At 37.5% G+C, this 576716-nt stretch overlaps 5 long non-coding RNA genes and 1 pseudogene across 6 annotated transcripts in view; 4 read left to right on the top strand and 2 right to left on the bottom strand.

Annotated features, from left to right (window-relative positions):
* Positions 1-7961: 7961 nt before the first annotated feature.
* On the bottom strand, positions 7962-322708 carry LOC309641249. The gene is made up of 2 exons (XR_014252579.1): positions 316831-322708; positions 7962-17029 (listed from the first exon to the last, which is right to left on the bottom strand). It is a non-coding gene; the product is annotated as an uncharacterized lncRNA (long non-coding RNA).
* Positions 17022-282193, top strand: LOC309641246. Its single transcript, XR_014252576.1, has 2 exons — positions 17022-20531; positions 278964-282193. It is a non-coding gene; the product is annotated as an uncharacterized lncRNA (long non-coding RNA).
* LOC309641248 lies at positions 108389-138595 on the top strand. The gene is made up of 2 exons (XR_014252578.1): positions 108389-112905; positions 130328-138595. It is a non-coding gene; the product is annotated as an uncharacterized lncRNA (long non-coding RNA).
* LOC309640979 lies at positions 157195-172991 on the bottom strand. Its single transcript, XR_014252474.1, has 2 exons — positions 171579-172991; positions 157195-171218 (listed from the first exon to the last, which is right to left on the bottom strand). It is a non-coding gene; the product is annotated as an uncharacterized lncRNA (long non-coding RNA).
* Positions 322709-502360: 179652 nt separating the features above from the next.
* Positions 502361-517699, top strand: LOC309641198 (lysosomal dipeptide transporter MFSD1 pseudogene; annotated as a pseudogene). The gene has a single exon. The product of its transcript is annotated as a lysosomal dipeptide transporter MFSD1 pseudogene (transcript).
* A 19058-nt stretch (positions 517700-536757) lies between these two features.
* LOC309641243 overlaps positions 536758-576716 on the top strand; it is a 169114-nt gene continuing 129155 nt past the window's right edge. The window contains exon 1 of the long non-coding RNA XR_014252573.1: positions 536758-539391. This is a non-coding gene — a long non-coding RNA (uncharacterized lncRNA). The remainder of the gene's footprint in view (positions 539392-576716) is intronic.

Below are 576716 nucleotides of genomic sequence, written 5' to 3' on the forward strand. Positions count from 1 at the left end.
GGCACTCATACATGTCCGGGAGCTCTCCAGCCTTCTCTTGAACTAATTCCTTCCAGAGAGTCTGTTCAAGTGTGACTCATCACTTTACAAAGCCACTGCCTTCCCACACTCCTCCTGCCAAATGCGGAGGGCATGGCTTTCCCATTGGATTCCTGCCATGTCTTTCATACATTTGACGTAATGCTCGTTCCCATTGTGTTTGTGCACCAGCTTGTGCAAAACTGCAGTCAAAAAAGTAGAGCAGAACCTAAAAACTTACCAAATGACTCCGCTGAGATTCCTTCAGTTACCCTGAAGTATTCTTTGGCTGTGAAAATCTCCACCAGTCTGAATAGGGACTTTTTAGTTCTGTTTATTTGCATGTTTGTTTTTAGTGGGAGAGCGGGGTGTTCTAAGACGTCATAGGATTTAGGAAAGTAGGAGAGATTAGAGAAGACATAAAAAATATAGTTAGACATGCTGAAGAAGTAAAAAAAATGTTTTTTAATAAAAAATTGCACATATTTAGTAGAATTTACCATCTGAGCGGACACTAGACCTTACTAGAGATTTCATGTCAAAAGAAATATTCATCATATCCTGTCTCTGCCTGGACTTTCCTCCATTAATTACCCCTTCTCTTCTCAGCACTGTCAACCTTTTCCTTTCCACTGGCATCTTTCCCTAATCTACAAACATGCTCAAGGCTCTCCCATCTTAGGAATGAAGACTTCCTCATCTCTGCCTAAAATCCACCTACTGCACCATCTCCTTTAAAAAAGTTTTTTTTAATAGCTCAGCTTCTAGAACAAGCGATCTACATGAACTGTCTCTACTTTCGAATATTTAGTCCTTTCCCTTATTGATTACATTCCTTCCCACCCCTACATTATTTCTGTTCCAAAGCGAGCTTCTATGTTGCTAATTCCAATTTTATTATTCAGTATTCCTGCATAGAGGAGACTGAAAACTCAATTCATGCTGAGTTAAGCCAAAAGTTAGTTTTCTTATCGTGGTTGTTATTATTACTTAGCTCCTTTACCTAAAAACAAAAAAAAAATCTTAGTTAGAGCTAACTTCATTCAACTTCGGTTCATCCAACTGAACCAGGACTTACTATCACTTTCTTGACTCTGTCTCCCTCGATTTTGGCTTGACCTCTTGGCCAGTTGATGCTTCATGGTGGCAAAAGATGACAAGGATTTCTAGGTTCACGTTCTCATTGCTCTAAATCTATCAGAAAAATCGACCTTGTCTCCCATATAATTCTCAAGGGTAACTGGTGGACTCGGAATGAGTTATATACCCACTGCTAAACCAAGCAGACCAAGGAGCTGCAACATTCTGATTCAGTAAGGCTTGTGTCATATGTATTCTTTGGAATCAAACATGGGTTTGAATTTCAACTCTAACAGTGTTTATTGGTAGTAATAACATAATTACATCTATATGTCATACACTTTACAGCTAACATCTGTTCTTTATAATAACTATACAAATTACATGTTAAACATTTTGAAGAGAATAGATACTTGAAGAACTTGAGTAACTGGCCCAACTCTTAAAATTAATAAAGAGAATCTAGGATCTGAACTTAGGTTTGTTTACTTTCAAAACTCTGCTCTTCTCACTCATCAGCCTGAGATACCCTATCTACGGCACTCGTCACAGTGCTAGCACATACTTGACTCATGCTAGTTCTTTTCTTTTCTCTGCACATGCAGTTCTGATCACGTCATAACTCTTGAATATTTTGTCCTGAAGAGCCCTCCATAACCTGGTTCCTGCCTACCTACTTTAAGTGGCTTCATCTCTTACCATTTTCCCCCAGGTCAATTCTGAAACATTTGTTCTTCCTTCACTTATTTGTCTGAAATCTTGAATATAAAATGTCTTCATTCTGTCTGGCTCCCCCTCCCCACGGCAAACTATTCATTTTTCAAGTCTGGCCTCAAGCATTTACTTTCTTCTGTGTTCCTCTTCAGTTCATACATACCTCCATTATGGAGGATATTTTATTATGATTCAGTAGCAGTTCCTATATGTTCTCTCCATTATGTGTAAAGTCTTTAAGTCAAGGCCATGGATCAGATCATTTTATTTTCATATCCCCAGGGACACAGTGCAGATGCTATGTAAATGTTGAGTGAATGAATATACATACAAAGAAATCAATTCTTTTTTATTTTCAAATTAGCCCAAACTCCCTTTCCCAGCATGAACTCTGTAAGATACGAACAGCAACAAGAAAAAGTAACAGAAAGAGAGAGAGAGAGAAAGAAACACCACCTAAAGACACCCTGCCATATAGAGAAATTACAGAGAAAATCTTTTCTTGTCTTTTATATAAATAAGTGGTCACTGATCCACAACCAATTATTATTTAAAAAGTAGAGAATTCAGGCTACTTGCCTTCTAGTCTTGGTGGACATAGGAAAAAACAATTCCTGATAGCCCCTTTGCTTTCCACTAAGTTGATACTGATAGAGCTTGTTTAAATAATCTTCGTTTTGCACTTATTCCTCTATCTCTATTGCTTTAGCTACTGCCTTAGTCTAGATCTTCATCTTTGCTTGAATTATTGAAAGAGTCTCCCTCCTCACCCTTCCTTCTGCATGGACCTCTCTGCAAACTGTCTTCCACTTGGCTGCAAGAAGGATATTACTAAAATAAACAAGAAATCCTTCTATAGGTTTCTTTTCTCTCTAGCACAAACTCCAGACTTCTAAAATGTCAAAGCTATTCAAAACCATCTTAGTCTATCTCTTTGGTGCCTCTCTCTTTACTATTCCCACATTCACCTCTTATACTCCAGCTATACCAAAACTATCGAAACCATCCTGCATTCACTTATCATTTTTATTCTCCTTACTTTTCTTGGGCTGCTGCTTTTTTCTGGAACACTCTTCTCACTTTGTCTACTTGGCAAGTACAAGCTCATAATCATTGCAACCATCATTTTACCTGTACACTTGTCATATCCTCCTACATCTAACTGCTTCTTTCCTTTTCCCTAGAGGTACATACTTTTATCAGAGAGCCTACAACACTTTATTTCTTGTATTTATTTATTCTGTCTTTCCCACTAGATGGGAAAGCCCTTGATCAGGGACTGTATCTTACTCATCTCTTGTTCCCTGGCACCTAGCCCAGTGCTCAGAACATAAATATTTGGTGCTTGGGTTGAAAAGAAGGAAGGAAGAAGAGATAGAAATGCGGAAAGAAGTAAGTCTACTTTCACTTTCATTTGAGGCCTCTGACATACACACCCCAGAGAGAAAAATTTCAGAAAGAATAAAAGAGAGAAGAGTCTTGTCTATATCAAAGTGGCTTTTGCCAATAACAGCATTTGTTGCAACAGAGTCAAGTATATATATGCATGGATTATTTGGCCTTAAGTTATCACGTGCAATATTTTAATTCTCCCAGGAATTGCCTCTTTTTTTTTAATAGATCTTTATTGGAGTATAATTTCTTCACAATACTGTGTTAGTTTCTGTTGTACAACAAAGCGAATCAGCCATAGGCATACACATGTCCCCATATCCCCTCCCTCTTGAGCCTCCCTCCCATCCTCCCTATCCCACCCCTCTAGGTCATTGCAAAGCACTGAGCTGGTCTCCCTGTGCAATGCTGCTGCATCCCACCAGCCAACTATTCTACATTCGGTAGTGTATATATGTCAATGCTACTCTCACTTCACCCCAGCTTCCCCCTCCCACCCCATGTCCTCAAGTCCATTCTCTTCCCCCTCCCACCCCATGTCCTCAAGTCCATTCTCTATGTCTACCTCTTTATTCCTGCCCTGCAACTAGGTTCATCAGTACCTTTTTTTTTTTTTAGATTCCATATATACGTGTTAGCATACAGTATTTGTTTTGCTCTTTCTGACATACTTAACTCTGTATGACAGACTCCAGGTCCATCCACCTCACTACAAATAACTCAATTACGTTTCTTTTTATGACTGAGTAATATTCCATTGTATATATGTGCCACATCTTGTTCATACATTCATCTGTCGATGGACATCTAGGTTTGTTCCATTTCCTGGCTATTTTAAATAGTGCTGCAATGAACATTGTGGTACATGTCTCTTTTTGAATTATGGTTTTCTCAGGGTATATGCCCAGTAATGGGATTGCTGGGTCATATGATAGTTCTATTTTTAGTTTTTTAAGGAACCTCCATACTGTTTTCCATAGTGGTTGTATCAATTTACATTCCCACCAACAGCGTAGGAGGGTTCCCTTTTCACCACACCCTTTCCAACATTTCTTGTTTCTAGCTTTTTTGATAATGGCTATTCTGACCTGCGTGAGATGATACCTCATTGTAGTTTTGATTTGCATTTCTCTAATAATTAGTGATGTTGAGCATCTTTTCATGTGCCTCTTGCAATCTGTATGTCTTCCTTGGTGAAATGTCTATTTAGGTCTTCAACCCATTTTTAAACTGGATTGTTTGTTTTTTTGATATTGAGCTCCATGAGCTGTTTGTATATTTTGGAGATTAATCCTTTGTCTGTTGTTTCATTTGCAAATATTTTCTCCCATTCTGAGGGTTGTCTTTTTGTCTTGTTTATGGTTTCCTTTGCTGTGCAAAAGCTTTTAAGTTTAATTAAGTCCTATTTGTTTATTTTTGTTTTTATTTCCATTACTCTAGAAGGTGGGTCAAAAAAGACCTTGCTGTGGTTTATGTCAAAGAGTGTTTTTCCTATATTTTCTTCTAAAAGTTTTATAGTGTCTGGGCTTACATTTAAGTCTTTGATCCATTTGGAGTTTATTTTTGTGTACAGTGTTTGGTAGTGTTCTAATTTCATTCTTTTACATGTGGCTGTCCAGTTTTCCCAGCACCACTTACTGGAGAGGCTGTCTTTTCTCCATTGTATGTTCTTGCCTCCTTTGTCATAAATTAGGTGCCCATATGTGGGTGGGTTTATCTCTGGGCATTCTATCCTGTACCATTGATCTATATTTCTGTTTTTGTGCCAGTATCATACTGTCTTGATTACTGTAGCTTTGTGGTAGTATAGTTTGAAGTCGGGGAGCCTGATTCCTCCAACCACGTTTTTCTTTCTCAAGATAGCTTTGGCTATTTGGGGTCTTTTGTGTTTCCATATGAATTGTAAGATTTTTTGTTCTAATTCTGTGAAGAATCTCATTGGTAGTTTGACAGGGATTGCAATTTGTAGATTGCTTTTGGTAGAATAGTCATTTTCACAATATTGATTCTTCCAATCCAAGAACATGGGATATTTCTCCATCTGTTTATGTCATCTTTGATTTCTTTCATCAGTGTTCTATAGTTTTCTGAGTACAAGTCTTTCACCTCCTTAGGCAGGTTTATTCTGAGGTATGTTATTCTCTTTGTTGCAATGGTAAATGGGACTGTTTCCTTAATTTCTCTTTCTGATTTTTCATTGTTGGTGTATAGGAATGCCAGAGATTTCTGTGCATTACTTTTGTATCCTGCAACCTTACCAAATTCATTGATTAGTTCTAGTAGTTTTCTGGAGGCATCTTTAGGATATTCTATGTATAGTATCAAGTTATCAGCAAATAGTGACAGTTTTACTTCTTCTTTTCCAAATTGTATTCCTTTTATTTCTTTTTCTTCTCTGATTGCCGTGGCTAGGACTTCCAAAACTATGTTGAATAAGAGTGGTGAGAGTCGACATCCTTGTCTTGTTCCTGATCTTAGAGGAAATGCTTTCAGTTTTTCACCATTGAGTATGATGCTTGCTGTGCATTTGTCATATATGGCCTATATTATGTTGAGGTAGGTTCCCTCTATGCCCATTTTCTGGAGAGTTTTTATCATAAACTGGTGTTGAATTTTGTCAAAAACTTTTTCTGTGTCTATTGAGATGATCATATGGTTTTTATTCCTTAATTTGTTAATGTGGTGTATCACATTGATTGATTTGTGTATATTGAAGAATCCTTGCAACCCTGGGATAAAGCCCACTTGATCGTGGTGTGTGATCCTTTTAATGTGCTGTTAGATTCTGTTTGCTAGTATTTTGTTCAGGATTTTTGCATCTATGTTCATCAGTGATATTGGTCTATAATTTTCTTTTTTTGTGATATCTTTTTCTGGTTTTGGTATCAGGATGATGGTGGCTTTGTATAATGAATTTGGGAGTGTTTCTTCCTCTGCAATGTTTTGGAAGAGTTTGAGAAGGATCGGTGTTAGCTATTCTCTAAATGTTTGATAGAATTCACCTGTGAAGCCATCTGGTCCTGGACTTTTGTTTGTTGGAAGATTTTTAATCACAGTTTCAATTTCATTACCTGTGATACTTCTGTTTATATTTTCTAATTCTTCCTGGTTTCGTCTTGGAAAATTGCACCTTTCCAAGAATTTGTCCATTTCTCGTGGTTGTCCGTTTTATCGGCATATAGTTGTTCATAGTAGTCTCTTATAATCCTTTGTATTTCTGCACTGTCAATTGTAATTTCTCCTTTTCATTTCTTACTTTATTGATTTTCGTCCTCTCGCTTTTTTTCTTGATGAGTCTGGCTAAGGGTTTATCAATTTTGTTCATCTTCTCAAAGAACCAGCTTTTCATTTTATTGATCTTTGCTCTTGTGTTCTTCGTTTCTACTTCATTTACTTCTGCTCTGATCTTTATAATTGCTTTCCTTCTACTGACTTTGGGTTTTCTGCTCTGATCTTTATGATTTCTTTCCTTCTACTGACTTTGGGTTTTCTTTGTTCTTCTTTCTCTAGTTGTTTTAAGTGTAGGGTTAGATTGTTTATTTGAGATTTTTCTTGTTTCTTGAGGTGAGACTGAATTGCTATCAATTTCTCTCTTAAACTGCTTTTCCTGCATCCCATAGGTTTTGGGCCCTTGTGTTTTCATTGTCATTTTTCTCTATGTATTTTTTTATTTCTTGATTTCTTCAGTGATCTCTTGGTTATTTAGTAGCGCATGGTTTAGCCTCCATGTATTTGTGTTTTTTACAGTTTTTTTCCTGTAATTGATTTCCAATCTCATAGCGTTGTGGTCAGAAAAGATGCTTGATATGATTTCAATTTTCTTAAATATTCTGAGGCTTGATTTGTGACCCAAGATGTGATCTATCCTGGAGAATATTCCATGTGCACTTGATAAGACAGTGTATTCTGCCACTTCGGGGAGTAATGTTCTATAAATATCAATTAGATCTGGTCTATTGTGTCATTTAAAGCTTGTGTTTCCTTATTTATTTTCTGTTTGGATGATCTGTGCATTGGTGTAAGTGGTGTGTTAAAGTCCCCTACTATTATTGTGTTACTGTTGATTTCTCCTTTCATGATTGTTATCATTTGCCTTATGTATTGGGGTGCTCTTATGTTGGGTGCATAAATGTTTATAATTGTTATATCCTCTTTTTGGATTGATCCTTTGATCATTACGTAGTGTCCCTCCTTTTCTCTTGTTAACAGTCTTTATTTTAAAGTCTATTTTATCTGATACGATTATTGCTATTCCAGCTTTCTTTTGATTTCCATTTGCATGGAATATCTTTTTCAATCCCTTCACTTTCAGTCTGTATGTGTCTCTAGGTCTGAAGTGGGTCTCTTGTAGACAACATATATATGGGCCTTGTTTTTGTATCCATTCAGCCAGTCTGTGTCTTTTGGTTGGGACATTTAATCCATTTACGTTCACGGTTATTATCAATATGGATGTTCCGATTTTCTTAATTGTTTTGGGTTTGTTTTTGTGGGTCTTTTTCTTCTCTTGTGTTTCCCACCAGAGAAGTTTCTTTAGCATTTGTTGTAAAGCTGGTTTGGTCGTGCTGAATTCTCTCAGCTTTTGTTTGTCTGAAAAGCTTTTGACTTCTCCATCGAATCTGAATGCGATCCTTGCTGGGTAGAGTATTCTTGGTTGTAGGTTTTCCCCTTTCATCACTCTAAGTATATCCTGCCACTCCCTTCTGGCCTGCAGAGTGAAAAGTCAGCTGATAACCTCATGGGGATTCCTCTGTATGTTATTTTTTGCTTTTTCCTTGCTGCTTTTAATATTTTTTCTTTGAATTTAATTTTTGTTAGTTTGATTAATATGTGTCTTGGTATGTTTTTCCTCAGGTTTATCCTGTATGGCGCTCTCTGTGCTTCCTGGACTTGGGTGATGACTATTTCCTTTCCCATGTTAGGGAAGTTTTCCACTATAATCTCTTCAAATATTTTCTCAGACCCTTTCTTTTTCTCTTCTTCTTCTGGGACACCTATAATTCGAATGTTGGTGCGTTTAGTGTTGTCCCAGAGGTCTCTGAGATTGTCTTCAATTCTTTTCATTCTTTTTTGTTTATTCTGCTCCTCGGCAGTTATTTCCACCATTTTGTCTTCCAGCTCACTTATTCATTCTTCTGCCTCTGTTATTCTGTTATTGATTCTTTCTAGTGTATTTTTCATTTCAGTTATTGTGTTGTTCATCTCTGTTTGCTTGTTTTATAGTTCTTCTACTTCTTTGTTAAACATTTCTTGTATTTTCTCAATCCATGCTTCCATTCTATTTCCAAGATTCTGGATCATCTTCACTATCATTACTCTGAATTCTTTTTCAGGTAGATTGCCTATTTCCTCTTCATTTATTTGGTCTTGTAGGTTTTTACCTTGCTCCTTCATCTGTGACAAATTTTTTTGCCATCTCATTTTTTTTTTTTTAAAGGAGTGGGATTGTGTTCCTGTTTTACTGGTTGTTTGGCCTGAGGCTTCCGACACTGGAGTTTGTAGGCTATTGGGTAGAGCTAGGTCTTGGTGCTGATATGAGGAACTGTGTGAGACCTCACTCCAATGAATATTCCCTGGCGTCTGAGTTTCTCTGTTAGTCCAGTGGTTTGGACTCAGAGCTCCCACTGCAGGAGCTTACACCGGACCCTGGCACTGCGAATCAAGATCCCGCAAGCCGTGTGGGCTGGCAAAAACAAAAGAAAAAAGAAAAATAACAAAGTAAAAAATGAAGTTAGACTAGGAAACTAATAGGTATGTTAGAAAGAATGTAAAAATAAAAATATAGATGAATTAACATTAGGAAGGTACCTCAGTACCACAATAGTAAAAAAGAGGAGGAGGGAAAGGAGAAAAAAAAGGTGGGGAGACGCTTTGGCTATGGAGATTGGGGCCTAAGCGAGGGCACAGTTTGGGCTGTGGGCAGGGCCAATGCTCAGGACCCACAGGTCTAGAAAAGACCCTGGGTGCTGTGGTGGTGAAGCTTAGGCTCAAGGAAGAGAAGGGGCTCAGGTGTGGCCCCCTCCCCCATCTCAGAGGGCAGAGGACCTCATCTGGGAGCCTAGCAGGCTTTCTGGGCTCAAATGGGTGCGGCAAACGCCCTCCTCTCCTCTCCTACTCCTCTGGTCTGGGGTCTGGGAGGGCCCCTCCCACCTGCCTCTCCTGATCTCCCTGGCCTCCCTCCTATCCCTCCTGGACCAATGCGGCTGGTGAGGGGGGAGGTGAGGGGAAGGGGGGCCTTGGAGGGCAGGGGACCAGCCTGTGAGCTCAACAGGGTCCCCGTGCCCGAGTGGGTGGGGCAAACGCCCTCTGCCCCTCTCCTGCTCCTCCCACAGGGCCCCTCCCACCTGCTTCTTCTGATTCCCGGCTTCCCTCCTATGCCCCCAGGACCCACGTGGCCTGGAGGGGGATTTGGATTGCAGGTGACCGGCCTGGGAGGTCAGCAGCCTCCCCGGGCCCCAGTGGGCAGGGCAATCCCCCTCCACTCCTCTCCCACTCCTCCTGGATGGCCCCTCCCACCTGCCACTCCTGATCTTCCTGGCCTCCCTCCTATGCCCCCAGGACCCACGTGGCATGGATGGGGCTTTGGATGGGGGGGAAGCGGCTTGGAAGCTCAGCAGCCTCCCCTACCCGAGTGGGCCAGGCGATCGCCCTCCATTCCTCTCCCTCTCTTCCCGGAGAGTCCCTCCCACCTGCCTCTCCTGATCTCCCTGGCCTCAGGGGCGCTGATCTTGTCTGGCCTCCACTTCTCCTCCCCCACTCAGTCCCCCTATGTTCTACCGGTTCACTTTGGGGCTCCTCCCGTCTCCTTGGGGGTCAGAGTCCCCCACCAGCAGCTCGTAGGCACCCTAGTTGTGGGGAGATGCTAACTCAGCATCTTCCCACACCATCATCTTGACTCCTCCCCTCAAGAATTGCCTTTCTTTAGCTGGCTTAGAAACCCATTGATAGGGGCTTCCCTGGTGGCACAGTCGTTAAGAATCCACCTGCCAACGCAGGGGACACAGGTTCAAGCCCTGGTCCAGGAAGATCCCACATGCGCGGAGCAACAAAGCCCGTGTACCACAACTACTAAGCCTGCGCTCTTAGCCCACTAGCTACAACTACTGAGCCTGTGTGCCACAACTACTGAAGCCCGCAAGCCTAGAGCCTGTGCTCTGCAACAAGTGAAGCCACTGCAGTGAGAAGCCCACTCACCTCAACCAAGAGTGGCCCTGCTCGCCGCAACTAGAGAAAGCCCACATGCAGCAACAAAGACCCAATGCAGCCAGAAAAAAAAAAAAAAACCCCATTGATAATTCCTGGGGAATAAAATCCAAGAAGTTTACATTCCTATTCTATTTGCTAACAAAAAATGAATTTAAATAAATGAATTATTGTTTGTTATATATATATGTATTTCTTCCCCCAGTAGTTGACTTGATTCTTAATGAGAAACAAATACAAACATATAACAGAACCAGAGGGCTGTGGGCAACTAAGACTCTTCTCTTGAAGGGCTCCTGAACAAACTCACTTGCTCGGAATACCAGTGCAGAGGCAGCAACTTCAAAAGTGCCTGGGTCATATGAGAAAGAAATTCACTGACTAATTTTAGGGTATGTGCTGGAGGGGCAGGGATCTGGTAGAACTTTCTCTGGGGATGAGAGTGCTGACAGCTGCCTTTTTTTTTTTAAACTCTCCTTCCACGTAGTTGGCCCAGTGTTGGCAGGTGCAATTTCTGTTGCTCTCCATCAACCTAGCTAATGCTGTGTGCCCCACTGCAGCGTTTTCCCACCTGTCCCGGCCAGACCCTCCAAAGTGACTCCTGCTCTGCCCCACCTGGTGGGCAGCCCCAGCTAGCACAAGTGTCCCTTCAAAGCAGCTCCCACTCCAAGGGGCTGGCCCCACATATCAGCATGCCTGCAGCAATCATGGCCCACCCACAATAGAAGGGCACATGCAGACCACAGAGGGGATACCCCTGGAGCACCTGGTTCTGGTGCCAGGGGATTGTGCCACTGGGACCCACAGGACATCTTCTACATAAGGACACCCTTTTAAGTCTGGAAGATGTAGCTGATATATCTAATACGCAGACACAAACACAGAGAATTAGGCAAAATAAGGAAACAAAGGAATACCTTCCAAACAAATGAACAAGACAAAATCTCAGAAAGAGAATGAAATGAAATGAAATGGAGATAAGAATTGACCAGATAAAGAGCTCAAAGTAAGAGTGATAAGGATACTAAGCAAACTTGGGGGAAGAATGGATGAACTCAGTGAGAACTTCAACAGAGAGATGGAAAATTTAAAAATGAACCAATTAGAACTGAAGAATACAATAATTGAAATGAAAAATACACTAGAGGGAATCAACAGCAGACTAGAGGATGCAGAAGAACAAATCAACAGTCTGAAAGACAGGGTAGTAGAAATCATCCAATAGAAATAGCAAAAAGAAAAAAGAATTTTAAAAAATGAGAATAGTTTAAAAGATCTCAAAGACAGCATCAAGTATAGTAACATTCAAATTATAGGGGTTCCAGAAGGAGAAGAAGAGAGAGAGAAAGGGGTAGAGATTTACTTGGGGAAAAAAAAACAACAAACAGAAAACTTCCCTAACTTGGGGAAGAAAACAAACAAAACAAAATTCAGGTCCAGGAATCAGAGAGGAATCAAAGGAAGATATACAGATGCTCAACAGGCCCATGAAAAGATGCTCAACATCACTAATCATCAGGAAATGCAAATCAAAACCCAGTGAGATATCACCTCACACCTGGGGATTAGCTATTATCAAAAAGACAAAGAAAAACAAATGTTGGTGAGGATGTGGAGAAAAGGGACCCCTTGTACACTGTTGGTGGGAATGTAAATTGGTTCAACCACTATGGATAACAGTATGGAGATTCCTTAAAAAATTAAAAACAGAGCTACCAATATGATCCAGCAATTCCACTTCTGGGTATTTATTCCAAAAGAGAACCCCAAAACACTAATTCAAAAAGATATATGCACCCCAGTGATCATGCAGCATTATTTACAATAGCCAAGACATGAAAGCAGCCTAAGTGTGTATTGACAGAGGAATTGATAAAGATGTAGAATGGAATATTACTCAGCCATAAAAAAGAATAAAATCTTGCCATTTATGACAACATGGATGAACCTAGAGAGTATTATGCTAATTGAAAAGTCAGACAGAGAACGACAAATACCGCATGATTTCACTTATATGAGGAATCTAAAAAACAAAATTAATGAACAAATAAAACAAAGCAGAAACAGACTCATAGATACAGAGAACAAACAGGTGGTTGACAGAAGGGAGAGGGGTGGAGGCATTGGCAAAATAGGTGAAGGAGATTAAGAGGTATAAACTTTCAGTTAAAAAATAAGTCAGAATGTTAGATAAAGAACAGATATGGATGGATCCCACTTTGTAAAAATTGAGCACTATGATAAATACTTTTTCAAAACTAATAAAAATAAATAAATAAATAAATAAATGTCATAGGTATGTAATGTATAGCATAGGAAATACAGTCAATAATATTGTAATAACTTTGTATGGTGACAAATGGTTACTAGAATGATCATGATGATTAATTAGTAATGTAGATAAATGTCAAATCACTATGTTGAAACTTGAAACTACATAGTATTGTATGTCAACTACACCTCAATAAAAATAGAAAAATAAATTTAATTAAATTTTTATAAAACTAAGTTTTCTGAATTGATTTTCAAAATGATCAATCAAGAGACATGTTATGTTTATGTTAAATTTTATATATATATATATATACACACACACATATATATATATATATATATACACACACATACACACACAATATACACATACATACCACACATGCACAAATATCTATGTATGCCAAAATGACCTTAGGATACATTAATGTTAAAATGTAACATCCAAAGTATATCAGATATTATTGCTATTAAAGATATTCTTGAGTATGCATAAATAATTCAAAATAGAAAATTAGAAATACTTATCTTACTAGCTCTTCTAATCACTTCTGGTTTGGTGCTTCCTGGTTTGAATCAATTTTTGCTTAAATAAACTCTTAAAACCAAAAAAGAAAAAAGAAATACTTATCTCTTCTTTTGTTCAAATTTTAATATATATTCACTTCAATTTTTTAAATTTCAGAAGTAATGTTTCTCATTCCCTGGTTTTCTTGCCCCTGAAACACTGGAGAAAAAACATGAAATCATTTGTTAAGCAGACTATTTGGTATTCTGTAGACTGAAAAAAATCAGTTAAACTGAATTTAAACATTTTGAAACCTTATTTATGTTAAACTGATTTACCGCTGAGGTTTTCTGCGTTCTTATCTCTCAGGGTTCCTCCAGCAAAGCAAGTCCTTTGATTTAAGCCTGATCATTGGAAATGTAGCTGTAAGATTTCTTTTAAAGGTGCTTCTAAACATAGTTAATCTTAAAATTAACTTTTCATGTAGTTTGGCTTCAAATGCTAACAAAAGAGACTGCTTTACTCTGGAAGCTCTTGGCTTGAAACTCTGGTTAGCAACTCTGAGTATAAATAAGTAATTGTGTGTTCAGTTTTACCTGCTCAAAGAAAAAGTAGAGGCAGGAAGAATTATCTACGAGAAACTAGAGCTAAATTTTGAAATGTTGTTAGTTTCCTGTGAAAATCTACTTCTAAAATGAATGTAACAACAGCACCCAAATCCACACATTAATATGAATACCCACTGAAATGAATATCCACTGAAAGAACACATTCCCGATTTAGTTTTAAAGGAACCATGGGGAACTCTATTTTATAGACTCATGAGTGAAAGCAATAGATAGGGCAGTTTATTATTTTGGAGCAGGTAGCACATAATCTGAAATTGCAGTGTTTTCACAATTTCAGCAAAGACAAAGTATGCCCTATGTGTATCTCATGGTGACTTGGAGTGATGCCAAAGTACACAGCACTAGAGTTCTGAGGGTTAAATCATCATATACTATCAACTTGAACAACACAGTGATTCAAGTCATTTGCCCTGAAAGCAACTTAGAAAGAAACTCAAGTAAAGCTAGTTAGAACAAGTCCATCACTGTTTTTAGGAAAGTAAAAATGTGGGAACTGAGTTTTTCAGAGGGACTCTGAAGTATACATGTAAACAAATACAGTGTCTAATTATTAAAAATAAGCTTCTTTTATAATAGGTCATTTAGGTCCTTTAGAGGTAGGTTTTCTGCCATATATTTAAAACACTTACTTCTAACTTAGTAAAAAGCAACCTAACAAACCATCCAAGTCAGTCAGTCCTTAGCTCCAAAATAAGCTGAATGCTGAAAACATAATTTAGTATTTTTAAAATACTTTATAAATTTGAATTTATATTTAAACAGAAGTCAGTCTTGCTCAGAAAGTCTGAGAAGTCTTGGCTTAATAACTTTTTTTTTTAAGTCCATTAATGGGGACCAATTGGAACATACTACAAATGGATGATGGTAATCAGATAAATGTACCTATTAAAAATACATGTACCCATACCTCTGAGGAATTTTGTTATTCATCAGTGAAAACAACTACATTTGATTCCCCACAATCATTCATGTTCACAAACATCCAAACCAAAAGTGGACAAATATTTTCATCCTGTATTAAGCTATATTATAAAGGTCTGGGCATGATAATGAAGTGAGAAGCATTTACTGGCATACCAGGGTGGTGTAAAAATAGTAATAACTTTTGACAACAAAAAGCTTAGTCAACTCACAGTGACAGTCGTTTTCTGCCTTAAAGATGAAATTGACATTACCTTAAAAATCATCAGAAGATGCTATAACCTAAAATGATATTTACCTTCAACTTTATAAAATAGAAATTCATAAAATAGCATTTCTGGTGAGAAGAATTTAATCCTTTTCAAATGTATAATGGCATAATATTTGAAACTCCAGGCATATTGAAATATTCAACTCTGTTTAATTGCTAAAACTGTATTTCTGAAGGAGCTAAATATACAAATATTTGTTGAAATGTATTTCATTTAACTAGTTTAAACTACACAATTAGCCACTAGATAGTATCCATTTCCACTTACCTTATTTCTTTGGAAAAAACTAACATTGCAATAGAACAATTAGAAGGGTGATTATACCACTTATATCAATCCCTTCAAAACCACCTATTAGTCTACTGGGTTGTAAACTTGAGCTTTGCCCTTTGATAAGTAACACGGTGATTATTATAGGCTTTTTGTGTATTAACCTCTGAGAATCAGTGAGAAGAAAAATTTTACTTTATGCTGCTTGAACTGAAAAACAGATATAGAAATGAGTTTCACTTATTGCAGTGATGGAATACAAATAGAACACACTGATCTAAAGTGCTTTGGACTACAGAGACATTAATGTTTAGCTCCCATGCCTTTGGCAGTTATACTTTAAACTCAATACTGATACAATATTTAGAAATCTTGTTGCATTTTCTAAAATAATGACTGTATGTACATAGAAAATTGATTAAATCCCTATTTCATGGTACTTAAAAAATGGAAAAAAGTCAAAGCTAATTTACTGGAGAATAATCAGGGATCCTGTAAATCAAAGAGATAAGTATCATACTTCTTTCTGCACTTCCCTTTGTTGATGAACCTGGAACAGTTGTTAAACCATTTAACTGCCAGGTCCTTTAACTTAACTTTATCATATATGTGATAGAAAGATAAATTAGAAACATATATTTTTTGTATTGAGATTTGCATAAGAAATGGATGGTGTAAAATGCTGTAGAAATCAAGGATAAGAAAATGGTTACTCTATTTGGAAAAGGACATATTGACAGACATATTTTTAAAACCAGAGATATACCTCCACAAAGACAACCAATACATTTCAACCAAATAGAACATATTTGCAGAGAAATATGAAAAAATGTTTAAGGTTTTTATATTGGTGCCATGACCTTATTTTCTTTAACGGTATTTGGCACAGATAAAGAATACATAGGAATAAATGCCTGGACTCTGAAAACTAAAAAAATATTGCTGAGTGAATGTAAAGAAGCTCTAGTATACTTAGTTCATCAGTCAGGAGGCTCGACATTATTAAGATGTCAGTTCTTCTCATATTGATCTATAATTCCATGCAAGCATGTCAAAATCTCAAGAGGATTTTCCTTTAGTTTTATTTTTTGCTAGGATTTGACAAACATTATAAAACTCACATGGAAATATAAAGGAGTTTAAACAGCAAAAGCAATTTTGAAAAGAACAAAACTGAAGGACTTACACTACCTGATTTCACTCTTATTATAAAGCTATGGTAATCTAAGACAGTGTGGCACTGACATCAAGAAAGACAAATACATGAATGGAGTAGAACAGACCTTCCAGAAATAGACCCACACTTAAATAAACAAGTGGATTTTTTAAAAAAATAGATCTTTATTCGAGTATAATAGCTTCACAATACTGTGTGAGTTTCTGTTGCACAAAAAAGCGAATCAGCCATATGCATACACATGTCCCCATATCCCCTCCCTCTTGAGCCTCCCTCCCATCCTCCCTATCCCACCCCTCTAGGTGGTCACAAAGCACCGAGCCGATCTCCCTGTGCTATGCTGCTTCTTCCCACCAGCCAACTATTTTACATTCGGTAGCATATATATGTCAATGCTACTCTCACTTTGCCCCAGCTAACCCCTCCCACCCCAAGTCCTCAAGTCCATTCTTTATGTCTACCTCTTTATTCCTGCCCTGCAACTAGGTTCATCAGTACCTTTTTTTTTTTTTTTTTAAGATTCCATATATATGTGTTAGCATAGGGTATTTGTTTTTCTCTTTCTGACTTACTTCACTCTGTATGACGAACTCTAGGTCCATCCACCTCACTACAAATAACTCAATTTCATTTCTTTCTATGGCTGAGTAATATTACATTGTATATATGTGCCACATCTTCTTTATCAATTCATCTGTCGTTGGACATCTAGGTTGCTTCTACAACCTGGTTATTGTAAATAGTGCCGCAATGAACATTGTGGTACATGTCTCTTTTTGAATTATGGTTTTCTCAGGGTATATGCCCAGTAGTGGGATTGCTGGGTCATATGATAGTTCTATTTTTACTTTTGCAAGGAACCTCCATACTGTTTTCCATAGTGGTTGTATCAATTTATATTCCCACCAACAGAGGAGGAGGGTTCCCTTTTCACCACACCCTTTCCAGCATTTACTGTTTCTAGCTTTTTGATAATGGCCATTCTGACCGGCGTGAGGTGATACCTCATTGTAGTTCTGATTTGCATTTCTCTAATAATTAGTGACGTTGATCATCTTTTCATGTGCCTCTTGGCCATCTGTATGTCTTCCTTGGTGAAATGTCTATTTAGGTCTTCCACCCATTTTTAAACTGGATTGTTTGTTTTTTTGATATTGAGCTCCATGAGCTGTTTGTATATTTTGGAGATTAATCCTTTGTCTGTTGTTTCATTTGCAAATATTTTCTCCCATTCTGAGGGTTATCTTTTTGTCTTGTTTATGGTTTCCTTTGCTATGCAAAAGCTTTTAAGTTTAATTAAGTCCCATTACTTTATTTTTGTTTTTATTTCCATTACTCTAGGAGATGGGTCAAAAAGATCTTGCTGTGGTTTATGTCAAAGAGTGGTTTTTCCTATGTTTTCCTCTAAGAGTTTTATAGTGTCTGGACTTACATTTAAGTCTTTAATCCATTTGGAGTTTATTTTTGTGTATGGTGTTAGGAACTGTTCTAATCTCATTCTTTTACATGTAGCTGTCCAGTTTTCCCAACACCACTTATTGAAGAGGCTGTCTTTTCTCCATTGTATGTTCTTGCCTCTTTTGTCGTAAATTAGGTGCTCATATGCGCGTGGGTTTATCTCTGGGCATTCTATTCTGTACCACTGAACTACATTTCTGTTTTTGTGCCAGTACCATACTGTCTTGATTACTGTAGCTTTGTGGTATAGTTTTAAGTCAGGGAGCCTATTTCCTCCAGGTCCATTTTTCTTTCTCAACATTGCTTTGGCTATTCAGGGTCTTTTGTGTTTCCATGCGAATTGTAAAATTTTTTGTTCTAATTCTGTGAAGAATGTCATTGGTAGTTTGATAGGGATTGCATTGAATCTGTAGATTGATTTGGGTAGTATAGTCATTTTCACAAGATTGATTCTTCCAATCCAAGAACATGGTATATCTCTCCATCTGTTTATGTCATCATTGATTTCTTTCATCAGTGTTCTATAGTTTTTTGAGCACAAGTCTTTCGCCTCCTTAGGCAGGTTTATTCCAAGGTATTTTATTCTCTTTGTTGCAATGGTAAATGGGAATGTTTCCTTAATTTCCCTTTCTGATTTTTCGTTGTTGGTGTATAGGAATGCCAGAGATTTCTGTGCATTAATTTTGTATCCTGCAACCTTACCAAATTCATTGATTAGTTCTAGTAGTTTTCTGGAGGCATCTTTAGGATTATCTGTGTATAGTATCATGTCATTGGCAAACACTGACAGTTTTACTTCTTCTTTTCCAAATTGTATTCCTTTTATTTCTTTTTCTTCTCTGATTGCTGTGGCTAGGACTTCCAAAATTATGTTGAATAAGAGTGGTGAGAGTGGGCATCCTTGTCTTGTTCCTGATCTTAGTGGAAATGCTTTCAGTTTTTCACCATTGAGTATGATGCTCACTGTAGGTGTGTCATATATGGCCTTTATTATGTCGAGGTAGGTTCCCTCTATGCCCATTTTCTGGAGAGTTTTTATCATTAACGGTGTTGAATTTTGTCAAAAGCTTTTTCTGCATCTATTGAGATGATCATATGGTTTTTATTCCTTAATTTGTTAATGTGGTGTATCACACTGATTGATTTGCGTATATTGAAGAATCCTTGCATCCCTGGGATAAATCCCATTTGATCGTGGAATATGATCCTTTTAATGTACTGTTGGATTCTGTTTGCTAGTATTTTGTTCAGGATTTTTGCATGTATGTTCATCAGTGATATCGGTCTATAATTTTCTTTTTCTGTGATATCTTTTTCTGGTTTTGGTATCAGGGTGATGGTGGTTTCATAGAATGAATTTGGGAGTGTTTTTCCCTCTGCAATTTTTTGGAAGAGTTTGAGAAAGATCAGTGTTAGCTATTATCTAAATGTTTGATAGAATTCACCTGTGAAGCCATCTGGTCCTGGACTTTTGTTTGTTGGAAGACTTTTAATTACGGTTTCAATTTCATTACTTGTGATAGGTCTGTTTATATTTTCTAATTCTTCCTGGTTTCGTCTTGGAAAATTGCACCTTTCCAAGAATTTCTCCATTTCTTCATGGTTGTCCATTTTATTGGCATATAGTTGTTTGTAGTCGTCTTTTATAATCCTTTGTATTTCTGCAATGTCAGTTGTGATTTCTCCTTTTTCATTTCTAATTTTATTGATTTGTGTCCTCTCCCTTTTTTTCTTCACTGGCTAAGGGTTTATCAATTTCATTTACCTTCTCAAAGAACCAGCTTTTAGTGTTATTGATCTTTGCTATTTTTCCTTCATTTCTTTTTCATTTAATTCTGATCTGATCTTTATGACTTCTTTCCTTCTATTGACTTTGGGTTTTCTTTGTTCTTCTTTCTCTAGTTTTTTTAACTGTAGAGTTAGTTTATTTGAGAGTTTTCTTGTTTCTTGAGGTGAGATTGCATTGCTATAAACTTCCCTCTTAAACTGCTTTTGCTTCATCCCATAGGTTTTGGGTCATCGTGTTTTCATTGTCATTTGTTTCAATGTATTTTTTAATTTCTTCTTTGATTTCTTCAGTGATCTCTTGGTTATTTAGGAGCACACTGTTTAGCCTCCATGTATTTGTGTTTTTTACAGTTTTTTTCCTGTAATTGATTTCCAATCCCGTAGCGTTGTGGTCAGAAAAGATGCTTGATATGATTTCAATTTTCTTAAATTTTCCAAGGCTTGATTCATGACCCAAGATGTGATCTATCCTGGAGAATGTTCCACGTGCACTTGAGAAGAAAGTGTATTCTGCCACTTTGGGGTGGAATGTTCTATAAATATCAATTAAATTTATCTGGTCTATTGTGTCATTTAAAGTTTGTGTTTCCTTATTTATTTTCTGTTTGGATGATCTGTCCATTGGTATAAGTGGCGTGTTAAAGTCTCCTACTATTATTGTGTTATTGTTGATTTCTCCTTTCATGGTTGTTAGCATTTGTCTTATGTATTGGGGTGCTCCTATGTTGGGTGCATAAACATTTATAATTGTTATATCTTCTTCTTGGATTGACTCTTTGATCATGATGTAGTGTCCCTCCTTATCTCTTTTAACAGTCTATTTTAAAGTCTATTTTATTTGATACGAGTATTGCTATTCCAGCTTTCTTTTGATTTCCATTTGCATGGAATATCTTTTTCCATCCCCTCACTTTCAGTCTGTATGCGTCCCTAGGTCTGAAGTGTGTCTCTTGTAGACAGCATGTATATGGGTCTTGATTTTGTATCCATTCAGCCAGTTTGTGTCTTTTGGTTGGGGTATTTAATCCATTTACCTTCAAGGTTATTATCAATATGTATGTTCCTATTACCATTTTCTTAATTGTTTTGGGTTTGTTGTTGTGGGTCTTCTTCTTCTCTTGTGTTTCCCGCCGAGAGAAGTTTCTGTAGCATTTGTTTTAAAGCTGGTTTGGTGGTGCTGAATTCTCTTAGCTCTTGCTTGTATGAAAAGCTTTTGATTTCTCCATCGAATCTGAATGCGATCCTTGCTGGGTAGAGTAATCTTGGTGGTAGGTTTTGCTCTTTCATCACTTTAAGTATGTTCTGCCACTCCATTCTGGCTTGCAGAGTTTCCACTGAAAAATCAGCTGATAACCTTATGGAGATTCCTTTGTATGTTATTTTTTGTTTTTCCCTTGCTGCTTTTAATATTTTTTCTTTGAATTTAATTTTTGTTAGTTTCATTAATATGTGTCTTGGTATGTTTTTCCTCAGGTTTATCTTGTATGGGGCTCTCTGTGCTTCCTGGACTTGGATGATGACTATTTCCTTTCCCATGTTAGGGAAGTTTTCCACTATAATCTCCTCAAATGTTTTCTCAGACCCTTTCTTTTTCTCTTCTTCTTCTGGGACACCTATAATTTGAATGTTGGTGAGTTTAGTGTTGTCCCAAAGGTCTCTGAGATTGTCTTCAATTCTTGTCATTCTTTTTTCTTTATTCTGCTCCTCGGAAGTTATTTCCACCATTTTGTCTTCCAGCTCACTTATTTGGTCTTCTGCCTCTGTTAATCTGTTATTGATTTCTTCTAGTGTATTCTTCATTTCAGTTATTGTGTTGTTCATCTCTGTTTGCTTGTTTTACAGTTCTTCTAGATCTTTGTTAAACATTTCCTATATTTTCTCAATCTGTGCCTCCATTCTATTTCCAAGATTCTGGATCATCTTTACTATCACTACTCTGAATTCTTTTTCAGGTAGATTGCCTATTTCCTCTTCATTTATTTGGTCTTGTAGGTTTTTACCTTCCTCCTTCATCTGTGACATATTTTTTTGCCATCTCATTTTTTTTTATGAGTGGGATTGTGTTCCTGTCTTACTGGTTGTATGGCCTGAGGCTTCCAACACTGGAGTTTGTAGGCTATTGTGTAGAGCTGGGTCTTGGTGCTGATATGAGGAACTATGTGAGACCTCACTCCGATGAATATTCCCTGGGGTGTGAGGTTCTCTGTTATTCCAGTGGTTCGGACTTGGACCTCCCACCACAGGAGCTTTGCCCGACCCAAGCCATGTGGGGCAGCAAAAAAAATTAAAAAATAAAAAATAAAATTAGACTAGGAAACTAACAGATATGTTAGAAAGAATATAAAAATAAAAATATAGATGAATCAACAACCGGAAGGTATATCAGTACCACAATAGTAAAAAAGAGGAGGAGGGAAAAGAAAAAAAAGGGGAGTAAAAGGCCTTGTCTGTGGAGGGCGGGGCCTACAAAAGGGTGAGGTTTGGGCAGTGGGTGGGGCTATGCTTAGGACCCACAGGGCTGGAAAAGGCCCTGGGGGCTGTGGAAGGTGGGGCTTAGGCTCAAGAAACAGTAGGGGCCCAGGTTCACCCCCACCCCTGGTCTCAGAGGGCAGGGGACCTCACCTGGGAGCCCAGCAGGCTTCCTGGGTTCAATTGGGTGGGGCAAACAGCCTCCTCTCCTCTCCCACTTTTCCTGGACGGCCCCTCCTGCCCGCCTCCTCTGATCTCCCCAGCCTCCCTCCTATGCCCCCAGGACCTATGCAGCCTGGATGGGGCTTTGGAAGGGGGGTACCTGCTTGGGAGCTCAGCAGGCTCCCTGGCCCGAGTGGGCCAGGCAATCACCCTCCGCTCCTCTCCAGCTCCTCCTGGAGAGTCCCTCCTGCCTGCCTCTCCTGATCTCTCTAGCTCAGGGGTACCAATCCTGTCTGGCCTCCACTTCTCCACCCCCTTCAGTCCCCCTATGTCCTACTGGTTCACTTTGGGGTTCCTCCCCTCTCCTTGGGCGTCAGAGTCCCCCACCAGCGGTGGCAGGCCCCCGAGTTTTGGGGAGACACTAACTCCATGTCTTCCCACACCGCCATCTTCCTGCATCTCCTAAACAAGTGGGTTTTGACAAAAAGGCAAAGGCAATTCAATGCAGAAACGTTAGGCTTTTCAACAAATGTTGTTCAAATATTTAGAAATCCACATGCAAGAAGATGAACTCAGATCCTGTCTAGTGCCACATAAGAAAATTAACGCAAATGGATCACCGACTTAGATGTAAAACCTAATACTACAAAATTTATGGAAGAAAGCATAGGAGAAAATCTCTGTGACCTTGGGTTGTCAAAGGTTTCTTAGGACATCAAAAGGAAGATCCATTAAACTGGAGTTAAAATTAGGAACTTTTGTTCTTCAAAAGACACCTTTAAGATAAACAAAATGACAAGCCACATTGGTAGAAAATATTTTCAAATTTTTAAAAAACGGGCCAAAGATTTGAACATACACTTCACTAATGAATGAATGGCACTGTAGGCTGAATAATGGCTTCCCCAAATTTATCCCTATCCTAAACTCTGGAATCCGTGAGTGTTACCTTTGGAATAAAAAAAGACTTTGTAGATGTGCGTAAATTAACGATTTTGAGATGGGAGATTATCCTGGATTATCTGGGTGGGCCCTAAATGCAATCACATGTTCCATATAAGAGGAAAGCAGATGAAGCTTTGACCATAGGAGAGAAGAAGGCCATGTGATGGAAGCAGAGGGAAGCAAAGTCAGAGAGAGAAGATGTTGTACCATGGCTTTGAAGATGGAGGAAGGGAAAATGAGCCAAGGAATTCAAGGAATGCAGCTCTAGATGCTGGAAAGGTCAAGGAAATGGATTCTCCCCTAGATTTCTGCTAACACCTTGATTTTGGCTTAGTAAAACTGATTTCAGACATCTAGTCTCCAGAACTGTGAGAGAATAACTTTCAGTTGTTTCAAGTCAACAAGTCTGTGATAATTTATTACAGCAGCCATAGAAATCTAATACAGATGGTGTAAAAGCCCATGAAAAGACATTCAACGTCATTAGTCATGAGGGAAATAATTAATAAACCAACCATATCAAGTGTTGGTGAGAATATGAAGAGACTAGAACTCACACACAGATGGTGGGAATATCAAGTGGTAAACCACTTTGGAAAACAGTTTAGTGGTTTTGTTAAAAGTTCATAAACATGCACCATATGATGCAGTCATCCAAATCCTAGGTATTTACCCAAGATAAAAGAAAGTAAACTACCATACATAGACTTGCATGTGAATGTTTATAGCAACTTTATTTGTAACATCCAAAAACTGGAAATGGCCCATAAAGAGGTGAATGGATAAAAAATGGTGGTATATCCATACAATGGAATGAAACTAAGCAGTAAGAAGAAATGTATGAATAAAACATGAAAAAATATGGATGAATCTTAAAATCATTCTGAGTGAAAGAAGACCAAAAAAAAAAAAAAAGTACTTACTGCAAAATTCTATTTAAATAGAACTGTAGAAAATGAAAACTAATCAACAGTGACAGAAAGCAAAGAAGTATCTGCCTGGGAAGAAGGCATGGGAAGGACAGAAGGGATGGATTACCAAGGGGCAAGAAGGAACTTTGGGGATGACAGATGGTTTCATAAGTATATATGGATGTCAAAACTCAACAAATTGTGCTTATATGAAGTTTACATTTATACTTCAATAAAACTGTTAAAATGAATAAATACAAGAATATTTTTGATTATCTATTTTCAATCTAGGAGGTGGATCTAAATTCCAAATCCATAGACTGTTAATGTTGAGGGCATTTGTTTTCACAGAGCATATAAGGCCTCCAAAGGCTTTTAAATGCCTAAAATTTACTAATTTGATTTGTAGTCAGGTTGACAGTATTATATATTACGTCTTAGTGAACTTTTCTTCCAATATGAAACAATATCCTGTATAGAACATTTATTAATTACTATGTAATGTTTAGTTTTCCAAGTCATTGTAACTACCTGAGGGAGGAATAAATGGCTCTGTTCAATTGGAAAAGATGATATGAGTTATATTATCTACAAGGTGCCTAGCATGTGAGTAATTGGTAGAACAATAGTAAAGGAAGAGGTAAAAGCCTAAGGAAAATTAACATAAAATACAATTCTGTAAAATATTTAAACATATAAAAATGAATAACTTAGTTTCTATTTCACTCTAAATTCTAGTATTTCTATACCATCTTTATTTTTTAAGTTATTTATAAAAACCATTTATATAGACTTCCAACATATGATTAAACACAGTATTTTGCTTCTAAGTCCTTAAAGATAAAAAAAAAATTCCTGACTTAAATAAAGAAGCTGACAGATTAGGAAGTGAAATTGAAGATTTAAGAAAAAAGAAAAAGATAAACTAGACCATGAACAAATGCTATAATATCTACATGGAAGGACTTCCTGAGGATAAAGGAATCATGGAATTGGTATTAAAAATGGGAGTCATGATTAAAGCTCACTCTTTGGGTTAATTTAAACCAAACTGAATTTTCTTGCTTATTACGTTATATAATAATAATAATATGAAATATTAAAAGGACCACTTCTCAATTTCCTCCTTCTATCTTCCTTAGTGGAGTGTTTTCCCCAATACGGGTAGAATCTGTCTAATCAATGTGGCCAGGGCATGGCTGCCCATTGTCATAAAAAGTTGCTGTGTTTCAAACCAAGTCCACACAGTCCAAAAACATTCTTTTATAATGAATACTAAGCATGTACTTCAAACATTTAAACCATTTGTACAGATCCACTTGTCAAACAGCAAACTCAATACCAACATTCATTACAGGGTTAAAAGAAGAGAAAATAAAACCATCCTTATTTTGCATTTCCTTTGTCAAAGTATTTCACCAAACGCTAAATTGTTAACTGAGAATGGAAATTTATAGAATAGTATACTATCTCTCTTTTAAAAGTATATGCATATGTACCTATAATGTTTGATATCCTAAGAATTGAAAGAAGCAAGGAAAATACTTTTTCAGGCTATAAACTGCGTGGCAAATATCCAAATGGTCTCAGTTTCTGCTTACAATGCATGCTAACAGTTTTATTATCAACTTTTTTACTACAAAGAAAAGTGCAGCTGTTCATTCCTCTTAACTCTGATGAATTAGCTGCTGACCTCAAAGATGTTAAGCCCTGTGTTAAAATTAAGACTATAGAGAACTGGCATATTTTGTATGTGAGAATGCAAACTCTTTCTACATTATCCTATCAGCTCTGACAGGCTCTGTTAGGTCTCAGACTTAAGTCTTTCCGAGTCAGCTAACAGCATTAAAATATGGACACAGAAATATTAGCACCTAGTCCTGAGTTTAAGTATCATCACCAAGAATCATGGCTCATTTGCAGCTGCTTATTGCTGCCATTTACTTTTCCAGATCAGGAGGAAATTGAAGGTGCAATTCTACGAACAACTGCCACACCTCCCTTTAAGGCAGCAACTAAAATCAGTGAGGCCAGATGGCTTAAAGACTGTGGATATAGACAATGCTCCTTATTTCTATTTTTTGCATCATCTTCCAAACCGTAAACCTCTCTGTTTATCCATCCTCTCTTCTATTCTAATACCCATCATGTTCTGACTTCATTTTTCCTGACTCAGATTTCTACTCCATTCCTTCTCCTAGACTCTTGCTTTTATCCTCTAGAATTTTGAATTTGTGAAAAAAGAAAGTCCTGTCTTCACGAGCTTCATCAAATATTCCCTTTCCTTCCTTCCTCAACAGAAACCTTTCTCTGCCCAGCACAGCTGCAGCAGAGGCAGATATGCACCATCAGAACCCTTCAAAGAAGAACTTACTGACCAGCTGCAGGCAGTGTGGTGAACAACCTCCTATAAGCTGCCATCTCTCTCCTGGTTGGCAACAGCTAATGGGTCTCCTCATCTGAAGTCACCCCTTTCTTGAGGACAGGCTGCAGCTAGTAGCTGAGTGAGGTATCTGAGTGCAGCTATTTTGGCCCCAATATAGGGCACTCTGATGGGCTATCTTCACCGAAGCACTACCTGCAGAGTTAATAAGATTGTTATCAGCACTGCCTTGCAATTTCTTCCTCTGCCAAATGCAGCCTCTTCCTTTCTCTCCTCACAGGGGTTATTCCTAACAAAAAACAAAACAAAACAAAAAACTTGCCCTTTGAAGTCCATCTCAGTGTCTACTTCCAGAGACCCCAGCCTGTGATCGTTGGTATTAGTAGTGGTCCAACAAGCAATCAATAAGATGGGATTTGGGGTCTGATCCTTCATCTGGCTGATGATGGTAAGTCTTGATGGCAGATGAAACACAGACAGCCCCTGGCACAAAGTGGCCATCCAGTTGTTAAAACTGTCACGGGTTGCAAATTGGGAGGCTGTAACAGTGGAAGGGGCAGTGAATCTGGGAATGAATGAATGAATGAATGTTCGCTCATGGGCAATGATGAATGTCCTGGCCAGTTGTTCACGGGCATAGAAACGAAAAGACTAGAAAATCAGGACAAGAAGGTGTGGGACTGAGGCATGAGGATGGAAATGTGGGAGTCAGCATGAAGTGTAAAGATTTTTGTTAATGCCCAACAGGGAGCATCGACCATGGAAGAAGCAATAAACAAGCAAGCAGACAAATGACCTGGTCAGTTGACACCATGGCTGATGCCGTAAGTGCTGGCACGATGCACACACAAAGTGGGCACAGTGGCAGAGCTGAAGACTCTGTACAGGCCCAACTATATGGATTCCACTTTATCCAGGCTGATTTATTTGTTTATCATTTATCATGGCTGAATGTCCAATCTGCCAGATACAGAGACCAATGCTAAGTGCCTAATATGGACGCATATTCTTCCTCAAGGAGAATAACTGGCCACTTGGTGATGAGAATTACACTGGTTTGCTCCCATCCTAGAAGGTCCAGCTCTTTGTCCTCACAGGGATAGAGAATTATTCCAAGTATGCTTTTGCTTTTCCTCACTGCAGGGCCTCAACTTGTATTACTAAGTGTTTGATCCACTGGCATGAGATCTCTTATAACATCATTATCAGGCCAGAGGATTCACTTCATGGCAACACAGATGTGAGAGTGGGCACATGACATATCCCACACTGGTAATATCATGCACTGTGTCACCCAGAAGGCATAGCCTGATAGTGCATTAAAAGCTCTACCAAAAGCACAGTTGAAGCACCAGCCCACAGATAACACTCTGAAAAAATGGAGTACATTTACCAGGATGCAGTGTATATATATTGACTCAAAGACTTTTATATAGAGCTGTGTTCTCGATAGGAAGGACACATGCGTCTAAGAACCAAGGAGGTAGAAACAGAAGTGGACCTGCTGATCATCACTTCCAAAGACCCACTGAGGGACTTTGGGCTTCCTATCCCTGCAAATCTGGACTCTGCATATTCAAAGTCCCTCATTCTTAGAAGGATCACTTTTGCCAAAAGACGAAGCAAGCATCCCATTGAATTATAAGTTTTGGCTGCTGCCTGAACACTTCAGACTCTGTTTCTAGAGACTAGTAGGTAAGAAGGTGATCTCCAACTTGGCAAATGTAGTTGCTCATGATCATTAGGAGAGGAAAAGGCTGCTGCCATACAATGAAGGCAGGGAGGACTATGTGTGGTATCTAGATAATCCATGTCATGCCTCTTCATACTTCTTTGCCCAATTTTGAATGTAAATGGACAAATACAGTGAACCCAACCTGAGAAGAGCATGGTGACAAGAGGCTCAGATTCCTGAGAGTAGGGTCTGGATCACGCCATCAGGTAAGCCAGCAAGGACAAGCTGAGGGGGAGGAAAATGTAGAATAAGTAATAGAGGAGTGAGACAACGAGTATTAATTGCAGCCCTGAGATCAAACGTAGCAGCAGGGACTATAGTTTGTCTCACTCATCTCCATCCTCTATATATCCCCTTGGAAGAGTTAACCATGGGAATTCTGGAGGAGCTGCTCTCTGAACTTATATAGAGAAGTAGATTAAATTGGCACAAAGGACAGACTATGGTAGACCAGATATCTGTCCAGATTCTCCTTCAAAAAAGTTCTCATTGCTCTGTTGAAGGGAGCTTGAGCAGCAGTATCCAGCTTCAACTCCTTTGGTGTCAGCCTCTGCTGAAGGGCCTTGCCTAGGCCAGGTCCTTCCCAGGATTTCCTACCTTTGGTGACTGAGTGAGGTTGAGTGAGACCTGCCCATTTCAGGGCATACGCCAATGGGCAATGCTCATTCCAGAGTGTCTCACTGGGTTGGCAGAGGCTTTGTTGGGCCTGTATCTAAGTTCAACTTCTCTGCCCAATCCTGCTTCTTCCCCTTTCCCTTCACAGGTGTTGACCCCTAACTCCAGCTAACTGTATCTTGCACCCCAAACTCCATCTCAATGTCTGGTCCATCTCCAAACCTACAACATCACCAGTTCTACCTTTGGACATTCACGTGAAGGTTGTCTACTCTCTCTGAGTGCCACTGCACATGTGCACAGGTATTGGTATCTTGGTGGCTTCTACAAGGTAGAGAATGTCACTGGTTGTAATGCAGGAGAGTAGCCTATTAACATAATTGCACTCAGAATGAGAGAAAAACTACATTTTGCAAGGTCAGGGAGTGCTGTCAGGAGGATGATGAAACTTCAGGACAGTGGAAGCTTGAGTACATGCTGTGCTTATGCTCATGTGGAAAATGCAGAAATGAATGGGGACATCTGCCTGATGGGTGGGGAGAAAGAGATCTTTTCCTGGTTTATTTAAGAGTGAAAATTAAAGATGGGGTGGGGTGGTATCTATAGAGAATGACTTTGTCTGTGTGATATGTTACTTACTCCCTTAAAAAAAAATCTGCCTAGAAGACTGACATTCTTCTTCAAGGATTCTGGAAATAATTTGTGCTTCCTTTTAATGTGACATCTTTTGCAAACTGGACATTGAGAGTGCCTAGTTTTATTCAGGTTACCCCTGAGGAATTATCATCCAAGATTTCAGACCTGCAGTTAAGTATTCAGCTATATCTCAGATTAAAATATTCATGCTAAACTGGATCCAGGAGTAAATTTTCAGCCTGATTATCAAACTGAATAAAAATGGTGTAAATGACTGTGGTCAATAGATCCAAGCCATCATGGTTCCTGGAATACACAGAAAATCATTAAGGAGTTCTTACCACAATCTGAGTTACAGTTTCATAATTCCTATTTCTGAACTGGCTGGTACAGAGGAAAAACTAGACATATAGCATTATAAGGATTGACTAAATTGAGGACGTGTTAAAATTTTTTTCATTACATCATCATCTAGACAGTACTTTACAGTCTAACTGCAACAACCTCCCAAATTCCTAAGAAATTACTTTTCCATCCATAAGGAGAGAAGAGGTTGATGGCAGATGTGCTAAAAAATTTATCTTTCTCAATGGAAAGTCAAAATATGCTGGATTTTTTTTTTTTTTTTACTGCTACTGTAGGTTTTTCAATTATGCAAGCATTGGAACATTCAAACATACTGTGTCTCTAACACTGGAGAAATATATGGAGGGTACTGTGCCAGGATTGGTAGAACAATGACCATGATTAGAGCACACTGCTAAAATGGAAAAGGGGTGCAAGTCCTCAGGCACAGGTGCCCTCTTGGTTATTACCTACAGAGACAGCTAGACAAGCTATCTTGATAACAAATCCCTGATTCTACAGAGAGGCAATGTACGAAGTCCCAGATAATGAATATTGCTCACTTAAAGCCAATCATGACAATCCCATTTACCTTTCCAAGTGCCCAATTTCCCAGCCTGCTTTGCAGCCGAGGTGGTCATGGGTCTCAGTTACCATCAATGATATGTAAGGGGACATAAGGCAAGAGGGAAGCAGATGTAACCAGGTTTGTAGGTTTGATAGTACAAAACCGGAGTTCTCATACGATAAAGCTCCCATTTATCATACACTAAATTGTAGGTATGAATGGTGAGTACTTAGATATCTGAAAAATTGAAAAACAATTAACACATTTTCTCTGTGAAGTAGGAGGTAAAATTTTATCTGCTGCACATGATGGGGGTGAAAAGAGGGTCACATATTTGAAGAAAGTGAAAAGCTTCAGTTTAATCCTTTAAAAATTTTTGCCCCATGTTGGTCCAAGTTCTATTCATTCCATGGAGCATTAACTCCTTTGCATTTGACTCTTGTGTACCTGGCCACTCTGGGAAGACAGATCCATTAATGTGCTTCAGCTGAATCGGAAGTGGTGTGACAGACAAAAGCAGAGTCACGTGGGTCCAGTTAGATCAGATTCGGATATCAAAGGCACTAAGGCTCCCACTTTGGTGCATATGATGGAGGCTGTGTCAAAGCCCAGAACTCATTCAGAGAGGCTGAAACAGGTGGCAGCATTAGTGGATGAGGCAAACAGGAAGGCAGCTGGAGCTCTCTCCAAACAAGAAGCTAGGACTCAGAGGATAATGGGTCAAAGCAAATCTGAGGGGATGCAAAACCAGATCTAAAACATCCTCTTTTCATTAACCCAGGCATCAGCCAAGTCTGATATAACCATACAACTTCATCTAGATTTGTAAAGAGAAGTAGAAGGCAAGGCCATTAAAAGAAGGGAAGCTCGCCACATGATTACCCCTATTCCACAGATACCCTCATGAAGATAGCAGCTTAGAAATCATTGCAACTAGGACCTCCGCTATCTGTTAATTTAGGACAAGATCGGGAGTAAAATTAACAGTGATCTGGTCCCACAAGACTGGAGTGGGGTGGAGAGAACACGTAAGTCAGAGGAATAGTAGTCAAGGGTGAATTTAGACAATGTCTCAACTTCTTTCCAAATGTTAAGTGAAGGAGGGGGATGATAACACTGGGTTTATAATGAATAAGCGATAAGAATAACAGAATAAACAATCTCAATTATACTCATTTTCCAAAGCGACAGACAAGGTACGAATTTTTTAATCACCCTCTGGATTTCATGGGGAATCTCTCATTCATATGTCTGCACAGTGCTCCTAGTCCTAACTTATGTTTTCCTCTGAACTCTTCTGCTTCTCTGTAGCTGAGAGAGTCCTTTATAGGGAGAGAGAGAAAGTAAAAGAAAAAATCAGTTCTCCAGTTCATACTCCATTAGATAGTGTCATCTGAACATATCAGCTAAATTTATGGCACTTCTGTTCTCTCGAGTGGGCTGTCTGTCTCTAAAGATCATCCATTTCCCTGTCAGATTGGGAGCACAAGAAGCTGCTTCAGGTCAGGCAGGAACCAGCACATCAGTTAATACTCCGAATGTGGCCTCGGTATGAGATTTGATCCGGCCACTATCTTTCTTCACACAGATAGAACATCTCCATTTCCTGAATATTGTTTTGCAACTTAATCATATTTACAAGATCACTCAGCCTTATATCATCTGCAGATCTTAGCCTAGACACAGACATTCTCTTCTAAAGGAAGATTTACAAGGAGCCTGCCTAGAGGAAGTGAGATGCTCCAGATGACCCCTGAAAGTCCCTGCCAGGCTGTGTTTTGAATTTTCCATAACATTTCATTATGTAAAACAGACCCATTAGCTGTGTTTACTCAGGCACATGGAAGAAGATTGAGACAATTACCTAAAAATCCACTGTGACTAAAGAAAAAGTGGGAAATGGGGCCTGAGTTATCCAGGGTGTTTATTTCCATTGATCAAAGTCACAAAATAATTACTTCATTTCACTCTGCCTGATTAGTCATAAGTTCTGGACAGTTTTTATCTTAGGACAGACTGAAAGGGAAATATGGTGAAACACTATAAAAACTGAAATAGCAGAAAACTGTCCATTAAGGGTTCTGTATTTAAAGTGAAAGAACACTTCCATAAAGTCAGAATTGTTTAAAGTGTAAGTTAGATTACTGAGGCTAAAAGAACTAATTCAGTGAATACTGATGAAGAAATGATGATCAAAAGAACACTAAATTTACACCACAAATAATAAAAAGGCTTTTGCTAGTTCTTAATCAGAATCATGGTCACAATGCTGAGCTTCACAGAAGATCACAAAATAAGAGGTAAATAATATATGAGATACTCTTTCTAGTAGGTGCTACATGATCTAAAGAAAGAGACATTTTGAAACACTGTTTAGAATTATTGAAAACTTACCCATGAATTTAAAATTCACCAAGGCAATGGAAACACAAAAGACCCCAAATAGCCAAAGCAATCCTGAGAAAGAAAAACAGAGCTGGAGGAATCAGCCTCCCTGATTTCAGAGTATACTACAAGCCTACAGTAATAAAAACAGTATGGTACTGGCACAAAAACAGAAATATGGATCAATGGAACAGGATAGAAAGTCCAGAAATAAACTCACGCAACTATGGTCAACTAATCTACAACAAAGGAGCCAAGAATATACAATGGAGAAAAGACAGCCTCTTTGATAAGTGGTGCTGGGAAAACTGGACAGCTACATGTAAAAAAAATGAAATTATAACACCCTCTAACACCATACACAAAAATAAACTCAGAATGGATCAAAGACATAAATGTAAGGCCAGACACTATCAAACTCTTAGAGGAAAACATGGCAGAACACTCTTTGACATTAACTGCAGCAGTATCTTTTTTGATCCATCTCCTAGAGTAATGAAAATAAAAACAAAAATAAACAAATGGGACCTAATTAAACTTAAAAGCTTCTGCACAGCAAAGGAAACTATAAACAAGATGAAAAGACAACCCTCAGAATGGGAGAAAATATTTGCAAACTAAGCGACTGACAAGGGATTAGTCTCCAATACATACAAACAGCTCATGCAGCTCTATGTGAAAAAAACAAACAACCCAATCAAAAAATGGGCAGAAGATTTAAAGACATTTCTCCAAAGAAGACATACAGATGGCCGAAAAGCACATGAAAAGATGTTCAACATCACTAATTATCAGAGAAATGCAAATCAAAACACACTGGTCAGAATGGCCATCATCAAAAAGTCTACAAACAATAAATACTGGAGAGGGTGTGGAGAGAAGGGAACCCTCTTACACTGCTGGTGGGAATGTAAATTGGTACAACCACTATGTAGAACAGTATGGAGATTCCTTAAAAAACTAAAAATAAAACTACCATATAATCCAGCAATTCCACTCCTGGGCATATATCCTGAGAAAACCATAATCCAAAAGGATACATGCACCCCAATGTTCACTGAAGCACTGTTTACAATAGCCAAGACATGGAAGCAACCTAAATGTCCACGGACAGAGGAATGGGTAAAGAAGTTGTGGTACATATATGCAATGAAATATTACTCAGCCATAAAAAAGAAGGTCATAGTAAGTGAAGTAAGTCAGACAGAGAAAGACAAATATATGATATTGCTTATATGTGGAATCTTAAAAATGGTACAAATAAACTGATTTACAAAACAGAAATAGAGTCACAGATGTAGCAAACAAACTTATGGTTACCAGGGGGAAAGGGGAGGAGGGATAAATTGGGAGATTGGGATTGACATATGTACACTACTGTATATAAAATAGATAACTAATAAGGACCTACTATATAGTGCAGGGAACTCTACTCAATACTCTGTAATGACCTATATGGGAAAAGAATCTAAAAAAGAGTGGATATATGTATATGTATAACTGATCACTTTGCTGTACAGCAGAAACTAAAGCAACACTGTAAATCAACTATATTCCACTAAAAATTTTAAGAAATAAAATAACATTCAACAAGGGAAACACAAGTTAATTCTCATAATGGGAATAATGAAAATAAATACCCCAAAATTGGACTACTGTGATTCAAGAAAGTGATTTAAAACAAAACCCAATTTTTCTTTTTCCATGGTTGATGAAATATCAAGTCACAAACCATGCTCATCATAATTTTCTATATTTGGTACTGGCAAGGCTATTTACTTTCGGCCAAAGATCATGAAACATTCCTTGGCAATGGGATCTCTTAATCTGTGAAACATTATCTGAGGGAAAATGGTAGAATCCCCTTCACTGGTCACTCACTGTTTACTTCAAAATTAGAGTGGACAAAATATGATAAGACATATCATGGGAAGCAAATTCACTTTAAAGGGAGAAATGAGACATAAAAAAGATAAAAAAGGGAAACAACTTCTGCTCAGTGCCCACTCTGTGAAAGAAAGGCATTTTAACACACTCATTTAATATTTGCAGCCACTCTGGGAAAGAATGTTATGAACATTTTGCAGATGAGAAAACTGAAGCTAAGAGCAGCTTGCTGAAGTCAAGAGTAGTGAATGACAGGACTGGGGACTTGACCCAGGTCTGTTATATACTGTGATGGTTAATTTTATGTGTTAACTTGACTAGGGCATGGGATGGCCACATAATTTGGTTAAACATTATCCTGGGTGGGTCTGTGAGGGTGTTTCTGGATGAGAAACATCAGAATAACATTTATTCTGAATGAATGTTATCCAGAATAACATTTTATTCGATAGGCTGAGTGAATAAGATTGCTCTCCCCAACGTGGGTAGGTCTCATCCAATCTGTTTGAGGCCTGAATAGAATAAAAGCTGGAGTAAGAAAGAATTCATTCTCTGTTTTTCAGCTGGGATGTTGGTTTTCTGCACTTGAACTGGAACTTACACCATCAGCTCTCCTGGGTCTTCAGCTTGCAGAAGTGGAACTTCTCAGCCTTCATAATCATATGATCCAGTTTCTCAAAAAAAATCTATATATATATATATATATATATATATATATATATATATATATATATATATATATATATATATATACACATACATACATACATATTAGTTCTGTTTCCCTACAGAACATACCCTTAGGCCCATAGCTCTTTCTGTCCTGAGAAAGAAGGTATGTTAAAGTGACTATCACAGAAAAGTCAAGTGCAGCAATATTTAAATCTCTACTTAATTAGGCAGTCAGTCTTTTTCTATCTTTGCCACGTGTAATAGCGCACTATGTCCAAGATACGAACCTGTAAGGGTAGGAAAAACAAGCATACAATAGCAAAATAAGACTATCTTCTCATCACTGGGTTTGCAAATTAGGAGATTAAAGAAAACTATCAAGAGTCCAGTTACAATAAAGTTATAGGAATGAAAGCCACATTGCTGGGGACTTAATGATGGGTGACAGAAACTATCATCAACAATTCATCCAACGTGCACATTGTTGTCAGAATTCTCTTTCAGTGGCAGCAGGAAATGTAGATCACTCTTTCAAGAAGAGAAAGGAGAGAAAGTGTTATGAGAGGAAAGGATTATGGAAAGAAGTAATCTTTTCAAACAAAATGATACTTCAGTATGTTCATAGGTTGAGAAGAATCAAGGAAAAAAGGAAATGAAACAGTTGAAGGTGAGATTAGATAATTAATAGTTAACAATAATAGGGACTTCCCTGGCAGTCCAGTGGTTAAGACTCTATGCTTCCACTGCAGGGGGCCTGGGTTCGATCCCTGGTCGGGGAACTAAGATCTCACATGCCGTGCGGCACGGCCAAAAAAAGTTTTTTTTTAATCTAAAAAGAATAGTTAACAATAATAATAATAATTGCTATTTAATCAAAATTGCTGAGACACTATTTGAAGGGATGGAAATCAGAGGAAGTAGAAGTGATTCTTTCTGGAAAAAGATGGAAGAAGAAGATGTGAGTAAACTCAGAGCCATATAAGGCATTGCAGTCATTAAGACACTATCGCTAGGAAATCAGGAAGACCTTGGATGTGCATAAAAGGGCCATGCTTAGGGACTTGAATAAAGTAGGAAAGACTAGAATATGTAATATGTGCATGGAAAAAGGGACAGGGACGGCAAGAAGGAATTGGATGGGAAAAGAGGAAAAGGATTGTTGAGCAGCCCTAGGGCAGTTGAGGTGGAACTAAGTTCCTGCTTAGGTGATATTTGCCACCAACCATCAGCATCTTGGAAATAGAAAGGAGATGGTTTGATTTTTCCTAGGTTGATGATTCAGAGGGTAAGAGATGTATCAAAATAGAAAGGGTACAAGTAAGAATAGAGTTGAAATGGAAAGTCAAGGATCCCAAGCTGGGAGGGAGAAAAGTGAATATAATTGGGACTATATACTTGGAAAAATATGAGAAGCCAAGGCCCTGGGAGTTGACTTGAAGAGAAGCTCAATGGAAGTAGAATAATGGCAAAGGCAGAAACATAAGAGGCCAGGAAGATTTTAAATGTTAAAACTTGTTTTAAATTACTTCTGGATGATAATGAGTTCTAAGGTGTAGCCAACTATGTGAACTACTAATATCCCCTGGAACCAATAAGCCAGTATAACAGGATGGAAGGTCAATATACAAAAGTCAATTGTTTTCTTATACACCAACAATGGAAAATTAATATTTGAAATAAAAAAATACATTTACAATAGTCCTTAAAAAATGAAATGCTTAGGTATTCATCTAACAAAATATGTACAGGATCTGTATGCAGAAAACTACAAAAGTCTGATGAAAGAAATCAAATAAGCTATAAAGAAGTGAAGAGAGATTCTGTGTTGTTGGATTGGAAGACACAGTATCATTAGGATGTAAATTCTCAAACTGTAGCTTCAACACAATTAAAGTAAAAACCCCAGCAAACTAGCTTGCGGATATCAACAAGCTGATTCTAAAATTTATATGGAAAAGCAAAACACCTAGAATAGGCAAACATTACTGAAGAACAAAGAGGGCTCACGCTACCTGATGAAGATAGTCACACTCACACTACAATGATCAAGATTGCAAAGTACTGGTAAAAGAAAAGGCACATAAATCAATAGGAGAGAACACACAGCCTAGACATAGACTCATACAAATACAGTCAACTGATCTTTGACAAAGGTGCAAAGATAATTCATCGGAAATAAGAAAGCCTTTCCAACAGGTGTTGCTGGAACAATTGGATATCCGTAAGCAAAATAATGAACTTAGACACAGACTGTATGCCTTATATCAAAATTAACTCAAAATAATATGTAACTGTGAAATGCAAAACTATAAAACTTCTAGAAGAAAACAGAAGAAAATCTCCATTTGATCTTGGGTTAGGTGATGAGTTTTTAGATAAAACACTAAAAGCATGATTCATGGAATAAAAAATTACTAAATTGTATTTTATTGACATTAAAAACTTCCTTTCTGCAAAAGACACTGTTAAAGAATGAAAAGACAAGCTGTAAACCAGGAGAAAATATTTGTACAACACATTAGCCAGAATATACAATGCATTCTTAAAATTCAACAATAGGAAAACAAACAACCCATTAAAATAGGCAAAAGCTCTGATCAGACACCTCACCAGGATATGTAGGTGGTAAATAAGCATATGAAAAGATGTTCAACATTTGTCATTAGAAAAATGCAAATTAAAACAACAATGAGGGCTTCCCTGGTGGTGCAGTGGTTAGGAATCCATCTGCCAATGCAGGGGACAAGGGTTAGGGCCCTGGTCCGGGAAGATCCCACATGCCACGGAGCAACTAAGCCCGTGCACCACAACTACTGAGCCTGTGCTCTAGAGCCTGTGAGTCACAACTACTGAAGCCCGTGCACCTAGAGCCCGTGCTCCGCAACAAAAGAAGATACCGCAATGAGAAGCCCGTGCACCACAATGAAGAGTAGCCCCTGCTCGCCGCAACTAGAGAAAGCCTGTGCGCAGCAGTGAAGACCCAATGCAGCCAAAAATAAATAAAAATAAAATAAATAAATTTAAAAAAAACCAACAATGAGATATGGCTATGTTAGACTTACATGAATGAATAAAGTAAAATTTTTAAAAACCTGACAACACCAATTGGTGGTGAGGATGTGGACTCACAGAATCTCCTACTCATTCCTGGTGGGAATGCAAAATGGTACAGGCACTTTAGAAAATAATTTGGAAGATTCTTACAAACATAACATAGTCTTATCATACAACCAAACCCAGCTGGTTTGAAAACTTATGCCCACACAAAAGTCTGTGTGCAATTTTTTATAGGAGTTTTATTCATAATCATCAAAAACTAGAAGCAACCAAGATGTCTTGTAATAGGTGGACAGATAAACTGTGGTACATCCATACAGTGGAATATTATTCAGTGATAAAAATAAGTGAACTATCAAGCCATGAAAAGACATGGAAGCACCTTAAATGTATATTGCTAAGTGAAAGAAACTAAACTGAATGAAAGAAGTCTGAAAACACTACATACTGTATGACTCCAACTATGTGACATTCTGGAAAAGGCAAAACTGTAGAGACGGTAAATAGATCAGTGGGTGTTAAGGGTTCAGGGTTATGGGGAGAGATGAATAGGTGAAGTATAGGGGACTTTTTAGTATGGCGAAACTATCTCATAGTTAAGGATAATGTAATGATGGATACAGACATTATGCATTTGTTAGAACCCATAAAAATTTGCAGCAGAAAAACAATGTTAATTAATGTAAGTTCAAAATATCATTTAGGAGGTTGAAGATTCTGGATTCAATGTAGACTGTGACAAAAGAATCTAACTATATTACAAATGTATGAAGCAATCTCACTGAAGTGGATAGGAAGGAGAAGATGCTGACCTAAATAACTTTAGAAATGAATGCTGATTCTATCAGACTAAAGGCAAAAGGCACTGTACATAAGCACTTTCTATTTAATAAAGTTATTTTCCAAAGGGGTACAGGTTAACAGTTCTGAAACCACTATACATATATACTAGAATAAACAATTAAATAAATGCATGGTAGAAGACAGGGACCAAGTTTCTCACTGTTGGGGTGAGAGGTTACAGAAAAGCAAGGGGCAAAAAGTTAGAACGAGCCACATGGAGTTAGATGATTACTCATGTCAGCTTAATATAGATACTGATGAATATGATATATATAAATATTTATAGATAGGTGTGTACTCACTGATTAGTGTGATAGAGATTTCCTTGCTTTCTTATAAAAGTAACCAGGGCTCCCTGGAGAAACGGCTGATTCTAGGACTGGGGCAGGGAATAAACAACATGAGGCCTGAGCATCTTATAGTGCCAGAAAGTAAAGAAGTACTAAAATAATAAAAAAAAAAAAACAATGATGTGGGTATATCAATGGGATACAGGTGCCAACTGAAAGAGCTGCCAATGGCCAAAGCAAGAGTAATTTGAGCAAAAAAAAAAAAAAAAAAAAAATCAAGCAGTATTGGCTTATATATAAATAAATTATTGAATAATTAAATAAGTGGGGGAGTAGAGACAAATAGGTGTTGCAGAAGAATACCACGTAATTCATACAGATGCTCTGTCCTCAAGAGATGAAGCATAATTTCTTGGTTCATTAAGTGTGGGCTGTGCATAGTGACTTCTTTCCCAAGGAGTATAGTGTAGAAGGGGGTGGGGTGGTGTGAGAGCAGTTTTACAGGAAGAAACCTGACAAATATTACCTCCTCCGGGTGATCAAAGTTAACAGCAACAGTGCTAAGTCATGTTAAAGCATGTTCTCTTGATATGATGTCATGAGAAGGGCCCTTTACCTGTGTGCTCTTTCTCAAAACTCTTCAGTCAAATCATGACAAAAAAAAAAAAAAAATCATAGAAAAACCAATAAAGGGACATTCTACAAAGTACCTGACCAGTATACTTCAAAACTCTCAAGGTCATTTAAAAAAAAGGCTGAGAAACTGTCACAGCCAAGAATTGCCTAGACATGATGACTAAATGTAATGTGATACCCTGGATAGAATTCTGAAACAGAAAAAGGGCATTAAGTAAAAACTGAGGAAATCTGAAAAATGTATGGACTTAATAATAATGTATCAATATTGGTTTATTATTTATGACAAATGTACCACATTACTATAAGACGTTAATAATATGAAAAACTGCATGTGGGGTATATGGGAATTCTTTGTACTCTCTTTGCAATTTTTCTATAAATTTAAATATATACTATATATAATATATATATGTAAAACTGTCTATTTAAAATAAAAAGTATCACGTCCAACAGTAAAACCTTATCATCTTTCACCAAAAGCCATTTTCTCATTATCAATTGAGTCATTTAAGTCAGAAAACTAGATGTATTCTTGATTCTCTCTCCTTCCTTCATCTGCTTATTTAAATAATCACTGAGTTTGGTCAACTATTGTTCCTTCATGATTTACAAATTCATTTCTACTTCTTCATTCCCACTGCCTTTCCAATAGTTTTCACCAAACACCTCAACAGATTTATATTTAATGTCCCAGCTTCTGCTTTTTTTCCCACTTTAGTTCATTGTATCATGCTGTAGCCACAGTGAAATTTCAGTAATACCAAAATGATTATTTTCCTTTACTGCTTAAAATTCTTACTGACCCCTCTGTGTCTTCATCATGGACCCCAAATAGCATAATTACATCACAGAAGGCCTTTGGTAACAATCGTTGCCTACTTTTTCAGTATCATCTCTATTTTGCTCATGCCCATCCTTTTCTCCCATCCTATTGAAGGACTTAGAATTATCTGAACGGTTTAACATTCTCATATCATTCTACAAAGTTTTCCTTCTGCAGCTGAAATTCTTCCTTTTCTGGGAAGCCTTCTCCACATCTTCCAGGCTATTAGACACTCTCCTTCTTTTTCCAAGTTTTCTGGGTGCACTTTGGTGAAAACACTTATTATATTTCATAGTAATTTTGTGTCATTTTTTTAACTCTCATACACTCACCTTGAGCTCTTTGAGGGAAAGGATAACATCTTTTCTCTCTGAATTCTAAGAATCTACCACAGTGTCTGAATATAATATTCAGCAAACATCTGCTTAAAAAGTTCTACAACTCAACTCCAGAAACCACAGCTGGTCCTAAAGAATTTGTCTTTTTTCTTTTAGAAAAAGTATGGTGTATATTTGGGGGGAGGAAGAGGGAGGTAATAGTATTTGTTAAGCAAATATCATGTGTTAGGTATTGGGATAGGATATGTATAAGTATAGATATATTAACTCATTAAATATATTAAATCCCATTTTACAGCTGACAATACTGAGGCTTGGGTGGAAGAAGTTACACTGGGCAAGAGTTTTGAAGTTTAGAGGCATGATTCTCGCCTTGCCTTTCATACCCAGATGACTTCAGAAACAACTGAGATATAAATGCAAGAGTTTGACAGATCTAAACACTAGACAGAGCTCTATAGCTCTATGGCTATAAGGCTAGATTTTTGGATTTCATACACAAATGAGAGTTGGATCTGCAAAGCCGAGGTACCTACCAGAATTGCTGCTTCAAACACATTGAATGCCCCCACCATCACCAGCAATTTGGGGGACAAAGATAAACCTCCAGACCTGCTCTAAGTTCCAGGGAATGAGATCTCCTAAACATCAGTAATGAACTAAGTTTTCTGGGATATCAGACACTACTGATCACTGAGGGCTTTTTCCTAGGACTGTATATGTTTTATGTTTTTGTTGAGCTTGACATAAGAAAAAGGAAGATCCCTATGGCGCTACATATTTTCCCTAAAAATACACTTCACAGAGAGTACTCCGTTAAATTGTTCATGAAAAAAAAAAAAAAAAACCAGCATGGGATGTAGAGAATCAAAATTGGAATTCTTTTTTAAAAAGGAATATAAAGTGTAAAAGTTTTGGAGGGAAATTATAGAAATAGAAAATAAAGAAGTTCCAATATATTCACAGTTGAGGTTTAAAGGAGGCATACAAAGGAATGGACTAGAAAAAATTAAATCTATAATTTAAAAAATTCATTAAGTAAACAAAGATGACATCCTCTCAAAGATACTTGATTTCAAAAATGAAGAAAGAAAACTTAAGGAAGCCAAAGAAAAATATCAAGTCACTTGTAGAGAGGAAAGCAGACTGACCTTTTGTTTCTCCACTGCAACTTTCAACAGCAGAAGTCCATAAAATAATAAGCATCTTGAGTACAGGATGCTCAAGAAAAGAAAGTTTACACAAAGGGTTTAATATATAGCCAAATTATCTTTAAACAATTCATAACAAACTCAGGAAATATCATTTCCATGAGTAAGTACTTCTTGAGAAAACTACTTCAGTCAAACTTCAGCCAGTCAGGAGACAACTAGGGAAACCATGGCAAAGAAACTGTCAGTGAGGACCAAGGCTAAAGCAGATGTAGGGAGTCGAGTGACAGGGAAAAAAAATGTAACCATTTGTATTCTGAAAATGCAGAAATGATGAAACTAAGGAAAATTTGTGGGGAAAGAGGGGGAAGATTGAAGATAAAGAAGATGACCTCATCTGTAATCTCTGGAGTCAAAGGATATCATTTAATGCTGGCAGATCAATTAATACATGTTTAAGCATATTTAACAATACAAAAGTAAATGTGAAGAAAGACAGCACTGTTGACTAAAGTCAGTTGGTGAAGAGAGAGAGAGAGAGAAGTGGAAATATGTGAATTTTAGCCTTGCTTATAGTAGAGAACTAATAGAAACTGGCTAAAGAAACATTAGACCCCAAATGTATATATCAAAATAGAAAAAGACTCACAGCTGTAGAGAAGAAACCAGTGGTTACCACTGGGGAGAAGGAATTGGGGAGGGGCAAGATAGGGATACTGGGATTAAGAGATACAAACTACTTACATATAAAACTAATAAGCAACAAGGATATATTGTACAGCAAAAGGAAATATAGCCATTGTTTTGTAACAACGTTAAATGGAATATCATCTATAAAACTATTGAATCACTGTGTTGTACACCTGAAACTAACATAATATTGTAAATCAACTATACTTCAATTAAAAAGGAAAGAAACACTAGACCAGTGGTCCTCAGAGCGTTGTCTGTGGACATAAAGGAGTCCTGGCAACACTTTGAGGAGGTTTATGAGATAAATAATATTTGCATAATAATACTAAGATGTTATTTGCCCCTTTCACTGTGCAGACATTTGCACTGATGCTGCCAAATAATATTGATAAAATTGTTTACATTTTAGAAGAAATCAAAGCAATGACACAACTGTAATAGTAGTCACTGCATTCTTCACTGTCATAACACTTAAAAAAATACTTCCAGCTTTACATAAGAATGTCCTTGTTGAAAGGTTAAAATTCTTAATTTTATTATACCTTAACCCAGGAAGACATGTCATTGAAAAATCCTGGGTAATAAAATGGAAGGTACACAGAACACTTGTGCTGCCCACCAAAGACTGATGATTGTCTCAAGGAAAAGCACTTGTGCAACTGTTTCAGCTGTGAGTGGAACCAGCTGCTTTTTTTATGAAACACCACTTTTACTTGAAAGAATAAGTGACAACCTGTGGTTAATGTGATTTTAGTATTTAGCAGACATGTCTTAGAAAATGAACAAACTATGCTAACCAGCCCGAGAAAAACCCCTGAAAAGCAAAAATCAGAATCTTGGAAAAACTGTCTCTGCTACTTCAAGCTTGACAGTTTGCTAATACATAAAGTTTTTTTTTTCTGATGAGAACAGTGACGATGCTAATAAATCTGTCTTTTATAATAGTTGATAAAATGTGTCAATGTTTGGAAGATCTGTATAAGTCAGTGAACCAATATTTTCCAAATGAATAATGCATCATTTTATAAAAGGATGCTTCTGCAAAAGGTCCATTTGAATTGCAAAACAGATCTCAATGCAACAGAATACCAAAACTCTATTGATATGGTTTAAGTTCCAACTTGTGGTATAATATTTTAAAAACTACTAGTTGCTGAGTTTTAGTGTAATGTCAAAGAAGGATAATGACAATATTCTGAAAAATCTACTAAAATACTTGGTACTTTCCAACTATATATCAGCGTGAAACCAGATTTTCTACATACACTTCAACCAAAACAATACACCATAACAGATTGAGTACAGAAGCATATATAAGATTTCAGCTGTGTTTTATTAAGCCAGGCATTGAAGTGATTTGCGAAACATGTAACAATGCCAACCTTCTCGTGAGTAATTTTTGTTTTGAAAAATTATATTTATAAATATATTTATGTTAACATGTAATGAGTTTATTACTGTTACTTTGAAATAAGATAAATAAACATTTAAAAACTATCTCAGCTCTAATTTCTAATGCAGGAAATATGGGTAGGAATAGCTCACATAAACACGGGCCCTTTGGGATTCTGAGTACTTCTTAAGATCATAAAACGAATCCTGAGACAAAGAAGTTTGAGAATGAAACTAAGTGTGTTATATAGCTTGACAATTTAAAAGTCTATCTTGGGAATAATCCTTTAAAATGTAGGATTAAGTGGGCTCACCTCAATATAACTGAATGTTTCTTAAATATATCTAAAACCCTGCATTATACATTAGCTGGATATAGAATTCTGGGAAAATCTTGTGCTACCTCCTGTGACTTTCATGTTTTCTAATAAGAAGTTCATCCTCAATGAAATTATTATTCCCCTATATGTAAAGTGTTATTTTGCTATTTTCAAGGTTTATATCTTTTGCTAAATTTGGGAGGTTTTCAGCTGTTACATTTTAAAGTACTTTTCAGCCCTGCCTTCTTCTTCCTCTCATTCCAGGACTCCAATGACATGAATGTTAGATCTTTTACTATAGTCTTACAGGTTTCTGAGGCTCTGTTAACATTTTTTTCAGTCTGTTTTCTCTCTGTTCTTCAGACTGCACAATTTCTATTGTTCTACAGTCAACTTCACATGTTCTTTCCTCCCCCCTCCTTTCTTCTATTGAGCTTATCCACTGAGTTTTTAGTTGCAGTTACTGTATTTTTCAGTTCTAAACTTTCCATTTGGTTCTTCTTTCTATCTTCAATTTCTCCTCTGAAATGTTCTATTTATTTGCTGAGACATTCTATTTTTTAATTTGTTCAAGCATGTGCATAATTACTTGTTGAAACATTTTTACAAGGGCTGCTTTAAAATGTTTGTCAGATAATTCTAACATCTCTGTCATCTTAGTGTTGGTATTTATTGATTGTTTTTTTTTCATTTGAGTTGGGATTTTCCTTGTTCTTGGTATGACATGATTTTCTATTGAAACCTGGACATTTGGGTATTATGTTATGAGCCTCTAGATCTTATTTAAAATGTCTGTTTTAGTTAGCTTCCTCTTACAGAACTCTGGCAGGGGAAGGGGAGGGGACACCTCTGCTGGTGTAAGTAAAGTCCAGGTTCTCAGTCAGTTTCTGTTGACACCTGAAGGGGAGAAGGGGCTCTTTGTTAAGGGAGGTGTTAGCGGGAGTTCTGGCTCCACATTAAGCCTCTGCTGACACCACCTAGATGGGTGGCAGTGAGACTTCTGATTCTCTAGTGGGCCTGCTCTGACGCCATGGGTCATGGGGAAGGGGGTGGATTGAAGATCATCAGCATTTGCAGGTATAGGTGGAGGTAGGGCCACAGTTTTTTCTGTGCTGTTTGGTTAGTGTAGAGGGGTTATTGTCTAAACATTTTCTGTTTTGCTAGGCTGGCCCTCTCCCAGTCATTTGGCTAGAAAGAGTGGGCTTCTGTTGGGGCTTTCTTTTTGTGTACGCCTATCAGTATTTCTGAGTTTCCAGCTTTTCCAGTTCCACATCTGATTTATATAAGTCAAAAACAAAACCCAAGGAATTCACCACTGAGTTGTTCCTTGGGTCCCAAGGTCTGTAGTTGTCTTCTCTTCACTTTTCAGAGTCTTCTCATGTTTGTCTTATATAAAATGCCCAAGATTTTTAGTTGTCCTTAGAGGGAGGAACAGGGAAAAGTACATCTATTTCATCTTCCCAGGAGTAGAAGTCTCCAAATGATGGACTTTTTAATAATACCAAGGAATAGTACAAGGTAGTCAAAGAGAAAAATGAAATTGGATAAATCTCATAATGTATACTACACACCATAAAAATATTCTAAATGAATTAAATATTTGAATGTGAAATACAAAACCATAAAAGTAAACATGGAAGAATTAGTTTATAAGCTCAGACTGAGGAAAAAATTCTTCTAATTATAATATATTTGGCAACCGTAAAAGAACATGAACTCATTTAACTACATAAAAATTAAATCTTTTATATGATATAGCAACAAAAACCCAAATATTATAAGCGTAGTCAAAAAAATCAAATGGCAAACTAAAAGTATATATTCCCAATTTATGTCATAAAGAGTTAATCTCCTTGGCACACAGATAGCTACCAATTAGTAAGAAAATCATCAATAACTCAATAAAAAATAGGCAGAGAATATGAAAAGACAGGTCACAGGAAAGCAAATACAAATGGTTCTCAAATATTTTAAAAGATACTTAACCTCATTCATAATAGAGAAACACAAATTTAAAAAACACTGGGAAAACACTGTCCTCCACCTCTTTGAGACTAGCAAAAATCCAAAAGTTCATAACACATTCCGTTAGTACAAATATGGGGAAATAGTTTCATCCATTGCTGGTAAGAGCATAAACTGGTACAGCCCTTTGGTGAGCATTTTGGTAATATCAAAATTATTTCTAGGAATTTATCCTAAGATATAATTGCATGTGTGGAAAATGATGCATGTATGTGGTTATTCATTGTAACTTTGTTTTTAATAGCAAGAGATTGAAAACAATCTGTGGTTAAATGAAAATGTGTGTAATATGCTACCACGTGTATTTTTAAAAGAGGAGAGAAAATCTACAATTTTATTGGCTTGTGTTTCAATTAAAATTCTTTGTAAGAATAAACAGGAAACAAGTAAGAGTGACTTCCTGGGACCTGGGAGAGGCAAGATATTTTCTGAGCCAATAGAGGACTTGTGGGAAGGCAACTTTTCATTGGATACCTTTTTGTATTTTTGATATTTGGATCATGTGAAACAAGGAAGAAAAAAGAGGAGGGAGAAAGAGAGAGGAGGGAAGGATGGAGGAAGGAAGATTTAGGAGACTTATGGGGGCAAAAGGACAGGAAAAAAAAAAACTATCATGAAGAGATGGCTGCCGGAATCCAATTAGTGATTATTTAGGCATCACAAAGGGGGACAAGTTGATGATATTGAAAAGGAGAGTAAACAATAAGGTCCTACTGTAGAGCACAGGGAACTATATTCAATATCCTGTGATAAACCACAGTGGAAAAGTACATGAAAAAAATATACATGTATAACTGAATCACTTTGCTGTACAGCAGAAATTAACACAACATTGTAAATCTATTATACTTCAATAAAATAAGTTTTAAAAAAAAGAAAAAGAGAGAGCAGCACAAAGTTTGCTAAAAGGGTAATATATATTTTTTTAATACATTGTATGTTGACCAGTGCAAATTACATAAGCTGTATGTTCAGTTTTGTTCTTCTACCAAGTGATAAGCACAAAGGTGACTTTCTTTTCATAGACAGGTAAAGCTTTCAAAAGCACTTGCGAAATGTAGTTGACTCAAAAAGTCGGGAATGGATTTAAGATTCTGATCCTGAGACCTAGTCCATTATCACACTTACCCATTCCATGAAATGATACTCCATAATATCAGCATCAGACAGTCACTGTGGGCAACAGATCATGCGGGATGTATCTGGACATAAGGAGAGAGGCCAGTCAGAGATACCTGAACATTAACTTTGCTCTTTACAGGTTAAGAACATGGTCTTGACGCTGGGGTTGACTTGAGAACCAGTAAGCTCCCGTTACCTGCAAACACACCCTTTCCTAGGCATATTAAGTCTACATACTATCTTGAAGAACACAGTAAGTCCCAAGTGAAAAAGAACTGTGGCACCACTGTAAATTAAGCTTTTCAGAGCTAGTGAGACCCTGCCTCATGCCTGGAAGCTTCCTGGCCACCCCATTCCCCCACAGCAGAGATTCTTGTGGACCTCAAGGAGTGCCATCAAGGTGGGCTACCGCGTGCCTATTCTCTGTGGTCAACGACTGTAGGTGAATAGCTGTATCCTTTGTCAAGTAAGTCAGAAACTTTATCAAATATGTGAGACAGTGAGTGAGTGAGAGGGGAGGGGGGTGGGAAGAAAGAAGAGATGGAGTGAGAGAAGAGAGAGGGTAGAAAAAGGGGAGTGAGAAAGAGAAGAGAGGATGAGGAAGAAAGAGGAGGGAGAGAGGGAGGAAAGAGGGAAGAGGAGAGAAGGAGCAGGAAAAAGGGGGAGGGGAGAGACAGACGGGAAGAGAAGAGGGAGAGGAGAGAGAAAAGGGAAGGAGAGAGGAGAACGACTAGTGGATGTTTGATGTGCTCTCCTACAATTTTTAAATTGAAGTATAGTTAGTTTATCATGTTGTGTTAGTTTCAATGTACAGCAAAGTGATTCAGTTATACATACATACATATGTATATTCTTTTTCAGTCTTTTCCCTTATAGGTTATTACAAGATATCGAGTATAGTTCCCTGTGCTATACAGCAGGTCCTTGTTGTTTACCTAGTTTATATATAGTAGTTTGTATATGTTCATCCCAAACACCTAATTTATCTTCCCCTCCCACCACTATCCCCTTTGGTGACCACAGTTTGTTTTCTATGTCTGTGGGTCTATTTCTGTGTTGTAAATAAGTTCATTTGTATCCTTTTTTTAGATTCCACATATAAGTGATATCATATGATATTTGTTTTTCTCTGTCTGACTTACTTCTCCACTATAGTACTCTGCCCAGGATGGTCCATGGTAATTGTGGAGTTTTTTGGGTTTTTTTCTCTCCAAGTGATGACCTGCCTCCGGGCATGACTTTTTCAAGATACCTTCTTTACTTCATCATTTCAAAGTAGTTTATTCCTAACGCCCTGATGATTGTTATTCTTCAGTAATTTCCACTGAAGGCAAGTAGAACCACTATAAAAGTTTTACATTAGCATCTGGAAGGTAAAACTTCCCTGGTATTTTTGTAATACCTCTAGAATATCATTTGTCAGTAATTTAGGGTCAAACTGTTCAGTGTAGTAATGAACACACACACACACACACACACACACACACACAAACATCTAAAACAAAACATATTTCTGAGACATACCCAGCACAAACACAGGGAATGCCTATATAGGCTGGCGCTCCCCCAGTACCCTCCTGGTGCCTCACAGTAACCCTCCAGGGCAGGTGTCTTCCCCACAGGTTACACAGGAGCCTATGAGGCTTGGCAGGGTGAATTATCCAAGTCGGCGAGCAAAGATGTCTTTCACATTTACACCTTCTTGTTTGAGTTCATATTCTTTCATATTCATAAGCTTTCCCGGGTATTGCTTTTATTCTGGTTTTTTTTTTTAACCCTTACTCCATTGTGACCTAACATACCACACTGAGGTTTATCTCACATGCAGACCATACAGCTAATTTGGTCTTCTAACTCTAACAGTAAGGAAATAATTTTCATAAGTAAGCAATCAACAGGTCATTGTTACGTGTTCCTGCCTGGGTTCAGAGGCAATCTGCCATGTCTTTGGCATCTTTGCTTACAGAACTCCTGATAACAGGAGCTGTGATTTATTTCTGAGCTCCCAGAATTACACATCCTTGAACTCTGCAGATTCCTATTCTCTCCTTTCTCCGTCCTGAGCTGAAGCGTGTAACTGCAAAATATACCATACAATTTTTAAAAATTCTGCACCAGAATGGTTGAACAAGCACAGGAAAGTTCAATATCAATTTGGCTGGGAGAGGTGCAAAAAAAAATGTTATTTGCTATACACATTGGATTTGTGGTGTGCAACAGATTCCAGGAATAATCACAGGATTTGTTTAATGAAAGCTATGACAACAAAATGCAATATTGGTGTATGCTACCTCAGGGTAATTTTTCATTTATACATCCAGTTAGCATTTATGGAGTCTCTGCTAAGTTCCAGAATTATGCTGAATACAATCTAGATAATACAAAACAAAACCTGATAACGTGTGATGCCTAGTGGGGAAACATGGTGAGAGCGTCAGGCAGGAAATTCAGATGCCTGAGTTATAAACCTATCTACAAATAATTGCTGTGTGATCTTGGGCAGGTCATTAACCTCTGTAGTTCTTTTTCCTCAGCTATAAAATAAGTCTCTTTCAGGGCTCAAAGTTGTATGGTCTGCAATAGGTGCTGAAAAACTAACAAAGTTGAAAAATACAGATGTTTGCCTACAGACAAAATGCTGGTGGAATTCCAAAGTTAAAGAAAAAAATCATAGGACCCACTTTCAGTACTGCCTGATGAATTACTAGATCCTTTGAAATGTTTATCTTCATTTCAAGAGTCAACCCCCTGGTCGGGGAGGGGGATACAGATCTCTATAACATATAATTGCACTAGAGGTAGATATTAAGGAACTAAAATTAAGACTGCTTTAAAAACAGCAACAAACAAATACCATATGATTTCACTTATATGTGGAATCTGAAAAATAAAACAAGTGAACAAACATAACCAAACAGAAACAGAATCATAGATGCAGAGAGGTACAAACTTCCAGTTGCAAAATAGATGAGTTAAGGGTATGAAATGTACAGTGTGGAGAATACAGTCAGTAATTATGCAACATCTTTGTATGGTGACAGATGGTTACTAGACTTATCATGGTGATCATTTTGTAATGCATAGAAATATCGAATCACTATTTTGTGCACCAGGAGCTAACATAGTGTTATAGGTCAATTATACTTCAACAAACAAACACACAAACTCATAGAAAAAACGATCAGATTTGTGGTTACCAGAGGCAGGGAGTGAGAATGTGGGGAACTGGATGAAAGTGGTTAAAAAGGTACAAACTTCCAGTTATAAGGTAAATACTAAGGATGTAATGTACAACATTATCAAGATAATTAATATTAATTAATTAATAATGTATAATTAATTAATGCTGTATATTATATATGAAAGTTGTTAAGAAAGTAAATCCTAAGAGTTCTCATCATGAAGAAAAAGTTTTTTTTTTTCTTTTTCCCTTATTTTTTATCTACATGAGATGATAGACGTTCACTAAACTTGTGATAGCATTTCATGATGTCTGTAAGTCAAACCATTATGCTGTGCACCTTAAACTTATACAGTGCTCTATGCCAATTATATCTCAATAAAACTGGAAGAGAAAAAACAAGCAACAAGAATGAAACTGTTAAAAACAACAAATGAATCACTACCTCTCTATTAGCAAGATAATTTTGTCTATTTTACAGTGCAAAAGTTATCTAATTTAATTTTCCTTCCATCCTCGGCAATACTGGTTTGTCAGATCATGTCTCTATTTTATGCTACTAACATCCTTTGGCACCAGAATCCACATTTGGAGTTTTCTTATCTCATTATCAAATAAGTAATTTTTCATAATAGAAAATGTTACTGGTAAGCTTGAAAAAATAGTTAGGACCTAAAGATCATCTCAAGACTCTAACTAAGAAATATTCTTACCACTGTTTCTCACATGGAATCCCTATTTTTTGTGCTTTTGTTTTAAATCTTTCCAACTAATTTTCTTTTGTTATTTTTATTTGGAATTGTATGAAGTATATGAAATACTGTATCAAAGAAGCTGTTTTGAAAAATCATTTTTAAAATTTCCAAAGTGTGTTCTGCTCTACATATAGTACTAACGATGAAATGAAGTCTTGCTTGAACCATGAGCATTACCACTGTGAGCAAAACTGTGATTCCAAGTAAAAATATCCATAAAAACTGTAAAACTCAAATACGCTATGATTTATCAAGATAACTGACTCAATAAAACAGAGTTCTATTCCCAGAGATAACTTGTCAGAAGGGTTCCTACTCCATGGACAGCAGAGTTTATCTCAGTAGGCCAAAACATCAGCGATGTGTATGATTCCATCTACAAGAAAGAGGGAATAAACTAGTCCTATATTTACATTTATGAAGCACAAAACTTAAATCATGTTGACCCTTTTTTAAGTTACTGAAGAAATCAAGGAGACGCTGGAAAGTAGACTGTAGCCAAAAGAGAGGAGTAATTTTAAGCAAATAGTATCTTAGCAAAAGCAGAAAAATTATGTTGGAAATGAGTCTGAAGATATTGCTGGCCAGGAGTTATGAGGAACAGAGAAAAAGGAATTGAGAGGCAGGGGAGACTTAGAGACAAAGGAGGCACAGTTGAGACAAAGTTAAAAAGTAAGGGAGGAGACCTTAAAGATGGCAGAAGAGTAAGACACGGAGATCACATTCCTCCCCACAAATACATCAAAAATACATCTACATGTGGAACAACTCCTACAGAACACCTACTGAACGCTAGCAGAAGACCTCAGACTTCCCAAAAGGTAAGAAACTCCCCACATACCTGGGTTGGGCAAAAGAAAAAAGAAGAAACAGAGACAAAAGAATAGGGATGGGACTGCACCTTGGGGAGGGAGCTGTGAAGGAGGAAAGGTTTCCACACACTAGGAAGCCCCTTGGTGGGCAGAGACTGCGGGTGGCAGAGGGGGGAAGCTTCGGAGCCACGGAGGAGAGCGCAGCCACAGGGGTGCGGAGGGCAAAGCGGAGAGATTCCCGCACGGAGGCTCGGCGCCGAGCAGCACTCACCAGCCCGAGAGGCTTGTCTGCTCCCCCGCCGGGGCGGGCGGGGGCTGGGAGCTGAGGCTCGGGCTTCGGTCGGATCCCAGAGAGAGGACTGGGGTTGGCGGCGTGAACACAGCCTGAAGGGGCTAGTGCGCCACAGCTAGCCGGGAGGGAGTCCGGGAAAAGGTCTGGAGCTGCCGAACAGGCAAGAGACTTTTTCTTGCCTCTTTGTTTCCTGGTGCGCGAGGAGAGGGGATTCAGAGCGCCGCCTAAACGAGCTCCAGAGACGGGCACGAGCCGCGGCTGTCAGCACGGACCCCAGAGACGGACATGAGACGCTAAGGCTGCTGCCGCCACCAAGAAGCCTGTGTGCGAGCACAGGTCACTCTCCACACCGCCCCTCCCAGGAGCCTATGCAGCCTGCCACTGCCAGGGTCCCGTGATCCAGGGAAAACGTCCCCGGGAGAATGCACGGCGCGCCTCGGGCTGCTGCAACGTCACGACGCCTCTGACGCCGCAGGCTCGCCCCGCCTCCTCTGTACCCCTCCCTCCCCGCGGCCTGGGTGAGCCAGAGCCCCCGAAGCAGCTGCTTCTTTAACCCCGTCCTGTCTGAGCGGGAACAGACGCCCTCAGGCGACCTACACACAGAGGCGGGTCCAAATCCAAAGCTGAACCCCGGGAGCTGTGCAGACAAAGAAGAGAAAGGGAAATCTCTCCCAGCAGCCTCAGGAGCAGTGGATTAAATCTCCACAGTCAACTTGATGTACCTGCATCTGTGGAATACCTGAACAGACAACGAATCATCCCAAAATTGAGGGTGTGGACTTTGTGTGATTTTGTCTGTACAGTTTTGATTTTACCATTTGTCCTACGGTTCTGCCTATCCGTTCTTTTGTGTTTTTATTTTAGTATAGCTTTTAGTGCTTGTTATCACTGGTGGATTTGTTTTTTGGTTTGGTTGCTCTCTTCTTTCTTTCTTTCTTTTGTTTTATTACTTTTAAATTTGTTTATGTTTAATAATTTTTTTTAAATTTTTTAGCTACTTTATTTTATTTTTTTCTTCCTTTATTTCTTTTTTTCTCCCTTTTCTTCTGAGCCATGTGGCTGACAGGGTCTTCATGCTCCGGCCGGGTGTCAGGCCGGTGCCTCTGAGATGGAGGAGCCGAGTTCAGGACATTGGTCCACCAGAGACCTCCCAGCTCCATGTAATATCAAATGGTGAAAGCTCTCCCAGAGATCTCCATCTCAACGCTAAGACCCAGCTCCACTCAACAACCAGCAAGCTACAGGGCTGGACACCCTATGCCAAACAACTAGCAAGACAGGAACACAACCCCACCCATTAGCAAGAGGCTGCCTAAAATCAAAATACAGTCACAGACATCTCAAAACACACCACCGGATGTGGTCCTGCCCACCAGAAGGACAAGATCCAGCCTCATCCACCAGAACACAGGCACCAGTCCCCTCCACCAGGAAGCCTACGCAACCCACTGAACCAACCTTAGCCACTGGAGGCAGACACCAAAAACAACGGGAACTACAAACCTGCAGCCTGCAAAAAGGAGACCCCAAACACAGTAAGTTAAGCAAAATGAGAAGACAGAGAAACACAGCAGATGAAGGAGCAAGGTAAAAACCCAACAGATCAAACAAATGAAGAGGAAATAGGCAGTCTACCTGAAAAAGAATTCAGGGTAATGATAGTAAAGATGATCCAAAATCTTGGAAATAGAATGGAGAAAATACAAGAAACGTTTAACAAGGACCTAGAAGAACTAAAGAGCAAACAAACAATGATGAACAACACAATAAATGAAATTAAAAATTCTCTAGAAGGAATCAATAGCAGAATAACTGAGGCAGAAGAACGGATAAGTGACCTGGAAGATAAAATAGTGGAAATAACTACCACAGAGCAGAATAAAGAAAAAAGAATGAAAAGAATTGAGGACAGTCTTAGAGACTTCTGGGACAACATTAAATGCACCAATGTTCGAATTACAGGGGTCTCAGGAGAAGAAGAGAAAAAGAAAGGGACTGGGAAAATATTTGAGGAGACTGTAGTTGAAAACTTCCCTAATATGGGAAAGGAAAGAGTCAATCAAGTCCAGGAAGTGCAGAGAGTACCATAAAGGATAAATCCAAAGAGAAACACGCCAAGACACGTATTAATCAAACTATCAAAAATTAAATACAAAGAAAAAATATTAAAAGCAGCAAAGGGAAAACCTAAAAAGAACATACAAGGGAATCCCCAGAAGGTTAATAGCTGATCTTTCAGCAGAAACTCTGCAAGCCAGATGGGAGTGGCAGGACATATTTAAAGTGATGAAAGGGAAAAACCTACAACTAAGATCACTCTACCCAGCAAGGATCTCATTCAGATTCGACGGAGAAATTAAATCCTTTACAGACAAGCAAAAGCTGAGAGAATTCAACACCACAAAACCAGCTTTACAACAAATGCTAAAGGAAATTCTCTAGGCAGGAAACACAAGAGAAGGAAAAGACCCACAAAAGCAAACCCAAAACAATTAAGAAAATGGTAATAGGAATATACATATCGATAACTAACTTAAATGTAAATAGATTAAACTGCTCCAACCAAAAGACATAGACTGGCGGAATGGATACAAAAACAAGACCCATATATATGCTGTCTACAGGAAACCCACTTCAGACCTAGGGACACATACAGACTGAGTGTGAGGGGATGGAAAAAGATATTCCATGCAAATGGAAATCAAAAGAAAGCTGGAGTAGCAATTCTCATATCAGACAAAATAACTTTAAAATAAAGACTATTATAAGAGACAAAGAAGCACACTACATAATGATCAAGGGATCAATCCAAGAAGAAGATATAACAATTGTAAATATTTATGCACCCAACATAGGAGCACCTTAGTATATAAGGGAAATGCTAACAGCCGTAAAAGGGGAAATCAACAGTAACACAATCATAGTAGGGGACTTTAAACCCCACTTTCACCAATGGACAGATCATCCAAAATGAAAATAAGGAAATACAAGCTTTAAATGATACATTAAACAAGATGGACTTAATTGATATTTATAGGACTATCCATCGAAAACAACAGAATATACTTTCTTCTCAAGTGTTCATGGAACATTCTCCAGGATAGATCATATCTTGGGTCACAAATCAAGCCTTGGTAAATTTAAGAAAATTGAAATCGTATCAAGTATCATTTCTGACCACAATGCTTTGAGACTAGATATCAATTACAGGAAAAAATCTGTAAAAAATACAAACACATGGAGGCTAAACAAGACAGTACTAAATAACCAAGAGATCACTGAAGAAATCAAAGAGGAAATCAAAAAATACCTAGAAACAAATGACAATGAAAACACGATGACCGAAAACCTATGGGAAGCAGCAAAAGCAGTTCTAAGAGGGAAGATTATAGCAATACAATCCTACCTCAAGAAACAAGAAACATCTCAAATAAACAACCTAACCTTACACCTAAAGCAATTAGAGAAAGAAGAACAAAAAAACCCCAAAGTTAGCAGAAGGAAAGAAATCATAAAGATCAGATCAGAAATAAATGGAAAAGAAATGAAGGAAACAATAGCAAAGATCAATAAAACAAAAGCTAGTTCTTTGAGAGGACAAACAAAATTGATAAACCATTAGCCAGGCTCATCAAGAAAAAAAGGGAGAAGACTCAAATCAATAGAATTAGAAATGAAAACGGAGAAGTAACCACTGACACTGCAGAAATACAAAGGATCATGAGAGATTACTACAAGCAACTCTATGCCAATAAAATGGACAACCTGGAAGAAATGGACAAATTCTTAGAAAAGCACAACCTTACAAGTCTGAACCAGGAAGAAATAGAAAATATAAACGCACCAATCACAGGCACTGAAATTGAGGCTGTGATTAAAAATCTTCCAACAAACAAAATCCCAGGACCAGATGGCTTCACAGGCGAATTCTATCAAACATTTAGAGAAGAGCTAACACCTATCCTTCTCAAACTCTCCCAAAATATAGCAGAGGGAGGAACACTCCCAAACTCATTCTATGAGGCCACCGTCACCCTGATACCAAAACCAGCCAAAGATGTCACAAAGAAAGAAAACTACAGGCCAATATCACTGATGAACATAGATGCAAAAATCCTCCACAAAGTACTAGCAAATAGAATCCAAAAGCACATTAAAAGGATCATACACCATGATCAAGTGGGGTTTATTCCAGGAATGCAAGGATTCTTCAATGTATGCAAATCAATGTGATAAACCATATTAACAAGTTGAAGGAGAAAAACCATAAGATCATCTCAATAGATGCAGAAAAAGCTTTCAACAAAATTCAACACCTTTTTATGATAAAAATCCTCCTGAAAGTAGGCATAGAACACAGGTCAGAATGGCCATCATCAACAAATCTACAAACAATAAGGGAAAAGGGAACCCTCTTGCACTGTTGGTGGGAATGTAAATTGATACAGCCACTATGGAGAACAGTATGGAGGGTCCTCAAAAAACTAAAAATAGAACTACCACACGACCCAGCAATCCCACTACTGGGCATGTACCCTGAGAAAACAATAATTCAAAAAGAGTCATGTACCACAATGTTCATTGCAGCTCTATTTACAATAGCCAGGACATGGAAGCAACCTAAGTGTCCATTGACAGATGAATGGATAAAGAAGATGTGGCACATATATACAATGGAATATTACTCAGCCATAAAAGGAAACAAAATTGAGTTATTTTTAGTGGGGTGGATGGACCTAGAATCTGTCATACAGAGTGAAGTTAGTCAGAAAGAGAAAAACAAATACCGTATGCTAACACATATATATGGAATCTAAAAATAATGGTTCTGAAGAATGTAGGGGCAGGACAGGAATAAAGACATAGACGTAGAGAATGGTCTTAAGGACACGTGGAGGGGGAAGGGTAAGCTGGGACAGAGTGAGAGAGTGGCATGGACATATATACACTACCAAATGTAAAATAGATAGCTAGTGGGAAGCAGCCACATAGCACAGGGAGATCAGCTCCGTGCTTTGTGACCACCTACTGGGTGGGATAGGGAGGGTGGGAGGGAGATGCAAGAGGGAGGAGATATGGGGATGTATGTATATGTATAGCTGACTCACTTCGTTATAAAGCAGAAACCACACCATTGTAAAGCAATTATACTCCAATAAAGATGTTTAAAAAAAGTAAGTATGATTTAAGCAGAAGAAAACTTATTGGGGTGGTGGTGAAGTTGGGAGGAATGATGAGAAATGGGACTACAAAGTTAAACAGGAGCTGTCAGATAGGGAAATTAAGTCACATGAAGGAGTCTGGATTTTATCCAAAGCCTGGTGGGAAACCATTAGCAGGGAAGTTGCAATACCAGTTTTGAATTTTAGAAGGGTCATTCTGTCCAGAAGATGGAAAATTCATTGGAGGCATGAAGAACAGGTAGGAGTGTATTCCCTTATATCAGGTAAAAGACGATGCTGACAAGAAATAAGGTAGTTGCAATGGGAGTGGGAACAAGTGAACGATTTGACAGCCCAGGGTAATTGACAAAGAAGGTAATATCAAGGTTGACATGTAGTTTCTGGCTTCAGCAAGTAGTTAGATGGCTATGTAATTCACTAAGCCAGATGAAGAATATGATGACTTCTGTTTTGTACACGTTGAGTTTGTTAAGTGTGATTCTAGGAGTGTGCAGTGGTTCTCTTCTAATGGCTTCTACTTTCTCAATGAAATAGGAGCAAGGTCATCAACTCAAAGTAGGTAAGAGAGGAAGTGTTGGAGATTTGAGCAGAGAAAAGATATGAAATAGAAATCTAGCATAGTAGGTTATGAATGGTACAGAGAAATGTTCTAAGATTGTGGGCAGCTAAGGATATATACATGAGGGTCTGTGGTCAAAAATTTAAAGTGAGAGCAGTCAGCATGATTTTGTGTTGTTTCCAGCCACATTCAGCTGGACATGTGCTGACCGAGTGGAACATTAAGGATTATGCCTGGTAGGCACACAAAAGGACGGAAAAATAAGGACATTATTTATTATAGTGAATGACAATTGAATTTATGCTGGATAAGGAGGAAAATGAGAACCTGAGGGAAATGAGAGATAGTAAAAAGCTGGTAGATTCATCTGGAGTAGAATAATTCTTTTTTTAATTAATTATTTATTTATTTTTGAATTTATTTATTTTTGGCTGTGTTGGGTCTTCGTTGCTGCACACGGGTTTTCTCTAGCTGCAGAGAGTGCGGGCTACTTTTCGTTGCGGTGCGTGGGCTTCTCTTTGCAGTGGCTTCTCTTGTTGTGGAGCACTGGCTCTAGGCGGGCGGGCTTCAGTAGTTGCAGCACGTGGGCTCTAGAGCGCAGGCTCAGTAGTTGTGGCTCACGGGCTTAGCTGCTCTGCAGCATGTGGGATCTTCCTGGACCAGGGCTCAAACCCGTGTCCCCTGCATCGGCAGGCAGATGCTTAACCACTGCGCCACCAGGGAAGCCCTAGAATAATTTTTAGAATTGGCATAATCATAGCAGTAAACTAGAAAGATGAGAGGTTGTGGTCAGAAAACTGTTTGAAATTGAGATTATGGAGCAGTTTGGGTTATTGGTGATGACAAGATTTAAGTTATGATCAAGAAGGAGTACAGGAGATGTTTAAGGTAGAGTGCAGGACCAGATCATTAGAGGAAGGGAGATTGAGGAATTGAGAGGCCAGCATATTTGAAGGATTGTCTATGTAGATACTGAAATTGCTACAAAGAATGAGAGGAACAGTGCTGTGCACAGTACCCTTGAGCGTGAAATTTAGACCTTCAGGAAATGAGGAAGAGGGACTTAGGAGTCCTACAGTTGTCTCCAACAAGGTGAGTTAGGATGTGGTTTAGTTTGATGGATTTAAAGGTAGTGACTTTTAGGGTAAGAGGGAGACACAGAAAAGTAGCGATAGAAAACAAAGTGAATTGATGCTGTTTCAGTGCCATGGTTGAGGGTTTGAGGAGGGCTCCTCTTGAGAGAGCTGCAAGAGAAGCAGTGGCCTCAAGTAGAAACATATGGTGGCTATTTTCCCTGCTCTAGACCATATTTCTCTCTCTCTCCTTCCTCTCACTTTCTCTTCTCTCTCTCCCTCCTTTCTCTCATCCCCCACCTACACACACACACACACACACACACACACACACACACACACACACACACTCCCACACACACACAGCTGCTTATAAACACACATATCAGGTAATGCCCTCCCTTACCGTCTTTTTCAGGTACGCTATCATCATAAACATTAAAGGTACTAGCACCAAATCCCTGTTTTCTTTTCCCTCCTTCATCTGATTCTTGCTGATTTCAATATCCATTTAAACTGTCCATTTTAGGCTCTGGCTTTTCAGTTCCTTGACTTTCTTGATTTCAGTGATTGACTTTCTTGATTTCTTATCTGCCATCCCACCTGAGTCATCCACTTTCATTGTTAAAACCTAGATATTGTCATTGCCGATCATTGCTGTGGCAGATACTAATGGTTGGCTAAGAGCCTTCCCAACTCTGCCTAGCCGGCAGTACACGTCTACAGTGGAGAGTGCAAAAGTTAAGACCTTTTCCCAGGCTTTCACTGAATGGGGTCTCACATGGTGACCCCATGAAATATAAAAGCAAGTCCACAGGTATTGCCTCTTTCATTTGTTCCTTCTTCTTGCCTAGAACACAGACGTGACCTGGAGATGCAGCAGCCTACTGGCAGCCATGAAGTGAAGAGTATAAGGATCTAAGGCTCAAAGCCAGTATACTGAGAGTGGTGGAGGAAATCAGAAAATGCCCAAGCCTTCTACTTCTGACTGCATCAGTCAAATCATCAATCTGAGAACAAGTAGAAAAGCAAACTAAGTTGTTGGGGAAAAAAGGCAGAGAAGAAAAGACTTGAGAAGTCAAGGTCCCTGGAAAAATAGAAGCCACCAATCAAGAAATACAACAATCTCACGTACGGTAAATATAAAGAAAACCACATTGAGACACATTAGAGTAAACTTACTTAAGACCAAGTGCAAAGATAAAGATCTTAAAACCAGTTAGAGAAAGCAAACTCACTACCTCCAAAGAAGCAACAATAAGAATGATAGCTGACTTCGCTAAATAAATAGAAGCCAAAAGAGAATATATATTTTAAATCATTGAAAGATGATTGCCTAACTTGAAATCTATACCCAACAAAACTATCTTTAAAAACTGATATTTTAAATCTTTAAAATGTTCAGATAAAAAAATTGACAGAATTTGTCCACAGCAAATTTGGAAAGATACTCAAGGAAGCTCTTCTGGGAGGCAGAGATTTTAATAGAGAGAGAGCGAGAGAGATAGAGAAACAGAGAGATAGAGAGAGATAGATAGAGAGATAGATGGATACATAGAGAGAAAGAGAGAGAGAGATACATAGATAGAGAGATAGAGAGATAGAGATGATAAAGAGATAGATAGCAGTATAAAGGGTTAATATATACAGCATATTTATATAAATACTGTATAAAACAATAATAATATTGCCATGTAGAATTTAAAATGTTTGTAAAATTAAATAAATGATTATAATAGTACAAAAATTTGGAAGGAGGAAATGGAGTTATAGTATTTTAAGTCCTTGAATTTTCTGAAGTTGCTTAAGTATCAATATAAGAAAGTTTCTATTAAGTCAAGAATTCATGCTGCAATAGGTTAACCACTGAAAGTAGAGTTTTTAAAAAATGCAAAACTAATAAGCTCATAGAAAAGAAGAAATTGAATTAGGAAAAAAACAAGTAATCCAAAATAGACAAGAAGCAGGAGAGAATGGAAAGTAGGGCAGGTGAAATTAATAAGAAACATATGGTCAATTTTTGAGCATGAAAATAAATGCTTCAATTAAAAGACAAAATTTTCAAACCTGACAAAACCCAAAACCTAGTACATGCTGCTTTCAAGAGACACACTTTAATTATGACACATAAAATTTTAAAGAAAAAAAATTGAAAGTTAATCTATGCTAATGCTAACTTAAAGAAAACTGTTATGGCTACATTAATATCAGATGAAGCAGAGCTAAGACAAATGCATTCTTAGAGATAAAGAGGGTCATTTCAATGATAAAACTGTCAATCAACTAAGAAGATAAAATAATTCTATGTTTTTATTCATTGAATAATATAGCCTTAAAATAGGAGAATTTTTAAGAGAACTAAACTCAGAAAGACAAGTCCATAATCATAATGAGAGATTTTAACATAACTATCTCAAAATGAGACAAAATAAGCAAAATAAGCATATATAAGATTTGAACATGTAACAAACTTGACATAATTAACATATAGAACACTGTACACAACCAATTGCAGAATATACATTCTTTTCTAGTTTATATAAAACCTCTACCAAAATCAAATATATACTGGGCCATAGTTAAGATGAATTTCAAAAGACTAACATCATACAAAGTATATTTTTTGACCACAGTGAAACTGAGTTAGAAGTCAAAACAAAAAGATTAAACAAATATTTTAAAATTACTCAGGCATTAAAAAAAGAATGAAACAATGCCATTTGCAGCAACATGGATGGACCTAGAGATTGTAAAATTGAGTGAAGTAGTCTCACAGAGAAAGGCAAATATCACATGATATCGCTTATATGTGGAATCTAAAAAAATGGTACAAATGAACCTATTTACAAAACAGAAATAGAGTCACAGATGTAGAAAGCAAACTTATAGTTACCAAGTAGGAAAGGAGAGAGGAGGCATAAACTGGGAGATTGGGATTGACATATACACACTACTATGTATAAAATAGATAACTAATAAGGACCTCCTGTACAGCACAGGGAACTCTACTCAGTACTCTGTAATGATCTATATGGGGATAGAATCTAAAAAAGTGTGGATTTATGTATAACTGATTCACTTCGCTGTACAGCAGAAGCCAACACAACATTGTAAATCAACTGTACTCCAATAAAAATTAATTAAAAAAAAAAACGAAAGGAACAATTAAAAAAATTTTTTTAAATAAAATTAAGCAAAACTCTTAAATAACTCTTATGGAAAAGAAGAAATCACAGTGAAAAATTAAAATAAATGCAATAAAATTAGAAAAATGGAAAGACTACATTCCAAAGTTGTGGGATGCCACTAAAGCTTAACTAAGATCAGTGGCTTGCAAACCTTAGCCCACATCTGGATCACCTTGAGGGCTTCTTCAAACACAGGTTGCTGGACCCCAGCTCTAAAACCTCTGATTCATTAAGTCTGGGATAAGATAAGAATTTGCATTTCTAACAAATTCCCAGGTGATACTGGTGCTGCTGGTCCAGGAACCACAACTTACACTAAGAGACTACAAACAACTTCCTGACACAAATAAATACAGTTTTAGAAAAACACAACTTACCAAAATTAACACAAGAATACATTTAAAAGCTGAATGGTTTTACACTTAAAATTTTGAATACTTAATTTACAAACCTTTACACAAAGAAAATTCCAGGTCCAAATGGCTTCACTAGGGAATTGTTCCAGCCACTTAAGGAAGAAATTATACCAATCTTACACAAATTCTTTCAGAGAAGAGGGGGAAAAAAACCTACTCAAATTCCTTTATGCTGTCAGCATATTATTAAATGAAAACCTTAGAAGGATACTACAAAAAAGGAGGAAAATGTAGTTTAATCACTCTCAGAAGCATAGATGCCAAATCCTAAAAATAGAAAAATAAATATGTAAACAAACTGTATCTATCACTATGTAAAAGAGAGAGAGAAGGAAAGGGAACAACAGAGAGAGAGAAATGAGAGATCTAAGCTGATGGCCAACAATGAGTTACTGTACCAGCCTTGGATTGTCTATTGGATTTTCTACCTGGGGACTTCTTGGTAAGTGACAAAAGTAAATTTAACACTTACCCATCTAGCCAGTCTTAGGTTTGCCATTATATGCAACTAGATGATTTATTGATACTACTCTATCACCTACAAAAACCTCAATCTAAGCATCTAACCACTACCTCCTGTATTTCTAACACCCCAGTTCCAAAAATTGTGCATCCCAACTTTGAATGAGATCCATTAACTTGGACAATCACTTCCCCTGGTCCATCACCATTGTCATTTCCTTGTGTATAATCTCAACCCTTTGACATCCATCCTCTCTCTCATTCACAGAACCCCAACTCTAGTTAGAGTAAATCTCTGCATACTTCGTGATTATACATGAGTGATTCATATGGTTGACTAAGAACCAGCCAGATTGCTAACCCATCTCACTTTAAACTTCTAACCATGAGCCTTCACAGTTGACCGGAAAACTTACATTTGCTCATCAGTTAATTCTCCCCTTCTCCACAGTTTCACAGCTATTTCTCTTTTTTTAAACATCCAGTACTTATCCCTGCCTTCCTCACTCTCAGATGATGACTCCCTATTTTACTACAATAGAAGCACTCAGAAAATAATGCCCTCATCTTCCCCCACCCAATTTACCAACGTATCTGCAACTGCAACTGTGCAAACCCTGTCTTGCTGCTGGTTACACCTGCACTATCACACAAGAACTTCACAGCGTCCCAGGTCAAAATCAAAATCAGGAAGAGGCTTAGAAAACGTGCACTAGAGCAGTGTTTCTCAAGCGTGGTATGCAAACCCACAGCCCCAGCATCACCTGGGAACTTGCTATAACTGCAACTACCCAGATCTATTGAATTAGAAACTCTGGAGGGTGGGACCCAGCACTCAGGGTCTGTCAAGCCCTACAGGTGGTTCTGATGTGCACTGAGGTTTGAGAACCACTGTTCTGGAAGGGACAGATCAATTATGTTGTTTTAATGCCTGCTCAAAATAGAGTAGTGTACAATAACTGTTTTATTTTTAAGGGGGGGAGGGGCACATTTAAGCACACACTTTTTTGACTTCAAGAAGTTTAAGAAAAATTTAAATTGCTTCTAGGTTCTAACACATTATCTTTCTAGATGAAACTGAAGCCCAGTAATGTGCCCAAGTTCATATAGCTAGCCTTGATTCTGCCCTTTATTAAGGATGTGTAATGGGCAAATCAATTAACTTCCTCCTAAAATAGTTGATTTCTACACTTCTATATTAATATCCTAGGGCTGCCATAACAAATTGCCACAAAGTAAGTGACTTAAAACAACAGAAATTTATTCTCTCATAGCTGTGGAGGCCAGAATCCAAAATCTAGGAGTGTCAGGAGGGTTGGCTACCGCTGGAAGTTCTAAGAGAGCATCTGTTCCATACCTCTCTCCTAGCTTCTGGGAGTTACTGGCAACCCTTGATGTTCCTTGGCTTGTAGATGCATCAGTCCAATCTCTTCATCTGTGTTCTGTGGCATTTTCCCTCATACGTCTATCTCTGTGTCCAAATTTTCCTCTTCTTGAAATCTTGCCATTTGAGACAACATGGATGGACCTTGAGGGCGTTATGCTAAGTGAGACAAGTCAAACAGAGAAAGACAAATACTGTATGATATCACTTACATGTGAAATCTAAAAGCACTTAACTCATGGAAACAGAGAGTAGAGTGGTGGTTACCAGGAGCTGGGGGTGTGGGAAGTGGGGAGATGTTGGTCAAAGGGTACAAACTTTCAGTTTTAAGATGAATAAGTTCTGAGGATCTAACGCACAGCATGGTAATCATAGTTAATAAGAGTTCTGTATTGTATATTTGAAAGTTGCCAAGAGAGTAGATCTTAAATGTTCTCACCATAAAGAAAGGTAATTAGGTAAAGTGATGAAAGTATTAGCTAATGCTATAATGGAAATCATTTTGAAACACATATGTATCAAATCAATACTTTGTATACCTTACATTTATACAATGTTATATGTCAATTATATCCCAATAAAGCTGAAAAAACTCCAGAAAGCCCCAATTTTCCTCTTCTTATAAGGTCACCAGTCATTTGATTAGGGCCCACCCTAATCCAGTATGACCTCATCTTTAATCTGCTTACTTAAAAGGAAGTAAATCTTCCTTTTACCTTTCAAAGACTATGGAAGGGGGAAAGCACAAACTCACAGCATCTATGGCGCTTAGGACCACTGCCCGTCACCTCAGCCCACCCCATATAAGAAACGTTGTGTTTCCTGCTGGACCAAGGATGCTGATTCCTGGAATCTGCCTCCAAGACTGCCACTGCCCATGGGACCATCCCAAAGTGAGATGCTTCCTCCCATCCCACACTGTCAGACCTACCCTAAGGCCACAGTTTAATTCCAAACCTAAAGAGAAAATAAAATGGCATAAATTTATATTATTTCATTTTTTTAGTGTACAAAAATTTTAATGATCTCAGTAAGAGGAATGTGGTATGAATATGTTGGTGTGATTAATGATCCTTATTTTACTTTATAATAAGGCTGACCAAGCACTTTACAGTTACGAGTAGAAATGAGAGCAGCTCTGCCCATTGTCTTCTTTGCTTGTTTTTGCATTATTAATTTTTCTCAATCTATTGTTTCTTAGTAGGAATCTTTTAGAAACACTTGTCAGTTTGGGGAAGGGTTAGTATAATTAAGACCAGATAGTATAATCCATAAATCCGCTTCACTGGGTACAGGTATCAATAAATCGTGATACATCCCAATACAACTCCTTCTATGTTGTGAAATGTCTGCTGTTTTTTCAGGATGTATTGGGAAATGTACATCATATATGATTGTCTCTTGTACATCCAAGTGAAGAAGCCAGGACCAATTTGTATATTTAACATCAAATAAAATATCATTTTTTGATAATAAATATTATATAACTATTTGATTAAAATTATATAAGTGATTAAAATTCTTACAATTTCTCCATATTTCAATGGCTCCCCTTACACACCCATTTTGAGAACACCAACCCAGGAAACATCAACATTCATCTAAAAGAAGCATCCAATAAATCCTCTTTTTGTTCTTCAATGTTCCCATCTCATCTCAGTTACCCTCTTTTTTTTTTTTTGCCATCACCAGCACTTCCATCTGACCTCAAGCTTCTGTGCTTCTAGATTGCCTGATGAACTATTATTTAAAACCTAATGTTATATTTCATAGAGAAAAACAGTCTCATTATCCTTGTATCACACCTCTTTCACCTCTTCACTTCCTTCTCAATCCAGTATAAAAGAGGCAGCAAAGTGTGTGGGTTAAAATCTAGGATTCGAGAGTCAGACAGACCTGGGTGTGTGACACAGAGAGAGTTGCTTGACTTCTCTGAGCCTCAGTCTCTTCGACATGGAAAGTGGGGATAAAAACAGGAGCCGCTAGTCTTCTTTGGAATATTAAATAAAATAATGTATGCAAACTGTCGTCCAGAAGGCTTGTGGTTCTAAAAATAGAGTCAACTGTAAGAAATGTTTATGCATAGTCAAGGTGTATGAAGCCTGGAAGTATCCAGTGCATTTAGCAGCATAAGATAAATGTGCTGTAGTAGTAGCATTATTATGCCTGTTGATTTCTTGGTTGTTTGTTCATCCCTCTCTAGACTCTGTACCATTCTATCACATCCGAATGTGGGAACATCATTCAAATGCTGACAGTTTGTTACCGTCTGCCCTCCTTAAAATCTTGTCCTTCCCTTATTGACCCCTGATACTTCTCTAGCTTTTGATGATGGTTTTCTGGCTCCTATTTGTTAACTCTCCCAGCTTCAAAACTGAGATCTCAATTTGGACACTATCAATGGTCCAGCATTAAAGATACTGAGGCACAGAAAAGAAAAAGGAAATACAGTGGAGTAGGCTGGAGTAATCTATATCTCGGAGTCTATCCCCAGGGCTGCCACTATATGTACTATATTGTTTTTAGGATTGGAATTTAGTGTCATTAAAGAATTTGGTTCAGAAAATAATAAATGTGTAGTGGAAAACTAAGTTGAGGGCTCTATTTCTACCTGAATCAGGCGATCATGAACTTGACAACAAAACATGCTCTGTAGTCATCTCTCATGCAGTGCCCGTGGTATCTTGGGTCCAAGTCATCTGTAGCTGGCTAAACTAGTTTTAAGGACAAAACTTCATTGTTGAATTTTTGGTTAATTTGTGCACTCAAGGCTTGATTTTGAATGCATGGTTCTGCTGGAAATTTAGGTACATGTGGCTTAAACTGTCACTTTGAGTGACACTTTCTCATATATATGCTCCTGAAGTCCCTATAGCTGTAAACCGCAGAAATGGAACAATTAGAGCATTAGTTGCCGAAGCATACAGGAAAGTTTCTCCACCAGCTATTCTCATTTCTCTGGTTTCCATGCAGTCCCCCGGCACCCCTTCATCTTACATAAGGTTGTTTTCCTCAACTGGTCAAACTTTGTAAGTCAAGCAGCATTTCTGTGAAACCAGCCATTCTTTCCAAGGTTCTAGAGATGAGATAAAACTAATAAAAGCAAAACCTGTGCACAAAAGACAACTCCGGTACACAAAATATCAGTCTTTGAAGTTTATTGGAAACTTTATATTTTATATTACTAGAACCCAGAATAGAAGTTTGAGCATTTAAATTGAGCTTCTAGGATTCTATTAGAGGATGATTTACATTTGAAGCATCTAGGACATTTAATTTACAAACTTTGAAGCCAAGAAAATGTTCTTAGGATTTATAGCTTGGGGAAAAATACATAAAAGTGGTAATAAAAGGAAATATTCCGTTTATACTTTCTTTGGGATTACGTATAGAGTTACATTTTGATGGTCTGCCCAGAATTTCAAAACCTTGGATGTATATATCAAAGGTACTCCGTACATGCCTTCTTCTTTGCCTCTATTACTTCAGACCCTCAATTTCCCTTGACCTCAAGCAGAGACTGAATGCCATTGATTTCTTGTCTGCAACATGCACACCAGGTTATCATGATCAGACCTGAATCAGAAATCTTCATGTTTTCTCAAATGCCAAATAGACACAGCCATTTTAGAAGACAATTCCACTTGAGAAGACAATGGCTAATTATGAACCCAATAGCTAATTATGAACCCAAATTCCTTGTGAAATATGGCATCTGTTGTAGACAAAAACTGAAAGGGGTCATTTCTCACACTGTGGGCAGCCATTTATTTGTATTCAGTTGCTTGCAATTCCTTTCAAGTTCTCACCTCCTTCTTACATTTTAGGCTCCAGTGCCGTGGAGTACACACTTTTAAGAGTCTAGCTACTGCTGAACAAACCAGGAATACTGTGCTTTGTGAACTGTTTATGTTATGTATGTTTATACATTCCAGCATTATGCTGGCTTTCAAAACATGTAACATATTCAAAACATCCTAAACTTGTTCTCTTTAATGAGTTAAAATACCTTTGATTCCTCCAGTGACATGAGTCATAGCAAGAAACACTAAAAAAAGAGCAGTAATGAGCATAAATTTCACTCAAGCAGCCCTTGTATCATATGCAAGAAAGGCCAACATGTTATTATTTGGGTATTGCAAAGGATAAAATAAATTCTTTAAAAAATTTTACTGGTAAATGTAAAATGCAAAACTATAAAACTCCTAGCAGATAACCTAGATGACCTTGAATATAGCAATAACTTTTTAGATAAAACACCAAAGATACAATCCATGGAAGAAATAATTGATAAATTGGGCTTCATTAAAATTAAAAATCTCTGCTCTCTGAAAGACAATGTCAAGGGAATGAGAAGACAAACCACAGACTGGGAGAAAAACATTTGCAAAAGACACATCTGAAAGAAATGTTACTCAAAATAAACAAAGAACTCTTAAAAGTCAACAATAAGAAAGTAAACAACCCAATTAAAAAATGGGCCAAAGACCTTAATAGACATTTCAGCAAAGAAGATATATGGCTGGCAAATAAGCACATGAAAAAATGTTCCACATCATATGTCATCAGGGAAATGCAAATTAAAACAACAACGGGATATCGCTACATACCTATTAGAATGGCCAAAATCCAGACACTAACAGCACCAATTCCTGGTAACAAATGAAGCAAAGAGAACAGTCATTCACTGCTGGTAGGACTGCAAAATGGTACAGCCACACTGGAAGACAGTTTGGCAGTTTCTTACCAAATTAAACATGCTCTTAACATATGATCCAGCAATTGTGCTCCTTGGCATTTACCCAAAGGAATTTAAAACATGTCCACACAAAAACCTGCACATGCATGTTTATAGCAGCTTTATTCATAACTGCCAAAACTTGGAAGCAACCAAGATATCCCTCAGTAGGGATAAATTGTGGTACATTCAGACATTGAAAATAATATATATAATACATATATTCAGCACTAAAATGAGCTATCGAGCAATGAAAAGGCATAAACTTAAATACATATTACAAGTGAAAGAAGCCAATGAAAAGACTACATACTGTATGAATCCAAGTATATGTTATTCTGGTAAAGGCAAAACTAAGGAGACAGTGAAAGAATCAGTGGTTGCCAGGGGTGGGGAAACAGGGGAGGGATGAATAGGCAGAGCACAAAGGATTTTTAAGGCAATGAAAATACTCTGTACCATCTTATAATGACAGATACTTGTCATTACACATTTGTCCAAAACCATAGAATGTACAACATGAAGAGTGAACCCTAATGTAAACTATGGACTTTGGATGATTATGATGTGTCAATGTAGGTTCAGCAACTGTAACAAATGTTACCACTCTGATGGAGGGTGCTGACGACAGAGGAGGCTTAGCATGCATGGGGGTAAGGAAGGGGTAATACAGGAAATCTCTGTACCTTCCTTACAGTTTTGCTGTGGATCTAAAACTGCCTCCAAAAATAAAGTTATTAAAAATAATAATTAAGTAATTGAAAAAAAAGAAAAAGAAAAAAGAGCAGGGAGGAAATGAGTGCTCTAACGCAATTCCTAACAAAATTCACTTGTGAAAGCATTTCTAAGTTAATGGTCTGTACAGATGAGTTAAAACTCTGCCTTTGACAATCTCAAATTCAACGAGCTTAAAATTAAATATATAATATTTTTTCATTATAGTTTCCCTCTAAAACTGTCACTGTATTCCCTGACATTTAAATTCAATATCTAGGCTCAATCAGTAGATACAGATGCATTTGAGATCCCTGAATCACCTAATACCTAAGTGCTCTAAACAGGTGTCTGCTAAGAAACATATAATCCATTTAGTGGAGGCCTATAATATTTGTTTTGTTTTCACAGATGGTGTTGGATTATTGAAGCGGAAATATGCCAAGAAGTTTGTAGAGTACCTTTCCATTTGAGTTGGACTTTGCATTATTTAAAGCTATGATAATTTAACTCTGCTCTAATCCTCCAGTCTGACCAAATCTATTATTTTCTATATCTCCTAAATTTCAGGTTTCCTGTTACTAACCCCTGCATCATACAAAAAGTTTCAGGGAGGAAAACATATCATTCACTTTCAAAGTGTTTAGTCTGTCTCCTTATCTTTTTCTTTTCAGAAGGCAGGCAATGGACACTAGTGGGTTGAAACGGAGTTAGGAAAAACAAATAACAGTAAATCTACTACTGACTGTTTGACCGTGGGGAAGTCATTTAATTTCTCTTTATTTCAGTTTAGTCATCTGCTAAATAAGGTAATAAACTTGTTCAAACTACTAAGTTTTTAAAGGGCAAACGTGTTAAAGTAGTTCAGGATTTGCTTGTTTGTTGAGAGATAATATAAATTCAAAATATTATCATTATTTACCTAATCATATACAATATCTACCATGGGCCTTTTAGTTACTAAGGGTGACAGTGTTTGTTGTAGAGTAGGAGTTGGACAGTGAATTCAGCTCTTTCATTTTGTGATCTTGAGCAAATTACACTTGTGTTTCTTCGGCTGCCTAGAACTTGACCTACTTTTTTTATACCTGGAGAATGCCTCATCGTATACATTGTTGTTGAACTCTCTCCCACTGTAGAACCTGAAAAAGCCAAAAACACACACCTATATCTGCCTTTCACTACTAGCACTTAGGGTATTGGCACAGAACCTAGGCTTCTCCAAATAGATTCTTCCACCTGAGACTCTGAGCTCGGATTAAATGAAATAGGCATTGAGAGTAGAATTCATTTTGTCAATGGGAATGGCAGTGGTGGGGATGGGAGCTCTGGGAGTTTCCATAGGGCTGTTCCTACTAAATGGTGCTACTTTATTAGGCGAGGGGCTGACATGGGGATTCAGCTGGTTGTTCATGATAGCTATCTCAACTTTATACTAAGGAACTGGGAGAATCCAGAGGATGAACTTAGGGTGTGATATTTCATATCAGAATTCCATTTATCACGTGACCCTTCTAAAACCCTCATTCAAACAAATGGACTCAGTGGTGTTCTAAGTTCCCAGCAATTAGATTTAACTCAGAGCTGGTACAATTAAGTCCAAAGAGATCTGTGTATTTTTCAAGCTGTCCTAGTACACTAGGGAGGCTGGAGGACATGTTTGTGGTAGGCTGAAAAATGGCCCCTGACAATATACTCCACATCCCAATTCCCAGAACCTGTGAAAACAATGGCCCTCTGTATCCTCTGTATCCATGGGTTCCATATCCATGGGTTCTGCGTTCACAGATTCAACCAACTGCAATTGAAAATATATTTCTTTAAATCCTGAAAGTTCCAAAAAGCAAAACTTGAATTTACTGCTCACTGGCAGCTATTTATGTAGCACTTACATTATATTTACAACTAAATACATAGCATTTATATTGTATTAGCTATTATAAGTAATCTCAAGATGATTTAAAAGATGTACATAGGCTATATCCAAATACGACACTGTTTTACATAAGGGTCTTGAGCGTCCTCAGATTTTGGTATCTGCAGGGTTGGTGGGGATGGAATTAATCCAACACAGATACCAAGGGACAAATGTATCATCTTATATGGCAAAAGATGCAATTAAGTTAAGGCTCTTGAGAGGAAGAGTTTATCCTTATTTTTCTGATGGACCCTAAATGGAATCATAGGTATCCTTTTAATAGAGAGGCAGAGGGAATTCTGAGACAAACATACATAGAAGAGAAAACAATGTGAAGATACAGCAAAGAGAGATTTTTTTAAAAACATCTTTATTAGAGTATAATTGCTTTACAATGGTGTGTTAGTTTCTGCTGTATAACAAAGTGAATCAGTTATACATATACATATGTCCCAATATCTCCTCCGTCTTGCGTCTCCCTTCCACCCTCCCTATCCCACCCAGTAGGTGGTCACAAAGCACTGAGCTGATCTCCCTGTGCTGTGCAGCTGCTTCCCACTAGCTATCTATTTTACATTTGGTAGTGTATATATGTCCATGCCACTCTCTCACTTCGTCCCAGCTTATCCTTCCCCCTCCCCGTATCCTCAAGTCCATTCTCTACATCTGCATCTTTTTTCCTGTCCTGCCCCTAGGTTCTTCAAAACTATCATTTTTTTTTTTTTAGATTCCATGTATATGTGTTAGCATATGGTATTTGTTTTTCTCTTTCTGACTTACTTCACTCTGTATGACAAACTCTAGGTCCATCCACCTCACTACAAATAACTCAATTTCATTTCATTTTATGGCTGAGTAATATTCCATTGTATATATGTGCCACATCTTCTTTATCCATTCTTCTGTCGATGGACACTTAGGTTGCTTCCATGACCTGGCTATTGTAAACAGAGCTGCAATGAACATTGTGGTACATGACTCTTTTTGAATTATGGTTTTCTCAGGGTATATGCCCAGTAGTGGGATTGCTGGGTCATATGGTAGTTCTATTTGTAGTTTTTTGAGGAACCTCCATACTGTTCTCCATAGTGGCTGTATCAATTTACATTCCCACCAACAGTGCAAGAGGGTTCCCTTTTCCCCACACCATCTCCAGCATTTATTGTTTATAGATTTTTTGATGATGGCCATTCTGACTGGTGTGAGGTGCTATGTCATTGTAGTTTTGATTTGCATTTCTCTAATGATTAGTAATGTTGAACATTCTTTCATGTGTTTGTTGGCAATCTGTATATCTTCTTTGGAGAAATGTCTATTTAGGTCTTCTGCCCACTTTTGGATTGGGCTTCTTGATTTTTTGATATTGAGCTGCATGGGTTGCTTGTAAATTTTGGAGATTAATCCTTTGTCAGTTGCTTCATTTGCAAATATTTCGTCTTGTTTATAGTTTCCTTTGCTGTGCAAAAGCTTTTAAGTTTCATTAGGTCCCATTTGTTTATTTGTGTCTTTATTTCCATTTCTCTAGGAGGTGGGTCACAAAGGATCTTGCTGTGATTTATGTCATAGAGTGTTCTGCCTATGTTTTCCTCTAAGAGTTTGATAGTGTCTGGCCTTACACTTAGGTCTTTAATTCATTTTGAGTTTATTTTTGTGTATGGTGTTAGGGAGTGTTCTAATTTCATTCTTTTCCATGTAGCTATCCAGTTTTCCCAGCACCACTTATTGAAGAGGATGTCTTTTCTCCATTGTATATTCTTGCCTCCTTTATCAAAAATAAGGTGACCATATGTGCGTGGGTTTATCTCTGGGCTTTCTATCCTGTTCCATTGATCTATATTTCTGTTTTTGTGCCAGTACCATACTGTCTTGATTACTGTAGATTTGTAGTATAGTCTGAAGTCCAGGAGCCTGATTCTTCCAGCTCTGTTTTTCTTTCTCAAGATTGCTTTGGGTACTCGGAGTCTTTCGTGTTTCCATACAAATTGTGAAATTTTTTGTTCTAGTTCTGTGAAAAATGCCATTGGTAGTTTGATAGGGATTGCAATGAATCTATAGATTGCTTTGGGTAGTCATTTTCACAATGTTGATTCTTCCAGCCCAAGAACATGGAATATATCTGCATCTGTTTGTATCATCTTTAATTTCTTTCATCAGTGCCTTATAGTTTTCTGCACACAGGTCTTCTGTCTCCTTAGGTAGGTTTATTCCTAGGTGTTTTATTCTTTTTGTTGCAGTGGTAAATGGGAGTGTTTCCTTAATTTCTCTTTCAGATGTACAGGGAGCCAGAAACTGAATACTAACAAATACTGACTTCTTAAAAAACAGAAGATCCAAAAGTGAAGGACAAAGTAAAAGCAGCCAGAGAGAAGGGCGCAAAGGAAGGATACCAAACTAAACGAGAGTGGAGGTGCAATACTAGAAAATTAACAGAGACATTATAAACTATCAGAACTGAGGAAAATTGGCAAAGCCTCCACTGGTAATCTTAGGGAGAATAATTTCAGTAGAGAGTTGCACCACAGTTCTACTGGATTTTCTTTAAGGTCAATTGGCAAGCTACCTTTTACAAACTGGCCATTCAGTCCTACTATGTAACTTTAATTCTCCAGTCAGTTAAAAACGCATATTATACTCCCATTCCCAAGATGCCTAGGTAGGCTGAATGCGAATGCTTAGAATCCAGGTTGTGATTCCTTGGAATCACAGAGCAGTGGTTACTCTACATAAGGACTTTCAACAAAACAAAACAAAAGCTTTATGGGAAGCTTCAGAGTAATCTCGCAAGTGGATCATTAATTTTAATAATACGGGAAGCTTTTAATAAAATAATGTTAATTTCCTTAATGTCATTTCCAGCAATGATGGTGACATCATATCAAATTATAACCAAAGCAGTATATGTTAGAAGTGAGAGGCTTAGATCCAAAATGTGAATGATGGGAATGTATGAAATTGCAGCATAAAGTTCTTAGGGGGTGTGATTAGTGAAACATCACTTTCTCTCCACAGATTAGGAAATCTCTTCCCAGCGCCACTGAGCCCTTCTGATTCCATCAATTTGGTTACGGATTATTTCCCAACATCCATCGATGGCAACCACTGATATGTTTCTCCATGGTATTTTAAAAGTAATCTTAAGGATAAAGTGGAATGAAAATGAGTCATCTGTTCTTGCTGTAACAATTGGCCAATTCAAAATGTTAAGTTCCAGCTCTGTCATTATGAATATCACATAAAATAAACCAACTGCCAAAACTGATTATGTTGATACACTCATAGATGAAGTTAAAATTTGCAGAATTTCAGTAAATTGAAGTTCTAGGATTACATATGCATCTAATTAGCTTTTCAGTCATTTATTCAATCAATCATACCCAAATACTTATTGAGCATCTACTATGTGCCAGGTCCTGTTCCAGGCGCAGGGAGTAGAGTGAACAAAACAGACAAAATCATATTCTCAGTGATCATCGTAGTGTTGCTTTCTCTAAGTATTCATTTCTGAAATAAGAAAAATTCATTACCCGTGACATTTTGAAGAGGTGTATGTTCTTTGAAAGCTTTGGAAACACATCTGTGATATATTTTTTCCCTTTTCCCCAAATCCATTTAAAATATTTCATCTCTCTCTGAGAAAAAAATGAAATAATGTTTCTTTTTTGAAGGCAAAGAAAAAGCATCTTTAATAAAATTTGCTTATTGCTTATGAGAAAGAATTCTAATAACAGCACAGAATCTTTTTTAAAAACCTTTTTAAAAATTATAATATTAAATTTGGACTCTGTCAGCCAAATACTTGATTCACCAGCCACCTGAATATTGGAAAACTCAATAATCTCCAGATGTGTCTCAATTACACCAAGAATAAGACGAAGTACACGTCAACTTTTGCAACTTTCACAACTTTCATAGCTCCCTCCTAATGCTTTTGTTCTGCTTACATATTTTGGAGAATTATTCATCCTTTTGCATATTCATGAGTGGTGTCATATAAAGATATGGCAGAATTGAGAGCTTTCATAACGTTTTCACTTATTCACAAAGCATTATCACTTTTAAATTCAAACAATATGCATAATGATATACGCATAAACATCTGTGCTTTTCTTCTTTAAATTCCGCAGCTACTTCATTAAATTTCCTGCAATTTCATGACTCTGTTACAGGCCAGGTCATATATTTTATTGTAATTTTTTTTTTTAATTTTTTTAATTAATTTATTTATTTTTATTTGTGTTGGATCTTCGCTTCTGTGTGAGGGCTTTCTCTAGTTGCGGCGACAGGCTCCAGACGCGCAGGCTCAGTAATTGTGGCTCACGGGCCTAGTTGCTCCGCGGCATGTGGGATCTTCCCAGACCAGGGCTCGAACCCGTGTCCCCTGCGTTGGCAGGCAGATTCTCAACCACTGCGCCACCAGGGAAGCCCATTTTATTGTAATTTGCTGCAGAAAATTTTTACACTCTATGTAAGTTGATCCCCGTCATTTTTTCTACTTTGATGAAATTTAGGAGCTTTTAAATTAGGATATATTTTGACATTTTCAGTGGGTCTCATATAGACTTAAATTGTTCTTTTCTTACAGTTTTCTCATAATATATTATTAAATAAGTTGAGGAAGTGATCTCATTTACCGTGTTGATTTTTTTTCATTTAGTAACGACTATATTCCCCCCTTGGTAGGAATCTACTTGTAATTCATATATTGAAATATTTCTTGTCTTTCATTCTAATGTAATCAATCAATCATCTGATAACTCAACAAACATGTATTTAACCCTTACTTTGTTGGAGGCACTCTTCTAGGTGCCAAGAATATAACAGTGAACAAAATAATTCCTGCCCTCATACAGCTATTATGCCTTCCTAAGAGTAAGCGTTTTTTTACGAAATGTATTCTTTTAAAGATAAAATTTAGTTGCACTCTTTTATTCAACCTCTTCTGAGTAAAGTTTCGGTCATTTATGAGCACAGTTTTCCCACAAAATATACTTTAAAATCACAATAATTTAAAATATATTTCATATCTTTCTTGTATTTTATTTTTCCAGGGCTCTCTTTTCAATTTTTCTTTCCAACACCTTGTGTTATAAATGTCTCTTCTTATATCTAAACTGTGTGGTAAAATCATTGGCACAAACCGCAGAATGCTCTATAGTTTTACCATTGAAAATACGAATATCAATGTTTTTAAATACTCAGTCTTGTACCTTTATGTTTGAGATAATTTGGGTTGATAATTTTGTGGCTGAGATTGCAAGTTGTCCCCAACATACATTTCCCCCCCTCTTCCTTCATAGTTGAAGCTTGCCCTTTTGGGGTTCTTCTTTTTCACTGGCTGGACCATAGACTAGACACTGAAGCTTAATCAACCATATGTGACCATGAAGTGGAAGCCATATAGTAACTATGGGCCAGCAGCAAGAGAGAAGGCATTTGGATCCCTAATGATTAGGCAGGTATCATGCCAGCCCTGGGCAGGTAGCACTGAGATTCTGTTTGCCTGAAAGAGAAAACCCCTGTGTCGCTCACAACATTGTCATTTGTGAATTTCTATCAGTTGCAGACAAATCTAATCCTCTGTGATGCATAGTCCATAATGTATTTTCATAAATTTAACAGTCTTTGCTAGATCCTATATAATTCTGACCACCCTGATTATTTACTGAAGATGATGAAAATTTCAGCTATGTCACATGACTGTTACTGACAACAGCATGATTCCCCAGTTCAACACCTAGAGATTTTTGTGAAAAATGAACACACAACCTTTTTTGACATCATTTTCACATAATCATAGATACCTAGAAGAAAAAAGAAACAACCAAATGAACCATGTGCAAAATAGCAAATGACTGGTGATAATAAAAATATTTGTATGAGTAAAGGCAAAATTAGGAAAGTGAAACAACATACAAATATGTTGGTACAGGCGGCTACCACCAAGCAGGCAGGGAAAAGACACAACTAGATTGTTTAATTAGTTAAGTCACATTAAGTTGCCCACAACCTTAACTTATTTTTATCAAATAGGATGTTGAGAAAATGTTCACTTTGTAAAATCACAGTAAAAATTGTGACGTGTTTCACAATTTGTGTAACTGAGTTAATGTAATTGTTGCCATTTTATCACTTTTCTCAGAGTTAAATTTTGCCTCCCCTCACTTTTCTGGGAAATCAGGATTCACATATTCCCCACTCTTCCTTCTTTCCCCCTTCTGACTGATGCTGTCTTAGGCATGAAATTGTACAAGGGGTTCATCTTCATTTTCTAACCAAGAGCTTGTACATTAAATACTAGATCCATCATGTGTCATGCAACTCTCACATGATGCTGATTATTTTTCCAAATTCCAGGGATTTACAACCACTGCTTAATTGCTTGAGAGCATTTTTAATCCAGGGTGGCTAACATTACTTCAACGGCGACATCATTTAATTGGCAACACTGTAGGATTACAAGCAAAAGCAAGCCTTGCACCAGAGACATCAAGTCTACCAAAAAAATAAATAAAAGAGAATGAAACCATCAAGTTTTAAAAGCTGATGTGAAAAGTGCCTTATTTAATTCAAATAAACTACTATAAAATAATCCTTTAAAACATGTAAATTAAGAGCCAAGCACCTAAAAGTGAAGATAACATCTAGCTGAGAGAGATAGTTTATATTCTGTTGGATGGTGGGATTAAATAACACGAAGACTCAAAATATACCTATGTATAAAGAGTTTGGTTCCCAAAACAATTTTGAAATATTTACACCATCTCTAAGGGAATGGCTGGAATATGAACAAAATACCTTATTTAAAAGAGCTTCAAAGAGCATATCTATTGTTGCAATTAATTTATTACCTGACATGTTGAAGAAATTACAAATGTAGAAGTCTATGGTACTAGATAAGTCTAGACCAGAAATTATATTACAATTTTTGATTATCAATAAACAAAACTGTTTAAGAGATTCACATGGGGAAAAAAAATGCTTTTAGTTTGGATGCAACTGAGCAAAAGTACAGCCCAAACTTTTTTTTTAGCAAGACAAAACAGAAGTTCAAGTTACATATTAAATCTTGATTTTGACTCAAAATTTTAGGAGGTTTTAATAGACTGCTAAAGCAGCATAACAAGTGTCATACCCTGATACCACATTAACTAACAATATGATCAGAAACCCATTTATTCCATAAATGCAAAGTATTAAAACTTTACTGACTTTATTTTAGCTTTCACTACTTTCATTAACTTTATTTTTTTTAATTGTGCACAATTCAGTACACAGAGGTATGTATGGAATTGCTTATTGGTAGTATGGTATTGTGAAAAGTGGTTAGTCAGACTGTCCTGGGTTCAAATCAAGGTCTTTGCCATCTGTATGATTTCAAACAAATTGTTCATCTCTGCTTGCCTTAATTTTTTTAAATAAGAAGAATAATAATATTTCCTTCATAAAGTCATGCGAGGAGGAGCTTATAAGGCTCAGAGTCTCAAATGAGAAGTGGGCACAGAAGTCAACTCTACCCTCACTTACTCTCACTTGCTTACTTTCTTTTATGTCTTTGAGCAGCAGCCCAAGGAAGAAAAAATAAGAAGACACATTTCTGGATGAATTGCTAACTTCTTCCCTCTCTTTATCCACCAGTGTTCTTGATACACTGCAAGGAAACTTAAGGAATTTGAAAAATCTTATTTTCCATGTCAGAAGCTATTACATCATCCTACTTGCAACAACATGTGCTAATCTTCTCCAGGTGTGATGAATTCTTGGGCCAACTAGAAGAAACGTCATAGGCTTGGAAAGCTAGAAAAGAACGCATATTTAAGTTTTTCAAAGTATTACCTCCATCACAACAATAAAGAAGGAAATGCAGAGTGATTGAGTTGTAAGGACAGGAGGTAATATGGCTATGCTTTTGAAAGGATACTCAGTCAAACAATGGGGAGGAAATGGTATTATCTGGATCCAAAGCCCTTGCCAAGCAGACCTTGGCAGACACGGTGAATCAGTCCCTTATTAGATCTGTCCGTCTCAGCTGCACCCTGTGCTTTAGAGTTTAGATACATCTACTCCTCCCACAGTCACAATGAAAAAAATCTATAAAAAGAGGCTATTTAACAATTAGATTCCCTGGGATGTGCCCATGAATAATCTCCTTCAATTCTTCACAGTTTCCTCCCAATACATTGGAAGAGTGTCTACATCTAAGTTACAGTTTTTTAATTTTAAAAATTAATTACATATTAGGTTCTGCATTACTATGAGCTTCACTACTCTTTATGGAGAATTAACATCCAGTTCAAAACAGCAGCCTCACTGATTTAACCTCTCATGGCCCTATATGATTGATAGGAGACTCGTTTACACCAATACTTTCTTATTCTGTTTGAGGAATATCAAAGGTTTATGAATTCAATTTAGAAAATTTTGATCTCTAACCATACTTTTTAAACACCTTCCCAAAATCAATTAGCTCATATTCAATTAATTAAACCCATGAAACCAGGAAAAACATTAATGTTGATCATATCCCAAGAAGCTGATACACTTCAAGAAGCTGATTTTTGGCTTCCATGTGTCTTCTCTTATAACATTAATCTCTACCCTGCTGTTCTAAATATTAATGCTCATATTTAAAGGTAGAGGCACATACGTCTTAAAATGTATTTTAAAATTTAACCTGTGAAATCAATGTTTTAAAGATTATATTATGTCACAGTAAAATGTTTATTTTGCCCATGGAGCAGTTCCAATATGACACTAAGGACATTTAGCATTTGAGCAAACCAAGTCTTGTAAAGAATGCTAATATTGTCTTCAAGCTTCCTGGAAAGCATAGTGTGTTCTGGCTCCCTTTTCAGACGCAAGTGATAGCTTCTTAAGCATTATTCTTAGAGAAATGACTTTTCTTGGCTCCCTTTATGATCCCAGCTCTGGAGAGATAAAGATGCATCTTACCCTAGTATACACTGGGTCATACCTTTACCAGATCGCAAAGCCCAGGTAAGACCCATATGTGTCCCAGTGTGTTACCGTCCACCTAAAAAACCAGCTATCACCCCCTCCACCCTCAGTGTGCTTCTTCTGAGGGAATAAAAAGAAGGTGAGATGGTAAGGGTGGCCACTGCTGAATGCTTTAAGTGGGCAAGTGACCTTCAACAGGTTAGAGTAGCATAAAAGAACACTGGATTAGCACTGAAAGGAGAAGAAAACCTAAATTCTCCCAACAACATTTATTCCCTAGCTATGTGACTCCTCTAGTCTCAATTTGTTCTTATGCAAGGATAGAAAGCCAAATCATCACTGGTGACATCCTAAAAGCTAGCAGAGGGTAAAATGAGAACATCTAGAAGGGCAATGATTTAGACCGGGCAGGGGAATGGACTTTTAAGAAGTCTTTACTCCAGAGACATAGGACTCAGTTGAGTGATGAAGATGTTGGAACAGACAGAAGAGATGGTATATGTGCAGAGTTATTGTGAGGATTAACAAGGTGATATCCAAAACAATTATCCCCAGTGCTTGGTGCTCAACATCAATTCTTTCTCTCCTTAATCCAACAAGACAGAGTTTGCTTTTGATAAACGTGCTACCAACCTCATTCTTAGCACACAAAAGAGCACCTTAGAATTATGGAAAAGCATGATCAGGGCCAGCCTCATGGGCATATAATCTGTGCTGTTGAACAGAACCCCACACTCACAAGGGTCCCGAGCTTGGTTTAATGTTCTGCTGTTACCGTTTTGAAATTCTTAATAATTTTGAACAAGGTACCCCACATTTTCATTTTGCACTGGGTCCCACAAATTATGTAGTCAGTCCTGGGTACGGTATCAGACAATCCAGATTTGTGTTGATCAGACTGCTTGACATCCTGGTTTTCTTACTTCCTGACTTCATGAACTTCTTGAGTTTCTTTTTCTACAGCTTTAAAATGGAAATATCAATGAAACCTATGCGTTTGTGGGGATCAAATGAATTATGACTGGAAAACTAATTTTTATTCTGTAAAGTATTGCAGAAATCAGTAGGCAATCGGTTAGCTACTGAGACCCTTGTGTATAAAGTTACTATTTTGAATGACTTTAAATATCTGGAAATTAGTACATGACTACTGCTCTTGCCTCTCTCTTTTTTCTTTTTCTTCCTTCTCCTTGTTTCCTTTTCAGTTGATCTCACACTATATGCCAAATACTTCACATAGTGCTGAAAATGTAGGTCCAGGAAGACAGAGGTGCTTCCCTCAACGAGTTTGTACTTATACAGAGGAAAAAGAAACATAAACTAACAATGACAGTGAATTGTAATAGGTATATCATAGAGATACAATGAGAACGGTGATTCAGATAAGGGAAGTGATGTGGGTGGAGATAGCTCAGGGAAGTCTTTCCCAAAAGAGTTGACACTAAGAGAGGGGAAGGATTCAGATGCAGGAAGGAGGCATTGGGAGAAAGAGAAAATGCATGTGCAGTCATAAAAGCTTGAAACACATGTTGCTTATGGAGAAGCAAAAGTAGTTCTATAAATCTGTGCAAAAGATGTACGTGGAGAAGTGGAGGATGCCAAACAAGATAGACAAAGGCTGGAGGCAAAGATATTAAGGGATAAACCAGAATTTTAACTTCATCCTGAACTTTCCTTGAAAATTATAGGAAGGTAATGAAAGTAGAGAAATGATATGGTCAGATATATGCCTTAGGAAGATGTGTAAAGATAAATGATAATGGAACCTGAAGGGAAAACCTTTCCTAGAATAGCTCATATCTTGGGCAAAGGTAAGAATTATATGTGGAAGCACAGCCGACTCTGCTGATGCTCTACAGTGGAAACTCAGAGCAAGCTTCAGGCCCTCACGGAAGATTTTATTGAACAACTATTCCAGTGCAGGTACTCTGTTATATCCAGAGAATATAGAGATAACTAAGAGGCTCCCTCTTCTCAAGAAAGGCAGAAAGCAATGTAGGGAGTACAGTGAGGGTGCCATACGCATGATATTGAGAACAGATGAGGTGCCCCTAACCTTCCTAGGGACATAGGTAGTCTTTCCCGAAGACCTGACATGAAGTTTCAGAGGAATCTCCTGAACTGAGATTTACAGGATCAAAGGGGTTAATCAGACATGGCATAAGGTTAAATTAGAGGAAGAAAATGTTCTAAGCAGAGGAAGTAATGTATGAGAAGTGAGAATTTACACTGACCGTGTACAGCCTTGTCTAGGGGGGAGGTGATAAGGTACTGAGCCAGGACACCGACTACAGGGACAGAAAACAAAAAGAAAAGCCCGATCTATGAAATGTTTAGGAAGTATTGGCAGCACTCGGTTGTTATTTGGATGTGTGCAGTGGCGGGAGGAGGGATGCAGTACTACTCACAACACTTCTGACACCAAAAGTGTGCTCTTTTTTTCCCCCACACCAATCAATGCTTCAACTCTCTGAACACCAGCTGGGGGTCCTATAAGTTACTTGTGACACCTGGAGATAGTGCAGACCCCTCAGGTTAAAGGCTCAGTCCCACGAGGCTGTCCCCCACTTTAGACACCAGTCACGAGTCCAAGCTTCCGATCCTTCTGACCACCCAGCTATAAATCAAGGGTTCCCACGACCCCCTCCCAACATTTGATGATTTGCTCACAGAACTCGGGAGAAGTTTACTTATTATTACAACTCAGGAACAGGCAAATAAAAGAGATGTATGGGCAAGGTATGGGAGCAAGGACACAGAGCCTTCAGGCTCTCTGGGAACACCCCACCCTCTCAGCACCACAAGAGGTTCACCAAACTGAAAGCTCTCTGAATCCTATTGTCTAGGGGCATTACGGAGGTTCCATTACGTAGGCATAATCAGTTACATCATTGGAGGTAGGTGATTAACTCTATCTCTAACCCCTCTCCCCTCTCAGGGGTTGGAGAGGAAGTGGGGATGCTGAAAGTTCCAAACTTCTAATCATGTGGTTGGTTCCTCCGGCAACCAGCCCCCATCCTGACGCTATCCAGCGGTCCACCAAGAGTCACTGCACTAGCATAAACTCAGGTGTGGCTGAAGGGAGCTTGTTATGAATAACAAAGATGCTCCTCTCACTGCTCTCAGGAAATTCCAAGAGTTTCAAGAGCCCCGTCTGTACCAGGAACCAGAGAAAAAGACCAAATATGTCCTTATTATATCGCAGTATCACAGGGCAGGGTGGGGAGGAGATTTCTTTTCCATCTTGCCTTTTTCACTCCCTAATGCCAACAACCACAAATAATTGCCCAATCTATTAGTTTAGGTAAGTTCTTTTCCTCCGCAGGTTGTACTTTAGGATGAGGAACTATGATTTAAATCTATAATCACTACAAATTTACATATCTATAGTCACATTTATCTTGAAATCCCAGCATAACCTTGGTTGTTCAAGGGTAGCTCTAGGGAATTCCCCGGTGGTCCAGTGGTTAAGACTCCACCTTCCAATACAGCGGGCACGGGTTCCGGGAACTAAGACCCCACATGCCACATGGTGAGATCAAAAAAAAAAAAAAAAAAGGTAGCTCTAGACATAATCGTGGACAAACACATCCTTTTGTCAAACAATTCCTTACTATTAACTTGAGACATCATATGTAAGACATGAAGCCATCTCTTTTCTCAGAACAATTTCAAGGGGTTCCACTGTGGAATCGCAGAATTTCAGGGCTGGAAAGCATCTTGTTATAAAACCCAAATATTTGGGACACTCTGCAATTTAAGCTGTATCCACATTTTCATGAGACCGACAGGCTAAAGAGCAAGGGTCACTTGCTTTGACAAGTTTATCTTCAATTCCTGGTTCTGAGAAATAAGATTTTGAGAAGCTGGGAACAAAAATATGTGACTACTGATTTCACAGCTCCCTGCGCTTTCAAATTCGCTTTCCTACTTTGTCAAAGAACTGTCAAATCAAGGTTGATTTTTTTTCCTCCTCATTTAAATGTCTCTCATGCTTTCTGATATGCGAATCATGCTAAAATGAAATTAGTCACTGTTTGTTCTCATTTTGCCTAGCTTTTTTGACAGGAAAGAATAATATAGCCTAAAAGGAATACACACTCAAATGGGTGAAGTGGGAATATATGAGTCATGGGGAATGAAACTGTTCTATCAGAAACAATAAGAATGACTGCTATATAGTTTATTAACTAGAAAGTTACAGATTATCTTATGAAATTTCATTTTTAATATTGAGAACATTCAATGGGGGGATGACACAATATTTTAAAGCCCTAACTCCAGAGGTAGAATTGGTGTGGTTTAAAAAAAATATTCAACAAAACGTAATTTATCAACTGTACATGGGACAAACCAAAACCTCCTTTTCTCTTCTAGAAAATGAGTTACTTCACTGGAAAATGATTGCTTAGAACATTCCTTCTTTTAGAATCCAAAGGAATCTGTAAGTATAGAAAGTCACATGGACTTATTCAACCTAGAAAACATGTACACACACAAACACACACACACACACTCCACTCATATAGACACCCATGTCATACCAAATTTAAAGCCTTTACCATTTGGAGCAAGGAAAAAGAAGGAAAAGGCTTTACATGTTGAAACAAAAGGAAAATGACAAGTCATTTTTTGGTATTTGATAAGCTAATCATAGATTTCTGACATAAACTCACGATTATAAATGCAAGGTATCTTTCTAATGCATCATACCAGATATGCCGTAAATTCTGAAACATGAGATCAACCAATGACTAAGGTCTGAATAAAAACCATGGCTGAATACATGGATGACAGCTGAAGAACAGACTCCTGTGAATAAATAATAGTTAAATGTCACGTGTTTAGTTACGTTAATGTTGTAGTTTACTTACTTTCCAAAGTTACATTCATTCAATGAATATGTGAAGACCCTACTACATGCTAGAATTATTATTCTGTTTGTAGCAAGTTTAGGGTCATAAATAGGTGCTGAGAAATAATCTCTTCCCTAAGAGATTTGGTTTCACTCACTACTGATTTTGTGCTATTATCTGTTGTTTTTAAAATTGATAAATGTTTACCACATTCAGTAACATTTTCCAGACTTCCAGACAGATGAATTCATAGCACACACATTCACTTCCTTTGGAAAACACAATTCGAGCTTTTATTTCCAGAGAATATAGAGTAAGTTTATTTTGAAGGAGAATTAATGAAATAAGAAAACGATTGCTTCACCTAGGAGTCTAGACTCAAAGCCACGATAATCTAGAGAACTTCAGGGACGTATGTCTTTTTCCACAGGGACCTGTTCCAATTAAAATGAATCTATTCTCCTGTAAAGCTCTCTTTATCCAGATACCACCAAATTAATGAGAAATCCACTACCTACTCTGGCCTCATCAAACAAACAGTCTTCCGGGACAAATTCCTCTATGTTCACTGTTTTATATGTTGACTTTGTAATGAATTTTTGTACAGATATTTTAAAATAATAGTCTTATTTCTTTTTACCTCTTCTACTATAGTTTACTGGAAAAGAGGAAAATTATGTTAAGAATGTAATTTCCTGGTTTCCTTGTCTTGTTCTTTGTGGGTATCTATGTTTTGTTCATCTGCCTTGTCCTCACTTGAGGGCAAGGAACATATTTATAGTTTTATGTTGCACTATAACTAAAATATCTTTTAAAACCATAATTCATTTGTTTACTACTCCTCTGGGATTATATAGATTTATTTACATATGTTTATATTACACGTATCTACTAATATTAACGTAGACATTAGTGATTTTATAGTGTGTCAAATAGCTACTTAATTAAGGCTGCCAAAGATTGACAATATGGAATTGGAATTCTCTAAATTTGCATCTACAGAGATTGCTGGTGAAATTAGATTGTGACATATACTAACTAGTGTTAAAGACTCAACAAAAGAATCTTGTTAATGTTAATTCTTTCTCAATTATTCAATGTTTTATTAAGTAACTTGATTACTGTATCTATTCCTAAAGAGGCTATTTGATCCCTCTCCCAATTTGACTTGATTTCCTCAACAACTTGTCCAAAGTCACACAGCCAAGGACAACCTAGAAGTGGGCTTGAATCTGTATATCTAAAAAGCTTGCACTTTCACACTGGGCAGAATTACATCAATGCTTTGTTCTCCCATCTCCAGAAGCAGTCATGACCTGCTTCTTTTTCTATATTTTAAACATAAGTGAATAGCAACCTAATCTACCAAGTCACCCAAGTCAGAAATCAGGAAGCCATCTGGGGATGCTCCCTCTTCCTCAGAGACCATTTATAATTAGTCCCAAAGATCAGTAGAGTTTGCTTCTTTAACATTCCTGGTACCTGACCCTTTCTTCTACCTCTACTACCTTAGATAAATTCCTTATCTAAATTAAAGTTCTCCTCTCTCTCTCACCTACTCCCCACTACCAAACCTCCTTATCATAAACAAATGATCTGTAAGGCAAAACTAACTTCCCAGACAACACACACACACATACACCACACCATAAAATTCAAGGTAAATTTCAATTTCATTGGTATGCCATACATTGTTCTCTATGACCCAATCCCTGCCTATCTCCCCCTGGCTTTTTCCAACATATTACACCCTATTCTTTATTCTCCAATCATATTAAATCACTCCTTTTTTCCCTGAGTATGTCAAGGGTTTTTATGTTTCTGAAACTGTGTTCAGCTACTCCAATTATCTGAATGTGCTTTGCTTCCCCAAATCTTTTCAGGTCAAAGTGCTTCCTGTGTGAAGCCTTCTGTGAGTCTCCCCTTTGGGGACATTGTGATTGACTGCACAACATTAATCTCACCCCAAATTATTGGCTTAAATTAGAATCATCTCATTGCTGTATTCTATACGGCTTCAGGATAATGTATGACACAACTCCAGCCGAATTTAGTTTCCCTGTTATTTTACAAGATTAACATCTTTTACAAAGCTTTAATTTCCTGAATGGCAATAAACCTATGACATTCATTTTTGTAGTGGCCATATATGTAACTCTTATATGGTAGGTACAAGACCATATATGTAATTATTTATAATAGGCACTGTCATTTAGTAAGCAGAATCATATTTGTATTTGACATATGATAGACTGTCATGTAGAAGACTCAATCATAGTTGCAACTGCCATATAGTATGCACTTAATGTTCACATAGTAAATTGGTATTTGAATAGCAGTATTTACATGATAATTTGTACAAAGGTGTGAATTAATCTTAACATTTTTTAGCATAATGCACTTTCACCATGCTATTATCATAGTTAGTGTTTTCACTTAGTGACTTTATCCAGTGTTTTCAGATTCTTAACATTTTTTACAGTAAACTTACCATTTTTCAGACAGCACCATCCTTAAAAAGATCTCCTCCATCCATGCCATTATACTATTTTCTACTTTCATGAAATTCAATTACTAAATCAGATTGTATCATGTTTGCTTCAATGTATCAGTACTTTTGATAGCTTTACTGAAGTATAATTGATATATTAAAAACTACACATATTTAATGTATACAGTTTGATGATTTTAGAAATAAGTATACAACCACGATATCATCACCATAATCAAGGTAATAAACATATCCATCACCTTCCAAAGTTTCTTGTGTCCTTTGTTTTTGTTTTGCCTTTGTTTTTGTGTGGTAAGAACACTCAACGTGAGATCTGAACATGAGGGTACTCTTAACAAATTTTTAACTGCACAATACTGTGTTGTTAACTACAGGTACTACGTTAAACAGCAGATCTCTAAACCATATTCATCTTGTGTAACTCCATAACTTTATACTCATGGAGTAACTACTCCTCATTTCCCCTTCCCCCCATCTCCAATCACCATTCTATTTTTTGTCTCTATAAGTTTGACTATGGTTGGGTTTTTTTTTTTTAATTTAACAATTTATTTAAACTAAAACAAATAAAACAAAACAAACACGGTTCATCCATTTCTCCCACCCTCTCCTACCTCAGCTGACAACCAATCTGTTCTCTGTACCTATGAGCTTGTTGTTTTTCTTTTAGATTACACATATAAAAAAATCATACAGTATTTGTCTCTGTCCGACTTATTTCACCTAGCATAATGCCCTCAAAGTCCATCCATGGTGTCTCAAATGGTACGACTGCATTCTTTCTATGGCTGAATAATATTCCATTATATATATATATATATATATATATATATATGTGTGTGTGTGTGTGTGTGTATGCAACATATCTTCTTATCTTCTTTACCCATTCATCTATTGATGAACAATTTAGGTTGTTTCCACATCTTGGCTACTGTAAATAATGCTGCAATAAACACGGGGGTGCATATATCTTTTCAAGTTAGTCTTTTTGTTTTCTTCAGATAAATACCCAGAAGCAGAATTTCTGGATCATATGGTGGTTCTATTTTTAATTTTTTGAGGAAGCTTTATATTGTTTTCCATAGTGGCTACACGAATTTTCATGCCCAGCAACAGTGCACAAGTGTTTCCTTTTCTCCACATCCTCACCAAAACTTACTATTTCTTGTCTTTCTGATAACAGCTAACATAAAACATAAAATGTGGTGTGGGAAAATAAAAATGTTAAGCTATAAAATGGGATTAAACTTGTTATCAACTTAAAATAGACTGTTATAAATTTTTATATGTAAGTCTTATGGGAGGGACTTCCCTGGTGGTGCAGTGGTTAAGAACTTGCCTACCAATGCAGGGGACACAGGTTTGAGCCCTGGTCCTGGAAGATCCCACATGCCGTGGAGCAACTAAGCCCATGCGCCACAACTACTGAGCCCACATGCCACAACTAATGAAGTCCATGTCCCTAGAGCCCATGCTCCGCAATAAAGAGAAGCTACTGCAATGAGAAGCCCACGCACTGCAACGAAGAGTACCCCTGCTTGCCACAACTAGAGAAAGCCTGCATGCAGTAATGAAGACCCAACACAGCCAAAAATAAATAAATAAATAAATTTATATTAAAAAAATCATTCCTAACAAATATTAAAAAAAAAAACCTTATGGGAACCAAAAAACAAAATGTATGGTAAATATACAAAAGATAAGGAGAAAGAAATATAAGCATACCACTAAAGAAAGTCATCAAACCACAAAGGTAGAGAGCAAGAGAAGAATAAAAGAACAGAGTGGAACTATAAAAAATAGCCAGAAAACAATTAACAAAATGGCAATAAACACATACTATCAATAATTAAATGTAAAGATATTGAATTCTTCCATCAAAAGACATAGAGTGGGGGCTTCCCTGGTGGCGCAGGGGTTGAGAATCTGCCTGCCAATGCAGGGGACACAGGTTCGAGCCCTGGTCTGGGAAGATCCCACATGCCACAGAGCAACTAGGCCCGTGAGCCACAACTACTGAGCCTGCGTGTCTGGAGCCTGTGCTCCGCAACAAGAGAGGCCGCGATAGTGAGAGGCCCACGCACCGCAATGAAGACTGGCCCCCGCGTGCCGCAACTAGAGGAAGCCCTCGCACAGAAACGAAGACCCAACACAGCCAAAAATTAAAAAAAAAAAAAAAAAAGACACAGAGTGGCTGAGTTGATAAAAAAAAAAAGACAAATCTATATGCTGCCTACAAGAGACTCACTTTAGATGTAAACACACACAGACTTAAAATGAAGTGATGGAAAAAGATATTCCATGCAAACATAAACCAAAAGAAAGCCAGAGTAACGATATTTATATCAGACAAAATAGACCTTAAAACAAAGACTGTAATAAGAGACAAGGAAGGGCATTACATAATGACGAGGGGGTCAATCTCATAAAAGGACATAACATTTGTAAATATTTACTCACCCTACAAAGGAGCACTTAAATATATAAAGCAAATATTAACAGACCTAAAGGGAGAAATTGACAGCAATACAATTATACGGGATTTAAATATCCCACTTATATCAATGAATAGCTCATCCAGACATTGAATCAATAAGAAAACATTGGACTTAAATGACACATTAAACAACATGGGCTTACCAGATTTTTACAGAACATTCCATCCAAAAGCAACAGAATACACATTCTTCTCAAGTGTACATGGGACATTTTCCAAGATAGATCATATGTTAGGCCACAAAACAAGTCCACAAATTTAAGAGGGTTTTAATCCTCTTAAATCATATCAAGCACATTTTCCAACCACAATGGTATGAAACTAGAAATTAATGACACAATGAAAACTGGAAAATTACATATGTAATATGTATAGATTAAACAACAACAAATATGTATAGATTAAACAACATACTAATGAACAACCAATGGGTCAAAGAAGAAATCAAAAGAAAAACTTAAATGTATCTTGAGAAAAATAAAAATGAATATGTAACATACCAAAGTTTATAGGATGCAGCAAAAGCATTTCTAAGAAGGACATTCATAGCGATAAGTACATACTCCAACAGACAAGCCTCAAATAAACAACCTAACTTTATACCTCAAGGAACTAGAAAAAAAGTAAAAGCAAAGTTTGAAGTTAGTAGACGAAAGGAAATAACAAAGATCAGCACAGAAATAAGTGAAACAGAGACTAAAAAGACAACAGAAAAGATTGATGAAACTAAGAGCTGGTTCTTTGAAAAGATAAACAAAATTAATAAACATTTAGCCAGACTCATCAAGAAAAAAAGAGGGAGGACTCAAATAAGTAGAATCAGAAATGAAAGAGATGTTACAACTGACACCACAGAAATACAAAGGATCATTAAAGACTACTATGAACAATTATATGCCAACAAATTGGACAAACTAGAAGAAATGGATAAATCCCTAGAAACATACAATCTACAAAGACTTAATCATGGTGAAATATAAAATCTGAACAAATTGATTACTAGTAATGATGTCATATCAGTAGTCAAAACCTCCCAAGAAACAAAAGTCTATAAGTTTGACTATTTTAAACACTTCATATAAGTGGAATCATGCAGTATTTTTCTTTCTGTGACTGATTTATTAGTTCAATTAGCATAATGATAAATTGAAACCCTGTTCACTCTTGGTGGAAATGTAAAATGGTGCAGTCACTACAGAAAACAGTATGGAAGGTGCTAAAAAAAATAAAAACAGAACTGTCCTATGATCCATCAATTACAATTTGGGCATATAACCAAAAGAATTGAAATCAGGATCTCAAAGAGATATCTGCACTCACATGTTGATTGCAACATTTTTTAGAATATAAGATATGAAAACAACCCAAATGTCTATTGACAGATGAATGTGTAAAGAAAATGTGATACATACATACAATGGAATATTATGCAGCCTTCAAAAAGAATAAATCCCTACCATTTGCAACAACAGGGATGGACCTAGAACACATTATACTTCAGTTTATTCTTAAAAAGTTGATTTGACACTATGCTGCCCCATTTCAGTTATGTGGAATTCTAGCTACTGCAGTACCTACCTAGCACTAGTGGTATTGCTCTAAACATTCATTCATTCAAACAATAGTTTTTGTGCACCCACTATTTACTTGACAGGCATCATGGGTATTTGTGTGTGTGTGTGTGTATATATATATATATATATAGAGAGAGAGAGAGAGAGAGAGAGAGAGAGAGAGAGAGAGGTCATTTTGGTTCTCAAATTTCTTACAGTATAAAAGATAAGAAAGAAATAGAACAGTTTGGCATTAGTAAAACCATATAAATGTTGGAGGTCGATATACTTAGATTCAAACCTTGGTCTTAACTTCTTAACCACCAGATCTTGAGCACATTACATCAGGTCTGTGAGATTCTCAGTCTCTCCAACTGTAATCTGGGGTGAATGCTAGGGTTACTATAAGATTGTATGTCTGTGAAAAGTACTTTGCATTGTACCTGACCCTTAGAAAGAAATCAGTAAGAGGTAACATTACAATAGAAATATTTACAGGCAGTCATGTGACACAAGAGAAGATGGTCAAGGGAAGAAATAAGAGGCTTTATGGAGGGAGTGTTACAGTAAAGTAGTGGACTTTTCCAGGAAAGGAAGGGAAAAAACTCAGGTGGAGAAAGCAACATGAGCAGAGGCATAGATACTCACATGAGTGGGGAGCAGACAACAATTTAGTGTGGCCAGCATTTATGCCAGCAGATTGGCTAAGTTCTAGTACCTTATTGTTGGGCATTTATATGTGTCACCTAATGAAAAGTAGATAAGGTTTATGCATAATTAAGGAAGTTAACAGTGACCTTTACCTAATGCCTAGGCCTCAAATACACAGAAAATATGGAAGGCTATCATCTCTCTTAAGATGTGCCACGTGATATAGAGTTCTGTGTCATATTAACCAATATACCTTTTTTAGACATCTAGAGAAAGTGCTGACTTGCTTGGTTTATTTATTTATTTTTTTCTATTTCTTGCTCAGTCAGTCTCCAGTCTTGTCCTCTCAAATTCATTCTCTACTGCAGCTAAAGTGGCCAGCCAATCTAAATTACAAACATGGTATGTTGACCACACTATTTAAAACCCTTTAATGGCTTCTCATGATTTTAAAAATATGAAATTTAAACTTCCTAGCAAAAATGTCCTCCATGGCATATTTGTTACATCTCTCTCCAGCCATAAAGTTTTTGCCTTTTCTTGCTTTTGCACTTTGCAATAAAGGACCAAACTGGGCTCTGGCAGTTCAAGATGGCGGAAGAGGAAGAGCCTAAATTTACCTCCTCCCATGGATATAACAAATATATAGCTACATATGGATCAGTTCCCTCTGAAAGCAATCTGAGAGTTAGCTGAACACTTACTCCACTACAGAGGATAAAAAGGACCACATCAATATGGGTAAGAGAGACAGAGAAATGCTCTTACCAAAAATCCCACCCCCAATGTGGCAGCACACAATAGGGAGGGATCTCACCAGACAGGTACTTTTCTCGGGGGAGCAATGGATTTACACCCCAACCTCTGGGATCTACACCAGAGAAATAAGTGCCTAAAATTTCTGGCTTAGAAAACCAATGAGGCTGACATCCAAGTACTATAGGAAACGGAAGACTCTCCTCTTAAAGGGCTCACACGTGGTCCCACTTGCCCTAAGACCCAGAGAAATAGAAGCAGTTGAAAAGTGCCAAGACTACACAGGAAAAAGAGTAATTTGCAAATCTAAAAGCATTGGCTGGAAGATCGGGGGATGATAATAACACTCCCCCAAGACAGAGGTGCTGGTTGGTGCCACTTTTGCTCCCAGGAGGTGGGGAGGGGATCCAGGAGTGATTGTGGCACTATCTGGCCCCCTTGCTGAAGCTGGAGGACTCCAGCAGTTGCAGCATTCCCCTGCTCCCTGACTAGGGTGAATGGGTGTGAACAGTCACAACGTTCCCCTACTCCATAGCTAAAGTCTCTGTGCAAGTGCAGGTGGCTGCAACACTACCCCATCTCCTGGCTGGGACTGGCAAGTGTGAGTGGTTGCAGCATTAATCCTCTCCCAACCTAAAGCCAACTCAACACTCCCCTGTCCCGTGGCGGGGGCTAGTGAACGTAAGCAGCCACAACATCCTCCTGTTCCTGGCTTAAAGCCAACACATGCACACAGACAAAACACCCTCCTTCTCCATTGCTGAAGCCCACGGGTACACACATTCAAGTCCTTTTCCTGCTGCCTTTCTGAAGCAAGAGAGCAAGTCCCACCCACTCTCCAGCTACCTAGTTAAAGCCAGTTGGTAAGCCCAATACTCAGGGGACATCCCTTGATTGCCTGGCCCTGGTGGCCAAGGGGGCTGGTGCTCCTGACCTCTATGGGAATGCAACAATGGGAAAGATAGTTCTTGGTAGGCCACCACCCCCAGGGCACTGCACAGACAATAGACTGAAGCACAACCCCAGTCTTCCTATGAAAATGGCCTATTTACTTACCCTGAAGCTTTACCCTGAGAGACAGGCTACAGGTTTCCTACACATCTAGAGGCTGAGGAGGCACTTCCAGGAAGATAAGCAGGAAGGCACCAACCTTTCAAACCCACTTGATCCCACTATACCTTGACGAGACTTCCCAGAAAAAAGCTTATACACTAATCAGGAGCCCCAATTTTTGCAGCTATTGTCTAGGGGACATGAGATCTCTTGATCGGGAGGCCATCAGGAATTAGGATTGTGGCTCCACAGGACTATGTATATATATATATATATATATATATACATACTTTAAAAGTTGATGCCTGAGGGCCTGGCTTCCAATCAGCCTGAAACTAGGTGCAAAATGAGATTCCTCTCCTTGGAACACTGACAGATCTGGGCACACTGTCAACAACAAGGACATATCAAGAATAAATAAGCTTATACAGACAACCACAAAGACTCTAGAGACAAAGTGCTAGGGCAGGGTTGAATGAAAAGGATCATCACCTACACAAGGCCACTCCTTCAAGACTGAGAGAGAGAACAGTTTTGCCTAATATATAGAAACAAACATAGAGAGCCAAGTAAAATGAGGAAACAAAGAAAAATGTACCAAATGAAAGAGCAAGACAGAATGTCAGGAAAAGACCTTAATGACATGGAGATAAGTAATCTCCCTGATAAAGAATTAAAAGTGATGGTCATAACAATGTTCATCAAACTCAGAAGAAGAATGAATGAACACAGTATGAACTTCAACAAAGAGTCAGAAAATATAAGAAAGATCCAATCAGAGCTGAAGAATATAATAAATGAAATGAAAAATACACTAAAGGGAATTAAAAGCAGATTAGATGATACATAAGAATGAATCACCAATCTGGAAGGCAGATTAGTAGAAATCACACAATCACAGAAGAAACAAAAAAGAATTTTAAAAAATTAGGATAGTTTAAGAGACCAGTAGGACAACATCAAGCATATTAACATTCACATTATAGGGATCTCAGAAGGAGAAGAAAGAAAGACAGGAAAAGAGAGTGAGGGAGGGAGGGAGGGAGAGACAGAGAGAGAGAAAAAAGGAAAGAAGGAAGGAAGGAACAAAGGAAGGGAAGAAGGGAGAAAAAGAGGAAGAAAGGGAGGAGGGAAGAAAGGGGCAGAAAAATTATTTGAAGAAATAATGGCTGAAAACTTACCTAACCTGAGAAAGGGGACAGACATCCAGGTCCAGAAGCACAGAAAGTCTCAAACAAGATGGACCCAAAGAGATCCACAGTAATACACATTATAATTAAAATGTCAAAAGTTAAAGACAGAGAAATTTAAAAGCAGCAAGAGAAAAACAACTAATTATGTATAAGGGAACCTCTATAAGCCTATAAGCAGATTTTTCAGCAGAAACTTTGCAGGCCAGCAGGAGTGGCATGATATATTCAAAGCGCTGAAAGGAAAAAACTTACAACCAAGAATACTCTATCCAGCAAGGTTATCATTCAGAATTGAAGGAAAGATAAAAGTGTTTCCCAGAAAAGCAAAAAACAAAGGAATTCATCACCACTAAACCAGTATTACAAGAAGCATTAAAGAGACTTCTTTAAGTAGAAACAAAAGGCCATAACTAGAAATAAGAAAATATAAAAGAAAAAATCTCACTGATAAAGGCAAATATATAGTAAAGGTATTGAATCAACTAACTATAAAACTATTATAAAAGTTAAAAGACAAAAGTAGTAAAATCAGCTATAACTATGAGTAGTTAAAGAATACACAAAATGAAAAGGTGTAAAATATGACATAAAAACATAAAATATGGGGGAGAGTAAAAATAGAGTGCTTTTAGAATGCATTTGAACATAAGCAACTATCAACTTAAAATAGACTGCTTTATATGGAGATTATTAAATATGAACCTCATGGTAACCACAAACCAAAAACATAATAGAGACAAAAAATTAAGAGAAAAGAATCCAAACATAATGCTAAAGGAAAACATCAAACCGTAATGGAATAAAACAAGAGAAGAAGAAAGGAACAGAGAAGAATTACAAAAACAACCAAAAAACAATTAACAAAATGGTGATAAGCACATACCTATCAATAATTACTTCAAATGGAATTGTACTAAATTCTCCAATCAAAAGGCACAGAGAGGCTGAATAAATAAAAAAAAACCAAGACTCTCTTATATGCTATGTATAGGAGACTCACTTCAGATCTAAAGACACATACAAGCTGAAAGTGAAGAGATGGAAAAAGATATCCCATGCAATGTACATGAAAAGCAAGCTGGGTTAGTAATACTTATATCAGATAAAATAAACTTTAAAACACAATGTAATGAAAGACAAAGAAGGGCATTTCCTAATGTCAATCCAACAAGAGGATATAACATTTGTAAATATTTATGTGCCCAACAAAAAACTACCTAAATATGTAAGCAAATATTAACAAACATAAAGGGAAAATTGACAATAAAACAATAGTAGGGGACCTTAACACTACACTTACATCAATGGATAGATCATCCAGAAAGAAATTCAACAAGGGAAAATTGGCCTTAAATGAATGTTAGATCAGATGAACTTAATAGATGTATACAAAATATCCCATCCCAAATCTGCTAAATATACATTTTTTACAAGTGCACATGGAGCATTCTCCAGGGTAAATCACATGTTAGGTCACAAAACAAGTTTCAATAATTTAAGAAGATTGAAATCATATCAAGCAGCTTTCATGACAACAGTGGTATGAAGCTAGAAATCAATTACAAGAAGAAAACTGGAAAAAACACAAAGAGGTGGAGGCTAACCAATGTGCTATTAAATAACCAATTGATCAATGAAGAAATCAAACAGGAAATGAACAAAAACCTTAAGACAAATCAATATGGAAGCACACCATTCCAAAACCTATGGGACACTCAAAAGTGGTTCTTAGAGGGAAATTCATAGTGATACAAGCCTACCCCTGGAAAAATCTCAAATAAACAACCTAACTTTATACCTAAAGGAACTAGAATAAGAAGAATAAACAAAATCCAAAGTTAGTAGAAGAAAAGAAATGATAAAGTTCAAAGTGTTCAACTGACACCACAGAAACACAAAGGCTCATAAGAGACTACTACAAACAATATACACCAACAAACTGGACAACCTAGAAGACATGGATAAATTCCTAGAAACACACAACCTTCCAAGACTGAATCATAAACAAATAGAAAATCTGAATATACCTATTACTACTAATAAAATTGAATCATTAAACAATAATTAAACAGTTCCCAACAAACAAGTCTCAATGACCAAACAGCTTCACATTTGAATTCTACCAAACATTTAAAGAAGAGTTAATACCTATTATTCTCAATTCCAGAAAATTGAAGAAGGTAGTCTTTCAAACTAATTTTACGAGGCCAGCATTATCCTGATACCAAAACCAGACAAAGACACAACCAAAAAAAGAAAATTACAGGCCAATATCCCTGATCAACATAGATGCAAAAATATTTTTAAAAATATTAGAAAATCAAATTCAACAATACATTAAAAGGATCACAAACCTTTTCAGGTGGGATTTATTACAGTGATGCAAGGATGATTCAACATGTGTGTAAGTCAATCAAAGTGTTATCCCACATTAACAAAAGATAAAAATCATATGATCAGCTTAATAAACACAGAAAAAGCATTTGACTAAAATCAATATCCACTTATGATAAAAACTCTCAAAAAAGTGGGTATAGAGTGAATGGACCTCAACATAGTTAAAGCCATATATGACAAAGCCACAGCTAACATCATACTCAACGGTGAAAAGCTGAAAGCTTTTCCTCTAAGATCAGGAAAAAGACAAGGATGCCCACTATAATCACTTTTATTCCACAGAGTATTGTAAATCCTAGCCAGAGCAATCAGGCAGGAAAAAGAAATAAAATGAATCCAAATTTGAAAAGAAGAAATAAAACTATCACTATTTGAAGGTGACATGATACTATAGAGAGAAACCCCAAAGACTCCACCAAAAACCTATTAGAACTAATAAGTGAATTCAGTAAAATTGCAGGATACAAAATTAATATACAGCAACCAGTTATGTTTCTATACACTGTCATCATAATAATGAACTATCAGAAAGGGAAATGAAGAAAACAAATCCCATTTACAATTGCATAAGGTTGTAAACTACATAAGGTTCCCTGTACACACCAGGCTCTTTCAAACTTTGTGCATTTTCTCATCTCTCCCATGCACCTTGAATACCCTTTTCCCCGTCATTGTCAGCCTAGCATTCTTCAAGACATGTTCAGATGTCTTTTCCTTCCCTGAAACCCAACTTGGATTGAGAGCATTTCCTCTGTGCTCCCTTAGAACTTGTATCCCTGTTACTTGTTTTCATTTCTCCCATTGGAATGTAATTTCCTGAAAGAAAGATCTTTTTTTTTTTTGCTTTGAAGTATAATGATTTTACAATGTTGTGTTAGCTTCAGGTGTACAGCAAAGTGATTCAGTTATACATACATACATAACAATTTTTTCAGATGCTTTTCCCTTATTGGTTATTACAAAATATTGAGTATAGTTCCCTGTGCTACTTAGTAGGTCCTTGTTGGTTATCTATTTTATACATAGTAGTGTATATATGTTAATCTGAAACTCCTAATTTATCCCTTCCCCCCCTTTCCCCTTCCTTAACCATAAATTTGTTTTCTATGTCTGTGGCTCTATTTCTGTTTTCTATTTAAGTTCACTTTTATCATTTTTTTAGATTCCACATATAAGCAATATCCTATGATATTTGTCTTTGTCTGGCTTACTTCACTTAGTATGATAATCTCTAGGTCTATCCATGTTGCTGCAAATGGCATTATTTCATTCTTTTTATGGCTGATTAATATTCCATTGTGTATATATATACCACATCTTCTTTATCCACTCATCTGTCGATGGAAATTCAGGTTGCTTCCATGTCTTGGCTATTGTAAATAGTGCTGCAGTGAACATTGGGGTACATGTATCTTTTCGAATTATGGTTTTCTCTGGATATATGTCCAGGAGTGGGATTGCAGTTTCTTAATCATTTCTGAGTAAGTCCAGAACAATTACTGCAAAAATAGCAGTTCCCAGACTATCTTATTTATTTATAGCCTCTTGAGTTGAAAATATTTTCCATTGAAACTATATATATATATATATATATATATATATATATATATACACACACATGTATATATGTGTGTGTGTATGATTATATACATACATATGTATATAATCAAGCTGGCATTGAATAGGTTAAAGTTAGACCTTCTTGCTGGTTTTGATTTCATGGATTATGGTTAACAGGATGTATAGAGAAAAATTAGTTTACAGCTAATAATACCATTATGAAACACTTCAACAACCAACATTTTCACACACATTAAAACGTCTACCATATGCCAGACCTAGGAGCCTGGGAGAACCTTCCAAGGTAGATAGCCTTGCTTAGCAACTGCTACAGTCCTTTTCTTCTGAGGACAGTATATATTTTGAAATGACAGAATGTGGTTAGTTCTAAGGTCTCCCGATAGCATTTGCATCTCATTATCTGATAAAAGGCAAGAGCACACCTTTATCACACTTGGCCTGTGATCTGATGCAAGGTTAGGAATTTGTTGATAGAGTTGAGCAGATGCCTATCCAGAAAGTCTCTAACTATGATCTTGGCAAGAAATATTCTATGAGAAAGCTAACAGTTTTGCCTCATAATCAATTTTGCCTTCAGGGCTCCAACAACTCTATTTTTACTCCCATTTTTGCTCCATCTGCACAAGAGTTGAGCTGCTGCCACCAAATCCACCTGATACAATTCATACCATTTTTCTCATCAGTCAGTCATTCCCCATTTTTGTCCAACAGCTTTATAAGAAACTGTATTCTTTGGAAGCCAAGTGCAGTGACTCTCCTTTGTTTTTAAACACTCTTCCTCTGAAAGCCATCTGAGTTTTTCATTTCTTTCTACCTTAGTGCTTCCCTGTGTGTGTGTGTGTGTGTGTGTGCGCGCGTGCACACGCGCATGTGTGTGTATGTGTAGGATTGTACATTTCTGAGCATTATTAAGACCCTTGCTAGTGTCTCCTATGAGTATGTCTTCACTGAGAGAGTTGTGATATCAGAAATGCCATCTAAACCAGAGTGCAGAAGATATTATCAACCGAGTTTAACCATAGATTGGTTTATCCTTTTGTTCGTTTCTTAGGAGAAAGGAAAATATAAGCATAGTATTTCTACAGGAATTGCACGATAGTTCCTCCATCTCTAAATGAGTGGTTCATCTGCCTGCCAGCAGGGGAATTTATACAAACTGCCCAATGAGACTCCACCTCTAGACACAGCCTTACTTGGATAGCTCCCCCCAGAGGTATTCAATATTGTAAATATCTCATCCTTTATAACCAATATAAACTTAAGTTTTCTTTGTAATAATTTGCAAGAGAATACTTGCTTTGAAATCTGAAAGAACTGGGTTTAAATCCCCGGTCTGCACTGAAATTTATTATCATGGAAATGATAATACTATCTTCATGTTCCTTCAAGGATTAAATGACAGAATGTATCAAACATAGCAATATATGAGATTTTTTATAGTTGTCTATAAAATGCCTTTTCCTTAAAATGGAATATGAGGGGAGTCTTTAATTATTTGCAAAAGTCAGAAAACACAAAGGCAAATGAGTTTTGTTCACTAAGGCCAAAAGGTTCTCTGAATCTTAAGCAATATGGAGCAATTACAAAAGACGCAGCAAGAGCCCCTGCATGGTCTAGCAGTCACCGAGGCTGAGCATGGTATGTAGCCAGGAGTCTGCTGTAAGTGGTGAAGAAATAGGCTCTGGAGTTAGGCTACCAATTATAGTCATTTGATCTTGGGCAAAGAACTTTATCCCTCATGTGCTTTAGTTTCCTTATCTCTGAAATAGCTTCTGCCTCATAAGTTTCTTAAGAAGGTTTAGAGTTGATACGTTAAAGCATAGGCAGAAGAGGAACAGGGAAGCAGAAAAATAAAGATGTCATACTGACCAGCTCTCTAGACCTAACAGAGTTTACCCGGACCTGAGCACCGATCTTTCATTTTCATATGACTATTAAGAATAACTATGAACTTTCCACATGCTGAAATTTCATTGGTGTATACATTACAAAACCGTTCCTCCCAAGTGGTTTCTCTTTTTTAAAAATTTACTTTATTGAAGTGTAGTTGATCTACAACGTTGTGTTAATTTCTGCTGTACAGCAAAGTGATTCAGTTATGCATACATATTCTTTTTTGTATGCCTTTCCATTATGGTTTATTACAGGGTATTGAATATAGTTCCCTGTGCTATACAGTAGGACCTTGTTGCTTATCCATTCTATATATAATAGTTTGCATCTGCTAATCCCAAATTCCAAATCCATCCCTCCCCCACCCCCACTCCCCTTGGCAACCATATGTCTCTTCTATATATCTGTGAGTCTGTTTCTGTTCCTTAGATAAATTCATTTGTGTCATACTTTAGATTTCACATATAAATGATATCATATGGTATTTGTCTTTCTCTTTCTGACTTACTTCACTTAGTATAATAAACTCTTGGACCATCCATGTTGCTGAAAATGACATTTTTTCATTCTTTTTAATGGTTGAGTAATATTCCATTGTGTGTGTGTGTGTGTGTGTGTGTGTGTGTGTGTATACCACATCTTCTTTATCCATTCATCTGTCAATGGACATTTAGGTTGCTTCCATGTCTTGGCTATTGTATATAGTGCTGCTATGAACATAAGAGTGCTCGCATCTTTTTGAATTATAGTTTTGTCTGGATATATGTCCAGGAGTGGGATTGCTGGATCATATGGCAACTCTATTTTTGGCTTTTTGAGGACCCTCCACCCTGTTGTCCATGGTGGCTGTACCAATTTACATTCACCCAAACGGTTCCTTTTGCTTAACCCTCTCTTCCCAACTGTTTTTCATAAAAGGTACACATTCTTCCCTAGAAACTTCTAGCATCTGCACATTTGATGAAAACTGGGCTCGGAATTTAACTCTTTATTTCACTGGTTTATCTTTTCTCTTGCTTAGTTTTTAATCATGATGACTTACATGTAAAAACCTACAGGGATATTTCCATTCTGTTTTTCATTCTTACCTTTTGACATATTTTTAAAGTTTCAATTCAAATATTTTTGATGAAACAAAAATACCAAGCTTTTAGATATTCCTTCACACCCTATTCAAATCATCTCAAATCATAGAGACTTGTGATTCTTAAACCATTCATTCTAAAAGAAGGAAAAATAGATCAGTGTAGGGAAAAAGAGTTGGAAGCAAATATTGGTGCAAACACTTATCTTAAATAAGTTTTGATTACATTTCTTGTAAAATTATAGTTTTAGGAACCAACAGATTTTGACTGATAGCTTCTATTCTATTTAAATCTGATACAGCCAACAATGTGTCACAATAGTGCACATTTTTCTTACTGTAGTTAAGTCAAGACATGACTTATTTGGAACAAACATATCTTTATACCTCAGCAGCTGACTTCAGCTTTATTTAAGAGAACCAACAGTCGGGCAAAATTTAAAGGAACTGACCAAGACCAAGCAAGAGAAACACGAGGCTGAATGCTCTCAAGATCCTCCTGCAGAGTAAGCTTTGTTTTAAATGAATGTGGTGTCTCAGTTCAAATCTCTGAGTTTGGGGATCTACGATAGTTGGTAGTAATTCTACCTTCCCCCTTTTATGTCTTAATTATATTTCATAATCATTCTGTTATATGTTTTGTTTTAACATGTAAGCCCTAGGTATCCCTGTGCCACTGCAGAGAAGGTAGTCTCATGAAGGTTATGAGAAGGCTGGTCAGCAGGGCATACCATTTCCTGTTATAAGCTGTTTCTAAGATATAAATAGAAGCTTTTCCAGGACTGCAGCTTGATGCTATATTGGGAATCATGTAACATTTACAATATACTTCCATGTAAGACAATCTTGTGCTAAAGCATCGCTAAAAGAGACAGAGCCTCTGGGGTTCACCACATATGATATTCAGAAGTAGTGGCAAGTCCAATCTCCTATTTTGATCCTCACTTCTTATTATGGTAAGTAGCTTCCTGATTTTCTGCCTTGTCCAGCTAGCATTGCAGTATTTTGCCCATTAGAAGTAGACAGTGAACATTCCTCCTAAAATTCCATCTACTTGATCTGTAGCTACTTCAATGGAATTTAAACTAAAGATTTTTAAATATAGGATGAAATATTTAAGCTCTTTTTGAATGAAAGAGATAGGTTTAATTCAAAAAGGGAAAGAAATTTAATTCAAGTATATAAAACAGTACCATCCAATGATCTAGAAACTTTCATGAAGAGCTACTAAGAATACCCCAAATTCTAAATTTAGGTACTCATTGTACTATATTATAGTTTACTATAAATTTTTACTCATTGTTTTCCTAAAGAATCTGCATATTTCAGTATCTCAAGTTTTTTTGCATAAATTCTAGATGATGTTTGACATTTTAAACAATTCCTGTGAGGAAATCTTATAATTCATATGGAAGAAAGATGTGCATGATTAAGATATTTGTGAAGCTGTCTAATTAAAATAATTTTGTGAACTTGTATGCTGATGTCACTGTGGACATATTTCCTTAACACTCTGAATTTTATCATATGTTTAGAGTTATAAATGTAATTCTTAACTCGAAGATGAAGAAAAAAGTAGTAACATGATGCCACATGTAAACCTGAGGATCAATGATAAACATAGGGCTATAGACAAAATTCTTCTCAGAGACATCAATGAACTTAAAGATACCCCAGGATTTGCTGGCCCAAGATCTGGAAGAAGACAAGAAATCAGAGACAGAGATATAAGCTCAGGCACTCAAAACACACTTATCCTAAGAATATTGTCCATTCCTGTAGGAGTAGTTGACAGGCTGAGCAGTGCTTTAGATGGCCTTGTGGGACTGCAGAAATAAAAGCCAAAATCAGGAACTTGCTAGAAGAGGGAACATTGATAATGTACCCACTCCAAAGGGTGATACCCATAAAGTAAGCTGGAATAAGCAAACCCAACCCTCTCTTGAACATGCAACCTATCATCTGTTGGGCCCAGGAAGCTTAACTCTTGACTTTAAGTATTTCTGAACCTGTAGGACCCTTATGCAGCCTGAGAAAGCCAACGAAAATCCTCTGTGAAGGATGATATCATATGAAAGTCATCAAAACTTTTTCCAGACAATTTTTAATATATCAATACTATTATCACAAAGTTGGATAAAATCAGGTACACAGGGCTTCCCTGATGGCGCAGTGGTTGAGAATCTGCCTGCCAATGCAGGGCACATGGGTTCGAGCCCTGGTCTGGGAAGATCCCACATGCCACGGAGCAACTGGGCCTGTGAGCCACAACAACTGAGCCTGTGTGTCTGGAGCCTGTGCTCCGCAATGAGAGAGGCCACGACAGTGAGAGGCCTGCGCACCGCGATGAAGAGTGGCCCCCGCTTGCCAAAATGAGAGAAAGCCCTTGCACAGAAACGAAGACCCAACACAGCCAAAAAATAATAATAATAATAATAAATAAATAAAATTAAAAAAAAAAAATCAGGTACACAAGTAAAGGCAATATCATGAGTGAAAACCAACAGACAAAAGATAAAGAGCTTTCCTTGGCTTGAGGGTTCCCCTGCTCTGCCCAGGCAGGAGAGCTAATTCATAGCCCCACCCACTACTGGCCTCATCTGACCAGAAAGTGTGGCCAGAAAGCCTAGAAGCTGTGTAGCCCAGCAATGCTTGAGCAGAGAGTCCAGACAGGCAGAGATAATTGTCTGCAGAGCAAAGCCAGTGGCCCTGTTTGGCCAGAGAACTTGGGTTGCAGATTGGCTTGAGTCAAGACCACAAACAAAGAGCCTTCCTGGCCTTGGAGCTGGTTTTCCTGCTCTGCCCAGGAAACTAATTTGTAGCCCCACCCATTGCTGAATACAGCCTTCAGCCTCTCAGACCAGGGAACCTAACCAAAGCACACAGGAAGCTGCATAACCCATCTAACCATGCTTACAGTGACACTTGAACAGAGAGCATAGCCTGTGGCTTTCTCCATCTGCAGAGCAAAACCAGTGGCCCTGTCTGACCAGGGAATTCAGTGTATAGGTTTGCCTGATTTAGGTCCCCAAACAATGAGCCAGGCAGGTCATGGGGCCTGTCCTGGCAAGCACAAGTGCAGGGAAGCTAATTCATAGCCTTGCCTACTTCTGGATAGTACCCATGTCGGTTGTCTAGAAAGCCTGACCAGAGAGCCTAGACAACTTCAGAGCCCATCCTACAGCCTCACTTAGGCAGGGAAGCAAGCCAGTAGTCCTATCCAACTGTTCTCAGCCAGGAGCTACCCCCATCACCTAAGAGCTCAGACTGTGAGCTTGTCTCAAAACAGACGCTGATAATGAGCTCCACCTGCCAAAGGACATTACCAGTAGATACATCTAGAAATTAAAGCTGAGCTGACTGGCGAAGAACTGTCTCTGCCAAATCAAACTTGTAAAGTCTGGAAGAGGAAACCACTTACTCAAATGTACAGATACCAATGTAAGGAATCAAGGATCACAAAAAAATCAGGTAAGCATGACACCAACAAAGAGAACTAATAAAGTTCCGATAACTGACCCTAAAGAAATGGAGATCTATGAACTGTCAATTCAGAATAAACTTCTTTGGGTCCTCCCTTCTTTGGGAGGACCCAAAGAAGTTTAGTGAACTACAAGAACACAGACAGACAACTAAGCAAAATTAGGAACACAATGCATGAACAAAACAAGAAGTTCAACAAAGAAAAAGAAACCATCAAAAAAACCAAAAACAAAACAAACAAAAAAAACCAAACAGAAATCCTAGAGCTCAAAAGAACAATGACTGAGCTGAAGAATCCAATAGAGAGTTCAAAAGACTCAACCATGCAGAAGAAAGAATGAGTGGTCCAGATGATAGGACATTTGAAATTATCCAGTCACAGGAGGAAAAAAAAAAAAAAAAACATACCTATACACATTATGGGAATTCCAAAGACAGAAGAGAAAGAAAAAGAGACAGAAAGTATATTTAAAGCAATAATGGTTGAAAAGTTCCCAAACGTGGGGAGAAAAATGTACATCCAAATCCATGAGGTGCAAAAAGGTTAAACCTAAACAGGGTTACACAAAGACACATTATAATTAAATTGTCAAAAGTCAAAGATAAAGAAAGAATTTTGAAGGCAGCAAGAGTAAAGAGAGATGTTATATACAAGATAACCTCCATAAGATTAATTAATAGTAAATTTCTCAACAGAAACTCTTCAGGCCAGGAGAAAATGGGATGACATATTCAAAATATTGAAAGAAAAAATTGTTAAAAAAGAATTCTATACCTGGCAAAAGCTGTTCTTCAGAACTGAAGGGAGATAAAATCTTTCCCAAGCAAACAAAAGCTGAGGGAGTTCATCACCACTAGATCTGTCATACAAGAAATGCTAAAGGGAATTCTTTGAGTGGAAGTAAAAGGATGCTAATTCCCACCATAAAAACATAAGAAGGTAGCATGAAACTCACTAGTAATGGTAAATATATAGTCAAAATTAGATTCTGTAATATGGTAATAGTAGTGCACAATTCACTTACAAATCTAGTTTAGAAGGTAAAAAACAAATGTAGTAAAAAATAACCATAACTACAATAATCTGTTATTGAATGTACAATATAAAAAACATGTATATGTTTATTATATATATATTATATAATAAAAAAGTGTCAATTCATCAAGAAGATATAATAATTCTAAAAATTTATGTACCCAATATCAGAGCACTAATATATAAGCAAAAACTAACAGAGCTAAAAGAAGAAATAAACATTAATACAATAATAATTGGTCACTTTAATTCTCATCCAGGCAGAGAATCAATAACAAAACAGCAGATTTGAACGACACTATAGACCAAACAAACCTAACAAACATATACAGAACAATATATCTGACAAGAGCAGAATACACATTCCTCTCAAGCATACATGGAACATTTTCTAGGAGAAACCATACGTTAGTCCAGAAAACAATTTTTAGTATATTCAAGAAGACTGAAATCATATCAAAAAAACAGAAACAAAAACAAAACAACAAAAAAAGAAATATCAAGTATCTTCTCTGACCACAGTGGTGTGAAACTAGAAATCAATAACAGGAGGAAAACTGGAAAACTCATGAACACATGGAAATTAACAATCTCCTAAACAACCAATAGATCAAAGAAGAAATTAAAGAGGAAATTTAAAAGTATCTTGAGACCAACAAATGGAAACACAGCACACCACATCATATGAGATGCAGCAAAAGCAGTTCTAAGAGGAAAGTTTATAGCAATAAACAGCTACATTAAGAAACAAGAAAGATTTAAATAAACAACTTAACTCTATGCCTTAAGAAACTAGAAAAAGAAAAACAAACTGAGCCCAAAGTTAGCAGAAGGAAAGAAATAATAAACATATATACAATGGAATATTACTCAGCCATAAAAAGGAACGAAATTGGGTCATTTGTAGAGATGTGGATGGATCTAGAGACTGTCATACAGAGTGAAGTAAGTCAGAAAGAGAAAAACAAATATCATATATTAATGCATATATGTGGAACCTAGAAAAAATGGTACAGATGAACCAGTTTGCAGGGCAGAAATAGAGACACAGATGTAGAGAACAAACATATGGACACCAAGCAGGGAAAGCGGCAGAAGTGGTGGTGGTGGTGGGATGAATTGGGAGATTGGGATTGACATGTATACACTAATATGTATAAAATAGATAACTAATAAGAACCTGCTGTATAAAAAACAATAAATAAAATTCAAAAAAAAGAAGTAATAAAGATTAGAGCAGAAATAAATGAAACAGAGAAGAGAAAAATAATAGAAAAGAAAACAAACATGAGCGTTTGTTCTTTGAAAAGATAAAATTGACAAACTTTTAGCTACACTATCCAAAGAAAAAAGAGAGAGGACTCAGAAACAACAAAATCATAAATGAAACAGGAGACATTACAACTGATACCACAGAAGTACAAAGGATCATAACAGGATACTATGAACAACTATACATTAACAAACTGGACAACCTAGAAGAAACAGAAAAACCTTTAAAGATATAAAACCTACCAAGACTGAATCAGGAAGAAATAGAAAACCTGAACAAACTAATTACTAGTAAGGAGATTGAATCACAAATCAAAAACCTCTCAACAAAGAAAACCCCAGGACCAGAAGGCCTCACTGATGAGTTTTACCAAACATTTAAAGAAGAATTAATACCAATTCTCAAACTCTTCTAAAAAGCCGAAGAGAAGGGACTATTCCCACACTTATTTTATAAGGCCAGCATCACCCTGACACCAAAGACAGTAATAGACACTATAAGAAAAGAAAACTATAGGCCAATACCCTTGCTGAATATGGATAAAAATTTTTCTCCATAAAATACTAGCAAACCAAATTCAGAAGCACATTAAATGGATCATTCACCATGATCAAGTGAGATTTATCCCTGCGAAGCAAGGATGGCTCAACATTTATAAATCAATAAATGTACTATATATAGAATGAAAGAAAACAATAATATGATCATCTCAATATACACAGAAAAAGCATTTCACAAAATTCAACATCTGTTCATGCTAAAAAGTCTTAAATTAGGTATGGAAGGAAAGTACATCAACATAATAAAGGTCATGAATGACAAACCCACTGCTAAGATCATACTCAACAGTAAAAGACTGAAAGCTTTTCCTCTAAGATCAGGACCAAGACAAGGGTGCCAACTCTCACCACTCCTATTCAACATAGTACTGGAAGTCCCAGCCCAGCAACCAGGCAACATAAAAAAATAAAAGGTATCAGAATTGGAAAGGAAAAAGTAAAATTGTCTCTATTTGTATAATAATTTTACATGTAAAAATATCCCAAAGACTACATACACACACACACACACACACATACACACAGATCTAATCAACAAATTCAGTGAAGTTGCAGGACACATAATTAACATACAAAAATCAGTAACATTTCTATATACTAACAATGAATTATCTGAAAAGGAAAAAAAGAAAATGATCCCATTTAGAGTAGCACAAAAGCAATAAAATACTTAGGAATAAATTTAACCAAGAAACAAATTTCTCTACAGTTTTCAGTGATCTCTACACTGAAAACTACATGACATCAATGAAAGAAATCGAACAAGATACAAATAAATGGAAAAAAATCCCATGTTCATGTGTTGGAAGAATTATTATTGTTAAAATGTTCATAGTATCCAAAATGGCCTATAGATTCAACGCAATTCCTATCAAGATTCCAAAAGTATTTTTTAAAGAAAGAGAAAAGCAACCCTGAAATTCATTTGGAGCCACATAAGACTCCAAATAGCTAAAGCAATACTGAGAAAGAAGAACAAAGCTGGAGGCACCACACATCCTGATAAACTATATTACAAACTAGAGTCATCAAAACAGTATTATACTGGGATAGACAAATAAAGCAATGGAATAAAGAGCTTAGAAGTAAACTCATAAATACATGGTCAACTAATATTTGACAAGAGAGCCAAGAATAGTCAATGGAGAAAAGACAGTTTCTTCAATAAATGGTGTTGGGGAACTGAATATTTACATGCACAGAAATGAAACTGGACCCCTATCTTACACCTCTTACAAAAATTAACTCAAAATTGGTTAAAGACTTAAATATGTAATACCTGAAAGTATAAAACTCCTGGAAGAAAGCATAGGGAAAAATCTCCTTGACATTGGTTTTGGCAGTAATTTTTGCAACAAAAGCAAAAAATAAACAAGTGGAACAACATCAAACTACAAAGCTTCTGCAAGGCAAAAGAAATCATCAACAGATTGAAAAAGAACTAACATATGATCCAACAATTCTACTTCTGGGTAAATATCTGAAGGAAATGAAATTACTATCTCAAAGAGATATCTGTACTCCCACATTCATTGCAGCATTATTTACAATAGCCAAGACATGGAAACAATCTAAGTGTCCTTCAGCAGATGAATGGATAAAGAAAAAAATACAATGGAATATTATTCAGAATAAAAGAAGCAAATCCTTCCATTTCTGACACCATGGGTGAAGCTTGAGACAATTATGCTAAATGAGATAAGTCAGAGAAAGACAAATACTTTATAATTTCACCTATTTGTGGAATCAAAAAAAAAAAAAAAGGCCAAATGTTTAGAAACAAAGAGCAGATTGGTGGTTGCCGGGGGCGGGGGGTGGAAGGGTAAGAAGATGAGTGATGGTGATCAAAAGGTACAGACTTTCATTTATAAGATGAATAAGTTCTGGTCATGTAATGTACAGCATGGTGACTATAGTTAACACTACTGTATTATATACTTGAAAGTTGCTTAGAGAGTAGATCTTAAAAATCTCACCACACACACACACACACACACACACACACACATAATAACTGTGTAGGGTGATGGAAGTGTTAACTAACCTTATTGCAATAATTATTTTGCAATATGTACAGATATGAAATCATCACGGTGTATACCTTAAACTTACACAGTGTTATAGATCAATCGTATCTCCATAAAACTAAAAGAAAAACATTTAATCAATATAAAAAAAGTATTAAAGAGATACTTCACATTCTTTTTACTAAATCTTTGTAATCCTGTGTATATTTTAAATAACAGCACATGTCAATTAGGACCAGCAACATTTCAATTGTTCAGTAGACACAGGTGACTTGTGGCCAATGTATTGCATGGTCTAAACACTCCAAGACATGAGACTTTTGTGCAAGAGATAAGCAGATTTTGCATATGGAATTACGTAATTGTAGCCACGGGATGGATTGTAACAGATTAAATATGACCACAAATATTTTGCAGCTCACCCATTAAGTAGTGGAATCTATTTCACCACTCCTTGAAGCTAGGCTCACCTTCTACTTGCTTTGACCAACAGAATGTGACAAAAGTGGTTTTGCATGAGTTCCAGAGCCTATTTTAAGAGTTCCTAATTCTCAAGAAGATTTCTAGCTTTTCTTTCACAGTCTCGGAAAATACCCCTGCTGTTTAAGGAGGCTGGGCACCAACTACTGAAAGACGAGAGATTTTCTAGGTCGATGATCATAGGCAAGAGGGAACACCCAGACTGCAGGCATGTGAGTGAGGTCACCTTAGAACCGCTGCCTCAATCAAGCCACCAGAGGACTGCTCTGTGTAAGCCCAGGTGAGACCAGCAGAAGTGCCCAACTTCTCCCAGCTACCCTTTGTCCTTTCTGTCACTGATAATCCCCAAACAGCCCTCTTCACTACCTACTGGCATTTATTTGGCAAGGACACATCTGTGAGGCTACTACTTCCTAACATTCCATATGGAAAGGCATTCGATCTATTCTCAGCCTTACATTCCTAAATTGAATAAGAAATGCTGTAATATTTTCCCTTTTCAATGTTAGTTCTAAGACCTCTCTGATTCTCTAGCTCTCTATTCCCCTCCACAGTTTAGCAATCTTAGCTTATATGGTGGTGGGGTAGGCAGCTGCTTCTGCCCTATTACTTATTTTCCCAGTTTTTTCCTGTCTTACAGCTATTCAGTGAGAGCCTTCCTTTGAACAATGCCTAGCTGGCCACAGTGGGATTGGATCCCAGGTCTAAAGCAGACAAATGAAAGCGGAGGCAGAATAGGAAATATATCCGTTATAATCCTCACATTCATTTGTCCAAATAAATCGCAAGTACATGGAACGCAATTTAGCTTATATACCTTATATGCACTGCCACACTGCAGAGAGTTGCATACATGGTAAATACCAAATATGTAAGTTTCATTTGTTGATTGAGTCAATAAATCCATCCAGAGAGAATTCATTCCTTTCACATATCTGACTTTTCTCTCCTCAGAGGAAGGTTATACTTCCAACCCTTTTGAAGTCAACAGGCATAAATCCTTCCCAAAACAGCTACATAGACCACTAGTGCCTACCGGGTAATTTTCTGCTCAGGGACAAACAGAAAAGAGGATACGGAAGACGGAGAGAGTTACTGTGTGCTACACATTCATGAAAACATACTCTTAGTTCCATTCTGGCTGGAAACAGAGAATTAGGCCAAGCAGTTCTTAATCTTTAATTTTTTGATACGTTGATTAATTCGATGGTACTAGCGTTTGTAATCTGCTTCAATCAAATAGATCTTATAGCTTGCTGATTTTCTAAAATATACTTATAAACAGATTCTTTGATTTTTACTGTAAGGCTTTGATTATGTCAGACATTGATATACTATATGTGGGAATCGGTGCAAGACCGTGGAATGCTGATTAGCATGAACCATAAATCAGATATCATTTGTTATGTGAATGAATAAAAATATGAATTTTCTACTCATTTCCAAGTTATCAGTGTGATTAACAGATAGCAAGAGGTCATATTTTTCTAAAATGCAGCACTGGTTCAAAATCCAAATCATTAACCATTTATCTCTTTCCAAATCCTTAATTGAAACTTTAAGGCAAAATAATAAAAATACTTTTTGAAATAGTATGAAATAAGTATACAACATATTTTCTTTATACATGTATGTCAAAGTTTACAAAGTAAGGAAAACCTGTTACACAGTCCTAGAGAGACAAAAAGTAGAATGGCATTGGCAAAAATGGGAGACACATAGAAGGTCCCAATAAAGATTTTGAATAAACCTTTATGATTTTGGAGAGCTAATTTCAAAGTTTAGATGATTAACTTTGCTTCGTAAATTACTATTTGCAAAACAGTAATAATTCAGGTACATGAGCATCTAATAACTAAGAATCCATTGCAAATGACACTGTTTCTAAGAAAAAGTTCCTGCCTTTTATCAAGTGTTTTATCCAAAATGAAGGAAAAGAAAAGGAAAGGAAGTAACCCATAGCGTGAATTTTGGTTTTTTGGTTGTGTGTTGTTTTTGCTCTCCCTATTCAGTTTATTTTCTTTCTGAACCCAGATATTTAACTAATCAACCCAGATAGTTTCATCAGTATACTAGATTTTTATTTTAAATAATACTGGATTTCATGGAACCAGTGCCTCTAAATAAGTTCAATGAAGCACAAGGACCTCTCAGAGAAACACTAAAAAACAAAATATAAATCACAAATTTAATTATTCTGCCTTTAAATATTAGATCATTTTTAAGTCTAGATTTTTATTCCAAATATCCTGATTAAAATTTATTATATCAGTAATTTTGTTGAAAATATCCATTGAGCCAAGTTCTCCCTGGTGCCAAAGTTACTCCCTAACAGTAAACATAACAGTTCCAAAAAGCAAAGTTCCAGTAGCCTCAGAGAGTTAACGCTTTCCTTGAAGGATTAACTTAAATCCAAAGAAAATACAAACCCATAAATGTAGAGATTTTCATTAAATGGAAATTAAGAAGAGCACTTTGGAGGACTGGTACAGAGAAGGCCACGTTGGAAAATATACTTTCAGTTGGAAAGAGTAATAACCATTTAAAAACTACTAAAAGGTCATTTAAACACAAATATTATATGAAGTCTATTTGACCATACTTTTCAAAATTGTTAAGAAAATTGGGGATTTTTAAAAACACAATATGCAAACTTTTTAATGCGTATATATTTTTTTCCCCTCAGACTCTTAAAGCAAGCTGAATTTCCCCCTAGAGCTCTTGTATCTATGCACTTAAAAAAAGCCTTTAAGCCTAATCTCCTTGGCTCAGAATCCCATGGATGGTTTGCATGGTGTTAATGAAGTTAATTACTCAACCTGTGGTCAGGATGCCAAACCACCTCATGTCCTCGGGGACCTTATTCTATCTGTGGCAATCTCTTTCTTCAATATCTTCAACATCTTTATTTACCCAGCCAGGTTGGCACCCTTAATTGTTCCTTCTCTGCAGGGCAACAGGAGCTCTATAAGAAGCATGGTGGCTATGTTCCCAACACACAGGCAATTTCTCCAGGATCTAATTCCTATGGTCCATTTTAATGCCTTTCAGGACAGCTTTATTTACACTGTTTTTATCCTATTGCCTTGAATCAGGAGTCTCCCTTTAGATTCATTAAAGTTGAAAATCTGCCTGCCTTTGATTTTCTCTCCCCTCTCAGAGGACTTTTTTCTTTGTTCTGCAGCCCAGAGGCCAGCCCTGCTCAGCCCTCCTCCAGCTGGTGCTTCCTAACTCTTGCACCCACCTCATGGCCTGGTTGGCCCCTATTTATCTACATATAGAGTTAGCCAAAACCGAATCTTTTCTTACAGCTTTTAAACATATTCAGGTATATCCTACCTAAAAAAAAAGAAAGAAACTTCCATTACTTACCCCAAATCCGTCTGTATTCTAATTCCTCTCTCTCCTTCCCCTTTTGATCAAGCTCCTTGAAGGTGTAACCTACCTTCAGTCTCTACTTCTTTACCCCACAGGCCCCAGAATACTGTTCCCCACAGCACACTGAACTTGCACCATCCTCCTAATCACTAGCTCCGATGCATATTCTTCTGAATTTATTTTACTTAAACTTCTTATGGCCTGAGAATCTATAGACTGTTCTTTCTTTCTTGGAATTCTCTCCTATGATGTGTGGCCCTTTTTTCCTTTGGCTTCCCAAGCAGGTCAGAAGGGGGAGTGAGAATGGCTTTAAATACTAAAGAAAATGACCTCAAACATAAATAAAGGCATAAAATATGAATGTTCATATGACTTGTAATCTGTCCAGAATATTCCTAATTATTCTCAACTGATTATTTTTCAGTAAAAATTTACCAAAAAAATCCCTTGTCAATTTATCCCCCAAATACACATATTTTAATTAGTATCATCTTATACTTGTGGATTAATTTCAAGGAAAATTGACCTCTTCACTATATTGATTCTTTTTATTCGAGTAAGGTATTTTTCACTGCTCTTTCAAATCTTTCTCTATGTCCATCATTAGAGTCCTGCATAATAATAGTTAAACTTATTTCTAGATATTTTGTCTTTTTTGTTATTACTATATGAACTTTGAAACCTTGCCAAATTCTCTTACTATTTGCAAAAGTTTTTCAGTGGATTTTCTGAAGGCCTTCCAGATGTAAATTATATCATATCATTCATTAATTTATTCAATAAATAATTATCAAGTACTAATATGTGCTAGGCATTAATCTAAACACTAGGGAAAGAGCAATGATCAAAACAGACAAATTCTTGTTCTCCTGGAGCTCATATTCTAGTAAAAAAAAAAAAAAAAGCAGGTTAAAAATTAAATATGCAATATGTCAAGTGATCATAAATACTTAGAAGAAAAATAAGTTAGGGCAAGGGAATAGAGAATGACAGTGGCCAAGAGCAGTTATTATTTAAATTGGGTAGTTACTAAACTTTGGCCTGAATAAAGAAGGAAGTGAGCCATTTCAATAACTGGGGAGAGGAGAGAAGCAGAACAGCAAGTAGAAAGGAACTGAGTAAGGGATGTGCTCAGTGGAGACCAGTTGGCTGATTGTAGGTGGGAGCAGTAGCAAGAAGGACCACATAGTATCTCATGGGTTTTGCATTTTATTCTGGGAGACATGGGAAGCCAAGGTTGAGATTTGTGAGGGAAAATGGCATAACTGAACTATTATTTTAAAAAGATACCTCTGGCTGTTTTGTGGAAAATGATTGGAAAGTAGGAGGCTAAAGCTCGGCTGCAGAGGGAAATGGTAGAGGTGAGATGGTGGTGGCTGAAAAGAAGAGGTACCAGGGAAGGTGGTGAGATGTGATCAGACTTGAGATGTATTTAGGTTTAACAGGTAGATTCACTGATGAATTGTAAACGGTATGTAAGAGAAACTGAGGAGTATAAGAATATATATTTTTTTCAGTAAAGTATTTGCCATTCTTATAATTTACTTTATCATTGGTTCTGTCCTTGTCATTTCTAAATTTGTGTCTTTGTGATTTCTCCAATTTTCTTTGAGAGCTAGGCAAATAGTTTATCTATTTTATTGTTATTATTTCTCATCAATTTTAGAATTTATTTATTGTTTCTAATGTATTCTCTTTTATTAATTTATGCTATTTTTATTCCTTCCTACTTTAAAAATAAATTTTGCCATAATTTAAAAAATATTCATCTGAATACCTAATAATATTAATTTAATTTCTTCTTTCAGAGTAACCTAAAGATTTATGGCTATAATCATTTCTCTAACCACAGTTTTTGTCACGTAGCATAGGTTTTTCTGGATCTAAAAGCTTGTTTTTACTTTCCAGCTATAAAATTTTGGCCTAGATTTTCTCTTCAATGCTAGAGTTAATACTAGAGTTAAGAAAGAAATTAGAACTTCAAATTATTTTCTTATTTAAAATTTTGTTATAAATTTCTATTTTTATTGCATTATAGTCAGAGAATATTGTCTGTAATATTTCTACTTTTTAGGATTTATTGAGATTCTCCTTGCACTCATCTAGACAATTTTGGGAAACAACCCATAGAGACTTGAAGGGAAGGAACATTCTCTGTTATCAGGCCACAGAGTTAAACAGTCAACTATTAGTTCTATTTAATTAATGTTGTTATTGAGATTCACTATATCCTTGTTTGTTTTATTTATTTATTTATTATTTTGCCTGTCGTGTCATATGATTTATAAATCTCCTACTATTATTGTTCCCATATATTGGGAACTTATATATATATTGCCTCTTGAAGGTGCTAAATTGTTTGTGGTTTTGATGTTGTTTTATCTGGGACGTGAAGATTCACGATAGGGCATGATGGAGCACCTGGAATTAGACAAAGCATATGTTAAACATAAAGAGAAAAGCTGAACCAAAGAATAAGTCTGGGTATCAGATTGCTGCTAAAGGCAACCAGGGCATGAAAGTATAAGATCCTGGGGAGAGAGAAATGGCTCAGGAAGTCAAGTGGACATTTTGCAGTGTTTTTTCCCTTGGTGCCCTTGGCCATTCAGAGCATGGAACAAGAGGCTGGGGGATCCAGGAAAAGGCCAAACAGATGTCCCTGCTAAGAGGTAGAAAAACAAACAGAACTTTTGACCATCCCACAAGGCTGGAGAGACATAAATTAGAGACCTGAGCTGCGAGCCCAGTGAGAAAGGAGGGGAAAAGAACAACATCCACACTCTGCTGGTTTCCCCTCATGACATTGATTGATTTCTGCAGCTACATGGGGAAAGGGATCTAAGAAGCCAAGCAGAACGTCTTCGAAAAACAAAGAGAGTTTTTGGCAGTGTCATAGTACTTAGGAGACAGGGACTTGAGTTTTGGACACCCCGGAAGAAAGGGGCCCAAGTGTAGATCCTGGGCTTTCAATTAGATTAGAATTCCTTGGGAGATACACCTTGGGAACAGGGTTCAGAGAGACCCAGATGGAGCCTTAGAAAAACTGCAATCCAGCCTTGAATTTAATTTCTGATTGGATTCTGAAGGGAATCCACTCTTTCTGCTCTTTGAGGAAGATGATATAAGCAAGCCTCTACATTTTTCATACAGGACATCAGACACTGAATCAAAAAACACTATCTATGCCAAAAAAAACAAAAACAAAACCCAGGACTATCTGACCTCACACCAAGAGAAAAAGTAGTTAATAAAAAGAGATCCAGAGGTTATCTAGATATTGAAATTATCAAATAAGGACATTCAAGTATCATGACTAATATGTTCAAGAAAATAGAAAGAAAGATGAAGAAAATAGATGAAAAAGTGGAAAATTTCACCAGGGTATTTAAATCTTAAAAAAAGTCAAATGGAAGTTACAGAAATGCAAAATGCAATAATTAAAATTACAAACTTGATTAAAGGATTAGACAGAGAACAATAGTTAACTGGTGAAGTGAAATACAGATCAAAAATTTTCATACTGAAACACAGAAGAATAAAAAAAGATTAAAAATAAAGAAATATATATAAGAAAAATAATTAAAATGTCTAACATATTATCAGAGTACAGAAGGAGACAGAGAATCAAGCAAAGCAATGATTACAGAGAAAATGGTTGAGGGAAGTCATCAAGTCGCAGATTCATGGACTCTTGGCACACCGTCAGGATGAAAGCAAGGAAGGTGAAGTCTCCACATAGCATGATCAAACTGCTAAAAGCCAAAAACAAAGGGAAAATCTGAAAGCACCCAGAGATGTAGGGGGTTGGGGGCATGTGAGAAATACATTACTAAAAAGAGCAATAATAAGACTAACAAGTGATTTTCAACAGACGGAATGAAAGCTATAAAAGAATGATACAACACCTTGAAGGTACTCAAATCAATATCTACCCATCATAATTCTATATAAAGTGGGGGAAAAAATCCAGAGACCTGCACTAAAAGAATCACTAAAAAGATTTCTTTGGCAAAAATAAGATGATCCCTGGGACTTCCCTGGTGGTGCAGTGGTTAAGAATCTGCCTGCCAATGCAGGGGACACAGGTTCGAGCCCTGGTCCAGGAAAAGCCCACATGCCGCAGAGCAACTAAGCCCGCACACCACAACTACTGGGCCTGTGCTCTAGAGCCCACGTGCCACAACTACTGAAGCCCGCACGCCTAGAGCCCGTGCTCCGCAACAAGAGAAGCCACTGCAATGAGAAGCCCATGCACCAAAACTAGAGAAAGCCCACATGCAGCAACGAAGACCCAATGCAGCCAAAAGTAAATAAATAAATAAATTTAAAAATAAATAAATAAATAAGATGACCCCGTATTCAGTGAGAAATAAAGAACAATTGAAATGATAACTATGTAGTAAGTATAACTTAATATTGACTGAGCAAAATAATAATAATTTTTTTTAGGTTTAATTATATATGCAGAGTTGAAATTATGGCAATAACACAAAATAACACGAATAACACAAAAAGGGTAAATGGAATTTAAATGGTCTAAATTCCAAGCATTATTGGGGAATGGTAAAGTTATATTTTATAACTTGACTATATAAGCAAGGTATACATCTTGTAATCTCAAAGTAAATAGTAAAAAGATAGAAAAACAATATATAATTAACAAATTACCAGAGGTGAAGAAGGAATATTAGAAAAAAATTGATTAATCTGAAAAGAGGAAGATAAAGGAAAGGAAACAAGAACATAAAATAGGGAGAACTAATTTTAAAAATACAAAGATGGTAAATATAAACTCAAATATACACTAATTAAATAAAAATTAATGAAATATTCCCAGATTATGAAAAACAAAAACAAAATCAAGAACAATCCAAGCCCATGTTCTAATAAAATACAGGAAACTGAACGGTTGAATGCAAAAGGCCAGAAAAAGATGTGTATGCAAATAGTAACCAAAAGAAAGATGGTATAGCTATGCTAATATAAATTTTAAAAGACTTTAGTAAAAAAGCATGACTAGAAATCAATAGAGATGATTCCTAATGATAAAGAGATCAATCCAGCAGCAAATGTAACAGTGTTAACAATCTACATATACCTAATAAAAAAGGATGGAAAATATATACACAAAAGTGACAGTGAAAAGGAGAAACACAAATCACAATCAATTTAATATAGCTCTCTTCGTTGTGATAGAGCAGGCTGACAAAATCAGTAGGGATAGAGAAGATCTGAAGCTTATCTATGGTGACAGACTCACCTTACGATCCACCATGTAACAAACTGTGCTAAATATTCTATTGCATCTCAAAGGGATGTGTATTAGGTAATTTTTGCGTGCACTGTTCTCACTGTCAATCTGGTCATACAGAGAACATTGCACTCAAAAGTTGCCCAAATTTACCATGGACCATAAAGTGAGTCTTGACGCTTTTTTATAAATTAATGTTATTGGTGTATAATTTACATATAGTAAGATGTATCCATTTTATATGTACAGTTGGATGAGTTTTGTTAAATGAATACAGTCATGTTGCCACTACCGTCCCGATTAAGGTACAGGATATTTCCACGATACCAAACAACTAATTCCTTCATGCCCCTTTGCAGTCACCCTCTTCCCAATCCCATGGAACCATGGATATGCTTCCCGTTTATTATACTGTATAGTGTCATGGATAAAAGTAAACTTACGGAGCCAGACTGCCTTGGTTCACCAAGCTCCACCACAACTTGTTGTGTAACTGTCCATAAGTCACTTAAACTTTCTATCCCTAAGTTTCCTCATCTGTAAAATGGAGAGCATGATAATAGTAACTTCCTGTTAGGGTTGTTATGAGGATTAAATAAATTAATGCGTATCAGGTGCTTATAACTGTGCCTAGCACATGTTAAGTGCTCTATAAGCATTAGCTGAATTCCTACCACTGCCCAGAGGAACTTTCCTTAGAGACCTATTGTTACATAAAGGAGGCGTAAGGATGGTACAGACAACTACTTTCTTTGTGAATTATTTGCTGTTCAGAATTTTAATAGAAAATATATTTGTAAAAGCAACTTCAATTGTTAAGCAGATTAGAAAATTCAACTGAAGATATAACGCTGCAGTTACATTTCCTTTACAAAGGCAAAAATGTATTGGAAAATCAGGATAATTAGGAGAATATGTTCATTCAGAAAAGAGAAAAATACTTTTAACACATTCTGTAGAAAACAAGAAACCCCTTTGTTGGTGTAAGTAAATTACATGTCTGTTAAGCAATAATAACAGTAATATTATCTACTTCCAATTCTTACTTTTCATGCTCATTAGCAAATAAGGAAGCATCACTAATAAAAGGTACTCTTAAATGCTATCTTCATAATATATGTCCTGGATAAGTGAACTAAATAGTTCAAAGAGGAAAAAAAAATCCCAGCTCATTTCTAGTGAGTAGAAACTACTCAGTCAAAAGGCATTTTTAAATCAAATCCTTACCTAGAATAAAATCAAGCATAATATGATGATTTTTTAAAAAAATAAATAAAATGATTAGTGGGTTATTTTGCTTTTAACTGATTTCTAACAACTACAGTCTCAGTTACAATTAATTATATAAATTACATCTAAATGTAAATGTCTTCTGACAGTTTTATAGTCAACTTCCGTGGTTCAGAAAAAGAATCTTAATCGATAACCAAGATAAACTTGGAACCAAATTAAAGATCTTGATATAAGTAGGAGAAAATGTGTAATTAGAATGGTATATAATGTATCAGCAACAACCAATTATGGTTTTAATTGAGTATTTCAATCTGAAAGCTGTTTTTAAAAGATATCTATCAATTTCAAAACTTGTAAAATAACAAAATTTAAATTTACATTTGCCACTTATTCCTGCATGTACACAATAAAAAATTTTGAATAAAAAGAAGAAATAAATCAACCAGGTGTTTTTGAGTAAACAATGCTTAGACTCAGATGTCATAAAATTGTTTTACTTGATACTACATAGATAAACTATCAGTCTTAAAACATTGTGCTTTACTTTAACCACCTCAGTAGTAAGGCAAAGGTCACTATATAAGAGAATATGTCTATGACCACCTTTATGCCAAAAATTACACTAAAGAAACTTAAAAGACATATTAAAAAACAACAGTGTATGTGCTTTATCTGATCCTATTTCAAATTTAAAAACTGGGGGAAAAACACGAGAAATGTGAACTGGATATTTGATGACTCTAGCAAATTTTTGCTCTTTTTAAGATTTGACAATAGAATTATGGGTTTGTTTAAGAGTCTTTGTCTTAAAGAAAGAAATGTTTACAGAAGAAACAATGTAATGTCAGGGATTTAACATAATGGGGCAGAGAAGATGACTAGTTGACAGAACAGATGAAAAGATCAGTCATATCTTGACAACTGGTCAATTTGGACAAAAATTACACTAGGTTCATTTACAATTCTCTCCTTTTGTATATGCTTGAGATTTTCCATAATAAAATAATTTTTTAGAAGATTTTCTAATATTGTCTTAAAGAGAACTCATTCATTGCATGAAAATAGAGAGATGATAAAGATTTGGTGTTAAATGTGTAAATATTTACCCCCTTCATATAGAGTTCTTAAACGTTAATTCATTAAGTGTGGAAAAAAACATAATTTGTGGGTTAATTCCTCTTCATTAAAAAATATTGCATTGACTATTTACAATAGCCAAGACATGGAAGCAACCTAGGTGTCCATCAACAGATGAATGGATAAAGAAGATGTGGTATATATATACAATGGAATAATACTCAGCCATAAAAAAGAAATACTGCCATTTGCAATATGGATGGACCTAGAGAATATCATACTAATTGAAGTCAGAGAAAAACAAATATTATATAATATTACTTATATGTAGAATCTAAAAATAATACAAATGAACTTATTTACAAAACAGAAACAGACTAACAGAAGTAGAAAACAAACTTATAGTTACCAAAGGGGAAAAGGTGGGGAGGGGTAAATCAGGAGTATGGGATTAACAGATAGACCACTGTATATAAAATAGATAAACAACAAGGATTTACTGTATAGCACAGGGAACTACATTCGATACCTTGTAATAACCTATAATGGAAAAGAATCTGAATATATATATATAAAACTGAATCACACCTGAAACTAATACAACATTGTAAATCAAATATACTTCAATTTAAAAAACTGCATTAAAAAATAACTTCATTGCAAGAGATTAGAATACTGTGTATCCTTTACTTTTCTTTTTGGTTTCTCCAAATACTGAAATAAAATCAACGATCCTACAATTTGGAATTTTATAATGATTTTGTTTAAAATAGAAGGCAGGGGAACTAGAAAAGATGGTGAGCTCTCAGAAAGCAGTAAGATGACTCTGACTCTATCACTGACTTGTACCCAGTGTTCCTTTTTGTTATTCTCAATTTTCTGATGTTGGCACCCATTGGCATTTATTTCTTTAAACTCTTTAAACACTGATTATTAAAAAGTATTGCTTTGTAGTCGACTGTGTCAAGTTAACCCAATGAAATTAAATGTCATGTGCTTTAGTGTGCAAACACCATTGTCTTCAGAGTTTAAAAATGTACTTAAAAGAATACAAGTGATGACCTCTAAGAAGCTTATAAAGTCTTTCATGATGTTTGAGGTAATCATAATAGGACTACATGTCTTCCCAACCTCCTGATAATCAAGCTTACAAGTTTCAAGACACTTTTGCTTACTTGGTGCCTAGAGAATTTGAGAAAAGAATTACTTTTCTTGTATCATGAATTCCTAATTTCTATATTTTGATGGTTTATTTTGAAGATTTCACAATAGCTGTCTCAGATCCAGTCAGATTTTTGCATCAGAGAAACTGGTACACTCATTTCCCTTCAAGCACTTTGATGTCATATGAGAGATACTTGCATCTTGCCAGAGTTTATCATGGTAAATTCAAGCTGTGACGGCATTGACAGAAAACCCAAATATCCAGATGAAGAGTGAAAAATCCAATGAATCATTTGAATGTTTCTATACAAGACTTAATTAGTTGAAAATGATTTCAGTTGCCTGTATTTTCAAATATGAAATCAGAACTCAAGAGATAAAATTCTGATTTTTTTTTCTTGTGGTCTATTTAAAGAGGCAAATGGCAATAAAATGATAACTGGAATACTGATGGCCTTTTGCATAAAAGGACACGAATGAGTATGAATATATCATGTATACAAAAAAAGAATGAACCTTTTTTTAATGGATTAAGTTTTTCCACTGCTTTTGTTTTTTGAGGAATTAGCTAATACAACTTCTTTTTTAAAAAAATAATTTAAAACTAATGTTTCTCTATAGTATCTCCTGAGATAATGATCTCTTACTTAATGATAATGAGCTCCTGAATTGCCTTAAATCCTTACTGTTAAATGCAATAAAGAATACATTTGCTGGGCATTATTTGAAAGCCTTTTATATGATTGCCTTAGTCACTTTAATATTAAATGTCTCCAGCCTGTTTTGCCAATAGAAGTTAATAACAACAGAAGAGCTGACAGGGGGTGTAAATTGTAGTTTTTCAATTCTGGTCCTTGATGATACGTCCTCTAGAAATCATTCAATGGAGTTTTCCAACTTATATGGTAGCAGTTTGGTTTCCAGTGATTAAAGAACTATTTAAAAGAGGTTAGTTGTGCTAAATAGGCCAAAATCCCCAACTCCTAAAACACACGGAAGGCTGGGCACCAACACAGCTTTATACATCCATCATTAGGTGTGATAACATGACATCCATTTTCTTAAGTGGTTTTATTAGCTTCACCTACTTGCAATAATTAATATTTAATAGCAAGGGAGAATTGCCAACAATTAGCTCCTGGAAAGTGGCCAATCTAGCCACGTTAAACCGATGTTTGCCCAGCAGAGTTCCCCAGGCTTGGTTATTAACCAAAATGAATAAGAAAGTGAGATTGTTGTTATGAAGTATTGCAGGGACTCATCAACCCAGAGTGGTTGGAAGGCTTCCTTTGAGTCACTTGGACACAGCCTCAAACTGCACAGGAAAATGAGCATCTGCTAAGAAAACCCAGTAACATACCTGTCTGAACTTGGGCAATAAGAAATGGGTCTTCTCTTTTTGATCAAAGAAAACATACAGAGAGGTAAAACGGCGGCATTTTGTGAGTACCTCACCAGGTATAATGAATGACGACTGTAGCCAGAATCCAAATATCCAAATGTCACAGAAAGCCAGTACACATGTATTTACCTTCTCAGCCACAGACTCAGATTCTATGTGTAGATTTAAATAAAAGAGTGTGTTTGTTATTTAAGGCTCTAGGGTCAGACAGATCTGAGTTTGAATTCTAGTTCTGCCATTTGCAAACTATTAGAAAAGAATCTTTCAAGCCCCAGTTTCATGACTGGTAAAATGAGAACAACAGTTGTACCTCATTTACCAGTTGTAAGAAGTAAAATAATGCCCATTAAAATATATCACTGTTCCTGGAAGTGTTCAATAATTTTTAACTACTATTCATGTTATTATAGTCAGTCATATATAGTTTCCAGAATGAGAAAAAGCAAAAAAACAACAACAACAACAACAAGATACCCAGTTAAATTTTAATTTCACATTAATAATGGATAATTTCTTAGCATAAATACATCCCATGCAATATTTGGAACAAACTTATTCTAAAAATTTTATCCATTATTTTTCTTAAATTCAGATTTATCTGGGCATCCTTATTTTACTGGCAACCCTATTTATACATCATGTGAGCAAGAAAATTCATTTGTCTGTGACTTAGTTAAAAAGCTGGGCATATATCCAGAGAAAACCATAATTTGAAAAGATATATGAACCCCAGTGTTCACTGCAGCACTATTTATAATAGCCAAGACATGGAAGCAACTTAAATGTCCACTGAATGGATAAAGAAGATATGGTATACATATACAATGGAATATTAGTCATAAAAAAGAAAGAAATAATGCCATTTGCAGCAACATGGTTAGACCTAGAGATTGTCATAGTAAGTGAAGTAAGCCAGACAGAGAAAGACAAATATCATATGACATCACTTATATGTAGAATCTAATTTTTAAAAATGATACAAATGAACTTATATATAAAACAGAAATACACCCACAGACATAGAAAACAAACTTATGGTTACCAAAGGGGAAAGTGGCGGGAGGGATAAATCAGGAGTTTGAGATCAACATATACACACTAGTATATATAAAATAGATAACCAGCAAGGACCTACTGTATAGCACAGGGAACTATACTCAGTATTTTGTAATAACCTATAAGGGAAAGAATCTGAAAAATATATATATATACACATATATATTTGAATCACTTTGCTGTACACCTGAAACTAACACATTATAAATAACTATACTTCAATTTAAAAAAAACCCTACTGATAAATAAAAGAGATCAAAGTCAGTCAAACAAAATGGACACATTAAAATTCCTTTTTATTTATCTTATTTAAAGAAATATTCCCTCAATCTTGACTCAGTGTCTCTGCACCTTAACTTCAGATCTAAAAAGTTTATATTCTGATTAAGCGATGCTCGTCTTGGAGAGTTGCACCTATAAAAAAAATCAAAGTATACTTGTGGAAAAGCTCCAGGCCTCCAAAAGGAACATTAGCACACGCTGCTGGCTACAAGAAGTACTCCCAGTCAGGCCTGCCTGCCCCACGCCTCTGTGCTTTATCTTCAGCTTGGCTCCCGTCAGCTCGTAACCCCAGACTGAGCCGTGGACTTTGGCTCTCCCACTGGTATCTCTGCGCTACCCCAGTGTCTGGCCCCAGTCACGTCCCTGATTCTGTTTCAACTGCATGGGCTGTGCTTTGGAATGTTGTCCATGTTTTCTTAGCATTTCCACCCCTGTTTTGTTCCTGGCTTGACTTTGTACCTTCATCTCAGCGCCAATATCTTGCACAAGTCCATTCTGCTATGTTACCAATACAGGAACTGTTTTCTCAGCCCCAGCAGATTAGACTCTACAAATTAGTGAAAGAGCCAGATATAACAGGAACACTGAGAGCAGTGAGAAATGATGGTTAGCCACCTGACAGCAGTGATAGGCTATAATAATAGCGTGCTATTGGTTGAGAACTTGCTGCTCGCCAGTCAGTGTGGCAGACACTTAGCTACATTGTCTCTTTTCATTCTCTTCAGTGTAGGCAATACTACACCCATTTTACAGATGAAGAAAGTGAGACCACACTGCTAGTGTGTGTCAGAGCTAGAACTGAATACATCTCTCTAACTCTGCAAACCACATGCTTTTGACCACAAAAGGCTACGTGCTCAGCAAAAGAGGGCATAGAAAAGAAAAATTTAAGTGTCATGAACTCAAAGAGCATTGTAGTCTTGGGGCACTGAATGCAGATACAAACGGTGACTATTTGTACCTATCTTCAGTGTCTCAAGAGTACAATATTACTTTGGGATTGGCAGATACAAACTACTGTATATAAAATAGATAAACAACAAGGTCCTACTGTAGAGCACAGGGAACTATATTCAATACCCTGTAATAAACCATAATGGAAAAGAATATATATATGTATTATATATATGTATAACTAATCACTTTGCTGTACAGCAGAAATTAACACAACACTGTAAATCAACTATACTTCAATAAAAAAAAGAAAAAAGAGTATAAATTACAATGTATATATTGTAATATATATTGTTGTAGTATTGTGGTCTTGAGCCCAGATGGTCCCACTCTATTATGATGCAGGTCAACTCGACATTTAATTTTAGAAGGTAGAATCACCATGAAGACTTAAATTATTCAGAGAGACAATATACTGATGTGATTAAACAAGTTTGGGGGTAAGGTGGTCAGAGGACCAGTTTCAATCCTGGCTTCACTCCTTCCTAGTTATGAAAACTTGACCAAGTTCCTCAGGCTTGGTCTTCTTCAAACCTCAGGCTCTTTGGTAAAACGATGGTGATAGTACCTACCTCATAAATTGGGAGTGGGGATTAAATGACAGCACAAGTGGTGTGCTTAACTCAGTGACAGACAAATCACCATCACCGAAAAATGTGAGCCTAAAACAGCAGCAGCAAATATGCAGTATGTTTTAGATTTTTGTCCAAAACATTAAAAAGAGAAAAAGGAAAAGTTGTTTTTAAAAAAGAATCCACCCCTTAGCTAACTGGAAGAGTCAGTTATTCTGAAGAGTTTATATCCTAAGGTCCCGGCCTGCAAAGCTGTATACAGTCGACCCTTGAATAACACAGGCATCAGGGGCTCCCACCCACTGCCAAGTTGAAAATCCACTTATAAATTATAGTCTACTCTCAGTATACGTGGTTCCTCTGTATCTCAGGTTTCACATCTGGGGATTCAAACAACCTCATATCATTGTAACACTGTAGTATTTACTATTGGAAAAGATCCGCCTATAAACGGGCCTGCTCAGTTTAAACCTCTGTTGTTCAAGGGTCAATTGTATATGTATATATTTATATACACACACACAGAGCTATTTCAAACTCTAACCTCTCTTCAACTAACTTAAGATCCTGAAGAATTCTTATAGTCCTAAGACTGGTCTTTCTAGAATCTGAGGAATTGTAGTCTAAAGGGTGGGCACCTCAGCCCTTGTGTCAGTACTAGACCTCTGTATATATACTCTGTATAATCTCTCTCTATATATCTATATTGATATCAGTACAGGTATAAACATCCAAGATCAATATATACTATACCTATAACCTATTTCCTGCAGATTTGCTCCTCATGTCCTAGTTTAGCAGATACAATCACACAAGGGAAAAATCTACTAGAGCCCAAAGTATGATCCAGAAAGGAATTATTCTTAGAATATAACAATTAAGATGTAATCCACCTCCACCTTCAGGGGTTGTCATTTTTAAGTGATGAACGCCAAAGAGTTAAAAGTGGTGAGAAAAAAAAAAAAAGTTGTATCTGGAACATTCTCCTGTGTGCAGCATTTTGGGAGTCAGCCTGTGTGCTCTCTGCATCTGGATTTGCTTGGAAGAGACTGCAAGAATCTGAGAGGGTAGCTGTGGTGGGTAGCACCATCAGTGGGCCTGGAGAGCAAAGTTTTGGATTGAAATCCTAGTTCCTCCACATCCTGGCCAAGCCTCTTAAAATTGCAGAACTTCAGTTTCCTCATCTGTAACATGTGAATAATGCCACCTACATCAGCGGATTGTTGCTATAGTAAGGGTTTTGTGTACAAATGCTTCTAAGACAATGTTTGGTGCATGGAAGGCACTTAATGACTTGACTGAGAAAGGTTCACCTCTGCCTTTGCTCTTCTAGAAAGAGTCAGTTGAAGCAGAATGAGACTGCTCTTGGAGGATTTGCCTAGTAGTTTTGATGAGGAGTCAGAGAAATCTTCCTGAGAAGTTGACAAGTTCTCAACATCAAAAGAGATAAATACCGTTTCAACATCTGGAAACTTACAGATTCAAGCCTTATAACACCTTCCTCTAGTTTAACCAATTGCTGAGTGAATTAACAAAGTACATATTAAGGTCATAGAAAATCTTTAAAAGTGTGTGTAGGAATGAATATATTTAATACCACCGGACTGTACACTTCAAATGGTTAAGATGGTCAATTTCATGTGATGTACAATTTACTACAATAAAAACATGGGAGGTAAAAGTGTGTGTAGGAATGAGGGCAGAATATGAGAGGGGTTACTCTTATTATACACCCAAGAAAAAAGGTTTTTTTCTTGTATTTTTGTTTTTCTTGTTTTCTCCTGTTTAAGAAATTTAAATTTAAAGGCTTCAAAAACAAAAGACTAAGAGTATTTATTATGAACTTTTTGATTTGCACAATATCACATGGGAAGGGTGGAGAGGGTCAGAGTACAAACTGATAATTCTATACATGGGTGAATTCTAAAACACCTGCCTAGAATATCACGGGACTAAGACTTTTACCACAGAGTAGAACAATGAAGTTAATTTACCTAATGGCATTATGCCAACCTGGCTCAACTAGTTTTTTTGAATGCCCAAATGCTCCCTTTTAGGTGTTTTCATTAGTTGTACAGCTATTACATGAAATTATGTAAGATTCCTTGAAAGCATATCTGGTGCTTTAGTGACCTCCCATCAGTGATTTTTAAAGTATGTTTGCATCCAATACAATTACAAAGGTCAGCTCCTTCAATAATAAGTTAAAATATAGAAAAAATTATATTTTAATGTAACTTTTTGCTTTTGTATATTACTATACAGCTGTTGCTTATATAGGTTTTTGTGTATAATTCTCTATTGTGTCTTTTTAATTTGATATACCATTGTAATTTTTGATGCTATTTATAAAAGCTTCATAATTATCACTCTGAACAGTTACATAAGTTTTCTTTGTTGATGTATGGGATTTGCAAAACTATTCTCTTATAGCTGGATATTTGGGTGGTTTCCAATTTTTGGCTGCTATTTTAAAATGCTATAATAAATATATTCTTTTATATTTTTTATCTTTTAAAATTCTTTTGTATCATTTCCAGAGAACAAATTCTGTTAATCAAAATATTTGTCTATGTTTTACATATTGCGAAACTGTCTTCCAAAATGATCATAGCAGTTATATTCTGCCACAAAATATTAGAGTTGCTAACTGTTTTCATTATTTTGTTGACTTTAAGGATGAATAAATAACACTTTGTTCTTCTAATTTGCTTATATTTGTTTACTAAATATATTGAGTTAAAAACCAACTTAGGGTATAAATTGTAAGAGACTAAAAGCAAACACACTCTCATAATAATTGATGAGCAAGAAGTGTGTGAATCATCTTTTCTTTACATATTCTTCCCAGGTTTAAAGATCTTTGTTTACCTCCCAGTCTTTAGCTTTTTGAAACTCTATTTTGTAACGTTCATGGAGTACTTGCGTACATAATATGAACTTGGGTATATTACCATTGACAGTTACAAAATTCATTAGACATAATGAAAAATAGACATTTGTAAAATATTTATTTAAAACTGAATACCGATTTAAAATTATATGTAAGACACTGATTCTTAAACAGTTTTTCATCATGAAAGAGTTTGGGAATCTTGTGAAAGCTGTATATCTTTTTTTCCTACAAAATTTGACCTAAACTGTAGGAGATTTGACAGTCCCCATGAAGAGCATCTAAGAACTCAACCTAAAAGCCTCTTATGCCCCAAATCCGGTCCCTTCTACCTTAATAGCAGAACTTTCTATTTTAACTGGGCACATGGCTGCCCCGAATAAAGACTACATTTTGCAGCTTCCTCTTGCACATGGGGTAGCATATGATTTAATACTGGCTAATGGAATGTAAGCAAAGTCTGATGGGCATCTTCTGTAATGTAAGTGGGCGTGGCCTTCTTCCCTCCTTCTTCCTTTCTGTTGCCTGCATGCCCCGAGTTATGGAGTTCAAGCAGACCAATAACAAAAAAGACAGCCACATAAGATTTCTGGGTTCTGGGGAAACCACATTAGAGGCCCTGCCATTTGAAGCTGGATCTGGGAGTGAGGTAGGAGGTAGGGTGGCCATTGTAAACTGCCATGTGAATCAGTGACAGTTATTTGCTATTCTCCACTGATTACGTAAAATATATTCTTCCTACAACATTTTCTCAAGGGAAAGAGGATAGGAGCTTTAATTCTTCAACAGAGTTTTATGTCTTTCTTATTTTTGTTAAATATGAGTTTTCTGACGCCCAAGAATGTAGCTTTTATGACAGAAAATTTATTCAGAGGTTTACTTTCGTTTTGAACACTACTGCTTAATTAAAGTTATGAATACATGTCTACCTTAAGCTTTAAGTATAGCTTACAAGACATCCTATGAAAATTTTAGCACATTTTAACAATTATAGGGGAGATTTAAACAATATTTGGTCTCAAAAACTTAATTAGTTAAACATGTTCAAATCTGCATCTATAAATTAATGTTTTCAGTTTCTTTTTTAAGTACTTCATTTGCCTGACTAGTGAATCTTCTCAGGTGCTTAAGTAGTTTTTATCAAGCTAATGACAAAACATTAAAATATGGTGTATTATATACTAATTAGAGTTTTAAAAATATTTTAATACTGTTTATACACATAATAAAAATTTTAAATGAGAATTCCAAGGCTGATCTACTACTTCAAAGTCCAAATTATCTTAAATCTCTGTAAATATGAACAGATTTCTTAACACAAACATATTAACACTGCAGGTTTAATTCTGTTAAATATTTCTAAATTGAATTCTAAATTTCTTAGAATTGAAAGATATTAACTCAAGGAAAGAAGTATCATGCCATCCCAAACAATTCAAGATGTGTTTGTAGAGGGCAGGGGTGCTGTCGCATCAGCCAAATGAAAATGCATAATAACCAGAGATTTGGGCCAGAACAGTGACTAGAGTCTCCTTGGAACAAAGTGAGCTCTAATGATAGTCTGTGACAGAGATTTCAGTCCTCCTGGTTTCACTGGTGCCCTGGGAAATCTGCTGCCTTAGGTCGCTTTAGGAACCTTGTCACCTCCTTGAATGGATTTTGCATTTCTTTGGTCCTTAGGATAAGTAATTGTCTTCCCCATTTAACTCTGAAGACTTTGATTTTAATGGACTTCTGTACTCTTTTCACATATCTGTTTTCCTTTAGGTCCAACAGCTTTCACAGATTTTTAAATGACATACAATTAATCTATCTTATAGGGTTATTATAAGGATTAAATGAGTCAATACATGTAAAGTCTTTGCATCAGTGCCTGATACAGAGGAAGCTCTTTATAATCTCATATACTTTATCTGATTAATCAGTCACAATTTCCAGTGTCATTCTCCTGCCAACATTTTTGTCCCACAGTGGTCATAGGTGTGGTTCCTATAGTAGTTCCAAATGCTAAATCCCTGGCAGCAGCATTAGAACAAATCAGCCTTAGTCACTTGCTTTAATAGTTTGTGTTTCATCTTCCTGAAATTGGATCAAAGCCTGTACATATGGTTAAACTAGGTGATCCCAAGTTTTCTTATCAAACTTGAAGCTCTTCTCCCTTTCCTCTTTCCACACATGCCACCACTAAAGAGAAGAAAAAAGGTATTATCTTTTCAAGGGTCAGAAAAGCACTTAATGGACACAGTTTGTTAGCGGGTGAAATTCTAAAGAGAAAAGAAAAAAAAATAGATAGGAACAAATTCTCTTTGGCTCTCTTGGTTGTCCTTTGCTTCCCATTGCAGTACTTTTTTTTCTTTCCTGGGTTACCTCCAGCTAATCCTTATAAAGCTTAAAAGTAAGGTACTGCAACAGAAAAGAGAAAATATAGACTGGGAGGAAGGAGGTTTCAACTGCTTTACTACCATGGTTTCCAAAAGCCACTGCCCAGCAGAATCAGCTAGAGAGCTTTTTAAAAGTATAGATTCCCAAGCCCTTCTTCCTTCTACTGAATTGAAATCTTCTAGGCTCTCTGTGGCAGTGTCTAGGGGGCTGTTACCTAGCCAGTTGGGTACTGGATCACAACTTTAGTCTAACCACCAAGGCAGGAGACCGGACAGAATTTGGTACCAACTTAGTAACACGAGTATTTCTTTGGGCTCATCATCTTACGTGCAAATACAATTTGAGTACGCCACAGTCATGGTGTACTTAAATTGTATTTGAGGGTTATTATGAGGATTAAATGAGTTGATCTGAACTTGTAGATTTAAGTTTCAGGTGTATCAATCTCCTTTTCTGAGATTAAATGAAGAAAATGGAGACAGAACTTAGTATTGGTGAAATTTGCTTTTTGGAAACTGAAAATTATAGTCAAATGTGCAGATTTAATCTTACCAATAAGAATATTACAGTATCTACCATTTACTATGTGAATTCTATGTGTTGTGCACTGTGCAAAATTCTGTTCACGGTTTATCTTATATAATCTTCATAACCACCTCTTAAAGTAGATAATTACACCCATTTTACAGGCAAAAATTAAAAATTTTAGAAAGATACAATAACACAGCTCAGGAGAATACTCAAGTTCATTTGCTAGCAAAGACAGTGATGTTAATTACTTTGTCAAACTGCCCCCTTTTATTTATTCTGGATGATGTAAATTATCAAGGTATCCAGATATTTTAAAATAATTGACTCTTCTATTCAGATATTTCATCTATCACAACCACAAAATATGTATTGATATACATACATAGTAGAGTGTAGTTCATTAAAGGTGTCATAATTATATTACATTTAAAGCACTAATAAATTTTTACTTTCATATAAGTTTATTTTCAAATTTAATAGAAAGGCAGCAAGCAGAAATAGTGACAGAATTAGAATTTAAACAGTCTATATTTCTCTAATTCAAAGAATTCCTAGACATCAATAAGAAAAAAAAAAGTAACCCAGTAGAACACTGGACAAAGTACATAAACAGACCAATCACAGAAGGGAAAAAAAAAAAAAATTGACCATATATATGTTAAAGATGATCAATTTTATTTACCGAATATAATTTAAATGTTCATCATAATAAAATGTTTAAACCCATGCTCTGGAACACTATACAATCCTTCAAATGAATGAGATAGATAGATATCAAAGTCATGAACGTCTGGAAGAATATTTGCCAAACTGGTTTCCTCTAGAAGGAGGTTGGGTCTGAGAATCTGCCATCATGGGCAAGAGGGTGGAGAAAGTAATGTGCATGCTTGTCAAAGGATGTGCATTTTCTTTTTACTGCATATACTTCTGTAATGCTTGGCTTTTTAATAACTAAATGGTATTGATCTTGAATTTTTAAAAATTGAATAGTAAAAAATTTATTTGACTAAGATGAAAATAAGGAGTTAAACACTGGATTGAATTCCCACAAAAAACCACAAAAGAAATAGAATAATTTTAGAAACATTTATAGTATTATCCATACTAATTATTTTGGAATCTTCCTTTAACAGTAAACCCACACATTTGCATATTCACATTTATAAAATTGGGTTGGCCAAAAGGTTCGTTCGGTTTTTCCATAACATCTTAACCAAAAAAATGAACGAATCTTTTGGGTAACCCAATACTATAACAATATCATATATATTTTTATATCATTTTACAGTTCACAAAATGCTCTTACATAGCATAGTGGGTTGAATGATGGCCCCCCAAATGATATGTCCATGTCCTAATTCCCGGAACCTGTGAATGTTATCTTATGTGGAGGAAGATTCTTTGCAGGTACAATTAAATTAAGGATCTTTAGATGAGGATATCATCCTGTAAAATCCAGACGGTTGCTAAATCCAATGACAAATGTCCTTATAGGAGAAAGGTAGAGAGAGATCTGAGACGAAAAGAAGAGGCAATGTGACCACAGAGGCAAAGATTGGAGTGAGGCAACCACAAATCAAGGAATACCGACAGCCATCAGAAGCTACAACAGGCAAAGAATGGATGCTCCCCTAGAGCCCTCCAAAGGGCATGCAGCCCTGCTGGCAGCTTGATTTAAGACTTCCCATCTGCGGAATTGTAAGAGAAAAAATTTTTGTTCTTTTAAACCACCCAGTTGGCAGTAATTTGTTACAGCGGCCACAGGAAACTAATATACACAGTTTATGTCTCATTTTGGTTTTGTTTTTTGTAGCAACACTTTGAAGCACCTAGAGTCAAATGTTATTTTCCAATCCTTCTCAAACCTTTCCAAAAATAGGATGAAACAATTCCCAACTCATGCTATGAGGCCAGTATCATCCCAATACCAAAACCACACAAAGACATTATAAGAAAAGAAAACTACAGACCAATGTCACATACAAAAATCCTCAACAAAAACTAGGAAACCAAATCCAGCAGCATATAAAAAGGATTATAACACATGACCCAGTGGTATTTATCCCAGGAATACAAGATTGTTTCAACATATGAAAATCAATCACTGTAATACATCATATTAATAGAATAAAAGAAAAAAAACCTGATTGTCTCAATAAACACAAAAAAACACTGGACAAAATCCCACACCCTTGATATAATATAGTATGATATAATACATAATACAATATGATATAAGCAGTCAACAAACTAGGAATACAAAGGAACTTCCTCAACCTGATAAAGGGAGTCTATGAAAAACCTACATCTAACATTACATGTATGATGAAAACCTGAAACCTTTCCACCCTAAGATCAAGAAGGGATGTCTTCTTTCACCATTTCTATTCAACATTGTGCTAGAGGTTCTAGCCAGGGCAATGAAATTGATGACATACAAATTGGAATAAAAGAAGTGAAAGTATCTCTATTTACAAATGACATCCACTTGTATCAATAAATCCTAAGGACTCCACACACACAAAAATGTTAGTGATAATGAAACAGGTTCACTGAGTTTGCAGGTTATAGATCAATATATAAAAATTACTGTATTCAATATCTTGTAATAACCTATAATTGAAAAGAATCTGAAAAAGAATATATATATACACACATATATATAACTGAATCATTTTGCTGTACACCTGAAACTAACACAACATTGTAAATCAACTATACTTCAATTTAAAAAAAATACTTGCATTTCTATATACTGCTATGAATTATCCAAAAATGAAATTAATAAAACAATTCCACTTACAATAGCCTCAAAAATAATAAAATACCCAGGAAGAAATTTAACTAATGCAGTATAAGATTTATACATTAAAAACTACAAAACGTTGTTGAAAAATATTATAGAAATCCTGAATGAAAAGAAAGACATTCCTGTGTATGGATTGGAAGACAATATTGTTAAGATGGCAATACTTTCCAAATTTATCTATAGATTCAATGCAATCCTTATCAAAATTCTGCTCTTTTTGCAGAAATTGTCAAACTGATCCTAAAATTTATAAGGAAATGCAAGGGTCCCAGAATAGCCATAATAATCTTTTTTTTTTTTTTGGCCACACTGCACCGCTTGCGGGATCTTACTTCCCCAACCAGGGATCGAACCCGGGACCCCTGCAGTGGAAGCGCGGAGTCCCAACCACTGGACCACCAGGGAATTCCCCAAAATAATCTTGAGAAAGAAGAACAAAGTTGGAGAATTTACACTTTAAAATGCAAAACTTACTACAAAGCAACAGTAATCAAGACAGTGTGGTACTGGCATAAGGATAGACATATAGATCGACGGAACAGAGAGTCCAGAAATAAACCTTAACATCTCTGGTCAACAGATTTTCAATAAGGGTGCCAATACAATTCAATGGAGAAAGTATAGTTTTTTTAACAAATGGTGCTGAGACAGTGGATAACCACAGGCAAAAAATAAATAAATAAATGAATTTGGACCTCCTCCCTCACACTATATACAAAAATTAGCTCAGAATGGATCAAAAACTTAAATGTGAGAGATAAAACGTTTAGAAGAAAGCATAGCAGAAACACTTTATGATATTGAATTAGGCAGTGATTTCTCAGATATGACACCTAAAGCACAAAGAAAACATACATAAATCAGACTTCACAAAAATTTAAAACTTTTATGCAACAAAACACTATTGAGAAAGTGAAAAGACAACCTATAGAATGGGAGAAATCACAGCAAATCTTAATAAGGGTCTAATACCCAGAATACATAAATACACATACAACTCAAAATAAAAAGACAAATACCCCAATTTTAAAATGAGCAAAAGATTTAAATAGTTATTTCTTTTAAGACATACAGGGGCTTCCCGGGTGGCGCAGTGGTTGAGAATCTGCCTGCCAATGCAGGGGACACGGATTCGAGCCCTGGTCTGGGAGGATCCCGCATGCGGCGGAGCAACTCAGCCCGTGAGCCACAACTACTGAGCCTGTGCGTCTGGAGCCTGTGCTCTGCAACAAGAGAGGCCGCGACAGTGAGAGGCCCGCGCACGGCGATGAAGAGTGGCCCCCGCTTGCCACAAGTAGAGAAAGCCTTCGCACAGAGGCAAAGACCCAACACGGCCAAAAATAAATAAATTAATTAATTAAAAAAAAAAAAAAGAAGACATGCAAATGGCTAATAAGCACATGAAAAGATGCTGAACATCATTAAGTGATTAGAGAAATGCATCGTTAAGTGATTAGAAAATACAAGACACCACTTAATACTCGGATGGCAATAATAATAAAAATAATAGAAAATAAGTATTGGTGAAGATGTGAAGAAATTCATACATTGCTGATGAGAATGTAAATTAGTACAATCATTTTGGAAAAAAATTTGACAGCTTCTTAAATACTTAAACATAAAGCTACCATTCCTACTGTATACCCAAGAGAATTTAAAACATATTTTCTCGCAAAAACTTCTTGCACATGAATATTTATAACAGCATTATTCCCAATAGCCAAACAGTGGGAACAAGCCAAATGTCAATCAACTGATGAATATATAAACAAAACATGGTGTATTCATACAACAGAATATTATCCAAAGGAATGAAGTACTGATACATGCTACAGCATGGATGAACTTTGAAACATTATGCTCAGTGAAAGAAACCAGACACAAAAGGTCACATATTGTATGATTCTATTTAAATGAAATGTTCAGAATAGGTAAATCCATAGAGGCAGAAAGTAGACTAATGATTGCCACAGTCTAGGGGGAAGGGGAGAGGCTGTTAACAGGTAAGGGGTTTCTTTCTAGGGTGATGAAAATGTTTTGGAACTAGACCATAGTGATGGCTGTACAACCTTGTGAATGTACTAAAACCACTGAAATGTACATTTTATGATATGTGAATTATATCTCAATAAATAATTTCAATAAATAAAACAAAAATAAAAGCTAAATCTTCTAGTTACTATGGCTGCATTAAAAAACAAAAAACAAAAAACAATTATGCACCAAAATGTGGTGGCCAAAAAATGACCATTTAATATAGGCATGGAATTCAAACAGACTAGAGCAAGATGGCCTTTCTCTGCTCTATGATGTCTGGAGCCTCAGTTGGAAGGCTTGAAAGAGCTAAAATCATCTCTAGACACCTTTACTCATATGTCTGATAGTGGATGGTTGGCTGTGGGCTGAGCCTCAGTTAGGAGTGTTGACTAGAACACTTTCTTATGGCCTGCCCACATGGCCTGGGCTTTCTCACAGCAGGGTGGTTAGGTTCCAAGGACAAGTGTCTCAACAGAAGGAGAAGAGAGTCAGGTGGGAGCTGTTTCACCTTTTATGACCTAGCCTCCCAGAGGTCACCTGGTCACTTCCAGCACTGCTATCCCTTAGAAACAATTCACTAAGTCTAGCTGGTATTCACTGGTGGGAATACAGAACTCTCACTGGAGGAATGACAATGTCAGATTGTAAGAAAAACATAGGGAATAGGATATATTAGGGAAGAAAATCTGCCGTACTCTTTAACAACAACATCCCCCTGAAGAAAAAGTATAATCTATTCAAAGTAAATTTTGTAAAATAGAAAACCTGAGATTCTGTGGATAAGTCACTAGACTGCAGCAAAAACAATATAAAACAGTGTCTCATATACACACCACTATATATAAAATAGGTAACAAATAAGGACCTACTGTATAGCACAGGGAACTCTTAATACTCTGTAATGACCTATATGGGAAAAGAATCTAAAAAAGAGTGGATATATGTACAGGTATAACTGATTCACTTTGCTGTACAGCAGAAACTCACACAACATTTTAGATCAACTATACTCCAATACATTTTTTTTAAAATTAAAAAATAAAAAACATACAAATACACAAAAAAGCAAAAACAATGTCTCCCATAACACGACAACGAATGAACAAGCATTGAGAACATGTATATATCCTGAGCACTTTTTTGACTATGCATTACATCTTCAATCAATCACTCCTTCAGTTATTCATTCATTAAACAGAAATGTATTATTGTCAAGTGTTCTTTTAGGCTCTGGGACGCCTGAGTGAGCAAGAAAAAACATATGGCACCTCACCTGAGCAGGAAAGAATAATGACCACGGAGTCACATAAATGTGATCAAAGGGGAACTACAGCGTTGGAAGAGCACAGCTTAGTGTCTGCTCAGACTACCCAGATGTGTAAATAGGCATTGTGTGATGTGTGGTTTTCAGGCATTAATCATAAACAACATGATCCAGAAAGAACATATTAGTTACTGGAGAAAAAAAAAAATCCTCTGCAAATGAAAGAAGATATCAGAGCAAGGCTTAGGCATCTTAAATAATTAACTGGAGAGTAAAACAACAATTCAGTAGAGAAACTTTTCCTTTTCCTCTCAATCTCCCTTTCCAGTCTCCAGTCCCTAAACCACCATCCCCAGAATGAACTTGAGGGAGGAGGCTATAAAATCAAGAATTTAGGTGATTATACAACAAGTTCCAGCAACTTTTTAAATCCTAGGACAACATACATTTGTGGGTCTTTTTAATGACTCACATAACAATTTCAATTTTTTTCACATCACTGTGTCTATGTTCATAGAGTTAAAATTTTTAGTAAATTTGTCACCTTTCACTGTGTTTAATCAAAGTACAGAAAGTTGAGTACAGCAGAAACTAACACAACAGTGTAAATCAACTATACTCCAATAAAAGATTTTTAAAGAAAACTAAAAAATAAAAGAAAAAGAAAATGCAATTTAACTTTAACCAGTCATTTCCAGAAACTTACATATTCTGTAGTCACACTGATGTTAAGCAGGCATTTTCTTTAGAACACACTGAATGGACCCAGGTTTTTTTCCCCCAAGCCCTAATTATTTGAGATAACAGAACATGAAAGTAGTGACGATGTAATTATAGTTTTATGCAGCTGAAATTCAATCCATTTCTCAAGTTACATAAAAGAGACAGGACACTAATTCACCCAGAGAACAGAATCAACAACCTTAAGTTTTCCCACCCAAGATAGTTTGTCCCTGGAAAAGGAGCTTGCGGTCTTGTGAAATGGCAGCTGGGATGGGAAGAAGTGACTCTTGCCATTTTGAACAGAAGAATATAAAACAACTACAACCAAGCAGCTTAGTCAGATCTTGAAAACACAGAATTTAATATTATTTTTAGCGTAGCTAAAATCCTTTTGGGTAAACTAACATTTTCTTTTCAAAAGTAAGCAAAACGGTTTAGGAAAGGTCTTTCTGAAAACTCACCTGCTTAAAAATTAAGCGTAAATGTATTCCCACCGTCTAGAATACAGTCCCACCCTCTCCTGCCCCATCCTCCCTGAACCCTCCATCTCTCCAACCTCACACAAGCTCTTATCATTGTGTATTGTCATTTCATCTATTTCCAGTTCATTTCCAACATTAGACTGTAAGCTTCATGAGGGCAGGAACTGGGTCCTGCTGTCTGTATATACTGGTATCAGGCATTTGGTAGACACCTGAAGAATGTTTGATGAAAGAAAGGGAAGAAAAGGAAGAAAGAGGAATGGGAGGGAAGAAGGAAGGAAGGAGGAAAGAAGGGAGGGAGGGAGGGATGGAGGGAGGGAGGAAAGGAAAGGATGGATGGACTCTGAAGATCGAAGCAAAACTGTCAGTGACACATAATAGGTCCTGAACATTACTTAAAATTTTTCACTTTGATTTGTTTAGATTTGGTACTCTGCCTTTAACACTAACTAGAAAGGAAGTCTCATTTTCTCTCACATTTTTTTTCCCCGAACTACTTGTGTAAGTAACATCTGATTTACAAAGAATGTGTGACACATGTTAAGCCTTGTTGCCATTGATGCTGCTGGGAAATAAGTGTAGGATTCCATTTTGAGATTTTTCTCACAGACTCCTGTCTTCTCTGAATTTCCTCATGATTTGTCATACGGGAAATTAAAGGTCATCAAGATGAGTAAAGCACAAAACTACCAGACATTTTACTACACTCCTTCTCAGAACTCCGGTTAACATGTTTAATTGTACCATCCTTATTAGTCGCCATAAAAAGAGAGGTACCTTGAAAAAGAAATTACTTTTTTTTTAATGGGCTTATATCACCATCACACAATCACAGAGAACTTAACGGTGTTACTGTGAAAGCAGAAGGACACTACCATCAAGGGGATATCTTCGCAATTTGAGCTTATTGTAGTTTTTTAAAAAAGTACTTATACTTCTCAGACTCCACTTTGTTCCTAGAAACTGTATGATACCTTTGTTGATCTCCACTTCTTAAAAATAATATTCTCAACACAAATATTATGGAATGACTTCTAAATAGAATTTATTCACACTGAAAGAAAAGCTTGCATAACTAAATGGCTTCACATGAGGTCAACTGACTATGATAAACCTTGACACAGAAATCTGGAAATAAGGGAAGGCTGTTCTTGATTTTTTATGAATTGGAAATATGGATAAATTATCTAAATTTTTTTTGAGAATTAATCCAAATTGGGACTTCCTCCATAATTTGGGGACGGGAAAAATATTCTCAGATAAGTATGTAAAGATGAGCAAAACCTTTTAAACTTTTGAAGACTTGAAGTCAATAAAGATATTTGAGCTCACTTCTGATGGTAGCTCTCAGACTGGGAAAAACATGCCAGTTCTGGTTACCAGTTTGCTGGTTTCAAAGGACCATAGCAAAACTTATCTGCCTCAAGTGGAAAAGCCAGTCTGATATCAGGAGATTAAAAGACGCTATTGATGATTTTACAGTGTAGAGAGTATCAGGTGTTATTGGTGAAAGTGATTTTCATTGTCTTTATTCCCTGAGGTAGTTCACACAAAGGGAACAACTTTAAAATCTACATAACGATGAGAGAAGTTACATGTAATACCTATAAAATATTTAGATTCTAGAAGAATCTATTCTAGCTAGTAAATGGAAGATTAAAGAGGTTTCAAATTTTTCATCCACAATTTGTGTATGAATCACATAAGGAAAAGACAGCTTATTAAGTTTCCCAAGAACAGTATCATAACATATGTTCTTTTTTAAATAATAAGCCGCTGCTAAACAGAATGTGGATGATGTTATTTGTTCTATTACATGGGTTCCTGTAAATTTGACTTCAAATCTTCGTAGGGAAATCTGACACATCATACTCTCTAAATCTTGTTATTCTGTGAGTTGGGATCCAAAATAGAATTGAGCTCAAATATTTGATATGACTTTTATGGGAATATATCTTATATTTCAAAGAAAGGCAAAACAATATCAGTTATTATAAGATAACAATAATCAAGAAATATACACTTAAAAATATGTCCAGGGAAGTCTGTTCTATTATCAGGGATGTGGATCTAAGATGAAAGAAACCTTCTTAATAAATAAGGGAAAATAGAAGAAACCTAGTGAACTTTCTTTTCTTTTTTTTACTTTTGCAATGTTACTTAATTTTGTATCTCTCTAGAAGTGTTCTGAACTTACTAAGGGAAGAAAATACTAGTTCAAGACCGTATGGTAAGAACTATAGTAAGTGCCCAATAAAGAATTGTAATTACCAGGTACATTAAAGAGAATTCAAGTTATATTATTATCCTATCTGGTAGGATCTTGTAACTAAAACATGTGGATACTAATCTTATAGTCTACATACCTTGGAGATAACTCTATAAAATATACTAGGCAAATGTGATGGTTCAATTCACAGTGGATATGTGGCTAGGGTCTTTATTAAGGACTCTTATTTTGCATTGTCATAGAATTTTAAAATTTTCTTTATTTTTACATGCCAAAATAAAGTAAGAACTGATTTGGAAAGCCAATATGAAAGAGAAAATTGGGTATTATCTTGCAAACTATGCTGTTTTGATGGCTAATTCCCATCTTTCCAGATAGTTGGTTCTTAATGATCCAGAATCTCTACATTGTAGCAGCTTCTGTCATGATTACTATCAGAGTAACTATGGCTAATAATATCCAAGCAAATTTAAATATCATATTTATTGGAATAATGAATCCATGGAAAGAAACACCCTGAAGGGAGAACTTATTCAATTAAAATTTTCAGTTTTAAGGATGTAAAGAAAATCTCTCAGAGCATGAAACTATGAAGGGGCCTTTACAAATCTAAAGGTTCCATTTTTCCGATATGGTCAAACATAACGTGAGATCTGATTGCACTGTGTCCCAGCCAAATGAGTAAGTAAGACAAATAGGATCAACTTGTCTCCAGTAATATGTACAAATTATTGATTAGTTCTGAGGAGGGCCCTGGACCTCTCCTGGGCTCAAAGAAATTAAATGAGTCTATACTATGAACATTTTGAAGATAAAAAACTAATGCACAGAAATCCTTACTAAATGGTCTGGAATCACATGCAGAGAAAGGCAGTCATTCCAGAGCTGGGACCTATGAGTCCTAAATCACATCTTGAATTATTACTAAATCCTGTTCCAGGCAGTTTCCTGTTTTCTTGTTACCATTCTTTATTTTAGATTGGGTTTGAAATACTTCTCACGTTGCTTTCAGTGATTTATTTTCTATTACAATTAGATACAGTGATTAAAATGTTTTACATTTTTGTATTTTCTGTGCACATGGATAACATCTAGATAGACTCTCCCTTCCCACACTCTATACTTTAAGAAAATAGGACAGAATGGTCATGAAGAATTACATTTTTTTTCCTCAAGGTTAAGCTGACCAAGACTGACATTAATATACCAGAAAGAAACAAATATTAGAAGGTTATTTTTTCTGTTTTCCCCTTTCTTCAATAAGCAGTCATTTAGTAATATAAAAAAAAAAGTCTTATTGGAAAAGTATAGTTTAGTGTTATCAGTGTTCTCACATATATTCCATGACAGAGAACAGAACAATAATTATTCTGCCAAGCAAAAGCCATAAATTGTAAGTACACTTCCAATTCCTCCCTTTTTTCCAAACGTCTGTAAATTTCATGCATTGGGATATCAAGGAACAGAAATTCAGAAAAGATAAAGGTTGCCTGACTCTTCTACTTTAGAAAAGCTTTGTCTAATATAATAAAGAATACTGTAAACTAAAATTGTAAATAAAAACTGTATCTTAAAACTTGGTCTTAGGGCCCACAAGTTTCCATATAATTGTACAGAATAATGAATGACGCAAGTTAAAATAAATTGACATCATTTTACATGCACATACATAGTTCTATAACTGAGCAAATGAATTAGATTAGCCTATGATTGTAATTAATGAAATTAAATTGTCTAAAAATTACACAGTACTAAATATCCATTTTATATAAGAAAAACTGCTTTGAACTAGTTTTATATATTAAATATAAGTGACAGAATGATACAGAACTCCATATTTTAAATCTTGAAATGTATTCAGAGTTGGGGTTTTTCAAGTATAGAGAAAGAAAGCTAAAACCTGCATTTGAACATGATTTAATATACGGTCATTTGAACGTTTTCCCTAATTACACAAGTTAACTGGGATGCACCTGGCGTATTTTTTTAAAAAATCAAAACTTGCAACAGAGCATTTGTCATTTTTATCGTTATCAGTTTCATTATTAGACTGCCAAAAAAAAAAAAAGTGTAATGCCACAACAACTGGATCCTGTGAACAAGAGTAGCAATTCATCCCCAGTACCTAATATTCCAAGAACGTGGATCTTCTCTTTCTTTTGTTCCCTCTTCTCCTTTATTTCTGCTTTTCTTATTTATCTATTGATTACTACTCTTTTTGTTGAATTTTCATGGTATATCAGTGCTCAAGGTAGCTGTGATTGCAAAAGTTATTTTTTGATTCAAACAAAATAATAATAATCCTGTTTGAGGACTTCCAAGGACTTCCCTCAGTCCTAAAACTTCTATGGGCTTCATTAGAAGAAGCCCATTAAAAGAAAAGAAACCACAGGCTAGCAATTTTGTTTGCCAGAGTTATTTGTACTAAATGTATATGACAGTTTTAAACAGACCACTATGGAAAAGGGTTTAACTCTCAGTCTTTATCTTGAGTTCAAATACATGTCATTTAAAATAACACATGAGCTTTGGTGACAATGATCAAAGATTAGTTTATCTATTTAAAAGAAATCAAGAGCCAAATTAGAGGTATATGCAGTTAAAATTACACAGATGTGGAGCCAGGCCTTGGGGTCTCATGACTCCCAATCTATTGCCAACATTGTTCCAATTTTATCAGAGCATGGTAGCCAATAATTTTGCATTTTATATATACACATAACTCCCTGGAGTTTTATATTTCCTAAATATAATATAAAAATATAAATGTAAAATATTATATACAGTTTTATATTTCTTAAAATGTACTACTTCTCTGCTTTACCATAAAACTCTCACAAAAATTTAGTCTCTTATTCTACACACTATTTCCAGTGATACGAGTAGAGATTCATAAAAGTAACTTTTGGATTCACAAATAAAGAGAGGAGTTTTGGAAGTCTGGCAGGAACGTTCTCATGAAAAGCCAATGAGGAAGCATTCAGAGAGAAACTAATTGCCTTTGTGTTTAATTTCATTAGTCAAGTCACTCAGAATTATCAAACTAGTTTGTACAGTCGAACTTTCAACCCTCAATCAGAAGTTTAAAAAAAATCAAAAACTCAGAAAAATATTCTTTAGTCATCAGGCACACAAAGACTGGGTGTGACAATCTCAAACTCTTCTAGAAGGAAACAGGAGGAGGAAAATTAGTTTCTATCACCCTTAAAAATATCTCTGGGAATGAAAATAATCACCAGAGTCAAAGGAGCTGATTGTGTCTCCCATACTTGGTCCTGTGCTAGTTGGCATGCTGACTGCTGGTGGGACCTGATTGGTGGATGTGGTAAACCAACCAGCAAAGCTCTTTGTGAAGGGAATTAATGGAATGAAAACACAGTAATTAACCTTAAGCCTCTAGTAATTAATCATAAATAGACCAGTCTGTTCAATATTTTCAGATTTCAGGAAAAAGAAGCCACAGACTGCAGTTTGTTTAGTACATCAATGGGGCTACCCACAAAACATTTTTGCTTTTGAAAAAAAAAAAAAGCTGTTTGGCTAGGGCCTTGAGAAAAGAGTTTGACCAAAGTGTTTGAGTCAATGGCTTCCTGTAGACAGCCTCTATATAGGGGTGTGATACAGTAGCCAGCTATGGAGCACTTTGCGGAAGATTTCAGCTGGCTGAACTATCTGCTAGTTTCGGTGAAATGTTTGAAGTAAGTGTTCATCTTGAAAATGTTTACCTTAAAACAAGAATTGCCTTCCTGTTTAATTTTGAAATATGCTTTTCGGCTGTTAGAATGTCATTACAGTCAATGTTTGCTTACCTAATTGGTTTTATAAAGCAAGTATTGTCCAGATGTTGCTTTAATGCTCTAAGCACTTCACAAAGTACTCGACATAAAAGACAAGCTCCTTCGGTACTGCAAATGTTATGTCTTTATTTCCGTGTGTGAAACGCTGATATTAAGTATTTTAATATTAATGTACATTATCAGAGAGATTACTGTTAAGACACATTCTCAAGTTATTGTAGGTTCTTAAATTTAAATGCACAGGTGAACAATTATCCAATTCCTGTGATTTTCTCCAAGGAGTGTGTAAACCTGAAAATTTCATTATAAAAGAAGAGCTTCCCATGTTTTAATAGACTCCTCCTTTGCCTGAAGTATTATCTGATCTCAGCTAATTGTGATTTTATATTTTTCTTAAGCTTCTGCTATTTCCACCTAATTTCTTCATTTCCATTTGTCAAGTCCTAGCTGTGTCCTTTTCCAAAGTTAACTGTGTTCCTGTATCTTTCTCTCCATTCTGAACATCACTCCTAGTTGGAATCTTTATCATCTTCTTAAACATTTTCAAAACCTTTTGAAATTGTTATCCAGCCTATAGTTTCATTCTATCCCACAAGTCTTCCTCTTAAAAACCTTCCATCCTCCCTCTACTTTGCCAAACAGATAGAATACATCTCCATGAATTATTGCTCATCTATATATGTATCTTACACTCCAGCTAAAATAGAGAATAAGCTATGGCCCCTCAAAGGATATATTCCACTTTCCTACTTTTTTTGCTTTTGTTATTTCTCCCCACCAAGAAGGCTTACTATTCTTTTACTCATTTTTCCTTATCCAGTGTAGCTGTCACAGGGGACTTCAGCTTCTTCCTGTGACCTTGCATTTCTCTAATCTCAGAGTACTTCATCTATTCTATTTATTTTATTCAGTTGTGTCTTGCCTTGTAAAATCCTTTGCAATGTATCCTGTATTGGTGATTTTTTGTGTGTGCCATGTTCCTCCAAATCCTGAGATTCTGTGAAGGGTTTTGGTACTCTTCAACAAAAGTAGCTCTGCTTAGAAGAGTATAAACTTTGAAAACCACTGACATATATTATTACTCAGCTCTTAAACTCATATTTAAGAGCTAGAGAGAAAAGCAACTTAGTCTTTTTTCATTTTAATGTGCATCCAAAATGCCTTGTACATGATAATTGATCCCCTGATAGGGATCAACTAATATTTAAATACCAGTTAAGGTTTTACCTCTTGTGAGTTACCGAAAACATGAAAATCCTAAAGGAGAACATAAATACTTAATTTTAAAAAGTACTTCTATATCTCACATGAGAGTAGACCATGAAAGGGTTAAACAGTAAGTCCCTGACCTGTTAAGGAAGAAGACAGTTACTTCAGCAGAAACGTCATGTCATCTATGTTTCTACCTAATGGGACAATCATTTGTAGCCTGGAGCCCAGGAGGCAGGATTTTTCTCACCAAAACAAGGCCAATTTAACTTTCCCTAACCATGTCATACACAGAGAGCAGAAATGGGAAGAATGTATTTGTGGTATGATAATACATACGTATAATCTATGTCCCTGTTTCCTGGGACAGGGCTTCAAAAATCCTTGGAATTTCCTGAGTGATAAGCAGTGTCTTTGTTATGCTAATGAGGTGACTCGTGGTAGGTCCCTGATTAGCTCCAAGATGGAGACTAGTCATCTTGAAGACCAATTCTGTGATTAGAGGATTGGAACTTTGGACCAACTCAATTTCTGGGCATGGGAGATGGGCTGGAAATTGAGTTCAATCATATGGCCAATGATTTACTCAATCATGCCTATGTAATGACACCCCAATACAAACTCTGGACACTGAGGCTCAGTGGAGTTTCTTGCTTGGTGAAAGCATTGATGCACTAGGAGAGTGATGTGCCCAGATTCCAGGCAAAGAGAGTGTAGAAGCTCTCCATTTGCCCCCAACACCTGACCTGCCCCAATGTCTCTCTTCGTTTTGCCGTTATAACCTTTATAATGATACTATAATCATAAGTAGAGCACCTTCAGTGAGTTCTGTGAATTCTAACAAATTATCCAATCTGAGGAAGCCTTAAGATTTTTTTTACCAACCAGGCAGAAGTGAGGGTGGCTTGGAAACAGCCAAACTTGTGGCTGGTGTCTGAAGTAGGGGCAGTCTTGTGAAGGAGCTTTACCTTTAACCTGGGTCAGTACTAACTCTAGGTAGTTAGCACTGGAATTGAATTCTAATTTAATTCCACTGGGTGTCGGACACCCGGATGGTATCACAGAACTGGTCTCAGAATGCAGTACTGCAGTGAGTCAGGAGGTAGTTGTTCAAAAAACATGCATAAAGCACAGAAATGAGAGACAGTGATGTATGGAGCCTGGCAAAGAAGAAAAGACATCCCAGGATCATATGCAATTAACTATGGAAAAATTTCCAAAAGTAATGGGGAAATGAACTTTCTTAATAAAAACAGTGACGGTGACTCTTGAGGTAAATTTTGTGAGAGGCATAAGATAGACTGAGAAGCAGAACTTGACTCCATCATCATAACTCAGAACAGGATGTGTTCCTACTGAGAAATGGCAATGTAAGAATGAGGTGTATATGGGTATGGGAGGTACAGACTGCATCTGGATGAGAACAAAGATATTTCTCTTAGCCACACATATTAAGGAAGTTTCACCCATTTTAAAATGAAGACAGAATGGGAAATCAATAACAGAACCCTCCCCTGTTGTGCATCATTATGCTTAACACCACAGTGAAATAAATGTCACTTCCAATCCATTGCATGTGTTCACTTTCACCTAACATTTTCATTGTCTTCCTAAAGTGGGAATTGAAAGACTTCTCCAAGTATTCTTGGAAAAATCTACCTGAACTAGCATATTTTGTAGTCAAAATTCTTGTACCCAGAGTGGGCAAGAGCAAATGCACACTAACCAGCTTATTTCACCATAACCAGGCTTATTTGTGTCTGAATGTTTTACATATTCCACTTCTCTTTAATGAGAGTTCACAAACTGACTAGCTACTTTTAAAGAAAACAATCATTAATACATACATACACATATACATACATACATACATACATACATAAATCTAAGACCTGGGACTGATTCCAACTTGTAAATGGCCAAGTTGTTTTGGTTCTGGAATTCTGGAAGGAAATATATTGAGAACATCAACTATTGACTCAGATAGCAAATTTCCCTGCTGAAAATATGCAGGAAGTGGGAGTGATGTGAATGAGTGTGTAAAGGGGCATTATGTCCTGTACGTGATGAATGAATAGGCTTAGTTGGCCATTATCAAACCATCATGGGAACCATAAAGCTTACCTTCTCCCTTTCTTACAATCTGATAATCCTTAGAAAACAAAATTTTTTTCCTGCTCATTTTCAATGTATTTAGTATTTTCTGCTTTATGAAAACATTATTAAACTGAAAAATTTCTGCTTTAAAACACATTCTAAACCTTAGTTTTATAAGATCACAGGTTCTCTCTTAAAAATCTCAAGGTCACCTAAAAATATTTTCGACAAATTTTTATAACAATACTAATTTCATAGTGATAAAATCTGACATAAAGTTCCCCAAAGTATGCAACTCCTTGGATCATGAAAATAACCACAAATTCATAAAATCCAATTTGCCACAGCACAGTACTTTACAGTATGTGATGGCTAATTTTATGTGTCACCTTGGCTGGGCCACAGTTCCCAGATATTTGGTCAAACACTATTCTGGATGTTTCTGTGAGGCTGTTTTTGAATGAGATTAATATTTACATTGGTAAACTTTGAGCAAAGCAGATTGCCCTTTATAGGGTGGGCCTCATCCAATCAGCTGAAGGCCTGAATAGAACAAAAGACCGACCTCTCCCAGGGACAAGAAAAAATTCTACAGCAGACAGCCTTTGGACTTGAACTGAGCCATCAGCTCTTCCCTGGGTCCCCAGCCTGCTGCCCCAGATTTGGGGACTTGCCAGCCTCCATGACTGTGTGAGCCAGTTCCTTAAATTAAATCTCTTTCTACATGTATACACATCCTTTGGTTACATCTCTCTGGAAAACTCTGCCTAATACACAACAGAAACAATAAACATAAGTCAAATGGGCAAAAGTAGTTTCAAACCTAAAAAAGAATAACCTTGAGCTACAGAAGTATTTATGTAATGAATTATATACATTATAATAAAAATTCCCTAATCACAAATGTCTTTATTCACAGAAAATATTCACTTTTGCCAGGCATCACAAAATATGATCAATTATCAAATTACATTGCCTTTGATAATAGTATCAAATAGTATTTTTAATATATACTGACAAAGATATCTCTCCTTTTCTTCCTGGTTTTCTTTCTTCTGGTAAGAGTACTTGACTTTTCTGTGGGTAATTAATTACGTGTTTCAAGTTGACCTCATACGCTAGGCCAGAGGTAGGCCAGCCTGTGTGTGGAAAGCCCCTCCACAGACGAAGTGGAAAATTCATAGGTCCTGCAATGTAGCTACTGATAAACAGAGGTTCCGTAGCCTTGGAACAGGCACCAAAAAAAAGAGAGGTGGTCTAACCATTCTGCAAAAAGAATTTCAGAACCCAGAACCACACATTAGGCCAGTGGTAATGGTTCGCTGAAGAGGTTTCTTTGCCTTACACTCTAGTGGAAGTGTTTTCTGAGCCCTGTTACAACACTTCTCACAGGTGGAAAGATAAGAGTACTGGAAGTCTCTTTGTCCAGGGGTCCCCTCACCTGGCAGATTTCTCATTCCATGTGAGCTACCAACTGTCATCACCACCTTGAACTGATCAGGACAAGAGAAGCCAGGCTCATTCAGATATATCCCAGAACCACTGAAATACTCAGGGATGGGTATGCGACTCAAGTCAGGACAATAGAGCCACAATCACTGGACTATTTCTGGGAATGTCAGCAAAGAAAAATTCTCTTTCCTTGGGTATTGTGACGCTGCAAGGATGGGGGGATGGTGAGCTCCTCTTTTTCTAACTTGTGGAAAGATCCTTCCTGAGAGTAAATCATGCAGAAAAAAGGAAAGCCAAGACAGAGAGAAAAGGGATGCTGTTCGTGGCTATATGTCTTGATCAGCCATACCTAAAGTCATATCCACCTCCTGGAGTTTTTGGTCGCAGGGGCCAAAATATCCAAGTTTAGCTCAAGATTGAATTTAAATTCTGTCCTTTGAAAACCACAAAAGCCCTAATTCACTTAGATAGCTTTCCAAGAATTATATCTAGAACTTACAACAAATAAAATGGAAGCTATTATTAGACCTATGTGAGTTACTTTACTTTTGTGACATAACATGTTTTAAGGCCTACTGGTAAAGAAATGAAGCCTTCAGGGCAATTGCTCGTGAGACTGAAACCTGAGTTGAGTGAACACTTTTCTCAGTACACTGGCCTCATTTTCAATCTATTCTTTACTTCCCATTAGTCCTTCCCATAATTTATTCAAGGTGTGTGAGGAAGATGCTGGGCACAAGAAGCAGAAGACACAGGAAAAAATGATTGAGACCATGTCTTCTCTCCTCACACAGCTACCATTATCTTCACACTTGTTAAGTGTATGGGTTGATGCAAGTTTATTTTCAAATTTAGGCACTGTGCTTAGAAATGGAAAACTCTCTCCTTTTCTCCATATACTCTTATTCTATCTACATTTGAGCATCTTTTTTTTTTTCTTCTCTTCCACTAAACAATTTGAAGCCTTCTAAAACAAGAGAGTCTTGGGCAGAAAACCAACCAAATGACTACAGGGTTGTATTGATATATCTACCCTTTGGAAAAGTGTGTGAGGTATTCCTTTCCCCAGGCTACCAAGAACCTCCATTGTAATGCAAAGCAAAATCTCTATTATCTGTACACTCATAGGTATAAAAGAGCTTCCGAGGACACATCAGGAGGCCACATAAGTGGACATTACACGTTTTTGTAAAGAGATAAATAACTGTCAATACGAGTCATATCCTTTTTACCACAAATATACTGCCATGATTTTTTGTTGTTCATTCAATCATTATTTTTTATTTATTTATTGTTATTGAAGTATAGTTGATTTACAATATTGTGTTGGCTTCAGGTGTATAACAAAGTGATTCAATTATATATATTCTTTTTCAGATTATTTTCCCTTATAGGTTATTACAAAATATTGTGTATAGGTTCCTGTGCTATACAGTAGGTCCTTATTGGTTATCTATTTTACATAGAGTAGTGTGTATATGTTAATCCCAAACTCCTAATTTATCCCTCACTCCATTCCTTTCCCCTTTGGTAAGTATAAGTTTGTTTTCTATGTCTGTGCGTCTATTTCTACTTTGTATATAGGTTCATTTGTATCATTTATTTTGGATTCCACATATAAGCAATATCATAAGATATTTGTCTTTGTCTGGCTTATTTCACTTAATATGATCATCTCTAGGTCCCTCCATGTTGCTATTTTATGGCTGAGTAGTATTCCATTTTATATATATATATATATATATATATATATACACACACACACACATATATATACATATATATATACATACACATACACACACACACACACATACCACATCCTCTTTATGCATTCCTCTGTTGATGGACATTTAGGTTGTTTCCATGTCTTGGCTATTGTAAGTAGTGCTGCTATAAACATTGGGATGCATGTATCTTTTCAAATTATGGTTTTCTCTGGATATACGCCCAGAAGTGGGATTGCTGGGTCATATGGTAGCTCTATTTTCAGTTTTTTAAGGAACCTCCATAGTGTTCTCCACAGTGGCTGCACCGTTTACATTTCCACCAACAGTGCAAGATTTTTTTAAATGCCATGCTATCTGAGACTCCCTTGCCAGTGACTGTATTAAATTACATGGAAGGGAGAGAGGCAATCCCTTTCAGCTGACAGCAAAGTCAAATAAGTGCAAGTGGAAGCAACAGGAATTTAGATAAAGTGGCAAAAGAGAAAATGGACAGATTACAACTTGTAGATTATAGACACTAGAATGTGTTCAAGGAAGTTGTAAAATCTTTTTTCAGGGGGATGGTTCATGATGAAAATACTGTCTACCATATGCTTGCCTTCAGGCGGGGAAAGGACCAGATACATATTTTTAAGCCAGTTCCAACTCCAAGTCCCAGTAATTACTAACATGAAGAAAAAGAGCTGCTGTTGACTGAACCAGCATGTTTTTCTCTGACTCATTCACATTATGTGGAATTGGCTCAAAAAAGAGAACAGATGTGGGTCATCAGGGTGCAGTGCCGACTTTTTGGCTCATCTAAGTAAGAAAACCTTCTATACTCCGCACTTGCAGATGTGTGGTATTAGCTAACATTTAACACTTCAAAACAATAGGAGAATAACCAGTGAAAAGGAGAGGAAAAAAAGTTCACCCTTTTTGTCATCACTTCGAGTGAAAGCATGTCCGGTAAAAGTCAGTCCCAGATACCACTGTACCCAGTGTCATTTTGCAATAAGTTAGGAAAGCAATAAATCGAATATTATTCTACTTCTCCCCAATAAGGCAGATTCTCTAGTGTTTGCATTTCTCATCCATGAGTTACTAACTCTTGTTATTTTTGTTTTCCAAGAGAGAATTAATCTGAAAGTATAATTTTTTTTCCTGGAGATATTCCGCTCATTTTCTGGCTGTCTGCAGATAACCTGTGTATCTGAATTGATAAAAACCAGATTGTTCGAGTCAGACCTTCAAGATGGTGGAGGAGTAAGAAGTGGAGATCACCTTCCTTCCCACAAATACATCAGAAATACAACTACATGTGGAACAACGCCTACAGAACACCTACTGAATGCTGGCAGAAGACCTCAGACCTCCCAAAAGGCAAGAAACTCCCCACGTACCTGCGTAGGGAAAAAGAAAAAAGAAGAAACAAAGACAAAAGAATAGGGACGAGACCTGCACCTCTGGGAGGGAGCTGTGAAGGAGGAAAGGTTTCCACACCCTAGGAAGCCCCTTCACTGGTGGAGATGGGGGTTGGCGGCGGGGAAGCTTTGCAGCCACGGAGGAGAGCGCAGCAACAGGGATGCAGAGGGCAAAGGGGAGAGATTCACGCATAGAGGATCAGTGCTGACCAGCACTCACCAGCCCGAGGGGTTTGTCTGCTCACCCCCAGGGCTGATGGGGGCTGGGAGCTGAGGCTCAGGCTTCGGAGGTCAGATCGCAGGGAGAGGACTGGGGTTGGCTGCGCGAACACAGCGTGAAGGGGGCTAGTGCGCCACAGCTAGCCAGGAGGGAGTCCGGGAAAAAGTCTGGACCTGCCTAAAAGGCAAGAGACCATTGTTTCGGGGTGCGCGAGGAGAGGGGATTCAGAGCACCGCCTAAATGAGCTCCAGAGATGGGCGCAAGCAACACCAGAGACGGGCATGAAACGTTAAGGATGCTGCTGCAGCCACCAAGAAACCTGTGTGCAAGCACAGGTCACTATCCACACCTCCTCACCCAGGAACCTGTGCAGCCCGCTACTGCCAGGGTCCCGTGATCCAGGGACAACTTCCCCAGGAGAACGCATGGCGCGCCTCAGGCTGTTGCAACATCACACTGGCCTCTGCCGCCGCTGCAGGCTAGCCCCACATTCCATACCCCTCCCTCACCCCAGCCAGAGTAGCCAGAGCCCCCTAATCAGCTACTCCTTTAACCCAGTCCTGTCTGAGCAAAGAACACGCCCTCAGGCGACCTACACACAGAGCCAGGGCCAAATCGAAAGCTGAAGCCCAGGAGCTGTGCGAACAAAGAAGAGAAAGGGAAATCTCTCCCAGCAGCCTCAGGAGCAGGGGATTAAATCTCCACAGTCAACTTGATGTATTCTGCATCTCTGGAATAACTGAATAGACAACAAATCATCCCAAAATTCAGGCGGTGCACTTGGGGAGCAACTGTAGACTTGGGGTTTGCTTTCTGCATCTAATTTATTCCTGGTTTTATGCTTATCTTAGTGTAGTATTTAGAGTTTAATATCACTGGTAGATTTGTTTATTGATTTGGTTGCTCTCTTCCTCCTTTTTATATATATATATATATATATATTTTCTCCTTTTTCTCTTTTTGTGAGTGCGTATGTGTATCCTTCTTTTTCTGATGGTGTCTGTATAGCTTTGCTTTTACCATTTGTCCCAGGGTTCTGCCTGTCCGTTTCTGTTTTTGTTTTTTTGTTTTTTAGTACAGTTTTTAGCACTTGTTATAATTGGTGGATTTCTTTTTTGGTTTGGTTCCTCTCTTCTTTCTTTCTTTTTTTTAATTACGTTTTAATTTTTTTAATTTTTAATAATTATTTTTAATTTTTTATATTAGTTACTTTATTTATTTATTTATTTATCTTTCTTTCTCTATTTCTTTCTTTTTTCTCCCTTTTCTTCTGAGCCGAGTGGCTGACAGGGTCTTGGTGCTCCGGCCGGGTGTCAGGCCTCTGCCTCTGAGGTGGGAGAGCAGAGTTCAGGATACTGGTCCACCAGAGACCTCCCAGATCCAAGTAACATCAAACAGCAAAAGCTCTCCCAAAGATCTCCATCTCAATGCAAAGACTCAGCTTAACTCAATGAACAGCAAGCTCCAGTGCTGGACACCCTATGCCAAACAACTAGCAAGACAGGAACACAACCCCACCCATTACCAGAGAGGCTGCCTAAAATCATAATAAGGTCACAGACACCCCAAAACACACCACCATGGTCCTGCCCACCAGAAAGACAAAATCCAGCCTCATCCACCAGAACATGGGCACCAGTCCCCTCCACCAGGAAGCCTACACAAACCACTGAAGCAACCTTAGCCACTAGCAGCAGACACCAAAAACAATGGGAACTACAAAACTGCACACTGTGAAAAGGAGACCCTAAACACAGTAAGTTAAGTAAGATGAGAAGACAGAGAAACACACAGCAGATGAAGGAGCAAGGTAAAAACCCACCAGACCAAACAAATGAGGAGGAAATAAGCAGTCTACCTGAAAAAGAATTCAGAGTAATGATAGTAAGGATGATCCAAAATCTTGGAAATAGAATGGAGAAAATACAAGAAACGTTTAACAAGGACCTAGAAGAACTAAAGAGCAAACAAATAATGATGAACAACACAATAAATAAAATTAAAAATTCTCTAGAAGGAATCAATAGCAGAATAACTAAGGCAGAAGAACGGACAAGTGACCTGGAGGACAAAACAGTGAAAATAACTACTGCAGAGCAGAATAAAGAAAAAAGAATGAAAAGAATTGAGGACAGTCTCAGAGACCTCTGGGACAACATTAAACACACCAACATTCGAATTACAGGGGTCCCAGAAGAACAAGAGAAAAAGAAAGGGACTGAGAAAATATTTGAAGGGATTATAGTTGAAAACTTCCCTAATATGGGAAAGGAAATAATCAGTCAAGTCCAGGAAGTGTAGAGAGTCCCATACAGGATAAATCCAAGGAGAAACACACCAAGACACATATTAATCAAACTATCAAAAATTAAATACAAAGAAAAAATATTAAAAGCAGCAAGGGAAAAAAAACAAATAACACACAAGGGAATCCCCATAAGGTTAACAGCTGATCATTCAGCAGACACTCTGTAAGCCAGAAGAGAGTGGCAGGACATATTTAAAGTGATGAAAGGGAAAGACCTACAACAAAGATGACTCTACCCAGCAAGGATCTCATTCAGATTTGACGGAGAAATTAAAACACTTACAGACAAGCAAAAGCTAAGATAATTCATCACCACCAAACCAGCTTTACAGCAAATGCTAAAGGAACTTCCATAGGTAGGAAAGACAAGAGAAGGAAAAGACCTACAATAACAAACCCAAAACAATTAAGAAAATGGTAATAGGTACATACATACTGATAATTACCTTAAACGTAAATGGATTAAATGCTCCAACCAAAAGACATAGACTGGCTGAATGGATACAAAAACCAGACCCGTATATATGCTGTCTACAAGAGGGCCACTTCAGACCTATGGACACATACTGACTGAAAGTGAGGGGATGGGAAAAGATATTCCATGCAAATGGAAATCAAAAGAAAGCTGGAGTAGCAATTCTCATATCAGACAAAATAGGCTTTAAAACAAAGACTATTACAAGAGACAAAGAAGGCCACTACATAATGATCAAGGGATCAATCCAAGAAGAAGATATAACAATTGTAAATATTTATGCACACAAAATAGGAGCACCTCAATACATAAGGCAAATGCTAACAGCCATAAAAGGGAAAACTGACACAAACACAATCATAGTAGGGGACTTTAACACCCCACTTTCACCAATAGACAGATCATCCAAAATGAAAAAACATAAGGAAACACAAGCTTTAAATGATACATTAAATAAGATGGACTTAAGTTCATCTTTTCAAGTGCTCATGGAACATTCTCCAGGATAGATCATATCTTGGGTCACAAATCAAGCCTTGGTAAATTTAAGAAAACTGAAATCGTATCAAGTATCATTTCTGACCACAACGCTATGAGACTAGATATCAATTACTGGAAAAAATCTGTAAAACATACAAACACATGGAGGCTAAACAATACACTACTAAATAACCAAGAGATCACTGAAGAAATCAAAGAGGAAATCAAAAAACACCTACAAACAAATGACAATGAAAACACGACGACCCAAAACCTATGGGATGCAGCAAAAGCAGTTCTAAGAGGGAACTTTATAGCAATACAATCCTACGTCAAGAAACAAGAAAAATCTCAAATAAACAACCTAACCTTACACCTAAAGCAATTAGAGAAAGAAGAACAAAAAACCCCAAAGTTAGCAGAAGGAAAGAAATTATAAAGATCAGATCAGAAATAAATGAAAAAGAAATGAAGGAAACGATAGCAAAGATCAATAAAATGAAAAGCTGGTTCTTTGAGAAGATAAACAGAATTGATAAACCATTAGCCAGACTCATCAAGGAAAAAAAGGGAGAAGACTCAAATCAACAGATTTAGAAATGAAAAAGGAGAAGTAACAACTGACACTGCAGAAATACCAATGATCATGAGAGATTACTACAAGCAACTGTATGCCAATAAAATGTACAAACCGGAAGAAATGGACAAATTCTTAGAAAAGCACAACCTTCTGAGAATGAACCAGGAAGAAACAGAAAATATGAAAAGCCTGATCACAAGCACTGAAATTGAGACTGTGATTAAAAACCTTCCAACAAACCAAAGCCCAGGACCAGATGGCTTCACAGGCGAATTCTATCAAACATTTAGAGAAGAGCAAACACCTATCCTTCTCAAAATCTTCCAAAATACATCAGAGGGAGGAATACTCCCAAACTCATTCTATGAGGCCACCATCATCCTGATTTCAAAACCAGACAAAGATGTCACAAAGAAAGAAAACTACAGGCCAATATCACTGATGAACACAGATGCAAAAATCCTCAACAAAATACTAGCAAACAGAATCCAACAGCACATTAAAAGGATCATACACCATGATCAAATGGGGTTTCTCTCAGGAATGCAAGGATTCTTCAATATACACAAATCAATTAATGTGATACACCATATTTACAAATTGAAGGAGAAAAAACATAGGATCATCTCAAAAGATGCAGAAAAAGCTTTCGACAAAATTCAACACCCATTTATGATAAAAACCCTCCAGAAAGTAGGCATAGAGGGAACTTACCTCAACATAATATAGGCCATATATGACAAACCCACAGCCAACATCGTTCTCAATGGTGAAAAACTGAAACCATTTCCTCTAAGATCAGGAACAAGACAATGTTGTCCACTCTCACCACTATTATTCAACATAGTTTTGGAAGTTTTAGCCAGAGCAATCAGAGAAGAAGAAGAAATAAAAGGAATCCAAATCGGAAAAGAAGAAGTAAAAATGTCACTGTTTGCAGATGACATGATACTATACATAGAGAAGCCTAAAGATGTTACCAGAAAACTACTAGAGCCAATCAATGAACTTGGTAAAGTAGCAGGATGCAATATTAATGCACAGAAATCTCTTGCATTCCTATACGCTAATGATGAAAAATCTGAAGGAGAAATTAAGGAAACACTCCCATTTACCATTGCAACAAAAAGAATAAAATACCTAGGAATAAACCTACCCAAGGAGACACAAGACCTGTATGCAGAAAAGTATAACACACTAATGAAAGAAATTAAAGATGATACAAACAGATGGAGACATATACCATGTTCTTGGATTGGAAGAATCAACATTGTGAAAATGACTACACTATCCAAAGTAATCTACAGATTCAGTGCAATCCCTATCAAACTACAAACGGCATTTTTCACAGAACTAGAACAAAAAATTTCACAATTTGTATGGAAACACAAAAACCCCGAATAGCCAAAGCAATCTTGAGAAAGAAAAACAGAGCTGGAGGAATCAGGCTCTCGGACTTTGGACTATACTACAAATCTACAGTAATTAAGACAGTATGGTACTGGCACAACAACAGAAATATAGATCAGTGGAACAGGATAGAAAGCCCAGAGACAAACCCATGCACATATGGTCACCTTATTTTTGATAAAGGAGGCAAGAATATACAGTGGAGAAAAGACAGCCTCTTTAATAAGTGGTGCTGGGAAAACTGGACAGCTACATGTAAAAGAATGATATTAGAACACTCCCTAATACCATACACAAAAATAAACACAAAATGGATTGAAGACCTAAATGTAAGGCCAGACACTATAAGACTCTTAGAGGAAAACATAGGCAGAATACTCTATGACATAAATCACAGCAAGATACTTTTTGACCCACCACCTAGAGAAATGGAAATAAAAACAAAAATAAACAAATGAACTTAAAGGACCTAATGAAATTTAAAAGCTTTTGCACAGCAAAGGAAACCATAAAGAAGATGAAAACACAACCCTCAGAATGGGAGAAAATATATGCAAATGAAATAACTGACAAAGGATTAACCTCCAAAATTTACAAGCAGCTCATGTAACTCAATATCGGAAAAACAAACAACCCAATCCAAAAAATGGGCAGAAGACGTAAACAGACATTTCTCCAAAGAAGATATACAGATTGCCAACAAACACAGGAAAGAATGTTCAACATCACTAATCATTAGAGAAATGCAAATCAAAACTACAATGAGGTATCACCTCACACCAGTCAGAATGGCCATCATCAAAAAATCTACAAACAATAAATGCCGGAGAGGGTGTGGAGAAAAGGGAACCCTCTTGCACTGTTGGTGGGAATGTAAATTGATACAGCCACTATGGAGAATAGTATGGAGGTTCCTTAAAAAACTAAAAATAGAACTACCATACGACCCAGCAATCCCACTACTGGGCATATACCCTGAGAAAACCATAATTCAAAGAGTCATGTACCACAGTGTTCACTGCAGCTCTATTTACAATAGCCAGGTCATGGAAGCAACCTAAGTGCCCATCGACAGATGAGTGGATAAAGAAGATGTGGCACATATATACAATGGAATATTACTCAGCCATAAAAAGAAACAAAATTGAGCTATTTGTAGTGAGGTGGATGGACCCTGAATCTGTCATACAGAGTGAAGTAAGTCAGAAAGAGAAAAACAAATACCGTATGCTAACACATATATATATGGAATCTAAAAAAAAAAATGGTCCTGAAGAACCTAGGGGCAGGACAGGAATAAAGATGCAGACATAGAGAATGGACTTGAGGACACGGGAAGGGGGAAGGTTAAGCTGGGACGAAATGAGAGAGTGGCATGGACATATATACACTACCAAATGCAAAATAGATAGCTAGTGGGAAGCAGCCGCATAGCACAAGGAGATCAGCTTGGTGCTTTGTGACCACCTAGAGGGGTGGGATAGGGAGGGTGGGAGGGAGGGAGACGCAGGAGGGAGGAGATATGGGGATATATGTATATGTATAGCTGATTCACTTTGTTATAAAGCAGAAACTAACACACCATTGTAAAGCAATTATACTCCAATAAAGATGTTTAAGAAAAAACAAACAGATTGTTCACTTCTGATGAAATGTTGATAGAACCACAAAATGCTTTATGAATAAAATTCAATTAGAATTCCTAATAATATGCAGGGCCTGTGGCCATTTGCATCCGTTGGGATTAGGTGTGCAGTCACACACTGCCTTGAGCAGCCTGGATCAAAGCACAGCAGTGTCATACTAAAACACACTCAAAGGAGTACAGACCCCAGATTTTCCTGATTGAAGGCCAGATTTGGTCCTTTAAGATATTTGCATAATTCCCTTTTGAAATTAATAGGGGTTGCAAAAATACATATTTGGGGGGAAATGTTAACCTAATGCAGCTCAGCGATTGTTCTTTAACAGCTGCTTGTTCAGAAAACTTTCTCATGGCCAAACATCTCCACTCTTCTTCTGCCAGTAGTTTAGGACGTTGAAGAGGAAAGCCAGTTCACCTGAGTTGAGGGAATCTTGTGCACAGCATTTCAGAAGAGGGTTTGGTGATTGTGATGCTCTGCTATGTTGTTATTGCTACTACCGCTGTAATTAATCAAAGACTAGTCATAGTAACAACCTTATAAAGTAGATACCTGTGTTTTATTTTTACAAATGAAGAAAATGAATGTTTGAGAAGTCATTTTTCTGAAGTCCTAGAAGCACTAGCTGTCAGAATCCGGATTTACACTCAAGCCAATATACCTTCCGGAACTCATGGTCTTTCGATACCCAGATGAGTTACTGACTTGTCATAAGCACCAGGGGATTGAACTCAGGAGACAGAGTAGTGACTACCTGAGGACCTGTCTAAAAGGTGTGCCCTCCAAGCAGCTTAGTCCCCAACACTAGCCCTGTAGCTATGTGCCCAGAGGTAAAAAGAAAGTAAAACTTAACAGGATAAAAAGTAAAAGAGGTTGAATATAGAGGTACTTAGATCAATCAACGCTCTTACTAACTGCAATCAGAGCTCCAAATAAATTCCTCCATTCTCAATCTTGTATGAAAGAAGCAGAAATCAGTCCTATTATCTAATTGATATTATCCAGTCCATTTTACTCTTTAAGTATATCACATAATTATTATGTACTCAGTCCAGGATTTTTAAAGAAAATTCTTCTCTCACTCTCCTTTGTTCTAATTCTTTTTTTTTTTTTTTTCTGAAAAAATGTAGGCTGTGGTACAAGAAACCACCCTACTGTTAATCATAAATGAGAAAATTGAAGGTTTATTCAAAAGCACTAGGTTACAAATCTGGGCCAAGAATTTATAAGGTGTCGACTTTTTCTGACACCTGACAGCTTGGATTTCTCTGTCTTTTTTGAAACAGAAGTATCAAGAGATTAGTTTTCTGGCTGTTCTATATGACTTTGCCAAACCCACAATACGTAGAAACCTATCAAGGTGATAAATAATATGAAAAACAAATCCTGGGAAAGGGATTAATTTTGGTGGAGACTTCCTTCAAATAGCCAAATTCATCTTTCTCAAAAGAAGCAGAGGAAGCTGCTAATGTTGCCTTGGAAAATTGGAAAGTGAAATATGTTCACTTCTCTTTACTTATCCAAATATCTCAACTTAGTTCAAGCAATGAACTCAAAACATCCTGTGATTGAAAAGGCAGATTTTTTTCAGTTACTTTCCCCTAACTGATTTAAAACAGAAAATTTATACTGCAAGTAATAAAAAGAAGTGATATAAAATGTTCCCCCTCACAAAAAAAAAATTATAAACAAATGCAAAAAGACACATGAGGGGACACTGGAAGAAAAATTGAGGTTGCAAAAAAGTGGTTTTGAACAAAATAAAATTTCAAGACATTAAAGAATTAATCAGCAGCTGTGATTTTTTTCCCTAAATAATGTAGTAATTAAGATCACAGGCTCAGTCACTTTATAGCTGTGTCATCTTAGGCAAATCATACTTCACCTCTCGCCATCTTATTTTCCTCACTCATAATATAGCTGTACCTAACCTCAAATGTCACTGTAAAGATTAAATAATTTGATACTTGAAAAGCTCTGAGAATCTTGCCTGGTACATAAAAATGTCTCACTACATAACTGCCAAACAAACGTCACTACTTTATTTATTAAACCCTAAAACTTGAATTTGAAAGGAAGCCACTACTTTTAGAAGGTTGCTTAATGTATCTAATTCTGCTTATTCTACTCTTTCCATGTCATATAGGGGAGAAAAGAGAGAAATACTCTAAAACTGGGCTCATCTTTTGTCTTCCAGCATTTTTCTCATCTTTGACATCTATTTTAAAAGACTACCGACCCTCAAAGTGATAGAATAATGAGCAGCAAGGTTAATGGTCTCTACATCTCTCAGAGGTTATCAATTCTTTTGTCTCACTGTAATTTATTAAATGTTCTTATGGCAAGCTTTTATGTTAGGAATAACAGTGTATTCTTTGTTCAGGTGTGTGTGCAAAAAAAAAAAAAATACTAGTATAGAGGAGAAGGAAAACATAGCTGATTTATCAATCACCAGAAGAGTCTTATCTAAAGATCCATTGCTTTAAGTTTGAAATTTGGTCTAGAACAATGGCTCTCACATTTTAGCATGTATTAGAATCACTGGGAGGTCTCCTTTAACGCTGGTTCCAATCCCCAGAATTCCTGATTCAGTAGGTCTGGGGTAGGGCCAAACATCTGCGTTTCGAACATGTTCTCAGGTGACGGTGATCTAGAGACCACACTTTGAGAACCTCTGCTTTAAATCTATAAAATAAAGTCGCTGGGAAGTTTTTTCAAAAACTACCAATGCCTTTTAAATCAGAATCTTTGCAGGTGGGTCTGGGCAACTGCATTTTTTAAAAAAAACTCTTCCCAGGAGATGCTACAGTACAGCCAAGATTGAGAACTCCTGGTCTACAGAAAGGGTGGTCAAGTAGGAGGGGTGTTGAACCAGATTCACCTAGGAAGCTTTTCCAACTCTTCCTTAGCCCACCCCCAAGGTTAGATGACGCCCTGGAAAGGTGGCGGAAATACAGTTTCTAAATGTTTCTCGAAGTTAGTCTTGGGATCACTTCAGTCAAAATTACCTTATATTTATTAAAAATGAAGATCCCTTGCCTCACCTGGGACCTACAAAGTCTCAGATGAGTTTACGCACCACACCAAAGTTTGAAAATCACTGCTCTAGGGATCAGAAGAAGTGGGTTCTAATTCTTCCTTGCAGATTAGGAGTTGCACTGGAACCTCACAAGTAATATGGTAATTGATTAGCTAACCTCACAATTAATATGGTCATTGATTAGGTGAAAGGAGAATTGATAAAAGGAGACAGGCAGGAAGGAACGGGGCAGATGGGCAGGGGTAGAAAAGGTAGGGCTCCTCTCTCCTTACCAAAACCAGTAACCACCCAGCTGGCCTCTCCTCTCTTTAATTTGCCCTGGCACCCAAGGACAGAACGTCTTCTGCTGATACACATTTCTAAAGCACCAAGTAGCCTCTGCTGACAGCTGTGTTGACTGCTGTCTCGACACAGAAGAAGCAAGAGAGCAAAAGAATTTTGCAAGGAAACATTTTCATTTTGCCCTTGAAACAAGGAAAGAAAAGCCGTATGTGGGGAAACACGGGATGCAAACACGATTATGTAATGTAGTGAAAACAATATAGACTAATGTAAAGTGAAATGTTTAGGAAAGTGACTATTGAGAAGAGACTGTCCTTGGTGATGCTGTTTAATTAAGCTCTGCTATTCAAAATCCAACACCAGATTACTGGCATATATTATCATGCTATTGATAATGATTTCAAAAATGACTTTTCTGGGCATTTCCAAAAAGACAAAGATGAATGAAGAGTCCTCACGTCACTTTGGAAAGACAAACACTGCCCAGGGTGTTGTCAACCATAATCATTCTCTATATGGCGTTCCAGAGTTTGCAGTTTTGCCCCTAGAACTGATGTGCTCCTGATGCCTTTGTGCCAAAGGGGAACCCCAAGCTCTGTTAGCCGGATTCTAGGTGAATCTCTTGGCCGATGATGTTTTCCGTCAGCCCACAGCTTGGTTGTGCATTGGCAGCTTTAGGCAACGCTGCATATTGATGGCATCAGCCAAAGAAACAAAGCACAATCAGATCTATTTGATAAAATCTGCCAAAAGAGTTTTATATCCCAGCATAGGGTTTCTAACAAGATTTTCAAATAACTAAAGACTTTCTAAGATACAAATATTGTATCAACTATTAGTGTTACATTCTTCTAAGCAGCTTTTTCTTCATTTGTGCTGTGTACAGTCACTCTAACTCCTTAACAGTGATTTAAAATTTTAGGATGACAATCTGTAAATTTCTGAAAATGATTTAAGCATATAAAGTTGCAAAGTCAAATGATTCCCCTGTGACCTTTCCTTGAAATAAGAGGAAATTGAAAGAGTTTGTTTTCCTTCCATTTTATCTGAAGTAACCACAGGGTTTTATTTTTGTTAACTTATCAGATTTACTAAGACCGTTCTCATCTAAAATAAAACTGATTCTGCGAAGATTGAATTCTCCTATGTCATGCTACAGCTCAGCACTGTAGAAATTAGAGCTACTATTCCAGCCTTCCCCATCTTTTTAGTAGTCTAGTTCATTGTTCATCACTATTATTCTGAAAAATGTGTAGAAACTTCTGGAAAGTATGAACAGATTGGATTTATACGTGTAAGGATGAGAAAAAAGAAAGGAAGGAGAGTGAGCTGGCACACTTTCCTTGAGAAGCATAAGACTTAAGATAGCGGTTCTTATCTGTGTCAAGAAAGGATGATTTGCAAATTCAGAATAGCAGCTCAGTTTCTACTACATCTTGTAAAGAGGATTATTTCTCTCTTTGAGAAAGACCATAAATTCTGATGGTACGTGTCAGAATGGGAAAACATTTCTTGAGTCTCCCACCTGTACAATGAAGTGAAATTTATTCTTTTTTGTTTAGACTCAAAAGCACCACCATTTAATGACATGAGCTCATGATTTTAATGAGATTAGAAAAATTTTAGTAATGACAAAATATTACAAGTGGAGTAGCTAAATGATTAAGAGGAAAACATGATGAGAATAAATGTATGTAAAGGAAAAAGAAAAAGCTTTCTAATTTCCAGTGCAAAGTACACAGATACAACATGTGACATAGGAAAAGATAAACTTTCCAGCATTATTTTTTTCTTATGACAAGACCACATAAATTCATATGCTATTTTCTCCTATGCTGTTTTTGATCATTTACTGCCATTTTAGCCATGAAATATGATATTAAGTGTCACTTATTAAAAACAAACAATTTCAAATTGATTAAACTAATTATTGGGAATAGAATAAAGCGTGTTATGTATTTTTAAACCAATGATATGAATTCATTTTTTATCGTAAGGGAGAGTTTCTAAATAGTGGCTGGAATCAACATATTGCTTTTTAAAGTGTGTTCCGCAGACTCCTGGGGGTCCCTGAAGATTTTCCAGGGGTTCATGAGGTCAAAACTATTGATATTTTTATCATTATACTAAGGTGTTATTTGCCTCTTCCACTGTGTTACATTTGCACTAATGGTGCAAAGGCAAAGATGGGCAAACCTGCTAGTGCCTGAGAACTAAGAAAGGCCACTGCACCCAGAATCATCTCTACACATTTTCAATTTTTAAAAAAATAGTTTCAATTAAGAACTTCCTTGATGAAACATTTAAAAGTTATTAGTTTTTTAAAAATCTTCATGCTTTAGTCTACTTCTTTTTGATAGTCTATGTGATGTAAGGGGTAATGCACGTCAAGCACTTCTGCCACAAAATGAAGCACAATGATTTTCTCAAGTAATAGCACATGTGCTATTTTTTGAGTTGCAAACGAACTAGCTGCTTTTTTGCATGAAACACCACCCCTGCCTGAAAGAATAACTGGCAGACAAGCTATGATTGTGCAGAATTAGGCATCTGGCTGATAATTTCTTCAAAATCAAAGAAATGAGCTGATTTCAAGGAAATGAGCTGATTTCAAGGAAAACAATTGACAGGCTCATTGTCAATAACAAAATTCAAGTTTTTGAGTAAAATATTAGAATTCTGCAAAGTTATATTTGCCACCATGAGTTTGATAACTCCTCAATACTTAAGGAGCTTTCAAATGAGCTCACTGGTTATTTTAATGAAAGTAATTTTTCTATTATAGAATGAAATATGTCAACAATCAGTGAATCAAGAGTTTCCGAATGACTAATATATCATTTTATAAAATCAAGCATGTGTAAAAGTGCAAGAGAGACCCATGGATTGTAATGTATAGATACATAAAGTTAAATAACATGTTTTCATATCCCATACTGCAACTGAACTTTAAGAAGCCAGCACTTGCCACGTTTTGGTATAATATCAAAGAAGAATACACACAATTATTTGAATATGTTATTAAGATACTCTTCTCTTTTCAAACTAGGTATCTGTGTGAGGTTGAAGTCTTCATATACTTCAACCAAAGCAACGTTACAAAAGATTGAATGCAGAGCAGATATGAGAGAAGCAGCTGTCTTCTATTAATCCAGACATTAGATTTACAAAAAGTATAACACATGGTTATTTTCATTAAAATGCTTTACATATGTTATTTTTATTATTTTTAAATGAACTAAAATATTTGAAAATTCTCAGTTATAACTTCTAACTCAGTAAATATTGATAGATATAATCCACATAAGCAAAAGTTTTTGAGGTCCTCAATAATTTTTAGTAGTATAAAGTGTTCCAAAACAAAAATATTTGAGAACAATTGTCCTAGGCTAGGGTTATCATTTTCACTGTCATCCTGTGAACAAACACTGATTTTGGCACACTTAAAGGTAATTTTGTAAGGGCAAGTAGTCAGAGAAACATTATGGAGTTTAGATCATTCAGAGACTTAGAAGATGTACATACCCTGTGAATAGTTCCAGTAACCTGCAGATTGTAGCATATGGGCTTCTTCTTGAGCTGATGTCCAACCCTATTCAGTAAAAGTGCATACTACTCTCCCTGTTTGACAGTATGTTGCAAAATGAAGGACATATACCTTTTCTTGCAGCATCTTAAAAATAAATTGTCCTCGATATAAATAAATAAATAATTCAGGAAAAAAATTCAGAAGAAAACGAATTCAAAGGGATCATAGAGTAAAAGCCAATGTAGTGAGTTCAGTGACTGCAAGATTGAGATAAGAGAAAAAGCAGAGAATGCATCAATGGATGGTAACAAATGTTGTGAAACTTGATTCCAGTGATGCTTTTCACTGTTGTTGATGTACTTGAGAATGAATCTAAGAGTCAAGGAAAACATTCTAGGTGCAAAGCTGATCACCTAGGGGAAATAGACGTGCGTTCATTTCTACTTTCGTTTGAATGTTATGACTTAGGATAAGGAAGGAAGAAACAGAAAATGAATTGGTGATTCTGTCATTGGTGCTTTGTTGTTCAGGGATACAAATCAGGAAATAGAAGTTCTCCAGTTATTTTAACAGAGAGAATTTAATATAAAGGATTATGAGGTATATTGAAGTAGAAACTGCAGGAGACAGCTACCACTCCCTAAACCTGAGAAAACAAAGGGAAGAGGTTATTAAAACCTGAAAGCTTGGAGGAGAAGGGGCCCTGCAGAGCTGGGACCCAGACCCCTGAAGAGTGGCTGCTGTTTGATGGGTGTGGTACCTTAAACACCTGAAGAGAGGGTAGCACAGAGCTGGGATCTAGGCTACTCTGCACGGGTGCTGCTCAAGTGGTGCTGATGCCTCAGGAGCAAAGGGAGCTGACCTTTATGAAAAAAGAGTTATTTCTGGGAAAATTATAGAATCCTTAGGCATCCGTGCTTGTGTCACCTTGAAATTGAAAAATACTACCAATAAAAGTAAAAGGGAAAAGAAACAAAATATTGTGCACAGGATTACACATATGCCAGGCTCTAATAAAGCTGATGACAAAAAGTAAATGATAGAAAAATAATTGTGATTCAATTGCCAGAAACTTAAAAATGAATGTATAGCATGATCTATCAACATAATTTTGAATATTTAAAATGAGAAAGAAAATTATCTAGTGAGATGCTTAAAAAATTTAAGATATAGAGGAGGACATGGAAACAAGGATGAACTCAAAAGCACGTCACAGGGCTTCCCTGGTGGCACAGTGGTTAGGAATCCGCCTGCCTAATGCAGGGGACACGGGTTCGTGCCCCGGTCCGGGAAGATCCCACATGCCGTGGAGCGGCTAGGCCTGTGAGCCACAACTACTAAGCCTGCGCTCCACAACAAGAGAGGCCACGATAGTGAGAGGCCCGTGCACCGCGATGAAGAGTGGCCCCCGCTCGCCGCAACTAGAGAAAGCCGTTGCACAGAAACGAAGACCCAACACAGCCATAAATAAATAAATAAATAAATACATACATACATACATATATATATATATATATATATATATATATATATATATATATATATATATATATATATATATAAAAGCACGTCACAGACCTACCAGAATTGTTTCTGGAAGATTATAAAGATGCAGAAAAACTAAAATAATTTTTAAAAGGATAAAATATGGGTAATTATAAATGTATAAAAAGATAATGCTTATAAAGATGTTATGTTAATAAGTGACAAAAGTCACTACTCACCTTCTCTTTTGTTACCACCTTCTATATAAAGGTAGCACTGTTAAATCAGAAAGTGGCCAACAAATGCTTTAAAATGAAATAAAACATGATAAAGGTGAAATGATAGTCAAAGCATATCTAATTTAAATAAATTCCTTTCTCTAGTCCCACTGGAATTGCTTCCCAGGGAACTGAAAGAATCACAGATGCAACTATAGAAACGGTGTCTGGAATCTTTGAAAATTCAAGAATGGGAGGGGTGCCAGAAGTCTTTTTTTCCTGGTCATCTAAGAGAAAAGGGATGGATTCCACCAACTACAGTTCAGTAAGTTTGATAGATGTCTGCAATTTTAGATCTTAAACCTAAATTCTGATACCAGTATATATTCCAAAGGAAAGTCACAATTAAACTAACCTATTAACTTTTTAAACAAGACTGTTGGACAGGGAACAGGGGAACGTCACGGATATATTGTAATTTGAATTAAAGAAGGTATTTGATAGAAACTCTCTGTATATCTGTTTTGAAATGCAGAAATGCCGATGATAGCATATACATTTTTTTTGCAGTAACTAAGCCAATGGGTAACACTGATAGACTAATAATCTTAGAGAAGCCAAACCATGGGCTATTCACCAGTGACCGGAAGGAAGACGTGGAGCCAGGTTCATCAAGTTTGCAAATGACACCACACTGGGAGGGATAGCAAATACATTGCGTCTGGATTCAGTAGACTCTCCAATTAATGGAATGCTGTGATAAAACCAAAGAGATGCAATTTATCACGTATAATACAAAACAATGCTTTTAATTTTTGAATTACATATTCCAGGCTATGGCAGTCTAGTCTTGAAAATATCTGCTCTGAAAAGATCAGATGGTCGAGTTGACCACAATGCGTGATAAGGATGTCGAGAACCCAAAAATGTACTGTTAGGTTACAGGGAATGATACTACAGAGCCTAAACCGAGCTGTTGGTAGAGGTGGGTAGGGATCATCCCACTATAATTTCTAAAGTCAGATTATCTGTGGGGAACAGTCTTGATATATCCACTTGAAGAGGAACACTGACAAACTGAACTTTATTCCAAAGAGGCCAAATGGACTAATGAATGTCTGGAGACCCAAAATTTATGCATTCATGGGTGTTTAGTCTAAAGGAGAAAAGAATAATCATGCTATTTATCTACAAATATTTGAAGGCCTATCCCATGCAGAGTTTATTCTGAGTTTCCAAGACATCAGACAAGGACCACTGCATGAAAGTAAAGAACGCACCCTAAACGAACACACAGAAGCTAGATGATCAAGTTCTGGTCCTAAAGAAGGATTTCTTCATTTGGTGAGAAACTGGACTAGTTTTCCTAAGATCTCTACCACTTCATACTTCTTTAATTGATATAGTTGACAGTATGTGGAGGCATCTAGCTGTGTAGTCAGCAACCTTATAAGACTCAGACCTAAATAGTCTTCTTCCCTATAATGTCCAGATAAATCAAGAAAAGTCGAGAATATAGCTAAACTATTTGGGCAATAGCAGCTATGGAAACTCAGGTAGAAAAGGGGGGAAATAATCACAATTTCAGATTTACAATAAAAAGCCAAGTTAATGTTAAGTCCACAAAGGGATATGGTTATCACAGTAATAAGAAACTGTCAATAACACAGCCCTGAAGGTGGCAAACAAATGTACCATGTACTATACACTGCCAGAAATAAATCTGATTAGAGCGAAATTCTATTTGAGTTGCACGCACCTGGCTTTTCCTATTCTGGGTTTCAAAATCCTAGCCATACACATAGAGGCAGCCTAGTTCAGATATCAATCTCATTAGGCATCTGCATTTCTGAGATTTATGAAGAAAAGATTAGTGAGAATGATTTGGAAAGCCCAGAATTCATTAACTTCAACACAAATACATGCTGTGACCTCCAAGGGAGCTCTGGCATACACTTCCCGGTCATCCTCTTAAATAGCACTAGAGAAACCTTCAGCCAGAGTGATTCAGGGAATTGTTCTCTGGGTAAACTTTAGAGGCCTTTCTTCTGCTCGTCTTGTCCCGTGATCCTCTTCTGTGTGTCCTGTGCAATTTTTGTCCCTCATTGGACTCTAGTGGAATAAGATTTCCTTCTTTCAGGACCCTTGTTACTGTGATAGGAACTCCTGCTCTATTCATATGCTTAAAGTTTATTTAATATGCAAATTACTGTGAATCAACTACATAGGATGCTTTGTTTACCTCTTAAATGATCTGCAAAATGTCTATCTTTTCTTATGTTATTACTTATTATATATATATATATATATTTTTTTTTTTTTACTTCATTTATTTATCTGTTTATTTTTGGCTGCATTGGGTCTTCGTTGCTGCGCGCGGGCTTTCTCCAGTTGCGGTGAGCGGGGGCTCCTCTTTGTGGTGCGCGGGCTTCTCATTGCGGTGGCTTCTCTTGTTGCGGAGCACGGGCTCTAGGCACGTGGGCTGCAGTAGCTGTGGCTCACGGGCTCTAGAACGCAGGCTCAGTAGTTGTGGCGTACGGGCTTAGTTGCTCCGCAGCATGTGGGATCTTCCCGGACCAGGGCTCGAACCCGTGTCCCTGGTATTGGCAGGCAGATTCTTAACCATTGTGCCACCAGGGAAGTCCCTTATCTATTATCTTGAAGTGACTTTTCTTTAGTCAGCTCAATGGCACAGCCGTGCTCCACAACATAGGTGTCCTTTGTTTCCTGCAATCATTATTCAAGTTTTCTTTGGATTTTCCATACACTCATCCTGCTGACCATCCCTGCTCCAAGGATGATGTGTTATTCTATTCTATTCCCTTCAATGAGAAACCTCCTAATTCGGGGTGGGGGGGGGAGGGGGGAGGGAAGCATATTGGGGTAGAAAGGAGACCTCCAATAGATCAAGTCAAAAACTACATGATACTCTTTGTATTACCTATTAATTGCCCTCCTTGGTGGTATTGGCTCAGTATTTGGTTTGGTTTGGTTTTCCTATAACTACTTCATGTTCTGCCCTATGTTCTGTGAACTAAAAAGCATGAAAATACAGGCATAGCTCAGAGACGTCGCGTGTTTGGCTCCAGATCACCACAATAAAGGGACTATCACAATAAAGCGAGTGACATGAATTGTTTTGGTTTCCCAGTTTATATAAATGTTATGTTTATACCATACTGTGGTCTATTAAGTGTGCAATAGCTTTATGTGTAAAACAACAATGTACATACCTTAATTAAAAAATACTTTATTGCTAAAAAATGCTAACCATCATCTGAGCCTTCAGCAACTCACAGCACTGATTCAAAGATCACTGATCACAGATCACCATAAATACAATAATAATAATAAAGTTTGAAATATTGAGAGAATTACCACAATGTGACACAGAGACACAAAGTGAGCAAATGGTGTTGGAAAAATGGCGCCGATAGACTTGCTCAATGCAGGGTTGTCACAAACCTTCAATTTGTAAAAAACACAACACATGCAAGTGCAATAAAGCAAACCACAATAGAATGAGGTATGTCTGTAAAAGGTATAAATAGAAAGATTTTATGATAATAGTTTAAATGTTTTTTCATACTCTTTCCTAGGTCATATGATCCTGATGAGTATATGTTGTACATGCATGCTTCTAAACTATACACGCACCATAGACATTCTACGATACGTATTTTATTTTACTGCCAGAGGGAACTTGAGTGAATCTTTCCTATGTGACTGTAACTAACATCAAAATATTTTGAATAAGACTAACTTGGGCCATATGATCTCCGATTAACAAAACAGGATATAGGATATTGTGTACATGCTCATTTGTTTTACCCAGCTTGCCTTGACTCATTAAAAACTATTTTCATTCTTTGCTGGGAGTACTGGGCACCCAAAAAAGCAAGATACAAATGGATTTGATTCATGACTGTCTGGGTTCTGGGAACAGGCACCTTCTGGCATGTGTTCACAGGTGGAACACTGCTTCTCGACCGTAGTCTGGTCTGACGCAAACAATATCTGTTTGTTGAAAAGGTGGCCATTTACTCCCTTTGAATGGGAAACCCAGCAGATTTAGATTCAGGTCACAAAAGTTGTTTGGGGTTCTACTTTTTGGAAATTTTCAAAGAGGTGCACAAAGCGCCTTTTGTTGTATCCAATATCAAATTATGCCTTGTAGGTAGCCAGGAATATTGCAACTTATGTTTATATTGTGGTTTTGTCTAATATTTCAAAACAACATTGTCTAAACATACTCAGTTGGTATCATGAGAGTTAAGACAAGAGAATCTAAGGGATGCGGTTTTCCTCAAAACTAACTGAGAGGTGAAATCAAAGCACACAGTGTTGGAAAATCTTTTGTAAACTAGTAACAGCTGCTTAAAAAACGGCTTTTGTTGGGATGGAGGAGGGAGAGCCTGCCTGCACAGGCTCAGCACGTAGGGAAGTCCACCTCGTGTTCAGTCAAAGGAAATTCAACAATGTTATCTAAAACATACAAAGGGCATAAACTGATATGAGGTTAAATCGACTGTGTAAATATTCTTAAGAAGATATTATTAAAAAACCAAATGTTTTCTTTTGTCTAAACAATGAAATATGGAATTGTGTAGCTTTGCCATTTCCTTTTAGGCTGTTTAGGACTCAAGTTACTTTTATTTCCTGTTTTTTTCTCCTAATATGAAAGCTACAAATATAAGCATAAATCTAAAAGAAGAAGAAAAATAGGTTCTGGTCTTATTCAATGTGTATTACATTTTAGCTGCAATCAGGTACATGTGATGAAAACTAACAGGAGGTTTCCATCTCAGAAGGAACACTGTGTTTCTTTTGACCTTGAATTACGTAACATGATAAAGGACTCCTTTTTCCTAAACTTTTCTAGCAATTTCCCAACCGCATTCATTAGCAAATACAGGCCACTGTTTACTTCAAATTTTTTCTTGTATATGAAATTATGGAAGTTCCCAAGTATTTAAAATTAAACTTAGATGCTCAAATATCCATTGACAGAACAGAATTTTGTTGTTGTTATAACAACTTGATACAAGTTACAGTACTATATATTATTAAAATTTAATGGAAATTTAAACAGAAAAAATGTAAGCTGCACTGGTAATGATTATAATTATAGTATTAGATAGAAATTCACTAGGGAATAAGAAGGACTCTCGTAGTTTTAAAAACCAGTAACAACTTATGGACAGTGGGTGTTGTCTCTCTGAACAGATAAGCATAATTAAACTGTCTATGGGACCACGGCCCGCTCAAAGGTATTTGCTTCCCTCTCTACGTCGTTATAAGAATTTACCTACACTGTGTGTCAAACGGAAAGAACCTAGAAATACTGGTCTTACCAACCACGGAGTGCTAATATGACACCATATCAAGCTGGCAGAGATCCAAGTTTTACTGCCTAGCTTATTCATACAACACAGTTCTCCCTGAGCCTTGACATTTTAGACACCAACACTTAACGTTAAAACAACTTCTAGAGTAGAGTGGAGTAACACAAAGGATGTGACTAAAATTAGAGACCTAGGCACAAATCCTAACGTTACCTCTGAATAAATCCAGACAAGATAATCAGCCTCCCTCCCACAGTTTGTCTGATAAAGGAATGGGATCAAATTATTCTAAGGTCCTCTTTGGTTTAAATATTCTACAAACTTCACAACATAGCAGTGCTTCCCAAACCTTCCAACAACGAAGGATCTCTCTCACACCGTTTTTTTTAACCACTGCTACAGACTAGATGCTTTACATACTCACTTATCTCTCCATTTTAAAAGCCAAAGATTAATGTACATAATTAATACCACACTGAGTTAACATAAATTTGATATTTAAGTTAGGCCATGCAGCTTATCTTTGGTAAACATATGCAATTCATTAGCTTTGGGGGGAATATTAAAGGTATGAACTACTTAGGGATCTAGGTACATTTAATTGGAAATCACCAACGTAAGGGAAAGACACCATCCAAATCTGTCAAGAGAACTTAGCTACCCTCTGTTTGTCTTCCTGATTTGGCTACCTGCAGAAAATCATTACCTATACCAACTTCTCCCAGAAACAATATTTGTTAGTCCTGCATCTGAAGTGTTTCTGTCTTCATCTGAAGACCCTACATTAGTGGATAACACATCTTGACCAATGAACAATCTTAAAACCAATCCCAATGAACTGGGGGTGAGTGGGTAGGGTGCCCACTGTCACATAAGCCATTGAACTTAAAGACATTTTTATAAACTTTCAAGGTAATTCACACTTTTCATCAGTATTTGTTCTTGAAACCTTTAATTAACTAATCAGCCAGGCAGAAAATACTGATGTATATTCCATGTGCCTGAAATTGGCCTTTTATGGATAGGGCAAAGATGTATAAGAGGCCATCTAAGTAGGCAAGGAATAGTTAAGTCAGGAAAACAAGGCACAAATACAAAGCACTAACCAAGAAGCTGTGTGGCAAAGGGAAAACAGAGTTAAGGTGAGTCAGCTAGAGACCTTAAGCAAATAAATCATTTTAGCCAATCTGAGTTTTAATTTCTTCAACTGATAAATGAAAGACAAGGGTTTTGAATATATCTAATCCCACAGGACCAGTAAAATTATCAAATAGTAGAGGAGTTCACAGGCAGCTACTGAGGTCAGTGGTGGATTTAGCTCTAAAGTTAAAATTGAGCTGAGCCTAAAGGCATGTATATGGTTTGGAGAGTTAGTGCATAGAAACAAAATGGGCAAAGACAGAGATATCAAAGATCAAGGTATGTTCAGGTAAGAAAAATAACTAATCAACTACATAGAGTAGAACAGGATTATACCTGAAATCCTAGGTAGGTGGGAACAATACTATTCGGGGCATTGAAAGGCAATCTTAGGGTGCTATGGAAGCCTTCTAGGTGGAGAAGTTTCATTCATTTATTAATTCATTCACCATATACTTATGGAACACATACTACATACAAAGCGCTATCTTAGGGGCTGTGGGATGAAATAAAACTGGACACTATGTGTTCCTTATCTTCATCCATTTCACCTTTTCCCCCAACCCCTTGCCACTAGCAACCACCAATCTGTTTTCTGTATCTATGGGTTCAGTTTTGTTTTGTTTTATAAGTGATACCATGCAGTATTTGTCTTTCTCTGTCTGACTCATTTCACTTAGCATAATGCCTTCAAGGTCCCTCCATATTGTTGCAAATGGCAAGATTTCTTTTTTATGGCTGAATAATATTCCATTGTGTGGATACACCACATTTTCTTTATCCATGCATCCATCAATGGACACTTAGGTTGCTTCCATGTCTTGGCTACTGTCTTGGCAATGAACAAGGAGATGCATATATCTTTTCAAGTTAGTCTTGCTGTTTCCTTCAGATAAAAACCCAGAAGTAGAACTGTTGCATCATATGGTAGTTCTAGTTTTAATTTTTTGAGAAACCTCCATACTGATTTCCATAGTGGCTGCACCAATTTAGATTCCAACCAACAGTGCAAGAGGGTTCCCTTTTCTCCACATCCTTACCAACACTTGTTATTTCTTGTCTTTTTGTAACAGCCATTCTAACAGGGGTGAGGTGATATCTCATGGTTTGATTTGCAGGAGCAGGAATTTGAACCAATAAAGCCAAATCTGAAGCCTGTTGTGTTAACCTTTACATTATGCTGCCTCTCTAATGACACCTATCAAGAAGCCTTAGTAATTCACTTATTTAGGCAATGAGGCAAGGAGATGTAGGTGAAAACTTAGTTTTGAAGTTAAGAAGGTGATTTTTAAGGCCTACTCTGGTTCAGAAATTTTCACATGGATTCAGAGTCAGGTAGATTATTGTATAACCATAGCTTAGCTGACTATTAGCTGACCTACCCTGGACAAACCTCAGGCTCCTACTTTGTGAAATGGCACAACAACTTCCCTTCACAATACAGTTACAAAGCTTAGAGGCGAGAATATTTGTACACGGTTTAGTGCGGGGCCTTGCACATACTAGTCAAAAGGAACAATACTTTCTCACCTTGTATACCCAGCATCATACCTGACCACAGGAGGCAACATAATTATTTTCTCAGTGTATGTATTAATTGACTCAATAATTGATTGATGAACTGCTTGGTTAATGGAAAGAATTCTTTTTTTCTTATAAATTTATTATTTTTTTAATTTATTTACTTTCAGCTGCGTTGGGTCTTCGTTGCTGCACGCAGGCTTTCTCTAGTTGCGGCGAGCTAGGGCTACTCTTCGTTGCGGTGCGCAGGCTTCTCACTGCGGTGGCTTCTCTTGCTGCGGGGCACGGGCTCTAGGTACGTGGGCTGCAGTAACTGTGGCAAACGGGCTCAGTAGTTGTAGCTCACGGGCTCTAGAGCACAGGCTCAGTAGTTGTGGCGCACGGACTTAGTTGCTCCGCGGCATGTGGGATCTCCCCAGACCAGGGCTTGAACCCATGTCCCCTGCATTGGCAGGCGGATTCTTAACCACTGTGTCACCAGGGAAGTCCTAATGGAAAGAATTCTTAACCAAGCATCTGATTCCAATGATCCATCTCTCTTTTCTCTGCCTTATCCCTAGTCTATGATTTCAAGTTTGAATAAATTTTCTATCTAGCACGTATCCATTAGTAGATGTTAAAAGAGGTGGTAGCATTTCAGAAAAAGTAAAATTAAGGCAAGGAGAATATATACAGAATTGTATGAATTTAATCATGGAATTATCCTTTTCATACTGCTGCTCGAGCAGAAAGATTACAGCTTTAGAAACCTCACTCTTTCCTCCTGCCAATTTAGATCTAAAACAATGACTGTGCAGACTCTTCTGCTCTATGTAGATTTAGACTTTTTTGTAATAAAAAATGAAAAAAGAAATTTTACAAATGAAAAGGAAACAATTCTGAATTACTGAATTCCTGAATTCCATTTTTAAAAATTTTTATTGGAGTATAGTTGACTTACAATGTTGTGTTAGTTTCAGGTATACAGCAAAGTGAATCAGTATATATATATATATATATATATATATATATATATATATATATATATATATATATATATATATCTCCATTCTTTTTCAGATTCTTTTCCCATATGTGTTATTACAGAATACTGAGTAGAGTTCCCTGTGCTCTACAGTAGGTCCTTGTTAGTTATGTATTTTATATATAGTAGTGTGTATATGTTTATCTCAATCTCCAAATTTAACATTCCATTTGTTTTTGTTCACTAACAATTTAAACTGAGTTTTCAGTCACCAGGTATATTAAATGTCTGAAAATAAATCTAGAGTCTTGAATTCACGTGGCATTGCAGATATTTAACACATATTAAATGAAAAGTTTGGAAACTTCTTCAATTGACCAGAAAACAAGAGTAAATAAAGGACTTTGATCATCAAGGAAAAAGTTCAAAACATTACATTTTTACCACAGCAATCATTAAAATTCTCTTCTTATAAAATTCTCTGATTTTTCAGTCTGGGGAAAGTTTCCTAAAGGAGATATAAATAATGCTTTTTTTTTTTTGGCTGCTCCAGTTCTTAGTTGCTGGCATGCAGGATCTTCGTTGCCATGTGCGGGATCTTTAGTTGCGGCATGAGGTATCTTTTAGTTGCAGCATGAAGGCTCTTAGTTGCAGCATGTGGGATCTAGTTCCCTGAGCAGGGATTGAACCCAGGCCCCCTGCATTGGGAGCACTGAGTCTTAACTGTTGGACCACCAGGGAAGTCCCTAAATGATGTTTTTAAAAAATGATGAACTTGTCATCATATTTTGGTAAACCATAAAAAGTCTTCACATTTCTCCTTCCACCCTCCCCCATTCATACCAGCATATAAAGTTTGCATTCCAGTCACCGGAGTAGAGGTAGAGTCAGTAATTTTTGAGGCACGTGGATGAAAATATCACTGTGGGAGGGGTAAAAATGCACCTCTGAACTATTTGCCCATGTCAGAAAAATAGTGCCACCATCCAAACACAGGAACTCGCGTTTATACAAGGTTGTCACTTATTTTCTACATAAAGAAGAAATAGCTTAACCCTTCATGGAAAGCAAAGCACAACAAGGAAATGAGATATTTTTTCTGGCAATTCACTTTCAGTGAAGTAGCAGGTCATTTTTTTCTCCTTCTTTTTTCAGAGAATAATACTTTCTTAATAAGTGTCCCTTTCTCTGTCAGGAAAAGTCTTACTAAGTCGTTAAGATGGATGTTGCTATTTCTCTCATGTTGAGAATCTGAAATGCCGTCTTCCAGCACAGTTTAGAGGGAACCCTTTCTGAGGATGTTGTGCGGTCCTACAAATGTCACTTTGGAGAGTCTACTGGCCCTGGTCTCAATCTTTGTTGTACTAAAACATGTTTAAAAATATTAAAAAAAAAAAACAGCCAACAAGCATTTTTAAGAATAAAAATAATAATAGACACTTCTCTAATATCTCAAGTGATTTCTCAAATAGAAAGTGGCAGGGGAAAAAAAAAGGGAAAACGAAAATGAGGAGAGCATGTCACGAAGAGATTTATCTCTACTTCTCCACATTCACTCCTTGCCACTTCTGTTGCCACTCATGGGTGTTTCTTGGAGACTCAGAAGAAGCTTTCTAGTTTATGACCGTGTTGATATTTCCTCTCGGGAAGGAAAAAAATGGTCCACAATCGGTGCATTAACCTAAAAGGGAAACATCTGTTTGGAGCATGGAGCAATTTACTGGCTGAGTTCTGAACACAGGGATTGCTGCTGAGATCCTCTGTCTGATTCTGCAGGTCTCATCCGAGCACAAGGAAAGGAAAACTGGCCTTTACGGGAGCACTCACCTGGGACTTAACTGGATTAGAATAGAGATTATGTTTGTCGTTTAGACAAAGGTGGTTTCCTTCATAGTACAGGAAATTTGAGAATAAACACAGCACGTAATAGTCAGAAGGATATGGTTAAAATGGCAAATTTTCTGTTATGTAGATTTTACCACAAAGAAATGGTAAGACGGATTTTTTTTTTTAAAGATACTTATTCCTTCTCGTATTTCAGATTCCAAAACAGGCATCAAAAACCCCAAATCTGAACATCACCAAAGTAAATCCAACTTAGGTGATTCTTTTGCTGTGAAATCAACCCCTCAACTTTTACTAACAAGCAAAGAGAACTTTTGTTTCTCTATAGACTAATATTAAAGTTTTTGGCCTTTTAAAAGGGCCAGTGTCTCATCCTATTAAGTCAATGTTCATTGAGAGCACTTTAAGTGTACATAGATATGTGAAGATCTAAAATTAGGTGTGGCATGTACATGAAACTAAAATGGAAAAAGAGGGATGTTGAGGAGAAAAGCTTCGAGAATAAAAACTGATTTAAAAGATTGCAACCCAATCCAAAAATGCGCAGAAGACCTAAATAGACATTTCTCCAAAGAAGATATACAGATTGCCAAAAAACACATGAAAGGATGCTCAACATCACTAATTAGGGAAATGCAAATCAAAACTACAACGAGGTATCACCTCACACCAGTCAGAATGGCCATCATCAAAAAATCTACAAACAAAAAATGCTGGAGAGGGTGTGGAGAAAAGGGAACCCTCTTGCACTGTTGGTGGGAATGTAAATTGGTACAGCCACTATGGAGAACAGTATGGAGGTTCCTTAAAAAACTAAAAACAGAACTACCATACGACCCAGCATTCCCACTACTGGGCATATACCCTTAGAAAACCATAATTCAAAAAGAGTCATGTACCACAATGTTCACTGCAGCTCTATTTACAATAGCCAGGACATGGAAGCAACCTAAGTGTCCATCGACAGATGGACGGATAAAGAAGATGTGGCACATATATACAATGGAATATTACTCAGCCATAAAAAGAAACGAAACTGAGCTATTTGTAGTGAGGTGGATGGACCTAGAGTCTGTCATACAGAGTGAAGTAAGTCAGAAAGAGAAAAACAAATACCGTATGCTAACATATATATGGAATCTAAAAAGAAAAAAAAAAATGGTTCTGAAGAACCTAGGGGCAGGACAGGAATAAAGACGCAGACGTAGAGAATGGACTTGAGGACACGGGAAGGGAGAAGGGTAAGCTAGGACGAAGTGCGAGAGTGGCATGGACATATATACACTACCAAATGTAAAATAGATACCTAGTGGGAAGGAGCCACATAGCACAGGGAGATCAGCTCGGTGCTTTGTGACCACCTAGAGGGGTGGGATAGGGAGGGTGGGAGAGAGACGCAAGAGGGAGGAGATATGGGGATATATGTATATGTATAGCTGATTCACTTTGTTATAAAGCAGAAACTAACACACCATTGTAAAGCAATTATACTCCAATGAAGATGTTTAAAAAAATAAATAAATAATTAAAAAAAGTAAAGATTGGACTCGGTTTCAAAGCACCAGATTGGATCTTACAAATAGACAGCGAATGAAGTTCCTGGGACAAACCTGGCCAATAATCCAGGTGCCCTAATCAGCATCCGGTACTGCCACTGTGCAGCTAACAGCCGTTAGGTGTCGAACACACCAGCATATTCAAAAATAACTGCATTTAGAGCTGGGTCTAACTGGTCACATAATTGGAGATAATTTAATTTTTTTCAAATTGCTTCATAAAGTATAACTGGTAAGAGGGAAAATAGATACGCTATGTGACGGACTCACAGTGAGTCATACCTAATACTTGTAACCCAAGAAGATAAATACAATCTAAACTAACCACTGTCAACAATAAAAACTGTGCTTGAACCCATGGGTTTGTGACTATAGCAACCACTGTAAAATATAACTTGAAATTATTAAAGGAAGAAAGGAAAAATCTTATCTCTTTACTCTTTAAATAAACTCTATAAGAAACCACAGGCAGTTCTTTTCATAGCATGAATTTAGAACTTCTATTTGTCAAATGATATCTTCTCCAAAATGACTTCATACACTACAGTCTTGATTTAACATGGAGCTATCAGTATTTTAAATAACTTATTACTGACCAATGATAAATTAGCTGCCACAACGAATCTCTACTTGCCAATAAATACTTGCCCAGCGGTCAGGCTTCTGGTTACAAGAACTACTGTTTGTATAACACTGGTGCATTTACAAAGTACGTTTTTCATATATGACAGTGTTTCATTTAAATCTCACAGCTACCTGATAAAGTATTATCTCCACTGTCCTTTGACAGAGGGGAAGTAATATTTGACAAAGTCCTAAGATTGGTACAGGAAAGAGACAAAATAGAACCCCAGTTCTCTGACTCCCGTTGAAATGATCTTTCCCTGAGAGAAACCTCAAAAGACAACTTGAAATGAAGAAATTAAACCACCACAATGGTTTTCAGAGTTTTAATTATTTGCCTCAAATGAATAATATTCAAGCACATTTTTGTAATAGGTCGCAGCTGATACCTTGAGCGTTATTGAGAAGGCAGAAGACCAAAAGCAAATATAAGAGTAATAAAGGCAGTGTTCTGTTGGCAAATTTTGTTCTCCCATAGGATACTGTGGTATTGCCATGTATTCGTTTGCTAGGGATGCCATGACAAACTACCACAGACTGGGTGATTTAAACAACAGAAATTAATTTTCTCACAGTTCTGCAGACTAGAAGTCTGAGATCAAGGTGTCAGCATGGTTAGTTTCCTCTGAGGTCACTCTCCTCAGCTTGTAAATGGCTGCCTTCTCCCTGCATCTTCACCTCATCTCCCCTCTGTTGATGTCTGTGTCCAAATTTCCTTCTTATAAGGACACTAGTCATATTGGACTAAGCCACCCTAATGACCTTATTTTAACTTAGTTATCACTTTAAAGATTCTATTTCTAAATGTAGTCACATTCTGAGGTACCAGGGGATAGGACTTCAGTAATTAATTGATAATAAATGTATTGCTATAATTGTATTACTGTATTATTGTATTGTATTGTATTATTGTATTTTCTAATTGTATTAGAAAAAAGTTTTTAAATGACTAAGAAGAGTTAGTACATAAAATATATACTAAACAAGAAAGAAAAGAAATTTATGAGTTTATGATTGAGTTGGGGGGGTAGATTTAATGTCATAGTCACCAATGAAATGAATAGTTTTAAATATAGTGGCTACCTTCTGTTTGTTACTATAATTCTTTAAAAAAAAATTAGTTTCTAAAATAGTCTCCTTTTCTACTGCAAACCTGAATTGCCTCTTAGTCACTGTTTCACATACCATATTGAAAATTTATATCTGTTTCTTAACAAAATTTTAAGAAAATTTTAATGATACATATTCAAAATAAAAATTAAATATTATATCTGTCAAGACTAATAATCAAAAAATAAATGTCATTAAAAATTTTAGCAATGTCATAGAATACTCAAGTTAGAAGTGACCATAGGAATTTTTCTATATAATTCCTTGATTACAAATATATATATATAATATTTTCAGTTTTGTTCTGATTCCAGGTTATACCTGCCATTGTGTTGGCTTTTTCAACTACTGCTGTCAAACATAGATCAATGTCTTTAGAAACAGGTTAACAATTATGTTTTTCTTTTATTCAAAGTGGTGGCTTGTAATGCATATCCTCTAAGACCCAGTGTGAACTATTTCTCCCCAAATAACTAATTTTACACTGCTCACATACATATGTAACTCAGTTAACATGGAATGACGGTAATAAAACGTTTTCTATTTGAAATGCATTGTGTAATTCTTAACTCCTATTATAAACACATGTCATCTAAAGAACAATTGCCACTTTTGATGTTTATTTACAGTCCTCCACCTTCACATGACAAAATGGTTGTTAACATTAGTTTATTTAGCCATAAATTTTTTCACCTACAGGTAACACCATCACAAGGAAAGAATGGCATTACATAAAAGGGTAAAAAGGAAAAAAAAAGCAGAAGCATGACATGGCCAACTAATAACTAATTTACTAGGCTTGAGTTGATACATTATCAAAGAAAATTGTCACTGGGTTTATGATCCTCGTTAATTTTTAGCCAGCAAGGTAAATTTGTTTTTACTCTTTGGCATGACTTTGTGCTTGCTTATTTGCGTACTCACTTGCTTTCTCTATTTTTCTTTCCTTATTTCTTTTCTATTAAAAAAAAATCAGAGTATATTCTCTTCCCATTATACTTACCCCCCCAACTTCTATAAATCTAAATCTTTATTATTCTAACTCAATATATTTTCCACTCCGGTAATCACCAGGAGGAATGCACTTCTGTTGTATTTAACTACACAAGTATATATAGAAAACCAGAAATAAAATTAAACTCTTAATACATCTAGTAGCAAATTATAATCAATGTCCTTCAATTACGAAGAGCAAAAGGATTGCTCAACTTAGGGTGAGGTCCTTGTAAGGTGGATTTACAGTGATAGTTGATCAGAATAGAACTCTTAGAGAAGCAAGGGCAGCGATAAAGGAATAAATAACCTTACCTGCCAACCTACTCAATGAACTTGAATAAATCAACAAGTTTTCTTTGTTCTTTCACCCTGACAATTATTATTTTTTCTGCCTGTTGACTTAGACTACTGAATTGGAGTAGTGCCTGAATAATTTACCTCCACTAATTGAAACTTTATATGGTACAAACGTACGCTTCACTTTGTACTCTGTACAATGTTGCACTACTCCAATTACAGTTTTGAACAACTGCAGGATTTTAGGGTATTGATTAAACTCCTTAAATAGACAAACTGAGATCAAGCACTTGAAGAAGCACTATTTGCATATAAATAAGTACTGTGCTCACCATTGCTAATCTTGTCCTGGTCTTTACTGAAGGTCTGCCAGGTTTCTAGTTGTCAGGGGCCCTAGTTACAGGAGTGTGAGTTACTCTGCATTTAGAAGACATAACACGGCCTTTCATTAAAATTCCTCTATAATCCCAATATGTAACCCTCAAGTAGCTAAATTAGTAATTGTCTGCAAAGTAATTAACAAGGCTGGGTTACTGAATTGTTTTTACGTAATCCAATGATGTTACGTGACCATGGGTTTAAAAGCATTTTTTGTTTTCAAACACCAAATTCTATTTTCACTGTTGTTTTAATGAAGTACACAGAGTCCTTCTCCATTTAACTGTCCCATGCTTGTTTCTGTCTTCAATATTTTCCCACTTTATAATATTGTTGAATCAATTATTTTTCACTTCCCCGAGGCATTCAATACATTTATTCATCTTTCAATAATATTTCTAATGGGAAAACTTTGCTTTTTTTTGTGAAGGCAAAAAAATTCAAAATCTTCAAATATAATTTACAAATTTTGACTGGTGTCTTGGAAGTCTATAAAATCGCATTACCGTGCGGCTAGCTAGAAAAGAATTGGAAAAGGAGCCCAACAACACGAAACTGTTTCGTGGCGATAAAGGCAGAGTATACTAGAACCCAAACCACAAGAACAGACTGGTTGGTTATTACAATGGGATAATCCAAGATCTTGCTTCCTGCTTCAGTAAGTTTGGGTGCAAATGTCCAACAGCTGTTCTCTTTTACCTAGAAGTAGGTGCCTTTAGCGATGGGTTGAATGACTGCCACATGCACAATTCCTAATTCCTTACGCAGGGAACAAAAGAGAATCAACAGATACAAAATAATCAAATGATCACCCAGTGTATGGCCTTTATAGTATATGGTTTTCATCAAAGATAGTACACAATAAAAGCATCATCTTACACTATTTATCATGGTAGCCAGTGGTTTTCGATTTGAATTCTAAGAAGTGGCCAGATCTGTTCTATTTTCAAGTTATAGTCTAAATTCCATTGTCTAAGATTTCATTATAAAAAGAGGCCCCCTCATTTTATTATTCCCATAATCAAATTTTTAACCTTAGAAAACTTCCCACAAGGATAGCAATAAAAGTTCCATATGGGGATAGAATGTTCTGTGTCATACTACAAGATCTGACCAATTGCTTCATTAATTAGTAAAGGGGAAAAAAAAAACTATACTGAATTCCACAAAATATAATGTAAGCCAGAGGAGAATTGTTAGTTCTAAATTTTTCAGTTCTTAAGGGATAAAAAAGACATTCTTTATTCTAGTTTGCTTAGTCAGAAAAGTTATGCAGCTTTATCATGGCCCTTATAAAGACTGCCACACAAGACCTATTCCAGTACCTTTTTACACAGTGATTTCAGCCAAAGGCACCACCACCCTATCCTCCAGTCCCTTATCCAGTGTGAATCACAACTAAGCACTTAAAATGACTAAAAATTGTTCATAATGGTCTTCTGAATTTCACATGGTTGAGATCTAGAAAGCACTAGAAAGATTTTAACTGAAGCTTCGTCTCCTAGAAAAAGTAATCAGTGTCATTAATGAGCAAAAAAGAAAGGAGAGAGCAGTTCTTGCTCCTGATGATTTTCTTAAAATTAATCTGGAAAGATTGTGTGTGTGTGTGTGTGTGTGTGTGTATTTCACTGGAAAGACAGTGGCTCACAAAAGGCACATTAAACTACCCTGAATCTTTCTTGGAATAAGGCAAGCATCTTAAGGATCTTTCAGTTGAAAGTAGTAGAAATCCACTCAAACCAGCTCAAGTGAAAGAGGAATTTAAAAGAGAGATTCAAAGTTATCTTGGAGTAGCCAAACACAGAAAACACATTTAGGTTCCGATAAAAAATGAAAAATCCTTAAGGCAGTTTTTCTACCTTTCAGACACCTTCTCTACTTCGCTTTTAGATCATCTTCTGCAATGCAGTTAATTTTTGTTTCTCCATAACAGCAGCTTTCAGGTAAGTTTACTTTCCTGTTTCTAACTCTCTTTAACTTACAGGCAGAATGTCCATTCCTGTCTAATTCAGTCTCTGGGGCTCCAAGTTTAAATTACTAAGAGAGTGAATCTGATTCGCTCAGCTGGGTCACATTACACCTTGGCCCAATCAAGTGTGTCCAGGAGTTGGGACTTGCTCAAGCAAGTAATCTTTCATAGGTAATAGGTATCAGTAATAATACTTGCTGAGTCTGAAAATTAACTTCTATAGATTATATAAATGCCCTGTTTACTGAAGATACTAGATAAATGGTGATCGTAATAATATTAATATGAAAGTATCTTTCCTAATACGGCAAACATAACATTTAACTCATAACATTTTTAATTAGCCAAATATAGAAGAACACATTTGAAACTCAGGCATGAATTTAGTAATTATATTTTGAAATTCAATATCTCACAATGAAAATAAAAGTTCATATTCGAAAAATTCTTTTATAAACTACCAACAGTGAGTGATTTTTTATTAAATTTCAATTAGTAGTTGTACGCAAATCACGAATTTGGGTATGTTTTTTAAACTCCTTGTAAAGGCAGCATAAAGAAAACATCAGTTCAGTAGCTTAAAACAAATCATCAGAATGTTACAACAGTCATTGTAATAATAATACCTTTCATTTACAACTGCTGTGCTGAACACTTTCTGTACAGATTCTCATATACCAATAACAATTCTTACACTTAGGTATATTTTTTTAAACCACATTACAAATGAGGAATCTGAGGTTCAGGAATACTGTATTTTGTCCAAGTTACCCAAAGCAAGTCTGTAGTGATAGCAAGATTTTCTAATAAAAATCAGGCAACTCTTCAACTAATTCAAAAGCCTCTTTGCAAAAATTTGAAGAATCTGACATTTTCTTAAGACAATGTTTTAACATCTGCTAAAAAATTACCTTTATAAATATAGAAATCCATAATAACTGCAAATATGAATGGTACCCCTAGAACTGTACAATGCAAAACTTGCACAACTATATATGACAGCCTGTTAATCAAAATAGTAAGGATATTACTAATCAAGTCTCCTTTCTACATGGAGTACCATTCATTAATGCTCTAGCCCTCCGCACCTTTCCCATTTACCCCACCCCATTACCTAGGTAAATGATTAAACTCTAAAGTGTTTTAGCCCATTTGTTCCATTGATGGTTCAGTGATAAAAGACTTTAAAAGGAGTGTTAAACCAAAGTTCCAATAAATCCCTATATATAATTCAATCAATAAAACATTATGTGGTCCAAGAAATGCACATGGTTTATGACCCACTGTCCCTCTGTGACCTCCTTTACTTAAAAAAATCTTAGTTCTACAGTGAACAAGGGAAATCTCTTAACAAACATCAACAGGGCTTCCATTTTGTTGTTAGCTAGTTTGATGAAGTGAAATGTGACATCACTCAGCAAACCTGTTTAGAAGACGTAACTATTGATACTTGCACTAATTATGCTTATGTCCATTGGCTTATTTCTTCCATGCCTGTAAGGATAAACTTTTTCCAGAATGATGGCTTTGCCACCTATCTTACATTAGGCCAGCAATGCTCAAGGAGAATGGAGGAGAGAAAGAGTGACAGATCAAAATTTCCAGGGAAGCATGTGTACTTCGGAAAAGTGTATTTATTGTAAGAAAATATTGTAGTTGGGGGAAAAGGAAGGCAACTCTTGTTTTTGTAGTACAAACTACAGAAAGTAAAACCTTATGAAACCCTGGTTGATGGGGATGGAGGATGAGGGAGGGCTAAAAAAGAAGGGAGATATGCTGAATATGTAACAACTTGAATAACACTTGCCCAGACATTTCATCCTGAATTCATGGCACCATTTCACTGAACACCATCTTATTTAACAATATCCTTTTCATTCAAGACATGGGAGGAGAAGCAGAACCAACCATGTTACTTGACCTTGGCTTTAAACTTAAAAGAGCCAAAAGTTTTAGCTTTTGTGTAGCAGCAAATTTGTGCAGGGAAACAATACAAGGCCTAGAATAGTGACCTTGAAATACACCTTTTGTAGACTTTTTCCCAAAAGCCATATTCATATTTCTAAAAGCCACACAGTTACCACTTTTGGATATTGTTCCTATGTTAGTGAGGAACATGGGAACGTAGCTGATGCTACAATAACTCTACTGACATTCGCATTACAACCACTCCTCCTATGGTAGCCTGTGATCCTCAGAAGCAGAGTCTCTTGGAACTCTTTTAATATATGTGTATGTATATGTGCATGTGTATGTATATGTACATCTTCCAAAAAATTTTTTTCCATGATTTTACTTAAAGAGTAAGTGTTAACTAGATGAAGGAGGTGAAGATCCTTAGGGGCATAACATATCACTCTAACACACAAAACTGTAATCCACAGTATTAACTCAATTTGAGGGTGCCAGGATAGACTCAAAGAAGGGGGACTGTAAACAGGCCTCCGTGAGTCTACAGGAAGGGGACCTGCATGGAAGTGGGATGTAGCAGTGGCTGGCTAAGGCCAAAGAACTTCCATTTTCCTGTTGGCAATTTCCACCTGCCAGCTTCCATCATATTTATGAGGCATAAAATAAAGATACTTGGGGGTTTAAAAAAATAAAATAAAATCAGAGGCAAACTCACCTGGAGAAAACCCCATGAATGTACCTAAGTAGATTACAACTGTTTTTTCCCATAGCCTGCTAGCCTCTCATTACTACTGCTTAGTGGTAAGGATAATTCAGGGGAAAGTAGAAGAGTCATCATACAGAGAAATAATTACTGTATGGATTGAAGAGTTCTACTGCTCTTTGCTATTTCAAGGATCCAGAAGAAAATCCCACTATATATATATGTTTCTTGTGTAATCACTTTTTTAAATACTGAACAAGGTGATTAAAGATAGTTTATGGTAAGAAGAGCCACTGCAAACAAATATGAAAATAAAAACAGCAGCTCCTCAGAGAACACACTTCATAATAGAAGTCTCCTACAACATCTAGTAGGCACTAGAAATATTTTAGAAACCAGCTAAGTGGATAACTATTTCATCACGAATATCTTTTACCCAATGAGTGAATGATTTGCTAAAACTTCCTATGCTATTTTGTTCAGTCCTCTTGCCAAATTTTGGATTAAGGCACGAATATTTCAATTTGGCTGTAAAAACAAAGATTACATTTTACAATAAAATTATATTTCCTTGAATGATAAAATTCACATTCCTTCCTAATGCTCTGGTAATGAAGAGCATTAAGAAGAAAACTAACCAAGTTTTATATAACTAACCAAGTTTTATATAACTTTTATATAACTTTTTCCTTACATTGTTTTCTAGCTAACCTTAAGATGGTTATTTTTCAACCACAGATTCTCATTAATTTTATTTCCATAGAGGCATGTTGGCAACTCTTCAAAATTTTATTAGCAGCCAGTCTTGGTAGGGCACCAGGTTCTTTCCCTATTGTTCACATTTGCATATGTTTATTTAGATCTGAGCTTCTAGAGGAAGTTTGAAATGATGAGGTAAAGATCCCCTCCTCAGGGAAACCTTCAAGAGGGCAGAGGAGTAAGACGGGGAGATGACCTCCCTCCCCACAAATACATCAGAAATACATCTACATGTGAAACAACTCCTACAGAACACCTACTGAACACTGGCAGAAGACCTCAGTCTTCCCAAAAGGAACAGACGCCCCCAGGCGACCTACACGCAGAGGCGGGGACAAATCCAAAGCTGAACCCCAGGAGCTGGGCCAACAAAGAAGAGAAAGGGAAATCTCTCCCAGCAGCCAAAGGAGCAGCGGATTAAATCTCCACAGTCAACTTGACGTACCCTGCATCTGTGGAATACCTGAATAGAAAACGAATGATCCCAAAATTCAGGCGGTGAACGTTGGGAGCAACTGTAGACTTGGGGTTTGCTTTCTGCATTTAATTTGTTTCTGGTTTTATGTTTATCTTAATTTAGTATTTAGAGCTTATTATCATTGGTAGATTATTGATTTGGTTGCTCTCTCCCCCCTTTTTTTTAATATATATATATTTTTTCCATTTTCTCATTTTGTAACTCTGTATATGTATGCTTCTTTGTGTGATTTTGTCTGTAGAGCTTTGATTTTACCATTTCTCCTAGGGTTCTGTCTGTCCAATTTTTTTTTATTACTTAAAATTTAATTTATTTTTAATATTTTTTAAAAAATTTTTAATAACTTTTATATTTTATTTTATTTTTTCTTTCATTTTTTGCTCCCTTTTCTTCTGAGCTGGTGGCTGACAGGGTCTTGGTGCTCCAGCCGGGTGTCAGGCCTGTGCCTCTGACGTGGGATAGCCAAGTTCAGGACGTTGGTCCACCAAAGACCTCCCGGCTCTACGTAATATCAAATGGCAAAAGCTCTCCCAGATCTCCAACTCAATGTTAAGACTCAGCTCCACCGAATGGCCAGCAAGCTCCAGTGCTGGGCGCCCCATGCCAAAAAACTAGCAAGACAGGAACACAACCCCATCCATTAGCACAGAGGCTGCCTAAAATCATAATAAGGTCACAGACATCCCAAAATACACCACCAGATGTGGTCTTGGCCACCAGAAAGACAAAATCCAGCCTCATCCACCAGAACACAGGCACGAGTCCCCTCCACCAGCAAGCTTGCACAACCCACTGCAACAACCTTAGCCACTGGGGGCAGACACCAAAAGCAATGGGAACTACGAACCTGCACCCTGACAAAAGGAGACGCCAAACACAGTAAGTTAAACAAAATGAAAAGACAGAGAAACACACAGCACATGAAGGAGCAAGGCAAAAACCCACCAGACCAAACAAATGAAGAGGAAATAGGCAGTCTACCTGAAAAAGAATTCAGAGTAAATGATAGTAAAGATGATCCAAAATCCTGGAAACAGAATGGAGAAAATACAAGAAACGTTTAACAAGGAACTAGAAGAACTAAAGAGCAAACAAACAATGATGAACAGCACAATAAATGAAATTAAATATTCTCTAGAAGGAATCAATAGCAGAATAACTGAGGCAGAAGAATGGAGAAGTGCCCTAAGATAAAATAGTGGAAATAACTACCACAGAGCAGAATAAACAAAAAAGAATGAAAAGAATTGAGGACAGTCTCAGAGACCTCTGCAACAACATTAAATGCACCAACATTAGAATAATAGGGGTCCCAGAAGAAGAAGAGTAAAAGAAAGGGACTGAGAAAATATTTGAAGAGATTATAGTTGAAAATTTACCTAATATGGGAAAGGAAATAGACAATCAAGTCCAGGAAGGGCAGAGAGTCCCATACAGGATAAATCCAAGGAGAAACATGCCAAGACACATATTAATCTAAATATCAAAAATTAAATACAAAGATAATACATTAAAAGCAGCAAGGGAAAAACAAAAAAGAACATACAAGGGAATCCCCAAAAGGTTAACAGCTGATCTTTCAGCAGAAACTCTGAAAACCAGAAGGGAGTGGCAGGACATATTTAAAGTGATGAAAGGGAAAAACTTACAACAAAGATGACTCTACCCAGCAAGGATCTCATTCAGATTCGACAGAGAAATTAAAACCATTACAGATAAGGAAAAGCTAAGAGAATTCAGCACCACCAAACCAGCCTTACAACAAATGCTAAAGGAACTTCTCTAGGAAGGAAACACAAGAGAAGGAAAAGACCTACAATAACAAACCCAAAACAATTAAGAAAATGGTAATAGGAACGTACATATCGATAATTACCTTAAATGTAAATGGATTAAATGCTCCAAACAAAAGACATAGACTGGCTGAATGGATACAAAAACAAGACCGGTACATATGCTGTCTACAAGAGACCCACTTCAGACGTAGGGACACATACAGACTGAAAGTGAGGGGATGGAAAAAGATATTCCATGAAAATGGAAATCAAAAGAAAGCTGGAGAAGCAATTCTCACATCAGAAAAAATAGACTTTAAAATAAAGACTATTACAAGAGACAAAGAAGGACACTACATAATGATCAAGGAATCAATCCAAGAAAAAGATATAACAACTGTAAATATTTATGCACCCAACATAGGAGCACCTCAATACATAAGGCAAATGCTAACAGCCATAAAAGGGAAAGTGACAGTAACACAATCATAGTAGGGAACTCTAACACCCCACTTTCACCAATGGACAGATCATCCAAAATGAAAATACATAAGGAAACACAAGCTTTAAATGATACATTAAATAAGATGGACTTAAGTTCATCTTTTCAAGTGCTCATGGAACATTCTCCAGGATAGATCATATCTTGGGTCACAAATCAAGCCTTGGTAAATTTAAGAAAACTGAAATCGTATCAAGTATCTCTTCTGACCACAACTCTATGAGACTACATGTTAATTACAGAAAAAAATTTTGTATGTTGTAAAACATACAAACACATGGAGGCTAAACAATACACTACTAAATAACCAAGACATCACTGAAGAAATCAAAGAGGAAATCAAAAAATACCTAGAAACAAATGACAATGAAAACACGATGACCCAAAACCTATGGGATGCAGCAAAAGCAGTTCTAAGAGGGAACTTTATAGCAAAACAATCCTACCTCAGGAAACACGAAATATCTCAAATAAACAACGTAACCTTACACCTAAAGCAATTAGAGAAAGAAGAATAAAGAACCCCAAAGTTAGCAGAAGGAAAGAAATTAAAAACATCAGATCAGAAATAAATGATAAAGAAATGAAGGAAACAATAGCAAAGATCGATAAAACTAAAAGCTGGTTCTTTCAGAAGATAAACAAAATTGATAAACCATTAGCCAAACTCATCAAGAAAAAAAGGGAGAAGACTCAAATCAACAGAATTAGAAATGAAAAAGGAGAAGTAACAACTGACACTGCAGAAATACCAATGATCATGAGAGATTACTACAAGCAACTGTATGCCAATAAAATGGACAACCTGGAAGAAATGGACAAATTCTTAGAAAAGCACAACCTTCCGAGACTGAACCAGGAAGAAATAGAAAATATAAACAGACCAATCACAAGCACTGAAATTGAGACTGTGATTAAACATCTTCCAACAAACCAAAGCCCAGGACCAGATGGCTTCACAGGCGAATTCTATCAAACATTTAGAGAAGAGCTAACACCCATCCTTCTAAAACTCTCCCAAAATATAGCAGAGGGAGGAGCACTCCCAAACTCATTCTATGAGGCCAACATCATCCTGATACCAAAACCAGACAAAGATGTCACAAAGAAAGAAAACTACAGGCCAATATCACTGATGAACATGATGCAAAAATCCTCAACAAAATGCTTGCAAACAGAATCCAACAGCACATTAAAAGTCTCATACACCATGATCAAGTGGGATTTATTTCAGGAATGCAAGGATTCTTCAATATACGCAAATCAATCAGTGTGATAAACCATATTAACAAATTGAAGGAGAAAAACCATATGATCATCTCAATAGATGCAGAAAAGGCTTTTGACAAAATTCAACACCCATTTATGATAAATACCTTCCAGAAAGTAGGCATAGAGGGAACTTACCTCAACATAATAAAGGCCATATACGACAAACCCACAGCCAACATCGTACTCAATGGTGAAAAACTGAAACCATTTCCCCTAAGATCAGGAACAAGACAAGGTTGCCCACTCTCACCACTATTACTCAACATAGTTTAGGAAGTTTTAGCCACAGCAATCAGAGAAGAAAAATAAATTAAAGGAATCCAAATCGGAAAAGAAGAAGTAAAAATGTCACTGTTTGCAGATGACATGATACTATACATAGAGAATCCTAAAGATGCTACCGGAAAACTACTAGAGCTAATCAATGAATTTGGTAAAGTAGCAGGATGCAAAATTTATCATAGAGATCTCTTGCATTCTTATACACTAATGATGAAAAATCTGAAGGAGAAATTAAGGAAACACTCCCATTTACCATCACAACAAAAAGAATAAAATACCTAGGTTTATTCCTAGGAGACAAAAGACCTGTCTGCAGAAAACTATAAGACACTGATGAAAGAAATTAAAGATGATACAAACAAATGGAGAGATGTACCATGTTCTTGGGCTGGAAGAATCAACATTGTGAAAATGACTATATCACCCAAAGCAATCAACAGATTCAAAGCAATCCCTATCAAAATACCAATGGTATTTTTCACAGAACTAGAACTAAAAATTTCACAATTTGTATGGAAACATGAAAGACCCCGAATAGCCAAAGCAATCTTGAGAAAGAAAAATGGAGCTGGAGGAATCAGGCTCCCTGACTTCAGACTATACTACAAAGCTACAGTAACCAAGACAGTATGGTACTAGCACAATAACAGAAATATAGATCAATGGAACAGGATAGAAAGCCCAGAGATAAACCCACACACATATGGTCACCTTATTTTTGATAAAAGCGGCAAGAATATACAATGGAGAAAAGAGAGCCTCTTCAATAAGTGGTGCTGGGAAAACTGGAGAGCTACATGGAAAAGAATGAAAGTAGAACCCTCCCTAACACCATACACAAAAATAAACTCAAAATTGATTAAAGACCTAAATGTAAGGCCAGACACTATCAAACTCTTAGAGGAAAACATAGGCAGAACACTCTATGACATAAATCACAGCAAGATCCTTTTTGACCCACCTCCTACAGAAATGGAAATAAAAACAAAAATAAACAAATGGGACCTAATGAAACTTAAAAGCTTTTGCACAGGAAAGGAAAGCATAAACAAGACGAAAAGACAACCCTCAGAATGGGAGAAAATATTTGCAAATGAAGCAACTGACAAAGGATTAATCTCCAAAATTTACAAGCAGCTCATGCAGCTCAATATCAAAACAACAAACAACCCAATCCAAAAATGGGCAGAAGATATAAATAGACATTTCTCCAAAGAAGATATACAGATTGCCAACAAACACATGAAAGGATGCTCAACATCACTAATCATTAGAGAAACGCAAATCAAAACTACAATGAGGTATCACCTCACACTGGTCAGAATGGCCATCATCAAAAAATCTACAAACAATAAATGCTGGAGAGGGTGTGGAGAAAAGGGAACACTCTTGCACTGTTGGTGGGAATGTAAATTGATACAGCCATTATGGAGAACAGTATGGAGGTTCCTTATAAAACGAAAAATAGAACTACCATATGACTCAGCAATCCCACTACTGGGCATATACCCTAGAAAACCAGAATTCAAAAAGAATCATGTACCACAATGTTTCCATGCAGCACTATTTACAGTAGCCAAGACATGGAATCAACCTAAGTGTCCATCGACAGATGAATGGATAAAGAAGATGTGGCACATATATACAATGGAATATTACTCAGCCATAAAAAGAAACGAAATGGAGGTATTTGTAGTGAGGTGGATGGAGTTAGAGTCTGTCATACTGAGTGAAGTAAGTCAGAAAGAGAAAAACAAATACCGTATGCTAACACATATATATGGAATGTAAGGGAAGAAAAAAAAAAGTCATGAAGAACCTAGTGGCAAAACGGGAATAAAGACACAGACCTACTAGAGAATGGACTTGAGGATATGGGGAGGGGGAGGGGTAAGATGTGACAGGGTGAGAGAGTGGCATGGACATATATACACTACCAAATGTAAAATAGATAGCTAGTGGGAAGCAGCCGCATAGCACAGGGAGATCAACTCTGGTGCTTTGTGACCACCTAGAGGCGTGGGATAGGGAGGGTGGGAGGGAGACGCAAGAGGGAGGAGATATGAGGATATATGTATATGTATAGCTGATTCACTTTGTTATAAAGCAGAAACTAACACACCATTGTAAAGCAATTATACTCCAATAAAGGTGTTAAAAAAATAAAGATCTAAGTCTTCTCTCCATTGACTAAAAAGAAAAAAGACTTGCTTTCTATTCTGCAATTTTGTTATCTTTAACTCACAGTTACCGCCTGGGGAGACGTTGGTTTGTTTTGTTTTGGATCTAAATCTGCAAGCCCCTTGACATAGACTGAATGTACATGTCCCCACAAAATTCATATGCTGAAACCTAATCCCTAATGTGAAGGTATCTGAAGATGGGGCCTTTGGGAGGTGATTATGTCATGAGGGTGGGGACCTCATGAATGGGATTAGTGCCCTGATTCAGAATAGATCTCAGAGAGCTCCCTCACCCATTCTGCTATGCGAGGACACCGCAGAAAGATGGCCATTTATGAACCAGAAGTGGGCTCTCACCAGGCATCACATCTGCAAACTCCTTGATCTTGGACTTCCCTGTCTTCCAAACTGTGAGAAATAAATTGCTGCTGTTTATAAGACCAAAAAAAAAAAAAAAAACAAAACCCTCCTCAACAATTTCTCTATCACATTGTTTCGTTAAAAAGATTCTCCGTCTAAGAAACTACTACTTAAATATATATGTGTGTGTGTATATATATATATATATATATATATATATATATATACCCACACACACACACATATATATATATAAAACACACACACACAGAAAAGCTATTTGAAAATTCTTATAAAGTTAAACATACACTTAGTATGCAATCTACCAATTTCATTTAAGAAAAATGGAAATGTGTCCATGCAAACACCTGTATATGAATGTTCACAGCAGCTTTATTCAGCTATAAACTGGAAGCAACCCAAAAGTCCATCAACAGAACATGTCCATGCAATAAAATGGTACTCAACAAAAACAAAAAAAAAGAAACAAACTACTAATATATGCAACAACATAGATAAATCTCTAAAGCATTATGTTTAGTGGAAAAAAAAAACCAGGCATAAAAGACTACAGTTGACATGATTCCATATATATAACAATCTAAAAAAGGCAAAACCATAATGCCAGAAAGCAGATCATTGGTGGTGAGAGAGGAGACTGACTGCCAATACTCTTGAAGGATATTTTTGGGGTGAGTAAATGTTCTATATCTTATTTTGGTGGTAGTTACATGGCTGCATATACGTGTCAAAACCCATTGAACTATATCCTTAAAATGAGTGAATTTTATTACATGTGATAGCTTAATAAAGCTGATTAAAAAGAAGAAAAATACAAATATAACAATTTAGATCAGTGTCCCTTAAAATATTTTGTATCATGATATTTAATGAAAGCTATTCACCTGATTTGACAAAATTAATAGAAAGACCATGAAGAAGTTTTGTAGACTCACTAAAGGCATCCCTATTTAGTCCGCAGCCTAAAACACCTTTCCTTGGAGGATTAAGTTAAGACAGTCTGATGAAATACTCAGATTGCTTACCTCAACATTTAACCCAATATCAACTGGATACAGGAAAACGCAAGTTGAGGCATGTGAGGTAATTGTCCTACTTAGCCTGAGGAGAGACATTTCAGAAAAGAATTTTGAGAATGTTGAAAACAGATATCACCCACTTACAATTTTTCCAAAACCCCCAAGTTTGGCAACCACCTCCATTCCACTGAAAATAACCTCATGCACCATCTTTGACACAAATAACCAAAGGTTGCAAATGCCTTTGATCCCAGTGAGATATAGTGAAATAGAATCTCCACTGATGAAAGCTAATAGTTTTGCATTCAATTCATATGGAGTACTAATGGCCAACATTTCCTCTTCTCTTGCACCAAAAGATTGAGGCCCTGTCCTTCAGATTTCCAAAAGATCACAAATTTTATTATAATCATCTCATAAGGAGTAGCTTTTCATTAAAAAACTTCAAAAATTCTCAGTTACTTAATTTTTAATTAGCTATCAATTTTCTTTGCATCTTTCTGTATACAAATGTTATCACAAAGAAAATGGGCCAATTTTAACTGTCCTATCAACTGTCCTTCTTCCTTTGTCATCAAATTTCGGAAACAAAATAGTCCCACATGATTAAATTAGTCTTGATTTCCCTGATCGCTACAGGGGAGACTGATTTCTCTTAATCTCATGTTTATGAATATGGCATTACCATAAAGAATTTTTTAAAGCCAATTGTTTTCCAAATCAATATTGATATTTTGGTAGCAAGTTAAGCATTTACTTATTATAACTATGTGCCTAGTTCTTTTAGCCAGAGGATACAAATTCCGACAGAACATCATTTCAACCATGGTATGATAAAATATAAACTAATGAAAACTTTTTTGCTGTCCCATCCCATATGAGATTTTGTTGTTTGAAAAAGATCTTCCCATTTTTTCCTAATAAAAAAAGAGAAAAGGATTTAAGTTAACTTAGTAAACTCAGCATCCCTTCTCTCTCCCTCAGGTTGTATTAATTTTGTAAAACTAAATCATAATTGTATGATATAGCCTTTCCTAAAATGCAGTCTCTACAACAGACAGTGAGACATGATGGAACCCATGTGACATAGAACTGAAGGCTCCTAATGAAGCTGCTTGAGGTGGCTTATGTAACCAGCTTAAAGCTGAGTAATGAAAATGTAATTTTCTAATAAATTCCTTTGAAGGTTCATTTATTCTTTTACTTATTCATTTTTATGTATTCATTTTTGCTTATTCAGCAAGCACTTAAAGCAAGGGGTTTTGTTTTTGTTTTTGCATAACACTGCAAATAATTCTACTGGAGAAAAATCAAAGAAACAGAAAATCAGTGATATGGTCCATGCAAGATTAATGTTCCAGAGTTGCAGCTGGAAGAAAGCAGAAAAAGCTCAGGGATGACACAGTATTCTCTGACACAGTCACCCAGCATGGCAGGCAGATCAGATGCGAGCAGAAGGAAAGAGACAATGCTGGTGGAAAGAAGTTTTTATATGCTTTTTACAACTTGCACTAGGATCAAAGGTGAGTAAAATGCAGCCCTTGTCCCAAGAAAATCTCAAAGTTTTATTGAAAGCCTAAAGCATTTGTTGTTTCTGCACAATTGATTCTTTCCAATGCCCTGAATTATTCCATGGCAATTTGGTATCCATTATCCTTTTTAAAAATACACACATGGAAAATTGCCAAAAGTTGGAGACAACCAGGATGCCCTTCAGTAGGTGAATGGATAAATAAACTGTAGCACATCCGTAGAATGGAATATTATTTAGCACTAACAAGAAGTGAGCTATCAAGCCATGAAAAGACATAGAGGGATATTAAATGCATATTACTACGTGAAAGAAGCCAATCTGAAAGGCTACATATTGTAGGATCACAAACACACAACATTCTGGAAAAGGCAAAACTATGGAGACAGTAAAGAGATCAGCGGTTGCCAGGGGTTAGGCAGTAGCAAGGGGTGAAGAGGCAGAGCATAGAGCATTCTTTTTCCACAATAAATACAATTTTTTTTATTGTGAAATCTTGTAGGACATAATATGGACAGAGTGGTAATACATCAAACTTCTCGGTATTTATTTAATAGAAGGACCTCAGTACTATGGAATGATGAGACTTCTATAACTAAATTAGTTTAGTAGTTATCATGAAGCAAGCCAGACAAACCAAAACCATAAGACAGAGGTGTAAACTTGTCTTCAAAATACTGATATTACTATGCTGAAATGTTTTAAATTTTGTGACTATAGAGACAAAATAATGATGCAAAGTTGTAATAAATTCATGATTTTGAGAGCCAATAAAATTATTTTTCCTTTTCTTAAAATTTTAATTTTATATTGGAGTATAGTTGATTAACAATGTTGTGTTAGTTTCAGGTGTACAGCAAAGAGATTCAGTTATACATATACACGTATCTACTCTTTTTCAAATTCTTTTCCCATTTAGGTTATTACAGAATATTGAGCAGAGTTCCCTGTGCTATACAATAGGTCCTTGTTGGTTATCTATTTTACATATAGCGGTGTATGCATGTCAATCCCAAACTCCCAATCTATCCCTCCCCCCAATCCTTCCACACTGGTAACCATAAGTCCATTCTCTAAGTCTGTGAGTCTGTTTCTGTTTTGTAATAAGATCATTTGTACCATTTTTTTTTTTTAGATTCTGCATATAAATGACATCATATGATTTTTAAGGCAATGAAATTATTCTGTATGACATAATGATGTATGCATGTCCTTATGCATTTGTCAAAACCCATGGAATGTATACCTACAGTGAACCCTAATGTAAACTACAGATTTTGGGTGATAGGGATGGGTCAACATAGGTTCTTGGATCGTAACAAATGCACCACTCCAAGGCAGGATGTTGATAGTGAGGGAGGTTATGTATGTGTTGGGGCAGGGGTATATGAGAACTCTGCTTAAGTTCTGCTTAATATTGCTCTGAATTTAAAACTGCTCTAAAAAATAAAGTCTGTTAAAAAACAAACAAAATGCATGAAAAAATGTTGCTTTAACTGAAGTCTTACATTGTTCCTTTTACTTATTAAACTCTTCTTTCTGTTCATCTCCCACTGAATTTTTAATAATATACTTTAAGCTTAAAATTACTTTATTTATAACCCTATCATATATATGTGTGAAACGATATTTTATATTCTCTGGCCATAATGTTCTAAGTGTTAACAAAAAATTGTTCTGAATTGAGTTATTGTAGTTTTTAATAGTACACAATCAAAATCACATGTATTACAAATTAGGTAATACTTAAATCTAAAAATTATATTTTACTGGAAAGTTTCTCTTATCCAGATACGTGGTATTTTTCTTAAAAAAGAGTAGTTTATGTATCTGTGAATAAAAAATTCTTATTGCTATAATCATATAGGATTCAGAATCTATTTTATTCCTATTTTTAATTTTTATAAATGTAAGCACTGAAAAACTTGTTCACACAGAAGTAGCTGGAAGGTCTGAAGATCTAATGTATAACATGGTGATCATAGTTGATATTATTGTATTGTATAATTGAAAGAAAAAGTAAATATGTGAGGTGAGTGAGGTGGTGGATGTGTTAATTAATTTGAATGATGGGACTTCTTCCACAATGAATAATATATCAAATCATCATCACGCTGTATACTTTAAATATATTACAATTTTAAAAACTTAGTTGGGAATAGAGAATTCTGTGAAAGCAACAAGTCTTTGAACGCTGAGTTAGATGATGAAAAACATATAGATGAAGACCTACCTCAGGAAACAAGAAAAATCTCAAGTAAACAATCAAAAGGAACTAGAAAAAGAAGGCAAGCACAGCTCAAAGTTAGTAGAAGGAAGAAAATAATAAAAATTACAGTGGAAGTAAATCATATGGAAACTAAAAATGATACATACCACTATGTATAAAATAGATAAACAACGATTTACTGTATAGCACAGGGAACTGTATTCAGTATCTTGTAATAACGTATAATGGAAAAGAATCTGAGGAAAAAAAAAATATATATATATAACTAAATTTTAAAAAAAGATCAATGAAACTAAAAGTCGGTTCTTTGAAAAGATAAACAAAGTTGATAAACCTTTAGCAAGACTCACTGAGAAAAAAAGAGACAGAGCCTAAATAAATAAAGTAAGAAATAGAAGAGGAGAAATTACAACTGATACCACAGAAATACAAAGGACCATAAGAGAATATTATGAAAAATAATGTGCCAATAAATTAGACAATCTAGAAGAAATGGATAATTTCCTAGAAACATATCTTCCAAGACCGAATCATGAAGAAATAGAAAATTTAAATAGACCTATTACTAGTAATGAAATTGAATCAGTAAAGAAAAACTCCCAACAAACAAAAGTCCAGGTCCAGATGGCTTCACAGGGGAATTCTACCAAACATTTGAAGAAGAATTCATACGTATCCTTCTCAAAATTATTCCCAAAAAATGAAGAGGAAGCAATGCCCCAAACTCATTTTACAAGGCCAGTATTACTCTGATACCAAAACCAGATAAGGACACAAGGAAAAAAAAAAAAAAGAAAGAAAGAAAATTACAGGCTAATATCCCTGATCAACATAGATGCAAAAATCTTTAACAAAATATTAGCAAACTGAATTCACAATACATTAAAAGGATCATACACCATAATCAAATGGGATTTATTCAGGGATACAAAGACGATTTAACAGCCACAAATGAATCAACATGATACACAATATCAACAAAACAAAGAAAAATCATATGATCTTCTCAATAGATGCAAAAAATTTGACAAAATTCGATATTTATAAAAATTCTCAACAGAGTGGGTATGGAGGGAACATACCCAACATAACAAAAGACATATGTAACAAATGTACAGCTAACATATTCAATGGTAAAAAGCTGAAAGCTTTTTCTCTAAGATCAGAAACAAGACAAGGATGCTCACTCTGGCCATTTTTATTCATAATATTGGAACATAGTATTGAAAGTCCTAGCTAGAGTAATTAGGTAAGAAAAGGAAATAAAATAAATCCAAATTGGAAAGGAAGAAGTAAAACTCATTACTTGCAGATGACATGATACTATATATATATATATATATATATATATATATATATATATATATATATTATATATACACACACACACACACTATATATACGATACTATATATATATAGTATATATGTACTATATATACATATGATCCTATACATCCAAAAGGCTCCACCAAAAAACTATTAGAATAAATTAACTCAGTAACGTAACATGATACAAAATTAATATATAGAAATCTGTTCCATTCCTATACACTAATGAACTTTCAGAAAGAGAAATGAAGAAAACAATCCCATTTATAACTGCATCAAAAAGAATAAAATACATAGGAATAAATTTAACCAAGGAGGTGAAAGATCTGTGCTCTGAAAACTATGAGACACTGGTGAAAGAAATTGAAGATGACACAAATAAATGGAAAGTTATATCGTGCCCATGGACTGGAAGAATTAAAACTGTTAAAGTGTCCATACTACCCAAAGCAATCTACAGATTCAGTGCAATTCCTGTCAAAATACCAATGGCATTTTTCACAGAACTAGAACGAATAATTTTAAAATTTGTATTGAGATACAAAGGACCCTGAATAGCCAAAGCAATCTTAAGAAAGAAGAAAAAAACTGGAGGTATCATGTTCCCAGACTTGCAATTGTACTACAAAGCTTTAGTATTCAAAACAGTATGGTACTGGCAGGTTAATGGAACAGAATAGAGAGCCCAGAATTAAACCCACACTCATATGGTCAATTAATCTACAACAAAGGAGGCAAGAATACACAGTGGAAGAGGGAGGAGATATGGGGATGTATGGATATGTATAGCTGATTCACTTTGTTCTATAACAAAAACTAACACACCATTGTAAAGCAATTATACTCCAAAAAAGATGTTTAAAAAAAAAAAAGAATATACAGTGGGAAAAAGACAGCCTCTTCAATAAATGGTGTTGGGAAACTGGACAGCCACATGCAAAGGAATGAAACTGGACCACTTTCTTACATCATATACAAAAATAAACTCAAAATGGATTAAAGATTTAAATGTAAGATATGAAACCATAAAACTCCTAGAAGAAAACATAGGTAGTGATCTCCTTGACATTGGTCTTAGCAATATTTTTTTGGATATGTCTTCTCAGGCAAGGGAAACAAAAGCAAAAACAAACAAAGGGGATGACACTGACCTAAAAATCTTCGGTATAGAGAAGGAAATCAACAACAAAACAAAAAAGCGTCCTGTTGAATGGGAGAAGATATTTGCAAATAATATATTTGATACAGGATTGATATCCAAAATATATAAAAACTCAAAAAACTCAACATCAAAAAAATGAACTACTCAATTAAAACATGGTCAGAGGACCTAAACACACATATTTCCCAAGAAGATATACAAATGGCCAATAGCCACATGAAAAGATGTCCAAATTCACTAGTCATCAGGGAAAAGCAACTCGAAACCACAATGAGATACAACCTTACACCTGTGAGAATGGCTACTAACAAAAAGATAAGAAACAATAAGTGTTGGTGAAGATGTGGAGAAAAGGGAACCCTCATACATTGTTGGTAACAATGTAAACTGGTACAGCCACTATGGAAAACAGTATGAAGGTTCTTCAAAAAACTAAAAATAGAGCTACCATATGATCCAGCAATTCCACTTCTGGGTATTTATTCAAAGAAAATAAAAAACACTAACTCGAAGAGATACATGTACCCCTACAGTCATTGCAGCACAGTTTACAATAGCCAAGATACGGAAGCAACCTAACTGTCTACAGATAGATGAATGAATAAAGATGACGTGGCATACACACACACACACACACACACACACACACACACACACACACAGAAATATTACTCAGCTATAAAAAAGAATGAAAGCAACATGGATGAATCTGGATGGTATTATGCTAAGTGAAATAGGTCAGACAGAGAAAAACAAATACCATATGATTTCACTTATATATGGAAAACAAAACAAATGATTGAATAAAACAAAACAGAAACAACTCATAGATACAACATAGAGAACAAACTGGTAGTTGCCAGAGGGGAGGGCTATGTGGAAGGAACTAAATAGGCAAAGGGGATTAAGAGATACAACCTCTAGCTATAAAATAAGTCATGAGAATGTAATGTACAGCATAGGGAACAGAGTCAATAATATTGTAACGAATTTGTATGGGGACAGATGGTAACTAGATCTTTGTGGTGATCATTTCATAATGCGTAAAAGTATTAAATCACTATGCTGGACACTTGAAACTAAGTAATATTGTATGTTAATTATAAGTCAATTAAAAATCATATAGCTCAATCAGTTAATTTGAGTAGGATCTCCATTTATTAATTATTAAAAAAATTTTTTTGGAAAACAAAGAATTGGAAACTGCCACATCTTGGAAAAGGATTTGTATGTTACCTGTCACCAGAGCCATTTACTTTCTCAAGATCAACCCCAATAAGTAGAACAGTCTTTTGTTCCTCGGTTGGATTTTACACCCTGGACCATACACTAATTCAGGATGTGTGATATTTATGCCTTTGTAAGGTAAGAGGAAGGAGATTGTGAATAGGGAGGAGGTGGGAAGAGAAAGCTTGTACTCTGTCACAGAAGAACTCAGGCTTTTTCATTAATTTTAGCAAAAAGTTCATTTGGAAGTTGAGAATCAGAATACCTTAAAACTCTCAGTGACAGCATTGCCTTGGAAAGCCTCTGGAGGCTTCCAGGGATGCAGGTCCTTGCATGGGAAGATTACTTTTACAGACATTGTGGTGCTTACAGAAGCTCACATAGCTAAAAGATAGGTATTACCAGGACAAACTAAATAATAAGATTCATAATTTTTGGAAATGAGATTCCATTTATAACAGTGCACTTTAAAAGTATATGTATACTTTATATGATTCTGTTCCTATTAAAAGATTTAGTATTTTACCAACCTTCTTTAAAGAATTTTTATATTCATGTATTTTTTAGAGGTAATCATGATTTGCAAAAAGTAAACTGATTTCTACCTTCAATTTTCAGAATTTATTAGACATTTTTGAAAGTACCAAAATCTAACAGATTCTAATATTAGTGAAATGGATTCTTCTAACTCTAATATCATTCCTAGAAATGGGAAGACAAGAAAAGAAGACAAACCACACTAATCAAGAACATGTATTTGGCATATTTAAAAGAAGCCTGGTGAATAGAACAAACAATCCTAACACCTGTATGGAACCACAAAAGTTTCTGAATAGCCAAAGCAATCTTGAGAAAGACCAAAGCTGGTGGCATCACACTCTCTGATTCTAAACTATACTACAAAGCTATAGTTATCAAAACAATATGTTGTTGGCATAAAAAGAAAAACATATAAATCAATGGAACAGAATAGAGATCCCAGAAATAAACTCACGCATACATTTTCAAGTAATTTACAAGAATGGAGTCAAGAATATACAATGCGGAAAGGGCAGTCTCTTCAATAAATGGTATTGGGAAAACTGGACAACTACATGCAGAAGAATGAAATTGGACCACTATGTTACACTATACTCAAAAATTAACTCAAAATGGATTAAAGACTTGAAGGTAAGACTTGAAACCATAAAACTCCTAGAAGAAAACATAGGTGGATGAGCATTTTGACTTAAGACTTGACAATGATTGTTTGGATTTGACACCAACAAAAAAGCAACAAAAACAAAAATTAAAAGATGGGACTACATAAAATTAAAAAGCTTCTGAACAGCAGAGGAAACCAACAAAATGAAAAGGCAATCCACTGAATGGAAGAAAATATTTGCAAATCATACCCTTACCATTGCTCACTGTTGGTGAGAATGTAAATTGGTGCAGCTACTATGGAAACCAGTATGGAGGTTCCTCAAAGGATTGAAAATAGAACTATCATGATCCAGCAATTTCACTTCTAGGTATTTATTCAAAGGAACTAAAAACACTAACTTGAAAAGATATATACACCCCATGTTCACTGAAGCGTTATTTACAGTAACCAAGACATGGAAGCAATCTAAGTGTCCATCAATGGATGAGTGGATGAAAGAAATCACATTATATATATATATACATACACACACACACACACACACACACACACACCGGAATATTTTTCAGCCATAAAAAAGAAATTATGCCACTTGTGACACCATGGATGGACCTTGAAGGCATTATGCTAAATGAAATAAATAAGACAGAGAAAGGAAAATATTGTATGACCTCACTTATTTATGGATCTGAAAACAAACAAAATACGAACTCATTGATACAGAGAATGGATTGGTGGTTGCTAGAGGTAAGGGGGTAGAGGGTGGGTGAAATTGATAAAGGTGGTCAAATGGTACAAACTTCCAGTTATAAAATAAACAAGTTATGGGGAATTAATGTACAGCATTGGGACTATAGTTAATAATACTGTATTGTAGTTTTGAAAATAGATCTTAAAAGTGTTCACCACAAGAAAAAAAATTGTAACTATGGGTGGTAATGGATGTTAACTAGATTTATTGTGGTGATACCAGATACCAGGTTATCTGGTTCTATGGGGGCTATTTTACAACTCTGTAAACTGTAGATAACTGATGGCAATGCAAAATGATTTTTGTCTACAGACATGCAAATGAATTCTGTCCCCTACAGGCTCTTCTGACATCTCTCCCACTGCGGATGAAGCTAGTTTTGCTTCTATTTGCACATTTATTAAATATTTTTACTCTATAAATGTCTATTCTTTGGATTCTTCTATTTTTCTTAACACTTTAAAATTTATTTTTAATTGCAGTAAAATGAACATAAAAATTTGCCATCTTAAGCATTTTTAAGTGTCTAGTTCAGTAGTAAATACATCCACACTGTTGTGAATCACCACCATCCATCTCCAGAACTCTTTTCATCTTGCAAAACTGAAACTTGGTACCCATTAAATAGTAATTCCCTATTCCTCCCTCCTCCCCCGACCCCAAGCTCCTGGTAACCACCATTGTACTTTCTGTGTCTACAAATTTTACCCCTCTAGATACTTTATTTAAGTGGAACCACATAGTATCTTTTTGTGACTGGCTTATTTCACTTAGCATAATATCCTCAAGGTTCATCCACTTTGTAGCATGTGTCAGAATTTCCTTCCTTTTTAAGGCTGAGTAATATTCCATTGTATGTATATGCCACATTTTGCTATTTATTCATCCATTAAGGGATATCTGAGTTACTTCCACCCACCCATGAAAAATGCTGCTATGAACATAGGTGTACAAATATCTCTTCAAGACTCCGCTTTCAATTCCTTTGGGTACAGACCCAGAAGTGGGATTGCTGGATCATACAGTAATTCTACTTTTAATTTTTTGAGGAACAACCGTATTGTTTTCCATAGCAGCTGTACCATTTTACATCCCTACTAAGAGTGTACAATGATTCCAATTTCCTCACCAAGACCTGTTATTGTCTGGGTTTTTTTTTTTTTAATAGTAGCCAATCATGCTAATGGGTACAAAGACGTTGGATTCTTCTTTGACTGCTTGTGGTATCTTACTGATCCTCTCATTAATAAGAAGTTAAAACTTTGTTCACTTTGTGTCTGTAGGAGAACAAAGTTTTTACTTTTTATTTTGAAAAGTACCTTTTAACAAGCGTAAAGTGGAACAAGACAAGCAGTCTAGAATGTCTTATAAAAGTGAGAGATATTTCGGCATGTTTGCTAATAGATATGACGCAATAAAGAGGGAAATGTCTGATGCCAGAGAGGAGTGTAACCACAGGAGCAAAGTTCCTGGGTACAGAAAGAGAACTGAATCCAGAGAGCCTTGGAATCACATATAATTTATTCCTTGTAATTGGAGGAGAAGCAGAATATTCATGTAAAATGCAGACAGATTGCTTCACTTGATTGTGGGAGCATATGGGTGATATCTCTTGAATTGCTCTTTTCATTTTTTAATCTCTACTTGTTAGCTCAAAACTTAGTGCAGGGTGGTTACTTAATGTTTCTAGAGTGAATATATCAAAAATAATCCTACTCTACAGGAAACAGCACAGTAGTAAGGACCCACCACCTCTAATACAGAAATACTTTCAATCGTCAACTAGTTCAACTCATAGCCTTTATTAGCACATTCGTAAGATGCTTTTAAATTACCCATGTAAACAATGTTCTACATTAATTTTTTTCTTCCCGTTTTACTGAGATATAATTGACATACTACACTGTGTAAGCTTGTGTACAACATAATGATCTGACTTATATACATCATGAAACGATTATGACAATACGTTTAGAGAACACCCATCATCTAGAAAATTAGAGAAATGGAAAAAAAAATTTCTTTCCCTTGTGATGAGAAATCTTATGATTTACTCTCCTAGCAACTTTCATATGTAACACACAGCAGGGTTCATTATCTTTATCAGGTTATACATTACATTCCTAGTACTTCTTTATCTTATAACTGGAGGTTTGTACCTTTTGACTACCTTCCTCCAATTCCCCCACCCCTATCCCTGACTCTGACCTCTTTTTCTATAAGGACGTGGAAATAATTTTAAAAGCACACTCTCCTGAATTTCCCTCTACCAACCCACCCTTAGTAATTGAAGGTAGAAGGGTCCTGCAGCAATGTCTACCTGTCTGCAACGTGACACCTCTTTGACTGATAGAAAACAGACCAACTCATGAGAGGAAGCTAAATAGGGATATTGTTTCCTGGGCTCTGATGACTTATTGCTGGCAAGCAGGTGAACTCTATCTAAGAGATAGGGAATAAAGAAAACTTTATGCTTGGCCTTAGATAAGTAGAATATGATTTAAAACAAAACAAAATGAAACAAAAAAATAGCTGACTCCTATTTAGAGCTTGCCAGGCCACAGAAGTAGAGCCCAGGATGTATCCTGAGCCTTTAAGTGCAGAAAGAACAGGCCTGGGAAGAGCGCTAATTGACAGCCGAGTGGCAGTCTCACTGTGTGGGAGAGGATAGCTGTGTACCTATTAGCATGAACAACGCATTCCAGGGCTCCAAACTATGTAACTTCCCACATTGACCCAGCTGACCCCAATGCTGAGCGAGCTAGTCAGCATGTGAGAGCAAAGTGAAAAGTTACATAGATGCCAAAGGTAGAAAAAAGGTAGAAGAAGTTCAGCTATGTCTCTCCGTTTAGTTCAATTCAACAAACGTTAACACCTTACATTCAAAAAACACTGTAACAGAAAGTAGGTACAAAGAACAGTAAAATGGATGCCTCCCTATTTTTGATATAACTGTTAACTTTTTTTTCTTAGATTAGAATTCAAATTAAGAAAAAGGACTTGCTTATTATTACTTAACTACAGATCATGGAAAAAACAATACATGAATTTACTAAACATTTAAATTAAGTCTTACTAACAGATACACACTACTATATATAAAATAAACAACCTACTCTATAGCACAGGGAACTATATTCAATATCTTTTAATAATCTATAATGGAAAAGAATCTGGAAAAGGAGATATTTATCTATATCTATATCTCTATATATCTCTGAACCACTTTGATGTACACCTGAATCACCTGTACACCTGTAAATCTAGCCTTCTAGCAATTGTGACCTAAATTATGAGCGCTGACCCCTCCGCCCACAGTACACTCAGGATCACTTTTTGATCCAGGACAGCTAAATCTGAGTCCCAATCTGTCCCTAGTCCTCTCCATTTCCATCTGCTTGCCTTTTCTGTCTTTTTCCATGCTTACGGGTATGTGTATGGTTTCCCAGAGATTTATGGATTCCCCCTGCTTTCTGATGACGTTGCATTATTAAACCTTTAATGTTACACTGACAATTTGTATGTCTCCCATCCCTTGTGTTCCTTTTTCTTCTAACTTGTTAGTTCCTCTTCTGGGGGTCTCTCTCTCTCTTTCTCTCTCTCCTATCTGGTCTCCTTGGAGTTGCAAAATCATTCATTTGATACTTTCAACACATATTTATGGAGCATAGTTGGCTGACTTTGTGAGTTGTGCTACACTGGAGATTTTCCCCTGCATTTCGCTATTTACTCCTCCAGAGCGCTTTTTCATTCCCCATCTTACTGCAGTTATGCTTGTTTCTCTGCTCCTCTACTTTGAGAAATCCCGTGGTTTAGTCTGGAAAAGACCGAGTTCATGAGAGGATGCCTGTAAAAAGATCACGTCCCAGGAACACTCAACAAGTCTGAAGTCAGTCTGTCTGTCTCTCTTTCTCTCTCTGCTTCTCTGTTTTTCTTTCTGGCCCTGAGGTTCTCTGCATTGGAGGGAATGACAATGTCATTTGAAAAATCTCGCCCACAATTTCATAGGTCACCCTCTCATGCATTTTTTTCTCCCAACACATACTCTGTAAAATACCACTTTTATAGCTAGAACTAGTTGCAGAATTTATCAGAAAAGTTTTGGGGCTTTTAGATTTCTTTAAAAAAAAAAAACCTCATGATGACTCACGTCGTAAGGGTGATGTATGAAACTGTCAGACTGATTTTAATTTTGATCCTTTATGTTTCCTCCCCACTCTGTCACTGTCACACTAATGACTGTTAAAATACCCCCAAAGACAGGCAAGTAAGAAAACAAAGACAAGAGCCAGAAGACTGCAAGTTCCCAAATGAGCAAATGTTGCCCATATTTGAGAAAAATTATATTGGCTTAGTTTATAAATGTTTGAGCATTATGACAATCTCCAGAGGGGAAAAAAGATAACCTTTGACTGTAAGAATGAGATACTTTGTTCGTGATGTCACCAGCCAGTTACTGCAATTTTTAAAGATTAACACCTTCCTCTCTAGGTTAATTTTATTTAGGAACAATTACAAGTGTATTGACCTGTGAATGAAACAGATGTTTCAAGCATTATACGTTGTCGTATCAAGTATAAAATCTAAAGGAGTAAAACATTTTCAAAATCATTTTTAAAGAAGTCAGAAAAAAATTCTGCTCATGTTGAAAGCTGTCCTTGCTAAAAAAGGAATACATGTCTTAATTTATATGTATTTGGCATGGAAAATCTAGCTATTATGGAAAATTTGTAATAACTCATAACATAGTTAACTGCCCATTACTAAGACCTTACCTGTCTCCACTCCATCCCATTGAGTTGTTCATATCAGCTTAATAACTGGATGGCCTGAGTCAGGTGTCAGCAATCAGCTACCTTCCTCTTATTATGCATTAGCATCATCTCATCACCGTCATCATCAAACAGCCACCATTCAATGAAGTCTGCTGTGCGCTGGGCACTTTTAAAAACATATCTCATTTAATTCTCACAACAACCTTATCAAGTAGGTATTATTATCCCCTTTCCAAAGGAAACTGAGGCTTAACAAGATTAAGAAATTTGCCCAAGGTCTTATACCTAATAAGTGGTGAAGCCAGGATTTGAAATGGGCATGTCTGCTTGCATATCTGATAACACTGCGATGCTTCCATGATGGACATGATGGCAAAACTTCTTAAGTGGTTCAAAATCAGCAGCTCATAGGAAATTATTGAAAGTATATAGGGGGACAAATTGTAAGTTTCATCAGGAATGTGAAATTATTGTGCACATTTACCTTGATGATCAGAGAAGCATGAAAAATATGCTTCCCTTAATTTGAAGTTCTGGTAATAAAATATTTTACCAAAGAACTTCTCCATTTGAGCTTAACTTAAGAGAGCAGGCCGGGCATTGTTGTTCTCATTTTACAGAAAAGGAAGCTGAGTCTTGGAGAGGCAGAGTCACACAACTTGGACACAGTGAAATAAAGCCTAGACCCCAAGTCTTTTGAGTTCTAGTTATTTGCTCTTTCCAACACATTTTAAGGAAGCCCATGTTTACGAATGATGAGAGGAAGCTCCCTGGACTTTGTTCCATGATTGCTCAAAAAAAAAGAAAAGGCGGGGGGAGAAAGAAAGCACCATAAATCAGCTTGAAATATCCACTGAGAACTTCGTTCACTAATTAAATGGTACTAATAAATACTGTAAGAAAACTGTTCCTGGAGTTACTCAGTTATTCTGGGTCTCTCCCATGTTATTAAACTGCTAGATTTTCTTCCTTAAAAAAAAAAAAATCGCCTGCTTTGTGACACAATGTGACTTCAAAACATATGAAATAAGGAAGAGGAGAAATTTGTAAATAATGAAAAGACCATAAACCATTTACAAACAAAAAGTGTTAAAGTTTGAACAGGGCTATGCTAAGCATTCTCAGAAGTCCCCTTGCATATGCCAATTTCATTGTTACAAATTATCTTCCAAGATGATCCAGATATATGCCAAATATTTTTTCTGTTATAAATCATAAAACAAATTTGCTAAAACTGAAATATGCTTTGTTGAGTTTTTAAAATTCTAATTCATTTTTTAAGTTGGCAAAGTAACATATAATTTAAGATAAGATTTACTACACAGTTTAACAGAAAGTTAGGAAATACCTGAGAACTACACATAAGGCAAAGATAACTAGTCTTACAAAGAGGATCCACACCTAAAATTGTGGACTTTGTTTTGTTTTGTCTGGATACCGACTTAAAACCTTCCAGTTACTTAATTTCTAGTCATCCTTAGGCAAGCCAATAAATGTAGGGATAAATAGATTTTACTTATATATTTAGTCATATATTTCATACTGGACTATTGGCTAAAACCAGGATGTACAAGAAACACTGGAACAGAATAAAAAGATAAACTTAATGAAAAGTTAATGCGCAGCATAAAAATAGTAATAACTTTTCAAGAGGAAAGAAATAGATTTGTTCCTGATACAAAAGAAGCACTCTTGAGAAAGCAGGATATAAGAGTTTCTGGTTGTTGAAATAAAAAAGGAAAAAAGACTCTGGAAGAATTTTGTTTGATGAGTATGCCTGAATGAAATCCTATCTGCTATATATATATTTTTTTAATTTACTTATTTATTTATGGCTGTGTTGGGTCTTCGTTTCTGTGCGAGGGCTTTCTCTAGTTGCGGCAAGCAGGGGCCACTCTTCACTGCGGTGCGTGGGCCTCTCACTATCGCGGCCTCTCTTGTTGTGGAGCACAGGCTCCAGACGTGCAGGCTCAGCAGTTGTGGCTCACGGGCCCAATTGCTCCACGGCACGTGGGATCTTCCCAGACCAGGGCTCGAACCCGTGTCCCCTACATTGGCAGGCAGATTCTCAACCACTGCACCACCAGGGAAGCCCAGTCCTTCATATCTTAAGACAGAGAATTTCTATTTGATTAGTCTAAGAAAGCCTCTATCAGGAGATAATTCACAAGGTAGAATTTATTCTCTTTTAGACATAATGTAGAACAAAGATCCGGATTCAAACCACAGATGGCCCTTAACAGTTGTGTGACCCTGACAATTTAATTTACCCTTCTCAGGTTCAACCTCCTCATTTCTAAAGCAGAGGTAATCATCACACTTACTACTTAGGATTATATTTAGGATTATCTAATTCAATGTACAAAAAGTGTTCATCAAAGTGTCTCACTCTAAAGAAATGCTTATCAATTGTTAGCTATTTTTAAATAGTAATACTAAATGAGTTTGATGAAGCTTGTGATACCAAATTTAAATTACGTGAATGAGTCTTACAAAACAGTGCATTCAGAAGTATGGATTTTATATCTTTAAGTAAAATTAGAGAGATAATAATGTATTCATTCTTTAATATGCTCCTCGATAACCAAGACTGACATTAAAACTTAAGATCTAAGGCAGCAGAAAAGAGTGAATAGATCTAGAATGGACTTTAGGTATTATTTTGTATAATCTCCATGTTTTTTCACTTAGGAGAAAACTGAAGCCTTAAGAGGTAAAATGACCTCTAGCAAAGACAGAGTTAGAATCTAGGCACTAGATGTCATAGAGCATGGAGCCAAAGTCAAGGCCCCAAAGGCCAGTTCAGTACACTTCTCAAAATAGCAAACTTTTTCCTGACATCAGATGCTTTTCATTTCATTGTCACTTGTTCAATACATTAAAAAAATACAAGAACACAATATATGATGCAAATTATGATGTGACCAAATGTGAATATGAAATCAGTATGTTTAGTCCCCAGAATAATAAACCTCAAAGAATATGCTACATTTCATCTTCAAATTATCTCATTTTATTCTTTAATCTACCCTGTAAAATAGGAAGGCTATATCTTATTAATGGCATCTTAAAGAAGGGTAAATTGAGACCCAGAAAAGTACAATTTTAAAGCTAGTGATGAATGAGACCAAAACCAGGTCTTTGGACTCCTGGTCAACTGTTTTCTTCACTCTTCTTTGCATTATGACGGTTTTATGTTACAAAATTGATACCCTCTGTCCACCATTAATAAATATTAAATGTGTAAAAGTAGAACCATCCAAGTGAATCAATATTTTGATGTATATGAAATTAATATGCATCTTAGGATATATGTTATAAAGACTTTGACCTCAGAGAAAAAGTTATAGTCATTGTTAGCTTTATATTAGTTTAAAATATAAATTGCCCAGACTTTTAATTCCTATAATGCACATTACAAAATAAACTTAAGGTTACAATCAAAAAGGAATAGAAAGATTAAAAATGTGCCATTAGGGGCTTCCCTGGTGGCGCAGTGGTTGAGAGTCTGCCTGCCAATGCAGGGGACACGGGTTCGAGCCCTGGTCTGGGAAGATCCCACATGCCGCGGAGCAACTAGGCCCGTGAGCCACAGCTACTGAGCCTGCGCGTCTGGAGCCTGTGCTCCGTAAGAAGAGAGGCCGCGACAGTGAGAGGCCCGCGCACCGCGATGGAGAGTGGCCCCCGCTTGCCGCAACTAGAGAAAGCCCTCGCACAGAAACGAAGACCCAACACAGCCATAAATAAATAAATAAATAAATAAAAAAGACTTTCTATTTCACTCTTTAAAAAAAAAAAAAAAGTGTCATTAAATAAAGCACCTAAATTTAATCAGTTACTTTTTTAAGATTAAAAAAAAAAAAAAAAAAAAAGCCTTTCACATTTGAATGCAACTTGTAGAAGAAATCACATAGGAAAACCATAAGATTCTGAGTTAAATTTTCAAAATGACCTTCACTTTGAAGTGTCCCTTTAAAGATATCCCTAAGTGTTGCTAAGCAGAGTAAAACAAATTCTACGGACTGTACTTTAACACAATGACAGATTCGACTGATGTAACAGCATTATCAGCTACACACCCTGGTCAGATAATACCTTTCCCAAGGCACTAGGGCAATAAAGATTTGCTTAAGCCATGCTGTCAGGATTGTAAATCCTCTCTGAGAAAAGCAATTTACCCCTTTGCCACATGTACTGCTAGGATTAGGAGCAAACAAGGGAGACCTTCAGGGTGTGGCGTTTGCATCCATGCTCTGAGCCCCGGGAGGTGGGACGGCAAGTCTCTAATCCCCTTCCAGGGAACTGACCAGAGCTGTGCCTGGAATTTGTCAAAAAGGCAGACTACATGATCTCCACATAGAAGGGGAAGAGGTAACTGCTGTTATGAGATCAGTGAGATTAGTGCAAATCCGGTTTAAGGTTCTAGGGTGAACTGGCATAGGAAAAAGAGCACGGCATTTTTAAATTGGAGAGATCTGAGTTTGAATTCCAATTCCTCCATTTCTTTACCACCAGCATGACTTTATCAATTTCCTCGTCTGCAAAATGAGACAATGCCTCTTAGAATGGTGGTGGGTTAAATGAATGAATATATGTAAAACCCTTGGGGAACTCTACTCAATACTCTGTCATGGCCTATATGGGAAAATAATCTAAAAAAGAGTGGATATGTGTACACCTGAAACTAACACAACATTGTAAATCAACTATACTTCAATAAAAATTTAAAATAAATTTTAAAAATTAAAAATAAAAATAAAAACCACAGGGAGTTATGCTGCATTGAAGAAAAAAAAAGTGCTCGGTGTATATGGCAGGCCCTACTTTAGTGTTAGCTATTCTTACTTATTATCTCTCTGAACCTCAGTTTCCGCTTGTGAGAAATGGGGATAACAGAACAAACTTTGCAGAGCTGTTTTGAGGATTACATGAAAATTCAATACTTAACTCCATAAATGGTATTGCTATTGCTGTTGCTGTTGTTATTTTGTGGTTGTTTTTCTCTACGCAAATTAGTTTTTGCATCTAACGGTGGTATCATATACTCTCATGCTAACTGAAAATGAAGCGAGCTGGATCTTTCCCTAGTTATAGGATGACAGTTTATGACACAAGTCTGGAATTTAGCCCTAATTCAACCTAGGGTTGCCCAAGCAGTAGAAGATACTATTCTCGGACAAAGTAAGTAAATCATTGAAACTGAGTTACGTTGAAAAGTTCCTTCATACAGGTAATAAAATAGAGCTATAAAATTCAATGTCAGAAACACACTCATATTATTCTGTTTTAAGATCTCTAGGAATAATAAAGGTATTCCACAGAACAGTTCTTCCACATATACTTTTACCATGCTACCGCTAATATTCATTCATGATAGTTCGTCAAAGTTAAACCTTCAGATAAGACTATAAGACATTCTTCAGGTTGGACAAAAAAGGACAATTGGCAAATTTGCTGATGATTTTTCTACAAGAGACCAGCACCAATATTAACTGTGCTGAAACAAGATATATCCTGGGGGCAAAAAATAAGGAAGTAAGAATAGGGGGAGGCAAGTGAGACACTCACCTTGGGTGCAGAAACCTGAGTAATCAAGATAAATAATACTGTAGTGCAATGTTTTGTTCTGTTCTTTTAAATCAAAACTAATGTAAAAAAATCCATGACAAGCAAAATATCAAAATTTTAAATAAAATCAGTGAATATGTATTCTGTGGCTTCTGTAGCATATTGCCTCAAATTTAGTTGCTTAAAACAATACAGGGGCTTCCCTGGTGGCGCAGTGGTTGAGAATCTGCCTGCCAGTGCAGGGGACACGGGTTCGAGCCCTGGTCTGGGAAGATCCCACATGCCGCGGAGCAACTAGGCCCGGGAGCCACAATTGCTGAGCCTGCGCGTCTGGAGCCTGTGCTCCGCAACAAGAGAGGCCGCGACAGTGAGAGGCCTGCGCACCGCGATGAAGAGTGGCCCCCCACTTGCCACAACTAGAGAAAGCCCTCGCACAGAAACGAAGACCCAACACAGCCATAAATAAATAAATAAATAAATAAATAAATAAATAAATAAGAAAGAAAGATGAAAATACAGAGGCACAGAGAGGTCAAGAAATTAGCTTAAGGAGACACAGCAGTAAGTGGCAGAATTTGAATCCTGGCTCTAGGACCTATACTCTTGTACCACTATGAGTAACCACTGGGTGTATCTCCTGTGCATGCCATGGTGGTAATAATACTCCATGCCTTTAAAAAAAAAAAAAAAAAAAAAACACACAATACAAATTTATTACCTTATCTTACAGTTCTGTAGACCAGAAGTCTAACACGGATCTCACTGGGCTAAAAAAAAAAGATGTCAGCAGGCCCAGGTTCCTTCTCAAGGCTCTAGCTGAGAATTCGATTCCTTGCCTTTTCCAGCTTCTTGAAGCTGCCCTAATTCCTTCGAGCAAGATCTCCTTCATCCACCTTCAAAGCCCGCCGGGTTGAGTCCTTTTCACAATGCATCACTCTGACTGGCCTCCCTCTTCCACTTTTAAGGACACTTCTGATTACACTGGCCCCACCAAATCCAATCCAATCAATCCAACACAATCTCCCCATATCAAGGTCCTTTACTTAATCATACCTGCAAAGTCCCTTTTGCCACTTAAGGTAATATACTCACAGGTTCCACTGATTGGGTCTTGGTCATCCTTGGGGGCCATTATTCTACTTACCACAGAGAACGTCCAACCCTGCAGGTGCATGGCCTGGCCTCATTCTCCACACCCTAATCTCGGTCCTGCTGCATTGTTTTTTGTTTTTTTTGAATCTGGGTCAAAAATTTTATTTAACTCATTAATTAACTAGGAAACCACTAAGATGTTCTAATCATTTACAGGAGAATGCAAAGAGTAGACACAAATATAGGTCATCAGGGATCTGAATTAACTTAGAAATAGATGCAAAACTGGCAAAAAACCCAGAGAGAAATAATGTTTCATTACATTGGATATAATTTGCATATCTATGGACGAGTCATTTACATTGCTATCAGATTTCTACAACTTCCAGAATTGTAAAATAGCTGAGATAATGAAATATTGCCTGCTGCATTGTTAATTGACAAACTGTGGTTATTTTAGACCTAAGTTTTCTGGATTGGTAGAACTCTATTCATGATACCCTTATAAAATCTTAGAGGTGTCACTAAACAAAGATACTCTAACAGTGGCCCAGAAGCATACAAGTAATCAAAAAATTGCAAAACAAGCACAATAAATAATTTGTTTATAGGCAAAGGCAGAAGTGGTTCAGTATTTGAAAGCTGTTGAAAAGTTAAAACTCACGTTTAAAGCATTAATGATTTTATTCTCTATGTAGTAAATAATATACTCTGTTATTCTAAAATTTTTACTCTATTACTTTTACTTTTGACTTAAATTAAGTACTGCAAATGTTTCATTTGAAAGTGATGATTATTTTCTCTCAATTTTTTTTTTTAACATCTTTATTGGGTATAATTGCTTTACAATGGTGTGTTAGTTTCTGCTTTATAACAAAGTGAATCCATACCTTCCTTCTGCAGGGCCCTGGGTGCTCTAGGATTGCTTTCTGCTCACATCAAGTGGAGCTGGGTATTCCTGGCAACTCTGAGCATATAAGTGCCTTCCCTAGACCTTAGGTTGGATTTTTCCACCTTGATCTTCCCTCACGTTTGTGACTTCCAGAGCACAGGGACTATCTGTCATTTGGCACAAAATACATGTAAGACTTTTTTGCAAATGGTTTAGCGTTGAATTTTTAAAATACCCCAAAGAATTAAGTACTGTCTTCTTATTTATTTATTTTTAATTTTTATTGGTGTATAGTTGCTTTACAATATTGTGTTAGCAACGTGAATCAGCAATACATATATATATCCCCTCATTTTTGGATTTCCTTCCCATTTAGGTCACAACAGAGCACTGAGTAAAGTTCCCTGTGCTATATAGTAGGTTCTCATTAGTTATCTATTTTATACATAGTCTCAATAGTGTATAGATGTCAATCCCAATCTCCCAATTCATCCCACCCTCCCCCTTTCCCCCTTGGTATCCATATGCTTGTTCTCTACATCTGTCTCTATTTCTGCTTTGTAAATAAGATAGTCTATACCAATTTTTTCAGATTCCACATATATGCGTTAATATACGATATTTGTTTTTCTCTTTCTGACTTACTTCACTCTGTATGACAGTCTCTAGGTCCATCAACATCTCTACAAATGACCCAATTTTCTTCCTTTTGTCCCAGAGAGGTGGAGTAGCTTTCCCAAAGTCACACAAGATATGAGCCCAGCTCCATCATGCTCTAAAGCCCCTGCCCTTTCTACCTACCCCCGCCCCAGTTCATCACTACTGGGGGCATTATTGTGGATATCCAAATACAAGCTTAAATCAGGAGATAATCCCCATAGGGTCCAAACCATTTAGCCTTCCTTGGGAGTCTGAAAAGGAACATAAAGGCACACACATCAAGTGAGACCCTTTTTACACACACACAAAAAGTCTGCTGACAAAAATATCCATTAAAACTTTGTTAGAAAATTGAGAAGTCCAATTCCTGGAGATGTATTAACTCTCCTACTTCTGATCAAAGGAAAGAAATGTGCTTGCAATTAACATGTTCAGGGAAGCAGAGAGAAAGACAGTTGCTTCATTAACAGTATCCTTGCCAGTAGCGCCAATTAAATTAAGATGATCTCTTTTCCCCCAGAAGTTTTGGTTCCAAACACATTACACAAGTTATACTCAGAAAATTTACTGCCAGGAGACCATTTATACTCATTAATCCTAGAACTTTCTTTTGCAATATTTTTCTAAAAAGGAAATTCCCATGGTTGCCCTAAATTATTGGACATTTTTATTTGTACATAAAAGAAGTAAATTCCTCCTCTTCGTGCCTTTAGCCAAGGCAGCCAGTGCCAGCACCGGATCAGCAGGTGCGGCTCCCAGCATCCTCTTGGTGCTGGCTGCAGCATCAAGAGAAAAGCCGGCAGTAATCACTTCGAGGGCAGGATATCATGGGCTCACCCTCCAGAGAACTCGCCAGCGGCTTAAAATTGCCTGTGGAAGTCAGTGAGAGATGCAGGGCCATGGGCCTCTTGGCCAAATCAGAGTTCACTCAAGGGTACACATTGCTCCACAGAGCAAGTGTGGTTCTAAAGAAACAGTCTTCAGACATTTCCCCTTGTAGCTGATCCTCTTTTCTCTCAAGTACCAACATTCTTCCTCTAATTTCTGCCTTCCCAGCTTAGATCCTGACAACAAACTGGTCAAATGCCATCATGGCAAAACGCCATCTCATAAAGACCAAGAAAAACAAAATAAAACCTAACAATGTTTGTTTTAAAGGACTTCAGAGTGAAGATGTTAACAAATTATAACATCCCATTTACCATTAGAGACCTTGCTTAAATACGTTTTCCTCAATAAATAAACACATTAAAAATCCGGCCTTTCTGAGAAATATTCCTTTTCAAATAGTAATCAGGAGACATAAATATTAATTTTTATTCAACTGGTCCCATGTTTTTAAAATTTAGTTAATCATCAGAATCATTTGGAAAGCTTCTAAAAGTGTAGTTTCTTGGGCCTCCATCTAAATCTAATGAATCAGAACTACTCAAGTGCCTGAGAATCTGAATTTTTTACTAGAATGATGATTATTTGACAAGTTTAGGCAACATTGAATTAGGCAGATCTTTTTTGTTTCTATTATATGAATAGCTTTGCATTGAACCGTGTAGCTAATATAAAGATGGGAGGACACAGAGCTCATATTTTGGAAGGACTTGAAATTTAGTAGGAGAAATCAGACAAGATAATAATTACAGGCAGACTGCATTTTATTGCACTTCACAGATACTACATTTTTACAACATTTGTTCTTTGTGTCTATGTGTCACATTTTGATAATTCTCACAATATTTTAAACTTTTTCATATTTGTTATGGTGACCTGTGATCAGTGATTTTTGATGTTACTGCTATGCCTCTCTGAAGTCTCAAATGATGGTTAGCATTTTTTATCAGTAAAGTTTCTTTTTTTGGCTGTGCCGCGTGGCATGCGGGATCTTAGTTCCCTGATCCAGGGACGTCCCGATAGAGTATTTTTTAATTAAGGTAAATACATTGTTGTTTTTAGACATAATGCTATTGTACACTTAATAGACTACAGTATAGGGTAAACATAACTTTTATAAGCACCAGGAAACCAGAAAATTCATGTGACTCACTTAATTGTGATATTCGGTTTATTGTGATGGTCTGGAACTGAAGCCACTCCAAGGTATGTCTGTATACAATAAGGCAAAAGATAAGAAGTGGCATAAGAGTGTGTTCCACCAAAAGAGATCTAGGAGGTTAAAGGGGAATAAGGAAGGAAAAGCTTTAAAGAATATATTTCATTTGAGATGAACTTTATGAAAGTATCATCTTGATGAGAATCAGAAAATGCAAAGCTACAGAGACATAAAACTCACTATATAATGAGAAAGAATGAGTGACGGTGTTTGGCTACAGCCCTGGGAGTAGCCAGCACAAAGGCTGGAAATTTAAACCAGTGCTCACCTGAGAGGCCATTGCATGTTTGGCAGCATTGTGTATATTCAATTTTATAAGCGATTAGATCAATGAACTAAAACACAGAGTCCCCTGGTGATGATATGCTCCAAACAGCACTGCAGCCAGAGCCCTCAGAGAAAAAGACAGGGCTTTGACAGTTAGTGAAATTGACTGTGAGTTCTGAGCCTGAAAAATATGAGATACCAGGTCTTAAAACCAACCCAAATATCCCTCATTTAATTCTATCTACCTACCTACCTGTCTATTTCTACTATGTAATTTCTGCACAGATGATAGGATTGCATGCAATTTTTGAACATTCAGAAAGCTCAAAATACCAAACTCTTTGGGGATTTGCTGTTTTTGACAACATAAACCCAGTCTAAATTAAGAGCTATAGAGGCGAGTTCTACCCACCAATAGACGCATCTAAATCCACAGAGGTCAAACAAATAGATTTTGCTATCCTACTGCCAATAGTTAACATGCTCAAATGGTAACAAAGTGATATTTTCCAGGCATATCTGCCGCAGAGAAAAATGACTGATCTCTTTGCATGCTATATTTATGTAAATATTAATCAACAGCTTTTGATAAAAAAAAATACAGCATATGCTTAAGCAAACATGCACATATGTTTTTGAAAAATATTTTAAATACAAGCAGCTTTGCGGAAATTCTCAAGAATTATTCCAAACGTTAGCAATTATATTCTCAAAGGAAAGACTGGTCTCTATAAATGAAATAAATGCAGGGATTTTTTTTTTTATTTAAGTACTCGTGATTGTGCAACACAGATGTTGAGCTATGTTTATACTAAGAGTTGGGAAAATAAGCACAAGGCTAGGGACACAGACCTAAAAGAAATCAAGAGCTAAGCAGAAAAAAAGAGATTGGAAAAAACCTGTATATTATTTTCTCTTCTCCTTTCTATTCCCTTTCAGTGTGAGTTTATCGAAGCATTGCTTTCATGAGAGTTTAATGCCTGGACAGTTCTGTACTGAAAAATAGGGAAGAGACAGGGAATAATAATTACTATTTTTTAAGCATCTAGTTTGTGCTAGAACATCTGCTAGACTCTTTACATGTGTTATCCTGCAAAGTAGGCAACTCTTATTACCCACAGAAAGATTGAAGAAATTATCCAAGGTTATAGAACCAGTAATAATAGTGCCTAATTCATTGGGCTATTATGAGGATTAAAATGGATTAGAACATGGAAAGTATTTAAAACAGTGCCTGGCATGCAGTAAGTAAATATAAGCCACCATTATTATGTAATGAGAAGACCAGTATCTATATATACTATATATATATATATAACTGAAATATATATAAATATATTATATAAATAATATATAAATATTTCTATAAAATATAACTAACTTAAAATGCTCTCCATTTCTGTATTCTTGTCACATTTTTAGTGTTATTGATTCATGGAAGCACTATTTCTCAGTTATTTTATATTGAGAATCACCGCTATAATCTAAAATTGAGTTAAAGGATATTAAAGCACAAATAAAGCACAAATATATGGAAGGAAGGCCTCTCTGTGATTTATTAGCAGAGTGAATAAACAGATCATATAATACCATTTACAATTTCCACCTGCTTTATTTGCATAATTGTGCAGTCTGTGCCCAATCACAGAGACAGATTTGTAAGAGGTATGTCTGTCTATGCATGTTTAAATGTGTCACAGCCAAGGCAAGGCCTCTCGGGCTCCTTCCCTATGAGGACAGAGAACAGATTTCAGAAAGCCTCAGCCAAATTTTCTTACTAAATTCTTTTGTTGCAAAAAAAAAATATAGCTGTCTTTTTAAAAAAGTCGTCTAGGGATTATCATGCTAAGTGAAGTAAGCCAGACAGAGAAAGACAATTATCATATGATACCACTTACATGTGGAATCTAAAAAAAATGATACAAATGAACTTATTTACAAAATAGAAACAGACTCACAGACATAGAAAACAAACTTACGGTTACCAAAGGGGAAGGGCTTGGGGAGGATAAATTAGAGGTTTGGGATTAACAGATACACACTACTATATATAAAATAGATAACCAGCAAGGACCTACTGTATAGCGCAGGGAACTATACTCAATATCTTGTAATAACCAATAAAAGAAAAGAATCTGAAAAAGAATAGATAAATAATATGTATAACTGAATCACTCTGTTGTACACCTGAAACTAACACAACATTGTAAATCAACTATACTTCAATCAAGAAAGAAAGGAAAAAACGTTGTCTATGTTAACATGTAACAGGTCTATTACTGTTATTTATAAATAAATGTAAATACATATTCAAAATTTTTCTGTTTTAATTTCTAATATTTAATATATAATATTAGTAGATATAACCCACAAAAAAGCAAGGGACCTCTGAGGAATTTCAATAACTTTTAAGACTGTAAAAGGGGGGACTTCCCTGGTGGTCCAGTGGTTAAGACTCCACACTCCCAATGCAGGGGTCCTGGGTTCGACCCCTGGTCGGGGAACTAAGATCCCACATGCTGCACAGCGCGGCCAAAAAAAAAATAGAGACTGTAAAAGGGTTCTGAAACAAAAAGTTTGAGAACCCCTGCCACAGGTGCTATTGCTGCAATTCTCATGGAAAAACTGAGGCTTGGCTCCACCCAGCCTCAGCAGCACCACAACTGATCGGACTGGAGTATGAATGTAGACGTGTGTGCACATTTTGCATGTCCCATGCATGCCTGGTGTGGACAAGTGTGAAGCAAATGTGGAAATTAATCAGAGCGTCCTAGTATATAGTGTATTTTATTTCACGTCCTCACCTGATAGCCTTAAGAGGTAAGTGCTATTATTATCTGCATGTGGCAGATGAAGAAATTAAGATATAAAGAGAAAAGGGGCATTCAATAATAAACGTATAATGAGGCAGAAATAATAGGCAGAAAGCCCATTTTCATCTAGAAGGGGAATCTCTCATCTGAGATTTAAAAAAAAATTAAGGAAAGGCAGAATGGGTGAAACAGAGCAAGTCTCAGAGGAAACAAACAATCAAACAATAACCATCCCCCTTGTTTGATCTTGAGAAATTGTTTCTCTCCATTCATACATAGAGATATTAATACTTAATCTACCTTTCTCCAAGTTTGTAAGGATCAAAACAAATGCAAATGCTTATGGAAATTCTCTTTGAGATTTAAAGTCCAGAAGTAATAAATAAGGTTATATTGTGTATGTTCAGAAAGCATTGTAATTGTACTCTTATGATTATTTTAAGATTACTCAGTTTAGTGGGACTTTCTACTTATTAGTTTGATAATTTCTTAATGTTAAGCACAGTATTTTTGAGTGTTGTTTATTTTTTTCTACCTTTGAAATCATGATATGTGTTAAGCTAACAGTTGCCAATGTGTTTGAATAGCGTTGCTAATTACTGGCATTTTCATGAATACGACAACCATATGCTCTGTAAATGACTAGGAAAAAACCTCAATCACAGAGCCTTTCAGAAAGCCAGGATCCCTCTTGTGGGCTATCATGAGAGGAAGGCCAGAAAAATAAATGCTTTCCAAATTTCCCTTGTAGATTGTTGACTTGAGGATTATTTTACGAAATAGAATTGGCCATTGTTTACTTTTCTTCGTGTGTGTGTGTGTGTGTGTGTGTGTGTGTGTGTGTGTGTGTGTGTTTGTCAAGTCAAGCACCAGCAATCTGTTTGCAAATGGAATATTACCAAGGTACCCTCAAGCTTTGACCAAGCACATTCATCTCACCGTGTCTGGCAGCAACCACAGCAAGAGTGTCTATGTTTACCAATCTTGGCAATGAGCTGGCACCAGAGCTTGTCTGAGACCTGCTCAGGAGGACTCATGCAACTCTCAAGGCTCACACTACTTTGGTTTAGCTTAGAAAGTCAAGAAATGTGAAGCTTCTTGCATTTCTAACACTAGCTGTACAATCAAAGGCAAATAGCTCCAATCTCTGTTCCTCTATAACATATGATTAATAATAAAGTTTATTAAAGAAAATGCAATCTGCGATCTTTATTTCTGCCCCCCAAAAAACAGCATTTTGAAGTTCTGAAGGTGAGCACTATGGAAATGTTACACATTAAAATCATTATGTAATGTCTATCTCATCTCCACAAATGGATGTGTTCGAGAAATAAGAGGCCCACTCTGAAACCAGCCTTGTTCTGTCTTTGACATTCAATAACATCAAGAAGACAAAATTGGAAACAACTAGAAAACCATATAAAGCAATCCATAGAAAGGATGAGGTTTATGATACAGACCAAGTACTATAGGAGTTTGGAGAAAGGTAATTAGGCTAGCGTGACCTGAATTGTAATATGAAAAGAAGAAAAAAAAAAAGTTCTGAAACCTGACAATGTTGCAGTAATGTAAAATATTTTGCTTAATTCTTTCTTTCCAATATCATGTTCTACATATACATGTGTGGAAAAAGAAAGAGAACGCCTTCGTCTTCCATCCCACATTCTCTTCTGAAGTCAAGTTTATGCTCAGTGCCAAAGAGAGGAGTAGAGCTGACCCTTGAACAACGTGGAGAGTTAATCCGAATATAACTCATAGTTGGCCCTCTGTATCCTCAGATTCAACCAACCATTCAACCAACGGACCATGTAGTACGATAATATTTACTATTGAAAAATATCCCTGTATAAGTGGACCCGTGCAGTGCAAACCCACGTTATTCAAGGGTCAACTGTATCATCCTATTCACAGGTACTTGAGTACTGAATAAACACATCATACCGAAACTTTATTCCTGAGAAAATATCTCCAAGTCTCTGTGAGCCACACGCATTCACTGTCACCGGAAACAGAAGAATCAAAAGTACAGAATTTTCTTCCCCTACAACAAATGCTTGTTGTTTCTTTCCTCTGAAAGTTTTCACAAACATGAACCCTATGGTAAAATCTGAGACTTTGAACTTATTATTAGTCTTGTGTGAATTTATGCAAGAGATACACTTTCCTAAATGAAAGCACAGAAATGACTCCATGAACTAAACACAAACAACTGCACACAAGAGATAAATATTTTTAAAGAAAATTATAAAAATGGACATAAAAAAGAAAAAAACACAGGAGGCTGTTCACCAGAAGATTGAAGGTAAAAATATTTCAAAGCAATATCTGACATGGAAGACTTGATTGAATAATTCTGGGCACAGTTCCTTCAAAATGTAATTGACAATAATATCTTAAAATGTATATAAATAAAAACTACTTAATACAAACCAAATAAACATTTGACTTTCTCTAAGTGGATGAGTAAATTGTACAATTTCTATGCAACTTCTGCTACTTCATTTTAGAATTCGTGCAAGAAAAGCAAATGCGTATGTAGTTCTTGGACCTAGCAATGTGTGGACCTTGGATTTCTGTAGGCCTTAGTGATGTCAGCCTTGGATGGCATTCTCCCTGTTACATGACCACTGCAGGTCCTAAATAGTATATCTAAGATCTTTAAACATGTGCTGTAGAAAACATTAAAGAATAGGTCTTGTAAGCATTACATGGTATTTATACAATATGTTCACACAAAGGTATATCATAACAGTTAGATGGACATGAACACATTCATGAAGAGCATTTATGCAGGTTTACTCTAGTCTTACTATAGAGTGTGAGGTTTTACATGCAGGCAGAGACCCTTAAAACAGTGATGTGCCCTGCTGATTAGTTGACTCATTCACTCATCCAAGAAGCAATTATCAACGGCTTACTCTATGCCAGGCACTACATTAATCATATGAATAAGACATGAGTAAATAGATTTGATCCCTTTTTCAACTCACAGTATAGTGGGGCTGACAAACAACGTTAAAAGAGTGAAAGCATACTAGATTCATGTTCAAAACACTGTACGGTGACAGAGGAAGCAGTAGCCAACTAGGTCCACAATGGTGCAGAGCCTTGCAAAAAAAGGAAAAAAAAACAACTTATTTCACAACACTCTGGGGAGAGATAATGCAAGCAAGTGAAGCAGCCCATGCAAATACATGGAGACATGAAAGAAAATGTGGGCTTTTCAGTACTACATGTGGTTTAGAAGGCCTGTGCACAGAGCATGTGTAGGCAAGTGGCGGGAAGAGAGGTTGGGAAGGGAAGCAGAGCCAGATCATGTATGTTATGTTAAAGGAATCCAGATTGCTCCTTGAAGGCATTGGGAGTGACCTAACCAGATCTGTGGTTTAGAAAGAGAACTTGTGGAAGCATCAAGAACAGTTTAGTTGAGCTAAGAGATCACTGCAATTTGGTATTATATATGCCACTTTCCTGATGGGAAAAAAAAGCAAGAATGTTCTGAAGCTGACTTTAGTTAACAACTGGGACAGATGCTGCTAGTTGCCTGCATACTATCTCTATTCCTTTTCATCACTACCTACAGAATTACAATTTTCTTTGGAGTGGCAATGTGCCAAATTAAAAATGCTCATCTCCCTCAAAATCTGATTTGATGCTAAAGCCAAAGGACCACAGTTATGTCCAAAAAGATGTAAGGGGAAATCTACTGGGAGGAGTTTCTGTAAAACCTGTTGTTTTCCTGATTAAAAAGTGATATACGGGCTTCCCTGGTGGCGCAGTGGTTAGGAATCTGCCTGCCAATGCAGGGGACATGGGTTCGAGCCCTGGTCTGGGAAGATCCCACATGCTGCGGAGCAACTAAGCCCATGAGCCACAACTACTGAGCCTGCGCGTCTGGATCCTGTGCTCCGCAACAAGAGAGGCCGTGACAGAAAGAGGCCAGTGCACCGCGATGAAGAGTGGCCCCCGCTCACCGCAACTGGAGAAAGCCCTCGCACAGCAACGAAGACCCAACACAGCCAAAAATAAAAATATAAATAAATTAATTAATTAAAGAAACGTTTTAAAAAAATACTTTAAAAGTGATATACAGTGAACACATACCTTTCTGTTCAACCTTGCTCCTTCTTTCTGCCTGAAACATGAATGTGATACCTAGAGATGGAGCCATTGTGTTGTGAACTTCAGGATAAAGCCACACACAAAGGATGGGCTTTTTAGCATGGGAAGAAAAAAAAAAAATCTGGGTCCTTAATGATTCTGAATCCATATACAAGCCCCTGTGTCTCTGTTCTTTGAAGTAAAAGGCTTTTGCTTTAGTCTTCCAGGGCTCCCCTGAATCTCAAAAGGCTGTCTCAAGAGTTAATGATTAGGAAATGTGAAGATGTAGGAACAAAGAATACACGTTGGGCTGGGAAACTGATAACAATTTAGACTCTAAATCCAACACATGGCAGAATCGAATTCCCAGTTCCCTGAAAGACACAGAAAAAGGTCTGACACACATTCCTAAGTTGTTTTTACAGGAAACAGACCCCCATTAGATGAAAACTGCTGACTGCAAGCATTTAGGCCCCAGACCGATCGAAACCAGAAGGTTGACGACACTCAAAACTTTACCTCAGGCTTCCCTGGTGGTGCCATGGTTAAGAATCTGCCTGCCAATGCAGGGGACACAGATTCGAGTCCTGGTCCGGGAAGATCCCACATGCTGTGGAGCAACTAAGCCCATGCGCCACAACTACTGAGCCTGCGTTCTAGAGCCCATGAGCCACAACTACCGAGCCTGCATGCCACAACTACTGAAGCCCGCATGCCCTAGAGCCCATGCTCCACAACAAGAGAAGCCACCGCAATGAGAAGCCCATGCACTGCAATGAAGAGTAGCCCCCGCTCGCCGCAACTAGAGTAAGCCCACATGCAGCAACAAAGACCTAACACAGCCAAAAATACATTTAAAAAAAACAAAAAAAACTTCACCTTGATGCCAACCAATCCAAGAACTGAGCACAAGCTGATGGGGCACTCTGCGGCCCCCGCCCTCACACTGTGTTTGAAACCCCTTCCTTAAAAGCCATCAGGGAATTCAAATCTTTTGAGCATGAGCTGCCTGTTCTCCTTGCTTGGTGCCCTGCAATAAACACTGTACTTTCCTTCACCAGAAACCAGTGTCAGCAGATCGGCTTTGCTGCACGCAGGAGAGTGGATCCAAGTTTGGTTCAAGAGTGCAGTTACTTCAAGCCATTGTACCATCCCTAACTGCCCATCTCCAGATTTATTTTGATACGTAAAAGCAAATTTCTACTTGGTAAGGACCTATAGTCAGATTTCAACTACGTATAGTGAAAAGTAACACTGACTCAGCAACAAAGGAAAATTTACGGACCAAAAAAAAAAATCTAAAAAAACAAAAAACTAAAAAACTAAACAGTAAACAGGCAGAGAAGAGAATCTTGCTCAAGACAAAGAATGAATCAGAAAAGACCCACTAAGCCTTTTACTGTGGTGTACAGTCCCAAAAGCCTCAATCTTTGTCTTTATCAATCTCATCTTTTCTTGATTTTTTAAAAGTTTAAACCCATGATGTAATTCCTCCTATTCTACCTCACCATTTTTTGTTTTTAAAGATTTCCTAGGATTGACGTAGGGTTAAGAGTAAACTAGGCCTCGAACTTAAGGATGACCTCTGTTATTACCTGAAAGCACAAGCAAATAAATATCCAGAGTATTTAGAGGGCCCCCATGTCATCCTAAGCCATCATTTTTCTCTCACACTGCTAGCTAAAAAAATACCTATTAAAGGAAGTATTATTAAAATATCTTATTGAGGCAAATTAGTTTTGGTGAAAGGACTAATCAGAGCCATAGTCACTAGTTTTTTGTTTGTTTGTTTGGTTGATTTTTCCATGAAAGCAAGAAATGAATGAACATCGGCATTATCCTAGATTTAAAGAGAAAAACTCCCATCAATACACAACTTTTTAAAAACTGTGCCAGATCTACCAAGTGAGGCTTTGGAACCCCAGTACAAGGGGTAGGTCACATCTTCTCCTCCAGTCAACGTGTGCAGTTCCCATTGGCATTTCTGGGCTTCTAGCCATAAAGGGAGACTAGCATGTGGGTCTCAGCTATTCAGTTTCCCTGCACATCACAGGAACTGTTCTGATTATATGTGGGCTAATGCTGACACACTGTGTTGTTCCAACTAAGTAATTCCAAACATTCCCATCTGAAGCCAACCTACATTACCCCTCTGGCTGCCAGATGTTCTTGTGAGGAACTGTCTCCTCTGCCGTGTCATGAACCTTGATTAAAGCAGATGAAGGGCACTATATTTACTTCATCACCCTTATGTGGAACAATGTCCTGGCTATTGATTACAACTGGCCTGCAGTGGGAAAGAATAACCATTACTATATGAAAAGTTCTAAAAGCTCAACTGAGAAAACATGTAATACAACTTAACTGATTGATTTTAACTAACGATTGGTCAGCCTGACCTAAATGGACAAATCCTTTGTGGCATTACCTACTTTTATTACGGTCCAAGAGTCAGTCATATCACTTCTGAGAAGTTGGTTTTCTGTTGGATGTGGATGATAAATAATGAAAGAGTCACTTCCATACAATACTGAAAAAAAAGAAAAGAAAAGAAATGTTATGCATAACATACTTTACCTCTACCCAGCTGCATGCTGGTTTGATTGATTCCAGATGCTAGCAAAAGGCAAGGCAAAAAGCAAAACCACATAGCATGTTTAAACATCTTTTTATTTATACCTGCATAATCAACTCAATGGTCAGGATAAACATTTAAAAATAAGATTTACTATGAATATCATTAGTCAAGCTCTATCATAGCTCAAACTTTATGATGATTAAATATGAAAAGCCTTATATTGAATCAGAATGGTAAAGTTTTCACAAATGGTGTTAAAGGAGAGAATGGGGAAAGATAAAAAAGAATGATAATTTTTTTACACCAAAAGCTGTGCTATCTATAAACTTCCAAACCTGGAACCTTCAGAAATTAGAGAAGCTAACATTAGTGCAGACTTAAAAATATAGGAAAAAATGAGATGTTCTGTGGTAGGCACAGGGGTTTTTTTTTTTTTAATTTAATTAATTTATTTATTTATTTTTGGCTGTGTTGGGTCTTCGTTTCTGTGCGAGGGCTTTCTCTAGTTGCGGCAAGTGGGGGCCACTCTTCATCGCGGTGCGCGGGCCTCTCACTATCGTGGCCTCTCTTGCTGCGGAGCACAGGCTCCAGACGCGCAGGCTCAGTAGCCGTGGCTCACGGGCTTAGTTGCTCCGTGGCATGTGGGATCTTCCCAGACCAGGGCTCGAACCCGTGTCCCCTGCATTGGCAGGCAGATTCTTAACCGCTGCGCCACCAGGGAAGCCCAGACACAGGGTTTTTAGTGATACTTACTCTAGATCTGATGGTGAAGACATACAAGTCTGGTGGGGCAGAGACAATGTGTAGCTCTAAAATTCTATGGCTGGCATACCAAAAAGTTTCAACTCAAGTATCAATTCTAATTGACTGGTAGTATTTCTCTGGAACATTATATTGAGAAAACTTCAGAGAGAGAATCCAAGATCAGAAAGAAAAAAATGCTATAACAGACTAGTAATATCTGCCATGGAGAGAAGCAGTAAGAACATGCATCAAATATACCATCCTACCTATGGTATGAGTTTCTGCAATCAACTGTAGTTTAAATATAAAAACTACAGTTCCTTTTCTCTTACTAAAGCCAAATAAATAAAATTTTAAGAGAATTTAAATATTCTGGGTTTTTTTTTTTTTACTATCTACTCTGCCACAGTTGCTAGAGCTTTTTCCCCGTAGCACCACTTTCCATACCAGCAGATTAGTTTATTACTCTGACAATAATCCATGGTATCTCCCCCAATGTATGACTCTATTTGAGGTAAGAAACAAACAAGTTCATTTATCACTTAACTAGGACAGAAATATCTAGAATTTATCAGAATAAAGTAGAGAATGGGTCCTAAGGGTATGGGTAATCCAAAATGGATAATCAGCTATTTTATTAAATGTTGACTTAAATTCTATTTAACATCACCTATGTTTTCATAGTGAGATAGATGAAAATCAGCCATGCTCTAGAACACACGACTATAACTTATTTTATTTATTTCAATAAATATTTATTGGGCATCTAGTCATTGTCAAGCATTAGTCTAAAAATTACACAAAGGTAAAACAGTTATTGTGGTACACTTTAAAGTGAACACAGTCTGGATATATGTATAACTGGTTCACTTTGCTGTACAGCAAAAACTAACACAACATTGTAAATCAACTATACTCCAATAAAAATTAATTAAAATAAATAAATAACAGTCTGGTCTCTGTCTTCAAAAACTTATGATTTAGTAAAAGAGATCAATATTCAACTAACTGATTATATAGGACAATTTAATATACACAAAACAATAATGTGTACAGTTTGTAGCTATAGCAGAAATTATTAAATTTGAGAAGACTATTGCTTTTTAAATTAAGGACTTAGTAGAAGTATCCCAAATCCTTCATTGAAATAAACAAAATCAATGAATCAGGAATGGGTTTACCCTAAAGCTGGCTGCTTATGCCACACCGGAGGAGACCCAAAAGGACTGTGAACATAATTTTCATCAAAGAAAACATGAAAGGAGTTTGGAGTCCACATGAAGCATTCATTCTTCCATTCTGCCATAATGGTCCTCCTGCTGCACCAGGCATCTAAACCCAAGGTATGCTCATCAGCTCAACGTTAGAAAGAAGACAGTCATCAGCGAGGTCTTCCAGATGACTATCATGAAAGGAAATGATGGAAATGTCCAAAGTGAGCCAAGAGTATGAATTCAGAGGAAAGACCAGTTTACTAATTCATCAGCAATTTACTGATGCCTACTGCACGCAAGGCAGTTTATAAGGGATAGGGAATACAAAGTTGACAGAATTCCAATTTCTGTCCTCATTTCAAGAATCTCGGGTCTGGAAGGGGAGGAAACAGCTTTTAAGGAAATGAGTGAAATGAATTTGAGCCTTTTCCTAACCACTTTCCCTTCCCTCCCCTTCTCCACAATAAGCCAACTGTACAACATCATGTAGGGTAGCAGGAAACACACAAAGACTTGCAGCAGTGTATCCAGTCCACAGGTACCTGTGGAAGTGAGAAATGGGAGAAGGGTGGGACCTAAGCAGAAGATAGATCCATCTCAATCAGAGGCAGTGGGTCTGCTGACATCTTAGGAGGCAGGGCACAGGGAGTGGATGCCTAGAGGTGGAGGTGGCAGGCCTGGATGGTAAACTGGTTATACTGGACAAAGTAAATTGTTGAGAATAATGAGAGCTGGGTTTCTCACTGGCAAATGTATTGATACTTACATACATAGTAAAGAAGAGAGTCTATAAAGAGTACTACTCTGACATGCTGCCTGGAAATTAGAGGTATCCATATGACCTCATGTATATTTATGTATGTACATGTATATTATATATATATATTCAAATAGATATAGAAATAGTATAAATATGCTTATATTTTCTAGCTTTCTATGTTGAGAGAGCTGAGAAGTGATGGCATCCTGCTAGTAATGAATACACTGAGAGCCCAGATCTTAGAACCAAAACTTCTTGGATAAATAGCTGATTCCAGGATTGGGGCAGGGAAAGTACAAGATAAGGCAGGAACATATTTTGGGGCCAGAAAGTAAGAAAGCACTCAAAGAATAATGAGTACATGTCAAAAAGACACAAGAGCCTTGAATAGGGTTCCTACTGGCCACATCTGGGGCAAATTCAAATCTCAAAACTCATAATGATAGTAACAGATGACAAACCAATGAATAAAATAGGAATCCATGAAACTATGCTGATCAAATTCAAAAATAAATAATGAGAAATTTCTTCTCTATGCTGGAATGTCAACAAATAAATGTAGATTGTAAGGGAAAATCAACATTTAGCAACCATGATATTGAGCTTGATACAAGTACTGGTTGTCAACTGAGGCTTAAAGGTGGTAGATAAAGGTTTGATGACAATAGGATATGGGCATAATCTCAGGATATTTTCCCCACAAAATACTATGATTAGTATTAATATACTCAGGGAGAAATGGTGACTTTACAGTGGAGAAACCTGGCAAGCACCAACATGATCAGGTGAAAAGTAAACATCACCCCTGTGTGCCCCAAGATGTGATGCACTGGTAAGAGCATAGCAACATTTTTATGGTACTCCTGCCAAGAAAGCTTCAGTCTGGTCAGGAGGAAACATTGGAGAGACCCAGGCTGAGTGTCATGTGACAGAGAGAACACAGAGCCTCGATTATATAAAACTGTGAGGGGTGGGAAAGATGGGGGAAGGAGGAACACCTGTATAATTGGAGGAAACTGAAGAGATATAATAATTTAATGTAACATACATTACTGGATGGGATGCTGGCCCAGAAGAGACACTTTGTTGAACAACTAGAGAAATGTGAATGGCATCTGTGGATTTGATGGTAGTATTTTATCAACAATTTCCTGATCCGGAGAGTTTCATAAAGGTTATGTAGGAGTGTGTCCATGTTTGGGGAAATAACACACTGCAGCATTTAGGGGTAATAGGGCATCAAGTCTGCAATTTGCTTTCAAATAGTTCCAAAAAAGACTAATGGTAATGGAGGTATTTTTTAAAAAGGGGGTAATGGAACAAATGTGTTAAATGTTAATAGTTGGGGAATCTCTGTGAGGGATACATAGGAGGTCTTTGTAATATACTTCAACTTTTCTATAAGTTTGAAATTATTTCAAAATTATTGAGCTGATTTTTTTTAAAAGTTAATGTGATGAAGACTATTGCAGAGAGGTATAGCACAAACAAATAGCCCACAAACCCAGGTAATGTAATTTTCTTCATCTTTCTCATAATTAACTGAATTTCTAATTCAAGCTCTAGAGACTGCCAAGATTCATATTCCATTCAGTGACTCCCCATACACTCCTTTTCAGGGACCTACATCTAAATTCTGGACTCTAATAAATTCCAGGATATTAGGGAGAAAGGTGTGGGAAGACAGCCTTCATTTTCACCAGCCTTGCAGGTATCCAGAGACACTGATGCCTTTATCTGGTCCCATCTCAGCATCCCATGCACATCCCTGAAGAAATATTCCTCATTCTCCTTTCACACAGCTCCTTCAGGTTTGCTGCTCTCTCTACCCTAGTGACAACCTGGCATGACATAAGCTCCCCCCAGCCCACCCCCCTCTAAAAAACTCATATACAACTATACCAGGGTAAAGTATGGGGGGGGATTCTTGAACTGACTAACCGAGATTAATTTTCTGCCACTTTAAGGAATGGAGCACAAACTAAATATTTAACTGAAATATAGAAAAAATTTAAAAACTAATTTACCTGCACTCTTGAGTTTGTGATGTGACAACAGAAAGCGGGGGGATGAGGGAGGGGGAGTTCCTGCCTGGCTTTTGAATGTCACAATCTTAAATCCTTAAGAGAACAGAAAGGAAGACTCGTGGCTCATGTGAAATCATTTGACAAAACATCATGAGTAGGGACTTCCCGGGTGGCGCAGTGGTTAAGAATCCGCCTGCCAATGCAGGGGACACGGGTTCGAGCCCTGGTCTGGGAAGATCCCACAGGCCGCAGAGCAACTAAGCCCGTACGCCACAGCTACTGAAGCCCATGCACCTAGAGCCCGTGCTCCGCAACAATAGAAGCCACCGCAATGAGAAGCCCACGCACCACAATGAAGAGTAGCCCCCGTTCGCCACAACTAGAAAAAGCCCGTGAGCAGCAATGAAGACCCAGCGCAGCCAAAAATAAACAACTAAATTTAAAAAAAGCAAAACAAAACAAAAATAAACATCATGAATAACGGTGATACTCCCTCCCTCTCCTCATCCCACTCTCCAAGATGGAAAAGGAATATGTAGATGGAGGTGAAGGAAGAGAGTCAGAAGAAGAAGAGTTGGACATTGGTAGGACCCAGAAAGAGAGAGGGGCCCTGGACCCTTTTTTCCCGAGCTAGTCCAGAGAGGGAGCAAAACCCCAGATAAGTTTGTGGGTTCAAAATCAGATAGATCTTATATCCCATCTTCCCAGGAGAGTCTTATGGAGGTGGAAAAACCCAAAAAAGCACTGGCTGCCTGGCATGTCTAGGCCAGTGGTTCTCATCCCCGGCGAAATGTTGGCACCACCTGGGAACTGTACCAACACTCAAACTCCTATCTAGGGCATGATTCTCAAACTTTAACAGGTATCAAAATCACTTTCAGAGTTCTTAAAAAAAAAAAAAATCTACCTATCTGGATACCATCCACAAAGTTCCTGATTCAGTAGGTCTGGGATGTACCAAGAATTTCAGTTTCTAATCAGTCTCTAGGTAAGGCTGAATACTGCTGCTTCTAGACTACACTTTGAGACCCCTGTCCCAGGTATTGGTAGCTTTAAAGCTCCTCAGGTGATCTTTACATTCAACCAGGGCTGAGAATTGCAGGTCTAAACAGATGGAGCCTCAGGCAATCCCCCAGACATTCCTGTTTATTGCATGGGAGAAAAAGAAAGCATTCCCAACTGGGTCTAAAAGTTGCACAGTGGTAGTGGAATGATCCCGATTCCAAAGAAATGAACATTCCCGTGAAAGTCTGTGTCAATGACTGATCAAGAACTTGGTGGAGCACAGACAGCTCAGGAGATGCCTCTGCAACCAGATGACATCAAGGAGCAGAAAGCCCTGTATTCCTTTCATCACCACCCTCCACCCCCAACATACACACACAACATAGTCACAACCCAGGGAGAAAGTAAGTGGGGCAGTGGGACTTGCCGTTTGGCTGAGAGATTTAAATGTTTATCACCTTAGTGGAACAGGCACTCAAAATAGAAATTACACTGAGGCATAGAAAAATTTTAAAGCTAAAAGTTTATGGCCTGATATTTTTTAAGTAGTAATAAGCAAGGCCATTTTTCATGGCTAAAGGGACCAGAAAGGGTGTGAGAAGAGTGGTTAAAGTTTGGAATGCTAGATGAGGTAATGGACATGGGAACCGACCAGAGATTGCTAAAAGGATTATCGACCTGAGTTGCAGGGCCAGCTGAGATTGGAAGCCATAAATTTTGCAGTGGCATCAATTCACACAGTTGTGCGACTTTTCAGCACATGCTGCCAGCCACCTCACAAAAGCAGAAGGAATTGCTTATATTGATCTAAAGTTGAGGGGTTGTGGATCGGTATAGCTAAAGGGCAAATCAATGAAGAAAACTAAAGCTCTTGAATGTCAGTTGTTTAACTATTAACTCTCATGGAAAAAGACAAGCAGCCAATTAGGTTTGAAGAAGGTGGAAACTTGGTAGCACAAGGGTGTAATACAATGTATTACCAAAATGGGAAATATATTCAAACTCAGTATTGCTATGGGGCAAGCATGAAAATCAGTGGGTGGATATAGGAAGTGGGAGCATCAGAAAAACCACAGTTTGAGAATCTAATCAATCAGCTAGAGAGCAAATTATTTAACCACAATCAACTTAAAAATAATAATTTGAGGGCAAATAATGAACTAAGTTTCTTTGGAATAGACATTCCTTTCTGAGACAAGAGAATAGCAACTATCAACACATACATAATAGTCATCTTTTCCAACTTTTTAAGGGACTAAAAGACTCATGATTCTTGTATTATAAAAAAGAAAAATCTAAAAATCAACTATAAGAGGTTTTTTGAATCATAATCTGAGAATTCAAACACTATCAAGTTACTTAATATCTTTGACTTAGTACCAAATCAGACATTCCCAGAATTGTTACCTGGTATATTTTTTAGATGCTTTGCAATGATAAATAGTTTTAGTGGGCAAAACTAAAGGGGTAATTGCTTTCATGTTTATCAGCAAGCTTCATTTTCCTTTTCTTACCATGAAAAATCCACTGAATTGGCATTAAACCAAAAGTTATTTGTGGTGAGTCTGAGAATGCAGCATACATGTTTGCCAAAATAGTTACATGATAATGTTAAATTCAATGGGGCACTTATCTTATGAGCTTTAAAAAAGAATAAGAAATGGCACAATAGTTTCTCCTAGTCTGTGGTGAAAAAAATTCCATTAAAAGAATCTGCCGATCATATTCTACAATGTATTTTAAATGGGAATTGCAGAAATGAGTAAGCAACCAACCAAAATGCCTGGAAGCAGTAAATGAAATTCCAGAGAGTGACTGAAAGTGTTGATCCAGATGGTGGTCAGTGTTTGGGAACTCTGCTGTCAGCCTAATTGTGAGTAATGACTGAACTCTGAGAAGTTTGCAGATTTGCAACAGATAAGCATCCACAATGTTGGATTCTTTCAAACTTTGTTTGAATGTGCCTTAGGTCATTATCTTTTTTTCACTTGTTTTAATTTTTGATCTTTGCATTTCTAAGAAGATATTCAAAAATATATATCCCGTGGCTTTTAAAACTAGCTTTAAATCTGTGATTTATTCTATCATCAAACTTTTAAAACTAAGTATATTGTACATATCACCAAAAATGTAGCCAACTATTTACTCAACAAACGTTTTTTTGAATTCGTCTTCTCTGATGTCTTCTCCTCTACCGCTTTCTTCTCCCTATCCTTCTCCTTCCCTCATTTCTCAATATCTACCATCAAGGATGCAAGAGAGTTTCAGAAATCATACAGTTTAGTGGGAAGAAAAAGAAACAAACATACATAAATAGAATTTTTATAAAATTGTAATAAGAGCTATAAAATCTTACTGGGTACCACAAAAGAGAATAATGGCAGTGGAAGGATGGACAAAATATAAAGGCATGAATTTGCTTCAGAAATGATGGTCATGGAAGGCTTTTGGGGGAAGGTGATTTTGAAGACAAGGTGACTTTGGGAACAACAGTCCAGGCAAATGAACCAAAATGTGCATGAAGCCCTAAGGAGAAAAAGAGCATGGCGTGTTCCCAAAAGGGAAAGATGATTAGTGTAGCTGAAGGCCAGTAAGAGGACAGGAGCCAGAGTTTAAACTGGAGAAGCATTTAGACAATGAGGGGGCTTGAGGGATGGGAAGGGGATTGGATTTGATTCTAAGTACCCTAGGCAGTCACTGAAGGAGTGAGAGGCGGAGAATAACACCATTAGATCAGATATTTGAAGTTCTCTTTAAAAAAAATCACTGGCTTTTAGTAGACAACGGATGGGAGGAAGACAAAAGTAGAAGCAAGGAGAACAATTAGAGATCAATAAATGTAGTCTAGACAGGAGATAAGAGTGGCCTGAACTAGGGTGGGAGCAATGGAGAGACAACCTGCCCCATTTCAGCCCTGAGTATACCCAGTTCTATCTTTATATCAGCAAAATAGCTTTATGTTTTGTCCCTCTTTTTTGCTCACAATTCTTTATCTGTATAAAGACATAAAGTGCCTGGTACGATAATTGCACATTGTTTTCATTTGTTCCAGTGAACTTTTCTTCTACTTCTCCTGAAACTGTCATCTTCATAAGGAGGGACTTAAAAGAAAGATAAAAGGATACCCAACATTCATCTCACCTGAACTGAAAACAGTCAAATTGTTTTGTATAGTGAGAGAATAATTGTCATTTTAGCTCATGAGAAAATATATTATATTTATACACTCTTGCCCTGTGGACTAAATATCATTTTATGTGAACAGGCAAAATGACTCCAAGTCAACAATATAAACTTGACCCAAATAAAAAGTTAAACTAAGACTTGAAGTTGGTTCCCAAACAAATTTAAAATTTACTAAGCAAGACACCTTCAAGAAGGCAGAGGAGTAAAACGTGGAGATCACCTTCCTCTCCACAAATACATCAGAAATACATCTACATGTGGAACAACTCCTACAGAACACCTACTGAACACTGGCAGAAGACCTCAGACTTCCCAAAAGGCAGGAAACTCCCCCACGTACCTGGGTAGGGCAAAAGAAAAAAGAAAAAACAGAGACAAAAGAATAGGGACAGGACCTGCACCTCTGGGAGGGAGCCGTGAAGGAGGAAAGGTTTCCACACACTAGGAAGCTCCTTCCCTGGTGGAGACAGGGGGTGGCCGGGGGGTGAGGCAGAGGAAGATTCGGAGCCACAGAGGAGAGCGCAGCCACAGGGGTGTGGAGGGCAAAGCGGAGAGATTTCCGCACAGAGGATCGGTGCCGACCAGCACTCACCAGCCTGAGAGGCTTCTCTGCTCACCCGCCGGGGCGGGCGGGGGCTGGGAGCTGAGGCTCGGGGTTCGGAGGTCAGATCCCCGGGAGAGGACTGGGGTTGGCGGCATGAACACAGCCTGAAGGGGTTAGTGCGCCACAGCTAGCCGGGAGGGAGTCCAGGAAAAAGTCTGGACCTGCCTCAGAAGCAAGAGACCATTGTTTCCGGGTGCGCGAGGAGAGGGGATTCAGAGCACCTCCTGAATGAGCTCCAGAGATGGGCGCGAGCCATGGCGATCAGCGCAGACACCAGAAACGGGCATGAAATGCTAAGGCTGCTGCTGCCACCACCAAGAAGCCTGTGGGCAAGCACAGGTCACTCTCCACACCGCCCCTCCCGGGAGGCTGTGCAGCCCGCCACTGCCAGGGTCCCAAGATACAGGGACAACTTCCCCGGGAAAATGCACGGCGTGCCTCAGGCTGCTGCAACGTCACGCCGGCCTCTGCCGCCGCAGGCTCGCCCCGCATTCCGTGCCCCTTCCACCCCTGGCCTGAGTGAGCCAGAGCCCCCTAATCAGCTGCTGCTTTAACCCCGTCCTGTCTGGGCAGGAACAGACGCCCTCAGGCAACCTACATGCAGAGGTGGGGCCAAATCCAAAGCTGAACCCCGGGAGCTGTGCCAACAAAGAAGAGAAAGGGAAATCTCTCCCAGCAGCCTCAGGAGCAGCAGATTAAATCTCCACAATCAACTTGATGTACCCGCATCTGTGGAATACCTGAATAGACAACGAATCATCCCAAAATTGAGGCCGCAGACTTGGGGAGCAACTGTAGACTTGGGATTTGCTTTCTGCATCTAATTTGTTTCTGGTTTTCAGTTTATCTTAGTTTACTACTTAGAGTTTATTATCATTGGTAGATTTGTTTATTGATTTGGTTGCTCTCTTCCTTTTTTTACATGTAGATATATATTTTTTTTCTTTTATCTCTTTTTGTGTGTATGTGTATGCTTCTTTGTGTGATTTTGTCTGTATAGCTTTGCTTTTACCATTTGTCCTAGGGTTCTGTCTGTCCATTTTTGGGGGTTTTTTTTAGTACAGTTTTTACACTTGTTATCATTGGTGGATTTGTTTTTTGGTTTGGTTGCTCTCTTCTTTCTTTCTTTTTTTCTTTTTTTTTGTATTACTTTCTAATTTTCTTATTTTTTAAATTATTTTTTATATTTTATTTTAATAACTTTATTTTATTTTATTTACTTTTTTTTCTTTCATTCTGTCTTTTTTTTCTCCCTTTTCTTCTGAGCTGTGTGGCTAACAGGGTCTTGGTGCTCTGGCCGGGTGTCAAGTCCATGCCTCTGAGGTAGAAGAGCCAAGTTCAGGACACTGGTCCACCACAGCCCTCCTGGCTCAACATAATATCAAATGGTGAAAGCTGTCCCAGAGATCTCCATCTCAATGCTAAGACCCAGCTCCACTCAACGACCAGCAAGCTACAGTGCTGGACACCCCATGCCAAACAACTAGCAAGACAGGAACACAACCCCATCCATTAGCAGAGAGGCTGCCTAAAATCATAATAAGGTCACAGACATCCCAAAATACACCACCAGATGCGGTCTTGGCCACCAGAAAGACAAAATCCAGCCTCATCCACCAGAACACAGGCACGAGTCCCCTCCACCAGCAAGCCTGCACAACCCACTGCAACAACCTTAGCCACTGGAGGTAGACACCAAAAGCAATGGGAATTACGAACCTGCACCCTGACAAAAGGAGATGCCAAACACAGTAAGTTAAACAAAATGAAAAGACAGAGAAACACACAGCAGGTGAAGGAGCAAGGTAAAAACCCACCAGACCAAACAAATGAAGAGGAAATAGGCAGTCTTCCAGAAAAAGAATGCAGAGTAATGATAGTAAGGATGATCCAAAATCTTGGAAGTAGAATGGAGAAAATACAAGAAACGTTTAACAAAGACCTAAAAGAACTAAAGAGCAAACAAACAATGATGAACAACACAATATATGAAATTAAAAATTCTCTAGAAGGAATCAATAGCAGAAGAACTGTGGCAGAAGAACGGATAAGTGACATGGAACATAAAATAGTGGAAATAACTACTGCAGAGCAGAATAAAGACAAAAGAATGAAAAGAATTGAGGACAGTCTCAAAGACCTCTGAGACAACATTAAACGCACCAATGTTCGAAATATAGGGGTCCCAGAAGAAGAAGAGAAAAAGAAAGGGACTGAGAAAATATTTGAAGAGGTTATAGTTGAAAACTTCCCTAATAAGGGAAAGGAAAGAGTTAATCAAGCCCAGGATGTACAGAGAATACCATACAGGAAAAATCCAAGAAGAAACACACCAAGACACATATTAATCAAACTTTCAAAAATTAAACAGAAAGAAAAAATACCAAAAGCAGCAAGGGAAAAACCACAAATAACATACAAGAAAATCCCCATAAGGTTAACAGCTGATTTTCTAGGAGAAACTCTTCAAGCCAGAAGGGAGTGGCAGGACACATTTAAAGTAATGAAACGAAAAAACCTACAACAAAGATGACTCTACACAGCAAGGATCTCATTCAGATTCGACAGAGAAATTAAAACCTTTACAGACAAGCAAGAGCTAAGAGAATTCAGCTCCACCAAACCAGCTTTACAACAAATGCTAAAGGAACTTCTCTAGGCAGGAAAAACGAGAGGAGGAAAAGACCTACAATAACAAACCCAAAACAATTAAGAAAATAGTAACAGGAACATACATATCGATAATTACCTTAAATGTAAATGGATTAAATGCTCCAACCTAAAGACACAGACTGGCTGAATGGATACAAAAATAAGACCCGTATATATGCTGCCTCCAAGAGATGCACTTCATACCTACAGACACATACAGACTGAAAGTGAGGGGACGGAAAAAGATATTCCATGCAAATGGAAATCAAAAGAAAGCTGGAGTAGCAATTCTCATATCAGACAAAATAGACTTTAAAATAAAGACTATTACAAGAGATAAAGAAGGACACTACATAATGATCAAGGGATCAATCCAAGAAGAAGATATAACAATTGTAAATATTTACACACCCAAAATAGGAGCACCTCAATATATAGGCAAATGCTAACAGCCATAAAAAGGAAAATCAAAAGTAACACAATCATGGTAGGGGACTTTAACACCCCATTTTCACCAATGGACATATCATCCAAAATGAAAATAAACAAGGAAACAAAAGCTTTAAATAATACATTAAACAAGATGCACTTAATTGATATTTATAGGACATTCCATCCAAAAACAACAGAATACACTTTCTTCTCAAATGCTCATGGAATATTCTCCAGGATAAATCATATCTTGGGTCACAAATCAAGCCTTGGTAAATTTAAGAAAAGTGAGATCATATCAAGTATCTTTTCTGACTACAACACTATGAGATTAGATATCAATTACAGGAAAAAATCTGTAAAAAATACAAACACATGGAGGCTAAACAAGACAGTACTAAATAACCAAGAGATCACTGAAGAAATCAAAGAGGAAATCAAAAAATACCTAGAAACAAATGACAATGAAAACATGACAACCCAAAACCTATGGGATGCAGCAAAAGCAGTTCTAAGAAGGAAGTTTATAGCAATACAATCCTACCTCAACAAACAAGAAACATCTCAAATAAACAACCTAACCTTACACCTAAAGCAATTAGAGAAAGAAGAACAAAAAACCCCAAAGTTAGCAGAAGGAAAGAAATCATAAAGATCAGATCAGGTATACATAAAAAAGAAATGAAGGAAACAATAGCAAAGATCAATAAAACTAAAAGCTGGTTCTTTAAGAAGATAACAAAATTGGTAAACCATTAGCCAGACTCATGAAGAAAAAAAGGGAGAAGACTCAAATCAATAGAATTAGAAAAGAAAGGGGGGAAGGAACAACTGACACTGCAGAAATACAAAGGATCATCAGAGATTACTACAAGCAACTCTATGCCAATAAAATGGACAACCTGGAAGAAATGGACAAATTCTTAGAAAAGCACAACCTTCCAAGACTGAACCAGGAAGAAATAGAAAATATAAACAGACCGATCACAAGCACTGAAATTGAGACTGTGAATAAACCTCTTCCAACAAACAAAAGCCCAGGATCAGATGGCTTCAGAGGAGAATTCTATCAAACATTTAGAGAAGAGCTAACACTTATCCTTCTCAAACTCTTCCAAAATATAGCAGAGGGAGGAACACTCCCAAACTCATTCTACGAGGCCACCATCACCCTGATACCAAAACCAGACAAAGATGTCACAAAAAAGAAAACTACAGGCTAATATCACTGATGAACATAGATGCAAAAATCCTCAATAAAATACTAGCAAACAGAATCCAACAGCACATTAAAAGGATCATACATCATGATCAAGTGGGGTTTATCCCAGGAATGCAAGGATTCTTCAATATACTCAAATCAATCAGTGTGATACACCATATTAACAAACTGAAGGAGAAAAGCCATAGGATCATCTCAATAGATGCAGAAAAAGCTTTTGACAAAGTTCAACACCCATTTATGATAATAACCCTCCAGAAAGTAGGCATAGAGGGAACTTAACATACTAAAGGCTATATATGACAAACACACAGCCAACATCATTCTCAATGGTGAAAAACACAAACAATTTCTACTAAGATCAGGAACAAGACAAGGTTGTCCAGTCTCACCTCTATTATTCAACATAGTTTTGGAAGTTTTAGCCACAGCAATTAGAGAAGAAAAAGAAATAAAAGGAATCCAAATCAGAAAAGAAGTAAAGCTGTCACTGTTTGCAGATGACATAATACTATATACAGTAAGCCTAAAGATGCTAACAGAAAACTACTAGAGCTAATCAGTGAATTTAGTAAAGTAGCAGGATACAAAATTAATGCACAGAAATCTCTTGCATTCCTATACACTAATGATGAAAAATCTGAAAGAGAAATTAAGGAAACACTCCCATTTACCACTGCAACAAAAAGAATAAAATACCTAGGAATAAACTGACCCAAGGACACAAAAGACCTGTATGCAGAAAACTATAAGACACTGATGAAAGAAATTAAAGATGATACAAACAGATGGAGAGATATACCATATTCTTGGATTGGAAGAATCAACATTGTGAAAATGACTATACTGTCCAGAGCAATCTACAGATTCAATGCAATACCTACCAACTACCAATGGCATTTTTCACAGAACTAGAATAAAATATTTCACACTTTGTATGGAAACACAAAAGACCCCGAACAGCCAAAGCAATCTTGAGAAAGGAAAACGGAGCTGGAGGAATCAGGCTCCCGGACTTCAAACTATACTACAAAGCTACAGTAATCAAGACAGGATGGTACGGGCACAGAAACAGAAATACAGATCAATGGAACAGGATAGAAAGCCCAGAGATAAACCCACGCACATATGGTCACTTTATCTTTGATAAAGGAGGCAAGAATATGCAATGGAGAAAAGACAGCTTCTTCAATAAGTGGGGCTGGGAAAACTGGACAGCTACATGGAAAAGAATGAAATTAGAACACTCCCTAACACCATACACAAAAATAAACTCAAAATGGATTAAAGACCTAAATATAAGGCCAGAGACTATCAAACTCTTAGAGGAAAACATAGGCAGAACACTCTATGACATAAATCACAGCAAGATCCTTTTTGACCCACCTCCTACAGAAATGGAAATAAAAACAAAAATAAACAAATGGGACCTAATGAAACTTAAAAGCTTTTGCACAGCAAAGGAAACCATAAACAAGACGAAAAGACAACCCTCAGAATGGGAGAAAATATTTGCAAATGAAGCAACTGACAAAGGATTAATCTCCAAAATTTACAAGCAGCTCATGCAGCTCAATATCAAAAAAAAAACAAACAACCCAATCCAAAAATGGGCAGAAGACCTATATAGACATTTCTCCAAAGAAGATATACAGATTGCCAACAAACACATGAAAGAATGCTCAACATCACTAATCATTAGAGAAATGCAAAGCAAAACTACAATGAGGTATCACCTCACACCAGTCAGAATGGCCATCATCAGAAAATCTACAAACAGTAAATGCTGGAGGGGGTGTGGAGAAAAGGGAACCCTCTTACACTGTTGGTGGGAATGTAAATTGATATAGCCACTATGGAAAACAGTATTGAGGTTCCTTAAAAAACTAAAAATAGAACTGCCATACGACACAGCAATCCCACTACTGGGCATATACCCTGAGAAAACCATAATTCAAAAAGAGTCATGTACCACAGTGTTCACTGCAGCTCTATTTACAATAGCCAGGACATGGAAGCAACCTAAGTGTCCATCGACAGATGGACGGATAAAGAAGATGTGGTGCATATATACAATGGAATATTACTCAGCCATAAAAAGAAACGAAATTGAGTTATTTGTAGTGAGGTGGATGGACCTAGAGTCTGTCATACAGAGTGAAGTCAGAAAGAGCAAAACAAATACCATATGCTAACGCATATATATGGAATCTTAAAAAAAAAAAAAAAAGGGTTCTGAAGAACCTAGGGGCAGGACAGGAATAAAGATGCAGATGTAGAGAATGGACTTGAGGACACGGGGAGGGGGAAGGGTAAGCTGGGACCAAGTGAGAGAGTGGCATGGACTTATATATACTACCAAATGTAAAATAGATAGCTAGTGGGAAGCAGCCGCATAGCACAGGGAGATCAGCTCGGTGCTTTGTGACCACCTAGAGGGGTGGGAGAGGGACAGTGGGAGGGAGAAGCAAAGGGAGGAGATATGGGGATATATGTATATGTATAGCTGATTCGCTTTGTTATAAAGCAGAAACTCACACACCACTGTAAAGCAATTATTCTCCAATAAAGTTTAAAAAAATTTATTAAGCATTATCCCTCTTCTCTATCAATGAAAATATCAGTGTTGATATATCCAAGGAGTTTTTCGCATTATGACAATGTTCAGCTATACTTCCCAAGCAGTTAGTTAAAGAAAATTAGCTTACCTTGGCATTTTTAATGCTTCACTGAATTGATGATTCTTTGGTGACATGAATTATAAGTGAAATGAATGTACACAGTATGACACGGACTAAAACTTTTCATTTCAGTGTAAAGTCCCTTGTTATTTATTTGTTAGTTTAGAAAGGGCTTAGTTCATAGCTAGAATATTTTCCTTATTAGAAAATGAGTAAAACAGATTCTTTATCCTAAATCATCTCTGCAGACAGGCCCAAATTATTCAATAATTCTTTAATACTCACAGTTGGGCATTTGCTGTCTGCTCTGATTCTTATCACTGGCAAAACCTTCCTAGATAGTTAGCAATTTAGAATATGAATGAGTGGATATGTCAGTAAGAAAGAAAAATACAGGTCAAGTGACAATAGTTAGCTAACTTTTTATAAAGGGAAGAAACTTATTTTTTTAAGATGAAATAAAATAAATTTCTTTGGCTTTATTGAGTAGCAGGAGGGAGGAGCGGAAATCAATTCGGGCTAAAGGACAATCAATAGCACTCCAGCACTCTACACATTGCTCAAATCCATTTTATTAATCCCTTCTGGGATAAATCCCTAATTCCAAATTAGGTCTCCAAATCCCTTTCAATGCTTCAGCTTCTCCTAGCTGATCTGGGTAGATATTTACCCCAGACTCCTTCTTCCATTTTTGTTTTCTTTTTCTTTTCATGTGCCATTCTTGTGACGAATATTTGAACATCAGCATGATGCTTACATAACCTTAAGTGCCAAGCTTCTCAGAGGGAGCTGAGGCGGCCAAGCAGAACATATCATGGCTGGGAAGGGGGAAGTGCTACCATGATGATTTACCCAGAGGACTCGCCCTACATGAATGTTGCATAAATTAAATTCCATTCATCATCCTGGTTGTCTTTGTCAAAGCTATCTCTCCCTTTTGTAAACAGCAGCAGGGTTCTGTAGCACTGGAATACTAGGGAAAGCAGACGAGAAAGGGCAATATATGTACCTCCACAGGGCATGCAGAAAATCATTTCCTAGTGACGTGAGTGAACAAAGATAACTGCACCAGAGAGACTTGTTCCACAGCATGAGGAAACATTTTGCAGGAGGGTGGATGAAAGATGTGATGAACGTAAATGGCATTATTAAACAGTGGCTCCTGAAATCGACATAGTCATTATATACAGTGTTTCCTCAGATATAATCATGTGACAAATTTACCCTTGTCACCGTTCTCTTACCCAGCACTTCATCCATCTTCCTTAGTTCTCGAAATTTGTTCTGTGTAATATCTGTGTCCTATGGCTCCTTAACACATAGTGAATAAGAATAATGCACTCCTGCCATGACATCAGGTACCAACCCATAAAAGGAGTCCCGTGACTAACTACTGGCAACAAACATTAGAATGTCCTTGCTGTTTGCCAGCCAGGAGATACCTCTGGGCAATTGATTTCCTCAGGTTTAGTTTGGGTTTATTTGTGTATCTTCAAACTGCGTCACCAGAAACTGTGGGCTCTGGATCTGTAAAAGATTAGCATTCCTGACAGAAAGGCAATCAATAACAGTGAGAAATGTCTACTGCCTTAAAGGCACAATATCTTGTTGTTTATTCAACATTATTTATGCTTCTCCCTTATTTGTGTTATGAATAGAGAAAGAGGTTCAAACTGGTAAAAAAAAAAAAAAAAAGCTCTAGATTAAATACCTAATTAGTGAACCCCAACTTCTAAAAGGTTCTCTTTTCCTTACTAATCAAGCTTCATGAAATCATAATCATGGATTAATCCTAATTATAGCAGGTTTTTGTAATTAATTTTCTTATTTTTATCACTCAGAAAAATAGAAAATAAGAGCTAAGTCAAAGAGTATATTTTATATTGACACAATATATCAATCTTTTATAATGAAACTAAAGTATTTTAAATTATATAAGACATATTTAAGTCCCAATGTAGAGTAACCATAATTCAGCTCCAGTGCTAAGAAGTGCTCTCTCATTGCAAAAAAAATAGCATTGACAGGGGAATTCTTGTATTATGACCACCTGCTATAAGCTAGTCTTTGAGCATAATGCACTATTATCAAGCAGTTTGATACCTACAAACTTCTGAGGGTACAGAAAACACCTCAAAACAACATGCCCAGTACAAAATATCAGGTCTTCTCTGACCTCTTCCTTCCCCTATATGCTGTACCATCCATTCAGGCCCACAAGCCATAAAACTAAGAGGCTTCTCTGTCATTTCCCTCACCCTCACCCCCACATCTTACCCAACACCAACCCTGTTCATTTTATCGCCTAAATAAATTTGCAGTGGTTTCACCCCAGGCTACACTACATACATCTCTCCCATAGGTAGTGCAAAACAGTCTCCTAACTGGTTTTCCTGAATTTTCCCTTTCCAGACTACAATCTAGTCTCCACAATACAGTCATACCAATCTTTTAAAAATACAAATCTCAAACCATCCTTAAAACCTTTACCCACTGGCATCTGGGGCTCCAAGGCAAGAGGACAGAGACAAATGCTCAGAAGTCAGGCTCCATGATCAAAAGAGTAACAGCAATGCCAACTAAGAATGCATCTTCAGCAAATCTTCATACATATTCCCCCTATGCTCCAGCCATACCGAGGTATTAACCTTTTCCAGAACCCAGAATGGTGTTTATGATTCTTTGCTTCTAAAGGAACCCTTTACACTTTTTCTTTCGAACTTTGTTCAACCCCTCCTATCTCTTTTGGCCTTTTTGGCTCTACCAAGGCTGGGTTACCCGATCCTTAGTGCTAGGACTTTTAGGTCCTTAGGTTAAGACTTTTGTGTTTATGCTATTATCAGCCCTTTTCCTTTCCCCACAAAATAGTTATTGTTTAGATATATGGCTATGGTCACCACTGGACTGTTAGCTGTTTATGAGTAAAAAGTATTCATTCATTTTCTCAACTTTTCAATGAATAGTTTGGAGTGTCTACTGCTACATGCCAATACACGTAACTCTAGTACATGAAAGGCACACAGTAGACAGTGGTTGTCCTGAGATAAAGAAAAACATTTTTTTCATGGTGTTCTGTGTCTTCTTTATAAAAAAAAAAAAGACGAGAACAATCGTGTTTTTATCATCATTGTTTTTTGTTGTTTTGGTTTTTTTTTTTAATCTTCAGTGTCCAGCACAATGCCTGACACACACTACGTGTCATGTAAATGTTTTTTGAACAGGTGAAATGAATCCTTACAAAACTCTTCCCATGTTTCTGCTAGGGAAACTCCAACTCATGCTTCCTTCTTTGAGGAAGCCCTACTCAGGATCCCCAGACAATTTTGTCAGTCTCTCCTTTATGCTCCCAGAGCAAATGTGCATACCCTTCCAAGAGTACTTAACTGCATTTTAAAATATTTTTGGAGCATCTTTTTTTTTTTCACTGGAGTACGAGCTCTTGATATCATGTGTCTTTTTGAACCACCATAACGAATAAATGAATGCATGAAGAGCTACAATGAAATACAATATCTGAAAGTGCACAAGAAAGTCCCATTAATTTAGAATTGAAAGATAGAAGGTTAGGTTTCTGGAGGAAATGGTATTGGGAGTTGAAAGATGAAGAAGATGAATAAAATGTCAGGGTCATATAAGGGATAGAGATAAGAAAATGCAGTCCAGATAGAGGACAGTATAACGTAGCAGGTATGACTGTACATGTGTAGGAGTGAGTGGCTGGACTGCAGGAGAATGGAGGACTTGGAAATGATGCAGGGGTAGTTCAAGAAAAGAGCTTGAAGGCAGGTTATGAAAGGTTAATGCCATGCTGGGAGTTGCCATGGGTGGGATGTGAATGTCATTGCGGAACACAGCGTACTGCAGAACATCAGAATATGATAAGGGCAGAAAGTTGGATTTGGTACATAGAACAATGGACCTTTTAGGAGACTTTCTGCTGGATATTGGAAGAGAGAATCAAGAATGCAGGATTTTCCCAATGAGTGGAAAAAAAACAGTAGATCATTCTGAGAATTTTAACAATGAAAGAAGATAAAAGGACAAGGACAAGAATTCAAAGTTGATTAGAGGAAAGTAAACGTGAGTAGGTCTGATAAAAAGAGACTAATTAATGGAGGCAATATCTAGAAACAGGTGAAGAGGATAATACAGGTGGAAGGGTGAACCTTTAAAAGGAAGAAGGATATTTCTCCCTTAGGGATAAAATTGATAACCTTAAAAGAGTCATGTTATGCTTTCTTAGAATCTCTTTATTAGAATGCATGCAGTAAGGGTAAATTTTAGCATCAAAAAGTATTTAATTGTATTTTATTTATCACTTAAATGAATAAAGACTATATTATTTCAAAGGGAAAAGAGCTAGGTAGTATTGTCTGAGAGATGGTCTCTTAATTTTCTTGTAACTCTAAATGTCTTTGTCTATAAGTCTCTTCTAAGCCACTGCTCTTGATGGTTTCCAGTGTCAGAGGTGATGGGAAGGCTACTCTTTCTCATATACTGTAATGGACAATGCCGGTAGATGTACTGGGTTTTATGTCTCTAAAAATGCCTTCCATAGAGTGAAAAATAACACAGTTAAATAACAGTAAACTAATATTGATTCCTTGCTACTGTGTATTTTTCATTCTCCAAAATTCAATGGCTGGGCAAACTATGTTGGGAAACTATTAAACGAATTTGCCATATTTTAATTAAAACTTGATTTCAAGTCAACGTATATTTTTATTCCTTTAAGAAATCAGCACAACAATGGCTCCCACACACAGATCATTCCATACTCTTACAGTATTGTCACATGCAAAAACAAAAAAATGAAACCCTCATAAAGTTTATTATAAAACATGAAGTTAATTGAATTTCTCTTAACATACTAACAAAATTAAAAATTAAAAAAAATTCTTATAAAACTGAATCAGTTACTTCACATAATCTGCTGAATAACTGCTGGGTATACTAACATCTTAAACGAAAAGAAAGTTTCAGTAAGTCCTTATACTGCACCATGATGATCACTGAGTAATTTTTCTTTCCTTTGACTTTCTAAAATAAATTTATCACTCTTATCTATTATAAAAATTGTCTAAAATGATGTGTAGTGAATTTTACCAGCATACTAAGCTTAATTTCAATTATCTCTACTTGTGGCTTTTCTTCATTTTAAATCATCCAAACGCTAATTTGTTTTTTGCTTATGGCTGTAGATACAGCACAGTGTATTAATGATTCATCCCATATGTTTGTTAAGGTGAGTTCAATCATTCTTTGACAGGAGTCTTCTTTTTTAACCTACATCATGCAAGAAAAATCAGGTTTGACCTAATTGCTTTTTGGAGCATGGGATCTTCACAGCCATATTTGCAATGTCTCCTTTTAAACGCTGGTGTTCTCCCCTCTTACCTTCTGATTTTTTTAAGATGTGTTAGAAAAAAGGGGGAAAAGTCTAGTGCTGTGTAGAGTGCTGGCCTAGCTAGGTTTTAATACTACTGTGCTAAGCTTATCTTCCCATCTTGATTGATTAGAGCTTGATGGCATAGCAGAAGTTTGCAGCAATGTTGAAATAGTACTGTTACATCTCTTAAACATCATTCCTAAAAGCTTCCAGTGACAATCTGCTTACCCTCCCAACTCCATCAGCTTCTGTTGTTATTTGCAGAAGACATTGCCAGGTCTTGGCTCTCAAGAAATCAGATAACTCTCTTAATGAACAATGGAATAAGAAGGAAAGGGCTGATGGCTCAATAAAACTATCCTCCATATCATTCTCATAGGCAGTTACCTAAGCCAGTTTCCCACTAGCATTTAAATAAATTCTTTAAGTAAAATAAAAGAGAAATGACTTTTCCTTTCGTAAACTGTGAAATCTAGTTGCTAGCATAAGCTTTTTAAATTTAAACTGGTTTATAGCATATTTGAAAGATAATACATATTAAGGCACCCATAGATTGGAAACATATTTCAAGTAGCTTAAGAATTACTTTACTATGTGATTTAACAAGGAATCCATTTTAGAAAACAAAATTAATCTTGTGAGTCATTAGGTTTTGTCTCTAGTGGTTGTCTCAGTATGCATTGTACAAATAGAATGAACATGTATTGCCACCTAATATCCTAAGAAAGTAATAGTTTTAACTTATTTTTGTAGAAGTAAATGTGATAATAAATGCTTATCTATATGAGATACAGTGTAAAAATGCAATAGGGATACAAAATATCTAACCCAAGAAATAAATAGGAATAAGAATATATTATACTGTGAATTAGGACATTTAATACATTCATGTCACCCCATGTGTCACTCATTCAATGACTTTACCAGAAACAAATAAGTCCTATTTATACTCATCTCCATTTATAGGTTACAGACTTCTTCCTTCATGTAAGATTCGATGCAAATATCTTAGTGGTTTTGTTGTTTCGACAAAGAGAAAGAGATGGAGTATACGTGTTTTTTCTTTTGTTATTATATTAGTTTGAGAGGATTTTTTTTCTTTCTTAAAAATCAATTAGATGTGTAGCTTCAAAATGGAGAGTGAAAACATTTTCACATTTTTCACCTCTCAAAGAATCACCCCAAAATAGTGAGGAGAACATGAAACATAAAACCAATTCCATCATCAATGCAAATGAGACGTGTGAAAAACAATTTATATAAATATGGAAATAGATGAAGTCAATGGCTTAGCAACTCAGATAAGAGTCAAACCTAAGTGCCCATAAAAGGTGGAAACCAATGAAAAGTCAGGTGATTGTCCCTGCAGAACCTCAGAATGACAATATAGGTGACAGTGCAGAATGGCTCAAAAATCAAACTCCATAGGAAGTAAGAATAAGCAAATGGTACAAAGCAGGGCCGCTTTTCTAAAATCTATAGAAGAGGCAGTTAGATCTGTAGCCAAAAATGTAAAATTTCTAGAAGATTAGCAAGAGACCAAAGGTTTGCTCTGTGGGCAACTTAGCAAGAGTAGCCCCAAGCTCCAAGCATGCAGAAGGGCCAGTGTGAGAGGCCATACAAAAAACAGCGATTAAGTCTGAAGACTGAACCACTGAGTCACTTCCCCAACCCTTTCCAGCTGGCTCTAGAATAGCAGATGTCTCCAGGCAGGAGACTGAAGATACTTTGCTAGAGAAAATAAAGAGATAAAGACCTACAACTACTAACATGTATGGTCTCCCAATGACAAAGCTAACCAGCCATCTGACTACCCAAGAATGAAGACCACTAGTGGACAAGGCTTGCCCTACCCAAAGATCTTCCAACCAGCTTTTTAGCTTCTCACTCAAAACAAATGGACAGCCAAAGATTACTGAATCGTTAAGAATTCAACATAAAATATAAGAAGAAAAATAAACAAACAAAAAATAAAGTAGTTAGTAGGAAACAGACAATGGATTTCACAGACATCGCAGGTAACAATAACCATGACATAGGTGTAAAAGAAAAGAGGCTACTGTATCAATGAAAGAGGAAATAAGCATGATTTTTTCAAAAAGGAAAATTTTGAAAGAGGTCTTGAAATTTTATTCTTCCAGTTTTATTGAGATATAATTGACCTACAGCACTGTATAAGCTTAAGGTGTACAGCATGATGATTACCACAACAAGTTTAGTGAACATCCTTTATCTCATATAGATAGAAAATTAAAGAAATAGATAAAAAAATTTTCCATGTGATGAGAACTCAGGATTTACTCTTCTAATAATTTTCATATGTAACATAGAGCAGTGTTAATTATACTTCTCATGTTGTATGTTACATCCCTAGTACTTACTTATCTTAGAGCTGGAAGTTTCTACGTGTGGACCACCTTCATCCAATTCCCCCTCCCCCACCCCCCACCTCTGGTAACCACAAATCTTATCTCTCTTTCTATGACTTTGTTTTTAAAGAATAATTGACCTACAACACTATGTTAGTTCCTGGTACACAACATAGTGATTCTATATTTCTATATATTACAAAATGATCACCACAATAAGTCTATTATGATGTCACCAAAGATATTACATAAGTATTGACTATATTCCCTATACTGCACCCATGACTCATCTATTTTGTAACTGCAAGTTTGTACCTCTTAATCTCCCTCACCTAGTTCCCTCATCCCCCAACCCCCTTCCCTTTGGCAAGCACCTTTTTTGTTCTCTGTATCTATGACTCTGTGTCTGTTTTACTATGATGGTTCATTTGTTTTGTTTTTTAGATTCCACATGTAAATGAAATCACACAGTATTTGTCTTTCTCTGTCTGACTTATTTCACTTAGCATAATACCCTCTAGGTCCATTCATGTTGTCACATATGGCAAGATTTCATTCTTTTTTATGGCTGAGTAATATTCCATTGTACATACTTCTTTATCCATTCATCTACTGATGGACACTTAGTTTGCTTCCATATCTTGCCTCTTATAAATAATGATGCAATAAGTATTTCCTCTTGAAATTTTAAAGTAGGATTTCTGCAATATAAAAATCAAAGAAGATTTAGGTAATAATGTCCTGGAAATATAAAGTAAAGCAAAAAGCCAATTAGATAAGTAATAGAAGAGAAAATATAAGAATAATGAGGATTAATCTAGGAGATATGTCATACAACTAATGGGATCATCCAGAGAGAGAATAGATGAAATGTTGGTTGGGAGAAAATCATCAAAGAAATACTACAAAAAAATTTTCAATAACCAATGTACATAGATTTCCAGAATGAAAACGTCCACCTAGTGCCCAGTACAATGAATGGAAAAATATTAACAAGACAAACTTTTGATTGATACTTCAATTAATATAAAATATTTAGATTTTGGTATATTACTTTTGTTTTATTTTCTACTTTTATTGCTATTTTATGTGTTTTCATGTTTCCTAGATATTTTAATAAGAAATTGAAGAAGTATGACAGGCTGTTTGTCTGCTGCTATGTTAACAGAAAAAATACTTATTGTTGAGGGTCTACAGCACACAATTTATTACTTAATTGCACACCCTTGTCTTATTTCATGACTACTATATTTTCATGTTCATCAAAATATAAGGACTAGCCCACAAATATACCATCAAATGATTTTTAATAAGAGTACTAAACTAACTCAAAAGGAAAAGGAAAGTCGCCTATGCAAAAATTATTTCAAGATAGCTTACAGATGCAAATACAAAAACTCAAAATACTTGAAGAAGAAATATAAGAGGATGTCTTTCAATCTTGAGAAAGGCAAATATTTCTTAGGTAAGAGAGAGAAAGCACTACTGATGAAAGAAAAATTGATAAATCTTACTTATCAAAATTAAAAACTTGTTTTCATCAAACAAAAAAAACCCCACCTCTATTTAGAAAATAAATAGGCAAACCACAGACTAGGAGATAATATTCACAACTCATATAATTGACAAAAGATTTGAATTCAGAATATATAAATAACTTCTAAAATTCAATGACAAAATGGTAGGAAACCCAATTTAAAAATAGGCAAAAGGTATTCCTAAGATTTTTTTAAAGTCTAATAAGCACATTAAAAAGTGTTCAAGGGACTTCCCTAGTGGTGCAGTGGTTAAGACTCCGCATTCCCAATGCAGGGGGCCTGGGTTTGATCCCTGGTCAGGGAACTAGATCCTACATGCATGCCACAACTAAGGAGCCCGTGTGCTGCAACTAAGGAGCCCACGAGCCACAACTAAGACCCAGAGCAACCAAAAAAAAAAAAATAGTGTTCAATATTATTAGTCATCAGGGAAATGCAAATTAAAACCACAATGAGAAATGACAAACCACTACACACCCGCTGGAATAGCTAAAATAAAAAAGATTGAATACAAATATTGATGAGGATGTGGAGCTAGTAGTATTCTACTACACTGCTGGTGGAAGTTTAAATGATCCAATCACATTCACCCTATGATGAGACAATTCCACTCATAGATATTTATCCGAGAGAAATGAAAACTTATGCCTTCAGAAAGACTTGTATATGAATGTTCATTGCAATGTTAGTCATAATAGCCCCAAACTGGAAACAGATCAGTGTCCATCAGCAGCAAAACAGATAAACTGTGGTATTTATTCTATGGTATACTTCTTAGCAATAAAAAGGAACATGGATGCATCTCAGAAACATTATGCTGAAGAAAAGGAGCCAGATACAAGAGTGCATGCTGTATGATTACATTTAAATAAAGTACTAGATTAGGTAAAACTAATTAATTAGTGATTGGTGTGTGTGTGTGGGGGGGTGGGAGGTTATTTCATGGGAAGGGGCACACGTCCACTATCTAGGGTAATGGAAATTGTCCATATCTGGATAAAAATGTGGGTGACAGATGTATTCATTTTTTTGATACTGATGGAACTATACATTTAAGATTTGTGAATTTCACTCTATGTAGATGATATTTCAATAAACTTATCATATGGACAGAAATAGAAGGGCTAGGATTCCATATTAGATTTATAAGACATTTTTTCCCCAGTAATTATCAGGTCGTTGGGTAACATTAGTATAGAGTCCAAATGACATATTATAAAAACTCAGCCAAAGTAGATCTTAATATCGTTACAAGAGAAGTTCCAGCTTTATCATGACCCCACTACTGTTTATGACGAATTCTACTGTAGATGGAAGTTAACCTGAAAACTACTTCCAATCAAAAAAGTGTATACATATTGCAAACTGCCCTAAATGAATTTGTTTATAACCATTAGGGATTTCTTTGGTACATATCTCAATGGTTAGAGGTAAATGAGGGTTAGAGGTGTCTTTCTCCAGTCATTTCATCTCTGGGAGGTGTGTTATAATGAAAGTTTTAGACTGAATTTGGTAACACATACTAATATTTATTAGCTGGCAAGTATGAACACAATCATACAAACTGTTCTACGTGTTCAAATTCCCAGCTCTCTCCTCTTCGGCACTTTGACAACAAACACTTTGCACAGAGGTTTAATTAGAATCACATGCTCTAGTGGACGGAGTCAGCTAATATTCTAGTTGGATCAAGTAACAGAACCCTCCAAAGATCTTGGGACATGAGGTTGATGGGTATGTAACTGAGCAGGACCCTATGGTGCCTTCCCAGAATGGACCCCTTCTTCCATGTCCCCTGCCTGCCTCTTGTTTGTGGAAAAGCTGTAGTCTTCTAGCCCTCCCCAGAGTCACAAAAGCCTTGCTCAAGAATTAATGATTGAAAGGATGTGACCATGTAATGACAAAAGTAGCAGTTGGGCCAGGAGAACTGGTAACAATTTAAACAGTAAATCAGCCATCTGGCAGTCAAAGAATCTTTAGTTCCTTCCTGAAGTACATAAATAACAGTATCTGGTGTACATTCCTGAGTTGTTTTACAGATATTAAAGCCCCCGCCAAATGGAGGAAGTTAACTACATGATGACCATGAACACGTAACCCTCAGACTGGCTGGATCAGACGGATTGGTAAAGTTAACCCTTGTGACACTGCCCTGCTACCTCACCATCAACCAGTCAGAGGATTACCCATGAGCTGATCACATGCCCTGCAACTCCCCTCCCTCATGTTACCTTTAAAAATGTTTCCCCGAAACCCACTGGGGGCCTTTTCAGCATGAGCTGCCCCATTCTCTTGCTCAGCCCCTGCAATAAACCTTTCTCCACTCCTAACTCCGACGTTTCCGTTTGTTTGGCCTCACTGTGTGATGGGCACACAAACTTGGGTTTGAACAAAAGGTAGAGATTCTTAGGTCCTGTCTGAGCACAGATGAGTTGGCTATATCATATCTCTAGCCAATCGACATGTCTTGAATATCACTCATTTCCTCAATGAAAAATAAGATATAACTTCATTTATGCTAATCTATAAATACTCTACAGCTGACCTCAGGTAAAAATAGTTGTAGCCTAGCAACCCTGTGAGTTTTAGAGTCTGGTTAGAGCAGTGGTTCTCAAACATGGCTATATGCTAGAATCATCTCTGGAGAGTTTTTAAATCCCAATGCCCAGGCCACACTCCAGGCCAATAAAATCAGAGTTTCTAGGGGTGAGAGCCAGTCAACAGTATTTTTCAAACCTCCCTAGGTGATTCCAACTTACAGACAAAGTTGAGAAACACTGGATTAGAACCTTCCAATCTAGCCTAATTGCAGTGGATATCCTTGAACAGGTGTTTTAAATGCTATTTAACTACCTTTAAAGGATAAATAATACACATTAGATACCATACTGTTGATGTTTAAATATTTTTAATACAATAGCATGAAACTCATCCCATTTCCTCAAGGATAGGACAGAAACAACAGAACTAGAGATATCAACTAGAACAGACTGGTAATAACTATCACCACCACCCCACTCCCTGGCTCCAGGAAGGGAATTTGGCCATTTTTGAGTAATGGATACACTTATACATAGATGATTAAGATTCTGCATTGAAAATTTGATTTTTAAGCAATTACACCCTGAGATTGTCTGTAAATAGTAATATGTGCCCTGATTCAAGGAAGTGACTATCTCTGCCAGACCACTTTAAAGCAAAGCAGCAAGGTACATACAATCAGCAAAACCTGGATGACAAAAGAAGAAAACCTGAAATGGGCCAGAGCATTGATAATTCCCTTAGCCCAGCTGGCCAAAGATTTTACTAGTTCTTGATGATGAGAAATTGGAAGATATTTTCCAAACACAATTGCAAGTTACTTGTATTTGTGTTATATAAATAAATTTTATGTAACTTGCTGAGTAAAGTATATATTTTCTTATGATTTAGTGGGAGTTTGGACATTCTCTTGTAATCATTTTTTTTATAGTCTTTTATATCACAGACTTGGCCCAATCCTAACCAGTACCCTATCTTAAAAGATTCTCCCTTAAAGAATGTGAGCCCAGACCCCAATGCCCTATAAATATTCCTCTTCTGACTCCCCCTTCCAGAGACACTACTAAGGCTTGTTCAAGGTGATATTCATTCTAACTGCAGTTATTTCTAATAAATTTACTTTGCCTTTAAGAGATTTTTCTAAAGATATTTTGGTGAGATCAACAGCAACATCATAAAGAATGTCTAATCAAGTCTAATTCCTGTTTTGGAATGCCATTTATTACATGAACTCAGTAAATGTATATTGATAATGTTTAGCAATATAAAATTCCAATCAAATACTGCAAAATATTTTGTACCATCCCATTTGTTATCAAAAACAGTCTGAGGGGCTTTGCAGAGAAACAAAAGCCCAGCCTTTACCCCAAAAGAGCTCCTTCCCTAGAGTCAAGTCACCTAACAGTTATTAGAAATTTACACCCAAATGCTATATTCAATCTCAGTGCTTCTGTCACATTATTTCCCTCCTTCTGGAATTCTCATCTTGAAATCATCTTTCCAAATGTGGTTTAGATGACATTTCTGTGAAGTCTTTGATGAACCCTTTCAACCTTCCCTTTATAATTCATCACTCCTTCCTCTCAGCTATGTCTTTTATGTTTACTATATAGTATTTGTTTTCATTTCTTTCTCCTCTCACAACACTTTGACCTACTTGTGGGCAGGATCCATGGTATTTCTGTCCTCATCACAGAGCCTAAATGTTTTTTCAAATGTAATAAGTGTTTATTCAATTACTTTACCAGATTTTTGGTCCCGTGATTATTTTACTTAACTTCAACCTCTACTTATAGACCTTATTAACTAATGACACCTGAGTGGTATATTACTTTTGCATGAGAAAAAAGTCTACTAACATCGAGACACACAGATGTCAGTTGGTTGAGACAGAAATTCCAACTAGAACAAGGGCAACTAAAATAGAAACTAGAAAGGTGCCAAAGGCAAAAGTCAACTATTTGGGGCTGTTCTGGTGAATGAGAATTTTGTAGAAGTTTGGTAGCTTTTCCATGCTTTCTAGGGAAATTTCAGAATAATTTACTTTTGTATGCTTAACTGTTTAGTTAAAAAAAATAACTGATATGTAAGATTCTATCAGGTTCAAAAGAGCAGGATACGTACATGTTTGTGTGTGTGTGTGTGTTTTCTTGAAGAAAAATTTATATTGCCCTGTCACATCCCGTATTGTTATTGTTCCTGAATTTTTTCAGAGATACATGTTAGCTATTATATTCCCTATTTAAAAATAGAGAATTTTCTAATGTTGCATTCTTCACTGAAAAAAACACTTGTTTTCTCTCTTTTAATGGATCTGAAAAGTAAATGACATATTCAGGTCACGAAGAAAATAAATGTCAAAGTTGATGTGAGTCAAGATTTATCTAACAAGCCCTCCTTCACCTGCAGTTAGTGAGTGGTTACATGGCATAAAAGAAAGGCATTCGTTTTAGTATGCAAAATCCTGAGATCCAATTAGAAACGCACAACCTTATCTGGGCAACAATGGACCATTATTTCATGTCTCTGGGTCTCAGTTTCTTCATTTGTTAAATGGGGATAATAGTCCCTCTTTTATAGAATTTTCCAGAGAATTATAAGAGTAAAGTGAAAAAGTATATAGGAGGCAATAAAAATGTTTCTGTTGAATTGGAAATGTAGTCATCGCAACTCTGTGAATCAGTTAGGTAAATAAGAATTTCACTCACCTAGATCATCACTCTATAGATGGGATCATGGTTCTGGATGCAGAACTATGAATTCAAAGAAAAACTCTGTGAGCATAATCTAGGCAATGTTAGATTTGCCAGGACACCGTAGACAATAAACCGCCCCTTACATGAGACCACAGAGGTGTTTCAATACCCAAAAGTGGTCCAGATCTCTGTTTTATGTCTCTTCTGAAAGAAGGTAAAGTGTTTTTCCTATCTAGTTCTCACAAAAGAAGTGGGCAGAAATGTTAGCCGTGTGACTTTAATGAATATCACATGAACAAGTTCCCTACACACTGCTTTGGAAATGTCACCAAATGAAAGGTTGCACTTAGGAAGGGCATAAAACTGAACAAGATAATGGTACAGGCGTTACCTGGCACACAAGTGAGGATATCACCTTTGCTGCTGGAAAAGAGAACAAGGACGCAGTAAGTTTGATTACTACATGCACAGCAATTACTCAGAACATGTTGATGCACCTGCTTTAACTTGAAAATTGGTTCTTCTCTCAAACAAAACCAAATAAAACTGAACAAAGTACACAGAGGGAATGCCTGGCGTATGCTACAGGGACTTGTTTTCCCTTGTTAGGCAGTTAGAAGTTCGACCCATGCTTAAAATGCACACTTAGTCATCGACACTTAACACATTTTCTGTTGCCATAAGTGAGGTTGATAAACAGTTAGTTAAAAACTCTCACAGATAATAGTTCCAGAATGCCCTTCTGTTTCAAGCCTGTTACCCATGGAACTTTTCCAAACAAAAACAAACAGTAAGGACTTCCCTGGTGGCGCAGTGGTTGGGAGTCTGTCTGCCAATGCAGGGGACACGGGTTCGAGCCCTGGTCCGGGAAGATTCCACATGCCGCGGAGCAACTAAGCCCATGCGCCACAACTACTGAGCCCACATGCCACAACTACTGAAGCCCGTGCACCTAGAGCCCATGCTGCACAACGAGAAGCCACCGCAATGAGAAGCCCGCCCACTGCAACGAAGAGTAGCCCCCGCTCGCCGCAACTAGAGAAAGCCTGCACGCAGCAACGTAGACCCAATGCAGCCAAAAATAAATATTAAATTTAAAAAAAAGAAAAAACAGTAAGAACTTCAGGACAACCTCTGTGGGGCTCTTACCTCCCATTCACATGATTAAAGTTTCATCTAACTGCCATTTGACTGCCCAAGGATTTTCTAAAATTTCGCCTGTATTCTCTACATGGCATTGCAGCAAATCTGGCCTACTCGACTAGGAACCTGATGGGACGATAATCAGCTGTATGCCTGTCTACCCTTGCCTTAGCTCCTGGATGGTGGATACAGTAAAATGCTGGAGTCATTTTTGTATCACTGAAGCTTGGATGTATAACACAGGATTTGGCATCTAATAGGTCCTCAGTAAATACTTGTTGACTATCTTAAGAATGCCAACACTGTCACACTTTCCTACCAACCCAACACATTTACCAACCCAACCCTTTGTTTGTAATAACGCTCCTGCCTCCATTCTAATAATACCTAGATTCTTGAGTGTCTGGCAGCAAATTTTAACTCTCTGATTTAACCAAAATCTTTGAGATACTTATCATGCATTCACTCATTTACTTTCACCAAGCTCCCCATCTAATTTCTCAATTGCAACAAATATTTACCATCAATTGCCTGAAAGTACCATGCAAAATTTTATGCAAGTTGGAAAATTTCACAATCACTGCCATCTGTGACAGCACTCTCCAATAGAAAGATAAGGAGAGCCATGCGTGAAAGCAAATGTGTATTTTTAGTTTTTCTGGTAGCTATAGTAAAAAAATAATAAGAAAAAGGTAAAATTAAGTTCAATACTATATTTTAACTACGTATATAAAAATTATCATTTCCACACGTGTCCAATATAAAAATTATTGATATATTTTCCATTCTTTTTTTCTTATCAAGTCTTCAAACTCTGGGGTGTATTTTAGGCTTACAGTACATTGAGTTTGGACTAGCCGCATTCCAACTGTCAACGGCCACGTGTGGCTATTGGTTACCACACTGGACAGCACAGACCTATAAAATCACCTTCTCATAAAAGAAAGAGGTGTAAATAGAACTTCTATACAAAACAGACTAGAATGAATGTTTCAAAACAACAAAACAGTGGGGCCAAGAGTGGACTCAATTCTAAAAGGAGGGATAGAAGTAGGCCCCTTTGGACCTACTCTACCTCTCTTCCCTTTACTAAACATTGCATCCTGTCATCTTATTGGTCACTTCCTCCTTCATCCAATGACTGTGTGTATCCATGTATCTGTGCAAGCAGTCATGTGTTTCTTAGGACTACACATAAATGGACGACACATTTACGTGAGGGAGAGGCCATGTGTAAATGAATGTGACTCTGCAGCTTATATATATAGTGATTTAGAATATATGGGAGGGCAAATGCAGGATAAAAAGTAGAGGCTGAAAAAAAAAGAAGGGACTGTGATTGGCAGAGCTTATAATGGTGTATTCTTTTCTTAGTGGATTACCAAAATGTTAGTGCAGGCAAAGAGTAAGATAAAGATGAACCTAGTTAAAAGGGAAGCCAACTAATTCTGCTTTTCTCCCTCATAGGAAAAAGAATTAGCAGAAATTAATGACAGTGTTTTCATAGACACCTGTTATACAAAGATCTCCTAGTTCTTGACTATCAGGATTGGGTATGAACTTAGAACGTAGAATTTAGAACTCCTGTATCCCCCATGCTTGGCAGAGGTATTCCTAATGTTACTATTTTCTATCCAGTACAGACAAGTGTGAGGAGACACAAAGAAAAGACATGGAGTGCCAACTTAAGGACCCAATGTAAATTAAATGATAAAAAGACTGGGGGAAATGCATCAAAACAACACTGGCCATATACACACAGCAATTACCTGGGAAGAATTTCTTCACAAAGCAGTTGAGATGAGAATTGTGTTTTGGAGGTTGTGGATTTGATTAAGAAGGGAAAGTGATTGAGAAGGAGAAACTCAAGAATCAGACATGACACATCCTAAACAGACTGAAGAGAGTGGAATGGGAAATAAAATACGTAGCTGTACACAGAATTGACACAAAGCAAATAAATGGCAGTGAGGGAGAAAGGAAAGAAAAGAGGGGAGCTTGGACTCTGAGCCTTCACAGACTCACCCTAAATCCACTGGCCAACAGTCTGGTCTCTCTCAGCTTCGGCATCCTCATCGGAAACATGAGACTCATAACAGCACCTACTCAGTGAGGATTAAATGAGTCGTCTATACAATATGCTTAGCACAAAGCCTAGCACTTAACAAACATGTGATGCATGTTAGTTGCAATTGTTAGACGGTCTGGGCTCACAGGTTTTGGAATTTGTTAACAAGGGCAATTAGGAACTGTTGGGAAGTGTCTGATAAGTTATCTATAATGGAAAAAAAAAAAGATCTTATTTTTATTGCCATATGACAGAAGAAACTATAAATAAGGAGCCCAGTGTACAATGTGGTGACGGTTAAGTGAAAGGCTGGTAGAACCTGGGCCACAGTTGTGTCTAAGTAAAGAGAAAGTGGTAGAGGCAAGTCATACTTTGCATAAATAATCTGAGAACTCAGAATGAACAAGGTCTGAGAAAATTGTACCCTCAGTTCGTCACAAAACACTCACTAGCATCCCTTTGGGAAGATTTCTTAGTATCTCCAAGCTTCAGTTCCCTCCTCTTTAGAATGGGGATAATATTAACACAAACTTCACAGGGACGTTACGAGGACTGAGTTATTATTTGTCAAGCACTTAGAATACCGACTGGCACATGGTCGGTGCTATCTAAGTATATGTGAGGTGAAACTGAAAACCACAAACACAAGGTTTTGAAAAGCTCTTTAAACGTTAACTCCTACTCTTCCATACATTATATTTTTCAATCCAAAAAGCAACAGTGTGAGGCAGTGCTACTCCCGTTTTAGGGATGAGGAGAGAGTTTTGGAGGCCTGGTCAAAGTCACACAGGAAGAGTCTGAGCCAGGAGCCAAACCCAGGCCTTCCACTCACGCCTGGGCTCATTCCACTACCACCAGCGCCCCCAGTGCCATGAGCCAGAAAACCTGAGGACAGTGATATAACAGTGATACTGAGAAGCTGGGAAGGGCTAGTAGTGCACTGATTTGTCATTAGGATTCTTGTTACTTAAGTATCAGAGAATCACTAGAAATGTGGAAATAAACTAAGATCACCCAAACGAGAGAAAGCAAAGGCTACTTATCCAGAGCTTGCTATAGCAGAGGAGTCAGCCACCAGCACTTCTGTTTTTTGCAGAGACTCAAAGGCATGCAGAGGAATGGGAAAGCTGTATAATTTTTTTTACAAAAAGACACAGCTTCAGATATGCTCTGATTAAAGGCTGCTGGCAGGGGGAAGTTGTAGGTGGGCTAACTCAAAGCAGGGCATCCTATGTGATTGGTTAGGGGTACACAGTTGGCTTTCTCTGGTTGGCCCTAAGTTGCAAGGGGGACAAAAATTAGGGAAGCTCTCAGTTATTAATCAAGTCCTAGCTGTATGGGGTCACTAGTTACAGGAGTTAATATTGCTAGAGACAGTGGTCTGTTTTAGATAGCAGGGCCACCTTCCTGGGCTGGTCCCTGTAGATAATGGATTGGTTTCTTGGGCTGCTTGCTGCAGACTGTGGGTCAGACTCCAGTGTTTATATATAGTCTGGCCACTGTCAGTTTGCATATTCAGCCCTTCAGAAGCCATCTAGTTGAAACCCCAATGTAAATATTTATTCCCTGACCATCGTGGAGTATAAGGGAAAACTCCAAAATACAAGATGGCCAATTCCATCTGAGACAGCTGTCAATGTTTTGGGGTTTTAGTCATTAATATTCACAAAAGTGTGTTTAGTACTAATTTCCATTACTTGGTTCTAGGTCTGTGTTCTCTGAAGGATAAGAAAACCCTCAGAGAGTTCATCCAACTCTTTGATGGCCTATCCCTCAGCAGATAGACCTTGTACTGAAAGGAAGAAATGTAACCTTTGAATTTACACAGAATTATCCTAATCTTGCTATTTCTACATCTCATGGATAATCTTCTGCTCTGCCCACCCATATACTTGATAGCAAATCAAAACCTCCATGAGATTGGGCTAAATGTAAACGTTGATACTAACGGTCAGATAAGATCTTTTCACCTATTTCTTATTTGAGGAAAATATCTCAGAAAAAAACATTACTGTATCCTGCACCAGTCACTAAAAGGCCACCTTAGACAGGTACATAGGATTTGGAAAAAATTTCAACTGATGAATCAGTATTTCTTCAATTTCTTTCATAGCAGATACTCTGCTCCCTCCCTCTCCCCTGCCCCCAAACTTTAGCCACAGAAAATTCATTTGCTTTTATTAAGAGGATTTATTGCCTCTCTCTCCTTCCAATAGCTTCGACATGAAGAAGCAACATCAGAGAAAGACAGACAGACGAATGGCCCTTTGACTTTGTCCTTCTTGGCACTGGTGAAGGAAGAAGCAGTTTTCTCAAAGCTTTTATCTGCTTCATTGGATGTTGTGGAGAAAGGAAACAAGGAATGTCAGAGGATAAGCGAACAGGCTCTGCACCCACCAAGGGAGTGTTCTCTCCTAATTGTCCCTGGAGGAATACTGCACTCACTTTCTCTGGTCTGGCCTCCTGCATTGGAAGACAGTTTTTACTCAGTCGAATAGATCATTTCCCCTGATGTACTCTTAACTTACTTCAACCTCAAACATTGTAGTTACCACTGTTCCTGCTCAGCTTAAGTGGATTCCAGAAATAAACTTGTCTTATTCCATTTATAAAGAAAATGAGACTGTACACTCAACAGCATGACTTCCTATTATAATGTTCAGATACACAAACCCATATGTGTAAACAATACTTCCACCAAGCCCCTGAACTACATGTGTGATAATTGTAAGATGTTGTGAGGTCATTGGACTTGGGCTGAAGTGGGAGGACCAGGCAGATCTCAAGCAAATGAGAATTTCACCAATCTCCTACCACACTATCATTACCACAATGAGAAAAATGGAAGGCTCAACCATCCAGCAGATAAAAACCACATGGACCAAACTCTGTCATAAAGGGAAATCCTACCAGCCTGTCCCCTCTGGCCAGAGAGAGTTCAACTGTGTTTAGATACATTCAACAAATACAACAATAATTAAATTTGGTGACAGTTGCTGAGGGAAAAAACAATAATGCAAGATAAGGGATAGAAATCAACACGTGAAACATGAGTTTTCATTCACTGCCTGTAGCAGGGGGCCAGCTCTCTACCAAAGATGCATGGTCTCCTTCCATGGTGTTGAGTTGTTTCTGGAAAGCATTTACCCGACCAGGGCCCTTTGTATTTAGATGAGGCCACAGGACTGGTCCTCACCAGTGGCATGTGAGCCAAAGTGAATCACTTCTGGACCGAAGTGGTTAAATAGCAAGTGTGCCTTCTGCATCACTCTTTCTTCATCTTCTGGCTGATATTGTAGGACTTCCAGGTCTGCAGGAGGATGGCAGAGCCATAGGAAAGAATAAGCCTGAGTCGCTGAATCAATGCGTAGAAAGCCATCCAAAACTTTTGATATGGACTTTGTGTGAGCAAGAAACATATTCCTATTGTATTAACCACTGAGGTTTAAGGATTTTTTTTAAATTACACTTTTAGTATTATTTTTTATGTTATTTTTGCCAGCTTTACTGAGATATAATTGACATATAACATTGCATAAGTTTAAGGTGTACAGCGTGATGATCTGATACACGTATGTCTTGTGAACACATTTACTGCAATGAGGTTAATTAACACATCCTTCACCTTACATAATTACCACGTGGTCTTTGTTGTTACAGTGAGAACATTTAAGATGTACTCTCAGCAACATTCAAGTGTATAATACAATAGTGTTAACTATACTCACCACGCTGGACATTAGGTCCAGAACTTGTTCATCTTATAATGGAAAGGTTTTATGCCCTTGACCAGCATCCCCCCATTTCCTCAATCCCCAGTCTCTGGTTAATACAGAAATCCATCCAATTACCCTTTGACAGATACCCTCAACCCACACCACCACCCCCAGCACACACACACACACACTTTCCAAATTCAGATGAATTAAACTTATTCACCCACAACTCTCCAAAAAGAATACTGAATTCCTGGCACTGCTATCACTTACCTGAATGTCACTGTGAGGAGCTTTGGTTTCTAAATATTCAATTTTGATGGAAATTCATGAAGGACTTCAGGCTTTACCTCTGGTCAACCACTATCTCTGCAGAATATCTCCAAGGTCAGAGAGAAATCCCAAGATCCTTGAGAACAGGTAGGACCTCATAGAATTTTCAACCTATAGCCTAGGTGCTAGAGCAACTGATCCTGAAACCAAGCCTTACTGAAAAGCCAGATCCTGACAGAATCCCATGTTTCTTGGTTGCAGCTGTACTACTGGTCCCTTCTCTTTCTAATTTAAACCCCAGATAGATTCTCTCACAATCTCTTTCACCTCGTATTTCCACACTTGTACAATACAAGGTCTTCACTCTGACCAAATCTCTCCATGTCCTTTAGCTGAGTTTCACCTGTGCTGTTCCTTTAGCAGTTATTCCACACATTACAGGAGGTAGAGAATGAAAGAGAGGACCACTAATGAAGTGGAAGGAATAGAGAAAGGCTGGACCGCATCAGGACTTGTGGGCCATGGTCATGACTTTAGTCCCTGCCCTCAGAGCAAGATGGAAGCCACTGAAGCACATTAAGAATGAGGAAGATATTGGGACTTCCCTGGCAGTCCAGTGGTGAAGACTTTGCCTTCTAATGCAGGGGGGTGTGGGTTCGATCCCTGGTTGGGGAACTAAGATCACACATGCCTCGCGGCCAAAAAACCAAAATATAAAACTGAAGCAAGGGGCTTCCCTGGTGGCACAGTGGTTAAGAATCCGCCTGCCAGTGCAGGGGACACGGGTTCGAGCCCTGCCAGGAAGATCCCACATGCCGTGGAGCAGCTAAGCCCGTGCGCCACAACTACTGAGCCTGCACTCTAGAGCCCTCAAGCCACAACTACCGAGCCTGAGAGCCACAACTACTGAGTCCATGCACTGCAACTACTGAAGCCCACGCGCCTAGAGCCCCTGCTCCACAACAAGAGAAGCCACTGCAATGAGAAGTCCGTGCACTGCAACGAACAGTAGCCCCCGCTTGCTTCAACTAGAGAAAGCCCATGAGCAGCAACAAAGACGCAATGCAGCCAAAAAAAAAAAAAAGCAATATTGTAACAAATTCAATAAAAACTTTAAAAATGTTCCACATCAAAAAAAAATCTTAGAAAAAATTAAAATTAAAAAAAAGGAAAGAGGAAGATATTAGCAGCACCATTTACAATAGCCAAGACATGGAAGCAACCTAAATGTCCAATGACAGATGGATAAAGATGTGGTACACATATACAATGGAATATTACTCAGCCTTTAAAAAAAGAATGAAATAATGCCATTTGCAGAAACATGGATGGACCAAGAGATTATCATACCAAGAAAGTCAGACAAAGACAAATAACATATGGTATCACTTATATGTGGAATCTGAAATGTGATACAAATGAACTTATTTACAAAACAGAAACAGACTCACAGACACAGAAAACAAACTTCTGGTTACCAAAGAGGAAAGGGGGGCAGAGACAAATTAGGAGTTTGGGATTAGCAGATACATACTACTATATATAAAATAGATAACAACAAGGTCCTACTGTGTTGCACAGGGAACTATGTTCAATGTCTTGTAATAAACCATAATAGAAAAGAATATGAAAAAGAATATATATACATATACATACACACACACGTAACTGAATCACTTTGCTATACACCAGGAACTAACACAACATTGTAAATCAACTATACTTCAATTAAAAAAAAAGAATGAGGACGATATGATCTGTTTTGCTTTTCTAAAAGATCACTTTGGCTGCAGGGTGGAGAGTAAGTTAAAGAGGGTCAATTAGAAGGTATGGCAATGATCCTGTCAAGAGATGACTTGTCCTAAATCAGAGAATGGCAGAAGGGCTTGATAAAGAGGCTTGCGGTAAGGACTGGACATGAGAAAGGAAGAGACATTGATGGAGATTCCCAGATGCTATCGGTGATGGGGACACTTCCTGAAGGACAGATTGGGGGAGAACACTTGCCCTCCTCAATGTCTGTTTTTATAATGCTTGTTTTGTTTTGTTTTTATTTACAGGTCTCCTTAAGCAACTGTTTTAAAGGGCCCCACACAGACACACACACACACACAGCTACCTGCAAGCTGTTAGTAAACCAATCATGAGACTCCCCTGTTATTCCTTTTCGCCTTAGAGTTACCTGCTTCCCAGCAGAACCTCAAGAAGCTTAAGACTTACAAGTTTTCTAGTATGGAAGTTCATTTAAAAATTAAAAATAGAGCTACCATATGATCCAGCAATCTCACTCCTGCACATATATCCAGAAAAGATGAAAACTCTAATTTGAAAAGATACATGCATCCCCTATGTTCAAAGCAGCACTATTTACAATGGCCAAGACATGGGAACAACCCAAATGTCCTTCGACAGCGTGTATAAGGAAGCCGGGGTATATATCTACTATGGAATATTACTCAGCCATAAAAAAGAATAAAATATTGCCATTTGTAGCAACACAGATGAACCTGGAGATTATCATACTAAGTGATAGACAAATATTATATAACTTATATGCAGAATCTAAAAAACAATGCAAATGAACTTATTTACAAAACAGAATCAGATTCACAGACATAGAAAACAAACTTATGGTTACCAAAGCAGAAGGAGGAGGGATAAACTAAGAGTTGGGGACTAACAGATATATACCACTATATATAAAATAGATAACCAACAAGGACCTACTGTATAGCACAGGGAACTATATTCAGTATCTTCTAATAACCTAGAGTAGAAAAGAATCAGAAAAATATATATATAACTGAATCACTTTGCTGTACACCTGAAACTAACACAATACTGTAAATCAAATATACTTCAGTTTAAGAAAAAAAAGACAAGTTTCCTTTAATTCTGATGTCGGTAACCAGAAACACCACAACGTACAGCTTAGGCCTGAGGGTCCCCATCTGCTGACACCGCCACTCACAGGTTTTCCCACAGCTAGTCTTGCCAAGCAAGCTTTATCCACTGCCACTTGCTCAGCTGCCCCCATCTGCTCCACAAAGGCCTTGACCCATCCCTCTTCACACGATCCTTTCCCTGACATTCTCTTGGTTGTAGGGTTTTCATTGCTCCTCTCCTTCCTCATGTTTTTAGGCTCCAAGGGTGATTCTTCTCCCAGCTCCAACACCCCACCACCACCACCAACTACCAGGACTACAGGAATTCACTTTATTTTCTCCTTCTCAAAAGGACCCAAAACCATTCATGAACCCCTTGTGAGAGCCATCCCTCCATCTCCTGTTCTTGGTTCCCAGGTAGCTTATTTCGTCCGTGTAGACAATGCAGACTCACTCCCTCTCACTTTTTTTTTTCTGGAATCTCCACTATGTAATGGGAGCTAACTGAAGGAGAGAGAGAAAGTATCATTTTTCCCCTCTTGGAAATTGGCCTCAAATCAATCTATCAATTTGCCATAGTTAACATTCAAGCTTCGTACATATGCTAATAAATCATTAAAATTCATGCAGAGCCCAACATTTTGAGGTTTTCTTTCTTTTTCTACGTTTCATAATTTCTACCCAATTCTGTAAACTATAAATTTGCAAGCAAGAGCAATCACCACCAGAAAGCATTGCACAAAGGACCAAATAGAGGAATCTCAAGTTAGAAACGTCCATCATATGTTAGATACTTTTTGGCCTTGAGTAGATAACAATTCTGTTCCTCCTTTCCCAAATGGAATCCTGATTAACTTCAGAATGCTGTTATGTGTGGTTGAACACAATAACAAAATATGCTTCCCAAAGTGCCCAGAGAGAACCTAAAGAAGTTTGGGACTTGGCAGATCAGAAGAGCCAAGCACCCACTACGTATTGTTCCTTACAGATTTAGCTCCTGCTTGCATACTTCAGAGACCAGGAGACTCACTCACTGTGAGGCAGACAGTCCCAATGTTGGTTGGTTCTTATATGGGGAAAGTTTCTTTTACTGAAATGATATGAATGTTCTTATTCTTTTCACCTCTAGATTCTCCAGAACAGTGACCAATAAATTCATTTTAACTTCTAAATCACAGCCTTCAACTCTGCACACAGTGGAGTCTCCATTAAGCAACTCTTCTTCAGACTGAGCATGTGTGGTGACCCCAACTCTCCTGCAGAGGCCAGGTCTTACCAATCCCCCCCTCACCTGTGCAGGCTTACGTCAACCATCCCGGGAGCCCTTCCACCTCCTCTCACCCCATCCCACCCTGATGGTCCCCAGATAATGCCCCGTGGCACCCACGTCCTAACAAAGGCCAGGAGACATGATCCAAACACCAGAAAGCCAAGGGTCTTATAAAACCATCTTTGATCTGAGTTCAGTCCTCTTAGTTTTAACTTTATTTTTAGCACCATTTGACTATTCTTAAAACTGTAGTCCACTAAGACCCAAAGGCATTTTTGACATTTTGCTATAAAGTTAAGATTTCCCCATTATATTCCTGTTCGTTTTAGACTTAACTGCTGGACTTTATATTTTTTCTTGTTACATTACAAAGTATTGATTCCTGCCTAGTAAGACTTTTTTTTAAGCCTTATTTTGCCATTTGAAGTATTAGCTATTCTTTCCAGCTCTCAGCCATCTTTTCCATTATCCAAGTCAAATAATACCAAAATACTAAACAGGATAGGGTAAAGGGCAAAATACTGTGATAAAATTTAAGCACCTAAATGTATGAAATAAAAATGTTAAATCTCATTTAAATTATGTATCAAAAAATTAAAATTCCAAATCTCCTTCACGATGTGAATTTTGTAGTGAATTTGCTCCTTGCATATGAGAAGATAAAAGTATATTAGATTATAATTATAATAGGCTTAGAGATATCCATAGTCGCCAGATGAGCAAATTAATTCTTTTAAAAACTTACTATTATTATTATTTTTTTAAGAACCAACTTTTAGTTTTATTGATATTTGCTACTGTTTTATTTGTTTCTATTTCATTTATTTCTGCTCTGATCTTTATGATTTCTTTCCTTCTACTAATTTTGGGTTTTGTTTGTTCTTCTTTCTCTAGTTCCTTTAGGTGTAAGGTTAGATTATTTGAGATTTTTCTTGTTTCTTGAGGTAGGCTTGTATTGCTATAAACTTCCCTCTTAGAACTGCTTTTGCTGCATCCCATAGGTTTTGGATCATCGTGTTTTCGTTGTAATTTGTCTCTAGGTATTGTTTAATTTCCTCTTTGATTTCTTCAGTGATCTCTTGGTTATTAAGTAGTGTATTGTTCAGCCTCCATGTGTTTGTGTTTTTTAAGGTTTTTTCCCTGTAATTCATTTCTAATCTCATAGCGTTGTGGTAAGAAAAGATGCTTGATATGGTTTCAATTTTCTTAAGTTTACTGAGGCTTGATTTGTGACCCAAGATGTGATCTATCCTTGGAGAATGTTCCGTGTGCACTTGAGAAGAAAGTGTAATCTGCTGTTTTTGGCTGGAATGTCCTATAAATATCAATTAAATCTATCTGGTCTATTGTCTCACTTAAAGCTTGTGTTTCCTTATTAATTTTCTGTTTGGATGATCAGTCCATTGGTGTAAGTGAGGTGTTAAAGTCTCCTACTATTACTGTTTTACTGTCAATTTCCTCTTTTATAGCTGTTAGCAGTTGCCTTATGTATTGAGGTGCTATGTTGTGTGCATATATAATTGTTATATCTTCTTCTTGGATTGATCCCTTGATCATTACATAGTGTCCTTCCTTGTCTCTTGTAACATTCTTTATTTTAAAGTCTATTTTATCTGATATGAGTATTGCTACTCCAGCTTTCTTTTGATTTCCATTTGCATGGAATATCTTTTTCCATCCCCTCACTTTCAGTCTGTATGTGTCCCTAGGTCTGAAGTGTTTCTCTTGTAGACAGCATATAGATGGGTCTTGTTTTTGTATCCATTCAGCGAGCCTGTGTCTTTTGGTTGGAGCATTTAATCCATTCACGTTTAAGGTAATTATCAATATGTATGTTCCTATTACCACTTTCTTAATTGTTACGGGTTTGTTTTTGTAGGTCCTTTTCTTCTCTTGTGTTTCCCACTTAGAGAAGTTCCTTTAGCATTTTTGTAGAGCTGGTTTGGTGGTGCTGAATTCTTGTAGCTTTTGCTTGTCTGTAAAGGTTTTAATTTCTCCATCAAATCTGAATGAGATCCTTGCCGGGTAGACTAATCTTGGTTGTAGGTTCTTCCCTTTCATCACTTTAAATATATCATGCCACTCCCTTCTGGCTTGTAGAACTTCTGCTGAGAAATCAGCTGTTAACCTTATGGGAGTTCCCTTGTATGTTATTTCTCATTTTTCCCTTGTTGCTTTTAATAATTTTTCTTTGTCTTTAATTTTTGTCAATTTGATTACTATGTGTCTCAGCATGTTTCTCCTTGGGTTTATCCTGCCTGGGACTCTCTGTGCTTCCTGGACTTGGGTGGCTATTTCCTTTCCCATGTTAGGGAAGTGTTTGACTATAATCTCTTCAAATATTTTCTCAGGTCCTTTCTCTCTCTCTTCTCCTTCTGGGACCCCTATAATGCAAATGTTTTTGCGTTTAATGTTGTCCCAGAGGTCTCTGAGGCTGTCTTCATTTCTTTTCATTCTTTTTTCTTTATTCTGTTCTGTGGCAGTGAATTCCACCATTCTGTCTTCCAGGTCACTTATCCATTCTTCTGCCTCAGTTTTTCTGCTACTGATTCCTTCTAGTGTAGTTTTCATTTCAGTTATTGTATTGTTCATCTCTGTTTGCTTGTTCTTTAATTCTTCTAGGTCTTTGTTAAACATTTCTTGCATCTTCTTGATCTTTGCCTCCATTCTTTTTCCGAGGTCCTGGATCATCTTCACTATCATTATTCTGAATTCTTTTTCTGGAAGTTTGCCTATCTCCACTTCATTTAGTTGTTTTCCTGGGGTTTTATCTTGGTCTTTCATCTGGTACATAGCCCTCTGCCTTTTCATCTTGTCTATCTTTCTGTGAATGTGGTTTTTGTTCCACAGGCTGCAGGACTGTAGTTCTTCTTGCTTCTCAAAAACTTACTATGATTGACTACAGAAAAGCTGAAGGACAAGGGGTATGCTGACATCCTTATGGAAAGCATCTTTTGTGCTGTGCAAGGAAATTTAAGATGCACTATTCTTTAACTTTTTTCATCTACTAGGCTTACTTAGACTTTCACTTACATAGATGCCCAGACTAATGAAAAATATGTAACTAAGTTTGATATTAGTCTACTAACAATATTAATTTGGTTTGAAATTTTGAATATATACAAAGACTTCCAGTCACACCTCTCAAAGTGATCTCAAAGACCCTTCAAAACAATGATACAAAAATTATGAAGCAAAAGAAAACCAATTTTATTGAGCATTTTAATATGCTTTGGTAATATGTTTTGCAGATAAATATGTGTGTATGCATTCAGTCTTGAAAGATATATATAGAATTGCTTAACTGCAATGCTATTAGCAATAAATCCATGACCTAATTATTGCTATAAATTCATTACTAAAGCTTTTCCCTTTCCTACACCAAGCTAAAATATAAACCTTGCACCATTACAAATTCTAGCTACAGCCAAATACATCCAATTATAATCAGTTGCAGTAAACTCTCACTTTGCATTAGGCATAATTAACTGTGTGACAAATAATCAGTATGATAACATTTAATGTGCTGTGATAGCATTCCTAAACTACTCATGAGAATTCCAGGAAACAAAATATACTTTAATTCTAACCATCAATGTTTTTAACCATTTCATATTTGAAATTTCATGCCTGTGCCGTGTAAGAGAAATTTTAGTATACCCACCTGGAAATTAAAAATTGGATCAACTCAAGCACATCTTCATGTATGTATTACAAAGACATTCTCTATTTTTATCAAAATGTTATCAACTTTAATATTTAACTGATGCATTTGCATTTCAAGAAAAATCTCACACCTCCTTCATTTCAATCATCATCATCAGAAGAGGAGGAGGAAGTGGAGGAAAAAAAGGAAGATCTCTGCTCTTTCCTTATAAGGAATGAAATACAATGTCGATTCCATAGAATAATATCTGTATTCTAACACATAACGTTCTTATCATCACCATTAACATTGTCCTTCTTTTTATGTCTATGACAGCAAGGTCAATTAGAAATAATATCAAACAGTATTTCTGAATTTCATGCTCTTTGTTTAGTTTTAGGCTAATTTCACTCATGTCATTAAATGACAAAATAATAATAGTACCTATTACAATTCCATGTTTTTATTTTACTAGAAACCCTATGATAATACACCCTATGGAATGGTTAAAATTAATTGGATGCACTGTAATTTTGTTTGGCATTGTAACAGTACTGAAAAAACGGATCCTAAGCTAGGACTTAGAAATTTTTTTTCCCTCTGGGCAGAAACGATCATAATAATATTTGCTCCAGTGAGCTTTGACCTATATATTCATTACAAACATGGTTATAGGTTACATTTAATTACTTATCTCTTGTTTTCCCTCTTTGGCCCACAAAACTTTTGGCTGATAACTTCTCTGGCTCAGTTTACTATTTCCATCTTTAGAGGCTACTCTTAACTCACTCTTAATTAATCAGAGTTGCTAAGTGAATGCACTCTCATTATCTCTGTAACTGCTTTGTGTTCAATAACTTAAAACTGATTTTAAAAAGATACTCTCAGGCTTCCTTCTACCTCATGTTCAAAACATTTCAAAAAGAAATTTTCAGGGTAATTAGGAGACCCTCTTTACCTGTGTTTTACATACACATACTACTATATATAAAATAGATAACTAACAAGGACCTACTGTAAAGTACAGGGAACTCTACTCAATACTCTGTAGTGACCTATATGGGAAAAAAAATATTAAAAAGAGTGGGTATATGTATATGTATAACTGATTCACTTTGCTGTACAGCAGAAACTAACACAACATTGTAAATCAACTATACTCCAGTAAAATTAAAAAAAAAAAAAAAGACTTTTTAACTGTTACCAAATAATGCAAATGGCTGTCCTTCACAAGAGAAATCCAAGTTACCAGAACTTGGCCAATGGGGGATTCTTCTAGAAAAGCTGGCAGAGTTACAGTAATCATTCATAGTTCCTCACCATTACGAACAAATGGGGATGGAATTTTGGATGGATAAATATGAAATAATAGAGTGACATCAATAAACTTCTCATGAAGTTTAGCCTGTAACCTTGTAATTATCACACATGCTCTAATTGACTCACCTACCTGTCCAGAAAGAATAAAGTAGGTGTCATTGAGAAGTTTCTTTCTCCTCTGGATACAACAAAGGTGACCATGGATCTTGCCAAAGGATCCAACACTTGTCCCTACTTCAAATAGGGACAAACTGTTTATAAATAATAAAGCTGATTAAATATTATTAGGTCTCTATTTCCATTTCTCTAGGAGGTGGGTCAAAAAGGATCTTGCTGTAATTTATGTCATAGAGTGTTCTGCCTATGTTTTCCTCTAAGAGTTTGATAGTGTCTGGCCTTACATTTAGGTCTTTAATCTATTTTGAGTTTATTTTTGTGTGTGGTGTTAGGGAATGTTCTAATTTCATTTTTTTCCATGTAGCTGTCCAGTTTTCCCAGCACCACTTATTGAAGAGACTGTCTTTTCTCCATTGTATATTCTTGCCTCCTTTATCAAAGATAAGGTGACCATATGTGCGTGGTTTTATCTCTGGGCTTTCTATCCTGTTCCATTGATCTTTATTTCTGGTTTTGTGCCAGTACCATACTGTCTTAATTACTGTAGCTTTGTAGTATAGTCAGAAGTCCAGGAGCCTGATTCCTCCAGCTCCGTTTTTCTTTCTCAAGATTGCTTTGGCTATTCAGGGTCTTTTGTGTTTCCATACAAATTGTGAAATTTTTTGTTCTAGTTCTGTGAAAAATGCCATTGGTAGTGTCATAGGGATTGCATTGAATCTGTAGATTGCTTTGGGTAGTATAGCCATTTTCACAATGTTGATTCTCCCAACCCAAGAACATGGTATATCTCTCCATTTGTTTGTAACATCTTTAATTTCTTTCATCAGTGTCTTATAGTTTTCTGCACACAGGTCTTTTGTCTCCTTAGGTAGGTTTATTCCTAGGTATTTTATTCTTTTTGTTGCAATGGTAAATGAGAATAAATGTAAAATAGATAGCTAGTGGGAAGGAGCCACATAGCACAGGGAGATCAGCTCGGTGTTTTATGACCACCTAGAGGGGTGGGGTAGGGATGGTGGGAGGGAGACGCAAGAAGGAGGAGATATGGGGATATATGTATATGTATAGCTGATTCACTTTGTTATAAAGCAGAAACTAACACACCATTGTAAAGCAATTATACTCCAATAAAGCTGTTAAAAAAAATTATTATGTCTCCAGAGGCTATTCATCTTATAACTGGAAGTTTGTAATGCTTTGGCCAACATCTCCCTATTTCCTCCACCTCCCAGGCCCTGGTAACCACCATGCTATTCTCTGTTACTATGAGTTCGATGTATATCAAAACATCATGTTAAAAAACTTAAATATATACAATTTGTATTTGTCAATCATACACCAATAAAGCTGGAAAAAAATAAAACCTTTAGAGGAAGAGAAAGAGAGAGACAGACATCACATTCAAGGAATGCAATCATTACAGCCTAAAAAGTTCAAGAAAAGATATAGGTGTAAGATATGGTATTTTACATTTACATTATAAAATTCTGAAAAGTAAATTTTACCTGACTAGGAAATGAATGATTGCTGACATGTTTCTGCATCCTCTGGGTATGACTTGCATTTGTAGTTATGATCAACAAAGCACAGTAATAACTTTAATAGAGTTGCTGGAACCCAGTATCCATGAGGACTGCAGGGGATGATGCAGGAACATAAGCAATGATGTAACCAGCATTAAACTAATGATAGGAGGGAACTGTAGGTGAAGACAAGAAGATACATTTTGTTTCAATACAAGCAGGATCTTAAGAGCCATGACAGTTTGAGTAACAACAATTATGCTACCTTTTTTCTCATGGTAGGTGTAGTAGGCTGAATAGTGTACCTCAAAACTCATGTCCACTCAGAAAGCAAACTTATTTGGAAATAGAGACTTTGGACTTGTAATTAGTTAAGACAAGGTAAGGCCACACTACATTAGGGTGGGTCCTACATCCAATGATTGGTGTCCTTTTAAGAACAGGAAAGGACACACAGAAATACACACAGGAAAAAAGGCCACGTGAACACAGAGGCAGAGACTGAAGTGATGCAGCTACAAGCTCAGGAACATCGAAGATTTCCAGGAGCCACCAGAAGCTAAGAGGAGGCAAGAAAAGAGTCTTCCCTAGAGCCTCTGGAGGGAGCATGGCCCTGCCAACACCTTGATTTCAGACTTCTAGCCTCCAGAACTGTGAGAGAATGAGTCTTTTGTATTAAGCCACCCAGTTTGTGGTAATTTGTTATGGCAACCCTAAGAAATCAATACAACAGGAGATAGAAAATCAGCCAGAGATGGCACATTGCATAATAAAGAACACAAGGAGACAGTTCCTGAATGTGAACAGGAAGAGATGGTACTTTAACACGATAGAAGCATCTACACATACACTTACTGCACAATGAACAAAGAAGTTAACTACCTCTTCTCCACTCATTAATCTACATCTTCATCAATAAATCTTTATACCTCTTATGGACCCATGAATTTTATAATACATTTTTTAACAAAATTGTTTCTATGGACAGGGACCTCACAAAAATATTTGTCCAGGGCCCTGCACACCCTAAATGTGGCCCTGTTACTGCTTACCTACATGTCATTCTTGGTTCCTCTCCTTTTTCCCCCTCATACCAGATGTGCTACTTTGCCTGAGACAGTCCCAGTTTGTACGAGTCCTGGCATAATCATTAAAAGTGTCCCCTTCCATGCTCAAAAGGATCCCCCTCTGGATGATAAAATCACAGGTCTTTCCAATTATACCATCAGTGAGTCTTACTAGCCCCATCTATTAAAACATTCCTTATTTTGACCACTGCCCACCATCTTTCAATGGTCCTTTATAACAGCATCCAAACTGTGCTCCCTGCTTCCATTCTTCTTCCCCCTGCCCCAACCCTGGGTCCCCAACATGCACCTATTCTCAAAAAAAAAAAAAAAAGTCACAGTGATCTTCTTAAAGTATAAATTGGTTTATGTCATTCTGCCAAATAAATAAATAAATACAGATATAAATTCAGAAATACAGAAAAAAAAAAAAAAAAACAAAGCCATATAACTGCTTCCTTTCACACACGGAATAAAATCAGAAGCCTAGAATACCAACCTCCAGTTCTTCTCATGGCTTCCCCTACTCCCCATTCAGATATACTATACTTGATACCCCATCCTCAGAAAGCCCTTTCATGACTACTTCCATCTAAATGTCACCTTCCAGCTCTGTCACTCTCTAATTCCTAATTTCCTATTTTCTTTAAAACACTTAGTACTATAAGAGTCTATGCTCTATCCTGTATAGTGATTTTACTTTATGCTAGTCTGTCTCTCCCATTAGAACATGAGCTTAATGAGGGCAGGGACTTTATCTTTTTCACCACTGAAATTACAGTACCTAGAAAAATGCCTGGAATATAGTAAGCACTTAATAAATATTTACTGCATAGGATAAAGTAACTGTTTTATAGTATACCAAAAGATATATATTTATAGAGCTATGGAAACAGAAGTGAGAAGCAATTAACTCCAATAGCTATGGTCAAATGCAACCCGACGTGGTCTCTAGATTGACGTTCCTGAAACATCAGTATTCTCATATCACTCCACTATTCAAAAATCTTTAGAAATGTTTTATAATTATAGAATAAATTCCACACTCACTACATAGTATCCAAAGTTATCTTCAGTCTGCCCATACTTTATTCTCTCCAACTTTACTTTTCCTGTCTAATTTTTTGGACTCAACTTATTAAAATAACAGACTCATTCTCATATTTTTTCATCCACCTGGAATATCTTCTTCCATCCCCTGCCTGGCCCACAAATTTCTTTCTACACATATAATTCCAATTCACCCTTCAAGGTGTGGTTCAAGCTTTCTGCTGCTCTCCTGCGTATTCTCAGATATCCCCAGAGCTTCCTTGGCTTTCCCTTTTCAGCAAGTGCGGTCTCTTATCATCTGCATCATTCATTTGGTTTTAAGGCAAACGCTTATATCCTCTGTGTCAGTCACAGAATTGAGGTTATAGCAAATATCCAAAAAATTATTATTGATTGACCAATAAGCAGACATGTATACTATACTGTATGTAAAATGGTACGTTACCTGAGTCATACTAGGGAATAAGTTCATCTATTGAGGGCTATTTTTGAGTTGAGTTGACTTATATCTCAATTGGTTTAGGAGAAATGAGATTAAATTGCAAACTCATATTTCTTGAAATGAAGAGACTAAAAATCAAAGGATTTTTTTCTCCAATAAAAAGTATAAGTACGGAATATTTAGAGTAAATGGCAGAGAAAATGGAGAAGAACTTTCCTTCTCAGACCTCTTTTCCCAAAAGACAGGAATAAAACTGTAAACTTTTCTGGAAAGTTGCTCACCAGTCTTCGAAACCCTGCTCGTTAATTCTTTTTCTTCCTGTCTTTAATTTTTAAAGTAAGTTTAAAACATCAGGATGTTGGTCCTCAGCCAACAGGAAAATCATTCCTGGACGCTGCATGCTTGCTTAGCTCTGATGAAGGCGTGGAGCCCTGCTTTGAATTTTCAGGTTGTGTTTCTACACCAAGGGTTCCTGTGGTGGCTCCAGAGTCCTGAGAGAAGCTTCCCCAGGAGGAGAGCAGATGTGACAGTCATATGTTTCCCTGATGTTCACTTTCTTGAACTTGATTTCATTTACTGTTCTAACTCTTTTTTAAAAAGATAGCCAAGTGTCCCTGGCTCAAAAGATTATTTTATTTTGCATTTATTTGCATAATGAGGAATTAGTTCAAAATACAGAAAACAAAATCAAGTAAATTCATTAACCTACAGTCATTGTATTCAAGTTCAACAGGGGTGGTATTATCCACATAAAATGCCTACAGTTTTAAAATTAATCACAACCTCAATCAAGAAGAGGTAAGAATATTGCTGAAAAGCACTGCTTAATAATCCTACAAGAGGTGCCCTGGAGTTACTCTACTTTTATTAAATAACTCTCAGGGAAATTGGCTGGAGCTCTATTTTCCCACTATGGCTACTAAAAGCGAGCACGACTCAAACTTCACCCCTTCCGTGAAGGCATTTTATTAATCTTTGTATCCTTAGCACCTAGCACTGTTGCCACAAAACAGTCAGAAGATCACCTCTCTTTTTTATTTGACATTATTCAGTTTCCCTCTCTCTAGCCTATAAACCAGTTTTTCTGAAAAAGTAGTCTACTGAGCTCCTCCACCAGAATTATCAGCAGACTCTAGACCAAAGCCACTGGGTCAGTTTCTTAAGATGGGATCTATAACTGTAAATTTTCAACAAGCTTCCTGAATAATTTTCATTCACATGAGATTTTGAGGCCCATTCATACACATACACATATCGCATAACAGACATATTTCTTACTGAGGGAAAAATATGTTAAGCAGATTATCAGAAAGTAGTTTTTTTCTGTCAGTCTTTTGTATCCGTTACTAAAAGAAATGATTATTCACCTGGCGGAGGGGGGAGACCTATTAATTAGGTAAATAATGGAAAAGGATAACAACTTTTTAAAAATCTGCTTTGCATTTGCCATTCATTGGCAAGTGTGTCACAGGAATCAGGACCCATCATGTTCTCTGTAATCCTCCCACACTCCCATCTAACACATTCCATCCCATATAACATACCTGAGCCACATGAGTTCCTCAATCTCCAAGAAGCCTACCAGTTGGAGATGACTGAAAATACACAACAAAGAAAATTCTATCATGTCAAGTATTTTAAAACTGGAAATTAATAAAGTACTAAAGATCACTTTTAACTAAATACATGCACTCAGTATATTAGAGGACAGACTTGGGGCTTCCCTGGTGGCGCAGTGGTTGAGAATCTGCCTGCCAATGCAGGGGACACGGGGTCGAGTCCTGGTCTGGGAAGATCCCACATGCCGCGGAGCAATTAGACCTGTGAGCCACACCTACTGAGCCTGCGCGTCTGGAGCCTGTGCTCCGCAACAAGAGAGGCCACGATAGTGAGAGGCCCGCGCACCGCGATGAAGAGTGGCCCCCGCTTGCCACAACTAGAGAAAGCCCTCGCACAGAAACGAAGACCCAGCACAGCCATAAATAAATAAATAAATAATAATAAAAAGACTTTCTCTCTATTAAAAAAAAAAAAAAAAAGGACAGACTTTTCCAACTCTCTTTACATCATGAAGAAATTTCTCCAGTCCAGTTGTCCTTGATTCTGGTTTTTTCATAGCCTTTCTATACAAACTTTCTTTTTTTTTTTAAAACTGAAGTTTAGTTGGTTTAAAATATGCTGTTAGTTTCAGGTATACAGCATAGCAAATCAATATTTGTATAGATGATACTCCATTTAAAGTTATTACAAAATAATGACTATATTTCCCTGGGCTGTACAATGTATCCTTGTTGCTTATCTATTTTATACATAGTACTTGTACCTCTTAATCCCCTACCCCTATCTTGCCCCTCCCCCCTTCCCCCTGGGAACCACTGGTTGATTTTCTTATACAGACTTTCTTTCCAGTGCTGGAATAATCTTTGTGAAAGCTGGTTGAAAAAGCCTATATAAAATAAGTAATTTTCACGTGGCCAGATGTTCTGCTGGGTTTCTGCTTGCTTTGCTTTCAGTCATTAAAGTATCTGGCATTGCTAGAAAGCTAATCAGCCATTTTTTACAAATGTCAAGTAATTAAATGACTACAGCTCTAGCTAAATTTAAAAAAATTTATAAAGCCCCTGTCAAGGGGATGAACTCAGGCAGTCTTCTTTCTTAACTGCCCCAAAGTGTTTTCTAACATGAAATCTTTTGCTGAGAGAAAAGTGCTTAATGATGAAATGTAGAATGCTTTAACGAGTACCCTCTAAATTAGAGAAGAGAAAACATCTAGTACATTAAAAGAAGTATATTACCCAGAGACTTGGGGCCAGAGAGAAATCAGCAGGCTATTCAATCAACTTTTTCTAAGGGAAAAAAAAAAAAAAAGCCCTTTGTATTCAAAAACAGTACACGTTTGTCGCATTGTGCTCTTTGAGCTGGTTTTCCAGTAATTATGATCAGTTCATACTAATTTATCCACTCTCTCTCACTTGTTTCCCATTGCTGTTGGTACAGGGTTTTATGGGCCATTGCCAAGATAATGGAAGTGAGTTTGACCCTAAAACAATGACTGGTCACAATCTATATCATCATCATCGAATATGGAAAGACAAGTAGCCAAGTATTAAATATATTGTTGAAAAATAAAGTTTCTGGCTATTCAATAATTACAATAACAACAACAACAATAATGCATAGCCATTTTTTGAGTGCCAGAAAATGTTCTAAGACTTTAAAAAATATTGATAGTCATTTAATCCTCATTACAACTTCACGAGTTAAGTGATATCATTATCTCCACTTTAAAGAGGAAAACTGAAGCATAAAGAAGTTACATATTTTGCCCCAAGTCATATAGCTAGTAAGGAGCAGAGCCAGGATTCAAAACAGACAGGCTAGCTTCAGAGCACACACCCTTTACCACTGTATTATGATACTCTCAAGCAAAATAAATTGGTTGATGTAGGTATGGACTCAAGACTTCATTATCAGAGCTCTAAACAACCTAGCTCACCACTCACAGGTAAATTTTGCCTAACAATTTAGATGCATACCCTGAGGTCTTCATAAAATTAAAGTGGAATCATTTTTATCTAACATAAAAGATGTCCAGGAGAACTAAGTAAGTATGATTTATAAAACTAATATAAGAATCAGTTATATTCGTCTTACAAATATAAGAATGTATAACTGATTCACCTTGCTGTACAGCAGAAACTAACACAACATTGTAAATCAACTATATTCCAATAAAAATTAATTTTAAAAAAACTAATATAAGGGAAATACTAAAAGAATATTATATTAGAATAAGCTCTAATGCAGTTAATAGATTTTGGAGACCCAGGGACTGACCTTACACTTGGGGATGTAAGCCTTCTTTTGTCCACAATACACTGTAACTATTCTACTACTTTTTCCAAAGTACTGAGGCAATAATTTGAGCATATATATTAGCGTGAATAGAATTTTTTAAGGTAGGAAAAATATATAGTTTTAAATTAGGAAAAAATATATTATTTGTAAAGTTTTACACACACACTCACACACCCTTAAATTAGTCTCTATAGTATTGCTCAAGATGATGACAGAAAAGGTTGTCAACTAAAAATGTTAAATATATGTTGGAGGGTAAAATAAAGCTCCAGGGGGAAAAAAGTAAACATATGAATTATACTAAGTAAGCATTATCTGTCAAACAGGGAGACCAGAATAGAGAAGAGGTGCTGGGGGTCACCATGGATAAATAAGAAAGACAGGACTGACATCTGGGTGGATAGCTCCAGAGTTGGAACCAACAATCCTAGTCCTGTGGTTAATGTCACAACTACATCCCAATTCAGCATGTAAAACTTTGAACAAGTTTTTCCAAAGTGAAAGATCTTCACAGAAAGCTTCTACTGCAAAAGTCCTTAGGCATATTCCTACTTTTGAAGCAACTCTCTACATTACTATTAGGCTTCATAACTTTTTTCTTTTTTAGGTTTCATAACTTAGTAGTTAAAAGGACAGACTCTGATGTTAGAATGTCTGGTTCTAGATCCCAGTTCCCCATTTACTGTCAGTGATTAAGTCATTAAATTCCAAGTGTTGCCTTACTTTCCTCATCTGTAAAATGGAAAGCATAAAACTGCCTACCTTACAGGATGGTGGTGAGAGAGATAACGCTTGTATAGGCCACAGACATAGTATGTGATACATGGTAAGATTTCAAAAACTGTTATCTCTTAACTATAACCCTGAGCCCAAAGAGCTGAAATTTTATTACCATGTGTGGGCTGTCCTTTCTTTAATCTGCAGAAGTAAGCCAAGAGGTAAAGCAGAGGTTATATATACGCTTTTTCTTTCCTTTCAATCTCCTTTGTATTCTCCGAGTACAGAAAGGTAAGGGGAAGAGAAAAATAATAAATGCCATTTTTAAAAGATACCACTGCTTTTGTTCTCACTTAGTCCTTACAGAACTTTGGGTCAAAACAGTCTACTACAAGGAAAGTTAAGAAACTTTAATTAGTGTTTTGAAATTGCCTTTACAAAAATGTCATTTTAACTCATTTAGTGTGTTGGAAAATATTTATTAAAGGCCTAAAAGGCTCCAGGCACTGTTAGGACACAAATCCAGAAAAAAACAGAAGTCTTTCTCCTGAAGATACTCAAAAATGACTGAAGAGACAGACCCGGGAACAATTATAATACCCAAAAATAACTGTTTCATTGGAGGATTTTTCCAAGTATGTTGGGATCCCAGACAAAGAATCACCCATGTCTGTCTGGAAAAATTAAAGCAAGCTCACAGGAGTAAGGGTTTTCTAGACAGTCAGGAGAATTTCAAGGAGAAGAACAAGAATACTCACGGCACAGAGGCTGAAACTATAAAATGCTGTTAAGATCTATAAGCACTATTGGAGTAAAAGAGTATGCTGGAGGAGAGATGGAATTAGGGCCCAAACAGAAAAGTAGGAATCCAATCACAAAGGGTGGTTCATATCATGTAAAGGAGTAGAGGGAGGATGGACATCAGATGTATGTGTTAGAAAGCGAATTTTAATGACATCGTGATTGAAGATGCAGGAATATCAAGAAGGGTGCTATGTAAGAGCACAAGTAATAGATGATATAGACAGAGACAGCAGGGGCAGAGGAGAAGCGGCATAAGAAAGGTATTTAAGGGAGCAAGTGGACCTGTTGACTGACAGATGTTAGGAATGAGAAGGAGTGCTGGTTGTGATGGTCTCTGTGATGAGGAATGCAAAGAGGAGTTCTATACGTGAGTCTGGGTCTAATGAGGAGACAGAAATCACGCAGTAATTTGAACAGAAAAAGTTAACTATTAACAAAATAGGGGGTGACCTACTAAAAGGAAAAAAGAACTGTAAAGACTACAGAAATGGCAGATGTACGGCGCAGTCACTACCTTCAGGGCTCAGGCAAAATATCCAAGGAAGCAGCAGGAAAAATTAAAGCAGGCCCCTATCTCCTACCAAGGCTGGATTCCAGAATTTGATGGAAAGGGGCAGCACGGCCTACTGATGGCCAAGTATTTGGCAGAGCTGTCACTCCAGCCGAACACACTAGGATTCCAATCTCTGGGATGCTGGAGGAAGCCATCCATGGGGAAGTGCCATGCTGTAGGATTCATCAGAAAGCTACCCTTGGGGCACCGAGGAAGCACCCATGGGAAGAGCTGCAGGCTGCTGGCCATGGTGAGCCTGTCAAGGGCAAGGAGCTATGGAAGAGACAGCCCTTCCCCCAGTGGGGTGTCCTTCAACACTCTCTTCTGACATCCAGCCAGCTGGTAAAGGAGAAAGGTTTACAGGGTCCAGCTCTACTATCACAGAGAAGACAATGAAGAATGGATTTGGAGCTGAGAAGCAATCAATTAAGAACTGGCACAGTATGTGCAGAGAGAGGAAATTTTGAGTTTGAGGTGCCTTTGGGGTCTCCTCTTGGATAATGGGTCTAGATCTGGAGAGGGGTTTGAGCTGAAGGTACAGAGTTTTATAAATGTCAACAGATATGCGACAAAGCCTAGGGCATGGATGTAATTGTCCAGAGAAAATTAGTTACTTGAAAAGAAAAGATGCCAAGGACAAAGGAAAACAGCACATGTGAAAAGGAAGCAGAGGCAAGAGAGCCCACAAGAGAAACTAGCAAACAGATCACAAGACATTAGATTTATGGTTTTAAAAGGTGAAGAGAGAGTGTTAAATAACCTGGAGTGTTAAGTAAAAGAAAACCTGAAATTTTTCACTAGATTTGACAACTAAAAGGTAAACAGTGAAAAAACGTTCAATGTAAGGGTAATAACGAAAATTGCATGGATCAAGATATGAATAAGAGAGGAAATAAAGACAGAAAACAGGTATTAATTTTTTCTCTAGGGTGGTATCTAAAAGAGAATGAAGTGTCAGCGGAGAGGGCAATTTTATTTGCTTTGGTGTGTGTGTGTATGCGTGGCATTGGGGGGGAAGTGAAGTGAAAGAAGTTTGAGCATATGAAAGAAACCAGTGAAAATCCAGAGATTATAGGATAGGCAGGAGATAATAAAGTAAATATTGGAGGAGGTGGCACACAGATTAAGGAATCAGACTCAGATAGAAGTAGAGATACCTCTTCCTCAAGAATTTAACTGTCAATTAGTGAACAGAAATAAATGGTGGAATTTCCATCCACCCTTATAAACTTTCAACTCAGAAACAAAAGATTTGTTGAGTTTTGGAGCTTGAAGGGATCTCAGAACAATGATTCTCAAGTGGTGGTTCACAAACCAGTAACACCAGAATGGGATGGGGAAAATCCTCTTTCTGAGGACTCCTTAGGAGCCAACCTAAAAACAGCGGGGAGAGCCTAGCAGACAACACCCAGCCTTCTTCAACCACAGCATATTCCCTTCCTTCCTACTTGTCATGTTTAGCTTCCTTTTCCTATTTCATTCAAAGAACAGTCCTGCTGTAACATCATTTGAAAGCTATGCTTTAGTCCAAACCATTCGTTTTACAGATGAGGCAGCTGGGGAATGGAGTAGACAAGTGACTTGTCCAAAACCCAGGGCTCCTCTCTCACTAGAACATAGGTCTTCCTTCATCACCAATAATAAACCAACTAATTTATCAATTCCCCTCGATCTAAACATTTATACTCTTTGCAATTTTAATCCAAATAATTTTTACCTCAGACCTCACCCTTTTCTTGGCATGGTGACATCCTACACCCTCAGTTCAAGAAAAATCAAGAGGCCGTGTGTCTGTGGCTTCTTATGTGTTAGCTTAGCAGAAATGCATTCAGAATAAATATTCTAATGACTTTTTAGACTCATAAACAAGAAAAAAGACCTCAAGGAACCAGTTGAATGCAGTGTGTTCTACAACATCAATGCCCTAACTATTGGAGCCAGATGCATGGATAAACAAATTGTGGTATATCCATACAATGGAACACTAAACTGTTTATATACAGAATTACATGGACGGACATCAAAAGTATTAGGCTTAGTGAAAGAAGTCTAGAAAAGAATATATACTGTATGACTGAATTCATACAAATTTCTGGGAAATGCAAATCGATCTATAACAGAAAGTAGATTAGTGGTTGCAGGGGGACAGATGAGGGATAAATTACAAAGGGGCAGAGGAGACTTTTGAAGATGCTGAAAATGTTTTGTATCTGGATTTTAGTGATGAGTTCATGGCTGTATATGTATGTCCAAACTGATAAAATGCACATTTTAAACATGAATATTTTATTGTACTCATTGTACTAATTTTATTGTACTCAATAAAGACATAAGAAATTTTTTAAATAATCCAGAATTGGGACAGAGTGGTTTGACTATAGAAAAAATAAGATTAGCTTGGGCTGCGTGAGCCACAACTGCTGAGCCTGTGCGTCTGGAGCCTGTGCTCCGCAACTGGAGAGGCCGCGATGGTGAGAGGCCCGCGCACCGCGATGAAGAGTGGCCCCCGCTTGCCGCAGCTAGAGGGAGCCCTCGTACAGAAACGAAGACCCAACACAGCCAAAAATAAATAAATAAATAAATAAATAAATAAATAAATAAATAAACATTAAAAAAAAACAAAAAAAAGATTAGCTTGGGCTGGTAATTATTGAAGTTAGGGGATAAGTCCAGGGGAATTCATTACACTAATATTGTTACTTTTGCATATGCTTGAAATTTTACTTAAAAAATATTTCAAAAATCTCTCCTATTAAAAATACAATCTTAATTCCTTATGAAACCTGTAGAGAGAAGTTAATTTTCTGGCTTAGTAGTTGCCTAGCACTCTAGTCTCTACATTTGCTGACCATAGTACAAGGTGGCTTATATATGTTAATCAATACTTTGCCATGTCTTTGGAAATGAATCAGACCAAAACACAATGACATCAGAATGAGTTTTGTGATCAAGAATTAATTTTGGAGATTATTTGTGATTATTGTGATTTTAAGTTGGGACTATTAAGGAAAAAATATCCAAAACTTGGAAATAGGCAAATGGATGACTATTAAAAAAAAGCCACATTTTTTTTCAATGTCTTGCTGGAACTTGTCTAACAAACATATCTAAGGTTTACTTAATTCTCTAGGCTATATACCTTTGATTTACTATTTCCTATTGGTTAGAGTATCTTACAGCTCTGTGGATAGATGTGAACTTGTAGAGAACTTAAAATGATGCAAATGATTCTTGTCCAATAACAGGAAAAATAAATTTTGTCTAGTAGAGACTTTATCTAGTAAAGACACAAATGACTCCTACCTGGTGGAAAAAAAAAAGATAACCCCAAGTATTATACTTTAATTGCTCTTGGACATTCACTGGGATTGCACCTAACTTAGCAATCATTCATTCAGTATTCATTCTTCAAGTGACTAAAAACGTTTTCCTCTACTATATTCCTTTGAACCAGATTTACCTTACTTCTGGCTCTTTCATTAAAAAGTTAGAAATAATAGCCAAGATATGGAAACAACCTAAGTGTCCATCAATGGATGAATGGATAAAGAAAATGCAGAATGGGCACACGCACGCACGCACGCGCACACACACACACACACACACACACACACACAGAGGAATATTATTCAGCCCTAAAAAAAGAAAAAAAAGAATGAGATCTTGCCATGTGTGATAACATGGGTGGATCTTGAGGGCTTTATGTTAGGTGAAACAAAGACAAAGAAAGAAAAACACTATGCTCTCTCAATTATGTGTGTAATCAATAAAACAATAATAACAAAACCTAACCAAGTTCATAGATACAGAGTACCGATTGGTAATTGCCATAGTAAGAGAGGCGTTTTGGGGGGGAGGGAGGGAATGGATGACGGGGGTCAAAAGGTACAGAAATAAATTATAAAATAAGTTATAAATAGTTCATAGGAATGTTTAAAAAAAAGAGAGAGAGAGAAATCTTTATGTAGTCTCTTAAAAAAAAAAAAAAAAAAAAAAAAGGAGTCTTAAAAATGCCCAAATCCTGCCTTGCATCAGTCACACTATCTCCCATAAAAATCTCATGGAGATTTTTTTCTCCAAAAATCTCCTGGAAGCAAAGGCTCAAGGGCAAAATCAAAGGACACTGTTATTTTTGGCTCAGCTCATGCCTGAAGCCCCAGCGCAGAACTCTCTGGTACATTGGGTTTAAGGCCTAAGGGGAAACTTCTCCTTCCACCTAAGCCCAAATCTAAATTTCATTATCAGGCAGATACCCCAGCTCTTGTAAATGAAGAGAGTAAGGAAGCCAAACCTGTCCTTTGGGTCAGTTTGCCACCTGGAAGTAAGTGCCACATTCATGGATGACCTTTTAAGCAAATATTAACTCTTATACAAATGTGGCTTAAACAGCATCCTGAAATCTGATCAATCAAATTAACCACAATATGGTGATTTAGCACCACAACGAGGTCAGGAAGAAGGGTTAGGACAAGGGGCAGGGGTTTGAGTTGGCGAATCCCCTACATAGATGCCTATGCTCAGGAGCAAGACTGATGTGAGTAAGTCCTGGAGAAGGTCACAATCTAGTTGGAAAGGCCAGACTTTGAACATGACATAGTAACAGAGAGCTATCAATTGATACAGATGTTGTAGGTTAAAGGAACACAAGATTACCAGGACTGGGGCCTTCTGAATGAACTTTGATGAGTGAAATGTATCCATTTTTTTTTTTTTTTTTTTTTTTTTGAGGAAAGAAGCAACTGCAGGAATTTATAAAATGGGTTCTGGAGAGAGGAAGAGTTCAAGGTCTATCCTTGGATACCAAGTCTAAGTCTTAAGAGTGGAGAAACAGGAAAAAGAATGTTCATAAAAGTTACATGTATATTTAAGTAAAATATAAAAAGAAGAGGAGTGGGGAGGGGACAGCAGGGCAGCTGGACCAGGGGAACAAAGCTGAGTTCTAACACACACTGACAGCACAACTGCAGTACCCTGGGGTAAGGGAAGCCCCAGCCCCCAGCAGTCGGGACGTCTCTCTCTCTCTCTCTCTCTCTCTCTCTCTCTCTCGCTCGCTCGCTGCAAGCACAGCCCCAAAGCAGCTATGAGCCACACTCTCTAGACACCTCACTGCTTGAAGATTAGCAAACCTGAACAGCCCCCTAGACATCAACATGAACTCCCCAGATACTCACATTAATCTTCTTCTGAAACAAACTGAACTGGAAGAAAGAAAATAAAGGGAAATGTGGTGAAAGATGTGTGGTTTTGGTTGCGGAGGAGAAAAGAGAGCGTGTTCCAGGGGCTTGAACCCCAGACTAAGCAAACAAGCTCTTTCTCATGTGCAGGGCACATAACCAGCAGTGAAAAGCCTGGAAGCCAGCCCTGGTTAAGCCACTAGCTGTCCTGGGCAAGCCATTTAACCACTCTGGTCTTACTTCCATATATGTAAAATAAGAGCATTCAGTCAAGAGAAGGATCTCCTAGTTCCTTCCAACTCTAAGGTGCTAAACTCTTAAATATTATGAGTTCAAAAAATTAAATTTAACAATAGATTGAAAGAATAGGGAAAGAGGAGGATTTAATTTTACATCAACAGGCAACAATCAATCCTTGGAGCCACGCTTTTACAGAACCTATAAGTTCTTCACTTTCTGATTAGAAACCAAGCTGTATTAGCAAACGGGACAATTACCATCATAGTTGCAATGCTTTAAAAAAAAAAAAAAAAAAGTTGGGGGGAAGGGACCCATGTGGTCATTGTTTTATTAATGAGATGCTGTCTCCTACGGTACATGACATAGTGCTTAAACTTGAAATATCTCCTAATAGCAAAACCAAACTATTTTCTTTTATTTTAGTAGTCTTGCTTTTTGAACTTTTTTTTTTAATTAGGGTGGTGGAAGGAAAATAGGATATACACTTCAAACCTGTTAAAGTTTGCAAGCTTTTGAATGAAACTTCTTCCTAAATGCCAGCCTTGCCTGAGCTTGCCTTTGTCTGTTTCCTTCACATGTTCTCTGGAGCTCAGCTTTCTTCTCTGTGCTTTGTGCCACCTGGTTTACAGCTGAACAAAGAACAATCCTCTCCATTTTGCATTAGTCTTGCTTGAAGAGTTCATAAGAAAACAGGGATACCCAATGTGGCTGGCTCTTGAGAAAGTCTAATTACACAGAAACAAATAGGGTATGTGTTAGCCTAAATATGTCTGGAGTGATTTATTATTTTTGTTACAGTTCAATACATTTTTTGTCTTTGATGTGGACATTTTCATTGAGGAAAATGTATGGTAAATTCTAACTGTAAAATATGCATTCTAAGAGCATGACTCTGGAGCCACCCTGCTGGGGTTTGAAATCTAGCCCCAGCCCTGACTAATTATCTGACTTGGGCTAAGTTGTTTCACCTCTTTATGCCTCAGTTTCTTCAGCTATAAAACAGAGGTAATAGTAGTACTCATCTCCTGAGTAATGAATGAGTTCATCTTTGTAAAGCCTTACAACAAGAGCTGGCACATAGTAATGCTATGTAAGTATTTATCAGTACTAATAAATATTTGTAAAATAAATAAGCTGGGGGGTGGGGGGCAGAAGAACTGAATCCTAACTTTCTCAGGTACTTTCCCTTTCATAACCACCATCCATGTCTCTCTTCTGCATCTCTATTCTGCAACAACTAATCATCTTTGTCCCATCCCACCATTACAGAGAAAACAAGAATGGAAGAATCTTAAGGCAGGAAAGTATATCTAACGGGGTTTAGTCCTTTCACCTACAAGGAAAAGGAACTAAGAACCAGAGAGATTGACATGTCGGGGGTCAAACAGCTAATAAATGTTAATCTTCTTAATAGACATTCAAAAGCTCCTACTCCTCCAAAGCGCATTATTTCTGATACTGCACTTCGCCATTATTCCTGGCTCCTCCTTGTTCGCCCTTCCTCTGCCCTCCTTCCCTCACTCCCTCTTTGCCTCCCCATCCCCCTCCCTCCTTCTCTGTCTCTCTTCCTCCCTGCCCCACACCCTCCCCTCACTCCAGTGAAGGGCTGGCAACTGTGTATCTTGCTCAAGTCTGCCTTGAATGATCTTTCAGGTCTGGTTGCTTTCATTCCCTTTTGCTGGCATAAATAACATGGCCCATAGTTCTGAAACAAAAATGGAAACCCATGGTAGGGTAAGAGATTTTTACCTTTTTAAAAAAGTGACATGTGAATTGTTTCTTCTATACTGAACAAGAAAGCATAAAAGGTGAATCAGAGGTGATTTTGCATTTAGAGAATTATCTCTTTAAAAGAATGAAGTTACATGAAATTGGGACTGTTCTAAAATTCCAATGTATGCCATCCCACATGTACAGGTACACACCACAGACAATTAAAACGACATGCATATTCAAGTCTCTACAATCTTACTGGTTTCCACGCTGTGCTCTTCCAATCATCTGGCCACCAGACACTCAGCCACCAAGGTATGTACATCAGCATAATTTTATTACTTGTCATCATTTACTGACTCACTACTATCTGCAGAGAATTTGGTGGTATATCATGCAATAACAACAAAACCCCAGCAGTAGAGCTTACAGCTGAGTGGGGTAAACAGAAAACTAAAAATAGACAAATTTTTTGGGCTTCCCTGGCGGCGCAGTGGTTGAGAATCTGCCTGCCAATACAGGGGACACGGGTTCGAGCCCTGGTCTGGGAAGATCCCACATGCCGCGGAGCAACTAGGCCCGTGAGCCACAACTACTGAGCCTGCGCGTCTGGAGCCTGTGCTCCGCAACAAGAGAGGCCGCGATAGTGAGAGGCCCGTGCACCGTGATGAAGAGTTGCCCCCGCTCGCTGCAACTAGAGAAAGCCCTCACACAGAAACGAAGACCCAACATAGCCAAAAATAAATAAATAAATTTATTAAAAAAAAAAAAAAGAGAGAAAATTTTTAATTATTAGAATGGAGAAAAACATACAAAAGTATCCCTCAACAGAGCCTCAGTCAAGTGTCAAATGTAGAACAAAAGACCATCTCACCCAGTCTGGTTGGCAGACATGTAAATAATGAATAAACTAATATACATAATTACCAATGAAATTACTGTTGTGAAGGGAAAGATCGGGGTGCTGTCACTGACGAGAAAAGGTAACAGGAGGAGGCTTATTAGGCATATCTGATGAAGTAGTCTGAGGCCACTGAAATTTGAAGAATGAGCTGAGTAAAAAGTGATCCAGGCAGAAGAAGAGCATGAGTGAAAGTCCTGATTCGGAAAAGGGCTCAGTGCTACCGTGCTTGGGACTGAAAGGAGGCCAGCTGTACCTGCTGATCGCGAACAACAAGAGATGGTGCAGCATGAGGCTGGTGGGGGAGGCAGGGGCTGGAGCCTGCAGAACCTCAAAGGCAATGTTAAGGGTCTGTATTTTATCCTCATTGCAATGGGGGACTCTTGAAAGATGATAAGCAAGGAGATGACATGATCTTATTTGCATTTTAAATAAATCACCATGAATACCAGTGTGGAGATGGACCGTAGGGGGATAAGAGTAGAAGGGCGGAGACCAATTAGGAAGTGTTTCCAGTGGTACAGTGGAAAGATGATAATGGATTAGACTTAAGAAGGTAGTGAAGACATGGGAGAAGATCAATCAATTCATGACATATTTGGGGGTTGAATATATATAGATCATTGTGATAAACTGGATGAGGAGGATGTTAGTGGGAAGGATACTTTCAGGCTTTTGCCCCACGTTTTCTCTCTCAATCTCACCTTAGTATTTTCTTCATTCTCTGGTCATCTTTCATGCTTCTGGTACTCTGTAGAAAGAAGCACGATAACAAACCTGGCTATGCTCTTCAAGTTCGCAAGCTTTAGGACTTCATAATGGATAAAATGGGAGCCACCTCTATAAATACATTTTTGTTATGACTTGAGACTTCCAGGAAGGGCCTCTTGTGCCAAGATATGTCTCAGTATCTGTGCCTTAAATTCTACCAATAGAATATTCATTTGGCCCTGGACAGCATTCCATCTCTCAGAATTTTCCAATCAAAATGCAAATATCCTAGGCAAGGTTAACACCATGTATCATTCATTTACCTTAGAAAGAAATATTTTAGGAGGTAACTGGGAGGAAGTCTTTACCTGGGTTATATCACAAGAAAAAGATGAAGGACACTGAAAGGGGAAGTGGAAGGTGCCAACTTTGGCTTTTTCAGAGTTCGGCAGATGACCAGCTTTGGATGTCACTTACTGATTAGAATGTTATTTTCTTGGGATTTGCACATATGCATATTCAGGTGTATAATTAGTGGACCCGAATATGAAAGGTACATCTAGAATAGATTAGAATAGAGTAATGACAGAGAGGAAGCCACGCTATGCTTGCAAACATGACTAAAGCTACTGTGTGATGTTCTTTTTCCCATGGATGGAAAGAAAGATCAAGAGTGAACCTAATTATGCTGGAAAAGCACATCCACACAGAAATTTAGAAAAAGAAGGTGTTTGGAGCAATTAAAAGCAAAGCCTTTTCAAAGTAAAAAATAATAATAATAATTGGAAGCTGAGAGAAGATCACCAAGGACAGAGCCCCAAGAAAAATCAGTACAAGATTAATTAAGTTAGATTTTGACTCGACTTTATGTAAACAAAAAGATTACACAGTAAAAATAATTAGGAAAATATAGCGACAAACTTGAAAACTTACAAGCAATTATATTGCGAATTTGAATTATTTCATTCATTTATTCATAATTCAAATACCATTTATTGAAGCTCTGCTACAGAGATACCTGAGACATTTTTATTCGTTTGCTCATTCACTGAATCTTTTCAGCAACTGTTTAAGAATCTACTACTTCGAGGAACTATGGATTCAGAAATGAGCATGACTGATAAAGTCCCTGCCCTCATTGGAGTTTACATTCTGGTAGGAGGGACAGACAATAAACATGTCATCAAATGAATATGTAAGAATTTCAAATAGTACTAAATTTTTTAAAGTGGTAATGGGATGGAGTGTAACTCGGTAAATGAACAGAGGACAGGAAGAGTACTGTAGCAATGTAATAGGGAAGAACAAACCTGACTCTGTATCAGATCTGTTCCTTTTCCTGTGCTTAGTCATGCTGGCTAAGTCATGCACCTGTTGTAAAAGAATGTTGCCTATAGCCTGAAATATACAGGATAGCCCATTCTCAAGGCTCTGACCTTTAAAGGTATAACACTTTTCCATTCATTTAGAGATAAAATGTTGCAGAACAGAGAATAACATTTGTCTTGTTGGAGGTTTATAGGAACATCCTGACCTGACCTACGTGGACAGCTGCAAGAACAAAGGATTCCGGCACCAAGAAGTCTGCAACAACTAACCAAGCCTCTCTCTCACCTTACCTTTAAAGATGCTTTGTTGAAACCCTTTGGGGAGTTGGGGTTTTTGGGGCATGAGCCACCCATCTCCTTGCATGGCCCTGCAATAAACCTTTCTCTACTCCAAACATTTCAGTATTGTTTGGCCTCACGGTGCATCGGGCACACGAACTTGCATTTGGTAACAGCAACAGTCAGTGAAGGCCACTTAAATGATAAAACATTTAAACTGAGAAATAAATGAGAAGAAAGCAGCCATGTGACTATATGGGGAATGAGGATCCAAGCAGAGGGAACAGCAATGACAAAACCCCTGAGGTTTTGACAAAAAGCCCCGTAGGTTTAAGGGACAAAAGGAGGCAAGTTTGACTGGATGATGAGGACTAGCTCAAGGTAAGTGGTGGTGACTTTGGTGGAGAATCACAGGCAATGGATTAAGAAGCAAAGACTGGGGGCCTTTGAGAAATGTGATATTACATTTAGATTGCATTCTATTCACAAAGAGAAGCCATAGGGGGGTTTTAAGCAAGAGAGAGATACGATCTGATTTGTTGTGGGAGAAACAAACATTTTTAGAAGACTTATCCTTCTCCAGGAGGGACAGGGGAACTCAGAGGTGCAGTCTTAGCCCCACCTATGTGGGAGGATTATGGGAACACCTAGGGGAGGAACTAAGTCATCTGATGAGCCTTCAAAGCTGATTTGGCCAAAGAGAGTAGGAAAAAGAGGAAACAGAGAGCATCCTATGAGCACAAAAGCAGCATAAGCAAAGGTGCTGTGGCAGGACACGGCATATGTGGGCAGGGGAATGCTAGCAGGTCAGAATTAGTGGAGAAAAACAGTTAAGACACAGCACGGTGAGGTCTGAGGTAGAGCAGACCAGGACAATTCATGGAAGGCTTTGTATACGCCGGGATAAGAAATACAGACTTGATTCTTTTAATAAGGTATCAGAGGATTTTAAGCAGCAGGACCAAAGAGTCCAGTTTATGATTTAGACAGAGTAACCTGAAGGCATCATCAAAATCAAATTTCACAAGAATAGCTGCAGAAGGAAGCACAGGAGGCAGATGAAATAATCCAGACAGCAGTTGATCAGCACGTGTTGGTGGTAACAATAATAATTTTAACATATTGTGGTACTTGCTCTGCTCTAGGCACTCTTTTAAGCAATTAACAGATTTTAATTCATTAAATGCTCATAAAAATCCTATAAGGTAAGACCTATTATTATCCCCACTTTATGAATGATGTAGAAGATATTAAGTAACTCGCCTGAAAGTAATAGAGCAATGCAGTAATGAAGTAAGGTGTAAAGCTGGGAGTCACGATAATTGGAAGGAATTCAAGAAGTACTTAAGTGAAAAAGTATTTCAAGGAATATTTAAGGAAATTTGGTAACATTTTATGAGTAGGAAAAGTTAAGAAAAAACCTACATTTCCAACTGTGCCTTGGGGTGTTTGACTATGGCCTTAAATGAGATAGAAAAACAATGGGTAAGAAATCAGCAGGTCTGTTGGGAAGTGACAGATTCCATTTCAGATATTTGAAGCACCTGTGGAATATCCAACTGGGTACAGTGAGCAGTGATTCGGAAAAATAATTTATATCTCAAGAGAGATGTTGGGGACAAAGATATAAAATTGCAAGGCATTGACATATAAATGTAAATAAAAACCATGAAGAACTTTAACAGGAAAGCTACCTTGATTAATAACATCAACAGGAAAGGAGATTATTGGGATTCAGCCGGTATCTGTTTCTTCCCTAAAGAACCAGCAGACCTCACAGTTCCAGATATGCTTTTAGGTCAGATGAAAAATAAAAACTGAGAGTGTTTTATCGTCAGTTTTGCAGAATAAGTGCACTATTTTAGTTGCTAACTGTTTTTAAAGAAAAGTTTATCTTAATGCCAATATATAATTTAGAGTTCAACCAACAAAGATATTTCAAGTTGTAGAGTTTGCTGAAACTGATGATGTAATTATTATAGATTTATTTAAGAATGAAAAATTGGTGGGTAGAATTTTATTTTTAGATGTAAAATGTATAATAATTATTTTTCTGTGATCAGTCTTCTAGTCAAATACTATGAAGACTAAATAATAATAAACAAAATAAATCCTCTTTCTACCTACCATGCCACTTAAAATCTAATATGTTTTTTCATTAGGAGATTTTTTTTTCTACATGATCTGACTTTGAATTCCAAGTACAGAAATTCTCTTAAAATGTTTAGAAAACTAGGAGATAGACATGCCCAGGATAAACAAGGGAAGAAGACTAAATTCTAATGAAAAGAATGCCACTCTTGGTTTGTCAGGGACCAGAGTGATCTCTTAAGCATGATCCCTAATCCAGGGTCTCTGTCTCTCAGGCAGAGAAAAGATGGAGCAGAAAAAGCAAAATGATAGTTTAGGGTATAATGGTACATAAATCTACCAGCGTACTCTTAAATTTACCAATACACTTTACAAAGTATTATGCCTACACCATGGTGTACGATTGCCAATCACCAGATAGACAGATAGAAAGAAAGAAAGAAAGAAAGAATATATACATAGAAATGTATTGATATACTCTAATTTATTTCTGTCCTTTTATTCTGCTATCAACTCTCATTAGCTGTTCTTCCTTTATCCTGAATCTATTTCTCAAATTCAGGCACTGAAAGTTAATTCAGTGGAAGGAAATGTCACTAGATTCTTAGTATTACAGAAAATAGAAATTTAAGAGAAGTTAAATTAATATTCTTAAATTGAAATTTAAGAGATTCCTATGTGCCTGGGGATAAGATATGAATACAATATATTTCTTATCATATTCATATCTTATCCCCAGGAACATATAGTTTGTTTTGTTTTGTTTGTTTTTTTCCCCTACAGATACTCATAGTCTGGTGGAGGGAACAAATTAGGTCTTACCAATCTCTCTTCTGATGATTATAAGCTTCTCCTTTCCCTTTTTCTGTTTCCTTTAACACAAAAAGAAATCCTTGAACAACCAATAATGTGCCCAGATCATAATCTCTTATATTTCTATTGTTTTATGTAATACTAAGAATCCAGTGATATTTATTTCAATTGAATTAACAGCATTTGTTGTTTAAATAATATATTTGGCTATTAATTGTTCATGGTCCTATAATGCCTCTTGAATCACCATTTTTTTAATATATCACTTTCAGGTTCTATCTTTTGTACATCTTATACCCTTAACTGGATTACAAACTGAAGTCAGCAATCTTGTTTTATCACACCAAAAAGAATTCCTTGCACCTAGAAAGTCTCAATAATTATATCCTGATGAAACCATTTTTGATTGATCAACATACTTATTTTAAGAAAAGGTAAGTTCACTCATTCATTCATTGAATCAAAAATTATTCAATATCTACTCTGTGTCAGCCATTATACTGGAAATATAGCTGTGAATTTAATACAGACCTTGGTATCTTGGAACTTATATACTATAAGGGAGAGAGGTGATAATGAAATACCCCGATAATATAATGTCAGACAGTGTTAAGTGCTCTGAAGAATAAAACAGGCTCAAGGAATAGAGAGTGATCAGAATGATCAGGGAAGGCCTCTCTAAAGAGCTAACATATGAAGAGAGGTCTACCTGCCCAAGTAAAGTGAGCACTAAGTACAAAGAACTGAGAGTAACATGCCTGTGGTGAGTTAAGGACACAGCAAGAAAGCCAGAAAGCCAGAAGCCTGGATCAGAACATGCTAAGCAAAGTGGGGTAGAACAGGCTTGGGAAATGATTCAGCTTGGTGCTTTGTGACCACCCAGAGGGGTGGGATAGGGAGGGTGGGAGGGAGACTCAAGAGGGAGGGGATATGGGGACACGTGTATGCATATGGCTGATTCACTTTGTTATACAGCAGAAACTAACACAACATTGTGGAGCAATTATACTCCAATAAAGATCTTAAAAAAAAAATTCATTTTCTTAGACCTGACCCAGTCACATTAAGTAGTCTGTGATTTGGGGTAATAGTACTGCCCTAATATCATCAGGTTTGATTAATAATATCTATCTTAATTCACAGATCTGACAATTATAAAAGGAGAGAATATATGTGAAAGCATTTTGAGCAAATATAAAGGGTTATGATTATCATCTTAAATCCTCAATGCCTGCTTTAAGGTTTTCCAGTGGGTTCTGCTAAACAACCCTGTTTCTTTTCTTCTCTAGTTTTCCTATAATAATATGGCCTCAAAATAATTAGAGCAAAAATTAACGAACAAAGAAATGTAGACACATCCACAATTATACTGGAAAATTTTAGTATGCTTTTCTCAATAATTGATAGGACAAGCGGACACAAATTTAATGATATAGAACAAGAGAACAAGGAGATATATATACTTAACCTAATGGACATATATAACACTGCATCACACTTTCTTTACAAATTGACCATATATTGAGTCATAAACCAACTATCAACAAATTTCTAAGAAAATCATATGAAGGTGTTATAAGCGCAACACAATTAATCTATAAAACAGTATTTCTCAAATATCAGAAAATGTCCATGGGTTAGGACCATGTTAGAAATCAGAAAAGAGTATAAATTAAAAAAAATTAAAATAGAAGATACCAAAATTAAGAACATCTGTTTATTTTAAAGAAATTTTATTCTTTAAAGGCATATTTTTTTTTAAAAAAAAGACAGAAAAACTTGAGCTAAACATTCATTTCCATAAATTAAAGAACACCAAATTAAAGTCTAAAAAAAGTAGAAGACTAAATATTCAAAGAGAAATTAATGAACTAGAAAGCATATACACAATAGAGAGGACCAATGACAAAAGTTGACTCTCTGAAAAGACAAATAAAACTGATAACATACTAGTGAACAAGTAAGAAGAGAGAAGACACACCCTTATTAGAAATGACAAAAGGAACATCTTGCAGACATTAAAGAGATTAGGAAGATATTATGAACAGCTTATGACAATAAACATAAATTTAGGACAAATGGATAAATTCCCAGAAAAATATAACTATGACTCAAGGAGAAAGAGGAAATACGAATAATCCTACAGCCATGAAAGAAACTGAGTCAATAATTAAAAGTATTCCCACAACTAAACTCCAGGCAAAAATGGTTTCACTGGCCAGTTAACCAAATATACTCATGCTTATCCTAAGAGGCTAGCATAATTTGATACCAAGAGTAAGGGAAAAGAAGAGTTACAGGTCAACCTAACTATAAACAAAAATGCAAAATTCTCAATAAAGACAGTAGTGGCAAACTAAATCCAGAAATATATAAAAAGAATAGTATATTTTAACAAAAGAGGATTTATTCCAAGAATGTGTTTAGTTTGACATGAAAAAGACAATTTAATTCACATTATCATATTACCTCAATGCAGGAAAAGGATTTAATAATATCCAATATTTATTCTTGGTATCAAAATATTTAGCAAAAAAGAAATAAAGGAATAAAGAGAATCTTATAAAGATTATAAGAGAATAAATGCTGTTAAATCTGGTAGTGTAGAAGTTGGCAAACTTTTTCTTGTTAAAGAGCCAGGCAATAAATATTTTCAGCTTTGCAGGCCATATGGTCTCTGCCACAATACTCACCTTTGCCATTGTGGTGCAAAAGTAGCTGTAGACAATAGTACTTACATGAATGACATGGTTGTATTCCAATAAAACTGTACTTACAAAATCAGGTGGCAGGCCAGATTGGGCCAATGGGCCATAGGCTGCCAACTCCTGAGTTAAAGGTATCTAGAAAACATAACCCACTGGTACTTATCACAATTAATGATGAAACCATTTTCTCTGAGATAGCAACAAGACAAAATTTCCCAGTGTTACAACTGTGCTTCACTTTGCATTTGAGGTTCTGGTCAGTGCAATAAAGTAAGAAAAATAAAGAGAAGTACAAGGATTGAAAAGGAAGAAAAAGAACCATCAACATTTGCAGAAGAAATAATTGTGTATGTATAAAATCCAAAAGAACTTACTGATAATTTTTTAATGAGAATTTGGTATGGTTCCTGGCCATAAAAATCAATATAAAAATGTATTCCCAAGAAGAAATAAAATTTAAAGTGTGACACATTTACAATAGTGATCAAACATATAAAATACCTAAGAATAAATTTATGAAAATATACATAAGACTTCTACAAAGAAATTTATGAAACTGAGAAATATTAAAAAGGACAAAACACATGGAAATAGAAAATATTTTCATAGGTTGAAATTTCTATATTTTAGATAAGAAATTCTCCCCTGCTGTATAGATTCAATACAATTGCACACAAAATCTCAACAGTCATTTTGTAGAGTTTGACAAGATAATTCTAAAACATATACAAAATTTTTCGTACTGGCACAAAAACAGAAATATAGATAAATGGAACAGGATAGAAAGCCCAGAAATAAACCCACACACCTATGATCAATTAATCTATGACAAAAGAGACAAGAATATACAATGGAGAAAAGACAGCCTCTTCAATAACTGGTGCTGGGAAGACTGGACAGCTACATGTAAAATGATGAAATTAGAACATTCTCTAACACCATACACACAAAAAAACTCAAAATGGATCAAAGACCTAATGTAAGGCTGGACACAATAAAGTTTTTAGAGGAAAACATAGGCAGAACACTCTTTGACATTAATCTCAGCAACACCTTTTTGATCCACCTCCTAGAGTAATGAAAATAAAAACAGAAATAAACAAATGGTACCTAATTAAACTTAAAAACTTCTGCACAGCAAAGGGAACCATAAACAAAACAAAAAGACAACCCTCAGAATGGGAGAAAATATTTGCAAATGAAGTGACCAACAAGGGATTAATTTCCAAAATATACAAACAGCTCATACAGCTCTATGTCAAAAAAACAAACAACCCAATCAAACAATGGGCAGAAGATTTAAATAGACATTTCTCCAAAGAAGACAAACAGATAGCCAAAAAGCACATGAAAAGATGCTCAACATCACTAATTATCAGAGAAACGCAAATCAGAACTACAATGAGGTATCATCTCACACCAGTCAGAATGGCCATCATCTAAAAGTCCTCAAACAATAAATGTTGGAGAGGGTGTGGAGAAAAGGGGACCCTCCTGCACTGTTGGTGGGAATGTAAATTGGTACAACCACTATGGAGAACAGTATGGAGGTTCCTCAAGAAACTAAAAACAGAGCTACCATATGATCCAGCAATCCCATTCCTGGGCATATATCCAGAGAAAACCATAACCTGAAAAGATGCATGCACCCCAATGTTCACTGCAGCACTATCTACAATAGCCAAGACATGGAAGCAACCTAAATGTCCACTGACAGAGGAATGGATAAAGAAGATGTGGTACATATATACAATGGAATAGTACTCAGTCATTAAAAAGAGAGTGAAATAATGCCATCTGCAGCAACATGAATGGACCTAAAGATTATCATACTAAGTGAGGTAAGTCAGACAGATAAAGATAAATATCATATGATATCACTCATATGGAGAATCTAGTTTTTTAAAATGATGCAAATGAACTTATTTACAAAACAGAAACAGACTTACAGATATTCTCAACAAACTTATGGTTACTAAAGGGGAAATATGGGGGGGAGGGATAAATCAGGAGCTTGGGATGAACATACACACACTACTATGTATAAGATAGATAACCAACAAGGACCTACTGTATAGCACAGGGAACGCTACTCAATATTCTGTGATAACCTGTATGAGAAAAGTATCTAAAAAAGAGTGGATATATGTATATATATAACTGAATCACTGCTGTACACCTGAAACTAACACAATATTGTAAATCAACTATATTCCAATAAAATTAAAATTTAAAATAAATAAGTAAAATACACACACACAAAATTTCAAGAGGTCTGAAATAACAAAAACATTTTTGAAGAACAAGTTAGAAAAACTTGCTCTAACGGATATCAAGACTCATTATAAGGCTCAAGTAAATAAAACAGCATGGTATTAGTCCAGTGACAGCTAGGAAACAAGCCACATTGGTATGGGCAGTCATATGACAGAAGTGGCACTATCAGTAAAGACATGGCAGCTTTTTAAGTAAGTGGTGCTGGGAAAAATGGATATCCATGTGAGTAAAATAAAATCAGACTCATTCATACAATCTACTAAAATCAACTGGAAAAGACCAAAATGAAAATAGTAAAAGTATAAATTTTTGGAAAATAATAAACATATCCATATGACCTTAGAATGTCAAAAGATCTCTTAAATAAAATACAAACAAAATTGCCCATGAAGAAAGTGATTGACAAATTCTTCCACATACCATTAGGAACAGCTGCTTATCTAAAGAACTATAAAGAAAACTGCAATCATACAGAAAGATATTTGCAATATATAAACACAAAAAGAAACTGTTATCTAGAATATAAAAACTCATAGATTTTTAAAAACAATACAGTAGAAAATTGGGCAAAAGTTTTAACTACCAAAGTGACCAAAAAAAAAAAAAACGTTCAAATGGAAAATTAACATACAATATGATTCTCAATTTTATTAGTAATCAGGGTCACACAAATTTCTACAACCATTATATATATATCAGACTAATAGAAATTTTTAAAGTTTAATTATACTAGTATTGATAAGGATGTGGCAATGGGAACTCTCATGTACTGCTGGAAAACTCTCTGACGTTATATAATTGAAGATTTATATTCCCTTTGACTCAACAATTTCACATCTAGAGGAACTGGTACCTATGTGCCCTAGAAAACAAGTACAAAATGTTCATAGCTGGAAATACACCAAGTGTATCCCAACACTAGGATACATAAAAATTGTGGTATATCCATATAATTAAATATTATACATTAATGAAAATGAATGTACTACAGCAAACATAATATTAAGATACAGAAGCTAGGCAAAAAGAAGTATACAATTCCATTCAAATAGAGTTTTTCAAAAAAATGGCTAAACTAAAATGTAGTTCTTAAGAGATGCACTGAAGGTGTTAAAATACCCTTTCTTCTAGATTTATGACAAAAGACCACAGAATGGATATGTCAAGTCAAAGAGAGATATGTCTGTGACTGGAGAGGGATAAAGGGGTTGGGAGTCCCAGGGAGCTGGCTAGCTTCTATTTCTTCACCTCAGCGGTACACAGTGGTCACCCCAGAACTATTTGTTCACATGACAAATATTTGTTTTATAGTTTTTTCTATATACATACTGTATAAAAACAAAGCAACAACAAAAGAAACCAAGATCACTATTTTTTTTTTTGGTAATAGCCTATGTTCTTGCTCACTGAAATCTTGAGTTTTCATTCTGTTATACCAAATAGCTGTGATACAATTTCTTATATTTTATAAATTATATTTTTCCCACTTAAATGTGTTCCCCTGTATTATTGAACTTCATTCTCTGGAAAATATGAGACTTCTCATCATGTTTATTTATACTGTAACAATAAATTTATACATACCAATATGTATATATACAGATTGGCGGTCTTCACCACCCCTACCTTCCAAAGCTAGTTAAGACAAAAATCTGACCTGACATGGACCAGAACAATAACTTGAATATACAAAAGAGATATTAGGTTTTTTTCTACCTACCAATACAGGAAAATATGTAAATGACAATGTCACACATGATTTGTACAGATATTAGGTAGACTGCAAAAGTCTACAAAAGGCCTAGAGCAATTGAACAAGAGTGAATACTCAAAATATTATTCTTTCACATAGGTTTCCAAAATTCTACCAAAAATATTATTAGCCAGGGCTGTAAGAAAGCTTATGATTTCAAATTAATAGGTCTAGATGCTGGATTTTTATCCATTTTTAAAATGTCAGTCCTACACCCTATAAAACGTAATTATATTCAATGCCATAGTATGGGCTCAACCCCATACATTTAAAAATAAGAATTAAAAATAGTTTTAATGGGCACATTACAAAATCACTGAAGTAGTAATACTTTTAAAACAAATCTTCATGAAGCTTTATTAGTCTGACATTCCTCTGTGCCTAGAATCTGTCTTCTCAATTCTATTTTGAGACTTTTGGTCATTTCTCTGATAGCAATGCCAGTAAAGCCACCAGTTGTCATTAATCTCAGTTCTAAGAAAGAATAAATCATTCTCACCAGCAATTAAACAGTAAATGCATTAAAATAAGACCAATTAAAGCTAAGTTCACCACATAGTTATGAGACCAGCTTGTCATAATCATTTCAACTTTAATTGGAAATTTCCTTAATAATTCTTTCCAACTGAAGCAAAACTGAAGCTGTTGTTGTGGGAGTACCCAAATTCAGTAGAGTTTAAATTGAAATGCTCCATCAGGAATTTCAGTTGTATGTCTGCAAAGCTTCCCTGTACCATTAATTTGTATGTCCAGGATTCGTTCCAAGCTTTGTTTGCCAATAATCCACCATACACAACACACTCTGAAGTTTGTAATTATATCAGTTCTCTTTCACATTTCCAAACTTTTAATACATTGCCTTCCAAAGGTAAAGAGAACTCATAGCCAATGGCTGTATGTGATTTTTCTCCTTTTGGTAGTCAGTATTATACAGAAAACCAATTTTCAAGGTTTTTTTAATAGTATGGGCCTTTGTGGGAATAAAAATGTCTGAGATCTTCCTGTGATCTTTACAAATGTATCAGTTACTGTTTCATATGTTATTTCCTATGAAACATAAGCCTATGAATGTATGACGAATTCAGGTAATTTTCAAAGGAACTGTGAATAATTTTTAAATTAATTTCTAAAGCTTTTGTTGTTGTTATTCTTCTTGTTGTTGCCCAGTTAACTTATGCCACAGTTGATTCACCAAAAAGCACTTCCACTCTAAAGAAAGAGAGAAATAATGCAGCCCTGTACCTATTGACTTTTCGGCAACAGCAAATTCCATTTCTTCCATTCACTGATATAACAACGGTTTTTCTAAGAAAGGTAATAAAGGGACAGAAAAGCTGTAAATAGAGATGAACACTCCCAATTTTGCTGGCAGGGGAAAGAGATTAAGGTTGGGGAGAGGGAGGTTTATGGAGCAAAAGGAACCCTCCCTGAAAACCCAAGCAAACACAAACATGTTCTTAGGTGTAGCACGTGAATCAGAACGTGAAATGCCATGTTTTGACGTATTGCCATTAATAAGATATTTTCCAAAAAAGACAATTATCATGGGGAATCACTTTGAGAATTTGCCCTGTGTTTCGTGCTAATGAAGCAATGTAGAGGGAGCACAGAGCCCTGCTACAGGTACAGAAAAGACACAGGTATCCCCCCAACTCCAATCAGGGTTGAGGCAAAATCCAACAGGTGTTTAACCTTATGGGTCAATCTAGTGACTTAAAAATATACTACCCAGCAATTACACAGGAACTACATCAATTATAAATGGACCATGGGTGTCTGATCTAGATCCCTGAATGAGCATCAGAAGGTTCACAAACAACTTAAATCGTAAGCAAAATACCACGTATGAGTATATATATGTATATTCTCTTCCTAGATAGTTGTGTGTGTGTATATATACACACACACAACTATCTAGGAAGAGAATCCAGACTTTTTAAATGTATAAGGGCTTGCAGAATGTTTAATGTATTTGACGTTTACATGTCATTTGGCTCTGCATCCCATCAGAATAACCTGTATCTATGCAGACAGAAGAAAATATTTCATTAGGGTTATGTAACTAAACATTTAAGCCTTTTCATTTTAGTTCAAAAAAATGTTTGAGAGAATTTTGTTTCATCTAACTATGTCAAGCACCGTAAAGAGTGTTCTTTAAAAGTAACTAAGGAAACTATGTCTTCTTGAATTGTGATTTTGCCAACGCAAAGAAATAGATCATATGTTCATCTACTGTTGCTAACTGCTTATGGAAGTTAGAAACAGGAATGCAATGATAGGGACACAGACTTTTAACAATGGTTGAACCACACTCTACCCTCGCTCCAAGTCACCTGTCATCCGCCAGGTCCTATCATGACAGTTTAAAATGTCTTTTCTGATAGCAGCATTTAAGGGAGTAACTTAAGATGAAATCCCTGTTTGCATATATACATAATAGGGAGAGAGTGGAGGTTAATAAATGTATATTTCTCATGGAATTAAAAGACAACAAATTGTTTCTACAAGAGAAAAACAGATAAGAGAAATATATATGTGCCATGAGTATAAAATATAACTCAATTTACTCTTGAACATTAGTGTAGGCCCCATAAAATAAGTCCTAAAAGAAATGAAGTCTGACTGAAATATTTTAGCCTACAATCAGGGGGAAAGCCACTACAAACTGAAAATATAACCCAATACCATAATATTTCATTCCTCTATGCCCCTAGAAATGAGAGAATCTGGAATAAAATGTGTGCAAAAACATTCTAAGCTCTAACATTTTACAGCAATACGGTGTTACCAATATACTAAAGTCTAATTTATATTTGCTGAAATACAGGTCACCTTTATATATCACCATTAGCATTAAGGTTGGTTGTCTTTACTTATAAAGGAAATAAATTATACACTGAATCTAAATAATTGGGAAAAATCACACTGTTTAGCCCTTGAACATACATATTTATGTATGTTTAAACAAACAGCATATATTTATTACATTGGACAAATATTGTAGATCAAGGCTCACCTCAAATCCCAGCCTACATACTCATGATTATTTTTTTTTATTCATTCAACATCATTCATTCTCTCCTGAACGCCAGCATGTGATAATGGAAAGAAATTGTTCTTTGCTGCAAGAAAGACCTGAGTTCCAATCTCAGACCACCATCTACTAACTGACCTTAAACAAGTAACTTAAGGGCTCAGCTTTTCCTCCTGCAAAATAACAGTGACAACAGCCCCTTCGTGAAGATTTAAGAAAGCTGGCTTATCAATAGAGACATGGTTTCCTTTAGCCCATCCTTCTCACTGTTCGTTAATCTTCTTATTCCAACTCTGACTTCAGATTCATGTGTGAAAAAAACTCAGAACAATGACTGACACATAATGTCACTCAGTACACAGGGAAAACTTATGGTTTGGTATAAAAATGGTCATAATAACTTATACTTGTGAATAATATCTTATTTTATGTTTCATCTTAAAAAACATAAATATCGGGCTTCCCTGGTGGCGCAGTGGTTGAGAATCTGCCTGCCAATGCAGGGGACACGGGTTTGAGCCCTGGTCTGGGAGGATCCCACGTGCCGCGGAGCAACTGGGTCCATGAGCCACAGCTACTGAGCCTGCGCATCTGGAGCCTGTGCTCCGCAACGGGAGAGGCTGCGATAGTGAGAGGCCTGCGCACCGCGATGAGGAGTGGCCCCCGCTTGCCGCAACTGGAGAAAGCCCTCGCACAGAAACAAAGACCCAACACAGCCAAAAATAAATAAACAAATTAAATAAAAATAAATAAATATCTAAAAATTATGCCTGGGGTCCCAAGAATAGAATTCAATTGATTCTATTAGATATTTAAGAGTTAACAATGCAAATCAAAGATAAACCACATCTCTGTTAACTTTTAGATTTTTTCACTCTAATCTGCTATGATCCCAATGGAAGATCTGACTCATCTTTTTTTTTTTTTTAACATCTGTATGGGAGTATAATTGCTTTACAATGGTGTGTTAATTTCTGCTTTATAACAAAGTGAATCATCTATACATATACATACATCTCTATATCTCCTACCTCTTGCGTCTCCCTCCCACCCTCCCTACTCCACCCCTCTAGGTGGTCACAAAGTACCGAGCTGATCTCCCTGTTCTATGTGGCTGCTTCCTACTAGCTATCTATTTTACATTTGGTAGTGTATAAATGTCCATGCCACTCTCTCACTTCATCCCAGCTTACACTTCCCCCACCCCGTGTCCTCAAGTCCATTTTCTACGTCTGCGTCTTTATTACTGTCTTGCCCCTGGTTCTTCAAAACCTTTTTTTTTTTTTTTTTTAGATTCCATATATATGTGTCAGCATACAGTATTTGTTTTTCCCCTTCTGACTTACTTCACTCTGTATGACAGACTCTAGGTCCATCCACCTCACTACAAATAACTCAATTTCGTTTCTTTTTATGGCTAATATTCCATTGTATATATGTGCCACATCTTCTTTATCCATTCATCTGTCGGTGGACACTTAGGATGCTTCCGTGTCCTGGCTATTGTAAACAGAGCTGCAATGAACATTGTGGTACATGACTCTTTTTGAATTATGCTTTTCTCAGGGTATTTGCCAGGTAGTGGGACTGCTGGGTCGTATGGCAGTTCTATTTTTAGCTTTTTAAGGAACTTCCATACTGTTCTCCATAGTGGCTGTATCAATTTACAGTCCCACCAACAGTGCGAGAGGGTTCCCTTTTCTCCACACCCTCTCCAGCATTTATTGTTTGTACATTTTTTGATGATGGCCATTCTGACTGGTGTGAGGTGATACCTCATTGTAGTTTTGATTGGCATTTCTATAATGATTAGTGATGTTGAGCATCCTTTCATCTGTTTTTTGGCAATCTGTATATCTTCTTTGGAGAAATGTCTATTTAGGTCTTCTGCCCATTTGTGGATTGCGCTGTTTGGTTTTGGACATTGAGCTGCACGAGCTGCTTGTATATTCTGGAGATTAATCCTTTGTCAGTTGTTACATTTACAAATATTTTCTCCCACTCTGGGGGTTGTCTTTTCATCTTGTTTATGGTTTCCTTTGCTGTGCAAAAGCTTTTAAGTTTCATTATGTCCCATTTGTTTATTTTTATTTCCATTTCTCTAGGAGGTGGGTCAAAAAGGATCTTGCTGTGATTTATGTCATAGAGTGTTCTCCCAATGTTTTCCTCTAAGAGTTTTATAGTGTCTGGCCTTACATTTAGGGCTTTAATCCATTTTGAGTTTATTTTTGTGTATGGTGTTAGGGAGTGTTCTAATTTCATTCTTCTACATATAGCTGTCCAGTTTTCCCAGCACCACTTATTGAAGAGGCTGTCTTTTCTCCACTGTGTATGCTTGCCTCCTTTATTAAAAATAAGGTGACCATATGTGGGTGGGTTTATCTCTGGGTTTTCTACCTGTTCCACTGATCTATACTTCTGTTTTTGTGCCCATACCGTACTGTCTTGATTACTGTAACTTTGCAGTATAGTGTGAAGTCAGGGAGCCTGATGCCTCCAGCTCCGTTTTTCTTCCTCAAGATTGCTTTGGCTATTCGGGGTCTTTTGTGTTTCCATACAAATTGTGAAAGTTTTTATTCTGGTTCTGTGAAAAACGCCATTGGTAATTTCACAGGGATTGCACTGAATCTGTAGATTGCTTTGGGTAGTATAGTCATTTTCACAATGATGATTCCTCCAATCCAAGAACATGGTATATCTCTCCATCTATCTGTATCATCTTTAATTTCTTTCATCAGTGTCTTATACTTTTATGCATACAGGTCTTTTGTCTCCTTAGGTAGGTTTATTCCTAGGTATTTTATTCTTTTTGTTGCAATGGTAAATGGCAGTGTTTCCTTAATTTCTCTATCAGATTGTTCATCATAAGTGTACAGGAATGCAAGAGATTTCTGTGCATTAATTTTGCATCCTGCTACTTTATCAAATTCATTGATTAGCTCTAGTAGTTTTCTGGTAGCATCTTCAGGATTCTCTACGCATAGTATCATGACATCTGCAAACATTGACAGCTTTACTTCTTCTTTTCCAATTTGGACTCCCTTTCTTTTTCTTCTCTGATTGCTGTGACTAAAACTTCCAAAACTATGTTGAATAATAGTGGTCAGAGTGGGCAACCTTGTCTTGTTCCTGATCTTAGTGGAAATGGTTTCAGTTTTTCACCATTGAGACCAATGCTGGCTGTGGGTTTGTCATATATGGCCTTTATTAAGTTCCCCCTATGTCTACTTTCTGGAGGGTTTTTATCAGAAATGGGTGTTGAATTTTGTCAAAAGCCTTTTCTGCATCTACTGAGATGATCCTATGGTTTTTCTCCTTCAACTTGTTAATAGTTGTATCACATTGACTGATTTGTGTATATTGAAGAATTCCTGGGATAAACCCCACTTGATCATGATGTATGATCCTTTTAATGTGCTGTTGGATTCTGCTTGCTAGTATTTTGTTGAGGATTTTGCATCTATGTTCATCAGTGATACTGGCCTGTAGTCTTCTTTCCTTGTGACGTCTTTGTCTAGTTTTGGTATCAGGGTGATGGTGGCCTTGTAGAATGAGTTTGGGAGAGTTCCTCCCTCTGCTATATTTTGGAAGAGTTTGAGAAGGATAGGTGTTAGCTCTTCTCTAAATGTTTGCTAGAATTCGCCTGTGAAGCCATCTGGTCCTGGGCTTTTGTTTGTTGGAAGGTTTTTAATCACAGTTTCAATTTCAGTGCTTGTGATGGGTCTGTTTATATTTTCTATTTCTTCCTGGTTTAGTCTTAGAAGGTTGTGCTTTTCTAAGAATTTGTCCATTTCTTCCAGGTTGTCCATTTTATTGACATATACTTGCTTGTAGTAGTCTCTCATGATCCCTTGTATTTCTGCAGTGTCTGTTGTTACTTCTCCTTTTTCATTTCTAATTCTACTGATTTGAGTGTTCTCCCTTTTCTTCTTGATGAGTCTGGCTAATGGTTTATCAATTTTGTTTATCTTCTCAAAGAACCAACTTTTAGTGTTATTGATCTTTGCTATCGTTTCCTTCATTTGTTTTTCATTTATTTCTGATCTGATCTTTATGATTTCTTTCCTTCTGCTAACTTTGGGGGTTTTTTTGTTCTTCTTTCTCTAATTGCTTTAGGTGTAAGGTTAGGTTGTTTGAGATGTTTCTTGTTTTCTGAGGTAGGATTGTATTGCTATAAACTTCCCTCTTAGAACTGCTTTTGCTGCATCCCATAGGTTTTGGGTCATCGTGTTTTCACTGTCATTTGTTTCTAGGTAATTTTTGATTTCCTGTTTGATTTCTTCAGTGGTGTCTTGGTTATTTAGTCGTGTATTGTTTAGCCTCCATGTGTTTGTATTTTTTACAGATTTTTTCCTGTAATCGATATCTAGTCTCATAGCATTGTGGTTGGAAAAGATACTTGATACAATTTCAGTTTTCTTAAATCTATCAAGGCTTGATTTTGAACCCAAGATATTATCTATCCTGGAAAACGTTCCACGAGCACTTGAGAAGAAAGTGTATTCTGTTATTTTTGGATGGAATGTCCTATAAATATCAATTAAGTCCATCTTGTTTAATGTATCATTTAAAGCTTGTGTTTTCTTACTTTCATTTTGGATGATCTGTCCATTGGTGAAAGTGGGGTATTAGAGTTCCCTACTATGACTGTGTTACTGTCACTTTCCCTTTTATGGCTGTTAGCATTTCCCTTATGTATTGAGGTGCTCCTATGTTGGGTGCATAAATATTTACAATTGTTATATCTTCCTCTTGGAATGATCCCTTGATCATTATGTAGTGTCCTTGTCTCTTGTAATAGTCTTTATTTTAAAGTCTATTTTTTCTGATATGAGAATTGCTACTCCACCTTTCTTTTGATTTCCATTTGCATGGAATATCTTTTTCCACCCCCTCATTTTCAGTCTGCATGTCTCCCTAGGTCTAAAGTGGGTCTCTTGTAGACAGCATATATACAGGTCTTGTTTTTGTATCCATTCAGCCAATCTGTGTCTTTTGGTTGGAGCATTTAATCCATTTACATTTAAGGTAGTTATCAATATGTATGTTCCTATTACCATTTTCTTAATTGTTTTGGGTTTGTTGTTGTAGGTCTTTTCCTTCTCTTGTGTTTCCTGCCTCAAGAAGTTCCTTTAGCATTTGTTGTAAATCTGGTTTGGTGGTGTGAATTCTCTCAACTTTTGCTTGTCTTCAAAGGTTTTAATTTCTCCATCGAATCTGAATGAGATCCTTGCTGTGTAGAGTAACCTTGGTTGCAGGTTTTTCCCTTTCATCACTTTATATATGACCTGCCACTCCCTTCTGGCTTGCAGAGTTTCTGCTGAGACATCAGCTGTTAACCTTATGGGGAGTCCCTTATATGTAATTTGTTGTTTTTCCCTTGCTGCTTATAATATTTTTTCTTTGTAGTTAATTTTTGATAGTTTGATTAATATGTGTCTTGGCGTGTTTCTCCTTGGATTTAACCTCTATGGAACTCTCTGCGCTTTCTGGACTTGATTATTTCCTTTCCCATATTAAGGAAGTTTTCAACTATAAACCTTTCAAATATTTTATCAGTCCCTTTCTTTTTCTCTTCTTCTCCTGGGACCCCTATAATTCAAATGTTGGTGCATTTAATGTTGTCCCAGAGGTCCCTGAGACTGTCCTCAATTCTTTCCATTCTTTTTTCTTTATTCTGCTCTGCAATAGTTATTTCCACTATTTTATGTTCCAGATCACTTATCCGTTTTTCTGCCTTACTTATTCTGCTATTGATTCCTTCTAGAGAATTTTTAATTTCATTTATGATGTTGTTCATCATTGTTGGTTTGCTCTTTAGTTCTTCTAGGTCCTTGTTAAATGTTTCTTGTATTTTCTCCATTCTATTTCCAAGATTTTGGATCATCTTTACTATCATTACTCTCAATTCTTTTTCAGGTATACTGCCTACTTCCTCTTCATTTGTTTGGTCTGGTGGGTTTTTACCTTGCTCCTTCACCTGCTGTGTGTTTCTCTGTCTTCTCATTTTGCTTAACTTACTGTGTTTGGGGTCTCCTTTTTGCAGGCTACACGTTCGTAGTTCCCGTTGTTTTTGGTGTCTGTCCCCAGTGGCTAAGGTTGCTTCAGTGGGTTGTGTAGGCCTTTTGGTGGAGGGGACTAGTGCCTGTGTTCTGGTGGTTTAGGCTGGATTTTGTCTTTCTCGTGGGCAGGACCACGTCTGATCAGGTGTTTTGGGGTGTCTGTGACCTTATTATGATTTTGGGCAGCCTCTCTGCTAATGGGTGGGGTTGTGTTCCTGTCTTACTAGTTGTTTGGCATAGGGTGTCCAGCACTGTAGCTTGCTGGTCTTTGAGTGGAGCTGAGTCTTAGTGTTGAGATGGAGATGCCTGGGAGAGCTTATGCTGTTTGATATTATGCGGAGCCGGGAGGTCTCTGGTGGACCAATGTCCTGATCTCGGCTCTCCCACCTCAGTGGCACAGGCCTGACACCAGCCGGAGCACCAAGACCCTGTCAGCCACACAGCTCAGAAGAAAAGGAAGATAAAAAGACAGAAAGAAAGAAAGAAAAAATTAAAATCAAAAATTAAAAATAAAAAAAAAAGAAAAGAAAGAAAGAACAGAGCAACCAAAGCAAAAAACAAATCCACCAATGGTAACAAGCACTAAAAACTATACTAAAAAAAAAAAAACAAAACAATAAAACGGACAAAACCCTAGGAAAAATGGTAAAAGCAAAGCTATACAGACAAAATGACACAAAGAAGCATACACATACACACAAAAAGAGATAAAGGAAAAATACATACATATATCTATATATTTAAAAAAAAGGAAGAGAGCAACCAAATCAATAAACAAATCTACCAATGATAATAAACTCTAAATACAAAACTAAGATAAACATAAGACCAGAAACAAATTAGATGCAGAAAGCAAACCCCAAGTCTACAGTTGTTCCCAAAATCCACCACCTCAATTTTGGGTTGATTCGTTGTCTATTCAGGTATTCCAGAGATGCAGGTACATAAAGTTGATTGTGGAGATTTAATCCCCTGCTCCTGAGGCTGCTGGGAGAGATTTCCCTTTCTCGTCTTTGTTCACACAGCTCCTGGGGTTCAGCTTTGGATTTGGCCCCACCTCTCCATGTAGGTTGCCAGAGGACATCTGTTCCCTGACCAGACAGGACGGGGTTAAAATAGCAGCTGATTAGGGGGCTCTGGCTCACTCAGGCCGGGGGGAGGGAGGGGTACGGAATACAGGGCGAACCTGTGGCGGCAGAGGCCGGCGTGACGTTGCAACAGCCTGAGGCGCGCCGTGCGTTCTCCCGGGGAAGCTGTCCCTGGATCACGGGACCCTGGCCGTGGCGGGCTGCACAGGCTCCCGGGAGGGGCGGTGTGGAGAGTGACCTGTGCTTGCACACAGGCTTCTTGGTGGTTGCAGCAGCGGCCTTAGCATCTCATGCCCGTCCCTGGGGTCTGCGCTGACAGCCACGGCTCGCGCCCGTCTCTGGATCTCATTTAGGTGATGCTCTGAATCCCCTCTCCTTGCACACCCCGAAACAACGGCCTCCTGCCTCTTAAGCAGGTCCAGACTTTTTCCCAGGCTCCCTCCCAGCTAGCTGTGGCACACTAGCCCCCTTCAGCCTGTGTTCACGTAGCCAACCCCAGTCCTCTCCCTGGGATCTGACTTCCAAAGCCCAAGCCTCACCTCCCAGACTCCACCCGCCCCGGCGGGTGAGCAGAGAAGCCTCTCAGGCTGGTGAGTGCTGGTCGGCGCCGATCCTCTGTGCGGGAATCTCTCCGCTTTGCCCTCCACACCCCTGTGGCTGCGCTCTCCTCCGTGGCTCCGAAGCTTCCCCCACCCCAACCCCCTGTCTCCACCCGTGAAGGGGCTTCCTAGTGTGTGGAAACTTTTCCTCCTTCACAGCTCCCTTCTGTCTCTGTTTTTCCTTTTTTCTTTTGCCCTACCCAGGTATGTGGGGAGTTTCTTGCCTTTGGGGAAGTCTGAGTCTTCTGCCAGCGTTCAGTAGGTGTTCTGTAGGAGTTGTTCCACGTGTAGATGTATTTCTGATGTATTTGTGGGGAGGAAGGTGATCTCCATGTCTTACTCCTCTGCCATCTTGAAGGTCTCTCCTGACTCATCTCTTATTTGCAAATTACCTCAGCAAACATGGAAACAATTTGCAACCAATCATGCTACACATTAAAATTTCACAATACCCTGTCATCTGTCATTGTCACCAAGAAGACTTCCTTCATACGAACTTGTTTTATATTTTAAAACTGACTACACAGTCATCCAACACATTAAGAAGAAAGCCTCTTAAAACAATTGGCTCTGAGAGTGGTAATACAGTGAAAGATTCAATATGTGAAAGATTATGTCCTCTTAATTTATATCCTAAACATTTTAATTGGTTTGACTAAACACTAATTATCAAAGCTTCAACCTTGTCTTTGACAAAATTCTTTCATTATTAATGTACTCATTACAGTAACACTCTGCAGGTCCCTACAAACAAATTGTTGGAAAACGCTAAATCAAGAGCATACCTGAAGACAAATGAAAACAGGGCCTAAGAAGGGGGCTTTTCCCATTCACATCTCATCTTTTCAGACTTGACTTGATTCTTCAATTCCTAGAGAATTGGAGGTCATATGGGTATTAACCTGGACTCTAGGACTGCAAATGATAGAAATCCAAGCTAACCAGTTTATGTACAAGAGTAAACAGTGGATGGCATCTTACCACTGTAATTGAGATCGTGTACCATGGATTCTTATTTTGGCTCCACCCTTTTTTAGTTGTGCCATCTCTGGTGAGCCAATTAAGCTTTTCCTTCCTTGGCTCATGGGGACAGAAATAAAAACTATCTCCTGGAACTTTAAGGAAAATGGCATCATTTAATACGTGTAAAGCCTTAGAAAATTGCTTGGCACATGATAAACGTTCAATAATTTTTTTTAAGAGCAGAAATGAATCTAATTTTAGAGACAACTGGAACCAGAGGATGAATGCCATCGGGATTCACTTATTCTCTTTCTTTCTACATTTCAATATTTCCCAACTTCAGACAAAGAGCTTAGCAACCAGTCTGAAAGAGCCTTCTTTCCTCCAATCAATATAAACTATTTCAGAGGAGGACTCCGATTGGCCCAGTTTAGATGATGTGCCAATATCTGGACTAGCCACTTTGACTGCAGGTGGGGTTCTATGATTAGTGTGGCCAAGTAGCCCAGTTTATACCTGTTGTCTCAGCATAATGACCAATAGTGCACATTCCACTCTCTAAACTATCCCAATTTCCATAACATTATTTATGCAGTATTCTTGCCAAAATGTTTTATCTGAAGCTAATTATAAGGAAACATTAGAACTATCTAGACTGTGGGACATTCTATTACAATCATAATAGATGCTTCAAAAATGTCAGTGTTGTAAAAGATTTTTTTTAAATAAGATTGAAACTAGAAAACCCAATGAAATGTATGATCATAGAAAGTGGGGGAACACCTATAAAGAACATTTGTGGGAACAACTGGATAGGATGGCAATACTGTGCTTATGTAGAAGAATAATATCCTTTGCTCTGTGATATACACACCAAAGGATTTAATGGGAAAATGTCATAATGTCTACATCTTGCTTTCAAATGATTCGGAAAGAAAAAAAAAAAAAGGCCTACATCAAAAGAGAGATACAGGGCTTCCCTGGTGGCGCAGTGGTTGAGAGTCTGCCTGCCAATGCAGGGGACACGGGTTCGAGCCCTGGTCTGGGAAGATCCCACATGCCGCGGAGCGGCTGGGCCCGTGAGCCACAATTACTGAGCCTGCGCATCTGGAGCCTGTGCTCCGCAACAAGAGAGGCCGCGATAGTGAGAGGCCCGCACAACGCGACGAAGAGTGGCCCTCACTTGCCGCAACTAGAGAAAGCCCTCGCACAGAAACGAAGATCCAACACAGCCATAAATAAATAAATAAATAAATAAATAATTTTTTTAAAAAGGAAAAAAAAAGAGAGATACAGAGCAAATGTCACAAAATGTTAACAAATTACTGAATATAGATAATTCAACAGATTATATTCACTGTATTATTCTTTTTGAAAAATTCTAAAATTTTTCAAAATAAAAAGTCAGGAGAAAAATGACCCTATGTGTAATTATATGGTCATCCTATGTATGATTGGACCACTTGCACCAATTACTGCTTGACAGGGAAGCAAACTTGTTTTAAAAATGGCTAGTTCCATTCAGAACAAGTGTCGAAAATATCAGGAAGAAGAGCAAATTCCGAAGGAATTTGAAACCAAGGAAGAATCATTTGCGTCAGGCAGCTACCCAGTTTATGTACTGTAACACACAAATTATCTCTAGTCCAAATACTGTGATTCTTGAATTCCATTTATGAGAAATAATAAGCCAAACCATTGTTCTTTTAGCAAAGGAAATGCCTCTTTCTCAATTGCTTCCGTGAAATGCCACCTAATGGTCTTTACATGTACCTAATGGTCAGGAAAACTTCAAGCGAGGATTAGGAATTCTTCCAATCACGGTTCCCAAAGCTAGGTCCCATCCAATCTGAAAACTCTTGACAGTTATGATTATTGCTACTATTTCTCTAGCACTCCCTCTTCCCCTCATCAAAGCCTAGGAGAACCTGCAAATTTTCCCGTCACAAAGCTTTTTTTTCTACTGGATAAACTTTTAAAGAATGTTCACCATTTTTTATTCCATAATCACATAAGGTATTTGAGAAGTAAGGCCATAAATAGAGATCTGAGTTTGAATCCCAAGTCCACCATTCCTAAGATGTCACTTCGGGCAAGTTACTTTACATCTCTGAGACTCAGTTTCATCATTGGTAAAATGAGAACAATCACATCTGTCTTGCAGGATGGTTGTAAGTGTTGGAAACAAATAAGGTAAAATATATAATAGTTGCTTTCTGTCAACAGGAAAAAGGATGACAATGATGGCACAGCTCCTGCCCTCAGGGACCTCACTGTCTAGTAACCACTGTCTCCCCTCACCCACGTCACTGCTTGTCTCAATCAATTAGAACTTTTGTCCAAACAAGTGAATGCTCCTCTATATCAGCAGGCGCAACATAGAAATACAGGCTTTTTGATGTCTGAGGCAACCTAACTGCATAGCATCTTATTGTCATTTGCACCTTGTTTTGTTTTTTAAACATTACCGTGATCCAGATTCATTCCAGTGCATCAAGTTCTAAAAGGCATTTCTTCCCTTTCAGACCTTTCCAGGTGAAGTATTACCTTCTCTTTGCACAAAAAGAATTGGCATTCTCTTAAATTATTTTAGATTTTTCCCATCACTAGATGTGTCTAAATGTTTTCATGAATAAGTAGGACCTTGTTACAGAGTAATGCGTCATCAATAAAACAGAAGACACAGCTGGTGAATTATCTGGTGCAAATCCATTTTTTCCAGATTATATGATCTTTGTTAGCAGTAAGTGTGTAATAGATGGAAAGAATGTAGTTAAGCCACTTGGTATGAGGTTTGGATTCACAAAATTAGAAGAAAATGATTTTGGTTAAGAAATTAAGAAAGCAAGACCTCAATATCAGTGTATGAAACAATTTGGAATACTTCTTTGTCTTTATACCACAAATATCCTAATACATGGACAAAGTAGGAGAAAATCAATTACCAATAAATTTTGAATGATTTATGAATAAATTAACAAAAACTGAACCAATTTTAATGCACTTAGGGCCATAATATTTCAAATAAATTAGTAGGAACTCAACTATGTTAGAAAATGTCTGGAATTTAACCACTTAAGAGAGACACACATTTTATATATATTCAAGAGTGACTCTGTACATAGATAGTTGCCTATATAACATGGTTTCCGAAACCCCTAAAGGCCTACTGTAGTTTTGAATGATTTCAAATAACTAGATTCCCTTGTAAGTTTCCACTGTAGTGAATCGTTTCACCTAAGGCCACTCAAAAGCAGAACACAAAGTTCACACAAAGAGACAATAGCTAAAACTCCCTATACAGCTAGACATCAACTCCTCTTTGTCTTCCCAACCCCTTAACCTCAAAAAAAAAAAAAAAAAAAAAAATAGGAAAGAAGGGTGCTACACATGGCCATGAAGTGCTGATGAGAAGACTCTTGAGACAGCCAAATACCTCTGTGCCGTTCTCCATTTGAGCCTCGAGAGAAGTTATCTGTAGAGATGTCCAAACATAGAGTAGCCTACTCAAAATATTTTCCCACTCAATTCAGTGTACCACTTACATGAGACACTGATTAGCCATATGTTAAGATAACTGGTCTCAGTTTTAGAACCTTCTCCAAAGATGAAAGTCTCAGTTTCTCCATTTGTCCAGAGACCCAATCTCTCCACTAGTACTTTCTATACTCTGAGCCCTATACAGTGTCTGACTATTTTTCCTTAGATGCAGAAAATTTTCCTCTGGCTGCTATCTCAACATCAGTTTCAGTTTCTAGCAATCTATTTCAGTTATCTATATAGATACTCGGATATCTATTCAGTTGTCTATTCAGTTATAACCAACTGCCTCAGCATTCAGTAGCTTAAAAGAGTAACGACCATTTACTTGCTCATGGTTCTGTAACTTGGGCAGGGCTCAGCAAGGAAAGCCTCTTCTCTGCTTCATGTGATGTCAACTGGATCTCTCCTAGGACTCAAGAATCCAAGATGGCTTCACTCACATGCCTGCGACCACAGCTGAGATGCCGAAAAAGCTGGAGGCTGACCTCATCTCACTCTCTCCAGCAGGCTAGCTGCAGTTCTTCACCTAGTGGCTGAGGGCTTCAAAAGAATAGCAGAGACAGCCAGGACTCTTAAGCCCAAGCCCAGAACAGGCACACTTTCAGTTCTGCCCCCTTCTGTCGGTAAAAGCAAGTTACAAAGTCAGCCACGACCCAGGGGGAGGGCAAAAAGATCCCACCTTGGACGACAGGAGTGGCATGGCTGGGAGGAGCTACCGGTTCCTCCAGGGATGGGAGGAGCTAACGGTTGCCGTATTTGTTGTCATAAGGAACTAACCTATGATTTCATTTCCCTACGTTTCAGCTAATGCTCAACATGCCATCATCTTAGATGAGGACAGAGAAGAAATTATATTCTTACTTCTTGAAGTCCTATATACAAATCATTTCTTACTTTATAACTTTCACGTAATCTGTAAGATAACCTAAGAATATTTCTACATTCTGGGTAGGTGGGAGTAAGTCCTTCAAAAACTGCACCCAACTCAAAAGAAGTCTTTCTTTCCTCATGTGCTATTACAGTTCCAAACAGTCCCAGCATTACAGTCCCCCTTTATAGTCAGGCACTGAAACAGGAATAAAAATGAGCATGTGTTACCTACACCCAAAAGCACAGTACGTTATCAGTAATAAACACAATTATAGAAATGAGCTTCAAAATCACCTGCACGTGACCTTTGTAGAAAGACAGAGAAGAGACACAGATTTGAGGAGGATTAAGGAGAAGAGGGGCAAGATAAAGAGAAAAAATTAACTAACCTAACTTGAGGCAGATGCCACTTTTAAGAAAACCTCTTAGAAGGAGCAATAGGTGTGAACAGGTGAACAGTTGTGAGACATACAGTTGGCGCAGATGGAAAACCCACGGATATGGAGGCCCCACAGTACTATGCCATTTTATATAAGGGATTTGAGCATCTGTGGATTTTGGTATTGGGAGGAGGAGGTCTGGAACCAATCCCTGGCAGGTACTGAGGGAGAACTGTGCTAAAGAGAAATTCACCTGTGGCAATCTGACCTGGGTAAATAACCCCATTTGGCTTTCAAGGTTCTTTGAGAGAAACAGTGGATGATGCTTTTGATTCGTCACATATAAACCACAATGCAACTGATTAACTATCATTTATTAATATATTATTCTTAACCGACACCTTGTCAGTTAAGGCATGATTATATACTGACTTCCAATTTTCTGTACCCTATTACCCAGTGCAAAACTAAACCTCTGGAGCTTCCTTTGCATCCGATACAAGGATAAAAATACTTTTAATTGCCGAAATAGACACTATTTCAAAGACCAGTTCATACTTTTTATTAGCATTTCAAGGAACGCACAGTTGATCCTTGAACAACTTGGGGATTGGGAGCCAACTCCCACTGAGTTGATAAATCACATATAACTTGACTCACCAAAAACATAACTACTAACAGCCTACCACTGACTGGAAGCCTTACTGATAATTAAGAGATACAAACTTCTATGCATGAAACAAGGACGTATCATACAGCACAGGGAAATACAGCCATTATTTTGTAATAACTTTAAATGGAATATAATCTATAAATATACTGACTATGTTGTACACCTGCGACTAATATTATAAATCATATATAATTTATTTTTTAAAATGAAAAGACTGTGAAAAGGAAATTTATATTTATTTACAGGCATAACAGTTCAATTCATGCATTAATAATGAAGAGACAGCAATATGATTGCTTTATGATATCCTAGTATAATAGATATAATGCTTCACAGTAGTTTAGCCTATACACCAATGAATAAATTGTTATAAAAAATTTTATGGCATACAGTATTACAGTCATATTCATAATACAGTATTGGAAATATTGTTACCATTTTTTTAAAAAACACTTACCAGTGATGATAGGCTGATACACAGTTTCTCCAATTACAAGAGAGGCATACTGTACAGTAATATAATTCTTTGAAAGCACTTATAAAACAGTAAGAAGACTAACACATTACTAATTCTGTATTAAATACCACTCACCTTATGCCTATGCAAGGATAGGCTATCCACTTCAATACAGGTCTAGCACACAATGGTCTACAGGATGAATACTTAGGTGATGAAGATGATGATAATGATAATGACGACACAAGAACATCTCATACAGTTCTTGCCTTACAGTTATCAGATTTTCACAGGAAGACACTTACATACACACAACAGACAAGTTTATTAACTGAATGGCAAGGTGATTATTTACCATTCATTCAGTGGAAGTGGATCATCACGAAGGTCTTCATCCTCATCATCTACATGTTGAGTAGTCCGAGGAGGTGGAAGAAGAGGAGGGCTTGGTCCTGCTGTCTCAGAGGTGGAGGAAGGGGAAGGGGAGGCAGGCACATTCAGTGTAACTTTACAGAAATACATCATAATTTCTGGCTGATTTTTTTTTTTTTTTTTGCTTTATAATTTCTCTAAAAAATGTTTCTCTATGGTACCAATCCTTCATTGCACCTTATGGTTTAGTTTCAGTACCCGTATTATAGAAGGATCCATGTCGTAAAAGAAGTCAAAAGCAGTCTTGAATCATCAGAGCCCTTCTGCCAGATTGTCTAATGTCAATTTATTTTCTGGCACTGATTCTTCTACATCTTCTTCCACATCGTCTGGCATTGGTTTGAAAGAACTCATTTCCATCAAATCATCTTCTGTTAATTCCTCTAGTGTCGTGTTTATTAGCTACTGAATTTCTCCAAGATCTCTATCTTGAAGCCCTTCACCCTCTTCCCACCTTTTCTGCCATATCCACAATCTCTTTCATGATTTCCTTGATTGGCTCTGTTGTAATCCTATGAAGTCATGCACAACATCTGGACACAGTTTTCTCCACCAGGAATTTATTGTTTCTGGCTTGATGGCTTACTCAGGTTTTTTTCATAACACCACAATGGCGTCTTCAATTGTATAATCCTTCCAGATTTTCATGATGTTCTCTCTATGTGATTCCATACCATTGGCAATCCTTTCCATAGAATATCATGTGTAATTAAACTTAAAGGTCCTTATGACCCTCTGAACTACAGGCTAAATTAGAGATGTTGTGCTGGGGGCAAGTAACCACTTGGACATCTTTGGTGTTGAACTCATGGGGCTCTAGATGGCCGGGGGCACTGCCCAGTACCTAAAAAATATCTTTAAATGGCAGTCCCTTAACTTGGCAAGGTTCTTCCTGACTTCAGAAACAAAGTATTGATGGAATCAATTTAGAAGAAGGGTCTTGTTGTCCAGGTCTTCTTGTACAATCAGAAGACTAGCACCCCGTGTTTATTTTTTCCCTTCAAGGCTTGGGCATTAGCAGCTTTACAGATAGGGGCAGTCCTGGTCATAAACCCAATGCATCTGCACAAAACAGTAGAGTTAGCCTGTCCCTTCCTGCCTTAAATCCCAGTGCTCGTTTCTCTTCCTTACTAATAAGTGGTCCTTTGCAGTATTTTTTTTTTTCCAGAATAGGGCACTTTTGTCTACATTAACAACCTGTTCAGGCAGGTATCTTTTCTCCTCAATTATTTTCTTAATGGCATCTGAGAACTCATTTGCTGCCTCTTGGTTGGCAGAAGTTGTTTCTCCTGTTATCTTGACACTTTTAAAGCCAAACATCATTCTAAAATTTTCCAGCCATCCTTTGCTATGATTAAACTCTCCACCTTTAGATCCTTCATCTTCCTTTTGCTTTAAATTGTCATATAATGATTTTGCTTTTTCTCAAATAATATTATAGTCTATAGGTATGCCTTTCTTAAAGCAATCCTGCACCCACATAAAAGCTGCATTTTCAATATGAGACAAAATTGTATTTCACAAAAAGTCTAGGTTTTCATGTCTGCTGGTGTAGCTGCAGTGACAGTTTCATGAATTTCCTTTTTTTTTTTTTTTTTACAATGGTTCTTATACTGGATTCATTTATCTTGAAATGGTGGGCAAGCACAGCTGCAGACCTCAATCTACGGTACATATCAAGCAATTCAACTTTTTCTTGTAACATCATGACTTTTCTCTGCTTCTTGGGAACACCTCCAGCATAACTAGTGGTACTTTGTATGGGTCCCATGGTGTTATTCAAGGTTTACGCTATTGCACTAAACATGATGAAAAATACTCTAGAACCTCAAGAGATCACTTTTTACTGTGATACACAATCCAATGGGGAGATGAACTGCTCACATGGACATGATTAGCCTCACATGACATTTTAAGCAGATACTTGCAACTCTTGAGCTCATTGCAGTAGCAACTAGAAGTGGCTAAGAAATTAGTACAGTATAGTACAGTGTGTGCTACAGTTAATTTTATGCAGTCATGATTTAATATTGTTTTTATGTTTGTTTACATTTCTCTCGACTGAAAATTGTGCCTAGTGTTTGTGTTAGTGTTTGTGTGCCTAAGTTTTGATAAATTTTAACTTTTTATATTAGATTTGTATACGTTTTATGGAAGTAAACAATAAAATAAATTAATATCTACATATATTTTAGGCATTAAGACATTTAACTTTTTCTTAATTTTTTAAAATATTTCTAGGCTACATGGTTAATCTGTGAGTTTTTTCCAAGTGTTGCAAATTTCAAAAAAGTTTTCCAATACATTTACTGAAAAAAAAAGGACTCCATGTATAAGTGAACCCACTCAGTCCGAACCTGTGCTGTTCAAGGGTCAGCTGTGTAAAGTAACAGTAGCCAAAATTGGGCTGAACAGACACTTAGAATAAATTAAAAAAAAAAAAACTTTTTATGGATAAAACATTAATTCATGTAACAAATATCTTGTGAACAATCATTATGTGAAAGGAAACATCAGGGATCCAAAAAAGAATGGCTGTGCCTTTAAACAGCTTAAAATGTAGCACTCTAAGATGTGAAGACAAACAGCCATAATATCAGATGCAGTGTCAAAATGCCATAGGAAAGGTAAAAGGAGGGACTTCCCTGGTGGTGCAGTGGTTGAGAATCCGCCTGCCAATGCAGGGGACGTGGGTTCGAGCCCTGGTCTGGGAAGATCCCACATGCCACGGAGCAACGAAGTCCATGCGCCACAACTACTGAGCCTGTGCTCTAGAGCTCACGAGCCACAACTACTGAGCCCACGTGCCACAACTACTGAAGCCCGTGTGCCTAGAGCCCGAGCTCTGCAATGAGAAGCCACCGCAATGAGAAGCCCGTGCACCACAACAAAGAGTAGCTCCCACTCGCCACAACTAGAGAAAGCCCACACATAGCAATGAAGACCCAATGCAGCCAAAAATTAATTAATTAATTAATTTTTAAAAAAAAAGATAAAAGGAAAAAACGTCAGAGACTAGAACCAAGAACAGCTTAGGGAAGAGAAGTTCTCGATCTGCACTTTGAAAGGTGGGTAGGATTTTTAGAGTGGAAAATGGGAAGAGAAGACCATTCAACATGGAGACAATGTAGAAACAATGAAAAATGTAGAACATTTTCCAGGAATAGAAAGTATAGAAAATAGGAGAGTTTGGAAATATTTAAGGTAGATGAAAAATAGTAGAAAGCTGAAAATTGAAAAGGTAGACAGAAATGTCACTGCCACGCTAAAGATTTTGGGTTCTATTCCAGGGTCTTTAAATATCTTTGCTCAAGTACCCCCAAAGGAATTTTTAAAAACTGTATAGTTCCTTGCATAATTTTTTCTTTACAGTATTTTGTCTTAAGTTTACGTAGTGGCAAGGATGTAATCTCCAGCAATATCATAAATATTGACATTAAAAAAAAACCCTGTTACATCATGCTTTTAATGTGTCTACTGTAATTCACAATCATCCTCTTAAAAATATCTGCATACACTCTTCTTAAATAATCAGAAATTCTACATTGTTTCTTTTTCTTTCTTTTTTTAAAACTTATTTATTTTTGGCTGGATTGGGTCTTCGTTGCTGTGCGCAGGCTTCCTCTAGTTGTGGTGAGCGGGGGCTACTCTTCATTGCGGTGAGTGGGCTTCTCATTGCAGTGGCTTCTCTTGTTGCGGAGCACAGGCTCTAGGCATGCAGGCTTCAGTAGTTGTGGCTCACGGGCTCTAGAGTGCAGGCTCAGTAGTTGTGGCGCATGGGCTTAGTTTCTCCGCAGCATGTGGGATCTTCCCGAACCAGGGCTCGAACCCATATCCCCTCCATTGGCAGGTGGATTCTTAACCATTGAGCAACGAGGGAAGCCTTCTTTTTCTTTCTTGAACTCCTGCTTCCATTCCTTTCTCCCACTGAATTTTATCCTAAAATTCTCAAACGTCTTATCGATAAAGCTTCCATATTTCTCTGGGAAAAAATATATTTAATATACAAATAGAATTTAATTTGTTCCCTGTTATAAGGCTGTGATTTTACAATAATATTTCAGATTAAGTTATCATTACCATGATTATCAGTACCCAATTGATCAAAACAAATATTTTACAAATTTTAATAAATGATGATTAAATATAAAGGTAAAAATATTATTGAAATGTATCCCTTAATAAGGTGAGGCCTTTAAAAAAAAAAAGCTTATTTCATGCATCAATGGATGAATATCACATATTACAGAAGCAGATTTAGCATCAATTCTATTTCTGTTTTTTTGCTTTTATAGATACTTCTAGATATTATATAAATAAGTATGAGAGTAAAAGGAGTTCTGTTATAAAAATATCACTCAATTCTTTGAACTCGAGTTATACACCAAAATCACAATGCTCTAGCACCAAAAATTATTTTCAGCTATAATCTGACAATTCTACTGGATCCACCTTAATTTTTTAAAGCAAGGAATTACATATTATCTAATCAAGGAGAAGACATTATTAGAGTCCAATTATCACCAATATTTTAAGTTGCCCCTATTTCGACACTTCAAAAATTTCATGACTTGAGCTAACGTGTAAGATTCAGGATGACCTGTAAGGCAGGCATTTCTTTTTTCAGATGAGAAAGGGGCAGTTGTAAAAGAAGTTATAGGAAAAGAAAACCCACAGTTTGCATCCCACCTCCAAAGATGGCAGATCAATTTGAAAAAATTGAGTATCTACAAACTGATGCTCATAAAACTATCTATGCCTGGAAACTTCTTGGGAAGTGCTTGTATATCTCCTGGGGCACATGCACCCAGTTATAAGACCGCTAGCAACAGGGGACAACAGACAGCTGTTTTGTTTTGTTTTTATTTATTTTTGGCTGTGTCAGGTCTTAGCTGCGGCATGCGGGCTCTCTAGTTGAGGTGCGTGGGCTCAGTAGTTGCTGCACTCGGGCTTAGTTGCCCTGCGGCATGTGGGATGTTAGTTCCTCGACCAGGGATCAAACCCACATCCCCTGCATTGGAAGGTGGATTCTCAACCACTGGACCACCAGGTAAGTCCCAACAGACAGTTTTTGATCAAGGAAGTAATACAATTATAAGTGTGCTTTAGAAATATTAAGCTGGAAACAATATACAGATTGGATTGGGAGAAGAAACTGTTCAAAGTAAGGAGGCAAACAGAGACCTTCCTATAGATCAGGAAGTATTAAAGAGGATATGGACTAGAATATTAGCTTTGAAAAGAGTGAAAGACATTATAGAATAAGAACCAAAATGGTTTAGTAACTAAAATTTGATGTGGGAAGTAAATGTATCATTTCCTTCTCTCGTTTTTTCATTCAGTGAATAAATATTTCAGTTCTTGATATATGGCTACTGAGAAGGCAAACATAAAATGATGGGATATAGGAAGACAGTTCAGTAAAATTATTTAGGTGCTATGAGAGAATATTGGCACAGGTCTTCAGGCTGTCTCCTAAAAGCTAGAGGAAATCATCAGGATTGTAAGCCGGATAGATTTGAAGGGGCAAGAGTACCTCTGGAAGACTTTGAGATCTTCTTGCAGATTCCAATTCACTAGTTTGGGTTTCCCTTCTTATGTTCAACGTGATATCAAAATCGTCCATTTTTTCCTTTAACAGCGGTGCTGGATTTGTACCTTCTTGTTCCTCTTACTACACAACTAGATCGCCTTTAATTTTGTTGAAAGCAAAGAATTTGATATTATCTGATCTGCAACGGAAGTTACCCAGTTATTAGGGTCCAATTATATACCAGTATTTCAAATTGTCCCTTCTGTGGCACTTCAGAAACTTTTACAGCCTGGGGCAATGTACAAGATTCAGAAAGAATCTTAAATAGAACTGTCAACGTCTGCATTCCCTACTCAAGAAGTATAATGTATACCTATTTCCAAATATATCAAGGCCTACTTCTGTTCCCCAATGATTAAGTCTGTCATTAAGAGACTGGTCTCTCTTTTAACCTAATCTTTTGGTAAATATTATTTCTCACTGATTCCAACATGCCATCTGCACTTTCTTGAGATTATTCCCCCCAACATGGACCAACACAGCTAGATTCATTCCCATCTCTGCTTATACCATCCCCCCACTCATAACACACGCCTAAAACTCCTCCCACCTAATGTCTAGCCCCCTTCAAACTCTACTTCTATGTGAAGTCTTCTCTGTTATTCCTACACACAATATTTTATCTTGATTCCCAGTGTATTAATGTAATAAATTAACACAATTCCATTTCCATTTACTGGGTTATATAAGGTTGATCTTACTATTTCTCTTCTTTTTCAAAGGAACTTCCCTTCTCCATGTAGTCAAAGTTTTCACTGTTAAATATAAAGGGACAGAATTTTATTCCATATATTATCTTTTAGATGCATATATTCATACTCAAATCTTCTAATGTACCATGAAGTCTAAAAAAATTAAAGCATCATCTAGTTCTCTAGGAAATTACTATTAATTTTTGGAAAACCTTGGGAAAGGATTTTCTTCTATGGGATTGAGGCATTCTTTCGCCTTCTCCCAAACCATAAATTCAAAGCAATCAACAATTAAGGACAAAACCCCTGATATTCCCACTGTCATATTCCTTATTAGCAATAAGGCATGGCTTCATATAATCTACTTTTAAAACAGAGTAACTAAACTAGGCTTTAAAAAAAAAAACACCAAAGAAACTCAACTTACATTAGTAATGTTTTAAAGTATGATCTTTATTAATATTATTAGTAATTAAAATTTTTACTCCAAAAGTACACTTCTCTCTCAAATTAATAAACTTTAAATAAAAGAAAATTTAAATTCATACTGGCTAGATCCAATATCTTAATGGAAATAAAGAAGACTGATACTTCAAAGTCACAGTAGTGGAAGAAATCTGATATATGAAAGAAATGACTCTTATCAGAGAGTTGAGAAAAGTTGGCCAAAGTGTCACGTCTTAGCAATCAGGTTTTTGTCGATTTTTGAATTAGATTTATAAATAAAAACATAGAACAGTAGGTTGGAAAAGTCATTCAAGCCAAACATCCAACCAATGATTAATTATCTCACTTCTCTAACATTCCTATCAAACAGACTTCCTAGCAGATGTTCAAGTACTTCTTATGATTAGAAACCCTTGGTTTCTCAAATTAGTCCATTCTGTCAGACGAAGGCTCTGAATACAAGAAACAAACTTCCTAAATGAAGTCAAAACTCTGTCACATTTTAGCTCCATCCAGCAATTCTACCACTACCCTTTGGGGTCATAAATAATTTAATATGTTATCACCACCCTTTTCCCTTTAAATATTTTAAAATAACTTTACATCTTTACATTTTCTTCTTTTATGAGCTGAATATGTCCAGTTCCTTCCACATTATTTCACATGCCATGAATTTTAACTTTCCCACCTTCTTGGTCTCTCTCTTACCTATTAACAGCTTTTTCAAGTAGGACTCTCCAAAAGAATACAACTTTATCATGTCACACCTACCAGCTGAGAATACAGCAGGAAACTCACCATCCCTCTTTTGGATGACATACTCAATGAGGATGTGACAGTGGGGTCAACAGGCCAAATAATATTGTAGGGGAAGAAAATTTTCCCTTCTACCCTTCTAGGTTCTGTGTGTGTGGTCTAAGAACTAAAGTGACATAATACAGATTAACAGAAGAAAAAAAACAATTTTAATTATGTATGTATGTACAAGAACCTCTCAACGATATGAGGCACCAAAGGCCACCAGATGACTGAGGCTTATACATCATCCTGAGCTAAGAAAAGGGGTAGGGGTTTGGGGCTTCAAAGGGGTGGGAGGGTAACTCATGGGAAAGGGAGAAGAGAAAATGTTTGGTAAATAAAGTTTGCCCTACCATGGAGGATAAGTCTCCCAGGCGGAGTTATCTCTGGTAATGTCAGTATCTTTCTTCCTGGCTCAGGCCTTCTTTCTAAGGTAAATTTCCTTAACAAAAGGGTAACTTCTACTCTGTTTCAGAGCTTCTCCTGTGTCTGCATTTCTCAAAATAAAAAACTCAAAATAATGCTTACGTCAAAGAGTCATATTTTGGGGTGACATATTCTGCTACCCTTCAATATGAGTGTTCCATGAGTAAAAATAATTTAAGAAAATGGCCTAACTTCACTGCACCTTTGCCTTCCATTTATATATGTATATATAAATGTATTTAATACTCTAAAGTGTCCATCTTACCAAAAAAAGCAGAAATTTTAAATACAATTAGGACATTTACTATTAGAATTACCAATCCTGCCCAGAATTCAAAATCTTAAATTATGGTATAAAAAAGCCTATTGTCATGGACATATATACACTACCAAATGTAAAATAGATAACTAGTGGGAAGCAGCCGCATAGCACAGGGAGATCAGCTCGGTGCTTTGTGACCATCTAGAGGGATGGGATGGGGAGGGTGGGAGGGAGGGAGATGCAAGAGGGAAGAGAAATGGGAACATATTGTATATGTATAACTGATTCACTTTGTTATAAAGCAGAAGCTAACACACCATTGTAAGGCAATTATACTTCAATAAAGATGTTAAAAAAAAAAAAAAAAAAAAAAAAAAAGCCTATTGCTTTAAGAAAATCAGCTCAATTTTTATAATCTAAATAGTCTGAAGCAAAAACATTTCATTATTTACACAGTCCACTCATTTATTTAACACTCTCAGAAGCTAATGAGCATAATATGAGATTAGATAGTGTTCTCCTCTTTGTGGGAAAAGTTCAAGCAAAGAAGACAAAAAAGCAAGGGTTATCCCCACGGATAGAAAGCAAAGCAACGTCTGAAGTCCAGACAGATGTTTATACCTTGATGTGCTATTTTGCAATATTTCAAGGAGAAAAAATGTTCAACAGAAAACAAAACTATTTCTTTTTTTGTTTAAGTTCTTCCTTATTAGGAAACCATTAAAATGGAAGTCATATTGGCTAAATTCCTAGAAGAGCTGAGTCATTATCTAGAGCAGAAGTAGTGAAGTGTTAAAGGCTCTTGCATAGATCTTAAATGTAGTCAACCGCCAAACCGTGTTTCTCTCATTGCTTATGAAATGGTCAAGATTTTAAAAGTCAAAGGAAGATTGTCAGGCAGAAAGCCTGGAAGAATCAAGTAAAGTCTGGAAGAATGAGCCTCCAGTCTCTAACATTTTAAATATTTTCATTTCTCAAAAAAAAAAAAATTCTCATATGGTTTAGGCTGTCCTTTCTTTATGGTCTTAAATAAATCCCTTAATTGTCCACAACTAAATTCTCTCCATTCAAACTGTCTAGGTATCCAAAACACCCTGAGAATAAATATGATACAGAGTTCTTTAGTTCCTTAGAGGCAAGTAAAATTTGAAATCAGAATACTACTATTGTCCCTATATTTGCTATATATTTTAAATAATCCCTGTAAAGGAATTTGTGAATAGAGATGCTATGGTTTGAATATCCATGTCCCCCTTCAAAATTCAAATGTTAAATCCTAATGCCCAATGTGATAGTATTAGGAGGTGGGGCATTTGGGAGGTGATTATGTCTTAAGGACAGGGCCCTCATGCATGGGATTGATGCCCTTATAAAAGAGACTCTAGAGAGATCCCCAGTCCTCTTCCACCATGTGTGGATACAATGAGAGGTCTGTGACGTAGAAAAGGGCCCTCATCTGACCTTGCTGGAATCCTGAACTCAGACTTACAGCCTCCAAAACTGTCGAGATAACTTTGTTTTTTATAAGACACCTAGTTATAGTATTTTGTTATAACAGCCTGAAAGGATTAAGACAAGAGATTTATTAGAAACATGTTGAGGTAAAGTCCTCTACAGTGAATAAAACAGTATTTAGAGGAGAATTAGGCCCATTTCTTACTGCCAACCAAGTTTAGTGAGTTATAAAATTTCGGAGCTAAGTGTTTCATTTGCTGAGTAGGTGACATTGTCTGCTGTCCTAATAATTACTGATAATGAATATACATTCTTACGTTTAGAGGGTGAAGTGGAAGAGGAGACACATGGCCACCAAGATAATCAATACCAATGGCCAAATAAACCTTCAGAGGTGTCTCAAAGGACTATGAGAAAATTATAACACGTATCTCCATGAGCAAGCCTACTGGGGAGGCTGAAAATATTTTATAGTTTGACCTATAAAGGGGTTCTTCATCTGTAAAAGGAAGAGGTAAAACAAGATGATGTATAAGCCCAGTGATTCCAAGTGCTCCAGTCTTGCTGAATTATAATGTCTCCTACTGTATCCTGTTGGGTTCTATAATTTTTCAGTTAGGAAGGAGAAATGTTTCCACTTGGAGAAGGGGTTGCACGGAGGTCTACACGTGGGAAATTTATCAAGCTGTATCTTACATTTGGTGCACTTCACTCTATGTAAGTTACATCTCAATAAGGAAGGGAAAAAATGCACCTATAAGTTGGTCTTGTCTCAGTGGCTCTAAAATCCACTTCTGCTTTGGAGTTAAGTCCTTCAGTTATTATAATGGTCAGGAGTCCTCTGTGGGTCCCTCCACAGCTTTTATGCACCAATGACATTCATGTTAAGACCCTGTAACACTCTTGAGCAGACATGTCCCTCCCTGTTTAATCAAAGGTAGGAAAACCAGGGCTAACATCTGATTTACAAGGGAGCAGAAAACTTGTAACTTGTATTATATCAAAAGATTTCTGTGCCCAAAAGTTCTTTCCATCAACCTGACAGAATCCTAGGAATGTCCACTCAATCAAACCTTTTGAGTAAATGGATTGAAGTATTTAACAAAAACATAATTTTTTTCAGGTTTTCTAATGTCACCTATAAAAGGCTTTGAAGGGATGGAACACAGAGCAAGTGTTTATTTGGTGTGTTTCAAAAACCCAGAGTATGGCTACTACCCAGGAAGGATAGACCCAAATATCATATCAGGATGTTGTCTGATGGCAGGAATGGGGAAACTGGTGGCATGAGAGGGAGAGATCTCTCAACTGGAGAGATTGTTCAAATATTAACAGTGCCACCACCCCATCCCCTCACCACCGGAGACAGATGCTGGAAATCTGAGTGTGGGAAGCATGCAGAAAGGCAGGGGGAAAGGGGACAAAAACTACCTTCCAAAAATTAATCAGCCCTAATGCAGAAGAAACCACACTGGAATAATAAACAGGGAAACTTGGTTTCAGTCCCAAATCTGTCACTATGTAGCTGTGTAGTTATCACTTAATTTCTCCCATTCACCGTTTCTTCATCTGTAAAAGGAAGAGGTAAAACAAGATGATGTATAAGCCCAGTGATTCCAAGTGCTCCAGTCTTGCTGAATTATCATGTCTCCTACTGTATCCTGTTGGGTTATATAATTTTTCAGTTAGGAAGGAGAAATGTTTCCACTTGGAGCAGGAGGTTGTCATTGTTTATTTTCATGTCTACTGTAGCAACATTCAAACGTGCCAGGATCACAGAAATGTCTGGCTCTCACTGCAGTGTCCTCTTGCTGGCATGCTTTCCAAAAAAGCAGACTTGACACAATAAAGTACAAAATCATGGGGAATTCCTACATCTAGCCTAAGATAATGCATCACTATCAGCATTTGAGTTTGGCCTCTGTTAGTATTTTTGCTCATAGTACCAATTTCCCCCCAGGCTTTTGTGTTGGAATTCATAGGGTAATTGTCCCCAGGAGACAGTCACTGGATTTCACTGAAGGTGTATACTCTTAAAAGTTAAAATTATGAACATTATTCTATTTCAGGGGGGGAAACCTGCTGACAGAGCTAAAGCTGCACAGCTAGCAAAAGCCCAAAGATTTTAAATGTGAGTTCTTTTCTGGACATTTCAAAGCAATACCTCAAAAAAGCCATCTCTAATGGGTTGAACTGTGGTTTGCAACATTAGAATGACATCAATGAGTCTGTCAATGATGATAACATCCAATGACTTACAGGATGCAAAGTGTTGCAGATGCATGGATGTGAAAGTCCTGACACATTATCAAGGATCTTGCACTATCAAGATAACTCAGATAACTCAAGATAACTCCGTCAGCATTGTTCCCGCTCAGAAAACAAGTTTCCAAGACAGGGTCAGGACCTTAGGGACTGTGGCAACCATCAAACCATGGACAGATTAAGTATTATGGGTCTAATTCATTTGGCAACTACTACCTCTGGGAGGGCTCACTATCCATCTACTGTTGCCCCCACAAACATCTGCCCAACCCCTGGACTGGAGTGGAGAGAGGTGGGAGAGAAGGGATATAGGAGAGGAGGTTTAAAATAAAAATTGTGGCTGCGGATGTAGGATCCAGAGAGAAAAATTCTCTCAGGTACCTTCACCCTGACCCTGCTGTTATAAATATGCTCCATGAAATTCTACCAGAAAAAGAAAAAGAGGTAAAGAGGGATCTGGATCAAGAAGGCACAGTAGGAAGATCCTGAGCTCACCTCCTCCCATGGACACACCAAAACTGCAACTACATACAGAACAGCTGTTTCTGAGAATGACCTGATGACTAGAAGAACAGACTTTCTACAACTAAGGATGTAAAGAAAAGGCCACATCAAGAGGGGTAGGAGGGGTAGAGATGTGATCCAGGCAGAACCCACACCCACAGTACGGTGACCTACAAGCAGGAAGGATGTCACAATCGTGAAGTTAGCCCATGGAGAGTGAGAGGTCCAAACCTCCTTAGACCAGGGGACCTGCACTAGGAAGACAAGTCCCCATCACATTTTGCTTTGAAAACTAACAGGGTTATGTCCAGGAGAGCCAGAGGGCTGTGGGAAACAGGCTCCACTCTAAAAGGGCTTGTCCATAAACACACTCACTTTGAGTCCCACTCCAGATACAGCAGCTTGAAAAGTACCTGGGTCATAGGAGAAGGATCATTGGCTAATTTTAGGGTATGTGCCAGAGGGGCAGGGATCTGGTGGAACTTTCTCTAGGTATAGAAGCACTAGTGGGAGACTTTTTTTTTTTTAACTCTCCTTACACCTAGCTGGCCCAGTGCTGGAGGGCACCATTTCTGCCACTCTCCATCAACCTACCTAACACTGTGTGCCCAGCCCAAACCACCCAAGCTGGCCAGAAGCTCCAAAGTAGCTCTGCCTCAGCCCACCCACTGGGCAGCCTCTGCTGGCACCGGCACCCCTCCAAAGCAGCTCCCACTCCAAGGGGCTGGTCCTAACTACCAGCATGCCTGTAGTAGGCATGCTGTAGGCCAGGGAATAGCCCCACCCATCAGGGCAGTAGTCACGACCCAACCACAATTGGAGGGTGCACACAACCCACACATGAAATACTCTTAGAGCACCTGGTTGTGGTGACCAGGGGGATTGAGCAATTGGACCCCATAGGACAACTTCTACATAAGGCCACTCTTTCAAGACCAGGAAATATAGCTGATATACCTAATATATATAAACAAAGACAGAGAGATAAGCAAAGTGACGATACAAAAGAATACCTTCCCAATGAAACAGCAAGACAAAACCTCAGGAAAAAAACTGGACAAAACCTCAGGAAAAAAACTAAGTGAAATGGAGATAAGCAGTTGACCAGATAAAAAATTCAAAATAATAGTCATAAAAATGCTCACCAAACTTGGGGGGAAGAATGGATGAACTCAGTGACAACTTCAACAAAGAGACAAAACCTTTTAAAAAGAAACCAATCAGAAATGAAGAATACAATAACTGAAATTTAAAAAAATACACTAGAAGGGATCAATAGCATATCAGAGGATGCAGAAGAAGAGATAAGTGATTTGGTAGACAGAGCAGTGGAAATAACTCACCTGGAACAGCAAAAGAAAAAAAAGAGAATACATAAAAATGAAGATAGTTTAAGGGTATCTGGGATATCTAGCATACTAACATTCCATTATAGAGGTCCCAGAAGGAGAAGAGATAAAGGGAAAGAAACCCTATTTGAAGAAATAATGTCTGAAAACTTCCCTAACCTGAGAAAGGAAACAGACATCCAAGTCCAAGAAGCACAGAGAGTTCCAAACAATGTGAACCAGGACAAATGATAATTAAAACGTCAAAAGTTAAAGAGAGAATCTTAAAAGCAGCAACAGAAAAACAACTAGTTATGCACAAAAAGTACCCTCATAAGGCTAACAGCTGATTTTTCAGCAGAAACTTTACAGGCCAGAAGTAATTGGAATGGTATAGTCAAAGTACTGAAAGGAAAAAACTTACAACCAAGAGTACTCTAACTATTAAGGTTATCATTCAGAACTGAAGGAGAGATAAAGAGATCCCAGAAAAGCAAAAGCTAAAGGCCTTCATCACCACTAAACCAGCCTTAAAAGAAATAGTAAAGGGACTTCATTAAATGGAAAAGAAAATCCTTAACTAGAAACAAGAAAACCATGAAAAAAAAATTTCACTGGTAAAGGCAAACATATAATAAGGATAGTGGACCAACCACCTATAAAGCTAGTATGAAGGTTAAAAGACAAAAGTATTAAAATCATCCATATCTAAAATATTTAGTTAAGTAATACACAAAATAAAAAGATGTAAAATATGACATCAAAAACATGAAACTTAGGGGGGGGAGTAAAAATGTAGTGCTTTTAGAATGTGCTCAAACATAAGCAACCATCAACTTAAAATAGAATGCTATATACATAGGTATATTTATATATGAATTTCATGGCAACCACAGACCAAAAACATATAACAGATACACAAAAAATAAAGAGAAAGAAATATAAACATAACACTAAAGAATGTCATCAAATCTCAAGGGAAGAGAACAAGAGAAAACGAAAGGAATGGAGAAGAACTACAAAAACAACCAGAGGGGCTTCCCTGGTGGCGCAGTGGTTGAGAGTCTGCCTGCCAATGCAGGGGACACGGGTTCGAGCCCTGGTCTGGGAGGATCCCACATGCCGTGGAGCAACTGAGCCCGTGAGCCACAATTGCTGAGCCTGCGCATCTGGAGCCTGTGCTCTGCAACAAGAGAGGCCGTGATAGTGAGAGGCCCATGCACCGCGATGAAGATTGGCCCCCGCTTGCCGCAACTAGAGAAAGCCCTCGGACAGAAACGAAGACCCAACACAGCCATAAATAAATAAATCAATAAAAAAAAAATTAAAAAAAAAAAAAACAACCAGAAAACAATTAACAAAATGGCAATAAGTATATACCTATCAACAATTACTTTAAATGTAAACGGACTAAATGCACCAGTCAAAAGACGTAAGGTGCCTGAATAGATTTTAAAAAAAGACCCATACATATGCTGCCTACAAGAGACACTTCAGATCTAAAGACACACACAAACAAAATGAAGGAATGAAAAAAGATATACCATGCAAATGCAAACAAAAAGAAAATTGAAGTAGCAATACTTATCTCAGACAAAATAGACTTTAAATCAAAGACTGTAACAAGAGACAAAGAAGGGAATTATGTAATAATAAAGGGACCAATCCAACAAGAGGATATAACACTTGTAAATATCTATGCACCCAACATAGGAGCACCTAAATACACAAAACAAATATTGACAGACGCAAAGGGAGATATTGACAGTAATATGCTATTAGTACAGGACCTTAACACTCCACTTATATCAATGGACAGGTCATCCAAACAGAAAATCAACAAGGAACCATTGGCCTTAAATGACACATTAGACCAGATGCACTAAATAAATAGATATATACAGTACTTTTGACCCAAAAATAGCAGAATACGCACTCTCTTCAAGTAGACATGAAACATTCTCCAGTATAGATCACACGTAGGCCATAAAACAAGTCTCAAAATATTTAAAACTGAAATCACATCAAGCATATTCAAACCACAACAGTACAAAATTAGAAATCAATTACAAGAAGAAAACTGGAAAAAACACACATGTGTGTAAGCTAAACAACATGCTACTATAAACAATCAACAGGTCAATGACTAAATCAGAGAGGAAATTTTTTTTAAATAATTAGAGACAAATGAAAATGTAAACACAAATTTCCAAAATCTATAGGACATGGCAAAAGCACTTCTAAGAGGGAAGTTCATAACAAGAGAGGCATACCTCAAGAAATAATAAAAATCTCAAAAAATATAATCTTACATCTTTTAAAAGGACTATTAAAAAGCCCAAAGTTAGTAGAAGGAAGGAAATAATAACTATTAGAGTGGATATAAATGAAATGGAGACAGAAAGAAAGAAAACAACAACAGAAAAAGATCAATGAAACTAAGTGCTGATTGTTTGAAAAGATAAACAAAATTGATAAACCTTTACCCAGATTCATCAAGAACAAAAGAGATGGAGCAAACAAATGGAATCAAAAATGAAAGAGAAGTTATAACCCATACCACAGAAATACAAAGGATCATAAGAAATTACTACAATTATATGCCAATAAAATGGGCAACCTAGGACAAATGGATATATTTTTATAAATATACAATCTTCTAAGACTGAAACAGAAAAAAATAGAAAATTTGAACAGACTGATCACTAGTAAAGAAATTGAACCAGTAATCAAAAAAATTCCAACAAACAAAAGTTCAGGACAAGATAGCTTCACAGGTGAACTCTCAAAACACTTAAAGAGTTAATACCTATCCTCTCCATCAAGTCCAAGGAAAGTGAAGAGGAAGGTAAGCTTCCAAACTCATTCTCCAAGGCCAGCATTATTCCAATACCAAAACCAGATAAAGACACTACAAAAAAGAAAATTACAGGGCAATATCCCTGATGAACACAGATGCAAAAACCTTCAACAAAATTTTAGCAAACTGAATTCAACAATATATAAAAAGGATCATACGCCACGATCAAGTGGGATTTATCCCAGGAATACAAGTATGTTTCAATATCCACAATTAATCAGTGTGATACAGCATGTTATCATTTGTTTAAAGGATAAAAATCATATGATCATCTCAATAGATGCAGAAAAAACATTTGACAAAATTCAACACCCATTTCTGATGAAAACTCAACAAAGTTGGTATAGAAGTAATATACCTCAGCATAATACAGGCCACATATAACAAATTCACAGTTAATATAATACTCAGGTGAAAACCTGAAAGTTTCTCCTCCAAGATCTAGAACAATCTTAGAAGGGTGCCCACTATGGACACTTTTATTCAACATAGTATTAGAAGTCCTAGCCAGGACAATCAGACAATTAAAAAAAAGAGAGAGAGAGAGAGAGAGAAAAGGAATCCAAACTGGAAAGGAAGAAGTAAAACTGTCATTATTTGCTGATGACCTGATATTACATATAGGAAACCCTAAAGACTCCACCAAAAAAAACCTATTAGCACTAATGAATGCATTCAATAAAGTTGTAGGATACAAAATCAGTATACAGAACTCTGTTGCATTTCTGTACACTAATAAACTATCAAAGAAATAAAGAAAACAATCCCATTTACAACTGCATCAAAAAGAATAAAATATCTAGGACGAAATTTAACTAAGGAGGTGAAAGCCCTGTTCTCTGAAAACTATAAGACACTGATGAAAGAAACAGGATAACATAAATAAATAGAAATATAAACAAGCAGGGGAGACCTTCAAGATGGTGGAGGAGTAAGACGTGGAGATCACCTTCCTCCCCAAAAATACATCAAATATACATCTGCATGTGGAACAACTCCTACAGAACACCTACTGAATGCTGGCAGAAGACCTCAGACTTCCCAAAAGGCAAGAAAATCCCCCCATACCTGGGTAGGGCAAAAGAAAAAAGAAAAAACAGAGACAAAATAATAGGGACAGGACCTGCACCTCTGGGAGGGAGCTGTAAAGGAGGAAAAGTTTCCACACACTACGAAGCCCCTTCACTGGCGGAGACGGGGAGTGGGTGTGGGGGAAGCTTTGGAGCCACGGAGGAGAGCACAGCCACAGGGGTGCAGAGGGCAAAGTGGAGAGATTCCCGCACAGAGGATCGGTGCTGACCAGCACTCACCAGCCTGAGACCAACCTTGTCTGCTCACCCACCAGGGTGGGTGGGGGCTGGGAGCTGAGGCTCGGGCTTCAGAGGTCAGACCCTAGGGAGAGGACTGGGGTTGGCGGCGTGAACACAGCCTGAAGGGGGCTAGTGCACCACAGCTAGCCGGGAGGGAGTCGGAGAAAAAGTCTAGACCTGACAAAGAGGCAAGAGACCACTGTTTCAGGGTGCACGAGGAGAGGTGATTCCTTCCCCGTGTGCCCACAGAAGGCAGAGTACCACCTGCGTGAGTGAGCTCCAGAGATGGGCACAAGCCACAGCTATCAGCTCAGATCCCAGAGACAGGCATGAAACGCTAACACTGCTGCCACTGCCAAGAAGAAGCCTGTGTGTGAGCACAGGTCACTCTCCACACCTCCCCTCCCGGGAGCCTGTGCAGCACGCCACTGCCAGGGTCCCAAGATCCAGGGACAACTTCCCCGGGAAAACACATGCTGCGCCTCAGGCTGTTGCAACGTCACGCTGGTCTCTGCCTCCACAGGCTCCTCCCACATGCCAATTATGACTACCGCACCCCTCCCTCTCCCTGACCTAAGTGAGCAAGAGAGCCCTAATCAGCCACTGTTTAACCCCCTCTTGTCTGGGTGGGGAACAGGTGCCTGAGGGTGACCTACATGCAGAGGCGGGGCCAAAACCAAAGCTGAACCCCAGGAGCTGTGCGAACAAAGAAGAGAAAGGGAACTTTCTCTGTGCAGCCTCAGGAGCAGTGGATTAAAACCCCACAATGAACTTGATGAACCCTACATCTGTTGAATACCTGAATAGACAAAGAATCTTCCCAAAATTGATGCGGTGGACTTTGGGAGCAACTGTAGACTTGGGGTTTGCTTTCTGTGACTGATTTGTTTCTGATTTTTATGTTTTAGTTTAGCTTTCAGTGGTTGTTATCACTGGTACCTTTGTTTATTGGTTTGGTTTCTCCTTTTTTTTAATTTATTTTTATTTATTTTATTTTATTATTTTTTATTTTATTATTTTTTTTCCTTTTTTTTCTTCCTTTTCTTCTGAGCCATGTGGCTGGCAGAGCCTTGGTGCTATGGCCGGGTATCAGGCCTGAGTCTCTGAGGTGGAAGAGGCGAGTCCAGGACATTGGACCACCAGAGACCTCCCGGCCCCACATAATATCAATCAGCGAGAGCTCTCACAGAGATCTGTGTCTCAACACTAAGACCCAGCTCCACCCAACGGCCAGCAAGCTCCAGTGCTGGATGCCCCATGCCAAACAACTAATAAGACAGGAACACAACCCGCCCATTAGCAGAGGGGCTACCTAAAGTCATACTAAGTTCACAAACACCCCAACACACACCACCGGACATGGTCCTGCCCACCAGAAAGACAAGATCCAGCACCACCCACCAGAACACAGGCACTAGTACCCTACACGAGGAAGCCTACACAAGCCACTGAACCAACCTAACCCACTAGGGACAAACACCAAAAACAAAAGGAACTACAAACCTGCAGCCTGTGAAAAGGAGACCCCAAACACAGTAAGTTAAGCGAAATGAGAAGACAGAGAAATATGCAGCAGATGAAGGAGCAAGGTAAAAAACCACCGGACCAAACAAATGGAGAGGAAACAGGCAGTCTACCTGAAAAGAATTCAGAATAAAGATAGTAAAGATGATCCAAAATCTTGGAAATAGAATGGAGAAAATACAAGAAACGTTTAACAAGGACCTAGAAGAACTAAAGAGCAAACAAACAATGATGAACAACACAATAAATGAAATTAAAAATTCTCTAGAAGGAATCAACAGCAGAATAACTGAGGCAGAAGAATGGATAAGTGACCAGGAAGATAAAACAGTGGAAATAACTATCACAGAGCAGAATAAAGAAAACAGAATGAAAAGAATTGAGGACAGTCTCAGAGACCTCTGGGACAACATTAAATGCACCAACATTCGAATTATAGGGGTCCCAGAAGAAGAAGAGAAAAAGAAAGGGACTGAGAAAATATTTGAAGAGATTAGAGTTGAAAACTTCCCTAACATGGGAAAGGAAATAGTCAAGTCCAGGAAGTGCAGAGAATCCCACACAGGATAAATCGAAGGAGAAACACACCAAGACACATATTAATCAAACTATCAAAAATTAAATACAAAGAAAAAATATTAAAAGCAGCAAGGGAAAAGCAACAAATAACATACAAGGGAATCCCCATAAGGTTAACAGCTGATCTTTCAGCAGACACTCTGCAAGCCAGAAGGGAGTGGCAGGACATATTAAAAGGGATGAGAGGGGAAAACCTACAATCAAGATTACTCTACCCAGCAAGGATCTCATTCAGATTAGAAAGAGAAATTAAAACCTTTACAGACAAGCAAAAGTTAAGAGAATTCAGCACCACCAAACCAGCTTTACAACAAATGCTAAAGGAACATCTATAGGCAGGAAACACAAGAGAAGGAAGAGACCTTCAATAACAAACCCAAAACAATTAAGAAAATGGTAATAGGAATATACACATCAATAATTACCTTAAATGTAAATGGATTAAATGCTCCAACCAAAAGACATGGACTAGCTGAATGCATACAAAAAAAAGACCCATACATATGCTGTCTACAAGAGACCCACTTCAGACCTAGGGACACATACAGACTGAAAGTGAGGGGATGGAAAAAGATATTCCATGCAAATGGAAAACAAAAGAAAGCTGCAGTAGCAATTCTCATATCAGAAAAAATAGACTTCAAAATAAAGACTATTACAAGAGACAAAGAAGGACACTGCATAATGATCAAGGGATCAATCCAAGAAGGAGATATAACAATTGTAAATATTTATGCACCCAACATAGGAGCACCTCAATACATAAGGCAAATGCTAACAGCCATAAACGGGGAAACTGACAGTAACACAATCATAGTAGGGGACTTTAACACCCCACTTTCACCAATGGACAGATCATCCAAAATGAAAATGAATAAGGTAACACAAGTTTTAAATGACACAAAAGACCATAGAGATCTAATTGATATTTATAGAACCTTCCACCCAAAAGTGGCAGAATACACTTTCTTCTCAAGTGCACATGGAACATTCTCTAGGAGAGATCACATCTTGGGTCACAAATCAAGCCTCGGAAAATTTAAGAAAACTGAAATCGAATCAAGTATATTTTAGGACCACAACGCTATAAGACTGGATACCAATTATAGGAAAAAATCTGTAAAAAATACAAACACATGGAGGCTACACAATGCAACTAAATAATGAAGAGATCACTGAAGAAATCAAAGAGGAAATTAAAAAATAGCTAGAAACAAATGTTAATGAAAACATGACAACCCAAAACCTACGGGATGCAACAAAAGCAGTTCTAAGAGGGAAGTTTATAGCAATACAATCCTACCTCAAGAAACAAGAAAAATATCAAATAAACAACCTAACCTTACACCTAAAGCAATTAGAGAAAGAAGAACAATTAAAAAAAAACCCAAAGTTAGCAGAAGGAAAGAAATCACGAAGATCAGATCAGAAATAAATGAAAAAGAAATGAAGGAAACAAGAGCAAAGATCAATAAAACTAAAAGCTGGTTCTTTGAGAAGATAAACAAAATTGATAAACCATTAGCCAGACTCATCAAGAAAAAAAGGGAGAAGACTCAAAGCAATAGAATTAGAAATGAAAAAGGAGAAGTAACAACTGACACTGCAGAAATACAAAGGATCATGAGAGATTACTACAAGCAACTATATGCCAATAAAATGGACAACCTGGAAGAAATGGACAAATTCTTAGAAAAGCACAATTTCTGAGACTGAACCAGGAAGAAATAGATAATATGAACAGACCAATCACAAGCACTGAAATTGAAACTGTGATTTAAAATCTTCCAACAAACAAAAGCCCAGTACCAGATGGCTTCACAGGTGAATTCTATCAAACATTTAGAGAAGAGCTAACACCTATCCTTCTCAAACTCTTCCAAAATATAACAAAGGGAGGAACACTCCCAAACTCATTCTGTGAGGCCACCATCACCCTGATACCAAAACCAGACAAAGATGTCACACAAAAAAAGAAAACTACAGGCCAATACCACTGATGAACATAAATGCAAAAATCCTCAACAAAATACTAGCAAACAGAATCCAACAGCACATTAAAAGGATCATACACCATGAACAAGTGGGGTTTACGCCAGGAATGCAAGGATTCTTCAATGTACACAAATAAAGCAATGTGATACACCATATTAACAAATTGAAGAATAAAAACCATAGGATCGTCTCAACAGATGCAGAAAAAGCTTTCAACAAAATTCAACAACCATTTATGATAAAAACTCTACAGAAAATAGGCATAGAGGGAACCTACCTCAACATAATTATGGCCATATATGACAAACCCACAGCCAACATCGGTCTCAGTGGTGAAAAACTGAAACCATTTCCTCTAAGATCAGGAACAAGACAAGGTTGTCCACTCTCACCACTATTATTTAACATAGTTTTGGAAGTTTTAGCATGGCAATCAGAGAAGAAAAAGAAATAAAAGGAATCTAAATCGGAAAAGAAGAAGTAAAATTGTCATTGTTTGCAGATGAGATGATACTATACATAGAGAAGCCTAAAGATGCTACCAGAAAACTACTAGAGCTAATCAATGCATATGGGAAAGCAGGAGGATACAAAATTAATGCACAGACATCTCTTGCACTCCTATACACTAATGACAAAAAATCTGAAAGAGAAATTAAGGAAACCCTCCCATTTACTATTGCAACAAAAAGAATAAAATACCTAGGAATAAACCTACCTAAGGAGACAAAAGACCTGTATACAGAAAACTATAAAACACTGAGGAAAGAAATTAAAGAGGATACAAACAGATGGAGAGATATAACATGTTCTTGGATTGGAAGAATCAACATTGTGAAAATGACTATACTACCCAAAGCAACCTACAGATTCAATGCAATCCCTGTCAAACTACCAATGGCATTTTTCACAGAACTAGAACAAAAAATTTCACAATTTGTATGGAAACACAAAAGACCCCAAACAGCCAAAGCAATCTTGAGAAAGAAAAAGGGAGCTGGAGGAATCAGGCTCCCAGACTTCAGACTATACTACAAAGCTACAGTAATCAAGACAGTATGGCACTGGCACAAAAACGGAAATACAGAACAATGGAACAGGATAGAAAGCCCAGAGATAAACCCATGCACATACGGTCAACTTATCTTTGATATAGGAGGCAAGAACATACAATGGAGAAAAGACAGCGTCTTCAATAAATGGTGCTTGGAAAACTGGACAGCTACATGCAAAAGAATGAAATTACAACACTCCCTAACACCATATACAAAAATAAGGTGGATTAAAGACCTAAATGTAAGTCCAGACACCATAAAACTCTTAGAGGAAAACAGAGGAAGAACACTCTTTGACATATATCACAGCAAGATTCTTTTTGACCCACCTCCTAGAGCAATGGAAATAAAAACAAAAATAAACAAATGGGACCTAATGAAACTTAAAAGCTTTTGCACAGCAAAGGAAACCATAAAAAAGATGAAAAGACAACCCTTAGAATGGGAGAAAATATTTGTAAATGCAGCAACTGACAAAGGATTAATCTCCAAAATATACAAGCAGCTCATGCAGCTCAATATCCAAAAAACAAACAACCCAATCCAAAAATGGGCAGAAGACCTAAATAGACATTTCTCCAAAGAAGATATACAGATTGCCCACAAACACATGAAAGGATGCTCAACATCACTAATCATTAGAGAAATGCAAATCAAAACCACAATGAGGTATCACCTCACAGTGGTCAGAATGGCCATCATCAAAAAATGTACAAACAATAAATGCTGGAGAGGGTGTAGAGAAAAGGGAACCCTCCTGCACTGTTGGTAGGAATGTAAATTGATATAGCCACCATGGAGAATAGTATGGAGGTTCCTTAAACAACTAAAAATAGAACTACCATATGACCCAGTAATCTCACTACTGTGCATATACCCTGAGAAAATCATAATTCAAAGAGAGACATGTACCACAATGTTCATTGCAGCACTATTTACAATAGCCCCGACATGAAAGCAACCTAAGTGTCCATCAACAGATGGATATGGATAAAGAAGATGTGGCACATATATACAATGGAATATTACTCAGCCATAAAAAGAAACAAAATTGAGTTATTTGTGGTGAGGTGGATGGACCTAGAGTCTGTCATACAGAGTGAAGTAAGTCAGAAAAACAAACACCGTATGCTAACACATGTATATGGAATCTAAAAAAAAAAAAAATGGTTTTGAAGAACCTAGGGGCAGGGCAGTAATAAAGACACAGACGTAGAGAATGGACTTGAGGACATAGGGAGGGGGAAGGGTAAGCTGGGACCAAGTGAGAGAGTGGCATGGACATATATACACTACCAAATGTAAAATAGATAGCTAGTGGGAAGCAGCTGCATAGCACAGGGAGACCAGCTCGGTGCTTTGTGACCACCTAGAGGGGTGGGATAGGGAGGGTGGGAGAGAAATGCAAGAGGGAGGGGATATGGGGATATATGTATAAGTATAGCTGATTCACTTTGTTATACAGCAGAAATTAACACAACACTGTAAAGCAATTATACTCCAATAAAGATGTTAAAAAAAAACAGATGGAAGAAAAAAAATACATACAAGCATACCTCAGAGACATTGAGTATTCAGTTCCACACCACCACAATAAAGTGAATAATGTAATAAAGCAAGCCACAATAATTTTTTTGGTTTCCCAGGTCATGTAAAAGTTATGTTTACACTATAATGTAGTCTATTAAGGATGGAACAGCGTTATGTAAAAAAAACAAAAAAACAACAAAATAAAACCAATGTATATACCTTAATTAAAAAATACTTTATTGCTGAAAAAGGCTAACCATCATTTGAGACTTCAGCAAGTTGTACTTTTTTTTTTTTGCTGGTGAAAGGTTTGAAATATTGTGAGAATTACGAGTGACACAGAGACACAAAGTGAGCAAATGCTGTTGGAGAAATGGTGCTGATAGACTTGCTTTGTGCCTGGTTGTCACAAATCTTCAATTTGCAAAAGATGTAATAACTGTGAAGTGCATTAAAGCAAAGTGTAATAAAACAAGGCATGCGTGTACCATGCTCATGTATTGAAAGAATTAATATTGTTAAAATGTCCATACTACCCAAAGCAGTCTACAGATTTACGCAATTCCTTTTAAAATACCAATTGTATCTTTCACAGAACTGGAACAAATGATCCTAAATTTTGTATGGAACCACAAATGACCATGAATAGCCAAAGCAATGTTAAGAAAGAAAAACAAAGCTGGATGTATCATGCTCTCTGATTTCATACTATACTACAAAGCTATACTAATCAAAACTGTGTGGTACTGGCATAAAATTAGGATGGAACAGAATAGAGAGCCCAGAAATCAACCCACGCATGTACAGTCAATTATAGAAATATACAGTGGGGAAAAGACCGTCTCTTCAATAAATAATATTGAGAAAACTGGACAGCTATTATCAAAAGAATGAAACTGGACCACTTCCTTAAACCATATACAAAAATAAACTAAAAGTGGATTAAAGACTTAAATGTAAGACCTGAAACCATGAAACTCTTAGAAGAAAACATAGGCAATAATCTCTTTGACATTGATCTTAGCAATATTTTTTTGGATCTGTCACCTCAGGCAAGGGAAACAACAGCAAAAATGTACAGATAAGACTGCATCAAAGTAACAAGATTTTACATAGCAAAAGAAATTATCAACAAAATGAAAAGGCAGCCTAGTGAATGGGAGAAGATATTTGCCAAGGATATGTCCAACAAGGGGTTAATATCCAAAATATATGAATAACTTAATACAACTCAATATCCAAAAATCAAACCATCTGATTAAACAATGGGTAGAGGACCTGAATAGATATTTTTCCAAAGAAGACATACAGATGGCCAACGGACAAAGAAAAGATGCTCAGCATCTCTAACCATCAGGGAAGTGCAATTCAAAACCATAATGAGTTATCACCTCACTCCTGTCAGAATGGCTATTATCAAAAAGACAGCAAATAAGGGTTGGAGAGGATGTGGAGAAAAGGAAACCCTTGTGCACTGTTGGTGGGAATGTAAACTGGTGCAGACGCTATGGAAGAGAGTATGGAGGTTCCTCAAAAAATTAAATATACAGTTGATCCTTGAAAAGGACAGGTTTGACCTGTGCAGGTCCATTTATACACAATTTTTTTTTTCAATAAGTATGTATTACAGTACTACACAAAGAGGGTCAGTGCCCCTAACCCCCACTTTGTTCACGGGTGACCCATAGGACTACTATATAATTCAGCAATTCCATTTTTGAGTATCCAAAGAAAGCAAAAACACTAATTCGAAAAGATAAATGTACCTCTGTGTTCATTCCACCATTATTTACAATAGCCAAGATATGGAAGCAACCTAAGTGTCCATCGATAGACGAATGAATAAAGAAGATGTGGTGTATTCATATGTACATATGTACACACGCAAGCACACATACAAACACACAGACAGGAATATTACTTGGCTGTAAAAAAGAATGAAATCTTGCCATTTGTGATGACATGGATGGACCTAGAGAGTACTATGCTAAGTGATAAAGTCAGACAGAGAAAGAAAAACACTATATGTGGAATCTAAAAAACAAAACACAGAGAGATTCAAAGATACAGAGAACAAACTGGTGGTTGCCAGAGGGGAGGGGGATGGGAGGTTGGGTAAAATAGGTGAAAGGGATTAAGAAGTAAAAACTTCCAGTTATAAACTAAATAAGTCATGGGGAAGAGTAACATACAGCACAGGGACTACAGTCTGTAATACTGCAGTATCTTTGTATGGTGACAAATGGTTACTAGACTGTGGTGATCAGTTCATAATATGTATAAATGTCAAATTACTATATTGCACACATAACACTAATATAATATTGTACATCAGTTATATATCAAAGAAAAAAGAAAAGATAAAAAAATATATTTCAGTTGGTAGCAGCATCTTTTTAATATTCTGTTTACCATTTTCATTTGTGTTTTCACAAAACTAAATTTGGCTACCCAGCACACCTGCTAAAAATAAAAGCATGGTTTAATAATAAGCATATCATTCTGATTTCTATAAATCCAGTCCTAAACAACCCTGATTTTAAATTAAAAGTTCAGTCTCCTTTTTATGTAATTTCTAAAAATAGTTTGCCTAGCTAAATATGTAGGTCCTGCAGAATTGGCTAGCTTTATGAAACATTCTTTAATAAAGCAAACAATGTCTATATAAAAAGCAGATGCAATACCTTTGTAATTCAATTTTACAGTTTAAAAATATTCTACATGGAAGTGCCAAATTCTGCCCTGCAGAGACGCAGGGCTCCCAATGACGTCAATGAGAGCCACGTACCCACAAAAGAGGGCAAAACCATGCCCTGAGCACTTAAATTTAGTAATCCATTAGGCGCAGCAAGGAAGAAAAAGATCAGTTCAAATACCATCTCATCAGCATTTAAATCCGCCAATGCTAGACGCTGTTTGAGACATGTTTAACCCCACAGAGCTTATAAATGTAGGAAGAAACACAGGAGCAGAAGAACGGCCGCTTTTCATGCAATGACTGACCAATTTTTTAATTGGAATTTAACGTACACTTTTATTCCCAAAGATAACTATGCCTTCATCCCCTCTGAGACCATCTTTTACCATTTTAAGATAGCTGAAGAGTCTGATTCCTGAAAGAAAATATAGAACTTGTGGTTGTATAAACAAGGAAAAATCCTCTTCCTTAAATGAATAGAAAAAGGATTTATATGCAAGCTAATGACTGCTTCTGATGTAAGCCAGCACTCTGTATTAACTTCAGTAGCATAGGCAAAGGGAAGACAATGGGAAGACAAAAAGACTATAAGAGCTGCAAGATCTGAGTGATGCTTTCAGGGAAGCCGTTAATTCTCTGTGTACCTTTGGTACCCCCCTGCCTAGGCTCGAATGACTTACGGAGAGCTATGACTATCTTAACTGTATGCTGTTAAAACAGAGCAAGAATGCAGTGCCATACGAGTGTAAAAAGCTTTAAAGAATTATTTGCATCATAGAAAAATAAAGTAGGACCAGAAACATCATGTGAATATACCCTTCAAATTCAAATACTCTATCATTAATCATGTTTCCTTGTCAGATTCTGTCATTAATGGAATTTTTCCACAGGAGAGTTAATGCCTTGACTGCTCCGTGAATTTTAAACATCTTGGAGACATACAGGGTGAGTTTAATTTTAAAACAAGACTAAAGTTGGACCATCTTCACCTCAAACAAGTCTTGGTTCTTTCTAGCGTCTTCCTCTTTTGGCCAGTTTTACTTCCTGCTGCCAGAATAATCTTACTAAAGAATGTCTTCCCAATATAAACACTTTTCCTGCCTCCCCATTAACCAATGGGCAAGTCTGAATGCCCTAACCTGACAAGGTTCTCTTTGGTCCGACCTCACTCTCTAGGAACCAATCTGAACAACTCACCACCCTCCTACAAAGTCCCTCACACTTTGCCACTTCTGTGCCTTTGTCATTTTGCTCTGTCAACAAGCCCATCTCCAGAGGTCCTTATCTAGATGACTTTCAAGGTTGGATCTGCAAATCACCTGCTCCACAATCCCTCGCTGCGAGTTAGAAGTGTAACTTTATCCCTCCCCGAACTCCCCATAGCTATGAGCTTGTACTCCCCTGACTGCAATCACTGAACTTCTCCTTTCGGTTTTAATTACTAATGTGTGATTTATTTCTCTTCCTAGGCTATAAACACCTTATGGGCAGCTTGCATATTTAATTCATACTTTTTATTATGAAATACCTAGACCGATACCTCACTAGCATTACCAGAGCCAAAGATATTTACAACTAAATATAATGTTATAATTATTGGTGAGGAAATGATCATTACAGTCAAAGTCAAAATAGAGGGAAATGTTGGCCCCATCTCTAGAGTGGTCAGAGAGCCAAGGAGAACTATTAAATGCCCTGGTGCAAGTGGCTTCTCATCTGGGAACAGCTATCAGTGAGAACTTCGTCCCTGGGATCATGTCTTGAAATGTGAAGAAATCATTCGTTGCATTATTGCTGAAGGAAGATCAAGAAAGAAGTAGCTGAGGGGGTCTTTTTTGCCGTCACCATCTAATCTTCCCAGTTCATCTAAATGCTGCTTGCACTGACTTGAAAAGCAGAGTAGGTTTTATAAAAGACTCCCAATAACACCATATGTTTTGAGAAGCAGAGACTTCTCTGGGTAGCAGAGGAGGAACCAGGATAGAAAGACAAGAAATAGGAAGCCTTGGCTAGATGGCTGCAAATTAAGCTGAAGGAACCACTTCTCAGAGAATACAATCAACTGAGAGGCCATTGCAGTGCCCTTAACAATTTCCAGCTGCGTAGGGCCTGATGGGCGGCCTCACCTGGGGCACTTAGGGAGGATGAGGAGGCTGAGTCCACCCCTAGAATTTCTGATATAGAGAAACTGGCCTGCAGATGGGGTATTTGTATTTTTCACAAGCGCCCAGGACACTAGGTTGTGTAAACCAGAGACGAAGAGTCAAGTTCAGCTTAAAAGTTATTTTGCTTTTTTAATTTCATTTCCCCCATGTAGTAAAACGATGTCATTTTATGTCAACAACTTAAAATGACCAATCACTACCATTAGGTTCATCAACGTAAGGCAATCAGAATCAACGTCAGATACACACAGGATGAGAATATTTTACTAACTGTCTTATTGGTTAATCAATTATAATCTCAGGATTTTCAGGGGAGGGGATGCATATACAATGCCAGGAGAGTTGGCCAATTAAAGCAAAACCACTTTCTTTTGCATCTGGTAAAGGAATCCCCTATTTGGCCATAATACAACAGAATTTCATTAATCTAATCAATACTTTTTGTTTCAAAAAGACACTGTTTCAAGTAGGTGGAAGTAAGACATAGCTATTCAGCTATCAGCTCCCCTGGGGTATCTGATGAAGGACACAGTCACTTAATCATTTCCCCTAACCTTCAATTGCCAGCAATGCCTTAGTAAAAAGGCACATCAAAGGCTTATTTTATTTTGGAAATCCTTGTTTTTTCTTTCTTCTCCTCCTCGTCCTCTCCAATTCTTTCTTTCTTTTCCTTTACTATTAGAAACAACAACTGAGTCATTTGGAGGGTGTTGTTAGAGGAAGAATCCACTCTGAATGAGGCATTAGAATCTGATCCAATGTATCTGAAATCCCTGAGTATCAAAAAACCTGGAAATAACATTCTCTTATGAGCTAATTAGTCTTTCCTGCTGCAAGTGTTCTGTTTGTTGTGTTACCTAAAAATGAAGAAATTGAAGATAAAATGGTGAAAACTGTTATTTTAAAACGTGCAGCTACATCCTCCTTCCTTCTACTGGGAACACAAGCAAGATTGCAAGGGCTACAGCAGCCATCTTTGGCCATGAGGTAGTCTTAAGGAAGGAAGCTATATGCCAAGGATGGTGGAGCAGAAAGGAGGAAGTCAGTGATGAATGTGTGGATGTCCCTGGGCTACCTTTAGACTTTTTCTTTTTAAGAAAAAAACTCTGCAGTTTATATAAGCAACTGTAGTCAGGTCTCTGTACTAACAGCTAAACACAATCCATTACTTGTTACAGTATGTAAAGCTCATGGTAATTTGCACCATGCTAAATAAATGATATTTAAGAAAAAAAATTTTTTAACTTAAAAGAAAACTTGCAAGAGGCTATGTTTCATGTTTGTTAATTATAAGGTTCCTGTTTTGGCTCATTTTCCCTTTAAATATTTCTCCCTCCTTCTTTTTATCAGGTCAGAATTTTGTCGCAGATCTAGTTAGATTTTCCAAAGGGAAAATCTTTCCCTTTTCCCAACCATCACCAATTTTGCTTTATTCCATAACTCAACATGTTTTAAAATTTACTTGAAAAGGATCTCTTCTCCATTTAGCTATATTATACGGGGACCAGAGTGAGCCTATGGTAAAAATAAGCCAAAAGTAATAATTATGGGAACAAAGAAAGAAGTTAACCATGTCCTTGCTCCAGCAAAAATAACCAAATTTCTCCTCACTTAGTCTAATTAAAGCCCACTGTACTATCATTGGATACAGCAGATCATAAGTACAAGGGAAATAAGAGACAAAAGACCAAAGAAACAATATCACCCAGGAGATACGAATTCATATAGAAACTTCGTGAATCCAAATCTTTCAAATATCATGTTCAGTCTCTCAACAATTTCTAGCCCATGTGACAACTTTTTGAATAAGCTGCCCCATGGCTTGGTATGAAGCCACGTGCTACTTTAGATGGAAGCTCATCAAGTCAACTCCAAAAGTACTGACACAGGAAAAAGTCCTTCTTCAACACCTTTTCTGATCATTAACTCTTCCTGAATCAAGATCCAAAATAACAAGGCAGAAAAGGGCCACATTAGGTTGAAAAAACAAGACACACTTGGCTTGTAAATCAAAAAACAGGCCAGAAAGTAAAATGGTCTTAAATGAGCTCCTGAACTTCACTGCAACGGATCCCTTAAGAGTGGTTGTTGTCGGAAGGAAATACAAAAAAGAAGGGATATGTGTATATGTAGCTGATTCACTTTGTTGTACTGTAGAAACTAACACAATATTGTAAAGCAACTATACTCCCAATAAAATTTTTTTTAAAAATGAATAACAAGGTAAAAAAAAAAAGATAATGAAAAAGAAGAGTGGTTGTTATCAGATCTACTCAAAATACAGCATTTGACAACAGAGCATGTGCACTGCATCCCAAAGGCAGGGGAAGGTTGGTTCTCTGCAACAGTACCTTTTCTTTGTGTAAACTTATCACTGTTCGGTTGTTTGAATGTTATAGCTTAATTATATGCATAATAAAGATATAAAACCCATATTATTAACAAATCATAGAAATTAATCACTAAAGTTGGAGGAGAAATTAAAAGCTACTTTATCCAATTTTTCACAAAATGCAAAATCCCCAAACTCTCTATAACGGGAAGAGCTTGACAATCCATAAATCTGAAGCATTTACTTAGGACACAGAAGAATAGCACTAGTATATTATACAAACCCAAAATATTTCCTACCAAGTTCACTCCATTTAATCTAAGAATGACAGAGGAGACAGAGAGAGAGAGAACAGAGGTATAGTATACATGTAAAACAACTTTAGACTGCTTGTTCTCTCTGCCTGAAATCCCCTTCCTTTTGCCCACATGTTGTATTTGCATTCCTTTTCTCACAAGCACGCTGTAAATCATATGACGTAAGATCTGCTTTGCTTATGTTTCTATCTCCCCACTTAGCTGATGAGTTCTTGAGGGCAGAGTGCAGGAGTCAGAGAGTGTTTATCTTTGAGTTCCTGTTGCTTAGCACACTATTGCACTGGGCATCTGATTGCGTGCATGATCCTAGTAGTAATAAAAGTAATATTATTTTTGAAATACCCAACAAGAACTAGGCACTGTGCTTGCAACTTTCTAAATAGTATCTCTGATAATGACAATAATCCTGTTAAGTAGATTTTATTGAAATACATTTCACAGATGAGGGAACAGGCAGAAAGAGGATATGTAACTTGGCTAGTATCACACCACTTTTAAGTGGGGTATTTGAATTTTAACCCAGACAGAAAATATTCGACACACATGCACTTTCCACTATACCATTTAGCAGGTGCACAAAAAAATGTCGAATTGAAATATATAAAGAATAAAATAATATGAATTATATAACACAAAGTGATATGTAATGCAGTATATGAATAACTAAAACAAGTGATATAACTAGACAAAACTGACAAATCTATCCATTTTTTCTTCAGAATGAAGATTTATAAATTTGACAGCTGACCTTGAAAATCCCAAGACCATATAAAAGTGTAAAGAATAAGATTTTAAAAGAAAACCTTAAATCCTCTACCCAGACATTAGTATTTTGGTAAACATTATTTTAGTCATTTTTCTACATACATGTACATATAAACACACTCTTCACATAGATGAAATCACACAGTCCTAGCTATAACTTACATTTTTATTCAATAATGTGGCTTAGAGGTGTTTCTGTATCATTGAACCTACAACTACACCATAATTGTTAATGCCCATACAGTATTCCAATCAAAATTATTTAGCCTACTTCCTATTAGTAGATATTAATTTCTGCTCATCTTTTTATTAGGAATTTATACAAATTTTATTTTTTAAATTCTGAAAAAATGAACATTGTAAAAGAGAGCATGACTACAGTGAATAACGTACTTATTCAAGAAGTATAGTCATTACTGTGTGAAGGTTCCTTGTTTTTCTTAAAATTAAAAAAAAAATTCTATGATTAACCATTGGCTCTTTACCTTCACATATAAACATTTTCTTTAGTGAAAAATTATTCATATGAAAGAAGGAGTAAACCACCAGCTGAAAATGGCCAAAGTGGCATGCCTTTAGACCAGATATTTTAACACACAAAAAGTCTCACCTTCATCTACTAGTTGAGCCTGACCTATATCTGGATTTTATTTGCTCACATAGAATTGAAGAGTAATAACATGAAAGTCAACTCCAAAAATGTTTAATATTTTGTGTTTGCATTTTCCTCAATACTTCCACCTAAAATGGTCTAAAAAGCATGCACACATACATGTACATGCCTAAGCAGAGTGCCTTTCACCTGGAACAATTCAATAAATATTTGGGAAAAAATCAGTTACATTTCTATACACTGACAAAAAACTAAAAAAGAGAAATTTTAAAAAACAATTCAATTCACAATAGTATCAAAAACAATAAAATACTTAGGAATAAATTTAACCAAAGAGGTAAAAGATCTGTACAATGAAAACCATAAAACACTGATGAAAGAAACTGAAGACACAAATAAATGGAAAGATATTCCATGCTCATGAATTGGAAGAAGTAATAAAATGTGGACAATGCCTGAAGCAATCTACAGATTCACTGCAATCCCTATCAAAACTCCAATAACATTTTTCACATCAGTAGAAAAAAAAATCCTAAAATTTGAACAAAACCACAAAAGACCTCAAATAGCCCAAGCAATCTTGAGAAAGAAGAACAAAGCTGGAGGCATCATGTATCCTGATTTCAAACTATATTACAAAGCTATAGTAATCCAAACAGTATGGTACTGGCACAAAAACAGACACATAGGTCAATGGAACAGAATAGAGAGCCCAGAAATAAGCCCACGTATGTACTGCCAATTAATCTTTTTTTAATACATTCATTCATTCATTCATTCATTTATGGCTGTGTTAGGTCTTTGTTGCTGCTCACGGACTTTCTCTAGTTGCAGAGAGCAGGGGCTACTCTTCATTGCAGTGCGTGGGATTCTCACTGCAATGGCTTCTCTTGTTGTGGAGCATGGGCTCTAGGCGCACAGGTTTCAGTAGTTGTGGCATGCAGGCTCAGTAGTTGTGGCTCACGGGCTTAGTTGCTCCGCGGCATGTGGGATCTTCCCAGGCCAGGGATCAAACCCATGTCCCCTGCATTGGCAGGCAGATTCTTAACCAATGCGCCACCAGGGAAGTCCCTTCCAATTAATCTTTTACAAAGGCACTAAGAATACACAAGGGGGAAGAATAGTCTCTTCAATAAATGGTGCTGGGAAAACTAGATATACAGAAGCGAACTTATGAAACTGGACCCTATTTTCACAAAACATAAAAAATCAACTCAAAATGGATCAAAGACCTAAACATGAGACCTGAAATCATAAAACTCATAGAAGAAGGCATAGAGGATAAGATCCTTGACATTGGTTTTGGGAATGATTTTTTTTTGGATTTGACACCAAAAGCAAAGGCAACAAAAGCAAAACAAACAAACAAACAAAAAAAAAACCAGGACTACATCAAACTAAAAAGCTTCTGCATAGTAAAAGAAACAACCAATAAAATGAAAATGCAACTACATAATGAGAGAAAATACTGAAAATATATCTGAAAAGGGGTTAATATCCAAAATGTATAAAGAATGCATAGAACTCAATAGACAAAAAGCAAATAATCTGATTTTAAAATGGGCAAAGGACTTGAATAGGCATTTTCACAGAGAAGACATATAAATGGCCAATAGGTACATGAAAAGGAGCTCAACATCACTAATCATCAGGGATATGCAAGTCAAACCAACAATGAGATATCACCTCACATGTCTGTTATCAAAAAGACAAGCGATAACAACTGTTGGTAAGGATGTAGAGAAAAGGAAACACTTGTACACTATCAATGGTATAGCCACCATGGAAAACAGTATGGAGGTTCCCCAAGAAATTAAATACAGAACTACGATATGATCCAATAATCCCACTTCTGGGTATGTATCCAAAAGAAATGAAACCATTATCTCAGATGATGTCTGTATGCCCATGTTCACGCAGCATTATTCACAATAGCCAGGATATGGAAAAAACCTACAAGTCCTGTGATGGATGGATGGATAAGAAAATGTGGTATATATACAGTTGACCCTTGAACAACACGGGAGTTAATCTGTGTATGATTTATAGTAGGCCCTCCATATCTTTGGTTCCTCCACATTCGCAGATTCAACCAACCACAGACTGTGCAGTACAGGGGTTGTAACTACCCCTGTGTAGTATTCACTACTGAAAAATATTCACGTATAAGTGGACCTATGCAGTTCAAACTCGCATTATTCAAGGGTCAACCACATACAATGAAATATTATCCCACCTTAAGAAAAAAAAAAAAAAAAAGGAAATCCTGTCACTGCGACAGCATGGATGAACCTGAAGGACATTATGCTAAGTGAAATATACCAGACAAAGAAAGACAATATAAGTGCACCATATTACTTATATGTGGAATCTGAAAAAAAAAAAAATTCAGACTCATAGAAACAGAGTAGAATGGTGGTTGCCAAGGGCAGTAGGGGGTGGAAATAGGGAGAGGCTGGTAACAGGGTACAAACCTTCAGTTCTAAGACGAATAAGGTCTGAGGAGCTAATGTATTACTACTGTTAATAATACTACATTATATGATTGAAATTCACTGAGAAAGTAGAACTTAAGCATTCTCAACAACAACAAAAAGTAACTATGTGAGGCAATGGAAGTTAACTCCATGTGAGTATCATTTCACAATATATAATACAACAAAATATCACATTTTACACTTTAAGTACATTACAGTTCTGTATGTCAATTATATCACAATAAAGCGGGAAAAATAAAAAGATATTGATAAGCTGATTTTTAAAATTATATGAAAACTTAAAGGATCTAAAATGACCAAAAAATCTTGAAAACAATCACATTAAAGAACTCACTACCTGACTTCAAGACTTATTTTAGAGCTACAGTTATTAAGACAGTGGGTTACTGATGTAAAACCAGACTAGCAGTTCTAAAGAATTTTGGTCTTAGGACTCCTATATGCTCTGGCAAATTATTGGGGATCCAAACGAGCTTTTGTTTATATGGGTCATATTTATCAATATTGACCATATTCCCAACAAAACTGGGAAATTTTCAAACTTTATTTTTAATTCATTTAAAAACATTAATTATAAACCAATTTCATGTTTAAAAAATTAGTTTTATGGAAAATAAGTATTCTCCAAAACAAAGGAAAATCAGCATTGTTTTACATTTTTAAGAATCTCTTTAATAGCTGACTTAGTTGAACACAGCTGGATTTTCATATCTGATTCTGTATTTAACTCTTTGCTATGTTGCTTGGGTTGAAGGAGATGAAAATCAGGCAACACACTGACACGTACTGGAATAGTGAGGAGTATTTTCACAGACTTTTCAGATTTTTACATATATTCTTTTTTGAAACTACATTACAACTCAACTGGTAGCTTTTTAAAGTTAGTTGCAACGTAGAACCTGAAAACATTATCAATGAAGTTTTCGTGCTCCATTGGTCTGTCTTGCACTTTGAATGGATCTTCTACCCACCCATGTTTTTGTAATATCATGCTTAGGTCATTTGGAAAATATTGATTCATCAAGTTCAGCACATTTTCCTAACAATGACACATTTTATTAGAAAATATCCAAAAAATCAGGTTTATTAATATCACCATCAATCTCATCAACAAAGTCTTTAAGTCTTGGGAAGTGATTGCACTTCTGGTGTCAGATACATATTCTGCAAAATTATAATGTTATCATTGGCAACAAAGATGGTCAGTTTATCTCCTTGGAATGACAGGCTTGCTTTGTTCATTTTTGAGAAAATATCTGCCAAATATTCAAATCTGAATAATCATAGTTTGTCAGTCATCCTTTCCAGTAATGATGGTGTTTCATGGAAGAAAAAAAAAAGAATTTAGTTCAGTTTGGAAATCAAACAATTGCACAAGTGTTTTTCTCCTAGACCAGAAGTCCCCAAATTATGACCAGAAGAGGCCAAATCGAGCTTTACATCTGTTGTAGTATATAAAGACTTACTGGAAGGAACACTGCCACACTCATCTGTCTCCATATTGTCTATGACCGCTTTCACGCTATCGTGCCAGAGTTGAATAGTTGCAGAATTTGGTGTGCAAAGCTGAAACTATTACTCTCTGGCCCTTTACAGAAAAAGTTGGCCAATCCCTGCTCTAGATAACCATCAGATTACAATTACATTTGTTATGTAACTGAAGTGTTTTATGCATACCTCCGATCTCATCAAATAGAAAATTTTAAAAAGACACATACTCAGACTCCCAATCTACAGATTAAGAGTTTGGGATTGACATGTACACACTGCTATATTTAAAATAGATAACCAACAAGGACCTACTGTATAACTATAGCACAGGGAACTCTGCTCAATATTCTGTAATAACCTAAATGGGAAAAGAATTTGAAAAATAATAGATAACTGAATCACTTTGCTGTACACCTGAAACTAACACAACATTGTTAATCAACTATACTCCAACATAAAATTTTTTAAAAATTTAATTAAAAAAATAAATAAAAGACACATAGGAGTCAGCTTGAATAAACTTATTAGCTTTTCTTGCTTCATTCTGGACTTCTTAAGTGTGTGGCAGTGAGGAATACAATGACGATGAGTACAGTTGGCACCACTGCCCACTTTCATACTAAGGTACAAGCAATTTTACTCACAATTGCTTTTACACCATCAGTGTAAATAGCAAACAGTATCTTAGTATCATCATGTAGTATAATATTATGAAAATAGTTTTGGCTACACAGACCCTCTGAAATGTTCTCAGGGACCCCCATGGGTCTGTAGACCATATTGTGAAAACCACTTTGATGGGCAAATAGATCAATGGAACAGAAAAGAAATTTAAGAAATATACGCACACATATAGATTAAATTGATTTTCAATAGGCAGCAAGGCAGTCAATGGAGGGGAAAAAAAGCTTTTCAACAAATAAAACTGGAATAACTAGATAAACATGTGGGAAAAAATGACCCTTGACCCTACCTCATCCCATACACAAATAATTAATTTGATGTAGACCATAAACCTAAATACTGAAGCTGGAACTATAAACTTCTAGGAGAAAAGGAGAAGATCTTTATGACCTTGGGCTGGGCAGATGTTTTAAAGAAAACACACAAAAAAAACTAACCATAAAAGAATTATCTAATTTGTCTTTTCTATGAAAATGTGCATCCAGAGGCTTCCTTTCCCTCAGACATCGTATGACACAACTGTGCAAATCAACACAATCATAATCAGGCAACCTCGTTGTGCCAGCAACTTTTACAAAATTGCCAGCCAGAGAAAAACACCATTCTTCTCCACCGTCACCACCTCACCATAGGCTGGCACATCGTAACTGATTCAGATCAGAAGCTCTTACCCCCTGACATTTAAAGTCATTGAAATTTCATCATAAAACCTTAGACCAGAATCTCTACTTCCAGTTTCGGGCAGACTGTTTTCAAGAGTAGATGAACTGCTTAGCCTGCTACATGGTGATAGTGACGCATGTGCATAAGTAACATGAGAGAGGAGATATGAGGTCACTCAAGAGGAAACTGTAAATAAAATTACCACCAGAAGTATCTTACCATGCATTGACAGCTACAGATAGAAAGCAATCACATTTAGCTCCATCTCCTTCATTGACGCCAGTGGCACTGCCAACAAAGCACAGATGCACACCACTTGAGCAGGTGCAAGGATGATTTCATGAGCTGTACAATGGCTGTTTGGAAACAGTACTGGGCTCATCCCACACTAGAACTGTACATCTGTTATGCATCCAGCCTTTCATTATGGAAAATCTTTGCATTCATTTAACCCCTTTGGTGGTGCATTCATTTAGCTGGGCTAAGTATTTCATGAATATTCATTACTGTTCCTTATTTACATAGATACTAAGCTATTAGACACTGCGGCCAATATTCTAAACCGGAACTCAGTATTAACCATCACTCATGTTCAATCACAGTACCAAGACAATTGATGTTCATAATGACCCTAAAGTCTCACATGATTTTCAAAGACCCTTCTGTATCAAAGGAAATAAATTCATCTCCAAATTAAATCTCAACTGAAAATTTAAATGGTAATGAGATGCCATGTCTGGGCTATTAAACTGGCAAAGATTAAAAGAAATGATGACGGTATGGGGAAATGGGTCCCCTAGATACCACTTAAGGGAATGTAAACTAGTACAAACTTTTAGAGAGAACAGTTTGTCAAGATGCATTAAAACCCTTACAAATAATAATAGCTAATACTTATATGGTGCTTATAAGTCATACACTATTCCAAGTGTTCTGCATTTGTTAACAAATTAATCCTAAAAATAACCCTATAAACTAGTGATTATTAGCCCCATTTTAAAGATGAAAACACTAAGTCTCAGAGAGACTACTTTGCCTGTCCAAGGTCACACAGCTGGTAAATGGCAGAACAGGAATTTGAACACAGGAAATCAGTCTTTAAGAGTCCATGAGCTTATTTGTAAACAAAGCAACTGACAAGGGATTAATCTCCAAAATATACAAACAGTTCATGCAGCTCAATAACAAAAAAAATAAACAACCCAATCAAAACATGGGTGGAAGACCTAAACAGACATTTCTCCAAAGAAGACATACAGATAGCCAAGAGGCACATGAAAAGCTGCTCAACATCACTAATTATTAGAGAAATGCAAATCAAAACTACAATGAGGTGTCACCTCACACCAGTTAGAATGGGCATCATCAGAAAATCTACAAACAACAAATGCTGGAGAGGGTGTGGAGAAAAGGGAACCCTCTTGCACTGTTCGTGGGAATGTCAATTGATACAGCCACTATGGAGAACAGTATGGAGGTTCCTTAAAAAATTAAAAATAGAATTACCAGATGACCCAGCAATCCCACTACTGGGCATATACCCAGAGAAAACCATAATTCAAAAAGACACATGCACCCCAATGTTCATTGCAGCACTATTTACAATAGCCAGGTCATGGAAGCAACCTAAATGCCCATCGACAGACGAATGGATAAAGAAGATGTGGTACATATATACAATGGAATATTACTCAGCCATAAAAAGGAACGAAACTGCCTCATTTGTAGAGACGTGGATGGACCTAGAGACTGTCATACTAAGTCAGAAAGAGAAAAACAAATATCATATATTAACGCATATATGTGGAATCTAGAAAAATGGTACAGATGAACCAGTTTGCAAGGCAGAAATAGAGACACAGATGTAGAGAATAAACGTACGGACACCAAGGGGGGAAAGCGGGGGTGGGATGAATTGGGAGATTGGGATTGACCCATACACACTAATATGTATAAAACAGATAACTAATGAGAACCTGCTGTATAGCACAGGGAACTCTACTTCACTTCTCTGTACAGTAGAAACTAACACAACATTGTAAAACGACTATACCCCAATTTAAAAAATAAAAAAGAAAGTCAAGACAGAAAAAAAAAAACAAAACAACAAAAAAATAAATCCTTTGCCCAATTTTTAATTGGGTTATTTCTCTTGGTATTATCAAGTTGAAAGAGATCTTTATAAATTCCTTGTTTTGTTAAAAAAGAAAAAAGAGTCCATGAGCTTAATAGCTACCTTAGATTGCATTACATTGCATCTCAAAATGTGTAGACCTTCAAGCTCAAAATGTCTCTTCTAGGAATTTATTCTAAATAAATGAAAAAATATATGTACAAAAATGTGTCTACAGGGATTACAGCATTTTTAAAACTAAAACATTCACCAATGAACTACATATTCCATTGTAAAGATTATGGCATATCCATGTGGCAAACTGCTGTAACACCATTTTTAAAAGTTAATCTTAATAATATGGAAAATTATTATGCACAGTAAGACCCTGTGCTGGCATTTCCCAGCCCCTACACCTGTGCCCTGAGAGGTTAACCCTATGGACTGTGTCACCTGGGCCCCCTACGAGGCTGGATTCCAGCTGTGTTCTGCCAACAAGATGTACTAACAGAAGACTAGAACGGAAGGAGATAAAGAAGAGATGCAGGTGAGGTTATTTCTTTTTTCCATTATCGCTCTGCACTTGTGGCAGTGGTTGCATCCCTTCTGGATTACAGCTGCTGGTGAGAAGTCCGTCCTCCAGGACGCTAGCTTTCACTGGGCTCCAACAACATTCTTTTCTCCCCAGAGGCTCTCAGACTAGGGTGGTAATAGGTCACCGGTGTTAGTTTCCAAGTGGCTCAACCTCCCTTGTACCCATACCCACACTTACATAAATCATCCCTTCCTTGTGGTCTCTTCCATAGAACCATGTGAGTAGAATTCTGTTGCCAACAGAGACCCTAACTGTGAGGGATGGGGAGTGGGGTGGGAGATATATTTTAGCTTAGAAAACATCTGATAGAATATACAAGAAAGTGCTGCCAGTATTTATCATTGGGTAGTGAGATTATGAGTTATTTATTTGAACCTTTATATATAGGCATCGAAGAAAGAGAGGACTTTATTCACCTCCTGGTTCAAAAACTTACTGTACTGAAAACATTGAACAAATCACCTTATGCCATGTAGCCATTTATAAAGTAAAAATAATAATATCCACCTCTTTGGGTTTTTATGGATATTAAATAAGATAGTCCATATAAAGCCCTAAGTATACAGTAGGTGTTTATAGGATGCCTTGTTTTTAATAACTTCCTAATATATGATTATTTGTGTGGTGAAACTGTATAACATATGATAAAAGTATGTATCAAAAAACGCTGGAAATTATCAAAGGCCATATAAGTGTATATTTTCAAGTTGTATAATGAAAAAAAAACTTCCATACATAGTAAATAGTGATCTGAAATATTTTTGTTAAATTTTTGAAATGACTATACATCTACTCATTAAATTCTAATATAGAATACAGGTGTGCAATGAAAGGAACAGAAAGCCACTTGCAAAGCCAAGAGCTAGCTCCAAAGAAAAGTAAACAGAATTTTCCAGAAACTAGTATGTTCTTGATGGATATTAGCTTTGAAGACTGTCACACTGAAGGTAAAAGGCACATTCCAAAGCATCCTCGAGACACAATCCCTCTTTTGACAATAAATAAATTTTAATTTCATTTTGGAGCTTTTCACAGCCAGACTTGCAAGCCATTCATCTTAAGCTCACGTAAGACTCAGAATATTCACTACAACACTCCCTCCCACCCCAATCAATACTGGGTGACTTAAAGATTGGCATCATTCAATCCAAAAAGGCCAACTGTTTAAATGGTAGCCTTTTTCACTGCTCTCTCCGCAAAATGAGCCACTGGATAAAATAATCAAAAATTTCACAATAAAAACAAATAAAAGTAATGAGAATTCCTCCAAGCTGAAGGTTCGAAAGGAGCCAACACCACTGAAATGTCTGAAGCCAGGCAGGGGCTAAGGAGTTCACGAGCTCATTCATTATGGGAAACTGAAGGAAATGTGGTCAGATCTGCTGTCAGCTTAAAGAATATCGCTGCAGCTTTGCAAAAATGACGTATGTTCCCATTCAAACACACCAAAAGCTATTAAACTTAATTTCCTTTTTAAACATGTACTTTGCTATCCTCAGTTGCTGATGGGTGAGGAAATGCTTTAACCCACAGGGCATTTTTGGTTCACTGACAAATGTATTCACAAGCAGCAGACTGTTCCCACAAATGTGTTTTTTATGTGTAAGATTTCAAGTAGATTCCAGCCTTTCAAAGGTCTTGTCTCTCTTCATCCGTTTTCCTCTTAAGAATCCAGCCATCTTCCCACCCTACCACCTCCCTCCTCATCATGTGTCAATTTTGTGTTACTCTCCTAACATCTTCTATAATTATTATCTTGATCATTGAAATCGAGTCACATCATTGGTCTCCTTGAATCTTTTCATGTGTGTGCCTTGATTTGTACAGCCCTTTTTAGTCTAACATGGTGCAACTGATTTGTTACACTGGCTTGACTTTCCTCTGAAACACCAACCAAACTCAACCCCATAGCAGGACACCCGGCTTCAGTACCCAAGACCTTCAGACTTCACTTAATTCACTGCTGTGGGAACTTCTCATCCAAAAAATAAAAGTCGTAAGTTGCCTCTGAGCTGATTCTGAATAAAGCTTTGAGGGAAAAATAAAAATGGGCTCTACCCTTGTATCTGGCAATTGGTAAAGATTAAATACTTCAAAATTTGCAGGGAAAGATGGGGAGACTGATTTGCATTCTTATTTCCTGCATTTTTTCCTTGCTTAATATCAGTGGAAATAAGGTAAGTTAATGTAGAAAATTCCCATGCATGCTGAAACATATAGAACAAACTTCTGTGTACATTTAAAGACACATACACAATGTTTGTGTGCATTATAACATATTCATTACAAACTACCAGAGAAGATAACATAGTTCAGCATGTAGCAGTTCAATGGCTTATAAGTAACTAAATGTCAGTTGGATTGAACCATTCTTCTCTAATTTTCTCTTAATGTGCTTTGTAGACTATCAGGATAAAGAAGTTATAGGACAGGATATGAATATAATTTGATAAATTCTAATTATTGCTGTCATGACTAATCGCCTTTCCTCCAGTTGTGTAAGCTGATTCAGAGCTAGTTTCTGTTACTTCTAAATTGCATTTAGTAATATGGCACATAACTCCAACAAGAGGCCAGACACATAACTCTAGCCCTAGAAAAAAATGTAAGATGTGGTTACTTGTGCTCGAGGAGAATTCTTCTAAAAGTTGTAAGCTATACTATATAAATTCAGCTTTCTTCAGTTCCTGATGGAAAAGTAAAAACTTAAACTCCAAGGCACACTGATAAAAGGATTACTTTTTTTTACCACCATTGCTCCCTCCCTATAATACTAGGTTGCATTAAGCCAAAAAGAAATATTGACTATCTAGTGTAAATTCACTTCTTCCCTTGTGTGATATTTGCTTAGATCACGCTCACATCCTGCCGCCATTACCTCTCCCTCTCAGCTGTTTAACCAGATTTTAAATGACTTGGGAGAGTGTAATATCACAGAAAGAAAGTGCTCACCTATTTACTCAGTGAATGAATGAATGACGTGAGTGCAAATTATTAAATACAGGAAAATTAGGGCGGATGCAATTTAATACTTCACACAAGCAATCCAAGCAACTCAATTCCCATATAAACACTGCTATTCTTTCACACTCAAGTCTCAGTTATTAAAACACAGCTTACACTCTCTCTCTCTCTCTCTCTCTCTCTCTCTCGATCCCTCTGTTTTTAATCACAATGGTTTAAAAACTCTCCTAGAGAAACTTACTCTAATTATTTTCTGTTTTTTATCCGGTATGTCTAAATTTGTTGTTACCACTTTTGCAGCACCATTATCCTAAGGGCTAAGTTGAAAACAGAAGAAAAATCAAAAGGACACAAGGTTTTAGCTGCCTTTACTATCTCTGCTTCCAAATGATCCTATATATTCTTTATTCCCTGGAAGCTCCAACCCACACAGGCTTTAGACTCATAGAGCTGCTGAGAAAGTGAATACATGACATAGTCAAAAATTCTTGTTCATTGAGAAAAGCTTTCTATTGTGCTATGTATTACTACGGTTCTGTTTTTAACTTCGGATTGCATTAAAAATCATCTAAAAACCCTATAGTTTTGTTTTTTTTTTGTCTTTTCTATCACTGGCAAGTATCATATAGACAGCTGGTTGTTACATGAAGATAGAACTGTAAAAGGTGGGAACAAGCTTCAAAAAGCTGGTGGTGAATCTATGTACATATTCAAGCACTAAAAGCAATACCCTCCTGCTCTTGTGTCTAGGCCATCTCACTTCCCTTCAGATTCTGATGTTCTCTCTCACTGGCTAAGGCCACCCTGTCTCAGGGCGACCCCAGGCCAGCAGCCTGGACAAGCCACACTCCAAGCACATGGTCAAATGCTTTCAGTTACTATGCCTTTGATTCCTATGGGGATGCAGGTGTGTCCTTTTTTTTCCATAAGGATGATAAATTCCAAAAATTCAATTCTGAGCGTAAAGGAAAATAGTGTCTGGCTTTGCTACAATATTCTTTAGGCTTACCTGGTACAGAAAACAGAACTCTCCAGAAGCCTCCAGTCTAGCCTGGCAGAATCCTACAATGCTGCCCAACGACCAAGTTGATAGTATCGATAGTTATTTGCCTTGCCTTTTTTGGGAACAAATTTTCCTCAGGAACTCATACAAAAATGGTAAGCTATGGAATGTTCCCCTGGCCCATCATGATCATAACGCTGTATTGATATTATTTCTTGAAACAATCTCAGCGATCATGACCAACAATAATACAGAGATCATATGTTATGACCTGCACTTAAGTTAGTATTACCCTATCAGTTTCTAATCCTGTCACTGTCAGATAATAATACTGTTCAAGATCATGGAAAATAGACTATTGATGAATAGTGTATTAACAAAGTAATCTTCTAATCCCATACCTTGTTCTGAAAGTGTTATCACGAGGATGAGGAAGCTAAAACACAAAGCTTAGAAAAAAAAATTTTTTGGTATTTTTTAGTACAAATATATCTTTATTCACTTCTTATGGAAACTGCCACTTATCTCTTAATGCTGACAAATTTGAACATTACTATAGGGCCATTTGACAACTTCTAGAACTTTAAAAGCTTTTGCAAAAGTCACCATTCCAAACATCAGAGTATAACAACTGGACACACTTTTCTCAGATTGCCTAAGTAATATTTATTGATATCACAGGGAACTATATTCAATATCTTGTAATAACCTATAATGGGAAAAGTATATATTTATACACACACATATATAGGTATATCTGAATCACTTTGCTGTACACTTGAAACTAACACAACATTGTTAATTAACTATACTTCAATTTAAAAATATTTATTGAAGAGCTCCTATGTGCCAGTTACTGTTCTAAGCATTTTACATGTATTAGCTTATTTCTTCCTCACAGCAAACAAATGACGTTCTAAATATGAGTAAAATAAGGCAAAGAGAGTTTAAGTTAGATCTCAAGCAGTAAAAGGTAGAAGGAAAATTCATATCCAGGTAGTCTGGCTCCAGAAGCCCTACTCATAACCACTGTGATCTACCTCACAAAATTAACCAAAACAAAGTTTTGTTCGCCAAATGTATATGCTAGGTAAGAGAATATTTATGTCATCAATAAAGTTACAATTTAGTTGGGGGAAAAAATACAAGTCATGAGTGATTCAAAATGAGGCTCAACATAATTAAAACGCCCTTGAAAAGAAAACTGTCCATTTGATTGCTGTTGTTTACTGTTAGATTAGGTTATATATGCTGTATACCATTTTGTAATGTTTTATAAAGTATTTGAAAAAGCTTATAAGAACATTTATGTAAATAATTACATAACAAAAATTAGAGAAAATACCAAAGTAGAAGCTTAAGAAAGACACAAATAACACAAACCATATGATACTTTGCATGTTTTTTAAGTTTATGACAAATGAAATTCCTGGTAGTCAAAAAAAGAAAAATTACCACTTACATGATTCCCACTATCCATAAAGAGAAAACATACCACCTTCAAAAAAAAGGTCAAGGGGCTTCCCTAGTGGCGCAGTGGTTGAGAATCTGCCTGCCAATGCAGGGGACATGGGTTCGAGCCCTGGTCTGGGAAGATCCCACATGCCGCGGAGCAACTGGGCCCGTGAGCCGCAACTACTGAGCCTGCGCGTCTGGAGCCTGTGCTCCGCAACAAGAGAGGCCACGATAGTGAGAGGCCCACGCACCGCGATGAAGAGTGGCCCCCGCTCGCCGCAACTGGAGAAAGCCCTCGCACAGAAACGAAGACCCAACACAGCCAAAAATAAATAAATAAATTTTTTTTTAAAAAAAAAAGGTCAAGATTTCCACAGGCTCCTACAACTCAAGTAATTTTATGTAATTTGGGATGTTTTTTATTCTGCTTCAGAAAATTACAGAATCCTTAATGAAAGAAGTAGAGTTTGGTAGGATTTCAGAAGGCAAAAGAAGTATGGGCAAGACTGTTTTAGGCAGAGTGAAAGAAATACAATAGCATGAAAGCATGAAATACTTTTTTGTGTTTGAGAAATGGTGAGTAGACTGACACGTTTGCAGTAGCATCTCCTAAAGCGTCTTCCGCGGAATGCTCACCAATGACAAAAAAAAAAAAAAAAATTGGTTTCCACTGTAAAACTAAGTTGAAGAAATGCTGGGTTAAAAAGCTAATAACTGAAGGTTGCTTTTTGAGGCTATGATGAAATAGCTGTACCAGACTAACCTACTTCAAAAGTAAAAGCAGGGCTTCCCTGGTGGTGCAGTGGTTAGGAATCCACCTGCCAGTGCAGGGGACATGGGTTCGAGCCCTGGTCCGGGAAGATCCCACATACCCCGGAGCAACTAAGCCTGTGAGCCACAACTACTGAGCCTGCGCTCTGGAGCCCAAGAGCTACAACTACTGAAGCCCACACACCTAAAGCCCGTGCTCCTCAACAAGAGAAGCCACCCCAATGAGAAGCCCATGCACTGCAATGAAGAGTAGCCCCTGCTCGCCGCAAATAGACAAAGCCCGTGCACAGAAACAAAGACCCAAGCAGCCAAAAATAAATTAATTAAATTAAAAAATAAAAAAGTGAAAGCAAAACAAAAAGCAAACATAATGCATATAAAGCTCCTTGAAGGTACTGGAAAGCAACCTAAGCAACCAGTACCTAAGGGGCAAACCTCCTAAGTGAAAATAAGTAAATAGAGGTGAGTCCTACCTAAGCCTACTGCTTTGTCCTTCTGGGGCATTTGCCAATTCACAGTTCAAAACATAGAATGTAAACAAAAAGCAGTGGCTTAGAACCTGTGTCTTTGTCGCTAGAGGTCTCAACAGAAATCGTGGAATATTTATCAGGACCTTTCTTTATAGACAGACCCTGTAACTCAAATTTACTCAAATTCTCTTAATAAGACACACTAACTCAACTTTATTTTTCTTCAAATGGTCTAAATTTCTACTTGCCTTTTTATTTATTTATTTTTTTACAGTGTGTTAGTTTCTGCTTTATAACAAAGTTACTACCTGCCTTTTTAATATCTCAGCAGCTTATTTCTGATTGCTTGTTCAGCAACTTACCCAGTACACTGAAGAGTCAGCAAATCACTTGAGGTGGAAACTGCACCAAGAATTTGGGGGTCACTACTGCATGGTGCCCTATTCTTCAGGATCTTGGCCTCTCAAGTCCTGGCTCTCGTGGAGAGAGCCACGAGAACTGTTGTTGAGAGCCACAAGAACTATCCCTGAACTGTTGTTTTTGTTTCTCCAGTCTAGTGACAAAGACACAAGTTCTAAGCCACTGCTTTATGTTTGCATTCTATGCTTTGAACTGTGAATTGGCAAATACCCCAGAAGGACAAAGCAGCAGGCTTAGGTAGGGCTCACCTCTATTTACTTATTTTCACTTAGGAGGTTTGCCCCTTAGGTACTGGTTGCTTAGGTTGCTTTCCAGTACCTTCAAGGAGCTTTATATGCATTATGTTTGCATTTTGTTTTACTTTTATTTTTTTATTTTTTAATTTAATTAATTAATTTATTTTTGGCTGCTTGGGTCTTCGTTTCTGTGCACGGGCTTTGTCTATTTGCGGCGAGCAGGGGCTACTCTTCATTGCGGTGCACGTGCTTCTCACTGGGGTGGCTTCTCTTGTTGAGGAGCATGGGCTCTAGGTGTGTGGGCTTCAGTAGTTGTGGCTCTTGGGATCTAGAGCACAGGCTCAGTAGTTGTGGTACACAGGCTTAGTTGCTCCATGGCATGTGGGATCTTCCCGGACCAGGGCTCGAACTCGTGTCTCCTAAACTGGCAGGTGGATTCCTAACCACTGCACCACCAGGGAAGCCCTGCTTCTACTTTTGAAGTAGGTTAGTCTGGTATAGCTATTTCATCATAGCCCAAAAAGGCAACCTCAAGTTACTAGATAAGGGCAAAACTGAAACTGGGACTCAACTGAATCAAGGTGATCTTGTTTTATTTCTATTGCCTTATAGATGAAAATTAAATTCTCTCCAGTAGAAGATAACAAAATCCAGAGCTTCTATAATTTTTCATTCGAATGTCTGGCATTCATTCAAATATTAACAAGAAGCCAAGGAAGAGGACCATGTGAATAAATATTGGGAGGAAAAAAATAATAGAAAAAGACCCATGGGTGGCCCAGGTAGGGGAATTATTGGCAAAAGACTTAAAAATATCCATGATTAATATGTTCAAAAAAATAAGGGGAAAGCATGGAGAATCTGACATTTTATGAACTCATAAAAAGGAATAAAACTTTAATCCTAGACGTGAACCATAACCAAAACTAAAACTTGGCAGATTAGACATAGCAGAAAATAAGAATAGTGAAGATAGTGAGTTAAAAAATATTAAGATTAAAGTACATAGAGAAAAGAGAATGAAAAGTACAGATGAGAGCATAATGAACATATAAAACAAAGTGAAAAGACCTAAAATGGGTATAACTGGAGTCTCAGAAGGAGAAGGTTAGAATAGGCCAAAGCAGTATTTAAAGAGGTCTTGGTGACAATTTTCAAAAACTGATGAAAATCATCAGTCTATAAATTAAAAAAGTATTATCAACTCCAAGCAGTTCAAATGCAAAGAAAAGCATATCTAGGCACATCCAACAAAGAAAATTATTTAAAACAGCCAAAGGAAGAGGCACATTTCTTTTAAGGACACAGCACCAAGACTGATGAATGCATTTTCAGTAAAAATGATCAGAAGGCAATGAATGATGTTTGCAAAGTGCTAAAAGAAAACTACCACCAAGCTATTATCCTACACTCAGGAAAAAAAAAATTTTAATTAAACTACATGACAATTATAGCAAAAAATAAAGTAGTAGTAAATGGAATGAAGTGGTGGTAAATAGAATGAAGTGTGCTATAATTCCAGGACTGTTTTAGAAGAAATGTACTAACTCAAAGCCTCTAAAAATTAAAGGTACATATGATAAACTAGAGTTTGAAAATAAACAATATAATTTTAATAACCTATGGGTCGATGAAAAAGCAGTATAAAAAAGAAAATATTTTTAAGTAAACGATAATAAAAATAACACATATCAAAATTTGTGGCATGCAGCTAAAGCAGTTCCCAGAAAACAGCCTTGTAAGACTGTTTAAGAAAAAAATAAAAGCACAAATTCTCAATAGGAGGAATGAAAAATGAGACATCACTACAGATCTGACATATTATAACAATAAATGATAAGGGAACATTATGAATTATGCAATAAATTTGACAATTTAGATGAAATGGGCTAATTTCTTGAAAAACAGAATTCACCAAAACTGATATCAAAGTAGAAATTTTGAATATTCCTAAATATATTAAATAAATTGAATCTATAATTTACATAGTCCCACAAGGAAAACTCCAGGTTCACATGAATTCACCAAGAAATTCTTCCAGACATTTAACCAAAATAACACAAAGCTTACACAAATTTTCCCAGAGAACAGAAACTTATTTTATGAAGGCAGCATAACCTTGACACCAAAACATAATGGCATAACATTTAAGAAAGGAAAATTACAGACCAGTCTCCCTGATAAACATTGATGTAAAAATCCTAAGGAATAACATTCAAAATTCAGAAACAGTCTCCAGCTCCACCCCTTTGCCAGCCACTCACAGGCAACTCTCCAGCCCGTGATGCTTCAGAGGTCCTCACATCGCTCCCAGCAGCTGGGCCTGGATAGATGGCACGTGGACACAGCTGGCCACCCAGGGACTTTTATCCAGGAGTGCGGTGAACTGAATGAAAAGACATTTCTCTTCTCCTGCCTTACGTAGACTACCTGCTCTATTTCACATAAGATGAACATCTAGGCACGCCTTGTTCTGCTCTCACCAAGGGGTTGGGCCTGAGCTTCTGTGATGGGAGCACCGAGTTCAAACTACTGGATTGACAGAGAACCTCAGACCCCAGCAAATATTAATTGGTGTGAGCTTTCCCAGAGGTTCTCATCTCAGCACTAAGACCTGACTCCACCCAACTGCCTGTAAACTTTAGTGCTGGATGCCTCAGGCCAAGCAACCAGCACAACAGGAACAAAGCCCCACACATAAAAAAAAAAAAAAAAAAAAAATGAAGTGAGAAAAAAATATGGTACAGACGAAGAAGCAAGGTAAAAACCTACAAGACCAAATAAATGAAGAGGAAATACACAACCTACCTGAAAAACAATTCAGAGTAATAAGAGTAAAGATGATCCAAAATCTTGGAAATAGAATGGAGGCATGGATCGAGAAAATACAAGAAATGTTTAACAAGAACCTAGAAGAACTAAAGAACAAACAAACAATGATGAACAACACAATAACTAAAATGAAAAATACGCGAGAAGGAATCAACAGCAGAATAACTGAAGCAGAAGAATGAATAAGTGATCTGGAAGACAGAACAGTGGAAATAACTGCTGAGGAGCAGAATAAAGAAAAAAGAATGAAAAGAAAAGAGGACAGTATCAGAGACCTCTGGGATAACACTAAACACACCAACATTCGAATTATAGGGGTCCCAGAAGAAGAAGAGAAAGAGAAAGGGTCTGAGAAAATATTTGAAGAGATTATAGTCAAAAACTTCCCTAACATGGGAAAGGAAATTGCCACCCAAGTCCAGGAAGCACAGAGAGACCCATACAGGATAAACCCTAGGAGAAACACGCCAAGACACATATTAATTAAACTAACAAAAATTAAATTCAAAGAAAAAAATGTTAAAAGCAGCAAGGGAAAAGCAACAAATAACATACAAGGGAATCCCCATAAGGTTATCAGCTGCTTTTACAGCAGAAATTCTGCTAGCCAGAAGGGAGTGGCAGGACATACTTAAAGTGATGAAAGGGAAAAACCTACAACCAAGATTACTCTACCCAGCAAGGATCTCATTCAGATTTGATGGAGAAATCAAAAGCTTTATAAACAAGGAAAAACTAAGAGAATTCAGCACCACCAAACCAGCTTTAAAAGAAATGCTAAATAAAAGAAATTCTCTAGGCAGGAAACACAAGAGAAGAAAAAGATCCTCAAAAACGAACCCCAAAATATTAAGAAAATGGTAATAGGAACATACATATCAATAACTACCTTAAATGTAAATGGATTAAAAGCTCCAACCGAAAGAGAAAGACTGGCTAAATGGATACAAAAACAAGACCCGTATATATGCTGTCTACAAGAGACCCACTTCAGACCTAGAGATACATACAGACTGAAAGCAAGGGGATGGAAAAAGATATTCCATGCAAATGAAAATCAAAAGAAAGCTGCAGTAGCAATATTCATACCAGAAAAAAATAGACTTTAAAATAAAGACTGTTACAAGAGACAAGGAAGGTCACACTACAATGATCAAGTGATCAATCCAAGAAGAAGATATAACAATTGTAAATATTTATGCACCAAACACAGGAGCACCTCAATACATAAGGCAAATGCTAACAGCCATAAACGAGGAAATTGACAGTAACACAATAATAGTGGGGGGGACTTCCCTGGCAGTAGAGTGGTTAAGAATCTGCCTGCCAATGCAGGAGACACAGGTTCAAGCTCTGGTCCGGGAAGATCCCACATGCCATGGAGCAACTAAGCCCACGTGTCACAACTACTGAGCCTGCATGCCTAACCATGCTCCGCAACAAGAGAAGCCACTGCAATGAGAAGCCCACACACTGCAAGAATGAGTAGCCCCCACCTGCCGCAACTAGAGAAAGCCTGCGCAGCAATGAAGACCCAACACAGCCAAAAATAAATAAATTTTAAAAATAATAATAATAGTGGGGAACTTTAACACCCCACTTATACCAATAGACAGATCATCCAGACAGAAAATAAATAAGGAAACACAATCTTTAAATGACACAATAGACCACATAGACTTAGTTGACATTTATAGGATATTCCACCCGTAAGTGGCAGAATACACTTTCTTCTCATGTGCACATGGAACATTCTCCAGGATAGATTACATCTTGGGTCACAAGCCAAGCCTTGGTAAATTTAAGAAAACTGAAATCAAATCAAGCATCTCCTTCGACCAAAACGCTGAGATTAGAAATCATTTACAGGAAGAAAACTGTAAAAAACACAAACACATGGAGGCTAAATAATACGCTACTAAATAACCAAGAGATCACTGAAGAAATCAAAGAGGAAATCAAAAAGTACATAGAAAAAAATGACAATGAAAACACGATGACCAAAAACCTATGGGATGCAGCAAAAGCAGGTCTAAGAAAGAAGTTTATAGCAATTCAATCTCACCTCAAGAAACAAGAAAAATCTCAAATAAACAATCTAAACTTACACCTAAAGCAACTACAGATAGAAGAACAACAACAACAAAAAAAAAACCCAAAGTTAGTAGAAGGAAAGAAATCAAAAAGATCAGAGCAGAAATAAATGAAATAGAAATGAAGAAAAAAATAGCAAAGATCAATAAAACTAAAAATTGGTTCTCTGAGAAGATAAAATTGATAAACCTTTAGTCAGACTCATCAAGAAAAAAAGGGAGAGGATTCAAATCAGTAAAATTAGAAATGAAGGGACTCCCTGGTGGCACAGTGGTTAAGACTCCATGCTCCCAATGCTGGGAGCACAGGTTTGATCCCTGGTCAGGGAATTAGATCCCACATGCATGCTGCAACTAAGAGTTCGCATGACACAACTAAGGAGCCGTTTGCCGCAACTAAGGAGCCAGTAAGCAGCAACTAAGGAGCCCACCTACCGCAACTAACACCTCACACAACCAAATAAATAAATATTTTTAAAAATAAAAGAAGTGAAAGAGGAGAAATTACAACTGACACTGCAGAAATACAAAGAATCATAAGAGACTACTACAAGCAACTATATGCCAATAAAATGGACAACCTGGAAGAAATGGAAAAATTCATAGAAAGATACAACCTTCCAAGACTAAACCAGGAAGAAACAGAAAATATAAACAGACCTATCACAAGTAATGATGTTGAAACTGTAATTAAAAATCTTCCAACAAATGAAAGTCCAGGACTGGATGGCTTCACAGGTGAATTCCATCAAACATTTAGAGAATAGCTTACACCTATTCTTCTCAAGCTCTTCAAAAAAATCTCAGAGGGAGAAACACTCCCAAACTCGTTCTACAAAGCTACCACCAGCCTGATACCAAAACCAGACAACAATTTCACAAAAAAAGAAAATTACAGGCCAATATCACTGATGAACGTGGACACAAAAATCCTCAACAAAATACTAGCAAACAGAATCCAACAACACACTAAAAGGATCATACAGCATGATCAAGTGGGATTTATCCCAGGGATGCAAAGATTCACCAATACATGCAAAATCAATGTGATGCACCATATTAACAAATTAAAGAATAAATACCTTATGATCACCTCAATAGATGCAGAAAAAGCTTTTGACAAAATTCAACACCCATTTATGATAAAAACTCTCCAGAAAGTGGGCATGGAGGGAACCTACCTCAACATAATAAAGGCCAGATACGACAAACCCACAGCAAACATCATTCTCACTGGTGTAAAACCAAAAGCATTTCCTCTAAGATCAGGAACAAGACAAGAATGTCCACTCTCGCCACTATTAGCCAATATAGTTTTGGAAGTCCTAACCACAGCAGTCAGAGAGAAAAAGAAATAAAAGGAATCCAAATTGGAAAAGAAGAAGTAAAACTGTCACTGTTTGCAGATGACATGATACTACACATGGAAAATCCTAAAGATGGCACCAGAAAACTACTAGAGCTGATCTATGAATCTGGTAAAGTTGCAGGATACAAAATTAATGCACAGAAATCTCTTGCATTCCTATACACTAACAACGAAAGAGAAAGAGAAATTAAGGAAACAGTCCCATTTACCATTGCAACAAAAAGAATAAAATACCTAGGAATAAACCTACCTAAGGAGGCAAAAGACCTGTACTCAGAAAACTATAACACAGAGGAAAAAATCAAAGATGACACAAACAGATGGAGAGATATACCATGTTCTTGGATTGGAAGAATCAATACTGTGAAAATGATTATACTACCCAAAGCAATCTACAGATTCAATGCAATCCCTATCAAATTACCAATGGCATTCTTCACAGATTTAGAATAAAAAAGTTTACAATTTGTATGGAAACACAAAAGACTCTGAATAGCCAAAGCAATCTTAAGAAAGAAAAGTGGAGCTAGAGGAATCTGGCTCCCTGACGTCAGACTATACTATGAAGCTACAGTAATCAAGACACTATGGTACTGGCACAAAAACAGAAATATAGATCAATGGAACAGGATAGAAAGCCCAGAGATAAACCCACGCACATATGGTCACCTAACCTATGAGAAAGGAGGCAAGAATACACAATGGAGAAAAGACACAATGGAGAAATAAGTGGTGCTGGAAAAACTGGACAGCTACATGTAGAAGAATGAAATTAGAACACTCCCTAACACCATACACAAAAATAAACTCAAAATGGATTTAAGACCTAAATGTAAGACAGACACTATAAAACTCTTAGAGGAAAACATAGGAAGAACACTCTTTGACATAAATCACAGCAAGATCTTTTCTGACCCATCTCCTAGAGTAATAAAATAAAAACAAAAATAAAGAAATGGAATCTAACTTAAAAGCTTCTGCACAGCAAAGGAAACCATAAACAAGACAAAAAGACAACCTTCAGAATGGGATAAAATATTTGCAAACGAAGCAACTGACAAAGGATTCATCTCCAAAATATACAAACAGCTCATGGAGCTCAATATCAAAAAAAAAAAAACAACCCAATCCAAAAATGGGAAGACCTAAATAGACATTTCTCCAAAGAAGACATACAGATGGCCAAGAGGCACATGAAAAGATGCTCAACATCACTAATTATCAGAGAAATGCAAATCAAAACTACAATGAGGTATCACCTCACACAGGTCAGAATTGCTATCAAAAAATCTACAAACAATAAATGCTGGAGAGGGTGTGGAGAAAAGGGAACCCTCTTGCACTGTCGGTGGGAATGTAAATTTATACAGCTACTATGGAGATCAGTATGGAGGTTTTTTAAAAAAACTAAAAATAGAACTACCATATGACCCAGCAATCCCCCTACTGGGCATATACCCTGAGAAAGCCATAATTCAAAAGGACACATGTACACCAATGTTTACTGCAGCACTATTTACAATAGCCAGGACATGGAAGCACCCTAAATGTCCATCGACAGATGAATGGATAAAGAACATGTGGCACATATATACAATGGAATATTACTCATCCATAAAAAGGAACGAAATTGAGTAATTTGTAGAGACGTGGATGGACCTAGAGAGTGCCATACAGAGTGAAGTAAGTCAGAAAGAGAAAAGCAAATATCGTATAATAATGCATATATGTGGAATCTAGAAAAATGGTACAGATGAACCCATCTGCAGGGCAAGAATAGAGATGCAGTCGTAGAGAATGGACATGTGGACACAGGGGGGAAAAGGAGCGTGGGATGAATTGGGAGATTAGGATTCACACATATACACTACCATGTGTAAAATAGATAGCTAGTGGGAACCTGCTGTGTAGCCCAGGGAGCTCAGCTCAGTGCTCTGTGATGACCTAGATGGGCAGGATCTGGGGTTGGGGGGAAGGAGGTCCAAGAGGGAGGGGATATATATAGACATATAGCTGATTCACTTCATTGTACAGCAGAAACTAACAAAACATTGAAAAGCAATACTCCAATAAGAAAAAAAAAAGAAAATTCAGAAACAGACCCATACATACATATATGGTCAGTAGATCTGTGTTAAAGATACCACTGCAATGCAGTGGGAGAAAAGATAAATATTTCAACAAATGAAGGTAGTTTTTTTTTTTTATTGAACAACCAGGATAGCAGAAGGTAAGGCAGGCCCTCTGGACTTTGAACTTTAACTGCTGTCCTTAGCCAACAGCATTGTAACCAGGGTCTCTGAGATTTTCTCCTGAAGTTGGGCCCAGCCTACGTCTCACTTGGATTAACTTGGCCTTGTTTCCAAAGCCACATGCTTTGGGAAGGGAGCTAGAGTACAGTCTGTTGTTCTAAGGAAGCCAGGCCACGTTGCTAGTGTGTGTATCCCCCAGCAACAGTCTCCTGAGGCTCTAAACCCTGGGATGGGGATTTGGCTTCCCCAAGATTGTTGCTAGAACACAGATCCTGTAGTAACCAGGGTTCTGCAGCCTTAGGATTACCAAGAATACCAACTGGATATTCACATGGAAAAAATAAACCTTTAGCCCTATCTCACACCAAACATAAAAATAATTTTCAGATGGATTATAAACTAAGTGCAAAACATTAAACAATAGGGACTGCGGAAGATAACACAGAAGAACACTTTAATGTTTTGGAGGGTAGGCAAAGATGTTTCTAAACAGTAAACAATAAGCATTAACTATAAAGTAGATTTGAAAAATTGGACTTCATTAAAATTATGAACTTCTATCCATCATAAGACACCATAAATAAGTAAAAATGCAAACCAAAGAGCCTAGAAGGTATCTACAATATATACATGACAGAGGATTTGTATGCAGAATATATAAAGAAGTTATATAAATCAATAAAAGAAAAAACAATTTTTATTTTTAAAAAATAAGCAAAGCAATAGGATTCTTCACAAAAAGGCTATCCAACTGTTCAATCAGCACATGAAAGTTGTTATACCTCATCAGGGAAAAGCAAATTCAACTCACGAGACACCACTACACATACAGTAAAAGAACTAAAATTTTTCAAATCCATCAATATCAAGTGTTGAGACTGTGAGGCAACTGGAATTCTCATACACTGATGAGGGAATTTTAATTGGTATGATCACTGTGAAAAACTTTTTAGCAGTTATCCCAAAAAAACAAAAACAAAAAAACCCCACGCACTTTATGTTCCAGCAGTTCCACACCTAACCAAAATATGGACACGTGTTCACCAAAGACGTGTACAAGAATGTTCATAGCAACACTATTTGTCATGTCCAAAACCAGGAAATAATTCAAATGCCCATAAATAGTAGAACAGATAAGTAAATTATATTTTCGTACAGTGGAATATCACAGAGCAGGAATTGGCAAAGTTTTTTCTGTAAAGGGCCAGAAAACAAGTGTTTTTGTCTTTGCAGGCCATATATGCTTTCCATTGCATATTCATAAACACACACACACACACACACACACACACAGCCCTTAAAAAACATCAAAATCATTCTTAGTTCACAGGCTGTACAAAACAGATGGTGGACATGATTAGGTCTGCAGGCAGTACTTTGCCAGCCCCTGGCCTAGAGCAATACAACAAATTATGTGAGAACATGAATGAAGGTCATAACTATACCTTTGAGCAAAAGACAACAGACACAGAAGAAAACATACTCTACGATACCAGTTATAAAAAGTTTGAAAACAAGCAGAACTCATCTATGGTGACAGAAGCCTGAATATTGTGATGGGCATGAAAAGGACTCTGGAGTTCAGGAAATCGTCTCTATTTTTATTTGGATAGAGTCTATACTACCCAAATTGTGATCACTTTGCAAAAATTCACAGACCTGTACACGTAAGGTCTATGCACTTTAGAATATATATGCTTAGTTCAATAAAAATTTACAAAAAACGTTAACAATTGTCTTTACTATGTGACTTCTAAGACCACTTAATACACTAATGTGCATTTTGAAGTTCCCAGTAAAATGTGAAAAATACAGTATTTTTCCAAATTTATTTCATCACAGAACACTTTCTCCCAGAACACCTCTCAAAACTAATGTAACTCCTTAAAAAAAAGAAAAAAAATGGACCAGAACACAAGGTGTATAAAAGTGTATAGGAGAGAATAAAAATGAAATAATAGGCTAAGAATATTGAATGCTTCAATGCCATATCCTCAAATAGCGTATCTAGTTTTAACTTTTATCTTGTAGACAACTCTTAAAGGATTTTAAGTAGGAGAGGGACAGGATCAGATCTTTGGGCTTACAAGGCAGTACTGGCGGGCTTCCCTGGTGGCACAGTGGTTAAGAATCCGCCTGCCAATGCAGGGGACACGGGTTCGAGCCCTGGTCTGGGAAGATCCCACATGCCGCGGAGCAACTAAGCCCGTGCGCCACAACTACCGAGCCTGTACTCTATAGCCACGAGCCACAGCTACTGAGCCTGTGTGCCACAGCTACTGAAACCTGCGCGTCTAGAGCCCGTGCTCCGCAGCAAGAGAGGCCACTGCAATGTGAAGCCCGCGCACCGCAATGAAGAGTAGCCCCCACTCGCCACAACTAGAGAAAGTCCACGCACAGCAATGAAGACCCAGTGCAACCAAAACTAAATAAATAAAATAAATTTATTAAAGAAAACAGTACTGGCAGTAGAAGCAGGGAGTAACTGGATGGAGGAAGAGAGGCACAAAGGAAAAGAACAGAGAGAAAAATGTGTGTTGGGGATCAGTCAGTGATGCAGTCATCCTGAAGTGCAGTGGAAAGGGCTTAAGCAAAGCAGCAACAATAAGAATGAGACAATTATGGCATATATCCGAAGAATACTCTAATTCAAAAAGACACATGCACACCAATGTTCATAGCAGAACTATTTACAATAGCCAAGACATGGAAACAACCTAATTGTCCATCGACAGATGAATGGATAAAGAAGATGTGGTATACATATACACACACACACACACACACACACACACACACACACACACACACACGGAATATTACTCAGCTATAAAAAAGAATGAAATAATGCATTTGCAGCAACATGGATGGACCTAGAGATTATCAAACAAGTGAAATAAGTCAGAGAAAGACAAATATCATATGATACCACGTATGTGGAATCTAAACAAATGATACAAATGAACTTATTTACAAAACAGAAACAGACTCACAGACATAGAAAACAAATTTATGGTTATCAAAGGGGAAAGCAGAGGGGGAGGGATAAATTAGTTTTGGATTAGCATATACACAAGACTATGTATAAAACAGATTAACAACAAGGACCTACTGTATAGCACAGAGAACTATATTTGATATTTTGTAATAAACTATAAGGGAAAAGAATCTGAAAAAGAATACATATATAAGTATGTATATACATAACTGAATCACTTTGCTGTACACCAGCACAACATTGTAAATCAACTATACTTCAATCGAATTTAAAAAAGAATGAGATAATTAAACAGGTTTAAAAAAATGTGTGGATTTGTCAATAAATCACTCATCTTAGATAAATATACTTGTCATATTTTTATTTATTTATTTATTTTTATTTATTTATTTTTGGCTGTGTTGGGTCTTCGTTGCTGTGTGCGGGCTTTCTCTAGTTGCGGCGAGCAGGGGCTGCTCTTCATTGCGGTGCGTGGGCTTCTCATTGCGGTGGCTTCTCTTGCTGTGGAGCACGGGCTCTAGGTGCATGGGCTTCAGTAGTTGTGGCTCGCAGGCTCTAGAGCACAGGCTCAGTAGCTGTGGCGCACGGGCTTAGTTGCTCTGCAGCATGTGGGATCTTCCCGGACCAGGGCTCGAACCTGTGTCCCCTGCATTGGCAGGCGGATTCTTAACCACTGTGCCACACAGGGAAGTCCCTATTTGTCATATTTTTAAGAATATACTCTTATTCTTTAGCTTTTATTAACACTCACTTCGAATCTGGAATTCTATATTATCACTATATACAAGGTACAAAAGATGCAGCTCTGAGTTCTACAAAGGAGGGCTTAGAGAATGCATTGTCAATACACTGACTGGAAAGGGCCCAGGAGAGCTTGTCTTACAATCACACCTGCATAGCAATGCAGGTTTGCATAGGGATTTTATTTATGTGAATTTTTATTGAGAATGGCTCAAACCTGCATTTGCAGAGCAAAAATCGTGGTTTTACTTAGAAGGTATGTTTATTTGGGAGTGGTTGGGGAAGGGGATGATGAAAATTTGACAGAAATCAAAATCTCTCCATCTGACTACCCCCTTGCCTGGGCATTTAAACTAATTTGTAACATTTTAATGATATGATTCCCTTGTGAAATCAGCAGCTTTGAATGCTTTGAATGCTTTGTTATCTGCCACCCAAGTGTCAAAGAATTTAATAGTGGCCATATGTAAATGTTTTGACTCCAAATGGCTTTATTTGAAAAAATAAGCACAAAAAAGGGAAGTGAATACATAATGAATTAAGTATGACAATCTGTTGTTCAACCTCATTTACATCCATGGTTTCTACATGAGATGTTATCATGGGGTCTTCGTTAAATTGAATGATGGCCCCCCAAATATATCTACATCCTAATCCCAGGCACCCATGAATGTTATTTTATGTGGCAAAAGGGACTTTGCAGATGCAATCAATATAAGGATCTTAAAATGAAGATTATCCAGGATTATCTGGGTGGGACCAATGCAATCGAAGTGGTCCTTATAGGAGAGACACAAAAGTGAGAGTCTGAGAAGGTATTGTGACGACACAAGCAGAGGCTGGAGTGATGCGCTTTGAGGATGGAGAATACAGATAGCCATTAGAAGCTGAAAAAAGCAAGGCAATGCTTTCCTTCCCTAGAACGTCCAGAAGGAACCAGCCCTGCTGAAACCTTGACCTTAGCACAGTGAAAATGACCTCCAGAATCACAAGAGAATAAATTTGTGTTGCTTTAGGCAATAAAATCCGTGGTAAGTTTTTACAGCCCCAAAAGGAAACTAATACAACATCCTAGTGAAATGTTTATCAAACCATCAGAATCACATCAGAATCACCTAGGCAGTTTGTTAAAGACATACATCCTTGGATCCCATGCCTAGAAATTCTGTGTCCCTGGATCTGTGTTAAGGCGCAGACATCTAAACTTCTTAAGAAGCTTCTTGTATGATTGTTGTGTTACAAACCAGAGTATAAGTCAGAAGAAGAAAATTCACTGCCCGAATTAGATTCCTAGGGCTGCCGTACCGAATTACCACAAACTTGAAATCCTAAAATGACAGAAATGTATTCTTTCACAGTTTGGAAGATCAGAAGTCCAAAATCAATTTCACTAAGCCAAAATCAAAGTGTCCACAGGGCTGCACTCCCACAGGAAGCCCTAAGAGAGAATCTGTTCCTTGCCTCTTTCAGTTTCTCGTGGCTGCTAGCATTCCTTGACTTGTGATCATATCACTCCAATCTCTGCCTCAGTGGTCACATTGCCTCCTCTTCTGCGTGGATCAAATCTCCCTCTGCCTCTCTTATAAAGACACTGGTGACTGGAATTAGGACCCACCTGGATAATCCAGAACAATCATTCCATCTCAAGATCTGTAATCACCTCTGCCAAAATCTCTTTTTCTTATAAAGTAACACTCACAGGGTCTGGGAATTGGGACCTGATATCTCTGGGTGGCCATGACTCAGCCTTCAATACTGCCTTAGTGCCCTTGGTGGTAATTTAGGAATGAAGACAGTAGAGCTGAAGCAGATTTTCCAAAAATACAAGACTGAAATATTTTTAGATTCAAATATTCTTTTGACCCTTTACAAAATACAATTATGCTATTTAAAAAAAAAAAAACCCAGCCTCGCTGGAGTATTCTGATGATTAATGAGGCTTTGATAAGCAGGGAATTGAGAGACTACTGGAAGAAGTAGGTCCCCAGGATTCAGTAGTATTTTTATTATGAGGTTATATGCCCCTTTAAAAAATTTGCTTCTCACACGGGTGTTTCTGAACATAAAAGTATAGCCAACGAAGGAATCTTCATGAAAAGTTTCTATCACAGAGGAACTTACTACATCTCCACACACAAACAGATTACAAGAAATGTTGGTTAGGGAGTTATTTTTTATGCAAAAGCTATTTCAAATTTAAATAAATCCAAGATTTCCTTTGCCTGCATTTTTACTCTACACAAGCAAGAAATTCAGAGACTCCATGGTTCACTAATAAGAGCATTCTTATCCTGTTTGGCTTTTTAAGGTACTTCAGGTAAATAATCCAGAAGAGAAATTACCCTGAAGTCACAAGGAGCACACACCAGAATCCAAACAATGGCCTAAGAAATGTGTATAGTGTGGTGATGTGCCACAGAATTAATAAGTAATAGAGATTTTGTGTTCAAAACATGTCCTCTTTCTTTCAGAAATGGCAAGTACTCATTCTAATATTTTCCTAACATCCCTGCACAACGAGGCTTAAGGCCTTCCCTAACTGAAATGTTATCCTTTTCTCAAATGTACATTTTTATATCCATCCCCTAAAAAACATTTATAGCTCCACTTCCCTTTACTATTACCTACTCAAAACCTAAATAACCACCCCCTTTAAAATAATCCGTGGCTTGGCTTTCAACAACCTAATTTTCACTTTAGCAGGTCATCACTCCACCCTGAATAGCTTTTAGGGGAGAAAATTTTTTTTCTAATTCATGCCCCTGGAGTATGACCACACTTCTTGCCTACAAGGTATTATTCACTTGTTTGAATCCCCTCAGTTGCACTGGCTCCAAATTGTGCTGTCAGTGTTCTGAGCTAATCTGCCAGCCTAGGTCCCGTAAAATTCCCAGAGCAACAGTGTTGGCTAATAACCAACTAAAAATATGCAACAACTAGTAGTGTTAGGTAATAACTAATAATAGCATTGTTCAAGAGCCACCTCATCAGAACCACTTAAGAAGCTTGCAAAAATGCAGATTCCAGGGCCCCACCTCAGACCTACTAAATTTCCAGGAAAATAACTCAGAATTTGCATTTTTTTGCAAATGAAATATAGCCACTAGGAAATTGGAATGCAATGATTCGAAAGGCCTGACCCTTGGAAATTCCCACTTCATGCATTTTCTCCTCCCCACAAACACCCGGGGTATGATGGTTTGACGGCACTGTTCTACAGAAATAAAGTGGTCTTGGTTTGCACCCCGAAGTTAAGCGTCATTCACACACCATTCAGTAACTATGACACACCCCTACTGCGCTCTTGAATGCTGACCCCATTTTTGGTTTTAAATCCCTATGCAATTTTATCCTTCCATTTTCAATCACTGTAACTCCATCATTTCCTGGAGGAATCCACCCTCAGTTACTCTTCTTTATTTTAATGCCCAGTTCCATTTTTTAGAGACTTCTCCCTAGTACCCTTATCCCAATCCAGAAACCCCTTCCATTAAGGCCAGAGAATGGGTAAGCAGCGAAACCAAATATCTATGTGGAATCTAGAAAAATGGTGTAGATGAACCTATCTGCAGGGCAGGAATAGAAACGCAGATGTAGAGAACGGATGTGTGGACACAGGCGGGGAAGGGGAGGATGAGATGAATCGGGAGATTAGGTTTGACATAAATACACTACCATGTGTAAAACAGAGAGCTAGTGGGAAACTGTTGTATAGCACAGGGAGCTCAGCTCAATGCTCTGTGATGACCTAGATGGGTGGGATGGGGGAGGGGAGGGAGGTCCAAGAGGGAGGGGATATAGGTGTACATATAGCTGATTCACTTCATTGTACAGCAGAAACTAACAAACATTGTAAAGCAATTATACTCCAATCAATCAATAAATAAAATAAAGTCTATATCATTTGAAAAAGTTTTTTGTTTTGTTTGTTTGTTTTGACAAATGAAACAAGAGAAGGTAGCTGTAAGCATATTTTGGACCACAAAATTTACCGGCAGGACCTAACTTCCCCTTGGTCAGCATCATAGAAAAGAGGATTCTTCTTAGGGCAAGAAAAATCTAGTTCTGCATCATGTGACACAGGGAACCTCACCCTTCCTATCTGTAGAGATTATTCATCAACATAACAGCATAAGGACAATTAAATCTTGTTCAGTTTTTACCGCAAATAAACATTTTTTCCAAAAGGAGGTTAATTTACCTGCCACAGACACAACTCTTCACCAAATGCCATTGACAGGAGCAATTGCCACCCGTGTTCTTTAATGTAGTGGAACCTCTTGGGCGAGACACTGAGAAAGAAAACCCAGCTGTAACTGGGACAAAGTACACATTCTGCCTCACCACGAAGTGCAGCTCCTACGTTCCAACTGTCTTGGTGAAGTGCTTCATGGCCGAATGTTGTTGGCCAACTTACATGGTATTCGGATTTGAAGTTATATGCCATTTGGGGAAGATTACTATAATTAGAAAAATGGCCTAATTACTTTTCTGGCAACAGCGAAGAAAGAGAACAGACTTTTCAGCTTAGAGAGACAAGTCCTTGAGAAACCTCAAAAGGTTTCAGGATCCTGCTTGACAGAAAAGAACATCTCATCTGAACCTCTTGGATCTGTTGAAAACTGAGTTTTTTTTGTTTTGTTTTGTTTTTTGAAAAGCCAAAACCACAAGAGAGGGAAAAAGAAAAAAAAAAAAAAATGGAAAGCAAGAAAAGCACTCTTTCCTATTGGATTCTGAAACGGATGACAGGAATGGTCCTTTCTGTCCCGTGGCGAGTTTCATCTGCTGGTCCTTAGAAGTGCAAACAGGAAACAAGAGGGTCAGGAGGGAAGAGTGTGGATTTTCTGTGACAGGGCTTGGAAGATGGTTTCATACAAATGTTGCTTAATGGCCTTGTCTGTTCTAACTGCAAATAATATAACAATATAACCTCAGCATCTTCTGTTATTTTAGGTCTCCAGTTAACATTTATGATATAAAAGGCAAAATCATACTAAGTTCCTCTTTTTTCTGCGTCGAGGGAGGGAGACGTGGCTGCACTGAATCGAACACCCATTCCCCAGGCCTCGGTCCTACAGGACGTTGCCTTTCGCCCAGAAGGCAAGTGGGAACAGTGAGAGCTCTGTTGGAGAAAAATGACCCACGGCTTTCGCTATTTAGGTTCTATTTCCTGAACTCGGGCAATGGGAAAACCTGTACTACATCAAATAACGTCTTCGCAAAAATACAATTTAAAACAGTCATGATTTTTTTTTTTAATATAAAGGTAAAATCGGGACAGTGAATAAACTTCAAAATGTGCATTTTGTGGGGAGAGAGGAGAGGATGGTAGCTGGGGAGAACGAAAAAGAGCTATGAAATGGTTGCTGCTTTCAAGTCACGCGCTGTCTAATGAAAATGTTCCTTGGTCCGTGTGGCTCTCGTTAGAATGTTTCCTACCATTAGTGACTTCTGGTGGGTCCCCTCCCCTTCTGAGGCCCTTTATCGAACCCAGAAAGGAAAAGTTGGATTTCAGGCTGCGCTCAAAGTCAAACGGCAGCTCTGTCCTTCGCTGGCCTAAGTAAGAGTCATCATATAAAGGCTCCTTTGATCCAGAATCTCAGGGTTTGTTTTATGGAAAATGTAAACACATATAAAAATACTGCCCCCTCCCACAGTGACTTCTGGATTTTTTCCAATTTCAACCTAACTTTTAAAAATCATCTATAAAATTATTTCTTACTTTATATCAGGTGACTCATGTGAACATTTTAAAGCATAAATATTGTTCCAACTGGTTTCTCGTTAATTTTGTTTTTTGGAAAAAAGGATTTGCTGTACTATATCACAGAATTAAGTAAATCTGGTGATTTTTTTTTTTTTGACAATAATCAGTTTCTTTGGAAGAAAGGGAAAATCTTCTATAATCATACATCCTAGGTTAATCTTTGGTGTGTGATAACAGCATCAACTAATTGAAATATAATCCTTTAATGCAACTTGAAGTTATCTAACTTAGTGCATGGACCCTTTATAAACATACCCATTGAAAATTATTTTCAATGGAAGGAATATAGCCTTTCTTACTAAGCTGCTAAGAACAGGTTAATTAAAGATAGGTTACCATCTTGGGTCAAGCAGCCTGAAAACAAACTTATGGACTGAAATTACATTCCCTCAAAATTCACATGTTGAAGCTCTAACCCCAATACCTTAGAACGTGACTGTATTTGTATTTGATAGACCTTTAAAGAGGTGATAAAGATGAGGCCATCAGGGTAGATTCTAATATAAGCTGACTCGTTTTCTTACAAGCAGAGGAAATTTTTAGACACACCAAGAGACACCAGGAATACTCATGGAGGGAAGACCATGTGAAGACACAGAAACAAGGTGGTCATCTGCAAGCCAAGGAGAGAGGCCTCAGAAGAAAACACCCCTGCCATCACCGTGATCTCGGACTTTCTAGCCGGAGGTTAAAAGATTGGTTAGTAATCCAAAAGCAAGGCCCTGAGAGTAGATTGGAGTTGACAACACAGAGACCTGGTACAAAACAGACAACAAGGAGAAACGTCAGGACTACAGGAGAAAAGAGGCTGCCAGGTCAAGGCAAGAGACAAAAGAAATAAGCATCTTGACTTCCAAGCTATGAAGGAGCGATGGGGGAGACGCGGCTCTTCCTCCATCAGATGAGGATTGCAGTGAATGCAGTGCCAGAGAGTATCAACTTCATTCTGTGAAGGAAGAGAGAAGAGTGACTAGGCCTGGATTTTATGAGATGTTGGTAGGGAAAGAGTATGGTTCTGCAAGAGATTAGGCAAAAGATGACCTTGGTTCTAATTAAGGCAGGATTGGAGACATCCCAATGGTTCCAACAGGGATTGAGGATGACAGAATTAACCCAGTGAAGAAAGATAAAGAGAGAGTAAGCCAGGAAGATAAATGAAATACAAGCCTGGTTAGACCGAGAAATATCAATACATAAATCTGACTGAGTTTACTTCCAAGTTGCTAGATGTTTTTCAGCATCAGGAAGGATAGCACTCAAATAAATTTGGTTACAGAAATCTAACATTACATTTTCTTGCTCCTGAGTCTATGCGAAATTTGTTTCATCTACACAGTATCGGAAACCTCTGCTCAGAAGTATATTTAGGTATATAATGCTAATTATTTTATTCTTTACCTTTTTTTCATTCAACCTTTTCTATATGGCTCACTCCCAGGTCCATTATTTTATTCTATATATGCGAGCTGTTAAAAAAAAAATCAGGGAGGAGATATGGGGATATGTGTATATGTATAGCTGATTCACTTTGTTATAAAGCAGAAAATAACACACCACTGTAAAGCAATTATACTCCAATAAAGATGTTAAAAAAATAAATAATAAAATAAAGTAAAATAAATTTTAAAAAGTCAACCTATTTCTATAACAATAACAATTTGGAAGCTTGGGGGCTTTTGTTTATTGAGCTGTCTTATCCCTCCCACCCCCAGTTTAGCAATTACAGTAACATGGACTAAATGCAAATAAGAAGTTTTTGTAATATCACTAATAAATTCTAATTTTCACTAAAATAAGTATTTATCTCTTTTTAGTTTACTGTTTCTGTCTCTCTCTCTCACCAACTACACAGGCAGAACAAAATACAGAATACAAGAGGGCACAGGAGGACATAGCTCACCTCATTTTCAATATTTCAGGAAATAAGTACACCCCATTCATCACAGAATTAGGTCCATATTCCCTAGACTGAAATTCAACAGTCTTCACAATTTGAACCAATGTTGCCTGTCTAAATGACCATTCACTCATTCAATAACGCCCACTGAGATCTGCTATGGGTCAGATTGTTTCAACTATTCCCTATAAAACTCCAGCCAGACTGGTCAACTCTACTGGCTAAGAATACACCACATATATTCCCCTCTTCATATTCTCACACTCTCAACTTTCTATAACACCCTCCTCCTCTCCTCAATTTATTCAATTTCTACTAAATTTTTCAAGGCACAGGTCAAAACTTTTCTCTTCCATGAACCCACCAAGAACTTGCCCCCTTAGAAGTAACTCACTATCAGAACCATCATTTGAGGCCGCAGGTAGGTGAGAATGAATGTTTCCTGTTTTCTTCTTTGTAACAAAGATATACTTTGTCAAATAATGTCTACTTCTTTGAAATAATAGGAAATCATATCAACTGATAAACTTTTGCAGGGAGTTCTTTCAGCCTAGGCAAAGCATCATGGTTGGGAGTCATTACAGTCCAAAGACCTAAATATATGAGAGGGAAGTTCCAAAGATTATAAAGGAATGTGCAGACTCTTAAGTCTCCCAGGATGACAGGAATGGAAGTTCACTCTTTGAAAGGGAAGAACAGTGGAAGGGGAGGGAAATGGAAACGGAGAGGTTCTTCAGCGATTAGTTTACAGTTCTCAATTCCGCCAAAAACATTCACATAACTTTAGGTCCACACAAAGACATCCTTAATTTACTTACCTATGACACACCCAGTCAGCCCAGGGAGTCACCATAGCAACTGTATGCCTAGACCGAGGATCAAACTTTCAAACACATGTCAAATGCAGGCAAGTGCTGAGAAAGTTTAAGGCAGGAATAGATTGATTCTAAATGGCCGAAGAAGAGGCTTCCCAGAGGAAACTGAATACAAGTTTGAGAATCCTACTTGATAGGTCGAAACTCAATTCTCCATGAGAGGCCTATTTTTATATCAGCAGTTTGAGATTCCTTGACGAGGCTGAAAAACCATCAGTTGCAGAGGAAAAGCATGAGTGTCACATTAACTTATCTTGATGCCTAATTCTTCTGAAGTTAAAAACTCAGAAAAGCACACACATCCAGGTCTATTAAAAAATAAAGCCTCAGTGACTCACTAATAGTTTCATTCCACTTATTTTTGAGAGTCAATCTTAACGGAAATATGACAAGATAAATATTAAGAGATTATTTCAGGGTAGCACGCCTCAGAAATCTGAAGCTGCCACTCTTGATACGTCAGGCATTGCCCACGGTTGTTCCAAAGCAACCACAGATCTGTTTTGTACCAGTGATGTACTGTACTCTCATGGTTCATTGAGTGCCATAGGACACTGTCTACGTGTGCATGTGTGTGTGTGTGTGTGTGTGTGTGTGTGTGTGCCGATACAAGATCTGAATCCAAAGGGAAAACAATGAACTTCAAATAATAGTCCTAAGAAAAGGCAACAAGCCTAACAAAGAATAGTCCCATTCTTCTTGCCTTAGAAATACACTCTAACTGTTAAATTACACCAGGATCCAGATGAGCCAGCTCCTGAAACTGAATACACGTATTTGGAATTGTTTTCAGCAGTCTCCATGACGACTCCTGGGGTTGCCTGCTCTTCACAGAAGCCTGTTTTCACACACACCAAGGAGCACAACCACACCACACAGAGACTCCAAAATTCACACTGGCTCCTCACTCAGCGAAGGATCTTTCCGAAACTGCTCTCCCAGTTGTTTTGAATTTTCTCCCTGAACCTCCTCCAGCTCCGTGAAATGCCTTCACCCTTCTAAGCTTCCTCTTCACTCGGTGCCTTCAACATCAACCATCAAGACCTGGAGAGGACTGGTTTCCTGTCCCACCAATAAATCCCTGGCCACTGACACAAGTGCCTGGGGAGAACTCTCCTTGCTGCCATTTTTCCCAGCCCAGTTCCTCCCGCACAAGCCAGCCAGATACTCTTCTCCCAAAGAGGCATTGATAACATCCCTGCTCCAAATCCATTTCTAAGATTAAGTCCAAATTCATCAGCTGGACATCCTGCCCGCCCTCCCCCCAAATCTGACATCTACACCTTACCTATTGCAATTGCTCTTCAGTCTTGATGCCAATTAGAATTGTCTAGTCTCTGTTATACAACCACAAATTCCCCCAACTCTGTTCTTCTGTCCATGCTCTTCTCCTTGCCGGCAACATCCTCCCACCCTCTCTTTACTCTGTCGAAGCACAGTTCATTCTCATTATTTGCAGTAGTTACATTCTCCAAAATCACCATGAATACTGAATTAGCAAATCCTGAACCATTGCTCTTAGAAGAAATACAGGATTAGGTTCCTGTGAGCCTCAGGTCACACCACTTTTGTCAACTCATCAATACTTAACCTTGTGTGCCGTGTGTCTCTGCTGAAAGATACCTTATTGAATCTATATCGCTGATTCATCAGCACGGAACTCACGGCCAACAACACTAGGTAACCCCTGCCTGAATGAAGCGAGAAAACACACATGCTTTCTCCATAAGGTACATCACGGCCTTCTTGTGTCCAGGAGCACTGGACAGCACCTCGACGTTGTGCTTGAGGGCCATTTTAAAGAGAAAAATCACCAACGAAAATGTGAAAAACATGGCACTAAGTAGACCGTGAAAAGGATGCTTGTTTACAGTCTGAGAGCTGAAGCAAGAAAGGCAGAGCTTGGCCTTGTTTGGCCTCAGCTGGGAATGTGCATGCGTAGGGCGGGTCAGATCTTTCACTGCTCTGCCCATGCCTGTAAGTGACTGCAAAAGTGCCACAAGTACTGATTTGGGGATAACAGATAAATTTTAGCAAGTAGGCAAATTCTCAGATATTAGAATCTGCGAAGAATTAGGATTAACTATAGTACTTATTGGTCAAGGAAGCCATAGAGTAGCAGATGGTCCCGGACTGGACGTGGAAAACCAAGGTGTGAGGGCTCTTCTCTACCTGTGTACAAATTAACCAGCATTTCACTTCCCTAGGCCTCAGTGTCCTCAGCTTTAAAATGGCAATAACAACATGACACTCAAATAAGAGATGATGTATGTAAAATCCACCTGTTGCCATAAAGCACTACATAAGTGAGAGGTAGTCTGGTGGGTCCGTCTTTCACAAAAACTTTCCTGATTATTTGAGCCTGTCTGATCTCTGTCAGCCCTGAATTCAGAGCACTTGTTTTTAAAATGCTTACTTGTCCTTTGACATAGCGTTTTTTACTTTGCACTTCCTCGATTCATATGATTCGACCTTTTGACTTCTCAAATAGAAGATAAGCTTCTTGAGGGCAAGGAACTCTTGGGTGCTTCTCTGTCTCACTCACCCACACCTGGAGCAATTCTATTCATAAATGGATGCATGAGTGCAAGGCCCACATAAATCATTCCAGAGACTTGTCACAGGACTCTGAGAGCAGGCGTGGGCAGTTCTGTATCAGCAGGCATCCCTCATGATGCCAGGTTAGGGCTCTCAGCATCTGGCTGGCCAGCAGTCAGACCAGCAAACTTGAGACCTGTTTGCAAAAAAAAGCTTATCTTTCCCTGTAGATAAACTACCTGGCGCTAAACCAAAGCCACTCACATACAAGTTAAGAAAGTTCAGTTGACTTGCTGATAGCTTCTACACTTCCAGCTTTTGATGGAGACCAGGCCCAAGCATGCTAACCTTGAAAGAGCAAATCTTCTCATAAGGCACGTGATCCGGAAAAAAACGAGTGAGATTTTTGCCCCTCATGAAATAGCTATGCAGGTTTTTAGGGTTTTTCTGGGTTTGTTTGTTTGGTTTTTTTTTTCCACATATTCAAGGTTTATAAAACTGTCTCTGATTTAGACTGATGTCCGGGTGTTGATTAGGACCCGGTACCCAAACATCGTGATACTCTCCCCTTTCCTAATAACCTAAGCTGTTTTTCACCCACTTCCAGTCCCCATTCACAGCAGCCCACAGCTTCACGTGATTCCATGACGGGATTAACTGGGGAAAGGAGAAAGCAATATTCAAAGGCAAGCTGTCTGCCCGGCTAATAGGAGAGAATCATATCACACGGATAGCTCGTGACGTGCTCTTGGCTGTTGGTCTATCCTTCTACTTTCTTAGTGATTTATTCAAGGGGCTCTGCTTTGTTTCACTTGCAAACTATTTTAACATTGCTGTGGGTAAACAGAGTGTCACCAGATTTCCCGTCTTTCCTGGGTCATTTTTCCTGGTTATATAAATGTTTGTCTTAATCCTACTTCTTCCTCTGCACTTTTCAAAATGTTTTCCTATGCTTCCAGTCTGCACAGGGTCAGTGTGCTAATTACCCAACGAGATGAAGATGAAAGAGGCCAAAGATCTAGGCTACACCTCTCAGGCAACATTATAGGTTTTCTTTCTTTTTTTTTTTTTTTTTGTTTTAATAGCATTCGTAGTTATCCATCCAGGCACCCTTCACCCTCATGTGTTGTTTCGAATTGTTAACTGACAGCTGCAAATGGGCTCAGAGCAGAAAACTCCAGGTCAAGGATCCAATAACGGCTGCTTCTGCTTTTGTGGTTTTCAGAAGAGGGAAAGGCTGAAGTCAGGGATGCTGATTTAGCAACGTGTTTCCTTCGGCTCCAAACTTGGGTATTAGGGGGAGAAGTCTAGGTTAAATGTGAATGCTCCAGAGTTTTCCCACCATCCAAACTGTGTTGTATTTGGCAAATGGTTTTCTGGAAGAGGAACAACATGTTAAGCTCTGGCCATGACACAGTTTGTGATAAGCTTAACTGAATTCAAGAAAGAACAAATCAATGCCAACTGTTCTGACACTCTTACAATTTCTCATGCACGCAGCGGGGGTAAAAGCTGAGACAAAGCTTGAATATTTCAAAAGCAATTTGATATATAAACCATATTAATTAATCCTGATACCATTCTGAAGTGGCTTAAAAATTATAAACAATCCTCTGATCACATCGAGAGAAATATTTAGACTAAAAAATTAGTGATTGAAACAGGATAAAAATATGCTACCAAGTCTTTTTCTTAATACTTTCTATTTAACTCCAAAGTGAACAGAAAAAGACTCTTTTTTTACTTTAACATAGCTGAAATAATCAGACATTAATTTTTCTCTTTCTTTATGAGAACTGCTTATATTTTTGTAAGACTCACCATCAGAACGGTATTGCTGTTGAAAGTGCTTAATGGTAGAGATGAAAAACTCTATTACCTAAAATCCAGCAGCTTTCAAATTTTACTCAACTAAGCCCAGCATACCTCTTGCTAAGGGGACTAATTCTAGCTGTGACGAGACAATTTATTCATGAGCAACCAACCTACGCATCCCATTTCATCTACGGTGAGACTGACCACAGAGCTAAAGTTTAGTACATGGTTAAAAGAGAAAATACCTAGAAAAACTTTCTAGGGCTGTAGCAATGACATTTCAAATGATTTTAGAGTATCTTTGAGGTGAAGCCAAGTATCAAGAGAACGGCACAGGCCAGCCTACAGAAATCAGATTACTGTATTGTTTTCATTGAGGACTGTAGTCACAGTATTCATTGCAGAACAAAGAAACTCTCTTAGATGTAGGTAAGCAGACAGATGCCAACTCAAGTAGGACTTAAGAGGTATAAGAAAGACCTTTGCTTGTCTGCCTCTAATGCCCAAATAGTATCTTTAGAGTGATATTAGAAAGCAGGTAAAGTTAATATGAGGGCAGAATGCCTTTGAGAATCAGAGAAAAATTATGAACTCGTTTCCTGCAAAAAGAATTATATGCACAATTTGGCAAATATGCAGAAAGTTTCTGAGCTTTATAAAACTCATCTACAAAATTGTGATGATTTATGGACCTCATATTAAGAATCCCAGAATAAAGGCATTTTCCCCCAGAAGACGCAAATGTTACTGAACGAAGTAACCTCAAACTATCTGAATCACTGGCACTCATTGATTTATTTTCTTTTAATAAATTCTTATTCAGCACCTACCCTCACACAAAGCACTGTGCAAATGCTGTATGCCCCTGAGTGATCTCAGCAGAACCTCGCCATTCAAGTAGGTTTGGATAAAGGGCAGTATTTCTTTTTATAATAATACTATTATTCCAACCAAAGATTTTTCTTCTTTATTGTTGTTCTGCTCAAGTTTAACTTTTTATATTTACTTCTAAGAGGAAGATTGATGCAAGCCCAGGAAATACGTTAACTTATATTTATGCAATTTGGGGTAAGTGTCTGCAAAAACTTCCTAAAGAGAGCATTATTATTGGTTACTATTCCAAAGCATAGGCTCTAACCATATACAATACTGTCCCCAGCTATGCAACAGGACCCAAGGGCATAGTCAGGAAGAGGCCTCCTGAGCCCCACTTAGACACCAGCCTTCCACTGCTGCAATGCAGGCAGTTTCAGAGAGCAGTGCCCCTAAATGGAGGGAAACAGCTGCTGGATTCCAGCAGAATGTAAAACACAGCCCTAACACTTAACATTCAGACCCTTGAGCTGAGAATCCCCAAGACTCCTTCAGCTATTTCTACTACCTTGTCTTTGGACCCTGAATTCCCAGATGAAAAGGCATCTGCAGATATGCGGGTTTGAAGCCTGCCTTCATCCGTTACTTCCTAGTTTTGTAACTACAGGTAGGGTAATTAGCATTTTTAGATCTAACAGAGTCCCTGACACAGACGCTCTCTTGAAGACGAGATGAGATCATCTTCTAAAGGATTCAGTGTGGTGCTGCACAAAGAGAAGCACTCTATAAAATGTTAGTTCTTTTTTATTATCAGACATTACCCGCCTTGGTCCTCGCAACCGCTGAAAGTTAGTAGGGTCTGGCTCAGAAAAAGCAAAACTTGCTCAAAGTCACAGAAGCTAACATACTGGGGAGGCCAAACTGGAAAGGGGGTCCTCTGATCCCCTGTCAGCAAGAGCTCTAATAAATACAGCACGGGTGCATACAAACACGGATGCAGGCAAAGTGGGCTAAACATTGCTGATGTGCTAATGTCGCTGACCAGGCTTCTCGGCCTTCCTTAATCAATAGAAATAGATAAGAAGCCAGACAAGAAATTCAGGCAAGGCTTAATTGTGGCCCCTGCTGCAGCAGTGGGGAGCGAAAACAAGTAACAGTTTCCCCTGCTCACTCCCTGAGGCGGGGGGAACAAGCGGGTTCCTTAACTGGGGTGAGGGCAGGGGTACGTCCAGGGGTCAGGCCGGAGGGGTAGCTTAGGTGGTCTGCCCACCCCCTTGGTGGTGCTATGTGCAGGGATCATGCATAGTACCCTAGTTTCGCTCCCAGCTCTTCAGAAGTGGCAGCTGGGTTTTTGGTCTTTTTCTATCCTGTTGCCCATAATTTGCCCCAACGGTGCATGCACACAGTTACTTTTAGTCCCTCATAGTTTCTTTGTATTTTGTTGCTTGAGGAGACGTTTGTCCAGGTGCAAGCACTGCAGCAAAGGGTTCCAGGTCCCAGGTCCCAGCCTGTCTCAGTAATAAAAAAGACAGGGCCTTTGTTTTTAGGATGGAACAGAGCCCATTGAGAGAAGCATCCGACATGTACATGTTTATGTATACCATGTTTATGTATACCATGTGATCCGACATATACATGTTTATGTATACCATGTGATTTTTCAGCAGTAAAAACAAACTTAGAGGTCTCCAGGCGAAAGCAGAGTCTGCAATGGTTTTCTACAAAAAATGACATGATCTGGGTATCAAGGTGCAGTAAAAACATCCAAAGTCAGAACATCAGGACAGAATTACTCTACCACTTATAAGCAGTGAGGCTTTGAATACATTCCTTAACGTTCTCTAAATTATAGTTCTTCTCATGTGGAAAGAGGGGGTGATAATCTCCACCCTACAGAACTGCTGTGAGGAGTAAATTAAGTAACATTGTGAAAACTTTATCCTCACATAAATCATTATGTAAACCAGGACACTTCTGAAAGTATGAGAAGGCACTATTAAAAATTATACCAGGGCAAGAGACAAAAACCTGAACATCTGGTCACCCTATTTATTGCCATACCTGACACACAGATGGCACTAAAAATATATCAGTTCTTTAATTTGTCCCTGAGCCTTGAAGGATGTACAGTAATTTCCCAGGCAGAGGAGGTGGGGAGGGGGAAACATGTTAACAAACAGAGGGAACTCCACTAGCAAAGGAATATTCCAACGCAAAAGGCTTGTGAAAAGGTTCATATCATTCATAAATATAACTGCATAATTATAAAATATCACAGCTGGAAGGAACTGAGGTATCATTTAATCCAAACCATTTTATAGATGAAGAAAATGAACCTCTGAATGGTTAAATGACAGGGGCATGTAGCCTCAGAGCCGGGTTTCAGCATCTAGGCTTTCTGACTGCTCACCCAGGGACCTTCCCACTATATCATCTCTCATCTCTAAGAAAGATTTCTCCCAGACCGGAGCTGTCACAGAAACAACAGAAAATCCATAACTTCCCTCAACAGCTTCTCTCATAGTTCTTAAATGCTTACTGACTGGCTGGGTCCAATCAATTGCACAGCCAACCGGTTCTGTCTTCAGGGAAGATAAGTAAAACCAGCAGCTAGCTCCCTCACCATGGCGGAGGAAGCAGGTCCACTCCACTTAGCAATATTTACTGCTCAGCTAAGAAAGAACAAATAGCCTCTTTTTCACTTACATAATATCTTTTCTTCGGATTTGGGTTTTCCTTGGATTTGCCATTCATAATAGATATGCTTGACAGAGCAAATAATTTAGGAATAGGATTTCATAAATAATATACTTCATATAAAGCTCATTCTTCCAATTGACGAAATAGTTCCCGAGCGCGGAAGCTATCGATATGTTCCTGCACAGCATGAATGAACTAACTGGCGCACAGTCCCATCGTTAACAACGGCTCACAAAAGGGAGTGTAGAGGACAGCAGAATCTCTGGGACATGTGTATAATTTTTTCCTCAAAGGTCCTCAAGTTATTCTGATACTCTCCGGTCTTCCTCCCCAAATTTCCCCCACCCACTAAGCCATTTTTCATAGCTCTGGCAGTAACCTGAACATACAACATGTCTCCACCTGGAAAATAAGTTGGAGAGGAGAGATTTCCATGCTTATTTTGTTATACTGTTGAAACCTTGTTCAACCTTGCTCTTCTCTAAAAGCTTTAGAGCCTCTTCTCCAGAGTTCATTACTCTGTTCTCTGAGATACCATGGCATTTGCATCTACCCCTATTATAGCTCTTAGCCACATTCTCTGTTCTAATAATTGCTCAGATCTCTCTGCTCAAAAGATTGCTATCCAGAGATATGCATGAAGCTTTATACTGCTCTGTAAACCCAGTAACAGCCTGGCACATAGTAGGAGTTCAAATAATCACTCACTGAATGAATTACTTGGGGCACCTAGGGAACAATATTAATACAGAACACTATCCAGGAACTGTTTTTAGGACAAAGGAAATGATCTATGTAAAAGCATTTATAAGTTCCTTGGAAGAAAGGAACTGTAAAACTACAAGGCATTACTCTCCTTTATTGCATGGCAAATCACTACAGTGCTTTCTTTAAATGGTACTTATTGGCCTGGAAAGCTAATGTCTCTCATTAAATGCCAGACTCCCTGAGAGTCACTTATGTAACTGGAAGCACTTGAGTGATTTTGTTGCAAGAAGTCACTTTGTCTTCAAAACTGCTGCACACAGAATTCCTTATCTTACCTAGCTCATTATTTGTAACATTAAGGAAATGATTTAAAAAACTCAACAAAAAGTTTAAACTCTCATATGCCAGAAAAATGAGAAGGAAAAAAAGCTAAGGCCTGTGAAAGATGTTTAAAAGGTAGGGTGAGAGTCGGGTATTACTCAAAGCAAGCTTATGGAATTAACCACATGAAGTATTTAGGCTCTCAAATCCTGTTAGATGCATGATATTCCAAAAAAGTGTACTTAGATATATATTATATATATATATATGTATATATATATATACACACACACACACATATATTTGGCTTTCATAAACGTGCTTTCTGGCTTAAAGAAGGGACAAGTAATTGCAAGATGATGTGTTCAAAGAAGGCAATATGATACAGGCACGAGTTTAAATTTCACCTCACATGATTTTTCACAAAGTATAAATGGTTGTCAGATTCAGTGAAACAACTGCTGGATTTTATGTCCTACAGCTATTTTATTTTCTTTATGGCCAAATCAAATGGAAATAGTAATTCATCCGTTGGCCTACTGATACTTTGTTTTTAATCCTTTACAAGCATGTTGTGCAAAAACAAATAGCAAGCACACTTCCTTGCACTGTGAGTGGAGGTTTAAATCCAAAAATCTGTTCTTCAAACTGCCAAATGCAGTCACTGACTTCACAAGTCAATAAAAAGGTCATAGTGTCCATCTGCAATTCTACCACCACCCTCAAGAAATACAAATAAAACCACAACATTTCAATCTGCTGATCAAGTCACCACAAATATATTTGTTTATCATTACATGCATTTGTTCCAAACTGTCTCTCAGGGTTTTATGAATTCCAAATGTACTTTCTGAGATGTTCAGACTGAAATATAAACATTTAAGCCCTATACTCATATATTATTGATTCCTTACTAAAGAGATACCTCAGCCTCTTCCCCATATTACCATAACTTCCAAACAGGTATTTTCAGCAAGCATTTCTTGAGCCCCTATCATATGTAATGGGGATACAAGTTGCTATCAGCAGCTGTAAAACTTGATTTTTGCCTCAAGGAGTTTGTATCATTGTACACCTTAAAGAAAGAAATGAGGGCAGGGGGAATCAAACTACTTAAACTGTTTGTCCCAAAATCTTTTTTTTTTTTAACATCTTTATTGGAGTATAATTGCTTTACAATGGTGTGCTAGTTTCTGCTTTATAACAAAGTGAATCAGCTATACATATACATATATCCTTATATCCCTTCCCTCTTGTGTCTCCCTCCCACCCTCCCTATCCCACCCCTCTGGGTGGTCACAAAGCACCGAGCTGATCTCCCTGTGCTATGCGGCTGAGAAGACCATATCTTTCACTTTATGTTACCACATTTAAAATATGTTCAGCCTCCCCACTGATGACACTATGAATTTATTATTTTCTTTCTCCTTCCAATGGTTTGGTGACTGTCATATGAATACGATTCCAGTGACCTCTGGCCCGCAAACCTCTACACACAATGGGGCCACTACAGGGCACTGAGATTTGATACAAACATGTTCAGGCCGGAGAACATGCGTCATATGTTCTACTGGCTGGAGAGAGAGATTTTGCCTTTCAAGCTCTCAATCTTTATACTTAATGGAATAAACATTAGGGCACACCCACCACGTGCCCAGTATATTATATTAAGCAATGCAGATACAAAAATGAATATGTTCCTTGCCTTCAAGAAAGCAAAGTCATTCACTCTGTTATAAAGCAGAAACTAACACACCATTGTAAAGCAATTATACTTCAATAAAGATGTTTAAAAAAAAAAAAAAAGAAAGCAAAGTCAGCAGAAGGCTTATAAATAACAGTAGTCTAGAAAAGCTTGCAAAGGGCAAATTTCATGCATTTTCATACTTCTTCTCTTGTTCAGAGAGTGGCCTACCCGATCATCTCAAGGATCCTTACAGACTAACTCCTCTCCTTTAATCCTAACATTTAAACAGAATGCAAGCCCCACCTTCTGAATTCCTCCTTCACTGCCAAGGCTCAGATCTGCTTCTCTCTCTGCCTGGAATGCTGCAATAATTTCTGTATTTATCAGCAACGTTTCAGTAGGAAGGTATAGAAACCTAATTCAATCTGGCCCAAGTGCAAAAACAAACAAACAAACAAAAGGTGGAGTGAGGGGCTTCCCTGGTGGCGCAGTGGTTGAGAGTCTTCCTGCCAATGCAGGGCACAGGGGTTCGAGCCCTGGTCTGGGAGGATCCCACATGCTGCGGAGCGACTAGGCCCGGGAGCCACAGCTACTGAGCCTGCGCGTCTGGAGCCTGTGCTCCGCAGCAAGAGAGGCCGCGATAGTGAGAGGCCCGCGCACCGCGACGAAGAGTGGCCCCCGCTCGCCGCAACTAGAGAAAGCCCTCGCACAGAAACGAAGACCCAACACAGCCATAAATAAATAAATAAACAAATAAAATTAAAATAGCTTTACCTTTAAAAAAAAAAAAAAAAAAGGTGGAGTGAGGAAATTTTCTGGAAGGAAGGAAAGGTCAGGTGGCCCCTAAAATCAAAAGAGTAACCGTGGGACCCAGTACAACTACAGGGCACTGACAGACCAGAAACTAGGGCTCCTTTCCTGCTAATATTCACTCCACCTGTCATCTCTGTTTCACCGAGGGCTGTGGACTTCTCTGGCCTATGGCAGCAGGTCTGCCCAGGCAGCAGGGAGTACGGCTGCGCTGAGCTGAACAGAGCCCTGCCTCCACCCACCACTACACAAAACTCACATCCACCTGGAACCTCTGAACGTGACCTTAGCTGGAAATAGGATCACTGACAATGTCGTCAAGTTAGGTGAGGTCATACTAGATTAGGGTGGGCCTTAAGTCAGTGACTGATGTCCTTATAAAAAGAGGGACATTTGGGCCCAGAGACACACAGTAAGATGGCTGTGGGACAGCGGAGGCTGAGATGGAAAGCTGCATCTACACACTGAGGAAAGCTAGGACTGCCTGATCCTCCCCTAGAGCCTTCAGAGACAACACAGACCCGCCGACAGCTTGATTTTAGACTTCTACCTTCCAGATCTGTGAGGAAATACATTTCTTTTGTTACAAGACACCCAGGTTAAATAGATAATCAACAAGGACCTACTTACAGCACAGGGAACTGTACTCAATATCTTGTAATAACCTATAATGGAAAAGAATCTCAAAAAGAATATATATATATATATATATACACATTATATATATATATATATATATAACTGAATCACTTTGCTGTACACCTGAAATTAATGCAACATTGTTAATCAACTATAGTCCAATAAAATTTTTTTTTAAAAGACACCCAGTTTGTGGGACTTTCTTATGGCAACTCTAGGAAACTAATATAATGGCCAATAGCATACCCAAATATCACTTCTGTTTAGGAACCCCAAAAGAAAAACATACTTCTGTCTTCCATAGCATATTTAAAAATCTAACCCCAGAATCTGATTGGCCTTACTCGAATCAGACGTCTATTCTTCGACAGATCAAAGCACCCAAGGAAGGATGTAATGCCAGCACTGCACATGCCTAGGAAATGTATGCATCTTTCTGACTCAAGAGAAGGGGCAAAGGATGGTAAATGCAAGTTTCACCAAAAAGCATATGAAAGGAGAAAATCTCAGACAAAAAGACAATATACCAAAACAGTGGGGAAGGGATATCAAACAGACAAATTGACATCAACTATGTTCTCTTATCTCACCTTGTCCTGCCATTAATCCATTTTCCAAATTGTCGCTAGACTAGTCTTCCCCAAAGGTATCGCTCAAAATCCTTCAGCAGCTGCCTTGAATTTTCAGAGTAAAGTATCGTGTCATCACGTACCAGTGTATCATCTTCTTGCCCCTGCCTTCTGTGCCATCCCCAAAACTCACCGCACCTCCAGCTCCAGGTGCTTTCACACCCCATCTCCTTGCTCCTCCCTGGAACCTTCTCTCTACTTTTCTCCACTTTATTAATTCCCATTCAACCTTTAGGATTACATTTAAATATCAGCAGTAACGTGCTTCTATGCACATTACCTCACCTCTCTAGCTTCAGAGGTCTCCTTTGCAATATGAGGGCTGGGCATTATTAAATTCAGGATAAATCTCTTCCAACCTCAGTGTGCTTCCCGGGTAACTGACAAGTTAAGTCTCTGCTTTCTTTTGTGAGTCCAAGAGGGCTGACAGAAACCACAGAAACACTCTAAATGACTGCTAGCAAACTGTTATCTATCTAGCAATAAAATGCTTCCTGTCTACTGGAAAAAAAAAAAAAGGTACCATGTGAGTGTCGTGAGTTAAGTTTTATTTGGGGGCAAAATGAGGACTGTAGCCCGGGAGACAGCATTTCAGACAGCCCTGAGAAACTGCTCCGCAGATGTAGGGGAGAGGTCAGTACATGATTTTAGTAAAGGGGGTATGTGCAGTCAAGCACACATTTTAGCAGAGGCTTGCTGTTAGTCATGAGGCACAGATGTCACCATTAATGATTTTAGTGCTTTTCTAGATATGAAGAGATGTAAGAATTGGGCTCATAAAATCTTCTCCTGGAAATATCTAACTATCTGAAGGCTTGTTCTGCCATTTCTTTCCCACAGCACAGAGAGCCTCATTCCTAATCTCCACCCTGAACTCCATTCAGGGTGTGCTGCAGGTCAATGGCTGCAGTGGCTAGTGACTTAGTCCTTGTAGAGGCAGATGTCAAGTGCCGATTTTTTGTTGGCATTCCTAATTCTGAAATCCTAGATTTGCTGTAAGCAATTCGGAAGCTAGAAAGAGTTGTTATGCAGCAGATGAAAGAAATCACTTATTTCAAAAAAAAAATAGTGGAAAGAGTAAAGGAAGATACTTTGGAGGGTTATTGTGAAAGACCTGAGTCCCTCTTGGATACATTCCCTGGTCTCATTCTATCTGGAAATCCCATATAACTTATCCCCTGCACATCATCATAAAATCTGGATAAGATTTCAGGAGACAACTCATAAGCGAGTATCTTTTATTCATACCTCAACATTAATTGTCATATGTAGACCTGAACCACCTAAGCTCTAGACTCAGACTACTTTGGTTCAAACGTATGTTCTGCCATTACATACATGACCTCAGGGAACTTATTCAAATTCCTAAAGTTTCTAAAGTTCTGTAAAATTGGGACAATAATAGTACCTTTCTCATAGGGGGTCATATAAGGATTTAATGGCCTAAGACATATAAAGCACTTAGAACAGAAGCTGACATACAGTAAGTGTCTGATAAATGTTTTGATTACATTATCTCCAGTCTTTTAGCAGGACCATAACAGAATAAAGGCAAGTTCAGGGTGGGGAGACAAAGAGCATGGGGCAGACCCCATGTACGAGAGAGGCTGGCAAGACAGCTAACGGAGAAGGAAAACAGAGACGCTACACCTGGCCGCTGGGGGCATCCTTGCTTTAGCAGGAGCTGGTGTTCATTCGGAAACGCTGAATAACAGAGGACTCGGCTACTGACTCGGGGCCAGTCACTGCTCTGCCACAGCCCCTCTCAAACTGGAAGCTCCTGTAGTTGGACTGCAAGTAGAATTCTCATCTTCATCTTTTTCCCCTGCTTCTCCATGCTGACTTCTGGCAGGAAGGGGAAACTTTCAGCGATGCAGCTCATAGTTCCTCTATAATCCAGCAGGGAAGAAATTTTCCTATATGGTGTGGTGATCACCTGCTCTCCCAGCTCGAAATGGTGTGAGGGCCTGCTGAACATGTCAAAAGTTTTAAAACAAGAGTTACGAAAAGAAAATCACACAAAGTGATGAGAGATGTCATTTTAGACCTAGTTACTGTATTAGGGTTCTTAAGGGAAACAGAGCCAGTAGGGTATGTGTGTATGAATGAGATATAGATACAGATACAGACAGAGACTTCGAGAACTGGCTCACACGAACATGGGGGCTGGCAAGTCCAAACACTGCAGAGCAGGCAGGCCAGAAACCCGAAGAAGAGCTGATGTGGCAGCTCAAGTTCAAAGGTAGTCTGCTGGCAGAAGTCCCTCTTCCTTGGGGAAGGTCAGTCATTTTTCTCTAAAGACCTTCAGCTGATTGGGTGAGGTCCGCCCACATTATGGAGGGTAATCTGCTTTACTCAAAGTCGGCTGATTTAAATATTAATCTCATCTAAAACATATATTCACAGCAACATCCAGACCACTGGTTGACCAAATATCTGGGTACCGTGGCCTGGCCAAGTTGACACATAAAATTAACTATCACAATTACCAATTAGTCTTTTTCTTTCCCAAATGCCAAGGAAATGCTTCCATTTTAACCAACCAGATACTAGTTAGACTAGCATTATGTCTCTGTCTCTCTCTTTCTAAAGTCACAAAGACTATTTCAACTACAAATTTTGTTTTATTTCTACTTTTTCTTGAAAAAATAAAACTTTCAGCCCCAAATTCTCTGAGTGCAGTATCATTAGGTTCCAAAGTGCATGTTTCCACATACAGTCATACTATGGAGAACCACGCCCAAGAGGCAGCTCCTTAAAATTGGTGTGAATTCATGAAAAGATGCTCAACATCACTAATTATCAGAGAAATGAAAATCAAAACTACAATGAGGTACCACCTCACACCGGTCAGAATGGCCATCACTAAAACGTCTACAAATAACAAATGCTAGAGGGGATGTGGAGAAAAGGGAACCCTCCTATATTGTTGGTGGGAATGCAAATTGGTGCAGCCACTATGGAAAACAGTATGGAGGTTTCTTAAAAAACTAAAAATAGAGTTATCATATGATCCAGCAATCCCACTCCTGGGCATATATCCAGACAAAACTATAATTCAACAAGATACATGCACCCCTATGTTCATAGCACCACTATTCACAATAGCCAAGACATGGAAAAAACCTAAATGTCCATCGACAGATGAATGGATAAAGAAGATGTAGCACATATATACAATGGAATATTACTCAGCCATAAAAAACAAGAAATAATGCCATTTGCAGGTGGACCTAGAGATTATCATACTAAGTGAAGTAAGTCAGAAAGAGAAAGATAAATACCATATGATATCACTTATACGTGGAATTTAAAATATGACACAAATGAACTTATCTACGAAACAGAAACAGACCCACATAGAGAACAGACTTGTGGTTGCCAAGGGGGTGGAGGGGTGGAGGAGGGAGGGATTGGGAGTTTGGGATTAGCAGATGCAAACTATTATATACAGAATGGATAAACAACAACGTCCTACTGTACAGCATAAGGAACTATATTCGATATCCTATGATAAACCATAATGGAAAAGAATATGAAAAAGAATATATATAAGAGTCACTTTGCTGTACAGCAAGATTAACAACATTGTAGATCAACTATACTTCAATAAAATATTTTTTAAAAATATTAAAGTTTATTAAGTATAAAGAAATGAAACTACAGAGGTAATCATAAGCTAATATAAAATACATGTGAAATACTGGAGGAGTCACAGGCCACAGTGTCAGTACAAATCTGTAAGGGATGTTAAGACATTGCAACTTGGCTGCTTCTATGTACGAGTTCATGGATAAAGGGCTAAACCATGATGTTATCAGAGGGAACTTAGTGCACTGGACATGAGATCAAATGGTCGTGAATTCAGTGATATATCTTTAGAAAAGATATGATGCCAGATTCCTAAGCCTTCTCCCTAACTGTGATTTGTGCTTTATGCTTTTTTCTTCCCTCTGTCTTTGAGAATCTAGGAGCCAGAACACTGTCTCTGAAGATAAGTAATTAGTTGTTATTTATTCCTCTCTGTTAACTTGGATGTGAATGTCTCCATTTTTCTATTTTGACACTGATAATAAGAACTGCACCAAGAGTCAACATTTACAAGATGCATTGAAATCCTGAAACTAGGAGTATGGAGTGAGGATTACAATTTCTCACCAGAAAATGACCTCCAAGGTCTCTTTGTGTCCTGAGATGCTATGATAGGCTCCGTTTGGTGTCCATTCATCATAACCAAGGGGCCAAGGTCAAGGATGCAATAGCAAGAAGCCCTGGTCTAGCTCAGACACTAAAATGGTGGGAAAAGAATGTGCTTTCAGCATCTTACATTAACAGCCAATAAAATTCAACATATCTTAAGAGGGAATGATAAAAATGAAAGAAAATTAAAACTCAAAACAGAATTGGGACAGGGCAAAAGACCTGTTTGGGAAACGGAGTCAACTCTAACTTTCAAGGAAACATAAATTAGCAAAGGAGAGAGGAACAAGTTTCTTCTTTTTTGTTTTTTAATATGAAAGGAAGTTAAACAGCCACATTTCTATCAAATCAGGAACAGATTTGAGCAGCCACAATTTGCCAGGATGATGGGGCTACCTAAATTACTTAATTGGATGAGGGTCATTTGATCATAGTAACTGATATTGCTTTAACTACATTTAATTCTCCAAAACAAAACAAATCAATCCACAGAAGATTCTGGTGGTCTTAATTGATGATCTTATCATTTGCTTTTAACATTATTTCCTTAAGCACTTGAAAAATGTTACTAAAGATTTTCTTCATTTTTAAGTTTTTTCTCTTTTAATATACAAAAGCTCTAAGCCAGACAACATAAGAAGTAAAATAATTAAAGGTAAATTTTATGCAGCATTTTTAAAATGCAAAAGATAGTTTTTTAAGGTCTTGGATATTCTAGTTTAAGTCAACAGCAGTGGAATTTGGAAAGAAAAAATATCTTAACAAAATTCTGGAGCAGCAGCCCACAAGAATCCATGAAAAAATTGCTAGAGCTAATCAACAAATTCAGCAAGGTTTCAGGGTACAAGATCAACAAACAAAAATCAGCTGTGTTTCTATACACCAGCAATGAACAATCTGAAGAAGAAATTAAGAAAATGATTCCATTTATAAATGACTGTAATGATTAGTTCTGAAAGTGGAAAGCTTGAGTTCAAGGCCCAACTGCCACTACTAACCAGGGGGTCTCATGCAAATCACCTAATCATTTTGTGCCTCGGTTGTTTCAGCTGTAAAAATGGAAATAAACCATCACCTACTTCATAGGGTTATGCTCAGAACAAATCAGTTAATTCAGGTAAATTTCTGAAAACCATCACTGGAGAAATCATGAGCACTGAATAAATGTAAGAGATATAAAAGAAACAACAATAAACAAGCAAAAGGAAGGATAAAGTCTCCCTTATTCATCAATGGTTTTGGAGGTGGATTTGTGTATTTGGAGGAACTTGTTCTGTTTTTGTTAATAGGCTGGGCTGCTTCAGACTCTCAGGAAGGTGAGAGCTAACAGTAGAGATTGGCAAAAGGTCCTCAACACAGATGATCATGTAAAAAACACTCTCTTCTCTACAAGATGCTCTAATGAGGAATTAGTCTTCTCTGAAAGCTGCCTTTGTCTCAGTCATTTCCACATCTAATCATTTACCAAGGTCTGTGATTCTACCTTTAAAATGGTTCTCCAGTCTCCCCTTTCTACTTTCTTCTCTGCTCTTACTACTCTGGTTCAAGTTTTTAGTCTTTCACCTGGAGTACTGCCACAGCCTCCAAACTTGTCTCCCTACCTCCGTCTCATAGTCTTCAAATCTCCCCTCTACATATCCTCCAAGGATGATCTTTCTAACCACATCACTTCCCTGCTGAAATGTGTCCAAGACTCTTTGCCATGGCATCCCGAGTCTTCTACACTAGATCTCTGAGTTCCACTCCATCCTCGTCCATTACATCATTAACCGGTTTTCAATAAACTGCTTGCAGTGTGCTCTTCTTGCTGGTTCTCCCTCCATCACCTTTGTTCATGTTGTCTTCTCTTCCAAGGTGCACCCACACTACCCCAAAATGATTCGCAAGTGATTTTATGACACTCTCCAAATAGCTCCACCATTTCACTTGCTATCATGTTTTATAGGGTTTATGTGTTGTCTCCCCACTTGACTGTGATTTCCTTGGAAACAGAACTTGCTTATTTACACTTGTATTCTCCATGCACTCACTGCATAGTACCTTATACACAGTGAAAACAAGAATTCAACCATTCTGCATCACCACGGTATTTCCAGTACCTGGCACAGAGCCTGACCCATAACAAACACTTAATAATAAATGTTGAAAAAGGAAGGAAGGTAGGGTGGGAAGGAGGGAGAGAAGAATGTTTGTTGAGAGGGTAGCATTAAGGGTCACAAAGTTCTGGGTTCTGCATGTACAACAAGCAGAAGGGTCCGTGAAAGAACAAATGTCCACACTGACTAAAATATAAAGTACAACTGTCCAATATGTGTCCAGTGATACCACTCCTAACTCTGTCATTTTCCACATGACATAGGCAGTGTACTCCTTAGTGGTCTCACCCATAAAATTGAGCTATTACTACCTATATTCCATTATTATTTTTTTTAAACATTGAGATGACTAAAGTACCTGGGACAGAATCTGGTAAATATTTCTCAATAAATGGTAGCGACAACTAGGGCACCTGTCAGATGCTGGTGGGGGACCCTGACGCCCAATGAGACAGGTGGAACCCCCGAGCAACTGGGTAGGATGTGGTGGGGAGTAAGGGGGGAGGAGAAATGGAGGGTGGACAAGACCAGCGTCCCTGAGTGGTGGCTGGGAGAGGGGAGGGGTTCCCTCACCTGGAGGGACCCTCAGGGGCTTGGAGGATCGGGGGGAGCATGCCCAGCATTTCCCCTGCCCAATCGGGCCCCAGGAAGCCTGCTGGGTTCCCAGACTGGGTCCTCCACCCACTGAGGGCCCCTCCAGGACGCATGGCTCCTAGGGACATAGGAGGGAAGCAAGGGGAGAAGAAGAGAGGCAGATTGGGAGGGGCCCTGCAGGATCAGAGGATCGGGGGGAAGGCGCCTAGCATTCCCCCCACCCACTCAGGTCCAGGGAGCCTGCTGGGGTCCCAGACCTGGTCCTCGACCCTCCAAGGCCAGAGGCACTCCTGGGACCCTCCTGCTGCAGTGAGCCTAAGCCCCACTCCCCAGGGCCTTTTCCAGCCCTGTGGGTCCTAAACATAGGCCCTGCCAACCACCTAACCCCGTCCCTGCCTAAGCCCCGCCACCCACAGCCAAGGCCTTTTCCGGCTTTTTCTTTTTTTCCTCTTTTTTGCTATTGCGGTTCTGTTTTACCTTCTGGTTGTTGTTTCCTCTATATTTTTATTTTTTTATTTTTTCTAACATATCTTGTTAGTTTTCTAATCTTATTTTATTTTTTACTCTTTGTTATTGTTCTGCTCCTTTTTTTCTTTTTTTTCCCCCGGCCTGCTCAGCTTGCGGGATCTTGGTTCACAAGCTGGGGGTTGGGCTTGAGCTCCTGCAGTGGGAGCTCTGAGCCCGAATCACTGGACCAACAAAGAACCTCAGACCCTAGGGAATATTCATCAGAGTGAGGTGCCCCGGAGGTCCTCATCTCGGCACCAAGACCCAGCTCTAGCCAAGAGCCTACAAACTCCAGTGCTGGAAGCCTCCGGCCAAACAACCAGTAATACAGGAACACAATCCCACCCATCCAAAAAAAAAAAAAAAAATGAGACAACCAAAAAATATGTCACAGATGAAGGAGCAAGGTAAAAACCTATAAGACCACATAAATGAAGAGGAAATAGGCAACCTACCTGAAAAAGAATTCAGAGTAATGAGAGTAAGGATGATCCAGAATCTCAGAAATAGAATGGAGGCACACATAGAAAAATACAAGAATGTTTAACAAAGATCTAGAAGAACTAAAGAACAAACAGAGATGAACAACACAATAACTGAAATGAAAAATAACTAGAAGGCATCAATAACAGATTAACAGAGGCAGAAGACCAAATAAGTGAGCTGGAAGACAAAATGGTGGAAATAACTTCCGAGGAGCAGAATAAAGAATGAAAAGAATTGAAGATTCCTCTGGGACAACACTAAATGCACCAACATTCGAATTATAGGGGTCCTAGAAGAAGAGAAAAAGAAAGGGTCTGAGAAAATAGTCGAAGAGATTATAGTGGAAAACCTCACTAACATGGGAAAGGAAATAGTCAGCCAAGTCCAGGAAGCACAGACAGTCCCATACAGGATAAACCTGAGGAAAAACATACCAAGACACATAGTAATTAAATGAACAAAAATTAACTTCAAAGAAAAAATATTAAAAGCAGCAAGGGAAAAGCAATAAATAACATACAAAGGAATCCCCATAAGGTTATCAGCTGATTTTTCAGTGGAAACTCTGCAAGCCAGAAGGGAGTGGCAGGATATACTTAAAGTGATGAAAGAGAAAAACCTACAACCAAGATTACTCTACCCAGCAAGGATCTCATTCAGATTCTACAGAGAAATCAAAAGCTTTACGGACAAGCAAAAGATAAGAGAATTCAGTACCACCAAACTGCTACAGGATCTGTAGCAGACTTTGCCACAACTGCTACAACTGCCACAACTTTGCCACAACTTTAGCCACAATGCTAAAGGATCTGCTCTAAGTGGGAAACACAAAAGAAGAAAAAGACCCTCAAAAACAAACCCAAAACAATTAAGAAAATGGTAAGAGGAACATAAATATCAATAAGAAGCTTGAATGTAAAAGGATTAAATGCTCTAACCAAAAGACATAGACTGGCTGAATGGATACAAAAACAAGACCCATATAAATGCTGTCTACAAGAGACCCACTTCAGACCTAGGGACACATACAGACTGAAAGTGAGGGGATGGAAAAAGATATTCCATGCAAATGGAAATCAAAAGAAAGCTGGAGTAGCAATACTTGTATCAGATTAAATAGACTTTAAAATAAAGACTGTTACAACAGATAAGGAAGGTCACTACATAATGATCAAGGGATCAATCCAAAAAGATAAAACAATTATAAATATATATGCATCCAACATAGGAGCACCTCAATACATAAGGCAAATGCTAACAACTATAAAAGGGGACATCGAAAGTAACACAATAATAGTAGGGGACTTTAACACCCCACTTTCCCCAATGAGCAGATCATCCAAACAGAAAATAAATACAGAAACACAAGCTTTAAATGACACACTAGACCACACAGACTTAGCTGACATTTATAGGACACTGCACCCAAAAGTGGAAGAATACACTTTCTTCTCAAGTGCACATGGAAGATTCTCCAGGATAGATCACATCTTGGGTCAAAAATCAAGCCTCAGAAAATTGAAGAAAATTGAAATCGTACCAAGCATCTTTTCTGACCACAATGCTATGAGATTAGAAATCAATTACAGAAAAAACCCTGCAAAAAACACAAACACATGGAGGCTAAACAGTGTGCTACTAAATAACCAAGAGATCACTGAAGAAATCAAAAAATACATACAAACAAATGACAAGGAAAACATGACAACCCAAAACCTATGGGATGCAGCAAAAGCAGTTCTAAGAGGGAAGTTTATAGCAATTCAATCTCACCTCAAGAAACAAGAAAAATCTCAAATAAACAATCTAACCTTACACCTAAAGGAACTAGAGAAGGAAGAACAAAGAAAACCCAAAGTTAGTAGAAGGAAAGAAATCATAAAGATCAGAGCAGAAATAAATGAAATAGAAATGAAGAAAACAATAGCAAAGATCAATAAAACTAAAAGCTGGCTCTTTGAGAAAATAAAATTGATAAACCTTTAGCCAGACTCATCAAGAAAAAAAGGAAGAGGATGTAAATCAATAAAATTAGAAATGAAAAAGGAGGAATCACAACTGACACTGCAGAAATACAAAGGATTATAAGAGACTACTACAAACAACTATATGTCAATAAAATGGACAACCATGAAGAAATGGACAAATTCTTGGAAAGGTACAATTTTTCAAGACTGAACCAGGAAGAATTAGACAATATAAACAGACCTATCACAAGTAATGAAATTGAAACTGCAATTAAAAATCTTCCAACAAACTAAAGTCCAGGACCAGATGGCTTCACAGGTGAATTCTATCAAACATCTAGAGAATAGCTAACACTTATCCTTCTCAAACTCTTCCAAAAAAATAGCAGAGAGAGGAACACTCCCAAATTAATTCTATGAGGCCACCATCACCCTGATACCAAAACCAGACAAAGGTATCACAAAAAAAGAAAATTACAGACCAATATCACTGATGAACATAGATGCAAAAATCCTGAACAAAATACTAGCAAACAGAATCCAACACATTAAAAGGATCATACACCATGATCAAGTGGGATTTATCCCAGGGATGCAAGGATTCTTTGATATACACAAATAAATCAATATGATACACCATATTAACAAATTAAGGAATAAAAACCATATGATCACCTCAATAGATGCAGAAAAAGCTTTTGACAAAATTCAACACCATTTATGACAAGAACACTCCAGAAAATGGGCATAGAGGGAAACTACCTCAACATAATATAGGCCATATACGACAAACCCACAGCAAACATCATTCTCAATGGTGAAAAACTGAAACCATTTCCACTAAATTCAGAAACAAGACAAGGATATCCACTCTCACCACTCTTATTCAACATAGTTTTGGAAGTCATAGCCATGGCAATCAGAGAAGAAAAAGAAATAAAAGGAATACAAACTGGAAATGAAGTAAAACTGTCACTGTTTGCAGATGATATGATATTATACATAGAAAATCCTAAAGATGCCACCAAAAAACTACTAGAACTAATCAATGAATTTGGTAAGGTTGCAGGATACAAAATTAATGCACAGAAATCTCTGGCATTCCCATACACTAAGAACAAGATCTTTCTGAAAGATCAGAAAGAGAAATTAAGGAAACAATCCCATTTACCATCACAACAGAAAGAATAAAATACCTAGGAATAAACCTACCTAAGGAGACAAAAGACCTGTATGCAGAAAACTATAAGACACTGATGAAAGAAATTAAAGATGACACAAAGAGATGGAGAGATATACCATGTTCTTGGATTGGAAGAATCAACATTGTGAAAATGACTATACTATCCAAAGCAATCTACAGATTCAACACAAACCCTATCAAACTACCAATGGCATTTTTCACAGAACTAGAACAGAAAATTTTACAATTTGTATGGAAACACAAAAGACCCTGAATAGCCAAAACAATCTTGAGAAAGAAAAATGGAGCTGGAGGAATCAGGTTCCTTGACTTTGGACTATACTACAAAGTGACAGTAATCAAGACAGTATGGTACTGGCTCAAAAACAGAAATATCGATCAATGGTACAGGGTAAAAAGCCCAGAGATCAACCCATGCACATATGGTCACCTAATTATGACAAAGGAGGCAAGAACATACATTAGAGAAAAGACAGCCTCTTCCATAAGTGGTGCTGGGAAAACTGGACAGCTCCATGTAAAAGAATGAAATTAGAACACTCCCTAACACCATACACAAAAATAAAGTGGATTAAAGACCTAAATGTAAGTCCGGACACCATAAAACTCTTAGAGGAAAACATAGGAAGAACACTGTTTGACATAAATCACAGCAAGATCTTTTTTGTCCCACCTCCTAGAGTAATGAAAATGAAAACAAAAATAAACAAATGGGACCTAATGAAACTTAAAATCTTTTGCACAGCAAAGGAAACCATAAACAAGATGAAAAGAAAACCCTCAGAATGGGAGAAAATATTTGCAAACTAAGCAACGGACAAAGGATTAATCTCCAAAATATACAAACAGCTCATGGAGCTCAATATGAAAAAAACAAACAACCCAATTAAAAAATGGCCGGAAGACCTAATAGACAGTTCAATAAAGAAGACATACAGATGGCCAAGAGGCAAATGAAAAGATGCTCAACACCACTAATTATTAGAGAAATGCAAATGCAAACTACAATGTGGTAACACCTCACACCAGTCAGAATGGCCATCATCAAAAAATCTACAAACAATAAATGTTAGAGAGGGTGTGGAGAAAAGAGAACCCTTTTGCACTGTTGGTGGGAATGTAAATTGATACAGCCACTATGGAGAACAGTATGGAGGTTCCTTAAAAAACTTAAAATAGAATTACCATATGACCCAGCAATCCCACTACGGGGCATATACCCTGAGAAAACCATAATTCAAAAGGACACATGTACCCCAATGTTCACTGCAGCATTATTTACAGTAGCCAGGACATGGAAGCACACTAAATGTCCATCGAAAGATGAATGGATAAAGAAGATGTGGTACATATATACAATGGAATATTACTCAGCCATAAAAAGGAACGAAATTGGTTCATTTGTAGAGACGTGGATGGACCTAGAGACTGTCATACAGAGTGAAGTAAGCCAGAAAGAGAAAAACTGTATATTAATGCATATTTGTGGAATCTAGAATAGCCAAAGCAATCTTGGCTTTGGTACAGATGAAAAATGGTACAGATGAACCTATTTGCAGGGCAGGAATACAGACGTAGATGTAGAGGATGGACATGTGGACACAGCAGGGAGGGGAGGGTGGGACGAATAGGGAGATTAGGTTTGACATAAATACACTACCATGTGTAAAACAGATAGCTAATGGGAACCTGCTGTGTAGCCCAGGGAGCTCAGCTCAGTGCTCTGTGATGACCTAGATGGGTGGGATGGGGAGTGTGGGAGGGATATATGTATACATATAGCTGATTCACTTCATTGTATAGCAGAAACTAACAACATTGTAAAGCAACTATACTCCAATTTAAAAAATAAACTTTCGAAAAAAATAAATGGTAGCCATTATTTTGAGAATAATTATAACATTTGTTGACAAGATTAATGTAATCACATAGCTAGATAAATGATAGAAAAATGGATAGATGGATGAACGATAGATAGATAGATAGATAGATAGATAGATAGATAGATAGATAGATAGATCAATCCACAGAACCTCAGGAAACATCTAATACAATTTCTCACCATCATACAGCTAGGTTATCTTTACTGACTCTTCTCTGTGCAATCCTCAAACATTTAAACAACTCTCCGTCTCTTCCAGGATTTAATTAGGCAAATATTCAATGAAGGCCTACCTGTGTAGAACACTGTGCTGTGTTCTCTTTTATTCATTTTGGTCAGTACTCTCAGAATTTGACTCTGGTTTCCTTGTCATTTATTTAAAATGTGGTGACCCAAAGTGGATACAGTATTTTAATTAAGTCTTTTTCACTAAGCATCTAAATAATAATAATTAGAATAAGCAAGAATTATTTCCTGAATCTTATACATAACATCCCATTTACTACATTATAGAACCGAGTTTCCTTTTACTAAAATATTATACTATTTATTAAGCATATGTTGAAACAGATTCTGCAGATCTACTTGTTTTATTCTTACACCTAAATACTACCACCTTGGTGCTTAATGCTTGGTTTTCTTTTGTTTTGTTCCACAGAGCACCTTGTCCTAATGTTATAGAATTATTTTCCTTATTGTCAAGATCATTATGAATTTCAAATATTAATCATATTAAACAACTTTCTTGGTGAAAATTTGATTTTAAAAAATCACCTTGATCCCTTTTTTAGACAACTTACTCAAATATTTAAAAGAATATGTCCTAAGACAAGCTCTATGGGCCACCCATCGAAATATCCTAGGCTTTTCATGAATAAACCACTGCTGAAAATGCTTTGAATATATACAGTATCTAAGCCACTAGGTCACCCACTTGTAGGCACAGTGGTATAAAAAGGTCTGAGATGCATCCCACACCTGACACTTACAAGCTTTAGGACCTTCAAAAACGTTACTTAGATGGAAATGTATTTTTCCTAACTTTTCAATTAAAAAAATAAAAGCTGAATAACATGGGAAAGTTAGATTAGAGAAAATAGTTATCTCCATATCTTTCTGATGTTGGGAGCAAGAAATATACATAGTATCAAATTTGTACTCTCTTTTGATCATTCCTGTTACCCAATAAACATGTATAATAACTTCCATTTCGCTCAGGCTATTGCCTCACTTCTATTTAACACAACTCCTCAAAAGAGTTGATTATACACAATATTACTATCATTTATGTGAGATGACCCATACCTGCTTTCCCTGTCCTCAAAAAACTCACAGTCTAGAGAAAAGGATAGAGAAGCAAACAGCTACAAGACCATAAATGAACAATAAAAACATTGTACTCACAGCAACACTATTCACAATAGGCAAAACATGGAAACAACCTAAATGTTCATCGACAGATGAATGGATAAAGAAGATGTGGTATATATTTACAATGGAATACTACTCAGCCATAAAAAGGAATTAATAATGCCATTTGCACCAACATGGATGCAACTAGAGATCATCATACTAAGTGAAGTCAGAAAGAGAAAGATAAATACCATATGATATCACTTATAAGTGAAATCTAAAATATGGCACAAATGAAGCTATCTACAAAACAGAAACAGATTCACCGACATAGAGAACAGACTTGTGGTTGCCAAGGGGGAGGGGGGGAGGGAGAGGGATGGACCGGGAGTTTGGGGTTGGTAGATGCAAACTATTACATTTAGAATGGATAAACAACAAGGTCTTAATGTATAGCACAGGAAACTATATTCAATATCCTGTGATAAACCATAATGGAAAAGAATATAAAAAAAGAATGTGTATAACTGAGTCACTTTGCTGTATAGCAGAGATTGGTACAACACTGTAAATCAACTATACTCCAATTTAAAAAAAAAAAAAAAAAGAAATACTGTATTCACAGAGTATGTATTCACAGAGTATCATGGGTGCACAGAGGGAGGGCTCCCAGCCGATGCACAGCAGAGGGCAAAGGGCACGAGCAAGTTTCCCAGAAGAGATGCTGCTTCAATAGGGTCACGAACGACTCAGATAAATGCATCCAGGTATTACCAAAAAAACATTGTAAATGCAAAAGCTTGGAGATGAGCAACAACAGTTAATTCGGGGAAGTGCAAATATTTTGTCAAAGCTGGAGAACAGGGTGTTTAGACCTGGCAAGCCTAGACAGGTAGCCTAATATCTTATTATAGCCTACATCACATTTCACGGTCACCACTTACCTACCGTCAGTCTTTCTCATTAGACCATAGGCCGCATGGGGTCAGGGACAAGGGTTGTTTTGTTCCTTCCTCTATGTGTCACTTCTGCATAAAACATGGTGCTCAAAAAATTATTTTTTGAATTTAGGTGTCTTTACTGTCATTCATAATACCTTAACTCTATCACATGGCCAATGGAGATTCACTGAACCGCTCACGTAAGAGATTTGCATAATCACAGTAAGAAAGATCAGGCTGGCAGCAGTATCAAAAATGAAGAGGAGGAGGGCTAGACTGAAAGCAAGAACAGACAATAAATTGGATCCATACAAGTGCTTTTTTTTCCAGTCAGAATATTTAACTCACCAAATACCACAGGTTTATAAACAATATCAAATAATTGGAACATTTTTTCAATTTTGAAGATGAGATTTTAATTCTAATTTTTATTTTATTTTTATAATTGCAATGGAGAATTTAGAAGATGTAGAATCACATCAAAATCCTGATGAAAGACTTGTTTTGTCGTCATTTATTTTCTCCTGTAGATTTCTATGAGTTTTAATTATTTTTATAATTTTTGAGTTAAGTCCTTAGTTCATTTTGTTGCTTCCTTTGTGTGTCAAAGTTCAGAGCCTTTTGTGTAAAGAGGTCTAGGACTCTCTGGTTGATAGGCCCATACAACTTTTTAATTATTTAGAACTTCATGAAAAAACAGTACTGTATTATAGCCAAGCAAATAGACACACAAACCAATGGAAAAGAACAAAAAGTCCAAAAATAGGCTCAATTACATACAGCATCTCCAGTCACTGAGGAAGAGATAGACTTTTTAAATACATGGTGCCATGACAATGAATCACCATTTGGAAAAAGATAAAGTTGGATCCAAGGGAATCATAAATTCAAATGCTAAATAAAAATGAAACCATAAAATTACTGGAAGAAAACACAGACAAATTCCTGTATAATTTTGGACAGGGGAAGGGCTTCCTAACCAGTGATCAAAATCCAAAAGCGGGACTTCCCTGGTGGCACAGTGGTTGGGAATCCGCCTGCCAATGCAGAGGACACAGGTTCAATCCCTGGTCAGGGAAGATCCCACATGACGCGGAGCAGCTAAGCCCGTGTGCCACAACTACTGGGCCTGCGCCCGTGCTCTGTAACAAGAGAAGCCACTGCAATGAGAAGCCCGCACACCACAATGAAGAGTAGCCCCTGCTTGCCGCCACTAGAAAAAGCCTGCGCACAGCAACGAAGACCCAACGCAGCCAAAAATAAACTAATTAATTATTTTAAAAATTCAAAAGCCATGAAAGAAAAGATTGAAAAAATTTATTATAGAAAAAATAAAAATTTTCTACTAGATACTTTCAGTAAAGCCAAAAATAAGTGGCAAACTGGCCATGTATGTACATGTGGGTGTATACATATACATATATATATATATATATATATATATATATATATATATATATATATATATATATATATATATATATATATATTTGTGGCTCATGTCATAGACAAAAGCCTAATTTCCCTAATATATAAAGAACTCTTAGAGACTGAGAGAAAAGAGACTGGCACCCACCCTTAACCTGTACAAAGATACTTAAACCATTGATCTCTAAATTCTAAATTTTTAAACTAAATTAAAATTATATGAATATACTATTTCTCACCTAAGAGGTCAAAAGCCTAGTATTTGATAGCATACTCTTCTGACAAAGCTGACGGGAAAGAGGCAGCTCCTACTTTGCTGACTGCCCTGCACAATGCCCTGTGGGGGGCCACTTGGCCATAACTAAAACTTCCAAATGCATTTTCCCTCTACACAGATAAATTGCCCACATGCTAGATGACATACACACGATGCCATTCACTACAGCACTGTTTGTAGCACCAATAAAAAAGGAGACACCCAATGTGTATCTACATAAGACCACTTGTATAAACAATATACCCACTTATCTCCAGACAGTGATATAGAAAGATGTCTATGATACATTGTTAAGTAAAAAGAAAAAGCTAGTTGTATAAGAAATAACATAAGAATAGGTATGAATTTTTGCTTGTATATTTCAAAGATACTTAAGAATAAAAGAAAACGGGGCAAGTACATAAAAATTCTCAAAAACAGGTAAGAGTAAGACCTCAGTGTTACCTTTTTAATATTGTTTTTAGAGGAACCATATGAAAATATCACCTATTCAAAAAGTTTAAAGTCTAAAATGTCACTGCACAAACTAAACTGCAAACACTGAAAATAAAAAGAATTGGCATAAAAATCGAGAACTAAGAGTTCTTAAGAATAATGGCATAGAGATGAAAGATCCAGTGTAGCCTTTGTGTTTCAACTCTTCTATGATTTCTCCCTGTGAGATGACTGTCTTTACAATGGAGTGTCCTCCATACCGTTATGTTACCAAGGCTGTTGCCCCAGCATCATACCCCTGTCCCTCCCTCAAATAGAAACCGGTTACTCTTATCTAAGTTTCAGGAGGAAGCTGCCAAGAGAAAAAAACAAGAACTGGTTAGAACCAACTAGGCCCAAGATGGTAGAAGATTCAACCTCCAACACACCTTGATTCTCATTATACACTCATTGTAATACATTAGCACGCCAAGTCACACAGCCACCAGCTCCATGACAGTTGACGACGGCCATGACAACAAGTAGAAAAGCCCAGACAAGGACAGAGAAGGAGAGCTGCATCAGTTCCAGGTCCAAACCACACCTCTGTTTTCAGATAACTCATGAATATTCCTCCCACTCTTTCCAATTTCCCCCCTTTTACCTCGACCCTCCTACACATTTGGTGTCTCTGCCCAAATTGGGTTTGTGAACTAGGTTCCCACTTCTCCATTCTTTGACCATTGAATAAAGCTTGTGCTGTTTCAGTCTCAGTGTAGGTTTCATTATTGGCTGCACAAATCCGATCAGAAAAAAAACTTCGCTGGCTGAGACACGGGGTCTTGGCCCAAGCGAGGACCCTGGTGCAGGTCGGGTAAACCAATTCGTAACAACTGCACCCAGCCAGCAAAAAAGACTGACTAATAAAGTTAGGAGCTTTTAACATAGGCAGAGAAGGAGCTTAAAAGCTGATGTGAGTTTGGTGTTTTCACACCTAATAATTCACCCAAGCACAATACTGTGGTATTCTTCCTTTAAACGTATACATCAATATTATTTACATTCCATATGCATAGAGCAACAATATGCTTTGTGCAAGTACAAAAAAGAGCCAGAGGAAACAGGCTTCATTCAAGAGCAGTCAGGAAAATAGAGAGTGGAACTTTAACTATTCCAAGAACAGACGCATATGATCAAGTTTAATAATATTAATGTGTCAAAAACGGGTAACTGAAGTCAACCTGCTTCCCCACAAAAGAGATGGAGAATACCTTCTCCCTTGGGGAAACCTTTCCTGCCAAATCACCCCAACTGATGGCAACAGATACACCAGATCTGCCCGCACTAAGAAATGAAAGACAAACACAAGAGACATTCAAAAGCAATCAACCATTTGGGGAAAATAAGAAGGAATCAATGAGTTGGTGCTGACCAAATTTAAAATGCTAAATTAAGTAGACAAATTTGGAAATAAAGTAATAGAAAATACTACATACTAGAAAGGCACCTTAAGATGTAGAATATCTTCTCAAAATTCTTATCCAGATCACAGAAATACTGTATTTTCAAATTCATGGAGGTGTTTCATTAAGAATATAGATCTCCATTTTATAGCAGGAAAACTGTGGCTTAAAGAAATAAAAGTAGATTGCCTATAGTTGCAAACCAGTCCACAGTGGAACCTGGGATTTCTGGAGTCCACATTCTTGACTACCAAAAGCGTCAAAAAGTGACAGGAGACAACCAACGAGGGAAAAAAAAATCATAAATGCAGATTCAAAAACAAACCAAAACAAAATTAGCAAATTTGAGTGCCTTTTTTCAAGTGTGCAAATATTTCCCCATACCACAGGAGTACATGCAGATTCTCACCTTTTCATATAACAGGAGAAATAAAAAGAACAACAACAACAAAAATTAACACTTCTTGACTTCCTCAGTGCCAAGCTCTTTACAGGCACTATTTCATTCTCTCCTCCCTAGGACCTGCGATTTAGTGCCGTTATCATTCTCATTTTAAGAGAAGGAAATTGGAACTTGGAAAAGTTAATCAACTTACCTCCCCACCCAAATATCAACTGGCAAAGCCAAAATTCAGACTTGAGCCCAATCTCATGTTTATCTCAGAAGCCAGAAAGCCTGAGGCTGAATGTGAATCCTGACGTTACCACCTCTGAGCTGGGCCACCTTGGCCAGTTACTATACCTTTCTGTGCCTGTTCCTGATTAACTCAACTGCAGCCTGAGAACGGTACTAGTACTTACTTCACAGTGTGCTAGTAAGAATTAAATGAGTTAATACAAACAAAGCACTTAAAGGCATGCCTGCACACAATGTTCTACATGATCACTAATGTTAGCTACTGTGAAGACGATGATGACCGTTACTGTTATCTTTAGTGCTCTAGACTGTCTTCCAGCACTGCAAAATAATGAACACTCATGAGATTTCTCTGCACCATGAGCAAAAGTTTAATTTATCTTCAAGAAGCTTAACAGAAAAGAAAGTTGCCATATATTTTAGAAATTTTTCTACTAAAAACATTTACGTGATTAATGGAGTCTGCCTTAGTTACCCCAAAAAGTCATTATAAGGAACAATGAGGTTAGATAAATAAGCTGCCTTTGTTTGTGAGACCATTATTTGATTCATAATAGCGAGGGCCATGTACCAACATCTGATATTTCTTTTTCCTTCATATTTTTGATTACCAAAGGATTTGCAATTAATATTAGTTCTTTTTAAAAAGAAAACCAAAACATTATAGCAACCAGGGAGTGGAACATCCGAATTCTTTTAGACCTTATCTTTGCTTTTCGCTATTAAAAAAAAAACTTCCCATGCTAATCTGAAAAGTAAAATACCATAGCAATCTAAGACTTCATCCATATTGAGTTTAGATGCAGAAAAAATAGATGCCCCTCTAATGTTCCAGTCTGTATGTATTGTTTCCAAAGCACAAGTTACTACCTTATGTAAATTCTAAACCAAAGAATAAACGCTTACCTTGGGGATAGCGACAATATTTTTTAGGGAAATATCCCTTTTATGCAACCATTCAACCAAAAACTTTTTCTCTAAGTTTGCAGACACATTGGAAATAAGTAGATTTTACTGACTTCTAAATTGGTCCAATTTCCCAGCTGGACCATTTCTTTATGTTTGCACAGATTGATGTTTTTTAATCAACTGCTCGCCTGACTTTGGACGGCACTTACATCCTCTGTGCACAAAAACATCTTATTTCCTGTTCACTACGTGTTAGACACACTTGTCTGTTTCACCACACTGGAAAATTAAGTTAAAATACATATTTTCAGAGAGAGGGAGAGACCACAAAGAAATGAGGGAGGGGGGAATCACTCCTACTGCTATTAAATGGGGAAGAAATATGAATTTGCTAGAGACAGACACACTCCCACAGAAGAAAAAAATTCAGAATCCTATTATTTTCCCATTTTCAACAAAACTTACAGGAAGGAGGAAACATAGTTTTTTTAAATGACTCAGTAGGAGAGAGGCAGAGGAAACTATTTTGAGTCTAGAATATCCAATTTTTTTTCTCAATGAATTTTTTTATTGAAGTATAGTTGATTTATAAGATCATGTTAGTTTTAGATGTACAGCAGGGCGATTCAGTTATACACACACACACACACAAACATATATATTCTTCTTCAGATTCTCTTCCCTTATAGGTTATTACAAAATACTGAGTAGAGTTCCCTGTGCTATCCAGGAGGTCCTTGTTGGTTACCTATTTTATATATAGTAGTGTGTATATGTTAATCCCAAACTCCTAATTTATCCCTCCCCCACCCACCTTTCCCCTTTGGTAACCATAAATTTGTTTTCTATGTCAGTGAGTCTCTCTGTTTTGGAAATAAGTTCCTTTGTATCTTTTTGCTTTTTAGAAGACTATCTTATTAATCTCTTGTAACAATATGCTTTTACACTTTAAAACATGGAAAACAGACACGAGGAAAAGATACACGTGAGGCAATGGTACACTTTACCAATTGAATGAGAAAGCTTTCCCATTCAATTGGTGTATCCCCTTGTGTCCCTTGTTTTCCACTTTAGATTTTTACCCATTCTGTGTCTTCTTCCCATTCAGTTGGTGTATCCCCCTGTTTTCCACTTTAGATTTTTACCCATTCTGTGTCTTCTTCCAGTACCCTTCCTTGCAGTGAAAGGCCAGGCACAGATTGTTGACAGGAGGGGCCACACAACCGGTGAGATGCCTAAAATAGAACACAAGGCACCACTCTCCACACTGAGAGGCTTCCTGGTTCAACTAGCAAAATATATGGATCCAAGCAAGGGTGCTGGCACAAGACTGTGGAGGAAAAAAAACTGGAAAAGGATAATATATAAACTAAAATTTTTACAACACTTTAGAGGACAAAGTCTGCACAAAATAATATTAAAAGGGGTTTGTTCAAAGCAAGTTAGCAAATATTGTATGCCTACTGTGTGCCTTGCTCTGTGCTGGTAATAAGGCTGTATAATAGCTTTTAGTATACTCACAAGTACGTATTTTGTCTTCCCAAAGAAATCAGAGTCAGAGAGAGCAAAACTTATTCAAGGAACAATGACTAGATCACCCCAGGTGTCAGCCCCGTGACACTGTATAATCCATCTCTAGTACTTAGCATATTGTAAACATTTCATATACGCTATGATTATTATTTATGTACAAAATCCTATACAATTCCATGTATAAGTGTTTTAAATCCCTAGAAAAAGGTCAAGAATGAAACACAGCAAAGTGTTCACAGCAGAGACCTTTAGGGATACACAAGAGGAGGGATGGGGGATGAGTCTTTTTTTTTTTTTAATACTTTATTATACTTTTTGATTCATCAATTTTTTAATTTTTATTTATTTATTTATTTATTTTTGGCTGTGTTGGGTCTTCGTTGCTGCGCGTGGGCTTTCTCTCGTTGCGGCGAGCAGGGGCTACCTTCGTTGCAGTGTGCGGGCTTCTCATTGCGGTAGCTTCTCATTGAGGAGCACAGGCTCTAGGCGCGCAGGCTTCAGTAGTTGCGGCACGCGGGCTCAGTAGTTGTGGCTCACGGGCTCTAGAGTGCAGGCTCAGTAGTTGTGGCGTGTGGGCTTAGTTGCTCCGCGGCATGTGGTATCTTCCTGGACCAGGACTCGAACCCGTGTCCCCTGCACTGGCAGGCGTATTCTCAACCACTGCACCACCAGGGAAGCCCGAGTCTTCTTTTTAATTAAAAAACCCACACATCCAAGGGCCAAATGTAAATTATAAACGAATGCTTTCTTCCGTAACTATTAACAACGTCTGCTTCACCTGAATTTGCAGTGGGGTCTGCAAGGCCCAGTAGCCTACACACAAGGCTGAGCCCCCCAGGGCCCTGCCCCGGCCTCCTAATTTCTGAGAAGTGCTGACAGGGCTCTGGTGCCCAAGGTGCTCTGAAGGGCAAGAGCCCAAGAGCAAACGCTTCTCTCTCTCCCCTCCCCTATTAGGGGGAGGCCTCTTACTATGGAAAATTGTCCAGAGAATTCTGCTAAGGACTCCTGCCACTTGCTGGCTTCCAGCTAGTTGGTCAGTTGATTTCTTATTTTTATTCAGGCTAGATTTTATCTTTTAAAAAACATGGCTCATCTCAGCATTGTTTTAGCTTGCTGCTCAACCACACCACTTAACTTTCTGTTTGCATGTTCATCACCTTTCTCATCTCCCTACTTCTTCCTTTTACTTTTGTCTTCATCTTTTAAGTCACACACTCTTATTCCTAATCATTTTTCTTATCACCCTTTTTCTCATTTTTTTTCTATTGGTTTTACTTACCTTTATTAAAAAATTACATGATTTGGGCATTCTCTTTAACTTTTATTATTTTTAAGTCGACCTATCTTATTTTTAAATTCAACACATTTTATAATCTTTCTTTTAGCTGTCTCTAGGTTTGTAAAATTCTTTATCTCATTTCTTATATAATCCTTATTTGTTTGGTCTTTTGTGGAGAATTTAACTTTTTTCTTCTCCCTTCTTAAATTTTCATTCAGTTTTATGTTATGATTTGCCTTGATGATGGCTGGCAGACAGCAGAGGCAAGGTGGTGGTGATAATAAACATACACACCATGCTACGAGGAGAATCTGGAGACCCCCCTCCAGTTCTACTACACTCTACCCCTAATGAGCAAAAGGCCTCTTTTCTTTTTTTTTTTTTTTAATTTTTAAGTGAAGTATAGCTGACTTACAATGTTTCAGGTGTAAGCAAAGGTGATTCAGTTATACATATACATATATATCTATTTTTTTCAGATTCTTTTCCATTACAGGTTATTACAAGATATTGAATATACTTCCCTGTGCTATACAGTAGGTCACTGTTGTTTATTTTACATATAGTAGTATGTACCTATTAATCCCAAATTCCAAATTTATCCCTCCCCGCCACTTTCCCCTTTGGTAACCATAAGTTTGTTTTCTATGTCTGTGAGTCTATTTCTATTTTGTAAATAAGTTCATTTGTATCATTTTTTTTAGATTCCACATATAAGTAATACCATAGGATATTTGTCTTTTGTGTCTGACACTTCATTTAGTATGATAATCTTTAGGTCCATCCATGTTGCTGCAAATGGCATTATTTCATTCCTTTTCATGGCTGAGTACTATTCCATTGTATATATGTACCACATCTTCTTTATCCATTCATCAGTGGACATTTAGGTTGCTTCCACGTCTTGGCTATTGTGAATAGTGCTGCAGTGAACACTGGGGTACATGCATCTTTTCAAATTAAGAGTTTTCTCCAGATATATGCCCAGAAGTGGGATTGCTGGATCACATGGTGGCTCTATTTTTAGTACTTTTTTTTTTTTAAAGAACCTCCATACTGTTCTCCATAGTGGCTGCACCAATTTACATCCCCACCAACAGTGTAGGAGGGTTCCCAAAGGCCTCCTTTTATAATGTAGTCTTTTTCTAAATATCTTAGTCTAGAGTTGTTGTGACAGGGAATGTACTGTCCCATCTCTGTGAGGAGATTCCCCACTCTAAAACTCACAGTTAGACTATAATCTAAGGAGTCCAAGTGGGGCAAGAGATTATAATAAGAGAAGGTTGCTTCATCAATATGCCTGGTCTGCCTTTGGCTAAACCACCCACAGATTTCTAGCCAAGAAGCCAAAGTAGAGCGTCCATAATCAGATTTCTGACATCACCTCCATGGCAGCCTGATTCTGATATACCGATTTCTAGCTTAGTCTTCTCCCCTCTCAACAGACCCATAGCAGGGTCATCCCATGTATCAGTTTCCTCAGCTATCTTCCCTCATTACGAGACACAAGGGGAAGCTCTACAGAGCCGAGCTGATCCGCCATGGATGCGGGGAGAGGAGGGTTATTTACTTCATTTTGTCTTGAGTCACCTCTGCTTTAACTGGATGACGTCACAAACGTAAAGTCACTAAGTGTATGGTCCAGTTGGCCTATCAAAATCAAATGGAAGGATGACATTCCTTCAACTGAAGAGGTTTGTATGATTCACAGAAGGTCTCAGGATATAGTCAAACAGCTCAGTTTGGGTTTCTCCTTCCCTAAGTCATTCCCCCAAAGAGATATACAAAGCTATACTGAGAAAACCACCCAGTCAGTTTTCTGGACTTGGGCCATAATGTTAATGCTTATTTCCTGTAGTTTTCTCCCATTATGCCTCCGTTTATTCTTTTTAGATCCTCTCTCTGTGGACCCAGCCTGCTGTTGTGCAATCCTTATTATTTTATTTCCCCTTCCAGTCCTAGGAAATGACTGAGTAAAGATCCGACTCATCAGGTAACCTGAGTAAAGATCTGACTCATCAGGCTGTTCTTAACCATTACCCACACCCATCCACGACAACCCTCTGCACTCAGCTCACTCACCCACTCACGAAGGCCCCTCAGGTCAGGGGTCTTCCAAGATCTGCCCACTTGAGCTCTCACCTGGCCCGTTTTATTGGGTCTGCTCAAACAGCAACTACAATTCGAGCTGATGTTAAGCTGCATAATCATGCCAGTGTCTACATTTCCTTATCGTCAGGAATGTACCACCCAGTGAATGTGAATCCCCAGGAAATGGTCACAAAGGAATTCAACAGTAAGGATACTCATGGGTTGTTTTTCCTAATCCATTTTAAGAGTAGAGGTCTGTTGTAAGAGACCTGTACCTGAGAAATCTTTTTGCTCATATTCGGTGTTTAGGATACTCCCCCTTTTTCCTCCACCTATAAAAGGGAGAGATGGACCGTAAAGAGGCCACTCTGAGAGCTGTCTGCCTCAGAGATCAACTGCTGTGCAGTTCATGCTCTAGAAACACGTTCATTCTGCTCACTCCATCAGTTTCCTGATAAGCTGCACACACCTGGCCCACCTAAGCTGCGATCAGGAACAGAGAGCTTTGCCATTCTCTTTTTCTAATATTTTGTTTTATTTTATTTCAGACTCTTGACAGAAAAGCACTTATTAAATAAAAGGCCTGGATATATTCCAGAAAATTATAAAAGTTTAACTAGGCTATTAGAAGAGCTCATTAAAAGAAAGACGCCTAATCAGGGACTTCCGACAGGCTTTCCAGAAAAGGCACTCATGAATTTCCCCCAAAATTTACCAGGTTGTTCGGATTCAGGGAAGTGATCATGGTCTTGGATGGCAGAGAGTGTAAAATGGTTGGTGTGCTTCTGACATTTACAGAAAGCTTCTGCCAAAATCCCAGAGCAGAAATAAATATACCACTTGCTGCCAAACCATGAAAATAAAATATTAAATAATAAAAATATTCCACTGAAAATCCACTTAGAGACAGAAACTAGTTATAACCAAAAGAATCTGAAGATCTCGTCCAGAGTCAGAGATGATACCATTTAGAAAGCATAACCAACACCAAATGACACCTATATTTAATATAAAATGTTTTCCAAGGTTCTCAGAGACATAAGTTCAGTAACTCCTGCTGTCATTCATGAAGTAGGCATTACTGTTCATACAAATGGAGTAATCCAATACGGAAGGTGAAAAAAACATGTCTGTCCAAAGGTGCTGTTCTCAGCATTACTTATATTTTTTATCTGAAGCCATCTAAATGATCTGAAATTGTGAAATGATTAAGTGATGATTAATTAGTAAGTGAATTGATCAATGTCAATATACAATGGAATATGTTTCTACATTGAAAATTATTTGGAAAAATAGTTTGCAATAACATGAGAAAATGATATTTTACAACCATATTAATTAGAAGGCAGGAAAAAATTTAATAAGCAGCATATATGCTAAAAATAAAGAAGTTTTAAATGACAAAAATATCCATAGTTCAGTATGGAAACAGGTGACACACAACGCACATAAGAATGTAACTTCTCCTATACTCTCTCCCAGCAGCCCAATAAACCTTGAGGACCAGTGCAGATCCAAAAAAGGGAAGAGGAGGTGGTGACCCAGAAGCAAACCACATCCCTCCCCACCCTGCCACTTTTACTCCCCACTGGGAAAAGGGAGGAAAAAAGAAGTCTTTGGGGCCTAAGCCTGGCTGGTGCTGGGGGAAGAGAAGGAGATATTCATGGAATTGAATATGAGATCTATACTTCACACTGGGCCATAGAGAGTGTTTAATAACTGAAAGTGACTGGAAAATAGGGGATAGATACAAAGTGTCATTAAGCAATGTAAAGAATGAATTCACCATGACACAATAGAAGTGATTAGAGAAAATAAAACCATTTTATATTTGTAGGCCGCCAAGTTCACAATATTCAATGAAATATATGTATGTATGTATTTATTTAATGCATAATCATGTAGGGGTTTTGTACCTGTTTCTGCTTCATTGGTTTTCAAATTCTATGATTAATCACTTTTAACTTGGTCGTATCCAATATTTTGGGGGATTCAGGATATATAAATTCTTAAGTCCCAGGGACCTCTATCTGCTCCATATTAGGGCCTTTCGTATTTTGTAAACATGTCTAATATTTCCCATGAAACTAACACCTCTTTGAGTGCAGAGTTTAAGTTTGATGCATCAATTTTGTCCGCAAAGTACCAACACTGTGTCTTGCATATAGAGAGTACTCAATAAATATTAATGGAACAAGCTATTCATATATTTTACTGCTATTTCTAAGTATATGAAAAAGTTGTTTACACATTTGTTAATAAAGAGTGATCTGAGTGATGGGTCATTTCATTCTGGAATTATAATTTGGAGACCTTTATAACGTCTTCCACCCTAGTAAACCAGTGGTTAACTGATGTCGTTGTATTAAATATTCACAATCCAGTGCAATACATATGTCTTCCAATTTATTCTAAATTGAGGAAAATGTCCCAGCTTATTTTAAATTGGGAAAATCTTAGAGTTCAAGGCAGTTAATCTTAGAGTTCAAGGCAGTTATCTCTATTCACAAAAGCAACTTCTCAAAAATATAATCCATCTAATGCCAAAACTTGAAAATGTTATTCATCCTTAGTTATCCTATAATGACTAATGATTAATATGAGAAAGTATTCTATATTATAAATCATTCTTATGAATGTGTCAAAATTAAATATAAACTCGAGGAAATTAAGATAAGATTCCTAATCTCTTAGGTGTGGTAAATCACATTTATGCAAGTTTACCAATCACAGCTGGCCAGTTAAGTTTATGCATATAAACAGCCTGAAAGTCATCTAAAGATGTGTTCTGGCAATCTTTCATTAAATTTTCTGGATGGAAATTCTACAGAACATAAGAATTAATGCCAAAGAGTTATTTTAAATGCATAGTTAAAAAAACTAATCCATAATTCCATATTTTAACAACAAAAAACTATTCAAATTCTAGAATCAGAGAAAAGCTTTCCCCAGACTAAAAATTTACCAGGAAAATTAATATATGAAGCATCAATTTTTTTCTCACAACCGACTGCTCCAAATTGCATTCTAAATGTTTTTTACTAGTTCTCTCCCCAAAATACACATGTAAAATTTATCATATGGTTGCAAATGTTATTATACATATAAAGAAACAGACTTAAAGGCGCATAAATTATAGTAGATGTTTGTGTCATCATTTCATTAGTGGCAATATCAATAGTCTAAGATCCAACTTAGGAACTCAATTCATAATTATAGAATGTCACTATATGAATGCAATTAAATGTAAAATTCAATGATTTTGCACCCTGTTTCTCTTCAAAAATATATTCAGTCACTTAAAAATGATAAATACAACTATTTTTTTTTCAACTATTTTTAAGGATGAAAAAAACTTTAGAGAAAATAACATGTGAAAAATAGTCATATATATATATAATGTCAGGAGCCTTAAACTAAAATTGTCATCCTATCTGAATGTTTAAGCATTTTGATTATAACTTAAGGTGAAATAAATGTCTTTTACACTGAAAAAGAAAGAAAAATAAAAAGGCAAGGTCAGTGCAGCAGCTGTGATTGGGCTTAACACCTAGCTCTAAGCTTCCTGGCAGCTAAAAAAGAGAAGAAAATGTAGTAACCTGTTACTTCACCTCACCAATGGAATTATGACAGTGTGTCTTTAAAGATACATCATGGGAACATCCTAAGAAAATGCAGGAGAAGCGTTTGGCACAGTGCCTGGCATGTGGGAGACATCTAAGGATGTTATCTAGTATTACTATCCAAAAGCAAAAGACAAGTGAAGTTTCTCAGGAAAGACACGGTGAATGCTACTACCAAATCCTAGGAGAATATTCCTGCATGGATCATTGTATCAGGGACTTAAATGAGAGCCATTTCATTAAACTTGACTGCAGCAGAGTCTGAATTACAAAGATAATTTCTTTTTTCAGGGAACGCTCATTGTACTGGTGCCAGTCACCGTGCCTTGCACGTAATAAACAGTCGTATTTAATTGATCTGGTTACAAAGGAAGGCTCTACAATAAATATTTCTGGGCATCAAAGCCTTTCTCTTTTTCCATCACAGTCTGTAAATTCCCTGAGGTCTGGCCAAGGCTCTCATCTTCAACTCTTCCAACTACCTTGCAAGGGGGAAAAAAAATCTAAATTCCCAGCCAATGCCACCTGCCATAATGGAGCACATCAATTGATCCAGAGCTAAGAGAGGGAACAGAGTAGAAATGGATGACACCTTCCCTAGTGTCTTACAAGTTGAAATTCTACCTTCTTCAGAACAAAATCTGAGAATTTGAATCTTAACTTCCTAATCTCCCCTCTTACCTCTCATTCACTTTATAACCAGGTGCAAACTTGCTGTGTCCCCCCCCATTCTCCCAGATCCGCTACCAACTCATGCCACCAACTCGCCACTGAAACTGCTCTTGCTTTGCAAGGTCTCAAATGACCTCTAATTACCAAACCTTCTGGACATTTTAATTTGTATATTTTTAGCTAGCATATCTTTGTAATTCCTGTCAGGCAGAATCTGATCATTGCCACGGATATTGATTTCTACGTCTTTCTCATTTCCCTCTTTCCCAAATGGGAAACTTTACACTGTGGTAGTTATTCTACTTCTTCTCTACCATTAGATTTTGAGTGATTATGGGGCAAATAGAATGTCTTTTAGATAGGTTACCAAACCACAAGAAGCTACATGTGGCCCTTATGGAGAATACCGGGCATGCCTAGAGATCAAGGACTTTGAGTTGGATGAGGTACTTGATGGCACTTGGTGTTCCATCGCCCATAGGAAGGAGCTGATGGTGTTCTACGAATGATCAGAAGTGTGTTCATGGATGTTAAAAGACCAAAATCCATCCTCAATATCCATTTTTCTTTCTTTCAATGACGACAGAGTCTCCACTTTTGAGCTTGGCACATGGCTTCCCAGAATGGAGTCTGCAGCTTCGGCTTTCCCTTTGCAGATAGGTAGAGTCATGTGACCAGGTCAATGGGATGCTTAGCAAAAGTGTTCATGAAGCAGCTTCTGGGAATCTTTCTGATGAGACAGAACAGCCCTTTGCTCTGTTCTTTCTCCCTTCCTCTAACCTGCTGCCTGGAACTTAGATGCCACCATCTGTGACAAGGCAATAAGATACAAGGAACCCTTGTCCCTCAAGTTACACAGCACATATTAGTCTTCAAGTGCCAACTCAGATTTTTATGTGCAGTTAAAATAAACTTCTATATTGTTTAAGCCACTGTTGAAAGGAACTTTCTGTAACTTAGAGTAAAACCTCGTCCTAACTGACCCAGGTATATGAAATGGAAAAAGATCTCTTGCTTGAGAACAGATAAAAGGTGGTACCATTCACTAAGATAGGAAAGGGCAGGTTGGAGTAGAGGATTGGATTTTGGATGTGTTGAGTGTGGGGTGCTTATAAAAATCCAAGTAGAAACACTGTCAGAAGAGGAGTTTAGGCAAAAACAAAAACTCTGGAAATCTATAACATGCAAATGGTAGATTAAACCTCAAGAATGGATAAGTTGATCAGTTTATCCAAGGAATATATATAAAGTAGATGGGTAACCATGGTATGAACCCGAAAACTATTTTAAGCTTACAAATGTCTGTCATTTCTCACATTCTGGCTTTCATGCTCATGTTTACCCAGCATGCACGGTATTTATGCTGAGCCGATCTCATGTCAGATCTGCCCTTGCCCCTCAGGAATAACCAGTGGAAAACACTGTTCTAATAAAGCCAGTGGAAAGTTCACAGACTTGTCTAAATCTTATCTGCCCTATTTATAGCCCAAGAAACAGAACTAGAACATTTAGGGTAAAATAGGCTTTTCTGAATCACCCCCATCACTCATAGTCGTAACTAAAAAAAAAAAAATCATAAAATCTCAGAATAGAAAGTACCCTCAGATCCTTCCAAACCAATGCACCATCATAAATGTTACTATACAGAAAGAGTACATATCATAAATATAATTTACTTAACAAGAATCCTAAATGAACAAATTTAACAGCTATTCCTACAACATGTTTAAAAGAATAAAACAACTTCTTTCAAGAAATAATGTAGTAAATATAAAACTACTGTTTTAAGTCCTTCCCACATAGCCTCAAGACAGATCTTTCCCATCTCTAATATTCACAAAAGCAAACTCATTGATGATATTCTGACATCAATAAGAAAATTCAGTTTAAATATTGGGAGCCACCTTTTAACTACAAGGTCATTCAAACATTGCTTGAGTTTACCAAAGGAGTTATGGAATCTCCCTCAGAGGTTTTAAAGAATAAGTTAGACACTCATTTGAAGAACTAGTTTAAGATAACTTGTATGTACTTCTTTTGAAGCAGGGAGTTGAACCACAAGTTTTTCTATGACAGTATTTCCTGGCTGGATATTGAAGGTGGCAGAAGAAAATAACAGTGAGTTGGAAGTTTGGGGGGTTATCATTTAAATAATTTCCTCATATTTAATGAGCTGCAACTCTCACCATTTATGGCATTTAAATATATTCAAGACTCTAGGACATTTTTCATGCCCTTGCCAAATGGGATTTATTTCATTTCTGACTAATTTATACTTAGGATTTCTCTGAAGGAGGTTCTGGCTCCAGCTTTATAACTTCCAGTCAAGGCGAAGAACCACAAGACTGAGCTACCACAGTGGACTGACCTCTATTGTTCAAGGATATCTTGGCTTGCCCGGACACTCTTTGATACTTGAAACTAGTATTTGAAGTCATACAGAGAAGTCGTCTGTATGATTTGGAAGCAGTTAACTTTTCCAACCAACAATCTACACAGTCAACTTTTGATTAATGGATTAACATGGTAGAGAAAGGTAATGACTGAATTCCGAATCACAGATAAAACAAACTGCAAATATCATGGTTAATCCACACCAAGTCATCACCTCAACATTCTAAATGAATAACGAAAGAACATGTATAAGGGGAAACTGACACAAAGAGTTATGCAGAATGCAACCTTGGAAATCAGGGCTGTCAAGGACAGAGTTTACAGGAGAGTGGTGGGCTATGCTCTAAACCCTTTAAAAAAAAAAAAGAATCTGGATGTAGAATTCTCTTTTCAGGGGTGTAGGAAAACAAAATCGCTTTAAATTCCTCATGTCCCAACAAGACCATAATTAGCAACAAAGTAACTGTTGAGCAAATTATTAAATGGCCAGAAGAGAACATTGCTTGCTGAGGACTACTACAAATGACACCATTTTAAGATTCATAAAATGTCTAGTAAGTCAAGGATTTAAGTCAAAGTTCCTCCTCTAGAAACAGAGGCCTACCTTCACTGCACCTCTCTGTAAGTCCAGCCAAGACTACAGGAACAAAAGTTCAGTGCTCCTGTGGGTAGGGTTATCTAAGCTGCTGCTGCTACAGCATTTACAGGCTACTGATTAAACCAGAGGGCAGGGCTTCCCTGGTGGCGCAGTGGTTGACAATCTGCCTGCCAATGCAGGGGACACGGGTTCGAGCCCTGGTCTGGGAAGATCCCACATGCCGCGGAGCGACTAGGCCCGTGAGCCACGGCTACTGAGCCTGCGCGTCTGGAGCCTGTGCTCCACAAGAGAGGCCGCGATAGTGAGAGGCCCACGCACCGCGATGAAGAGTGGCCCCCGCTTGCCACAACTAGAGAAAGCCCTCGCACAAAAACGAAGACCTGACACAGTCATAAATAAATAAAAATAAATAAATAAAAATTTAAAAAAACAAAAAAACAAAAAAAAAACCACAGGGCATTATGGCCAAAGCATCTTCATCCTCGATGCTTTCCACCTGGAGAATGTTCCAAAGGCAAAAGAAAATTAATGGCTGAAGGTGGAAAGAGACTAAAACTAGACAGCTTCTTTCATGAAGAAGGACTACAGGGAATGAGTGCATGTGACTGGCTGACCTTAGGCATAGCGAGCAGTGGATACATTGACCTTGGTCTACAAAACCTGTGTCCAAGACCCCAGTTCTTCCGTTTCCTGTATGTACACTTGGGAAAATCTTATCTTTTCTCTTAAAAGGAAGAAAAAGAAAAGAGAGAATGAGAAGAAAGAGGAGGACAGGGAAAGGGAGAGGAGAAAAAGAAATCTGTATGATACCTACCTTAATGGATTGTTGTGAAAAATTCAAGTTTTGATCCAAGTCAAAAAGTTAATTATATGAAAGTTCTTTGCAAAGTACAGAATTCTACAGAAAACAAGAAATTTCTATGTTTATTATTTCATGATCATTCCTTGAGTTCATTCAATTTGATGTTCTCCTAAGCATCACCTAATTCTGTTCCAAAATCCACCGAAAGTTACACTTTCTAATGCAGAATAAAGATACAATATCTACTGGTGGGAATGTAAATTGGTACAGCCACTATGGAAAACAGTATGGAGGCTCCTAAAAACACTAAAATTAGAGCTACCATATGATCCAGCAATCACACTCCTGGGTATTTATCCAGAAAAAAACAAAAACTCTAATTCAAAACGATGCATGCACCCCAGTGTTCATAGCAGCACTATTTTGTTTTGTTTTTTGAATTTTTTTAAATTTTATTTATTTTTATACAGCAGGTTCTTATTAGTTATCTATTTTATACATATTAGTGTATATATGTCAATCCCAATCTCCCAATTCATCCCACCACCACCACCCCGACCCCCCGCTTTCCCCCCTTGGTGTCCATACATTTGTTCTCTACAACTGTTTCTATTTCTGCCTTGTAAACTGCTTCATCAGTACCATTTTTCTAGATTCCACATATATGTGTTAATAGACGGTATATTTCTCTTTCTGACTTACTTCACTCTGTATGACACTCTCTAGGTCCGTCCAGGTCTCTATGAATGACACAATTTCATTCCTTTTTATGGCTGAGTAATATTCCATTGTATATATGTACCACAACTTTATCCATTCATCTGTTGATGGACATTTAGGTTGCTTCCATGACCAGGCTATTGTAAATAGTGCTGCAATGAACACTGTGGTACATGACACGTTTTGAATTATGGTTTTCTCTGTGTATATGCCCAGTAGTGGGATTGCTGGGTCATATGGTAGTTCTGTTTCATTTTTTACGGAACCTCCCTACTGTTCTCCATAGTGGCTGTATCAATTTACATTCCCACTAACAATATGGGAGGGTTCCCTTTTCTCCACATCCCCTCTAGCATTTGTTATTTGTAGATTTTCTGATGATGCCAATTCTAACTGGTGTAACGTGATACCTCACTGAAGTTTTGATTTGCATTTCTCTAATAATTAATGATGTTGAGCAGCTTTTTATGTGCCTCTTAGCCATCTGCATGTCTTCTTTGAAGAAATGTCGATTTAGGTCTTCTGCCCATTTTTTGATTGGGTTGTTTGTTTTTTTAATATTGAGCTGCATGAGCTGTTTATATATTTTGGAGATTAATCCTTTGTCCACTGATTCATTTGAAAATATTTTCACCCATTCTGAGGGTTGACTTTTCATCTTGTTTATAGTTTCCTTTGCTGTGCAAAAGCTTTTAAGTTTCCTTAAGTCCCATTTGTTTATTTTTGTTTTTATTTCCATTACTCTACATCTGCAAAAGACCTTGCTGTGATTTATATCAAAGAGTGTTCTTCCTATGTTTTCCTCTAAGAGCTTTAAAGTGTTTGGTCTTACATTTACCTCTTTAATCCATTTTGAGTTTATTTTTGTGCATGGTGTTAGGGAGTGTTCTAATTTCATTCTTTTACATGGAGCTGTCCAGTTTTCCCAGCACCACTTACTGAAGAGACAGTCTATTCTCCACTGTATATCCTTGCCTCCTTTGCCATGGATTAGTTGACCATAGGTGTGTGGATTTATCTCTGGGCTTTCTATCCTGTTCCATTGATCTGTATTTCTGTTTTTGTACCAGTACCATATTGCCTTGATTACTGTAGCTTTGTAGTATAGTCTGAAGTCATTGAGTCTGATTCTTCCAGCTCCCTTTTTTTCCCTCAAGACTGCTTTAGCTATACAGGGTCTTTCGTGTCTCCATACAAATTTTAAGATTTTTCGTTCTAGTTCTGTAAAAAAAAAAGTCACTGGTAATTTGATAGGGATTGCATTGAATCTGTAGATTGCTTTGGGTAGTACAGTCATTTTCACAATATTGATTCTTCCAATCCAAGAATATGGTATATCTCTCCATCTGTTTGTGTCATCTTTAATTTCTTTCACCAGTGTCTTATAGTTTTCTGAGTACAGGTCTTTTACCTCCTGAGGTAGGTTTATTCCTAGGCATTTTATGTTTTTGTTGCAATGGTGAATGGGATTGTTTCCTTAATTTCTCTTTCTGATCTTTCGTTGTTTGTGTATAGGAATGCAAGAGATTTCTGTGCATTAATTTTATGTCCTGCTACTTTACCAAATTCATTGATTAGCTCTAGTAGTTTTCTGGTGGCATCTTTAGGATTCTCTATGTATAGTATCATGTCATCTGCAAACAGTGACAGTTTTACTTCTTCTTTTCTGATTTATATTCCTTTTATTTCTTTTTCTTCTCTGACTGCCATGGCTAGAACTTCCAAAACTATGTTGAATAATAGTGGTGACAGTGGACATCCTTGTCTTGTTCCTGATCTTAGAGGAAATGTTTTCAGTTTTTCACCACTGAGAATAACGTTTGCTGTGGGTTTCTCATATATGGCCTTTATTATGTTGAGGTAGGTTCGCTCTATGCCCAGCTTCTGGAGAGTTTTTATCATAAATGGGTGTTGAATTTTGTCAAAAGCTTTTTCTGCATCTATTCAGATGATCATATGGTTTTTCTTCTTCAATTTGTTAATATGGTGTATCACATTGATTGATTTGCATATATTGAGGAATCCTTACATCCCTGAGATTAATCCCACTTGATCATGGTGTATGATCCTTTTAATGTGTTGTTGGATTCTGTTTGCTAGTATTTTGTTGAGGTTTTTTGCATCTATATTCATCAGTGATATTGGTTGGTAATTTTCTTTTTTGTAGTATCTTGGTTTGGTTTTGGTATCAGGGTGATGGTGGCCTCGTAGAATGAGTTTGGGAGTGCTCCTTCCTCTGCAATTTTTTGGAAGAGTTTGAGAAGGATGGGTGTTAGCTCTTCTCTAAATGTTTGATAGAATTCACCTGTGAAGCTATCTGGTACTGAATTTTGTTTCTTGGAAGATTTTTAATCACAGTTTCAATTTCATTACTTGTGATTGGTCTGTTCATGTTTACTATTTCTTCCTGGTTCAGTCTTGGAAGGTTATACCTTTCTAAGAATTTGTCCATTTCTTCCAGGTTGTCCATTTTATTGGCACAGAGTTGCTTGTAGTAGTCTCTTATGATGCACTGTATTTCTGCAGTGTTCGTTGTAACTTCTTTTTCATTTCTAATTTTATTGATTTGAGTCATTTCCCTCTTTCTCTTGATCAGTTTGGCTAAAGGTTGATCAATTTTGTTTATCTTCTTAAAGAACCAGCTTTTAGTTTTATTGATTTTTGCAACTGTTTTGTTTCTATTTCATTTATTTCTGCTCTGATCTTTATGAGTTCTTTCCTTCTACTAACTTTGCATTTTGTTTGTTCTTCTTTCTCTAGTTCCTTTAGGTGTAAGGTTTGATTGTTTATTTGAGACTTTTCCTGTTTCTTGAGGTAGAATTGTATTGCTATAAACTTCCCTCTTAGAACTGCTTTTGCTGCCTCCCATAGGTTTTGGGTCATCGTGTTTTCACTGTCATTTGTCTCTAGGTATTTTTTGATTTCCTCTTTGATTTCTTCAGTGATCTCTTGGTTATTCAGTAATGTATTGTTTAGCTACCATGTGTTTGTGTTTTTTACGTTTTTTTTCCCTGTAATTGATTTCTAATCTCATAGGGTTGTGGTCAGAAAAGACCCTTGATATGATCTCAATTTTCTTAAATTTACTGAGGCTTGATTTGTGACCCAAGATGTGATCTATCCTGGAGAATGTTCTGTGCGCACTTGAGAAGAAAGTGTAATCTGCTGTTTTTGGAAGGAATGTCCTATAAATATCAATTAAATCTATCTGGTCTATTGTGTCATTTAAAACTTGTGTTTCCTTATTAATTTTCTGTTTGGAAGATCTGTCCATTAGTGTAAGTGAGGTGTTAAAGTCCCCCACTATTACTGTGTTACTGTCAATTTCCTCTTTTATAGCTGTTAGCACTTGCCTTATGTATTGAGGTGCTCCTACATTGGGTGCATATATATATTTACAATTGTTATATCTTCTTCTTGGATTGATCCCTTGTTCATTATGTAATGTTCTTCCTCATCTCTTGTAACATTCTTTATTTTAAAGTCTAATTTAGCTGATATGAGTATTGCTACTCCAGCTTTCTTCTGATTTCCATTTGCATGGAAAATCTTTTTCCATTCCCTCACTTTCAGTCTGTATGTGTCCCTAGGTCTGAAGTGGGTCTCTTGTAGACAGCATATAGATGGGTCTTGTTTCTGTATCCATTCAGCCAATCTGTGTCTTGTGGTTGGAGCATTTAATCTATTCCCATTTAAGGTAATTATCAATATGTATGTTCCTATTATCTTTTTCTTAATTGTCTTGGGTTTGTTTTTGTAGGTCCCTTTCTTCTCTTGTGTTTCCCACATAGAGAAGTTCCTTTAACATTTGTTGTAGAGCTGGTTTGGTGGTGCTGAATTCTCTTAGCTTTTGCTTGTCTGTAAAGCTTTTAATTTCTCCATCAAATATGAACGGGATCCTTGCCAGGTAGAGTAATCTTAGTTGTATGTTCTCCCCTTTCATCACTTTAAATATATCATGCCACTCCCTTCTGGCTTGTACAGTTTCTGCTGAGAAATCAGCTGCTAATCTTATGAGAGTTCCATTGTATGTCATTTGTCTTTTTTCCCTTGTTTTTAAAATTTTTTGTTTTTAAATTTTGTCAATTTGATTACTATGTCTCAGCATGTTTCTCCTTGGGTTTATCCTGCGTGGGACTCTCTGTGCTTCCTGGACTTGGGTGGCTATTTCCTTTCCCATGTTAGGGAAGTTTTCGACTATAATCTCTTCAAATATTGCCTCAGGTCCTTTCTCTCTCTCTTCTTCTTCTGGGACCCCTATAATGTGAATGTTGGTGCATTTAATTTTGTCTCAGAGGTCTCTTAGGCTATCCTCATTTCTTTTCATTCTTTTTTCTTTATTCTGTTCCACAGCAGTGAATTCCACCATTCTGTCTTCCAGGTCACTTATCCGTTCTTCTGCCTCAGTTATTCTGCTATTGATTCCTTCTAGTTTATTTTTCATTTTAGTTATTGTAGTGTTCACCTCTGTTTGTTCTTTAATTCTTCTAGGTCTTTGTTAAACATTTCTTGTATCTTCTCGATCTTTGTCTCCATTCTTTTTCCAAGGTCCTGGATCATCTTCACTATCATTATTCTGAATTCTTTTTCTGGAAGGTTGCCTGTCTCCACTTCATTTAGTTGTTCTTCTGGGGTTTTACCTTGTTCCTTCATCTGGTACATGGTCCTCTGCCTTTCCATTTTGTCTATCTTTCTGTGAATGTGGTTTTAGTTCCACAGGCTGCAGCACTGTTGTTCCTCTTGCTTCTGCTGTCTGCCCTCTGGTAGATGAGGCTATCTTAGAGGCTTGTGCAAGCTTCCTGATGGGAGAGACTGGTGGTGGGTAGAGCTGGGTGTTGCTCTGGTGGGCAGAGCTCAGTAAAACTTTAATCCACTTGTCTGCTGATGTGTGGGGCTGAGTTCCCTCCCTGTTGGTTGTTTGGTCTGAGGCAACACAGCCCTGGAGCCTACAGGCTCTTTGGTGGGGCTAATGGCAGACTCCGGGAGGGCTCACGCCAAGGAGTACTTCCCAGAACTTCTGCTGCCAGTGTCCTTGTCCCCGCGGTGAGCCACAGCCGACCCCCACCTCTGCAGGAGACCCTCCAACACTAGCAGGTAGGTCTGGTTCAGCCTCCTATGGGGTCACTGCTCCTTCCCCCTGGGCCCTGACGTGCACACTACTTTGTGTGTGCCCTCCAAGAGTGGAGTCTCTGTTTCCGCAAGCACTGTCAAAGTCCTGCAATCACATCCCGCTAGCCTTCAAAGTCTGATTCTCTGGGAATTCTTCCTCTCATTGCCAGACCCGCAGGTTGGGAAGCCTGACATGGGGCTCAGAACCTTCACGCCAGTGGGTGGACTTCTGTGGTATAACTGTTTGCCAGTTTGTGAGTCACCCAGCCAGCCGTTACGGGATTTGGTTTTATTATGATTGCGCCCCTCCTACCGTCTCACTGCAGCTTCTCTTTTGTGTTTGGATGTGGGGTACCTTTTTTGGTGAGTTCCAGTATCTTCCTGTCAATGATTGTTCAGCAGTTAGTTGTGATTCCGGTGCTCTTAAAAGAGGGAGTGAGCGTACATCCTTCTACTCCACCATCTTGAACCAATCTCCTGGATTTGTTTTTATTAGTCTGTATTGTAATGAATGTTGATGTCTGGTCTGGAAACCAAATCTGCTTCAAAAATAAAGGGTCTAATTATTGTTCTAAGTTTTAATCACCAGACTGTACAGTCTGAGCAGACAGGCTGGGAAGACTTGTGAGTCAGTCTGACAGAATTATTGAGAGTGAAGGGTCTGCACTGGAAATGCTGCTGTCTTTCCTCACTTGAACCTGAACAGAGAAAACAGAAAGTCTTAGCTTCTCCACCAGGTGTCTGGCTTCCATGGCCTGAACCACAGAACAGGCTGTGGGATGGGATGGGGGCAACGAGGAGCCTGCAAGTAGCCCTGGATGTCGTTCTCCCCAACAATCACAAGTTCTGCCATGTCTTCCACATGGGTAGTCCGGGCATGGAAAAATAGAGTCTTGCCCACCACATTTATGTTTCTCAGGGCGACTAAGGTGCCATCGTTGTTCACCTTGAAGTATGGGCTTGAAACCTCATAGTGTAGCTTGTCATTTCCCTTACAGTCACTGAAGGTCACTCTAAACTCTGGAACTCCACACTCCAAGGCCCCCCTCAGCCCTCAGGCCGTGCTGCCTTCCCCCTGCAGCACAGGTCCTGCATAGCAGCACTATTTACAATAGCTAAGACATGGAAACAACCCAAGTGCCCATCAACAGGCGATTGACTTAAGAAGATGTGATATATATACACAATGGAATACTACTCAACCATAAAAAAAAACTGAACTATTGCCATTGCAGCAACATGGATGGACCTAGAGAATATTATGCTTAGAGAAACATTCAGAGAAAGACAAGTACTATATGATATAACTTATATGTGGAATCTAAAAAATGAATCTATATACAAAACAGAAACAGACTCACAGACAGAAAACAAACTTATGGTTACCAACGGTGGGGGGTGGGGACAAATTAGAAGTATGGGATTAACAGATACAAACTACTATCCATAAAATAGAAAAGCAATAAGGATTTACCATATAGCACAGGGAATTATATTCAATATCTTATAATAACCTATAATGGAATGTAATCTGCAAAAAAATAAAATACCTGAATCACTATGCTGTACACCTGAAACTAATGAAATATTGTAAGTCAACTATACTTCAGTTAAAAAATAACATACAATACTTGAAAGAGAATATATTCGCAATCAATAGGCCACATATATACAATGAATGTCAAGCACCAGGTCCAGCTCATAGTATACCATTTATTATAATATATATATCACATACTTAATCTATAATTTGTTCAACAACTTCTATAAAACTGTGAACTCTTTTCATAAAAGCTGGGTACCTAGTGACTATGCCAAACACTCTGTTTACTACTGCCCATAATATTTTCTCTTGGGATGTGAGTCTTGGGATTTTTTTTTTTCCTGTCCTATTCTGTAATTATTTCCTTCTCTGGAATTACCTAAAGAATGCCTCATCTAATAACTGCTCTTTACTAGTAAAATTCAGAAAAAAGAAATTGACCTTTATTGTGAAGCTGTCATGGGCTAAATACTTTACTATGCTATTGAGACAACCAGGGAAGCCTAATGCTTGCTGAGAAACTCTCATGCTCCAGGCACTGTAATGGCAATTTCCACATGTTATCTCATTTAATTCTGACAGCAATAATGAAAAATGCCTATTTTTCAGATGAGAAAACTGTGCCTCAGTGAGATTAGACTTACCTAAATTCATGTAATGGGCTACAAATCTGGGATCCCTGCGGGTTAACTTTCTTATTCCAAATATGTTTGAATTATTAACCAATTGATTTGTATGGCGGAAATAAGGTTCACAAAATTCCTAGAACATACAATTATCTACAGAACAACCACGTCAATGGGCAGCAGCGACTCTCAAGACCCAAATAACAGTGAATGAAACAAAATATGGCAGCAGTCCAAAAAGAAAGTTATCACAGTTGGTGCCATCTTTCTTTATTTCCGTTAGTTATATTTTCCTTGGATTGGGACGTACAGAGCATTTTGTAAGTTTTTGTTAGAGGCAGATGCCTATTCTTTCTTAGACTAGTTACTTGAGAGCTAGGATAAAATATGGAATTTGACAAGTAAAAACTTTATGAATTAAACAAGGACCTACTGTATAGCACAGGGAACTATACTCAGTATCTTGCAATAACCTATAATGGAAAAGAATCTCAAAAAGAATACATACAGACACACACACACAGACACACACACAGACACACACACACACGGTGGCCAAAAAGTTCGTTCGGGTTTTTCCATACCATGGGAAACCCGAACGAACTTTCTGGCCAACCCAATATGTATAACTGAATCACTTTGCAGTACACCTGAAACAGAACACTGTAAATCAACTATACTTCAATAAAAACAATTTTAACTATGAATTAAAGAATTTTCCGAAAACCTTAGACCTCCAATAATGCTATTGGTATCCAATCAATCAAAAAGTCTTTATTGTATTACTACTGTGTTCTCATCCTCAGCAAAATGTCATCTGCAGAGTAGACTAGACTCCCTCTTTTATCATTTTATTGCACCCTGGATGTTTTCTCTGTAGCTGTTCAACGTCTTTCTGCTCCATGAGATCATACAGTAAGCTACATAAGGGTTAGGACTATATATTTGTCTTGTCTGCTCTATTCCCAGACACACACACACACACACACACACACACATACACAGCATTTACTGTACAGTCCATGGCAGAGCCCTTTGATTAGTGTTTCTTAGAGGAACACCAACTCTAAGCAAATCTTAAGTATAAACAAAAGACCATCTGGCTTCAATATTTTAAATATAACGTGGTTGAACACTTTTTGCTTTATCAGAATGTTTCCTGTGGCTTTTCTGCCTATAAAATGATTAAAGCCAAACGCTCTAAACTGATTTCATCCAAAAATAAGAGAACATCCTGCCATCACACCTGCATCAAGCCGTTTCTGCTCATTCCCAGTTATATTTACTTTCAAAGGTAAGATCTTTCTTCACATTTTCATGATTTTTTTCCAAATCTATTTCTCAACAAGCAGCCATACCTGCACGGTTTTATCTCCTGCCCCTTGTTAGCTATTAATATTCCAAATTCAGCTCACCTGCAAACTGGTTAAAAAGAAAAGTAACTGTCCTGAGGCAAAGAATATGAAAACTATACTACATTAAAAGCAATAAAAATTATTATTAAGAATAAATATTTGTCAGGTTAAAATTTAGAGAAAGTTCTAAAAAATATCTAATAAATCACCCCCATTGGTGATTAGCACTATTTTACTTATAAAAAAATTTAACTTTATAAAATGAATTGTTTAATCAGGCTGGATTTTGAAGTCTAGAATCACTGCAAATGGGCTGGTATGTGCATACAGAAATCAACGTTTCGATTTCAAATGATTTCAATTTTCCATAATATCACCTTTGTCAACCTTTACGTAACACTGTCTTCTCTCAAATTTCTTTCATCATAGATGGCAGAATACCCTCTCCGCTGCAGCCTTTGCAAACTAAGCCTTTCTCTCCTGAAATGATCATGTCCTTTTTCCTGAACTTCCTTCCCTAAGTGAATTTCCACTATAACTCACTCAGGAGTTTTCACCCAATGAGATTTACTGCCTCTGATTAAAATGGCAACACACATTACTTTCACTTGCATGGACTAATAATCTGTGAAGCATAGTTTTATATCAACTCAAGATATAATGCATTGCCCTTTTCTGTAATCTTTGGCCCATGGCTCTGAAAGTTTTCTCAAGGTATTTTGGTTAGACATGCTCAACTTGTATTCTTTCTTATGAATTTTCTTCTGCTGTTGGACTTCTTTCCTCATTGTGCAATGGCATCTTTTCTGTTTAATGGCTAGTAGAAAATCTTATGAAGAAAAGGATACTTTCCCTCTGAAAATTTCAAAGATTTGTCAAGATATCATTTCCAAGTTCAAATTTTTTTATCAGTGAGGTGAAATAATCTTAGGATTATTATATTTTCTATTCTTTAATAATGATAGTAGTAAAAACTTTATTTTCTTTTCTCTTTTGCATTTTTGCCATGAAATATATATGTAAAAGAGTGTGTTAATTGTTTATTTACATTTCAGAGAGAAATAATAAAATGATCAACTGTATATGAGCCAACTCGCCTCAGCAGAGCTTTGCTGATAACTATAGGCTCCCTGGGAGAAGTTTTCTGTTATCAAGTTCTTTGAATAGACTTTGAATACTTCAAAAGACCCCTTTCATCCACGCTTCATTCCACTCCTAACTAAAGATGCCCAACCTTACCTCTCTGCTAACATTTCCAACCATTCTCTAGGTTCCCAATCTGGACCACAAAACCACTCACTTTGGCAACTCCATCGCTGCTCTCTAGACTTCCCCACATCTTTGGCTTTCTGATATACCAATGTGCAAGTCTAATATTCCCAATAGCTAATATTTAGTGCTCTTCTATGAGATAACACAGCATTGGGCTCAGTCCCACACATTTAATCCTCACTACAAACCAATGAAGCTGATATTGTTAGTTTTAATATCTTTGTGGTCTTTTTATAATACAAGACTGTGTTTTTTCCTCCATAATTAAAAAAAATAAGAAAAGCTTTTTAAAATAAATGTTTGTTGAATGAAGATTTGGAAAAATCTTTACATACTTGTAAATAAAGAAACACACACACTTAACCATCTAGAATTGAAGGGGGAAATGTGGAAGGAGGAAAACAAGTAGAAAGTCTGGCATCACTGATGAATAATATCCATTTTTTAAATGCTTAAATGTATCCAAGGAGGGAAAACAACATGTGCTAATTCATTCTCTACATGAATTCTTTAGGACACTTTAAAATGAGGAAATTTCATCTTTATTCTCTTTTAGTCCTTTTCTTCTTTGCTGAAATTCTATTAAGGGAAATAAGTATTCGTGGCACCTATAATTTTTCCCTTTGATATATCGTTTTCTGTAGAAGTTATATTAAGGTCACAAATACACAGCAGGTAAGATTTTTTTGAAAAAGATAGACTCTATTTGGGGTTCTGTCAGACCCTGGCTGAGTGAATTTGAAAAAAAGCATTAGCTCCATTTTTTTCAATTATGATATAATAATTTTGCCACCTACTTAAAAGAATTGTGTGAATTAATGTGGTAAAATTTGAGTTCTTTCAAAATGAGCACTCTAAAAATAAGTAAACTTATTTCACACTGTTCCATTAATTTTGAGTCTCCTTATTTTAAAAAGGAAATATGAAAAGGGAACAAATGGCAACCATAGTTTATATTCTAACCACTTGCTCTTAAGAAAATTACTTTTGATTCGTGTCTATTACGATCTATTTCTGCCATTTCTTGAGAAATAGCATTAAAAAATTGTATTTGCCCTTTGACCCAGTAATTCTACTCTTGTGAACTTTGCCTAAGAAATATGTCAAAATATCCCCCCCAAAAAAGTTTTATACACAAATATATTTATTGTAGCCTTAATAGCACAGGGAAAAAAAAAAAAAACTAATGATCCAATAATGAGGTTATGTTTAAGTAAACTGTGATTTAGCCACATGATGAATCATATAAATATTAAAATATATATAATATATATAAATATATATAAAAGGAACTTCATAATAACAAGGAGGAGGTCTTATCTTAAAGTTAACTTAAACAAAAGACAATGAAATTGTTTACATACTCTGAGCTCAGCTATATCAAAAAAAGATTAAGATGAAAAAGGTTATTAGCAATGCAGATCTTAAAATAGTAGAGTTATAGATAATTATACTATCTTCTTTTAGTTTTCCAATTATCTACAGTGGATTTTTTTTTTTTTGGCTGCACTGCACGGCATGCAGGATCTTAGTTCCCCGACAAGGGATCGAATCCGTGCCCCCACCAATGGAAGCATGGAGTCTTTTTTTTTTTAAACATCTTTATTGAAGTATAATTGCCTTACAATGGTGTGTTAGCTTCTGCTTTATAACAAAGTGAATCAGTTATACATATACAATATGTTCCCATTTCTCTTCCCTCTTGTATCTCCCTCCCTCCCACCCTCCCCATCCCACCCCTCTAGGTGGTCACAAAGCACCGAGCTGATCTCCCTGTGCTGTGCGGCTGCTTCCCACTAGTTATCTATTTTATATTTGGTAGTGTATATATGTCCATGACACTCTCTTACCCTGTCACATCTCACCCCACCCCCTCCCCATATCCTCAAGTCCATTCTCTAGTAGGTCTGTGTCTTTATTCCCGTCTTGCCACTAGGTTCTTCATGGCCTTTTTTTTTTTTTTTTCCTTAGATTCCGTATATATGTGTTAGCATACTGTATTTGTTTTTCTCTTTCTGACTTACTTCACTCTGTATGACAGACTCTAACTCCATCCACCTCATTACAAATACCTCCATTTCATTTCTTTTTATGGCTGAGTAATATTCCATTGTATATATGTGCCACATCTTCTTTATCCATTCATCTGTCGATGGATATTTAGGTTGCTTCCATGTCCTGGCTATTGTAAATAGAGCTGCAATGAACATTTTGGTACATGACTCTTTTTGACCTATGGTTTTCTCAGGGTATGAAGCATGGAGTCTTAACCACTAGACTGCCAGGGAAGTCCCTTTACTATGTTTATAATAACGAAAATTGGAAGTCACATTGTACACAAATACTTTCAGGATACATTTTAAATTCAATGGGTTGAGTTTACCAAGAATCTGATGCAAAGCAACACATGATACTCTGGTTCCCAAACACGGACACTGTTATCAGACTCACCAGCACCTCACACATTTTATTCAACAAGGAGTAGAATTAAACCACCCTTGGGCCTCAATACTGTGAGATCCTAATGGTCTAGCACCACAAAGAAAATTCTGCAAAACAGAACTTAGTCACTTAGTACACCCCAGCTCCATCGTTCACTACGCCGCTCTCGCTAGACCAGATACCTGGTTCTTCAGGAGCTCAAGTTCTGTTTCCCTAAATTGGCCTAATAGGCAATTACTGCCTGGCTCCATGTCAGAGCCCTAAATGATGCACCCTTCTCAAGTTCATAAACAGATCGTCTTAGTCCTGAGACAACTAACAATTTATTTTGCAGGATAAAATGGTGTCCGGCAGACCACAATGGCTGAGTAAGTTTCTGAGGACAACCTCTTCTCCTTTTTCACTCTTTTACTTTGTTTGGTTTAGGACAGGCCCAGTTCTGTCCACCGAGAGGGCCATAAACCTCCCAGAGAATTTCCTCTGGTTTCAAGCTGACTTTGTTCACCAGACTTCAATCCTTGTTCTGAGACTAAAAATGGTCTTATGGGTAAAAGCATGGGCTTTGGGATCAGAGAACTTTGGGTTCAAATCTTAGCACAGCCATTTATTTGTTCTGCAACTTTGAGCAGGTTACTTGACTCCTACAGCCTTCATTTGGAAAATGAAGGTAACAATTCTTAACCTTTTTGAGTTTGTAGGAAGATTTCCCAAAACGAAGTAAGTAAGAGGCTGATATCTGGCACTAATATTCACTAGGTTGTAGTTAAAATGAATGTACAGGTATTAAAATAAAGGTTTCAATTGAGAGTTTTTTAAATGAGGAACTAGGACAAGATGCAAAATTGTTGAAAGAGTCTAAGAACCAGAGTAAAGACCCTCCATCAAAGGGACATGAAGATTGGGAGCTGGACATCAGAAAAGAAGATATTTGTCACATTGATTTTAGCACCGAGTTGATATTATTGGGACTCCTTTTTCTTAATTAGTGTTAATGGAGTCTAACACAAAGTAAAGTCACAAAGCATAAATGTAAGACACAATGAATTATCGCTAAGTAAACATCCATGTAACACCCAGCACCACAGGCCAAGATCTAGAACATTGCTGGCCCCAGAGAAACAAAAGAGGGATTTTTAAAGAAAGTGTTTAAGTGTTCTGAAAAAGAGTATTGTCTGTTTCAATGTTGTAAGTAGCAAAAACACCCTCATAGCTCCATGTCACTCACCTGAACACCAGGACACTGCACAACACAGTACAGCAATAATGAGGAAGAACCACCTGTGGTCCAGGTGGGTGTCCAGGCTACTACCCAGACCCACACACACCCATGTGTGCTTTGCTTTGGTGGGCCGCCAGAACATTTCCCTATGCAACCTCAGTGAAGCCAGGGTGGAAAACTTCATCCAAAAAAGCGTCTTTCCTGGGCTCTGACATTGCATGCACTTGTCACAGTGATGCTTAGAGCACTGCATTGTATCAAAAAAAAAAAAGCAGGGCAGTTAGCATAAATGAAAAGTCATTCAAAAATAATTAAAAAATGTGACTTTCTTCCTCTGTTTATAGCCTGTGATATAAAATTTAAAACTCAGTGAGGATCAAATAAGGTAAATATCATACACCAGAAATATGCTGTCGATTAATTCCCACAGATAGAAGCAGATTAAACAGGGTTCTTAAATATGAAAGCTGGTACTGGTTTATATTTAATAGAGTCTTATAGCTCTAGAGCTTAAAAACTGAATAAATTAAAAAATCATCTTCTAAATCTCTGTATATTGATCAATGAATTAAAATTAAATTTTGTGATATGCCTTTAGCCAAGTTCTAGCCTCAACCTAATATTCTGTGTGCCTGTCTTCATTAAGGGGACTAGGTCCTGATCTAAAGGTATCTATGTTGGAAGAACCTTGAAAATCATTTTATTCTACCCCCCTCCATTTTCCACACAGGGAAAACGAAGACCCAGAGGGACAGAGAGGCTTATCTAGAATTACCCAGCTAATTAATCGTGAAGATGAGTCTAGAACTCCAACTAATATCCTGTGCATTATACAAGAGATTTTCCTGTTCTCTACAACCTTTGGATCTGCAGATGCTTTGGATCAAAGCGTGCCTCAGGTATTAAGGAAGATTTTTAGCAGTTTGCTGCAGAACACCAGACCCCATTATCCTTTCGCCATTTCAAACTAAGCAACTCCATTTGTTTTACATATTGGCTTCCACGTTAGATTTCATTTGAGGAACACATTTGGCTAGAATAATTTGACAGCCATTGCTTTCTGTGAGTATCGGTGGACTTTCTGTTTTCAAAAAACATGCACTGCGAATCAACAGAATCAACATAAACCTAATTTATCATTTTGCTAGGCTCGACAAGATAAATTTGAACTGCTGTTAACCCTCAACAAAAACAACAGACATCAAACAGCCTTTAGATTGACACTCCCCTGCCTAAAGATGCTAACTTGCAAATAAATCACTAATTGGCTGTTCACTGGACCTTGGCTGAATAATTGATTTAGCTACATCATATACTGTATCTCTGTTTCATTTCACAGAAGAAAACCACTCAAGGAAAATATGTTTAGAACGTAACTTCATATGAGAGGGTAAAAAGACCAATATGTGTACATCAGGCACATTTCCACAAAACGTAGGTCAGTTACATTGGGAATGTTAGCTGTTGTCATCATTTCAAAATCCTGTCACTATTTGGGAACTTTGCATCTCAGGTCATCTTTGGTCAGACATATCTACCTCCAATCATTCTAATTGCACAGAAGCTGCTCTCTCTGATACTAATAGAGAAAAATCTATGCTCTGGCAATGCCTAAAATGTCCTGACTTTGTTAACTCCTCATCACTGGTAATCTTTATCCTTACAATTGGTTTTCCAATTACCTGAAAGAAGATGATGGGTAGAGTTGATGGATAGAAAAAGCAACAACAATCAAAATGCCTTTCTGGCATAAATAATACTGATTCTTCCAAAGATAAGAAGGAAATCACTTAAGCCAAGATGAATAGAATCCAAATAGGTAATAAATGAGTAAGGAGTTCAGTACATACCTGAGGGCAAAGGGAGCAATACCTTTCCACCTTCTATATGAGAATTTGCCCTTTAGTTAACTTTCTAGCTCTGTCCCCTTGGTAACCCAATAAAAGCTGACAAGTTACATACCTTACCAGGCAACTCTGCTTATGGTAGAAGTGATTTCTGATTGGCAGACTGCATCTGGGAGAACAATAAGTACCTTTGGGCTCCCCTGAGGGACAGGCCTCTTTCACTCAGCCTAATGTTTTCAAGATTCATCCATGTTGTAGCATGTATCAGTATTTCACTTCCTTCTTTTCTTTTTTCTTAACTTATTGAGACATAATTCACATAACATGCAATTCATTCATTTAAAGTGTACAATTAACTGGTTTTTAGTACATTCAGAGTTGTGCAAGCATCACCACAGTCAATTTAGAACCTTTTTGTCACCTCAAAAGAAACCCTGTACCCTTTAACTATCACCCTACTCTCTGCCCATCTCCTCCAGTCCTAAGCAACCATTAATACGCTTTCTGTTCTGGACTTTCATGTGAATGGAATTATATAGTATGTGGTCTTTTATGGCTGGTTTCTTTCACTTAATGTACTGTTTTCTAGGCTCATTCATGTTGTATCATGTATCAGGACTTCACTCCTTTTATGGTTGAACAATATTCCACTGTAGGGATATACCACATTTTATCCATTTTATCCATTATCCATCTATCCAATTGATAGATGCTGGGTTGTAACCACATTTTGGCTATTATGAATAACACAGCTATAAATATTTGGGTACAGATCTTTGTGTGGATGTACGTTTTCATTTATCTTGGGCATATAACCATTTGCTGAGTCAGTGGCAACTCCATGCTTAATCATTTGAGGAATTGCCAGACTGTTTTCCAAATTGGCTGCAACACTTTACATTCCTACCAACTGCGTATGAGGGTTCTTATTTCTCCATATCCTCCTCAACTCTTATCCAACTTGGTTAAGATGCCACATGGTTATTTTTAATGATCACTTTTTCCTTCTCCAAAGGGCTTGCAAACTCCATTCCGGGATATTTTCAAGAATTCTGCCCAGTATTACCAAATTCTCCAGCTTTCAGGTTGTAAAAATTTTCTTTTTTTTTTTAAGAGACAGTGGCCTTTGCCCATCTCCCGCACTTAACGCCCATTCTTCAAACTTGCCCAAATATCACCATTTCTCAAGATCACTTTGCATTGAGAGAAACCTAAGACTGGGTATCCACTTGTGTCTTTTTCTTCAACACTGAGAAAAAATTTTGCATAAAAACAACCCCCCAAACACAGATGCTTTACTTAAAAAAAAAAAAAAAGTTAATTTTGGTTATTTGGCACTACTTTATTTTTTTATTTCCCTATATTATTCCTATATTGGGTTATAATAAGTAACATGTCATGAAATATAAATCAGTATTATAAGAGAAAATGTTACTTAAGCACACAAAATTGAGTAGAATACATTCAATCAATAAATGAATACCATAGTATTTTAAATGCAGAATCTAATCCTTTTGAAATTATCTGTTGGTTCTAATGAATAATTATTTCACAAAAAGTTTTTAATAAAATTCAGGTTTTAAATAGGAAGATTATTAACACTGTATTTTACTACCAAAAAGTTATTGAATGATTCTGATAATTTAAAACAGAGAGTATAACAAGAAATTTCATTATTATTTCAAACTAGTCTTATGACTCTATACAACCCGAGCAAAAGACATCATTTTATTGAGGTATAATTGACATATAACATTATACATCTTTCTCTGTCTCACTTATTTTACTTAGTGTAATGCCTTCAAAGTCCATCCATGTTGTTGCAAATGGCATGTGTGTGTATATACATATATCACAAATATATAAAACACACACACATATATATCTTATCTTCTTTATGCATTCATCCATCAATGGACACTCAGGTTGTTTCCATATCTTGTCTGTCGTAAATAATGCCGTGATGAACATGCGGGTGCATATATCTTCTCAAAGCAGTGTTTTTGTTTTCTTTGGATAAGTACTAGAAGTGGAACTGCCAGGTCATATGGTAGTTCCATTTTCAATTTTTTGAAGGACCTCTGTACTGTTTTCCATAATGCCTATACCAATTTACATTTCACGAACATTGCACAGGATTTTTTTCCCTTTTCTCCATATTCTTGCCAACACTTTATTTCTTGTCTTTTTGATAACAGCCATTCTAATAGGTGTGAGGTAATATCTCATTGTGCTTTTGATTTGCATTTCCCTGATGATTAGTGATGTTGAGCATCTTTTCATCTACTTGTAGGCCAGCTGAATGTGCTCTTTGGAAAAATGTCTATTCAGATCCTCTACCTATTTTTCAATCAGATTGGGTTTGTTTTGTTTTGTTTTGGCTATTGAGGCGATTGCCTTCTTTATAAATTTTGGATATTAACCCCTTGGATATATGAGAATATTTTCTCCCATTTCATTTTCTCCCATTCAGTAGGTGGCCTTTTCATTTTGTTGATGGTCTCCTTTGCTGTGCAGAATTTTTTTTGTTTGATGTCATCCACTTGTTTATTTTTGCTTTTGTTGCCTTTGAGTTTGAAGTCAGATCCAAAAAAATCATCACCAAGGGCTTCCTGCCTATGCATTCTTCTAGGTGTTTTATGGTTTTAGGTCTTACATTCGTCTTTAATCCATTTTGAGTTAATTTTTGTGTATGGCGTAAGATAGTAGTCTCGTTTATTTTGTATGTGTCTGCCCAATTTTCCCAACACCATTTCTTGAAGAAACTGTCTTTTCTCATCGTATATTCTTGGTTCCTTTATTGTAATTTAATTGACCACACATGACTGGTTTATTTCTGGGCTCTCTATTCTGTTCCACCAACCTGTGTGTCTTTTATGCTAACACCATACTGTTTTAATTACTATAGTTTTGTAATACAGTTTGAAATAAGGAAGCATGGTACCTCTAGCTTTGTTCTTCCTTCTCAAGATTGCTTTAGCTATTCAAGATCTTTTATGATTCCATACAAATTTTTAGTATTTTTTGTTCTATTTCTGTGAATGTTTTGTATCAAACATTCAGTTACCTCCTCCTTTGCAGATAAACTTAGAACTAAAAATTAGACAAACTTACAAAGAAATGAGCTCAAGTTTAGCTATCCTATCACATTATTCTGGTAGCTGACATGGTTAATCTTTGTCAAGTATGGAAAACAGACAAGTTATGAGATAAGAAGCTGTATAATAAATCTCAAAAACTCCAATCCTTGAGGAGTAATATTATCTGTATGTCCATTATTGACTCCCAGAATACCATATTCAAAATAAAAATACAAATATATTTTACTACCAAATGTAGTTTTAAATTATCTGCCACTGATTATCCAATGCAAATCCAAGCCCCTCCTCATTTTAGCGTGCTTACTTGAAAGTTTTCTATACATCTAAATTATATCTGTAAGGATTCTCACATTTTCTAGGATGAGTAGTTAGTAGATATACATATTTGGACCAATGCCTAAGCCTAATTTTACTTTTTGTTTAGTTCAAGTCCTGTCCAGTCCTCTGGAATTAATACTCCAGAAAGAAGGGGAAAGCATGTGGTCATAACCAGGGTGCTAAATTAGAGAAGGGAAAAGAGCCTTAGGAGTAGCAAACGTCTGTCTGATTTTGTTGGTATCTTTTTAAGAAAGCCTCTCAGGTAGAAGGAGCATCTATACAGGGACATCTGGTGGCAAAGAAGAATCAATGCAGTTATTGGCCTCAACAACATTTGAATTTTACCTTTGCTCCACCTTCATATAATCAAGGAGGAAAAAAACCCTGAACTCTAAATAATGGCCATTTACAGTATTTATAACCGTATTTGAGCAAGAAAAAAATACTTGAAAAAGCAAAGAATTTGAACTGAATCTTCTTCTTTTTCATGATAACAAAATTAAGCTTAGAGCCAAGATAGATTTGTTCCCATCAGGTTTCTCTATTTTTTCAAGCCATAGTACTGTTAAGAGATAAAACAGTTTTACCAAAATTAATCTTTCCAGAGACATCAAAAGCCAGAATAAACCAATTCCCCTTATGTTGTAGAACATTAGTTAAACAGCATTACTTTTTTAAGCAATATGACTGTAATTTTTAAAAAACTAATAGAAAACTAATGATCTGTATCACAAATGAAACCATTAAAATGAAATAACAGTGAATCTTAATTAAACCATTCAGTAACCTTAGGATAGTTTCTTATGTGTCTCTTCTATAGAAATCTTTTTGTGCCTTTCTTTGAAATGAGACTGAAAATTAAGCAAAAACTGACTTCAGTGCAAATACTCTTTCTCCCCACTAGCTTTCTTTCCTACTGGAACAGGAAAGGCAACTGCTTTTTCAGATATTTCTGGAGAGTTGTAGAGCAAAAGACAAGAAAAGGGTGAGCATTTAGATCTGGGTCTCATAAGGAATATATTATTAAGGATAACAGGTACAATGTTTTGACTTTAATTACTGACCTGAATCATTTCAGCAAACCAACCTGGAATCTTGCTCAAGACTAAACTTCAGAATGGTTATTTAATAGGCAAGGTGTTTTGTTTCTACCTTGCCTTCAAGACAGGAATTTTCCTCCACTCCACCAGGGGAACCAGCCTAGCACTTCTAGCTCTCTCCCTGTACCAGCTTTTCTCATCCCAATGCTGGTCCTTTTTTTCTCATAATTACCATAGCTTTCCTTTTTACTGATATAAAAGTGGGCTTTAATATTTCATGGCCACTTTGCACTCACATTGGTTTAGGAAAACACTAAGGTTGTATTTGAAATAGAAACCCAATCATCAGGCTGAGTTGTTATTCTCACTTTTCTGGGCACCTCATTTCTGACAGCCTGAATACTCACTGTTCTCCCTCTCAGTCACTCAGTATTTACCAGGTGTTAGATGATTTGGCATTGGTTTTTACTGAGGAAACCTGAAATTGCTAAACATCTCATTTCATCTATTCCCAGATCATAAGTTGATCCTATTTTTATACAACTACCTCAATATCATATAAAGTATATGATAGATAGATATAGATAGATAGATATAATAAGGAAACAAATTGGTACAAACTTGAAGAACATCAAGAAACTTACCTTAACTAAAAAGGCAGAAAAAGCATAAGTAGTGATTCCCTGAATCCAGATGGAGGAGATGGGGAAAGGGTGTTACTTTCTTATGAATTTTTTAAAAAAAGAGTATGATAGTTGTGAAAACCTGTTACTACACACTCATCTAATACTTAGTATACATTTTTCCATCTTTTTTCTTATGTCTTGCCCCCAAATGTCCCACCCACCACAGCTTTTCTTGGACAATAAATGTAATACCCATCATGGATGGAATTTTTTTTTTTAATTTGCAAAGGCCAGACTAGACTTGGGGTACATGTAGGCTGACAAAGTCATCATGTGTATAAACTAACCCAATGGAGCAGATTAGGATATGGTTAGGGAAGACTGCATTGGATGAACTGTGTGAATTTATAAATTCCAACAGACTGATACATATAGAGCTATATATACACATATACATACACACAGAATTACAGATATAAATATGTGTATTATCTATAGTTTTACTCCCTAGATCTGCCCACTGAGAGGGCCTGGAAACAATGATACCTCAATAACCATGAATACACCTAGTGTCCAGATCTTGGCTTTTAATTGCCATTCTCAGCTAAAAGAAATTAAGGCTCCTTGGAGAAATGGCTGACTATAGACATGATTGAAACAGGGAAAGAACAAGATGACCCTGGAACATCTTATTATGCCAGAGACCAAGGATGTGCACAAAGAATGATGGAGATATGTCAAAAGGACATGGAAACCAGCTTCAACAAACTCTAGTGGTTAAACAGAGAGCAACCTGAGGATCACATCAAATAAAGACAGTAATGGGGTATAATCCACTGAATAAAGTGGGAAACAATCATATTTAAATAAATAGATAAATTGATAGTTTGGTGAGGAAAGAGATATTTTATATTGTCTTCAAGTACCTCCCCACAAAATACTTACTACAAAGAGAAAACAGTAACTTTACAGTGGGAAAAGTCTGGTGGACACCACCTTAATCAAAAAATCAATCATTAGCAATAGGACAAATCAAAATCATACGCCACATAATAAGATGCAACGAAAAGAACTTAGCATCACCTCTGGCATGTTCCTGACAGACTCACAATTGAATCTAATCTTGAGGAAATATCAGGACAACCCAAATGAAGGGATCATTCAAAATTCAATTATCTTCAAAATAATTGGCCTTTTATTTTCAAAAGTGTCCAGATTGTGAGAGTCAAGACTAAAGAACTGTTCCAAAGTGAAGGAAGCTAAAGGGAGATGACAGCTAAATGCAACAAGTGATTCTAATGGATCCTTCTTCTATAAGTGGCATTATTGGTACAATGGATGAAACTTGAATGAATTCTGAGGAATATACCAAAGCAATGTATAAATGTAAATTTCCTGATTTGGTGGTTAAATTTGGTTATGTAGGAGAATATCCTTGTCAGTAAGAAATACACATGAAAGTATTCAGGAGTGAGCAGCATATTACCAAATGATTCAGAAAAAAAAAAAAAATTCTGGGACTGTATTTCCAACTGTTCTTAAAGTTAATGCTTATTTCAAAATTTTAAAACTTACATATATGAAAGTCTGCCCAAGCATTGAAGTAAAATTATTTCCAAAATATTTATATAAAACTAATTCAAAACCAATTTTCCACATCTGCTCCATTAATTGGCTGTCTGATTGGGAAACATCATTCTGTAACTATTGAGAAAGTGGTACTTTTTTTTCCTAGTTGATACGATGCATTCAACAAGAACAGTCAATGAGTACATATTAGAGAAGGTAATAAGGTGCCAGCACATAATAAAGTAGACAGTGTCTTTTTTTTTTCCAGGTATAAATCATTTATTTTTTTAAGAAAACACATTCTCTGAGATTTTAATTTAATTGCAGACAGTTCAATAAAATATCAAATCATGCTAACATGGTGAAATAAGAAAGTGATTGTGTCTCCTTTTGCACCTTCCATGTTCCTCTTTGCCTCTAGTTTCCAAACTGTGGATTCAATTTGGGATGACAATGAGTACCTCAGTGTTCTTATCTTTCTCATTAACTGACGGGATATAAGCCAAGGTTTGCCAACTAGTGGCCCATAGGTACGCCTTGTGAGTTATACTCAGTATTAGAAAAATCAAGGAAGTTCACAGATAATGTGCATTTCTAAATTCTTTCAATAACAAAATTGACTGCAGTAGAATGATGGCATGCCCTTTATATCTTTTTTTTTTAACGTTTTTATTGGACTATAATTGCTTTACAATGGTGTGTTAGTTTCTGCTTTATAACAAACTGAATCAGTTATACATATACATATATCCCCATATCTCTTCCCTCTTGCGTCTCCCTCCCTCCCACCCTCCCTATCCCACCCTTCTAGCTGGTCACAAAGCACCGAGCTGATCTCCCTGTGCTATGCAACTGCTTCCCACTAGCTATCTATTTTACATTTGGTAGTGTTTATATGTCCATATATACACTACCACTCTCTCACGTTGTAGACAGTGTCTTAGTATTAACTGAGTTTACATTCTGTAGAGGAGATGGACAATAAATAAATAAATAATTTCAGATAGTGACTGTGATATGGAGAAAATAAAATAAGGTAATGTCAGAGTAAGTGGAAAGGGTAAGAGAGGGCTTCCCTGGGGCAGTGATACTCACATGACAAGACCTAGCAATGAGAAATCTAGACAAAAATAGTCCAGGCAAGGGAAACACCTTGTACAAAAGCCCAAAGCAAGAACTGCAGGGCAGCCAGTGTGGCTGAAAAGCAACAAGCAAGGGGAGATAAGAAAGGAGGTCCAAGATAAGAGGCAGGGCCAAAGTCATAGAGGGCTTTGTAGGTCACGGTCACCGAGAAGTTAGGGTTTTATTCTAAGGGCAGTGGATAATTATGAAACGGTTTTGACCTTTAATCACCACTCTTACCTTTAAAAGATCACACTGTCAAATCCAAATTGGAAAAGAAGATGTAAAACTGTCACTGTTTGCAGATGACATGATACTATATATAAAGAATCCTAAAGATGCTACCAGAAAATTACTAGAGATAAACAGTGAATTTGGTAAAGTAGCAGGATACAAAATTAATGCACAGAAATCTCTTGCATTCCTATACACCAATGATGAAAAATCTGAAAGAGAAATTAAGGAAACACTCCCATTTACCACTGCAACAAAGAGAATAAAATACCTAGGAATAAAGCTACCTAAGGAGACAAAAGACCTGTATACAGAAAACTATAAGACACTGATGAAAGAAATTAAAGATGATACAAATAGATGGAGAGATATACCATGTTCTTGGATTAGAAGAATCAACATTGTGAAAATAACTATACTACCCAAAGCAATCTACAGACTCAATGCAATCCCTATCACATAACCAGTGGCATCTTTCACAGAGCTAGAAGAGAAAATTTTACAATTTGTATGGAAACACAAAGACCCCGAATAGCCAAAGCAATCTTGAGGGAAAAAAAAGGAGCTGGAAGAATCAGGCTCCCTGACTTCAGACTATACTACAAAGCTACAGTAATCAAGACAATATGGTACTGGCACAAAAACAGAAATACAGGTCAATGGAACAGGATAGAAAGCCCAGAGGTAAACCTATACACCTATGGTCAACTAATCTATGACAAAGGAGGCAAGGATATACAATGGAGAAAAGACAGTCTCCTCAATAAGTGGTGCTGGGAAAACTGGACAGCTACATGGAAAAGAATGAAATTAGAACACTCCCTAACACCATGAACAAAAATAAACTCAAAATGGACTGAAGACCTAAATGTAAGGCCAGACACTATCAAACTCTTAGAGGAAAACATAGGCAGAACACTCTATGACATAAATCACAGCAAGATCCTTTTTGACCCACCTCCTAGAGAAATGGCAATAAAAACAAAAATAAACAAATGGGACCTAATGAAACTTAAAAGCTTTTGCACAGCAAAGGAAACCATAAACAAGACCAAAAGACAACCCTCAGAAAGGGAGAAAATATTTGTAAATGAATCAACTGGAGAAGGATTAATCTCCAAAATTCACAAGCAGCTCATGTAGCTCAATATCAAAAAAACAAACAACCCAATCTAAAAATGGGCAGAAGACCTAAATAGACATTTCTGCAAAGAAGATATACAGATTGCCAACAAACACATGAAAGGACGCTCAACATCACTAATCATTGGAGAAATGCAAATCAAAACTACCATGAGCTATCACCTCACACCAGTCAGAATGGCCATCATCAAAAAATCTACAAACAATAAATGCTGGAGAGGGTGTGGAGAAAAGGGAACCTTCTTGCACTGCTGGTGGGAATGTAAATTGATACAGCCACTATGGAGAACAGTATGGAGGTTCCTTAAAAAACTAAAAATAGAATTACCATATGACCCAGCAATCCCACTACTGGGCATATACCCTGAGAAAACCATAGGTCAAAAAGAGTCATGTACCACAATGTTCATTGCAGCACTATTTACAATAGCCAGGACATGGAAGCAACCTAAGTGTCCATCGACAGATGAATGGATAAAGAAGATGTGGCACATATATACAATGGAATATTACTCAGCCATAAAAAGAAACAAAATTGAGTTATTTGTAGGGAGGTGGATGGACCTAGAGTCTGGCATACAGAGTGAAGCCAGTCAGAAAGAGAAAAACAAATACCGTACGCTAACACATGTATGGAATCTGAAAAAAAAAAAATGGCTCTGAAGAACCTAGGGACAGGACAGGAATAAAGACACAGATGTAGAGAATGGACTTGAGGACATGGGGAGGGGGAAGGGTAAGCTGGGACGAAGTGAGAGAGTGGCATTGACATATACACACTACCAAATGTAAAATAGATAGCAAGTGGGAAGCAGCCACATAGCACAGGAAGACCAGCTCGGTGCTTTGTGACCACCTAGAGGGGTGGGAGAGGGAGGGTGGGAGGGAGACACAAGAGGGAGGGGATATGGGGATATATGTATACGTACAGCTGACTCACTTTGTCATACAGCAGAAACTAACACAACAATGTAAAGAAATTATACTCCAATAAAGATGTTAAAAAAAAAAAGAGATCACATTGTCCACACTGCAGGACAAATGCATTGGTTACAGGGATGCAAGAAAGGTAGCAAAATAATAAATTAGGAAGTTATTATAGTACAGATGGGAAGTGATTTGGTAAAAACCAGGATAACAGTGGGACATAAAGTAGACAGACTGAGAATGCACTTTGGACTTGATAATACAACACAGTTTTATAAGATACTACGAATTTCTGATTGAGCAATTTCTATGTACTCGAATTAACTTCTATTTTAGTACTTAAGTCTTTAATACTGGCAAGAATAAAGTGATTAGGATCCTGTGAGCCTAGTTAAACTAAAAACAAAACAAATTTAAGGCAAAATAAAAGTGCAAACAGAAAGGACCTCCTTTTGATATGTACTTCCTTCAATAAAAATGTATGTTCTGGGACTTCCCTGGTGGCACAGTGGCTAAGAATCCGCCTGCCACTGCAGGGGACACGGGTTCAAGCCTTAGTACGGGAAGACCCCACATGCTGTGGAGCAGCTAAGCCCATGCGGCACAACTACTGAGCCTGCACTCTAGTGCCCACGAGCCACAACTACTGAGCCTGCATGCCACAACTACTGAAGCCCGCACACCCTAGAGCCCATGCTCTGCAACAAGAGAAGCCACCACAATGAGAAGCCCATGCACTGCAATGAAGAGTAGTCCCCGTTCGCCTCAACTAGAGGAAGCCCGCACACAGCAACAAAGACCCAACACAGCCAAAAATAAATTATTTTTTTTAAATGTATGTTCTACCCTAATGTGAGAAGTGCTAAGTAGTATTAATTATTATTCAAAGGAGTGTTGACTGACACAAAATGAGCACAAATTTGTCATTGGAAGGAAGGAGGGAGAATACATTTACATTTGAAAAACCAGGAGATGCGATGTCAGGAAGTACCATAATCCTGAAGGTTTGTGTGGTGAGTTGGGGCAGAGAAATGGAGGGTTTGAGGGAATCAGAATGTCAACCCTGCGCTCTGGAAATTTTATCAGAGGATATGACACCACAACTAGCCAAGAAAGGGTGTGTTGAACTATCAGATTTGACTAAAACCTGGAGAAATACATCACTGGAGCCCATTCTAACCCACAAACAAACTTTGCAATGTCAAATGGTCTACCCAGATTAACTTCCCTTCTTGACAGCAGTGGTCTTTGGAAGTGAAGGGATTCAGAATATATCACTGTGAAAAGTTTTTTGTTTTTATTTTTGTTTTTTCTGAACTCCGCTTAACTGCCTAAAAGCAGAGCCTCTCAAAAGAATTCATTTGTCATAAACACCCCCCCGGGAGAAATTATCAGGGAAGATTAACTCCTATGACAGCAGACAAGAAGTTGGCACCAGCATAAGAAATTGCCTAAAACAGACGTCACGAAACTATCATATCTCACATCTAATCTTCTAAAGGCCCATATTTCTCTTTCTGAAAGTCATTTGTTTTCTCGTAAGTGGCCTTCTCCCCATCTTTTCCCCCTATTAAGATGGTATATATGCCCCAAATTCTAACTGCCTCTGTGAGTCACATTTTTCTGTGAACACTCCTGTATATACGCAAATAAAAATCTGTCTTTTCTCTTGCCAATCTCTGTCAGTTTAATTTGCATGCCCACAATCATTAAACATAAGAGGGTAGAGCAAAGGGTTTTCCTCCCTAACAGAAGGAAAGAAAAAAGAATTTCTTTTATAAAAAAGAACTAGCTAAAAGACAAAAACCCATTTCTCACCCAGTTGTTATTCTCACAAGTTCCATTTATAGATATTTTATACCCATGTAAATCTTACAAAGAATTTTAAGCAATACCCAACAAAAACCCATATAGTGGGCTTCCCTGGTGGCGCAGTGGTTGAGAGTCCGCCTGCCAATGCAGGGGACATGGGTTCGAGCCCTGGTCTGGGAAGATCCCACATGCCGCGGAGCTGCTTGGCCCGTGAGCCACAACTGCTGAGCCTGTGCGTCTGGAGCCTGTGCTCCGCAACGAGAGGCCACGATAGTGAGAGGCCCGCACACCGCGATGAAGAGTGGCCCCCACTTGCCGCAGCTAGAGAAAGCCCTCGCACAGAAACGAAGACCCAACACAGCCAGAAATAAATAAATAAAAATTTAAAAAAAAAAAACCAAAAAAAAAAAAAAAAAAAAAAACACACCCATATAGTAAAATAGTAAACTATTGTTGACAAAGAAAAATGCACAACATGAGAGCTGTGAGTTTAAGTTTTATTCAGGGACTTACTGAGGACTGTAGTCCAGGAGACAGCCTCTCAGTAGCTCTGAGGGAACAGCTCCAAAGGGGTAGAGGAGAAGCCAGTTTATATATGAATTTTTTTGGCCTGGAAATTCATGCAGTCAAGCATACACCTTGATGAAAGATTATGCTAATCACAAATATATCTCAAGTTAATGATTTTAGTGCTTTTTTATGTATGGGAAGATGCAAGAAGCTGGGGTCACTGAAATTCTTCCTGAGATACATGTCTAACTATCTAAGGACGTGTTTACCCAAAGCACAGAGTGCCTCATCCTGTTTTTCATCCTGAATTCCTCTCAGGGTGCAGTTGGTGGGCAACTGCAGTGGGTTATGACTTACCCCTTGTAGAACTGGGTGATGAACAATGCTCTTCATTTTTCTTCATTCACACTGTCGATAATAATCACTCCTGGGAAAATTTAAAGGAGGCAGTAAAGCAAGTATTCAGATCATAAGTGTCTACGTAATTCATTTTTCTAAAGTAGTCAAAGGGAAAAGGAAATCATGGTTGATTTTCTGTTGTTAACAGGAGAGAAATAAAGATGCAACGGTTCATCAGAGAAAGCAGAACTTTTCTTAGCTCTTAGGGCTAAATGGTATTTCTCACATGGGATTTTGCTAATGGGGCACTGAACCATCTTGGTAGGCAGCAGCCTCGACAATCAGAGTTCACAAGAATGTTTCTTGCTGCTTTCCTCCAAGAAACATAGGAATAATAGCTCAGTGGAGCAACACTTAGCAAAGGGGCAAATTAGCTGATTAGCATCCCTGTTTATTTTCTATCCTGCTGGTGTGACTCAGCTTCTTAAAGCTTTATCATCCCTGGTTATACTGATCAACAGAGTTCGACAGAAGCCAGAACAGGAGTTCCTCAGGTCCTCAGAACACAGCAGGTCTTTTACATTTGGTACATTTTCAAAAATATAGATAAATGACCAGCCCTCAAAGAGGCAGACCACTTCAAAGCACACTTTCTTGCTCGACTGGTATCTACAACAATCAAAGTGCAATTAATACGAGAGAGGGAGAGAAATTAAGCTGAAAATGTTCTAAGTTAAGACAATCATTCCAGCTCTGGCTCCCCAAATGCATGACCTTTGAAAAGTCATTTATCTTCTGTGTCTCCATCCCTAAAGTATCTAAAATATGCTTTGGGAAAAGTTAGATTTATACAAAGAAATATCAAGAACTAGAAGTGAACTTTCAATCATTAGCCGCCACTGATTCACAACTTGCCTAAAGAGGAGCAAAGCTACATTCCTAACACAGCAGAGTCTATGAACAAGGAGCCATCAATTGGAGCAGCTCATTTGGAAATCTGTCACTTCCTAGAGAGTTACAAGTATGAATTGGAAAAAAAAAAAATGAATTTGTCCTTGAGACTCAAAGAACCATTTTCTAGGAGGAGGCAGGAAAGTTAAAAGTATGGGATACGGAATGTTCAACAGACGGTTCTATTTTTGATTACATGCTCTCAACAATCAAGAAGTGAAAGGGAAAGAAAGTGTAACAGGAAATTTTGTCCACATGTTTAAAAGAGTTGCAAAACTCTTTTCTCTTTCTAATTGCTTCCAGGAAATGATTTTTCCTGGTCTGCCTTTTGGTAACGAGGTACAAAAAAACTGTGTCACTGTCATGTGACGCCTGTTTAACCAGTTAGTTGGTCGACTAGTTAGGGGCTCTAAGAAGAAAGAGGTCACTTAAAGGAAAACCAATTAAATGGGTTGCTTCCTTTTGAAGGTCATAGAGCATTGCGGTTAAAAGTACAGATGTGGAGTCAAAATGCCTGGCTTAGAGGACAGAGCAATTTACTCACCGCTCTATACCTTTGCTACCTTATTTGCAAAACGGGGATGGTAAGTGTAAGCACATCATCAGGTCATTTTGAAGATTAAATAGCATAACTCATGTGAAGTGCTTCGAACAGGCTCTGCTTTATAGTAAGTGCTCCTAAATGTTCACTGCACTGATTACACATTTAGTAGAGTGACTCAGCTTCCTCAGCTGGCACCCATCCCAAGAGGTGGTCCCGCTAAATAACGGCCGAGAAACAAGAAGGGGACTCTCATGCTAACGTAGTCTAAGATAGACTCAGAAATTCAGCCATTTCCACTCCCCGAAACTATTATTTATTCTAAAAAAATTTCCTCCCAAAACTATTTTCTCCTCAAAAAATTCAGTTCAACATTTCAAGTGTAGCTTAAATGTACTTTCACTAGCTACAAAACATTCTATCTTACATAAACCCGTTTTAAAAATACAATCAAAAGAAACAATGAAATTCCATATGGGGAAAGAAGACAATGAAACTGTGTTCACGATCCGAACTTCATAGATTATAGCTGGAATGTTTGTACAGCTGCGCTATTTAATTGGTTTACTATCTTCCCAGAATTATGAGCAATACAAGGGGAAGACTGCTAGACTGTTCTTTTCATCCTGTGGGAAGTTAGGGGAAAATATGTTGCAGAAGCAGTTTATAGATGGAGGTAATTTGTTTACCTTGAGTTTGGTGGACTGGGAAAAAGAGTAGAAAGTTCCAGAACACAGACGACAGGAACTTCTATGTATATCAAGAATGTAGCTGTTATACCCAAAAAAGGATGTAACAAAAGTGCACAAGAGCAGACAACAATATAGGAATAAAACAGGAGTGTCCCTCCTGCTCCCACAATTGAACCCAGTTCCCACTGATGGGTAATCTTGAGCCATTTAACCCAAATGAAATCCTCCCCAGAAACCCTAGACTCTAATCTCCCAAGACAAAACTTTCCTCCCCTTAACTCAACAGTTTCCATGAACTTCATCCACCTTCCAGAAATCAGAACAGAAGTCCACCACTCCCCATATAGCTGAGATTGTTGTGTTTCCCAAATCACTGTTGCTCCTGGGGACAGGATAGCTTTACTCTCTCCTGACTCCGTGTGTCTCTATATCCAGGTAAGGAAGAGATAATGGAATTCCAAAACATAAAGACCATTCACAGGTAGAGGTGCAGCAAAAAAAGACCGTGGATTTTGAGAATGAAGATCTGGGTTCAGCTCTTAGCACAGTTTCGAACTGGATCATCTTGGGCAAACCGTAAATCCTCTCCTGGCCTCGGATCTTCTCAGTTGTGAAGTAGCTATAATACTATCCTACCTAAGAGTTTCTTGAGAGGATTAAAAGGGACGATAGATGTCAAAATTCTCTGTAAACTCTAACATGCTGTCAGAGTTGGTTACAGTGATTGTTTGATCAGGTTCCCAACAACTGTGTTTTATCTCCCTCAAAGAGATTGTGACTTTCTTGGGTGTAGGCACCGTTTTCTCATTTCTTTTATACTTACTAATTTCTTGAGCACTATCTTCATAGAGTACACAGAAAGAACACTGAACTGTAAGACCCGGGTTTCAGTTTCTTCCATGAGTCATTTAATCTCTTGATCCGAGTTTCCTTCGCTTAGACAGTTTATTTTCTCACATAATAGCAAGTCCAAAGGTACAGCAAGTTTCAGGGTTAATTAATTCAATGGCTTGAAGATGTCATTAAAAGATCACATTTAGTCCAAAGCATCAACTTCATCCTAAGGCTGATCATGAGATGACAACCAGCAGCAACTGGGGTTGTCCTCCTTCACTTTGCCCTTAAATGTGAATGTGCATCCTTGCCTTGAAAAGTAAACCAATAACAGCCACCAGGGGAAACGTCAGAGCACACCGATTGGCTAAGACTACTGTTCTCCATTACAACTGCACTTACAATCACCCAGGAAGTACTTTTAAAAACAACCAGCTCTGGGACTTCCCTGGTGGTCCAGTGGTTAAGACTACACCGTGCTTCCACTTCTGAGGTGTGGGGAACTAAGATCCCACATGCCACGCAGGGCAGCCAATAAGTAAGTAAGTAAGTAAATAAATAAATAAATAAGTAAATAAATAAAATAAAAACACGCAGTTCCTACATTCCAGAGACTCTGATTCAATATGTCTGGAAGGGAAGGGGATTGGGGCATTTTTTAAAGCACCCCAGATGATTCAAATATGAAGCCAGGGATAAGAAACCACTTCAGAGTAATTGGGATACACCCATAAAACTGGGGATGTGGAGGTTTAGAAGGTAACCAAGAAGTAAATATTGTAGTGGCTACTGTTAGCTACATAATATATACCCCTCTAAAGGTTCAAAGTGTACACTTGCATATTAAGCATTCAACAGTAAGGAAAGTTAGTTAATGTTTTGTTCTTGTTTGGGGTTTTTGTTTGGGGTGGGAGGTGGGACTGGCTGCTTAACAAAGAAGGGTCCTGGCAAAGAGAACAAAAGAGCTAACAGCTGAGTGAAGAACTAAGGACAAAAATCCCCTCTTACTAGTCTCAGACCAATATCCTTGTAGGAATTTCCGAGATAGATTAGATATAAATGAACTATATCAGCATAAAACAGGAAGTTCAGGAAGACCAAAATTAAGGAGCACATAGCACAGAGGTCAATATAAAGTTGTCATTCAGGAATCTGAACAAATAAAGTCAGTATCAGGACCAGGGGACCATGAAGTGACAGTAATCTGAGGCAAAAGCGATTTCTATTAGGAAAGTAACCAATTCCAGAGAACAGACAACTCAGGACCCATGGAAGAGAACCACTGCCGAAGTGAAATTAGCTAGAAATGGTACAAGAAAGAACAGCAGTTGCAGATACCCTTCAAGGTCAACTGGCTGTCCTGCACAGAGAAGAAAAGGAACTCTTTTCAAAGTAACAGGGAGGCAGGGAGATGAACCACATGAGACCTCTGAATGGGCAACACTCCTCATTATCTATCATGCCTTTAGCAGAATTTTTCTTGCCAAGGTGCAAGGCTCACGACCTGGCGAGCCACACATTTGGGTTCTGGCCAAAAGGGAATTAAAAGTACAGAACACTTACTAACAACTCAAAAAACACATCAAACAAATATGTGGTAAATGAAGGATGTGGGGAAATATAGCACAGACATTCTGATATGCGTCAAGAACAAGATATAAGAGAAGCAGTGATGTAAATGTTTTATCAAAATGGTATTAATGAGGTCATTAGTGATGTCTGAATGTTGGCAACTCAAGGAGTCTTGGATATGTAAGCAGAATCACACAGAATGCAGTTCTGGCAAAGTTACAAATAGGAAGCACTTGTGCAAACATTATGTGACAATGTCCCTTTGGGAAAAGCATGAGTGTCATCCAAAAAGAAGTGTATTTGTCCAGTCTAAAGCAGCAATTAGGTAATTCCTGACCACTTCTACAGGCACTCCTTTGAATACTTTCAGAGTCAAATCATCAACAGAATCTAGCTGGCAGCCATTGATAGAACAACTTTCCAATGCACACCACTTCAACACACATGAGGATCAAGAAGCCGTGCTGCCCAAATTGAGCTTTTTATCTTTCCAGAGACTTCCATCTCCTGTCTTAGAATTGCATTCACCACAACTCTCAGAAAGGTTGTAATTCCTCCTACCCTTCTCATTCTCGTTAAGAGATCTATATTATATATTTTTCCTCTTTGCAAGGGGAGGCGTGGAGGCAGTTTGGAATGAGAAAGTTTCATTAATAAAAATAGTGTGGATTTAAAAACAAGAGAAAGAATTGAAGACAAAAATGAGACAATCTTTCATCAGAATTCATTCAACCATCTATAAAAACCTACGATAAGCCAGACACCAAGATTAGGGCTAAGATCATGAAAGTGTTCTGTTGACCAACTGCAAAAGAGGTGACTAACAGGAATTTGTGGACCAAAACTTGGGAAGGTGATGGTAGGAAGGTATTTGAGCTGAAATGACAGTTCACGCAAGTTCTGACAGTGGTGTTTTGATGGATTAGAGAGATAAAGCGATGGAAAATGGTGATCAATTACTTGTCCCTGTAAATTTGTTAGTACATGTGGCATTTACTCCTTCCAAAATTTTAAATGATTTTCAAATTGTAAATCTATGTACTTGAGTTGTTAATATACCCAATGGCATTAGACCACAGGAACATATGTCAAAAACTGGCTCCAAATTTACATCTTTCAAGAAATCTTCCTTCCTCAATCCCTCTGCAGCTGTCCCCTTGGTACCCATTTACATTATTGCGTACAATGTGATAGCTATACTGCAGGGGGTTAAACCCAGACGCAGACCAGCTGTGTTCATATCCTGGCTCTAAAAATTACGGGCTATGTGATCTGAGATTTTCTCAGAAACGAACAGTCCCTTGAAAGCCCTTGTCACAGTTCCTGGCACAGGAAAAGTGGACAGCAAATGTTAAGTACTATTATTTATGGTTTGCTTTATTATTTTATATTCTTCTTGATTTGTTTCATATACAGATTTTTGGTCTCAAGAAATGTCTGTTAAATAACTGCTTTCATAAACTCTAATACATGGAAATATAATGATGGAACCTGAGTATCTTAATTTATAAATGGCCCCATGTCAGAAATTCAGAGCACTGTTCGAATAGTGTATCAGAAATTCTGAACATTTTTTTTTATACTGGGTTGGGTTAGTGAGATTAGGTATGAGGGTTACATTGACTTTATTTATTTTTTTTTTTACATTGACTTTAGAAGTATATACTCAAGTCCATGAACTTTTAAGATCTGGCATGCTTAGGCCCACAGGAAAACCCAGTCATTCATGTGTCTCTAACCCTCACGCCTAATAAGATATAAGAAATGCGGGGGGCTTCCCTGGTGGCGCAGTGGTTGAGAATCTGCCTGCTAATGCAGGGGACACGGGTTCGAGCCCTGGTCTGGGAGGATCCCACATGCCGCGGAGCAACTGGGCCCGTGAGCCACAACTGCTGAGCCTGCACGTCTGAAGCCTGTGCCCCGCAACAAGAGAGGCCACGATAGTGAGAGGCCCGCGCACCGCAATGAAGAGTGGCCCCCACTTGCCACAACTAGAGAAAGCCCTCACACAGAAACGAAGACCCAACACAGCCAAAAATAAATAAATAAATACATTAAAAAAAAAAAAAAAAAGAAATGCAGGGTGGGAGGGGCAGGGAGAGTAACTTCTGGATAACCATTTCAGAGCTAGAAAACATAAGAAGAGAAGACTATAAAGTACAAATGTACTTTATCTGTACAAATAAAGTTTCTGGTACTCTAGCCAGACTCCATACCAGGCCCTCTCTTCCCTGGAGGGATGGAGGAGGGGATCCAGCCACCTGGGTAGAGGTGCATATCTGGGGAACGCACATGTGGTTTACCTGCCCCTCTGAATTGAGGCTCAGGGCACCAGTGCATCTGTGGTTCACAGCGGCTCCTAAGATATTTTTAAAAAGCCAACGTGAGATGTTCCTAAAGTTAGAAGCCTGTATAGATGACTTCTTGAGGGTCTTGGAGGCATTGCTTCATAAGTCCATGGCTGTGTAGCTAATAGTATTTCAAGTATAAACAGTAACTACAGAGACCATGGCATTAGCAATGACGCAAGGTTCCACATCCTAGGAAAGGCCTCCACCAGTTGCCTTAATTTCCCATGGAGGTCTTTTTTTTCTCTTTTTCGAATGATAATATTTGATACCTGAACTTCCTGGAGACTTAACAGAATCCTCAACTGTTCAGCAATCCTGCTGTGAAATATGATAACAATATATAGAAAACCATTTCTTTGCCCTTCACACCATAATTCTAATGAAAATAAAGACACACTTGATGGTGATACACATTGAGTCAAGCACAGAATTTTGTTTATGGAGATGGAGGTGTTTGGGAAAAGAGAGGAATTTTTTTTTTCAATAGCATAATACTTTGCAGCCATTAATTCATTATCCCATTTAATCCACTTACATCTCCTGAGGCTTATTAGCACAATATTCCTTAGAACCTGTGATAATTGTCAAAGTAATTTAGGTTTAGCAGGACAGATCTGACAGAGCCTGGGAAAAAGAAGCTGGAGGGAAAAAAAAAAAACCAATGAAGACTACAGTACAGATAGCTCTTTCTAAAAATAGAGGTCACCTGCAGTAGGACTGAATGGTACTCCTTTATTATCGCTCCATATACTTTTCTTCAGCATCGATTCAAAAGATTTCTCTTTTTAGAAAATGTAAAACATGTTATATTGGCACACAGGCAATTAACCTCTATTAAACAAACATAGTGCTGGCATTTTAAAATTACTATTATCGATATATTCTGAAGGGGAGGCAATGAATAGTCCCTCCCATTATGAATCACCCAAACTCACTCTATAGACACTCTTTTCATATGAGATTGGAAAAAAAAAAAACAACAACAACAAAAAACGACTAGGTCTTTTCGGTCATTTTTTGAAATAAATTATTTAGTAAACCAATTTGACTGTGATTTTTAGGCTGTGATGTGCTAAGTGTTTAAGAATAAGCTGTCACTTGTAAACACTCCCGCGGTGGCGGATTTGCAGCTACCACCATGATGTTCCCAACGCTACGCTGAGAAGAGATACGCACAAACTGGCATGAATCCACTCTGAGACGCCTGAACTGACGTGAAAGATGAAGCACACCCCCCAGATTCAGCTGTTACACCAACATTTGAGGAGGTAGAGGAGCGTATCAGAAATGATTTTTTCCTCCGCCTCACTGGAAAGTTTTCTAGTAGTTTATCCCAGATCCTAGACTAGGAGATACATCAAGAACAGCCAAAAGAAAAAAAGGGAGGGGAGAGTTATTAGTTTCACTTGTCTAGATGATGTCCTAATAGCCCTTATTAGTATTATTATTGACTAAGATAAAGCACTTAGCATGAATTAGCCCAGGGAATTCTCCAGGACCGCTGAGGAGTAAATAAGCAGTAAGTGTGAATTCCATTTAACAGGAAGCCAAGAGTTTTCTGAGAAGATAAGAAATCACGTTGACACAGAATACTGAGCACCAAGAATCCTTTTCAGCTGCGTGGTAGATGAGGCCCAATCCTCCGGGAAAAACAACTCACCTTTCCCCCCTGCACACTCCAACCTTAATACTCTAACAGTTGTCCCACTTAAACTCAACCTATTTTTCACCCAGCAAGTGCTCAGGGACTTGGTTAGAAAATCAACTAGAAGCAGCAGCCTCTGTGAATCTGGATTTTCCTTTTACCTCCTCGGGTAACATCACCCATCCTAAAAAACGTACGTCTAGAATAAAGTGTAGCCTCATGAAACAGGCCATATTGTTGAGAAACTAAAATTTGTCTTCTCTTCCTTGCTAAAAAAAAAAATCATTGTCTTCTGTTCTCCTAGACATGTCGTTGTAATCTGAATTCCCTGGGAGGAAAGGAACCAGTTCTGACTTCAGAACCATTGGGGTGGATTAAACTCACGGTCTCAGAGGTGGAAGGCATGGAGGTTTCTGCCCCAACAGACCCTGAAGAGAAATGGATCTGCAGGGACCGGAAGCTGGGGGTGATGACCTCGAGGGGAGGTGGGAGGCTGGGAGTACAGGCAGCAGAGCTTCTGTGTGACGGTCAGGACGTTGAGCGCTGCACAGCTCGGGGGCCCAAGCCCCCTGCCGCACGGAGGCAGTGAATGCTAATGGGGAACCACCTTCCAGTGAGCCACACAAGCTTAAACAGCACACACCTCAACCACGACACAGAACCCAGGCGCCCTTGTCCAATTTTTCTGGTTCTCTTCAGCCCCCTTGGCTCTTCTGCTGTTCTGAGCGGGATGGGGCAGGGTGTGGGTAAGGGGAGGTATACTGAAAACAACAACTTGAGTTTGGAGGTCCTGCTAGCCAAGCGGATCCACCCGTATTTAAGTTGATTCAGGACAATGAAGTGAGATGCTTTTTGCATCTCGGTGACAAGCTGAAAATGCTGACATAGCTTTACTGTAGCAGGAAGGGCTTTCTACAATCCTCCCTTGCCTTAGGCTAACTGGAAACCTTACCCTGTTAATCCCATACTCCTTCTATGAATGTTCCCTGGCTCCACAAATATCTCTACTGCGAAGGAACTAACTACTCATGAAGTTAAGCTTACTGAGCTGGCTCGGGGTTTTGACATTTTATATCTGTAGCAAGTAAGTTACCCTAAGTCTTGGGATGCCCCCCTCTGGTTAAATTTGATGAAGGATGCATGTAGCCCTCTTTAACTTAGTAATTACCGTGGAAAAAATGTTGTTCCTGACATACCTTTTGGTCTCATTTGTACACTTAACTATATCTGAGACGCACTTCGGGAATCTTAACTGCTTCGTGCAGAGATTTTATGAAGCAAAGCAGAGGCAGACAAAGCGTGGTGAATCAATCAATCTCCACCAATAAGTTAAGTGCCCAAAGCTTCCTGCCTTCTATGCCACCAGAGAATAGCAGGAGAAATATGAGATTATAGAGTATTAGGCTATTGTGCCAGCTTTGCTCTGAAGAGGCCCATTTTCTGTTTTTAATTGAAAGTGGGTCTTTCTACCTTCAGACTGGACAAATTGTTTAACCTCTGTGGGCCATGATTTCCTTACCTAAAAGTTCGTATGTTCAACTAGATGATCCTTATAATGTTGCCTGAAGCACTAAAATTTTGATTCCAAGATATTATGAAATCCCAAAAACAAAGGAAAAGAGGGGCATTGTTCTCATTCTATTGTCCACCCAGCTGGATTTATCAGATTAAGATTCTGAGCTATAAATAAAGGAAGAAAAGACACTGATACAATATAGAATTTGCATTTGCAGGAAGTGCATTTTTCATCCATATGAATCTTAAGTATTTCACGCGCTAACAAATAACTGAACAGCCTATCTACAGAAATGGTTTTGTCCATTCATCTGCTTTTCTCTATAACAGTAAAAATATCTTTATTGCTTTGTTATAAAACTGTGTTCAAATAAAAATAGGGAAATGCAATCCTCAGCAGTTTCTGAGATCTAGCTGAGACAAGTCACGAGTCCGAACATCTCTTTATAAAAGCACAAAGGTAAGAGTGCCATCTGCTGGCCTAAGCTGTCTAAAAGTGTCTTTCTAACTATTCAATAAAACTAACTCCACAATTAGCTTCTAAAACTTGAGTCTATACTCTGCCTTATGAAAACTCTGAGCTCTTCAATAACTTGATGTACAGAGCCTAAACAGGAAAATCATGTGTCTTAATGTCCAAAATATACAAGCCATACGAATATACCAAAGTATTACTCTCTGAATTAAATAAGTACTTACTTTAATTATACCCTACAATATTTACCATATCAAAAAACTGTAAACCTATCAGGTCTAAGAATAAGTAGACAATGTCTTCCTTTTAAAACCTTCTAAAAAGCTAGAGTATTTGGAGTGTTTATAACAATGGGAAATAGTGTCAAAATTGTCAGAAGTTTCCTCAGTTTCACAGCAGCAAACTAAAGGGTAGCTCTGTTAACAGAATTCAATTAAGAAAGAAAGCACAGGGCTTCCCTGGTGGTGCAGTGGTTAAGAATCCGCCTGCCAATGCAGGGGGCACGGGTTCGATCCCTGGTCCGGGAAGATCCCACATGCCACGGAGCAACTAAGCCCGTGCGCCACAACTACCGAGGCTGCGCTCTAGAGCCCGCGAGCCACAACTACTGAGCCCACGTGCCACAACTACTGAAGCCCGCGCATCTAGAGCCTGTACTCTGCAACAAGAGAAGCCACTGCAATGAGAAGCCCGCACACCACAACAAAGAGTAGCCCCCACTCACCTCAACTAGAGAAAGCCCGCGTGCAGCAACGAAGACCCATTGCAGCCCAAAAAAAAAAAGAAAGAAAGCACACAGTTAAGTTGAAAAGTCATACAGCAGATATAACCATCACTTCACACCTCCACACTGACGTCAGTGGGCAGATGGAGGCCAGGCTGAAACACTTATGTCCTTTATGAGGCTCTGTCCTTTATGAGGTGCTGTGATGGTAACATCTAGCCCACCAAGTATACTCATTCTTCTCAATCCCTCCCAAAATCTCCTTCAGGAAAGATTTTCTTTTAAACGGACCCCCTCGAGCAATGGAGCTGCTCAGAGACTATTTCACATAAAAACAAAATGATCCAACCAATGACTTGGCACTAAGCCTGAGATGATGCCAGGAAAGTGTATTCTATTGCGTGAAATACTGGATAACTGATTAGCACAATCCTAAAATCAACTAAGGAGGTGTATAAGGCAAGTGGAATACTTTTTATTCAAAAAAGTACATGAAACTTCCCACGCAGAAAACATTGAACTAGAAGAAAATTACCATTCTAAGTAGATGATATTCAGTATCACCAAGAAGCCAAGTGATAGACAAGCATAGCCCTTAAGGGTCCTTGGCTTCCTATTCATTTTCTCCCCTACGTATGTTGTAAACGTAATCCCATAACAATTCACTGATTCTTAACACTAAAGATCTTTTATTTTCTCATGATGCCATGCTGTGAGGTTGTTTGGAAATGCCAATTATTAAAATGTTAAATCAAGTAACTAGTATATACTTTAAATGAATTTAGGCATAGAGATAGACAAAATCTACATGGGAAAAAAAACCCAATATATTTACTGTTCTTTTGTTGAAAGATGGTATCAATTTGTTGTTTCCTCTGTTTATGAATGTGAATGAGTGTGAGTAAAGCCACACTACACGTTACTCACAGTCTGCATTTTGCATTAAAGCTCTCTCATGATCAAAGTGTCATTTTGTTTAGTATTGGTGACATACTTTCACAACTTTCTCATCACTGGCACCAGGATGTAAGGATGCAGTTGCCTGCAGCTCACATACTCTCTGAGAATGACTTTAGGTCAGTTTGTGTGCCTCCACCAACCTTGCCAAAGTAATAATGACAGAGCTCTGAAACCATATCCACAAGCACGCAGGAACCCAGTCATGAGTTTACACCAAGTTCATGACAGTAGACAACTCGGAGGAAATGAGTTCACGTAGAACACGCCACTCTTCATACTTACTCAACATTGAAAACCACCACAGAGCAACTACAATGACAACGTTCTGACCAAGAGTAATTTATATTTGTATTACACTCCATAATAAAATATTTTCCCATAAATTATTTCACTTGTTTTTCAAGACATCCTCTGAGACAGGCAGACCATTTTACAAATCACTTGAGATCAGTCATTCAATTTTTCATAATTGGAAAATACCTACTGGGTTTCTCCACCTGAATAATGTTTACCATAAGACTGAAAATCCAGGAGAGCTTGTAATATACTAGTAAACACTAAACCATAAACCATAGGTTGATGTAACCCAATGAAGCACGTTGGGTGTGCTTCATTGTGCTTCAGTACAATGAAGCATACTGGTGATCTGCTAGAACTACATTCTCTGCTGATGAAATTCATAGATGAAATTCATCTATCAGCCAAATAGTTGGCCCTGCCCCACGTAGCAAGAAATGACATTTCCCTCTCGATCAAGGGATGCCACTAGCAAGTGAAAACCATGGAGTCACACAATCAAATTTGCTTTTTGAATATATCAAAATGATATCAGTACCAAAATATATTTGAGATTATCTAGATAAAAAAACAGAGGACCCGAAGGTTACATTTTATCAAGTTCCTACATAGCTAGTAGCAGAGTCAAGGCTGGAACTTGCTTCTAACCTGGAGTCCAGAAATTAGCGTTTCAGAAACGTGAAATAATTCATCAAAATGGTAAAAACAGAAGTATCTGTGGCCAATAAATTAAAAGTCAAAGAATTTCTGTAATTCACCAGTCTAGCTGAGAATTTAATTATTGAGAGTGTGAGGAAACCACACTGCCCACATAAGCAGCCAGCAGGAAAGTAAAGTGATCCAGCATTTAGATACAGATAAAAATACAGATGATATAGCTATATCCTTTAAAATATACAAATATCCATACCCTTTCATCCACTAATCCAATTTCTAGAATGAACACTAAATTATTTATAAGGCTGTTTATCTCAAAGTTAATTCCAACAGGTAAATAATAGAAATATTATAAATGTCTACCTATACTGAATTGTTAAAATTAAAATGAATTTCTCACAAACATATGGTTACCAAAGGCGAAACGGGGGGAGGGATAAATCAGGGGCTTGGGATGAACACACACACACTACTGCATATGAGGTAGATAACAAACAAGGATTTACTGTATAGCACAGGGAACTCTACCCAATATTCTGTGATAATCTATATGAGAATAGAATCTAAAAAAGAATGAATATATGTATAACTGAATCACTTTGCTGTACACCTGAAACTAACACAACATTGTAAATCAACTATACTCCAATAAAATTAAATTTTTTTTTAAAAAAATGTATCCTTTAAAAAAAATAAAATGGAGAGGGCAGAGAGCAGAAGCAAGAAAAACTACAATCCTGCAGCCTGCGGACCAAAAACCACAGTTACAGAAAGATAGAGAAGATGAAAAGGCAGAGGGCTATATACCAGATGAAGGAACAAGAAAAAACCCCAGAAAAACAACTAAATGAAGTGGAGATAGGCAACCTTCCAGAGAAAGAATTCAGAATAATGATAGTGAAGATGATCCAGGACCTCGGAATAAGAATGGAGGCAAAGATTGAGAAGATGCAAGAAATGATTAACAAAGACCTAGAAGAATTAAAGAACAAACAAACAGAGATGACCAATACAATAACTGAAATGAAAACTACACTAGAAGGAATCAATAGCAGAATAACTGAGGCAGAAGAACGGATAAGTGACCTGGAAGACAGAATGGTGCAATTCACTGCTGCGGAACAGACTAAAGAAAAAAGAATGAAAAGAAATGAGGACAGCCTAAGAGACCTCTGGGACAACATTAAACGCAACAACATTCGCATTATAGGGGTCCCAGAAGGAGAAGAGAGAGAGAAAGGACCAGAGAAAATATTTGAAGAGATTATAGTCGAAAACTTCCCTAACATGGGAAAGGAGATAGCCACCCAAGTCCAGGAAGCGCAGAGAGTCCCATACAGAATAAACCCAAGGAGAAACACGCCTAGACACATAGTAATCAAAGTGGCAAAAATTAAAGACAAAGAAAAATTATTGAAAGCAGCAAGGGAAAAACGACAAATAACATACATGGGAACTCCCATAAGGTTAACAGCTGATTTCTCAGCAGAAACTCTGCAAGCCAGAAGGGAGTGGCATGATATACTTAAAGTGATGAAAGGGAAGAACCTACAACCAAGATTACTCTACCCGGCAAGGATCTCATTTAGATTTGATGGAGAAATCAAAAGCTTTACAGACAAGCAAAAGCTAAGAGAATTCAGCACCACCAAACCAGCTCTACAACAAATGCTAAAGGAACTTCTCTAAGTGGGAAACACAAGAGAAGAAAAGGACCTACAAAAACAAACCCAAAACAATTAAGAAAATGGTCATAGGAACATACATATCGATAATTACCTTAAACGTGAATGGATTAAACGCCCCAACCAAAAGACATAGACTGGCTGAATGGATACAAAAACAGGACCCATATATATGCTGTCTACAAGAGACCCACTTTAGACCTAGGGACACATACAGACTGAAAGTGAGGGGATGGAAAAAGATATTCCATGCAAATGGAAATCAAAAGAAAGCTGGAGTAGCTATACTCATATCAGATAAAATAGACTTTAAAATAAAGAATGTTACAAGAGACAAGGAAGGACACTACATAATGATCCAGGGATCAATCCAAGAAGAAGATATAACAATTATAAATATATATGCACCCAACATAGGAGCACCTCAATACATAAGGCAACTGCTAACAGCTATAAAAGAGGAAATCGACAGTAACACAGTAATAGTGGGGGACTTTAACACTTCACTTACACCAATGGACAGATCATCCAAAATGAAAATAAATAAGGAAACAGAAGCTTTAAATGACACAATAGACCAGATAGATTTAATTGATATATATAGGACATTCCATCCAAAAACAGCAGATTACACGTTCTTCTCAAGTGCGCACGGAACATTCTCCAGGATAGATCACATCTTGGGTCACAAATCAAGCCTCAGTAAATTTAAGAAAATTGAAATCATACCAAGCATCTTTTCTGACCACAACGCTATGAGATTAGAAATGAATTACAGGGAAAAAAACGTAAAAAAGACAAACACATGGAGGCTAAACAATACGTTACTAAATAACCAAGAGATCACTGAAGAAATCAAAGAGGAAATAAAAAAATACCTAGAGACAAATGACAATGAAAACACGACGACCCAAAACCTATGGGATGCAGCAAAAGCGGTTCTAAGAGGGAAGTTTATAGCTATACAAGCCTACCTAAAGAAACAAGAAAAATCTCAAGTAAACAATCTAAACTTACACCTAAAGAAACTAGAGAAAGAAGAACAAACAAAACCCAAAGTTAGCAGAAGGAAAGAAATCATAAAGATCAGAGCAGAAATAAATGAGATAGAAACAAAGAAAACAATAGCAAAGATCAATAAAACTAAAAGTTGGTTCTTTGAGAAGATAAACAAAATTGATAAGCCATTAGCCAGACTCATCAAGAAAAAGAGGGAGAGGACTCAAATCAATAAAATCAGAAATGAAAAAGGAGAAGTTACAACAGACACCGCAGAAATACAAAACATCCTAAGAGACTACTATAAGCAACTTTATGCCAATAAAATGGACAACCTGGAAGAAATGGACAAATTCTTAGAAAGGTATAACCTTCCAAGACTGAATCAGGAAGAAACAGAAAATATGAACAGACCAATCACAAGTAATGAAATTGAAACTGTGATTAAAAATCTTCCAACAAACAAAAGTCCAGGACCAGATGGCTTCACAGGTGAATTCTATCAAACATTTAGAGAAGAGCTAACACCCATCCTTCTCAAACTCTTCCAAAAAATTGCAGAGGAAGGAACACTCCCAAACTCATTCTATGAGGCCACCATCACCCTGATACCAAAACCAGACAAAGACACTACAAAAAAAGAAAATTACAGACCAATATCACTCATGAATATAGATGCAAAAATCCTCAACAAAATACTAGCAAACAGAATCCAACAACACATTAAAAGGATCATACACCACGATCAAGTGGGATTTATCCCAGGGATGCAAGGATTCTTCAATATACGCAAATCAATCAATGTGATACACCATATTAACAAATTGAAGAATAAAAACCATATGATCATCTCAATAGATGCAGAAAAAGCTTTTGACAAAATTCAACACCCATTCCTGATAAAAACTCTCCAGAAAGTGGGCATAGAGGGAACCTACCTCAACATAATAAAGGCCATATATGACAAACCCACAGCAAACATCATTCTCAATGGTGAAAAACTGAAAGCATTTCCTCTAAGATCAGGAACGAGACAAGGATGTCCACTCTCACCACTATTATTCAACATAGTTCTGGAAGTCCTAGCCACGGCAATCAGAGAAGAAAAAGAAATAAAAGGAATACAAATCGGAAAAGAAGAAGTAAAACTGTCACTGTTTGCAGATGACATGATACTATACATAGAGAATCCTAAACATGCCACCAGAAAACTACTAGAGCTAATCAATGAATATGGTAAAGTTGCAGGATACAAAATTAATGCACAGAAATCTCTTGCATTCCTATACACTAATGATGAAAAATCTGAAAGAGAAATTATGGAAGCACTCCCATTTACCATTGCAACAAAAAGAATAAAATACCTAGGAATAAACCTACCTAGGGAGACAAAAGACCTGTATGCAGAAAACTATAAGACACTGATGAAAGAAATTAAAGATGATACCAACAGATGGAGAGATATACCATGTTCTTGGATTGGAAGAATCAACATTGTGAAAATGAGTATACTACCCAAAGCAATCTACAGATTCAATGCAATCCCTATCAAATTACCAATGGCATTTTTTACGGAGCTAGAACAAATCATCTTAAAATTTGTATGGAGACACAAAAGACCCCGAATAGCCAAAGCAGTCTTGAGGCAAAAAAATGGAGCTGGAGGAATCAGACTCCCTGACTTCAGACTATACTACAAAGCTACAGTAATCAAGACAATATGGTACTGGCACAAAAACAGAAACATAGATCAATGGAACAAGATAGAAAGCCCAGAGATTAACCCACGCACCTATGGTCAACTAATCTATGACAAAGGAGGCAAAGATATACAATGGAGAAAAGACAGTCTCTTCAATAAGTGGTGCTGGGAAAACTGGACAGCTACATGTAAAAGAATGAAATTAGAATACTCCCTAACACCATACACAAAAATAAACTCAAAATGGATTAGAGACCTAAATATAAGACTGGACACTATAAAACTCTTAGAGGAAAACATAGGAAGAACACTCTTTGACATAAATCACAGCAAGATCTTTTTTGATCCACCTCCTAGAGTAATGGAAATAAAAACAAAAATAAACAAGTGGGACCTAATGAAACTTCAAAGCTTTTGCACAGCAAAGGAAACCATAAACAAGACGAAAAGACAACCCTCAGAATGGGAGAAAATATTTGCAAACGAATCAACGGACAAAGGATTAATCTCCAAAATATATAAACAGCTCATTCAGCTCAATATCAAAGAAACAAACACCCCAATCCAAAAATGGGCAGAAGACCTAAATAGACATTTCTCCAAAGAAGACATACAGACGGCCACGAAGCACATGAAAAGATGCTCAACATCACTAATTATTAGAGAAATGCAAATCAAAACTACAATGAGGTATCACCTCACTCCTGTTAGAATGGGCATCATCAGAAAATCTACAAACAACAAATGCTGGAGAGGGTGTGGAGAAAAGGGAACCCTCTTGCACTGTTGGTGGGAATGTAAATTGATACAGCCACTATGGAGAACAATATGGAGGTTCCTTAAAAAACTAAAAATAGAATTACCATATGACCCAGCAATCCCACTACTGGGCATATACCCAGAGAAAAACGTAATTCAAAAAGACACATGCACCCGAATGTTCATTGCAGCACTATTTACAATAGCCAGGTCATGGAAGCAACCTAAATGCCCATCAACAGACGAATGGATAAAGAAGTTGTGGTACATATATACAATGGAATATTACTCAGCCATAAAAAGGAACGAAATTGAGTCATTTGTTGAGACGTGGATGGATCTAGAGACTGTCATACAGAGTGAAGTAAGTCAGAAAGAGAAAAACAAATATCGTATATTAATGCATGTATGTGGAACCTAGAAAAATGGTACAGATGAGCCAGTTTGCAGGGCAGAAGTTGAGACACAGATGTAGAGAATGGACATATGGACACCAAGGGGGGAAAACTGCAGTGAGGTGGGGATGGTGGTGTGCTGAATTGGGCGATTGGGATTGACATGTATACACTGATGTGTATAAAATTGATGCCTAATAAGAACCTGCAGTATAAAAAAACAAACAAAACAACTAATACTAAACTTTCATTGGGTTATTTGTATGGAAATATGTTAATATAAATGTTTCAGACATTACATGAAATTTCTAAAAATCTTATATTTGTATTTTTATGGAAATATGTATGGAAATATGTTCATATAAATGTTTCAGACGTTACATGAAATTTCTAAAAATCTTATATTTGTATTTGTATGGAAATATGTATGGAAATATGTTAATATAAATGTTTCAGACATTACATGAAATTTCTAAAAATCTTATATGTTCTGGTATAATGTTATAAGTCATAATCCTAGTTATTACTTTAAAATGTATATCTCAGAAATAACTAATTTTCTTGTCAACTGCATTATTATGAACTTTCATCAAATCTTTTACCATGGTCATTTTTAAGTCTTTTGTCATTTACAGACAGTTCTGGGTGTACTCTGATGATTTTGCAAATATGTTCCTATAAAAGGGTTTCATCTTCAAGAAATTCATGGAAAAGACTCTGACAAGTACAGGTTTCTGGTAACTGACTGTACTGCTGAACTGAATGAATAAGCATTTTCAGAACTCTGATGAAAAACTGATGAACTCATAAAAGTGCTAACAAAAGATCAAGATGAAAAAAAAAAAACAACAATTAATTACATGGGACTGAGTGAACTGATGAGGATGAGTATAATTTTTGTGACTTTCTGTCTGAATTAAAAAAAAAAAAAAATCCCACAAGGACTCAGAGGCAGGGAATATACAAATCAATTTTCACTGCAAAGTAAAGGAGCTGTTACAGTGGAGGATTACTGGACTGAATGGCAATATTATGACATAGTATGAGTGTGTTTCATGTTTGGTAATTGCAATCATTGTTGCTTTTGTTGTGGTCATCCATGTACAATGCTTGGTGTCAGTCTATTTATCTCTTGTAAAAATAAAATACAGTGTGTGTGTGTGTGGAAAAAAAAAAAAAAAAAAAAAAAAAAAAAAAGAATACTCCCTAACACCACACACAAAAATAAACTCAAAATGGATTAGAGACCTAAATATAAGACTGGACACTATAAAACTCTGAGAGGAAAACATAGGAAGAACACTCTTTGACATAAATCACAGCAAGATCTTTTTTGATCCACCTCCTAGAGTAATGGAAATAAAAACAAAAATAAACAAGTGGGACCTAATGAAACTTCAAAGCTTTTGCACAGCAAAGGAAACCATAAACAAGATGAAAAGACAACCCGCAGAATGGGAGAAAATATTTGCAAATGAATCAACGGACAAAGGATTAATCTCCAAAATATATAAACAGCTCATGCAGCTCAATATCAAAGAAACAAACACCCCAATCCAAAAATGGGCAGAAGACCTAAATAGACATTTCTCCAAAGAAGACATACAGACGGCCACGAAGCACATGAAAAGCTGCTCAACATCACTAATTATTAGAGAAATGCAAATCAAAACTACAATGAGGTATCACCTCACTCCTGTTAGAATGGGGATCATCAGAAAATCTACAAACAACAAATGCTGGAGAGGGTGTGGAGAAAAGGGAACCCTCTTGCACTGTTGGTGGGAATGTAAATTGATACAGCCACTATGGAGAACAATATGGAGGTTCCTTAAAAAACTAAAAATAGAATTACCATATGACCCAGCAATCCCACTACTGGGCATATACCCAGAGAAAACCGTAATTCAAAAAGACACATGCACCCGAATGTTCATTGCAGCACTATTTACAATAGCCAGGTCATGGAAGCAACCTAAATGCCCATCAACAGACGAATGGATAAAGAAGTTGTGGTACATATATACAATGGAATATTACTCAGCCATAAAAAGGAACGAAATTGAGTCATTTGTTGAGACGTGGATGGATCTAGAGACTGTCATACAGAGTGAAGTAAGTCAGAAAGAGAAAAACAAATATCATATATTAATGCATGTATGTGGAACCTAGAAAAATGGTACAGATGAGCCAGTTTGCAGGGCAGAAGTTGAGACACAGATGTAGAGAATGGACATATGGACACCAAGGGGGGAAAACTGCGGTGAGGTGGGGATGGTGGTGTGCTGAATTGGGCGATTGGGATTGACATGTATACACTGATATGTATAAAATTGATGCCTAATAAGAACCTGCAGTATAAAAAAACAAACAAAACAACTAATACTAAACTTTCATTGGGTTATTTGTATGGAAATATGTTAATATAAATGTTTCAGACATTACATGAAATTCCTAAAAATCTTATATTTGTATTTGTATGGAAATATGTATGGAAATATGTTAATATAAATGTTTCAGACATTACATGAAATTTCTAAAAATCTTATATTTGTATTTGTATGGAAATATGTATGGAAATATGTTAATATAAATGTTTCAGACATTAAAAAATAAATAAATAAATAAATAAAAAATAAAAAAAATTAAAAAAAATAAAATGAATTTCTCTCTCTCATTATAATGGAATACTATGGAGCCAAGAAAAATCATATTTTAGAAAAATAGCTTATGAGTTGGAAAAATGCTTTAGCATATTTTGATGTATTGATATATGATTTTGATATATTTTGATATAAAAAGTATTTATTAGGTATGATCCTAATTAAGGCAATATTAGAGAATAAGCATATTTAACAAATATATAGACAGACACACATATAAAAAGACACTAGATCCATTTATGACAAAAATACTCAACAAAGTGGGTATAGAAGGGACATAACCTAAGAAAGGCCACATATGACAAACATACAGCCAACATCACATTCAACATTGAGAACATTTCTTCTAAGATCAGGAACAAGACAAGATAACTGACTCTCACCACTTTTACTCAACATACTATTGAAAGTCCTAGCCACAACAATCAGACAAGAAAAAGAAATAAAAGGAATCCAAATTAGAAAGGAAGAAGTAAAACTGTCACTGTTTGCAGATGACATGATACTATATAAAAAAAAATACTAAAAACCCCACCAGAAAACTATTAGAATAAATGAATTCAGTAAAGTTGCAGGATACAAGATTAATATACAGAAATCTGTTGCCTTTCTAATAATGAACTCTCAGAGAAATCCATAAAATAATCCCATTTACAATGGCATCAAAAAGAAAAAAATACCTAGGAATAAATCTAACTATGGAGGTAAAAGACCTGTACTTGGAAAACTGTAAGACACTGATGAAAGAAATTGATGACGCAAGCAAATGGAAAGATACACTGTGTCCATGGATTGAAAAATTAATATTGTTAAAATGACCATAATTACCCAAGACAATCTACAGATTTAATACAATCCCTATTAAAATACCAATGGTATTTTTCATAGAACTAGAACAAATAATTCTAAAATTTGTATGAAGACACAAAAGACCCTGAATAGCCAAAAGAATCTACAAAGTTAGTCATCAAAACTGGCACAAAAACAGACATATAGAGGAATGGAACAGAAGAGAGAGCCCAGAAATGAACCCAAGTGTATATGGTCAATTAATCCACTACAAAGGAAGCAAGAATATACAATGGAGAAAAGACAGCCTCTTCAATAAATGGTGTTGGGAAAACTGAACAGCTACATGCAAAATAATGAAACTGGATTACTTTCTCACACCATATACAAAAATTAACTCAAAATGGATTAAAGACTTAAACATAAGACCTGAAGCCATAAAACTCCTAGAAGAAAACATAGGCAGTACACTCTTTGACACTGGTCTTAGCAACATTTTTTTAAAGCTGGCTCCTCAGCCAAGGGAAATAGAAGTAAAAATAAACAAATGGGACTACATCAAACTAAAAAGCTTTTGCACAACAAAGGAAACTAGCAACAAAACAAAAAGGCAGACTTCTATATGGGAGAAGATATTTGCAAACAATATATCTGATAAGAGGTTAATATCCAAAATATACAAAAAACCCATACAACTCTACAACAAAAAATCAACCTGATTAAAAAATGGGCAGAGGAGCTGAATAGACATTTTTCCAAAGAAAACATATAGATGGTCAACAGACATATGAAAAGACGCTCAGCATCACTCATCATCAGGTAAAAGCAAACCAAAACCACGATGAAGTATCACCTCACACCTGTTGGAATGGCTATCATCAAAAAGACAACAAATAATAAGTGCTGGTGAGAATATGGAGAAAAGGGAAGCGCAGTGCACTGTTGGTAGGAATGTAGATTGGTGCAGCCACTATGGAAAACAGTATGGAGGTTCCTCAAAAAGTTAAAAATAGAACTATCATATGATCCAGCAATTCCACTTCTGGATATTTTTCCAAGGAAAATAAAAACACTAATTTGAAAATATATATGCATTCTCATGTTCACTGCAACATTATTTACAATAGCTAAGATATGGAAGCAACCTAAGTGTCCACTGATAGACAAATGGATAAAGAGGATGTAGTGTATTATATACAATGGAATATTATTCAGCCATAGAAAGAATGAAATCTTGCCATTTGCAACAACATAGATGGATCGAAAGGGTATTATATTAAGTGAAATAAGTCAGAGAAAGACAAATACCATATGATTTCACTTATATGTGGAATCTAAAAAATAAAACAAATGAACAAACAGAAAAAGACTCACAGAGAACAAACTGGTGGTTGCCAGAGTGGAGGGAAGTGGGAGAACTGAATGAAATAGGTGAGGGAGATTAAGAGGTACAAATTTCCAGTTATAAAATTAGTGTTTCAGGCACATTTAAATGGGGATTAGCACTTAGGCAATTCTTCCGGCTCTTAATTTTCTGGAAGTTAAGGCAAAAATGGAGTAGCAGGTTCCTTTTTCTATCTATAGAAAACACATTATTCAGGGTTTTTTCCCCCTGGAACTGTAGTCAAACAGGAATTTAGCTTCATTTGAGTCCTTATATGAAAGACCTCATAAAACATTAAGTAGTAACTTTAACTGTGGCCTTAAAAACAGGTAGCATCTTTTAGGCATTGACCCTGTGATAAATCAAAATCCACTATATGAAACTAAATATAAATACAATTCTGTTTGAGATCTGTGAAATCTCTAGCAAGAGATGGGTCCTTATAACATGCATTTAGGTAACAAGTATTTTTAATAAAACCGTAATAATCTATCCTATAGTGCTCTAATTTCATTGGTTGAACAAAGGCTCAGCTAGAAGCACAATGTCTCCTTTTATTCAAAAAGAATGCCTTGGGACTTCCCTCATGGCGCAGTGGTTAAAAATCCGCCAGCCAATGCAGGGGACACGGGTTCAATCCCTGGTCCGGGAAGATCCCACATGCCACGGAGCAACTAAGCCCGTGTGCCACAACTACTGAGCCCACATGCCACAACTGCTGAGGTCCGTGCACCTAGAGCCCGTGCTCCGCAACAAGAGAAGCCACCGCAATGAGAAGCCCATGCACCGCAATGAAAAGTAGTCCCCGCTCGCCACAACTAGAGAAGGCCTGCGTACAGCAACAAAGACCCAACGCAGCCAAAAATAAATAAATTTATTTATTAAAAAAACAAAAATGTCTTTAATATCTCAATATATTAAATTAAAACCAACACCAGTCATTTCCTACAAATATTTTAATAGGTAGTTCATGTGTTTTTGTATGCTAGTCATTGAATGTGTAACATACTAAGTCACATCAAAACCCTTTTACTTCAAATTTGAAAATGTTGTATATAAAGTGTTTAACTGCATTCTTAGAAAGAGCATAAATAAAATTATCTAGAAAAGAAGATTGAGGTGATCATGTCAACTTTACCCTACCTTTATGTAAATAACTATTTCACCAGTCATCCAATCAAAGGCAAAACAAAACCAAGAAATGAGTCTTTCTCTTGGTTGATCTAGATGTGCCAACCTCTCCTTGACCTAAATCCTAACTATCATACCAGGTAGCTGCCCGCACTTTGCTTTGCTCCTATCCATGGCCACATCACTGCCTCGTCTATATCCTCAATGACTACGATGCCAAAATGTACCTTTGGGAAAAACATTGCTGATACTTAAGACATCTATCTCAAAAAAGTTATGACATACCCCAGACGTCCCTGTTTGCACTCTGATACTGTTATTTTATTCAAACATTTTCATTTCTTACCATGTGCCAGTACGAGACCCTATACAAAACAGACTAGAGACAGATATGTGAGGGGAAAAAATGGAATAAACTATTATATTTGTTATGGTAACATTATGTACATGGTTCAATGAAAAGTAAAGGAGAGAACTGTCAAGTTTATCTAAATAAGGATAGCAGGCTCATTACTATACACTATGTGTTCATACTCATGTTTTAATGAGCTTCAAAGTATTCTTTCATTCTAATATATTGGGATTTAAGGATCAAGTGAATAGTCCAACCATTTTTCTAGCCTTTATATATGCTTTTTCTACTCACAGCACTCCTGACATAACATAAAATACAGAGCAGGTATTCATACTACAGCATTTTATTAATACTGTATTATTAATACAAACAGCATTAATTAAATGATCGGTATACGAAGCTGGTAACAGCCCTCTCCTATGCCATCTAAGTACCACTTTGGGGGTGTGGTGAATACTTGTCATGTCTGCGGCAATCCAGCATCCTTTGAACACCATACTTTTGACTGAACAGTCTCACACATACTGAGCCCTGTCTCTTCAACACAGAAGCCAGAACTCCAACTTACTTGCAGCAGGGCAAAGGCATGCAATGCTCCCACACGGGACTTTAGTCTGGGAAGTTGGTGACATGAGAAAATAGGTGCAGATGTAACCCATCTTTCAGTAAGTGTGGCAGCAGAAGCATCCATCTTCTCAGGTCAGAAGGCCCAGAGCTTCTGGGGCCCAGTCCAGTATCATCGTTGGAAGTTACAATGTCCAGAACAAAATGCGACGTCTGCACTAGGTGGAGACAGCCTTGGTGTCTTTGCTGGAGTAGCCACTGAGGTCTGGTCTAGGTATCGTTTCTGGATGTGCAGTGACTGAGCCAGACACCCTAAGTATAATGCAGATTCTTTGATGCGTCAAATATATTTTAACAAGTTTCTTTCCTGCGTAGTTAAGCTAAGGTGAATTTTATTGTTTGCAACACTGGCACACTTCCAATGGCTGCCGACCATGGAGGGTACCTGGCAAGGGACATCTGACCCCAAGCCTCCCTGATAATCACAGAGCAGTACCCTCGAAGCAGCCACTTCCCACCCCTCGAGAATACAGACGACGTGTGGATAGTTGCTGGCTCTCTCGGCAGCCTGCTATTCTGCTTCCCCAACAGTCAAAAACACAGCTCAACAGCTACCACGTCAGCTGTTGGAAGCAAATTACATTTCTTTGCTCCTGGGTAGCACACCCTTTCACTCCCTTCCTCCAAACCCTAGCACCCAACACTATGAATTTTCTTCACCTCAAGAAGTATCTGTATGTTCTGGTATAATGTTATAAGTAACAATCCTAGTTATTACTTTAAAATGTATAGCTCAGAAATAACTAATTTTCTTGTCAACTGCAAAAAAAAAAAAAAAAAAAAAAAAGAAGTATCTGTATCTCCCTACTATTTATCTTCAGTCTCTAAACCTCTACATTATAAAACATTTTTCCAAGTTCACAGTGACTAATTTGATAGTTATGTTTGAAAATATTTTCAAAGAGTTTTTGAAAGTCTTAGTGAAGTACTTAAACTTCTCCTTTTACTTCTTAATAGACCTGGTCATTTTATTCAGAAAAAAGTTCTCATAGGGAAGTCACATTACATTTACTTAATTGACTTATCCTGTTAAAGTGTTTGTTCAGTGAGTCGATCCATTATTACAGATCCTACCGGCCTATCTGACATCTATTGGTTCCTTCTGGAATACTAATTTTAGTGGCTTATTTTTGTATAGTATAATTTTAAAAATTAATAGCAGTTTAGTGTTTTCGTCTATAAACTGAAGGCTCCACATGTTGTCACTTTTTAACAAGTATAGTTGGCATATGCAGAAATATATATATATGTAAATATACATATACACACACGGTAATTTGTACTCTGTCATAATTCAACAAGACAGGATTGAAATTTGCTTTCATACAGTATATGAAAGGCAATATTACTGAGCAAAGTGTACTATAAGTAAAATGGAGATGGAGTTATACTAATTAACAAATTATTCTCAGGCCTTTGAGCAGCCTCTATTCATATATGAAATACTGTATCAGCTCAAGTCCATGACATCTCATACCACATATGGAGAGTATGTGTGGGATTGTAGGAACCCATTCTGATATTTTGTATTAGATTTTACAACACAGCTACTACTTCAGATATTTGATCAACAACTCCTGTGGGTTGACAAACCTAATAACATCCACTTTTCTGTTTGAGACTTCTATAAGTTCAATTTTAGAGAGTTCACCCTTAGAAAAAAAACACATGTGATATAGGAATTAAACAGGATACTGACCAAAGGGCACACTTGTTCCTTGGCCATAAACACTCCCTTTCCTCAATGAGAGTTAAAAGTTGGAGCCTAGAATGCAGGTGGAGATTACAAATACTAAGAAGCATTAATCAAAGCACACATGGGGGATGTTGGCACTAATTCTTTATGTTACTGGTATGAATATACATCACACCATTAACATAAAGAATTATGGGAAAAAATAGAAATTTAGCACCACACCTAGAAAAAGGATCAGTACTGATATACAGCCTCAAGACTACATGGGGGACTCCCCTGGTGGCACAGTGGTTAAGAATCCACCTGCCAATACAGGGGACACAGGTTTGAGCCCTGGTCCGGGAAGATCCCACATGTCGCGGAGCAACTAAGCCCGTGTGCCACAACTACTGAGCCCGCGTGCCACAACTACTGAAGCCCACGCACCTAGAGCCCATGCTCCACAACAAGAGAAGCCACCGCAATGAGAAGACTGAGCACCGCAACAAAGAGTAGCCCCCGCTCGCCGCAACTAGAGGAGGCCCGCACGCAGCAACGAAGATCCAACACAGCCAAAAATAAATAAATATATTTTTTAAAAAGACTGTATGGGAATAATAGCAATAATTGACTGCTTATGATATGCTAAGCATTTCCCTAAGAGATTTGTAAGTATTATCTCATTTAATCCTACAACAACACTAAGATCAATCTTTGTAACCCTGTTTTACAAATGAAGTACATAAGGGTACTAAGTGTATGACCTTCTCCACAGTCATACACTTAGTACTATTGAAGATGGGACTCAAACTGAGGCAACCTACGCCCAGACCCTGTGCTTTATATGAGTTACTATACTGCCTCTCTATTTTCCCTCTTGGGTCTTTGAAATTATGTATCACAGATTTCTGACTATGTGATTGAAGTTGTGGGGAGGAAGAAGAGGAAAAAGGGGGAATGCTTAGAGAAATACCTAGTATAAAGACATTTTCCTCCTCTGGGGATTTGAGTGATGTTATTACCCTAAGTAAAAATTGGGAACCAATGTTACTCAAATATTAGTAAATACATATCCTGGCAAAATATGCTTCCAGCTGTTCAAGCTAACTGCTTTTTTTTTTTTCGGACTGGCTTTTTCAGAGCATTCATGATATTTTTAGCTGTGTTTCCCATATGCATAACAGATTGAACAAGAGGCTATTGCGTTAATAATCAACCAACTCTCAATAATTAGCCACTTGCTTCAACATCAAATGTATTTCACCTGCAGTATGTAGACCTGAGAATTTCTAAAGTGTGCTTGCAAGGTTCATCAAGTTGCCCAGTGCCACAATCAAAAACACGCGCTTGACCTGCAGTAACTGCATGTTTCACGTATACGTGTATTCTCTGCAAACTGTTTTCTGATCACTTGAGTCCACAGAGTGGTTGCAACTATGAAAAAAGCACCCCTGGTAAGACAAACTTCCTAAAGGAAGGAAAACAGATCACTTCTATGAGTAGGGTATCATGTCATCATTAATTCAACAAATGGGTATTGAGTACTACTTCGTAGTACAGGTAAGGAGGATACAGTAGGAATAAACACAGACCCTGTTCTCAAAGAGCTCAGTCTAGTTTATAGAGTAGGCAAGAAAATCAGTATTATGATACACTGATAATTCTTATAATCAAGAAGGCAAAGACATTGTTAGAGCCCAGCAGAGGCATTTAGATGAAAGATAAAGACAAAGTGTATAAATCACACCCTGGGGTTGGATAGGGAAATGCTTCCAGAATAAAGGGCACTTGAACCAAATTTAAAAGACTGGGAGATTTTTATCTAGGTTTACCCTAGCTAAAAGGAATTCCAAATCCAGAGAACATAATCAACAACTGTCTTTAGAAAATTGTATCAAAATAGCAAACTACAGGTCGGTTGGTGTGACTGAATGACAGTGTACATGTGGAGGTGTGGTGAGTGATGGAGCTGGAAAGATCTGCCAAAGCCTTGATTCCAAAAGCTGCTTGTCCTCATAGATGCTTACTCTTTGATGCTCACATATCCCCTTTGTTAAAGATAAATTAGTATATGACAAAGAGCATAAGTGGAAAACAACTGCACAGGTTCTGACGAAACATGGTAGACTGAACAAATAGAAGATTGAATAAACGAAACTCCACTAATATAAATGGACTAAAAGAGAACAGTTACTAAATAAAAAGTGAGTGACCCACCAGACAACTAGAATGACTAGAACAGCAAATGAGAGATGTTAACAAAATTTTGGAACATGGAAAGCAAATGAATGGATGGTAACCGATTTAACAGATCTGAGACAGCTGAATACATTCAGAGGATGAACAAATAGGACCCATGACCAGTTGTACTGCAGAATCCCAGAAAAGTACAGGGATTAGAGGCAAAGAGTGTTTATGAAAGTGGCTATGAGGGCTGGGGCAAGTACCACTCCTGCACCTTGGAAAAAGAAAGTCTGCCATGGAGAATGCAAACCAAACGGCATAGTAGAGGGAGGGCATGAAGTACCATGTCACAAACAAAGGGATGATGTGAAAATCTACATGTTGAAGGGTGGTAGTCCTAGGCTTCGGGGATGCTGGCCGCCAGACTTATACCTCAAAAATAGGATATGAAAAGATTCATCTCTGGAGAAATTAACTGGACCAAGAAGGATGTTTAAACTAATACTTAAAAGACTGGCACAACTTTGAGTAGCATGAGTAGGACATCCCAGGCTGACAGTACAGCTTGTACAGATACACAGTCATGAAGGGGTATGGCAAGTCTCAAAAGCTTCAGCATGTTTGACCAATGGAGTGCATGGTGTGAAGAGTGAGAAATGATGGGGACAAGTACAGGCCCACCCATTAAAGTCTTCTAAGCTAAGGAGAGGTCACTGCATGTTACTTATACACAAGAAGGGAATTTCCACAGAAGAATGACATGATCAGATTTAGAAAGACAATTCTGGTTGTAGTATAAAAGCTAATCAGGGTGCAGGTAGAATGTAATAATGAGAAACCAGCTAGGAGACTGTGACTTTCTTATCTCTAGGAGGAAAACTAGACACTGAACCAGGGCAATTGTAATATTATAGAATAGAGAGTCAGGATTCCAGAGACATTTATAAAGTATGATTGAATATATATGTATAACTGAGTCACTCTGTAGGCAGAAATTAATACAATGTCATAAATCAACTCTATTTCAATTAAAAATGTTTAAGAATAAAAAAAAATAAAGTAGGATTAATGGAATATTTTTCTCAACTGGATGTAAGGGAGAAAGGTAAAGCAAAGAGGCACGGATGAATCTTCTGTTTCTAGCTTAGGAAACAGGAATGGTGATGATGTCATTAACTAAAATAAGGAACATGACAGAACTAATCCCTCTGACAAGGGAAAATAACGTAGTCAATTTTGAGACACAATGTTTAAGTTACCACCAGACATCTAGGAAGAGAAGTTCTATAGAAAGCTGGAAATTATCTACAATTCAGGAAAGAACTCACCTAGAGGTACAGATTTGAGTCAAATTTTTTAAAAATCAAAAACTCTGAATCAGCACAACATGCATAATGAAGCCACGGTAAGGACTGAGGGCATACAGAGGAGGGAAATGCACACCACCACTCCCAGGACTCTTAGCTCCATGCCCGGGGAAAGCATCACAAAGCTATCGGAGCGCGCTCTCTTGCTAAACCCAAAGAGGATTCCAGAAACCTTCTCGGTATTGCTCCCCCAGCATCCACTACCAACCAACCAGAGTTGGCACTTGAATTAAAAAAACCATTTGTCTTCCTGATGCAAAGCCAGAGAAGACAACCAAGGACTGGACTCTGAAGAAAAGGTTCTTAAACATCTTCCACCAGCTTCCTGTGTGTGTGCTGTTGTGAGTATAGGTGAGAATGTGGTGAGAGGATACTGTACATTCATGTGAACCAAACCTTAAAGCATGTCCACATCCATAGGCTTAGCTAACCTTCTTTCTCATTACTGAGTAATGAGGCCACCTGAACTACTGCCCCTCTACAATCCAGCCTCCACATTGCAGCTAAAGCAGAGATTTGATTGTATCACCCTCCACTCTCACCCCTGCTATTAAAACCCCTTTACAGCATCTACTTGCTCTTAAAATAGAGATGAAGATTTTTCACATGGTCTACAAACCTCACTGGGTTTAGCCCCCGACTCTCCAGCCTATATTGTACCATGAGCCCCCGCCATCCATCCCCAAACTGCCTTCTGTACTGCTTCCCTCCACCACAGGCGTTTGAAGATGCTGTCTGCCATCCGGAGGACTCTTGCCACGAGTCTCAGCTAAGTCCTAGTCATCCTTTAGGCCTTGGCTTTAATTCCACTTCCGCGGAAGCCTTCCATCAATGCTCAGGTATCATCACAGCACCATGTGCCTTTCTTGCAGAGCACTTACCAAAGCTGTAGTTTCACGTGTCCACGTGCCCTGTTTGATTGGCTTTGGTGATGTGAATTTTGATACTGTATTTTCACTCTGGGAAAATATGCCTATATGAAGTACTTGTTAAGATTTGACTTCCATTTTGAAATAAATTAATATGGTTTAAACAGACAAGAAATGATACTTGGCAAATACTATGACGTATATTTCAATAGCCATTTTAATTCCATCAGAACGATTTCATCATTTCCTAGGAAATTTGCAAACTATTACTGAATAAATAGTCACATTACTTCCTGAAATCACGTGCAGCTGGAAATCCTGCTGGCTCCAAAAACAGGAAAATGAGAAATCTCTTCTCTCCTTTAATTGGATTTACACACTGCTCTTCAAAAATATTACAACCGTTACTGTCCTCAGCATTGTCTCAAGAGTCATTAAGAATCACATTCCCATTTAGTTTACCTAGCTGTGGGGAACACCTCTTACTTCCTGCCTCTGAGTATCCCTTCTCTATAACAGGTTTTAAATTAAGACCACAAAGCTACTCTAGCCCCTTATCTATAGCAACAACATCCATTTGTGCCATTTCTTCCCTTAATTCTTCCTTAAGTGAAAGATGGGCACCACAGAGTAGAAGCTACTGTCATGGTAATACATGACTGCGAGCATCTTCTTAGCTGGTGAGTAATATACAGCACTGGCCTTCTGATGCATTGCTGACCCAAGTTAACCCAGGAACTATAATGGGGTCCCATTAATGAAAGCACTACATAAATTGTACAGTCTTTCAGCAGCCAAATCCAAGGAGAAACACAAGTTTCACTTGGGCGCTGTTGTCTTAGTTACACATGACAACTCCTGGATACAAACTGTGCTCAAGGCAAAGCTGTGAAACACACACACACACACACACACACACACAGTCTCACACACTGCCCATATATCATCCGAAGCTCCTTAGCACTTGGTCTATACTTCCATATACATCTTCACCTTCACTGCCCCAGGCCTTGTGATTCACCCTAGTTACTTAGGCCACACCCAGCTTCACTTGAAGAAAAACAAACAAACAAACAAAAGCCTCAGTCAAAACAACCTACCTGGACTTCTACTTTCTTGGCATATGCTTCAGACCTGGGCCCCTCTAGCCAAAACAGGCTGTTTACCTAATAAACTAATTTGTACTGAGGTATTGAGTTACTAGATTATGCATTTCCCATACCATATGCATTTGAAGCTTATTAGGTGAAGCCAGAAATGACAGTACCTTCAGTTAAGTGACCACTGGTGGGAATTTGGGGGAAAGAAAAGTCATCAAAGGATACCAGCTTAGGAACTGGCTATCCATTTGTTCCACCCACACGTATGTATTCACCTTGTTAAACATCCACTAAGGAGAAAACAAGGGATAGCAGATAAGAATAAATCCTAGTTGCCAGAATTCCATTCAATTCAGTAACTGAATTGATACAGTCCCTGAATAGGGTCCCTATTTTCAAGAATCTTACAGTCTGGGGTGCTTGGGTATGTGTCAATCTTGAAGTCAAAGGCTCTATAACTTACATCCACTAGAATATATGCTCCATGAGGGCAAAGACCTCCTTTTGGCAACTATCAATTCAGTGTCTTGCACTGAGCTCATTAAATAGTTGGTGAATGAATGAATACTAGTAGTATGGTCTTGCAAATGTTTCTTAGCCCATTTTCCCTTCCATGAAATAGGAAGGACAATATTCACTTCACAAGACTTTTATGTAGATCAGATGACACAGAGATGGATTCCTTTGGCACAGAGAGCTTGCAACATATAAATAAGCCAGACCAGCATACAAGGACATAGACTAGATTAGGAAAATTGATAGTGGAACAGCAGATTTGGAACAATCTGTGTTGAGAGAGCTAAAAATTAACTATACTCTCACTATATAGCTAACCAGGGAGGCGGTAAGAAAGTAAAGGACTGAGTCTTAAATTAATTCCAGATATCCCACAATAATCAAAATATGGTGATGGGGCATCACATGTGATATGTGATCCTTAAAATAGTCATGATAATATAATACTGCTGAGGATCCAGAACATTCTGTTTTGTCCCCAGCTCTCACAATGCTAAAAAGTCATTAATTAATTCTGTGTCCTGGTTATCATTAAAGAGGTTCTAACCAACTAATGAGTTATTTAAGACCAGTAAATATGAAACATGGGAAAGAGAAATGAAAAACTTTCTCCAGGGCTTTGCTTAACTTTGAAATATGTCTCCATTTTTAACATAGATCATAACTGTCCCTCTCCAATAAAGATCCGAACAAGTAAGAATTTATTTCCAAGGTGATTTAATAGTTAATGAATATATTACTGTATTAGGTACTATGTCAGACACTAAATCACGTTATTTTGAGTCGCTGTCTCACAAAATCTAGTCTGTTACACAAAGTCTTGCCATCCAATATACAAATACTTTGAATTGTTCCTCCAGTAGGAGTAAAAGAAAAATTGTACTGACTTATTACTGGGAATGTGTGAAATACTGAGCCAGAGCTTGGTAGCGCAGTCAGTACCCTTCAAAGAGCGTTTCCTCCCAAATGACAGAGGATACTTCATGGGGAGAACAAACCTCATTAGCACCAGAGTTTAAACCTGTGATTAGCTGTTGAGCCCATAAGATTTGTGACCATGAAGCATGTTGCTGGTTCTCATCTTGGAACCTGAGAACAAAAGCAGTATTTGAACACAGTACCTACTGTTTGACCTGTCTTTCATTCCAGTTCCTTAATTATAGCCCCATGGAGAGAACATGGTACACTTATCACTAAGCTATCTGGTCATCATAAAATACATCCATTTGATCATTCAACACACATTAATTAACCACCTATTATGCCCAGGAACTTGACAAAGATAAGCAAGATAAGACCTTGTGAGGGACACAGACGTGGACACAATTGCCTTACAGCATTCGAAGTGTGACCACTGCAGAACAAAGTTGAATGGAACATAGACCATGAGGGTCAACAAAGTCATCAAAGAAGTGGTGACAACTGAGCTGAATATTAAAGAATCAAAAGAATATTTTTCAGCCACAGGTGATAAAGGGGATCATTCCAGTCAGCAAGAAAAGTATTTCAAAGACACGGATTGAAATAAGCAAACTGATTTTGGGAACACCGAGTCACCTGTCCCCAACAGGCGGAGCAAGAGGAGACAAGAGAGGTAACTGAAAAGGTGGATTAAAGCCAAATCATGAATGTTCTTTATTAATTCATAAACAAATATTCATTGGGCATTTAACTATTTGCTAGAAATTATCCTAGATAATGTAGGCACATGGCAAACAAAATCCCTGCCCTAGAGTCTAGCATATGCTACACTGAAGAATTTAGACCTTAGTTTGAAAGCAACAGAGTTAAGCAGGAAAAACAGCACAAGCAGATTTACAGAGGTAACTCTTTCGACAGTGTGAAGAATGAACTGGAAAAGAGGAAACTAGACACAGTAAGATGAGTCAGAAGGTTACTTCAATAGAGCAGATGAGTCCTGCTTCTGCTATGTCTTCCATGAAACATCATGGTCCTCTCATACACGTATCTTCATCAGGAATCTGTAGAGAATATTCATTCCAAAATGTCATTATTACTTGACTGAGTCCTCACAAGAGATGTGAGTTTTTTCTCAAACCTTCAATTTCTACACAAAGAATATATTTTTGTTAGAGCCGCATCATCTTGCACCACTAGCTACTATCAGTCATTCTGACTCATTTCTTGAACTTTTAGTTGCTCCAAGAGAACCTCATTTTGTCCAAGACAGTTGAGACAGGGCCAAACAGACTAAAGCCACTTATAAGGGCCCAGTGAAGTCTCAATTTCCAGAGAACCTCCAAAAGAACAGATGAATCAAGACTCCTGGAAGCTAGAGAAGAGGAACTAGAAACCGGTTTCCTTCCTCTAAACCATGCTTCCTGAGGTAATTAGGACCTCCCAGATCTATGAACTTCCACAAACTCTATCCATTTCGTATGTATCCCAGAGTCTCAAGAATTGCCCAAAGCCTTGAGATTCATGTGAGAGAGCCCTAGAAATTTATTCTTTTGTCTATGGAACTTCACACATTTACATTTATTATTTCATTTGCTCCTTGTAACAATCAAAGGAATAAGGCAAATCATATGTAATCGGACCCATTTTAAAGATGGAAAATCTAAAACCAAGAGAGAGCAAGACTTTGACCCAAAGGTATATGCTAGTAAGTAGCAGAATCAGAACTAGTATCCAGAGACTGACTCCATATCCACTCCTGGACTACACTCTTTGCTTTACCTCCATAGTGCCTCCTAAGCCATCAGTCATTGCCTCTCTCCTATCGTGCCTACACGTCTGCAAAACAATTCCTTGCTCTCCTAATGTTGATAAATAACCTCCTTTTTGTTAACCTAGACTTCATGAAGCAATCACTCTTATTTTGTAAAGCTCAAAGCCATCTATATTAACCACTAAATAAAATCTCTTTCCTTTAATGATGCCCTTCATCTTCCTCTCCAACCTCCTCAGAGCTGCTGAGAAGTTGAGCTCTAGTCAACCCACATCAACCCCAGTAAGCTGCAGGCTATTTTTAGTTCAAGACTGACATATTCAGGCAGCAAAAAGAGCCAGTGAGACGCCAAACTCCGTATCCACCCTGGAAATGAACAAAAATGGGAAGCAAGCTGGCTGGTTCGGTGTCCCTTCAGATTTATTATAAATTGTCCGAGAGAACTTGGTGAATTAGCAGCGAATCCATTCAAGGAATGCTTTGCCTCGGCCAATCCTGGAGCTGACTCTGCTAAAGCTAGGCCGCCTGAGTTCTTTCAAAAATATTACTTTCACATGAAGTCCACACAGCTCAACCACTGCTGCCAAGAACAAGGCCCAGAAAGCACAGTGGCAAGCTTGGTGCTGGTCCCACTGTGCAGTTACACGAGGTGAGGGGCAGCATCTGAGAGAGGAAAAATCTCCTAAGTAGGAATCAGAAAATCTAGATTCCTGACCACTTATGAGCCACGTGACACTGAGAAAGTCGGAGCGTGTGGCCTTGCCTGGCAGCCTCTTCAGGATTCCCTCTGCCTTGGCCACACTGAACCCCTTCACCCAAAGTCACACCCTTCCAGGAGTAGCCTGCATACAATGACTAATCAAGGGATAAAGGACTGGAAATTCTGGCCCAATGTGAGGCATCTCTGACAGGACTTTTCAGCTCCAGAGCTCCCCATGGGGTCAGCAGAGGCTGCCAGCCTGGGCCTATATCTAGCTGGGCTCCTCACCTGCCCAACCCTTATAGGTCTCACCCCAAGGAAATTCCCTAATATACAACCGTAACAATAACCCCTGTCTCAGAGCGTGAATCCTGGAGAACCCAACATGCAACACCAATAAATCAACGTCATTGACACTAACAGTGAACTCCAACAAAATGACACCTCTAACAAGAATCCTCTGAAAATAAAGTTCCTTTATTTAGGTGAAGAAATCTTCACAAACCATGCAAAGTCACACCGGTGCTGTAGGGTTAGAGAAGATCTCTGCTAAGTTCCTGAAGAACAAAAAGACAAATAATCGTAATAAAATGCAGTTCTGGTTCAAGGTGGCAACGTAGAAAGATCCTGAACTCACTTTCTCTCATGGATACACCAGTTCTACAGCTACATATGGAACAACTACCTCTGAAAAAACCTAAAGGCTGACAGAGCAATGACTACACATCAGACCAATGAGAAGAAAACCATATCGAAGTGGAAACAGAAGAGGAGAAAATAGAGAGGAGAAGGCCAGAAGATGGTGACACAGCCACAAACCAAAGAATACCTGGAGCCACTGGAAGCTGGAAGAGGCAAGGAAGGATCTTCCCCTAGAGCCTTCGGAGGGAGAACAGCCCTGGTGACACCTTGATTTTGGATTTCTGGCCTCCAGAACTGTGAGAAGGTAAATTTCTGTTGTGTAAAGGCAAAACATTTTAAAATTATATTAAATTAAATATAGCCTTCTGCTTCCATTTCTTCACAATTGAGTGGAAGCAGATCCTGGATGCAATCATGGAATCAGAGAACTGTTTTCTCTCCCCTCAGCGGCTTTAGCTTTCTCTACAATCCCCCTGGATTTGGTCCTGTACTACCGCCAGTGCCTGATGCCTTCCTCCTCTCCAACCCCCTCTTTCATATCAGTGGGAAAATAAGAGGACGCCAAAAGCCTGTAACTGTCTCAGACATATCACTGGAATTCTATTTCTTGGTTGACAGATTCTGATGGTGGGCTCTGTGATAAGCATTCAGATTCCCTTTTCAGGGCTGAAGGGCTTATTTCCCAGTGGCTGTAAGAGCTGCTGGCAGATTCCTCAACTCTCAGCCCTCTCCAGGAAATGACTTCAGCTGAAGACAGCTGCATCCCCCATAAACAGAAGCCCATAAGATGACTAGTCCGTACACAAGTTTACTGACCCTCTCACCCCAACTCGGGGCAACTCTGCAGGGCCCCCCAGCTTCTGAGCTCCCCGTGAAGTTGGCTGAGGCTATGTGGAGACTGCATCACAGCCCAATTTCTGCCTCTGCCCAATGCCTCTTCCTTTCCTTCCCCAACAAATACTGGGCCCCTAATAAGTTCCCTGCACACTAATGTCTGTCTCAGAGTCTGCTTCAGTTAGTACCAGTACCCTCTGAGAAAGCAAATATGAAGATGAGATTTTGGTATTTCAATACTCTCTGGCTGACTAGCAATGAGAACCCCATCACTGGTGGTGGATCTCAGGTAACTCCAGGTCCTCCTACCTGCCCTCCACCTACTCAACATGGACCAGAAGGAGCCAGAAGAATATTATAAAACTAGATTCTAAGAAACCTGGATCGAAGTAGACAGTGCAATTGTTATTTTCACCCGTGGTGAACTGGGATGATACACCAGTGGGAAGAAATGGTTTAGCAGGTGCAATGTACCAGGACTTGGAGAATTTGAGGAAATAGACATTCTAAGAAAAATATAATTAGAGCAGTTTCTGAGAATTTATGCTCTAGAGAAAAAGAATGAAAGTCTGGTGGTTACAAATCATTAATTAAAAGCTATATGTGAAATAAAGTTGGGGGACTCATACTTGCTGATTTCAAACTTACTACAAAGATACAGTAATCAAGATAGGGTAGTACTGGCATAAAGATAGACATATAAATCAATGGAGTCCAGTAATAAATTCATACATTGATAGTTTTTGAAAATGGTACCAAGTCTATTCAATAGGGAAAGAATAGTCTCTTGAATAAGTGATGTTGGGACAACTGGATATCCACATACAAAAGAATAAGGTTGAACCTCTAACTCAGAATATACAAAAATTAACACAAAGTGGATCAAATACTTAAATTTAAGAACTGAAACTATAAATAAGTTCATCTGTATCATTTTTTAAGATTCCACATATAAGCGATATCATATATTTGTCTTTCTCTGCCTGGCTTACTTCACTCAGTATGATAATCTCTAGGTCCTTCCATGTTGCTACAAATGGCATTATTTCATTCTTTTTTATGGCTGAGTAATAACTCAGGCACAGAAAACAAACTTATGGTTACCAAAGGGGAAGGGGGAGAGGAATAAATTAGGAGTTCGGGATTAACATTATACACACTACTATATATAAAAAATATATAACCAATAAGGACCTACTGTATAGCACAGAGAATTATACTCAGTATCTTGTAATAATCTAACAGAATGAATCTGAAATAGATACATATATAACTGAATCACTTTGCTGTACAACTAACACAACATTGTACATCAACTATACTTCAATAAATAAATAAAGAACTAGAACTATAAAACTCTTAGAAGAAAATATAGGGGCAAACCCTCACGACCTTGGATTTGGCAATGGTTTCTTAAACATGAAACCAAAAGTACAGGCAGCAAAAGAAAATTAGATAAATTGAACTTCACTAAAATGAAAGATTTGTGTGTATCAAAAGTACACTATCAGGAGTCACTGTCGTCTCTCGGTCTCCCGTCGGCCCGATGGAGGAGGAGGAGGAGGAGGAAGCGAGGGCGCTGCTGCCTGGTGGCCCCAACGAGGCCGGCAGAGGCGCCCCCGTTACCCCCCCTGCCCCCGGGGCGCTGCCGGCCCTCTGCGACCCCAGTCACCTGGCGCACCGGCTTCTGATGCTGTTGCTGATGTGCTTCCTTGGTTTCGGCAGCTATTTTTGCTATGATAATCCTGCTGCCCTTCAGACTCAGGTTAAACGGGATATGCAGGTGAATACCACGAAATTCATGATGCTGTATGCCTGGTATTCTTGGCCCAATGTAGTTTTGTGTTTCTTTGGTGGCTTTTTGGATAGACTGTGTATTTGGAATACGATGGGGCGCCGTTATGTTTAGTTGCTTTGTTTGCGTTGGACAGGTTGTTTTTGCTCTGGGTGGAATATTTCACGCTTTTTGGCTGATGGAATTTGGAAGGTTTGTGTTTGGGATTGGTAGGGAGTCCTTAGCAGTTGCCCAGAATACATAAGCTGTGAGTTGGTTTAAAGGCAAAGAATTAAACTTGGTGTTTGGACTCCAACTTAGCATGGCTAGAATTGGAAGTACAGTAAACATGAACCTCATGGGATGGCTGTACTCTAAGGTTGAAGCTTCAGTGGGTTCTGCTGGTCACACAACCCTTACGGTCACACTTATGATCGGGGGTATAACATGTATTCTTTCACTAGTCTGTGCCTTGGCCCTTGCTTACTTGGATCAGAGAGCAGAATGAATCCTTCATAAAGAACAAGGAAAAACAGCTGAAGTTATCAAGTTAACTGATGTGAAGGACTTCTCCTTACCCCTGTGGCTCATATTTATCATCTGTCTGCTATTATGTTGCTGTGTTCCCTTTCACTGGACTTGGCAAAGTTTTCTTAACAGAGAAATTTGGCTTTTCCTCCCAGGGAGCGAGTGCTATTAACAGTATTGTATATGTAATATCAGCTCCCATGTCCCCAGTATTTGGGCTTCTGGTGGATAAAACAGGAAAGAACATCATCTGGGTTCTGTGTGCAGTGGTGACCACTCTTGCTTCCCACATGATGCTGGCCTTCAGGCTGTGGAACCCTTGGATTGCTATGTGTCTCCTGGGACTCTCTACTCATTGCTTGCCTGTGCATTGTGGCCAATGGTGGCATTTGTAGTTCCCGAACATCAGCTGGGAACTGCATATGGCTTCATGCAGTCCATTCAGAATCTTGGGTTGGCAGTCATTTCCATCACTGCTGGCATGATATTGGATACTTGGGGATATCTGTTTTTAGAAGTTTTCTTCATTGCCTGTGTTTCTTTCTCACTTTTATCTGTGGTCTTACTCTACTTGGTGAAGCATGCCCAAGATGGGAACCTAAATTATTCTGCAAGACAAAGGGAAGAAATGAAACTTTCTCATGCAGAATGAGAAGTTTAAATGACTGTGTCATGAGAATGGGCTGCACACATCATTGGTTTGAAAACTTCCATTTTTTTTTTTTTAATTTAGAGTTTAGTCGTTAGGAAAAATAATGGCCTGGAGAATTATTATATTTATATTTTGAATACATCTATTTTAAAGTATAACTGTGAGGACTATTTTAGTCTGTGTCTTTTGTATTGCTGAAGAATTCTGCTTTGGAATAGGCTCATCAATGATGAAGTTTAGAAAACTGCATCTGGTACATGCAGGTGATTTTGAGTAAGGACAGTAAATAATGGAAATCTTTGGATCTTGTAATGAGATCATTTCCACAAAGTGTATCTTAGGAATATGGCCTTTTCTTTATCTTAAAGCAAAAAAAAAAGTTTTTGAGGGGGTAGAAAGGATATTTTATATAGAATAAACAATGGCATTTTAATAGGCATTCCCTTTTGTAATAGGGAATATTTGAAAGATATTTTTATGAAGTCTCATTTCCACAAATAGCAGATTGTGTTCTGCTCTCTTTAGTTACCAGAAGTTGCTGAGCAGTGACCCTTTTGAGCTTCTTTATTTCTGTTACTGAGGACCCTAATCCCTTAGGGACATAATTTTGTGGTATAAACTTTCTGTATGGTTTTTCTTATAGTCCAATTAATTACTAAAAAACGTCCTGTAAATTATGATAATTGCATATCTACAAGGATAAACAAACATTGCAAAAGAAAAAAAAAAAGGTACACTATCAGAAGAGTGAAAAGACAAACCACGGAATGGGGGAAAGCATTTCCCAAACACATATCTGATAAGGGTTTAATATCCAAAGAACGCCTCAATGACAAAATGACAATCCAAGTAAAAAATGAGCAAAGGACTAAGACATTTTTCCAAAGAAGATATACAAATGGACAAAAAGAACATGCTGTCTTGAGTCATTACGGAAATGCAACTCAAAACCCCAATGAGATCCCACTTTACACTCACTAGGTGACTGGTCAAAAATACAAACAATAACGAGTGTCGACCATAATGTGGAAAAATTGGAACCCTCCTACATTGCTGATGGGAATGTAAAATCATGCAGCTGCTTTGAAAAACAGTCTGGTAGTTCCTCAAAAAGTTAAACATAGAGTTACCATATGATCCAGCAATTCTACTCCTATGTGTATACCTGAGAGAATTTAAAAATATACGTCAAAAAAACTTGTACATGAATGTTCACAGCAGCATTATCTGTAACATCCAAAAGGTGGAGACAACCCAAATGTCCATCAACTGATGAATGGATAAACAAAATATACTATATCCAAACAGTGGATTATTATTTAATCATAAAAAGGAATTGAAGGGTTTCCCTGGTGGCGCAGCGGTTGAGAATCTGCCTGCCAATAGAGGGGACATGGGTTCAAGCCCTGGTCTGGGAAGATCCCACATGCCGCGGAGCAACTAGGCCCGTGAGCCACAACTACTGAGCCTGCGCGTCTGGAGCCTGTGCTCCGCAACAAGAGAGGCCGCGACAGTGAGAGGCCCGCGCACCGTGATGAAGAGTGGCCCCCGCTCGCCGCAACTGGAGAGAGCCCTCGCACAGAAACGAAGACCCAACACAGCCAAAAATAAATAAATAAAAATTAAAAAAAATTAAAATTATAAAAAAAAAGGAATTGAAGTACTGATACATGCTATAATATGGATGAACCTTGAAAACATCCTGAGTAAAAGAAACCAGACACAAAAATCACATATTTCATTAAAACTTATATGAAATGTGTGGAATAGACAAATCCATAGAGACAAAGTAGATTAGTGCTTTACAGAAGCTAGAAGAAGGGAATGAAGAGTATTATGGGCTCAGGGTTTCTTTCTGGGGTGATGGAAATGTTTTGAAATAGAAATGTTTTGAATTAGAAGTACCACTTCATGAGTATACTAAAACCACAGAATTTTACACTTTAAAAGGGTGATTTTTATGATATGTGAATTACATCTCAATTCTTTAAAATCCAAAGTTTGGGGAAAAAATAAACAGCTAAGTGTGAAAGTCAGGAGGTCTCCGTGGCAGCACATAATCTTATCTCCTGCAGCTGCAGGACAGAGAACGCTGAGGAATAGGCCCAGTACTTAGCAGAGTTCCAAAGAAAATTAATTTCTCAATCCACTATGCCAAGGTCAAGGCTGTTGCTGGCAAAAAATGGGACTATGAGATATGGGATAGGAGTCATCTAAGTTGATGCATTATAAATCCAGAATCCATAGATTCCTCTAAGTCCTCCAAGTATGTGTAGAAGTGGCCCACTCCTCCCTGTTAAGGACAAATGCTTCCCACCTGCTCAAACTAGATGTCGAGGCTTCCCTCCTGCTCCCAAAGGAGACTCAGCAATTTTTAATCTATAGTTGGTACCCAAGCACTTTGGCATCCTTTTGCCAAAGAAGCAGTATGCAAGAAGGGCATCATCATCCTGTCAAGAATAACTGACCCTGATCATCATTAGGAGATAAGGCAGGGTGGAATATATTTGACACCCCGGTGATCCATTTGGGCATCTCTGGGTATTCTTTTGCCCAAATTTGAAGGTAAACCAGTGAGTGCAACAGTCATAGCCTGAAAAGGGCATGGTGACCAGGGGCTCAACTAGCTCAGAAGATAAGCCAACTAGACCAGAAGAGATGCAAGCTGAGGATGAGGGCAACATATAATAGATAAAGAGATGGGAGTGGATGACTGTCAATTGCCACTCAAGCCCAGCTTACTAATACAGACCTTGGTTTATCCCACTAACTATCCTCTTGTAAGCTTCCCCCACAGAAACGGGTCCAACAGAATGCTGGAGGACCTCGTCCCAGAAGTGATACTTAAAAAGTGGATTTACGTAGCATAAGGGGTAGACTGAAGTGGATGCTATAATGTGAAGCTCTGTCCCTTCAGGACTACAAACTTACTTCTCCCACTACAGAAGTATTGTCAGGTAACAGCCCTTAGCCATCAGGCCTTTCTATAAATGCCCTCAGTTAAAGACAGCCTTCTTGCCCAAGATCACATCCTCTTACCAGGGGCTGCCTGCATTAATGACAGATCAACATGGGGCTATAGCAGCCAGGCCCCCTCAACTTAATGCAGGACAGCTCGGCAGGGCACCCATCCTCTGAGGTTAGTGGTAACTTTTGCCAAGATTGCATCACAAATCTCTCTGCCCAATCCTGCTTCCTTCTCTTCTACCACAGGTGCTATCTCAAGAGCATTCACTCAATAAACATCCTGTTTGCTGCAGGTTGACAGGCTGTCCCGGCAGACTTGGGCTCCGCAGCCCCTGCTGCCGGGTCGACCAGCTGTCCTGGTGGACTTGGGCTCCGCAGCCCTGGCTGCCTGCTCCTTGTTTGTGTCCTGAAGATTAGTGTGCTGAGTTGGTCTGTTCATTAAGATTAAACATGTAAACAAGAACCACTTAAAAAAATAATAAATTTAAAAAATTAAAATAAACATCCTGTTTGCAAATTTCTGTCTCAGAGTGTGCTCTCTAGGCAACCTGACCCGCAACATTTATAATTACACCATAATGGAAAACACTACATTTTAAGCTTCTTCTCTGTAAGTTAATGTTATTTCAGCTCCTCTTAATTCTGGTAATTTATCTTTTAATCATCCTAGATTAATTTACTATGAAACATCACCAATTGAGAACTTTTCCTACATTTTTCAAGTCTCCAAAAGCCTACTCATACTTTCTTTAGTCTCAGTAAATGACCTCACTTCATTGAAATCAAGGCTAAACATTAATTCTCTTAATCTCCCTCCTCCCACTCCTAAATTTCTTTGTGTGCTCAACACATATTTTTATCTTTTCTTTCTTTCTCAGATAATAAAGTGTCTCTTTCCATAGCAAGGTTAATTCTTACTACTTAGTTCTTTACTCTATGGTTTCCTGACTTCTCCAAAACAATATTTCATCAAAGTCTTTAATCTCTCCATCTGAAAGTTTACTTCCTTTGAGTGTATTAATATCCAAAACATATTCCATCAAAGTCTTTAATCTCTCTATACAAGTTTCTTTCCTTTTAGTCTATAAATACCATTGCTTATTTAAAAACCAAAAACAAAACTTGAGGTCTATCTTGTTTCTCTCTTATTCTTTACCAACAAACAAGGTGGGGAAACGTATAATCACGTATCTACTCCATTTTGAGTCCACAGTTCAATAAACTACAATCTGTATTCTATCCACGACTCTCTACTGAAATATCACTCTGAAAAGTCACCATGACCTCCTAATAGTCAAATCCAATGATTTTTTCCTTAGTCCTTTTTTTTCTCAACCATTCTATATTTTACATCATTTGGTCTTGTCTTATTCTTAAAATTCTTTCATTACATTTTCCAAGAAGCTGTTTTGCCCAGGTTCTCAAACTCTTTAACGACATCTTTTTCAGTTTCTACCCCCCCACTAACCCCGATTATGGGCACTTTCAAAGTTCTGTTCTTGGTTCTTTTCTCTTTCAATTCTAATCTTCCTCTTTTAGTGATCCCTTTTTTCCCCATCTTGAACTACAAAACTATGATTCTCAAAAGTAAAACCACTAATTTGACACTTTTATTTGGGCTCTAAACTCAAGTTTTTACCATGAAAAATATATTAATTACTGAATTAAAATAACTATATTTCATTATGTTGTGAATGTTTCTATTCCCAGTTTACTAAGTACTTCTGCTAAATTTGTGTTCGATATAATCAATGCTTTTTCAGGATTTACTGACAATATATATTTTATCCTTTACATATTAGATTCCCTGATAGTCAACTATCTTTGTCTTCCTGAAATAAACCCTGATTTAAAATGTTGTGCTTTTTTTCCAGATTCCTAAATTGACAGGCACAAATGAGACTGACCCACAAACTTTATTGAAACTATCTTCCATTAGGTTTTGTATTAAGGCTATTTTTTCCTATGATCTAAAAATTTTTATAGAATATGAGAAGTGTCAGTTTCATAACAGTTCCAAGTACTTGCCCACACCATCTTCTGAGTCTAGAAAACTCATTTTTAAGGTAGTTCTTAAAACATCACAGTTCTTCCATGGTTTCTCATCTATTCAGATTTTTTAATCTTACATGTCAATTTAGCTAGATAATATGCAAAACCATGTTTTAAAATACATGACTGGGCTAGCAGGACCCAAAAAAAGAAATCCTAAGAGGCCTAAATTCACATAAAAGTTGGAATCCAGCTGGATAGCTCTCTGGTGATTGGGTTTTAATGGGACTCAAACATAAGGGAAAGAACACAAAGCCTTGATTCTTTACAAAGTAGAAAAGCAAATCAAAGAATCCTGCATAAAAGCATAAGTTAGTGAAGTAAAGGGAAAGAATTACAGGAAGATACCAAATGTATACTGCTGTAGCCTTGGCTCTGGGAGGAGGGGGATAGACATTCCCCCTGGAGAACTCATAATTATAGGCTGTCCCATGGTGGAATCAGAAGTGAAATTTATATTACCTCTGTTATTGGAAAAACTCCAAACTGAAATGAAGATTAAAGTAGCCCTAGGACAGTAGTGCCCCCAGGCACCTGACAAAAACAAACATTATTTCTGGAGAAATACATTCCAACCCTCTCTCAAATAATTTCCAAATCTATATTTCCAAGGTTAGGAGCTCAACAACAAAAACAAAGAAAAGAAGAAACATGCAACTATGAGTAAAAACTAGCAGAATCAAGAAGAGAAAAAAATCACACATGCAACAATTACATATATTAGAATGGCCAGATACTGAATAAAAGGTAATTATATAATAAGAATATAATTAATAAAAATAAATGTATTTATGTAGTAATATAAGAAATAGTGTACTGAAAGTATAAATGAAGGAACAGAATTGACCATGCAGATTTGAAGATAAAACCAAATACAACCTCTAAAAATGAAAATATATTTGAAATTAGAAACAATATTGGTTAAAATATATGAATAAACAAAGTAGAAAAGAGAATTAGAGAACTAGAAAATATTTTTGAAGAACTTATTCAGAAGAATTTCTCAGATGGAAAATTAGGGAGAAAAGAAGAGCTAAGAAACCAAGCAAACAGAGTGAGAAAATATACAGAATGTATCACAGAGAAACTATTAGATGGAAAATAAAAGAGTTTAAGAGGTAGGGTGTATAAGATGAAATAGAGTTACAAGAAAGACTAAAGAGAATGGGAAGAAATTTTTAAATAGATAAGAGCTGATAATTTTCCAGATTTTTTTTAAACTAAAAAATATATATATAAATCCTCACAATCAGGAGGCAACAAACCCCAGGAGGGTAAAATCAAAAGAAATCCACACTGAGGCACATTGTTGTGAAATTATAGAAGACTGAAAACAAAAAGAAGATCTTACAAGCCACCAGAGAGAGAAAATAGATTTCCTACAACAGAATGACAGACTGATGACTAATCTCTCAAAAGTAACAATGGAAGCTAAAAGAATTGTGGAATATCTTCAAAACACTGAGAGAACAATTTTCAGACAGAATTGTATTCCCATCAACACTATCTTTCAAGAATAAAGGTGAAATAAGGGCATCTACAAAAGAATAAAACCTCAAAGAGTTTATTAATAACAGCCATCACTAGAGGAATGTATAAAGTAAGTACTTCATGAAGAAGGAAAATAACTTCTTAGGGAAGGGCTAAGATGCAAGATATGCCAACAATCAATGAAAATGGCAAACATGAGGTGAATCTGAAAAAGCACTGCATAAATCAATAGCAACAGCATCTAATGTGGCAGTTAAAATATTAAGATAGAACTAAAATACTAATCAAAATTTGAGCATTCTAAGTCTTTATATTGTCTAGCAGGAGGGTAACTACAAAAAGATTAGAATAAAGTGTATATATCTTTATTAGTAGAAGAGGAAAATAAGAAAAACAACTTAATCTAAAAGTAGACAATAACAGAAAAGAAAAAAAGCGGGTTGAAAAAAAGGCCCAAAATAAGATGGTAGAAATGAATTCAAGTATATTAATTACAATAAATGTAAATGGAATAAACTATTATGTTAAAAGATAAAATCAACCATTTACAGCTTATATTAAAACAATTTTAATACATAAAATGCAAATAATAATATCTATAGTGACTAGCTTATGGGATTAAAAATTAGTAGAAAAAATAAAATTCAGAGCAAATTAGAATATAACTTGGAAGAGGACTGACATAAAATATGAATGATCCTATAATCATTGAAGGCATTCAATCAAAAGTTAAAAGTCTTTTCATAAAAAGAATCAAGCATTTCTCTCTCCTTTGTTGTATAACTATACCTCAGGTAACCAAATAATTGATGAAGGATTATTTCTTTTTATAAAAGTATTCCAGCTAATAAACAAAGAAGAACTTATAGAATTAAACATCACGACTTGAAATCATTAATGAAATAACAAATCTAGGCAATAATGATCAATGGCTATAAAGCTGCACAGAGCAGTCATCATGGGCTTCATTTTAAAAATGGCATTAAGACTTAGAAAAGGTGAGGGAGTTCACCATGTCAATTGCTCAGGGAAGAATATTCCAGGCAGAGGGAACAATCACTGCAAAGGCCCTTGACTCAGTGGGAGTCTAACACTTTGTTAAAAAGTACAAAAAGGAGACCCAAGAGGCTAGGAAAAATAATGACAGGAGATGGAACCAGATTGTACCAGGAGCCAAATAATGAGCAACTGGTTGGATGGAACTGGTATTAGCTGAATGGAGGACGACTGGGTGGAGGAGGTTTGGTAGATGAAATCAGGAGCTTAGTTTTGAATATGTTAAGTTTAAGATGTTTATAGGACATCCAAGTGAAGTTGTCATGTAGGCAACTGAATATACAAACGTGGAATTCTGGGCCAGAAATTAAAATGTGGGAACCATCATCATATAAATGGTACTTACAGCCAGGGAACCGCATTAAGATCACTAAGGGAAAGAGACTGACAGAAAAACACAGACAACTAGGACTGAGTTTTGGAGAATGATTCAGGAGAAAATAGCATTTTCCACCTTCTTATATACTGTATACAGTTGTCCCTCATGGATACAGATTGATTCCTGGACGCCATGGATACCAAAACCTGTGGATGCTTAAGTCCCTTACATAAAATGTCATACTACATTCAGTTGGCCCTCTATATCTGTGGATGTGGAACCCACAGAAAGGAAGGGCTGACTGTAATTTATTATGTATTGTATTTATTTTACAATATTACAAATTATGTATTACAATATTATGTTTTGTATTTTATAAACTGTAAGAATGTAAAATCGCATAATGAGGACTTCCCTGGTGATGCAGTCGTTAAGAATCCGCCTGCCAATGCAGGGGACACAGGTTCGATCCCTGGTCCAGGAAGATCCCACATACCGCAGAGCAACTAAGCCCGTGCGCTGCAACTACTGAGCCTGTGTGTCACAACTACTGAAGCCCATGCACCTAGAGCCACACTCCACAACAAGAGAAGCCACCGGAAGGAGAAGCCTGAGCACCACAACGAAGAGTAGCCCTTGCTCACTGCAACTAGAGAAAGTCCACGAGCAGCAGAGATCCAACGCAGCCAAAAATTAAAAAAAAAAAAAAAAAATCCCATAATGAAAGGGATTTTTGTCTTTTCTGTTCTGACCACTGATACATCACAAGGACAAAGAATAGTGTCTTGCTTAGTAGGTATTCAATAACCATTTGTTGATAAGAATCTATGGATTTTGCTTTTCATGTTTGTTTTAGAAATTCTTCCATATGTTGAGGTCATAAAGATAGTCTTCTTTCTTTTTTCTCTAAGTGTATTACATATTTGCCTTTCATATCTACTCCGTAATCCATATGGAACTGAATGATGTGAAGTAAGGATCTAATTTCATTTTTTACACATCTCTTTTCTACAGAATAAAGTTCAAAATTGTTAGCATAACATTCAAGGGCATTTAGATCTTCATGATTTAAATCTACTTTATCTCTCCTATGTCATCTTTCACCGCCATCCTGTGGAGCCTTAGTTCAAATATGTTAAACTACTAGCAATTCTTGAGCTCTAGACAATGCAATATGATATGCAACAGGAAAATATGAAATTATTAAAAGATATAATCACGTGTGGATCATAAAACTGTACACCTAGAAAAAAATTTTTTAAAAAAAAAGGTTTGCTGATAAGAACAAGAGTTAAAATATGTGCATCCATTAAAATGATGTTTGTAGGGAATTCCCTGGAGGTCTAGCTGTTGGGACTCTGAGCTTTCACTGCCGAGGGTCCGGGTTCAATCTCTGGTCGGGGAACTAGGATTCTGCAAGCCATGCAGTGAGGCAAAAAAATAAATAAATGGTGGCAATAAATAGAAGTGATAGCGAGCAGGGAACTAGAGACCACATAAAAATTATTTTTTTAAAAAAATGATGTTTGTAAAGATACCAAATTACGTGACACATGCTTATAATATCATATTAAATGATAAAAACAGAATTCCAAATTCTACCTACCGGATTGTTTAAATTTTTAAAAATTAAATACGGAATAAATGATTTAAGAGGCACACTACAATGATAATGGTCAATGTGTTTTGACGGTTGAATTTTCCTCATATGCTAAGTTTTATAAGTTGGTTTTATAATAAAAAAAATTTAAATAAAAATATTTTATATTTGTACATAAATGCTAATACATCTTATCCCTGATCAGAGAACTTTCACCAAATTTCAAATAAGGCCTTGAAAATGGGGACCTTAGGTATAATTTTTCATCAGTCATAACTACCCAAAAAATTGAAACATCCATTTAGGAATCTTAATTCATTCCTAGAAAACAAATAGGTTCATTGCCACTAAGATTAACGAGTCTAAGTAATAAAAATATTTGGGGGAGGGGGGAATTTGTTAAGGTAGTATATAATCTGTAAGACATTAAAAATAGCATTTATTGTATGTTTTCTATGCTATAGCTATGAGCTGTACTCATTACTTTAAATATATTATCTCATTTTAACCCTCAGAGTAGCTCTACAAACACAGACATCATTATTTGCAGTAGTGGTTAAGAGCATGGATCCATAGCTTTTCATCTTCATGTAGTAGAACCAAAAGAATATGTTTACCAATAAGTCTTAAACTAAATACTCAGATAACATGAGCTTCTATTTTACACCTGGAAGTGTCCCTGGAGATCGCCTACCCCAACATTTTAAAGATAAGGAAATTCCAGTACTCAGAGAGAAAATAGACTTGTTGATGACCACACACCTAGATAATGGGAATGACATCAATACCAGAATTATTGTTTCATCATTCTTTCCACTATACCACACTTCAACTCTATCACTGAATTCAAAACTCAAATCAAAATGATTGAATATTTGCCTTCAAAAATTACCCTAACAGTACACTCCTCCCCAAATGGTTTCTTTTCTGAAAAGATTACACATTATATATATATTATATATATTGATATATATATTATATATATTGATATATATATATATAAAACACACACACATATACATATATATAGGAATGGTTTTTTCTGAAAAGATTATATATATGTGTGTATATATATCAATATTATATATATATATATATATATATGTAGGTTCACATGTCTGTTCACATAGTTCTGAATACTGGAGCTCTTTAAAGACAATACCTGAGGCCACAAACTGATAGCCCACCTGCTTTTTGGGAACATCTACAGAACAATCACTTGAATAGGCAGCACAGTTTTCAATATATAAATTCTCTATTAAAATGTCTATGAAGCAATTCTCCCTTTTGTTGCTAGTAAATGAAAACACTGTATCTTCTATAAAAAATTTCATTAAGGAATGCCATTCATAAAAAGATTCAATTAAGTATATGAAACTTATGCCACTGTGACCTATATTGAGTTGTTCTCTAAGACAAGATAATCTTTTGTTGTTGTTGTTCTGAGCTCATCTCTGGAGCAAAAAGATCAAATTCCATTAAGAAAAACAGCTCTGTTCTCCCAATTAGAGTCCCAGAGGAATCTGACTGCATGAGATCTCCAGGGCACACAGTGGGAGAAAGACCACTCCTGCTGTATCTCCCCCACTCCACTCCACCCTCCCACACACACACACTCCTTCCCACACATACACACATACAGTATCCCTTCCATTTGGGATTGACCAGAGTTAACCTTTTTTTTTTTTTTTTTTTAAAGAAAGGAATTTATCAGAGCATTCATTCATTTTTGACTAAAGACCCAGAAAAGGCCATGCCTTAATCCAAAGCTGACCCACTGAAAATCACAGCTAAATAAATGCTCCCAGGACTGACTGACACGATCCCACCGAAACTGGACTTTCTCTGAACACATACATTCTTCATCTGCCTCTTGCATCATAGACTCGTCCAGACTATTTGGCTAAAGTTACATCGCTGTACAGAAATCCCCACTTAAGGAGCGAAAGGCCATACTCTGCTTGAATAGCCTCAAATGGTGTAAAACTCACCATTACTTCTTGCAGCAATCTGTGCTTTAGGGGGGCAGCTCGACTAGGAATTTTTCCCTGTGTTAGTCACAGAGAGTCTGGTAATGTTTGCTTAAACGTCCCGTGGGTTATCAGACACGTCCACTTCCACTCAGCAGTAATCATTAACCCCTATGTAAATGGCAGGTTTATTCTCTCATTCATTCCATTTATCCAGCACTTCCTACATGCCTTCATATCTACAGAACCTCCACCTTCAGCCATTAAAAATACGGACAACAGGGGGAATTCCCTGGTGGTCCAGGAGTTAAGACTCTGTGCCCTCACTGATGAGGGCCTGGGTTCAATCCCTGGTCAGGAAACTTAAGATCCCGAAAACCTCGAGGCGTGGCCAAAGAAAAGAAAATACATACAACAAAAATCAGGGTGTAGGCGTTTGAGACTATAATTTTTTGTCATCTAGAAATGAAGTATTTTTTCTTTGTCAGTCATAGACTGGTTTCATCAGAATTATTTTGGTTAGCTCTGGGCCCCCCCTCTAAAGATTATTATTCCAAAAATCTAGAAAGTCAAATTAAAAAAAAAAAACTCTTCACGAGATTCTGATATACATCTCAATTTTAGGCACCATGGGTCTAAATAACTTCTAAAGTCTCTAAGAGTGTCTTCAGTATGCTCCAATCCAGAATCACACTACACTTATTAGGATTTATGCCAACTATGAACACTAATTGTGAGTACCACCCTACAACTGTGAGAACAAGCCTTCTCAGTTCCCCACTGTTGCAGGTTGGGCTCCGTGGGAAACAGGTTTTAGGTCAGAGATTAGGATTCAGGAAGTTTACTGGCGGATGTGAATTGTCGGGTAAGGAAATGAAGCAGGATTGGGCAGAGGGAGAAACTGGGTTGAGATACCGCTGCGAGAAAGGCTGAAGCTGACTCACAGGGAGCTCTGAGGCTGGAACAGTTCTCGAGTTGTTTCAAGTTGGGACAAGGGGACTGGGTCTTTAAACCTGGTGCTAACCTGTCACTGGATGTTTCCCTACCCCCCGGAAGGGATCATGAACTTGGCGAGGTGGCTTTCTTCAGCCCAGGGCTGCCGATGGCTAAGCTCCTCAGCCCTGAAGGGGGACCTGGGCACACATCACAACATCTGGTTCACCTACCTTCACAAGAAACAAGATGGTAAGAGCTAAGCCAGAGCATTTCTCAGCCGAGAACCAGCAGGGTTTTTTTTGGTTGTTATTTTTTCTTCTGTTTTAATTGATGTATAGCTGATTTACAATGTTGTGTTAGTTTCTGCTATACAGCAAAGTGATTCTGTTATACATATGTATACTTTTTTATTTTTTCTTATTTTTAGAAATTTATTTTTTATTTATTGGGTCTTCGTTGCTTCACGCAGGCTTTCTCTAGTTGCGGTGAGCAGGGGCTACTCTTCGCTGCGGTGCACGGGCTTCTCATTGTGGTGGCTTCTCTTGCTGCGGAGCATGGGCTCTAGGCACACAGGCTTCAGTAGTTGTGGCACGCAGGCTCAGTAGTTGTGGCTCGCAGGCTCTAGAGCACAGGCTCACTAGTTGTGGCACACGGACTTAGTTGCTCCGCGGCATGTGGGATCTTCCTAGACCAGGGCTCGAACCCGTATCCCCTGCACTGGCAGGCGGATTCTCAACCACTGCACCACCAGGGAAGTTGGTACATTTTTTTTTTATATTCTTTTCCATTATGGTTTATCACAGGATATTGAATATAGTTCCCTGTGCTATACAGTAAACCTTGTTGTTTATCCATCCTATGTATAATAGTTTGCATCTGCTAACCCCAAACTCCTAATCTATCCCTCCTTCTACCCACCCCCGGCAACCACAAGTCCATTCTCTAGGAGAACCAGCAGCTTTTAAGTTGCCAAAAAGAGCACAACATTACTACCTTTCACTTCCTCCAATTTCAAGCACTGGATATTTATGGAATGACTCACCATTAAAATGAAGCAGGAATGTCTATGTGAAATTATTTCTAACCCCTCAAATGGCACTTCTTAGGGTTTCTTCATGTTTATAGTTTGATCAGTCAGAATAAACTGCTTCCAAACTGGTCATTTTATTTGTTTAAAAGATTTGTAATTAATACATGTATTTCTCCCTTAATGTTTCTTTGGAAAGAGACAGGAGAAATCCTGATTCTTATGACAATCACATACTATAGCCCTTTCACAAACGGTTGCAATGAACAATCATTACAATTTCTTGGGAGCCAGGAAATGGCCCTTTTCCCTAACCTGCCTGATTCAATAGATATATTAGGCAAATAGATGAGATCATATCTTGGCACCTCCAAATCAGACAGGGCCCTTCAGATGTCTAAGGAGATCACAACCTGCTATGAGAAATGGATGAGGGTGCAGGTAGGATGTTCAATACTACACTTAGGAGTCAAATATCCTTGGTCTAAGTTCTGCTTGTGCTGCTTTTAGCTTCTGATACTGAACATTTCACTAAGTCTCTGAGTCCAACTTTCCTTGACTAGTAAAATAGGGATTATACCACATTCATAAGAGGTGTCATAATGATGACACAGGACTTTGCACACACATGCAAAGGCATCACCCCCATCCTGGAGTCCTCCATAATTGTATTTCTCTGCACTATCTTTACAACCAGCATACAAGCAGCTTGAGGCAGGCATTTTCTTAAATCTCTGATTTAGACACATCACAAATCTTGCATATGATAATAAAACTACTTACTATGTGCCATGTACTATGGCAAGTGCTTTACACGCATTACCTAATTTAATTCTTCCAACAAATCTATAAAGTGGATTCTTGTATCACATATTCCCATTTTACAACAAGGAAAGTGAAGCTTAGAGGGGTCTGAGACATTCCAACCATCATTTAAGGAGTAAAAGCAAAGCCTTTACAGCCTCTCACTCTGCTTCCCTCCCTCTTCTTAAAGCTGTCAAAAGAGTAGAGACAGGAGAGAGAGAACATTTCTGAAATTCTCTGACACCATCCAATCTTGAAGCCATTAATAAAAATATAATTTTTTATTAGATGCCAAGTGTTACTTTTAATACTTTTTAGTTTAGTCTGTAAATAGATTTAGTTTTGTTTTGGATTTTTTTGTGTTGGTTTTTGTTTTTGGTGCAAATAACAGGGATTTTTTTCACCAAGAGTAGGGAAAGAAAGAAATCGCTGCTCCACTGTCAGAGACTGAGCAAGCAAAGTTAGGCTGAAGGACACAAGAAGGACCAGAACCAGCACCACCTATTTCCATCCTCAGCCAAACAAAAGGGACACATCCTACTAATAAGAGGTTAATAACATCACATTCACAGATGAAAGATAAACCATTATAATCCCTTCAGGGCTGGACTTTCAACTAAGCTACATTTTCTGTAACACTTTGCATTACCTTCTCGCAAAAAAATTACAGTTTGAAATGCAAGTTAGAAAAATACAGAACACATTTGGAATACACTAGAAGCTTACACAAGTGACTTAATGCTAAAATTTAGTGTGCACGTGAATTAAGTGGCATGTTGTTTTTAAAATACAACCCCTGAACCCCATCAGAATTGCTGACTCATAGATCCACCGTAGAGCTATGAAATCTGCATTTTTAACAAGCACCATGACTGGTTCTGATGCAGGTAGTTCGCAACCACATTTTGAGAATAAAATAGATTAAAAGAAACTCTTAAACCAGCCAGTGGTTTATATCCACATATCATAAAGTGAAATAAATATTGTATCAATATATACAAGTTTGCACTTCCAAGGCCTCAGTGAGGAAGAAAGAGGATGTGAGTGGAAAAGAAATCTCCTAATTAGAACAAAAGAAGGTCATGGATATGGAAATGGAACTCCTAATTCCTCCCCCTGAGGGACAAAATTGTAGACTTCGTAGTACAGAAAAATAACTTCGGTCTCAGGCAAAAAGGAAAAGAAGGTACAAAAAGGGTCTAATTCGCTACCAAGAGCTGGTCACTGCTAAATAGACATTTCTCTAAAGAAGATATACAGATTGCCAACAAACACATGAAAGAATGCTCAACATCATTAATCATTAGAGAAATGCAAATCAAAACTACAATGCGATATCATCTCACACCGGTCAGAATGGCCATCATCAAAAAATCTACAAACAGTAAATGCTGGAAAGGGTGTGGAGAAAAGGGAACCCTCATACACTGTTGGTGGGAATGTAAATTGATACAGCCACTATGGAGAACAGTATGGAGGTTCCTTAAAAAACTATAAATAGGGCTTCCCTGGTGGCGCAGTGGTTGAGAATCTGCCTGCTAATGCAGGAGACACGGGTTCGAGCCCTGGTCTGGGAAGATCCCACATGCCATGGAGCGACTAGGCCCATGAGCCGCAATTGCTGAGCCTGCGTGTCTGGAGCCTGTGCTCCGCAACAAGAGAGGCCACAGTAGTGAGAGGCCCGCGCACCGTGATGAAGAGTGGTCCCCACTTGCCGCAACTAGAGAAAGCCCTCACACAGAAACGAAGACCCAACACAGCCATAAATAAAAAAAACAAAAAACAAAAAAACAAAACAAAACAAAAAAATAACTAAAAATAGAACTACCATACGACCCAGCAATCCCACTACTGGGCATATACCCTGAGAAAACCATAATTCAAAAAGAGTCATGTATCACAATGTTCACTGCAGCACTATTTACAATAGCCAGGACATGGAAGCAACCTAAGTGTCCATCAACAGATGAATGGATAAAGAAGATGTGGCATATATATACAATGGAATATTACTCAGCCATAAAAAGAAACGAAACTGAGTTATTTGTAGTGAGGTGGATGGACCTAGAGTCTGTCATACAGAGTGAAGTCAGAAAAACAAATACCGTATGCTAACACATATATATGGAATCTTAAAAAAAAAAAAAAAAATGGTCATGAAGAACCTAGAGGCAAGACAGGAATAAAGATGCAGACCTACTAGAGAATGGACTTGAGGACACGGGGAGGGGGAAGGGTAAGCTGGGACAAAGTGAGAGAGTGGTAGTACATATATGTCCATATATACACTACCCAATGTAAAATAGATAGCTAGTGGGAAGCAGTCGCATAGCACAGGGAGATCAGCTCGGTGATTTGTGACCAACTAGAAGGGTGGGATAGGGAGGGTGGGAGGGAGGGACACACAGGAGGAAAGAGATATGGGGATATATGTATATGTATAACTGATTCACTTTGTTATAAAGCAGAAACTAACACACCATTGTAAAGCAATTATACTCCAATAAAAATGTTAAAAAAAAAAAAAAAAGACAAACTCCCAAAAAAAAAAAAAAAAAAAAAAAAAAAGAGCTGGTCACTGGTCATCAGTGTGTCACCAAAAGTCCATCAATATGTAACAAGTTGTAACAAGTTTTAAGAGATTGGGGAACCTGCACAGGCTTAGGCATCTTCCACCATTAAAGACCTTTCAAAAGACGAACTGTTTGGGACTTCCCAGTGGTTAAGACTCCATGTTTCCATTGCAGGGGGCATAGGTTCGATGCCTGGTCGGGGAACTAAGATCCCACATGCCATGGGGCATGGCCAAAAAAAATCTGAAAAGAAATATGTATATATACACATATATAATACATGTACATATATATATATATAAATGAATCACTGTGCTATGTGCCTGAAACTAACACAATACTGTAAATCAACTATGCTTCAACTAAAAATAATAATAATAAATAAAATGAAAAAGAAATTTTAAAGCAGAGTAAGAACCATAATCACACTAGGCAAAGGCTGGAAACAGTTGAAGATTTTAGGGGTTACTCTAATTGTTACCTTTTAAATATGTATGTCATTAATAATTAGTCAGTATTTGATGTTAGAAGTAAATAATTAATGTTTGGACTTTATTAAAGTTCTATCATTCTAGAAATTGTATGACTGGATAACGTACTATCTTGCTTCTTTCTCAAACATTCACATTAGTGTAAAAGCCTAGTCAAATGATACAGCCAGGTACCACCTTTAACATGATGGCAGCTTCCAGAATTTCAGACCTCATGAAGAATATAAACAGCTCTGAAGACAACTGCACACATTGTCTGGGATCTTAGAAACAATTTTTTTTCTTTATGTGGGGAAAGAAATGGCAAATGCTCCCTGGTTATCAAAAAGAAGATATAAAAATTTCAGATCACTTAAAAATAAAAAACTTACATAATAAAGTTAAGATATTTACATGAAACCTTTCTAGACTCACAGAAAACATACTGAGTAATAAAATACTGAAAGCTTTCTCCTTGAGATAGAGGAGAAAAGAGACTTGTTATCACCACTTCTAATCAACATGGTACTGGGGTCTTGAAATTGGTCAGTGCAAAAAAGGCAAAAAACAACAAAAAAAACCCAGTAACGGGTATAAAATAAAAGGTCTGACTATGTGAAAGGAAGAAATAAAACTGTAAGTCTTTCATTATTGGCAGATAACATGACTGTGTATATAAAAAAAACCAAAAGATTACATGCAAGCTACAAGACCTCTACAAAGTTTCTAGACACAAAGCCAACATAAAAAAATTAATTGTAATTGTATATACTGGCATCAAACAAACAAGATGAGATTTTTTTAAACAGCAGTTAAAAAACATCAATGACTGACACAAGAGATCCTACTCTGCCCAATAACAGAGTCTGAGGGCTTTAGATGCCCAGAACAAAGGGCATCTCTAGTCTGATTAGAGAGTTGAGGAGAACAGGAAAAGGGGGGGAGAAGGGAGGCCAGGGCAGGATAGACCAGAGATGTCTAATAGAAATATAATGCAAGAGATTGGCTCAAGATGGTGGAGTAGAAGGACATGCGCTCACTCCCTCTTGCGAGAGCACTGGAATCACAACTAACTGCTGAACAATCACCTACAGGAAGACACTGGAAATCACCAAAAAAGATACCCCACATCCAAAGACAAAGGAGAAGCCACAATGAGACGGTAGGAGGGGCGCAATCACAATAAAATCAAATCCCATGACTGCTGCGTGCGTGACTCACAAACTGGAGAACACTTATACCACAGAAGTCCACCCACTGGAGTGAAGGTTCTGAACTCCACATCAGGCTTCCCAACCTGGGGGGTCCAGCAAGGGGAGGAGGAATTTCTAGAGAATCAGACTTTGAAGGCTAGCGGGATTTGACTGCAGGACTTCAACAGGACTGGGGTACAAAGAGACTCCACTCTTGGAGGGCACACACAAAGGAGTGTGTATTTCAGGACACAGGGGAAGGAGCACTGACCCTACAGGAGACTGAACAGGACCTGCTTACTAGTGTTGGAGGGTCTCCTGCAGAGGCAGGGGGTGGCTGTGTCTCACTGTGAGGACAGGGACACTGGCAGCGGAAGTTCTGGGAAGTACTCCTTGGCGTGAGCCCTCCCAGAGTCTGCCATTAGCCCCACCAAAGAGCTGGGTAGGCTCCAGTGCTGGGTCGCCTCACCCTAACAACCAACAGGGAGGGAACCCAGCCCCACCCATCAGCAGACAAGCAGATTAAAGTTTTACTGAGCTCTGCCCACCAGACCAACACCCAGCTCTACCCACCACCAGTCCCTCCCATCAGGAAACTTGCACAAGACTCTTACATAGCCTCATCCGCCAGAGGGAAGACAGCAGAAGCAAGAAGAACTACAATCCTGCAGCATGTGGAACAAAAACCACATTCACAGAAAGACAGACAAGATGAAAAGGCAGAGGGGCTATGTACCAGATGAAGGAACAAGATAAAACTGCAGAAAAACAACTAAATGAAGTGGAGATAGGAAACTTTCCAGAAAAAGAATTCAGAATAATGATAGTGAAGATGATCCAGGACCTCGGAAAAAGAATGGAAGCAAAGACTGAGAAGATGCAAGAAATGTTTAACAAAGACCTAGAAGAGGGGCTTCCCTGGTGGTCCAGTGGTTGAGACACGGGTTCAATCCCTGGTCGGGGAAGATCCCACATGCCGCGGAACAACTAAGCCCGTGCGCCACAACTACTGAGCCTGTGCTCTAGAGCCCGTGAGCCACAACTACTGAGCTTGTGTGCCACAACTACTGAAGTCCACGTGCCTAGAGCCCGTGCTCCACCACAAGAGAAGCCACCGCAATGAGAAGCCTGCACACTGCAATGAAGAGTAGCCCCCGCTCACCGCAACTAGAGAAAGCCCACACGCAGCAACGAAGACCCAACACAGCCAAAAATAAATAAACAAAATAAATAAATTTATAAAAAAAAAAAAAGACCTAGAAGAATTAAAGAACAAACAGAGAAGAACAATACAGTAACTGAAATGAAAAATAAACTAGAAGGAATCAATAGCAGAATAACTGAGGCAGAAGAACGGATAAGTGACCTGGAAGACAGAATGGTGGAATTCACTGCCGCGGAACAGAATAAAGAAAAGAGAAAGAAAAGAAATGAAGACAGCCTAAGAGACCTCTGGGACAACATTCAACACAACAACATTCGCATTATAGGGGTGCCAGAAGGAGAAGAGTGAAAGGACACGAGAAAATATTTGAAGAGATTATAGTCAAAAACTTCCCTAACATGGGAAAGGAAATAGCCACCCAAGTCCAGTAAGTGCAGAGAGTCCCACACAGGATAAACCCAAGGAGAAACACATCGAGACACATAGTAATCAAATTGCCAAAAATAAAAGACAAAGAAAAATTACTGAAATCAACAACGGAAAAACGACAAGTAACACACAAGGGAATTCCAATGAGGTTAACAGCTGATTTCTCAGCAGAAACTCCACAAGCCAGAAGGGAGTGGAATGATATACTTAAAGTGATGAAAGGGAAGAACCTACAACCAAGATTACTCTACCCAACAAGGATCTCATTTAGATTCGATGGAAAAATCAAAAGCTTTACAGACAAGCAAAAGCTAAGAGAATTCAGCACCACCAAATCAGCTCTACAACAAATGCTCAAGGAACTTGTCTAAGTGGGAAACACAAGAGAAGAAAAGCACCTACAAAAACAAACCCATAACAATTAAGAAAATGGTAATAGGAACGTACATATAGATAATTACCTTAAATGTGAATGGATTAAATGCTCCAACCAAAAGACACAGGCTTGCTGAATGGATACAAAAGCAAGACCCATCTATATGTTGTCTACAAGAGAAACACTTCAGACCTAGGGACACATACAGACTGAAAGTGAGGGGATGGAAAATGTTATTCCATGCAAATGGAAACCAAAATAAAGCTGGAGTAGCAATTCTCATATCAGATAAACTTTAAAATAAAGAATGTTACAAGAGACAAGGAAGGACACTACATAATGATCAAGGGATCAATCCAAGAAGATATAACAATCATAAATATATATGCACCCAACATAAGAGCACCTCAATACATAAGGCAACTGCTAACAACTATAAAAGAGGAAATCGACAGTAACACAATAATAGTGGGAGACCTTAACACCTCACTTACACCAATGGACAGATCATCGAAACAGAAAATTAATAAGGAAACACAAGCTTTAAATGACACAACAGACCAGATAGATTTAATTGATATTTATAGGAAATTCCATCCAAAAACAACAGATTACACTTTCTTCTCATGTGCGCACGGAACATTCTCCAGGATAGATCACATCTTGGGTCACAAATCAAGCCTCAGTAAATTTAGGAAAACTGAAATCATATCAAGCATCTTTTCTGACCACAACCCTATGAGATTAGAAATCAATTACAGGGAAAAAAACGTAAAAAACACAAACACATGGAGGCTAAACAATACGTTACTAAATAACCCAGAGATCACTAAAGAAATCAAAGAGGAAATCAAAAAATACCTAGAGACAAATGACAACAAAAACACGATGATCCAAAACCTATGGGAGGCAGCAAAAGCAGTTCTAAGAGGGAAGTTTATAGCTATACAAGCCTATCTCAAGAAACAAGAAAAATCTCAAATAAACAATCTAACCTTACACCTAAAGGAACTAGAGAAAGAAGAACAAACAAAACCCAAAGTTAGCAGAAGGAAAGAAATCATACAGATCAGAGCAGATATAAATGAAATAGAAACAAAGAAAACTACAGCAAGATCAGAAAAACTAAAAGCTGGTTCTTTGAGAAGATAAACAAAATTGATAAACCATTAGCCAGACTCATCAAGAAAAAGAGGGAGAGGACTCAAATCAATAAAATTAGAAATGAAAAAGGAGAAATTACAACAGACATGGGAGAAATACAAAGCATCCTAAGAGACTACCACAAGCAACTCTATGCCAATAAAATGGACAACCTGGAAGAAATGGGCAAATTCTTAGAAAGGTATAACCTTCCAAGACTGAGCCAGGAAGAAACAGAAAATATGAACAAACCAATCACAAGTAATGAAATTGAAACTGTGATTAAAAATCTTCCAACAAACAAAAGTCCAGGACCAGATGACTTCACAGGTGAATTCTATCAAACATTTAGAGAAGAGCTAACACCCATCCTTCTTAAACTCTTCCAAAAAACTGCAGAAAACTCATTCTATGAGGCCACCATCACCCTGATAACAAAACCAGACAGGATACTACAAAAAAAGAAAATTACAGACCAATATCACGGATGGATATAGATGCAAAAATCCTCAACAAAATAGTAGCAAACAGAATCCAACAACACATTAAAAGGATCATACACCATGATCAAGTGGGATTTATCCCAGGGATGCAAGGATTCTTCAATATACACATATCAATCAATGTGATACACCATATTAACAAATTGAAGAAGAAAAACCATATAATCATCTCAATAGATGCAGAAAAAGCTTTCCACAAAATTCAACACCCATTTATGATAAAAACTCTCCAGAAAGTGGGCATTGAGGGAACCTACCTCAACATAAGAAAGGTCATATATGACAAACCTACAGCAAACATCATTCTCAATGGTGAAAAACTGAAAATATTTCCTCTAAGATCAGGAACAAGACAAGGATGTCCACTCTCACCACGATTATTCAACATAGTTTTGGAAGTCCTAGCTATGGCAATCAGAGAAGAAAAAGAAGTAAAAGGAATACAAATTGCAAAAGAAGAAGTAAAACTGTCACTGTTTTCAGATGATATGATACTATACACAGAGAATCCTGAAGATGCCACCAGAAAACTACTAGAGCTAATCAACGAATTTGGTAAAGTTGCAGGATGCAAAATTAATGCACAGAAATTTCTTGCATTCCTATACACTAATGATGAAAAATCTGAAAGAGAAATTAAAGAAACACCCCATTTCCCACTGCAATAAAAAGAATAAAATACCTAGTAATAAAGCTACCTAGGGAGACAAAAGACCTGTATGCAGAAAACTATAAAAAATGATGAAAGAAATTAAAGATGACACAAACAGATGGAGACATATACCATGTTCTTGGGCTGGAAGAATCAATATTGTGAAAATGACTATACTACCCAAAGCAATCTACAGATTCAGTGCAATCCCTATCAAATTACCAATGGCATTTTTTACAGAACTAGAACAAAACATCTTAAAATCTGTATGGAGACACAAAAGACCCCGAATAGCCAAAGCAGTCTTGAAAGGAAAAACGGGTGGAGGAATCAGACTTCCTGACTTCAGACTATACTACAAAGCTACAGTAATCAAGACAGTATGGTACTGGCAGCAAAGCAGAAATATAGATCAATGGAACAGGGTAGAAAGCCCAGAGATAAACCTACACACCTATGGTCAACTAATCTATGACAAAGGAGGCAAGGATATACAATGGAGAAGAGACAGTCTCTTCAATAAATGGTGCTGGGAAAACTGGACAGCTCCATGTTAAAGAATGAAATTAGAACACTCCCTAACACCATGCACAAAAATAAACTCAAAATGGATTAAAGACCTAAATGTAAGACTGGACACTATAAAACTCTTAGAGGAAAAGAGAGGAAGAACACACTTTAACATAAATCACAGCAAGATCTTTTTTGATCCACCTCCTAGAGTAATGGAAATTAAAACCAAAATAAACAAATGGGACCTAATGAAACTTAAAAGCTTTTGCACAGCAAAGGAAACTACAAACAAGACGAAAAGACAACCCTCAGAATGGGAGAAAATATTTGCAAACGAATTAATGGACAAAGGATTAATCTCCATAATATATAACAGCTCATGCAACTCAATATTAAAAGAACAAACAACCCAATCCAAAAATGGGCAGATGACCTAAATAGGCATTTCTCCAAAGAAGACATACAGATGGCCAAGAAGCACATGAAAAGCTGCTCAACATCACTAATTATTAGAGAAATGCAAATCAAAACCACAATGAGGTATCACCTCACACCAGTGAGAATGGGCATCATCAGAAAATCTACAAACAACAAATGCTGGAGAAGTTGTGGAGAAAAGTGAACCCTCTTGCACTGTTGGTGGGAATGTAAATTGATACAGCCACTATGGAGAACAGTATGGAGGTTCCTTAAAAAGGAAAAATAGAACCACCATATGACCCAGCAATCCCACTATTGGGCATATACCCAGAGAAAACCATAAATCAAAAAGACACATGCACCTCAATGTTTATTGCAGCTCTATTTACAATAGCCAGGACATGGAAGCAACCTAAATGTCCATCAACAGATGAATGGATAAAGAAGATGTGGTACATATATACAATGGAATATTACTCAGCCATAAAAAGGAACGAAATTGGGTCATTTGTAGAGATGTGGATGGATCTAGAGACCGTCATACAGAGTGAAGTAAGTCAGAAAGAGAAAAACAAATATCGTATATTAACGCATATATGTGGAACCTAGAAAAATGGTACAGATGAACCAGTTTGCAGGGCGGAAATAGAGACACAGATGTAGAACAAACGTATGGACACCAAGGGGGGAAAGTGGCGGGGTAGGGGTGGTGGTGTGATGAATTGGGAGATTGGGATCAACATATATACACTAATATGTATAAAATGGATAACTAATAAGAACCTGCTGTAAAAAATAAATAAATAAAATTCAATAATTCAAAGAAAACAAAAAAAATCAATGACTTATGAATAAATTCACTGAGTGATATGTAACACCATGTACTCAAAAAGTTAGAAAATATTATTGGGAGAGATGTATCATATTCATGGATTTGAAGATTCAGTGTTGTAAAAATATCACATCTTCCAAAACTGATCTGTAGATTCCATGAATCCCAATCAAAATCCCAGCTGGATTTTTTTTTTTTTAAGGAACTTGACAGGCTGAGTCAAACATTCAAAGTATCCACTTGATTTATAACACAATGAATTAGGAAGAGGATGGTTTTTAGTCAGTGTTGCTGGGTCAATTATATAAAATTTGAATCTTGAACCTTTACCTTATACCATATGCAAATATCAGTTCCAGGTGTAATGCAGATCTAAATGTGAAAGCTAAACATTAGGGCTTCTGGAATATATCGTAAGAGAATATTTTTATGAACTTTGGATAGAAAAAGAATTCTTAAACAGAATACAAAAAGCACTAATCATAAGTGTAACAAAATTGATAGATTTTACTATATGAAAACTAAGATTGTCTGTCAACAACATCATTAAGAAAAATAATGCCCCACAGTGGAAGAAGATGTCTGCAATACATCTTACTGACAAAAAGCTCATATCCTGAACCAAGAGAACTTCCAAAATCAATAAGAAAAAGACAGACAATCCAATAGAAAAACTTGTCAAGTACCTTGAACAGGCACTTTGCAAAAGGATATCTGAAGAGTCAGCAAATACATCTAAAGATGCTCAACTTCTTTAGCTGAAACACAAATTAAAACCACTATGAGATACCACTACCATCTGCCATCATGGCCAAAAATAAAAATGACTGGTAATACCAAGAGTTGGCAAGGACAAGAAGTTGAACAGAACTCTCATAAAACCACTTTGTTAAAACTATTCAGCAGTCTCCACTAAAGATGACTACCGTATGCCCCAGCAGTTCCACTCCTAGGTATGTGCAAAAAGAAATGTGTACCTCTGTTCCCTATGAGAAAGACACTTATAAGAATATTCACAGCAGCACTGTTAGTATTAGCCAAAAACTGTGGATTTCTCATACAACAGAAAACTACAGAGCACTGAGAATTAACATTGTTACATACCACAAAGGAATAAATCACAGAAACATAATACTCAGCTAACAAAGACAGAAAAGCACATCCTCTGTGGTTAAATTAATATAAAATTCAGAAGCAGGCAAAACTACTCTAGGGCTTAGAAGTCAGGGTTGTAGTTACATTTGGGACCACAGTGACAGGAGGTTATACTGGTGGGGAAGGGGGGCACTGGGGTTTCTGGTAGCAGCCTGTTTCTTGTTCTGGGTACAACTGCCTTCACTTTGTGGAAATTGAGCTATGCCTTACACCTTATGGTCTGTGCCCTTTTCAGTATCTATGTTATACTTCAATAAAACATTTAAATTCCCAAAGCATTCCACAAAATAGAAACATTCATTTTTCTTTGCCCACAACAAATGAAGGATCTCAAGAACTCCTGGCTCAGGTATAAATCCAACGAAACCTTTGCCCATTCACAAATGACAGATATCTCAGGCTGCAATTTTCCTAAGGCTGATTTATTCACAAGGTTCAGCTGTGCCACTTATGAGTATTTTTTCCCATTCTCACTCAGGGATCTTTTTTGCCATTTTCTTAAATCTGTGTTTTGTTTTTGCTTTCCTTACATGGTTCTGATGCTGATGAGAACAGACTTTGTTGCATCTCAGAAATTCATTTTCCATTTCTTAATTGCAATGGTAGCCATAACACAATTACAGAAAGGCAATTTGCCATCCAAATCTACCAAAAAAACACAAAAACTAATTATTTAGATGCTAACCCATCTATATTCTTTTAAAAATTTAGCATGTTTTACTTTGATTCCTACATTCTCATTTTAAATTCCCATTGATTTTCACTGTGCAATTTTAGTATTTTGCAAAAGAGTAAATTTTTATGAATTCCTACTGCAAATTGGAAAAACTGTTAGATGTTTATCCCTTTATTCTTCATATTCCATTTTCAAGGTCAAAAGCAGCATTCATTCAACTTCCCATTTTATTAAATATGTTGATGTTCCAGGATCTCCTGTGGCCCAATTCTAATTCTTTTCCTTCTTTTGATGAGTCTGTTCCATCAGAACCATAGCAACTAAAATTGCCGCAGAAGAAAGGAGAAAGAAGTAGAATTCAGTTGTTGACTTTTCCAAAGGGCATAGTAATGAATACATAAAACAATCAGGTGATAAATAATCAATCACTGGTGCAAAATGAGCAATGCAAATGATTTCCTATTGGGGTTTTTTTTAACTTTCTCTATGATTAAACTGTAGCAAAGAGCAGTGCCTAGAAATTATAATTTCTAATAAAGAATCTGGCCTAAGCAATTTTTTTTTATCACTTTCATTGAGCTATCCAGACTTAAGTCTCCATTTTTGACAGTTAATACAATTAACCCATAAATGCATTTAACTTATCTTCTTTTAAAGACTTAAGATGAAAACTTGCTTATAGATAACAAAAACTAATAAGCGACAACTTAAAATTTCATTCAGAAAAAAATGGAAAATAATGTTTTAATTTAAAATACTGGTGAATAGTTGGTCTAATTCTCTCTCACTACCAAAAAATACCTTTATCAATGAAAATATGCATACCTATAACGCACTGAGTGCAACAGAAGCGTTACAAAATCATAGGTAAACAAAAAATATAATGACATGCAAACAACTGTTTTTATGACTGAAAACTGGGTGGGAAAAACCCTTGCAAGTCTGACCATTCCTTTAGAAATAACAATGACCCGAAAGTAACATTCCTCTTCTTCTACTTGTTAGTGATTTCCATGGCAACGCTCCATCTGCTTCCTACTGTTTGCATAGGCTTTTTAAATTAAACTTACATATGTCAATGTTCCAAGATTATCTTTGTGTTTGCATAAACCATATGGCTCTTTGACAAAGTTGGTTATGCCAATAACATTAGAGAAATATTTAAATTTCGCGTCTGTTTTGTAAGGAAATAAAGGGGGTAAAATGGGAATGAAGTTGGGGTGGGAAGTACTATGTCTACAAATTTATTTGGAATCAATCTTTAAGCCAGTGACTACAGGCTTCTCTTTAGTTTCTGAATGAGAAAGTGATTTAAACTCTGAGAACAAAGTAGTCTATACAGAATACACTTGAGTTTATCCCAATACTTTATTTTTTTTTAACTTTTATATTGGAGTATACTTGATTAACAATGTTGTGTTAGTTTCAGGTGTACAACAAAGTGATTCAGTTATACATATACATGTATCTGTTCTTTTTCAAATTCTTTTATCGATTAGGTTGTTACAGAATACTGAGCAGAGTTCAGGTGTGCTATACAGTAGGTCCTTGTTGGTTATCCTTTTTAAATATAGCAGTGTGTACATGTCCCTAACTATCTCTCCCCTGCACCCCATCCCAATACTTTAAATCTATAGGAAATACAGTGTAACTTTGTTTTTGTTACATGAATTACACAAATTTTACTAAAGATCATGCAAAAGGTTAAGGTATCCCTTAAGAAAACATTAAAAGGTAGGTGGGAGCTATAAGTAAAAAAAAATTTGGAACTTCTTCTCTCACTACCAAGTCTTTATGTTACTAGGAAACTGCTTTGGAAAAAATGAAGTTCATTAGAAGTGTCCTGAGCGTTAAAAAAAAAAGTTAAACTTTCACCCGAGATTTATTCTTCAGTCCTGTGTGACAGAAACCTCCGGCCACAAGCTCTTACACAGAGGAAAAACTAACAGAACCCTTAACCCCTGATACTGTGATCCTAAAAAAGGCAACTATAATAATGGATACATTTCCTACAAAGTAACATTCTTTTTTTTTCCTTTTTCATTTATTTTTTTGGCCGCTGTGTGGCATGCGGGATCTTAGTTCCCCAACCAGGGATCGAACCCGTGCCCGCTGCAGTGGAAGCACTGAGTCCTAACCACTGGACCGCCAGGGAACTTCCCAAAGTAACATTCATTTTAAGGAGACCTTCTTGAAGATCCAGAAATGAATTTTTAGATGCCACTGTTAAATAGATCCGTTTTTTTTTTTTAAGTAGGCTGATCTGTCTTGCACGTGGAGAATGTGTATGCCCTATGACCTGAAAAAGCTGACATAATCTCTTCCACCATTCTAATTTGCCCTTGTGCCCCAAATCTACGATTTGCTTTCTTCAGCTTCGGTTCTTGAAATTCCATAGAAATACTCACATCTGAGAAAGGCAAGTCATTACATCTGGGCTCTGTACATTTTCATTCCCTGGAAAACAGGAGTGCTGGGACAAGGATGCTTTTAAAGGATAGGATGGTAGTGTCCCTATTAGCGCTCCATCCAGAAAGTGCAGACTGAAGCGCGCAACTACAGAGAAGGACCCTTTAAAATCTGGGGCAGGGAGAGGAGTGTCGTGAGCACGTCATTACCTGGAGCAGGCCCAGGAAGCACGAGGGCAGGTTTAACCTATCTCAAATCTGTTCAGTGTTAGGCCTACCCTGAGGCACTGATACTTAACTTTGTTTGGACCCCAGATCTCTTCGAGAATATGATACAAAGGTACAAATTTCTCCCCCCAAATTTTCCCTTGAAACATAGTTATAATCCATGTTGTAGCATCCACTCACCTGTGGGTAGACATTTGGGTTTGTAAATGTCTCTTGGTTATTGTAAATAATGCTGAAATGAACATATGAGGGCACACATCTCTGAGATCCTGATTTCAATTCTTTTGGATAAATACTCAGAAGTAGGATTGCTGGATCATATGGTAGTTCTATTTTTAATTTTTCAAGGAACCTCTATACTGTTTTCCACAGCAGTAAACAATTTTTAATTTTCCAAGGAAACTCTATACTGTTTTCCATAGCAGTAAACAATTACGCCAAGTGAAACAAGCCAGTCACAGAAAGATAAATCCTGCATGATTCCACTTACACAAGGTATCAAAAGCAATCAAACTCACAGAAAGAGAAAGTAGAATGGTGGCTGCCAAGGCCGGGGGCAGGGGTAGGGGGGAGAGAAGGGAGTTGCTATTTAAGGGGTACTGAATTTCAATCATGCAAGATGAAAAAGTTCTAGAGATTTGCTTTGTAAGCATTGTGCTTATAGGTGACAATACGTATTGTGTACTTAAAGTAGAACTCATGTTATTTAGTATTTACCACAATATAAAATGTTTTTAAAAACACGTAGCTGTAATTTCATGGAGATCAAGTCCCTTCTGATACACATCAGGTTGAGTCTCTGATCTAGCAGATCCTCAGAACCCAAGGAAGTCCTCTGTCCTGAGGTGACTCAGGAAGACAGCCCTTGCCCAGTAAGATACAGCCTACCTGGTAAGACGGGACCTATCCAGAAGTCAGGACAGTGGCACCAACCCTCCAATGTAACCAAACTCAGAATAGCTATAGTTACTGCATGTTTTAATAAGGAAAAATTGAGTATCTGTAGTATTATCAGTTATCAATTCCCATCCCATGTCCTGCGTATGGGTGAGAAGGTATCTGTAATCAGCTCTTTAAAGTAACCTAAACCAACAAACTCCAGAAATAACATGCCTTTATTTTTACTGATAGGAAAGAGAAGACAAAGTGGGAGAGAGGGGAAAAAGAAGAGTTAACATCTTAGTAGTGAAGCTGTTCTATCTGTGATTGATAGATCTGTACATATAAGAATTTATATACATACAATGTATAATACATGTATAACATAATAGTAGCCCATTTGAATTGACTTATAATGATAAGTCAGTACTCTATTTTACACACATTATTTCACTTTCATCCCACAATACTAGGGGTTAAGTGTAATTATTCTGAATTTACAAATGAAACAACTAAAGCTCAAAGACGTTAAGTAACCCATTACCTTCATCTCAAAACAATCTGAAATCCTTTATCTAAATTCACATTGCACTTTTAGTCTGTATCATCCAAAGTTTGACACTTACTTATTGCCCTTATCACCCTGTCTCCTGATTGGGACAAATGCGGGGTGTTTTTTTGTTTTACTACAGCATCTTGCATAGAGCTGGGAAAAGCATAAATGTTTTAAAATTCTAGCTTAAGGTCAGTTAAAGTAATTCATAAAAGGCCCTTTTACAACTGATTATAGCTTTGCATTGAAATACGTGTCAGGATCATTATTTTTTATAGTGGTTCCCGTAACCTAAAAGCTAATAGCTTTTTGTCCATTGTGGCCTGGCTGACGATCACAACTGAGGTCAATCAAAGTCTACAAAGTAGGACCAGCTGCCGCCTCACCTCAATATACGGGGATGGACTGAGTACACTGCTGGGACCCGATAAATGTCAAGTAACAGCTTTAGAGCAGCAGTACTATATCTCTTTTGAAGCTCTTCATTCAGTTATGTGGGAGCACAGTAATATTACTTGGGAAGGCATTTTAATCCATATGTCATATTTTATAGTTATCTACAATCCATCAGTACCAACTAAGATGATGTCAGAAGGCCATAGATCAAAATATTACAGAGGAATCCTTGCTCTGTTATTTACTAGTTGTGTGACTGTATTAACAGTATTTTCTTATTTCCTGTATTCTTGATGGTCCAGCATCTAGGGCCTTCCTGACGGGGAGAGACTGCCCCTCCCAAAGCTAGTCAATTCAAATGTACCCTTAATATGCAATCCAGCTAATCCAGAGCCCATACTCAGAACCAACCCCTGTATCTGGCTCTTACACACCAGGGAGCAATATTCTTCTGCCCTAATCGTCCCAGGGTCAGGTACCAGAAAACCAGGGGAGTCCCTAGGCCCCAGAGCCCACTGAAATTATTCAAACTACCCAGTCCTCTGCTTCCTTACCCTGCCTCTCCCATTCTTTCCTTCCCTTGGACACTGCAATGAAGACTCTTGCCCATGTTTTCCTCCAGCTCCTTCTGCCTCCTGATTGACCCTGGTGCTTCTCCATGTGGCCCTGTGTGATGGACTGTGCCTGTATTTCCAGAGAATTGTGAGTAAAAACCTCTTCCTTCATGATAATCATTTCTATGTGTACACATCTTGCTATACCTGATTAAGACAAAAACCAGGTACATTTTAAAGCTGTGAACTTGGGGGAGATTCTAAGCTCCCTATGACTCAAGCTCCTTGTGTTTACAATGATACTGTAATAATATTACCTGCCTCAAAATATTGTTATAAAATTAAGGTAATTAATACACAGAAAACGTTAAGACCAGTACTCAATACATAGGGCACACTCAATAGCTGTTAGCTAGTATTATCGTGCTTAATGCCAAGTCATAAAAATAAGTGATTCTAAAATTAGCATTCTACACCAGCATAGTTTATAAAGTCTGGGTTACTTTTAGTTTTGACATTCAAGGATTTAACAGCCATGGGTGTAACTAAATGTGAAAAACATGGAAGCTTTATGACGTCTTGATAATGTCTAACTTTGCAAAGAAAGGAATTAAACTGAGTACAAGGTGAGTATGATTTTAGTGACTGGCCCTGGACAATGGCCCAAAATTTACAGTTCAACACAGCTCCCTACGGTCTGATCTCCAGAGTTATTCTTGTTAAGTAATAAAACTTTCTTTGATTCTCTGTGAAAATGCCCTCCCATATGCTTCTCCCCCCCCAAAAAAAAAAAAAAGTTGGCTGATGATGCAAGAGAAGATAAAGTAAATAAATCTAATAAAGAGAAAAGATGGTTAGAAGCCAAAAAATTTATGTTTTGGATAAATTAAAGCATGAAATGTTGAATTCAGGAAAAGGCAAGATATATGATATAAAGTTCATCATATGCTCTACACAAAAATGAGAAAAAGCAATGTTTTAGACTGTCTCAAGGAGCTTTCCAGCCGAGCACAAAAATTGCTTACATATAAGAAATCAAACTGTAGCAAAAATATCAAGAGGGTCAACTTATAAAATGAAGAGATGCATAAAAAACAGATGACCCTTGGGATAAATGTGATTAGAGAAAAAAAGCCAGAGATCAGTATCAAAAAAAGAAAGAAAGAAAAAGGAAAAACAAAAAACAAAAAAACCCCAGTTTCAGTGAAGCAATAGAGAGCAAAGGAACTATACTGACCTTTGCTATAAAAAAAAGGTAGATTCAAAGTGTTAGCAAAGCATTTTCAGCCCAGAATATGAAGTACACATGAGATACAGCATTAATTGAACATGCTGCAATGGAAGCATTTTCTCCAGTGCCTAAGAACACATTGGGTTATACACTGGAACAAATGGAGCCAACAAAAAAAAATCACAATAATGAAAAGAAGATAATGATAGTAGGTGTCCAGTTCCACAGGCAAGGAGCTTGGAATTCGTCCCTAACTGTTCTGATGAGTAAAAACCTGAACAGGCAGAAAAAGCAACAACTCTCTGTGGATGCGTAAGAGAGAGGAGGACACAGGGCAAACCTGTGTCACAAGACTGGAGAGACAGACAAAAACAAGGGAGTCACAGATTACTGTTACAGACTTACTAGCAGAAACCACTGTGAGAACCAGTGCAGGGGTAGGAAAACCTAAACTGTAATTGATGAATTGCTGGAGGTTCAGTGTGGACAAGTCTGAGAGTTAAAAAACTTCAGGGGGACCCAGTCATGGGGAACCCTCCACAATATTGTGAGATTTGCCTTCAGGAGCTCAACCAGATTCCCAAATAAATAAATTCCAGCAAAGGGAGAAAAAGAAACATTCTTAAATACACAAGAGCACTCGGTTCTTCTTAACAAGATTTGACCTCAGAGGAAACTAGTTAACCAGAGCCTAACCTGCCTGGTACGATCAGAACCTAATTGACCTGGGGAAAGGAAATACCCAGCCCCAGCTGGGTCTAACTTCCATGAGGGAGACGAAAAACACCCAACTCCAGCCCATTCTAGCCATCCTGTTCCACCTACAGGGAAGAAAAAACTGAGAAACACTTAAATTCACAGTTCAGAGGCACAGGCTCACTAAAAGTCTAAGCCCTCCCTCACCACCACGTTACTGGAGGCTTATTTACAGCAGTTACTTTTACCCAGGACATCGTGTCTGGCTATCAAGAAAAAAATCACAAGACACACCAAGAGACAAACACAATTTGAAGAGACAGAACAAGCAGGCACTGCAGGCAGGGTAGGTGGCAGATTTAACAGAAAATCAGTTAGGACATCGTTGAACTCAACCACACAATCAATCGAACGGATATAATTAACATCTATATAGGCTACTTCATCCAATAACAGTAGAACAAACATTTTTATCAAGCTCACTTCGAACATTCACCAAGACAGACCGCATTCTGGGCTATAAAGCACACCTTAAATTTAAAAGAATAGAAATCATCCAATGTCTATTCTCAGACCACAGTGAAATTAAATTAGAAATCAATAACAGATATAGCTGTAAAATCCCAAAATATGTAGAGATGATACAACACACTTCTAAATAACACATTTAGGGTTAAAGAAGAAAATCTCAAGAGAAACTTTAAAATGTGGGCTTTGGGGTGATTATGCTATGTCAATGCAGATTTGTCCTTGGTAAAAAATGTACCACTCTGGTGAGTGATACTGATGATGGGAGAGGCTATGCATGCATTGGGACAGGGGTAAACGGGAAATCTCTGTTTTGTTGTAAACCTAAAAATGCTTTTTTCAAAAAAAAAAAAAAAAGGATAATATTTTTAGATATAAGGCCAATGTATTTTTCACACCAATAACATGGCATTAATTTCTTTAAAGTAATTTTAAGTATGATTAATCATTAAGTAATTTTAAGTAAAAATCAATGGTACTAATGACATATAAGAAGTCAACTTTAAGTTTTAGATTATATTTGAATACAACTAAGATAACTGGCTTTACTTTCAGGGAAACAGATTTTTTTAATCCTAAAATCTTTCTTTTTCCTATTAACACAGAGCTTTAAGTTCTGAGTATAGAATTTCTCTATAAGACAAAGTAGAGAAGATGCCAGGTTATGACATCAAAGCAGCTCTCCCATGCACAGAAAAAGAAATAAAAGTTCAAGTAGCCAGCAAAAGGTAGAAAAAATTGGAAGGTTAAAGACTAGGACAACATGCTGTCTGGGATCCCAAGAAATAAATCAGGGCCCACGTATCACCCTCCTGGACCATGACTTCCCAAATAATGGAAGAAAGTCCATGAACGTCCAGACCACAGCTCTCTTGCCCCTCAGGCCTGGCTAGTTAAATGACAGCACTTCTAGTTGCCCACAGTTAGTTGTGTACAGCATGCAGGGGGTCCTAAAACTTGCATATGCCCCCATGGGAAGCATGGAAATTCTGAGAAGAAGATGGACTTGTTAAAGGATAATTTTATTTTCTAAAAAAGGATAACATTTTTATAATATTGACTCTGACACAAATATAAAGTGAACACTCAAAGACTGTATTTAACTCATTAATTAAGGAGAGAACCGGTAAGATATGACTGGTTCAAAGTATATGTATATGACAACTACTATCACTTATATATATGACAACTATTATGATATCACTTATATATGGACTCAAAAAATAATACAAATGAATCTATATACAAAACAGAAACAGACTCACAGACAGAAAACAAACTTACAGTTACCAAAGGAGGAAGGGGGGAGGGATAAATTAGGAGTATGGGATTAAGAGATTCAAACTACTGTACATAAAACAGATAAGCGACAAAGATTTACTATATAGCACAGGGAACTATACTTTTTAAACAAATATATATACGCACACACATATATATGAATGCTGCAATAAATTTACAAATAGATGCAAAATGGATGTATCCACAGGGCAATGAACTAGTGCATTCCACTGGGTACAATTAATTTGCATTTCTGTAGATAAGAGTCATTTGCGTCATTATTAGTTTTCCACAATTTACAGAACTGTAAAATAGCTCAAAGACAATGAAACAGATAGAGCCCCCATAGAATCAGGTAACCAAAAGAGTGTGCTAGACTATGCCTTGTTTTCCATTAAGGCACCCAGTAATCTTTTTCCCAGTGTAGTCTTTCAGAATGACTGGAAGAGGCCTGGGATCTGGAGAAGAAGGCAGAAAGCCTACAGAGACCTCACCTCCAGAGGCAATGGCAGATCTCAAGGTCATTAGTAGTGGAAGTCAGGAAAATGCCCTGAACAGGATCCAACCAGCCCACCATGAGGGCACCAAGCTTATCAAGGTATGAAGCTTATGCTTGAATCCAGACACTATGTTGGGAAGGAGGAATGAGGGGAGATCCCTTTTAAAGATTAAAAGAGATGGTTCTAAGAGAAAAACTGTTTTACTTTTAATTGGCCACTTTACAGAGTTTTTCCCTTCCACGCCAGTAAGAACAAAAGCAATATGAGGTCAAGTTACATAAAATGGAAAAAGCTACATTTTTGTTTTTGGACATCTATATAAATTTTCATCCTTTCATATTGGATGAGCTTTTCCTAAATTTTGAACACATTCTCATACCTAAACTTGCTAATGATCTTTACTAGTTACAATTCTTCAAAGGAGCAAAGCCTATGACACCAAAGAAATAAATCTCAAAGAACTCCACACCAGAAACACATAAAATTTTGCAAAAGAGAAAAAATAATGTCAATTATTATTTCAAGAAAGAACTCGATTCAAGAGTATCTTGTCTCCAGTCTCACATCTTCTGCTTCGTAACTGTCTCCCAAATCATCTCAACTGCTGTTAAAGCTGCTTCTGCTGAAATGTGACACCAAGAAACCGCCAGCAGGTCTAGAGGGCTTTGCTTTAACTAACCTGACTCGATCTCACTGTGCAGTATACCACGAACAACTCTATGCCCAGAAAATGGACAACCTGGAAGAAAGGGACAAATTCTTAGAAAGGGACAACCTTCCAAGACTGAACCAGGAAGAAAAAGAAAATACGAACAGACCAATCTCAAGTACTGAAATTGAAACAGTGATGAAAAACTCCCAAGAAAGTCCAGGACCAGACGGCTTCACAGGCGAATTCTATCAAACATTTAGAGAAGAGTTAACACCTATCCTTTTGAAACTCTTCCAAAAAACTGCAGAGGAAGCAACACTCCCAAGGTCACTGTACAATATACCAAGGAAGTAAGCAAGCATCATATCTTTAGGACTAAAAACTCAGTTAATAACACAGCACTGAGGTCATATAACATGGCCATGCTAAGGACTTTATTTACTGTGGCGGAGTTTATTGTGATAATTGATAAATGACTTTAGTCTGCTATTTATACCAGTATTGGAGATTTACGAAGGCCACTTACATTTTGTTTTAATTTATCAAATTCTATGAGGGAAATTCTATCATCTAGTGCTATTTCTGAACTTGAGGTTTACAGAAGCGTTTGGGATATAGTCCTTTAAATGTTGGGAAATAATCTCCACAAGTTTTTTAGGTGACATTTTTCCCCTCCAGGGGACAAAGCCAGCATCGGCATCAGGCCAGGCCTCCCAGTTACAGTAAATTGGAGCAATGAAACAATTACTCAAACTGCAAGTAAAAACTTCACTTTAATTTATAATTACCCTCACCCTTCTGTCTAAGGTTCTGTTCTTCCAAGTTCCAAGGAACTTTTTTTTTCTTTCCCAAGGAAATTTTTGATGAGCAATTCCTGAAAAACAAAACAAAACAAAACCCCACCTCATCTAGAAGCTGGTACTGTGTACACTAAAAGAAACGCCCAGGTAAAAGATGGACAGGAGCCTAGAAGCCAAGTGAAAACCAGTATTGCCCCAATTCTGCCTCTTGCTGAAGAACGCTCCTATTAGCTTCATGCCATCCAGACTATGACTTACTTTTCAAAACAAGTCTCTGTGTGGTTAGTTCCAGAAGGGGAAAAGAGCTAGAACTTCTGGATACATAGCAGGCAACAAGATCAAACCATTCCCAAATTATTTTCTGCCCCATTTAATTATTTATTCATTCGTTTAACAAATACTTATTGATGATGCACCTGATAGAAGAAGGCTGTGAAATGCACTGGTGTTGGTTGGAAGCTTCAAGAGTTCCCCTGGCTGAAATCTGAAACTGGCCACCTGTACACTGAGGGCGAGGAGAGGCCGAAGGAAAGGCAGACCCGTCCAGATGGGTAGGTGGCAGATTTAACAAGCAAGGGAATTTACATACGAGGCTTGTCTTGGGTGGTCGAAAAATGAATAGATCTCCAAACCCGCCCTCCAGAATCTTAAGAGTTTAGAGAGAGGCTTTAACAGGGTTAAGACACATAAACAGTCCAGATGGTCTCAACACCACCTCAGTCTCTCAAGGCCAGAACCTAGAAAACGGCTCCTAGTATGCGAACAGTGGGCAGAACGTACATTTCCAAGGGCAGGGGAGGGGGTGAGGAGCATCTGACTGCCGGGGTCCAGCTCGAGGGTCAACCAGCGGTCACGTCCTCTCAATGACCTCCTTCAACAACAGGGAACTAATAAGAGTGAAAAAGACAGAGTCTACATTTCCAAGGATACTGAAGGTTCAATACAGCTGAAAGATAAGTGAACAATTTCAATATAGTGTCATCAGCACTAAGACGGGGTAAGCACAGGGCTTTTCCTAAGCGAATTGGGGGAGGGGAGGGGGGCGGGTCACTGAGGTTTCCCGGAGGAGCAACTCTAAACGGATATCTGAAGAACAGACTTTTTATCCAGCGATCAATAGATAAAAACCCATGAACTTTGACCAGAATAAAGGTATTCCCAGGCAAACGTGTCTGGTGTAGAAACAGGACTATGCTAATTTCAGCAAGAAAGAAAAACACAAATACTGCATTTCCAAATTTAGTCAACTAGGGACATTGAGTCAGGCCACTTAAAACAGCCACAAAGTTTAATCATTCCAAGGAGTTGAGTACTGTGCCTCTTATCTACTAATCTAAAATTAAATTTCCCGTTTAGCTTTGACATAAAGACTATTTATAGGCATTTCTTTAAAAAAGAAGAAAACTAAAAAGCTTAAACCCAGGATATTGTTCCTAAACCAAAAGTGATGAGAAGAAAGCGACATCTAATGGTTGGTTACTTCAAAACAACTCCATTTGCCCCCAAAACTCAAGGGGCTAGAAAAGAGATTCTTTGACATAAACCATCAAAGATAGCTTCAAAGTCATCCTAAAAAAGTCAAAAACGCCATCCAACCATCTGGGAAACAAGCTCACTGCATTCAATCTAATGTCATGCTGAGCTGCAGAAAGTTTGACCAAAAGGCACTCTAAAGATTGACCGTAAACAGCTTAAACGCTTTTAGATTTTTAAGATTTTTGAGATTTTAAGATTTTTTTTCCCTCTTGTGAAAAAATAACATTTACATAGTGCAAACATGTACCAGATCCCCATCCAAGTGCCTCATATACATTAACTCATTCAAAGATACTTTTACACAATCTACAACATTTATGCAGGGGCTTCCCTGGTGGCGCAGTGGTTAAGAATCCGCCTGCCAATGCAGGAGACGCGGGTTTGAGCCCTGGTCCGGGAAGATCCCACATGCCGCGGAGCAACTAAGCCCGCGAGCCACAACTACTGACCCTGCGCTCTAGAGCCCTCGAGCTACAACTACTGAAGCCCGTGCTCTGCAGCAAGAGAAGCTACCGCAATGAGAAGCCCCCACGTGCAGCAATGAAGACCCAATGCAGCCTAATTTTTAAAAAAAACAAAACATTTATACAAATGAATGAACCATAAATTCTGTTAGAACCCTTAAGGTCAAAGTAGGAATAAATTAATGTTGTAAAAAGGCAGGAATACTAAATGGATTTAATTACTTCTTAGAACAGAACCACAAAGGAACTTAAGACGTCATCATTTATATTTTGGTCCTTAGGACTTGTTGAAAAATCTATCCCATGAGAGGAAATACAGCATGTTTACTTATTTTTACATATTCCTTAATTCTGTCTTGCTCTTTGTTTTCTTATCTTGCTTATCTGGGAAAAGTATTTTTTCCAAACATCTTTATTCCATCACTGAATTTTACCAGTACTTTACAGACTTATGAGGTATACTCCCAAATAGTTTCTCTTTCCAAACATCATTTCTCCAATTCTAGAAAAAGTTACCAGGTATAGAGTGGTGCCTGGCTTAAGTTTAGTAGGTCAAACAGCCAATACCAAGAATGGGAACATGAATCACAATATATGTTTCTTCTACAGCAAAATGTCTTCATGTAAAAATTTATTATAAGCATTGCTCTATATTTCCCACTGAAGGAAGATTTGTTAAATATTATGTGTTAATCACCTTAACTAGCTAATTATCAACCAATAAACACAAACTGCTCCTAAATCCAAATGTAGTTTTATAAAAATGGTAGAAATCATATTTGTCCTCACCTACAGTTGTATCAGTTAATGAATTACATGTGGTCTCTTGTCTATACATAAATTCAGTTTGAGAGACAGCTTCAGGATGTAAGCTCAATACAGGATATTTCTGGTAATAACCATTCCTTTGCAACTAATAAAAAAGACATTCATCTGCCTCTTAAGGACTCATAATTTGTTCTGAAGCATCTTCTGTTGCTATGTAGGACATCCTCACACTCAAAAGCTGAACAGATATGGAGTAGAGTCGACTGGTCTCCTGCTTTTGCAACGAATTTTTGCTACACATGGAAGCTTCTCTCTTTTGTAGTGGTCAGAATAGAAAAGCTTAGATTACATAACTTTACCAAAACGCACAAAACTCTTTTTTTATGTTTTTCCATCAAGAAATGATTCTTTTATGAATCAAAATTCTATACAACCCAACTGTCTTTCCTTAAAAATTGGATATTTTATGCATAATGTATTTTGCACAGACTACATTAAGATTTTACATTACCCAACACGGTAATCCCCAGCTCCTTTTTTTTTTTTTTTTTTTTTTGCAGTCCTCAGAACAAATGGAGCACACATTTTAGATGTCTAACCCAGAAGCAGCACGGAGAATTCAGTGGGTCTGTAACCCAGAAGGACCCTGCGGGGCTTCCCAGAACAGACCCCTGCCCCATTTCCTCTGCTGTAGCTCCTCTCTGAAGTACCCAGATATTAGTATCTCATGCATATTTCCTGAGTTTTTCAGATGCTAAAAACCACCACCAAATGGAATAAGTTAACTACTTGATGATCATGAGCACGTAGCCCCCAGACCTACTGGCGCCTAAGCATTGATAATGTTAACTGCCCTGTTACCTCACCATCAACCAATCAGAGAACTGTGCACGAGCCGACCACACACCCTGGGACGCCCCTCCCTCACCTGGCCTTTAAAAAGGCTTTGCAGAAACCCTTTGGGGAGTTCGGAGTTTTTTGAGCGTGAGCCACTCATTCTTCTTGCGTGGCCCTTTCTCCGCTCCAAACTCCAAACTCCGACGTTTCGATTTGTTTGGCCTCACTGTCTGTCAGGCACATGAACTTGCATTGGGTAACAGGTCCACTGCTTAATAGACGAAGTTCTGACCCACATTATCTATTAGTGACATCCAAGAGCACACGCAGTTACGATTTTTTAATTATTTCTCTCAAACATAATTAATTGGAAAATTTTTTTAAAAATCTCTAGCTTTTCTTACTACACCTGTTAAGAGAAAGAAATGTTTCAGTCAAACTTCTGACTCTGGAAAAAAAAAAATGACATGCTCCTGACAAAAAAAATCCAAGGATAAAACCGCACAAAATTCCCCTTCAATAGAATCCCCAAACTCCTTCACAATTCCAGACCCTGGAATACATGTCAATTTCTTCCCAAATAAAGTCCTTTTCAACCTTCCTCAGGAAGTTTGTCTCCCAGCCTTTATTCCAAGCATTGTTCCAGTTTCTAAAAGAGTGCCTTGTCTGTATCAGACCCTCAAAAAATGCTTGAGTTAATTAATTATAAGCATAGTTGTAAGTTTCTTTCCAACTTCTTTCATAGGTCAATTTCTCTAGCCACAGTCAGCCTGTAAAACACAGTAATTTCAATTTCACAGTTATATTTCTGGAGGAGTGGAGGGAAGCAATACTGTTTAACAAACGAACAACTGAGCCAGACCTTGTGTCAGGGAAAAGGGGAGTGAAAGTAGCTTAGTTTCTCCCAAGACACGATGTATTGATAGTTAGGTCTGAAAAGAATTAAACAAGGCAATAGCTTGTCTGCTCATTAGAGGCTTTGGTTTTCCCATCTATGCAACAAAATCCTTGGTCTGGATGGCTTCTGAACCACTGACATGACTTTTGCCACAGAGCTTAGGATAAAAACAAGAAAGTGGCTATAGAAGCCAGGGAGCTTTATGGTATAACCAAGAAGGAAATCTAATTCATCAAAAATTGAGAAGGGGAAAGCTTCTCTCATGGGAGAAGAGCTCTGAGAGACTAATTCCCACGGATTTTCTCTTCATTCAGCACGGCGTGGAGAAAGAAAAGGTAAACAGGAGAAGCAAGGCAGTAAGGAAATTCTGTAGATGAGATCAAAAGACAAGATACTTTCTAGCAGCTATCACAGCAGTCAATTTTCAGAACACAGAAATGCTTCTTAAAGGATCTGTGGTACACAACAACATTCTGTTTTGGGGGAGGGGGGTTTTTGGGGGGGGACAGGGGGCCGGGAGGTGCGGTTTGGTCACTCTGCACAGCATGCAGGATCTTAGTTCCCTGACCAGGGACCAGACCCTCACCCCCTGCAGGGGAAGTGCAGAAGTTCGGAGTCTTAACCACTGGACCTCCAGGGAAGTCCCAGTTTTTTGTTGTTTTTTTTTAATTTCCAATCTGTTGCCAACTGATCTCTGATCCTTCTAAAGGTAGAGACATTGAGACACTTCATCCCTATATTATGAGAAGAAAGTACACAGTATCGTGAAAGCAATAATTACCTAGTTGCTTAGCCCTGGTTTAGAGGATTTTCAAAGAAACTTTGCAGAAGTGCATTAACAATGAACAAATGTGAAGAGCCTACTTGCAAACTAACAAGTTAGCCTGAAGGAGTTTTACAGATGCTGGCAAAAGACATGACACTCCTGGGTCAGATACAAACGACAGGGCAGTACTCCCCGCAAGAGCAGTAGCTGAAGTGTCAGCATTTGAGTCAGGTGCTCCAAGCCCCAACACCCACAGGGCAATGAAAAGAAAGTCAGATCATACCTGCATCCACAGTGAGTTGTGTTAACAGCAGAGAAAACCTCAGTTCAGGGAACCTGAATATTTTATAATGGAAAATAGTATGCCTGCCTTTGCCCTGAAAAGAAACATTTTCTTTGTCATACTGTATAGTGAGTGTGCTTACTTACCCTTGGCCCCAGAGGGAAACACTACCCCTATCTACCAAGAAATATTAGTTCCCTGTTGCTGCTGTAACAAATTACCACAAACTTAGTGGCTTAACCAATAGAAATTTATTGTCTTATAGTTCTGGAGGTCAGAAGTTCAAACTGGATCTCACTGGACTGAAATCAAGGTGTTGGCAGGAGAACCCACTGTCTTGACTTTTCCAGTTTCTAGGGGCCACCATCATTCATAGGCTCATGGCCCCTTTCTTCCATTTTCAAAATTATCAGAAGATGAGTCCTTCTTACATCAAATCAGTCTAACCTTTTCTGTCTCTCTCTTCCACTTTAAAGGATTCTTGTGATTACATTGCACCCACCTTGATAATCCAGGATAACCTCCTTATTTCAAGATCACTTAGCTGATTAGCATTCTTAATTCCATCTGCAACATTAATTCCCATTTTTCCCATAAAGTAACATATTCAAAGGTTCCTGGAATGAAGACATGGACATCTTTGGAGGAGCCATTATTCTGCATACCACTCAAGACTGTCCTTTGTTCCAGAAGGAAACATAATCTCTAACTTCCAAGGCTGTTAGATGGACAAACATCCTTGAAAAGATAGTCCAGAATAAAGGGCAGTCAGTCCTTTCCTTCACAAGAAAATGTGAGACACTCATGGAAAACTGTCCCCCAATACTCATCACCACTTGCTACCCCCATATATTTACATAAGAAACTGAGTAGAGATTTTAATTGCTTTAGATTGTATGTTTGCTCTCGTACTATTGTTTTTCTTTTGTTTACTATGACACCTGACAGAATCTGAATCACAAGGCTATATTGGTTTATATGGGTTAAAATGGCTAGGTAATTCTATGTACCTGTGGAAAAAGAAATTGTAACTAGATCTTTTTAGCAGAAGTTTCCTAGTTTAATCAGAGACTAAGTATAATTAACAATCATCAACTTGCAGAGATCAATGAACACTTACAGAAAACAAAGCAGTTTAAATAGCCCACAAGAAGTCAGCTTGGCAGGCACTGCTGGAGGGAGGGTCCTTTTGATATTTCATTCTAGTGTTAAAGAGTTTTCTATGTCAGGAAACTCTTCATACTTAAACTTAAATCTTGCTATTTGCAGCTTTAACCCATCTCCTCTTAAACTGTCCCCAGGGATATCTCTCACATGATCCTTTGTGCCTTACAGAAGGGACAAAAATACAAGACTCTCATGATATTCCTCCTTAATAAATTGTTCTAAAACAAATTTGCCTGTCATTGCTACACAAAATCTATAAAAAAGACTCTTTGGTATATTTTAGTTTTCCAATGAAGACAAGTTCTATCCATGTTAAGTTATTCTCAATGAAGTAAACTGAAAGATGTTTATCATCTTTGGAAAAATATTTGCATTTTATATTTAAAACAGAATGTTAAAATAGAAGTTCCAAATAAAGCACCATGATAAAAACAGATGAAAAAGGTGGTATGAGACCCACATGCAAAATTTACAAAGGAGTAAACCAAAAACCTGGTACGTTACTCTTGAAATTCCTTATGAGCATTAAGATTATAAAAGAACAGATTGTTAGGTAGAGTTTAAAATTTGTGAAAAGGATTTCTTTGAAGGTAGCTGTTATACCTCTAAATCCCAGTGCTTCAATATCCCATTGGGTTTGGGGGAAAGACTTACCCTTACCCTTAAGGCAAAAAGAGCATCAAGGAGACTACTCTAAGAGAAAACAATTCTGCTAACTGATTTGGCAACAAGATGATAAAGAGTTTGCTGCCTTGGTGGGATCAGCCTTCATTTCCAGAAGTTAATTAATCAAAGACTGTTTCCTGTAGACCATATGTGGGCCTACAGCCCACATATGGTGTGCAGGTTGTATGCTGTCAAGAGTACATCTCGCAGAGGACAGACAGCAGAAGCAAGAAGAACCACAATCCTGCAGCCTGTGGAACAAAAACCACATTCACAGAAAGACAGACAAGATGAAAAGGCAGAGGGCTATGTACCAGATGAAGGACCAAGATAAACCCACAGAAAAACAACTAAATGAAGTGGAGATAGGAAACCTTCCAGAAAAAGAACTCAGAATAATGATAGTGAAGATGATCCAGGACCTCGGAAAAAAAAAGGAGGCAAAGATCGAGAAGGTGCAAGAAATGTTTAACAAACACCTAGAAGAATTAAAGAACAAACACCTAGAAGAATTAAAGAACAAACAGATGAACAATACAATAATTGAAACAAAAAATACACTAGAAGGAATCAATAGCAGAATAACTAAGGCACAAGAACAGATAAGTGACCTAGAAGACAGAATGGTGGAATTCACTGCCATGGAATAGAATAAAGAAAAAAGAATGAAAGGAAATGAAGACAGCCTAAGACACCCCTGGGACAACATTAAACGCAACAATATTCACATTATAGGGGTCCCAGAAGAGAAGAGAGAGTGAAAGGACCCGAAAAAATATTTGAAGAGATTATACTCGAAAACGTCCCTAACATGGGAAAGGAAATAGCCACCCAAGTCCAGGAAGTGCAAAGAGTCCCACACAGGATAAACCCAAAGAGAAACAGGCCAAGACACATAGTAATCAAATTGGCAAAAAATTACAAAGAAAAATTATTGAAAGCAACAAGGGGAAAATGACAAATAACATACAAGGGAACTCCCATAAGGTTAACAGCTGATTTCTCAGCAGAAACTACAAGCCAGAAGGGAGTGGCATGATGTACTTGAAGTGATGAAAGGGAAGAACCTACAACCAAGATTACTCTACCCAGCAACGATCTCATTCAGATTCAACAGAGAAATCAAAAGCTTTACAGACAAGCAAAAGCTAAGAGAATTCAGCACCACCAAACCAGCTCTACAGCAAATGCTCAAGGAACTTCTCTATGTGGGAAACACAAGAGGAGAAAAGGACCTACAAAAACAAACCCGTAACAATTAACAAAATGGTAGTAGGAACATACATATCGATAATTACCTTAAGCATGAATGGACTAAATGCTCCAACCAAAAGACACAGGCTTGCTGAATGGATACAAAAACAAGACCCATCTATGTGCTGTCTACAAGAGACCCACTTCAGACCTAGGGACACATACAGACTAAAAGTTAGGGGATGAAAAAAAGATATTCCATGCAAACGGAAATCAAAAGAAAGCTGGAGAAGCAATTCTCATATCAGACAAAATGGACTTTAAAACAAAGACTATTACAAGAGACAAAGAAGGACACTACATAATGATCAAGGGATCAATCCAAGAAGAAGATACAATAATTGTAAATATTTATGCACCCAACATAGGAGCACCTCAATACATAAGGCAACTGCTAACAACTATAAAAGAGGAAATCGACAGCAACACAGTAATAGTGGGGGACCTTAACACCTCACTTACACCAATGGACAGATCATCGAAACAGAAAATTAATAAGGAAACACAAGCTTTAAATGACACAATAGACCAGACAGATTTAATTGACACAATAGACCAGATAGATTGAATTGATATTTATAGGACATTCCATCCAAAAACAACAGATTACACTTTCTTCTCAAGTGCACATGGAACATTCTCCAGGATAGATCGCATCTTGGGTCACAAATCAAGCCTCAGTTAATTTAAGAAAACTGAAATCATACCAAGCATCTTTTCTGACCACAACGGTATGAGATTAGAAATCAATTACAGAGAAAAAAACATAAAAAACACAAACACATGTAGGCTAAACAATACATTACTAAATAACCAAGAGATCACTGAAGAAATCAAAGAGGAAACCAAAAAATACCTAGAGACAAATGACAATGAGAACATGACAATCCAAAACTTATGGGATGCAGCAAAAGCAGTTCTAAGAGGGAAGTTTATAGCTATACAAGCCTACCTCAAGAAACAAGAAAAATCTAAAATAAACAATCAAACCTTCCATCTAAAGGAACTAGAGAAAGAAGAACAAACAAAACCCAAAGTTAGTAGAAGGAAAGAAATCATAAAGATCAGAGCAGAAATAAATGAAACAGAAACAAAGAAAACAATAGCAAAGATCAATAAAACTAAAAGCTGGTTCTTTGAGAAGATAAACAAAATTGATAAACCATTAGCCAGTCTCATCAAGAAAAAGAGGGAGAGAACTCAAATTAATAAAATTAGAAATGAAAAAGGAGAAGTTACAACAGACACCGCAGAAACACAAAGCATCCTAAGAGACTACTACAAACAACTCCATGCCAATAAAATGGAGAACCTGGAAGAAATGGACAAATTCTTAGAAAGGTATAACCTTCCAAGACTGAACCAGGAAGAAACAGAAAATATGAACAGACAAATCACAAGTAATGAATTGAAACTGTGACTAAAAATCTTCCAACAAACAAAAGTCCAGGACCAGATGGCTTCACAGGTGAATTCTATCAAACATTTAGAGAAGAGCTAACACCCATCCTTCTCAAACTCTTCCAAAAAATTGCAGAGGAAGGAACACTCCCAAAACTCATTCTATGAGGCCACCATCACCCTGATACCAAAACCAGACAAAGATACTACAAAAAAAGAAAATTACAGACCAATATCCCTGATGAATATAGATGCAAAAATCCTCAACAAAATACTAGCAAACAGAATCCAACAACACATTAGAAGAATCATAGGGCTTCCCTGGTGGCGCAGTGGTTGAGAATCTGCCTGCTAATGCAGGGGACACGGGTTCAAGCCCTGGTCTGGGAAGATCCCACATGCCGTGGAGCAACTAGGCCCGTGAGCCACAACTACTGAGCCTGCGCGTCTGGAGCCTGTGCTCCGCAACAAGAGAGGCCACGATAGTGAGAGGCCCACGCACCGCAATGAAGAGTGGCCCCCGCTTGCCACAACTAGAGAAAGCCCTCGCACAGAAACGAAGACTCAACACAGTCATAAATTAATTAATTAATTAATTAATTTAAAAAACCAATAATAATAAAACCATGCAAAAAAAAAAGAATTTATTAAAAAAAAAAAAGAATCATACACCATGATCAAGTGGGATTCATCCCAGGGATGCAAGGATTCTTCAATATACACATATCAATCAATGTGATATACCATATTAACAAATTGAAGAAGAAAAACCATATGATCATCTCAATAGATGCAGAAAAAGCTTTTGACAAAATTCAACACCTATTTATGATAAAAACTCTTCAGAAAGAGGGCATAGAGGGAACCTACCTCAACATAATGAAGGCCATATACGACAAACCCACAGCAAACACCATTCTCAATGGTGAAAAACTGAAAGCATTTCCTCTAAGATCAGGAACAAGACAAGGATGCCCACTCTCGCCACTATTATTCAACACAGTTTTGGAAGTCCTAGCCATGGCAATAAGAGAAGAAAAAGAAACAAAAGGAATCCAAATTGGAAAAGAAGAAGTAAAACTGTCACTGTTTGCAGATGACATGATACTATACATACAGAATCCTAAAGATGCCACCAGAAAACTACTAGAGCTAATCAATGAATTTGGTAAAGTTGCAGGATACAAAATTAATGCACAGAAATCTCTTGCGTTCCTATACACTAATGATGAAAAATCTCAAAGAGAAATTAAGGAAACACTCCCATGTACCACTGCAATAAAAAGAATAAAATACCTACAAATAAACCTACCTAGGGAGCCAAAAGACCTGTATGCAGAAAACTATAAGACACTGATGAAAGAAATTAAAGATGACACAAACAGATGGAGACATATACCATGTTCTTGGATTGGAAGAGTCAATATTGTGAAAATGACTATACTACCCAAAGCAATCTACAGATCCAACGCAATCCCTATCAAATTACCAATGGCATTTTTTTACAGAACTAGAACAGAACATCTTAAAATTTGTATGGAAACACAAAAGACCCAGAATAGCCAAAGCAGTCTTGAGGGAAGAAAACAGAGCTGGAGGAATCAGACTTCCTGACTTCAGACTATACTACAAAGCTACAGTAATCAAGACAATATGGTACTGGCAGAAAAACAGAAATATAGATCAATGGAACAGGATAGAAAGTCCAGAGATAAACCTACACATCTATGGTCAACTAATCTATGACAAAGGAGGCAAGGATATACAATGGAGAAAAGACAGTCTCTTCAATAAGTGGTGCTGGGAAAACTGGACAGCTCCATGTAAAAGAATGAAATTAGAACACTCCCTAACACCATACACAAAAATAAACTCAAAACGGATTAAAGATCTAAATGTAAGACCGGACACTATAAAACCCTTAGAGGAAAACATAGGACGAACACTCTTTGACATAAATCACAGCAAGATTTTTTTTGATCCACCTCTTAGAGTAATGGAAATTAAAACCAAAATAAACAAATGGGACCTAATGAAACTTAAAAGCTTTTGCACAGCAAAGGAAACTACAAACAAGATGAAAAGACAACCCTCAGAATGGGAGAAAATATTTGCAAACTAATTAATGGACAAAGGATTAATCTCCAAAATATATAACAGCTCATGCAGCTCAATATTAAAAAAACAAACAACCCAATCCAAAAATGGGCAGAAGATCTAAATAGGCATTTCTCCAAAGAAGACATACAGATGGCCAAGAAGCACATGAAAAGCTGCTCAACATCACAAATTATTAGAGAAATACAAATCAAAACTACAATGAGGTATCACCTCACACCAGTTAGAAGGGGCATCATCAGAAAATCTACAAACAAATGCTGGAGAGGGTGTGGAGAAAAGGGAACCCTCTTGCACTGTTGGTGGGAATGTAAATTGATACAGTCACTATAGAGGACAGTATGGAGGTTCCTTAAAAAACTAAAAACAGAATTACCATATGACCCAGCCCTCCCACTACTGGGCATATACCCAGAGGAAACCATAATTCAAAAGGACACATGTACCACAATGTTCACTGTAGCACTATTTACAATAGCCAGGTCATGGAAGCAACCTAAATGCCCATCGACAGATGAATGGATAAAGAAGATGTGGTACATACATACAATGGAATATCACTCAGCCAGAAAAGGAACGAAATTGGGTCATTTGTAGAGATGTGGATGGATCTAGAGACTGTCATACAGAGTGAAGTAAGTCAGAAAGAGAAAAACAAATATCATATATTAACACATTTATGTGGAACCCAGAAAAATGGTACAGATGAACCAGTTTGCAGGGCAGAAATAGAGACACAGATGTAGAGAACAAATGTATGGACACCAAGGGGGGAAAATGGCGGGGTAGGGGTGGTGGTGTGATGAATTGGGAGATTGGGATTGACATATATACACTAATATGTATAAAATGGATAACTAATAAGAACCTGCTGTATAAAAAAAATAAATAAAATTTAAAAATTTAAAATAAAATTCCACATTACTCAAATACAAATGTAATGATAAAGTATGTATTCTTCTTAGTAGTTTTTTTCAATTTATTTATAGATAGAAACTGAATTGGCACAGAATAGGTTTAATTGCATTGTTGTTGAGTAGAGGTTAGCCTTAGCCTGGGACCCAGGTTTCACATGGAAAAAGGAAGCCACATTGCCTAATAAAATCAGTAAAACTGAGAATAAAGAGAACAAAGAATGTCTTTGCAATTTATTAGGGTAAGGATAAAAAATTTTAAAAATAAGAGTACAACATCTTGGGAATTTCCTGGTGGTCCAGTGGTTAGGACTTGGCACTTTCACTGTCCTGGCCTAGGTTCAATCCCTGGTCGGGGAACTAAGATCCCACAAGCTGCATGGCAAAGCCAAAAAAAAAAAAAAAAAAAAACAGTACAACATCTAGAATGGATAAAGAAGATGTGGTATATATATATATATATATATATACACACACACACACACACACACACACACACACACACAATGGAATATTACTCAGCCATAAAAAAGAACGAAATAATGCCATTTGCAGCAACATGGATGGACCTGGAGACTGTCATACTGAGTGAAGTAAGTCAGACAGAGAAAGACAAATATCATATGATATCACTTATATGTGGAATCTAAAAAAAGGATACAAATGAACTTATTTACAAAACAGAAATAGACTCCAGATATAGAAAACAAACTTATGATTACCATAGGGGAGAGGAGTAGAGGGATAAATTAGGAGTTTAGTATTAAAATATACACACTACTATATATAAAATAGATAACCAACAAGGACCTACTGTATAGCACAGGGAACTCTACTCAATATCTTGTAATAACATATAATGGAAGAGAATGTAAAAATAAGTATATATATTTATATATAACTGAATCACTTTATTGTATACCTGAAGCTAACACAACACTGTAAATCAACTATATTTCAATAAATTTTTTTTTAAAAGAGTACAGCATCTAACTAAGTGGGGGTGGGGTCTTCACATGGTAGAATATATATTTTCTGCACATGGCAGTAGAGGGTCTTGTTCTAACAAAACCAGCATACATTACCGCAATTTCCCAACAGGTAGAACCAAAGTGTCTTGAGGAATGTGCACGTCTTCCCAATAAACACAAAAGTACCGTATGGGCAAGCAATGGCACTATGCAGGCTTTGTGAGAAAGAGAGAGAGAGAGAATGCCAGCATAGGGACTACCTTGAATGCCATTCAGTCGAGCTGGAGAGGTTCATGAGACCTCAGCAAACGCAAACAGAAGCCAGAGGTGGACCACCAGACTTTAAGAGTCTGCAGATGCCATAAGCAAGAGCGCTCCACTGGAACGCGAGAACTACAGATGAGCAGCCCCCCCACGAGAGGAAATGGGTGTCCACAGAACACAAGAAAGCGTTCCAAGAGAAAGAGTCCATTTTGAAAACTGGCAAATCCCCTTCTGCAAGAGTAGATGTCCAGCAAGAAGTTTCTTGTCCCTTTCCTCATCTCTCTTCCCTCCTTTCTGTTTCAACTGCCCAGGTCAATAACATTGGTTGGCAAGACGGAAAGAGTGAAGGACGCATATATGTCATGTGCTATCACAGAGGAATGAGCAAGTCCTACAGGAATGTTGGTCCTCAAACTTCTCTCTCACAGCTTCAGACCCCCCAGGCTTAAATGACTTCTGCACAACGCCCAAATCTACTTCATACACACACAGAAATTCTGACTTACAATATTCCCTCAATGTCTAAAATTTGGTAAATTTTGAATTTTTTATGGTTTGATCTTCACTAGCATTCAGAAAATGTGAAACAGGGCAAACTGAAATCTCAGAAGGAAATGTAAAAAGCACGTAAGCCTAAAAGGGCAAAGACGACCAAGAGGTAAGTAGGAATAAAGCAGGATAAACGAACACAGACTGAAGGAGACAAAGGGGCCAGATTTCCAAGCAGGACAACAAAGTATTGTTTAACTTCGTTGGTACCTCATGATAAAGTCAATGAAAGCAAGGTGGCTGGCAGGTGGACTGAGGTCACTACCTCCAGCACCCGAGGGGACCGTAAGCAGCTGTGCATCCTGAGATGTGTATAATGGAAGATGAGGCCATCCAGTTACAAAGCTGGGAAGCCAAGGAACCTGCTGGGCCAGGAGACTTCAAGAACTCCAGGAAGATAGACCCAGAAAAGACAGACTCCAAAGATCAGAGCGAAACAATACACCTCAATTAACAGAAGCCATTAAACAAGCAGAAACCAGAGCGTTTGTCCCAATTCACTAAGTCCAAACCAGGTCAGCAACCAAGACATTAGAGAGAAACAAGGTAACTTTGAAACCTTATTTGACAGAAACAAGCAGCAGTCTCCCATGGAAAGCACCCAAGCTCACCCTGGAGGTGTGCAAAGATTACAGACTGAGTACAAGGTCACAGCTAATTTTAAAGCAACGAGTTTTCATCCCTGTAATTGCTCTTACTGATAATACACCCAGTCTTTTACACTCACTTGGCTCCCAACTTACAAAAGAAAGGCCTCCCTCTCACCCACCTCAAACCTTAAAATGATTCCAGGATCAGAGATACAATTTGGTAATTCCTTCAATGAAAACCCCACAAACAGTTTCACATATATATATATCCCAGTGGATCTAATTAAGAGATACATTTCCTGTATATTTTTACATCTATATACAATTTTATTCAAACAAACTTTAAAAACTTGCACTTAGGAATGTGTTCCCAGATAGTAAAGGTATAAAATAAAACCAGAAAGTGTTTGTTCTATGGTGTGAACATGGGACCCACAAGTTCATTTAAGGTGCTGGCTGACAATATATTGATACTATCTCTTAATTTGAATAGTAGTTCTATGGGTATTCACTTCAAAGCATTCTTCAGACCTTTTTTTTTAATGAACAAATGCTTCATTACTTTCTTAGAGTGGTTAATAAATTATCACATACTTAGCAGCTTAAAATAACATCTATTTATTACCTCACTTTCTTTTTTTTTTAAATAAATTTATTTATTTATTTTTGATTGCGTTGGGTCCTCGTTGCTGCACGCGGGCTTTCTTTTAGTTGCAGCGAGCGGAGTCTACTCTTCCTTGCGGTGTGTGGGCTTCTCATTGTGGTGGCTTCTCTTGTTGCAGAGCATGGGCTCTAGGCGCGCGGGCTTCAGTACCTGTGGCTCGAAGGCTCTAGAGTGCAGGCTCAGTAGTTGTGGCACGGGGGCTTAGCTGCTCTGCGGCATGTGGGATCTTCCCGGACCAGGGCTCGAACCCATGTCCCCTGCATTGGCAGGCGGATTCTTAACCACTGCGCCACCAGGGAAGCCCCTATCTCACTTTTTTTAATTATATTTTTTCCAGCTTTGAGATATAACTGACATAACATTATGTAAATTTAAGATGTGTTGATTTGATACATTTATATATTGCAAAATGATTATCACCACAGCATTAGCTAATGCTTTCATCCAATCACATAATTTTTTTTACTTTTTTATAGAGATAGTTGATGCACAATACTATATGTTACAAGTGAACAACATAGTGATTCACAATTTTTGAAGGTTATACTCCATTTATAATTATAAAATATGGGCTATATTCCCTGTGCTGTACAATATATCCTTGTAGCTTATTTATTTTATACAGAATACTTTGTACTCTTAATACCCTACCCCCATATTGCCCCTCTCCCCTCCCCTCTCCCCACTAGTAACCACTAGTTTATTTTCTATATCTGTGAATCTGGTTTTTTTTTTTTGTTTTTTTTTTGGTTATATTCACTAGCTTATTTTTTAGATTCCACATATAAGTGATTATCATACAGTATTTGTCTTTCTCTGACTTATTTCACTTAGCATAATGCCCTCCAAGTCCATCCATGTTGCTACAAATGGCAAAATTTCATTCTTTTTTATGGCTGAGTACTATTCCATTGTATATATGCACCACATCTTTAGCCATTCATCTATTGATAGAAAGAAACTTAGGCTGCCTCCGTATCTTGGCTACTGTAAATAATGCTGCTATGAACACTGGGGTGCATGTATCTGGTATCCCTTCCTTTGAGGAAGTTATTTTCTGACCGATAATGCACTCTAGTCTTTTACAGTCACTTTTACTTCAATTTACAGAAGAAAGGCCTACCTCTCACCCATCTCAAACCTTAAAATGATTCCAGGAACAAAAAGACAATTTGGTAATTTCTTCAATGAGAGCCCCATAAGCAGTTTCACATACATACACACTAATGAATCTAATCAAAAGATGTATTTCTTATATATTTTTACTTTTTAAAAAAGTTATCAGATATTTCAATATACCTATATCATTCTGAGTTGCTGCAGTTTAGGAGAATTCAATGCTGGGAAATATTTTAACATCATAAACTTAGTGTCACAGAAAAAGATATGTAATTTTTAACTTCAATGTACGTATTTTTTGTCATTGCAATTAAATTTTTACCAGAGTGAATGTATCAGTCAGGGTTCAAGAGAAACAGGACCAATGGGAGATAAAGAGAAATTTATTTTAGGGAATTGGCTCTTGTGATTGTGGGAGCTGGCAGTTTGAAACCAGTAGGGCAGTGTGACAAGCTGGAAATTCAGGCAGGAGTTAATATGTCAGTTGTGAGGCATAATTTCTTGTTCAGGAAACCTCTATTATTGCTCTTAGGACCTTCAAAGGATTGGATACATCGCCACTCACATGCGGAAGGGTCATCTCCTTGATTTAGAGTCAACTGACCGTAGATCTTAACCACATCCACAGAATATCTCCACAGCAACTCCTAGACTAGTGTTTGAGTAGCTGAGCACTAGAGCCTGCCAAGTTGACACAGCGAAGTATCACAGTGAACCACACAGCACGCAAAGATACGTTAGATTAGGATGAAATTCTGTAAGAGAAGTGGAATGAAAACACAATTTCAAGGAGTACAAGGAGAATAATGCAGTACTTAGTATCATAATCAAGTCTTTTAAATGAGTGTTTTAAAACGTGTATTAATTACATCTTTGTAAAAATCTTCAACTTAGGATACAAAATTTAGGTGTCAACACAAAAGGATGCAGAAGTATGTGAGTACTGATTATCAATATTCTTTTAGGAGGTCACGCAAGCAAAAGTGTTTGAGGACAAGTTCTAGGGCAACAGAGTGTAGTTGTTAACGAACTCAGACTGTACTGTACACATGTATCAGCTGTGTGAATTTAGGACAGTTACTTAAATGGGATCCCTTAGTTGGGGGCTGTTGTTGTTTTAATGTTATATTAATAGCACTTACTTCATCTGGTTTGGGAGAAGATTAACTGTGATAGTATTTGGAAAGCAGTGCTTATTTCCTGACACAGTTGCTCCTCAACAAATGCTATTGTTATTATTCAGCAAGTATCATTTGCAGAACATGATCCACCAAGACCTATAATACAGGAACACGATGCCTGGCTTGTCCCACCGGACTCGTCTTTCTCTGGTCCTCCCTCCAGGTTCTGTGGGTCGACAGTAAAGGATCGGTCCTTTATTCCAACCTCAGCTCAGCGTGGACAGGTGCCCTAGCGTTGGAATCCTCGCATTTTCCTAACCTAAGCATACATTGGAAATTAGTTCTCTCCTACATTAGACATATCCCAGCCAGGTTTCTTCCTAATGGCTGCTCTTGTTCCGTAAAAGATCTCTAATGACCATGAGCTCAAAGTGCCTTTGCTGAGCTACTCAATTATGAGATGGGTTTCACATTTAGCAACAATTTCTTTCCAGCGTAAATAATTTTGTCTGTCTAGGGGCACTGGTTGATACTTTCTGGTGGACCCAGTAAAGAACCACTCCCTTGTTTTTTTTTAACATCTTTATTGGAGTATAATTGCTTTACAATGGTGTGTTAGTTTCTGCTTTATAACAAAGTGAATCAGTTATACATATACATATGTTCCCATATCTCTTCCCTCTTGCATCTCCCTCCCTCCCACCCTCCCCATCCCACCCCTCCAGGTGGTCACAAAGCACAGAGCTGATCTCCCTGTGCTATTCGAAGAATCACTCCCTTTCAGCTGTAATCCTTGCAGAGGGAGCGTACTCTGGGGATTCCTTTCTAGGTTTTTCCTGACTTTTAACAGCTGTGTTGTTCTTTTCCAGCCTCTCCTGTTTGTCAGCCCAAGTGCAGTTCTGTGACCTTCCTGGGCTGCCTCTCTCTCACAGGTCAAATTATCTCTCTCAATCCTCTACCTATAAAAATCAGGAATTACTGACCTAGCCAACTATCTTCTGGAATTTGGCTATTTATCCTAATTTATACTAAATCATACTGAATTAATTTTCCAAATTTAATTCTTTGCATTTTTGTCAAGTTGAGCCTAGGAAATAGGGCTCTTGAAACAGAGAAAACACAAAGTATCATATTACTCCTTAGACATAATACATTTCCATTTGGTTAAAAGATTTCTTTTGAGTTGACCTTTACAAGGCATGAGTTTTCTAGATCAACCTTGCTCATTCCCCCATTTAAATTTTAAAATTAAATTATTTTTTAAAATCATTTCAGTAATATTATACGTTGAAGAAACATCAGAGAAATGGAACAAAGGGAAAAAATACTATATTTCCATCACCCAAAGACAACCATTGCTAACTTTTTTATCTTTTCTCTGAGCAAAAAAAAAAAAAAAAAGTCCACTTCTACTTCATACATACATACACACACACACAGTAAAAATAAAGGGGGGGAGAAAAAAGTCAGATGACTTTCTGACTTTAAATCTTTTGCAGACATTTGCCCACACTAATTACCCAACAACCTTCATTTCGCAGGTCACCAGAGAGAACAAGGTTTTCTGGGCAGGCTGTGTTGGTCTCACCTGTCTCCCTGCTAATGAAGTTTCCAATCTGGTCTCTTGCTTTTGCTAACGAGACAGGGCTCCTACCATTTCTGTCCTTTAGATGGCAGCATGATCCCTAGCACTTCACTGCCCTTTTCCCCCAAGTTATACGATTCTCACAATGGAAAAAGAGTTTTAAGGCTGAATTATCTGAGGAGTGCTGAGGAGATGGAGAGGTCGAGAGGGGCAGGAAGAGGCATTGAGGGTGAAGATGTGCAGCACAGGGAAACCAGCAGTGGTCTGCAGAATCAAATGTTTCAGCTACCATCCGTGCCAAAGAGCACACACATACATCATCATCCCCAAATCCCACTATTACTTGCAATATTCTGAACAAAATGTGTTCATTTGTTCACTCATTCATTCATACATACTTATGAACTTCCTACCTGTGCCAGATACAGTAGGGTAGTAGACAGTCCTAAACAGGAGTACTGTCTAGGAATTGGGTAACAGACAGTAAAATACTGGGATTATAGAGATGAATAAAACAGATCATTCTCATTCACTTATTCTGCCCTCATTGATCTTATTATATTCTAGTGTAGGAGATAGACAACTAAAAAGTAAACAATTTGGGGACTTCCCTGGTGGGGAGGCCCAGGTTCGATCCCTGGTCAGGGAACTAGATCCCGCGTGCCGCAATGAAGATCCCGCGTGCCGCAACTAAGACCTGGTGCAGCCAAATAAATAATTATTAAAATATATATATATATATATAGTAAACAATTTGGTCTACAATGTAAATTTAGGTAATGAAAGGACTATAAGGAAAAACAAGACAAAGTAATAGGGCTAGAAAGGGTACAGGGTAAAGGGCTCCAGAAGTTGTTATTTCAATAAGGACGAAGTGATCAACTTTGTCAAAAGCTTCTGAGAGTTTGAGTAAACGAGTCCCAAGGACTGACCACTGGATTTAGCAAAGTGAAAGTCACTGCCAATGCTGACAAGGGCACTCTCAGCAGAAAGTGGGGAAAGAACTGATTAGGGTGAAACAGGGGAAATACCAGGGGAAGGACGCTGAGAAGGGAAATCCTGCGGAGTTTTGCTATAAAGAGGAACAGAAAAAGGAGGCAGAAACGAGGGGGCGCTGGCAACACAAGGAAGAGCTTTTGAAGGTGGGAGAAACTCCAGCACACTTATGTCCTGGTACAGAGGGTCCAGCAGAGAGAAGGAAACAGTGATGCAGGAGAAAAGGGAAGAATAATTGAGGAGCAGAACCAAGCAAGGAGGAGGAAAGCCATCACACAAGTGGAGGGAAGGGCCTCAGCACGAAGCAAGGAAAGCTGCTCCAGAAAGGACGCACAGTCACAGGAGCCAGACCAGAGGCTGGACCCTGCAGAGATGGGGTGGGGGGACGATAAGGTGGTTCTCTTGAGATTGCTTCCATTTTGCCCATGAAATAAGAAGCAAGATTATTGGCCAAGAGTGAGGAGAGGTAGGGAGTGTGGAAGGTTCAATGAGAGAGAAGGTGTACAATATTCCTCATTGGAATGAGTAAGGTGACGTCATTAGGGAGAATACAATAAGATGTCTGGAAGTTCCATAGGCTTCCTTGAGGTTTGGGGCCACAAATTGAAAATTAGACTTGTCAGCTCATGTTTGTTTTGTTTTGTTTTCCTCTAGCCACAGGAAGATGATCAGGAGGGCCCTCTGGTTTCTCCCCAGGTCTCCCTCATCACTCCTCTGGCTTCTTCTTCTCAACTTCCTGTCCCCTTTCCACTAACACAGGGCCCAAAATGCAGACTTTAAAGGCTTTATCTCTGCCTTCTTCTCTCATCTCTGCATTTCCCTTCTCAGTGATGCCTTCTCAGTCCCTGAGATCAGCTATCTTCTCCCTGATGTAGATCCTGATGTCCGCCTCATCTCCAGACTGAAATGTTTGTCTCCTGAACATTTCCGTCTGGATATTCCACTGGTTCATAAAATTCAGCAAGCGAAACGCAGCTCCACAAAGCCTGCTATCATGTTTCATTTTCTATCACCCACCCGATCTCCAAGAGGCCTTAGAATTCACTTCAATGCCTTTCTCTTAGTTTTTCCTTTGTTCCCCTGGTATCTGAGCAGTTGCCAAGAATTTCTATCAATTCTACTCCCATGCTATCTTTCAAATTTAACTTTAGAATGACTACCCTCATTTATGCTGTTTCTCTTTAAATCTATTTCTTTAAGAAGGGTCTGATAAACAAATGAGATTACATCAAACGAAAGAGCTTCTGCATGGCAAAGGAAACCATCAACAAAATGAAAAGACAACCTACAGAATAGGAGAAAGTATTTGCAAATCACATATCCAATAAGGGATTAATATCCAGAATATATAAGAAACTCATACAACTCAACAACAAAAGCAACCAATTAAAAAATGGGCATAGCAGCCGAATAGACATTCTTCTGAAGAAAATATCCTGATGGCTAACAGGCACATGAAAATGTTCAACATCATTAATTACTAGGGAAATGCAAATCAAAACCATGAGACATGGGGCTTCCCTGGTGGCGCAGTGGTTGAAAGTCTGCCTGCCAATGCAGGGGACACGGGTTCGAGCCCTGGTCTGGGAGGATCCCGCATGCCGCGGAGCGACTGGGCCCGTGAGCCACAATTACTGAGCCTGCGCGGCTGGAGCCTGTGCTCCGCAACAAGAGAGGCCGCGATGGTGGGAGGCCCGCGCACCGCGATGAGGAGTGGTCCCCACTTGCCACAACTAGAGAAAGCCCTCGCACAGAAACGAAGACCCAACACAGTCATAAATAAATAAATAAATAAATAAATAAATAAATAAATAAATAAATAAATAAATAGAACGTGAATTTCTTTTAAAAAAAAAAAAAAACCACGAGACATCACCTTACTCCCCTTAGAAGGGCTATTATCAAAAAGGCAAGAAATAACCAGTGGTTGGAGAGGATGTAGAGAAAAGAAAACCCTCACACACTGTTGGTGGGAATATAAAGTGGTGCCGCCACCGTGGAAAATAGTATGGATAGTTCTCCAAAAATTAAGAACTACCATACGATCCATCTATTCCACTTCTGGGTATTTATCATAAGAATACAAAAACACTAATTTGAAAAAGATACATGCATCCATATGTTCATCGAAGCATTATTTAAAATAGCCAAGGTATGAAAACAACCTCAGTGCCCATCAACAGAACAGATAAAGAAGATATGATATGTATACATACACACACACACACACACACACACACAGAGTACCACTCAGCCATAAGAAGAGATGAAATCTTGCCACTTGTGACAACATGAAATGAAATAAGTGAAATAATGAAATAAGTCAGACGGAGAAAGAAAAATACTGTGTAATTTCACTCATATGTGGAATCTACAAAACAAACCAAATGAAAA

The sequence above is a fragment of the Balaenoptera physalus genome (assembly GCF_965194825.1).
Source record: "Balaenoptera physalus genome assembly, chromosome: 13".
NCBI lineage: Eukaryota > Metazoa > Chordata > Mammalia > Artiodactyla > Balaenopteridae > Balaenoptera > Balaenoptera physalus.